The sequence below is a fragment of the Lissotriton vulgaris genome, chromosome 9 (assembly GCF_964263255.1).
Source record: "Lissotriton vulgaris chromosome 9, aLisVul1.2, whole genome shotgun sequence".
NCBI classification, from domain to species: Eukaryota; Metazoa; Chordata; class Amphibia; order Caudata; family Salamandridae; genus Lissotriton; species Lissotriton vulgaris.
In genome coordinates, this window is record NC_141697.1 from 940,569,036 (window position 1) to 941,021,737 (window position 452,702).

A 452,702-nucleotide genomic window follows, 5' to 3' on the forward strand; every position below is an offset into this window, starting at 1 on the left:
AACTTCCAATTGTAGGGCTGAGGTATTAGTGATGAACTCGGACTGTAATTTTCTTCTTGAAAACTTGAAAATCCAAGCTCTTAAGAAAGAGCCAATTAGATACCTGGGGATCTATGTCTCCAACCAGTTCGGTCAACTATTTAGTCTGAATTATGAAACAATGCTAAATAAAATTAAACATGTGTTGGATAGATGGACACTATTGCCATTGACTTTAATTGGCCGGGTCGCCTTAGTAAAAATGTTGATCCTTCCGTTAATGATCTTTCTTTTTTCTAATGTACCGCTAAGAATGAATTCCCAGTATTTTAGAGAGGTTGATTCTTTGATCAGGGGATTTGTCTGGAATAAAAAATGCTTGAGGGTAAACTTGAGTATACTCCAGTTGGAAACTAGGCAAGGGGGCTTAGCTCTACCAAATATGCGTATGTACTATATGGCAGCAATAATGGACCTCACAGCACGTCTTCTGAGGTCCAATGGTTTATTTGACATATTTTTCTATGAAAAGATGATTCGGGAGGTCGGATCTCAAGTTCTGATCTTTTTAAAAACAGCAAAACTACCAAAAAAAACAGGTAGAAGACTATTCGGGACTTTTAGACTGAAATCTTTATTTAAGCAGGGAGGGGGCGGTGGGTTTCAATACTTGAAATTGGAGGAGTGTAAGAGTTTGGGGCTTCAGATTCAGTTAAACAAACTTCAAAAGTGGAAAGATCTAGGCTTTGGTAACCTGGCTTCATTCTTTGTTGTACAGAGACCTATTACCTGGCAGGAAATTGTGGCCAGAACTGATAATAAGTTAAAATCTGGATTTCTGGAATTTCTGCAGATAATGAATTTTATAAATAAATAAAATGTATCATTAAGCATAACACTGCTGGCCACTGTTCTATATTAAATAGGATTAACAGGGATAGGTAACTGTTACAAGTTTCTGAGAAAGGGTGTAGAATCTCCCTTAGTTGATGAAATTTTAGTTAAAATATCTCAGGAAACCAACTCCTCCTTCTCAAAACAGGAATGGGAACGGATTGCCGAGTTAGGGGGCAAGACTCTTCGTGCTGCCAATTTCAAGAGAATGTCTTTTATATCACGCTGGCTGGCTTATCTAACCCCCAAAGCGTTAAATAAGCGTTTTTCGAGTGTAGAAAATAGATGTTTTAGATGCCAACACCTGGAGGGGGGAGATTGGCTTCATACATTTTATACATGTCCCAAACTGGGCAATTATTGGAGTGAGATTTTCTCTGCAATCAGTCGGGATATTAACAAGGTAATTGAACCCAAAGCTGAGATTGTGCTCTTTGGCATTTCAAAGAAGAGAAGCGATTTGTCTAGGTCAGAAGAATCCTATATGGAAATCTGTATGTTGGTGGCCCGCAACCTAATATTACAAAACTGGAGGTCAACGGAGATACCATCTTATTCTAAATGGGGGAATAAGATGAGTCGGACTAAAACTTTTGAAGAGGCTTATGCCAAAAGAATAGGATCCAAGAGAAAGTTTATTAAAAATTGGAAGTATCATAAAAACAGGGAACTTTTAGCCTCCACATAATATTTCTATAGTAATAATATGTTAATTTGAAGATGTGTCTGTAAATTTGCACTGTATGCCTTCTATTTCCTTATAGCAATGGGGCTTATTTTGTATCCAAGCACTTTAGCACAAGACACTTTAGGTATATTGATAGTAGAGGCCAGTTAAGTTGGTCTTGGGGAATAGTGTGTTGGTATAATATGGTAGTATTTTGCACTTAGCACTTTTTGCACAAGGCACTTTATGAATAACGACAATTTTGACCGGATATGTAGAATTAGGGTAATCTATTATCATATTGTGATATTGTGATAGCAAATTGGTATTAGGGAATAGGATTTTTTTTAGGCAATTTTTAAGTGATGGGTAAGTTGCTAAGTGCAGAATAATTATTGTCATATATATGATGATTTTATGCCTTCTACTTCCTTATAGCAATGGGGCTTATTTTGTATCCAAGCACTTTAGCACAAGACACTTTATGTAGATTGAGGTTTGGCCGGATATGTAGAATTAGGGCCATTTATTATCATATTGTGATAGCAAAATGGTATTAGGGAATAGAATTTTTTAGGCATTTCAGAATAATTATGGTCAAATATATGATGATTTTACTCAGCTGCTAAAAACCCTTGTAAAGGATATATGTTTTTTTCTTCTATTGTTTATCCTCTGCTTTGCTCAATAAAATTTTTTTTTAAAAATCATTGGTGTCCCCTAGACCTCTTTTTCTCTCTTGGAGGAACCAGCTTAGTTCCAGAAGGGATACCCAATTGTCTGTATGTAGATACATTTAATAGGGAGGACATATCCCCTCCAACCTCCTTTGTGGGGACCTCGCTACCCTTCAAGGGCCCCCGTCCGGGTCCCTTACCTTGCGAACGAGTTCTTTTTTTTGTGGATCTGGTCTCACCTTGCGCTGAGCAGTGGATCTGACATGGGTTCTGCCTTCACAAAGGTAAGCATCCTAAATCTGGAAAAGATAAACAAAGCGTTAAGCAAAGTTGTATTGGTGTACCTGATAGTAATTGGAAAATACAGATAAATTGATAACTTTTTTACACATTATATTCTTCAGGAACAGATTATTACATGGATTCACGACTTTGCATACTTTTGATTTTAACAATTAGTTCTAGCAGCTCCAGAGGAAGGATTATCAGAGCCCCGGGCAAAATATTGTTTTGCGTTGGGACGCTCTCATTCTAGTCGCAGCAAGATCTGGTTTTAGGCCATTTTTATACTCCAGCACCCTCTTGTGGCCATTTACATTGGTGCTATAAAGCAGCAACAAGCAATGGCCTTAACATAGCACTGCCCTGCTTTTTAACATAAGTACATGATTCTTGGCCACTGAAACATAATATTTCTTGAACTAATAAATGTACTGAAAGGTTGTTCTTTTTGTAAGTGGGATGCATGGTAAGACTTATTGAGTTTGTTAAACAGTTTAGTTTTAGGAGGTGCTATGTCTACTCTGTATGTCTGATTAACACCATCGGTGCGGCGCATTTTCCCGCTGTGCGCTGAAGATTCGAAAATCCCGCGGTTCATGACGAGCTCAGCTCGTCATGAGCGTACGAGAGGTGTACTTCATGACGAGCTGAGCTCGTCATCAGTGTCTAAGGGGTTAAAGCCTCTGATCAGGTAAATTCTGATCTCGTTGAGAACATTAATTTTGGGCATGGATCGGAATACCATGTCACGGAGTAATACCACACCTCTGACACTTTTGCTTTGGCAAATTTTAGTAGATCCAACCTGGTGAAATTTATTGGGGAAAAATGTGCTGTAGATTTTGATACACATAGTATTCTTTTCAGATTTCTCTGATTTTGCATGTAACTCCTAATTTTTCAGAGAAAAATTGGAATACAAGGTATTTAGAGCTCACAGTAAATACATCTGTATTTACCAGGTGTGGTAAATACCTCATCCTGTGCCCTCTTCCACCGCTTGTAATCAGGACCATTGACTCTAAAACATAGACTGATAAAATACATACCTTACATAAACATTTCTCTAAAAAAATGTAAACTTGCTTTACATTCCTAAATCCTCTCACCTATTGAAGGACTGGACTAACTCCCTATTATAACTCCAGTACTAGCATATTTGGCACAAGTGTTTATAATGGGTAAATTGTAATTTGAAAAGTTTCTTGGGGAGATATTTTGGCAGTCAATGTTTGGTTCTTTGATTTTGCAGTGTTTTTTATCTGTTTTCAAGTGTTACCGCATCCTCGAGACAGGATCACACAAAGAGCAATCAAGTGTGTACACATTTTAAGTTGAAATCTGTTCCAGAAAGATGAAGAGCAAAAAAAACTTTGCATGGTGTCAAAAGGAAATTACCTCCCTCTTTAATCCATGTGGAGCAAGACAAACTGAGGATAATGTACCAAATAATGAATGAGCTGTCACTCTCATTAATTAAAATAAATATATACAACATGTATATTGCTGTTGTTAACCTCAAGGATCTGGATACACTTTAAGAAGCTGATTCTAAGTTGTAAATCCCGAATTTACCATGTGGTAAAACCGCATGAGGAAAGGGCTGCAGTATAGTTAGGATCCATTTTCCTAGTTCCTGCCAAACATGGGGTCACATTGGGCTCGCTCCCACCGACTGCATTTTTCCATTCCCTTACACACATGACACCTGCAGACATTTAACACCTGCTCAGATGGAACAAGGAATACCTTACGGAAATCCACACAGTAATGGTGAGTCCACACAGTTATTTCCCATGGGGCTGAATTTATAATTTCAGGAATTCTAATCTGAGATTTTGGTAATTCAGTAATACATCTACTACACAATGATGTAGTTATTACATTGAATTAGAACTGATATAGGCAAGAGTTACTTTGTGGATGCATGGAAAACCGTAATCCTTTGATCTAAGATCAAATTTATATTTAATTTCAGTTTCATTTGACTGTTGGTTAACTTTTTCTTCAGAATTAAGGGGCTGATTATGATGATGGTCTGACCGCATTCCGATGTTCTGTCGGAGGTGGTCTGACCTCTGCGGTCTTGTTGGAATCGGCCAGTCCAACTGCCGGATTACGATGCATACCATATGTATTCTGACCGATCGCTCTTAGACCGCCGACTCCGACAGCAGCCATAGGGCAGTACAGGGATCCCCGACCGCTGTCCTGATTATGAAGTCTGTTTCCGACGACCCAACTGTGGCGGTCCAACCACATGCCTTAAGTTGTGGGAAACAAAGGTTGTGGGGTGCATATTCACCCAAAACCGCTTCTCCCTAGCAGTCTCTGCCGTGGAAGCCTTTCTCCAGGTCCCCCTACACTTGAGCAGCAGAACCCCGATGACGACTCCCCTATAGGAGTCAGAATCCAGGAAATTATTTCTGCTGTATGTATCCCTATTTACTGGACTGTGCACATTCCGCTACACTCCAGCAATGGGGTACATAGAGCACAAGGCATATCCCCACAAAAGTCATGCATGTGTGTACAACTGCACGTTTTCTGTGCATTTGTGCCCACTTGCAGTGACATATTCACCGCCGTAGATGTAGTTGCATCATAATACTGCTGGCTGTACCTTCCAGGCCTCAGCGGTTGGAATTCGGCCACGGCTGTCAGACCAGCATCGTAATCAGGCCCTAAATGTTTTTGGCACTTGCGCGAGCTGCATGAGCACTGTCTACATTTTAATCAAATGTGATGAATTGTCTTTTTTACTTTGTAGAGAGTATTTGTACTTTTTCCTCCTTTAAACCTAACAAAAATAAATTGCATTCAATTGGACTGGACTGGAATTGAAACTACCTTTATTTAACGTGTCTAAAAGCAGTATCGAAATCATGTATTTTTTTGTTGTATTTCTTTGGAGGTTATTTTGGGCCCTATTTATGACTGTGGTGTTGGACTGCATGGACGGAATTCCGGCCGATATTTTTTTATCTGACCGGAAGTCCTGGTGCACCTACTTTACAATGTTGGCCAATGCAGTGGCCATGGGAGGGAAAGTGCCTGCCTCTTGGAAGGGAGTCGAAATAATTCCCATATATAAAAAAGGCGACAGATCCCTGGCTAAAAACTACAGACCCATTAGTTTGATCGACACAGCTCAAAAGCTAATGGGCCGACTAGTGCAAAATAAACTGCAGCAATGGATCGACGAAAATAACATCCTGTCATCTTATCAAGCTGGGTTCAGGCCCTTAACTAGCAGCGTCGACCAAGTCCTCCATTTTTTAACAATTTATTGGAGAAATGTCACCTTGAAAAAGGGGACATTGTATGCAGTTTTTGTAGATTTAAAAGCCGCTTTTGACCTGGTCCCCAGGGAAAAACTTTGGCAGACCTTGATGGATGCAGGCATAAAACAGGAATTGCTCACACTCCTTGTTCGCCTACACGAAAACAATTTCGCTAGGATACGATGGGGCAATCAAGGAGATGTAACTGATTCCTTCCCGGTAGAACGTGGGGTGAGGCAAGGGTGTGTCCTAGCGCCAACTCTCTTCTCTATCTATATAAATGGTATCGTTAAACATTTAGAGAAGATTGCTAGTGACGCCCCTGTAATAGCCGGCTCTCGTGTACCAGTTCTCATGTTTGCGGACGATACATTATTACTTTCCCGCACCCCTAGTGGGTTACAAAAAGTAGTTGATGCCTTTGGTGTTTATTGTGATGAAAGGGGCCTAGAATTAAACACCACCAAAACGAAATTTATGTGCCTCAATCAGCAGTCCTCTTTCAAGGGTGTAATAAAATACAAAGGAACAACCTTAGAAAGAGTGGACTCTTTTACATATCTAGGTATCACTCTGCAAGAAAACATGAGCTGGAAGCATCACATAACCACAACCCTACTAAAATTTAGACAGCTAGCAGGTGCCATCTCGCTAAAACACCGAACCTCACTGACTAAGCCTGTGAATTGTGTTATGGAAATCTATTCTATGAAAGTACTGGGGGCTTGTTTATATGGTTCTGAATTATGGGGTTTCTCAAACTTGAGCGAACTGGGCCGAGCTGAAAATAGGTTCCTAAGAGGGGTCGTAATGGTCCCCCAAAGCACACCAACAATTCCGTTAAAACTAGACCTGGGTAGAAAATCGGTTGTGGATATAGCGAGGCTTCGGCCCCTCCTATATTGGAGGCGAATTATGGTGACCCCAGAACTAGGCCACTATGCAGCAGCATTGATGGATGTCATCAAATTCGATCGTTTCCATACCATCCCATGGTTAAGGGAGTTGCGGGGACTACTTACAAAATTGAAATTGGACCATTTATGGGACAACAAAGACCCAACTTGCGTCCCTTCTAAGGAAAAACTAAAAGATTTATATTGGGAAATGATATATTTTGCAATGTTTAGGGACAGTATAAGCGCAAATCTAACATCTCGCTTTTTAAATTTAAAAATGTACCCCTCATATGAACCTTTTTGGGACCTAATTGAAAAACCTTATGATAGAAAACTCTATTTTCAATTCCGCATTGGTACATTACCTTTAAATGCGTTTAAGAAGCATTGGTCCCAGACATGGGATGAACATTGTCACCATTGTAATGAGGAAATTGAACACATCTCCCATTTCTTGTTTTGTTGTCCATTGTATCTGACCCCCAGACGTAAGTGGTTAAAACCGGTGTGCTTAAAGTTAGGAACCCGAAGCCAATCTGAAGCCCTTAGGATACTTGCATCAGACTGTACAACATTATATGTGGTTGGTGTAGCAAAATATTTGGCGTGGTCGTGGCTAATTCGTACCCGATCACTAATGGCTACTGTATTATAATGAAATTATGTATATCCTTAAATTGTATTTTTGCGACATAGATCATGTTCTTTACTTTTTTAACCTATGGAATGTGTCTTTTTAAATTGTAATAATGTGTTGTAATTTTACGAACTTTTATCATGTATTGTTCGGCATTTAATGTTTAATATGTATTTTTAGAAGTATTTTTATAAGTAGTATTTATTGTATAGGGTTAGGTGAATGCTTTTATGACAAAATGTCGAATAAAGCTTATAAATTGAAAAAAAAAAAAATTGACTGTGGTGTTTTCCGTTGACTGGCTCTCTGGTCACTCAGCGCATTATTATCAGTGTTGACATGCAGTAGCAGCTCCAACCTCCTCGTGCCTGGGGAGTCGCAATGCATTTTTCAGGTACCAAGAGGAGGCTCTTTTATGTAAAAAAGACCAATAGCAAGCTTCTAGTTTAATCAAACATAATCTAGGTGCAGATGAGAAGTAACCACATTATATAATATTCATAAAAATATGGAGGCCAACATTACTATAGAAAAATATATTTCTAATTTATTTTTTAGTTTTTGTCTATGTAAACCTTTGTTTGTTCATTCATTTAAGTTATATTTGTTCAACATACTCACAATTTTTTTATATAATATATTACCATTTAAGTGACAACAACAGTGCAAAAAAGGAAAATCATTTTGATACTATCAAATTGATCTTTTCATTGATCACTGACACACATTGAGTTCATTGCGGGGAATGAAATGTTGGTAGTGGTCCAAGAGTTCAGCACCACTTAGTAAAAGGTTTGGTGTCTCTAAAAGACATACTATGGATGGGTGCCTGAATGCAAACTACATGTCCCATGAGTTACTGAATTCTCACATTGTTTCGGAGTGATGGCAGAGATTTTGACATTGCCAGTATAGTTTTCCATGTGATTCACAGCCTCAGTTCAAGGAAATCAAGACACTGTGTTGCTGCAGCCAGTACCTTGAGTGTGTGGAAAAGGACACTGAACTCACATAAGTATCATAAGGATTTAAGTCATGTTTGGAATCAACTTTGAAAGTTTAACAGTACAAATTACCTTGAAGTAACGGAGCTATATTTTCGTTGAAAATTATCACATCCTATTTATTTGAGGGAACAAAAGGATTATTTTGCTTTAAAAGAGGGTTGTTAAATTCACAATGCATATATTGTATTTAAAGAAATGGTGGTTGTTAAGGTAAGCGGCTAATTGGTGTTAGCGTGAGCTAGAGAATGCCGATGAATGATTGTTGTATTACAGTTTTACGAACAGATTACCTTTAATGCATGTCAGCACTCGAAAACATGTATTCACAAATTAGAAGGGAATGACCTTGCCTGAGAACGCTTGGTGTTTATGTCAAAGGTTGAGTAACATTATTTATATAGATATTATTTATGCTCCAGTTTTCCATAATACCAGTGTTCCACTTCAACATAGAGAGTCCAAAACAAGGATACATTTTGAAGCTATGTAATTTTATTAGAAAGTCCTAGATGACTCAATTTAGTAGTCACATAACAAAAAATTCTCATTTTTTCTTTAGATAGACACTATGACCAGTTGACGTCAGTACCCAGCAGAGTGACAAGTCACAGAGCCGACAGCCAACATTTCAGTTTTCTCTTTTATGCCATTCCCTTTTCCCCGGGTCTGTAGTTATCCGTCAATAAGGGGACATATAGAAACATTAATTGCTGCCAATGAATCCAGAAGTAAGGGTTAGTGTTTTCTGACAAATTGCCTAAGCCACCTTATCTTTTAACCTGAGCGATGGATTCTTAAACTACTGTGTATTAAATATTAGACATAGTAACTAACTTATAATTGAAGGCCGGTTCATGAGGTCTGAGAACAAAGCCTTGCACCCACAACGAATTCAGATCAAACAAGAACTATGTATTATTGACAAGACTGAACAGAAAAAAGCTAGCCAAGTCCCAGACCGGGCACTTGCTATCTCTTGTACGAGATTCCAAGTTCTATTCATACGGCTATCCACTAGTATTTCTCAATGTATCTTTCACACTACTCGAAAGATTTACAGGGGATCCTAAGAAGTGCACATTAGTCGTTATTCAGTGTCACTTGCCTTTTTATAAAAGCCCACAATACTTCCTGATAACCAATCTAAACTAGCTTTTATATTGTCATATATAAGTGGAAATGCTGATAATTGAAGTGCCCAGTAGTTGTGAGTAAGAACCCACTGTTGAATAACTTCTCTGCCATCTGAGAGCAAATGCAGAAGTTGTTTGACAGAAGGTCACTTGGGGACTTATTTAGATTTCGGTGGGTGGGTTACTCCGTCACAACGGTGAAGGATATCCTGTCTGCCAAAATGCAAATCAGGACCATAGTCCTTTTCTCTGTATAATGAAGTAGTGCATTTAAAATAGGGTCATCAAGATTAATTGTGGTATATTACTAAATATAATCTTTTAATAGTTGCAAATAGTTATCCCGAAGAGAAAAAGGACTCATTATTTTATCAATAGCTACAAAGCGAGCTAAAGGATGTATAAGCCCACCCTAATTACTCTTTACCTCTTTTTTTTCACTAATCTATTGGGGGGTTTAAACCTGTTTTCAGCTGTTATGACCTAAGCTAGCTATAAATTCATAGAAGAGAGAAAGGACAAGGGACAAGGGAATACAAAATATAATAAAGGAGGAAGGGATTTAAAATAATATAAACTCAGGTGAAATGCAAGTACTAATCTATAGATGAGGCACCACTGCTATAAACTGGAAAAGACCAAAATTAGTATTGATGACACAGAAATTGTTCATGTAATATTTATGTAAATCAAACTTTAAAAATGTAAATGCTAAATTATTCTAGGGATGCGTGAAATTTGCATACACTATTTTTGTGTGAATATGCAAAAATTCAGAAAAGTGCCACAAAATTACACAAAATGAAAATCCTCTATTTAGAGCTATATTTTAATGAAAAATTTGATTAGTGTGTGATGCGTACATTTTGGAAGCAAGGATGCATTTAGTGTTAAAAAAAATATTGACAAGAGCATAAGTGCTGTGACAACATCTGCTTACATTTTGGTCAATCACAATTTACCTAGGCCTCTGCAATAGGATTTTTGCCTGATCGTTGTTTAATCATACAACCTGGTGTAATGGCATCAATTTGGTAATTTTGCTTAACAAGCATAACTCGAAATAACACAAATGACATGAGATTACACTGGAAGACAAAAATTTCACCTGGGCCTATTATTTAATAAATGTAGTTCTCTGATAATAATGTCAGAGTAGTTAATAGCCCGTATTAATCACATTGAACCAATCTAATAATTATTTTGGAGCGTTTAGGTGCGAATATTTTGCGACTGCTTAACATTACCTAATAGTGATTCGTAAAATAGCAAATCGCTATTAGGTAATATGACTCCTTTGATTGGTTTTGCATTTGCTAATTTGCGATGACCAAATTGGTAATCACAATTAGCAAATGGAAAATCAATGTAGCCTGGGGGCCTAAGGCTTCCACTGAATCACCACCCAAAAAAGAAATTGTGCACATGTAAAGCACACACATGCCTTAGGGGAATGTGTGAGCTACATAGCACTTTGAAAAATGCATTTTTAAAAGTTTGCACAAAGGTTACTATCAGCTTGAGGTTGATGGTAATTAGCATTTCCTAAATGCACAGTTCACACTTAGGAAAGGCTAATTGCATGTGTAATAGGGATTTGCAAAAGTGCCAATCCCGATTTGCATTCGCAATTTAGGTAATCTCTCAAAATTGTGATGACCTAAATTGCAGATGCCAAAGCCTTCCATACATTAGAAAAGGCCTTTTTCTGTTCGCAAATGGGCCAATTTGCAGAATCGGCCTGTTTGCGAACTCAAAAAGGCTTGATACATCTGGCCCCATATATTCTAACATTTTATTTGTTGGAAAGATGAGAATTTTAGATAGGGGATAAATACAGAAACATGTATACAATCTATTTGCACATTGAATATGCTCCAATATATGCTTCAAAATTTGATGTTATGTTGCTGCACTAGTCAGTGAGAAAGAAATCTATTTATTTCTTTGTTTAAGATTACGTGTAAAGTATTTTAGCTGTGTTTTATATATGTAATGAAACAAAATATACTGCTTTCATGATGATATTTTGATAACTATGTTTCTGTATAACAATGTATTTTTATTTTTCCAATGTTTGCCTTGCCTATATTGGCATATTATCAAACATAAATAAACTTGAAACTTACTTCTAGGGGATGTGGAGAAGTGTGGCTCAAGTGGTTGGAGCGGCAGACCCTGATGCGGAGGTCTGGCCCGGACTTAGGTTCAATTCCCTGCCTTGGCAGGTCTTGGGCTCAAATTTCACCGGACCTGACAATTCTCGCCTCAGTGCCTATTCCAATCATGGAGTCCCACTCTGTAACTCAGGGCAATAGCTTGCTTAATCTCCACAACGGCCCCTCGCAGCGGGATGCCTGGCTTTCACCTTGGGGATGCCCAGTAATGGGTTATCTCGCAGGGGAATACCAGGACGGGTTCCCTAAGCAAGCGCTGGGACGCTTTCGGGCAGCCATGCGCTCTACAAATCAAATTTCATTTCATTTCATTTCATGCTCCTTTGCCACACACTGGCGTTGTTAGACAAGAATACGTTTTTCCGAGACATTCTTCACAGAATACGTTCTCCCTGTGAGAAGTCTCTTCCATGGCATTTCTGGAAGGAGGCACGGCCGCTTATCATGGTGGCTAAATCTCACCATTTGGAGTACATCTTCTCCACAAGGACTACTGTTGTATATTACTTGAAAGCTTATTTGCATCCTGATATAAAAGGTAGCTAAATCTTACCATTTGGAGTACTTGGTCTCCACAAAGACTACTATTTGTTATTTCATAACTTGAAGGTTTGAATGCATCTCGATATAAAAGTTGTCAACTACTGACAATTTTTGGAGCATCTCCCTATTGCAAGAAATACCATACTCTATCACTCTATCGTGAATTTGCAATATGCCACATAAGCCCTGATGAAGTTCCAAAAAGTTCTGTCTTTGGGGTATGAAACGTGTTGGCTGTTTTTATTAACTATTATTGATTTTGAAATAAAAGAAGAGATTAATGCAATAACAATGGACTACATGTGTAGAGTTCGGTGCACCTCATTTTGCTTAATGTACTGTGGGAATCTGTAACCAGTGGCACCAAAAGATGGCAGGTGCCGGAGTACTGTGCACGACCACCCTTATACGGCTGCAGAGATACAGTGAAAGTAATACCCAATAAGTCTGTCACCTTGCATTGTTTTGGTTCATGAGAAGTCTCTTCAGTGAAGAATTTATTATGAGTTGATTTGCCAGATAATTGTAAATAGTTCTACAGATATGGTTCGATGTGCCCACTGTGTATTGTATTTGTGAATTAGATGCATATAGGTCTTACTTGGATAGGATCTTCCACACCATGATTCCAGCAACAGTGGTGAGCAAGACAGCAGTCACGGTTATTGCAGCTATAAACCAGGGTTCTGGATCCCAGGATCGCTCTACGGCAGTGACCACAACTGGTGGATGTGACTAGAGGAGAAAAACCCAAGTAAAAATGTGTCAAGGTCTGAGAATCCTGGGGGAGAATTACAGAGAATACCAAAAGTCTAGAGAGATAGACAACACTAACATCATTTCCTTCACACTGTCATACAGATCAAAACTGAAAAACAGGATGAGGAGGTTCCTCGGGCTGCTACTACTGGTTTGTCGACAGTACCATCACTAGCATTATGCTTGGAAATTACGGGGCGGTCAAACTTCTTTAAGTAAACCTACCACTGTGACTAACTCCACTTGCAACAGGTATTGAAAATGAACACTGTCACATTAAACTTGTGCACTTCACGGTGCCCAACAATTGCGTGATAGCTTGAAGGGACCCTAAGACCGTCCCTGCCTAGCAGTCTGACAGTGGTCTCCACCACATTGTCTCCATTGACACATTTGACACTTGCCTGGGACTTCTGCTTCAAGTCTGTTGGTTGGCGTCTGACACTGGGACCCTCCATGCCATGCCCATTCCACTGAGCTGCAAATAACACCACCTATATGTTGACAGCTTGCCTAGCATTATAAAGGCAAGCCAACGTATGGATGAGTGCCACACTCAGGTACAAGCAGTGGCGGCTGAGACCTGGCCAAGGCTCTGGGTCCAGAGGCTGTCCACCTCCCAGTTAATGTTGCTTGTTTCTAGGGGCTCCTGCTTTACGTCACCCATCCAAATGGAGCCAGAGTCATCTCAAAGGAAAGGTTTGAGCAAGAGTGCACCCTGGTGTGTTGTAATGATATATGTAGATGGAGTACTGTGTGAAGCAGCTCTCCCTGGGGCTAACAACTGGGCTGCTAACAAAAACACCAGATAAATAACTGGTTGCTGCATGGACGAAGAGAGTGACTGCTGCACTGGAGGGGACCGCTCACTGCAGGGAAAGTGTGGAAGGGAACCACAGGGTTGACTTCTTGCCCATCCATTATCCCACTGGTTGGGGTAAAGACAATGAGTTGAAAGTACAGAAGGTACACGCGCTTTTCAGTACAGCAGACTATATCACCCATGAACTCAACGTTATCAAACCTCTGCTGAAAACGGCCACGTGGCCTCAGAATTCTTTTTGTTGTTGTTGTTTTTACCAAAATTGCAGTTTACATAGAATGCAGGTAACCATTTTAGACGAGGAAGAAAAGGCAATTGAAGGTCTCCCAAGATAGTAACTTGGTGGTGTGGGGAGGGGGTCAAAAATCGAGAGAAGATTATGACCAAACCCTGAAGCATGAAGGTAAAAATGAATACATATGGAACTGTATTTGGTTAGAAATGTTTTTTGTTTCCTTTCATTTATTTGTCATTTTGTGTCTGATAATCACACATCTACGTGGCTAATGGTTATAATAGTTGGTTCATTTTTGTGACCACTTTTTAAAATGACCTTGTTATATAGTGAAACATATGTAACTGTTCTTTTGTAAAATTATTGTATGTAGTAATAACTGTGCTTATGGAAAGCACCCAGATAACCTTGTGGGTTGGTTTTGTTGACGCAAAATATAATCCCAAGAATACATGAATAAACAAATAGAAACGGTGGAGGCAGACGAGCTACTAATCAAGAGGTTGTGACCGCTGCTGATGAAATGTATATCTGGCGATCTCAAAGGGAGCTGGTTATGTGGTTAATAGTTCAGATCACTTTGTTGATTGAGTTTCAGGCTGTGGGAAAGCTGAGAACTTCCTATCAGGGAGATCGGAAATGTATTGTTTAAATGTGAATCAGGCACTCAGTGGCACAAAATGTATAAATTCCCTGATTGAATCAGAGTCGATGGGTTACCGGTGGACTGTCAACACTGGAACCTATTTAGGGGGTACAGGATACTACATTATATATTCGCCCCTTCAGTCCCAGTTGTCAAAGATCAAAAGTAGGCGGTTCTGCTAAATATAGTTATATGATTGCACTGGCTGCATTCAGTCTTAACACGAGAGCCGTGCACCACCTGGTGGCAGAATTGCGAAAAGCACCCAACTAATTACAAAATGTAATAGCAATCAAGAAGCATAGCAACTTGCCATGTGGTAAGGGAAACCGTACTTAAAAGGTGTGGCTGATTGTACTAAGTGCTCTGAAGTCATCCACAACCAGAGTATCTCTCAGGTCATAAAATATGGAGCCCCCCACACGAGTGGTGGAAGTAGGTCACTCCACATGTGGTATGTTATGTTATGTTACTTTAGTTTGTATAGCGCCAACTCACCTACAGGTCTCAAGACGCTTTAGACCAAGGAAAACACAACAATTCTACCAACCAGAAGGGGAATAAAATAACATGTAATTAAATGGGGCCATGGGCTTCCCTAAACAAAAATGTTTTCAGCTGCTTTCTGAAGCGTAGAAGATTGGCCTCTTTACGGAGAAGGTCTGGCAACTTGTTCCACAGCTGTGGAATCTGTATGGAATAGGATCTTCCGCCCTTTGTTGTCATTTTAAAACGAGGGCAGGCCAGCAACTGAGCATCAGAAGATCTGAGCGATCGTTTAGGGTTATAGGGCATCAAACGATCCTTTATATAGACAGGTGCATGTCCATATATTGCTTTATGTGCTACACACAAGCTCTTAAACTCCACCCTCTGCTTCACGGGGAGCCAGTGAAGCCTAAGCAACAGGGGGGAGGAATGAGCTCTTCTGGGAAACTTTGAAAATTAAACGCGCCGCGTCGTTCAGGACAACCTGCAATCTATTGATCAGATTATTTGGCAGGCCTAAGTAAAGGACGTTACCATAATCCAGTCGTGATATAATTGTGGCTGAAACCACCGTGCGAAGCATAGACTGGGAGAGAAGAGGAACTAACCTACACAGCTGCCTGATTAGGCCGATGCAGGTTCCAACTACCGTTGAAATCTGGGCAGACATTGACAGTTCACGGTCAATTTTTATGCCAAGACTTTTAACATTTGCTGCTGGTGTTGGAGTAGGACCAAGTTCTTGAGGCCAATACAGGTCACCCCAAGGCGATGTACCAGTAGACACCACCAAAACGTCCGTCTTTTCGGGGTTAATTTTCAGTAGGTTGGCAGTCATCCAGCTGACTTTGTACCTAAGGACCTCTTGCACATGGGCCTGAGCCACAGTTGAGTTCTCAATACTAAATAACAACTGGGTGTCGTCTGCGTAGTTAAACACTCGACAACCCATGTGCACTAAGGACTCAATCAAAGGTTGTAGGTAAAGATTAAAAAGTAGTGGGGATAGTGCTGAGCCCTGCGGAACTCCGCACTCCACCCTACCTACATCGGAGATACCATCTCCCTGCTGAATCCTCTGTCGCCTCCCTGTCAGAAAAGATTCTAGCCATTTATATGCCGCGCCCTTTATTCCAAATCTGGCCAATCTGTCCAAGAGCAGGTCATGGCTGACAGTATCAAATGCCGCTGATAGGTCTAAAAGTATCAGGGCACTTGGTTTCCTACTGTCAGCCATGCCTCTAAGCTCATCTAGCACCGAGAGCATCACTAACTCGGTGCTGTGATGTGCCCGAAAACCTGCCTGACGCCCATGGAGAAGGTTGTGAGACTTCAAAAAAGAAGGAAGATCCTGCAGCACATGTTGTTCCAAGATTTTGGATACAAATGGTAATTGGGAGATCGGTCAGAAGTTTTTTAGATTTGCTGACTCCGCTCCCGTTTTTTTTATCAGAGGTCTGACCCGAGCCTCCTTAAGACTAGATGGAAGATAGCCCTTCGACAATGACATATTGAGAAAGGAGACAATGTGATTTTCCAGGATGGGACGCGCCACCCGGAAGATCCTGGGGGGACAGGGGTCAGCCGGTGACCCTGATTTGATGCTATTCATTAGTTGCTCAAGCTTTGTGGAATCGATCTCGGGAAAGCTTGAGATGATACAGTCCTGAGGAATTTCAACATTCTGCGACTGGATAAACCCATTTACTGTGTTGTTTTTGATCTCAGAAAGAATAATTTCCACCTTCTCTAAGAAGTACTGTTGGAAAGTGTTACAATCCATCTTTGTATCAGTGTTGACCGTTTTTTTTGTCAATTCTGTCAAGATGTTAAAAGTTTCTTTCTGAACATTGTGCGCCAGCTTTATGCGGGTGTCAAAGTATTCTGCTTCTGCTGCCAGAATAAGTTTCTTATAAGCGTTTAATGTAGTTTTGTACTGTTCACAATCAATTTCCTCCTTTGTCTTCCTCCAACTCCTTTCCACACGACAAAGCTCTTTTTTATGTTCTCTCAAAGGAGGGGTAAACCACGGCGCACCTTTCCCCAGCCCTTTTACTTTTTGTAGCCTCTCCGGGGATATCTGATCGATCGCCTGAGTTAGATTCTGAGTTAAATTAATATAATCCTGATCTAGATTGCCGCTGAGAGGGTTAATGCAATGTGGAAGAGTGCCTGTCAAGGTTTGTAGATCAACCTTCTTCCATTGGCGAACTTTCTTCATTTTCGGGGCTTGGGTTAGAGGTTTCCCATTGATAGGGATAATATAATTGATCAGATAATGGTCCGACCAAACACAGGGTAGGATATCTTGAATGATCACCTCAGGGTCCGAGGTCCAAACGAGGTCAAGCGTGTGTCCCCTGTTATGCGTGGGACCTTCTACCAGCTGCTTCAAGCCAATTGAGGACATAAAGAACTCCAATTGTCGAGATACCGAGTCTTTAAGAATTTTCTCCCAGTGTAGATTAAAGTCACCGGTTACCACCACCTTTTGGTATCTGGTACAGATATCTGATATAATGGGGGCGAAAAGATCGTTAAATGCTAGCGTAGAGTTAGGGGGCCGATAGATTGTAAGAATCACAAAACATGAGTTATTAAAAACAACCTTTACTCCAAGTAGATCTGCCAGATCCACCGATTCCGCTATTAAATTTTCAACTCTCAAGTGCTTCTTAAATAGAATTGCGACTCCTCCACCTCGAGAGATGTTAGCACGATTTTGCCAGACTGCGTCATATTCTTTAGGGAGAGCTGCTATGATGTCCGGTACTGAATTTCCATCTAGCCATGTTTCAGTACAAGTTAAAATATCTATATCTCCCTCTTGAAGAAGAGTAAAAATTTCAAGATGATGCTTGTGGAGAGATCGTGTGTTCAAGCTCACAACCTTCAACGAAGGTTGACTAAAATTGGACCTCGCCTTAGGGAGTTTTAGAATATGTATATCTTTTAACTTGCCGATAGTACTCGGACTTAACCTCACCTCATTAGAGTGTAACCGATGCAGGGTATCCGAAGAGTATGTGATACTCCGACCATGAGTCCTGGCCCCTGGGCCCGTCCGTGCACGGACGGCACAGACGGGCTGAACTCTGGCGTGACTCCGGCGTGCTCACGCTGCGCGTAGGCATGGCCGCTTTAAGTAGCTTTCTGGGTTCTCGCCGCCTAGCACGCTGCCCTGAATGGCGCCGCCGTGCAAAATTACCCCCAATATGGCGCTGCCTAATTAGAACCGAGGGAAGAAGGACCCGCGAAATGCGGTGATCAAACTATTATGGAGCAAGTGAGGGGCGCTAAAAACAAGGTAAATGTAAAGCAACCATTAAATTAAATACAAAACAGGTATTTTAAAATTATACACGAGTTCGAAGCTATTAGCCTGAAATGCGCGACTAATCTGAGCGCTATGAAAGATTTATGCGTCTTGCCTGGTCAAAGGTTCTGCTCCCAAAAACAGCCCGCTTTAAGTAGCTTTCTGGGTTCTCGCCGCCTAGCACGCTGCCCTGAATGGCGCCGCCGTGCAAAATTACCCCCAATATGGCGCTGCCTAATTAGAACCGAGGGAAGAAGGACCCGCGAAATGCGGTGATCAAACTATTATGGAGCAAGCGAGGGGCGCTAAAAACAAGGTAAATGTAAAGCAACCATTAAATTAAATACAAAACAGGTATTTTAAAATTATACACGAGTTTGAAGCTATTAGCCTGAAATGCGCGACTAATCTGAGCGCTAAGAAAAATTTATGCGTCTTGCCTGGTCAAAGGTTCTGCTCCCAAAATCAGCCCGCTTTAAGTAGCTTTCTGGGTTCTCGCCGCCTAGCACGCTGCCCTGAATGGCGCCGCTGTGCAAAATTACCCCCAATATGGCGCTGCCTAATTAGAACCGAGGGAAGAAGGACCCGCAAAATGCGGTGATCAAACTATTATGGAGCAAGTGAGGGGCGCTAAAAACAAGGTAAATGTAAAGCAACCATTAAATTAAATACAAAACAAGTATTTTAAAATTATACACAAGTTCGAAGCTATTAGCCTGAAATGCGCGACTAATCTGAGCGCTATGAAAGATTTATGCGTCTTGCCTGGTCAAAGGAGGTAATGGGAGGCAGCATCCAAAGAAACATTTTGTGCAAATAAACATATAATATTTATTTACAAATTAAGCACTGGGACTCAGGAAGAACTTTTAACCTTGTTTCCACTGGCAGCTCCTCTGCACTGCTAAGGCGGCGTAGCCTCGACCCACTGCTTCGCAGCAGTGAAGTAAAGGAAACATAAAATGATAATAACTTGCGTTATTATAATTGTTTGTTTTCTTCTGCTGCAGCTTTGCGTTTGGGGTGGGGCTGCTCCAACGAGAGAGGAGCAGGGGAGGAGTGGTTTGCCCGCTCCTAAGAGTACATGACTGTTTGGCCCGGCCAATTATTCATGCGCACTTCGCATCTTCTCGATGCAAGCTGCATTTTAGCATGTGTGGAGAACTTGCCCAGGCCCCCGTTCCCTGTGTGTGGAACCATCGCCCCTGGTTTGCTGTCACTCATTGTCACAGGCGGTCAAAGGGGGCAGGAAAACTAAGCTGTAAAAACCTGGACGGGATAAGCTGAGCAGAGATGGAGGGGACCGTCATCATTTTTTAATTTTTCTGTCTCCGTTGCAGTTTAAATGACAGATCTTTGTGTTTGGAGCTGAAAATGTTAACTGAGATTTGCATTTGGGAGAGCGAGCATATGGATCCACCCCTAGGGGTACCACTACCACCTTTTTGCACCTTCGCTTGGGGTTGGCACTGTATGTATATGCATGTTTACAGGTGACATTTCAATGTGTTTTTTAATTGCATTCTGTATTTTAAAGTATACTTAAGCATTGATGGCTTTTGAACATCTTGGTTTTGAGGATATCTGAGGGCAGAAGAAAATCACCATACCTGATTCAAGACTGTCTTTATCTGGGAGAATCACCGGTAGAGGCGAGATGCAAGGTCAGCCATTATTCTTGTAAGACATCATTGTGGTGCTAGGACGCAGACAGGTCTGCTTTTGGAAGGTGCCCTGCCACAAGGTTTCTTCCTAGCAGTGTAATAGGACCCAGCCTAGAGGAGGATTGGACGCCTAAGTTCTGTGTAGGAGCAACAGGAGACTGTGAAGATAAGTTTGAGATGGCCTCGTGGGACTGCTTGACAAGGTGCTTGACAAGTGATGGTATTGGGTAAGTGGACAAAGCAGTGTGGAGGCATGTTAACATTTCTGGGAGGAGAATCATAGAAGGCCAACCAGGAGCAGGGTTAGCTCCAGGGTTGTTGGAGATTAGGAAATGTTCCAATGCCAACATTACATATCAGACCCACTGTCCTTGTTTGCACTGCAGCACACCATGAGTTAGGTGTGCCCAGTGCAGACTGAGACAGCACACCCGATTACAAAACAATGTGTAGATCTCAGACTAGACTCGATCTTTGACAGTGCATGTCTGCCCTGAGAAGGCAGCGATAATGAAGGAAAGTCCACAGTTTGAAACCACAACTCTGTCTTTCACTAGAGGTTGACATGCTTCTCACTGAAGAGAGGAAAAGGCATCCCCTTGCAGGCGGGTGCAGTACATTATTACATCAGCCTGCAGGAGAGTTCCCGGGGGTCCCGTTTGCCATCGTGCCTCCCTCCCTGAGGGTGCCCATTGGGGATTCACTGATTATGCACCACCACTATGTGGCACACAGGCAGTGTACAACCTGCCAGATTTTTTGCCTCTGTTCCCACATCTGTAATATGAAATGAGTACAAAGGCAAGGTGTTCCCTCATCTGCAAAGGCAAATGAGGAACACCCTCCATGATTAGTCAATGCAAGATGTGCGCAGGTGCGATCCACATTTAAGAAGGCGCCACACAAGAATCTGAAGCCCCTTCTATATATTCAAGGTGCTCCAGCGGTGCAAGAAGCGGGCGCAAATGCCAGCTCTGACCTGAAACACTTTCTGTAATTCTGCCCCAGGAATGCCCAATACAGCAGACCACTAAATTTCAGGAGGCTTTGGCAGATGGTCGCTTGGGGGCGCTTGCTTCATATCACCAAGTCAGAAGTCTTGCGGTTGGATTAGATTCTGATGGTTAAATGGAAGAGATGGGCCGTCTTTAGCGCTGGTGGTGCCCAGTGCAACAATAATGTTTGGTGCCCCCACACTCCATGACCGCCTCCTCAGATACTCTCACTACCACTGGGCACAAAATGCCTCTCATCTCTCCAGTCATAAATTACTGTAAAAACAGCGCCTCCCCCCCCCCCCCTGGGGTTAGCATCCCCCTCCACATGGCAGAGCCCGGGGCAGCCGCACTAGCCTCACTGCCCTAAAGCCAGCCCCAAATCTGAAGGATTAAGAAGGAGTAAAGGAAGTTACAGGCATGTCTGAGCAATCACAATAAAGCTGTCCAGTCACACGGTGAGTTAAGATACTAGAAGAGGCCTCCTGCCTTTGTCCAAGGTCAATACTGGCCCATGGACATTAGTGAAACACAGGTCTTCAAGCCTTGATGCCTTTGTTTAAGAAACTTGGCAACCCAATCTGTAATTTACCCCTGGAACTTTATCCACAGGCAGAGGTGTGCACAAACTAGCTCCTACAAATGGCATTCCAAGTGGCCCAAGTCTCATCTTCCCCAGCGAGAGACAAAAAGGCCTGTATATAAGTTGTATCTAGAAGTCATGGGTCGCACTCCAACTCCACCCACCAGCGGGTGAACCCCAGGAGCATCACGGTAGATGCAGTTTTATAGCGAGTGCGCTATTTCGAAAGTTCGTGTTTTCAAGCAAGTTTGCAGCACCAACTCTGGACACCGGTGTTTCGGAATTGTTGTTCCTCGTCAGCAGAGTGTAGGTCGGTTAGGGGTTTGCTGTGCAGGCTGCCAAGTGTTCTCAGGTTGATACCTCTCAAGGCGCGTGGGTGCGGGATCCGAGCTCGTCAGCTCTTAGCTCGAGGGAGCCATTTAACTGGAAGTCATGGGTCGCACTCCAACTCCACCCACCAGCGGGTGAACCCCAGGAGCATCACGGTAGATGCAGTTTTATAGCGAGTGCGTTATTTCGAAAGTTCGTGTTTTCAAGCAAGTTTGCAGCACCAACTCTGGACACCGGTGTTTCGGAATTGTTGTTCCTCGTCAGCAGAGTGTAGGTCGGTTAGGGGTTTGCTGTGCAGGCTGCCAAGTGTTCTCAGGTTGATACCTCTCAAGGCGCGTGGGTGCGGGATCCGAGCTCGTCAGCTCTTAGCTCGAGGGAGCCATTTAACTGGAAGTCATGGGTCGCACTACAACTACACCCACCAGCGGGTGAACCCCAGGAGCATCACGGTAGATGCAGTTTTATAGCGAGTGCGCTATTTCGAAAGTTCGTGTTTTCAAGCAAGTTTGCAGCACCAACTCTGGACACCGGTGTTTCGGAATTGTTGTTCCTCGTCAGCAGAGTGTAGGTCGGTTAGGGGTTTGCTGTGCAGGCTGCCAAGTGTTCTCAGGTTAATACCTTTCAAGGCGCGTGGGTGCGGGATCCGAGCTCGTCAGCTCTTACCTCGAGGGAGCCATTTAACTGGAAGTCATGGGTCGCACTCCAACTCCAACTCCACCCACCAGCGGGTGAACCCCAGGAGCATCACGGTAGATGCAGTTTTATAGCGAGTGCGCTATTTCGAAAGTTCGTGTTTTCAAGCAAGTTTGCAGCACCAACTCTGGACACCGGTGTTTCGGAATTGTTGTTCCTCGTCAGCAGAGTGTAGGTCGGTTAGGGGTTTGCTGTGCAGGCTGCCAAGTGTTCTCAGGTTGATACCTCTCAAGGCGCGTGGGTGCGGGATCCGAGCTCGTCAGCTCTTAGCTCGAGGGAGCCATTTAACTGGAAGTCATGGGTCGCACTCCAACTCCACCCACCAGCGGGTGAACACCAGGAGCATCACGGTAGATGCAGTTTTATAGCGAGTGCGCTATTTCGAAAGTTCGTGTTTTCAAGCAAGTTTGCAGCACCAACTCTGGACACCGGTGTTTCGGAATTGTTGTTCCTCGTCAGCAGAGTGTAGGTCGGTTAGGGGTTTGCTGTGCAGGCTGCCAAGTGTTCTCAGGTTGATACCTCTCAAGGCGCGTGGGTTCGGGATCCGAGCTCGTCAGCTCTTAGCTCGAGGGAGCCATTTAACTGGAAGTCATGGGTCGCACTCCAACTCCACCCACCAGCGGGTGAACCCCAGGAGCATCACGGTAGATGCAGTTTTATAGCGAGTGCGCTATTTCGAAAGTTCGTGTTTTCAAGCAAGTTTGCAGCACCAACTCTGGACACCGGTGTTTCGGAATTGTTGTTCCTCGTCAGCAGAGTGTAGGTCGGTTAGGGGTTTGCTGTGCAGGCTGCCAAGTGTTCTCAGGTTGATACCTCTCAAGGCGCGTGGGTGCGGGATCCGAGCTCGTCAGCTCTTAGCTCGAGGGAGCCATTTAACTGGAAGTCATGGGTCGCACTACAGCTACACCCACCAGCGGGTGAACCCCAGGAGCATCACGGTAGATGCAGTTTTATAGCGAGTGCGCTATTTCGAAAGTTCGTGTTTTCAAGCAAGTTTGCAGCACCAACTCTGGACACCGGTGTTTCGGAATTGTTGTTCCTCGTCAGCAGAGTGTAGGTCGGTTAGGGGTTTGCTGTGCAGGCTGCCAAGTGTTCTCAGGTTGATACCTCTCAAGGCGCGTGGGTGCGGGAACCGAGCTCGTCAGCTCTTAGCTCGAGGGAGCCATTTAACTGGAAGTCATGGGTCGCACTCCAACTCCACCCACCAGCGGGTGAACCCCAGGAGCATCACGGTAGATGCAGTTTTATAGCGAGTGCGCTATTTCGAAAGTTTGTGTTTTCAAGCAAGTTTGCAGCACCAACTCTGGACACCGGTGTTTCGGAATTGTTGTTCCTCGTCAGCAGAGTGTAGGTCGGTTAGGGGTTTGCTGTGCAGGCTGCCAAGTGTTCTCAGGTTGATACCTCTCAAGGCGCGTGGGTGCGGGATCCGAGCTCGTCAGCTCTTAGCTCGAGGGAGCCATTTAACTGGAAGTCATGGGTCGCACTCCAACTCCACCCACCAGCGGGTGAACCCCAGGAGCATCACGGTAGATGCAGTTTTATAGCGAGTGCGCTATTTCGAAAGTTCGTGTTTTCAAGCAAGTTTGCAGCACCAACTCTGGACACCGGTGTTTCGGAATTGTTGTTCCTCGTCAGCAGAGTGTAGGTCGGTTAGGGGTTTGCTGTGCAGGCTGCCAAGTGTTCTCAGGTTGATACCTCTCAAGGCGCGTGGGTGCGGGATCCGAGCTCGTCAGCTCTTAGCTCGAGGGAGCCATTTAACTGGAAGTCATGGGTCGCACTCCAACTCCACCCACCAGCGGGTGAACCCCAGGAGCATCACGGTAGATGCAGTTTTATAGCGAGTGCGCTATTTCGAAAGTTCGTGTTTTCAAGCAAGTTTGCAGCACCAACTCTGGACACCGGTGTTTCGGAATTGTTGTTCCTCGTCAGCAGAGTGTAGGTCGGTTAGGGGTTTGCTGTGCAGGCTGCCAAGTGTTCTCAGGTTGATACCTCTCAAGGCGCGTGGGTGCGGGATCCGAGCTCGTCAGCTCTTAGCTCGAGGGAGCCATTTAACTGGAAGTCATGGGTCGCACTCCAACTCCACCCACCAGCGGGTGAACACCAGGAGCATCACGGTAGATGCAGTTTTATAGCGAGTGCGCTATTTCGAAAGTTCGTGTTTTCAAGCAAGTTTGCAGCACCAACTCTGGACACCGGTGTTTCGGAATTGTTGTTCCTCGTCAGCAGAGTGTAGGTCGGTTAGGGGTTTGCTGTGCAGGCTGCCAAGTGTTCTCAGGTTGATACCTCTCAAGGCGCGTGGGTGCGGGATCCGAGCTCGTCAGCTCTTAGCTCGAGGGAGCCATTTAACTGGAAGTCATGGGTCGCACTCCAACTCCACCCACCAGCGGGTGAACCCCAGGAGCATCACGGTAGATGCAGTTTTATAGCGAGTGCGCTATTTCGAAAGTTCGTGTTTTCAAGCAAGTTTGCAGCACCAACTCTGGACACCGGTGTTTCGGAATTGTTGTTCCTCGTCAGCAGAGTGTAGGTCGGTTAGGGGTTTGCTGTGCAGGCTGCCAAGTGTTCTCAGGTTGATACCTCTCATGGCGCGTGGGTGCGGGATCCGAGCTCGTCAGCTCTTAGCTCGAGGGAGCCATTTAACTGGAAGTCATGGGTCGCACTACAGCTACACCCACCAGCGGGTGAACCCCAGGAGCATCACGGTAGATGCAGTTTTATAGCGAGTGCGCTATTTCGAAAGTTCGTGTTTTCAAGCAAGTTTGCAGCACCAACTCTGGACACCGGTGTTTCGGAATTGTTGTTCCTCGTCAGCAGAGTGTAGGTCGGTTAGGGGTTTGCTGTGCAGGCTGCCAAGTGTTCTCAGGTTGATACCTCTCAAGGCGCGTGGGTGCGGGAACCGAGCTCGTCAGCTCTTAGCTCGAGGGAGCCATTTAACTGGAAGTCATGGGTCGCACTCCAACTCCACCCACCAGCGGGTGAACCCCAGGAGCATCACGGTAGATGCAGTTTTATAGCGAGTGCGCTATTTCGAAAGTTTGTGTTTTCAAGCAAGTTTGCAGCACCAACTCTGGACACCGGTGTTTCGGAATTGTTGTTCCTCGTCAGCAGAGTGTAGGTCGGTTAGGGGTTTGCTGTGCAGGCTGCCAAGTGTTCTCAGGTTGATACCTCTCAAGGCGCGTGGGTGCGGGATCCGAGCTCGTCAGCTCTTAGCTCGAGGGAGCCATTTAACTGGAAGTCATGGGTCGCACTCCAACTCCACCCACCAGCGGGTGAACCCCAGGAGCATCACGGTAGATGCAGTTTTATAGCGAGTGCGCTATTTCGAAAGTTCGTGTTTTCAAGCAAGTTTGCAGCACCAACTCTGGACACCGGTGTTTCGGAATTGTTGTTCCTCGTCAGCAGAGTGTAGGTCGGTTAGGGGTTTGCTGTGCAGGCTGCCAAGTGTTCTCAGGTTGATACCTCTCAAGGCGCGTGGGTGCGGGATCCGAGCTCGTCAGCTCTTAGCTCGAGGGAGCCATTTAACTGGAAGTCATGGGTCGCACTCCAACTCCACCCACCAGCGGGTGTTCCCCAGGAGCATCACTGTAGATGCAGTTTTATAGCGAGTGCGCTATTTTGAAAGTTCGTGTTTTCAAGCAAGTTTGCAGCACCAACTCTGGACACCGGTGTTTCGGAATTGTTGTTCCTCGTCAGCAGAGTGTAGGTCAGTTAGGGGTTTGCTGTGCAGGCTGCCAAGTGTTCTCAGGTGAGAGGTATCAACCTGAGAACATTTGGCAGCCTGCACAGCAAACCCCTGACCGACCTACACTCTGCTGATGAGGAACAACAATTCCGAAACACCGGTGTCCAGAGTTGGTGCTGCAAACTTGCTTTAACACATGAACTTTCGAAATAGCGCACTCACTATAAACTGCATCTACCATGATGCTCCTGGGGTTCACCCGCTGGTGGGTGGAGTTGGAGTGCGACCCATGATCTTCAGTAATATGGCTCCCTCGAGCTAAGAGCTGACGAGCTCGGATCCCGCACCCGCGCGCCTTGAGAGGTATCAACCTGAGAACATTTGGCAGCCTGCACAGCAAACCCCTGACCGACCTACACTCTGCTGATGAGGAACAACAATTCCGAAACACCGGTGTCCAGAGTTGGTGCTGCAAACTTGCTTTAACACATGAACTTTCGAAATAGCGCACTCGCTATAAACTGCATCTACCATGATGCTCCTGGGGTTCACCCGCTGGTGGGTGGAGTTGGAGTGCGACCCATGATCTTCAGTAATATGGCTCCCTCGAGCTAAGAGCTGACGAGCTCGGATCCCGCACCCGCGCGCCTTGAGAGGTATCAACCTGAGAACATTTGGCAGCCTGCACAGCAAACCCCTGACCGACCTACACTCTGCTGATGAGGAACAACAATTCTGAAACACCGGTGTTCAGAGTTGGTGCTGCAAACTTGCTTTAACACATGAACTTTCGAAATAGCGCACTCGCTATAAACTGCATCTACCATGATGCTCCTGGGGTTCACCCGCTGGTGGGTGGAGTTGGAGTGCGACCCATGATCTTCAGTAATATGGCTCCCTCGAGCTAAGAGCTGACGAGCTCGGATCCCGCACCCGCGCGCCTTGAGAGGTATCAACCTGAGAACATTTGGTAGCCTGCACAGCAAACCCCTGACCGACCTACACTCTGCTGATGAGGAACAACAATTCCGAAACACCGGTGTCCAGAGTTGGTGCTGCAAACTTGCTTTAACACATGAACTTTCGAAATAGCGCACTCGCTATAAACTGCATCTACCATGATGCTCCTGGGGTTCACCCGCTGGTGGGTGGAGTTGGAGTGCGACCCATGATCTTCAGTAATATGGCTCCCTCGAGCTAAGAGCTGACGAGCTCGGATCCCGCACCCGCGCGCCTTGAGAGGTATCAACCTGAGAACATTTGGCAGCCTGCACAGCAAACCCCTGACCGACCTACACTCTGCTGATGAGGAACAACAATTCTGAAACACCGGTGTCCAGAGTTGGTGCTGCAAACTTGCTTTAACACATGAACTTTCGAAATAGCGCACTCGCTATAAACTGCATCTACCATGATGCTCCTAGGGTTCACCCGCTGGTGGGTGGAGTTGGAGTGCGACCCATGATCTTCAGTAATATGGCTCCCTCGAGCTAAGAGCTGACGAGCTCGGATCCCGCACCCGCGCGCCTTGAGAGGTATCAACCTGAGAACATTTGGCAGCCTGCACAGCAAACCCCTGACCGACCTACACTCTGCTGATGAGGAACAACAATTCCGAAACACCGGTGTCCAGAGTTGGTGCTGCAAACTTGCTTTAACACATGAACTTTCGAAATAGCGCACTCGCTATAAACTGCATCTACCATGATACTCCTGGGGTTCACCCGCTGGTGGGTGGAGTTGGAGTGCGACCCATGATCTTCAGTAATATGGCTCCCTCGAGCTAAGAGCTGACGAGCTCGGATCCCGCACCCGCGCGCCTTGAGAGGTATCAACCTGAGAACATTTGGCAGCCTGCACAGCAAACCCCTGACCGACCTACACTCTGCTGATGAGGAACAACAATTCCGAAACACCGGTGTCCAGAGTTGGTGCTGCAAACTTGCTTTCACACATGAACTTTCGAAATAGCGCACTCGCTATAAACTGCATCTACCATGATGCTCCTGGGGTTCACCCGCTGGTGGGTGGAGTTGGAGTGCGACCCATGATCTTCTATAAGTTGTATCTATACAGTATCAAGCCAGGGGCTCAGTAACAGGCTGGGCACCACAATACTGCAATTCCACTCGAATATGTAGACTTGAATCCTGTTCTTTTAAAGTCGCTAATAAAGGAAATCTTTGCGTTCCTTGCGTCCCTTGCTTAATATCAACCATTCGTTATGGTCCTTCGTTTGACCAGCCGCGGCCCGTGCAGGTAAGAGCGGACCAGCCGCGGCCCGTGCAGGTAAGAGCGGTGGGGCTGGGTTGGGGGGATTCAACAGATGACCACGAGGGGAAATTAAATAAATAATACATTTTCCCACGTCGTCATCGTCGTCTGTCGAAATCCCCCTACACCCGTCCCGACCGCTCTTACCTGCACGGGACGCGGCTGCGTTTGACTCATATTTATTTTTTAAGTTCAATAAAGTTTATTGAATATAATATAGAAGGTATCAGTATATAATGTAACAAAAGAGTCGAACAAGAATGGGTAAGGGAAGGGAAAACAAGGGAGAGGGAACAGAATAAATTTCATAATTACTATAACAGCAATAAATTGATCATGAGCAACAATAATGAAAAGAAAATAGCAAAGTGATCAAACAAAAAAGCAGATGTAAATAGGGATATGCAAGAGAAAATGATATTAAAATAGAAAGGAAATGACAGGGGGAATCAAGGGGGTTTGGATACTTCTTGCTGAACAGGTTGTGGGCAGAAAGAACGAATAGTACAATTATCTAGATACATTGTAATAGGAAGCGAAAGATCTGCACGTTTGGCTGCCATTTGAGCATGGAAAACAAATGCATTATCAAGCCTGTGATTATGACAAACATTATACCACCATGCTTTGAAGGAAATGGCAGAAGAGGTCTTCCAGTTAACAGTAATCTGTTGAAATGCAATAGCCAATAGCAGATCGACAATACGGATATAGAGATCAGTCCCCTCCCAACAAGGGGAAAGACTACCCAAGAAGAGATGAGAGGGAGACAAGGGAATACAAGTATGAAAAATTACATTAATTTGAGCCCAAACCTGTAACCAAAAATCATGTACATGCTTGCAGAGAAATAACATATGAAACAGGGTAGCATCAGGCGAGGAGCAGGACCAGCAAACATTTGGGGTGGTGGGAAATCGCTTGTTAAGGACATAGGGAGTTTGGAGCAGCCTGTTATAAATGAAAAACAAGGACTGCGTCAAGGACGCCGCTCTGGAAGTTTTACGGACCTTTATCCAAATCTTGTTCCAAAAAGAAACTGGCTAAGATGTGGAGAGATCATGTTCCCACTGCTCCTCCACCTTGGACTTAGGTCTGGTGTGTTAGTGCATGAAGATGCTTGTAAAGAGTAGAGGCATTAGGGGCAGATCGTAAAACAGAGTGAAGTTGGAAAGTGAGGTCAGGGGGAATGTTGGAGGAAGATGCCTGTGCAAGTCTTGTGTAGACCTCCATAACCGCAGCTTTGAGTATGTGGTATTTAGGAACAAAAGAGAAGGGCAAATCAAAGGTGGAGCGTAAGGTTTGGAAAGGCAGGAATGGGAAAAGAGTTGTGAAATCCAGATCAGTCCTTTGGATTTCCAAGATTTCCAATAAAAGGGCTTACAACGAATTAAAAGATATTTGTTATGCCAAATAGTGGACGAGAGAAAGTCAGCAACACTAGTGGGAGGGGGAGGATTAGAGGATAAGAGGAGTTTAACAGTAAATCTGTGAATGGGAGAGGGAATCAAGGAGGGTTTGCGGGAAAATGAGATGTATTCAGCGAAGGAGAACGGAAAAAGAAAAAGGCGCTCAACCTTAGTCCATAGAGGACACGGGGAATCAGGGTCTTGTAACCATAAGGAGGCTTGACGTAACAAAAAGGCCTTCTGGTAGGCTGGGAAGTCTGGAAAGTTAACTCCACCTTCAGACACGGGGCGAGTAAGCCTGGCAAGGGACATTCTGGGTTTTTTGTTATGCCAAAGGAAGGAAGATAAGATAGATTTGATTTTTTTAAAGAATTTAACTGGGATAGGAACAGGGATGTTAGAGATTGTATATAAAATAATGGGGGATAACATCATCTTAATGGTGTCTAAACGACCCCACCAAGACAAATAGAGAGGATGCCATCTGGATGTGAGATCGGATATTTACTGAGTACATTTAGTCATGCAGAGTGAAACAGTGTCAGAAATGGAAGGGGTGATGTGTAATCCTAAATATTTAATGTGTGAGGGACTCCATGCAAAATTAGAAGCACTAAAATCAGGTTTAAATGTGAATTTAGTTAAGGGCAAGATCTCACACTAATCATTGTTGAGCTTATAACCTGAAATTGATGAATAGGTCTGTACTTCTTCTAAGAAAGCAGGAATGGAGGTAGTGGGATTCGAGATGAAAAGTAAAATGTCATCGGCGTAGGCAGCAAGTTTAATAGAAGATTCCGTGGTCTGAAAGCCATGAATGTTGGGGTTTTGGCGGAGCCTGGACAGGAAAGGTTCTAAAGCAAGATTAAAAAGGAAAGGTGAAAGGGGGCAACCTTGGCGAACTCCTCTGCCAAGGTCGAAGTAAGGGGAGATTTGGCCGTTAGCATAAACTGCAGCTCGAGGATGGGAATATAACAATGAGACTAGGGAAAGAAATTTAGGGCCAAAGCCAAACCAACCGAGAGTGTGGAATAGATAAGGCCATTCGACCCTATCAAACACCTTCTCGGCATCTAGGGCAATCGCCGCAAGGGAATGTTGTAGGCGAGATGTTTGCTATAGGATATTGAATAAAAGTCTGGTATTATCAGTAATATGACGAACCTTAACAAAACCAGATTGTTCTTCGCCTAAGAGATCAGGGAGTAGGTGATCCAACCTAATCGCCATTGCCTTAGCGAAGATTTTATAGTCAATATTGACAAGGGAGATAGGCCTGTAATTCTTGCAGTATTGCACATCTTTTCCAGGCTTGGGTATTAGACAAATATGTGCGTCCGAAAAGGTTCCTGAAGAGGCACCTAATTCGACAAAAGTATTAAGAAGGGAGTGCAATTTAGGGATTAACAACTTGGAGAAATGAAGAAAAAACTCAACAGTGAAACCATCTGGACCTGGGGCTTTACTGAGTTTAAGACGTTGAAGCGCCATAAGCAATTCTTTTTGTGAGATATCAACCTCCAAAGAGGAGAGATCCAGAGGAAAATGTTCGGGTTTTTGAATGGTGGAGAAGAATTGTGTGAGGGAGGGTAGAGAAGGGTGAGTGTCGGAGGTATATAGGGTCTCATAGAAGCGGGAAAATGTAGCAAGGATATCAGGATCTTTGTGTTGTAAGTGATCATTGGTGTCAAAAACAGATTCAATATTCATTTTGTTGTGCTTGACTTTCAAATAATTAGCAAGGATTTTCCCGGCTTTATTCTTATCACCATAGAATTTAGCGCTGGATTTAAGCAAGTATAATGAGGCATCCTCAGTCGATTTCTCATTGAATTTAATCTTAGCAGCAACCAGGGCTGTCAGACTATCTTGGGAATGGGAGGAAAAATAGGCGTGTTCCAATCGCTTAATGTCTTGAAGGAGACGTTTAGTGAAATGACGGGCAGCCCTGCGTTTTTTTTGCGACATATCCTATAATAAAATTGCGTGCAGCAGCTTTAAAAGCGTCCCAGACTGTTTGTTTTGAAATGGGCGGAATATCGTTAAGCAGGAAAAATTCATCAAAAAAGGCAATAAATGAAGTGGAGAATTTGGGATCTAAAAGGAGGGTATTGTTGAAACGCCATCTCCTGGGCCCATCAATCTTAGGGATGACATCAAGGCTTACCATAACCGGGGCATGGTCCGAGAGTAAAATTGGACCAATCTCAGCTGAAGTAAATGTTTGAGTAAGATTATGGGAGACAAAAGTATAATCAATCCGTGATTGAGAACGATGGGACGGAGAGTAAAAGGTAAACTCCCGTAAAGTCGGGTTGCAAAGTCGCCAAGAGTCGACAAGCTTATGTTGGGATATAGCTTGTGAGAAAAGTTTGTGTGGCTTGGTGGGGACATAGGTGACAACTGACTTTCTGTCTATAAATGGATCTAGGGGTTTGGGTACAGTCTCCAGCTAGGATAAAATTGTCATCCATGAATCGGGTAATGCATGAAGAAAATTCAGCCCAAAAAAGGGGTTCACCGTTGGTGGGACCATAGACATTAAGAAGAGAGATTGGAACACCTTTAAGTGATAGTCTGACATGTGTCCATCTACCATTAGTATCGGACTCTTGGGAAATGACCGTGAAAGGGAGAGATCTACGGCATAAAATTGCAACCCCATTTCGTTTACCATCACCTTGTGAATAAAAGACCTTGCCCACCCAACCTCTAAGGAGTTTAGCAGACTCTAAATCAGAAAGATGGGTTTCCTGGAGAAAAGCAATGTCAACATCCAATTTAGCAAGGTGCGATAAAATACGTTGACGCTTAATTGGGGAATTAATACCCTTGACATTCCATGAAATTACATTCAGAGACATAGCATATATAACAATTCAATGATCACAGGATAAATAGAGCAAAAGTAGTAACTCATGACAAGAACAGATAAAGAGAAGGAGAATATGCGATGAAAAAGAAGAGTTTAGAAAGAAAGAAAATAGAAACCAGAGTGGAATATTGTGCAGGAGTAAAGAAGAAGGGAGAGAGTAGAGCAAAATTCAGGATAGTCAAAATGAGAAGGGAGAGAAGGTAGAGAGAAGTGCAGCCTGAAAACAAAATGCTGAAAATACTGCACAACCAGGGAAGTTGGACCATAAGAGGAGGGAGGAGAAACAGAAGAAAACAAAACAGGAGGAAGAAACAAGGGAAGGACATACCTAAAGTTGACTCATATGTATGATGTTAATTTCTTTAATTCTCCATGGATCTTAAACTCTTTTCCCTTCACAGCCCCTGTGCGTTTCACGTCTCAGCTCATCGTCAGGGAAGCTGCCCTGAGTATTGCTGAGCCTCCTGCTCTACATTGTTTAGACACAATTGTGAGGTTTCACCTATCAGTGAAACATGCCTACCTGCACACTACAAATTGTTCTAATATTTTGTAACAAAATGTTATATTTGCAGCAACTAAAAAGCAACAGCAAGTGCGCAGTTACTGGGAGTATCTACATTATCCTATAGGAAGTTTGCCTGATCCCTGTACATGAGGGGGCAGAGATGAGCAGATGAACCTCAAGGTATGATTTAGGCCAGCGATTCTTAACCTGGGGTCCGCAACACCTACTAAGGGTGCCCACAACTGTTTTGAAAATTAAATCTTATTACCAGATTATTAAAGTATAAAACCATAATAAGACAAATTTGAAATCTGATTTTTTTTTTAAAAAGCCCTGTAATAATAATAATAATAATACTGGATTTTATACAGCGCGAACAGCTACCTCTCGAGGAGGTGTCCCGGCGCTAGGAGGTGTCCCGGCGCTGTAAATGTGAAGTAATATAAATTTGGGACCTAAAGATTAAGTTAGTGTCCTGATCTTGATTCGTGGGAGCAGAGCAAACATACCAAACAGAATCCAGTATGGACAGTTGGTGGCCCCAATTCAAGCACTGGTCTGCGCTGACAGAGAGAGCATGCACTAGAAGCCAAAAAAGGTAAAGTGATAAGCTAGGGTCAAGCATATCGCTTTTTCTATTTTGAAAAGCTCCAACCCTTCCATTAAAATTAAAATTTAGATGAGTGCTTTTTTTATATAATATATTTCATAATTTGTTTATTGTTTGATCTATACTTGTTTCTGCATTTTGTTTATAACTTGTTTATAACTTTGTGGTCAAAATAAGCATTGGGTTGGCATTTTTAGGCATTCTGGTGATGCCTGATATGTTCTCTTCTTTAGGCCCAATCACAAAAGGCCAGTCCAGCTCTGGTTCAAATTGTAGAAATTGCTTATGCGTGGGTCCCCGGTTTCCAGTAGTGATTCAGAGAGGTTCTGCTGAAGTCGAAAGGTTAAGAACTTCTGATGCAGGCCCTCTCTAAGGCAAATGAATGAGACGAATCCACCTGGGGCTGTATTATAGAAAGGGCGCGCTGCTCCGGACAGCTCCACGGTGCACTTTTACCAAGTTGCACTGTGTGTAGGCCGCGGTAGTGCACACTTTTACACACACTGTGTTGCCTCCAGGCCAGCCACAAACTTGCAGCTGCCCTGGGGGCAGTGGATTAGTGAAAGGCAGAGCAGCTGTTTAAAGCAGTTATCCTGTCTTTCAGATAGCAGACGACAACCAGGCTTGAACTTCAAAGGGAAAGAGAGATCCACCTAGGTAGGTGCAATGAGTGACTGCACCCGCCTGCAGATGGGTTTCTGAGGGATGCTGGGACCCCCTCTGCCACCTCTAGGGATAGCACCCTCAGACAGCACACAGACTGTCTACCACCTCTTTGTGGCAGCCTCTTTGCCTCTGCATCCACTAACATAACACAGCGCAGGATCAGAGCTAATGGGGTCACACCCCCATGCAAATAATAGAACACCACCTTAACATAGCATTGGCGCAATACGTGCACCAGCGATATCTGTATTAGAGAAGGAGCTGCACAAGTGTCTTCAGTTACTTTTGTAATACCAATGTGCCCCAGGGATGCAGAAGTTGGGCACACACACCCTCGTTGTGTCCACAGGACCCTTAATCTAATATGGTCCCATATACAGATATTTCAATGCAAAGTGGATTTTGCGCATATCTCCTGTAACCCTAATTCATTAAGTTATCCTGGTAGCTTGAAAGCACATCTGGTGGTATTCTTAAAGTTTCTTGGATTTCTATTCAAATTTTCACATAGGAAGAAAGAGGGCCCTTTTATGCATTACAACCCTACAGCTCTCTAACATTTCAGAACTTAGGCCCTTAGCTGGGGCGACTCCCTCTTTTCACATTATAGATTATGCCATGTGCATGTTCTGACTTCTTGGGAGAAAAAATAGGCCCTGCCACTGTGAGTAAGTTACAGAAACCAGGGCCCCATTCTTAAAAATTGGGATTTTTTTTATCAATTCAATTTTTGACAGCGATGTTTATTTGTCTCTTTCTGTTAATTTTGCATTCACTTGCTTACACATTGATAACATGCTTCTATAGTATGACACTGCTTTATATTTTAAAGTATGGTTCATGAACCTAAAATTAATTTCCAAAAATTTCTAAAAGATACCAGAGTACAAGAAAAACAGACAAGATGAACTGTCCAGGAATATATTCACATTATATAAATTAACAGTATGTGTTTCGGGACATCAGAGACTGTATTCCACCATTTAAAATGGAGGTTTCTGCTTTTCCTGGTACTTGTGGGACAGCTAAGGTGGCAGCCATCCACTGAAGTGTAGCTGCACTTTTCTACTTTAATCAATCAATCAATCAATAAAGGAACTTGTAAAGCGCGCTACTTACCCGCGAGGGTCTCAAGGCGCTGGGAGGAGGGAGGGGGGAGGGTACTGCTACTGCTCGAAGAGCCAGGTTTTGATGCTCATGCTTGGCACATGTATCTTTCATTAACAAAAATGTAATGAAAACACGTGCAGCACAATTCTCTGTTCATATAACAGAGCACAACACAGCATGTGTTTTCAAGCAGGTGCTGTTCCAAGGCTGCATATGAACCAATGACTGACTCCGCTCCTAGGAGATAGCTGCACACAGAGGGGGCTCTTCGCATATGCACATCAGTCTTATGCTCCAGCCTAGAGTGATAGGATAGCATCCTTAGAAATCGAGCCCAGGGCAAGATGTAGAGCTTAGGGACACACCTGCCCATGGACATTCTTCAGATAATTCCTCACAGCCAAATGTGTTACTCTGTTAGCATGCTCCATGTGTTCACAGCCGTGGCTACTAGTGATCCCAATTACACAAGTGTACAGCTCTTGATGCTCCCTGAGCATGGGAGGACCATGCAGCACATGCGTGACCCAAGCTGTGGGTGTGCCATCTATGGTATTCAGCATCCCATTTATCACTGTAAATTGCTCATGAGCACTTTTTAATCTGCAGCGAGATCTCTGTTCTAATGTTGGAGGCAGCTACTGAATTGTGATGGTTAGCAGAGCTAAATTCAACCATGACTTCATAAATGTGGGGATTAGATTGAATGCATCAGCTGCATAAACAAAATGAGAGGAGCAACAACACCATCACTTGTAAAAGCAGCAGCAAAGCCAGCAACAGAATCAACAGCCAACATTATAGCAGCAGAAACAGCAGGTAAACAGCAGTCTCACAAGAACTGAAAACAGCAGAAGGGAAAACAACAGCAGAGACAGTAGTAACAAACAAAATCAGCAGTCTAAGCAGCAAGAAAAGCAACCACAGTAACAGCAACTTCTGCAGAAGCAGAGAGAAACGGAGCAACAGCACCAACCGGTATAAAACCAGCAGCACAATCAACAGAAAAAATATTAGCAGCAGCAACAACAAGGAAAACAACAGCGGCATGGGAAGAAGTTGTGAAGACAGCCGCAACAGCAAAAACAGTATCCACAGCTGCAAAATTGGTAATACAAACAAGAACAACAGCAAATCTAGCCATAAAAACAGCAACAGTAACTTCAACAGAAGCAGAAATGGCCTAAGTACCACTAACACCGGAAACAGCAAAAACAACAGCTAAAATGATAACAACAACTGTACAAAAGTAGCAGCTGCAAAAGCAGCAAAAACAACACCATAAGCAAATAATAATTGGAGCCCAAGTAACTTACCTGGCTCACACTTTTTGTTGTGGGGACTGTGGTGGTCCAGGGCACCACGTGGACCCGGACAAGCACCATCCTTGTAAATCTGAAATCTGTAACTTCAATCTGGAGGTCGAAGCTTGTGGGATCCAGGAGAGCGAAAGGATCAAATGAGAATAGGTTCCTCGACCTCACTTGGTTCCCATTCATGAAGAATCGGTTATTCATGTTTCCTGTTTTTACACAAAGCAGGATAAATGAATGATGATTTACTGTTTGTGAACATCTCTAGGATCAACTGTTATTGTTGTAGGCCAATCTCCACACATGGTCTTCTGCAGACTTTCCACTTTCTGCCCCCACACATCAGTTTACCTTCTAAGGATTTTTTTTAACATCTAAACTCTCCTCATCAGAGATGCCTCAATCAATCCCAATTAAATAATCAAGTTGGTGAGGCAGCGAGATTACCGTTCGTTATCGAGTACTGGAGGTTAGCAGTAGCATCCACATCTGTGCACATGACTGTGGTAACAGGAACATTGTTGCCCAGAGTGGAATAAATGGTTTGCTTATAGTACGCAGGGTTACAGACAGGGGGGTTGTCGTTCACATCCTGCAGAGATGGGGAGAGATAGAAGAACTCTTAAGCACTTGGATCCCTCTTTGGAAGGAAAGATAGGGAATTTATTACTCATATATTCACTTTTGCAACACTTGATATTTTCTGGGGCAGCTTGTATGGATCTTTGGGTGTCATCCATTTAAACTGGTGAAAGCATGGATCGAGAAGTCGGCTAGGGTGAGCATGTAAGAGTATAGCTTCATGACTGGTGCTGGAATAGGAGAAGATGAACAGAGGTCTGTGGGGAAAATAAGTTAATAATATTGAAGTTTAATGTGTGTAAATGTAAAACAGAAAGTACTAATCACCACACCAGGTACCCCTATTTTTACAAGCACTTGACCTGAAGTAGGGATCTTTGAAAATATGAAATATTTAAATTATTTATATATATTTTTTTTAAATTAGGCAACTTTAAGCCGCTCCCAGTAACAACACCCTTATCAGCCAGAAGATGACTCCAAAACTTAATGGAAAGGTTTTGAGAGGACTGGTAACCAGAGTAAGGATCAACATTAGGAAAAGTGCAGAAATAAGGATTGTTTGTTTACATTCTATTTGGACATATTTACATTACATTGAGTATTTGAAAGCAAAGTCAATACAAATCGACTGGATGAGGAAAAGGGCTACCAAACTAAAGAAATGTAGGTGATCTGTTCGGCAAAACCTAGTTTTAGCTCAAGTCGCAAACATTCCTGTTAGTTAAGGAGGTTTAGACCACTGCTTAATTATGTCTGAACTTGGTGAATTTATCTGTGGCATATTTTAAAGCTTCTTGTTGTCGCCATAGTTTTTTGTACGATGCGATCACAGAGTTAGTGTTATCAGCAGTACCCACGAACTCCAGGCAGTACTATGATATGAAACTTTTAATTCCCTTTCTGAGCTCTAATGCCCTGGAAGGGACTGCATACCATCACACACTGCAACTCAAGCTCAAATCCACGTCAAATTGTCAGTGCAGAAGCTGATGGCGACCTTTAAAGTTTGGATCAGATATCAGCACTTTTTTTTTTTTTTTTTTTTTGGTAATCCTCATATATCATAGATGGAACTCTTGATGGGACACTGGCTCCTCCATGCACTGCTGGCCGTTCTATCCTGACCCTCGTTGGTTTGGCCTGATGCAAGTTGGTTTGCCCGCACCCTCAAGTAGCCACTCCCTTCCCCTCCAAACTCCTTTTCTTTCGCCGATCCGTGTGCGCCCTTTGCTACTTAGGAGTACGGGGAACCAGCAGGGCTCTAGACAAATCATTGGAAAACCAATCATCGTTCTTGCCATGCCACCAAGGCTGCCCACACATTCGTCAAGCTTCTGGGATCGCATGCCACATCTGATTTACAAGTCAACATAATCTGCTTCAGGCAATTAGCAAAGGTTGGGGGAATTGGATCTTTCCAAGCCCTGCAGATCTCGCGCCTTGCTAAAAGGATGATGAAAAATACAAATTTGGTGGAAAGATCATTAACTTGATAGTTCATCACTAGCCCAAACATGACTGTGAACCTTGGGAGTGCTATAGGCATTAAGAGGACTTCTTCCAGAAATTCCTTTATCTTCCCCCAATATTCCGTTAAATCAGGACAATCCATAAACATATGAACATCGTCGGCTTTCAAGAGGCCACACCTTGGGCAGTTGTAGTTCATATTTGAAAATTTTGCCAATTTCTTCGGAGTTATATAGACCCTGTGCATTGTGAATAGATGATTCCTTTTCAACGCAGCCGGCTTAATTATGGCATTCAACACCCTGAAGGAATCGCGCCAAGAATCCAAAAGAGGCCCGTTAGTCGGGGTGAGCGTGTTACACCATAATTTACTGATTTCAATCTCCGTCACATCATCCCCTTCTAACATTGCCGAATACCAAAAAGATATTTGGCTTTTCCACTTACCCCTTCTAGCTACCGCATCAAATTTAGGGTTAGGGGGGTTATTATCATTAGGTGACCAAGATCTCGTTGTCCACCAGCCTGACAATTGATAGTATTTAAACCGCGTCAGGGCCCCCCTAGTTAGATTGTACAATGCGTCCCAGCTTAAAAGTTGGCCATCTCCCTGCAGATCTCCCCACCTCTGCAGCCCTGCCTGTTTCAAAGGTAGTGACAGTTGATCATTAAGGCAAGCTGGGAGGCCTGGTGAGTCCCATATGGGTGCCTGTGGTGCGTAATAGGTGATATTTAATTTAGTCCTTACGAATACCCAGTTTTTCAAGGCTGACCTTAAGATCTTCAACCTCACTTTTTTAAAAAATTTTGGGTCTCCAAACTTATAAAGAAAAAAACTGGAGCCCTGAGGAACCTCCTTTAACAGTACAGAAAATAGCAGCCCCATTGATGATTGGTCCAAATGACCCGCCATAATTCTAAAATGCTTAAAATGAAAAGCGTGGCAATACAGCATTAAATCTGGAAAGGCGAGTCCTCCCGTCTTGAGACCCCTTCTTAATTTCTTCCACGCTATGCGAGGGCCTTTGGCATTCCAAATGAATGAGCCCAGTTTTCCCTGTAGTTTTTTAATTAAGGGTGCTGGAAAGGATAATGGGATGGCATTAAATAGAAGAGTGACCTTAGGGAGCACTATCATTTTCAGGAGATTCACTCTCCCGTATATGTTTAAAGGCAGAGATGACCAGCGTTGCAATAAAGCAATTGTATCCTTGATGACCCTTTCTAGATTAGTTCTGGGGATTTCATCTATCTCATTAACCAAGTGGATTCCCAGGTACCTCATTTTATTCTTCTTCCCTAACGAGCTAGACTGCTGGTTCCATTCCATTATTTCCGTCTTTTCAGCATTGATAGCATACCCCGAAATGTCACCAAACCCCATTGCAAGATCTAATAGTCTAGGGATTGCCTCATCCGGATTTACAGTATACATTAACAGGTCATCTGCGTACAAAGCAAACTTAAACTCCACTTCCGCAATCTTAAAAGGTTTAATTATAGGATCGGCTCTTAATAAACACACGAAAGGCTCTATATACAAGTCAAACAAAAGGGGGGATAAGGGACATCCCTGACGAGTGCCTCGGGAAATATGAAACTGCTCTGTCAAAGAACCATTTACTAGGACCTTTGCTGTTGGGTCTGAGTATAAAAGCTTAATTGCTGTTATATAGTTCGTCGGAAAGCCGAATTTTTCCATCGCCAGCCACAAATAGTTCCAGTCAACTTGGTCGAATGCCTTCGCCGCGTCTACAGCTACTATGGTCAAAGGCAGTTTCTTTTCTTGAGCTACATCGATTGCAGCCACCACTTGAAAGGTCAGTTCATTGAGCTGCCTATCTGGGATGAAGCCCCTTTGGTCGCAATGTACTACAGTTTTTACTACCTTTGCTAATCTCGTAGCCAATACCCCCGCGAATATCTTATAATCAACATTAAGAAGTGAAATGGACCTGTATGACTCAATCCTGCTCGGATCCTTATTCGGCTTCAACAATAATGTAACCGTTGCCTCCGCCCATGACCTGGGGACCTGTCCACCCCTGAGTAGGACTTCGTTAAATAATAAGGTCAGAATCCCTATGATCTGCTCTAAAACGGTCTTAAACAGCTCCACTGGGAGCCCGTCTGGGCCTGCGGCTTTGCCCTTATCCATTTTTGACATCTGAGCCCTGACTTCCCCTTCTTTGATTTCTGAGCCAAGATAAGAACAGTCAGTTTCAGATAACTTAGGGAGCTGGACATTTGCAAACCAGGATTCTGCTTGTTGCTTATCCCCAGAGGAGTTAGATCCATAAAGAGACTGCATATATCTCTTTGCTTCTTCTCTGATACAGTCATCCTTGTTAGTTTTTTCCCCTGTACCCGATAAAACCAAGCTTTCTATCTGGTTTCTTGTTCTGTCGGCTCGGGCCTTCCATGCCAAGAGGCGTCCACACTTCTCGCCATAAGCAAACTGTTGTAATTTACTAGTGTCCCACTTTTCCTTTAGATCTTTGTCCAACTCTGCTTGAAATTCTGCTCGGAGACGATCGAGCTCTCTCTGAAGTATTTGCCTATTGTCCGACTCCTCTGCCGATGCCCTCTGTAACTCCAGTTCCTTAAGCTTGATTCTTGAGATCCTTGCTTCCCTTCTTTCTTTCCTCAGTCTATTCCTCCTGATCATCCAAGTTGTTAATAAGCCTCGGGAGAAAGCTTTATAGGATTCCCAAACAATTTGATTATTTGCAGACCCTAAATTGACCCTGAAAAATTCTTCAGACTGGGTAACTAAATCCTGTTGCACTCCTTCATCCAGCAGCAATGTCCGATCCAGTGTCCATCTCCTATGAAGTTTTTTCTGTGTGATGTTGACTACCATTTCCACCATTGAGTGGTCTGACAGAATTGCAGGGACATAGGATACAGAGTCGACTGCCGATGAGAGGTTCTTATCTACCAGGAAAAAGTCTATCCTCGAATGGTGCCCATATCTTCTACTATAGAAAGAGTAATCTCTTCCCCCTGGGTTTTTAAATCTCCAAATGTCCATCAAATTAAAATCCCTCATGATGTTCTTAAGTTCTGAGCTATTTTTTTTGGGGGGGGAAAACTTCACCCTCGATGTTCTATCCAGATCTCTATCAAAAATAAGATTAAAATCTCCCCCTACAATTATAGGGCCAGTTGTCTCTATTAAGTTGGTTTTGAGTTTTATCAAAGCCCCCGGGGCATCTAGATTCGGGCCATAGTATACTGCGCAGACCAAAGGGGAACCTCCCACCATCAGAGAGGCTATCAACCATCTGCCTGAAATGTCCGTGTCGTGTTTTATCAGCCTGATCCCTGAGCCTGCTCTAATAATCACGGCCACCCCCCGCGTACTGCCGCTCTGTCCCGAGGAAATAATATCCTGGACCCATCCACATCTCCCGAATATTTGACTGCATTCTTCCCTCTCTACATGCGTCTCTTCTAATAAACAAATCTGTGCCCCTGATCTGAACAAAAAATCTATAACCCTTCTTGCTTTGGACCTGTCCCTTAACCCGTTGACATTCCAGCTTATAAGTTTTATGCTATTTATGGTGTCGGCCATAATTCTCTATGATTCTTTTAAGCGTTTGAGCCGGGTCCCTCCCTGAACATGTATTGATTTCAAACCAATATGAGGATTAATTTTACTTTTTTCCCCTGCTCCCCTCCCTCTCCCCCCCCTCCCCTGAGGAACCCCCCCCTTTACTCCTATGGCGATCTTGTCGCCAGTCGGGAGCTCACCTGACTTCCGGGTGGAATCCCATATACACATATTTTTCTATATATATGCGACAACGGCTAGATAGTTTAATCAAATCATCCCCTCTTGCCCTCTATTCCCCACTATTTCCAATTTGAACAAATAAAACACCCCTTATCTTGACAGAGAAAATTTTTTTTTTTTTTTTTTTTTTTTATTTATTTATTTATTTATTTATATATATATATATGTATATATATATATATATATTTATTTATTTATTTTTTTTATTATTATTTTTTCTCTTTTACATTATTACCCTCTTTTAATTTTACCTTCTTTACCAACTTCCTGATTTACTTGACCTTTTTATTTCCTTATTTTGGAATCTGCTCGCACCCTGAGACCCAGTGACTCTACACACACCATTTATCACCTTACAACACGTGTTGCTTAGATTCTAAGCTAATGGTCTAACTAGATTTACTCTACACCCCAGGGGTTTTTCCAGAAGCTTAAATACCTTCCTCAAATGTATTTTCGCGCATCAAGATGAGGAAGGAGTCGACCTCTTGCACTGAATTAAAGTTATGGGTTTTGTTTCTCCAAACCACTCTCAAAAAGGCAGGAAACTTCATCTGTACCTGAGCCCCTAAACTCCTCAGATCGGGCATTCGACTCCCCAACTCCCACTGCCTTTGTGCTGTTATCTTCCCCACATCAGAACGTATCAGGTAGTTAGTTGAACCTAATTGTAAAGATTTTTCCTTCAGGGCCTTACTCAAAATCAACTCTTTAACCGAAAAAGATAAAAAATTCACCAAAATTTTTCGGGGCTCTGACCTCCCTGTGCGCTGCCTAAAAGGATCTCTATGGGCTCTTTGTATCTCTCTTTCAAGATCTATTTCTGGACTGTCTTTTAGGACGCCCTCTCTAAGGATTTTACATATAAAGGCTTTGACATCCCCATTTTCCATCCCTTCCGGAATTTTTAAAAATTTCAGATTGTTCCTTCTTGAGTGAATTTCTAGTCTTTCTACATCCATCTGAAGGTCTCTATTTCGCGCTCTTAGTGTCTCAATGTCTCTTTGGTGTCTTTGTGAGGCTCCTTTTAAGAAACTGACGTCTTCCTCCAACACCTCAGTGCGTTTACTGATATCCAACAATTTTTGCTCCAGACTGGCGCACTGATCATGAATGATTTTTTGGTTAGCCTCGGAAGTGTCAAATTTCTGATCCAGCTTTGTCAACAAATCCTCTCTAATACTTAAAAGAAGGGCCCCCACCTGTGACAAACCTGCGTCCGGGGGTTCCTCTAACGAACTTGCCTGCGCTGACGTCCGACCAGAAGATCCTCCCTCTATTCTGATTTCATCTTCTTGCACTAGCCCTTCCTCGGACCTCTCCTGACTCTCTTGATTAGTCTCTTGATTTGTCGCATCCTCTAACTCTCCCAGTACCGTGTAGCTGTTTTTTAGAGTCACTGCGAAAGAAACACCTGGTATATCAGGAGAAGTATGATCCGATTCATCTTGGACACTTTGAGGGTCTATGGCTTTTGGGCCCTTTGATGTAGAGTGACTAGAAAGCCCCGCTGATCCGGATGAGCCGGGGCAGGGGGCGCTCCCTCCCCCTGATGGGATGTCGACCACCTTCTCCATTATTTTAAAGTAGGCCTTTAAAGAGGGGGCAGGCTTAGGGACGGTCCCGCAGGTCTTTAATGACTTTAATGACTTCGACTTCTGCTTCTGCCTTTGTTTTTGCCTAGTCACTTCCCCCACGCTATTACTCCTACTACCCCTCTTTCTTCTTCCTATCGGGGAGATTGGGATGACACCTGCGGAGACAGCGACGGGTAGCTCAGCTCCCAACTTCTGTATTGTGGACCTTAACTGATACCTGTTCCGTACTGGAGGTTTGGAAGGGGGAAGCAGTGGTTGGGGAGGGGGTGGAGAGGAAAGAACTTTGAGGGATACGTTTGAGGGTATGTTTAAAGGCACCTTACTCTTTCCCTTATTATCTATGATGGCAGTCTTGTGAGAGAGAGTGGGCTGATTCACAGATATTGTGCTGACTTCAGTCTTGTTCTTCTTAACAGCCTCCCCCACCAAATTCTCTGGAAATGTAACTTCCTCCTCGTCTTGCCTGAGGAGAGAGAGCTGATTCACAGGTATTGTGCTGACTTCAGAGTCCATGCCCTTATCCTGTAGCAGCCGCCGGGACTTACATACTGTCCCTCCACTGCTAAGTTTCAACACCACAATGCTCCTCTGGTGCCTCAGTATCTGTCCTCCCCTCTCTTCACTCCCCTCCTCCTCACCCTCCTCCTTTATAGAGGCGCTATACACAAAGTTATTAGTTAATGGCGAGCCGAGGCTTACTCTTGCCAGCAGCTGCCTTGCTTGCCTCCAAGCGTGAGCCCAATCCCTTGAACCCTGCGCTGCCCCGCCGAAATACCTCCTCTCCTTTCGCGCTGAAAAGTGAATGATATCAGCACTTTTTCTTAGAATTTGCTGTAACATTTGTTCCAGGAAAGGGAGATTCTAGGGTTGTTAGATATTTCAAATTTAAGGCATCGCCTATCTATATCTTATTTAACATTCAACCATTTTAGCATTTCTTCTTCTTTGGGAAAATAGAGAGGCAGACGTGCTCTTTGATTCCAAATGAGTTGACGCCATTTAGGACGAGATCTCTGTTCTAGGGTGAATGTATGACATTGTTCTGCATTCTGTCCATCAATTGTTCTTTTGGTATTTGTCACCCCGAGTGGAACGGGTATGCCCAGACGTGGGTCCCGTGCTCTCCATGCCACTGGAGTCAAGCTATTCTGGCTGATTAGGGCTGTAAGCCCCAAACCGGTCCTAGGATGCTTTTTCCATTCCATGGAGGACCTGCCTGGCAGTTCGGGCTGGACTGTTTCCATTGGGCGCACAGTCAAGACTGATTTGCATATGGCTGGGTCAAAACTGAAATGGCATGGTGAGCAAAAAAACGATGGATTTAGGCCCAGATCTCTGTACTGGGGTGAATGTATAACATTGTTCTGCATTCTGTCCATCAATTGTTCTCTTTAGTTTTATAAGGTTGGCATTTGTCTGCCCTTGGCCCCTTTGTGCCTGTGGCCTGTCTTGGGTCACATGACTGGGTGTAAGTGATAGTTAAACTTGTGAATTCCTCCCAGTCAGTCACACATTAGAGGGATTAAATGTGCCTTAATCGGCTATCTGCTGACAGGATGAGGGCTAGATGCTGAGCACAGCCCAACTGCTACTTAATAGGGAGTGATCTGCCCTCGCACAAAGGATATATCAACTCCAGCCAGCTTGGAGCCAGGGAAGGGGAGTCAGGGAATTCTATTCACTTTAAACCACTGTCTAGAAGCTTCTCCCTTCTTCCAGAAGGAGGGTACCAGGGTATAAAAAGGGGCCTCAGACACCAACTCTTCAGTACACTTCTGGACCTGAGGATACTCTGCCAGGAGAGACTGTGGTGCTGCTGAACGGACTGTAATCTGCTGGCCTGTGGCCTGCTGCTGCCTTGGTGAATTGATGCCCTCTTGCCTGGGGAAGAAGGACTGGACCTGCAACTTGTACCCAGGACCACCAGAGTGACTCCAAAGGGACAGTTTCCTGGCTCCTGATCTGGGTCTCAGGGAGCAGAAGGCACCCTTCACCTTGGACCCAGACCTGAAACTAACCTGAGTGAGTCCTGACCCTCCAAGTGGTGTCCCACCAGTGCTGGGCCCTTGGAAGTGGTGTTGAAGGTGACCAGATTGCCAAAACTCAAAAGTGAGGACTTAGAACATTATTGGCTAAAATCTGCTCTGAGAACCAGGAGGAGACCAGGACCAACCTGCTCGCCGGTCGGAGTGAGTTCCCGGCTTCTCCCACTTTACTCTCCTCCATAGCACCAAATCAGTTTCTGTAGTCCTTCGCCAAAGTGGTATCCACCTTTGTGGAACTGTCTTCAGTTACAGCCCTCTGCCTTGTCCCATTGGAGATATTTCACTTCCATTACAGAGACTAAAGGCGTGATTTAATTCCTGGTGGATGGCCCATGGGTCTGCCAGGGCAACGGAGTAAATTACTCCATTTCCCTGGTGTAAGCACCGCATGCCAGATATTTAAAGACCACCAATATAATGCTCTCCTCACCATGGAAGTCTTTTCCCATGGTGGAGGTAGCATTATACTGATTTAACCTGGCAGTAAGAAACAGTATAAAATGACTACATGTCCGCCCATCTGAATTGGGCAGGCAGACGTGTAGCCATGCAGAGAGTAGTCTGCGCTGTGGCTAAACTGAAGGTCCAAAATCAGACAGGTGGACCTTCATATTGGTAGTATGTATACTCTGTCACCGTTGTGACAGAGTATAATACCCCCAATAGATAAAATATAAGTCAGATTGTAGAAATCTCCACCACAGTTTCAACCCAATGGCTATCTGATGACGATGCTCCCTCCACAGAAACCTCCTGCAGCCTTGCCCCACTTATAGCTCAGCAGAACAATGTTTCTCAAAATTCTTCTATGTCCGAAGATAAGCGCTGGCCAGGCTCAATCCACTTTGCATATCCGAACGGCTATATTTTTTGACCCGGTCACGTGCAACTAGATGTCTGCGGTTGTTGCTTTGACTTTTTAGGTGCTAGTTTTTACTAACAACTATACAAATTCATAACTCTGGTTCTACTTGTTGGATTTTTGTCGTATTGGTCTTCAATAAATTATTACAATGTACACTATTGTTTAAATTGGTATGGGTTTTATTGTGGGGTTTGTTTTTTTCACCTTATTACTGTTTGTGTACTAAATAACTACTTTACACATTGCCTCAAGGTTAAGCCTGACTCCTTTTTGTGCCATGCTACCAAGGGTTAAGCGCAGGTAAATTTAGTCCATCTTTCTGGTTCACTATGCAAGGATTGTGGCTGTTGTTTGACTAGGGTTCACACCCCAGTCAACTGTTCGTCAATGATAAAATTCAGCTTAATTTGGTCTGTTGTCCATAATACCAACACTGACTATACATGTGGTTAAAACGGCATGCCCTATTGTCTTTTAAATGTAGGATTCTTGTAATGAAATAAAGAATCTAATGTGTGCTGGTTCTGCGTCCTTTTGAGATGTAAAATACTCCTTAATGCACTGCAATGCAGGCACTCGATAAAAGGCAAAATGGTATGTTAAGCAGCCAATGGTATGTGGTGAGAGGGTAAAACTCCTATGGGTGGTGCCAAAGCAAGCGCTATGTGAGACCACTGGACCGTCAAGCCAGAACTAATAATCTGCTAAATAAATTATACATATACCCAAATGCCCTCCCATGACATTTTTTGGTAAATGCAGAAAGCAGGCCATGTCAACTTTACCATGATGTAATATTCAACCGGTGAGTCCTATAGCAACTGCAAAATTGCCAGAATGAGTCAATCGCTGATTAATTTCTTTGGCATGCCACATTCCATTGTTATTTTTTTGTGGGTTATAAGTCATCAAAAGTCACTTTTTCTCTTACCTCTACATTGACAGTAAACATCTTTGTAGACGTCTTGCTATTGGCAGGATTTACGTCTTGGTTCTGATCCACTGCCTGAATTTGGAGTGAATAGCTGCTTGATATCTCCCGGTCAAGTGGTGTCCTTCCATATAGATTCCCTGCAATCAATCATTAGCAAAATCCTTAATTTTGATCATGGAACTTAGCCCAAGCATAAGTAAACTCCATCTTCAAATAGTATATGTTCCCATGCATGGTCTCATGAAATATGTTATGTTAATATACACTTATAGAGCGCATTATCACCCAGGGGTATCTAACCGCTATCAACGGACATACACCACCAACGAGAGACGCAGAGCCACCAGTTCAGAGGGGCCCCAAGGCCTCCAGGAAAAGCACAGTCTTCAGATTCTTCCTAAAAGGGAGTCAATTAGTTTCCTTACGAAGTTTAACTGGAATGCGGTTCCAAGCCTGAGGGATTGTACTAGAAAAAGATCTACCGCCCATGGACACAAGGTTAAACCGGGGAGAGACCAAATTACATGCATCAGTTGACCGAAGGGCCCTACTCGGCATATAGTTGATCAATCGGTCCTTAATATAGCTAGGGGCTGACTCTGTAATGATAGTCCTCTTCAGTGTTTGCAGGGCTTGACGAGATAGTGCTCTTAAAATTTCTATATTTCATGAATTGTGCTGGACAGTGAAGAGCAGAATTGTGGGAATGGGTGGAGCCCTCTAGTGTCTTCTCAAGTAATTATTTTCATGTCACATAAGAAACACTTATGCCTAACTTTTAGGGACAACTCGGTTCACTGATTATGATTCCAGCTCAAAACTTTAATTTCAGACTCAGTCAAGAGTTTCTCGACTAGTCACATGTGCAAGACTCCTGTACAAGTTACTTTGTTCAATAGCACCTCCTCACTTGCGCATGCCCTTGGACGTCAGTTTACCACAGTGCAAGCACAAGTGACATCACGTGTCATTGACATTACGTGCCAATGTTATCACAGGCTGACCCCTTCTCCAAATCCAAGCACCTCTACAGCTTCCAGCTGTCAGATTATGGGTTTGAGTAAGAGCAAGGAATGGAAACTACTGCCAGTAAAAAAAACAAGCACTGACATATCCAATAGGTGTTGCCACTGGGACCTTATAAGTGTTTAGCCGTACAGAACATTATCCTGGGTGCTGTGCCACCAGGTGCCACCAGGTAGGTAGAAGAGAAATAACACACCACTGAACAGTGGTGCATACATTTCATCTTTATATGCCTCCTGCTATCAGTAGGTAGAATAGAAATAACACACCACTGAACAGCGGTGCGTACATTTCATTTGTAGATGCCATTACTTAGGCAACACTCCCTTCCAGCAAAGACAACAGACCTGGGAGTACGCTTCTATATGTTGTGATGTCCGCACAAGCTGCAGGACCAGAGCACAACAGACTGTCACTAAAGGAAAAGCAAACAAATCCAAAAGAAGGTTGACTGGGGAGCACAAGGCACCAATCGAGTGGATGAACTAGCAACAAACATCATCCTGGGTAATGCCTCAAATAGGAGGTTTAAACAATGGCTTTTCACATAAAAGAAATCACTAGGAAAGGAGGGAGAAAGCAGGGGAGGATGTTTATCAGATACAACACACGTATATGAATCCTTAAGTGTTAACGCTTCAACAAGCACGTGCAAGGTGAACAAAAACTATAATTATTTTGAGATTTACCATATGTTCAAATAAGACTAAATACTCTGTATACAAGCAGAGCACAGGTGGTAACAACATGGGAGACGTGAGTGAGGGAACGCAGTCCAAGTTTAGCTTTTACAACACAGCAAATATGAATTTATGCAGATGCATGTCTTGAAGACAGTGCATGAGCGCTGCCTAGGCTTGACCTCAAAATGCAGTTTCCTGTTTGCATTTCTGATTTAATGTCAGCCTTTCACTTTCCTCTGAACGAACAGTAACCGACCGTGTAAATTTCAGCTCATTAAGGTCCACTATCTAATGTCGTAATCTCCCCTCGCCAATCACCACAGCCCTGCTGTGCCCTGCCGTGCTGAATTTATCGGAAGGCAAATGAGGCAATATAAAAGTGTAAACAGCACCAGCAGCCATAATGGGTTGGGAAAGCAACAGCCCATTGTTACGACAGTCCTGAAGCAATCCGTCTTCCAAGTTTGAGGTCTTGAAGCTGGAGTCCCTCTTCCATGTCAGTGACCTAATAACAGTTATTTCTGTTTTGAAAGGTCCCAGTTTCACCGGTATACGGAGCTCTTCCTCCTAGTTTGAAATATGTAATTGTTCACTTTCAAACATTAGTGAACTTCATGTGCGACAAATGATGACAATTAGCAATCCATGTTGCCATTTTCAGCTTCTGTAGTAGGCTGCAGCAGGCAATCTAAAAAGGTGAGATCACAAACACAAGAGACTGTTATCTTTTTAAAATCATATTAGGTGTGCACACGTTAGGCGCCCGGGAGTTGTCACTACATAACCAGAAGTACTCTATAAAGCACTTCTCACACCGCCGCCTACAGTTCTAGGAAAAAGACAGTACGCTGTGTGCTTTTTAAGCCTCAATTGTAAATGCAAGATTCCTTCCTTGTACTATTGAGGTGCCCGCAGTCAGAGATTTATGTGTATAGCACTAACAGATATGTGAGATTGAAAAGCAAACCATTTGTGTCTGGAAGAAGGGATGTGGCTCAAACATAAGCAACTGTAACTTTTGATAACCTGAAAACCCCCATGGGTAAGTCTGTCAGCATTTGTGTGCAGCCTCCAGTGCAGGAGCGCAAAGAAGTTGCGGATGCTGAGATTAACGCCTGTCCTCCCTCAAAGGGGACCCAACCTGCTCCCGCGCAACGTTGGGCACTAGTGTAATGTTGATAATCACTCAAAAATAGTGGTTTCCCTCCCGCATATTTATGTTACAGGCAGCGCTAAGAAAATCGCTAAATCATAGCTAACAGATGACAAAATAAAAGGCATGCGGCCCCCGAACTTAAACATAAAGCGCCATGGGAGTCGGCTGAATATAATAATAAAGAGTGGCAGCAGTCACCCTGATTATAATAAAAAATGTAACATGCGGGTGCGTGTAGTAAAAAAGAAATGCGTGAAGCCTCCCGAAGCGCCTGCCATGGTTAAAGATGAAGTGGGGCTGCCGTGAAGGGACACTGTGCTAATGAAAGGAAGTGCATGAACATGCATGAAGACAAAACAAAAAAAAGGTTGTTTACACATGCTACTGGTTGGTAAATGCAAGGGTGGCATCTGTGAAGCGGGTGCTGTGCTGATACATAAGCCCCAGGCAGACCCCAACAAACAAAAATTGTGCGCACGAAGGAACGTATAATAAAAGAAGAGTAAGATCACATGTAACAGGGCAGTCTCCTGGGAGGGTCCGGAACACCAAAAGGCAGGTCTAATTAAGCATATTCACCAAACAAAGCAGGCATTTATGAATGCCAGTAACAGGAACAAATGGAAAGTATGGGAGGTGCTTCAAGCCCACATTCTAGATACAGCATGTCTCGAAAGAGAAAATGCATGCGCTGCCTAGGCAAGACTTAAAAAGCTTCAATAGCTCTTGGAGACATGTTTACTTTCTCCTCTGGCCGTTCCCTTTATGAGCCTTGAAGCCAGTCTTCGGAAGTCCTAGGCATTACTAAGTTGGTCTACCTTTTGCTTATTTTATCCAACAATGTCTGTTTTTTTAGGTCTCGCCTGTCGATGCGCATGCGCATCGAGCAAGGCGAGAGTATTGGCACTTATCCGCTCTTTATCCACACTGCAAGGAATCGTGGCGATTCCTTGCAGTGCACGAGAAATTTAAGCTCAATGCGCATGCGCATTGAGCTTAAATGCGCGTGCACATGCCCCCAGCCGCCTGCCTTGCCTACTCTCTTCCACAGCCTCCCCCAGCTCCGCCCCCTCACTACTTGATTGCACGGCCGCTAGGCCGTGCCTCCCCTACTCTCCTCCCCCCTCCTCCTCTCCTCCCCTGCCTGCCTGCCGCTAGCCTTGCCTACTCTCTCTCACAGCCTCCCCCAGCTCCGCCCCCTCACTACTTGATTGCACGGCCGCTAGGCCGTGCCTCCCCTACTCTCCTCCCCCCTCCTCCTCTCCTCCCCTGCCTGCCTGCCGCTAGGCCGTGCCTCCCCTACTCTCCTCCCCCTCCTCCTCCTACTCTCCTCCCCTGCCTGCCTGCCGTGTCGCACCTCTCCCCTCTCCGCCCCCTCCCCTGCCCGCCGTGTTACGGTGAAAGGCTTGTTTTTTAAAGTGTTGTGTATACTAACTCTCAGCCATGTCATTCCCCAGCCCTGCTATTCAGCACTTTTTCTCTCAGCTGTGTTCTGGTAAACACATTATGGTTTTAACTACTTTTTTTGGGGAGGAGCCTGCCTGCAAGACAAGCTCACCGATGTAAGAAAAGCTGATCCGGAGGTTGCAAAACACGCTGTTTGCTCGACATTTGTGGTGTCTGTTAACGAGGAGTTTTAACATGCAGGCTCAAAGCGCACAACTGCTCCTCATTACAGCTGGCCGCGTGCCAGAAGATTTTTGGACGCAGGAGCTGAAATATAGCTCCACAACATCAGTTTAAATAAAAAAAATAAACCTGCAGGGTTATGTTTTTTTCTGCACTCTCCCTGCGCAGCTCCAGCCCGCCCTTTGCTTGACACCATGTCCGGCCGCGCGCCAAGCACTGCAAGCCCTGTGTTCGGATGTCGCGGTGGCACGTGATGGGCGGAAACCTCCGCCCAATCAGCGCGGACATGTGCCTCTCGTTATGTGTCGCCCTTCTCATATCGCCTGAAAAACACACTGTTTTGTTCTGGTTGCCTGGACTGCTCTAGTGAGCTTAAGGAAGTGACGTCATAACCCTGCCAAACAGTTGTCTTTTTGTTATGCTCATTTCTTAACAACCAAAAAAGTATATTTAAAAAAAAAAACGGGTTCAAGTCTCAAAATCACAGATACATTCTTGCAACACTGTTTCTCATTTTACATATGCAGGGTTGCAATACTGTGTGTTATTTTCATAAGCTACATCAGTTCTATTCAGTGATGAAAAATTATCATTCTCAGTATTCATCTGGACATGAAATGCAGCTGTGCAAACTTAAAATAACTCTGTGGGGGTGTGTTCTTGGAGGGGAAGGGGCTCATGCTAAGTATTGCCTGAGAGGCACTTATGCACACATCAAGCCTCTTTACATTCACCCCCAAAATCTTGCTAAACCCTACGATCGTCAGGTTTTTAGGTCTCGCCTCAACCCCTCACCCTCAACCCCTCACTCACCCTCACTCTCACCTCATCCTCACTCACCCTCAACCCCTCAACCCTCACTCACCCTCACTCTCACACTCACCCTCACCACCCCCCACCACCTCACACCTCACCACCCTCACTCCACCAACCACACTCCTCACCACAACCCTCACACACCCTCACACACCACTCACATCAGCCACAACACACCCCCACACCCACACCACCCCACCCCTCACCCACACACCCACCCCACTCACCCACACCCCCACCCACCACCACCCACTCACACCACCCACCCTCACCCTCACACACCTCAACACCCACACCACCCCCACCCCCCACCCCACCACCCCACCACCACCCACCCCCACCCACCACCACCCCACCACCCCACCCCCACACACACCCTCACCCACCCACCCTCACCACACCACCCTCACTCACCCCACACCCCACCCACCCACACCACACCCCACCCACACCCACACCTCACCCACCCTCACCCCACACACCTCACACCCACACCCCTCAACCCCTCACCCCACCACCACACACACCCACACACCCACCCTCACCCACCCCCACACACCCACTCACACCCACCCCACCCACACCCCACCAACCACAACCCACACTCACCCTCACCACACCCACCTACACCCCACACACCCTCACTCACCCACCACACACACACCCTCACCCTCACACACCCTCACCCTCACACACCCCTCACACACCACCCTCACTCACCCTCACCCTCACTCACCCTCACCCTCACTCACCCTCACTCTCACTCATCCTCACTCACCCTCACCCACCCTCAACCCCTCACCCTAACTCACCCTCACTCACCCTCAACCCCTCACCCTCACTCACCCTCACTCTCACTCATCCTCACTCACCCTCACCCACCCTCAACCCCTCACCCACCCACCCTCAACCCCTCACCCTAACTCACCCTCACTCACCCTCAACCCCTCACCCTCACTCACCCTCACTCACCCTCAACCCCTCACCCTCACTCACCCTCAACCCCTCACCCTCACCCACACTCACCCACACTCACCCCCACTCACCCTCACTCACACTCACTCACCCACCCTCACTCACCCTCACCCTCACTCACCCTCACTCACCCTCACTCACCCTCACTCACCCTCACTCACCCTCACCCTCACTCACCCTCAACCCCTCACCCTCACTCACCCGCACTCACCCTCACCCTCACTCACCCTCACCCTCACTCACCCTCACTCACCCTCACTCACCCTCAACCACTCACCCTCACTCACCCTCACCCTCACTCACCCTCACCCTCACTCACCCTCACCCTCACTCACCCTCACTCACCCTCACCCTCACCCTCACTCACCCTCACCATCACTCACCCTCACCCACCCTCACTCTCACTCATCCTCACTCACCCTCACCCACCCTCAACCCCTCACCCTAACTCACCCTCACTCACCCTCAACCCCTCACCCTCACTCACCCTCACTCTCACTCATCCTCACTCACCCTCACCCACCCTCAACCCCTCACCCTCACTCACCCTCACCCACCCTCAACCCCTCACCCTAACTCACCCTCACTCACCCTCAACCCCTCACCCTCACTCACCCTCACTCACCCTCAACCCCTCACCCTCACTCACCCTCAACCCCTCACCCTCACCCACACTCACCCACACTCACCCTCACTCACCCTCACCCTCAACACCTCAGCCTCACCCTCACTCACCCTCAACCCCTCACCCACCCTCACTCACCCTCAACCTCATGCTAAAGATTTACAAAAAAACCCATAAACAATTCTAAAAGCACTAACTCTAATGCTGCGAGACCTATTGCATTTCTAATGCTTGTTAATCTATTTCTTTATCCAAAGATTCACTGTGAAAATTGTACCCGTATCTTTAATTATATGTCTCATCGCTGGAAATGCCCTTCAATTCATGGGCTATGAAATAATATAAGGAATGAGAAGTGTCCAAACAGTTTTTGCACCTTCTGCTGCAGTACAGCTTTGCATTTTTGTAATCAATCCAAATACATAGTATTAGAATCCCTTTTAAAACAGTGCAAATATACAGCTCTTTCTCCCTCTTTTCACAATTGTGATAGTAACTCTCACAAACATACAAATGGTATCACCACCTATGGAGTTTGAGCAATTAAAGTTTCTCCTCATTAATATCTGATGCTACAAATTTTACTAATAGTAGATTAAAACAATTTGAAATTGAGACACCCTAGGGCCAATACTCTTTCCATGCCTTGAGCAACTGCTTACAACTAGGACGCTGCCTGCTGAACTTGCTTTAATTTTATACTATGATATTACACTCAGAACTTGTATTTTCCTGATAGCATCTCAGCTTTGATTCATTTTATAGTGTACACATAGGTCTGAATCAAACCTCTATAGTTCTAACATGGCTGGCTACCTTCAATGGGATCATGGTCACACCCCTGACATCTTTGCAACAGAAAGACTTACCACTGCTGGAGTCAATGTAGAATAACTTCTGGTTGTTCCCACCCACAATGCTGTACTGGATGCTGTTCAGTGGCCAGTCCTGATCAGTGGCTACGACTGTTCCTACCAGAACACCAGAAGCACTGTTTTCTAAAACAAAGAATGAGAATGGCTTCTGGAACTCAGGGGAGAATTCATTCACTGGGGAGACAGTGATCCTCACAGGCACAGCCACTGGGAAAAGAAATGCATACAGTATTTATGTCATAAACTAAGCACCTTTTGTATAATATAGCAGGTCATCACAAACATGGCGGGTGTCCATCCACCCTATTATCAGTGCATTGCTAACTGTGGCACTTATAGTACAGCAGACCAAATATCTGCCATATTTTCAGAGCATCCAGTCTGCCAAACTCTAAATAAGGCCCTAGGATATTACTAAACCAGACAGACAGCAATCAATGCAATTACATGTTTTCATTTCTTAAACGTGTATAGGAACCTGAAGAGGAGAAGTGTGTTCATGAAAATAAATGCTTTCTTGCAAGTATGTGACATTGCGTTGTATAACTTGTTAGCAGAGTGGCAGACATGTGTGCAGCCTAGGGTTCACAGTATGTACATGGAGAGACCAAGGACACTCAAGAGCAGGGTAACACTTACCTACTCAAAACTGAAAGCAAAAAAAATGAGGTTGACCTGAGAAGGAAATATACAATTCCACTCTGTTTTCAGGTCTGCATTCAAATGGTTTTCACAACAGACAGATTACTATTGTCTTTGTTTCAATGTAGGGCATCCATCTGGTGGCAAGGCAATCTTTTATTTTTGTAAAAAATGTTTGCCAGCTTATATGATCTTTCATGGGAGTTTGTAAAATAGTTGTATTGATTTTATAAATATAGGCATCTCCTCTGTGTAGCATGAGTGAAAGCATGTATGGATTATGGATTATGCCTCCATTCTAGGGGCAGTTAACTATGAGCTTGGTTTATGCGGGGTCCCTGTCCTCTGTGTATTACATAGAATAGCATGTAGAGAATGAATGAACAGGGAGAGAAAATGCAGTGTCCAGACCGAATTAACACATGGTCCAGAACCAAACCCTAGATCAGAGATCTTCAAACTTTTTGATGCTGAGACACCCTTGTAAAACCTTTTTAGCAAGTGTTTTAACCAGAGTTTAAGCCATTAGACCACAACACTTCCTGAGTCAATGGGAGTGGATGGTGAGCCTTCCAGGATCTGACCAACTTTGAAAAGTGGAGGCAACACAGGAATGGCTGGGGTGCAGGATGCAGCTGGAGTTGGCACAGTTGAAGAATACTTACCAAGTAGCGTCTCCTAGTTAGGTGACGTCTCCCTGAGCACAGCTTAGAGCCCGCAATGGGTTTACGTTTAAAGGATCAGTACACAGTCCTATGATGAAAAGTAACACACATATACTGTATTTATTCTTATATATGATATTGTTTATTCATATCACAAGAATATTCCAATGGATATTCGTAGCATTAATCGAATATTTTGGTAAACTTTGCCCAATGCATTTCGGTCTATATCAGATCTTCGTCAGGGGAAACGCCCAACGTTCCGAAGTTCACCGAAGCTCGCTGAACTTGTGATATGAATAAACAGGATCACTGAAATAATATCGAGGGACAAAATATCGACTTGCAAAAATATCGTGGACAAAATATTGACAGTCAAAATATCGAGTTTGTATCTACAAACAGGTAAGTACAAAAATATCGAGTACAAAATATCGTTTACAATAATATAGTTGTAAAAAATATCGACTTTATTAAAAACAGTGTTAAATTAAATTAATATTCAAATTTAATTACTAAAATATACTTAAAAATACTTAAATTAACTTATAATAATTAAATAATAAATGAAAATAATAAAAATAATTTTTTACAATCTTATTTGTTAAAACATATATATATAGTAACATACTATAATTAAATAAGATACTATTATATTACCGTACGATACCAGAAGTGTAAAAAATACTATTCCCACTCCAAAGAGTGCAAGCGTAGGGAAAGCGTTGGATAGCGTAGGGGTTAAAATTACTATTCCCACTCCAGTGGGTGCAACAGTAGGGAAAACTGACCCTGAACCCAAAAAATACCCCTTTACCCAAGAACTGAAAACTGACCCTGAACCCTAAAAATACCCCTTTACCCATAAACCCAAAACTGACCCTGAACCCTAAAAATACCCCTTTACCCAAAAACTGAAAACTGACCCTGAACCCTAAAAATACCCCTTTGGTAAATAAAGTATTACCCTGTCATAATTTCTATACTTAAACAAAAGGTCATTAAATGAGAGGCAGAGTCCGTGGGGTCCGATTCAAAAGGGCTTTATTTCAATAACTCGAGTTAAGGGAGAATCGTTCCCATCACCACTAAGGTTTAGGAAGGGTCTTCTGAACTTTATTCACAGAGTACAATATTTATACATTTAATCTTGTACATAGGGAGGAGCGCTCCAGGCAGAGCAAGAGAAAGAAAGAGATAAGAGCATGTGGGCGTGTATGAGGGCGTACATGTGGGCGTTCACTTGAGGAGTCATAGGTGAGTCATAGGTGGGTGGATACATGGAGGGGGTCTGCATGGCAAGCTGGAACCTTTGCCCTACTTGTGTGCGCATCTTGGTCATGACGTGCAACTAACGTGTAACTGGGGGAAGCTGGGGGGAGCTGACTTTCGATCTAGTAGAGAGGCCTTCAGTGTCAGGACGACCTGTACGTCTGGTATTATCTGATATCTTAGGTCCGGGGATGTATTATCTGAAGTAAAGGTCACTCAAGCAAAGGTTGCTCATTACCCTGAGCCGGTGTGGCATATATTTCATATATTTCTTCGTTCATTTGCGTGGGGGCTTTGAGTTTTCTATGGACGTGAGCTCTGTAAATCACTTAAACGGAGACAGAAAGGCTAGGCCCTATCTCTGCAGACGGGTTCTGTTTACCTTCTTCACTAGGCAAGAATGTGATTCTGTTAGAGCAAGCAGATAACTGTGTGCAAAATACTGTCTTGGCACCCAGGGCTGGGCCCCTCTCGGCTGAGCCAAAAGTATGCGAAAGGTCAGGGATACGTAGCTGAGCTGCAGCTTCCAGAGTGTCTGGAGGCATGAAAAACCTTAATTCGGGTCCTGGCTCAGGCTGAGCCACAAAATGGGTTCATCTCGCTTTTAAACGTGCACAATGCAAATACATGGCAACATGGGCCTCAGTGCAGAATTAACTTTTCTTTCATGGGAGACTTGGTAACTGACATTAACTGACATCCTAAATGTGGGACGTAAATGCAGAGGCATCATTATTGCAGACATGGGAGGGAAAGTGCATGGATGACATGCAAGTACACTAAACGTGGGGTACACGCAGGGGACACATTGACCATGTAAAATTTCATTTTCCTCATTCCCTCCTTGTCCCCTACTGTACCCTTCAGGACATATCTATATTCATGAGACCGTATATCTGATCATACAGCATCATCTGTTCATCTTTTATCTTTTGTATACGTGGATGGGGAATACAGGCAGTGGCACACAGGCCGCAAATCGCCGGGCCACACTGCAGACAGAGACAGCAGCCGAATATCATAAGCAGTATCATTCCTAGGAGCGACAACACTTTCCATCCCCATGCCGATATTACACTCCAGAGCCAACCGGACCAAGTCCATGTGCCTGGGTCTTGATGTATATCATGAGCAATTTTGTGGAGCCTTGTTATTGCTGCATACACAGATGGCGCGTTATTCGGAATGAAAACGCAACAACTGGAGCCAATCACTCTACAAGCCCCGCCCCTATCTGCCAGGATGACGTCAAGAACAAGGCGGTTCTGAAGAACAACAAGTCTCATGGCAGACTGCTCCTGGGTCAAGTTAGCCAGAGCGGATGCAGTCTCATTCACTACTGCTTCTAGAGTTCCTGTTAACCTGCGTATGAGTTTACTGTTCTGGACGGGACCTATGAAGAAAAAGAATCCTCTATTAAAATCTGTATATTGCTCCCAAGCTGTCTCAGTCTGATCAATCACGGAGGAATCGGTCTCTCTCCGGTGTCTAACATACTCTAGTCGTGAATCTAGATGATAATGGGATGGGGCTAGAAAAACAGGTGGCAGTAGGAACGCTATATAACACGTCCCACTCCAGTCTAAGGGCAGATGTACATATGCTGTCTGACCGCAAATGAAATAGGTATGGCGAGATGCTTTGAAAGAAGACTTTCCTTTATCATTAAACCCGACTACAGCATTACACTCGCTGTGTCCCATATGTACTGATCCTTTCTTGCTAACACACAGATCACCTTTAACTGGTAGGACTGTAATAGTCGGTGGACCTGTATTTTGCTTGGGCTGAACATTCAGAATCATAAAGCTGAGGGAAGCATTTCCTTGCTTGTACTCTTCATTTTCTAGATCGGTCCCCTTCCTTTGGGGAAGACCGTCATCGTCTGGAAAACATGCCTCATTCATTACTTTATTCAAATTTCCCCATATCCAGTCGCCCTCGTAAACTGTGGACTTTCTGTCTAGAGATGACATTAAAGCAAACCATGCTCCGCACGAACCATTGTGCGAGAACGGAAAAGGGAAGAAGGGCAGAACTCCCTTTGTCTTTTGATAAGGTGGAAGTTGGCCACATACCCAGCAATCTGTTGCATTGCTGGTCTGATGAGAACGGTGCAACATTCGAATAAAAGTATTGTTGCGCAGTGCTAGTCGATATGACAGTTCATGGGGAGGCAGATCACTGAATGTATGCTCTACAGGGTCATTAAAGGAGAAATGTATATGTGAGGCAATAGGAGGAAAGAAAACATGTAGCGTCAAGCTGATACATATTATAGTGATGCACAGAAGAGACAGAAAAATCAGAGTTACTATACATCTACTGCGTAATATCTTGCAGTATTTTTCTTTCATTTTGCCTTTTTACTATTCTGGTCTACGATCTTATACATGTCAGGAACCTGTCTAACCGATTCACCACCTAGTGGACTTAAACAATTAAACGCTGTCTGACTTTCTAGATCGTAACTTGGACCTATACTCTTGCTGCAGAGTCTTTTCTAGCAAAGGGGGCTTAAAGTCTGTAGTGTCATTAGTCTTTATCAAAGTTCCAGAGTTTCCAAAGTATTTTTTACAATGATGGGCATGAAGCCATCCTTTTCTTCCTTCGACCTTGATGGCTGTCCTCGTGGTCAGTAGCACTAATTTCGGCGTCTTCCAACGTGGTTCAAGGGGGCTTGATCGATCAAAGTTCCTCACGAAAACAAAATCTCCAGGGACTATGGCATGCTCCTTAACCTGGGTGTTGTCAGGGAAGGCGGCGGCAACCTGTGAACGACAAGAGAGTAGTGCAGACATCAAGGAAGCCAGGTAATCTGTCAGCATGTTACTGTCAACATCAGTTATTTTCTTAGGTATAGGCGTACCCCACATATTCGGTGGTCTACCGAAAACCACTTCATACGGAGATAGGCCTGTTCTGGAATGGGCTACCATACGCATGTAAAAGAGGGCAACCGGCAAGGCTACCATCCAATCCACGCCTTTTTCTGCACAGATCTTTGCAAGTGTCGTCTTTATTGTCTGATTATGGCGCTCGACAAGTCCTGCTGCTTCAGGGTGTCGTACACAATGAAACTTCCAATTATATCCTAACAAAAGGGACACTTGTTTCATTAATTCAGAAGAAAAAGGCTGACCATTGTCTGAGTACACGACACGGGGCAATCCGTATCTGGGGAAAAACTCTCGTACCAATTGCCTGGCTGTTGTCACCTCCCCAAACAGCCCAGAAGGCTGCCAGGAGTACCGACGGAGAGAGCGGTGCTCCATTGTCCTGAGCTGCTTGCCAGGTGAGGCAGAAGCACTTCCCCCTTGAATCAAAGGTGTGCCCCTACCCCTGTCCTGATGAAGACCCCACCGCAAGGATAGCAATTCTACCTGCATATTAGTGGGTCGAAACGTCGACAACTACCCGTAGAACTCAACTCCACGCCCTAAACGCCTTCATTATTTGAACTCTGTGGAGTATGCTGTTATGTGTGAATAATACATTGAACCTTGTGGTCTAACATTCCTACACACACTGTGTAGCATGTACAAATGCTGTATATTTACTGATTTAATTGTCACTACAAAACTTCCTTCTTTCCTCCACCACTTCCTCACAGGATCACTCCCCTCCTTCTTCCACTATATCTGGGGTACTACGCAAACTGTGTTTACGTGTTGAGATAATTCATATATTTATTATAAACATTCACATTGTGGTTAAAACAATGTGGACAGATTTGTTTCTTGATTGATTTATTTTTATTGTATGTCTTGTAAATTTGATCCTTGAGTACTGGGACCCCTTCTTTTCATTACATTGATCACCCAGGTCCCAGGGACACTATTTGGGTACAACCCCTTATCAATACCCTGGCTGTTGTCACAGCAGTATAATCTGGGACTGGATACGCTTCTGTCCATCTAGATAGTGCACACACAACTACCAGGACATACTTGTAACCTCTACATCTGTCCATTTGGATATAATCCATCTGGAGGACCTCAAAAGGATGGTCAGGAGGATGAAATCCGCCTTGTTCCACCGGAATGCCTTTACCTGGATTGAACTAGCAACAGATCATACAAGTTCGCACTTTTTGTTTCGCTGCTGCACGCAGGTGCTTGTTAAACCAGATATTCTGTAAGCTGTCTAGCATTGCCTTCTCTCCCAAGTGTGCTGGACTATGTGCTGTGTTTATGATTACTTGTACCATAGAGTCTGGAAGGAACCATGTAGCTTTGCCTTTAGTCATCCAACCTTGGTCAGTCTGGACCCCTCCTAGTTCAGTCCATTTCTTTATTTCATCTGAAGTGGCATGTGTCTGTATGTCGAGTACATCTTGAGAAGGATCCCTGACTGTCATATTTCTTGTCAGTAATGATACCTCTGTCTTTGTCGTGTCTGTTGGTGTCTGGGCTGTAAGTTTAGCAGTTCGGTCTGCCAGGTCATTACCCTGGGAAATGGTGTCAGTAACTTTGGTGTGTGCTTTGCATTTTATGATAGCTATGGCTGTAGGTAAATGTATTGCTTCTAACAGAGCCTGAATAAGCGGGCCATGCTGAATTTTAGTCCCATGAGAGGTCAAGAAACCTCTCTCCCTCCATAATACTCCGAAGTCATGAACTACGCCAAAAGCATATTGTGAATCTGTATAAATGTTCACTTTCAAGTGTTTAGCTCTTATGCAGGCTTGTGTCAGAGCGATGAGCTCTGCTGCTTGTGCTGACAGTATGTCTATTTTTTGTGTCTCTATGACTTCAGTATCAGTGGTCACGGCATATGCTGCCACTAACTCTCCCGTACTTGTTCTCATGCATGATCCGTCTACATAAAGTGTCAGGTCAGGGTCTGTTAGTGCAATATCTGTCAGGTCTTGTCTTGGTTTCGTCACTGTATTCATTACTTCCACACAGTCATGTGGTGCGGTGTCTACTGTACTTGAGGGTAAAAGTGTAGCAGGGTTAAGAATGTTACATCGTCTGATTTCTATGTGTGGCTGAAATAACGTCAGTTCATATCCTGTCAGTCTCGCTACAGTCAAGTGTTGTGTCTGTGTCCTGTTCAAGAGAACTTCCACTGCATGCGGTACCTGTACTGTCAGGGGGTGTCCCAGCACTATGGAGTCACTTTGTCTTATGGCTAGGGCTGTTGCTGCAACTGATTTCAGGCACGCAGGCAGAGCCTGGGCCACTGGGTCGAGTGTACTAGAGTAATAAGCACAAGGCTTGTGCTTTCCTGCTTGATCTTGTGTGAGGACAGATAGTGCTGTTCCATTTCGTTCAGTCACGAAAAGCATAAAGGGTTTGCTGTAACTAGGAGTCGCTAAAACTGGTGCTTGACATAAGGCTCTTTTTAATTCTTCAAATGCTAAGGTATGTTCTTGTGTCCAAGGGAGGACAGTCGAAGACGCTGCCTCCTGTGTTGTCAACTGTATGAGTGGTTTGGCTAGATAAGCATACTGGGGAATCCATTGTCTGCAGTATGAAGTGAGGCCAATGAAGGCCCGCACTTCCTTTTGTGTCTTGGGCTGTGAAAGGTTAGCAATTAACTGAATACGTTCTTGTGTCAGCTGTCTACCCCTCTTGGACAGCAAGTGTCCAAGGTACACCACTTGCTGTGCACAGAATTGTAACTTTGAAGGGGACACTTTGTGCCCCTTGTCTGCCAGAAAGTGTAAAACTGTCAGTGATGCATTTTCGCAGTCTGGTTCTGATCGTGCTGTAATTAGGATGTCGTCTACGTACTGGAGCAGTGCAGTGTTGGTAGGCATGTTAATACTGTTAAGCTGTCTCTTTAATGCTTGGCTGTAAATGCTAGGACTCTCTGTAAAACCTTGGGGAGCTCTCGTAAATTTAAAGCTGCGTCCATTTAAACTGAACCCGAAGAGATACTGGCTATCTGGATGAATGGGAACACTAAAGAAAGCATTCTTCAAGGCAATGACTGTAAAGAACGTTGCCTCAGAATCAATAGCAGTCAGTAATGAGGAAATGTCTGGGACCACTGGGTATTGAGGGACTACACATTTGTTCAATTCTCGAAGGTCAACAACTAGTCTGTAAACTGGTGGTGCATTAGGGTCTGTTCGTTTAAGGATAGGAATGACTGGCGAGTTACATACATTCGAGTCAGTCTCCACTACCACCCCTTGTGCAATGAGCTCGTCAATAATTTTCAATAAGGCCACTACGGCATCAGGTGGTAACTTATATTGTCGTATACGTGGTAACACTACTTCTGCTTTGAGTGTGACACGGTGTGGTGTTATGTTCATGTAACTTACATCAGTCGGACCTTGTGCCCATAGGTGCTGTGGCACATTCTGGAGTCTGTGGTCAAAATCTTTCAACACATAATGTCCCTTAAAATCACGTAAAAACAATCGCACTCCTTCCGGAGAACAACATATAACTGCTCCTAGTTCTTTTAATGTCTTTATACCAAGTAAGTTTTCTGGACATGATTTATTAAGTAGCAAGTCTGTGGTACGTGACAATGGACCAAGCCCTAGGGAGACTGGTTTCGATACTTCATTAACAATAGGCTTTCCTGAAAATCCCAGGGAAACATTCTGTGAGCCCGAGAGGGGTGCCCCTGGAACCTCGTCATGGCTGATGGTAGTTCTGCTCGCCCCTGTGTCAATCAGGAACTTTTTGTCTTGTCCCAATACCCGACTATGTACATAAGGACCCTCTTGATCTACAGGAACCTCAATAAGGGGCAAGCCAACTTCCCTCTCAAGGCTGTTTCATGAGTACGATTGCTATTCTGGATAGTCTGACTGTGTGTATTGATACATTTGTGTCGGGGCATTAACAGGCGGTGGTGGGGGTGGAAAATTCGCTACTGTCTGCTGTGTGTTCTGTGGGGTGCTATTTTGCCTAGGAACGTTTGGTCGTTCTTTGGTTCTGCCTGTAGCTATATTGTGTTTCAGGACAGCACATTCATTTACATAGTGACCTGGTTGCTTGCAATAATTACAGTTCCCTTTGACAGGTGTCGTGCTATTTTTGCCATTTTTGTTCGTGTTTGCTGGTACTGTTTGGGCAACCAGCACTTTCATTTTTGTCTCTTTCATGCGTCTCTTTTCCTGATCCTGCTCTTCTCTAATCCTGTTCTGGTGGTATTGTAACATTTGCAACATTTGGGAAGGGCTGTTTGCTTGCCAAGTACTCTCAACCTTCAGTACTCTATTCTTGATCTGGGGTAAGGAATTCTCTACTAATTTGCTCACGAAAAGATGTGGATACGATTCACTACCGGGCTTAAGGCCACTATTAATAGTAAAGCATTTCTTGAATCTAGAATAGAAATCACTTGTGTCTTCGTCTTGTTTCTGTTTACAGGCTGAAATAGCATCCCAGTCTTCCTTTTTAGTAATCAATAATCTCGGCAAAACCTGTATTAGGAGTTCAGGTAGTTCTCTAGCTTTGTCCCCAAGACCCACACCCGGGGCTCTGTCTTTATCCTCTGTTTCCAATTCTGCCCAACTTAACTTTTTCTCTCCCACCTCCCAGTCTTTTTCCTTAAGCTTTTCATAAATACCAGCAGGCAACAGTACTTTCAATAATTTCAGAATGTCAGCGTATGTATAATCTCCGATGCGGAGAATGTCTTTTAATTCTTGGTGAAACCCACCCGGGTCTTTATCATGGCATGGCAGCATCTTTTTCATTTCCAGTATTTCTAATTTCGTCAAGGGGGTGTAAACATACACTCGTTGAAGCTCACCGGATGTAGTTTTGACTGGATGTACCTCTCGTAGGGGGTTCTGTCTGTCTATGTATAGGTGCTTTCTGTCGTGGTGTGGGGTGGGAAGCATGCATGTAGTCAGAGAATTTAAGTACTTATGTCGTTGATCCAGGATCACATTAATTAAGTCAGTACCCAGACCTGTCCATCTTTCTAGAAGTATGTCGTCCAGTAATTTATACAATGGACCGGATCAGAATATTGACTTTCATACAACGTTATTAAATGTTGGACCATGTAAATACCGGCCAAACGCTGTTCGTTCGGCGGAAGGCTCAAGAAAGTCTGAGCCACTATATCATTGCTATATATATTAGAATTGGACACCCGCTGGGTGGCTGACCGGGCCAATTCCTTTTCGTGTGGGGTGTGAGATCGTTCGCTCTCTATCTGTCTTTTCAGTGCTTTTTCAGTAGCTTGGAATAGATTTTCAAGGGAATATCTTTCTTTTATAGCCGGTCCCTGTTTACGGTAGTCGAGGCATTTGGGCCTGTCAAACTGTCGTGCCTTACCTACATAATTTATCTTGTCCTTCGCTTCGTTTTCTAACTCTTCCGATGATGACTCACCCTTCTCGTCAGACTCTACTCTGTGTATCGCTACTATTTCCTTTCGTATTTTCTTCGTCATGCTATCAGTCTGTCCCTGTTTATCATGCCGACCGGCATCTATGTTATCACTCCATTCTATCAAACCATGTTTTACATCTCCGTCTCCCTCGTCTTGTTCCCTGATCAGACAGTTAATCATAAAACGTAGGATGTAGTTCTTGACCCCCACCTTTCTGTGTTCCATAGCCTCTTCTATACTCTCGGGTCCCTCCCCCGTTCTAATGAAACGGTATATTTTATCTAGGTGTTCTTTCATGTCTGGTAGTGTGACCAAATAGTCGACGGCTTTTCTTAGTCTTAGTGAAAACACGAGCATTGAACCCTTTCCTGGTACTGGATCGTAAATACAGCGGGCGATTGCTACATCTACAGTAAACTTATATGGCGTTGACGTTGGCGTTAGCATTGGCGTTGGCATTGGCCCCCCTCCCCCTACTGCCCCTGGCCCTACGTCGTCTTTCACGACCTGCTGGAGCTGTTGGAGCTGATCTGCTGATGGGGGCGGAGGGAAATCTGCGTTTACATAGTCCGGTGCGGGCTCCTCTAGATAGGAGGAAATAAAAGCTTCAGAGGCTGTCGGCTTTTTCCTACGTACCCTAAAGGGTACAGGTGGTGGCGTTCGCGACCTACGGGGTGTTTCTGAAGAAGTCACTTTAGCTAGTTCTTCTGAGAGGACAGGATAAATACCAGTAACTACGGCATTTCTTTCTCTATCAGCCTGTTCTGCCTTGACCCGTTCCCCCTCTTCCCGCAATTCTTTTTCTTTGGCTTTTTCCGCTGCTTGTTTACTTCTCTCTGCTTGGTGGAATTCTTTCTCTGTTCTCCTATGTGACTCTTTGCGCCATAATTCAATGGCATCTTTCTGAGAGGGTCTTACTTTCCTTTTCCATAGCGCTTCCTCTACTTTCATAATGCATTCAGAATCCCATGTTCCTGAGATAGGCCATCTGTACTTCTCCTCTAAATCCTTCGTGTAATCTACCCATAAGTCTAAAAACAATACAGCATCTAGCCCGTGCTTATTGTACATGTAATGACCAGGTGTGTCTCTAGGCGGGATGTTAACTGACTCTTCGAGTATGCCTTTCCTAGTCCCTATCTGACGTAATTTCGAAAACAGTGGCATGTTGAAACCAACTCAGGTTACAGATTCAATGAAAACACAATACACACAAAAATACTCTGACTGAAACAATCATTCACACTACAACACTAAAACATTAAAACAGATACAGTTTGACTAGATACATGTACTTGAAAACAGTTAACTTTATGCACTGGAATACAGTACAACCATACCGGTCTCGTAAAGAGACACGTCTTTACCGTGCCCACGTTTACCGTGGACCCGTCTTTACCGTGCCCACCAAAATGGACCCGTCTTTACCGGTCTCGTAAAGAGACACGTCTTTACCGAGTTCATATAAATGAACCCGTCTTGAACTTTATGCGTTCCCCATAGTGGTACTCACCGGGAAGCAGAACTTGAAGGCCTCGGATACTTGATACTGCCTGCGCATGCGCCACGGAAACAGGTGGACCTTCGGAAACCTCGGACCTTGCTCTCTCACGGGTTGGGCTCTGGTCGGGATGATCCGCGATCCTCACCGCCTCGTGTGGATGCCTGGTCGCAGTCCGTTTCCTCCGTGGGCCTGAGGGAGTAAGCAGGAAATCCCGCTGACGTGTACACTTTGAAGTCCGTCACGGCTGTAGGAGGGGGCAAGGGCTGGACCTACATCTCCGGCGCGTGGGGAAGGGGATTTGTCCCTATTCGGGCGCCAGATTTATGTGGTAAATAAAGTATTACCCTGTCATAATTTCTATACTTAAACAAAATGTCATTAAATGAGAGGCAGAGTCCGTGGGGTCCGATTCAAAAGGGCTTTATTTCAATAACTCGAGTTAAGGGAGAATCGTTCCCATCACCACTAAGGTTTAGGAAGGGTCTTCTGAACTTTATTCACAGAGTACAATATTTATACATTTATTCTTGTACATAGGGAGGAGCGCTCCAGGCAGAGCAAGAGAAAGAAAGAGATAAGAGCATGTGGGCGTGTATGAGGGCGTACATGTGGGCGTTCACTTGAGGAGTCATAGGTGAGTCATAGGTGGGTGGATACATGGAGGGGGTCTGCATGGCCAGCTGGAACCTTTGCCCTACTTGTGTGCGCATCTTGGTCATGACGTGCAACTAACGTGTAACTGGGGGAAGCTGGGGGGAGCTGACTTTCGATCTAGTAGAGAGGCCTTCAGTGTCAGGACGACCTGTACGTCTGGTATTATCTGATATCTTAGGTCCGGGGATGTATTATCTGAAGTAAAGGTCGCTCAAGCAAAGGTTGCTCATTACCCTGAGCCGGTGTGGCATATATTTCATATATTTCTTCGTTCATTTGCGTGGGGGCTTTGAGTTTTCTATGGACGTGAGCTCTGTAAATCACTTAAACGGAGACAGAAAGGCTAGGCCCTATCTCTGCAGACGGGTTCTGTTTACCTTCTTCACTAGGCAAGAATGTGATTCTGTTAGAGCAAGCAGATAACTGTGTGCAAAATACTGTCTTGGCACCCCGGGCTGGGCCCCTCTCGGCTGAGCCAAAAGTATGCGAAAGGTCAGGGATACGTAGCTGAGCTGCAGCTTCCAGAGTGTCTGGAGGCATGAAAAACCTTAATTTGGGTCCTGGCTCAGGCTGAGCCACAAAATGGGTTCATCTCGCTTTTAAACGTGCACAATGCAAATACATGGCAACATGGGCCTCAGTGCAGAATTAACTTTTCTTTCATGGGAGACTTGGTAACTGACATTAACTGACATCCTAAATGTGGGACGTAAATGCAGAGGCATCATTATTGCAGACATGGGAGGGAAAGTGCATGGATGACATGCAAGTACACTAAACGTGGGGTACACGCAGGGGACACATTGGCCATGTAAAATTTCATTTTCCTCACCAAGAACTGAAAACTGACCCTGAACCCTAAAAATACCCCTTTACCCAAAAACCCAAAACTGACCCTGAACCCTAAAAATACCCCTTTACCCAAAAACTGAAAACTGACCCTGAACCCTAAAAATACCCCTTTACCCAAAAACTGAAAACTGACCCTGAACCCTAAAAATACCTCTTTACCCAAAAACCCAAAACTGACCCTGAACCCTAAAAATACTCCTTTACCCAAAATAATTAATATTATTTAATTACCAAATAATTATTAATTAACAATAACAATAAAGTAAATATATTAGCACATTAGCTGTAATTAATTAAATTTAATAATTAATATTATTTTTTCCCAATTAATTAATTAACAATAACTAAAAATTATATATAAATAAATTACTCTAATTAATGTAATTAACTAATTAATATTATTTAATTACCAATTAATTACTAATTAAAAATATGAACAAAATTATATTCATTAATTAACTAATTAATATGAATTAATTACCAATTAATTATTAAATTAAAAATATTTACAAACATATATTAATTAATTAATTATTATTAAATTACTCCCCACCCTTTTCCCCTATTAACCCAACATCCCGCTCCTAAACATTAACTACAATTTATATTACTGTTAATAAATTTATTTATTTTTTAACCGTTTTCTACATATTATTGATTTTTTTGAGTCGATATTTTTGTACTCGATATTTTTTTATCATTATTTTATACGATATTTTGACCAACGATATTTTTGTAATCGATATTTTATTGTTGTCGATATTTTTAACTCGATATTTTGTCCATTCGATATTTTGTAGTCGATATTTTGTCTGTGCACCGAATAAACAATATCATAGAAAAGAATGAATACAGTATAAGTGTGTCACTTTTCATCAAAGGACTGCATACTGGTCCCTCAAACTTAAACCCAATGTGGGCTCTAAGCTGTGCTCAGGGGGACGTCACCTAACTAGGACACGCTACTTGGTAATTATTCCTCTCACACTACGGACCAGAGAGTGAAACCCCGGAGGCACGCAAAAAAAACCGAAAAACTTAAAACATACAAAGTGATAGTGCGCGTTCGACCTTTTCTCACAGTTAAAGAATACATCAAATGAGGAGTTGGTCAGGAAATTGTGAGAATACATAATAGGGGTCTTCAGGAGCTCAAAGCCAATGTGGGCCCCTCAATATACCAGCGCCCAAAGAGACAGTGAGGAGAGAAGAAAAGAGGATAACAAGGTGGCAAAGGCGTAGGCTACGTATACAAACTGAAACCTCATCCACCTTGCAAGTCAGACAAACACGGTGCAACCTGTGAGATGCACTTTTCCAGCACCACACCGATTGACAGCAGTTGTATAGTGTATGAGGACAGGCATTCCTCTCACGTGAGGGACTGGTTGGCGTTATGCACCATCTGCCCTGACCTTGAGGGGAGAAAGAATCTCTGAACCACCACATCTCCTGACCAGTCCACAATCCTGAGTAAGAGGGTGCAAAAGGAAAACAGTGTATTTTCCAGATTGCAACCTCACAAATCCCAACATGGTGATTAGTGGTGTAATAGCACAGAATGGAACAACACAGCAGACAAAGCGCCATCTGCCTGGACTGGCCAGGAGGGCTCTGGAATAAACGACTCCTCTCTACCCCATCCTAGCCTGTTCTTGTGATGACTAGATAAGGAGGCTGGAGATAGATAGATGCTCAATCCTGATGGATGGGAGATTATGCAGCCCAATGGTAGCAAGGAGGGACAGTGCATCAGGACTATACTGCTGAGGACTCCATGGCCACTTGTCTACCATACTATTCTTGCAGCTCCCAGGTGGGAGCACCCAATGTTAGACTGCTAGCACATGTCACTGGGCCTCACTAAGGTGGTATGTGTCAGAGACCCAGGACATCAGGTGAGACACTTTGATGAGCGTGGGGAGGGAGGAGTGGAGAGGATCTTTTTGGGGATGTGGGTTCCAGGGACAAGTAGTGTACACTCAATTAGGCATTGGAGCCGAGAGGTGGTCCAGTGGCATTGAGATGGATCATCTGGAAGCTCAGAAGAATGTATTGATAAAATATCATAGGCAAGGGGCAAGGCAATTTTGGTCTGCTTATGTTGCATCATTGACCAGCTGCAGACAGAGGATCAGTAGGAGGTCTCAGGATGGCATTTGGAAGGAAAGGTCTAACATCCAAAGAAGTGTATAATGGAGAATGGGAGTGAAACGTGGTGGGTCACACTAAGAGTGTTGGCACCAGTTCGGCACCCCGTCTCTGCAGCAACTCCATGGGCCATCAACTTGCAGCAGGTGAGTGAGGCTCAATGGCGGTTGCATCAACACATGACATGACTCTCCTGGCAATGTAATGGAGTATCAGGAAGTAAAAGGGCTAGAGAGAAGAGTGAAGAGGTAACAGATAGCCCTTGAAATCACAGAGTATGGGGTGATGCTGCATGGTTTTTCCAGAGGATAGTAGCAGGCGGAGACTTACCTGGGGTAGTGGGAATGATTGTCTGGAAGTACATACAGCTACAAGTGGCGATGAGGGAGAAAATGAGGGCTCACAATAGCAACAAGCATTGCTATCAGTGACAGAGTCGACCAAAACTGTGAGACACAGCTGGTGGGTTAAAGTACTACTTAAAGGATTGAATAAACAGCAAATCTATGTAACAGGCAATTTATTGTTTACACTATTGACCTTTTGTGTTGTGTAGGTATTCATGAGTACACTTACCACTCCTTGGTGGGATCCCACCGTCTTTAACCACAATGTCAACTGAATATTGAAAGTTCATCAATGACATAGTTATAGAATCATAGTTGAGTGAGTCATTAACCTGTGAAAGAGGAAGCCAATCATCAATAGGTTTACAGACATAGGAGGAACATGTCTTAAAGGGGTAACATCACTAGGCTAGTACATAAAACTGTCATTATTTGCTACTACCCCACCATTTAAGATACTGGCAATGATTACAAGAATTGCAGTAGGACTGCTAAGGCTATTGGAAAAAATCCTATGATGGGTATCATCCAAGAGGTTAAAGCTAGGTTTACTGTATGAGGTCTCATACCACAATATTGAATGAAATATATTGACTGTGCCTGCTGTCTCTAACCCGGCAACGCAGCTCAGGTTGGAGACTGCTCAGTGTGCATGTCGGTTTACCCCTCCTAAGATGGTCATCCAAACCGACATGCGCACTGATAGCAGTGCCCACCACTCCCCATCCGTGACTGTCCCCTAGATGACCCTGTCCCCAAGACTTCGGCACTTTGAAGTTGAAAAATAAAACAATAATAAACCTGTTTTATTATTGTTGAATTTTTCGACTTTGAGGCTGCTTGCGGGGGTGATGCTCCTCCGCCGATTAGTTTCTGACAACCGCATAAACATGACAACTTTGTTTCCTATTATTAAGAAAGCAATCTCTAGAGTCGCGGAAACAATAGATAGCTAATTCACTCAGTCAATCGTGCATGCTTCGTTTCACCAGAACGGCTGAGAAATTAGAGAGACAGGCGTTTTCAATAAAAGAGGTTATTTATTGAACAGTCTTCTTTCTCAAGCATTGAAAATGAACTGCTACAATAGTAAAGCTTACTATGAAGTACAATGCATATAATACGAACAGTATTATAAAATAGTACTGTAAAAGCATGATATGGGTGTTAAGCCATAAAGTGCATAAAAGGTATAAATGTATAAAATACATACAGTAATAAAGGATGACTAAAAGTACTCAACTGGTGCTTCTGAAATACGCCTACCCCGGTGTACCTAACCTAAGTCTAGTACGAGGGAGGGAGTATAAGTGGAGGAGTTTAAGTCTAGGGTTTCTTCTGCCAGGAATCTAATTCCGAGAATTCTCTAAGAGGGCTAATCAGCTCCGTACCTTTGGTTTCAGAATGAAGGAGGTCTTGTATCTCGTTCTCGGGACTCGATTTCCCAGATACCCCCAAGGGTAAACTGGAAACACTGGAACTGGATTTCTCGGCAAGGAGAAATGGCAGAGTCTTGCAGTGTGTCTGCTGGAGGGTCGGCTTTCCTCGGCACGTGCTGCTGCAGGACGTCGGTCAAGTAGATAGTCAATCTGCTCCAAACCACTGTGTGTTTGATTGGGCAAATCAAGGCATATTTATACTTTGAAGGTGCCGAGTTTGACGCATGTTTGGACTTAATACCTTCACTCAAAGGCTCAATTCTTGGAAAATGCTGACAGTTCTAGGAGAACTTAATATTCAAGCAGGGGGAAGTCCCGGGCTGCTGAAGGTGGGTTTTTCCAAGAAAACTTTGTTAATTCTTGGAGCTTAGTGAAAGTATCCCTGCCGTATTTGGGCTGTATGGTTTGGGCCAAATATGGTAATGATTTGTATGCCTTTATAAGGATATGATAAAATAGACCTATGTAAGGGCATGAATCGGGATTTTTATATTAGGGTCCTAGATTCGTTTACAACAGTCTCACACATGACGCCCTGTTTTTTGCTATTAGACATGCTGGGGGGAGGGGTATGTTGAGCTAAATGGGAATGACATCGTATTTATTCTGCTGACAGATGAGGCTGGGATAAGGGCTGTATATTTGCTTTATCTCTTAAGCTAACAGAGAAACACTTAGAACCCAATGGGAGGAGATACCTATAAAACAATTCATGAGTAAGCAGTGGGAGACAATGCTGCGATAATCAAGATAGTTAAGAAAAAACACTGTTTAAATTTCTGTTTTTCAATTACTCACATTTAGCTTATCTCATGCCTAAAAATATAGCACATATGTACCCAGGTTCTATAGATCACTGCCTTTGATGTCAGACACGGCTAGCAGATTTTAAACACATGGTATGGAGCTGTGCAGTAATCACATAATTTTTAACCCTGGGCGAAGGACTTCGCTACGCCCACGAAGTGGACGTAGTGTTGCCTACTTCGCCCTTTGCAAAGTAGGCGAAGCAGGCAACACTAAGCCCACTCCTTGGGCGTAGCGAAGTTGCCCGCCACCCGTCTCCCTCCCGAACATACCTAAATTTACTAAATGGGCAAATAAAATAAAAGGAAAGGCACTTACCTTGTCCGCGGCGTCCCGGGGCTCCCTCTGCTCGTTCACGGCGCTGTCTTGATAACCAATGCACATGCGCGGCCGCCGCGCATTTCTCACGAGCCCCGGGACGCCGCGGACAAGGTAAGTGCCTTTTCTTTTATTTTATTTGCTCATTTAGTAAATTTAGGTATGTGCGGGAGGGGGCATGCTGGGCGTAGTGTGGCTACGCGAAGTACGTAGGTGGGCGTAGTTTCTCGCCAACTTTGCGTAGCTTCGCGTAGCCCCACTACGCACACTACGCCCAGGGTTAATAATTTTGGACTGAGGTAGTGATGTTCCTGACTGCTTTATCAGGAAGAAGAGTGCCCCGGGACTTTTTATCTGGCATACTGGGCCTGATGCGCAGGCTGAAAATAACCAAGCACAAATGTAGATTTAAGGGCCTAGGGGTGTACTCACCACGTATAATATTACAATGGCGGGGAAAGCCAGACAGGCACCACACATACAGGTATGGTTAGCTGAACAGAGGTGGACCAGGGCTCCAGCTCCTCTGACACGGCAGTGGCCTGGCCAAGGCCAGGCCAGTTGATTGGGGGCCTTAACTGACCACCAGCAGTGCAGACCAATGGTGTCACCCCCCTCATTGGCGGGAGGACCTTCGGGTGGAGGCTTGCAGGGACTATGCCCTTGGTGGGAATGTTGTTGCACTATTCTTCCCAATGTCTTGGAGGTTGACGACTGATGCTGGGATTGGAAGGAAGGCCTCCTTGAGGGGCAGAGTTCTGGAGACATGGATTTTGGCAACTCGTGACTCCCTGGAGCCGCTGGGCCTGGAGTGAGGCACCGGAGGAAGGTGGGCATGTAATGTGTTCCACCTCCCACTGGCTAACAGATGTCATCACCTTCTGAGGACTGATCAAAAAGTGGCTGCCATAAGCAGGTGACAATGGGTATGGGCCCTATGGCCCGGAGTTAGATACTATTGTTAATGCCATGACAGCAATGCCACTGGACCTTGGGGGTAGGGTCCGCGCAGTAGCACTGGAGTTGGGACTTCTGAGAGAGGACCAGAGGAAGCTATCGGACAGGGTGAAAGGTACAGGATCCGTCATCTATGGGATACAACTGCAGACTCAATCACTCACCAAACAAGTCAGTGACCTTACTAGCAGGGTCAAACAGTTGGAAGGGAATTTGGATGACCTGGAAAGCTATTCTAGGTGCAACAATGTCAGTATCATTGGCCTTCCGGAGGAATGAGAATAGGGTGGTGACCCCACTGCCTTCTTTGACAATTGATTGCTCACTGCCAAGGCTGGATACAGCAGCGAGACATGCCTTTTCTGACATTAGTGATGCAGTGCTGCAGAGTGCCCTGTCGAAGATGCTCCAGCCGAGGCAGAGACACTGCAGGGGTAGGCCACGTGAACCTGTTGCTGGTACCTCTGGGGCTCCCAAGCTGCCACAAGCATGCTGCAAAAGGAATTTGTCCCTTGTGATGGAGGCTCATCTCAGGGATCCTGGCACAGCCAGAACCAAAGAAGACTTGGAGGATACCTCCTCTGATGGAAACTCCTGGCAGATTGCATAGTAAACCCTTCTTCCCCTTGTAACCCCACAGATGGCTGAAAACGTTCTTAAAGTGTGGGTCACTTTGGTACTTGCTTGCTGGCAGCTGCCAAGGTGAGTGCGCCTGGCCACCTGTCTTCTGGAACGTGGGGGCCCTGGACCATTGCAGCTAATACTGGAACTCTCTGTCACAATCTGGATCGTACACTGTGAATACTACCCAATGCTTACGCCTTCCTCCTTTGGGTATCCTGCGACGATTGTGTGATAGTGCTGTAGCGCCCACGAACTTGCAGCATTAGGGAAACTGTTTGGGCATTCAGGTGATGCTCTGCCATCCTGGGACTAGGAGTTGGGGATTCCATTTTGTTGTTTAATTGAGCCTCTTATCATACTGTCATTGCAGCACACCTGGGGGATCCCTGTCAGGGAGGGGCAGTTCCCTTCTCCGCTCCATTTGTTTGCTGCATGGATAAATTACCACTTCTTACCTGGAAGGTTCGGGGACTGGGAACAGTGGCCAGGTGCCACTCGGTCCATCAATACCTCAAAAGGCATAGGACACATGTGGCCTTCTTAGAGGAAACTCACCTGGTTAGTAGAGAAGACCTTCAACTTCAAAAATGATGGAGTGGGAAATGCTTCTGCATGGCCTATTTGGACTATGCTATGGGAGCGTTCTTATGGATACGACTGGGGGTTCACTTTCAAGACACAGTGGTGGAAATGGACCCAGAGGGGCGCTAAGTATTTATGGTGGGGAGATTGGAAGGGGTGGGGGTTTTGTTTGGGTGTTTGTATTTACCGAATGTTACACAGGCACATTTTCTGGCGTGCTTATCCTTACTGCTAACCCGCTAGATCCATTTGCCTTGGATGTTTAGGGCGATTTTAATTGTGTTCTGGATCCTGCACTGGATAGGTCCTATCCTCTTCTTCCCCAGTCCTCTACTACACATACTGCAGCATACCTGTCGCAGTGCTTTGTACACTGGCCCATAGTAGATGGCTGGCAAGCCATGAATCCAGCTGTTAGGGAATATTCCTTTTTCTATTCACTGAATGATCTCCAGGTCCGCTTGATGGCATTAAGAATGGTGTCCGAATTCAGGGCCATAGGTTACCACTGCTGCCCTGCCACACAGCTCAAGGTCACATCAGCGAAATACTTGGGGAGCCCATTTTAGATTACAAGCCGCTGCTATGGCAGATTGTGTGGGGGGCTCCAATTCTACAGGTGCCCACATGGCGCTTGCAGCCCACTGCGCTAGAAAAAGCTGTATTCTGTGACTTGGTCTGCAACATACTAGCTAACTATATAACAGAGAACAGTGACATGGCTTCCACACGGTTGGTAGTATGAGACACGTTAAAAACTGTGGTTCGAGGGCATTGCATATACGCAGTTATAGGAGTGCGGGACTAGCTCAGCCGGGGCGTCAGAAAGGTGGAAAGCTCCTTGCGGGGTCTTGAGCAGGACGCAAATGAGGATGAGATGGCTAGCGTTGCACTAACTGACGCTAAGAACTGCCATGCCCAACTACTAGAGTTGTTGAGATGCCTGGATTACAAGGCGTATCAGGCCAGGGTCCATCTGGAAGGGGTTACGCCGGGACGCTTGCTGTCATGGTTGCTATGGAGTGCATTGGACACCATATTGGTGCCTGCCATCCTTATTTCCCTAGATACAATCACACCACCCAGGAAGCGATACATAATGCATTCATCCCAGGCAGACCCACGACCCTCAATCTCTGTCGAATTCATCGAATTTTGGAGGGAACTCTGACACACTTGCCCTACTCGGCTTGCCTGGTGCTAGACCACGAGGAAACTTTTGACACGTTTGATTGGGGCTACCTGTTCAAGGTCTTACAAAAATGGGCATATGGGATACACTTTTAGGATTGATCAAGCTTCTTTCCGCTGAGCCATCAGGAGGGTGAGGATATGAGGTAGGATATCTCGCCCGTTTCCCATTGCTAGGGGTTGGCGTCAGGGTTGCCCCCTCTTCCCTTGACTTTTTGTCCTGACCATTGAGCCCTTGGCACAGTGTCTTGAGCAATCTGCTGCTGACTGGGGTATTCGTGTGGGCGGTGAAGTCCACATCGTCTCCCTATATGATATGTTGATGATGTCCTAGTGTACATGAAATAAATTCAGGACAGTGTAGAATATTTCACACGAATGTTGGATGATTTTAGAGCCTCTTCGAGCTTGGAAGTCAACTTAGTTAAGTCATGTCTGTTCCTGATTTCCCCGAATTGCCCTCCGTGTTTCATTGTGGTTGGTATGCATGTAGTCAGGTGGCTACTTGGGCATTTATATTTATCACAAGCCTCACGATTTTACGAGGGTGATATCTTCCATGCGGCCTCAGATTGCCCTTTGGTGTTTTCTCCCACTCACGGTGCATGGCCAGGTTGCTCTCTCGAAAACAGTCATGTTGCTGCGCCACCTTTAATTCTTTATAAGGCTACCACTCCTCATCCCCCAGAGTACGTTTTGGACATTAAATGCAATGCTAGGAGGTCCCATTTAGAATAAAGGGAGGCCGAGGGAGGCTTTGTGTAAATTGCAGCTCACAACAGAGAGTGTGGACTGGGTGTGTCAGTGTTCGAGCACTATTATCTGGCTGCCCAGTTCCAGTGGTCCACCTGTTGGTTGGCTGGGCACAACTTGGAGGAAGTAGGCTCGTACTCACAGCCTAGAGTGCTTAGTTTACTGCAAATTGCTTCATCCTGGCTTAGAGTTACCAGTGTACCCTAATAGCCTCCTGCGAGCGGCGTATGTATGCCTTTGCTTGGCACTGCAGATTACGCTGAGTGCTTCATTGTATGCCCTGAGATTCCCTTATGCTTCATCTGAGCTTTTTGGGATACGACTGGTCGGTGAGGGGACGGCTGTGGGACTCCGCAGGCATGACCACTCTAGGGGACATATTTCAGGAGCGGGCGCTCATCCTGTTTAACTTGCTGGCGGAGCAGATGGGTTTTCCTGCAGGCTAGGTCTCACCTCGCTGCTGCACTCAAGCACATGTGGGGCATTACCGATACTCAGCCCGCTCCTCATCCTCTGACACTTCACAAAATGGATGAGGGTAGACGCTTGGTTTCTTGGATTTTGAAAGCACTCTCACACATGACTCAAGACCCGTTGGCTCTACTCAGGCACATCTGAGAGCGTGATATAGGACGAGGACTGTCCAGGAAGGAGCGGGATAGAGTATTGGCATACTGGTGCAAGGTTTCACACAATGCCAGCTTTCAACTCACCCAAAAGAACATCTTACATAGAGCTTACCACGGCCGAATTATATAAAATATACTCTGCTGCATCTCCTGATTGCCCTCACTGCTGCGCTCCATGGCGGACATGCTGCACAAGTTCTGGGCATGCGCATGCCCGAGCATTAGCACGCAACGGGCAGAGGTCTGCGTGGTCGCAACTCGTATTACTGGCTGGTCAGATCTATATAAGGTGGCTAATTGTTTAATCGGCCTTTATAGGATATTAAAGGCAGGTAGTGCTGTAAATCGATCCATTGAGCTGGAGCTGCTGATGGCTCATCGTAAGATAGCAATGCACTGGAAGGCCTTGATGCTTTTGAGTATGGTGCATTTGCAGGCTACTACCATTAAATGGGGGAGGCAGAGGGTACTTCGCTGTGACAAGAGGAAGTGTGAGGGTAAGGAGGAGACCCATTGTGGCTTTATGGAATGAACTACTCTCCACTTTTAAGGGTACCCCTGAATGGGTTGATAGCTCCACTTGACATGCCACAGCATGCTTTGCAAGGGTACTGCTTTTTCTGAGTATGCTTGACCTGTTCCCCTCACTTCTTTTGCCTCTCCCCGGCCCCCTTGCATCCCTCCACAGGGAAAGAAGGCTAAAACATGTGCACAGCTTCATAGGGTTACTTGACCCACAGCTTTTTTCCCAGTTCTGAGGACGTTCACCCTCTCTCGCCTCGCCCCTAACCTTGGGTGTGCTGCCAATATTTCTATACCCCGCTTGTGTCCACCTTTACAGAGATAGGATGGTAGGCTCATGGTTTACATTCTGTTGACTTTGTTTTTTATTTTTTTATTTTTGAAAACCTTTATTTGTGTAGATGGTTGCATACAAATACGGGCCTACAACCCAGGGGCCGGCCACAGAACAAACTGGAAAGCACCAATATCAATAAAAAGTACGGAGTGGTTACGCAATACTACACAATGCTGCGAGTCCATAATGCTAACTGAGGGTAACCCCCCGATGCAGGATCACAGAAGGTTAATTTTATGTTAAAAGAATAAAGGATCGGTTGTATAATAAGCGTCCTGGTGCACATGGCGGGGAACAGAACCAACAGCATTATAATAGGGAATCCATAGATCTGTCATCAGAATAGTCCAAAGCGTTCAAGCCATAGATGCCCTTGCAATTCTTCTTCGGTCAGTGTCCACCCGCAACCTCATGTGCCCAAAGACAAGCAGAACATCACTCTCATAATAGTCAAATTATCAGTGAGACGGATAAAGTTGCAATCATTATACAGCCCAACCCGGAGAGTAAAAGAAAACGAAAATACTAGAAAAAAAAAGGAAAAGGGGACTCCACGTTACTGTACCCGCCCCACGGCGATAATGGCGATCAACAATCCAGACAGCAAACATTCTTAGGGGCGGGGCGGCTAAGTCAGGATAAGCAGAACCTGAAAGTACTATATTATATAGGAATACCCAGTCCTCCCCCCCAGGCACTCACCCCGCGGGAATCACGCACAGTCATGGAGACCCAAGAAAAGGACACAAAAGAGCCATAGAAACAAGTAACTATCTAATAGGCCCCAATCCACCCGCCCCACCCTGCACCCCTGCAGAAGGCTATGGCCTACCCCTCCCAGCAGCGTGCCTGTCGCCCTAAACATGAACCCGAAATATAGAATGAGATAATATAGGGAAAGGGAAAGAAAACAGATAAAAAGGGAAAAGGAAAACCAGGGGAGAGGATACCATGTAACAAAGCGCACGGCCCCCACCCCCCGCCCATACAAACAATTAGTGCAACCCAAAACGAAACTGGCATGTTTTCAGGTAGCCATACATATTAAGGATTCGACAAATTATCTCAATTTGGGGCAGTCCATAACTCCGTGCACCAAACAGCAGTCCTCCGGATTAAGAACCGGGCTCACCCCAGTCCTTTCTTAGCTATCGCCACGATGTATGTCGAAGTAGCGGGCATAAAGCAAAGCGGAGAGAAAAGGCCGTGGAGCAGCCGCTGAACGGCCAATGGAAGCAACCCATGGGATCTCCTCCGCCGACGGTAATGCAAAAGCTGTTTACGGCAGTCATGTACACCAGTGTCAATGATCACCAGCAAATCTTCCCGCATGCGAACCAAGACATCGCTACCCCCACCAAAATGCGGGAAACAAGCAGCAACCACCTCGGGCCCATCCGCATCTCTGAGGGACGGCCCGGGAGCAATGGCGGTCGCCACATTGTCTTGCACACAAGAATCTCGGGCCAAGGTCACTTGCCAAATCTTCAGCGCTCGTAGGACGTCGCCAATCGTGGGTTCACGCTCCCCAGTGCAGGCCCCAGCACAGTACAGAGGCACAGCATCGACATCCCTGGGCGTTTCACAGCATACGGCATCAGCCGCCATTTTGCGATTATAGCGCCGTCTTTTCGGAACCAACTCCTGGGGCGGGCTCACAAGCAGGGCCCCCGCGGGATCCCCCTCAAGCATCCAAACAGCAACCTCGATGCAGAAATGAGGGCCACCAGAAGAAGGGGACCCGCCGGCACCACCGCTCCGCTGGAGCCACTCTCCGCCACCGAGCGATGAAGTTCGGAATGGCCGGGCAAGACAACAAGGGGGGGAGCCACCAACACGGTGTCTCCCACACACAACTTGCCGCACCTCACCTCTGGATCACCGGACGGTAGTCCCAGACGCGTTCAGTTGCCTCCGGCCTTTTCGCACAACGGCCTCCTCCGACCAGCCTCCATCCTCCACCCGAGGCCGCCACCGACACCGTCTCGCCGGCTACTCCCTGAAGGCAAGGCCCCGGTCTCCACCCCGCGGAGGCCGCACTTCCTGGGAGGACGCCGCTGCGGACCCACTGAACGCCGGAGCCACCAGGACGGGTGGTAAGTATCAGCAGACCTTCATCTATAAAATGTTATCGTTTTTGGGCAGGATGGGCGGCAGGATAGATGAGTTTGGGCAGGGAGGCCGGCGGAGCCGAGCTACCGTGCGGCCATCACGATGTCGAGCTTGGCTCCTCCTCCCTCTGTTGACTTTGTTTGGAATTATCACACCATCAAAATTCTTCACTGTGTCATGTACAAGGAATTGCTTAACTGCAATGTCCTGCATGCATTTATGATTGTTGATATGGCTGCTCTTTATCTGCAAGAATGAATATCAAACTTTAATGAAGATGGTTTAAAAGAAAAATCAATACATCTACTAATTCCACCCTTGGAAATAGGGTGACCTTTAAGAGGTTTCGCAAAAGTAACATAGAGTTGCTTTATCTTACAGAGGGAGCATGTTCTATCAATATAGTACCTCAGTGCTCCCTTGACATCAAGTGTATGTGAAGCCCTTTCTGCCAGACTCAGGGAGTGGAAAAAAGGGGCGACACAATTGTCTAGTTTACATGAAATGAGGAAGCACTTTTAGAAGAAATTGTGGGTTTGTTCTCAAAACCATTCGATCTCTATGTACCCGAATAAAAGGTTTCCCCACAGTTAGTGCTTGCATCTCACTGATTCTCCTGGGAGTAGTGATAGCAGCCAGAAAGGCTACATTCCAAGGCAAGAATTGCTTGCCACAAGAATACAGTGGCTCAAAAGGAGGGCCCATCAGTCTTGTTAGAGCTCAAATTCAAGGCTAGAGATGGAGGAATACTTGGAGGAATTACTCTTTTAAAGCTCTCCATGAAGGCCTTGACCACCTCTGGTCTTAAAGACACAAATGTTCTCTATTCTCCATGCAGGCCGCTACTGCAGTTAAATGTGATCAAATGGAGTCGTATGCTAATACCGCTTCCTGCAGATGTGAAAGATATAGTATGAAGTCTTATATAGATGCTTTGCAGGAGTTTTCTCAAATAGTGATGGACAAATCTTTTCCGCCTTGTTGCGTATAAGACACGTGTGGTAGGTTTATGTACCTCACAAAGGATTTGGAGACGCTTCTCTCTAACCAACCTCCAAGATCTCAGGTGCCAGACTGATAGATTCAACTGCCTGAGGTCCAGAGTACAGATACCTTGGAATTGTTCAGAGTACAAATACCTTGGAATATTGCTTGTTCAGAGTACAAATACCTTGGAATATTGTTCGATAAAGGAGGTCGCTTCTCGAACCAACTAGAGGCAATCAAGAGGAAAGGGATGCTGATAGCTACTATGCTTAAACAACTAAAGTCCAATCTGAATGGTCCCACTCTTCTCCCACTGCTTCGTGTGGCACAAGTTAAGCTAGAGTTATCAATTACATACGGCAGTGAGGCTCTAAAAGGCATAGATGAGAAACTGCTGGACACAACCATTGCAAAGGCCTACCGACTTCTCTTTAATCTGCCAACCTACACCTCACAAGCCCAGATCCGGTTAGAGTTTGAACTGACCTCCCAAAAGCTTGCAAGAAGAGGTTCAAACATAAAGTGCTGGCAGAAAATAAAGAACTCGCCAGAAAATTCACTGAACCATCTGCTATGGCTAGACCTAAGCAGCTCTCTTTAACTGCCAGCGAAAACTTTTCTAGAGGAATCCCTGACTGTCACAGGTCTAAAAGAACTATGGGAAACTCCGCTACCGCATGTGCAATTCAAGCGTGTCGTAAACATGAGCATAAAAAGTCAATTGCACTTGGAAGATAAAGCGACCTTTTCACAAAGGCATGGATGACTTTGTCCACATACAAATCGCCTGGGTTACAAGCATACTTTGGACTGGGGTACGGCAGGAAATCAAAAGAAGCCTTCTTAAAACATAGGCTAGGAATTCTACCCTGTATTCCGCATCTGCAACCATGGCTGAGAAGGGACTGGGGGACAAAATGCAGGCTGTGCGGGGCAGAGTGTGAAGCCTTCGAACATCTACTATGCCCCTGCCCAAGGCTGAAAGAGGAAAGAGTAGCCCTGTTAAAAACTGCCTTCAATGAACTAAAAATCCGCACACGCAGACAAGCGGTTCTTGCTTGTTTCGACCCAGGCCTTCCCCCATTAAATGGGAAGTTGGTCAAATTCCTGAAATGTCTGGAACTGAAACTAAAAAACCTGGAAGATGGCACCAGACCGGATTAGTTGAATATTGGCCAAGACACCACACTTGGACCTCACACCTGCACCAAACTGTTTTTATCAAAGTTCTCTTGTTTTAAAAATAATATATTTTTCTTACAATCTTTTATCCGAAGGTATGAGCTATCAATGTATTTTTGTAATGGTTTTAATTAACTGAAAACAATAAAAATTACTTACTTACTTACTAACTGCCTGAGGTCCGTGTGTCTGAGCTGATCCTGATGCTGAGTCCGTAAATGCACTGGGTACCTGGAGGCAAAGCTTTGGCACTTTGCGTTTTGCGTGGTTATGAACAGATACATTGTGGGAGTTCTCCATCTCTGAAAGTTTCCATGCAATATTTGGATACTCGTCTCCCAATCATGGACTAGTTTATGTGCTGTTCAATTTTCACAATTCATTTTATTTACAAATGAATCAGAACAGATAAAGGGCCATCATTTCAAAGAAATGAATTTTCCTCATACCCCGATCACTGCACATTGTACAGCACACCAGCCTCTGGTCTAGAGGTTCATAAAGTGCTATGGATTTCTTGACTACACCCTTCCCAAAGCAATACATTTGGGTCACTGTATGAACAGGGACCATGGATGTACAGCCAAAAAGGGAACCAGTGTGTCAGTGGAACATGATAAAGACATCAGCACAAGAAATGGGTCTTACCTCCCAAACTTTACAAGGCAAAGGTCATGAGTTCTGGATTTCAGATAGAAATTACATATACAAATCTGCCTACTCCGAGTGTATCTCCTAGAGACAAGTCCTATACGCCCCTTCGTCTTACAGGAACTTCAGCTATTTCTAAATCTAAGAGAACAGTCAGAGAATGTGACTAGAGACTCCAAATCTAAAAGTTGATGGGGGCAGGGTGGGGGAGTCGAAAGGAGCTCTCACAAGAGTTATTTTTCTTTTAACCTACAAGATGTCTATATACCATGTGCAGTGCTTTTCAGGGATGTCAGATAGGTATCTGAGATGCTAGCTAGTAGGGATTCCACCATGAAGGTGAGAAGGCACCACACCTGTTGGTGATTTAAAAATCTACCTCTGCGAGGAGCAGCTTAACTTTGACGAGTAAAGAGAGATAGTTGATGACAAGTTCGGTATTCTGCATGACAATGCCTCCTAAACCTGAGGCAGGGATTCATCTAGGGTGGGTGTGCCATTGACGAACTGTCAGAGTCTGTAATGTCCTTTAAATATTCATTTTGTGTGTGTATTTTTCGTTTGTACTGTATGCTTTATTTGGAAAATCAATACAATGGGTATAAAAAATATATTTTTTTTGATGGCCGAACATTTGAACATTTTCTTTGGAGTAGGCAGGTATCAGACCTGAGGTAGATTTGACACAGTATTTCATGGACCTGAAAAGTGATGTACTTCTTTTTGCTTCTATTTGCAGTTATGTTGTAGCATTATACCTGTGCCCAGGCCATTAGTCTTACAAGGTCCGACTTATGGGCACACGAGATACGTATCATGGCATCATATACAATGCTCTGTGAACATCTTCGGTACTAACTGAAAGCTACCAATTTGACTGAGGTCTCAATCCAGAGGACTTTCATTTTATACTGTGTGGATGGAAGGTCATATTACATGATTTAAGAAAATACTCTGCAGATATCATTTTGAGCCCTGATGAAGTTCCAGGAGTAATTGGAACAAAACGCGTTGGCTGGATTTGAACTTTTTTGCATTGAAGAATTACAATAAAGGATATATTTTGAAGACATATTGGAGCTTGACTTTCTTCTGGTGCACCTTTCTATTTTTTATCATTTTTTATCTGCTGGACAGTGGCACTAAACAGCGGCAGGGGCGGGAAGAATTGTGCACAGGACAATATATATTATATAAATTGTGATAGAGGTGCCACATTTCCAGTCCGCCGCAGTTTCTATTTTTTCTAGGACTTCGAAGTAGCTGCATCACTCTGTGACGATGACACAAAAACAACAAATAAAAGACATTTATAATAAATAAAAATATGTAAAGAACATGTAAAAGCAATATTTATTTATTGCAAATCACATATATTCATTACATGCATGAAGGATCCTAGAAGTCACTCATGTAGCAACACTTTAAAACAATTGTAATGGAAGCTCGGTTGGTTCATATATAAAGCAACTTTTTACTGAGTCAACAAAATGTTCTAAGTTTCTTTCAGCAGATAATGCTTTGGTGTTAATATTCCAATAACAATGAGAGATACCTGTTATTTTGAGCTATATATGTGGCTTCTGGGCAGCTGTTCGTATGAATCACCATATTTGACAAATTTACAAGAATTCTTACGAACCAGGCACCAACACAATAATTCATCCGCCCCCAGATTAAATGGTTATGTTGCCTATTTAATTTGCCCTCACTGCTTTCTGTGCTTCATTGCTCTAAAAGCAGACTCTTAGCATGCTTCCTCCATGGCCTAACCCAGTGCCAAAATGGCCAGTCAGCCCCAATGCACAAATTGTCAGTCTGGTTTGGGTACAGAACCATGAAACCCCAAACTCATCTTTGAGACAGTAGATCCGATCCCAAGAGAACTGAGATGTCAACCTCAAGAGAACCATTTTCAGATCTCATAGTTACAATATGTCACTACACTGAGATCTCCACATCTCTACACACAGAATTTAGAAGAAGGGCCATGTTTCATGTTTCACAAGAACCTTCAGGCTGTCTGTAATGTTTTCACAATGTACAAAACTACATGCAGCATCAACACTGGAATCTTACCTGAAAGTTGCTGCCTATCATCTCAAAAATTAGAGGCGTGTTGGGGCCAAAAACCATTTTGTAGCTGATATTGTTGCTACTAACATCACGGTCTATGCAGCTGAGAGTGAAGAAGACGGTGCCAACAGGAACGGTCTCTGGCACTGTAGTACTAGGAAAAGCAAAGGACACTGAACAAGAGTATACAGATTTGACAGATAGGCTTCCTACCACATACACAGAAAACGTCGAGAAGTTGTTGGCTTGCAATCCTAGTTCTCCAACTCAGGAATCTTCAATGAAGTCACAAAAAGTGACTGGTCCCTCCCAAGTCACACCATACATGTGTGGGAGTTCATAGCACGTTTTCAAAAGTCAATACCCATTCAAAAATATTTATTTGCATTTCTGCAATTAAGGTTGACATTTCATTCCAAAGAAAAGAAAAGGCATTTATGCACGATCCATAAATGTACCTCTCCCCTTTATTCAATGTGCACCATAAGGTTTCCAAACTGTGGTATCTAGACCCCCCAGGGGTCAGTGACACATTCACAAGGGGTCCGCAGGCAACAGTTTTAAAAGCACTGCAAAGTTCCTTGTATAACCAGCAGTTCTCAAGCAACAATAAAGTGTCAAGATAACTCTGGTGATTATGTACCTGCTTGAGAGAGATGGGAGTTTTGTCCTGTGCCAGCTTTGACTCCTCTTTGGTAGCGCAGCTGGTTAATATGCCTGCTGCAAAGATTGTGTAACATGCTTATTAAAGAACCGTAATTTATGTGCCTAGCTCAGTGCGTTACTTCTTTTGATACAGAGATTCTTTTGTTATTGTTTAGTTCATAGGTTACAATTCTAATCTAGCGCAATGACCTTTGAACCGCCATCAAAGAACTGTTTGCAAACTGCATGGCCCAAGTTAGTAAGTTATGTTTTTTACTCAGTCTTTCAATATCCTCATGCTGCTAAAAAAAGCTTTGTTTGGGTAGAAATAAATTCTTATTATTAAAGTCAACGCTGCCACTGTGGTATGTTCCTAATCATGAGATTGTGGTTCTCCAGGCCAAGCACTATTAAAAAATGCCTGCCAGTATGGATGACATGTGAATCTTACAACTTGTAGTCCCCTTTGCTTAATGTAACATTTTGTACACACTGATTAACACGTGTATGAGTCATTGTCTTTGAATGTGTGTGATCATGCTCCGACACTCTACACTGGTATAAGAGGTGCTATAAAACAAATTAAATACATGTGACAGAGTGGCTATGGAGAGATGAGAGGCACTGTTGGAGAGTGATAGCGAGGGAATTATTGAAGAACCCCAACAAAGATTGTCTTATCCTGGAGCACAGTAAGGTCATAATTTTCTAGACTTTAAAGCTAATACAATTAAATATATAATGACAAATGTATTGTAGAATGCACCATTCTTTCCCAAATGTCTGTGGGGGGGGGGTACGCTCCCAAATCCCCCTTTACATTTTTTTCAATAGAAAATAACATCTTTAGTAATTTGAATATGTGTTTGGTGAGTACTTGTTTGTGTATTTTTTGCAAATTACAGTTTTAAGCTTTAAAATTGGAATTGTACAAATTGCTTGAGGTTTCCCAGCGTTCAGTGGTGACTCAGTGGGGGTCCTCAGGAGTCAAAAAGTTGTGAACAATTAGTAAAAAAGCTTACAATTTCAACCTTACAACATGGAACAAATTGGCGAAAGATTAAAAAAGTTATAATAGGGGATTCAAATCGAGTGGCTTTTACAGATAACATAAATACATATTTAAACCACTGAATGTGACCACATTTCATTTGTGTGGCTCCATGTGATATATTTTCTAGGTTGACTAACTTTAATAGGTATTTTGAGTTATTAAGCAAACATCATGTGCCTATTGTACATTTACCTATACAGTATGTATCTGTAGATGTTTGAGAACTGTAGATAAATCGTAACCACAATGAACACCATGTCATTGGTGTATGTGCATAAATGTTGAGGCATACTAAATGCTGTATACACCAATGGTGAGAACATCACAGTAAACAGTATATCATAAATTTGTGTGGGCTTATCCCAAGCCCTGAGAAACAAACAGCCAACACCCTGGAGGACTCACATGTACTATTTACCACACACATACATACAGGGCAGATTTTATGTTTGGTCACAATAAGAGACATAGACCATTGTCCATGAACATATAACAAAAAAACACACAAACGTGATGGGAGTCGTGCTTGCAAAAAGTCTAACTGCTGGCAATCGCTCAGGGTACCATTCAAACCCATCGTTCTTTTGCCACCTCAGTTTGGACCGAGCCATACACAAATCAGTCTTGGGAACAGTCCAGGCCAAACTGCCAGGTCAGGTCCTCACTGAACCAGAACATAAACAACCCAGGATCTGTTTTGCCCTGATTGGGGCTCTTCAGTCGGGTGCAGCTTGGTTCCAGCGGTACAGTGAGCAAGGGACCTACACCTGGACATAGCCATAGCCACTTAGGATGGTACTTAAAGCACACGAAAGGTGAGAGGTGAGAGGTGGAATGCTTGCAATAAGTCCAACAACTGGAAGGTTCAAGTAGAAGATATATACTAGCAAAATGAAAGCCCTGAGGCACCTCATTGTCTTAAATGTTCTACTTAGCTTAAATCTCCCCTCCAATAAGAAATATCAAAATTGGTTTATTCTCATCTTGTCCTAAACTCATTCCAAGTCTGGTACTCTATCATAAATTCCAAAAATACATAGCAGCTATATCAACTGAAGTGCTTAAATATGCTTTTAGATGTTAATTACCAAACTCAAAGTCTTTCCTTTTAGTGACCTCAAAAGGATTAGATGTTAAATAGAGCCACTTGGATACAAACGTGGATTACTCACAGATCTCTGCTAAGCATGCAATAGGCAAGTGAAATATATTATAAGGTACCTTTTGTTATTATCATTCATCAGAGCCTTACTTGCATGTTTCAGACATTAGCCAGTCCTGTTAATTCCAGACACTTTCCACAAACAAACCCATAAGATTATGTACAAAATCAGCTGCTGGTGATAAATGTACAGGTCTCTGCAGATTATCAGGGATGAATAGAGAAACATATGCAGGTGAAGATTGGATGAACAGGTATAACTTAAAATACTTACATAAAGTCGGCTGGAATGCACACAGGATCATTGTCATTCACGTCACTGACAATGATGTTAACGGTGGCTGTTGCGCTGAGATGATTGGTCAAGTCAAAGGCAAGTATCAGTAGGTATGTGGACTTAATTAAGGGATCGGCTTCCAAATCCAGATTTATTTTGGTCACAATTATCCCTGTCACTAAAGAAGATTGAAAAATAAAGGGTTCAGGGCAAAGTTATAAACAAGAGCGATGTCATGAGAAATTGAAGATAAATTCTTAAGCAATCTAGATTCATGCTTGTCACAGACCTCTGTCTGTTGACAACGTCAAAGTCCATTATTTCTAAAACTGATTATATACACAAACCTTTATGGTCCAGGGAGGTTCTTTTCCTTTTATGTTTTTTACTGCCCAGATAGATAAATTATTATTTCTTTTGCGTACATCTTCTCCAGAATCTCGATTTAATACACTTAGAAATCAACTAGAAATTGATTTGGGAATGGTTATCAGGGCCCTTCTGCCTGAATGCTTCATGAAGAGCCCAGGTTTAATTTCAGATTCTGCAGTGGTTTCCAATGGAGATAAAGAAGAAGAAGCCAAGCAAGAGGACTATATTTCCCACCACACATAAGCACAGGAAATTACATCACTGGATTTCCCATCATCCACCTGCACTCAAAGTGACATCCCTGAGTTTCCCATCAGCCATCTGCACAGGAAGTGCAATTACAGGTTTTCTCACCAAAACCATCTTTAAGAGAAGAAGCCAAGCCAGAGTAGTTCATTTTCCACCACCCATCAGCACAGGAAGTGACAGCACTGGGTCTCCCATCACCCACCTGCTCAGGAAGTGACATCACTGAATTCCCCATCATCCTTCTGGACGGGAAGTCACATTACTGGTTTTCCCACCAAAACCGTCTTTAAAAGAAGAAGCCAAGCAAAAGGTCTTCATTTCCCATCACCCATCAGCACATGAAATGACATCATGGCACCCTGGACTCCTACCCCTCCCAGGACCTAGTTAATGACAGCTGCAACTAACACATGCAGCGGACGGGCGGCTGGCATGCTGAAGGTGCACCAAAGGCAAGCCTGTCTGCACCCATCTGTGCCTGGACTGAGCCAAGCGTCAGGAACCCTGGTCCCATCAGTGTCCAGCGATACTCTGCAGCACTCCTTAGGTCACTAGACCCCAGACACTGTTGCCTAGGTTGTTACTTCTCAAATATGTTTTTTCCCTGACCTAGGAATTACGAAATTCGTCTATTCAGGGGGTCCTTGTTACATACACAAATCCCAGACACTGTTACCCCAACTGCTGCCATGCTGCACCTCCCTCCATGATAAGAGCTTTCACCTGCACCCACTGCCAGTTCTGCAGCAGCCACCCACCCACACCTCCCATGTAACTACTATCCATATCCTCAACACACCCTCCTAACACACACTCACACACCACACAAGCACCAACAATGCCTACACTCCCACCCTAGACCACACGCCACAGCAAACCTGCACGTCAGCACCCACTCTCATGCATGGTTCTCAACACACAATGACTCGGCAAACACACAACTGAAATATGGGCCCTTCTGAGCAGTGACGCACCTGACATTGTATTCACCACAAAGACCCTTATCAGCTCCCGGCATCACTACGGCATTCCCAGCAGGCTACAAGTCGATCAACAGGACTGCCTTCACAAGCCAGGGAGAGGACTCACCATCATTTACAAGGAATCCATCAAATGCACAACATCCACAGAGAACACCCTTCCATTCATGGAACACCTGCACTTCAAACTGCAAATCTCTGAAAACTTCACCCTGACAGGAACCCTCGCCTACTATAACCTGGGCCATGAGCCACCTTTACCGACCTCATCACCGACTTTGTCGCTCCACTCACCATCAACCAGAGTCTATATTCTCCTGGGTGACCTCAACTTTCACCTGAAAGACCACAACAACCCCTGTTTCACAGCACCCTTCAAAAGCTTGAGCAACATTGGACTTACCCAATTCGTCACAGAAGCAACACACACTGCAGGACACACACTGGACCCCATCTTCACCTCAAGCGACAGCATTATAATACAACTCCACCACCCAGCTCACATAAACTACCACTCCATCATCCGCTTTCAAATCAACACACCTCAAGTCAACACTACTACCACGTTCAGCACTCCAGGACTCAGCTGGGGCAAACTCACAGAAGCGGACTGGCTCAGCGCCCTAAGCACTGATCAACCTAGCCCCACAGACAACATTGACAAGGACATCAACATCTTCAACTGGATCAAGAACTGTGCGGACTCCCTCACACCCATCAAACCCAGCAGGCATAGTAGATCAAACAGGCAGGCCAGCTGGTACACAGAAGACCTCTGAGACATCAAACAACACTGTAAATAGCTAGAAAGGAAGTGGAGAGTCAGCCACAACACCACCAACCAAACTACCTACACAGCTGCACTCAGATGCTACCACCGGCAAATTAGAGACACCAAGAAACTAGTAGACCAAATCGAAGGAAGTTCCAATAGCTGCAAGGAGATCTTCTTGATCGCCAAGGATTTCACTCCACCCTCAGCACTGTCAACAACATTTCTGCCGCCCAACAAAACTGAGACAACCTATCCAACTTCCACAGAACAACTGCAAACATCTGCAGCAACTTTGCATACCAAACCAACCTCAGAGAACTCATTGCTAACCTATCCACCACCAAACAAGACTGCCACCTGACCAAATTGACAACCCTCACCAGGAACGACACATCAGCAATCATGCTGACCATCCACTCAGGGGCCCCAGTGGACCCATGCACCCACCACATCTACAACCTGTGAACATCACCAATAAGCACCACCCTGACCCACATTATCACCACCTCCATCACATCCGCCACTTTCCCTGATGAATGGAAACTTGCAGAACTCAACGCTCTCCTGAGGAAGCCCACAGCTGACCCGAATCAATTGAGCAACTTCCGACCCATCTCTCTCTGCTCCCTTATCCATCCAAAGTAATTGAGAAGGCCATCAACAAGCAACTCACAACCCACCTCGAACTTCACCATCTTGTAGGCAACACACAATCAGGATTCAGATAAAAACAGAGCACCGAAACAGCATTCATCGTGGCCAATGACGCCATCTAAAACATCCTGGAGCAAGGAGAAACAGTGGCCTGCAACATCTCCAAATTCTGCCCGGCCTTCTACACTGTCTTCCACAACATCCTCACGAGAAGACTCCACGAGATTGGCATACACAGTTCTATTCTCAAGTGTAACTGTTCCTTCCTCACAGGAAGAATCCAAAGGTCAGGCTGTCACCTTTCACATCAAGACCAAGAAACTGATATGCAGTCACTACTCAGCCCAACCCTTTTCAACATATACATGACACTGCTCGCCAACATCATCTGATCGCAAGACATCACTGTCATCTCCTATGCTGATGACACCCAACTTATCCTCCCCCTGACAGACAAAACAATCACCACCAGAACCAACTTCAACAACTGCATGACCTTAGTAGCAGACTGGATGTTAACCAACTCCTTGAAGCTCAACCCGACAAGACGGAAGTACTAGCCTTCGGCAACAAGACCACCCCAAGGGATTCCACCTGGTGGCCATCAGAACTAGGACCAACACCCACAGGTCACACAAGAAATCTAGAAATCATCCTAGAGGACAAATCTAACATGATGGCTCAGGTCAACACAGTGTTGTACCTCCTGCTTCCACATCCTATGCATGCTGCAAAAGAGCTTCAAATGGTTGCCTCAGAACACCAGATGGACCATTAAGCAATCACTTATTACCAGCAGGCTGGACCATGGCATCCCTCTCTATGTCAGAATCTCCAAACAACTTCTACACAGACTTTACATGGACTATGATTGTAGATATAGATAATAGAGGAAGGGTGGGAAAAGAGGTCCACACATTATGAATCCTAATTGTGTAACTTGCTTTTATAAATACTAAATGCCAATGAAGTTGCTTAAAAAAAAGAAATTCTACGCAGAATCTAGACCATCTGCAATGCAGCCACAAGACTCATTCTCAACCTCCCATTCTGCACCCACATCACACCGCACCTCAGGAATCTTCACTGGCTCCCAATTCACAAGCGCAGCCAATTCAACCTACTCACGCACATACACAAACCCCTGCACAACACAGCACCAGAATACCTGAACAGCCACATACACTTTCACCAACCCACCAGATCCTATGCCCTAACTCACTCGCACACACCACCCGCATAACCTCCCTCAACGCATCAGAGCCTTTTCCTCACTTCTTGAGATCCGCAACAACTTGCCTCTTCGTATAAGCACCTTGGGAACACACACCTACACACCTTGGATACCCTCTTGGGTGATTAGTGCCCTATAAAAATCAAGATAACATATATAACAAAGAAATTGCCTATATGTCAAATCCCACCATGCCTTTAGTTACCTATTGTGGATAAGACAGGACGCTTTGCTGGATAATTGTTTTGTTGAAATTTACTTTTGGCATGCATTCGAGCTGCATTGGATCAGGGCAAGAAGGCAGTCCTGATCCTATTAGACCTCTCTGCAGCATTTGATACGGTGTCCCATGCTATCCTTTTACATCGCCTAGCTAATGGGAACCGTTCTTGAATGGTTCAGAAGTTTTCTGGCACATAGGCGTCAGGTCACTATGCTGGGCCAATTTAGCTCAGAGGAGAAAATGTACAAAATAGGGGTTCCGCAGGGTTCAAGTTTGAGTCCCACATTGTTCAATCTTTATATGGTTCCCCTGATCAAACTGATCTCTTCCTTCGGTATTAGTACGATCGCATATGCCGACGATACCCAGTTGGTATTAATCCTCGACAAAAACCTAACCAATGCTGAATTGACCCTGAAAGAATGTCTTTCAGCAACATTTTCATGGATGACTGACAACCATCTAAAATGTAATTCTGCAAAAACAGAAATTGTGCCGTTTGGACCCAATAACTGCTTCTCTCCTCAGTCTTGGTGGCCGAGGGAGACAGAGGCCCCACCGAATACCATCAATGCAGTAAGAAATTTGGGGATTAAATTTGATAACACTCTGTCCTTTAAACAGCAAACTAGGGAAGTGGCCGGAAACTGCTTTAACATCATTAGAGGTCTCAGAAAATTCTTTGACCTGCTTCCCCTGAGCGCCAGACGGACGGTTGCAGTAGCACTGATAACATCAAGATTAGACTACTGCAATAGCCTGTATGCAGGGCTGAATAAATCTGCCCTTCATAGACCCCAGATGGTCCAGCATGCAGTGGCCAGACTAGTCCTAGGATGGTCAAGAGCATCCTCGGCCTCTGCTGCTCTGGACGCCCTGCATTGGCTTCCGGTCCAAAAACGCATTCTGTTTAACATCCTGACAATTTTCTACAAGGCCTTTCATCACCAAGGCCCAGTGTACTTACGGAAATATTTCATGCAATACCATCCGACATGCGAACTCAGATCATCCAAAGCAAATTTGCTTATCGTCCCCAACTTTAGGCTGGCGACGAAGGGAGGCAAATCATTATCTGCTATCGGCGCAAAAGCATGGAACAATTAACCCCAACATCTCCGTGAAGCCAATACGGAACAAAGTTTCAGAAAAATGCTGAAAACATGGATCTACTCACTGCCAGACACAGTATGTAAAACCCTAATCTGACCCCCCTTCCACCTTTCAGGACAGTCCTGCTATGGTCATCTGCTTGACATAGGGAGTTTCAGCACCAAGATGCTCCTTGGAGTGGTAGCGCGCTATATAAGTATCCAATCACATCACATCACATTTTAAGGATATCTTCACAAATATCACTCTATTTTCTCATAAACTTTTTATTTACAAATGTAATCCTTTGTACAAAAAATAAAAAATAAAAATCCTCTTCATAATAAAAGGAGACAGCAGGTTTCACCTCTGCCAATTAAATCAAAAGTGGTAGAGTCAACTGAACCTTCCTTATCTTTAATTCTGGAAAAAATTCAGGCACTTCGTGCTAAAACAGATACAATTGTGTCAGAGATTAAAAACATGTGCAACAAAATGGCTAGTTTATCAATGAAAATCTCTGATAATTCAATTAAAATATAAGATAATAAGGTTAAAATAGACGCTTTTACCCCACTTGTGGCGAAAATATCACCTATGTCGACATTACTTTTAGATGTGGAAAATCGCAACAGACAATATAACGTACGCATTTTCAATTTACCAGAAGATGTTGAGGGTGCCAACTGCAGATTATATTTGGAAAATCTGATTCCTGGCCTCTTAAAAATCTAATTTTCAGAAAAATTTGGAATTGATGAGGCGCACAGGATTCCTTCCCATTGCAACCCTCAACACACAAAACCTCGACAAATGATCTTTAAAGTTCTCCGTCACCACCATTCGGTTTTGATCAGAAAAGCAGCACGAGAAATCCCTTCATTGATGGTCAATGGGAATAAAATATTTATTCATCAAGATTTTGCCAAGGAGACACTTTCAATGTGCAAGGAATTCACTGCTCTTTGTCCTCAACTAAGAAGTCTTGTTTTCAAATATGGTCTTTTTGACCCTTCAACAATGCACATTTGGAAAGATAATTTCTTGAAATCCTTTCATCGTCCTGAAGAATTAAGACAGTTTTTGGATCAACAGTCACAGCACTCAATGAATACTCATGACTCTGCTACTTGATTATTGACAGTTACGTATTTTCTGACAAACTGATGATTTATTCTTGCATTGGGCTCCAACGGTTCCGGTCATGCTTGTAGAGCGTGTGTGCGTTTCATTCTTGCTATTAATGTACTCTGTTTGTTGTTGTTTCCATGTTTTATTTCCTCCTTCCTTGTTGCTTGTTCTGGAGCTACTATTTTCTCATACTCTTTCCTTATTTCTTGCTTTCCTCCTCTTGACATGTTTTCTCTTTCTCTTCCATTATGGCTAATGTTCATAATATTAAAGTAGTCTCATTAAATGTTAAAGGTTTACGTCATCCAGTTAAGCGTACAAAAATGTTAGATTATTTAGGTAGTTGCAAGGCAGATATTTGTTTTACACAGGAGACTCATGTAGATGACAAAATCTTAGATTATATGAAGAAAAAGTGGGTTGATACTATTGTCTCCTCTCCTGCTAATGGCAAAAAAAATGGTGTGGCTGTTCTTTTTGCAAAAAAATTACATTGCCAAATTTTGAGTAAAACTTCAGATGCTGGCGGGAGATATATAATAGTTAAAATTAAAGTTCAGAATTCAGTCATATTTTTCCAAAATGTTTATGGTCTTACAGTGCAAGATCCTGTTTTTTGGTCTAATCTTACAACTGAGGTTCTAAAGTTGGGTGAAGTTCCTTTAATTGTTGGAGGGGATTTTAATGTTGTATCTGACCCCTTACTAGATAGATTATCTCTTAATAAATGTCACCCTCCTAAGGCTTTTTATGCTTTTAAATCATTTATTCAAACCACTAAGTTAGTTGATATTTGGTGACTACACTTTTCTACAGAAAACATTTTTACATTTTTTTCAAACCCACATAATTCTCATTCCAGGATTGATTTTTTATTAGTCTCCAAGCAATTAATCAACTCAGTGATTACTCCTAAAATTAGTAACATTGATATTTCAGATCATGCTTTGATTTCTTTTGTTTTAAATTTAAATTCAACTTTTGCAAAGCAATCCAGATGGTGAATGAATACTTGCATCGTTCTTAATGAACACAATAAACTAAAGCTCTTAACTGCCATTCAAGATTATTTCCTACTCAACCCTGAAGATTCTACTTCTATGGTTAATAGATGGGATGCTTTTAAAGCTTATATTAGAGGTGTAACTATTTCTATTATGGCTCACGAAAATAAAACCTTTAATTCAAAAATTAAAAATTCTGAAAAACATATTGCAAAATTTGAGAGGCTTTTTATAACGTCTCATGATCCTCAATATAGAGTTAAACTACAATAGCTTCGATATGAGTTTAACTCAATCCTTAGCAAAAGAGCTGGCATTCAGATTTCTAATCCTAAAGCCAAATTCTGTTTTAATGCCAATAGACCTGGAAGACTTTTAGCTAATTATTTACGTATAAAAAGAGATAAAACTTAAATAAATTCAATTCATGGCCCTAACGGTAAAATTGCTTTATCTCACATTGATATTGTTAATGAATTTTTGGATTTTTACTTTAATCTGTATACAAGCCTGATTTTCATGATGTCTCCTTACTTGATTATTTTTTAACTACATGTGGATTACCCAAGATTTCACAATCAGATAAAACTGGGCTTAACTCACCCATTACTACAGATGAAATTTTATTAGCCATAAAATCTCTTAAAAAAATAAGTCTCCTGGTCCCGATGGTATTCCGGCTGAGTTTTACAAAGAATTTCAGTTACAACTTTTGCCTTTTTTATTTAAACTTTTTGCCTTTTTTGGCTCTTCAGGAATTACCTCAGGTTCTTTTACTGAGGCTTTAATTATTGTACTTCCCAAACCGGATAAGGACCCCACTCTTGTGTCAAATTATCGTCCTATATCTTTACTTAATCACGATTGTAAATTATATGCTAAAATACTTGCTTCTAGATTAGCCCCTTTAGTTTTATGAAGAATAGATATTCTGCAAACAATACAAGAACTTTGCTACATGTTATTGAACAAGGTTCGTCTTTAACTTTACCTTCAGGAATTCTAGCTTTAGATGCTGAGAAAGCTTTCGATAAAATTCATTGGCAATTCTTATTTCAATCCTTATTATCATTTAATTTTGGTGACACATGTATCCGCATGATTTCTGCACTATATTTTGCTCCTACTGCTCGTTTATTGATCAATGGCCAAGTTTCAAATCAATTTTTCCTTTTTAGAGGTGCAAGACAAGGTTGCCCCCTTTCCCCGCTCTTGTTTCTTATTGGTATTGAACCTTTCCTTACTTCTAGAAAATGTGATATTAAAGGAATCAATATTAAGGATGTTATTATTAAAGCCTTAGCTTACGCTGGTGATGTGCTTTTATTTATTAGTGATCCTATATCCTCATTCCCTTCCTTATTAGAGAGTATTTCAAAGTATTCCACAGTTTCTGGATATAAATTAAATACTAACAAAACTGAATTTTTTCCCTTAAACATTTATTGTACTCCTGATATGATACCTATGAATGAAATTATTTGGCAAAGGGATACATTGAAATATCTTGGTATTCTTTTCTCTTCATCCATAAAATCAACAATAACATTGAACTGTAACTTTATCTTAAATTATATTAAAGATAAAACGTCCAAATGGTCTTCACCACATCTTTCATGGTGGGGTAGGATGGATTCTATTAAAATGACTATTGCTCCTAAAATCTTCTACACCCATGCCATGATTCCTGCTCAATTTTCATTAAAGTTTTACAAAGATGTTGATAAACATCTCTCCAAATTTCTTTGGAATAACAAGTCACCTCGTATTAGTTATAAAAAATTAAAAATGCCCAAATATAATGCTGGGTTTGGGTTACCGGACTTTTTTCTTTATCATAAAGCCTTTATTTTAAAACAAAGTTTCATTTGGTTTAATCATTCCCTTTTAGATAATCATCCTATATGGCTTCATATTGAGAAAATCAACAGTAAATCCATTTCCACTACCCGCTTTGTTAACCATGTCTAAGAAATCATAATTCTTTCCACAAATCTGGTATCTTTAAATCCACTAAAATGATTTTTAATGATTTAGATTACATTTTTCTATCTCCCATGTTTATTACAGAAGACTTGTCATTATGGCATAGCAATGTCTTTAAATTGAATAGAAATATCAGTTTCTGGTATTCATGGATTAATGCTGGTATTTTTTATCTTAAAGATATCTATTCCAACAATGCTTTCTTATCACTTGAGGCTTTGCAAACAAGATTTAGTTTACCTCAGTTTGACCTTACCAAATATGAATATTTGTGCAATTCGATTTTAGATTCCTTTCCTCATGTTATTTATTCTCATGTTAAAACTGATTTATCAATTTATATTCAAACTGTCTCCACATCACCTCATGGTGTTTCTTTTTTATATAAAAAAGTATCCAATTCTTTAGGAAACAACATAAATATGATTTCAGTATTTTGGAATAATGAACTTTCACTTTCCCTGTCTATTGATACGTGGAAAGATATTTGGCTTAGTAGCATTTCTGGTTGGTTACCTGTTTCGCTTTACCAAACTAAGGGCTAGATGTAGGTAATTGAAATTTACCGATTCGAAAATACCGAATTTTACCGATTCGGTATTTTTGAATCGGTAAATGCTATGTAGTTAAAAATTCGGTAAAACATACCGAATCATTAAGATTCGGTATTTACAGAATCGGTATTTACCGATTCGGTAATTGCCATTTATTCCTATGGGCCTGGAGGCCCATAGGAATGAATGTCAATTACCGAATCGGTAAATACCGATTCGGTAAAATAGGGAAAGAGTCAAGGGTGGCAGGGTGGCCCTTTGACACCCTGTTGCACCCCTGAATAGTGCTTGTGTGCACATGTGGCACACATACATGCCCTAAGGGCATGTATATGTGGCACACATACATGTTTATGTGGCACACATACATGCCCTAAGGGCATGTATATGTGGCAGACATACATGCCCTAAGGGCATGTATGTCTGCCACATGGCACTGGTGTAAATGCACAGATTTGCATTTATGGAGGTATTCCTTATTTACCACCAACTAATAGTTGGTGGTAAATAACGAATCCTTAAGGCACAGAAGCACTCTTCAAAGTGCTTCCTACATGTCATTTACAGATTCGGTAAATACCGAATCGATAAATGATGATTCGGTAAATACCGAATCGGTAAATACCGATTCGGTGTTTACCGAATCTGTAAATTGGCCACCTACATCAGAAAAGCTGATTTCGTCCGTTACCGACCGGTAATAGCCTTCCTACATCTGGCCCGTACTCTTAAATTTTATTCAATTGTTTATGGACTCCGTTACAATTGTTTCAAGCTAAACCTCTTCAATCTGCAACTTGTTGGCATTGTAAATTACATCCTGGTACTTTACAACATACTCTTTTTGACAGTCCTTTAGTTTTTACATTTTGGACTGAAGTTTGGATTATTATAAAGAAGATACTAAATATCCATGATAATGTCTCATACTAAATGGTAATATGGAAATCTGCTGTTCTTTCGCAAAATGTAAATGACTTAGAAGGTAAACTTTTTAATTTCCTAATTTCAGCTGCTTTAAAATCCATTACATTCTGTTGGAAAGATGTTTCGCTATTATCAGTTCTTGCTTTGGTGGTCATGGGTTATTTTTACAAGAAGAGGAGCTCAGTTGTCCTTGACTGGGATTAATCATAACCCTAACTTTTATCACTCTTTTTGGATACCTGTTGATGTATATTTATCTTCTTAATTTTATATTTATAGCTAGTTTTTCTTTTTATTGATACTATATCAGGGCCGGACTGAGATCAGCAACCAGCCCTGGCAGGTTGCTTCTCCACCGGCCCTGGTAACGGGAGGGGAGGGGGTTGTTACCTGCTAGGCACTGCTCCCGCTTTTCTTACAGAGGGCCGATTTTGCAGCGCTGCTACAAAACCGGCACCTTGTAAGAAAAGCGGCCCCCTGGGGCCACAAAACCGGCCCCCACCCCTCCAGCCCACCGGGGAAATGCCCGGTGCCCGCAACGGCCAGTCCGGCCCTGTACTATATTACATTAATTTGTTTGCTATAGTAGCTCTATTTATAATTAATGCAATAGTTTTTATGGATGGTTCCTTCCCCTCCTCTCCTTTTTATTTTTTTAATGAATATTTACAATTTCTTACCTACTGTAATTCATTTGATGTTCTTGTAATTTTATATTGTGATTAGGTATTTTCGCTTAATACTATTTTTTCTGTATTGTCTGTGTTTATTGTTAAAATGAAAATTCAATAAAATATTTTGAACTCAAAAATAATGACAGGTACTTATCATATCTGATAACAGTTATAATGCAAGTCAATCAAAGCCTCTAAAAGGTATTACATTTATAATCACATGATTATGTAATTACAACCAGGCACCCTGGCAGGAATGCCTAGCAACATATTTCCAATTTACTTATCATTTCACATATTAAATGTAACTTCCAGTCCCCATTAGAAACCTTATGTAAATGCACCACTTAAGCAATTGCACCTCTTCACCTCTAGGTGATGTCTCTCCAGAGACATCCCAAGTTCAGCCTCTCACACCTCAGTGCAGTCCTACACATCAGCACCCAGCTGCAGAACAAAAGTTCCAGCAATATGTTGGCTTTGAAACAAGGCTGAACCCTTGAGGGGTTGTTTCTTGTTAAGTCCCCAGAAACTATGTGGGGGACTTTCCTCTCTTGTGCTGGGGAAGTCTGCGTTGCTCTTGCAGCTCACCATGAACCTTTTGCCACCAAATGTTGATGACCCCGTTCTCCTGGGGCCACCACACACAAAAACAAGCAGGATTCACCATGCCCTGCAAGACATTATGTTGCGCTTCGCGCTCAACGTGTGAATATCTGAGCAGCGGCTTCTCTGCTGCTCTGGGGAGTGCCTCTCTGCCTGCAGTGGTGGCCTCTCACCACTTTTGCCCTTCTTCTGAGTGCCCGGTCCCACCCAGGACCCCGCATGTAAGTAAGTTGGAGAGCAGCTCAGGGATCCCTTGCGTGCTGCCGCAGTAGCCCGCCTTCCATTCTGGTCTGACTCGGAGGCTGCAGCCGATCGTGCGGGGCCCCGGGGAGTGCAACAGCACTCCTTGCTCCTGCTGTGGTGGAGTGCAGCAGCACCCCCCCTCTTCTCTCCGGCACCGGGGCCCAGGAAAGGGTCCTGGGCCCCACCTCACCTGACCGGGACATGGAGTTGGGCGTCTTAGGCTCTTTTCCTCACTTCACGGGGGCGCAACGGCGCTCCCCGACTTCCGCTTCAATGGGGCCCAGAGTTGGGGGTCCCGGGCCCCTTTCATCACTTCACAGGGGCACGACAGCACTCCCCGACTTTACTTCAAGGGGGGCCCAGGTTGGAGAGCCTGGGCCCCATAGGCACCTTCCCGGGGGGCAGCCCTGGAACCTGACCCACCCCTGGGGCACATCGAAGACCAGCGGCGGAGCCCCATGTGATTCGTTGTCGGTCTGAACAGTCGCCTACCTTCTGGGGGGTTTATATCTCGGCCCCCGTGCGGCTGAGTTTGACAAGCTTGGCCTCTTCTCTCCCCTGGGGTGCATCCCTAGCCATCTGGAGCACTTTTCTCCACCCTCCTGACCTCCAAGAGAGTGACTCGGCAAGGAGCTGTCTACACTGGCCCCCTGCGCCATCCTTTCACCTGGCTCGCCTTCTATGCCTCTCTGCTCCTTGCGCAGAGGCCCAGACTTCTTCTCACTGGCCCTGGACTCCCGACAAGGCGCAGTACAGAGTCCTGGGACAGTCAGGGGGTTCCTCCTTCCAACTGCCCATAGTGCTAGGTTCCAGCACCACTTTTCCCCAGCCAGACCAAACCCTCTTCCTGTGCAGGACCTACTAGGAGAACTTGGAGGGGGGTGGCCTATGGGATAGTTCAAGATGGCATAGTCTCAGGGTCTCATGCCACATGGTCTGTGAAAATCCCCCTTCCCCCCTTGCTGACTTCAAGGCTCAGGCCCGGAGAAGGCCTGGTGCCTAGCAACGGGTGCCAGCTGCTGATGGATAACCTGCAGCTTCACCCCCATCTCTTCCTCCTGGAGAGAAGACCTTCACCCTTGGGAATGCTAGCAGTGAAGGGCTAGGCCTCTGAAGCTACAGCTTGGAGAGGAAGGTAATAATCCAGCCTGGCAGGGTCACACCCGGCTGGGCTCTGGTTATGAGCTGAGTTAGAGGAATATGACATTTCTGGATGACACATAAACAGTACAGATATGGCTTTGGACTCAGTAGAATATTTATTTTTACCCAACTTACAGTGTACTTTGGTGCGTGTCTAGAAATTGTAGGCCCTAGGGAACTGAAACTACCCCATGCGATCTCTGTCTCCATAGTAGAGTAATGGAGTGTTCCTACGGTGAAACAGTAAAGCACACTGACTTTCCCTTACAGTTGTCTCCCCACATTATAAAGCCTATTCCATGTCACCACCCAACTCTGTGTAATTCCTGCCACACCATTCTATCTGTACCTGATTCGGGGCTGCGCATGACAGGAATATGCCCTGTGCAGCCCTTATAAGGGTACACATGCGTCTGCAAACGTGTCCACATGTAAATTGTCCGGTGCCGCTTAACATGGGTGCAGCGCAGCAGCCTTACCTCACAAGGTGGACACCGGTGAAATCCACATGCAGTCTATTTCATCATGAGTTCACTGTGGGCGAGTCCCAGCTTATGAGGCTCTCCCACAGTAAAAGCTCAAAAATCAGGTGTTCAAAAAGCAACATCACTGCCATTTTTTATTATATGCACTTGTCACACAATGGCCTGTATCCTGCACACCCTGTGAGTACATCACAACTAAATATTTTCCAGTTCACTGCGACTGATCGCAAACTGGGGTACAATTTCCTCAACACAACTCATCATAACAACCTCTGCTCTATCCTAATCTCTTCTGTCTTTCAGCTGCATTCAGCAAGGTTTATGATTTTACCACTATAGCTACACTTGCCTCACTAATAACAACCACAAGGACCTACCCACACACCCAGACCAAAACCTGGATCAACTTATAAGGTAAATACACAATGGTCCAGTGGGTCAAACTTATGGCAAAGATCTACCCCCACTGGTACCTGATCCACATTATTGTACCACGAAGAGCCCTATTATGATGTGTAGGTTATCAGTCAGTCTGCGCTGTCCTGAAGAGACTCGTGAATTAGTTCCCTCTTGGGTTGAAATGTCAACAAACCTATGGGGCTATCCTATCTACAGTACTGAGAATATGGGGTCAAAACGTGAATATACCCACAGGGCTATCCTATCTGCAGTACTGAGAATATTGGGTCGAAATGTCAACATACCCATGGTGATATCCTATCTACAGTCCTGAGAATATTGGGTCGATGTCAAAATACCAAAGGGGCTATCCTAGCTACAGTACTGAGAATATTTATATGTTCAAGTTAAAGTTGGAACTTACTGTGGATAACTCATATTATATATATCTATATATATCTGCTTCCTGGCTCTAGCTGGCAATGTCGTCTCTTCCACCTAATGTGGGCGGTGCTCCATAACAGGTGTGAGTCCCCAATACATATGGAAAAACGCAGGACTTTAGAATCCCAAAGAAAAACGGGCCCTCCAGGGTGTATTTCGAGCCAATTTCTTTATCCACCTGCAACAACTCTGACGCGTTTCGGCTCCCATGAGCCTTTTTCCAGGTGACAACCTCACACCCCTTTAGATGGCAGATATCTTTCAAAAGTAAACATATATATATATGTTGTCTTAATGAATTTTATAACTTATGAGCTTTTTAGGGGGGGGGTGGTTTTAGATTTCCAGGCTTGGATTTTTAATGCCATGTAACCCAATTTTTAGCCCATATGGAATTAAGTAAGACAGTTTACATTGTGTATATAGGCTCTGTTAAAATTGGTTGGTTGTGTATTAATCAAGATAACGAACTTATTTAGTCGCAGCATTTGCACAAATATACAATTTGCACTAAAAAGCGTAATTTTGCACACATTGGTTTTAGGCATTTATGCCGATATGTTTTAGCTCCATATTTTTAATTCTATATTTAATATTATATAGAATCTTGATTATGAGATGTTTACATAACCTTTGCGTCATATTGCACAAAATATTCCCAGGCATTTATGCTGGCAATTCCATTATAGTTAAAAACTTTGCGCTTTATCTATAATGCTGCAAATAATATAAGGAAAATGAGAATTAAATCTACAAACATATAGTTTTTAGTTATTTATTGCAAAATGTTGCACATTGTTATATAATGCATTTATGCAGCAAAAAATATACATATACAACATCAACGGTCAGAACCTATTTTAATGTATAAGCTGGTCACTACTGATGTGTAAGGACATAATGTCAACAAAAGTATCTTTTCACTGTTTATTGTCACATGACCACAATGCTTGAAAAAAAATGTGTATTTAAAGATGTAACTAACTGCAGTGTCGCTATGTGATCAAGGTTACCAGTTAACCGAAACATGTCATGCCTGAAATACCATTTCGTGAGAGCAAATAAATCTTCCCACTTGAAATTCATCTGCTGCTTTGGGGTCCTCCTTTCTGTTTGGTGTGAATCGCCGTGGTGAACAGAAGTTGCAACGAGATATATATATATATATATATATATATATATATATATATATATGACACAAAGTACCCTCTGCATTGAGAAGGCACACATCAATGCTCGGCCCTCCAGCCTTCATGTGCTTCCTGCTTTCCCTCTCTGGCATACAATCAATTTTGCCGACGCGTTTCTGGGCACAAGGCCCCTTCTTCCTGGGCACGGAAAAACACACAAGATGCCTGCATTGGTTGTTTCTAGCTTTATTTAGCAGCATCCCCGCTTCCCGTGGCCATGTGATTCGTTGGTTAAACCCCGGGGCATTATGGGGCATGAAGTTCTGCATACAGGTGATAATTTCCTTGCAGTCAGTTCGAGTGTGCTTTTGAATTAAAGTTCAATTTTCTCCTCTTAGTGAGTTCCAGAGATGGATATGCAGGAAAATGTGCAATTATAAAGCTAGAAACAACCAATGCAGGCATCTTGTGTGTTTTTCCGTGCCCAGGAAGAAGGGGCCCTGTGCCCAGAAACGCGTCGGCAAAATTGATTGTATGCCAGAGAGGGAAAGCAGGAAGCACATGAAGGCTGGAGGGCCGAGCATTGATGTGTGCCTTCTCAATGCAGAGGGTACTTTGTGTCATACATTTCGCACGGCGGCCCGGCCGTGGAGAAGAGCACCATCGACAGTCGGAGGAAACCTCACTTACCGGCTGCACGAGGCTGAAGTTCAGAACCTTTCCGAACTTTAAACAGCGCAATGCTCATAATTGCACATTTTCCTGCATATCCATCTCTGGAACTCACTAAGAGGAGAAAATGGAACTTTAATTCAAAAGTACACTCGAACTGACTGCAAGGAAATTATCACCTGTATGCAGAACTTCATGCCCCATAATGCCCCGGGGTTCAACCAACGAATCACATGGCCACGGGAAGCGGGGATGCTGCTAAATAAAGCTAGAAACAACCAATGCAGGCATCTTGTGTGTTTTTCCGTGCCCAGGAACAAGGGGCCCTGTGCCCAGAAACGCATCGGCAAAATTGATTGTATGCCAGAGAGGGAAAGCAGGAAGCACATGAAGGCTGGAGGGCCGAGCATTGATGTGTGCCTTCTCAATGCAGAGGGTACTTTGTGTCCTATATATATATATATATATATATATATATATATATATATATATATATATATATATATATATATATATACACACACACCATGGTCTATCACAAATTATATTTAAATCCAATAAATGACAAAAAATAAAAAATATCTATTTTATATCATTCAACCTAGCAAAGTTTTATATAATTATGTGTGCATAACTATATATATATATATATATATATATATATATATATATATATATATATATATATATATATATATATATATATGTGTGTGTATATGTAAAAAAAAATTTGCACTGAGCAGTGTCTAACCTTGCCCCGCCTAAACTGATTGTTCAACTTTGATGACATTGTGAAATAATATATCACGGGGCATATTGTTGCATTTATTGACATACTACCACACCCACACTGGAACAGGTAACAGTGCGGTTGTAGATCTTTGGCATAAGTTTCAACTACGAGGCCAGTCTATATTTGCTTACAATTAATCACCAGCACAAAGCTAGACTTGTTCTACTCTTTCTACCCACTCATTGTCTTCTTGTACTCCGTTTAGCCTCTACCAGCATGCCTATCAGCAGGGGCTCCTAAGTCTGACAACCTCTCAGTTTCGCCTTTTACACTGGTTCCTTCTGTGAATTTTTCTCCTCCCCTGGCATATTTTTGTTAATGGCACACAAATGTCCCTCCCATTTAAAATATTCACCTCTCACATCAAATCTAGAAACATTTACTCTATTATCCAGACATTGGCTGGATGGTCCAGGATTCCCTCATGCTTTACACTTCAAACAAATAATCTCATTACCAGCATCCTCTGTCCCCAATATTCTGTCTACTCGACTCCCTTACACCCTCTCCCTCCCTTACACCCTCTCCCTCTGCTAGGGATCTTGTCTGGACTTTAGCACAAGAATGAGTCTAGTATCTCACATCACTGGAACCGTCGCTGTTTCCAAGTACCAACTACTTGCAAATTACTCCAAATAATTCCCTCAAATCTTCTCTTCCACAAGGCTAAACCTGTTAGCAACCTAATAGTCAATAGTAAACTCAATTGTAACGACATCCTTACAATACCGACTTCATGACTCCTTCTAACTAGACAAATGACCAACTTTGGTATACAAAAACTGCACCCTGTTTAGACATACACCCATATCTCAATACTGCCACTGCTCAGCTAAAAACATGGCACTGCTCAACCACCTCGACTCTGAATTTAAGGCAATACATGTATTTATTTATTTTATTTAAGAAGTTTTCTATAGCGCTGTCCAGACCCAAGGGTATCGGAGCGCTTTACAGTAGGAGCATAGCAAATAATCATCAGCTACATGACATAGGAGCGATGTGACAACCAACGAGTGGTTGGCACCTTCCACCCCTCCCCCGCCCCTCCCTAAAAAGCCACTCCAAGCCCCACTTCAGTTTCGGTGCTTTGAACTATTTGCACCTCTACAGTGAATCCACCTCCCCAGCCACCTTCAAAGCTCACCTCTTCACTTACAGGAAGCTGTGTGAATAACCAATATGAGTGAAGAGCCCAATGCCACATCCACCCTTGGCATATTGTATTACAGTATGCAAGTTCTTGTAATACAGCATTTTTGTGTACAACATACTGTCATCGTATTGTATTCATAAATAAACATCCCAACATATCTGTATAACCATTCTGCCATATACCCTGATACTGTTTTTAGCCAAAAAGTTCATATTATAAATGCACATTTCACTTTGCCCCATTAGCATATTATGTGCAGTAGCATTCCACCGAGACGGCACTGCTCTATGCCGTCGAAGCTATCAGGCAGAGGCTGGATGCTGGGCAGACAGTGGCCCTGATCCTGTTAGACCTTAGCGCCGCCTTTGACCCTGTGGCACACCACACCTTGCTACAGTGTCTAGAGGCGGGTGGTGTCTCTGGTCTTGCCTTGAAGTGGTTGGGTTCTTTCCTGGCAGAGCGTAGCTTCCAGGTGAGACAGGGCTCCCACTACTCTAAGAGCATTAAGCTACTTCAAGGGGTACCGCAAGGTTCGGCCTTGAGTCCCACCCTTTTCAATCTCTATGTGGCCCCCTTGCCAACATCGCCGAGCTGTTCGGGATCAGGGTTGTGTCATACGCCGATGACACACATCATCCCTCACGCAGGATCTGGACTCGGCGGCCCTCAATTTCACGGCATGTCTACAGGAATTGGCTTCTTGGATGTCTGATAATTGCTTGAAGCTGAACGGCAACAAGACCGAGGTGCTGATTGTTGGCCGCACCCCATCAGTTTGGTCATTGGCGTGGTGGCCTCAGACCTTGGGTCCCACCCCCATACCGAGTAATCAGGTGAAGAACCTGGGCATGTGGCTGGATCCTAAGCTCTCTTTCGAGTATCAGTCCAGACGGGTGGTAGGTACCTGTTTTGGGGTCTTAAAAGGCCTCCGTAAGACCCTTGACCTGCTGCTGGTGCCTGCCAGGAAGACTATGGTGCACGCACTGGTAACTTCCCACCTGGACTACGGCAATTTACTGTATCTGGGTGCTACGGGGACGTGTTTAAATAGGCTCCAATGTGTGCAGAATGCCGCGGCTAGGATGGTTCTCATGCTACCTAGAAGGGCGTCTTCGAAGAAGGCTCTGGTGTCCCTCCACTGGCTCCCTATCAGAGAGAGGGTGATGTTTAAGGCACTCTGTGTGTGCCATTGCATCTCCCAAGGTAAGGGCCCTGCATATTTGGCGGACTTGGTCACTCACTATGTGCCCACTAAGTAGCTGAGGTCCTGTGGATCGGGTCTGATGATTGTCCCTAAGATTTCAAATTCCAGGATGGGTGGCAAATCTTTTCGTCGCCTGGCCCCCCAAAACTGGAATAAACTGCCATTGAGTCTTAGACTGGAGGCAGGGGAAACCAAGTTCAGGAAGGACTTGAAAACTCACCTTTTTCGTGTGGATTTAGGGCATTCGTAATCTCTGCTTCTGCTCTCTAGCTCTGTGTGGTCGCCTCTCACCATAGCGCGGGGACACACCAGTGGGTGTAACCAGGCGCTCTATAAATCTCTTTTATTATTATTATTATTATTAAGACCTGGTAGCACGTCACAATTCCCATCATGCCCAATTATAGCACGGCTGCCACTTTATTTTATGCAGTTTAATACCTTATGATATTTTAGCTACTTTGCAGGAACTTCATTTGCTATTATGCCCAGATTGCAAAGTATGACCAGTTGCCATTATGCTTCGTTTGTGCACCATCACCAGTTTCCATGATGCCCAGTAAGCATAGTACATCATAACCAGTTGTCATTATGACAGGTTAGCACATTATTGCAACCACCATTATGCCCACATATGTAATCATTAACCATTCCCAAGACGTACAGACACAAATTAGACCTATTAACCATATTTGCAGTAGACATACAGTTGTCACTATACATTATGCCCAGTTAGAAAATAACGAGTTTGCATCATGCCCATTCATTTGGCACACCATAAACAGTTTCCTTTATGTTCAAGTAGCAATTCAGTACCATTTGTATTGTTTAGAAATTTCACTTAAGGCCAGTTTTCATTATGTCCTGATAGTATATTGCCTAGTAGTATCACACTGCCAATTTCTAATTCTAATGCACTCAGTTGGAACCTTATTGTAAGTTTTATTAGATTCAATTACACATCACACTCGACTCTAATTATGCCATTCAGCCTATTACAACCAATTTCCATTATCCAACGTTAACATAAGAATTACTGTGCAACAAGCCTAGTTCACACATAACAGCCAATTTGGATTTTGTCAAGCTAATGTACCAGGGCCAATTTCTGCCTGCCTCATTGTTAGCTTCTATTATGCCTAGTAAGTTCATCATGGTCTTTGTTCATAATGCTCAATTAATACATAGTGTTTCTATTAAGTCTATGTTTCACTTTACCAAAATTCCCATTATTTCTACTGCAACATCAATGAGTGACGCCCTTGTTTTAGGTTATTTTAAACCACAAATGTGCAATTCATTTTCAGCACATCAGATTCTTGGACCATGAAAAGGTCCCCTTTTTTCTCCTAATTGGAGCCATCAGCCCAATTTAATTCCTCCCCACGCGTTAAGCAACGGGCGGATGAAGGTGAGCTAGGGCACCACTGTGTTCTGTACCCCTTATCACTTATTCTGTAGAAAGGCCTTTGGAGTTATTGATTGGTTTCCTTCAATCCTTGTTTTAGGTTGCTGCCTTCTTGTTCTGATAAAGATCCCGCCGCAAGGTTTACCTCTCCGCCTTTTAGGGGTCGAAACGTCAACATTTCCCACTTCAATTTCCTGGACTGAGATTTGTTTCCCCGCGTCCAGATCACACAGAAACTACATGCTGTATCTAATAACCCATGGAAAATCAAATCATAATAAGCATTTCCAGCCAGGCTAAGTTTGAATTGTTTGTTTACACTGTATATATAAATTCCCTTGTAATTCTCACCCAGGTCCTACGGCCTACTGGGTTTCCCCATTGTTTTTTTGTTTTTTGTTTTTAAATGTTTTTATTTCAGGATTCAAACAAGCACATATTCAAATATGGCCAGTATACAAATCTTATACTAGGAGCATGCTGCCTGCATGTACACAAAATATTGCACATATAAACCATTTTTCATTTTGTATCAGTTTCCATTTAACTGTAATCCCCCCTCCCACCAACGTTTCGGCACTTTAATCTTTCAGTTAAGCACTGTACATGCTACACGTGTTTCCGTTTACATACAGCAACTAGGTCCTATAATACTCAGTTTCGGCATTACATTCCCATTCATCGTATCACAGTATCGTATATCATTAATACTTGACAGTCCGTCTGCACCTTTCCGTGCGAACATCTCCTTACAGCCTCCAGGGTTAGTACCGTGGGATAGGCAGGGGGGGAGAGGGGGATCGACAGAAGGGGAGAGGGGGGAAGGCATGGCAAGTAGGTAAGGAAGGCGGGGGGCAAGAAGGGGAGGGAAAAAATGTGTGGGGGGGAGGGGGGAAGGAGGATGGGGGGGGGGGGGAACACAGCTATGTACAAGAGTAGTCACATATATTGTTAGATCCCCAGTTTGTGCATATATAACGCGCAGTAACCTGGAACGTCATATACATGAACCAACTTGCTTCCGATCACGATGCCTCCCCATCGCTCCCTGCATCAGTAGGAGTCATTCCAACATCATTGCCTGTTTCAAAATCCAACAATATTGCATGCCAGTCCATAGAAATGGGGGGTTTTCGCAGTCCCCTACGCTCCTCACGTTGTAATTCCATGCCCTCAGCTCGTCCCCATCTTAGTACCTCGCCCCGCCAAAGGTCGGGGTCCGGTGGCCTGGCTGATTTCCATCGCATCGTTATTGTTCTCTTAGCTAGCAGTAAGGCCAGGTCAACAAATCGGGACTCTACGCTCCTCTTCCTCTCAGTTGACCCCAATCCCAATAGGCAGTACTCCATATTGGCATAAGGCTTCGTTGGCGCCACCCTGGCTAGGTCATCATGAATTGTGGTACAGTAGTACACCATCTTTGGGCAGCTCCACAACATGTGTATTAGCCCTGTATCATCAGCCCCACATCTGGGGCATGTGTCCATCACTTCAGGGAACATGGTGTGAAGCCGGCGTGGTGTGAGGTATGCCCTATGAATGGTCATGAGTTGTATACATTTAAATTTGGGGTTCCTCTAAACTTTTTTAGGAAATTCCAATATCTTGTCCCATTCCTTATCTCTAAACTCTCTACCCACAGCTCCCTCCCATTTGGTCCTGAGGGGTAAAAGCGTGATGGCCTTGCCCATTCTAATACCATGTGTTATCCATTTTGTTAAATGGCCGCCATCTCCCATCAAATACTGCATAGGTATGAGTGAGTTCACAGAAGGTTCTACTCCTAGTGGCGCCCACGTCGAGGAGACATAATGTTTGACCTTAGCATATAGGAGAAACAACCTCTCAGGGGTTCCATGCAATCTATGAAAGTCATCATGTGTCATCATAGCGCCGTCGTGAAATAGATCACCCACCTGCCTGAAGCCTGCGTCAAGCCATCCTTTTAGTGCACGCTCCGTTATTGTACCCGTCGTAAGAGGAAGCCCTAATAACGGTATCGTAGGGGCATAGGAGGTCATCGCACTCGTGTATCGCACCGCCTTCTTCCAGCAGCCAGTCTAAGCAGGAGCGGTGCCTCACTCGATATTTTAGTTTGCGGTAGCAATAACCTGTGGATGGCGCCATTTGTCCTGTCCTCATCGGTCATATCGATCTCATGGAGATTGCGACCTGCCAGCCAGTAGGCCAGCCATTGCAGTTGACAGGCGTATCCATACGCCCTCAGGTCCGGAACGCCCATTCCCCCCCTGTTGGTCGGCAGTTGCATCTTAGCTAGGCTTATCCGTCTCCTGCCCGTGCCCTATACCAGTTCAGTCAGTATCGTGTTTAGCGCCGCGAACATAGATGCGGGGATCATGAGCTGCAAGTTCGTAAAGAAATAAAGAAGGCGGGGCAAGACCACCATTTTAGTAATTGCCACCCTTCCGGCTACCGATAGCGGCAGAGTATTCCAGAACTGCACTTGTTTCTTCAGGCCGGCGATCGTTTTCCCCAAATTCCCATCTAGCATGTCCCCTGTCTCTCTATATATCTGTATTCCAAGGTATTTAAAGGTCGTATCTGTAATTTGTAGTGCGTACGGTGGGAACCGCACCAGGTCAACCCCATTGGCGTCGCTGAAACAGAACCCATAGGACTTAGCGTCATTAATCGTAAGGCCCGATAAGGCCCGGAAGTCTTCGAAGATCCCCGGAATCGGATCCAGGCTGTTTTGCATATTTCCTACACATAATATTATGTCATTGGCGTACGCCGAGACAACATGTATCGAAGTATCCCTCCGCACTCCCTTGTGGTGGGCAACCGTCCGCAGTTTATGCAGTAGTGGTTCCAATGCCAATATGTACAGCAGGGGAGACAGCGGGCAGCCCTGCCTTGTGCCTTTCTCTATATTTAAGGGGTCAGATACACATTTATTAGTATGTACTCGGGCGGTCGGCCAAGTATAAAGTAGTCTTACCCATGCCAGAAACTCTGGCGGAATGCCGAATCCACTAAGTGCAGAAAACATGTAGTCCCATCTGAGGGAGTCAAAAGCCTGTTTCAGGTCCAAAGAGATGCAGCCCTCTACGCCAGTATTTGCAGTCTCGTGGAGCATGACCTGGCTGAGTCTCCTCAGGTTCATGGCTGTGCTATGACCTGGCACAAAACCACATTGATCCGAGTGGATCAATCGTGGAATAAAAGAGGCCAACCTTGCCGCCAAGATCTTACTGAGGATCTTATAGTCTGTGTTTAACAGTGATAGAGGTCTATAATTAGCTAGGTGTAGCCCGTCCCTGCCCGGTTTCAAAAGAGAAACTATTGTCGCCTGTAACGACGTAGCCGGGAGCCCATGTGTGGCCAGCGATTCTACATAGAGTGTGTGCAAGTGAGGTGCTAGGATATCCACGAACGTCCCGTAGAACTCGACTGGTAGGCCGTCAGACCCAGGTGTTTTCCCCTTAGGCAGTGTCCGTATTGCCTGTCTGACTTCCACCACCATATTGGGGCGGGCTAACTCCAGGCTCTGTTCCTCTGTAAGTTTTGGCATATCAAGACCTGACATAAATGTCTCATAACTCTCTGTGGACATTGGTGGGTGCCGTCCGTACAGTGTCTCATAATAACGCTGGAATGTAGTATTTATCTCCAGTTGTGACTGGACTGGTGTACCCTGTTGATTATGTACCTCCAAAATGGGGGTATGTATAGGTGCGTTACGTACCAGTTTCGCTAGCAAGGGGCCTGACCTATCGGCATGTGCATGTTGTCTGCATGTATATTCCCTAAAGTCCAGTACTCTCAACTCCTCCAGTAGTTCAGCATGTCGTATGTGCGCCTCCTGTAGTTGTGTGGATTTAACATTCGCACCCGCCTCTTCACACTCAAGCATCGCTAGCCTCCCCTCCACTTCTCTCAGTCGCTCCATAACCATGTGTCTCATGCCTACCTTCGTACCCATTGCAACTCCCCGTATGGACACCTTAAATGCATCCCATTCAATCTGCCGAGAGCTAGCCGTGCCTGTATTAAAGGTGAAGTATTGGATAATAGCCTCAGAAAGTGCAGACTTAAAGACTGGGTCTTCCAACAGATCCGGTGACAGGCGCCATGTCGGTATGGGAGTTGGGATCCTGCCCCATTGCATGGTAATTTCAACCGGGTTGTGATCTGAGAGCGTTTTACCCATATGTTCCGCAGCTACCATATCTCCCAGTAAGCGCCTGGAGCAGAATATCCTATCTATTCTGGTGTGTAGTTTATGAGGCGGAGAATAGTACGTGTACTCTCTGCAATAAGTGTTTATACCTCTATACATCAGTCAGGTCCCAACCAGTGGCCCACTGATCCAGTGCCTCTGCCTGTTTCCTACTGTCCACCATATATAGGGGGGGGGGGTGTGACCGGTCAAGGGAGATGTCTAGCACTGCATTACAATCACCTCCTATCACCCAAGCATATTCCGACCAGTCAGTCAGCACTCTACCAATCAATGCCATGAAAGCCGATTGGTTTGTATTAGGGGCATATATACAGCCAAAAACGACGGGCAGTCCGTCTAACTCCCCCTTCACAAACACGTACCTACCCTCCGCATCTATTCGCTGTTCTACAACTTTAAATGGAACATTGTTCCTGAGCCACACCGCAGCCCCCCTCGAGAACGCGGAATAGGTAGTGGCAAACAGTTGTCCCCTCCATTTCCTATGCAGCTTCACAATTTCGGCCCTATTAAGGTGCGTCTCCTGTAGGTATGCTATGTGTATCTGCCTCCTGTGTAACTGCGCCAGTATTCTATGTCTTTTATGAATGGAGCCCATACCTCGCACATTCCAGGTGCAGACTTTATACATGTTAGGAATCGCCATAAGAGTGTTCGTCTAATGCATGTATGAGACCCAGTGTAAGTGCCATGTAGTGTGGTTCAAAAGAACTCAAAAGTGCCCCTACACGAGTAATCCCTGAACTTTAAGGTCCTCAATGAAACGAAACTGGGGACCAAACATCTCCCCCCTACGTGGGCAACAATAAATAAGGTCTTGCGTGCGCATTGGGGGGTGCGAACGAGCACTCGCACACACCAACAGCTGTGCACAGTCACATTAGTGCGCCCTGTGCCCATGAAGCACCCTGCCTCGACATATCCACCTCCACCATTATACATCATATGCATACATTACCATCAGTTGCTTTCATCAAATACATTCAAAGATCGTTCGCCTCCTGCGCAGTAATTTTAGGAAACAACTGCGCGCTGGAGATGGAACTTGACCGTTCTGTGCGGGAGTCCGATTCGCCCCCCCTGTCCATTTCGCCACTTGCGTTGTGTTTCGCCAGAGCGTCCACTGTAAGCAGCGACACCATCTTGCTGGAGCGTAGGCGGCCCGGTGTTCTCTGTCCCTTCGCAACTGTTGTCTCCAGAGCGTCGTCTCGTGTGGGGGGGGAGTCTTCGTCTATTCTAGATGCCCCCTCTTCCGGATCCTCCGCCAGCGGGTCCTGCGTGTTCAGTGGCGAGAGCGTCACCTCCATCCATTCCAGCGCCTCTTCTGGAGAGTCGAAAAAATACGGCTTGGGTCCGTGCATGATTTTTAGGCTGGCCGGGAAGAGCAGTGCATATCTCACATTGTGTTATCTGAGCTTACGTTTCACTCCCAGGAACGATGACCTGCTCTTCTGCACTGCCTGGGTAAAGTCCGGGTAGACAGATATCTGTGTATTCTCGAATTTCAGGGGAGCTTTCTCCCTGGCTGCCCGTAGTACCGAATCCCTGTCCTTATAATGTAGCAATCTCGCAATCAGAGGTCGTGGAGGGGCTCCCGATCGCGGTGGTCTCGCTGTGCGCCCACCAACTTCCGTATCCAGTCTTCCACAAATTGCGTGGGATTTCTCCCCTCGCTGTGCTCCGGCACACCCAAAATGCGGACATTGTTTCTTCGGGAGCGTCCTTCTGCCTCATTCACTTTATCTTGTAGTTACTTTAGTTGGTGTCCCAAGGTCTCTAGTTTCGTAGAGTGCTCAGTGGATTGTGGGATTAGGTCATTTAACGCCAGTTTCTGCTCCTTCACCTTTCCGCCAGGTTGTTGTGGTCCGCCCTCAGGAGTGACATGCCCGTCGCCATGGCGTCCATTCTGGATTCCAATGCTTCTCTTGAAGCTCGTATTTCCATCAAAATCAAGTCCAGTTTGGCTTTCTGCGTGTCTTTGCCCGTTGGCGGGACAAGTTCCACATTGGACGAGGCCAGGGGGTCATCTGAGCCAGTGGAGTGGTGGTCTGCGTCCGTCGCATGTTCCTGGGGTTTGGGCCTAGTCCTACCCATGTTCACGTGTGTGGAGCGCCCCTGACTCCTCCAACCAGACCGGTGTCGCAATTTCCAATAGGACTGCGTCAGTGCCTCACCACGGCAACCTCAGTATGCACAGGAGGGCCAATGTCTCAGGTACCAGCGCTACACAACCCAAGTGTATGTGACCCACAGCTATATAGCCCGTAGGGGGTCCCAAAGAGTGGCCCCGGCCCCACAGCAGTGCGTATTCCCTCACACAGGTGTCCCACAACGTGGTCCGGTTATATTGCGTAGCAGTTCAGCATTGCGTGCTCCCTACGCGGGTATAAGAAGCAAGTCCCGCTTTCTTGCGGGTGTACCGTGTCTCCTTCCAGTCCCTGCCAGACTGCTCCGGAGGGCTTGCTTGGCGGTATTTTCAGGTAGGATGGCGGCTATGGGCGGACAATGATTTCCATGTAGGCCGTCATCCAGGCTCCAGCAACACAAAATGGCGCTCACACTCGGTATCTTCAATCCCCCGGGCCGGACCCCACAGCCTCGACCACTCTGGCCCTCACAGGGTAGCAGGGGCCCGTAGCACCTCTCCACACTCCCTTCACAGACTCACGTCTCCGCTCCCGGTCTGCTCCTCGATCCTTGCAGGCCTCCGCCCACTGGCAGTGATCCACTTTTCCAGCGGTGTGCTCCTCGCAGGGGCCCCCCTCAGCGTCGGCGCCGTCGGTCACCACACCTCTTGCTTTCCCCAGGATCTCGGGGGGTGTCAGCGTCTCGCGGCAGGCGGGTTACGGTTCTCGCGGACCCCCACTCCCTGTCGTGAGCCTGACCGCGCGTCCTATGCAGTCGACTCTCCGTCACCACAGGCCGCGGCTTCAGGATTCCTCCAGGCCGTACAGGCTCCGGTGTTCTTCGTCCCGTTTCCGGGCGCAGAGTGTCGTCACAGACGTAGTCGCCGACACCCGGTGAGGACCGGAGGCAATCAGGCGAGAGCTGGCGTCCGCTCGAGGCAGGGCTCCCAGGATAATCAGCTTGTTTTTAAGGCATGGGACGGAGCAAGCTCAAATCGTGTCCGCCATGCTCGGCTCGTAGCCACGCCCCCTGGGTTTCACCATTGTTTTGTAATGATTCTGTACCTACATTTTGCCCCGTTGGCACATCACTGCAGTCCCCTGTCTCTCTGACCGCATGTGTGTCTCTGTGTAAGTCCGCTGTCCCTTTGCATGCAGGGTATGATTGGTGCTACCTTAAACAGATCATATCATGCACATGATACATGTCTGAAGGAAAAAATGTCTGTTACCCCTTTAAACAGGAGTTGCATTCATTTATTTATTTAAAACATTTATTAAGCGCACTGTCACCTTGCAGGCATCCTGGCGTGACTAGTTCAAAAAGAAGCGGACAGTGACCGAGGGGGGCGTGAACTTTCAGGCGGTTACCCTGGGAAATAACCAAGTTTTAATCATTCTCCTGAACGGAAAAAGTTCCTTAATTTGCCTAATCTCCAACGGGAGCGTATTCCAGAGTTTGGCAACTGCCACCTCGAAGGATCTGCCTCTGGCTCTGACTTTCCTGAATCTGGGTACCATTACCAGCTTGGCCGCAGAGGATCGAAGCTGCCTAGTTGGAATACATCAGGCAAATTTCGATTGTAAGGAGGCCGGGCCAATTCCATGGAGAGCCCTAAAAACTATGCAGAGGGCCTTAAATTGTATCCTCTGTCTCACCGGCAGCCAATGCAGTTTGCCAAGAGAGGACAGCCCATGTGCTCTTCTCGGAAGCCCCAAAGCCAACCTAGCAGCCGCTGATTGGACCCTTTGGAGCCTATCCAGCAAGAACCCAGGGGACCCTAGCAAAAGGGCATTGCAATAGTCCAGCCTGCTGAGGATAGTACACCTTACCACTTGAGCACGAGCTTGGGATGGTAAAAGAGGCAAGACTTTCCTCAGGGAGCGTAAGATGGCAAAGCAGCAGGCGGTCGTCTTTTTTACATGCGTCTCCATACTAAGCCTTTGGTCTAACATGACCCCTAGATTATGGACTGTTTCAGGGGGCCAAAAGTTGTCTGGAAACGGCCGGGAGATCTTAGTCCCGGCGCTAAAGAGCACCTCCGTCTTCCCCGCATTAAACTGGAGGGAGTTATCCTTTAGCCATCGTGACGTATCACGCAGACAGTTGTGGAGAGCCTCCACAGATGTTGAATCCTCTCCCTCCAAGGAGAGATTCATCAGCTTTTTAAATAACGGTGGACCTGAAGGACCGTGTTTTATTCTTAAAACTTGGAACGGAGAGATTAAAGTCTACTCGATACACGACCAGTGGTATGTAGTCTGATGAGATGGAGTAATAAAAAAACTATTTGACACCTAGTATCACCTAGGGGTTTGTATGTTGCGATGTGGAAAGAATGACACAGTATGAACTGAAGATGTTTGTGCCAATACAGCCCGTTTACTGGTCTGTATAAATTGAAAAATCTATGGAGTGATGTATGGGATGTTATATAATCTTGCCCCTGCCCCCCCACCTCTTTTCCTCATTCAACTCTCCTTTATATATTCTGTAAACAGTTGTGTATACATTTTGACAACGGACCATGACACTGTGCATATGAGGGGTGGTATATTGTTGACCAAATGTTTTGTGATGTATTAGAACTGTTATGTTTGGATTCCTTAAGGGCTAGGGATCAAGGGAGGCCTGACTAGCATAATGATCTGTGTATGTTTTTTATTAATAAGATAATAAATATATTGGAGAATATGATGTTTATAGTTATCCTTCTATTTTATTAGGTTGATTATATTTTAATCGATTTGGATAGAGACAAATATATGTCCTGAAGAAGGTGGCACTTTAATCATTGGTCACCACCGAAACGCGTCAACGCCAATTCTCTTTGTGGTTACTTCCAGGAACTACCTCATGTCTATCAAAGACTCAGTTTTAAAAGACTGATGGTGTTTATGATTTGATTCCTGTGCGAAAGAACCAATTTGATGCATCTGTTAGCGCTGGGACGCTCACGAGCAGCCATGCGCTCTAGAAATTTCATTACAATTACAATTACAATTACAATTTTGATGTTTTATTTTTCCACATTTGTCTTGTCTCTCTGGGTAGTTTTTATTTGTAATATATGTATTGGACTGTTTTTATTACTTGTATGTTTTCTTGGTACACTATGTAATAAATTACATCTGTGTTTTTTAAATTTATATATTTGGGTTACTTATCCTTCTGTTATACACAGCTGTTTTCTTGCCTCAATACTTTTAAATTTTCCCTTAATTCTGGCTATGTATGCATAGGTCAGACGCTCCAGGATTCCGCGGTTTGCCGCAAAATCGTCACTTTAGTAAAAGTGCTGCGATTTTTTACAAAAGTGCTCGTGAAATCAGCACTTTTGTAAAAATGCTGCAATTTTTACTTAAGTGCCCGCAAAAATGAAGGAGGTGGGGAGTGATGTGGGTCAGCTCTTTCTCAATTTCTCAGGGTCTCAGTTACTCTTCACTGTCCTATCTGCATTGGCTGATACATTATAATGAAGAAGAGCAAGGCAGTGTTTTCAATATACATACCAGCATGGGCTAAGGTCCCATTTAACGCATTAATATCGCCTTTGCTACAAATGAGGACAGTAACTCCACGCTGAATGCTTAGATTTTATAGATTTCATCACTTAAGTGTACACCACTTTATGCTTTACCTGTTTACCTAATGTCAAAATATAGTTCTGTACAAGGTCACTCTGATAGAAAGGGTAAAAAAGCAAACAGAGCAGCAGACTTTTCATATTAATGTATCTTTTCTACCTCCAAAAGCAAGTATGCATTTGCCAAATGTCCCCGTATTTGTGTGTGCATGATTTAATTCACCGTATGTCATTTATGGATTTTATGCTTATAATCCTCGCTAGGAGATATCTATGTCATGTCTCTTTGATAGTCAATACAGGGGAATTGAAGTGAAGTTGTTTTTTGAGCTAGGAGGCAGATCACTTACTTGGCAAATGTGGTCAGTCATTCCCAGTAGCAAGGTTGTGCATCCAAAACATTAGCAGGTAGATTGGTGCCAACTAGAGCATGGGCGTTAATTCACTAAAATGCTAGGAGTAGTGGAAGGGACATCACAGGAAATGACATCATATCAGGGCCTATTTCAAAGCAGAATACTCTGCTAAAACAATTTCCATTTATTTAAAGCTGAAAATGAATGATTATGAGTAAAATATAGTGCCGCAAAAATGCAGCTAAATTTCCATATTTGCGCGTCTAAATGTCCATATTTGTGCTGCTAAATTTGCTAATCCATGCCACTATACCCTGGGGGTCTGATAGGTGTGTCTGAACTGCATGGTGTTGGTTGGATTTGTGATTGAAGATTAGTGCTTGTCCAAGAAAATTTCCTTTTACGCCTTGTTGTGGAATCCTGTCTCTTGGTCAGTGGGGATGGATTTTTGATTGAAGATTTGTGCTTGTACAAGATAATTTCCTTTTACACTTCCTTTTCATGCCCCTACAGAGCAACCCTCCCTGCACAAGCCACAAGAGCTAAGCTTGTTGTGATCAATTGCTTCATCCATGAAGGAAAGAGGAATCCTTTTCTTTCACCTCACTGGTTTCCGTAAGTTGAAACAGGTCAGAGTGTGACGGGAAAGAAACATAGCTTAACAAGAGGCCAATGGCATAACATTGCTCACCAGTGGCAAAAGGATGTGTTCTGTGCCCATCTCCATACCCTGTGTTCAGCTCCAGCAAGAGACCGAAAATCCCAAAGAAGAGTTATTTGGCAATTCACGAAGTTCACACTAGTACATTGCCTTGGGTATGGTGAACAAAGCTTTCTTTCTCCTTAGTTTAAAGATCAGAAACTAACAACTTCAGGAAATTAAAACCATTGGTTGAAAAATAAGATATTTTTCATACCACTAGAGATGAATCATGTTTTAGGTCAAAACCACCTAAAATGTTATCAGAAAAGACGACAATAGCAAATGTCTTCCCTTAATAGTGAAAGAATTAGAACTAAGAGGGATCTTGATCCTTTGTACATTAGAAGCCAGTCTGTGGCTATGTATGTAATTGACCAAATCCTTGAAAAGTTAAAGAAATCCGCCACTTGTTTCTATCTCAGATAAACTACAATAAAAAAAATCTAATGCTCTTCATTGCAATTGCTAGTACTGAGGAGGCTATAGAGGATTGAAACGCACTCAGCACTTAGGTATACACTAGCTCTAAAAAACATAAGGTCTTATTTCGTGGATGGGGTAGTACATCAAAATGTGACGGATAACCCATCCGCCTTATTATAGGGCAAGCCTAACTAACGCAGGTGCAATACGGAGTACCAACCATATTTTTGAAGAGTATTCTTGCTGCCAAAATCTAAATAATGTATTGTAATTGTATAGCGCTTAGTACCCCTGATGAGTCATCAAAGCACTTTTTTAGCAACCTACACCGGAACCCATTAAGGATTAGTGGTGAATTAGTATAGTGAAATATGAAAGTAATTTGAGTGGTGGACATGTTAGTCAGTTATTTGGATTCAGAAGGATAGTGGAGGGATAGAAGAGGGAAAAAGGTTTGCAGTTATATAGCGCTTGCTACCCCTGATGGGAAGTTGAAACGCTTTTTCTGTGAGTAGCACGCTACTCCAAAACCCATAAAGGATTAGTGGTGAATTAGTATAGTGAAATATGATGCTAATTTCAGTGGTGGGTTTGTTAGTTAGTTATTTGGATGGAGAAGGATAGCGGAGGGATAGAAGAGGGAAAAAGGTTTGCATTTATATAACGCTTGGTACCCCTGATGGGTGTTGAAGCATTTCTTTCAACAGTAGTACGCTACTCTGGATCCCATTAAGGACTAGTGGTGAATTAGTATAGTGAAATATGAAGGTTATTTGAGTGGTGGATATGTTAGTCAGTTATTTGGGTTGAGAAGGATAGCGGAGGGATAGAAGAGAGAAAAAGGTTTGCATTTATATAGCGCTTGCTACCCCTGATGAGGTGTTGAAGCGCTTTTTCAGCAAGTAGCACGCTACTCCAGAACCCATAAAGAATTAGTGATGAACTAAAATATTGAAATATGAAATTAATTTGAGAGGTGGACCTGTTAGTCTGTATTTTAGATTAAAAAATATAGTGGGGGGATAGAAAAGGAAAGTATTTAGGCTTTTTTTTCTTCATAGGTATGGAAGTTCACCCCATGAAGTACTTAGACAACAGCGCATGCACAGAAAGCAATTGGACAATAGTTTATAAAGATCATCTGGAAACGTACCACTATGCTGTCCATTATGATAAAACAGGTTCAATTGAATAATAAGATAAATATTGTGGCTAATAAAGGCCCTCCTAAAAAGTAAGTTTTTTCTGTTTACTGAGGCTTGTGACTGGATTTTTTGATGAAGATTCTAATAACTGAGGTCCAGCCCAGCCGGTTGTGGACTAAGATGTTGGTGGATCCCTTGGGAGCTTATCCACAATATACTCTGCTTTAACACAATCACTTCTTATCATTGAGCTGGCAGCTAAACCAGATGCTTCCCCAAATATGATGCTTACAGATTAATACTTAACTAACATTACTATTGCTTCTTTGGGCCCAGGACCACCAAAGTTTAAATTTAAATCTGGACCCTTAGAAGAAACCATACCAATACAAAGAAAATTAAGCCAAATTACTACATTTATGACTCTGGACCATCATGACTATTCAAAGATTTCACTATATTGTTTGGCCCCTGTGTCCAATCTACAATCAATTCCTGTCTGGAGAAGTAAACGATCTATCCCTCATCCCGCGATTAAGGCAGTCATTATTCCACTGTAAAAAAAAGACACACCGGAACCCAGCAATTATTGTTCTTTTCAGGGTTTCCCTTAATTAGTTATATCCTAGGGAGGGGAACAACCAAACAATTTCAGAGCCCTCTGATCAATAACAACCGGCTGGAAGTTGCTCAATCAGGTTTTCAGCTTTTGTTTGGGACATGCATCACTCTCTTGAACACTATGGAATCCATTCGGTTTATTGCCAACCATACACATTTGGTACAATTACTGCTTGTGAATCTCTCAGCAGCATTTAGCTTGGTGGGTCTATTATGTCCTCTGCAACAGATCCACTAGCTTATTAGAAATAGTTGGCTTCAATTTGGATTGGTTTATGTCATTTTATAACCAGCAGTTTACCACAGTGCAACCGAAGAGGAATCCTCTGCCTCACCAGGGATGGACAGTGGGATCTCTGAAGGTTCTCCTTTGTCTACTTGTATTTTCGATATATTTAGGTAAAGCCTCTGTTGACACTAATTAGGCAATGGGACCTATATTCACAATCGAGTGCACATGATACACATATCCCCATAGTGATCAATGGGGACAGTCCTCAATATGACAACTAATGCGCCTCGTTTCAAGCATTTGGTGAATTGATGTAAGTCATTTGCGACTTTATGGATCGAAGCCAGATATCTTAATCCCTGAATCTGAAATGCTGCTAACAAACCCCTGGTGGGGGGAAACATGTCAGCATCTTTTTAAGTAAATGATCTAACTCACTTCATAGGTACAGATGTGAGTTTTCTATGATCGCACAGGTCGATAAAGTAACTAAAACATCTAGTATTGTCGGTTAGTAGTGAGTAACGTCATGTATGTTAGTCTCTTCCTCTGCAACATATTGTTGTTTGTTCCATTGTCAACTCACAGTTAGAGTATACTAATAACCTATATTTGGAGATCTCCAAAATTTGTGTGTGAAAGTTACAGGTGGCACTGAATGTTGGTGTCAAACTCATAACTGGGTCTCTGAGGGGGGATAATGTTTCTGATGCCCAGCATGATCTCCACCAGCTTAAGGTGGAGAATCAAGTCTGTTCAAAATCATCGCCTGTTGCATCAACCTTAGTATAATCAGAGCCCACTCTACTTACTAGATGAACAACATTGTGTTTGCCATCACAGAACCCTATGATCTTGACATATCTTGTTACAATCATGTGCCACTGCAGGAGATTTGGGGTAGATGATGTTTCGCTTACTTGGCCGAAAAGAACAGACGTTCATGAGTTGTAGGTCACTTCTTAAGACATATCTGTTTCTTTAGGACATTGTTTATTTCTACCCCAACCAAGCAACTGCCATCTGAGTAACATGAGACATAACAGTTGTATAAGCCAAGGATAGACAATCAATCAATAATATTAAACTTGAATGTGAATGAATGAATGAATTGTGTCTTATACCGCGCTAACTTACCCCAATGGGTGTTTGCTAAATATTAGTACTCCTTTGACTTGAGACATAAAGAGCAACAAAATGTGAACTATACAACAGAGCTTTACATGCTATAGCTGTACTTTTTACTCATATGATTATTATAATGAATAGATGAGAGGATCAGAAAAAACAGGATCCTCATGTGTGACACACCCAAGTACTTTCATGATTTTTACCCTCATTGATGGAAAAATATGGAGATGGAAAGATGAATTGGTAGCGGACCTTGGCACCCGCTGCTGAAACATTGGCCACATAGACGCTGTCACCCAAATTCTCCATGGTTGTGACTGTCTGAGACTGGATCCTGGTTGGAATTAAAATGAAGGGACATTATAATCCTTCTAGAAACGTGAGTAATGTGTTCTAATGCATAAGGAATTCACTCGTTAAAACAGTTCAACCCAAATGATAGTGCAAGGAAAACACACACATAACAGCAGCTCTATCTTTGGGTGCTTTTCTGCTGTGTGATAACAAAATCTGCAAGTTATTTGCTGCTACAGGGGGTGTACTGCTTAGAAAAGAATAGGCACATAATATTGTGCGACTTGTAGGAACGCTTTAGTTTCTAATATGCGAGCCTATAACCAGCTATCTCATAAATGGCTCTTTAAGAACTTTTACTCAACTCTGTTTATTAAATTTTCTAAGGGGTACAAGAATGACACAAGCAGTAACCTGTGATAGTCTAGATGTACATAGGAATGCACAGTGGATCTAAGACCTTTTTAACCTAACAGGTCATCTGCTATGCATAAGTGAAAGGGTATATACAATACATGGAGGGAGCAGATTTACAAAGTCTAGCGCATCTCTGCAAATCAGCAGGGATGCGCCCGATCACTTGCGAAACACAAAACCACCCGTGCGCCACCACTCATGCGCTGCATTTACAATGTTTCAGAAAAGGGGGGTGGTGATGGACAGAGTATCTGAATTAAGCAGAACACTCGTACCCAGTCAACAGATCAGGGCTTGATCCATCACCGTTTTTGAGCTCACTGCACCATCCCAGCTCAGAACCTGGCTACATGCAAATTAGCCTGTCCCTGGCCCAGTGCATCATGGGAACAGGGCAGACCAAACTACCAAGCCAATTCTTTTACTGGGAAGGAAACAAGCTTCCGGGGAACGGTTTCTGGCATTACAGCCGTCTTCGGCCTGGCTTGCTTGAATCCTGATGGTGCAATGAGCAAGGGACTCATGTCTGAGCATACCCTTCCACGCTTATGGTCGACAAAACGATTCAGAAAAGGGGGGTGGTGATGGACAGAGTATCTGAATTAAGCAAAACACTCGTACCCAGTCAACAGATCAGGGCTTGATCCATCACCGTTTTTTAGCTCACTGCACCATCCCAGCTCAGAACATGGCTACATGCAAATTAGTCTGTCCCTGGCCCAGTGTATCATGGGAACAGGGCAGACCAAACTACCAAGCCAATTCTTTTACTGGGAAGGAAACAAGCTTCCGGGGACCGGTTTCTGGCATTACAGCCGTCTTCGGCCCGGCTTGCTTGAATCCTGATGGTGCAATGAGCAAGGGACTCATGTCTGAGCATACCCTTCCACGCTTATGTGGCCCGCTGTGGAGCACGGATGGGCAGATGCGTGCCGCATCCCAAGGCGTAAGGGCGGCGCATTGCTGGAGTCGTGTCGCAAGCGCAACTCAGCTTCAGCAATGCTCAGGGGCGCCCTATGCCTAACATGCTACGTTACTTCTTACGCCTTCTTCAAGCAGGCACAGGGTTTTGACGTAGCATGGACATAAAAGTAACTCAGTGAAATCTTGTAGATTTCACTGCGTCACTTTTACGAAGCGTTCCTCGACGGAACCCCCACCCTGTGCCGGATCTGCCTAGATGCGTCACGTTGTAAATAAGCGCAACGTGGCGCATGGTTTATGCCGCCGCTGCGTCACAGAAGTGGCGCAACGGCGGCGTAAATGTGTTGCATGGGGCTTGTAAATCTGTCCCGGAATTGCAACAGCAGTGCTTCCTTGAGCTTGTCTAAAGAAGCAAGTTAGAAGATTCAGGGCCTCATTCACAAAGGGCCTCCACAGTCATGGGGGAATCTCCTCACTTGGGGCGGAATCTCTCCAGGAGAATTCTCATTGCGGAGACTTCCCCATGACAGCGGAGCATCCTCCACGAGTGCAGAATGTAGTAAATGTCCTCTCCACTGTTCTTCTCTGGATAGACTGTACTATGATTTCTGTGACATCATAGAATGCCTGGGTGTCCCTCTGGCTCACAGTGCCTCTCTCTAACTTACTGTGGCAGTTGGTCATCTCAGGCTGAGCTGCTAACAGCTGGCTCCTGGTGGGGTTTTACTTATGATCTTAACCTGTCTTGAATACTTGGAAGGAACTTGCAATAAAGGATCTTAACTTACACAGTGGACTGTGCATCATTCATTTAGCACAACTTGGCGACGTTTTGAAGAGGATGAACCTACTTGTGCACTAAGGAAGCTACTTCAAGAAAAGGAACTAAAGAAAGGAACTAAAGACATTGTGAAAATTATACATAAGACAAAAGGTAACGCCCAGCTGACCCCACCAGTGTCCTATCACACCTGGACAGCCTGCACCCTGGGCGGGTGTCTTTATTTTTATGTCTGCGTGTGTCTGAACAGCCTGCAACCTGGGCGATTTATGCTATAAGTGACTTCTCAACGGTCTCTGCCTACTCTGCCTGTGTCTTTCCAGCGTTTTGAAACGGGCGTTTACTGGAGAGTCTTTTTGTCAAAAATCGACATTTTCCCTGCACCTTGGACGAAGGCACCAGGTCTAGTGAGAGGTGTGTTCAAGTTGTGGGAGGCAGAAACAAGCGTGTTTGTTTTTTCCCGTCACTTTTGCATTCCTACGGCGACTTTGTAAACTACTTTCCTGGTGATTGCAGCGCCAGCGCTTTCAGGCATCGGATCGCATTCAAGTCAGCGATTTGTGTTCGACTGTTGGGCAACAAGTGGGACGAACGGAACATTTATTTTCGAGCAATAGTCTCGCTTGTGAGTATTTTTGAACAGTGACTGTGACTGTGGCCGCGTCTTTCTGGGTGAGTCAAGACATTTTAATGGAGATTTCTTGATGTTTTTGCACTTACTGTGGCAGGGCAGTTTAACCGCTGCAGTTCAAACTTTTCACGCATTACGTACAATTTAGTGTTATCTTTTTCGAGAAAGTGCGGAGCAACAGAGTTGAAGGGACTTTCCTCATAGATTGGATCACTTCCTATTTTTATGACGAAATTCAACGGCGACTGCGGGGACCTCAGAGGCGTCTGCAGGGAGCGGAGTACAAAGACCCCGGGTGAGAGGTCGCTCACCGGAGCTCATGTCATTTAATAATTTTTTGTAATCTTAACATGTCTCTGCAGGAGTGTGTTTAGTGTTTAACAGGTTTACCCTATCTAAGGGAGGTTGTGTGCTGGGTGCATAGTCTGTGCCCATTTCTGTTTTCTAGGGCGTTCTAGGACCTTATTGTGTACCCTATGTAGGGCATATTGGGTATATGTATGTCTGTTGTCGTTCCTACATTTTGCTTCTAGGGGGATGTTATGTCTGTACCCTACTTAGAGGAGGTTGTGTGTCTGTTTGTGGGTAGTCCATGCCCCTTGTTTTTTTCCCAGGATTACTACCCTGCTGTGTACCCTTTGAGGTTGAGTGCTTATGGGTAGTCCTTGCCCCATCGTTTGTCCCAGGGTTATTGTCTTTATTCTGCGGTGTACCCTTTTCTGTGGAAGTGGGTGTTGGTGGGTAGTCCTTGCCCCATCGTTTGTCCCAGGGTTTTTGTCTTTATCCTGCGGTGTACGCTTTTCAGGGGAAGTTGGGTGTTTGTGGGTAGTCCATGCCCCATCTTTGTCCCAGGGTTATTGTCCTCACCCTGCGGTGTACCCTTTTCAGGGGAGGTTGGGTATCTGCAGGTAGTCCATGCCCACAGGGGAGGTTGGTTTTTTTTGCGGGTAGTCCATGCCCCACTTTTGTTCCCAGGATTACTGTCCTGCGGTGTACCCTTTTCAGGGAAGGTTGATTGTTTGCGGGTAGTCCGTGCCCATCTTGCGTTCCAGGGTTATTTTCCTTACCCTGCGGTGTACCCTTTTCAGGGGAGGTTGAGTCTTTCCGGGTAGTCAATGCCCATTTTTATTCCCAGGATTAATGTCCTGCGGTGTTCCCTTAACTGGGGAGGTTGAGTGTTTGCGAGTAGTTCATTCTCCACACTCTGCACTGTCCCCTGCTTTTGGTGGAGATTGTTTGTGCAATATGTTCTTGTCGGAGTCTACCTTCTTGCAGCTACTGGTCAGGGCTTCATTTTGGTAAGATTTTGAGCTGTGAATTTATCATACGTTTAGTGTCAGCATATCTTTATCAGGGGTAGTTTTTTTTTCTTTTTCTTTGGTGAATTCTTGTTAAAGGGGTTTGGTCTCTTGGTTTATCTTAAGTTATCTTACCCCTATTGTGTCTCTCCCAGTCTACACTCATTTTTATTTCTAGGGTGTTTACCCTGTGGTGTGCCCATCTGTGGTGAGGTTATGAGTGTCACCAGCTAACTTAGCTGTTCGTCTTGTTTTTTCGAAACCATGCTGTTTCGTTAAGGGAGGGGGATGAGGCATATTGTGACATAATGTTGTTTCTTTATTCTGTTCTTACTCCATAAGGGAAGAGGATGTGTAGTAAATGTCCTCTCCACTGTTCTTCTCTGGATAGACTGTACTATGATTTCTGTGACATCATAGAATGCCTGGGTGTCCCTCTGGCTCACAGTGCCTCTCGCTAACTTACTGTGGCAGTTGGTCATCTCAGGCTGAGCTGCTAACAGCTGGCTCCTGGTGGGGTTTTACTTATGATCTTAACCTGTCTTGAATACATGGAAGGAACTTGCAATAAAGGATATTAACTTACACAGTGGACTGTGCATCATTCATTTACCACACAGAAGCCCTTTGTGAATCAGGGCCCCAGTATCTTAACATTATGTGGAGTATCGTAGTTGTCTACAATACAACCCGTAAATAAGATGTAACCTGGTGGTTATAGCTGTGCTCCTTTGATGTCATAACATAAAAGGTGTTACTTTAAGGAGAGCGTGTGTGATTACATTTGTATTCTGTTGACAAAATGTTCCTTTGCATTTTAAAACTTTTAACAGGATCCAGGATATAAGAAAATATTAGCAAATTTTCTCTTTTGATTATCTCTGAACGTTATTAACGAAGACACTATCTCTGACACTGTGTCTGACATATTACTGGACCATCACACACTTCAAAAACATAAACATACTATTTTCACTTACGTGAAATTCAGTTGGTGCTTTTGCGAAGGTAAAACTGAGACTGTGAGGGATCCAGTACAATTTTCTCCAAACTGGTCTGACACGACAATAGTGAGGATAAAATTCTGAAAGTTTAAAAAAGAAGAATGTAAACCTAATGTATTATAGACTACGTAAGGTAAACAGCATCAAAATTAATCAACATTGTGGATACATTTTATTTTTAACATTGCACAAACCAGACCCAGAAGGGTAGCAGGGTGCTTTATTTATTTATTTATTTATTTTATTTTTTAGAGTTTTCTATAGCGCGAACTTGAACCGATTAGGTTATCAAGTACAAAGTAAAGTACAAAGTAAAGTAGTGTAGTGTCTTATGTGGTACAGGAAGAAGCAGTGAGAGTAAGACATAGAGTTTCACACCAACAGTGTAACCATAAGATAACAATATTGGCTTCAATTAAGAATTTCATCAGGAACATTGCTTTCATCAGAGGAGAGACTAGAAGGAACTCGGCTTTCTGGGGGCTCAATTTTAGATGATGGAAAGACATCTATGACTGATGATTGCCAATGGTCTTTGCAAGATTGGCCTTGCCCTTCAGCACAAAGACCTTAAAATGTAGCAGTGTGTCATCTGCATGCAGCTGAAAGGAGATATTCAATTTTCTCAGGAAAGAGACAAGTCATTCCAGTGGCAGATTAAAACCACCTGGGAGATGATCGTACTTTGTTGTACTCCTTGATAAAGAGGCAAGAGCTCAGGAGAGAGGTTGACAAATTACTTTCTGTGAGCAGTTAATGAGATATGATTCAAACTATCACAGAACTGTGCCACTCATACCATCTGTTTTCTAGGATTTTTAGGAGAGTTTAGAATTATGGCTATGCCAAATGCTGTGGATGGGGCAGGAAGTATGAGGGTGCAGGATTCCCGATTGTCCAAGATGTGTAGAGTGTTACTACTACTTGCAACATTGCAGTCTCTGTTCCACATCCAGCTCTAAAGCCCACTGGAGGCCTTCTAGGACATCATTTTCTTCAGTGTGCTTTTTAGCTCCTTTTCTTCACAACACTTTTTTTTAAAAATTGTATTTATTAGAAATTGCATAGTAAAATCGCAGCATTTACATATGGTAATAACTTGTTTACATCAGATGAGACAAGCGGTATGACAATGCTGCTGCATATTACCAAAGGATATCAATTTTTGTTATTCCATAACTAACCAGAAAAAACAGGTATACGTCAGTGTAATTATATATCAAATCTGACATCACAGCATTTAAGTAGCAAAAGTATGATGAGTAAACATGCTCAATGGGGTCAATAAGCGGCAACCGGACAAACATATATCACCACATACAAAGGCAAGTGGGCGACCATACCTTCCTCAATTTGTTACTTGCCGGGGCAGGAATTAAAGCTCCCCTGGGCTCTCCACGTCCTGACATCTACCCAGTTCGCACTGTGACATATACATGCAAGCAAAGTATTAGCTGACTCACAACATCAGTTCGGGATCACGCAGTCGGGTCCACAGGTGTAGCCATGGGGGAGACCGATCTGTCGCGCGACCACTGCAAGAATGGCTCCCAAATATCTCTAGGACGTGAATTGATTGGCATTAGGTCCCAATAGGTTCCGAGTTGCGTGTGACCATATGTAACATCTGCCAGCCAGTCATTAAATTTGGGCTTGGTTTTACGCCCCCAGTTCATGGCCACACGCCTCTTGGCATACAGCAGCAACAATGCATGTAGCTTCCGTCTCTTGGGCTCAGTGTTTTCGACCCAACCCAAAATGCCTAGGAGTGGTGATGGGGCATCCACTCTGTTCAGGATATGATTCATAGCAACAAAAATTTCAGACCAGTAATCAAATAGAGCCGGGCAGTGCCACGCCATGTGAAAAAAGGAAGCACCCTCCTCACCACATTCCAACATCTGTCATCGTCCCTGATGCCCATGCGATGGAGAGTTAGCGGGGTACGATAGAATCTATGGAGGAACTTGAAGTGTATAAGTCGGAGTTTGTAATTTGGGGAGAGTTCCAAGAGCTGCCTGCAGCAGAACGACCACTGTTCATCAGTTAGGGGCGTCTCCAGCTCACTGCTCCATAGTTGCTGTGACTTGGGCACCACAACGGGGGATTGTTCTTGCATGGAGTTGTATAGCCGCGACACAAGTTTCTTTCGGGAAGCTCTAGCTAATATGTTTTGTAGCGCCTGCAGGTGTGGTGGCTCCTCAGGGAACCGGTCCCACATTGCCTTACATGCAGATTTGAGCTTGTGGTGTGTGAATTTATCTCTAAATGACAGTGGGTTGTCTTCATCCGCATCTGGCAGACCCAGATGTGTGCCTTCAGGGTATATGTCAGCAAAAGTGCGCAAAGTGGACCCAGCAATGGTTACCTCGCCTCCGCCGTCTTCTAGGCAGGGGAGCATAGGATTGTGTTTAAGGGGTATAGCAGGCGCATATAACAGAGGTATGGCAGCACGTTTTAGCATTTCGGGCCAAGTCCAGCGGAGCATATTGGCTGAGTCTATGTCTTGCGATGGCCTGGGAGTTTTGCGGTAGAGGGCCACACTCAGGGTGAGCGGAGCAACCATGTCAATCTCCACTGCCACATGGTGTTGGTAAGGCGTCGGGTAAGCCCAAAAGTGTAGGTATTGGGCCTGTGCGCAGAGGGCATACAAGTGCATGTCTGGAGCTCCCAGGCCGCCCTGCCTAAGTGGCAGTGTTAGCAATGCCCATGACAGTCTAGCCTGACTTCCAGCCCAAACCAATGTCAACAAGTGAGAGCGCAACCATGTGAAAAAGTGTTGAGTCAGTGGAATCGGTATGTTTGTGAATAGATAGAGGAACTTTGGCAGCACGATCATTTTTATTAGTGCAATTCTGCCTGCTAAGGAGAGGGGGAGTTTTGACCAAATCGTCACACTGCCCTCACGCCAGGACACCGCTCTGCCAAAGTTCAGATTCCAGATCTCTTGGATGTTACGGCTAATCCAAATACCCAAATATTTTACCTCGTCTGCTTCCCACCTGAGAAGGTAGTCAGACTGAACCTCGGAGGTGCTGTCGGTTAGAGGGAATATAACTGATTTGGACCAAATTATGGATACGCCAGACAGACCTCCAAATCTAACAAATTCTCGCAACAATGGGTTCAGATTCTCATTTGGGTTGTTAACATACAGAGTGACATCATCAGCATATAAGGAGATAAGTAAACTCTGAGTGCTGAATACTATACCTCTAGCAGTATGATGTTGCCGAATTCTGGCAGCTAGTGGTTCCATCGCAATGGCGAATAACAGCGGGGACAGTGGACAAACCTGTCTGGTGCCTCAAAAGATTGGAAATGAGTCAGATACCATGCCGTTAATTCCAATCCTGGCTCTAGGGGCAGTGTAAAGTAAGCGGATCAGATTTACAAATAACGGGCTAAACCCCATACGCTCTAGGATAGTGAATAGATACGACCACTCAAGTGAATCGAATGCTTTCGTGGCGTCGAGAAACACCGCTGCCGCTTGCGTATCAGAGTGTAAGTAATGCAGTGCTGAGAAAACCGTTCTTAGGTTGTGAGTGGTAGCACGGCCTGGTATGAACCCCGATTGGTCCGGGAGGGCCACGATCGGGAGCAAGGGCTGGAGGCGGTCGCTATTATCTTCGCGTATATTTTAACGTCAACATTAATTAACGAGAGGGGCCTGTAAGAGTCCATACTCTGGTCATCTTTGCCAGGTTTCAGCAATGTAATAATGAGGGCCTCTCTCATCGAATCTGGCAAAACTCCCACCTCTTGTGCCTCCGCGAAAACAGCATGTAAGCGCGAAGCAAGCTCCTCTACATACGTCTTATAGAAGGCTGCTGTGAGTCCATCAGGACCTGGCGCTTTATTGAGCGGCAGAGCCTTTATGGTAGTGGCGATTTCCTGTTCTGTCACGGGACGGTCCATATATTGCCTGTGTGTATTGTTAAACCATACAAGTGCTATGGATTCCAGAAAGGACTCAAGGGCATCTGTTGATACCGCATGTGTGGACTTAGAATAGTAAGTGGTGAAGGATTGCAATATTTCTTGCTGGCCTGTTGTCATTTCTCCTGCATTGTTTATTATCGTGTGTACATGTGTGGGTGGAGGGGTGGTGTTGATCATCCTGGCCAATGTGCGACTGGGTCTGTCTCCCTCCCCGTATCTGCGAGCTTCAGCTTGTTTACCGAGGAATTTCAGCTCACGTTGTGCTTCCTCGGCAAAGTCTAGTAGTTTAGTTTTGATCTGGGATGCCAATTCAGGCGTTGGGTCTACACAGAACGCTTGTTCAAGAGCCTTGAGTTCCCTGTCAGCCACCGCCAAGGAATTTCTTATAGCTTTTAAAACCCCTGCCTTGCGTGCTATGCATTGCCCACTTATAACAACCTTAAAGGCGTCCCAGAGAACTGCCTCAGTTGTAACTGAGCGTGTGTTGGTGGCAAAGTAATCGACAATATCTCGCCTAATTTCCTCCGTAATGGCAGCATCCTGGAGTGCATCCAGCGGTAGCTGCCAGGTGAAGGCTCTGCTTGGGACTCCCAGAATGTCCAGCTCCAAGAGACAGGGAGCGTGATCGGACAAGGAACGGGCCAAAATGTCAAATTTAACAGTCCAGGTGGCCACATCTTGAGATACCTCTAGTAATCCAGTCTGAACCAGGCCGCATGGTGTGCAGATATGCATGTGCCCACCCTGACACCCGCATTACGGGACCTCCATATATCTATAAGTGAGCCCTCGTTTATTATGTCTTTCAGAGCCTGGCTGACATGAGGATGTAATTGCCTGGACGTGCCCTTCCTATCTAAGGAGTCTTCCATAACCACGTTGAAGTCTCCGCCCCATATCACTGTATAGCAGTTCAGAACATTGACCTGCGCCCATATCTCCCTGAAAAATTCCGGATCGTCAGTGTTTGGACCATACACAGCCACCATTATCACGTATTTGCCGAGCAGGGCTCCATGCAATACAACATATCTGCCTTCAGCATCACCATATACAGAGTCTTCCCTCCAGTCCATACCCCAGCGCAAAAGGATAGTTACACCTCTTGCGTAGTTTGAATATATAGCCGAGTATACGGAACCCCACCTTGAGTGTTTACGTTTGGGCGAGCACGTGGAGTTAATGTGTGTTTCTTGCAAGAAGCAAATGTCTATATCATGTCTAAGCAAGTAGCTGTGCATAAGTCTTGACTTCCTGACGTCGTTTAGGCCCCTTACATTCCATGTTAAGACTTTGGTCACACCCATTGTCCGTGCTGGTCTCCAGTGTGTCCATCCTCCGCCCAACCCCCACCGAGCATACGTAAGTCACAAAGAATATGCAGATACACACGTACTTGACTATATACCAAACATCCCATTACCCAAAGCCACCCCCCACCCACACCAACCCCCCAATCAAGTTGTGTCAGTAACCCCCCTACTACGCCAAGGGGCACAAACAATAGAACAGTGTAATCGTGGGAGACACCCCTTGGAGGCGTGGCATCTCAAGCGTACACCCCTGCTCACACAGGGTGGCTGCATTAGTTAGTCTATTTCAATAATGGGCAGAGTATGATAAAAGCATAGCACAACCTTACAACCAGACATCCTTGGCATCTTATAATACAAACAGAGGAGCATGGTGGCACCCGCAGAATTCCAAGGACAAACACCTCCGAAATCATACCATGCAAGCCCTACTCTCTAGTAGCAATTTGGGCCCTGGGGTTCAATCATTGGCGCTCATTTGGCTTTCAGCTTTGGTCCCAGCCTGAGTCTTCCTCCTGGATCTGGGATTGCATATGTGCTTCGAAAATTTTAAGGCTGATCCTGCATCCAGAAAATGGTGCGTTGTGCCATCATGCACAACCCTTAGTTTGGCAGGGTACATGAGAGAGTATGGGACCTGTGCCTGGAGCAGCAGTTTCTTGGCAGGTAAGAATTCCTTACGCGCCGCCTGCACCAGCGGCGTGAAGTCTGGAAAGAAGGATATGTTGTTCCCTTTGTGTGTTATCCTCCCTTTCTCACTTGCCAAGCGCAGTATGAGATACCTGTCTTGGTAATTGAGCAGTTTGGCTAGGATCGGTCTCGGCGGGGTACCCAAGGGCTTTTTTTTCCCCAGTGATCTGTGTGCCTGCTCCACAGTAAAGACCGAGGAGAGGTTGGGGTCAAATAATTTGTGCAGCAGATCGGTCACAAAAACCTCCATTTTCCCCATCGCCGTGGTCTCCGGAATGCCTGTGATACGAACGTTGCATCTTCGAGAGCGCGCTTCCAGGTCATCAGCCTTGGCGCAGATCGCCTCGATTTTCTTTTCCAAGTTGGTGATGTGAGCCTTTGTGCTTTGCTGAAACTCACAGCATTCCGGTGTCTGTTCTCCAGGCTATCTAGGCGCGTTTCGTGTGTGGCCACTTGGGATCTCACATTGTCTAGCTGGGCCGTCATGTTATCCAGCTTGGCATCTATGCTTTTCAGGCTGGAGCGCACCTCCAGCATTAGTGCAGTCACATCAATGTCCTGAGGGACCTCCAGTGGTGACCCCCCCGTAGCTCCGGAGTCCTGCTCAGCTTGCTTGGACAGTTTCTTCTGCTCAAACGTGAGCCTCGGTTGGCGAGGGTCACCCCTCCCCATGGCCAAGAGTCTGGTGTCCGCTTCACCACGGCACAGAGCATGTCAGATTACCCTATCTGAATTGAGCTGATTTCTCAGGTGGTGCCGATTAGGGGAATGTAGAGCGGGAGAGCAAACTCGACAAGTAATGCCTTTACAGTCCTGCCAGCAGACACCAAAGCCTTAAGGATAGTCAGGCAAGGGGACCCGCCCGCACAGCCCATGCAGCGGTAGGATGGGAAATGCGCCACCGGGGCTCCAGAGCACAAAAATCAGCATCCAACAACTAGGCCTCATAGGGATTTGGGTGTAGCAGGCCTAGCGAGCATAGCCGGCTTCAGCAGCAGGCAGACAACATCGATCACGGAGCAGTGTGTCCTCGCAGCAATCCCGCAGGCCTCTGTCTTCAGGCCCGCATTCCCCACAGACAGTCGCCACTTCTGCAGCACGCGCTGCAACGCAAACGAGGATCATCAAAAGCATGCGGCCAGTGCATCAGATCAGCGTTGTCCCAGTTTGGCAGCAGTGGGCGGGAGTACCAATGCCACCGCTTAGGGCTAGATACCAGTAGAATCAGTCCCGCACATACAGCCCAACTCGATGACCAAGCCCGATCCAAGATGGCGGCCGATTTTTAAGAACGAGATTCCGCGGCCGCCCGGGGGTTCAGCGGGCTCATATAAATGTTTATTTTGTGTTAGACAACCTCCGCTGCTCCGGAGTCTTACCCCACCTCAGGCGTGTGAGTCCAGGTTCGCCTCTCAATGCGGCGCCTCGCGCCTGCTCGGGCCTACGGGGCCGCGACCTCAGGTAGCGCACTGTGCCCAATCAGGTCTCCAGCGCCACCGGGTCCCGCAGCGAGTCACAGTCGGCCAAAATCACGGGGTCCGTCTCAGGGTGTTACAGATGTCCCAGCGTGCCGGTGTCATGGTCGATTGTGCCTTAGGTCTTCTACCACCGTTGCGCACTGGTTTGGCGTGCGTGTGACTGGAAATAGCCAGGATTAATGCAGGATTATAATTACAGCCGGCGGAGCTCGCTGGTTAGGCGGCCATCTCGCTGCTCGACTGGCCACGCCCCCCTTTTCTTCACAACACTTAAGCACTTTTGCTAGAATTTAGATTTTGAATTTAGATACAGGGTGGAAGTTTTTAGGTCAGCGGATTCCATAACTTTCTTTCTCAAATGAGGAGTTACCTGTCCAGTTTTGAGGCAGTTAGCAACTATGCCTTGACTCAAAAAGTGATTGATCACATAAGTGAAGTACCGGGTGAGGGATGCACTTAGGTTTTTCACAATCTTTGTCAGGGTAGGGTCAGTGAAGTGAGAGGATTGCCTTAGAGCTCAGAAAGTGCTTCTCAGATAAGCTTGCATTACCACATCAAAAGAGGTCAATTTAGCTGTGGATTTTTCTGCATAAGGCCCACCTGATGTAGGATGGATTTTTTTTGCGGAAGAGCGAGAATGCTCACATTTATTTTTTCCATCAAAGAAGTAGGAGAACCGTTTGAGATATCAAGAGAGGCCATGAGGTTAGTGGACTTGTTGACAATGTCAAAAAGCTTCCTAGACTGACTTTTAGCAATGATTTCCATTCTGAAGACAACTGATTTGGCCTTAGAGATATGATGTTTGTATTCTTGCCACTGATTTCCATACTATTCTAGAGTACGCTTTGTTCCCTTTTGGCCCCATGTGCAATTCTATCACTATATGAGCTTTTCATTTTTCCACACGTTTCTTTTTAAACCATTTTATGGAATTGTGTTTTACAGTTTTAGTTTTAACGGGGCAAGTGCAGTGGGAACCTCTGTCATGAATATGTTGTATTTTTGCTTCAGATTCATCTGGGGAGTCCATTAGTTTTAAAGCAATCTTGATTTGTAGGAGAAAATCTCTTTGCAATCCCTGACTCAAAACTTCTTTTGTTTTGTTTGTCCATAGATGAACGTTTTTCAGCATAGCAGAAAAAAATGTGCAAGAAGTAGTCAGACAAATCCACAGGCATAGCGGTTAGACTCTGGGTGAGGTTTTTTTTGCAGATTAGGTCAGATGTGGCTGTAAAAGAGTTGGTTGAGGTCATTGTTGAGCAGAAGAAGGGGCATTTTTGACACAGCAGTTGCAATCATATCCCCTCAATAAATTGAAGTTCCCAAGAATATGTTATCTGTGCTAGAACTGGATCTTTCTGCTATGAATTTCATTTGTTGTTGGAGGAAGAAAAGGTTTTCACCAGGTGGATGGTAAATTATGTGTTTCGATTCTGATGCATTTATTTCAAGGGAAACCCATTCAAAAGAGGATAGTTTACCTATTTTAAGCTTATGTATTGTATTGAAGATCTATGGATAACTACAACCCCTCTTCAAAGTTCTACCTCCTTATATAGATGAATGATTGTACTTCAAAGGTTATTAGGAGGTCAAGTACTGGCTGCACGGAGTTAGCCAAGTTTCTTTCAGGCATACTAACAGCCCGATTCATCAAGCGAAATTGCGCTCGCAAAGGGCCAGATTCTGAGAATCTGGCCATTTGCGAGTGCAATTTTTGCATTTGGGATTCATCATCCCAAATGCAAAAATCGCTATTAGCGAAATCGCATATTTGCGAGGAATTGGATTTAAGGAATCTCTAATAGAGATTCCTTAAATGCAATTCATCAACCAATTTGAAATTGCGAATTCGCAATATTTGGTCGCAATTTACCACAAAGTCTGACTTTGTGGTAAATTGAGAAAAAAGCACTTTAGTGCATTTTTTTCTTTTGCATGTTGCACACACACACGTCCTTTGGACATGTGTGTGCGCAACACCTGTTTAAATTTGCATTTAAGGGGTGCCACAGGGTGTCCTTTGGACACCCCTGGCACCCTTCAAATCGCTATCTTATTTGCGATTAGCAAATTGCTAATCGCAAATAAGGAATACTCCCCATTCATTCCTATGGGCCTTTTGGCCCATAGGAATTAATGGGGAGTTATTCCTTATTTGCGATTAGCAATTTGCTAATCGCAAATAAGGAACGTGTAGGAATCGCATCTTATTTTGCGATTCCTACATGAATCCCGTTTTGCGAGTCTGTAATAGCGATTCCTTATGAATCGCTATTACAGACTCGCAAAACGGGTCTTTGATGAATCTGGCTGTAAGTCTACGTTATATGACTGGATCACTTCTATTATTACAGGTCAATGTTTGTAGGTGTGCAGCAATCATTTGAAAGAATAATTATCGATTCTAGTAATAGGGGGTAAAGGAAATCGCAACCTGAATGAGGCTGCAGGTGTTAACATTGTTTCTGTTAGGTCATAAAATATGGCATCTGTCATTTTTGAATCCATTGATTGAGAGGAACATATAAGACTAATGTGATGTTAAGATGCGACATGCTAGTGTCGGGTAGTCATGGGAAAAGGATATTTGCTAAAAACGGGCCACTAGATGAGATAGAAGCTGCTTTGAGGTGTATGTAACTCATCTCATGGCTATATCTGCACACTTCAAGACTGAAGAGTAAGGAAGAGGGTAGGTATGAGCTCTCTCTCTGTAGTGAGAAAGAAGTGTTAAAAACAGAGATTGTGTAAGGGCAAGAATAGACAGAGAATGTGGAGGGATGATAAGAAAGAGACAAGAGCAAAGAAGGCAATGGGCAAATCAGGAGATGTCAGCAAAAATTGGTGGTGGCAGTCATTTGTGAAGGACTAGGTCTGTTGAGTCCTCTTCTTGGTTGCCCTTAATAACGCCTCCTCCTCCCAATAGCCATGGTGCCACTTTACATAGAATCGTATACAAGAAAGGTGTCAAATGTGTCCTTAAAAAACACAAAGAGTAAAAGCATCACTGGCAATATTGTAGCTCCTGATAGGATATGAAGATAAACACAGAGTGATCATCAAAGCACAAAACTGCATGTGACATCAAGGAGAAAAGAGCCACGCATAGTATTCAGAAGCAGAATCCAGTAGAAGTTCAAACTGATAAAAGAAAATATCCTGAATAAAAATAGTTTCAAAGGGGCAAAGGAAATTATTTTGTAGCTGTTTGGACCTGATTTGGTCAATCTTTCGAAAAGAGAGGGGTATCATGCAATATCAGAGAGAAAGAAGATTGTATGCTCTTTGGGTGTTGGTCTCAAGTAGGAGAGGATACAGTGGAGATTATAACCATGATTCTTACAATCTTCCTCAACTTCAACATGGGTAGCGATAGTATTACAGTTACATAGTCCAAGTGCAGTTGCCTTCCTACATTGATGGGCCATAAAAAGTAAGCTATGGCTTTCTTTTTTCTAGTTGTAAATGATGATTTGTGTTTGAGGACTTTTTTGTCAGGATTGCAAGTGAATTCAGACTTTGATGCTATCCCCACTCCTTTGTCTTTCTGTCACATTAAGTTCTGTAATGAACTCGGGATTCCTAAGTGACTGAACAGGGGGAAAAAGGGGAAAAGAAATGAAACACTCCATAAACATCTTAGCCTTCTAATGTAAGGGGAATAGGCTGATGGATGGCGTGCCGCACGGACTCTCGATCTGCAATAGACTGACTGTCGACACTCATAATTCTATAAGACAAGTCAACTTAAATTTAAGTATACTTGTGAACAACAAGATAGAATGGCTTGTGGGCACCAGTAGAATGGCTTCCCAGAGGATGTAAGCGGAGAGGCCGTGACCAGCCTCCACGACTAGCATTTAGTCAGGGAACCAAATACATATGTCCACCTCCAATAATAGAAACTGCATGAGCCAGGATGATTTGGAGTGTTCGAAGTTGGAGCAGGAATTCTGGAATAGCATCAAGCGTAGCTTACTATCTGTAGAAAGAATGGTTAACCTGAGCTGCCCTAACCACTCTAGGGATCTGAAAGATAGCATAAACATTCCAAACTATGCGACAGGAAGAGAAAGCCCATCTCTCTCCTGCCAGGCAAAGTTAATGATGTGACTGGTGCATAAATATTCACAGCTATTACTGACCTGGAAGTGTACAGAACATTCTGGTATGTTCCAGGAAGTTCCAGCTTTTCCAAAATTGCTCGGCTCTTTGGAATGTTCTTTCTCTTTCTACCTTGTCCTGGAGTGCTGATCTGTGTGACTTTGTGACTCCACACTTCTTCACTTCCCCAGCTGCCACGGGGCTGTCTGCAGCAATCTCCAAGGCCAACCCATAGCAAGTTTGTATCATTGAGTCTAAGAAATATGACCACGTCCCTGCACACTGGACGTGATGCCCATCAAGCACAAAATGCAAGATTCCTGACATTGTTTTCCTTTATTGTGTTAAATTGAGTAGCACTTACTCTTACTCTTAGTCTTTCTTCCATTACTGTGCTTTTGTTGAACTGTACATATGTGGGCTAGTGTTTATATTGTCAACATTTTGTTACAGAATTTGGTTTAGATGGATACATTCTTCATGGACATCTTCATTCTGTTTCTACAACAGCCAAGAGGCATCGGATCTAATGATTACTGCTTCCAGGAGATTATTTACGGCCTGCTACCAATTGTTACTTGGTGTCTTGTCTGGCCTGTAGAGCTGTGGAGGTAGATGAAACCAAGGATTTGCAATCAATGGAGTTGCAGCGGAATGAAGAGGCAAGGCTGTTTAGGACCTCATAGAGACTGTGCAAGTGTGCAATCATGTAAAGCCTCTCCTAATTTAACAAGGGCTTCTTGACCTGATTGCTCATCTGTGGAGTGCTACATTTAGGGAAAGGAAACAATGGCCTCAATTTTGATAGACATCTTTTGTGAAGCCACATTTATTGTATCAGCCACCCTCCCTCCAGCAAATGAATAAACTACTGTATTGATCCTGCCAAAAAACGAAAAATGGGACACAATGTGAATTCTTAAGATCAATTAGACCGATGAAATATAAAAAACAACAATTTATGTTTGAAAATACTGGTAAAAAGCCTATATAGGCTTATTGAGCAGTTTGCTGATTGTGACCAAAATGGTTCTGTTAGGAGTAGATTCACCAATAGTGACATCAGATGAATAGTTAATGGTTTATCGATCATTGCCATGTGGTGTATTGATTACCATGGACATTGTGAAGGCTTGAGATACCCATGGGTTTCCTGTGAGTGACATTTGCACTTTTGGGATTGTCTCCTGCAACAAACAAGAAGGTAATTAAAGCTTGTATTAATCTCAGCCATTGACAATCATTTGAGCCCCATGTCAGTCCAGTGATTTTTTAATTTTGAAGTTGCAACTTATTTATTGGGTGCTTAAAGTGACATGATTATGTGTATTCCTAAAGTGTCATATAATAGCCCTAACCCCATCATCTGGGCAAGTAAAGAAAATCCACATTTATTGCTTTCAAGGCTGTATTCTAGCAGCATTCTTTTTTTTGCTCTAGCAAATCAAACATTTGGAGCACCAACTGAGATAAATACGCTTATTAAAAGATTAGGTTAAGAAGGAGAATTCTAAAAATATTCACATCATGATGACTATTAATGTTACTTGAAAGATATACCATAGGGTCTGGCAACCTAAATTCTACGATCCCAATAATAATTGCGATGTCATAACGCACAGAGAACAAATCAAAAATCCAGATTCTATAATTTTCACTTTATTATCTTAGATGAACTATAGTACGCAGGTTTTCTGGGACATCTGGGACTTTGTGAAGTTATTAGCCCATATTAAACAATTTAGTCAAAATATGATAGTAACAAAATGCAAAGTAATCCTTTTTCCTAAACCTATTGGGCTTTTTTGAAGTTGCCAGGGCAAGTAATGAAGCTGGACTAAGTCATACAGGCTTGGGCTACCTTTATTTGTGTGGAAATGCAGGAAGATTCAGTCATGGACATTTAGCAAAGTCTGATCCAGCTCATGCCATCAACTAGCATGGGGCTGATGTTTTGAGAAAGAATGTGCTATAGTTGTTTTCTCTCTGAAACAACTACACATGGTTTTGAATGACAAGGTCAGTAATATTTACAAAAATCATTTTAAAAATCTAGATTCTCTCTGCATGACATATCAAGAATCACCATATCATTACCAGACCACAGGTTAGCATAGCATTATGCACGTACAAAGTTTCTAGAGAGATGCTATAGGGGGGCCCTAATTTCAGAAACACACTCACATATGACCCGCCAGCAACCTTCAAAATCTCTTCCAACTAAAGACCACACTTACCATTGCACTTCTTCAAATGAGTCCCAAATCTCCTCATATTCACAAAAAGCTTCAATCATTACAGCTCTCACTCTTCTTGTAACTAAGCAGAAAAAATAACAAAAAGCTTCACTCATTACAGCTCTCACAGAAAAAAACAACCTTAAAGGGCCACACATTAGAAATCAACAATTCATCCACACTGCTAGCTCTGTGATCTAGCATCCTACTCTCATACTCTTGCACAGACTTGCATAAAATCCACCACACACATTTTGACACAACAACTAAAGGTAGGATAAACATTGATTTAGACATAGTCTTAGTTCTTCTCCAAATCCCAAAAAACACATTATGGACCAAATAATCTATTACACACCTCCAAAGTTCTTACAGCAAACACTCTTCTGAAATAAATTAAACAGTAAAGTAGCAGAAACCACTCTTCTGAAAGAAATCAAACAGTAGCCAGCTTCTGACTCAGCTCTCAAGCAATCTGCACATTAAATAATCATCCAAAGTGAACTATATCACACTCTAGGAGGCCTTCTAAGGCAAATACCTTTCAACACCCTACATACTAACATATCTTTCCCTGCTGCCTCACCAAAGGCTAGTGGAAATGATTGACCTGTTTAAATAGCAGATTTATATCAGTTGATGGTTTTCCAACTCAATCATTTCTCGCAATGCTCTCCAAAAAATGTGATACCTGATCTCCAGAGCCACTTAGGGACCCAAGCCCATCTCCCCACACTATTCAGATTCCTACCTTCTCCTGGTCTTTGAGTCCAAGGTTATTTATGGAGCTCCTGAGTCTCTCTTAAAAAAAGCCCTTGCAACTTCCAGATCTAAGGAAACTTTCAAGATTAGAAGGCTCAACACCAAATAATGGTCCTCTCCGTCCGAACCTTTAACTATCATACCGGAATCAAAAAGGGTTCTTCGAATTGCTAACTCTATAACACCAAGAAACCACAATTGAGAAGCCCAAAAAGGAGTAGCCAGAATAATCTGACACTTATCTCATCTTCAACCACAGTCTCTATATCTTTGCAAAAGGAGGAAACGTATAACCTGCCATGCTTAACTAAGTATGTTGAAGAGCGTTCACTGCCCACACCCTGGGATCTGGTACCAAACTGAAATACCTCTCCATGTGAAAACTGCATCTGCTAATAAATAAGTCCACATCCCGTGCCCTCCTCCCCATGTCCATACATTTACTAATCCAGTTTCCAATCACTGAATTTCCTGAGGAAACTTGTGAACCAAATTCTCTTGACTTGGTAAATACTCTGTCTTCCACAATATCCTATGTTCCATAAATAAATACTTCATATCCTTTGGCAAGGCTGTGTCAATCTGATTCCACCCAAGCGATTTATATAATTAATGTCCGATACATTGTTCATGCAAATCAAAAAAATATTTCTCTCCAAAGTATTCTTGAAAAATTCCTCAAGCATGAAAACCTGCCTTCAGCTCAAAGACAATTTATATGAAGATCTTTTTTCCTACCTGATCATCTTCCATCTGCCTCCTAGAATTCCTAAGCTAGCACCCCAATCGAAGTTGCTCACATCGCTCTCCAAAGCTACTTCATGGGTTGGTTCAAAAACGGCCCATCCATTCCATGCCTCCAAATTGTCTAGTCACTGTATCAACTCTTCTCACCCTTCCCATGACAACATAACCGTATCTGCATACCACAGAGCGTTCGTTGGACCAAAGGTCTTAAGCCTCTAAAGGGCCCTGTAATGTAACAGACCCTAAAATGGCCTGTTTCGAAGAAGATAACACACCAATCACACAAGTCAAATCTCTCAGGCACATTTCTCCCCTTGATTTATCTCCCTCTCTGGTAACAAACATCTTGCCTGAATCATGTTCTATTGAAACCCAAAAAGTTTAGAAACCTGCCTGGAATCAATACATATTTCTCTACATTGATCATAAATAGGGCTCCCGGTTTTATGGTATTTATTATTTTGCCATTTCCGTCTGTATTTATCCATATTTATTTTTGGGGCATTTTTCTGTATTTATCCACATTTATTGTTCCCCCAAGCAAAAGACGACGCTGCAGCTAATATTTTTCCACATTTATTTATATTGACAATGCACACATCCGCTCACTTAAACTAACGATTTGTTGTGGCTTTAGCAGTGCTTTAAATGGTCCGGTACTGAGTAATTTGAAAAGGAGAGTACCTGTGTTTCTCAGTTCTGTTATAGGACAAATTAGGATAAAGTACAAGCACTTATCAGGAGGAAACATGTGCCAACACTTCTGTATTTCCATCTAAAGCCCTTGGGTGGAGGTTGGTTGAGAATAGTAAAATAAATGAATGAATGTATAAAGTATAACCTAACTTTGCAAACTGCATCACCCCCAGAGGTATACATTCTTTAAAAATGAGAAATGAATGAATTATGTATTGTGTAACTCTGCAAACCGACTCACCTACATGCATGCGCTCTAATAAAGAGTGAAATAATGAGTTAATGGATGAATAAACTTGTATCGTGGAAGTACAGTCTGAATTGCGTGGAGGTGTACATTCTTTAAAAAGAGTAATACGAATGAATACATCTGTATCATGTAATTTTGCCCACTGAATTAATCGCGTAGAGGCATGCCTTTTTCTTAAAGAATTGGTGCACAGACTGATCTAAAAAGATACGTATTGAGTGTTCTCTCCAGAGAAGAATCTTTGGTAGATGTTGTGCATGTTTTTAACGTGCCTGGAGAACACATTTTGAACAGCCTGGCACACAAAGGTGTATTTGGGTAGTGAATGACCTAAATAGGCCAAAAGGCTTGTTTACCAAAAAGCAAGACTGCTTGGTAACGTGTTTGATTTGTAGGCCACCCTTCTCTTTTGTTTTAAAACACTATGAAAGGCTCCGTGATCTAAGCTGCAATGCCCACATTTACAGAGCCAAGGCGAGCTTGCAGGTATCTTTGTAAAATGGTTTTATTTGTCTGCGTCCTCTTGTGCGGGGCATCCAGGCCCTTCCGTGGAGTGGTGGGGGCTGACGCAGATGGATTTCAAAGTACACTGCATCAGTGCAGCCCTAGGCAGTCCGAGCTGGGCAGTTTCAGGCTACTCTGTTGCGCTGCAGCAGTAGGCAGTTTGAGTGCGTCATGGTGCATGCAGCCCTATCACCCTTGGAGGTCCAGGTAATCACCCTACTGTGCCAAGTGCTTCCGTGCTCCGGGCAATGATTAACCCCAAAGCACACGCTTTTAACGCTCACATTGATGGAATCGGCAAGAATGGAGATTCCAGCTCATGAATGCCTGCCCTGAAGGAGCTTGTAAATATAGGGCAAAGGCAGCACATCACTGCCGGTGCCTGAGTGTCACTGCGTGTCTGTTTTAGGTGAAACAGCAACAAAGCCTCATTAGCATACAAATGGTCTTTTAAAGACCTGTGAAGTGCTCAAGTGCGGCTGTGGGTGTGCCCGAGAAGCTGTCTCATCCTGGGCTGCCACATACGAGTAGGAGGAGGGGGCGGGCGCCCCTCCTCCTCTTACTCCTGTGTGGCTGCCCAGTATGAGATAGGTTCCGGGGCACACACACAGCCGCAACATACCTCTCTCGCAACACAATTGTTTTGGTTTTTTTGGGCAGCAAAAGCTTGCCTTTGTCAACATTTCCCCAGACCAAGAAAAAAGGCGCTGTCTAAGCAGCACGGCACAGGCAGCAAGCTGCGCTGCTTAACAAAAAGCATAAAATATTGGACAAAAGTTTGGCGCGCCCATTCTTATTTAATACTCTGTAGATTAACTGGCTTCCTCTTTTCTAGTGACAACACCATTGTAGAACCTCATACCGAGTGATAGCCTCTAGGCGGTTTACTGTCAGCTGCTCGTGGTCTCTGTTGTACTTTAAGGAATTTGGATGCTCTTTAGGAGGGGTTCTGGATTTGAGCACGGCAGCAATTTTCTAGTATTTTCCCGTTTTTACATATAAATACAGACAAAGGAAAAATTGTTTTCCGTCTGTATTTATATGTAAAAATCAGTTTAAACGGAAAACCGGGAGCCCTAATCATAAAACCTATACTTTCCAACAACTCTTTAATCCCTTCGCTGCGGCGGCAATTCCGCCGCAGCGCTAGGGGGGAGGGTGGGCCGAGCGGCGCTTGCATGCTCGTGACGGAGCCGCTCCGTCACGAGCCGCGGTTGAGCTATGATCATGACGGAGCGGTTCCGTCATGGCCCCGCCCGCTCAATGGAACGTCCAGCGTAGGCGCGGAATTCGCGCCGCGCAGGTACGCCGAGCGGGCCATGACGGAACCGCTCCGTCATGAGCACAGCTCAACCGAGGCTCATGACGGAGCGGCTCCGTCATGAGCATGGAAGGTGTTAACCACCTTTTAATAATCCAGGTCCTCTGACCAATCTAGAGACATCAACAAAATGTCTTTCAGATATATAATCAACCGAACTACTCTTGCTCACTACCATTGGCCAAAACACCTTTGTGATACACCACTAAAGGTCCACTCAGACAAGACCGAAGTACTGGTCTTTGGCAACAAGACCTCTCAAAGCGACCCCACATGGTGCCCATCGGAGCTAGGACCAACACCCACACCCTAGGACCACAAAGAAATCTAGATATTATCCTAAATGACAAGCTAAATATGATGGCTCAATTCAACACAATATGCACCTCCTGCTTTCACATCCCAAAAAGTATGGGAAAGAGCTACAGATGGTTACCTCAGAACACCAGATGGACTATCATGCAAGCACTCCTCACCAGCAGGCTAGACTGCAGCAAAACACCTCTATATGCTGGAATCACTAAACAACTCCTACTCAGACTTCACACCATACAGAACAAGACTAGCACTCGACCTCCCATGCTGCACCCACATCCCACTGCACCTCAGAATGCTTCACTGAGTCCCCATTCACAAGTGCAGCCAATTCAAACTTCTCACACACACACATACAAAGCCCTACACAACACAGGGCCAGAATACCTGTACAGCTGCATACACTTTCACCAACCCACCAGACATGCCTCTGCCTCGCTATCACTCGCACACACTCCATGCATCAGCAAATGCAAAAAAGGGGGTTTCTCATTCTCCTACACTGCACGCAAAACATGGACTCAGAGCCTCCTTCTCACTTCTGGGACCCCACACTTAGATACCTGCCCAAGTGCCTGGATACCCACTTGGGTGATTAGTGAGTCATACAAATTGACATAACATACCACGGAGCTTATGGAAGGCCGAATAAGGAAACTGGAACAACTGAGCTCTCCACATGAACTGCATAAATATCTAACTCTCCTTGTCTGATGGCAGTGAAAAATTAGCATCCTTCAGATCAAGCTTCACCAACCAATTGCCTTTCTCCTGAAACTAAGGTGTGAGCTGGCACCACACCCAAATAGAAAGACAATAAATCATATTTACACTGTAACTTCATTGGTACACCTCATGTGGGTGTCATTCAAAAGCCAAGAATCATGATTTGCTTTCGATAGTTTCCCTAAGTAACGCAAAGTGTAGCTGCTTTGTGCTAGTTTGTGTCAAAGGGGTGTTCCATGGGTAGTACATGGGCATTCCCACGCAAACCCCGTGGGTTTTGATGCAACTATCTACAAACATTCACAGACAGGGATTTGCACCAAGTTCTTACCTCTCTTCGAGGCAGGTATAACAGGGAGAAATGTTTTAATTTCACATCATTTTCCTACTAGTATGCATGCCGCTTTGTACAGCACACATACATAAAAGGAGAAATGTTAAAGGGGGTTTTGTACTGGAAGAGCGTTCTTCCAGAACAAAAACGATTCCTTACAGAATGAACAGACCATTGCACTATCCCGCAAGAGTGTGTGCGTTGGCGCATGGCAGTCTGAAGTGCTCCAACGCAGGAAGATAAGAAAACAGCGCCATAAATTAGTAGGTATGGAACTGTTATGCTCTTTCCCTTTCACACAAGTGAATTATTCTTAAATCTGGGCCCTAGTATGTTTTTTACATCGAATTTACATACTCACGTATAAAGTGAGAATAGCGGGCACAAATGGTATTTTAACTTTTTTTGCATGTTCTCTTCACATTTTTGTGGTCATGCATACCCCTAGCAAGCTAGAGGCAAGACCTTGTGAAAAATATAAGCATACAAATTGCGGTCAGCTGGTAATCGTCGACAATAATGCAAAAATGGCCACTTACAAAAGAGGGGAGTGATCTTGGCAGCTGCGTGTTTGCCTCAAGTTGGAAGTCTTGAGGGACTGGGTTAAGATAATCATAAGTGATGAGAGAGCGCAAAACTGAGAAAAATGTATAAGTGCACCATATTTACTAGTAGATGCATGGAATAGTTAAAAGTACGTAGAAGTGTTGAAATTATATAAATGCATATACTCATGAACGTTTAATCAAAGTAGAGTGCATAATATAGAGAGTGAAGCTAATGTAGTAATGTTTAGACAATGTTAGAGTGCTGTTAAGACTCCATGTTATGTGACTGTTGCAGAAGAAAATGTAATGCTGCTAAACGTAGAAATGCAGGCCTCATGGGAATATATGAAGAACGAAAACATGCTTTTGCAGTTCACATTCAACGGATTATTACTTTTATTGCTATTTTAGAATATTATTGATCATGCGTTAGAAATCATGTTTGTAGAAGTGTTTCATATAATCAGAGTGTATTAAATAGAATTGTTTTAGTTTAAGAAATAAAGGTTCACCGAGTTCAGGCCTCTTGCAAAGTAATTTAGTAGGCCTGGAAAGATAAAGTTGCTTCTTTGATCTGCACGTGTTAGTTAGAATCGAGTCTCGTTAAAGCATAAATTGTCATTCTTGTTCAAAGTTTATGGCCTAACCTAGATAACTGGAGGGTGGAATTTGGGGCCCTATTCATGGGTATCTGTTTGCAGGTGTGAGGGGGTTCCAATCAAGAGAGTGATGAATAGAGCTCTGTCCGGGGAGATAGGCACAGGCCTGGAGGAGGTTCCAAGAATGTAATGGGGGGTACCGGCGAGCGGAGAAGAAGCCTGGGAAGCAAGGTCAACGCTAACAAGAGGCCCAGAGGAGTATCAGTATGGAAGAAACCAGAATCGAAACCACGTGAAATGTGTACGTGAGGGGCGTCTCTGAGGGGAGTTTCGACAATGCTTGTGATTTTGTATTAGGGACAGCACCCTGGGGTGGAGTTAGAGCAGATGGCCTGAGGTCGCTTAGAGAGTGGATGGGTAGGCAGAGAGGGCACGACTTCAATGCACAGAATTACATCAGAGACTAAGGGAAAGTGAGTGAACTTCTTTGGAAGTCACCACTGCGGACACCTTTTTAGCTAAAGGGTTTGTTAAGTAGGGATGTCACTTAGTCTAGTGTAGGGACAGTCTAACCTGAATTTTCTTTTGCTGTAAATGACACTTAAATTACAACTTGTGTCTATTCTTGTGAACTTGCTGATCTTTGAGCTGGTCCTAGTAATATTCTTCTGTCGCTTAAGATCATTTAGAGAATTTATGTTTGTTTTAGTGCCAGTATACCTGATGAACCTTTTATTGAGATGTTTGTATATCCAGTTAACTTTGGCTTTATAATAAATCTTTAAAACTGATTCGTGGTAAGTGGTTCTTCAGAGTCGTGCTAAATTATTGGTTTGATTAACCTGGTAGTAGATTGATTTTTACTCTATGACAGGCAACAAAGATTCAGTCGACCTGATTGGGGATTTAGATCTAGAGTGATCAGATAGGAGATCAAAAATCCCGCCTTTCCAGTTGGTAGCAATATAGGATGGTTGCCTTCTTGAGGAAGGTGATCTAGACTAGGTTAAGATTACCCCGAGGCCCCTAGAGATCGAGAGATGACCAGAGGAAAAATCGCCTGCCGAAGAAGGTGCTGACGGTGCGAGAGAGAAAAAGCAGCAGAGACGGTCGAGAGTGGGTATAAAGGGTCATGCGTTGTTAGATTGCGGTGCTTTGTGTTGTATTTGTGTTGTAATGTCATGCGGAGTTGAATGCCTGTAGTGTGATTGAGGCAGGGTTGTGAGCGCGCGCAACCTGGTGAAAATCTTAAGTTCAGAGAAGAGCTTAAGTGGTTCGGGTGTATCGGACATCCAGAGTAATTGTCAACCGTTGTGAAGGGGGTCATGAGGTACCATTGATCGCCCGCAGGACCGTGATAGGGGGAATGCAAGAGTGAGTGTATGAGTAACGGACGCTGGTCGGAAGTTACTGTGTGTAAGTAACCTATCAGTTAAGGCGATTGTCTGGACGTTTACGGAAAGACATTTTGTCAGTGGAGGTGACAATTACAGTTAGACTGTGGGCGTACAGTCAAGAAAAGTGATCGCTTGGTCGGAAGTAATCATTTTTCAGAGTATGAGTGGGACGCATGCATGACCGGGATACGAGCTGAGAAAGGAGGGGAACTGCTGCGAAGGGGAGACGAGTGACGTCAGAGAGAGCCGCGCTGTGATAGGCCGGTTGGTGTAAGACCGCGCTGGGATAGGCCGGTCGCCAAGAGCCGCGCTGTGATAGGCCAGTTAGCAAAAACCGCGCTAGAATTGGTGGATTGTCATCAGGAAGTAAACAAACGCAGCAAAGTAGAAAATTGTAGATTTGATTATGAAGTGTTTTAGGCGCTTGAGAGCGATCTTTAAGAGAGAAAATAGAGAATCGGTGGACGGGGAAGAGGCCCCGCCGGAGGGTACACCAGCTCATTACATGGCTACGAATGTTGGGCTGCATACTATACTGTGGATTTCTGAGTGGAGTAAGATGACAGAGGGGAATGAGGAATTGACGTTCCCGAAATACGGAACGTTTAGATTAGAAGCATTACACCAGTTAAAAGCAGTTATGACCGCAACAAGACCTCTGCCCAGACCAACACAGTTTGAAGCCCTTAATGCGTGGTTCAGGGCGGCGTACGACCGGAGCCTGAACAGGCGTCAAGAAAGAGTGAGATGATCGGTAAGAGCAGTGCAGGATGCCAAATGGGATGAGGAAGCTAAAAAGTGGAGAGTGCAGAGAATCGAAGTAGATAAACTGTACCCAGTGATAGAAGTCACAGGAGAAAAGAAACCACCAGAGGAAGATGATGAGAGCGAGACAGAAGACAGTCTGATAAATAGGTTATTGATGGACAGACCACCTCCGTACAATAGAGAGATGGAAGGTCCCGAGCTCCAAAAGGGGGACGGGGCTGGTACAGGGGAAAATAGACCACCTCCTATAGCAGATAGAGAATACGCCAAAGGTGAGGAGATATCTCAGCCTAGTCCAGTACAGAGGGTAGTTGGAAGGTTCGTGGTACAAAAGGTGCCAGAAATGGAGCATGCTAAGTCCTACCAATTGCCAGACGCTCTCCAAGTACCTGTTACTATAGGTCCTATAGTGTCGATTTATGACCCAGAGAAAGCACGGGAAGAGGAACAGGCACGGTTGGACAGGGAGAGAGCAGAAATGGAGAATAGGAACAACATGATTAATTTTCGAAGGCAGTTGCCAAGTCCAAGAGATTGGAGCACTCCATTAAATCAAACGGGGGATCCCATAATAGATCAGGGGGGTCAGAGAGGACCAATGGATCTGAGGGGACCACTGCCGAAGTCCTTTAAGGAATTGAGGGCTGACCTGAGAAAGTGGGATGCCAGCACGGGAACCCAGAGTAATAGGTCAGGAGCGGAAGCTGAATGGGGAAGTCGAGGTGACGGAACATTGTCTCACTGTGGGGCTAGCGAAAGCAGCCAGGAGTGCAACGGCAAAAGTCAAGAGAATAGAGGGGCTACGTATCATTCCCTTAATGGAGATGGACAGGTCCAAGAGCATAGAAGTGCAGAATGTGGAAGGGTGTCTCGTCTCGTTCACAGCGAGGGAGACCGAAGGACACAAGAGTATCGTGATAGTTTTAAATGCACTCACCATGCACCTGGCGATAATAGACCACACTGGGATCGCGGGAACATGGGGAGTTGTGAAAGGTCTTACCATGTGTTGAGCGATACTAGGCAGCAAGGAAATTGTGAAAGCAGGGAGGACGATGGTAGGTCCTATCATGCATTCAGGGAAAATGAGCAGAACAGACAAAGTGGGACTGTGGGAAATAGAGTATCATTTCATCACATGCCAAGAGGGGATGGAACTGCATAGGACCTCGAAAGATGGGAACATGGGAGGACTCCCCATAACTCGCCTGAGCCCAGGCGAAGGGCTCGGAGCTGGGATGGGAGAGAGGTGAATGGACCCTCTAAGAATGACACACTAAGGGCTGAGATAAAGGCAAAAAGGTTAGACGTAACCAGTTTAAAATAAGATCTAGATGACATAATAGATGGTACGTTACCTTTAGAGAGGATTGAGATGTACGAGCAAGATGAGGTACTGTTCATAGCAAAGGATATCACTCGGAAAGCGAGAGCAGTACATGAGAAACTATCTGAATTAGCAGACAAATACAAGGTAGACTTGTCGAGAACAAAGGCATTACAGGGTAACCATAGGTTGCATTATTCAGATCAGGACCTCGAAGAGAGGAGAACAATCGGATTAAAAACACACATCAGAGAACTGATTACAGGGATAAGGACATGGAGGGATCTGGATAAGTGGGAAGAAAGGTGGTCCAAGAAAGGAACCGTTAGACGGAGCACAATTGGGATGTCCCCAGAGGGAGGGCTACAGAGAATGGAAGCTTTCCCTTTGCGAGAAATAGCGAATGGGAGCTATGTGCATGTGCCATGGAGTAGGGGAGATTTAGCTGCATTTACCAATTCCTTTCCTAAATTGAGAGAGAACCCCGTGGAGTGGTATAAGCAGGTAGAGAGGTTTGTAAAAATCTCTAAAGTACTGTGGATTGATTTGAACACCCTATTTGACATCGTAGTCCCAGGGGACTTATGGACTGCATGTAAGGTTAGTGTAGAATGGCCCACATCTGAGCCAGAGAGGGATGCTCAGACCAATGGACCGTCTGAAAAAGTCATGGAGTAGTACGAAAGGGTAATGACATGGCTGAAAGATAAGGTGCCACCGCAGGACATAGATTGGGTGAAGATAGACCGAACTAGACAGGAACCCAAGGAGACAGTCCATGAATATTATGAGAGATTGCTGAAAACATTCAAACAATACAGTGGACGTGATGTAATGGATCCCAAGGATATAGGACAATTCGTGTCAAAGTTTGTGTTGGGATTGAGACCTGATATTTGCTTGATGATACAGCAACATTTAATTTGTTGGCAAAATAAACCATTAGATGAAATTTTGAGATATGCAAGATACTGTAGTGATGAAATTGATTCCAAAGCAAAAAAGCTTAAGGAGAAGTTGATGTTGGTTCAGATGCAGTCAGCTGGAAAGGGTGGACAACAACAACAGGGAACAGGGACCTTGGGAAGGAGGTCGAATAATCAGAATAGGGACAATGAGGAAAATCCTAGACCTAGAGTAGGCCTGGCTACCTTGAAAAAGGCGACAAACTGTCACAAGTGTCACCAGGTGGGACATTGGAAACGCGAGTGTCCCTATAACCCTGAAAATGGAGAACTAGAAATAGAGGACGAGGAAACTCAGAGTAGCATAGTGAAAGGGACAATAATACCCAAGGGAAAGGTGGTCAAAGGGGGGACCTCAGCTCCTCGAGCCCAGTACTCTCAACCACCCAGAATAGCGACAGGGGGAAAGACCTATAGACAGATGCCACTTTTCGTAGGAGGAGAGGAGTGCTATTACGTTGATCCGTTGACTGGACAGCGTGTGCGTAACATAGAGGACTGTACCCTCGGGGCAGTTCTAGAGGTGGACCAAAGGGGACCATATGTAGAGGCTGAAGTAGCAGGGTGTCCTACAACCTTCTTGGTGGACACGGGAGCCACTCGATCCACTTTGAGATCAGTAGTGGTTCCGGCGCTACCAATGTCAGGGGAAACCATTCAAGTGGTAGGAGTCGCAAATAGAAGAATAACTAGTCCTTTGACGGAGCCAGTATTAGTGAAAATAGGGAAATACAGTGATGAGCACCAGTTTGTGGTCTGTGACTCCAGCCCTGTGTGTCTGTTGGGAAGAGACTTATTGTGCAAACTAAATTGTACGATATATTGCACACCTCAGGGAGTGGAAGTACAGACTAACGATGATGATGCCGATTTTAAGGTTGCGAATTCAAGGGTGTGTGTGGAGTTGTATCTTACCTTGACAGTGGAAGAGCTTCCATGGGACCTAAGAGATACGGTGTCATCTGAAGTGTGGGATTTCACTGGGGAAGAGATAGGACTGATCAAAGGAGTGGAGCCAGTGAAAATCATGGTAAAACCAAATGTCGAATATCCAAGAACGCCACAATACAAATTGACCCCGGAGACGATTGCAGGGATAAAGCCTGTGATTGACTCCATGATTAAGCAGGGAATACTGAAAGAAATTGTGGGTAGTCCATGTAACTCCCCGATTATGGGTTTACAGAAACCTAGTGGGAAATTTTAGAATAGTGCAGGACCTCCGAAAGATTAATAACATAGTTGTTTCATGTTGTCCAGTGGTACCGAATCCATCAGTGATATTGTTTCAGATACCATTCCAAGCTGAGTGGTTCACAGTGATAGACCTTTGCCAGGCTTTCTTTTCAATCCCATTAGATGAGGAGAGCCAATTTCTTTTCGCTTTTAAGCTGGAAAATCGTGTATTATCATGATGTCGTATCCCACAGGGGTATACAGAAAGCCCATCGATTTTCAACCAGCTGCTGAAGAAGAATCTTGAAAGTCTAGTACTGCCACAGAACTCGGTTCTAGTCCAGTACATAGACGACCTACTTGTAGCGTCAGAAACAGAGGAAGCTTGTAAAATAGACACCATCACCTTGCTGAACCATCTAGCTGAGAACGGACACAAGGTGTCACCGAGCAAGTTACAGTACTGCCTGACGGAAGTACAGTACTTGGGTCACAGGATTGAAAAAGGGAAACGGGAGGTGTCACCAGACAGGATAGAGGCGATCATGAAAATGAATTCGCCCACGACACAGAGAGAGGTCAGGATGTTCCTAGGAATGGTTGGTTATTGCCGACAGTGGATAGCTAACATTTCACTGAAGGCAAAGCTTTTACAGAAATTGACGCACAAGGAGGTGAGTGATCCGGTACCATGGGACAAGGACTGTTTGATGGCATTCTTGCAGCTGAGAGAGGACTTGTGTTGTGCTCCTGCTCTGGGCATGCCGGATTACGAAAACCCATTCTTACTTTACTGCTGTGAAAGAGAATGTTGTCGGTTTTAGCCCAAATCCATGGAAATGCCCATAGACCAGTTGCATATTTCTCGGCTACTTTAGATCGAGTAGCCGCAGCGTTGCCCGGATGTCTCAAATCCGTTGCTGCAACGGGTGTCAGCATTGAAAGGTGTGAAAGTATAGTCATGGGACACCAGTTAGTGGTGTATGTACCTCATTCTGTGGAACTGTTAATGACCAGGAACAAGACACAGCATCTGACAAATAACAGGCTCACGCGCTACGAGCAAGTTATTCTTGCTGCGGAGAACGTGACCCTTAAGAGATGCTCTGTTTTGAATCCTGCCACTTTGATGCCACTTCCAAATGATATAGAAGATGAAGAATGTGAAGATCACGATTGCCTTGATGTGACTGAACTATGCACCAAACCGAGACCAGATATTGTAGATGAGCCATTGACTGACCCTGATGAAATTTTCTTTGTTGACGGCTCATGTGTAAGAGATAATATCGGTCAGTTGAGAGCAGCTTATGCTGTTTGTACCATCACTGGAGTTGTGGAAGCCGCTTGCCTGGAAGGAGTACACTCCGCTCAGGTAGCTGAAATCATTGCATTGACCCGTGCCTGTATAGCAGGCAGCAAAATTCGAGTCACCATTTACACCGATAGCCAATACGGTTTCGGGGTAGTTCATGACTATGGGCAATTGTGGTCTCAAAGAGGTTACATGACTTCTTCAGGATCACCTATTTGAAATGGGGAATTTGTACGATTGTTGTTAGAAGCATTACAAGGTCCGGCAGCCATTGCTGTTGTTAAATGTTCAGCCCATACCAAAGGAACTGATTTCGTGTCCCAGGGAAACAGGTGCGCAGACGAAGTTGCACGCTATTGCGCAGAGCAAGGATACTCTTTTACAGAGGTAGAAGTAGGAGGGACACAGCAAAGGACAGAGTTAGCAATGATGTTGGAAACTGTAGATACCTGGGACAACTTAAAAGGCATACAAGAGAATGCAACCGATTTTGAGAAAAAGACATGGGAAACCGCAGGTTGTGTAAAAAGTGAAATGGACTTTTGGGTTTCAGCAGATGGAAGGGCAGTGTTGCCAAATGAGTTAGTGAGTCCAATGGCGAGGCAGATTCATGGCCCGGTACATCTAGGCAGAGATGCTATGCTTCGGGTATTTAGACAGACATGGTATAACCCCAAGTTTAGGGTAGCCGCAGAAGCAGTGTGTCAGCGATGTGTGACCTGCCAACAGCTGAACGTAGGAAAAAGAACACCAGTCACGTTGAGTCACATAGGGAGGTCTGGGGGTCCGTTCAATCAGATGCAACTAGACTTCATTGAAATGCCAAGATGCAACCGCCTCCGATATGTTCTGGTGGTTGTCTGCATATTTTCCAGATGGGTCGAGGCTTACCCTACACGCAGGTGTGACACACTCACAGTAGCAAAGCTATTGCTTAGGGAGTTAATACCGCGCTTCGGGGTGCCGGCCTCTTTGGAATCAGATAGGGGAACACATTTCAACAGCGAAATTGTGAAGATGCTTTGCTCAGCATTGTATATCGATCAGAAACTGCACTGTAGCTACCGACCAGAAGCTTCAGGAATTGTGGAGCAGATCAATGGGACGATAAAGTCCCGAATTGCTAAAGTGTGCTCATCGACATCCCTGAGTTGGCCCGATGCACTGCCACTAGTACTTATGAGCATACGTAGCACACCAGACAGGAGGACCGGTCTCTCTCCTCATGAAGTGTTAATGGGGAGGGCTATGAGACTGCCATCAGTTCCAACAGCAGCTTTGTTGAATATCACAGATGATCTGATCCTGGATTATTGCAAGGGACTTTCTGACGCCATTCATTCTGTGTCTCTTCAGGTGCAGGCTGCTGAAATCCCATCGTCTCAAGACCTGTGCCACGACCTGTGCCCTGGGGATTGGGTCGTGGTGAAGAAACACGTCAGAAAGAATTGCTTAGACGTACGCTGGCGAGGACCCTACCAAATCATCTTAACATCGAATACTGCTGTTAAGGTCGGAGGGCTGCCCAATTGGATACACGCCTCCCATACGCGGAGAGTTCCAGCACCCCTGGAAGAAACAGCTCCTCTCTCGGATGAAAATCCAGCTGTGAACGAAGAACCGATAGAGGGGACCAGTCAAGCTGTGGGGGTGTCGGAGGAAGCTGGGAGCGCGTCGGACCAAGTGGAAGAAGGGCAAGACGACAGTGAAACTGACGTTGCCACGGAAGGAGAAAGCAGCTGTGAATACGAAACAGATCTTGATCAAGCTACAAGTGATCTAGAGTCAGGTGTGAGCACAAGAGGAAGGAGAGCAATACGAGGAGAGACCAGGTGGCCTGAAAGAAGAAGGAGGCCGAGTCTAAAGTCAACTCCAGAGAGAACCCTAGTTCCCATATCCGAAGACTCAGACCTGGACGAAGGTGCACAGAGCTCAGAAGCAGAAGGTCCAAGGAGATCAAGGAGAGTGCGTGTACCCTGCAGAAGATACGCCACTCCTGAGTGGACCTATCTAGCAGCAGATGTCGTGTGCACAGAAATCCGGGAGGGTGAGGGAGGTGACAGTGATCAGCACTGACCCCATCATCAAGGTGGAAGTAGCGTTGTTGGTGCCTGGAGTTGAAGCAGAAGGGCTACTAACATTCACTATTCCCAATCCTCCTTACCTGAGCCGAATAAGAGAATTAGTTTTAAACAGAGTAGAATTTCCAACCTTTGGTACATCAGTATCAGCACTCGAGGAGACCATTCTTCGCCTAGAAATACTGGAATACGTTATTAGAGCCGCTGGAACCCGCACCATTGTAGACACTTAAAGACTTTGTAAATAAACAAGATTGAGAAGATAACCTAGCGCCAAGTGGAAGAAGAGAAAATTTAGGGACCGTTCCATTTAGTTGACAGAGAAGGGCTAGGGTTGTCTGTTGTTACGGTTCAAAAGACTGATTTCAAAAAGAGATTGCTAGCCTCCCGAGGTGTAGTTCAAGAAGACTGAATGAACTAAAAGAGACTGTTGAAGAGATAAAAAGAAAGAACTTTGTTTTGAAAAAGAGACTAAAAGCTACACTGTCTGAGGAACATGGAGGCCGGTAACTCGAACCGCAAAGCAAAATGTATAATAGGTACACTTTTAGCAGGAGTTATTTTTCTTATAGTTTTAGTAGTCACTGTATCATACATAGTGGGACATGAGAACGAGGCGAAAGCTACAGAAGCAAAGGTTGTGGTAACATCAAAACCTACTACTGCTAGTAAAAAGGAGGACAATGCAATACAGGAGAAGGCTTTACTAGCAGCAGAAGCTCGTAGGTTGCATGTGGACGAGTCACAAGGCAACTTCAAATCAAACGCTTATGCCAAGTTATTATATGAGTACATTGATGTCATGGAGGCTAAGGATTGCTATGTTTGTATGCAATTACCAGCCTCTGTGGACGAAGGTATTAGATATCATCATCTTCCATTGACATATGGGATTACATGTAGTTTGTTGCTTAGTGTGTTTTATGGGCGAGATAGCTTTGAATACTATTTTTCAAATTTTGATGCAGTATTACCAGAAGTCCCGAATTATAAGCACCTAAATAAGTGGGACTACTATAAGAGTGAGGATCGATTAGGGAAGTTTTTCATTCCTTGGAGAACTTTAGATACTTCACATGCCAGAAGAAATAATTTGACCTGCAAAGTATCAGAAATTGAGAAAAAGTTTATAGGACAGGTGGATGATCGATACAGGAGGCAGAAGATTCTAAAGGCTTCTGGCCAATGGAAAACCGATTGGACTGAGGAGGAAAAGTCACACAAGAGAAAGGGTAGTAACGGTCCAATAGCTTTAGATCGAACACAAAAAGGGAAACTATGTATACATAGAGGCAAGACCTACTATGAAAATGTATTTGTGGGAGAAGTAAGTTGTGAACATGCCTTCCAATTAGAGTACTACTCGAAGGATTTCTTAAAGGGGATGCAAGTGATTCCAAATGTGTATTTTGTTTGTGGAAGAAATGCCTACGTGAAACTACCAGACAATTGGTACGGTTCATGCTATTTGGCAATTGTCTTCCCCAAAATTTACCATGCCAAGGATTTAGAGATCATTGAGGGAAAAACTCAAGCCAGAGGGAAAAGGGATGTAGGCGATGCCGAGGTAGTTGGAGATGTATTCGGCGCTATGTTCCCTCTTCTAGGATTGATACTAAATGATGTCAAGATTAGGAGATTAGCAACAGTTGTAGATAGATTATCTGCCAGTACTGCTAGATCATTGATGCTGGTGGAGGGAGAGATGCAATCGATAAGGGCAATGGTTCTTCAAAACCGACTTGCTCTAGATGTTCTGTTAGCCAAAGAGGGCGGAGTCTGTAAGGCTTTGAAGGTCCAGGAATGCTGCACTTACATTCCAGACAATTCAAAACCTCTTGAGAAGTACATACGAAATATAACTGAGATACACCAAGAAATTGAAGATCTGACAAGAGTAAATGTGTGGGAAAAAGTGGGTCACGGAATGGGTAAAGTTGGAGGTTGGTTTGCCAACCTAGGGAAGAGCTTTGTATGGTACATTCTAAAACCTATCATCATAATAGTGATCTGTGTGATCATATTGTGGGGACTAGTGAGGTTGTACAAATGGTGCAGAGCAAATAGATTGCAAAGATCCATGAGAGAACAGGAGCAGAGACTAGCTGCGATGCAGGACAACCAGTACAGGAGTCTGAGGGGTCTAGAAATGATAGAGCGAGGGAGCCTTGCAACGATCTCTGTCTGACACGATTCACTGATGGTGTTGTAATAGTGAGGACCCCTGAAGGTCATCAAAGGGGGGAACTGAGATAGCGCAAAACTGAGAAAAATGTATAAGTGCACCATATTTACTAGTAGATGCATGGAATAGTTAAAAGTACGTAGAAGTGTTGAAATTATATAAATGCATATACTCATGAACGTTTAATCAAAGTAGAGTGCATAATATAGAAAGTGAAGCTAATGTAGTAATGTTTAGACAATGTTAGAGTGCTGTTAAGACTCCATGTTATGTGACTGTTGCAGAAGAAAATGTAATGCTGCTAAACGTAGAAATGCAGGCCTCATGGGAATATATGAAGAACGAAAACATGCTTTTGCAGTTCACATTCAACGGATTATTACTTTTATTGCTATTTTAGAATATTATTGATCATGCGTTAGAAATCATGTTGGTAGAAGTGTTTCATATAATCAGAGTGTATTAAATAGAATTGTTTTAGTTTAAGAAATAAAGGTTCACCGAGTGCAGGCCTCTTGCAAAGTAATTTAGTAGGCCTGGAAAGATAAAGTTGCTTCTTTGATCTGCACGTGTTAGTTAGAATCGAGTCTCGTTAAAGCATAAATTGTCATTCTTGTTCAAAGTTTATGGCCTAACCTAGATAACTGGAGGGTGGAATTTGGGGCCCTATTCATTGGTATCTGTTTGCAGGTGTGAGGGGGTTCCAATCAAGAGAGTGATGAATAGAGCTCTGTCCGGGGAGACAGGCACAGGCCTGGAGGAGGTTCCAAGAATGTAATGGGTGGTACCGGCGAGCGGAGAAGAAGCCTGGGAAGCAAGGTCAACACTAACAAGAGGCCCAGAAGAGTATCAGTATGGGAGAAACCAGAATCGAAACCACGTGAAATGTGTACGTGAGGGGCGTCTCTGAGGGGCGTTTCGACAATGCTTGTGATTTTGTATTAGGGACAGCACCCTGGGGTGGAGTTAGAGCAGATGGCCTGAGGACCCTTAGAGAGCGGATGGGTAGACAGAGAGGGCACGACTTCAATGCACAGAATTACATCAGAGACTAAGGGAAAGTGAGTGAACTTCTTTGGAAGTCACCACTGCTGACACCTTTTTAGCTAAAGGGTTTGTTAAGTAGGGATGTCACTTAGTCTAGTGTAGGGACAGTCTAACCTGAATTTTCTTTTGCTGTAAATGACACTTAAATTACAACTTGTGTCTATTCTTGTGAACTTGCTGATCTTTGAGCTGGTCCTAGTAATATTCTTCTGTCGCTTAAGATCATTTAGAGAATGTATGTTTGTTTTATTGCCAGTATACCTGATGAACCTTTTATTGAGATGTTTGTATATCCAGTTAACTTTGGCCTTATAACAAATCTTTAAAACTGATTCGTGGTAAGTGGTTCTTCAGAGTCGTGCTAAATTATTGGTTTGATTAACCTGGTAGTAGATTGCTTTTTACTCTATGACAGGCAACAAAGATTCAGTCGACCTGATTGGGGATTTAGATCTAGAGTGATCAGATAGGAGATCAAAAATCCCACCTTTCCAGTGATATTAGTTGCCCTAGAAGAATCGAAACAAGATTAGCGGAGCAAGAGATAGAATTATTTGCAAGTCTGAAGATACAATTTGAGGTTGAGAATAGTAAAGTCAGGATCTCAGAAGTGTGGAGCTGGTACATGAAATTAGTGAAAGAAATAACAAACTGTATAACAGTAGAGTGAAGTAAGATCCATAGGGGCCAGCCAGAGAGTAAAGAATCAATCTTGCAAAAAAAGCATTGTTTGATGGAGAATGACAAAGAGAAAAAATTAAGCTAAGGGCCCTTAGTAGTCTAGAGAGAAGGGGCTAGATAAACCTGACTAGGTGGGAGATATGTAGGATTCAGCAGACGTATAGAAACACACTACAGGAAAAGAAAGATAAATAATATAATATATATATAATGTGAATTAGGAAGTAATGCAACAGGTAACAGTAATTAAAGATATAAAAAGATTTTGACACCGGTGTATTGGGGGATGGGAAACAACCCCTATAAAGTAGGGTGCTTGGTAGCAGAACAAACATTGAATGAATACCTTAGAACCATATATGCAACTGGGAAGGTTAGGGTAGTACAGGATGTTTTTAACATGGACAGGGAGCACAAAATCTATAAAGGGAATAATAAATAGTCTTCCCTTGGCTAGAGCAGACAGGCCAGATACTGCCCTAGTCATCGTGATAATGATTAACACTGATTATTGGAGTAAGGCATTGTGTAGGTTGTTTAAAGCAATAACATTAACTGGAGTAATGCCTGAAATTTGGATAGGTGCCATAATCAAACCCATCCATAAGAAAGAGTCATTCTCAGATCTGAAGAATTATATGCTAATCAGTCTGACAGATGTTGGGGCAAAAGAATATGGAAAATTAGTTTTGAGGAAAGATAAGGACTGGGTCAATGAGAATGCATTAATCCCATTACAGAAGGAAAAGTTTAAGGAACGTCATTCCACAATGGAATATTGCTTTAGTCTGAGGTCGATTGCAAAGAAGGCAATCAATACCAAAGAGAATTTGTATTGGTGCTATGTTGATTTTAGGGCAGCTTTTGACATGGTAAATCGGGAGATCCTATGGAATAATCTAGAAAGGTTAGTAGTCCCAAAAGTGTTATTGTGGTTCTTGTGAAAACTCCATACAGAGAATTGGGCAAGAGTAGATTTGAAAAAAGATGGTAGACTGTCAGAGAAAATTGAAATAAGAAACTGACTGCAGCATGGTTGTGCGCTGGCCCCAACTTGCACTTTACTTATGAGATCTACCGGAGGTTAAATCAGGTGCAAGGTCCTTTTGCCCAAAGATGGGGGTAAGACATGCTACCCGTCTACTCTATGCTGACGACCTAGTAATCATAGACAGGACCCAGGTGGGCCTTCAGAGAAAATTAAAGGTATTTGGCCAATACTATAAAGAAAAATATTTGGTGATTGATATGGAGAAAAACAAAATAATGTTTTTGGGACACCAAAAAAATAGCTATAAGTGATACATGCATAAGGGATAGAGGAAGTAAGTACATACAGATACCTTGGTATGCTCTTTTCATCAAATTTAGGTTGGAAAACCACAGTGAAATGATGAAAGCAAGCACCATCCCTATACTTAGAGGATTATGTATGTTTAGAAGTTAATATGGGACTGGGGAAAGGCCCCCTATAATTACAGCTTTTAAAGCATTGGTCCAGACCAGGTTTTATATGAACAGCAAAACACACAAGATGATGGGCGGAATATTGCACAATGGCAAAACATTCACCCCCAGTCACAAATCTGGGTTTAATCCATCATTATTTTGCTCACCAAGCCACCCAAGTTCAGACATGGCCATATGCAAATCAGTCTTGACCCTGTGCCTCATGGGAACAGTCCAGCCCGAACTGCCAAGCCATGTCTTCCCTGGACCGGAATCAAGCATCCTAGGACCAGTTTCTGGTTATCAGCCATCTTCAACCAGGATAGCTTGACTCCAGTGGCTTAGTGAGCACGGGACCCAAGTCTGGGCATACCCTTCCCACAAAGGGTGAACAACAAAACACACAAGACGATGGACGGAATGTTGAACAATGGCAAAACATTTACCCCAGTCACAGATCTGGATTTAATACATCGTTATTTTGCTAGGATTGGTTTGTATTCTCATTAACTCCACCCCCCTCATTTACCACGCCTCCACACGTTATCTTAGCGTTCGCCGCAACATTCCCACTCGTTGGGATTAGAAGTGAATTAAAAGGTGGATTAGGAGGGGGTGGGTAAGGTAAATTACTGGGAACCTAGATATTACATGCTACATTTGTTGCCTTAACTGGATTCCCAGTATCCCCTTTTACCCGCATAGTGTCCTTAGCATAATTGGATGCAAAAAGGGATTCAAGATGCGAAAGTTTTTCCTCTATGAAATTAAGTCTATCGTAGATGGGAAGGCATGAATTGGTAAATAGAGTTTCCAGTTTAGACCAAAAGTCTGTTCCCATCTGAATTGAATTAGCATCACCACAGTTTTTGCCCGTAGAGTAAATTGGGTGGGGCAACAAAAGAAACATATTGAGGGTAACTGCATTTTGATCAATTTCAGAAACAGGTGGGTGGTTGAATACATATGTAATTGGTATCCAGTACAGTCAACATCACATATACAGTCCCTTCCCCTAACCTATTTTTACCCTGCCACTTCCAATAATCCCATTCCCATTCCAAAGAGAGGGGGCCAGCCCTGGGGAAATTGGGATAGTTGGGGTTCAAGAGCCCAGGCAGGCCATAAATACTTTGGTGAAGATATCAATGATATCCCCCTATCAACCGCATTTCCTGTAAGCAACAGATTTAGTGCTCTGGACCAGGTAGATTGACAGTCAAGGAGTAGTCACCATCCAGACCCTCTTGACAACAAGCCGGGACTGCTAGAAACTGGTGAGGGTATTGTGGCCCATGATCAGATATTTCCCCCAAATAGTGCCCAGGGGTGTGAGAGATCCCCGAAGGGAGCTATTGATGATAGCAGGGAGGCTTCGGGGGGGTATCGTGGACGAAGGTGTGCCGTCTGGCACTCTATCATTGATAACACAGAATGGTGTAGCCATAGTTGTACCACCGCTAGCAGTTAGAGGGGGCACTGATATAGAATTGGAGGTGGTAGAGTACAATCAGGCCGGACTGTATTCTGATGGCCTACCAGCCAAGGATGATAGATGCACTGAGGTACACCAGAATACTCGATTGCTGGAGGCTAATGCTAATAATAGAATGTTGTCCTAGCAATTGGCTGGGATTAGGAATAAACTATCTTGTCCAGACTGGGGTTCCTTTGTAAGCAATTGCCTGTTAGGCATGAGAACATAATGTGCTGGAATAATCTATCACAAAGTTCCAGACTCCTGAACCCTGATGAATCTGCCATAAAATGTAGTGGGCAGTGAAACATGTTGGTTACAGGTAGTGGTATGCGACAGTTAGCTACCAGCCTTTTTAACTCATCAGTACACACCTTAGTCAGTAATAAAGTGGTACAGTTGGTGTGACTGTTGATTTTACTTTCACTCTGTATTGTTTGTCACGTCCGGCAGCTATCATTTGAGCTCCTTGTCTAGCACTTTCTTGTTTTACACTTCTTGTTTTACACTTTTTGTGTTGTGACACCATTTTCTCCTGGAAAAGGAATGGCAACCAATGATGAGAAAGGGGCATAGTATTGGTAACATCTGCCAAATTCCTCGAGGGTGTTCGCCCGTGAGGTGCCTTCCTCTCCGCTTCACATTTTTTGTTCTGACTGTTTAAGTGCGGGTGGATGGATTGTCTTAGTAGGACAGACATCATAGGATATGTCGAGTTGAAAACACACTGGAATTTCCTATTAGTAGTTACAAACAGTGGTTTGATATGGACAGTAGGGCATTAGAGAATACACACCCAACCATAGAATTGAGAGGGGATGAGTCTGGAACTTTATGATAGATTATTCCAGCACATTATGTTCTCATGCCTAGCAGACGATTGCTAACTAAGGTCCAGGGTACAGGGATTTTTTGTTATTGAATTGCATTGAGTGGAGGGCTATCCCTTAGGTACCGTTTTTTTCCTCTTAGCTCCCTTTGTTATTGTATGTGGTTCCTTTATAGACAACTGTGATGTTTACCTGTTTCAGGAGACGTGATCCCAGGAGGAATACCAGAGAACAGGCTTTGCTCCTTTCAATATTCTAGCCACCATGAAGGGTAGGGGAGACCCTCTGGTGGCCTGAGTATTTGGGTGGGCACCCACCTTGGTGTTAAAGCCAAGCAGATTACAGCCAAATCTGATGAAGTACAATGTGTTCTCTTAACACTGCCCTAAAAAATACAAAGAGCCCTACTTAATGTTTATTCAAGACCTGTACAAAATGGGCATGACTCCGGAGCCATTGAAGATCTGAGACAGTTTATACCAACTCTTGGCCCGGCAGTAGTCCTGATAGTAGGGGGCGATTTTAATTGCCAGTTTGATCCCCTAAACACTCCAATCTTAGATGGCTCTGCTGATGAGGATCAATACTGGCATATACCTGATCCGCAGATCCCTCCTGTTAAAGCTTGTACACTGTTGGTCTTACAACTAAATTCCCTTACCCTGGCATCATCACTGAGGGCATGTAATGGGCGGACTAAATCTGACAGATCAGGCCAGCCCACTTTTAATAGAGTAGGGCAGAATTTGTTGCTGGATTACAATTTGGTCAAAAACAGAGCCTGGGACAGGGTTCTTGACTTTCAGATCCATCAGAGACAAGACAGCGACCACAATGTCCTAGTAATGACGCTCAAACCAGGGAGTTTGGGTCTGTCTAACCCTCTACCAGCCCTTAATCCAGCACAAAATGTATTGTCTTTAGCAAATAACAGGTGGAGAGTGAGGTGGTGCCATATCCAGAAATCCCCAATTAAACTGGCAAATATATATACAACAGGTCCTACCACATTTAATAGAAATGGGTGAGGTAGGTTGAATGGATATACAAATAGGGGTTGTGGATAGGCCCCTAGAAATCCACAAACAGTTGATGTCTAAATTGTTTGATGTGTTTTATCTAGTAGGAAAGCAAAGGGCAAAAAGTGATTCTCCCCACCCTTGGTATAATGTTAATTGTCGTGAGGCTAAACTAGAACTGCTAACTGCAGTGAAGGCAAAGGATAGATTAGCAAGTAAGCAGTGTAGGACTAGGTAAAAGCGGATTATTAATTTAGAAAAGAAAAATTGGGAAGCTGAGAAGTGGGATGATCTTAGGAATGCCCTGTATGAAAAAGACCTGAAAACATTCTGGGCAAGAGTCAGCTCTCAGGGCAGGCAGGTCGACTCGCCCTAGAACCCAACATAGCCCCAGCAGTTTGGAAAGCAACACTTTGGGGCATTGTATGCTGATCAGGGCAAAGGGTACCTTCTCTCCTCCTCCGAACCCCTTCCATGAGTATCGATTGGAAGGGGTTTGGGAGATCACCTTACACGAAGTAGAATCCGCCATTGACAAATTACAACCTAATAAAGCGCCAGGTTTAGATAAGCTACCCGGGGATCTTTTTCGGATGGAACCGAAAATCAGGGGTCCATATCTGTGTGCCCTGTTTAATGCTATCCTACAGGGTATGGATCCGACGGATACTTGGCGTGGGGCCGAGATAGTCCCCATTCACAAAAAGGTTGCCCTCTCCTACTATTCAATTATAGGCCTATTAGCCTAATAGATATCACTCAAAAACCTATGGGACGGGTCATTCTAGATAGAATTCAGGGCTGGATAGAGGAGATGGAGATCCTGAGTCCCTTTCAGGCAGGCTTCAGGTCGAGTATATCAACTATCGATCAGATATTTAGACTTCAGGTCTTATATTGGAAGACGGTGAGTGTAGAGGGTGGCAGCCTCTACCTCATCTTCGTCGACCTGAAGTCTGCCTTTGACCTAGTTCCTAGAGAAAAACTGTGGAAGGTACTGTGTGACCTTGGGATCCCGCCGTACCTTTTGGATGTGTTAGTGAAGTTGCACAGGGAGACTTGCGCCCAAGTTAGGTGCGGGAAATATGGAGAACTGTCAGCACGTTTTCCGGTGAAGCAGGGGCTTCGCCAGGGGTGTGTCCTGGACCCCACTCTATTCTGCCTTTACATCAATGGGCTTATTGACCATCTACTTGGTGTTAAAGACAGTGATGCTCCAAGGTTAGTCTCGGGAAGTGTGCCTGTGTTGATGTTCGCGGACGACACCCTGTTGTTGTCCATAACGTCAACGGGCATCCAATGCATTCTGGATGGCTTCGCCGACTTTTGTATCTTGAGAGACTTGGAGATCAACCTATCTAAAACCAAATTTATGATCTTCAACCCCCCAGGACTACTCGTCTGTACCCATCGTTAGATGGCACTCCCCTGGAGAGAGTGATGACTTTCAAGTATTTGGGTATCACTTTATCGGAACAGCTGGAGTGGGATACCCAATTGGCCAGGGCAAGCCTAAAGTTAACCCAAACAGCGGGGGATAATGAAAATGTACAGACTGGCCACGTTTAAGCTAGCTGCCCCTATCATTGAAATCTATAAAGTACAGGCTGGTGGGGCTACCCTCTACGGGGCTGAATTGTGAGGGTATTGTAGCCCCTCCAACCTTATGAAGGTAGAGCATTCTTTCATGAGGAATTTGGTGGGTCTTCCGCCTAGCACATCTTTAGTTCCCCTCCGTATGGATTTAGGGCTATTACCTATTGATGAAGAGACTGCTCTAAGGCCCCTCATGTATTGGCGAAGGTTATGGGTAACGCCAGAGCTGTCTCCTTATAGAGACAAATTCAGGGAGGTTTTGCCAATCCTGATTAGTAAGAAAATTCCTTGGCTTAGCCATATAAGGGCTCTTACAACCAGAATAGGAAGGCAGGATCTTTGGGAAGCACCGGATATAGCGTGCCCATTAGCAACTAGGGTAGATCTGGCGCGACACTATAGGCACCATAACTTGTCAATCCTTCAAGTAAGTTCAACTACTGGTCGCCTGACAACAGAGTTTCTTCAAGTGAAAGCGGAATACAAAAATGAAGAGTTTTTAGATTTGATTTATCCCCCCCTGGCTAGGAAATTGTACATGCATTTTATATTGGGGACTCTTCCTCTTATGTCATTTACCAGTAAATGGTACAGTGAAAAGAATTATGAATTCCCAGCGTGTAAACATAAGATAGAGTCCGAAATTCATGTGTTCTTCTTTTGCCCTGCTTACCATGTATCCGGCAAACGATGGGTAATCCCAATTTGTAGATACCTAGGACTTAGACACTGTTTTCAAGCTTTCAGGATCTTAAAGTACGACACCCATGCCCCTATTGTTTTTGATGTCTCGCGCTTTTTGGACGGGATGTGGCATAAGCGTAGGAGTTTTTAAAAAAAATTATCTGTGGAGTTGTACATTTGCTTGTCTGTTAAAAGAAATCCATGAAGGCATTTAAAATGTGGTTATTCGTATAATGTATTAACTCAGTTCTTAATATTGATAACTTAAGGGATTTTGAAGCTGTTCTTATTCAGGGATGGTTGAATAACAGTTTTAAATTGGAAAAATGTAGAATATGTGATTGTACTGTATTATTTTATGCTATTTATTAACTTGTTTGTATAAATGTATTAATGTACTTTTATGTACTGAGGTGGCCAAAATAAAGTTTTCAAAGAAGAAGAATTGTTAACTCCCCCAAAAAGTGATCTGCATTCAATAATCGACAAAATCTCAGGAGAGAGAGAGATCTTAAAGGTATACTGACTAAGAAATCCAGAATACATATGTGTGCGGGGCAAAATCCATTCTCTTTCCCATCTGTGGCTTCCCTGGGCAACAGAAATGAGAAGCACATTTTTTTAAAATATAGGCTTGGTGCCAACCTATTTTATATTAATTTAGAGAAGGCTGTGTTTTTAAGGGAGAGACTTTGTAATTGTGGGTTGCAAGTGAAATATCCAAACTGCCATATTTTATTGACTTGAAAGATAAAAAAGTGTAAAGACAATTTTAAGACAATAAAAGGTGTTAAGGCGCAAGGAAGCTGCTAAATTAGTTTTGAACATGACTTGTTTTGACATAATTGGGTGTTTTTATTGACAGTGAAATGTAGAATTTTAGATCAACATGGTGAAATAAGTTTAAATGCCCAATTTGGAGGTTACTGGAGGTAAACGATAGTAATTCTGAGTTTTCTATTTTTTATTAAAGTAATTGTATTGCATGGTATTAGTTAATGTATTTATGTTTATTGGACAATGTTCTAAATAAACTTGTTATTGAATCGAAAATTGAAAATAAATGGCTGTCAACATCAATTAATACACTAACTTCATGTCTCTCTTAAGGCAGCAATGTGAACCTGCATTCTGCTAAGTTTTTCACATCCAGGGCCAGAACAACTGTGCTCAGTGACAGGTTCCTTCCATGCTAGTGACAAGGTCAACTCGTCATGGGCTTTACCTGCCCTGTGCTTATGACGAGTTGACCTTGTCACAAACAATGGTAAATGTGGGAATCCAGCACCGGGGGGGAAAACCCTTAGCAGCCAAGGTGTTAAAAAAGGTATAGATTTCAAAGGGCTGGATGGCCTGATAATTCAGCTCTGAAATCAGGCATAGTGTGTCCAGCTGGCAAGTTTGGCCCAGGCCTTTCTCCTCTGTGACCCGAGAGTAGGACAGTTCAACAGAATATCATTACAGAACAGAAGTGGTACAGTCCAAATGCTTACCCTGTCTCCAGCATCATAGTTAAATCCGTTCTCCGGGACAAGTATAGCTCCACCACTGGAGATGGAGAAGCGCCCTGAAGCTGCTGAGGGCACCACCCATGCGATATTGAACTAGTAAAAAAGAGAAACAAACATGTGTCTCATTAGTGACAGGAGAAAGACAGGGATTTTTGGAGGTCGGGAGTTTTTGTCATCCGACTTTAACCCAGAGTAAGAGACAGAAAGGCACAAAAAGCAGTGACGTCACTAGGGGGGTGCGGGGGTGCGGACCGCACCGGGTGACACCCTGACATGGGGTGACACCATCAATCAATCAGTTACGCTGTGTATGTAACACAGCTCAGTCTGCGGCCGGCAGGAGCTTAATGATGTAAATGAAAGCAATTCACTTTCCAACCATCACGTGAAAAACACCACAAGCAAGCACAAAAAAAAATCATCGCAGTGCAGAGATCGAAGTGCTAAACTGATTGGGCATATATAAGTCAAAGGGAAACACTTCTCGGGTATAAAAACAGTTTTCTGGGAAGGGAAGAGGTTACTTGAAATGAGAGGGTTCGGTATTGCTAGTCACTGAATTCAGGCAGGCAATGGACTGAAATTGCCCAGAAAGCTCTCAAGATTGAAATTCCCACAGACAAAAACAGATGACAAATTCCAAGTAATACCGTAGTTAAAAGAAATCGCTTTCTGTAATATCGGCTGTGTTTCGCAGTGCCCCGGGGTGCAGGCGGAGGGGGAGGGATGGTGCAGGCATAGAGGGAGATGGTGCAGGCGGAGGGGGAGGGATGGTGCAGGCAGAGAGGGAGATGGTGCAGGCAGAGGGTGAGATGTTGCAGGCGGAGGGGAGATGGTGCAGGCAGAGGGAGAGATGGTGCAGGCAGAGGGAGAGACGGTGCAGGCGGAGGGGAGATGGTGCTGGCGGAGGGGAGATGGTGCAGGCAGAGGGAGAGATGGTGCAGGCGGAGGGGGAGTGATGGTGCAGGCAGAGAGGGAGATGGTGCAGGCAGAGGGTGACATGGTGCAGGCGGAGGGGAGATGGTGCAGGCGGAGGGGAGATGGTGCAGGCAGAGGGAGAGATGGTGCAGGCAGAGGGGAGATGGTGCAGGCAGAGGCGAGATGGTGCAGGTGGAGGCGAGATTGTGCAGGCAGAGGGGGAGATGTTACAGGCAGAGGGTGAGATGGTGCAGGCAGAGGGAGAGATAGTGCAGGCAGAGGGAGAGATGGTGCAGGCAGAGGGTGAGATGGTGCAGGCAGAGGGAGAGATGGTGCAGGCGGAGGGGAGATGGTGCAGGCGGAGGGGAGATGGTGCAGGCAGAGGGAGAGATGGTGCAGGCGGAGGGGGAGGAATGGTGCAGGCAGAGGGTGAGATGGTGCAGGCAGAGGGTGAGATGGTGCAGGCAGAGGGTGAGATGGTGCAGGCGGAGGGGAGATGGTGCAGGCAGAGGGAGAGATGGTGCAGGCAGAGGGGAGATGGTGCAGGCAGAGGGTGAGATGTTGCAGGCGGAGGGAGAGATGTTGCAGGCGGAGGGGAGATGGTGCAGGCAGAGGGAGAGATGGTGCAGGCGGAGGGAGAGATGGTGCAGGCGCTGGGGAGATGGTGCTGGCGGAGGGGAGATGGTGCAGGCAGAGGGAGAGATGGTGCAGGCGGAGGGGGAGGGATGGTGCAGGCAGAGAGGGGGATGGTGCAGGCAGAGGGTGAGATGGTGCAGGCAGAGGGGAGATGGTGCAGGCAGGGGGAGAGATGGTGCAGGCAGAGGGGAGATGGTGCAGGCAGAGGGTGAGATGTTGCAGGCGGAGGGAGAGATGGTGCAGGCAGAGGGAGAGATGGTGCAGGCAGAGGGAGAGATGTGCAGGCAGAGGGAGAGATGGTGCAGGCAGAGGGAGAGATGGTGCAGACAGAGGGGACATGGTGCAGGCGCAGGGTGAGTTGGTCCATCCGGTAAGTTATGAGGGGGTGACACCATGAGTTACCCGCACCGGGTGACACCACCCCTAGTGACGCCACTGAAAAAGCAGAAAGAGAAGGAAGGGAAATACAGCAAAACAGTGACAAAGGGAGAAAGCAGGTATGGAAAGACCCTGCAAGTGCGAGATGTAGAGATATAAAATATAGGATCATTGGAGAAAGAAGCTTGAGGTGAAATCAGGACCAGGCAGCCTAGGTATTCAGCAAACCCAGCATTCGGCAGCTCTGGCAACTATAACTGGTGCCCTAAGTAACTATAACTCATGCTCTCGCCATGCACAGTTTTCTTATCAATAATCTAATTGAAAATGCTGAGTGATATTGTTAGTGATGTCATAGAAGATGCCCTGATTGATGTGATACGTGGGGTAATTTGCAGTGCATGGCAAGGGGGGCATTATTGTTACTTTAGGGCGTGAATTATAGTTACCAGAGTTTACTACAACTGATACATTTCAGTGGTTTTGTACATTTGAACCATTATGTTGGCCCTGAAAGTCTCACTTAAATATAACGTTATTTAACCTTTGTATTTTAGTGAATTTCTAAGGTTTTTTTTTAATGCAAAGTAAGGTATTATTATTATCATACCTAACTATAACATCACTTGAACTTAGTTTTTCAGCAAATTTAATTTTTTTTTAAAGTAAAGTAATATTGTATTACCATACGTAAAATTCACTCACCGGCCGTGCATTAATTTTAATCAAACGTATATTTCAATAACACACAATGCAATGTTTATATTAATTACTTAAAAATGTAATAGAATTTAATTAAACTACCATGTATATGACTCTTTTTTTAACTTAGTTTTTATTATTACATTTTGGGGTAAGAAATGTAAAAATATGTAGCCAGAGACATATTATTTTTACTTTAAGAAAAATAAATTAAACAAACCAGCAACCAGCCCTTAGACAGCACTGCATTCCTAGCTCTAGAACAAAACCTCCAGCATGGGAAAGGGCTTTAAAAATACAATAAGTTCTCCTGGAGTTATGATTTCAATGACACAGGAGCCTTAGAGCCCGATTGCGAGTCTGTTGGTCTGAGGACCACCAGACTCGCGTGGGTGTGGGTGAAGCGGTGGCAGTCTAGCCACCGCGCCCTGGTGGTCCGACTGCCCCATTATGAGTTGGGCGGTCTGACCGCCCTGGGACCGATGCCAGGAAACCACTGAACCCTGGAGGTGGTGCGTGGGTCTTGAGGCCATAATATGCTTGGCGGGATCGCCGCAGTCCCACCAAGCATATTACGAGTTTCCTTTCCGCCGGCGGTGACATGGAGGTTTCTCCTCCATGTCAACCCTGGTGGAGAGGAAACAAAGGGGGCCCTAATGGGCCCACACCAGGGGGTATTTTATGGAAACTATCAGGAGCCCATTTTTTTTAATTTTACCACAGATCCTCTGTAAATTTGTGGCAATTTAAAAGCATTACATTTGTAAGCGTTTTTGGCCCCAGGAAGGGAAAAATGAATGGGTAAAATGTGTTTTTGGAGCCCTGTTTTCTCAGCCCCCTTTTCACAGATCCCCCCAAAACTTTCCAGCTAGAAGATGAGGTGGAAAACCACTTTTTGTGGACAAGTTCCATGAATGTTCATCAAACTGTACCAAAGTTATTAGGAAAATGTTGTACTTTGTATAAGAAGACACTTGTAGTTAGGTTGTTTCTTGAAGTCTTCTTTATCAATCCATGTCTAGCAACATCAAACAGGGATCATCCTGGTACAACTCTAATCCAGCTCTAGTGACTCCTATGCCAGCCCCTGCCAGCCCCACCAGGAGCAGCCTGCCTAGCTGCTCAGCCCATCTCCAACTGTCACACACTCATACACACAGGCACCCAGGCATTCCATTCATCACAGGCACACCAACATTCCCTCACCATCTCTTGCTCTGGCTGAGCAGCTACCAAGACCTAGGCTGATTCACATAGTAATGTAAATCTTAGGATACAACATTATCCCTTTTCTTTAAAAATGAAAAGGAAGACCTAGGCTGATTCACATAGTAATGTAAATCTTAGGATACAACAGAAAACAAAAAATACTTTTCCTATGGAAACGTGGTTCTAACTGTAATTACTCAGAGGTGACCACCACTAGGCAATATAGCAATATATATACTGGGAAAAACAGAGGTTTAAGTGACATTATAGTTAGGTGAATATGTCATTTTAAAATACACCATTTTAAACTAAAAAAAACACTGAAATTCACAAGTCATAGTAACTGGAGTAACTATAACTTGTGGGCTTACCATGCACATTGATGTCTTTAATAGTGTCACTTCAGACATCATCAGTGACGTTATAATTATATCATTAAACATGTCATGAGTGATGTAATATGTGAGGCCGTAAGCAGTGCATGGGAAGTGCGCCAGCTATTGTTCCTTTAGTTAACTATATCTAGTGAATTTCAGTGTGTTGCTGAGTTTAAAATGGTATTTTTTAACTGACATTTTCAACTAACGATAACAACATTTTAACCTTTGTTTTTTCAGCGAATTTCTAAGATTGTTATACCTACTATCCCAAATCCCCACCACAGCTTGTGGCTATGCGTGGCAGTGGGTCGGTGCATGGCCTGGCCTACTGCCAGACCCTGCACCCAACCCCACAAGGGTGCCACTGAGCACCACATTCAGGCTTCAGCCGGGCACAGCAAGGGTTGGGCGAACAGCCTGTCCTGTAGTAAGGCCCGGCACACAACACCCCGCAGGCGACCAACCCCCTCATTGCTGACCAAAAGCCACGATCGCCAATGGTCACCCACCTAACTTTAAGGGCCTGCAAAAAAATGTGTTTTTTTGCACTTTGACGCTGGCGGTGGGGGGATCTCTAGGACAAGGGCCATGGGCAGGGTACCCCTGCCCTGACCCTCTATATGTTGTTTTATTTTAATATGCAGGACATATGGAGAGAGCCCACAACATTTTCCATCATATTGAGGACAGCCAATCACAGTGCTAGGTATTGTGGGAATGATCCAAGTCCCATGGTACCAGCCAATCAGAATACTTTATTTGTCATTTTTCCCCTTGGTACTCTTTCAGTAGTACCATGTCGCTAAATATCTATACATTTTGAAGCTTAATTTCTGTCACTGTGCTGTACAAATTTTCTCCAAATCATAAAAAGCACGCATTCTGGGTACAGATCGAAATTTCTGCTTAATGTGTTGTAATTTCGTTCAGTCATTTTGGATGTAGCGTTTTCTAAAACTGTCTATGGGAATCTGCATGTGGAAAACACATTTTGGGACCACATCTTTTACTCAGTTCCCGCTCGATGGATCACCCAGAAACTTTCCAGGAAGGCACTGAAAGTTTTGTGAAGATTCATCAAACAGCACCACAATTATTAGTAAAACAAAAAATTAATTTTTGGTGGAAACACAGTCTTAATTATATGTTAAATATTTAATTTTGCTTCTCTCAGCAAAGCATAGGCCAGTTGTCATTAGTATAAGCAACTGCATTTTTACTAGCACGCATATGTAGTGCCACTTAAAAACCAGTTTGCTAAGAATGATATTCAAGGAACTTGAATTTACTAGTAACTACTAGTATTTATGTATACTAGGCAGCCATCACAAGTGTTCCATAGCACTAATGACATACACTGAACGTTGCAATACTGACTCAACTTTATAAACCACCCTTGGAATAGTTATTTATCATATAGATAATAAGCACAACTCATTAGAGTTGCAAATGTGTTCATGTACTTTTTTATGTGTAAGCCACCCCACTTCAGCACTGTGAAGAACATGCAGCCTTGTGCAAGACTTATCATGCAGTTCATTTTGACTCAAGAGCGCCATCTAGTAGTAGCTTGAGGATACAGCAAGTTTGTGAAGGGCTAAGCTGCTGCTTCTCACTTAGGGGAGACATTAGGGGCCCGATGTAGGTAAATCCCATTTACCGATTTTGAAATACCGAATTTTACCGATTCGGTATTTCAAAATCGGTAAATGGGATGTAGGTCCCAACATCTGGAATCGTTACCGATTCCTTACAAATTCGGTATTTACCGATTCGGTAAATACCGAATCGGTATTTGCTATTGAATCCTATGGGCCTTTGAAGCCCATAGGATTAAAGTCAAATACCGAATCGGTATTTACCGAATCAGTAAATACCGAATTTGGCAAGGGTGCAGGGGGTGTCACTTTGACACCCTCTAGCACCCCCAAAACGGGCATGTGTGCAATGTGGCACACAGACATGGGCGCCAAGGGCACGTCTGTCTGTCACATGGCACATGTGTACATGCACAGATGTGCATGTACACAGGAATCGGGGCCCGATGTAGGTAGCCCTTTACCGATCGGAATCGCCCGAAAATACCGATTTTCGGCCGTTTCCGATCGGTAAAGGGCTATCGAGATGTATGGGCACATTTTCGGTAATTTTACCGAATCGTTATCATTACCGAATCGGTAATATTTACCGATTCGGTAATGATAACGAATCGGTAAAATTACCGAAAATGCAATGTAGGTAGCCAATGTTCCATCAGCACATGGCTTACAGAATCGGTATTTTACCATGGAATACAAATCCATGGTAAAATACCGATTCCTGTGTACATGCACATCTGTGCATGTACACATGTGCCATGTGACAGACAGACGTGCCCTTAGGGCATGTCTGTGTGCCACATTGCACACATGCCCGTTTTGGGGGTGCTAGAGGGTGTCAAAGTGACACCCCCTGCACCCTTGCCAAATTTGGTATTTACCGATTCGGTAAATACCGATTCGGTATTTGACTTTAATCCTATGGGCTTCAAAGGCCCATAGGATTCAATAGCAAATACCGATTCGGTATTTACCGAATCGGTAAATACCAAATTGGTAAGGAATCGGTAACGATTCCAGATGTTGGGACCTACATCTCATTTACCGATTTTGAAATACCGAATCTGTAAAATTCGGTATTTCAAAATCGGTAAATGGGATTTACCTACATCGGGCCCTCTGTATTTTACCATGGATTTGTATTCCATGGTAAAATACCGATTCTGTAAGCCATGTGCTAATGGAACATTGGCTACCTACATTGCATTTTCGGTAATTTTACTGATTCGTTATCATTACCGAATCGGTAAATATTACCGATTCGGTAATGATAACGATTCGGTAAAATTACTGAAAATGTGCCCCTACATCTCGATAGCCCTTTACCGATCGGAAACGGCCAAAAATCGGTATTTTCGGCCGATTCCGATCGGTAAAGGGCTACCTACATCGGGCCCCTAGTATGTTCTTGAAGGACTACAGTCTGGTTAGGTATGGCTGTTATAGAGAGCCTCTACTGTTTATTTCAGTTTCTGAAAGTCCTTGCTATGACATCACAACAGTTGGTAATAAAACTGGTTATCAACTGTTGTGATTTCATAATGGTCTTCCAAGCCAGGTGACAGGGCTCTTCGAGAGCTGGTCAGTGCAGCTCTGATTGGCCGCTTTGACAGAAAGCAGATAGGACAGCAGCAGGAGGGGTAAGAAAGGAACAGAAGGTAGTATGTTTTGGTTAAGGACAGCAGGTACGATATTTATGTTTCACATTTGGATCAGGGAGGAGAGGGCATACTATGCATAGCTCTCCCATCACCATCTGCCCCTGCTCAATAGTTGAAGGCAGTGGCAGATGATTTTGGGGACCCCTTATAACATAAAATTATAGATGGGTAAAAAATGAATTATGGGGATGTTTTTCTCCTCGAGGCTCCGAGTGACATCATAGACAACTCAAGTTTCGTTTTCGTTGCCTATTTCAAGTCACTCAGACCCCCTCGGCGAAAAACATCCCCATAATTCACTATTAACCATTTATTATTCTATATGTTAAAGAATTCAAGCTGTAGCTTCTGCCTCAAGAGGGACATCTAGTAATGACTTGAGTCACTGCAGCTACGCATAAGGCCAGACAAATTAGATCTGTCAAAGCTTGTTTTCTCTGTGTGAGCACATTGTTCCAAATGGACAAACCCAATCGCCTGCACCCCTGTGATATAAGACGGATTTCGTTTTTCCCAACATGGAAAAGGCACACAGGCATGCCTGTTACATTAGTTTTAGAGTTGTCTTCAGAGTGGGAAACGAGCTATGAAATGTCTTTGCTTAACCTCTGATTCATTAGTCCATGCTGGTGTATTTTCTACTTAGGCCAGTATACTCAGTGCTTCCAAAATTCCAGTAATCGTGAATTTGTGAATCAGGATGTGGAAATGTAATTTGGAAATGGCTGTTTCTGAGCATTTAATGTCAACTAAAATATTCTAAAACCTTTTCTAAACTACCAAACGTGGTTAAGCACCTGGAAACTTACATTTAGGAGACTGCCACTATCTTGATCTGCAGCAATGACGTAAAACATAGCAGTCAGGGGTGTGATGTCCTCAGTCACCTGTACAGTTTCACCTGGAGAACCAATAAGTGACAAAGTTAAAACTCAATTTTCTTCCTGCCATGTTCACCATTCTTGCTCTATGGACATGCTTGGCTTTTTTATTCTTCAAATGGAACACAACTTTACAGTTTGCGTTATTAAATTAAATATTTTCAGTGGACTCACTTAAAAGAAAAAGAGCCTATCCTTTGAAACCGACCCAGTATACACAATAGTATTCTATAGGCACATGCATCAATATTGCATTTTGCGATTCCTTAATTGAGAAAAATAAGGAATCGCAATTAAGGAATTGCAAACTGCAATGCATCAAGAAATCGCTATAAAAATAGCAATTTCTTAAAATTCCTTAATTGCGATTCTCTAATTGAGAATCGCAATTAAGGAATACTTCCCCATCCATTCTTATGGGCCTTGAGGCCCATAGGAATGAATGGAAAGACATTCTTAATTTGCAATTCACCATTAAAAATTCGCAAATTGAGATTGCAATTTCAAGGGTGCAGGGGTGTCCAAAGGACACCCTGTTGCACCCCTGAAATCTGCTTAGGAGTACATTTTGCACACTCACATGCCCCAAGGCATGTGTGTGTGTAAAATGGAACTTTGAAAAATGCACTTTAGTGCATTTTTCAAAGTTTTCGCAAATTACCATGAAGGTCAACTTCATGGTAATTTGCTCCCCTTATTTGCGAATTCACAAATGTTTAAAGTTTGATGCATTGCATTTAAGGAATCTCAATTTGAGATTCCTTATATGCCATCGCAATTTAAGAAATCACAATTTTGCGATTTCTTAAATTGCGAAAATAACAAAAATGTTAATGCATCCCAAAAATAGGAATTGCATTCGCAAACGGCCGAATTTTGCGAGTCGCACCGTTTGCAAATGCAATTTCCTTTGATGCATGTGGCTGCTTGTTTTTTAGTTGTTTTTACGTGTATTTTCTACAGTAACGTTGATGAAGTTTGCATTATAAAAAAATGATTTCTGACCTACGTTACAGATTTTTCTGGCGTTTTACCTTGTTTTGGGAAGGTCTCTAGGTTACCGGGTGGTAGAGTGGGTATTGTGTACAAACAGACTCTAAATTACTGGTATTTTGGCAGTACATGTTGTAAGTAGGGCATTTAATGGAGTAAACTAAGACTGTAAAACTTGCCTTGTCTTCTTCAGTAGTGTGGCACCAGATGGGCCATGCTGTTAGGCCATATCATCAGCTTGGAGAAAATGAGGCATAGTGGTCCTGCCTACAACAGGCAATTTCTCACAGCCTTATTTAGTGATTGAGAGGTCTGCTGTTCTGCCTAGATGGCAGAGGAGATGCCCTTCGCCACTCTGGCGGATGACTGCCCACCCTATTTAGAGACCTCTGCCTACCTGGCTGAAATCTCTGTACCTTCAGAGAAACCACCACCACTGCAGCTTCTTTGAAGGCAATGTAGTTTTGATGATCGTACACCATGTCTCATGCAGCCGCTCAGCAAAGTGAGTATGCATGAGAATTACCAGGAAAGTGACCGAAATACCAGGAAAGTGACCATAGATTCCTTTCCTAGTCGGTCACAAGATGAAGAACTAGGGCTCTACATAATATGGTTTGGCTTCATTCAATTTCTCTAAGTGCCCTATGCATATGTAGTGTTCAGTTAGGAGGGTGTACTCCAGGGTTCCATTTGTTCTTCCTTTACACCTTCAGGGGCATTCAAAGACAGTTACTACTATGCAGTCTGGTAATCAGCCATCTCCATGTAGGAATAAACCCGGATAACATTGATTGCGGAGGGAGAAATGGCTTAGGCTTTTAAAATAATATCTGTGAGCCATCAATGATAGATCACTTGATTCAAACTGAAAAACCTCTGAGGGTCAAGACGTTTTCAAAAAATTTCCAATACTATCACTTCTGTCTGGAGTGAATGACAGGGATTATGACACATTTATTGACGCTGAAGATAGGCTGAAACTTTGTTGTATAGGGGAACCACGTAGTATAATTTTTATACTCAACACCGTATGGTTTATGAACCTGTTGACTCTCATGTAGTTGCGATGAGGGGTTTGGCTGCAATTTGTATATTGTGAAACATTGTGCATTTATATATACATGATTAACCCATTTTATGTTGTTCAAACAAAACATACACAGGCATCGCAATCCCACTTTAGAGGAAATAGCTGGTATTGCAAAAAGAGTTGAAAGTCATTTTTCTTCTTTCAAAACTCTAATAGTGGAGCAAAGGTGGAGGTAGCAGCAGTTTCTAGAAAATGTTATTTTTATAAATACAAGAGTGAAAGCTTTTATGGAAAACATTTTGGGCCAGATGTAGGTAAATACCATTTACCAATTCTAAAATACTGATTTTTACCGAATCGGTATTTAAGAATTTGGTAATTTACCGATTCCTTAAATTACTGATTTGGTAAATTACAGAATCCTTAAATTAGGCCCCTACATCTCAAATGCCTAATACCGGTCAGTAACGGCCAAAATTCGGTAATTTCGGCCGTTACCAACCGGTATTAGGCTTCCTACATCTGGCCCTTTATCATTTGCAACAGAGGGGTTACAGAATATGTGTTGCTGATGTGGTTTAACAAATCCTTTGGCTTATAGAGCTGCTTTAGACAAAGAGTATTTAAAATGTGGAAAGATTGGGCATTTTCCAAGTATGTTTCTTCGAAACAGAAGTAGTAAAGTTTCTATGATTCAAGAGAAATGAGTTTCTTTTGATGATTATAAAGACAATGTAATATTGGCTGTTGTCCAGGACGCCCCTAGTAGTTCTAAGGACTCTGGAGAGAAGCCTCTGATGGTGATTGGTAACAGTGAGTCCATCAAAGTTTCTCTGGGATTTGATTTTTCATCAGGCAAGAGAAGAACATTAGTTAATATTATGATGCATGATTGTAAGTGTGTAAGTGAGTTTAAATACACTGTTTTGGGATGGATGAAGAGCAAAACTAACTATCCAACAGTGTCAAAAAATATGGGTTAAGGTAGAAGTTAACGCAGACTCTAGCTCTCCATTCACCATTATATCTGATTAATATTTCCTTAAATATTGAAAGAATATGAAATGAGAACTCAATGACAACAGCCTTTGGGTATGCTAGAAATAATTCGGATGGATGAATATTTTGTATACTTTACGCCACTTGGTGCACCTCTAGGGCAAATTGTGCCTCTGGGGTTCCCTCATGGTTGAGGCCGAGAAGGGGCTGCTGTTCAACCTATGTACCACCACTGTGGCAGTCTAGACAGATCTGTGGCGGGCTTTAGCACCTCTCACAACAACAATAAAGACCATTGGGACGGCAACTCCCAGTGTTCCTTGCGTGACAGCCATCTTTCGCAGTTCCTGATAAGTGGCCCAGCCCAGTACACCGCGCTCACTATTTTATGGAACCCAGGATGAGTGGTTTGGTGTGGGAGAGCTCCTTACCTGGAACATCGCTTTCAGGGTTTGCAGTTAGGTGGGCCTCTTAAGGTAAGGGTGCTTATGCCAGAGAGTTTTGTAGACATTTCGAGAATCTCGCTTAACTTGCACAGGAGACTTTGAGAATGGAGTCTCCCATTCAAGGTTGTGCATCTGATAGGAGACCTTTTTTTGACTTGACCCACTCATAGTAAGGATACCGGGGATCCTCACTAAAAGGAGAGAGGGGCTCAGTAAATTATTGGAGATTTTACTAGGTAAAAGGTGGTCAGGTAAAAAAACACTTGATGAAAAGGAGTTATATTGTAAGGGCTAAAGGAAGAAACACTGCATGCCTAACATCCTCATAGAAAACAATTGTTTGTTTGTTGGAAGTCCTTTGTTAACCACCTCTTCCAAGCAGGGTGCTGCTAACCACTGCTGATTCGAAGAAGGTGGAGCACTTCGACTGCCTGCATTTGCGGTATGTCTTTGTTGCAAAGGTTTCATGACAGGCTGTGTGTTAAATGAGCAGATCAAATATAACTAAGTGATGCCAATTTGATTCATGATTATAATTACAGGCTAAGCTAATGCGCAGAAGAGAATATCTAATTGCTGTTCATGTACAAGGATACCTCAATTTGTATTTAGGTCACTATATCCATGTATTAATGCAATTAAAGAGTGGCCCAAATAAAGTTAGGGCAATTAAAGGTTGTCTATTTATAATTACAGATCTCTTTCCCCTTAGTTCCCTTTCCAAAAACCCTTTCCCTCGCCAGGCCACACAAATACTCTGTGCCGAAGAGGTATGCAGAATTGGTGGTGAGGGGAGACGGACCTCTGTAAGCATCATGCTCAACCTGAGGACCATAGGTGGTGACAACTTTATTATCTATGAAAGAAGGAGAATTGAAGGTAACATGTATGTTTTCGTCAAAAGTAAACATGTGTTGGGTTGGCATCACCAAGCCAATGAGGATATAACTTGCAGTCTCAATGACTAAAATCCTGTCTATTGTGTGTATGATTTAGACTCTACTGTGTGTTGTATGACTGTTGTTGATGGTGTTTAGTAAATATTTTTAATTAAAAATTCCAAATATGTCAAATATAAATTGAGGAATGTTCTCATTAATGTGAGGAAGGATCTTTCTAGCATGACTAATGATCTATGTGGTGAGGGAAGCATTAAGCCTGCTGATGTTGCTTAGTTGGTTTCCCCTATAATTCTGGCTGGGAAACAAATAGGGAAGGTTGTTCCATCAGAAAACAGATGGTTCAAACCGATGGTTGTGTACTATCATCCTTTACACCACATCCAACAGATATTGGCAATGTTGGAAGGAGATTTAAGACATATTACCAATTTTATGACATCTTATTGTGCATAGATATATCAAAATGCCCTATGGATTGGCTGCCAGTGCCTCAGAAACCGATGCATGTTTTATTTGGACTATGTCGGGAGAGATGGCTTTTCAGGATGACATTTTGATCTTTAAAGAATCAGTTGAGTCTAATAATGATAGATTTGGAAGAGTGGTGTCAATTCTACAAAAGAGCTATATGGCAACAACACTTAGATAAATGTAAATTTCTTTCTCATGAGGTAGAATATCTATCACATACATTTGCTAGAAGGGGGGTGTTTCAGAAAGATACTTTGTTGCAAGCAATTGATTAGAGGGACGTCCCCCCCAAAAATATAGAGTATGGTCATTTACGGTCTATGTGAATTCTACTCCAGATATTTTAACAATTACACCACCATTCATTTTGAAGGTATGGACATGCTCTTGGAGTGTTGAACGTTTTCAGAGATATATATATTTATATATATATATATATATATATATATATATATATATATATATATATATATATATATATATATATATATATTCAATGAAAAAACCATAGGTTATAGTCCATATATAGTTAGGAATTAGCATTTACAAAACCTTATTTTACTCGCATAAAACCATTGAAATTCCATATATAGTTAGATGCGCTAACTATATATCGCGCACCCGCAATCCACTGCTGATGATGTCACATATTACATCATTCATGACATGGTCAGTGACATCACTGATGACATCACTGATGACATCACTGATGACATCTCAAATGACATCACTGAAAACATCACTGATGACATCTCATTTGACATTAGTGATGACATCACTGATGACATCTCAAATGACATCACTGATGACATCACTGATGACATCTCATTTGACATTACTGATTACATCACTGATGATATCATTTATGTGATAATACATCTTCAGACTCTAATATAACCTTAGATACACTCAGTGTAAACAGGCACTCACAGACTGTCACACATCCATAGAGTTACCCACACACCTAGTCAGTCATGCAAATGATCAATCACACCTCCATTTCCTCAACTATACAGTTATACACACCTTACTTATTCAAACATATACTAACACACATGTACTCTCTTATACAATCCCTGATACAAGTTCACAATGATCCATACAGCCACTCACACATTCACTGGCTCTCATGCACAGATTTTTATATATGTCAACTCTCACATGTACTGTGTTTTACATATGTACTTACTTTGACATGTAGCACTGAGATATCCATTCACTCACCAAAAGACCCATGCACACAGTCAACCGCCCATACAGCTGTTTCCACATGCACTTTTGAACCCATACATCTAGTGAATCCACTGCTCACACATCTATGCACAGAGTCATACACCTCCCAGCCACCCACACACACACTCAGTGTCCCATACAAATACTTGGGCAACCAATGAATAACCCATATAGTTACTCATATAGCTACTCATCAACACATGCAGCAGTTTACAGAACAACAGACATAATGATGCACAAATTAAGACAGTTTAGTCACTAACCCATGCACTCAGTGAGACACATTTAATCACTCACTCATACAGTCAGTCATGCACCTACTAAATCCTTCATCCAGACACTTACACATCCACTCATTCTTCAATATGTAAGACATATTTTAACTTTACAGAAACATACAGTCACTGGATGTTGTGATCAGTGATGTCATCAGTGATGTCACTGACCATGTCATGAATGATGTAATATGTGACATCATCAGCAGTGGATTGCGGGTGCGCGATATATAGTTAGCGCATCTAACTATATATGGAATTTCAATGGTTTTATGCGAGTAAAATAAGGTTTTGTAAATGCTAATTCCTAACTATATATGGACTATAACCTATGGTTTTTTCATTGAATTTCAATGGTTTTTTGAAAGCTAATATTTGTATCTGTAAAATGTATTCTTCTTTAAATCATAAAATATATTGTACATGTTTTTTATACATTTTAAAAAAAAAAAAAAATTGTTCCGCTCCTAGTCCGCGAACTGGTCAGCTTCCCGTTAGCTGAATTCAAAGCCGCGACTTTGTGCGCGAGCCGGTAATCGTTCCTTAAGCGTAACTGTTACGTTATCATGACGTTTTGCGTTGTCGCGTAATACGTTATCCGACGCGCCAAGTTAGCGGACCCGGAAGCGGATTGGATAGTGGCGCAAAGCGCGAAACGTAAAGACAGCAGGTCATGTGACTCGATAATAACACTTTTCATTAGTTCATTTCACTTTTGGTTTCCTAATGATGTAATACTAGGTCATGTGACCTAAAAATAACACTTTTCATTGGTTCAGAACTTTTGCTTTTCCCAAATCATGTAAACCCCTCCTTCTTTCCTCACTCTGACTTTCATCTTGGTGAGAGAAAGACCATTTACCTGAAGTTCAACAATGGCTTCCATTCTTGCTGCAGCTGGTACACCCCCACCACCACCTCCACCTCCTCATAAGAAGAGAGGACCACCAAGTCAATTTACCTCCAACAGAGAGCAGGAAGAGGAGGAAGAAGAAGAAGAGGATCCAGATCAACAACAATTTATCCCAGAGTTGCCCCGTGTTTCAAAGAGAAAAACTAGTTTCATCTGGCAGTTTTTTTCCATCCCTCCAGGGGAGAAGAAGGTGAATGCGAAATATGCCACCTGCCTCATCTGTGATTACAGATTGTCAAGAGGCACAGAGAAGAAATATAGTATGGGCAACTATACTATGCATCGACATATGACCAGGTGGCATCCCTTGAACTACAGCCGGGCTGAGTTAAGGGACCTACAAGACAATCCCCCGACAACTCCTGTGGCCAGATCTACCTCATCAATGTCTTTGTCAGGAAGAGAGGCACAGGAAACTGTGCCAAATATTCAACCAAATTTCCAACATATGAGGTTTACTTGTATATATTGCGGAGCAATGTTGTCGTATGGGAACATGAGCATCAATTTGATTAATATGGTGTTCGAAAACCATAAGTGCCCTAATGCACCCAAGAAGTAATTTTTTTTTTGCTCCTGTTGAGCCGTTTTCAATGCCTGTTTTTTTGTTGTTTCCCCTCCATAAAAAACACAAAAAAACATAAAACTGTTCTAAAAATACAAAAAAATCAAAAAATGTTCAGAAAAAAAAAAATATATATAAAACAACAAAAACAAAAAAAAAAGTTCTTTTCAGAACTACCTCCCCTTTCAAATAAAATTGCTAGAATGTTTATCACTCTGGCAAGCTCTATTTCTTTTGGTTCGCTTCAAGTTCGCTGACCGGTTCGCGAACTTTAAGCGAACTAAAAAAATATTTTTTTAAAAAAAAGAAGAGTTAGTATAAGGGAAGTAAACAGAGAATAATGTAAAAAGAAAGACAGCTATAGAGAGTAAATGAGAGATAGTGTCAGTGACATCATCAGCAGTGCATTGCGGGTAAAAAGAGTAGAAAACATTTACCTTATAATTCTTGTTACCTTTTTAAAATATTTTTTCATACTTTCAATCTGTAAAACAGAGAACAAACATTTCCAAAAATATTAAAACATGTACTTAAAAATTAGAAAAGACAAGGGAAAAGGTTCAAGAACAAACAGTTTTTCAACAACTTTGACATTTACAGAAGTCTCTGCTTCTCTACGTCCCCTACACAATCCTAAATATATATATTTTACAAAAAACTGTATCTTGATGTTGAAGATGTAAAGCCATCATAAAATTGTCTCTAATATTTTAAATGATAGTTTCAGGATGCAAATAAGATGTCTGCTTTGAAGAGCTTTCTTTGAGGTGAGGCCTATTCCTTTTAAAAAAAACAGTACCCGGAAATACAGCACTATAAGCATTAAAATTGACACTTACAAAAGACTCAGTTTTTCCATATCTACCTCACATTTCTAAATGTATATCATAAGTACAAACAGAAGAACATTAATTATACATGTTAAATGGTTTATTTTTGCTGTTCTCAGAATGTATCAAATTTCACTTAAATCAGTGACTTGAAGATATTCATCATGTAACAGCGGGGAAAAAAAAACACAATCAAAATGACTGTGTTTAAAAAACCCATACAACCTAAGAAATCTGATTTCAAAACTCCTTAAAATTAACTTACTTTCAATGACGTCGAAGGATCTCCTATGAACAGCATCCACTCTGTTGTGCTATAAATATTTTCAGCCCGCCACTTTCTGAAAGAAAACCTCCATCAATACGAAAAATATGTTACATAGAAAAAAAGACTTCTCTCATTCTATCACATGTTTCCACTAGGCCAAATCATGTTGCCGCGATTCGCAAGTCTTGTAATTCTTCCAATCAAATCCCGACATTTTCTATTTTCGCAACTTGCAAAAAGAAAACATTTGAGATTATTTTCACAATCCTGGACTACTAATATCTTACTCTTCTTTGTCACTCATGTTCTCCTTTTCCTATGACACTGATACTGCTTACTATGAAGCAGACTTACTTGCATCAGGTTTATATAGTCGGATTTTACAAAATAACATTATAATGAAAAGTTTTGGACCAATAATCTAGACAGCATTGCAGACTTACATTCCCTCAACTTGATGAACCTTTTCCAATTCTTCACAGGAAATCTCGAGATTCTTTCTTTAAAATTTTGGTTTTAAAAACACCAGGTAAGAATTTTTAAGGTCAAACGGCAATTTTTTTTTGAAACTTACAACGGAATCATTGCAGAATGACCAGCCGTTTCGAGACTTTAAATAAGCTGTATAATGTCCTGAAGTTGTTGAAGGACCATCGTGATAGATAATTGCTACAGTTACAAAAGTCCTTCCTGATATTGAAAGCTGAGAAGCCACAACATTTTTTATTAAAGTTGACAATTTTGATCCATCAGGCCTACATCGTTGCATCATTAAAATGACATACTGTCCATATCTACGTATAAGTAATGTTGACATCATTTCAGATTTACATTGGCTACACTCCATGTTATGATCCGCTGCATTTACTAGCTTATTAAAGGAGACTGATTTACTGTCTGGCAAAGTTAAATATATAAATCTTTCTGAGTCTACACTAGTAGTACTTGATACCCTACAATTCTCGCAGTCATGCTGCCATTGATAAGAAAGCCCAAACAGGTGATCTACATCTACACCCTCAACTTGCAATATATCAAGCATATACATTAAAAACTCCTGACAATCTTGCTGATTATTTTCAGAGAAGTCTGTTTGACCTGAACATTCATCTAACAGATAACGAACTTCAGACACACTTTCTACTTTTGTTCGATCAGTGCTACATTTCTCGAAAACAGAATTCAACAAACAGCATAAAATTTGTTCAGAATTCAACAGAATCTGTTCTTTTAAACTCTCTAGTGAAAAGAGAACATTAACCACTACATTTGCATAGCAGTTGACACCAGAACTGTTTTCAAATTGAAAACCGACAACATCTTCAACAGAATCCACTTTCTTTCTGCTAACAATTTTCGGTTCATTGACTTTTAGTCTTTTTGCAACAACCTCCCTACTATTACTGCTATTTCTACGTTTGCGGCCTACCACACGTTTCTCAAACAAAGGATATTGAGGCAAATGTGGCGCATACTCTCTTCTTAACCTATTGTATTCCTTAACACAATCTAGATCCGCACAAATGTTTGTGACATCACAGTCAATCAAGTACAATCCCGATAAAGTTCTAACTCGTGACAATGCCACATATGCCATACCCTCCTTGAACACAGAACTGCCAATATTCACCAATGCACAGTCTACACTTAAACCTTGCGATTTATGGATTGTCACCGCATATGCCAAGCAAACAGGAAACTGTTTACGGCGAACATATAAATCTTTAACAAGCAAAAACCTAGCAGAACAACGACCAATTTGCTGTACTTCCTCAATGCCATCAAATTTAATTCTTAAAAATTCTATTCCATCTCTATTTCTGTATTTCTCAAAATCAACAACATTACCCATTGATCCATTTACCAGACCTCTTTCTACATGTAAATTCCTTCTCAAAATAATTCGGCAATTTAAACACACATTCAAAGTCTTTTCAAAACCCGCTGTTTTAGATATAGTCTTCTCTAATGAATCCAATTTTGATTTCAAATTGTCTGACAAAATAATTGTTGATCCCATATGCTCTAATTTGTCGATAGCTTCAAGTTTCACAATCTCTTGCTTTTCTAAATTCAACATTTTGTTGTTGAAGATGGCACATTCTGCAAGAGTTGGCATGAGACATATCCCGGATTTCTTCTCAGTAATTTTCTGAAAAATATTCTCAGGCACAATCTCTTGTTTGGGATATAAATTTGACAGTAATCGTGCATTTAAAGCTTCTTTCCCATGCTCAGTCACTTTTCCAATTCTAATATCTTGTAGAATATTCTTGTAATCTTCATCCTTTGCCTGACGCATATTTTGATGCAGTTCTGCATAATTGAAGTTTAACCATATATTGACGTTGCCAATGCTCCCTAGGCACTTCCTGGTATCTTCATGCGTGAGTATTTTGAACACAGGTTGACCTTTTACTGGTGTCAGCTGCAGAAGATCTCCGAAAACAATGATGTGTTTCCCACCAAATAACACATCATATTCAGTTTTAAGTACTTCTTGCATTCTCAAATGCACAAAGGCAAGCATGACATTGGAAACCATGCTTACTTCGTCAATGATAAGTAGTTTCATTTTCCTCAAGACTCTTGAAACAGCAAGCATCTCCAGATAACTTGTTGTATTGTAATTTGTTGTCATGCTCCACCGGCAGCATCAGTAGACGATGCAAAGTAATACCTTTAATGTTATGTGCTGCCAGTCCAGTAGGAGCGGTGACAACACAAGACAGCGATGACTCAGTCCTTTCCTGCAAATAACAAGAGATTGCTTTAATGAGGAAACTTTTTCCAGTTCCCGCTTCTCCACTCACGTACAGTCGGACAGGCTTCAACGATGTACATGAGCACTTGTTCTTCTCATGACTTAATCCGTGCTCAATTTCCGTGGTAACTTCATCATATATTTTCCTCTGCTCAACGTTGAGTTGTTTTTCCAAGTCTTCTAAGTTAACTGAATCCTCCTGAGCATGTGCCATGGCTCTTTCCACTTCATTCATAGCAGTGGCAGCTTCATTTTCGATAATAGGTCCTCCAAGTGGATCTTGACTCAATGAAACAGAACTCTGACTGTCCTGAGAACTGTCTCTGGCAATCTCGGCTGCAATCGTTGCTTCCTGCTCAATTTCCAAAGTTAGCATTTCTTCATATTTAGAAAAAGCAGGACATTCTATGGACTCCTTGGCTGCATTGAAAGAGTCTTCGTAACAGAGGAAATCTCCAAGCAGTTCCTCTTCTGCACGCCAAGGCTTGAAAAGTTGCAAAAGTGCTAAATAAAAAAACTCCTTTTTTTCTGGAGATTCACCACTCAATTTTCGATGGTTTACTAATTGGCATTTTCTTTGCTTGACCAGGCATCCCTCACTTCCAATTACAGCATACACTCCTTTCTCAATATCTTCTTTGATGTTCCTCTTGAATATATAATTTTGGAGAACCTCATATAGACAAACATTCTCAAGGTGACTGCTTCGATTTGGATAATATGTATCCAACATGTTGGTCTTCAAAATGTCAGTACTGTTTGGTTCCTTTTCTGCCAAATACTCAATTTCCCGGACAGGTTTTAGAACTCGATTTCGCGTTGCAGCAAGACCAAGACTCGCCCAAACGAGACTCCTGGATTTGGCATAGAGACTTGCTGAAGACAACCGGTCAGAACATTCGTAAGCTCCGATTTCTCGATGCGACAACATCTTCAGACTGAAACTGTACAACTTCTTGCTGAGGCTCTTTTCATGAGAAATATCCTCCCACATATCCTTCAGTTCGGTCTTTTCTTTTTTGGTGATGTAAGATGTCACATACCGAGCCACAGCCATACAGTTGTCAGCCACAAACTGTATATCCATGTTAGCATTCCACATGGACAAAATCACTGGGTTGTAGTCATTGATGTACTTGGACTCTTCGTTCCTTTTCAAATTGTATGTATTCTTGGGTGATTTCCTCGTCACATTATGTCGCAGCGAAGACATCAAACTGTTCACTCTTCCTTTAGAAATCACCGGTCGTGGAAAGTTGAAACGACATTTGGTGTAGAACTTGTCCTTGTTTCTGAATTTACGACGACAGTACTTTCCACAACGATGGCTTTGGAAACGTAGAACTTGTTCTCTTAGACTTTTCTTCTCCGTTGCGTTTGGAACAGCACACGTAGAATACTATTCGATGAAATTCATCACTAAGTCATCCGGATCTGTTCCAAATTTAGGTGAATCCTTGATCCACAACAACATATGTATATGAGGGGCACCTCTTGCTTGGTACTCCTTTCTCCAGAAGAAATCCAACACCTCTCCAAGAGGTGGATTCTTTTTATTTGTGATGAAAGACATCATAGCTTCAAATCTATGATTGAAGTACCTGCATACATTCACTGGATCCAAAGAACACAGTTCTCCAGGTGTCTTGAATTCAATGTTTTCAATATTTCCATTTGCCTCTCGTAGAATTTCAAGTAAGTCTTCCCAGCCATACTCGGCACAGCTCAGAGTGAGGAACCATGTTGGAGTTCCTAAGTTCCTCAGCATACATTTTAAATCACCATGACGACGGTACCAGTACTCATTAGTACCACGCTGACACGCCATGAGATTAATTAAGTGAGAATCCAAAATACTGTCTTGGACATTGACTTTATGCATAAAGTCACTTGCCGAGATGTTTCGCATCTGTATACCACTTTTTAAGATGTGGTTCACTGCATATGACAGTCCAGACAGATCGCTTTCAAACAGGAGATGAAACAAATAGGGAATGCATTGCCGAAACCTAGGATCTGCTGCATACAATCGTAAAGTCCGGTATTCAGACGCAGGAATTTGATGAGGTCGCTCATCATATCTTCCTCCTTGACCTGTGGGAAATAGCTGTGGGAAACACCGAGCTTCCAAACTTTCCTCCCAAACACTAATGGGACTCCCTTTGGCTTGTTTCATTTGAAACAACTCAATAGCATTCCCCATGACTTCCTTGGAATGCAAAGGATGAACACTATAATGTTCATATATTTCTTCACTTTTAGAGGCCTCTACTTTCTCAATTTGGCCAGCACACAAATCGCTATCCTCTTCATCACTTACTTCCTCTTCTGCAACATATACATTCTTATAGTACTTATTATTTTTCTTCAAATACACTGTTGCCTTTTTGACTTTCCTAACATCCACTAAATCTTGCCATGTTTTCTTATTCTTTGTCGGAACCCCATTAACCAAGATAACCAGAGGTTCCTCTTCCACTTCTTCTATTCCAAATGTGTTAATGTTTTTGTTCAAATCTAGAGGCAAATAAACAACTCTTCCCTTTAATCCTCTCTGTAAATCTGCTGGAGGCAACTTCCCTGTCTTTGGCTCCATTCTTACAATAGCCTGAAAGGGATGGATACTTTGAATCAAAATAGATTCATAAGTATTTAAATCCTTCAATTCAGAAGGAATCTCAACCAATTCCAGATTATTATGAACTGCCCTAGCAGGCATCTGGTTTTGGTTTAATTTATTACAACAATAAGTACACACACGTTGATCCGATCCCAAATCAAAATAATTTTCTACCATCAAGTATGTGGCAAAATCCTTCCATTCACTATTATTTTCCCTTTCACTTTTTGCATATAAATCCACTACCTTAGTCTGATTCTTATAATAAGTGCGTCGACAACATACACAAGTGAAATTAGGCCTCTCACTTGATTTCATCTGAAACGTGGCAATTTCCTTCTGAAAATTATCTGTACTGGAAACCTGTACATTATCTTCCACATTACCCTCTACTTCTGGGTCAATTTGAACATTCTCATCTTTACTACCAAAGTAACAAAACTCAATTTCTTCACAAATATTCTTCACATCTATTTCAGAACCATGCAAAAGAGCAGCACATAATTGTTTAAGCATAATTGCTGGACTCTTAGCATAATACAACATTCTCACTAATTTTCTCACTTTATTATGATGCACTGCTAGCATCCTGAAATGATGAAAAACACTCTGGCATACTCTCCTGGAAAGACAAGCCAGTGAATGACCACGCAAACCTGTCATTTGTCTCACTCTGCAAGGATCTAAATCTTGCAACAACTTCATTTTCTGCTTCAAACTTTTCTTATTAAATGTCCGTATAAAATCACAAAGCAAATTGATGGAAACCTGTCGCACACTGCAAATAGAACTACACTTCCAAATGTACACAGGACCCTTAGGACGTCTTCCTAAAACCTCATCACTTAGCGCCTCTTCTGTCTCTGTTGTCACAAGTTGTTCTTTTTCAACTGGACAACCATCCTTCACTTCATAAGCTCGACCACTGATGTCAACTGCATGCACCAAATCATTATCCTGAAAATAAGTCTCCTCATTAAAAAATGCCTCAGAACTTGAACTATGCATCCATTCTCCGGAAAAAACTTCACAAAAGTTAGTACGATTTACTACTCTCTTCCCTCTACTTTTTGTTTTGAAATCAGAAATTACCTTGCTTAGTTTCCTAATTCTATTGATTACCAAAATAAACAACTTTCGCTTAATTTCAAAAGCATGATCAATAATTTTCTCTACATTTTTCTTCTTCTTATAAAATGCCGCTTTCTGTTGGCCTTTCTTTTTAATATTTTTCAATAAATTAACTAATATCCTATTACGGAACATTCGATTTCGAATGTCCCTAAACTGTTGTTTCCTTCTACTATCATGCACAGAGTTATCTCTTCCTCTACCAGTAACATTTGTGATGGGTCTCTCCTTTCCATTTAAATTACTTTTCTTTTTGTGAACTGAAACATTTTTTTGAGCAAAACTTTTTTTACTACAAATATTTCTTAAGAATGATTTCGTGCTCTTACCCGGACCTTTCTTGGTGTTTTGACAAGTATTTGGGGAAGAGGACTGCTGCAATAAAACATCATCCTGCTGTCTTTGACGTTTTCTAGCCTTTCTTATCCTACTTTTGGAAGGCATTTTACAAACTATGAAAGAATCTGCAGTTGAATCTGTGGAAAAATATAATATAAAATGTTATTAACCACTATTACCAAACAGTAAATAAATAACAGTCATCTAAAACTTAATGCCGTACTAATTATTTAACATAGCAAATATTTTCCACCAGCACTGCATCACAAAAATGACACTCAATGGTACAAAACAGGCATACAACACTCATAAATCACTCCCTAATATTTTAAATCATTAATTCAGGATGACGATAAGATGTAGCCTATCTAAAGATTTGTTTAGGCCCAGATCTTTAGACTGGGGTGAATGTGTGTCATTGATCCACATTCAGTCCATCACCTGTTTTGTTTATTTGAGGTGAGGCCAACACATGGTTGCAGATAAGATTATCACTGAAAAAAAACAAGGTAAAAAAACATGTGAAGGCCTACCAATGAAGTAAATCATTAAATGAAAACCAATACATTTCTGGAAATATGCACTACTAGTGCTTCATAAGATGTTTTGGGTCATATTTATAAGGCATTTGAGTGTCTAGTATGCTATTTTACGTTGTTCATGGTGCAAATTTATTGTAAATACGCTCCCACCTGCGGTTGGCAAATTTAGATTTTGATTATGGGAGTTAGATAGGCATGTTAATAATTTCCCAAAAATGGTGTATAACCCCAAACAACCTTTGAAGCAAATGCTCTTAGCCATGTTATCCACCTCCCATTGGATAACATGGCTAAGAAGTGCTTGCAAATGTGAAAAAAAACGGCCGCAATGCATGAATATCGCAGAAAAATCAGCGATATTCATACATTTTCCAGCAAATGCTCTTAGCCATGTTATCCACTTCCTATTAAATAACATGGCTAAGAACTGCTCAGGGCCCCATGAGGAACGCTTTCCATTTAAAAAGGGAAAAATAACATCAAAGACACTAAAATGCCTTCTAAATATGACCCCAAACAACCTATGAAGCTCTAACAGTACATATCCTGAAATTTAATTGATTTCAAAATTCGTTTTTAAACACAGCATATAAATCAATTGTATACCTGCATTCATGAAGAAATGACTAAAAATGTCCTTGAGACACATGAAAGTGTTTTCTGGAATGCCCTAGCACCATTTTTGGGACACTATTAACATGGCTAGGTAACTCCCATAATCAAAATCTAAATTTGCCAAGCGCAAGTGGGAGCGTATTTACAAGACACTTGCCCCATGAGGAACGCTTTCCATTTAAAAAGGTAAACATAACATCGCAGAAAAGTCAGCAATATTCATGCATTATCCAGCAAATGCTCTTAGCCATGTTATCCACCTTCCATTGGATAACAGAAAGCTGATTGGCTCTCCGGTGTCTGTCAACATTCTAAATAGTCCGGAGCGGCCGCCATCTTATCTCTCGGTAGGATCGAGAGAGAAGAAGAGGTGAAAAACGAAGGGGGAATTTATTGAAAGGGGGCAAGGTATACCCCTCTTGACCCCCTAGGAATGTTGTTGGGGTTATTAAAGGGTCCCGTGGGGAAAATAAAAAAAAAATGATTTTTCACGGTAGAAGCGCTTCACGGGCCGCGAACTGGGCCGCAAACTGGTAGCGAAACGGGAATTCGCCATTTTGTGCTTCGTTTTAATTGTTTAGAGACAAAAATTATCGCCGCACATCGGCCACAATGCATGAATATCGCTGAAAAGTCAGCGACATTCATGCATTATCCAGCAAATGCTCTTAGCCATGTTATCCACCTTCCATTGGATAACATGGCTAAAAACCGCTCCGTGCGTGAGCTTTTTTTTTTTTTTTTTTTTGCTGCGTGACGTTTGTTAACGTTCGATTCGATGGAAATCAGGAAGTGTTGAACACCATTTTGTCACTGCGAGTAAATATTTTATTATAAATGAATCCTTATTGATAAACATTGTCTGCGCCATCTTGCGTTTTTGTCCAATGCCACAATTTTGTCGTGCACGGCAGCCATTTTAGATGCCTTGACCAGGGCCACTCTCTGCACGCCGCCGATTCTCAGCATGGCTCCCCACCCTCGCACGCATCTCCCCCACGCAATGGTCACCCCCGCTCTCTCTCTCATGCATGGGCCATATACTTCCCCCATCTGCGCTGCTCTTCTCTGAGAATCACACCCTGTGCCCGCTCGACACCTCCCTTTCACCCTATTCACTACCGCACCCTCTGACACTTCTCTTCCTCTGTGTCCGATTGTCCAGGCCGGACCTAGGCTATCACCTAGCCCTGCGGATGTAGTTTATGGCTCCAGCTGTAGAGTATCCAGACATGCCAACCCTCCCGATTCAGGTGTGAGACTACTGATTTCAGTGCTAGTCTTTCGCTTCCCGATTCCTGCAAGGAAAAACCCGGGGGCATATTTCCAACAACTAGCGGTAATTTTTGTCTCTAACTTGTTTAGAGACAATAATTATCGCCGCACTTCGGCGAATTTTATCGCACATAAATTGATTTCTTAAATCGTTTTTAAAAACAACATATCTGTTTCAGCTTACATAACAAACCATGGAATGGGCTCCATGTACCACAATAACTTGTGTTACTGCATGCCAGAATGTTACACCAAATATGCAATTACAATTTCTCTATAAAACTAATTCTATTACTATATCACTAGAGACAAAACCACATTTTAAAAACACAGCTTTCTTCATCATTTTCTCCTTAAATCATACTATTCTCTATCTAAATTAAATAAATCTTTTCTCACCTCAGCAAATATTGTTTGAGTTTTGAAAACAGTCTCAGAAATACACCAAATTGTCTTCAGCAGAAGAAAAAGGATGCACTCCAAAGGCTGCAGCTATTGAAAGCACAGAAATACAGATATTCATTTCACATATCTCTCATATTAGCCAATCATACCTCTTCCCTCACTTTTTTCAAATCAAAACCCTTCCCCCCTCTGCCCTCTCTCCCTTGTTTCCATAGCAACCACCTCCTGGAAGACCTCTCATGTTTGCAAATTCACACAACAATGTTTCAATTGAACTCTGAACTCTCAGTGCACCTGCGTATCCAGAGCAATCTTTCAATAAATGTTTCTTCCTTGACCATTCAAATTACATCTTTCAAAGAACACATCCATGCACCCTAACTTTCTGTTTTCAGAAATGGAAATGCACCAATCACTGCTAATGAATCATTAGCATTGTAAATCCACAGTTTTTTAGGTCGAGCAGACCTACCCTCAATGCGTGAGCATTGAAGGTGTCTGCTTCAGACCTATTGTGGCCCGTATGGGCCTGTACCTAGGAATGTGGACAGTTACCAGACACGCGCTTTGAGGCTGTCAGATTTCACCTCGGGAGCGCGCTGCTTGCCGTGTGTGGAGTCTTCGTGTCAGTTTCACTTTTCATTACTTTCGTTTTTGCCTAGCCTGGCTCTCAATGAAGAACGCTTGCTGCAAATAAATGTTGTTTTATTTTATTTAATAACATGCTTGTGTTTAGCTTTATTTTTAATGCGCAATATTAATGCCGGCAATGTGATAACAGTTCAGCATGTGACTATTTAATATGCTATCTTTAACTGGTAATAAAATGCATAAGTTTTTAAAGTCGGCGTGTTGTTTTTGTCTAGGCTGGCTTTTAATGAAGAATGCTTGCTGTTAATAAATGTGGCTTCTTTTATTTAACGACATGCTTCAAATGGTAAAATTTGCATGTTAAACAGTAAATTAACTTGCAATACTTTTGGTCTAGGCTGGCTTTCAATGAAGAACGCTTGCTGGGAATAAATGTGGCTTCTTTTATTTAATGACATGCTTGAAATGGTAAAGTTTGCATGTTAAACAGTAAATTAACTTGCTGCGTGTTGTCTGTGTTTGTAAAGTAGGCGCCATGCAAATGTGGAGATCTTGCCATGCCGAGTGCATATTTTCATATTATCACTAATAAAAGTTTAGACGTCGTGTTGTTTTTGTCTAGGCTGGCTATCAATGAAAAACGCTTGCTGGGAATAAATGTGGCTTCTTTTATTTAACAACATGCTTGAAATGGTAAAGTTTGCATGTTAAACAGTAAATTACCTTGCCGTCGTTTTGTCTGCGTTTGTAAAGTAGGCCCCATGCAAATGTGGAGATTTTGCCAAGCAAATGTGGAGATCTTTTTCGAGTAATACTGGTGCTGTGTTACAAGGTGTGCTTTTGAATCACTGTCCTCGCCGCCGTGTTGTCTGCAATACATTTCCCAGTAACTGGGTAGATTTTGAAGAAACGAAACTCCTATTTTAAAGCTTCCCCTTAACTTTTTTTTGTATTAACGTTTAACCTAGACGTCGTGTTGTTTTTGTCAAGGCTGGCTTTCAATGAAGAACGCTTGCTGGGAATAAATGTGGCTTCTTTTATTTAATGACATGCTTGAAATGGTAAAGTTTGCATGTTAAACAGTAAATTAACTTGCTGCGTGTTGTCTGTCAATGAAAAACGCTTGCTGGGAATAAATGTGGCTTCTTTTATTTGACGACATGCTTGAAATGGTAAAGTTTGCATGTTAAACAGTAAATTACCTTGCCGGCGTGTTGTCTGCGTTTGTAAAGTAGGCCCCATGCAAATGGGGAGATTTTGCCATGCAAATGTGGAGATCTATTGTATAGCTAACCTTTAACCTTTGCTTTCCATTGACGTTTAGCAGACAAGTCCTTTTCACACTTGTAGCTATTTTCACACTAACCCTATGTGTTTCTTCTCTCTGCGCATCTTGCATTTTATTGCCCTAAACGTTCCTATCTGATGGTAAACAAAAGGTACTTAAACATCAAGCTTGTCTCCATGTTAAACACATGCTACTTGCCGTCTTCCAGAACAAGCTTTTGCCTCGTACTTTACAGTTCTTAGGGATTTTTCAGCTGCATTTGGACGTTCGCGTTTTGGGATTTTTCAATTGCAATAGGTAAGCTTATTTATATATTTTTACATTAACTTCTTCCCGCTCCGCCTTTCCCCTTCCCCCTCCCCCCTTCCCCACCGGCCCCTCTCCGCTTCAAAATAACGCATTATATAGCTCTTTTTTCCTCTCGCACCGTGCTCCAGCTAACCTTGCACTTCTCCCCTTCTTTTCTTCCCTGTTGCTACCCTATTTCGTATACATCCATTACGAAACTATTACATACTATTATTTACGCCTTCTCTTTACTTCCAGCTGCCACTACTTATAAACACTGTCATTTTACTACTTCTTCTTTATCACAGTTGCCACCCCCTGTGCACTACATATACATTTGCTAAATATTAACATTCTTTTATTTGCGCCTATCTCTTTATCTCTAGCTACCAGTACATAGCCTTCAATCTCTGTTATTCACTGCCATTTTACTACTCATATCTTCATAGTGTATGTGCAAAGCATTATGTAAAATAAATACTACAAAATAACATACACATTATTTTTTAATATGTTAATGTATTGCTATGTAACGTAATGCAAATTTACAAGTGTATGCATTTTAAATAATATACATGACAATGTTTACTTTTAAAACTATATAGCGCTTTTGCCCAAACATCTCTGCTGTACCTAACGTCTCCTGCTCCCTCCCCCACCCCCCCCTCCCTTTTCTTCACAGTTCGCATCACCGGTCCGTTACATGTACATTTACAAAGCATTAAATACTATTTTCGTTGAGCTGCTTTCCACTCCTAATTTCCACTACGGACTTATTCTATATAATACACCAACACTTTACATACAACTTTATTACTTTTGCACACAGCCTCGCATTTGGTAAAATATATGATAACTCTACAGTAGTAAACATATAACACCTTACTAGTCTATATATACTTGCAAATAATTATATCCCTTTTTTTGCACACCGCTCTTCTCCTCAAGCTACTATTCCTACCCTCCCCCCTTTCCAACACCCCTTTCGCTGCGAACTCTGTTCACTCTAAATTCCCACTTAATACTGCGCTTTTTTTACTCGCTCTCCGCTACAGCTAATCATTCCTATCCTCCCCACCCTCTCCTCATTCTTGTCGCCATGGCCTGTACACTCTATATTCATTTGCAAATATTTAAATATTATTTTTGTTGCGCCCGCTATTTACTCTCAAGTCCAATTACATGCTTTCTTCCCTGTCACGCTCTGCTGTTTTACAAATCGCTTTGCGGTGTATGTGCATTGCATTATGCAAATAAAAATACTGGAAATAACATTTAAGTATTGTTAGGTGATATAATGTATTTGTAATGCAAATATAAATACAAATGCGTTTTAAATAATATCCATGTATGTCTCCGCTTTTAACATTATTTTGCATCGTATTACTACACGCTTTTTGGCGCTTCGCTTTTGCTCTCCAGTTATTATATAAAACACCAAACTCCTCACATAGCATTAACTTACTGCTACAAAAAGCCTCACATATGCTCAAATAACATAAATCTGCAATAGTAAAAGCTCTTCTTTACTAACTGCTGTCACGCAACATTCTCTCTCTCCTACGATTCCGCTGCTAACACAATACGCTTTAGATTTGCACAAACTCACCAATTTTTCCCGAATATCTCTTTGCTTTAGCTAATCGTCCTTATTGTACTTCCATTTTCTGCCTTAAACATTTTATTGCATAGAATTAGTCCCTGCTTTTTTAACTATTCACTGTCATCCTCCAGTAATTAATAACACACCGGCTCCAAATACCACACTTATTTACTCCTACAAAAAGCCTCACATTTGCTCAAAATAATATAAGTTTGCAATAGTGAAGGCTGTTTTCTTTTACCAACTGTTACACAACACTGCCCCCTCCCCCTATCCTTATCCGCTGCCAACCCAGTTCGCTTTAAATGTACAAAACGTATCAATTCTTTCAAATTGCGCGACTTTCTGCAAAGCTCTGCGCTGCTATCTAATATTACTCGGCATACTCTCCCATTTGCTGTTAAATATTGTTTTCTAATTATGATATTTGACACACTTAATGCTACCACACTAAAAAACAGCCTCTCTCTTCACTTCACCCCGCACTTTGTTAAAGCCGTACTTCAATAAAACACCAGTTAAAGTCAAATGCGGCATAGTTACAATACAAAAAAATGCAATATTTGCCTTAAAACACAATCCCTTACAGGCAAATAGGCTGTGTTGCCTCATGCGTTACAATCAGTTTAGTAAAATAGGCCCGTATTTAATAATAAAAGTAAAGCGCCATATTAAGTCTACGTGCAATAACTTTCATATAGTAACACCTAAGTTACGCTGCTGGCAATTTGTCTTTTTTCACTCACCCTGACTTAGCTGCATTATGCACATTATGCGGCCAAACAATTGTGATATCTCCCTGCTGCCAGTCCGACCGTCTGGTGCCATTATATCAGGAATAGTGAGCACTAATTAAAGCAGCCTGCAGCTCACTCACGTAACACGGCTTGCTAACTTCCTGTCAGTTGCTGGCGGCCGGATATCATGTGACGCGGCATGCCACACATCCGGATGTTCATATATTCGATATATTGTAGCTTTGTGTAGCCTCCCAAAAAGCTGAACACGGGTGTTAACTGTTTGCTGCTGGGATTCAGGCGGTCAGCACCCACAGCAGTAAGAAAGCCACACCATAACGGCACAATGACAGGCTTCGTTATAAAATTGCATAACGTTACATTTCAATGCGATAATAAACATTATCTCACTAAAATGTGTAGGCGTCGCACGTGTTACAAAACGCTTTGCAAAACTATATGTGATGCAATATATTATGTATGTATATATAATGCAGCACAATATATATGTTAAACATCACAACTAATATTTAAAGTAATGCAATGTATATATAGAAAGCAGCTCAATATGTGTGTATACATGTGTAAAGCAAAGTTTCATCTTACCTCAGTTGATAAAATAAGCACTACTGCGTTGATTGGTAAAACCGGTGGCTATACACTATTTACGAAGGTTAGGTAGGAAACTGCAAAATCGGCGGCAGTGGCTCGCGCAGAATCAGTTTTTTAGGTGTATCTATATTACTTTGATATATTATGTTGTCAAAAAATCGAAAATAAACACGTTTTCCTATAAATGCATTTCTCTACCTACCAGCAATCAAGCAGTTGTTTTCCAGTCTCTGTCACCGTGTTCATATAGGGCAGTCGTAACTTATGTAAACTCATTAATTTTATTTTTGTTTAAATGTAAATCATTCCATGTCAAGCCGTGTGCTTCCAGCCTGCAGGCGGCTGCACCGCTCTGCGACCAGACGTTTGAAGCCCATGTTTTGGGCCAAGCAGAACACCATCACATTTAAAAACAGCCACGTGCATTGGAAATAAATAAAACAACAGAATGAGTCTTGTAACCCTAGAACTGGATGTACAGACGATTCAAGGGCTTCCAAGGGGTTTATAATCCTGCAGTGCCAGTCTAAATCTAGCTGTTATGAAGTGCAAATGCGTCATTCATGCTGAAGTAACCAGGGCCTTCCACACATTGGACACTACGCTGCCTCACACAAACTGCGCTGCCTCACACACACACACACTACGCTGCCTCACACACACACTGCCCTGCCTCACACACACTGCGCTGCCTCACACACACTGCGCTGCCTCACACACACTGCGCTGCCTCACACACACTGCGCTGCCTCAGACACACTGCGCTGCCTCACACACACACACACTGCGCTGCCTCACACACACACACACACTGCGCTGCCTCACACACACACACTGCGCTGCCTCACACACACACACACACTGCACTGCCTCACACACACACACACTGCGCTGCCTCACACACACACACACTGCGCTGCCTCACACACACACACACTGCGCTGCCTCACACACACACACACTGCGCTGCCTCACACACACACTGCGCTGCCTCACACACACACTGCGCTGCCTCACACACACACTGCGCTGCCTCACACACACACTGCGCTGCCTCACACACACACTGCGCTGCCTCACACACACTGCGCTGCCTCACACACACTGCGCTGCCTCACACACACTGCGCTGCCTCACACACACTGCGCTGCCTCACACACACACTGCGCTGCCTTACACACACACTGCGCTGCCTCACACACACTGTGCTGCCTCACACACACTGCACTGCCTCACACACATACTGCGCTGCCCTCCCTCACACACACTGCGCTGCCCTCCCTCACACACACTGCGCTGCCCTCCCTCACACACACTGCGCTGCCCTCCCTCACACACACTGCTCTGCCTCACACACACACACTGCACTGCCTCACACAGACACACTGCGCTGCCTCACACACACACACACACACACACACTGCGTTGCCTCACACACTGCGCTGTCACATAATTACCCAGCTCTCAATGCAACATACACTCCAAATACCACTCAGTGCCACATAATTATATGCTACATAGTTACACTGCACTCAATGCCATATACACTCCAAACAATACGACTCAGTGCCACAAAATTACATATTACATATTTACACTGCACTCCATGCAACATACACTCCAAATACTACTGAGTGCCACATAATTACACACCACATAATTACACTGCACTCAATGCAACATTCACTCCAAATCCCACTCAGTGCCACATAAGTACACTCTACTGAATGCAACATACACTCCCCATATTACCACTCACTGCCACGTAATTACACCCCATATAATTACTCTTCTCAATGCAACGTAAATACACTTCACATAATACCACTCAGTGCCGTATAATATGCTACATAATTACACTGCACTCAATGCAACATACACTCCAAATACCACTCAGTGCCACATAATTACTCTACTGAATACAACATACACTCCCCATATTACCACTCAGTGCCACGAATAACACCCCATATAATTACTCTTCTCAATGCAACGTAAATACACTTCACATAATACCACTCAGTGCCGTATAATTACACACCTCATACTTACACTACTCAATGCAACATAAATACACTCTATCTATCTAGCGCACTTACTCTATCTATCGCCATCACTCTATCTATCTATCGCCATCACTCTATATATCTATCGCCTTCACTCTATCTATCACTTCGCCACAGTATCACTCAGCACCACCACAGCATCACTCATGGGAAATACAACATCACTAGGCGCTACCACAGCATCAATGAACACCACAGCATCACTCATTGCCACCACAATATCACTCAGCGCCACCACCGCATCAATCTGTGCAACCATTCAATAACTGGTTCAAATATGTTCTCTCAATGTTTCAAGCTTTATTACAAATGTCATAAAAAGATGTTAATATTTCACATCTGTTCTTGGATTTTCGTCAAAATAAAATACAATTAACATAATCTTCACAATTTTTTTTACAAAAGTTTAAGCTATTGCTATTATAAATTACAATAACTTTTATTTAAGTATTAATTATTAAAAAATGTAAAAGCCATTGTTATTTAAAATATCAATACATCTAAGTCACATAAATACAACACATATTGCATTACAAATGCTGTAGGTGTCACATTTGCAAACGTTAGAACTATTGGCATTGTAAATGACAAAGCTATTAAATTTGCTATTTTCAAAACCAACACAAAAATAAAAAATGTGTCATTTACAATACCAATAGCTCAAACTTGCCTAATGCGAGACCTATTGCATTGCAAATGCTTGTTTTCTTTAGAAACTCCTACTGTTTCAACTGCCCTTTCATTACCACACTTCATCTGACTGCAGAACAACCTTCTCCCACCATGTTTAAGGTCTGGATTGTTGGACATAGTTACATCCACTGGGCTCAAAGGTATGCTGAGAGCAGAAATTTACCTAACCTCAATTTACAAGATGTGGAAATTAAGTGGTTGGGCCAAAGAGGATTAAAATGTCACCAATTGATACCATTGGTGAAAACCTTTATGCATTTGCCAAAACCTGACCTGTTAATAGTGCACTGTGGAGGTAATGATTTGGGCACTTTGACAGGGGTAGGTCTGGAAATGCTTTTAAAGGACACCTTTGAGCAATTAATGGCACTTTTTCCTCAAACTGCCTTGGTATATTCCAATATATGCCAAAGACAGAAATGGAGGTGGTCCAACCAATTTTGTCCACAAATTGAGAAAGCGAGGAAGCATGTAAACAAATCTGTTTCAGCTTACATGAGAGACCATGGAATGGGCTCTCTGTACAACAATAACTTGCGTTACTACATGCAAGATATCTACAGAGGAGATGGAGTTCACTTCTCAGATGAGGGCAACAGAATTTTCATTCTGAATTTAAGACTGTGCATTGGTACCTACTTATAAGTACCTAAATGTACCATAAACCCAAAAGCTCTTCTCAGAGCTACCCTACATCTGATCACTCACAATTATTATTTTTCTCTAACTTTTTTCACTAATTTTCCACAAAATTCGCTCCCCGGAGCGCTACCCGGTTCGCTAACCGAAAGCTGACCTCGCGGATTTTTTTAAAAAAAGTTTTTTTTCCGCACATATAAGCCTCCTCAGCCACGCTCAGAAAACCTAGGGGGTCAAGATAAGTCTACCATGACCCCTTCTACCCATTCTAAACATTATTTGCCCTCCATCTTGTATCTTAATGCGACCGAAACACAAAATGGTGGACTCCCGTGACGCTTAAGGTTCGCTAACCGGGCCGCTTTCTGGAAAGCGGTCCTAAAAAAAGGCGGGAAAGTAATTTACAGAAAAACGACTAGAGACACTCTCACCAAATATAGATTAGCTCATACTACATAACAATCCCTTCCATTCTCACAAATTTCATTGAAATTCCATTTAGCCATTTAGCCTGTAGACCTCTCCAAGTACCGTGAGGTAAATTACTTCACAAAACACATCTGAATTGTTGGAATTGACAACCAATGAAAATGTTACTTTCATTTTCTACTTTTATTACCTGACATTTGATTGGTTATATACCTGTATATATATAAAGGGAGAGAAGGAAACACAGCCATTTTGACTACTACTTCTTGTTGTACCTCCTATTTCAATAGCTTCAAAAAACTTCAACTTCTTTGTGAAGGTAAGTTATAATTTAATATATTGTGCACTATGACTTAATATAGTAGACTTTTTTTGCTAGATATACACTATCCCTCTGTAGTAGTAATGTATTTAGATAGACTTCTCTGTTATAGTTATCAATGGAGTAAGGCTTGTCTTGGTTAAATCACATACACTTTTTTATAGTCCTATTTCCACTCTCATACTATACACTGCCAAAAGATAAATTCACTGATAAAAACTGCCTATCTAAAATTAATCCCAACAGTGCCCTATCTCTACTAATATATATTTTTTTAATCCAAATTTCAGGCAAAATTATAGTCCTATTTCCACTCTCATACTATACACTGCCAAAAGATAAATTCACTGATAAAAACTGCCTATCTAAAATTAATCCCAACAGTGCCCTATCTCTACTAATATATATTTTTTTAATCCAAATTTCAGGCAAAATGGAAGGCGAGCAGCAAGTTTCTTTTGAGATGGACCTGCAAGAGAGCAGCCAGGAATTAATTGAACAAATTGACATGGAATTTATGGATGAAAGCTTGGATAATGAACTGCTGCAATGTGTCCAAGCAGTAGATGTCCTCCTTGCAAATGAGGACATTTTGCAACCTCACAGATTGCAAACAATATTTCAAGAAAATAATGACATTTCAGACACTGAAATGTTAGAAAGTTTAATAAATTATGAAAAAGAATCAAAATAAAAAAAACACTTTAAAAAAAAGAAAACAAAAAAAAACAAGAAAAACAACAAACAATTAACATACAGCATTAGAAAAGTCTTTCATTCTTTTATCCATAAAGTTCGCTGCCCAGAACGCTTTCCGGTTCGCGAACTTGGCGCTTATCACGCAAAAAAAAATTTTTTTTTTTTTTTTTGGACCCTCCTAGGCCCTTTTAAAACCTCCACATAAAACCTAGGGGGTTAACGAGGATCTACTATGCCCCCTTATGGTAATTTCCCCCTTTGTTTTGCCCTCCTCTTGTCTCTCGATCCTACCGAGAGACAAGATGGCGGCCGCTCCGGACTGTTTAGAATGTTGACAGACACCGGAGGGCCAATCAGCTTCTCATCGCAAAGTTCCGTTACGCGAAAGGTTCGCTAACCGGATAGCTGCCCGGAGCGCTGTTACAGATATATATCTTGATTTAAACGTTAATTTCTCAAAATCCACTGAAGCACATATATTGAGACCTAGCAAAGGCACATCGGGCTAACAGTCCCTACAATTTTGCCAAGTTTCGTGAAAATCCATTCAGCCGTTCGGGCTAAAAGTGAGTCCAACCGCCCTATGGAAATTAACATGGGAAAAACGTGTTTTGGGACCCCCCTTTTTTCTCGGCCCCCCCTCCACAAAACCCCCCCAAATTTTCAAGGGCTGCTCAGAAACAAAATGTGCCATTTCCCTGAAAATTTCAGCCAATTCCGTCCACAAACGCCAAAGTTATTAGGCATAGAATTTTCAGAAATCCCATAGGGAAAAAATCCTAACTATATATACCTACTGGCGACCGCCAGTAGGTAATATATATATATATATATATATATAGGAAGCTTTTATATATATATATAGGGAAAATGTTCTGCATAAGGACTGATAGTGATAGTGATGTTATTCTGAAATCATATTGTTGTGTTGTTGTGTCAAGGTTTTCAGGGATTACTAGAAAGGAGGTTAAAACCCAGTCTGTGGCGAAATATGATTCCTACTATTAAAGTAGCTATTTGGTGTCAGGCTAACATTTTACAGAAATGAAAGGAGTTTGTTTTATGTGGATGGCCAAGGGAGAAATTCTTGGTAACAGAGTTGCAAGTATGTTGGAGAGTCAGGACGGTGATTTGTGTGGAAGAACAAGTTGTTATGAAAGAAGATTGTTTATACCTCCGAACTCAAATTATAACCAATTATTAAAGTAACTCATAATGTTCACCTGGGCGAAACAAGCACTAAGAGAAAGGTTAGCAAAGTTTATTGGTGATCCTATATTTAAGAACAAATTTCAAGTAATTTATAACGGTCTCAAGTCAGATTAATTATTGAAAATTTATAAAAACTTATTTAAATCAGCATGAATTTCCTCATGCACTATGGAAGTAAATCGCTATGAATATGTTAGGTTCTTTGGGAAGTTAGACCCTGATTTAGATATTGGTGGGCGGGTTACTCGGTCACAGCGGTGACGGATATCCCCTCTGCCAAAATATAATTCCCATTATATACTATAGGATTTATATTTTGGCGGACGGGATATCGTCACCATAGTGGTAGGGTAACCCATCCACCAAGATCGAAATCAGGCCCTTAATGTCAGGCACGTTTTCTGCCATTGTTCTAAGTGAATATTGCTCCAACACTGATGCTGTTTTGAAATGCTGGTAATAGTGTTTTCACAGAGAGAGTGTTTCATAAGATTGGACAAGGCTGTCCTTTTCAATTCTCAGGAACTCTGTAATTGGTTTTATAATCAGCCAGGCATTAAGCACAATCGTACACCATTATGTACGCTAAACATCAACGGTTTGGTTGGAAAATACAGCTGCTTAGTAGTTAAAGGTGTGCAATTGGCTTTGAAAGATGTAATGAAAGTCTAATAAAATATAAATTAATAATTATGGTCATAATACAATGCCCCATACACCATCACAGGATGTTCACACTTTGAATTACTCAAAGCAAGGAAGTCGAGAATGTACTTATAAGTTGAGTGGCTGACAGGATCTAAGGATCCGGTTTCTCTCAGAGACATGTATTCTCAAGTAAAATATAATGGATTTCACAAACAGCACAAAGTCAAAGTAGAGATAGACTCAAAGAATAAAAGTCAGTTCCAGCAGAATCTAGTTGGTGGTTTAGTAAAGGTTGAAAAACAGCCTGTGAGGAATAGGGAATGTACGTTTTCCAGGTATTCAAGGTTGTTCGTATTGTTAAGTCATTGGTCCAGCTTAGAAATAGCCCCTAGTGAAGTCTACACAGGATTATGAAATACACAGGAAAATCAGAGGATGAACAAATTCCACAAAAAAATACAGATTTTACTGTACTTTATTCCTCCAATGTATCTAGCATGTCGAAACAGATGGAGAAACCAAAAATGAAACTGAAGTTGTGTGCTAGGCGCTTGTCCCAGAAAGCCCCTCCTTTTCAAGAGTTATTTCATGTTTTTATCACATAAAAAAGTGAGATGTCCTTCTGACACCCAAGTATAGTAATGTATCAAGTTTTAAGAACAGTAAAGTTTCAAGTAACATTTATTTTGTACACTTATGTTTTTTTAGAAAAATCAATTCGCCCATGTTCTCCTTAGAAGAGGAGAAGTGTGGCTCAATGGTTAGAGTGGCAGACCCTGATGCAGAGGTCTAGCCCGGGACCAGGGTTCAATTCCCCGCCTCGGCGGGTCTTGGGCTAAAAATTCCACGGACCCGATAATTCTCGCCTCGGTGCCTATTCCTATCATGGAGTCCCACTCTGCAACTCTGGGCAATAGCTTGCTTAATCTCCACAACGGCCCCCACAACGCGAAGGATGCCTGGCCTCCACCTTGGGGGTGCCCAGGAGTGGACGCCTCACAGGGAAAGCCAGGATGGGTTCCACAGCGGTATTCGTACAAGCGCCTTGAGACCCTTGCGGGTGAGTAGTGCGCTATACAAGTATCAATTTACATTTTTTTTTTACATTTTACCTGCCTTGTATGTTTTAGCTGACTTCCATATTCTCAAATCCGGTATTGCCAGTTGATCTCACAATCGACTGGCTAGCAGACCATGGAACAAAGGCTCACTCCAATAATGCTTTTATCCATGCTCCTCCTCTGCCTAATTGATTACTTTAGATTTTAAGTCAATACATCTGAACATTATAGAGGTAAAAGTCAGTGAAACATGTAAGCTACTTGTGCAGCCTAAAATAATTTTTTTGAAGTGAATACAAGAAAAGTGACTGGTTGTTGGATAATAAATTCTTCCTTACATGCTTTGTTAACAAGGGTATCCTGTAACCATTTCTTGGTTGAGATGTATTCTACGATCCACATCGGTTAAGGAGCAAAGGCCAAGATGTACGTCGCCAAATACCGGTCGGCAACGGCCGATTTCGGCCGTTACCGACCGGTATTTGGGATTTGACATGTAGGTGGCCTTATATTTACAGAATCAGTTTATTTACCGATTCGGTAAATTTACCGATTCTGTAAAATACTGAATCGGTAAATTTACCGAATCGGTAAATCCTGATGTAGGTGGTACTTCAAACAGTGCCACAGGCCATTACTGATTCGTTATTCACCATGTAATACTATTGCATGGTAAATAACGAATTCCTGTGTACATGCACATCTGTGCATGTACACCTGTGCCATGTGACACACATACATGCCCTAAGGGCATGTATGTGTGTCACATGGCACACAAGGCAAAATCAGGGGTGCAACAGGGTGTCAAAGTGACCCATAGGAATCAATGGCAATTACTGAATCGGTAAATACCGATTCGGTAATTACCGAATCCTACAGAATCTGTAAAAAATACCGAATTTTTAACTACATCTCATTTACCGAATCTAGAATACCGAATCGGTAAAATTCGGTATTCCAGAGTCGGTAAATGAGAATTACCTACATCTAGGCCTAAATTAGCATGTCAACTGACCAATGCATTTGTTGCCTTCTATCAGGAAGCCTGAGTGGCAGTGGGATGTTATCCTGATTTTAGGAATGCTAATAAAGAAAGGCCCATTACCACTTGTAAAGTTATTTTCTGGAAAATGTCCTTCTTGGAATGGGTTGCATTGGTTAAAAACGTTGGTGTGCTCTAAAGTATTTTACTTCCAGCTACTTGACACACTGCCTTTTGTAAGCAAATGCAGAATCTGGACCATCCAACATCAGCATTGAATATTTTGTTTGTAAACCTGTGCTGCCTTCACCCCAATAGGAATCTATTTACATTAACTGGGAAAATTAGAGGATAACACATAAAGGATACATTTGTATTGACACCAGTACTATTAGTCCATAAACCATCACCTGCATCACTCTGACCTTAGCATCCACTGACACTCTTTTTTTGTCAGCTGATGTCAACATAGAAAAACTTATATGTATAAGGTCACAGAGCAGATGCACAGAGGGCTCGTATGGTCAGTACCAGCGCTTTACCATTTTTAATTTCTCCACATTGAGAAACATTGTCAAGTCGAGCTACAATGTAGTTGTGTTTCCACAAATTGTTACTAGAAGAAAACGTATAGTTGAAGAAAAATAACAAAATCAAAAATGTAAACGCCTCCTCCTTTTGAAAATGTATGTAGTCCGGTAGAGACTTCATACTGGGCCTAGAGTTTTTTAGAACAATTAACATAAGGAGAGCTCACTCAACAATGATCTATTGGCACCAGAAAGTTTTGCAAGAACAAATAGGAAACTTGAACATTAAGACATGATGAGGAACCCATACATGTAAACTCCCCATGGCTCTGTAACTGAAGTGCCTGCCATCAGATACGTTCTTCAGTACCTGAGGTAGTCAAGTGGTTACCTGGCTGGGCAGAATCTTTGGTGTGTAACCTTGTTTGCCACTGAGGCTACCAGAGCTTCAGATACTACTTTGCTGCCATTGGATAAGCAAGTTACTCCCTTTGCAATTTGCTTGGAAAGTGTCAGAGTACTTTATATGAATGGAACAAGTATCTAATTTGTGTTTGATTATTGTGAAGATCCATGTTATAATGCTTTCTGGGGTTGGTGACGCCTGTCAATTCCTAGTGGAGCTGGCATTAATTTCCAAAGTTTGGCACTAAGGGCAGAGAATGACTGTCCACCTGTTTGCAACTTCTTGAAGGGAAGTACTGCTACTAATGGGGTAATGGGATACGTTTTGAGCGCACAAGTCTAGTTTGAGGGTTGGCAATGAGTTTATGTTGGAAGAAGAGTGGTCCAATCCAAAGTTAGGAGAACTGCTTTAAATTTTATTTGTCATGCCAGAGGTATAAAGTTCATGGAGATTCCAGCAGGTGTAATAAGGCTACATGAAGGCTATGCAGTTGCCTCTCAGATGCATTTTGAAATATTTGTCACTTTAAAAGTATTATCAGGGGGGGGCGTGGCTTGGCCGCCGGCAGAGATGGCGGCGTGAACCGGGAGCTCCGGCATCGACCCACATCATTCCCTTCATTTGGGTTGCTGCGCCGTGACTTTCGCCGCAATGAAAGCGGACCCGCGAACCGGAGTTTGAGGAGCGCCGAGCGCCTCCTTTGTTATCCGGTTTTGCGGGCTTCCTTGCAAGCTGCGTGTGGTCTCGCACTCGCGGCTGTTGCCGCCATTTTGCACGCCGGCCGCGGATTTCAGCGGCGGCCGGCTCCTTACCTCACACACGCTTCAAATATTTCCAGCTTTCCTCAGAATGAAGTTTTCTGCAGTGCTGCACTCCTCTGGTGAGCTGTTTACCACGTTTCATTGACTTTTAAAGTGCCCTCTACCTCTCACCTCATTTACCATGTTTTGGGAACCACTTTGAGGAAACCTGTTTCTGCCATCAACCTCATTCCTCTGAATACTCTGATTAGCACCTTCTTAGCGCTTGCATGCTTCTAACTCTACATACCTGTATCATTGCGCTCTGAGGTGTCACGGCAAGAGGCTTTTCTTCAGTGACTGTTTCCAGAGGTTTCATTCCGCTTATTACGCATTTCCTCATAGCTCCCTTCACCTCTACCTCTGCTTGGTGGCTAACAAATGTTTCTGCGCATCCTTGGAGTGCTCTTTCTTCTGATGCTCCATTTCTCCTACCCAGTGTATATCTATTTGGAGGACTGTTAATTCTCTGCTTGAAGAAATTTTGCAATGCTGAGTGTGACTTTACTTCCCGCAATGGTTTTCTCCTGGTCGTGACAACTCCTTGGCGGTTTCCCGTACTTTACCTTATGGTTTGCTTGGGTGGCTCTATCATCCTTGAGGTACTCTCCTACCTATCAATGTGTCTGATACCGAACTATAGTGTCCTCTAGTCATCACCTGGAGCTGATCTTTCTCATCATTACCCCTTTACCTCCACTTTCAATATTGACCGCCCTATATGGGGAAGCTTCGCACCCTCAAACTCACCAATTTTCCGAAGCCACCTATTAGTTCTGACTCTGACTCACCTAACCAAGATATGGAGGAGGGCAAATCTTCAAAGTCGGACTCCATACATGGGGCCATACCCAAGACTCAAAATGGAGGAAAGGTTCAGTCTTCCCTAACGTCTTCCAAGCGTCTGAAGAAGGATCCACCATCTCCTGGGAATACCGCTTCCTCCTCTGTGGACCTCATCTTGGAGGAACTGCGAGCCTTCAAACCGTTTATGGAGGCAACCACACAAAACAAGCAGGCCATGCAGGAGAAATGGTCATCATTGGACTCCCGTGTTACGATTTTGGAGCAATCTTCGGACTCTCTTCATTCTGTTTCCTCTCGCATACCTGCAATAGAAGCTGAAATTCTTCTCCTACGGCGTCAAACAGGGGATTTGGAAAATAGAAATCGAAGAAATAACCTTCGCTTGTATGGCCTTCCGGAACTTTCAGAAGGGTCCAATCCTACCGCCTTCTTCCAATCGTTTCTTGCAAAAATTCTTGACAACCCGGCCTTATCTTCCATCAACATCCAGCGAGCTCATCGCCTTGGTCCTAGGGTTGCCTCCAGACCTAGAGGCGTGATTATGCTATTTCTGCAGTATACTGACCTACTTCAGGTCCTTTCAGCCGCCAAGCTCAAAAAACAAATTATCTGGGAAGGTCATCGTCTTTACCTCTCCCAGGATGTCGCCAAGGTTACTGCAGATCGGAGGAAATAAATTTTGGACTTAAGGTCGCAGTTAAGAACTCTTGGTGCCAGGTATGGCCTCTTACATCCATGTCTTTTCAAGGTCACCTATAAGGACAAAACAATCACCTATGAGGATCCTGAGGCCTTGCAAGCTTTCCGACGTCAACAGAGTTCTGATGGCATGGATACCTCCAGGCCTGGATGAGTGACTTTGTTCTTCATTGCCTTACTGTTCCTGTTGCATTGCATCTCTGTTATCTTGATTGTCGTTGCTTGGCTGTTTTCCCTGCTGTTTCTGTTGCACTGACTGTCTTACGTTATCAACCCTTGTATTTTCCCTAATGTTATTTCTCCTTTCCTCAGACATGTTCCCTCGCATCTTTATCCTGATCTCTCCTATTGTCTCCGTACCTTACCCATTGGATTTATGGTATTAGAGGTCTGATGCCGGTTCTGGTTTGTCGTCGTCGTCTCCCGCCACCACCATCCCCATCCCCGTTCAGGACTTTTCGTTTCGTAAGTATGTTTTTCAGTCGTCTGTTTTGGACTTGTACTGTCTTTTTGTGTATTTTTGTATCTGTTCTTTTTCTCTCTTCCTCACTCTTACACTCTCTCTTGCACTTCTCATGGTTTTTCCCTTCTTCTTTTTTATCCTTGACTCCTTTTCTCTTCTCACTTTTCTTTTCTACTTTTCTCATTTCTTCTCAATTGTATTTTTATGCATTATTAAGCATGTTGTTTATAGCTGTTTTCTAAATTGCTTCATTCCGTGTAACACATGGAACGTTAAGGGTTTAAATAATCCCATTAAAAGGCAGAGGGTTCTCTCGCATTTAGCAAGACTTAAAACTGATGTTGCCCTCCTTCAAGAAACTCATCTTTCTGAACCGGAGGCTTTGAAACTTAAACGTTGCTGGGTGGGTAATGTTCTTTGTTCACCTACTACTTCTAGAAAGAATGGAGTTGTACTCTTGTTACATAAAAAGTTAAATGTTTCTTCGATTACTCATGAATGTGATGTTGATGGCCGTTGGCTTATTGTTAACTTACTCATTGATAACATCCCGCTCACCCTTTTTAATGTGTACGCTCCTACTGCAATTGATAAATCTTTCTGGCCTGCTATTTCTACCAAACTGTCTTCCCTTACTGGAGAGTATATACTCCTCGCTGGCGACTGAAATCAGATTGTGGATCCTTTCCTTGATAGACTCTCAAAAGTTAAATTTACCCCCTCTAGAATGCACACGCAATTTCTCAACTCATTTAACAATAATGCCCTTGTGGATATTTGGAGACTTTGTAACCCCGACCTTCGTGAATATAGTTTATTTTCCCCTCCTCACCAATCCCAATCTCGTATTGATCATATATTTCTCAGTAAATCCTTATCCCAACACGCTATCCGCTCAGAGATTGGCTCCATTCTACTCCCCGACCATGCCCCTGTTTTTGTAGACCTGGACTTACTCCCATTCTCCCCTCACTCTGGCAGATGGCGTTTTAACAATGCTTTACTTACAGACCCCACTTTTAATGCTGAATTTACTGCTTTTGCCAAGGAATTTTTTCTTTTAAATCAAACCCCTGATTCTCCCTTTGTTATGGTTTGGGACTCATTTAAAGCAGCCTCTAGGGGTTTTATTATTAATTTTGTGTCACGACAGAAAAAACTACACGCGGCTAAATCTGAGAAAATTTTAGCTGACATTAAGACTTTAGAACAAGCCTATTTCACCTCTAAATCTGACTCTTCCCTTAGAGCTCTTATTGATGCAAAAATCTCTTTTAACAAATTTACAACAGAAGCCGCTTCTAATATCCTCCTCAAATGTAACTCTAGGTATTACGGTGGTAAAAATAAAATGGAGAAACTTCTGGCCAACTATCTGAAGATTCGTAAGGAACGCCCAAAAATTCAGTCTATTAAAACCTCTTCTGGTGAATCCACATTTAAGGATAAAGAAATTCTTGCAGAATTTGCTAAATTCTATGATACGCTTTATACTCCTGAGCAAACTCCTACTCCTGATGATCTTCTTGCTTATTTTCAATCCCTACCTTCTCCCTCAACCTCACATGTTGATTTTCACACTTTAGAACGCGATATTTCTCTTTCTGAAATTTCCCATGCTGTTTCTAAACTTCATCATGGTAAATCTCCGGGCCCTGATGGCTTTACAATTGAGTTTTACAGTCACTTCGCTTCTCTTCTCCTTCCCAAACTCCTACTTTTATTTCAATCCTTTTCAGACTCCGGCTCTTCTAGCGGTTCCTTCCAACAAGCCTTAATTTGCTTAATTTCAAAAGATGATAAAGACCATTCCCTATGCAAAAATTATAGGCCAATATCTTTGGTCAATACTGATTATAAAATTCTAGCAAAAATATTAGCCCTACGTATGGATTCTCTTTTACCAGACATCATCGGACCAGAACAATCTGGTTTTGTCAAAGGACGCCTCTCCTCAGATAATTCCCGAGTTTTTCTTAACATACTTGGTAAATCTTCTTCACTCACTCTTCCTTTTGCAGCTATCTCCCTTGATGCGGAGAAGGCTTTCGATCGCATTGGTTGGGATTTCATGTTTCAGGCTTTACGTTGGATTGGTATTCCTCCTAAATTCATTTCTGTTATCTCCTTGCTTTATTCCAATCCTCAAGCTTCTATTTTTGTTAATGGCATGTCTTCGGATTATTTCTCTCTCCACAGAGGAGTGTATGTATAGGCATTTATATAGCGCACTACTTACCCGTAGGGTCCCAAGGCGCTTCGACCGCTGCGAAACCCTTCCTGGCTTCCCTGAGAGATGGTCCCTTAATGGGTATCTCCAGGGTGAGACCAGGCATCCCCGGCGGTCTGGTGGGGCCGTTAGTGAAGATGAGGCAAGCTAATGCCCAGAGTTGCCGAGTGTGATCGCTGATCAGAGTGGGCACCGAGGCGAGAGAATTATCGAGTCCGCTGACCCTGGTCCAGAAACCTGCCGCGCCGGGAATCAAACCCTGGTCCTGGGCCGTCCTCAGCTCTTGGGTCTGCCGCCTCTAACCAGTGAGCCACACTACTTCACTACCAGTGAGCCACACTACTTCACTGGAGTTAGACAAGGCTGCCCACTATCTCCCTTACTTTTTATTTTGGCTTTAGAACCCTTCCTTACAAAAATTAGTTTAGATGACACTATTTCTGGTTTTCCTTTTGGTTCCCAACAAGTCAAACTCTTGGTTTATGCTGATGATATTCTTTTCTACTGCTATGACCCTGCTACTTCCATTCCCTCTTTTCTTCAACAAGTCTCTTCATTCTCTGCGGTCTCCGGATATCGTTTGAATGCTGATAAATGTGAGATTCTACCTTTGAATCCTCTTTGTCAGAAGCACTTTTTCTCTTCTACAGGTTTCTCATGGCAACCTTCCAAAAGGAGTTTGGTTTGCCCCTTTGTTGTCTGATACTCTCAAGCTAAACTTTGACTATGTATATAAGAAAATGGATGCAGCTATCACTCGTTGGCATCCGCTCTTTTTGTCCTGGTGGGGTCGCCTCAATTCTATAAAAATGATGCTATCTCCCCTACTTCTTTATACTATTTCCATGCTCCCTTTACACATCCCTCTCTCTTTCTTTAAGAAAACTGATTCTCTACTACTGAAATTTCTTTGGAACGGTAAAAGATCCAGAATAGCCCTTGCTTCATTACGTAAAGACAAAGCTAACTCTGGAGTCCGCTTTCCTAATTTCAAACTTTATCATTGTGCTTTTTCCCTGAAGCAAACGACTCGCTGGTTATCATCTGATTTACCACATCATCCCCCTGTCTGGTTAAGCATGGAATCTTCTTTCATCTCCCCTTTCACCTTTCAAGAATTCTTATCTTTTACATCCTCCTTAACTCGTCTTCGCTCGCCTATTCTTTCACATTCTCGTAATCTCCTTTCCCCTTACGTCTCGTCCTCTTATTCATCTCTTCTCTCCCTTCATGTACAACCAATTTGGAATAATGCTCTTCTTAAAATAAAAAATCGTACCATATATTGGAAAACTTGGCATTCTCGAGGTCTTTCCTGGATATCTCAATTAGTGTCTCAAGGTAAACCTCTTTCATTTCAACACCTTCAATCTCTTTTCTCTTTACCCGTTTCTGCCCGAACTCAATACGATGCCCTTTATCCAGCCTTACTTTCATATCTTCAAGCTCTCCCTTCCTCTAACGAAATTCCGGCAGCTTGCAGACCCACTTCCCTTTTATTGGACGCAGCTCCTTCTGCTTCCGCCTTATATAATTCTTTTCGCCTTACCAATGATAGATTAAAATCTCATACTGAACTCGCTTGGGAGATGGACTTTTCTCAGACATGGCCGGTTCCTCTTTGGGACAAAATCTGGACTAAACTCCATAAGACCTCCAGAGCTGCTAACACTACCCAGACTTTATTTTTTATTTATTATAGAATTTTATTTACCCCACTCGCCCTATTCCGTTTTGCAACAAACACTCCCTCCTCCTGTTGGTCCTGTTCATTCCCCTCTGCTGACCTTAAGCATATGTTGTTCGACTGCCCTCCTATTTCCCAGTTCTGGCAGTTGGTCTGATAGCAAATTCAAAAGATTTTTCAATTCCAGATCTCCTTTTCGCCTCCACTAGTTTTTCTTGGTTCCCTCTCATCAGAACTTCCCCGTCCCTCCAACCATTACCCTTTACTTGACCTCTTCCTTGCTGTAGCTTTTCATACCATTACTTCTAATTGGAAACAAGCTGCGAATGTTACCTATCAATCCTGGTGGAATGCAATTTATTTTAATCATCGTTTAGACACTAATTATGTTTCTCCCATCTCCTTAGCTATTAAACGTGACCTACTTTGGCTCCCTTTGGTAACATATCTCTCTCCTTCTGCTTCGGTTCCTCCCTCTCCTGCTCCGGACACAGTTGAAGTCCGCAAACCCCCATGACTTCCTCATTACTTGTTTATTCATACTTGTATTTGATTATTATTATTATTATATTCATATATATTGTATTTTTGCTTAATGTATTCCTATCTATATGATATGTTCATGCTTTCTCATGCTTGTAATGCTTATTTTTATGATGTTTTTACTTTAATGTTTATTTCTGCCATTTGCTTATTGTAACTCTTCTGTTTCCTTCCCTTTCCCTTCCTTTCCCCTTTTATTCCTCAATAAATCAAACTTTAAAAAAAAAAGTATTATCAGGGGAGCTGGCAGATAGATTGCATTGCCATGTGTGTATTAAAGTAACAGTGGAATGGTCTTTCTGTGGAAGTCCAAGATATGGAAACATCTGAGTTAGCATCTCACCGTGTTGAAGCATCATTTGACTACCTGATTTGCTTGTGGTATAAGAGATGGGCTAAAGTGCATGATTACCCCAAGTTTCTAGAATTGAGCGGAGTAAGATTGTGAGGGTCCAAATGTCTTGAGCCAAATGGTTATTCGGTGATGATTCATCCAACTACCACATGCAAGAAACTTGCAACAGCTCTACTGCAGCAAGCATTTTCCTAACTTACAGCAGTAAATGTGAGATGGATTTACAAGCCGCAGTATGATTTGACTGTTGTGAGAATAAGTATAGCTGCTGAGGTGAAAGGATGAGATGATATTGGACATAGACTCAGTTAAACGTTAAATAGCAGGGGGCAATGATTGAGCACTGAGTAACACCAGCTGTGTGCTCGAATGGTTCAGAGGAGAATTGATAGAGTAATCACTTAAGGCCAGATGTACGAAATGAAATTGCATCTCTCAACGGGCAGAATCACAATACATGTCTGTTAATACTGCCTTTCAATATGCACAAAGACCCAGTAGAAATCGCATTTTGCGATTTCCTAAACAGGAAATCGCAAATAGGGATTTCCTATTTGCAATTTACTAAGCACATGTACAAAGCATTTTCTAAATGCATAATGGGCATGTAGAAAATGCTAATACCATTGGATCCAAGTTGATGGTAACCATGAACAATAAATAAAATGCACCTAAAATGCATTTTTTCAAAGTACTGTGCAGCGCGCACATGCCCCTATGGCATTTGTGCACCACTATCTTTTTGGGGGTGCATCAAGCGGGAGGGGCTTAGGGCTTTCATCAGAACCAAGGTAATCCCTCTTTAGTCTACCTATTAGGACTATTAAAGACGTCCATATGGATGGTCAGTGAAAAAAGGAACTTACACGAAACCATATCATCTATTGGTAAGTTGGAGGTCAGGTCAATTGACCTACATGCCGATGAAAAGTCATGTAGGCACCCTTGGTTTTGCATTTCCTAATTTGCGATTTCCGTTTAGGAAATCACAAATTTGGAACTGCAAAACCATTGGTACCTGTAGGAACAAATAGTTTAGCATGTCCAAAATAGTGATTTTCTAATAGCAATTCCTACACTATAGGAATTGCTATTAGGAAATATGTGTTTTTTTAACATTCCATTTTGCATTTCCTAAATATCAATTTCTTAGGATTCGCTATTTAGGAAACACAAACTGGACGTTTCATACATCTGATTTAGGAAACACAAACTGGACGTTTCGTACATCTGGCCCTCAGACCTCAAAGTAGACAATTTAATGTGAAGTGTGCTTTTGGGAGAAGCTAATATTTTTTCAGGGCTAAGATGATCAGAGGCCGTTTTATAGATGGGGTTCCGTGGGCGCAAAGGGTGTTTGCACGCCCCCTGGGGCACTTTGATATTACAGAAGGGGATGCGGACGCTTATGTGGCCCCTTCTGTAATACCGATAGCGCTGGCGCATTTAAAGCACTAGGGCTATAAACAGAGGGTGTTCCCTCATTTGCATAGGGCGTCCCTATGGAAATGACAGAATTCCTTTGACTCTGCGCCTGCGCCATATTACAGACGCGGGCGCAGAGTCAAAGAAGACTTCAGGAGGCGCACTGACATGCGCCCATTACAAGGTGGCGCACTGTCAGTGCGCCTCCTGACAGCAGCCCTCTGCAGGGGGTAAACGGGGTCCCATGGGTCCCCCCAGAAATCCCCTTGCAGACGGGTGCAGCCACTGACTGCACCCGCCTGCAATGGAATCTCTAAACCCCTTTGAAAGTGCAAGCGGATGCCGCCTGCATTGTGAAAACACGGAGCGGCTGCTCCGTGTTTTCACATGAATGCGAGTTCGCAGCTGCCCTGAGGGCAGCGCATACACCATAATGGGGCGCATTATCATTGTTTGCGTCCCGCGCACCTTGTGAAACAGTGATAATGTGTTATACGGCCCATGATGGCTCTGGTTTGCAGAGATTGTAGCTGCTGGTGTGCACTGAGGTAAACTGTGGAGAAGCATTTGAGTCTGGAGACTACAATAACTTGAGTGAGCATAATGCAATAGAAGATGACCAACAAAGGGCAAAGATAACTTCAAAATTGCTCACAGTTTTAAAGGGAAGTGGAATGGGCTCCAATTCAGATGACCAGGTAAATGGGATCTCGGGTGAAGTTTCTGAACCTAATGTCTAAATCTCAGTTTTTCAGTGATACGACAGAGTTATTTTCTATCACTTCAAGCTAATATTACCGGTAAGTTTGGAGAAATGGATTTGACACCACAGCAGTTTTAATGTACGTTCAGGACAATGTGGGTGCCATTCACATACATTTGAAGGCTGAATTTTTATTTATTTATTTATTTATGGATTTGTAGAGGGCCTGAATCACCCCCTAAGGGGTTTCTCTGCGCTTAGGACAAGGCTGCTGGCTTGCTGATAAAGGAGTTAAAACAAAGTGGACTTAAGAAGTTTCCTAAAGCGAAGGTAATCAGGGCTGAGCCTCAAATGAATGGGCAGCTGGTTCCAGTAGAGGGGGGCGAGGTATGAAAAGGATTTACCACCTAATCTTGCTTTAATAATCCTGGGGATATGTAGAAGCGATTTTCTTCCTGACCTAAGAGTTCTTGAGGGAGCGCAAGGCTTAATCTTCCTAGAAATGTAGGATGGGCCTTTGTAATGTAAGGCTTTGTAGACTGTGAAGCAGACCTTAAACTTGAATGGAGCTATTATACTTTCCTGGGCGCATAGAGATGATGGAGAGGAAAGATGAAAGGGCGGAATATGAGCTTCTCCCTGAATAAGAAATGACCAAGCCTCACACATTGTCTCTGGTCGGTGAGAGAGAAGCATATCTAGTTGAGAGCCTTACAACTACTTACCAGAGCCTTTTCTTGGCAGGTGGCTGGCAAGTGTGTTTGGTGGCTGTTGATAATTTAGCAGGATTGGTACAGTATTTTATTATTTGACTCAGATATCCATTAGTTGTCTGATATTGAGAACTGCTATTTCAGTGCAGTGATTAAGTCTAAAATCTGTCCGAGTCTGAGAAAATGAAATGTTCAAGGTATAACTGCGGTTGCATGGTGACTATGGATTCAGTTATGAGCAGGGTCTGGGGGCTCAGTGACTATTGCATCCACTGCAGGAATCTGTGTTTGATCTCATGGTCACAGGTTAGAATCCTGGTGGCTCCATTCAGCCTTTCATCCTTCCAATGTTGGTAAAAAGTATGCCATTGAGTTTGGTAACTATAAAAATATGTTGTTTCAGGTTGAACATGCTTCACAGATCACCACTTATGTTACGTTATGTAACCTTATGTTAAGTTTTCAAGAAAAGATACAATAGGACTGGGTCTATATATACTAATGAACTTGCATATGTTACTGAACAATGTGTATCACAGCCCTCATCCAGCACACAGTCTTTCATCTGTACACATTTAATATGCCTACACGAGGATCACATCAGAAAATGTACTCCAAAAACACAATCTGATTCTGTAAAGTAAGTATTTCAAAATTACCAATACATCAAACTGCAAAACTGCTATAATGCTCCCCACGAATACCATTTTCAATGTTTTTCCCCTTTTATATATGAGTTTGGTGTTGCAACGCAACTTTTACAACGGACTTCTATTACAACGCAACTTTTACAACGCAGGATCCATTACAATGCATGCCTTTACAACGCATGTCATTACATAGCAGATGCTATTACAACGCATGCCATTACAACGTAAGTATAGGTAAGTATATAATTTTTTTAAAATTTTATTTAATATTATTTATTTAATTTGATTAATATTAAATGTACATAAATATATTTACTTTTAGGTTTTAGGGCAAGGTTTGGTTTTTGGGGTACAGGGGTATTTTTAGGTTTTAGGGCTGGGTTTGGTTTTTGGGGTACAGGGGTATTTTTAGGTTTTAGGGCTGGCTTTGGGGTACAGGGGTATTTTTAGGTTTTAGGGCTGGGTTTGGTTTTTGGGGTACAGGGGTATTTTTAGGTTTTAGGGCTGGGTTTGGTTTTTGGGGTACAGGGGTATTTTTAGGCTTAAGGGCTGGGTTTGGGTTTTGGGGTACAGGGGTATTTTTAGGTTTTAGGGCTGGGTTTGTGTTTTGGGGTACAGGGGTATTTTAGGGTTCACTTTTTTTAAAATCACGACTTTTAATAAATTAAATAAATTAAATTAATTAAATTAAATTAATTATATTATTTACAATTAATAAATTATTTAAATAAAAATTAAATAAATTAAATTAAATTAATTACTTTTTTAAATTAATTAAATTAATTAAATTATATTATTTACAATTTATAAATTAATTAAATTAAATTAAATTAATTATTATTTTAAAATTATTAAAATTAAATTAATTATATTAAATTAAATTATATTATTTACAATTTATAAATTAATTAAATTACATTAATTAAATTAAATTAAATACATTAAATTAATTAAAATTTTAATATTAATTAAATTACAATAATTAAATTAAATTAAATTAATTACTTTTTTAAATTAATAAAATAAAATTAATTAAATTACATTAATTAAATTAACTTAATTACATTTTTTTAAAAAGATATACTTACCTATACTTACGTTGTAATGGCATGCGTTGTAATAGTATCTGCTATGTAATGACATGCGTTGTAAAGGCATGCATTGTAATGGATCCTGCGTTGTAAAAATTGCGATGTAACGGTCTGCGTTGTAAAATAACGCGTTGTAACGTCATACATCCATGAGTTTCAGTGGTCGTCAGTAAAATGTCCTTGATGGAACCAACCTATCGATGTAAACCTTTCACCGCATCGGGGAGCTTCATTGACATCCAGCACTTGCACTGTGAGAAGAGATGAAGTATACTGCAGCTCAGATCCATTGTAGGTGCTCACTGTGATGTTGAGAACATACAGGTTTTGTGTCTCAAAATCCAGCAAACCTTCCAAAAATATCTAGGAAGGAAAGAAAAATCAGTAAATACACTACTAACCACAATTTTTGACTAATAAAAACCAGCACTCAGAAGGGCTACCCAACAGAACAACTGAGAGTCAAAAAGCAGACCTTGCAACACAATCAAAATCAAACATTTTAAGTAATCTCCTTCAAAGAATGAACTGAGAAACAACAGACATAAAAAACAACAGAGAAGGTTATTTTCCTTTAATTTTCCGACTGTTTGAAAGCACTTGGCCTCAGCATAATTCAGAGAACAGGGGCTAGATGTAGGTAAATTAGATTTACCTATTCTTAAATACCGAATTTTACCGATTCGGTATTCATGAATCAGTAAATCTAATGTAGGTAATCATTCAGTATCAAATACCGAATCCGTAGGAATCGGTATTTACCGATTCGGTAATTACCGAATTGGTATTTGCCATTGATTCCTATGGGCCTTAAAGCCCATAGGAATCAATGGCAAATACCGATTCGGTAATTACCGAATCGGTAAAAATATCAAATTGCCAAGGGGGACAGGGTTTTACTTTGACACCCTGTAGCACCCCTGTTTCTGGCTTGTGTGCCATGTGACACACATACATGCCCTTAGGGCATGTATGTGTGCCACATGGCACAGATGTGCATGTACACAGGAATTCGTTATTTACCACCCAATAGTATTGGGTGGTAAATAACGAATTCTTAAGGGCTTGTGGCACTGTTTACTGTGCCACCTACATCTGGATTTACAGAATCTGTACATTTACCGATTCGGTATTTTACCGATTCGGTAAATCTACCGAATCGGTAGAATTCACCAATTTTGTAAATATCAAGCCTCCTACATGTCAAACACCAAATACCGGTCGGTAACGACCGAAATCGGCCGTTACCGACCCGTATTTTGTCTCCTACATCTGGCACCAGGTATTGTTTGGTTGATCTGTGCCTCCTGAATCATAAACTGAGGGAGCCTTTTTGACCGTGGAGGAAGGTTGATGATCTTCCAGGAGGGTGCAGGACTGTCTGCTCAATTTGGAAATCCTCGGCTGCTTGTTGGGGACCTCCGTGTTGTGAAGAGAGCCCTCATTGCCAGGGCTTCTTTTGCAGCACTAAGTTTTGCTGGGTGTTTAGAGCACCCGCACAGCAAATGTTTTGAGCTGAGAACATAAAGGAGTTGAATCTCTTAATACAAAATAAAAAGTGTTGTCATTGTACATGGAGTTGTGCACTGCCTGTATTCGCCATATATCATATTGAAGACACACATAAACTCAGGCTGGAGATTTTATTAAGGCCTCCTCCTGGTGATATTAAAAAGTGGGAAATGTTTGCGCTCTCCTGCAGAACCCACACTCACCGATGTCATGGCAGCCATAAATGGTGTCCAAACATCTTTGGGTCAAAAAATTGAAGCTTTGGACAATAAACTGAACACTGTCACGATCAAGGTCAACCTGATACGAGCAGATCTTACAAAAGCGAGTGAAAAAGTTAAATCGTTCGATATTAAGACTGCTAGCTTAATCGACGATATGGCATTGTTGCAGCAGGAAGTGTGTGATCTAAGGCTTGTCTGGACCTGACAGACCGGAAGCTCGACGAATATGAGGGAAGAGAAAGGCGCAACAACATACGCATCCTTGGGGTGCCCGAGAGGTCAGAGGTCCCGGCGCCAGACCTATTAGTGGAAGATTTTATCTTCAATTATCTCAAGCCTAAGGGACTGAGCAACATTGTCACAATTGTGCAGGCTCATAGGGTGCCGGGGGGGAGGCCCAGACCTGGGGCACCCCCTCGCCCGATGACTGCGAGAGTACTGAATTTTCGCGATAGAGATGCGATCCTACAGGCAGTTCGTGGGGGGGGGGCCCCAGCGATACGAGAATACCACGCTTTCCTTTTTCCCAGACTTCACCCAGATGGTGCAGAAACAACGGCAACGTTTTCTTCAGGTGAAGAAGAAACTTAGAGACAAGGGACTAAAGTACGCCATGATGTACCCGGCTCGGCTCCGTGTGGAAATCGAAGGGAAGGCCTGTTTTTTCGATAACCCTGAAGTGGCATCGGACTGGGTTGACAGCAGACACTCGAATGGGCAGGAGGGGCGAGACCGAGGTGGAGGAGAGGAGCAGCGGGAGTGATGGAGGCCGTTCGAAGATTTAAGCTGTTTTGGATTGTCAGGTAGTGGGGCGGATCCGCAGCCAGTTCTTTAGCTGGACTCTGTTGACTGTAAGATAGCTGTGGATTGCCCCAGATTTGGAGATTGTGGTTTGGGGGGCTGGAGGGGGGGGTCGGGACATTGTCTCTCCTCCCCATTACTACCTTTAGCTAGTTTGTGGGTTAGGTATTGGGCGACAGGCACACTGCTGGTTGGGGATGGGCTTCAGCCATATGCAGGGGTGCATGGAGGGGGGCTGGGAGTTGGAGTCGACAGGGTTTTTTGGTCTTGGGGTTTTATTGTGTGCAGAATTGTTTGCAAAATCTTTCTTCTCTTTCATTTCCTTTTTCGCATCAGGAGACAATGTTATGACAGTATTGATTCCATAGCAGTATAATATCAAATGTTAGAGGCGGATCGGGGATAAATGTGCTTAGCTGGAATGTGAACGGCCTCAGTGATAAAATTAAGAGGGGAATGGTTAGCCAGTTGATTAGACGTAATTCCCCGGATGTAGTGCTACTACAGGAGACTCATCTTATCGGCAATCGTTGCATGGCCCTACACAAAGGGGGTTATAAATTGGCTGCACACGCTGGTTTTACTACGGGGTCTGGGGGGTTGGTGTATTGGTGAAAAATTATTTTCCCCTGCATATTCAAGCTACTTGGTCTGACCAGCTAGGTCGGTATATTGGTGTGTCGGGGCAGTGGGAAGGGAGAACGGTTACCTTCATCTCTGTATATGTCCCGCCTGGCCTTCAATCCGACACTTTCAGAGACCTGGGTGCAATCTTCCTGACTTTGCCGTTGGGCCTCCTTGTAATAGGGGAGGACTTTAATTCAGCGGTGGACGGGGAGGTGGACAGATACCCGGCCCGAGCCCTGAGGCCCGAATTTTTAGAAACAACGGGGTTGATGGATGGATGGAGGGTACGTAATCCATATGGGGTACACTACACACACGTATCTGCAGCGCACCACAGCCTGTCTAGAATAGACTATGTACTGGTACCAGCGGCACAGGCCGCTACTGTTTGGGAGGTGCGACACCTGGGAAGGGGAATCTCTGATCACTCTCCAATTTGGCTTCAGTTGGAAATCGGACAGTTGGATGTAGGCAGAGTAACCCCTATCAGCGCATGGCACTTGAAAGACCCCGCCACCAAGAAAGAGATTGTCAAAATCACAGAGAGATACTTCCAAGAAAATAGAGCTACGGTGGACTCGCTGCAGATTCTGTGTGAGGCATATAAAACCGTTATTCGGGGGGAGGTTTTATCTCTGGTTGCAGGGGAAAAAAGGCAACAACAGGCAGACATAGAAAGGGCAGAGGCTGAAGTGACGAGGTTGGAGGGGGAGGTGTCCAGGGCAACAACCCCGGAAGGTGTACATCAGTTAAAACTGAGACAGGATGTATATAGAGGCCTAGCTAGGGACAAGGCTAGGGCACAGAGCGAGGAGACTGAAAGCAAGATGTACGAGCATGGCTATAAAGAGGTAAACTGATAGCGTGGCTTGAAAAGGGAGAATGGTCCTCGAGGCTGGTGCCAGAATTGCAGGGAGAAAACTCCAGTACCGTCATAGACCCACAAACTGTAGTGGACAAATTCTCAAAATATTATGGTGGGGTGTATGCCTCGGCTGGGGTATACACTGAGGCAGATAAAAGTGCAATGATTAAAGCCATCCAGATGCCCACGCTGTCGGATGACAACCAGGAGTATTTAGACTCTCCGTTTACAAATGATGAGGTGGCGCTGGCTATTAGAGGTGTACATTCCGGGAAGGCCACGGGCCCGAACGGAATTCCCATCGAGCTATACAAACTGAGTGCCACTAAACTAGCTCCATTTGTTCGATCCATGTTTGAAGAGAGTAGGGAGAAGGGTCAGCTCCCATACGACCAGAGCGTGGCCAACATAATGGTCATCCACAAAGCGGCAAAGACCAAGATTCTCTGCTCATCGTACAGACCTATCTCGTTGCTGAATGCCAAGCCTAAAGTCTTGGCGAAGCTGCTAGTGACGAGGTTAGTCAAAGTCATCACCACTTTGATACACCCGGATCAGTCCGGCTTCATGCCGCGTCGGAATACGGCCCTTAATTTGCACAGGTTGCACTGGATATTGGGTAAGACCCCGACGATACAGGAGCCGGCGGTACTGGTGTCACTGGATGCCACCATGGCTTTTGATAGGGTCGTATGGCCCTACCTGTTCGCAGTATTGGGGAAGATGGGTTTTGGACCAGAGTTTATCAATTGGGTGCGCCTTCTATACGAAAATCCCCTGGCTAGAGTGGTGGTAAATAATCGAAAGTCTGCCAATTTTCTCCTTGGGAGGGGCACGAGACAGGGATGTCCCTTGTCCCCACTCCTATTTGCCCTGGCCCTGGAGCCACTGGCAGCGTGGTTTAGGTGGGATAGATCAATCCGAGGCTTTCGATGGATGTTGGAATGGGAGGACAAAATTTCACTGTATGCTGATGATATCCTGCTTTACCTCACCAGCCCAAGGGAATCCCTGATGTGTTTTCTATATGTGCATAAGGGTTATTAAGGGGTTCGCGGGGAGCACTCCTGGTATCCTTATTTTTATCCTGCTATTCTATTGGTGCTGTGACTGATAAGGGACGTCAATCCTTTGGATCATATGAGTTTAGGCCAACAAAGGTGTCAGTCCAGTCACGCACTGTTCATTTAGTGATATTCCACACCTTATTCTTTTTTGCAACGTAATCAGTAATTAATCAAATTTGATTAATTACTGATTACGTTGCAAAAAAGCATAAGGTGTGGAATATCACTAAATGAACAGTGCTTGACTTGACTGACACTTTTGTTGGCCTAAACTTCTATATGTGCATACCATATTTGGGAGGCACTCCGGTTTTGCTATAAACTGGTCAAAATCAGTGCTCTTCGTTCTCAGAGGTGGCCCGCCAGCCATCCCAGAGACTTGCCCAATACAAATCGAGCCGACAGGGTTTAGGTACCTCGGTGTTTATATAACGCTTGACCCGAAGTTAAGATATGCTAACAATCTGGCCCTCCTCTGACTCGATTTAAAGGGGATGTGACGCGTTGGAAGGCGCTTCCTCTCTCGCTCCTGGGAAGAGCGGTACTGTTTAAGATGATGGCCCTTCCCCGATTTCTCTATGCACTCCAGAACACAATGGGCCCAGTGCCGGCATCCTATTTGAGGGAAATAGAGGCCCTCCAGAGACAGCTTCCCTGGGATGGTGCTCCCCGTATAGCATTTTCTAAACTCACTTTCCCCTGGTATGATGGGGGATAGGATTGCCGGATCTGCGGAAATACGATTGGGCCTCCCAATTGGGGGCGGTGAATCATGCTATATACGGGCCCCCTGGGGATCCCGGATATGCCATGGACCATTGACAGGTGCCGGGGGGTGACTTCACCAGGGCACTCTATGCCAGACCCCGCCGGTTCCCCCTTGCGGGACCAACAGCGCACGCTGTGCAGGTGTGGCATGCGGCCAATAGACATCTCAAGTGGGAGGGGAAGCTTACCCTAGCCACCCCATTGTGGAACTCTGAGAAGCTGGGGAGTTTATGGAAGTCCAAGGGATTTGACAAATGGGACTGTGACAGGGGGGAGCAGGACGGAACCAAGACTTACCAATATATGACACCAAGACGTATGAGAAGTACCCTTTCCCCTCTTTCCACACAGCAGTCCGAGAACTGGAGACATTTCGACCCACAGTGTTTTTGCCCGACCAGGAAGGAGTAGGGGAACACTGTTTCTTTAATTGGGCCGAGCTCGAACAAGGCCCTGCCCCCAGGTATGACGCGGATGACGGGGTAAATACCGGAAGAGACGATACACCTCTGTGTTTTTCACCCAGAGGAAGCGAAGGCGTGGGAGGAGGCGAAGGAGCGGAAGACAGCGTGGAGGAGAGGAAGAGTGGAGAAGTGTCGACAGCAGAGGCGACCCGCCGAGCAGAGAAGCCAGGAGGCCAACGTCAAGGCGCTTCGCCCAGCCACGCTTCAGGGGAAGCGTGGTTTTCCCAGGTACGTTCTCGTATCGTAGACTGGGTGGGTAGAAAGGGTTTTAAACCACCCTGAGACCACACTCGATCGACCTTGACACTCCCTTTTCCCTCGCACATTCGGCACCAGGTTAAAGCATTTGTTTGGCTTAATGTGTGACTCCTCACTCCCTTTTCCCTGACACTGTGAGATACATAGCACCAGACTGAAGCAAGTCTATTTTTCTTTTTTATGATGGCAACAACGTCAGGTCCGGCGCCTACATCCCCCAGAAGCACCCTGGAGAGGAGAAGTGGGCTGGTACTCTGGAAGGAGTGTCTTTCCCCAACAAAGAAAGACATTGATACCCCTCACCCTTATTACAGAAGCGTGGTACGCCGAAGGCATTTACTAAAACCAATAAAGCCTTCTTTACCTTCCCTTCCTGTCCCCGCGAGTCATTATAGCCCGCAACAGGGACCTTATTGGGATCACGCAGATCAAAGATATTTGGGGGTAGGGCACAGTACACGCTTTTAGTTCTCTTAAGGAACAGTATCGCCTTCTTGACAATGAGCAATATCGCTACCTTCAGGTTAGGCATGCACTACTCACGCATATCCCCAGAGACAGGACGCTTCCTGAGGCTTCCCCTCTTGAAGACTGAGTGCTGGACGGCCACCTCCCAGAGAAGCCAATCTCGTTAATATCTAAAAAGCTTATAAATTGCATGGAAGACCCACTAGTACTTGTCAGGACTCAATGGAATGCAGATGGGGTGGAGATGGATGATGAAGATTGGCGAGAGGCAGCTACCTCTCCACGGGTGGTGGCGATCCAGATGAGGCTCAGATTAAAGATTCTTCACAGGACATATGTCACCGGGCCTCGCCTGGTTCATATGGGTCGAGCGGAGAGTGTCGGAGGGGGTTCGGGGAGCTTGGAACTTTCATGCATATACTGTGACATTGCACGGTGGTGCAGGAGTACTGGGTGAAAGTCCATGACACGCTTCGAGAAGTCCTGGGGGTGGAGATACAGCCGGAAGCCCCCAGATGTCTTTTAAACATTTGGGAACCCACGAATTTGAACACGTATAGGAGACAATGGGTAACGTTGGCATGTATGTTATCTAAGCGTAATATTGCTCAACTGTGGGGAGCCAGCCAGCCGCCCCGGGTCACGAAATGGGTGGAATTCCTCGCTACAAGCCTCATAAGGGTATTTACATCACTGATTCAGGACGATCAATACGGCTTTATGCCGCAGCGTGCCACTCGATATAATCTCCGCAGGGTGGCCAATTGGATGGACGCAGTTCGAGATCGGGACACTGCACATTTACTGCTATCCCTAGACGCTGAAAAAGCATTCAATACCATTCATTGTCCCTTAATGAGGTATGCTCTGGAGAAATTTGGATTCGGACCAAGTTTCCGAGATTGGATAGCGCTACTTTATACGGAACCTATGGCTAGGGCCCGGGTCAACTGGGCTCTATCTGAACCTTGGCCAAGACAACAGGGAACTAGACAGGGATGTCCCCTTTCCCCATTACTTTTTGCTCTTATTTTGGAAACCCTTGCCTGTGTTATCAGAACTGCACCTGGATTAGGTGGATTCATAGACAATGCCAGAACACTTAAAGAGGAACGCATATCTTTAAATGCAGATGATATCTTATTATATGTGACCAACCCCAGTGTGACCCTCCCCTGAATTTTGAAGATTTTTAAGGTACACAGGAAGCATGCGGGATACAAAATCAATTGGAGTAAATCCACACTGTACCCAATTGGGGGGTGGGGGGGGGGGGGGGGGGGGTGGGGCGGTGGAACCACACAGGCTCCCTGATTGTTTACGTTGATCAACGGCAGGCTTCACATATCTTGGCCTTTACATTACCACTGATGTTGCGGAAAGCCTGGCACTTAATGTTAAGAGAGTTATCCACACTTTTCAAGAGTATGTCAAGAGGTGGCGCAAACTCCCCCTAACTATTATGGGAAGGTCCGCCATGTATAAAATGATAACGCTTTCACAGCTGCTCTATGTGCTGCAAAATATTCATCATAAAATTCCAGACACATTGTTCAATCAAATAGATAGTGAGATACACTTGCTTCTATGGGATGGGGCCTACCCACGAGTGGCGCTCCAAACCTTACAAAGAAGTGTCTATAATGGTGGTCTGGCCTCTCCAAACATCAGGGCATATTATAGGGCATCCCACCTTATTGTTATTAACGAGTGGATCCATATACAAGGAGACTATTCGACATATAGGCTGGAACGATCACAATTCAGAAATCGTACATATCTTCACTATATATATGGTGGGAAGGGCAGCAGCCAACTACTTCAGGCAACCCAGAGGACACTGGAGGCTTGGAAACAAGCAGAGAGGCAAATGCAATGGGACAAGAAGTTTACCAGGGAGACCCGCTATGGGAAGGGAATAGACTGTCTGAAACAGGGAAGCTTAGAGGTTTTGAAAAGTGGGACCTAATTGGCATTTCCAAGATAGGTGACCTTCTAAAGAGGGAGGTGTTGGCCCCGTTTGAGATACTAAAAGACAGATATCAACTCCACGCTACACAAATGTATGCATATCTTTGTTTAAAACATGCACGGATGGCGGAGGGGTTAGATGGGGAGGCAAAACCAGGGTATGCCCCACTGGAGGGTCGCCTGCTACAAGAGGAGATCCCGGCTAAAGCTGTTTCCTATACATATAAAACCTTACTCAATAATATGCCGGATAAGCTTGGTCCACTTCAAACCAAGTGGGAGGAGACATTGGAAGAGATAGATTGGGAGGCTGCTCTCATGCACCATTGAGAGGTAGCAATCAAGCTTCGATTACGCCTCTTTCAATATAAAATTTTACATAGAACGTATTTTGACAGAGCCCAACTTCACAAAATGGGGAAAGCGGATAGTCCGAAATGCCATTGATATCATGGGATGGATGGGACCTTCATACATACCATATGGGAGTGTAGGGGAATCCAGAACTATTGGGGGAAGATCGTGAATGAACTTAATAGTATACTTGAGGTCCAGATAGAAATGGAGCCGAAGTTCCTTCTTTTGGGTATTTCCACAGAGGTAGATATCCCACAACGGAAATTACTACTGGCTAACTTGGGACTAGTAGTGGCCAAGTGTGACATAGCAAGGTATTGAGGTGTGCAACAAACGCCCACACTAAAGGAATGGAGGACGTGTTTAGACCTATACATGGTTGCAGAACCGGTGACATACAAAGCTAGGGGCTGCCCACAGACATTTAAGAAAATATGGACACCATGGATGAAATATTATGGCTTAGAGTTGGAGGGTGAGGCAGATAATGAGGGTTTATTGTCTGGGAGGCGGAGGGAAGAACCCTGAATTAGGTAACCTATGACCCATTTGGCGTTGTACAGGAAATGTGTGCGTTTGATGTCATGATCTATCTTCAACTGAATCTGTCGTGTCCCTCATTGTATAGCCCTGTAGTGGATATGTTTTATAAGTACTGGCCGACTGAAATTGCTCTACAGCTGATCATGTCAAGTAATCATATTATGTTCTATGTGTTATTTTATTGTCAAAACAAAAAAAAAGAAATGGGTAGAAGATTTGGACTGGTGCATGTTTAGGGAGAGGTCGGTTTATGTGGCAAGGGGTTGTCCCGAGAAGTGGGGAAAGGTTTGGGGGGATTGGAATCAGTACCGTGGAGATATTTCTACGCCCCCGATACGTTTGGAAGAAGTGAAGGCGCATGAGTCCCCTTGATCCATTATCTATATGTTGTATTTACTATATTGAATAATAGGGAATTGTAACTATGGCAATTATGAAAGCGTCTAATGTCACCTAATGTTTTTCTTTCTTGGTTGTTAATAAAAAGATTATTTTTTTTTAAGTGGGAAATGTTATTTATCCCTTTGTAGTAGGCCAACATGTTTTAGCCCACTTTGAAATTACCTAAAAAGTGGCAGGGGCTCTCATCAGAACCAATGCAATCCCTCTTTACCTTACCAATTGGGACTATTAATGATGTCCATTTGGATGGTCAGTGAAAAAGGGAACTTACACAAAACCATATAATCAGAATTGGTTGGTGGGAGGTCAGGTCACTTGACCTACATGCAGAGAAAGAGCTATGTAGATAAATGCTGCCTCAGTATATACCAAGCCAGCAAGTGCCAACGATGAGATTGACCACTGGATAAGGTTTTATCGTGGGGTAACAGTAAAAAAAAGAAATAGGATCAGATAATTATGGTCTAAATAGTTGGGAGTAAAATGATAATGAAAATAGTTGTGAATTAAGCCCTTTAGGAAACAGTAGTGTATTCCTGCTGTGACAACTGTGTGAAACTGTTATATGTCCACAAACTGTTATTCACACTCCTTATATAGAGTCATTATTGTTTAGTTTAACGTTTTGTTAAAGATGTTAAGTGTAAATAATCTATCAACATGCCATACACACAAAAGCAAAGCTTGGTTCCCTGGATCAAACATTTTGCATCATGACCCATTAAGGTAATGTCAAATACACTTTAGAGATAACCACTCTACACCATCATCGAGGACCTGCAAGTTTGTACATAATCTATAGGTCCAGCATTGTTCTATAATGAATAGTGTTTGTGTACAAATATAATATGATTGATGTGGGTGTATACATTTAAGTAAAGTCACTTTGATGCCATCCTCATTGAACTGGTTCTCTGTAAATTGGAAGCTAACTTTTTAAGTCAATCATTTCCATCTGCTATTAGTATGGTGGTCATTGATTTGTACCCTGGTTTCCTGGTAGCCATGTCAATGTACTCTAGATTGTTGCTGGGCCGGTAAACATGTAGACCACATGATCACTGTTGCCATTAGTGTGGGCTCAGAGTTACCAAGGTGTTGGTCAATCCAAATCTAAGCTGGTCCTACATTTAGTAAGGCCCATATTTGACTATTGTAATGCACATCAGTTCTTTTTTTTATTTATTTCTTTTTATTGTTTTTTAAACCACCATACATTGGAGTCATTTAAGCATACCAGGTGTTACACGCAGCAGTACAGTAAGTGCATAGTTTCCTACAATTCCATTGTTACATTATAGGGCATAAGATATTGTTTACATACGTAGCAATGAACAATTGACAGAACAGTAGAACATCATACAGTCCCCCATACAGTGAAGTATTACTAGTTGTGTGCAACAGTTTTGTCCGGTATAAACCATGTGTCTATTATCACAATAGAGTCCAGCTCTCGATATGTATGATCAAGATTATCACATCAGGGCATAACATAAGCATAGCAGAGGTAGCAGTTGCACAACGTTTAAGGAGACACATACCCGCTAGTTATGCTCTAACTCGCGACCGCTCAGGGTACAGGCGCCATACTCTCCAGTGTGGGAGTGACACGTGGATGTGCCAGAAGATAACATGGTAGGGGGGGGCCCAAATGTTCCTAGGCCTGGAGGTTCTAGGTAACAATTCTGCATATGTAGTAAGTTGTTCCTGACAAAAAACTAAATTCCCTAGCCAGTCCTTGAACTTGGGCGCTCTTCCCCTTCCCCACCGACATGCCACCCGTCTTTTGGCCATGAGCAGCGCGAGAGCCACATATTTCCGATGCGCAGCCTGCAGTGGTTTTACATAACTCAACAGGGCCAGCAGTGGTGTGGGTTCAATATGAGAGTTTGTCATTAAGTTCAGCACTTCAAAAACATGTCTCCAGTAGCCATGTATCCTCGGGCACTCCCAGGCCAAGTGTAGGAAATCCGCTCCTGGGGCCCGACACCTGTTGCACTGATCTGTAGTGCGCAAATCATGTCTGTGCATTCTGGCCGGGGTATGATACAGCGGATGCAGAAATTTGAAGTGTATTATACACAGTCTGCTGCTGGCCGAGACCTGCTCAGTTTACGAGCAGCAGTATTCCCATTGTTCAGTCAAATCAAGGCCCAGCTCTGCACTCCAACTCGTGCGGGCCAATGCAGCCGGCTCCTCTTTGTGTGTGTCCACTGTGCGGTATATTAGGGAAACAAGGCGCTTGGGTGTCGTGCTCCTAAGCATAAGCTGTAGTGGAGCAAGTGTTGGGGGCTCTGCCCGAAACTCCGGCGTTAGAGAGCGGATGCCCTGTCTAAGACAAACATATAAGAAAACATCCAGTGTTGTGTGCAGTATGCCCTGAAAGATATGTTCGGCTGTGCGAAAGTGGTCCTCATGATACAGGTGCCCCCAAGTTTTAATGTGCATTTTTTCCGCAAAATTATTAAATATCGTCTCTTGGAGAAGAGGCATGGTCGGATGGTATGTGAGAGGCAATAGCAGGGAGTAAAGCAGCAGGGTGTCCAATATACAACAATGCCACGCTGTGACTGTACAAGTAAAAGTAGTAGGCGCCTTTTCTCTAATAGGTGGTGTGTCATGCAACGCACCTACGATTGGTATGGGGTGTGCAAGACAGTGCTCCGCCGCCACTTGAGGCATATATCGTGGCTGATTCACCCAGTAATATGCATAATGGGTTTGTGCACTGAGATAATATAATTCAAAATTGGGTACGCCAAATCCCCCCTGCGAATATGGCCTAGTAAGAACATTCCACTGCAGTCTCTGGTGTTTACCCCCCCACACCAGCCGCGTCAATTCTGACCGGAGTGTTTTAAAAAAATAGCCCCCTGGATGGAATGGAATATTTAACAAGCATTGGTAATGCATCGGTTTCGCCTATGTAATAAACAAACAGTTTTCATCAATCATCGTCTGGCAGAATGAAAGCATGGATGAAGGGTGCATGAATAACATGGGAGTGGACAGGATGTGGCACAGCGGCCAGAGCTGCTGACTCTAACGCCGAGGATCCCAGTTCGAGTCTAGGCGGTACATCGCAACATGGTGTGATTCTATGCAAATCATGTAATCTCTTTGGGTGATAAATTGTTGTACAAATATGCTGCAATAGTAAAAGGCAAAACTTTATGAAAATATAGTTCGACCAAAGCGGATGTTATGAGTTTCCCGCCGTCGAAAGACTGTTAAGAGAAGTAAAGTAGATACAAGCATTGGTAAATGCAGGAAAATATGCTACAGCCAATAGAAATGGCGGAAGAGGCACGCACAGGAACCAATAAGAAATCAGGAAAGATGTGGTATGCAAGTCCCTTTCAAGTTTAGGCGAAACCTAAAAAAGGGCAGTGAACAACATAAAAGTCTAACTTTGAACTACAGCTGAAACACCACAACATGCTCAAGTCGTAAAGGAAACTACTGCCAGTGCCCATATGATCTTGTGATGGTTCTCAAAAGCTTTAGGTGAAGACTGCACAATCTTCATTTGAGGTGTTCTGTCCAATACGATAAAGGAGGTTAATATCACCCTTAATTCGTAACTGTCCAAGCTGGTAACTTGAGTTACCACACAACTCTTCCTTAACCCACATCCTTTTTAGCAACCTAACCGGGTAATTTTTGTTTCATCCTTGCTCATAAATATTCAAATTTTCCAGGTACACTTCAGTGAAAGAATTTTCCAGGTACACTTCAGTGAAAGAATAAACGCATGCTCCAAGCTTAGTACAAGGGTCATACATAAAGACTCATCTCTGAAGCAGTTTTGCATGTACCAACAGTGACATTCCTTTATACTCTATACAATTAGGTCGAAATTGAACACCATCCTTGCATCCACCATCCTTGCATCCACCCACACCTTTTGAATAAAAATAAAAAAAGTACTGCTTCATCAAATGCCATCCTCAACCTTTGGCACCTAAGCACTCTGCTTGGAATCCTCCCTTGGGTGCTTAGCCCCTGGGTAAATTTGATTTTTTTGTTGTTAATGCAGGCCTGAAAGTATTGTTTTGAAGTAAGGCAGAAAGTGGATGCTTTTCACCATGTTTAACTTAGTCCATCAGTTTGTATTCTCAAAATTACCAAGATGTTATTAGCCGTAATCTCTGAATCACAGCTGTCAACGAAAAGCTAAAGCAGTAATAGCTTGAATGCCCATTCTTAGTTTGCATTCAAATCCCAGTGCCACAGAAAAAGCTACTGTGAAAAAAAGTATTATAATGCACCAACTAAGAAACAGCAACATAGATGAACGTCTGTAAAGAGTATTCTATGTCAGGTTCATTAATTACATATAAAAAAGGTGTGGGTAAGTTCCAGTAGAAAAGTAAAAAAAAACATTGCCCACAATTTTTGGAACCAAGTCCATCAAAGAACAGCGGGTGGGAGGGGGAGGCTTTGGCCAGAAGAAGTTTGTAGAGCCTGTGCTGTCATGGCCAAGATTAATAGGAGTTACTAACGCACAGCTAATCCATGTTAATAACCGACTGACCTCTATGGAAACTAACATACTGGAATGCATTAAAAGAAAGTAAAGGAGACAAAGAATGCAGCCTTTCACGCGTCACTAACACCTGACATCCTGCCAGTTGTTAGCACCTTGAAGTTCACAGTTGGGCGCCCGCCCGGCAGCGAGGCATACCTTCGCTTTTACACACCTTGGGCGTCACGCGCGCCCCCGCCAGTCAGCTGCGCTGCCTACTCAGCCGTCACAAGCAGCGCCATGTGCTCCGCCCAGGCCCTCCCTCCCCTGCTACTGTTCCATGACTGGGCGGGGGGGATTTCTAGCCTCAGCCCGGCTCGGTTTGCTGCTCGTGCTGTCAGGCTCAGCTGCCACATCACTTCACGAGGTGTGGGAGAGGAACGGGCCATGTCCCGCCACGCAGCATTCTGGCTGGAGCCCTGCTGGCCCCCATGATCATGAAGATTGTCTTTAAAGGTGCAGGCCCCCTAACGCGAAGTTTTCGCAGTGGTCTTGCAGGAGGAAGGGGGGCTGCGAGGATAGGACACCTGTCACTCTTGACGTCACATAACACTACCTCAGAAAGAACAAGTCTGGAACAGAGCAACAGGTCGTTTCGGGATTCGGGGGCGTGTTTGCGTGCTCTCCCCTTCCCATTGGCTGGAAGGTAAAATTCCAGCCAATGGGAAGAGGAGAGGGCGGGACTTAAAAAAAGACCCAGAAACGCCCCCGAATCGCGTTCTGACTGGGAAAGACTGATTGACAACGATGTCTTCCAATGGCTAGCCTCCATTTATGGAGCTAGCCAATGGAAGAAGGGGCGGATTCAAGTCCCCCATACTGTAAACAAAATTTGTCGCCTGGGCGGAGCACTGCTTCGCAGTGCTACAGCCAGGTCGAAACCTAAAAACAGATAGAGCAACTGAGGCAGTAACACCATTTCTATTAGGGACCCCTGTCCCACCATTGAAAGAGGAAGTGTAATCCAACGGGTAACATAATCCGTTATGCGGATGCCAATGGAAGAAGGGGCGGATTCAAGTCCCCCATACTGTAAACAAAAGTTTTCGCCTGGGCGGAGCACTGCTTCGCAGTGCTACGGCCAGGTCGAAACCTAAAAACAGATAGAGCAACTGAGGCAGTATCACCATTTCTAGTAGGGACCCCTGTCCCACCATTGAAAGAGGAAGTGTAATCCAACGGGTAACATAATCCGTTATGCGAGACGGTGCTGTGCCATAATTGAGTCGCATCAGTTCATCTCTATCCCTAGTGACACGAATGCCCAAATACCGCAAATCCTCATAACACCACTCTAAGGGATAGTCCAGTGGAAAGTGAGTTGTTGCGGCCGTTAAGGGGAAAATACAGGACTTACTCCAATTTATTTTGGTCCCTGATAGCTCCCCAAAAACAATAAACTCCCTGGGGACTGGGTTTAGGTTCTGCTGCGGGTCCCGAATATACAGAGTAATATCATCCGCATATAGGGAAAAGAGTATCTGCCTCATATTGCAACGTAGGGCTTTATCATTGTGGTGCTGCCGCAGTTTTGCAGCCAATGGCTCAACCGTGAGCACAAATAGTAAGGGGGACAAGGGGCATCCCTGCCTTGTTCCACTAGTGATCGGGAACGCCTGGGACACACGCCCATTTATGAGCACCTTAGCAGCTGGTAAATGATATAATAACTGAATCCAGGAGAGGAAGAGGGGCGGAAACCCCGTGCGCAACATTACCCGGAGATATAGTCCCACTCAATTGAATCAAAAGCCTTTGTGGCATCTAAAAAGCCTTTGTGGCATCTAAAAATACAGCTGTGTAAGGCAATACAGGGGAGACATTATTTAAAATGGTGAAAAGGAATCTCAAGTTATGAGAGGTAGGCCTTCTGGCAGTGGCGGTGCGTCCATTAAGGGCGCTGGGGCGTTGCCCCCCTACCAGCCGTCCGGACCGCAGCTCCCTCGGCTTTTGTGAACTTAAGTAAACTGAACTCTTAGTCAGTTTACTTAAGTTCAGTCCGAGATCGATGCATCATGACAATGCCTGTGAGATAGCATGACGTCGGACCGCCCACCTGGGCGGCCCGACCCCGACGTCATGCTAACTGACAGGCATTTACTTTGTCACACCAGGGGCAGCAGCACAAGTGCGCGTGAGTGGGGACGGAGGGCCAATTTGTCTCCGTGCCCACGCATGCGCACTAGTGCCTGCTGTGGCTGTCACAAGGCTCAAGCCTCCGTCTTTTAATGGGCTGGGCGGGCAGAGAGTAACTGTGCCCTAAGGCGCCAGGATTGGCTGTGGAGGATCGGCGGATGTTCCTGTAGGCGGCTAGGCGCCAACAGCAATGGGACCGGGACCCCGGAGCACAGACGGCGCGGACCTGGTAAGTTTTGAAAAGTTTCATTTTAACCCCCGGCCCTGCGCGACATGACCCAGGCTAATGTAAGCATACGTTGCTTTAAGACTAGTGTTCTCCTGGTGGTGGGTGGGTGATTAATGTTAAGACTAGAAACGGAGTTTTGAGTGATTCGGGAATCGGCCGCATTTTCTTTTCAATCCTGCATGCTCGCAGCAGTATATTTATAGATAGATTTCTGGCACGAAACCGCTTTTCTCCCTCATCTGATGGCAATATCCGAGGCCCTGGTGCCTCGGGCTCTGTAGTGTGGCCGGCAGGTTGGAGCAGCCAAGTGGAAGCATCGTCTGCAGAGTTGCAGATGGTAAAAGATTTTATGACAGGCCCAAGCATGAGGTCAAGCCAGCTTCCTTTCCAGCTAGAGAAATTCTTCATAAAACAGAATGTTGCCAGGGTGACGGAGCGACGTGCCATGCTGGGACATGAACATAAAGGACTGCAGGTGTTGGTAGTTCAGCGGGATAACACACCCGCTGCAGAGAGATCTGCGTGTTACTAAAAATCACTAGTAGGAAAGAGGTTCACTCGGATTGTCATCGTCTGAGGTTAGTTAAACGTTTATAGCTGCAATCGGCACGTTATTTATATTAAGCTACAGGTCCGAGTAACACATACATCCTGTGCTTGAAATGGAAAAATAGAAGTGCAGGTACTCTGTACCAGAGTACCTGCTAGTTTTTGAATAGTGCCAGCACTCTTCAATTAAAAGCATTACGTGTCTCTGGGGATTGCCTGTACTCTCCCATTGAAAGTATTACACACGTATTAACCTCTTTTTACACATCTGCAAAGGGCTTCTAGTAACACAGCACACCCAGAGAGGAGAGAGAAAGTTGGAGGGGGGAGAGGGCGAGTCAGGGGAACAGGTTCTTCTTTGATGGAATACCAGATGAAAATAAAGCGCATTTAGATTTTAGCCCATTACTACCTTTTGGAGACAAGTTCATGGGGAGCCAGGAAACTTATTTGTCGATGTTTGTTTTGGTTTACCTGGCTCTAACAGATCGTGGTTGAATGATGTCAGTCTTCGGGGCGCAAACACGGCTGGGGGCAATTGCTGAACGTCTTCGCATGCAGTGACTAACAGCCTACAACTACAATAACGCCAGTGTCTGTGGGGAGGTTGCTTGCATTCTCGGGTCTGTGCTAAGCACCCCCCACCTGCTCAGAGGCCCCAGCAGACGTGGTGTTATCTACTGTAGTCTGTCACCAGGCAATGCCAGGCCTAGACAGGCTGTAATAAAGGAAACCTATTGAGTGCAGTGCAGTGAAGGGTGAGTGATGTCTGTGTGAGTGCAGGGTGAGTGATGTGTGTGTGAGTGCTGGGTGAGCAGTGTGCCTGTGTGAGTCCAGGGTGAGTGATGCCTGTGTGAGTGCAGGGTGAGTGATGTCTGTGTGAGTGCAGGGTGAGCAGTGTGCCTGTGTGAGTCCAGGGTGAGTGATGCCTGTGTGAGTCCAGGGTGAGTGATGCCTGTGTGAGTCCAGGGTGAGTGATGTCTTTGTGAGTGCAGGGTGAGTGATGTCTGTGTGAGTGCAGGGTGAGCAGTGTGCCTGTGTGAGTGCAAGGTGAGTGATGTCTGTGTGAGTGCAGGGTGAGCAGTGTGCCTGTGTGAATCCAGGGTGAGTGATGTCTGTGTGAGTCCAGGGTGAGTGATGCCTGTGTGAGTCCAGGGTGAGTGATGTCTTTGTGAGTGCAGGGTGAGTGATGTCTGTGTGAGTGCAGGGTGAGCAGTGTGCCTGTGTGAGTGCAAGGTGAGTGATGTCTGTGTGAGTGCAGGGTGAGCAGTGTACCTGTGTGAGCCCAGAGTGAGTGATGTGGATGGGTGATTGCTGGCTTAGTAATGTGTCAGGGAAGGGTGAGTAATGGGTCTATGAGTGCAGGGTGACTGTGCCTATGTGAATGCAGGGCGAGAGATGTATCTGTGCAAAGAGACTTGTCTGGCTACTCCCAGAGATGTATTCGCCAAGCCACCTCTTTCTCAAATGTGCTTGAGAATACACCATTTGCCCACCCTTTTTTCAAAATGTTCTCGTGGGAGAACCCCCGAACCCCCCCATAGGTGGTTCGGCCTTGCTTGCTGCACTCGCTCGCCACAGTGCAGTATTTACGCCACACCACTTTCAAATGTCACCAGCCGCCACTGCCTTCTGGGTACAAAGCCAGATTGGTTCGGGAAGAATCAGATTTTCCCTCAATAAGCTGAGGTAGGTGGCAACGAGCTTGGCCAATATTTTTGCATCGCAAATAAGGAGGGACAGTGGCCTATAGGAGTCGCTTTGAAGGGGTGATTTTCCAGGTTTCCACAGCGAAATGATGAGAGCCTCTCTCATGGATGGTGGGAGGCATCCAGTGTCTAAGGAGTCCTCATACACCTCACGCAGTATGGGGGCCATCTGATTTATATAGGTTTTATAAACCTCTATTGGAATGCCATCGTACCGGTTGCCTTCCCAGATTGCATGTGCATGATGGCTTCCCTGACCTCATCCAACTCGAACGGGGGCAAAAAAACTTCCGTTGCACATCGCTCAACCATCCCAGTGTCACATCTTCCAGATAATTCTCCAAGTTCAAACTACCTGTTCTGTTGGTGGTATAGAGTTGAGCATAATGCGAGGTAAAAGCATTCAGTATGTTTGCGGTATCCCTGTAGACCACCTCGCCCGGGCCTTTAAGCTCTAACACATAATGGGAATAGCGTGGTTTCCTAATCGTGTCTGCTAGTGCCTTGCCCGGCCTCTCCCCTTTCCCATAGCAACGAGCCATCCAGTATCTACCCCTGAATTGTGTTTCTCTCTGCGCCAACTCCATATACTCAGTGAGCGTCTCTCTAAATTTAAATTGGGTGGAACTATCCAGATTTGAGGCCAATGTAGCCTCCAGCACTTTAAACTCTGTTTCAAATTTGTGCAGTGTGTTAGTGATGTATTTGAGTACTCCAGAACCCTTTGATATGCAGTACCCCTGAAGTGTAACCTTGAATGCCTCCCATACGGGCTCCACACTCTCTACAGAGTCCGTATTCCTTATAAAAAAATCCCACACCTCTTCCCGCAATTCCTCCTGGAAAACAGTATCTAAAAGAATAAGGGCGTGTAACCTCCAACTATAGCACGAGGGCCATAATCTGACGAGGACAGTGTGAGCTTGACAGGAGCGTGATCCGAGTAAGTGCGAGCCAAATGCTGCACCTGAAATACGGCTGGGCCTAGCCCCCTGGACAAAAACGAATAGTCCAGCCGCGCCCACGATGCTACTTGCGCAGTGTAGTGTGTTTCCTCCAACCCTTGGGGATGGGTGTGCCTCCAGGCATCAATCAACTGATAAGAAGCTCTCCCTTCCTAAGGTCCCTCTACGAAAACTACAGGTTATTCAGTATTGGGCAGCCACACTCTTACTCTTACTCCCTGAAAGGGCTCCTATATCACTTTATCATAAGCTCTGTCACTGGCTGCCAATCATTAAGTATATAACATTTAAATCTCTTTGCATCTGCCACAAAGTCTACTATGGCCACAGTCCTAAATTTAGTCACAATTTAATTATAATATATCATTCAGTCCGTTCTCTTTATTCAGCTGCTGTATGTATACTTGTTCCCTCCAGAGTTCAGTTATGCGGAATAGGTGGACGGTTCTTTGCCTCTGTAGATGCCAATTCAGGGAATGTTCTGCCCTTGTTCCTATGCTTATTCTTGACCACTTGACCTTTAGAAAATTCCTAAAGACCTTTAGTTTTTCAGACTAATATTTTTAGCAGCCTGGACTGTTTTTGTTCTCCAGGACCAGGATGTCCATTAGGGTAGTCATGCGCTCTAAAAACTAATAATAATATGATGATAGTGAAGTCTTGGTAATCAAAGCTAAAGGTTTCTTGCTTCACTGTGTTTTTAAGAATTCCTTTGTAGGCATCAACAGCATCCTCATACCTGTCAACCTCTTGACTCAAATAAGCGGGTGAAGTCATATGTTGTATACTGCCTGAGCCACTACGTAAGGAAGGAAACCTCCTACGTTTCAGAAAGGGGTTGAAACCGCTGCTATTTAGGAGAGCCCTTTGAGCCACCTAGGCTAGTGGATGCCTTCTGTACTGTCAAAGTTGTTGTTTACCATCGATTCCCGAGCGCTTAGAGGCCTGTAGGTGATTGAGCGCGCTACAAATCAATAATAACAATAACAATAACAATGTTCAAGAGAGTGATCCAATTAAGGTGAATGGAGACTTTTTTGTAGGGTGGTAAAGGTTTGAAAAGGGATTGACCCAATTAAAGTTTATGGAGGCATTTTGATTTATCAGATAGTGAATACAATTCAAAAGAGGGTGAGACATGCCTAATTTTAGGGAATTGAGGGGTATGGGTCCTAACATCCAGAGCTGCGTAACCCTGAAACATTCAAGAGGGCTAAGAAGTATTTGGTCAAAGGGAAGGCTTTATCCAGTCAGGTGGCCCCAGTCTCCTTGCAGAATAGATTTTGTGTCAGCTTCACAGGCCTGATAACAGAACCTCAACAATTGGGCTAATGTGAGTAAAGACTAACTAAAATGAATTTAGTGAAAACTAAATTTATTTTAAGTGTGCACAAATTAAAACGTTGGATGCTGTGGAATTGGCATTATCCAGAAGCCTTTCAGAATGCATGATGCTGGGAGCCCAACCTTTCACAAAGCCAGCATTTCTAATTCTCCTATCACTGCTTGTATAACCTCAAATAGGCTTTATCTCTAGCCAAACCTAAAAAAGGGATTGCCTCTCTAACACAGAGGACCAGCAGGTCACATAAGTTAAGATATAGTTCACAGACCAGAAAGCGGGTGGTGGAAACAATCCTAGAAGTTGACGAAGAGTAGATGGCGCTTTGAGCTCAAAGTGACACTACCACTAAATGCTTGCATTTTGCTTTTGATTATAAGATGTATTGAAGATTAACCACTTTTACAATAAGATTTGAGAAATCTAGGGGTCTAAAAAGGGAAATCTGTACATTACAGTATTTGGAACAATCTAGACATTTAATAAATCAGAACACAGAGTAAATGTAATATTATAGCAGGTAAGCTAAAAAGCAGCTGCTGACTAACCTCAAACACAGATTGGTCCTGCTGAGTGTTATGTTAGGTGAACATGTTTAAGGTTAGTTGATAATTGTCTGAATGAAGCCTTATTATATATTCTAATCAATGATAATCAAGCTTAATCTGACTCCTATTCCTATGCTCATCCACAATTCTGACCATTTACAAATTATAATAGGTGAAACATAAAGAAGACAAAAGTAGTAATTATAAAGGATAATTTGTCCCGCTATTAAAAACAATCTAGCGTGATCTTAAAAGAATGGACACTCTGCATTTGTCACTAATAGGCAGATCCAGCGTCCTGAAAATGACTATGCTACCCAAAGTCCTTACTGGTTTTGTTCCATTCCCTTTTTAATAGATGAAGTGATGATAAAATCAATGGAAGACACTTTTATGAGTTTTTTATGGCAATATGGGAAGATTAGGCGCTCATTAAAATTCATGTCTCTCTCACAGGAACAGGGTTTAGGAATCCCGAATGTAAGGTATTATCATTGGGCATTTCTGTTAACCCAAATGGCAATTTTATTTGACCCATCTACAAGTGAATCACATACCCAAGACATGACACATAGTAATCAAAATATCCCTTCTATATATGAGCTATTAATGGGGAGGGTGGGCGATGGGGGTGCTATTAACCCCTTCCATGCTCATGACGAACTCAGCTCGTCATGCAGTACACTGCCCGTGTGCTCATGACGAGCTGAGCTCGTCATGAACAATGGGAGTCAAGGGAGGTCAGCATCCGGGAGGATTTGCTGTAGCATTCAAGGTGTTGAGGAAAACGGATTGTAGGTATTTCAAGAAAATGTGTTATAAAATACTGGACAGCGCTTGGGAGATGTGGAAAAAACTACAGAAGATATTATTAATCCCAAAGATTAACCTTCACACGCCACTCTGGAAGTCAGGGCTCTTCCTAAACTTAAGTATGGATGGTGCATGGAAATATTGGGATCAGCAGGGTATTCGGACAGTACGGGATATAATGGAGGGAGATGGTGTGATGAGTTTTTGTGCGATGCAGCAGAAATATGGTATATCTAGTAGTTAAGGCTTTAAATATGTCCAGGTCTCACAAACACTCAAAACTAAAAGACCCCGCATTACCCCTGGTAATCGTTGTAGTGTTTTGGAGTATTTGTTAAAAGGGGGACGTAGGATCAAAATTATCTATCATGTCTTAATATTGGGGATCCAAGATGATATGGAAAAAAATGAAGCCTCATGGGCCATAAAATTGGATGATCCAGACGTGGATCTGGAAAAAGCGCTGCAATTAGATAAGGAGATTTTACGTTCTTCTAATTAAAAGCACAACATTTTAAAACATTATTTAATCTCTATTTTACACCCTCTAAATTATTTGACTGGGGCAAAAGGGAAGATAATAGATGCCCCAAATGCTCGAAAGGGCCAGCAGATCTGTTGCACATGTTCCATCATTGTGAGAAATTAAGTATTATAAAAGGGGAGATCGATACATTCTGGGAGGGGCTGCTAGACATTAAGATCAGCCTATCCCCGACCTTAATGATCTTGGGAAGTGAAAGTAAGCTGGGTGTAAATAAAGAGACTGAAGCGTTTGTTTTTATATCGGTGGCAGTGCTGCGGATTCTTATATCAGCAGCATGGAAGGATGTTACTACTCCATCATTTCAGATGTGGCTGACCAGGCTCTTGGGTATTCATAACATCGAGTCTACACTTTATGCACTTAAGGGCAGGAAAACATTGCAGTTTGGGCTAAAAATCTGGGTGCCCTTGAAAACCTGGAGAGATTCATGATTGCAAATATAGGCTAGTATATATTTACTTGTATAACGTATTTTTCATATATAGTGGTTTTATCACTTTTTTTTTCTTTTTTTTGTGAATGTAAAGTATATGTAAATATATAGGCCCCCATTAGGATGACGGGCGGACTTTGTGCGCCCGCCATCCCATCGGAAAAAGGGACAGCCCGCCATAAGGGCGAGGGTCCCGTGGGGGGTATTAGAACGTGCTCGCCACAGTGGTGGGCACATCCTGCATTTTTAGCATTGTGGCGGGCGGTGCTCTCTGCACCGCCCGCCACAATGCTAAAAATGCATTAATGCATTTGCATAGACAAAGCGGCAGGCACCGCGCGGTGCCTGCCGCTTTGTTTATGCAAATGCAGGGGGGTACCACAGGTACGCCCTGTGTGCACCCCCAGCTCTCCTTCACTCTGGGGGCTTGCAGGGGCCCCAAAGAGTGAATACCGCATGCCTTTCCGTGGCGGCAACGCCGCCGCGGTACAGCATCTCACCAGGCCCATCATAATGTGGCTGGCGGTGTCTGACATCGCCACTATATTAAACCTTTTCTGCCCGGACGCAAGGCGACCTTTGGCGGAAAAGCGGCGGCGGTCTTTCCGTCCACCGTGGTCCCCACCGCCATCCTAATATGGCGGGTGAATTTAGGTGCGGATGGCGGGCGGATTGCCCCCTCAAGGCTGGCGGTGGCAACCGCCAGCCTGGCAGGCGCAATCCGCCTGCCATCCTAATGGGCCCCATAGTGTCTATTTATCATATTTATTCTATTTCCTTTTATTCCTGACAGATGGAATAATGTATGAAATCATGTTTATTGTTATTTTGTACCAGAAGTAAATTCTCAATTAAAAAAAGGAAGACAAAAGTAGACGTTGCTGTGTAAAAACATTACTTAACTATAAATAATCTCTGATTTAGAAGTGTTTTAATAGGCGTATAATCAAATACATTATAGATTGTGGTGACAGAGAAAAGTTAGTTCAATTTTAATGCTGAGGAAGTTTTTCCTTATTTGTTAGAAAATATTTATTTTTGAATTTGAATTTTTTTCACAATCTATGAAAGATTCAGCATTTTTATAAAATAGGTGTCAATTAATGGAGAAAGTCCAGATTTACATTTCCTGAATAACATTTATTTTTGAAGTCATTAGCTTGTGTTGCATCTACAACATTTTTGGTGGGTCTAAAATTAACCAGTCTGCTTTGTCATTGAAGATAATACCCAATGGCGGATGCTGTATATTAAGACTTTTCCTCATATACGCCAAGAATGGGTCTACAACTCATGCGCTCTGACCCATAATACATCCGTACCTTCGTGGTCATTTACTCATACATGATCTCTCGACACTGTACCGAGAAATGCTCCAAGGTGTAATCATCGGACCAGCTCACTTTGCCCTTTTCTCCAGTGCTCAACTGGTGACCATTACTTAATTCTACTCAGTTTACAACTTGCCACATCTAGTAGGTACATCCATCTTACAGAAGCTGTCCAATCAGCAATTGTTGGGAAATCAACTCTTGACCACTTTTTGCATATATCTCTTCTTGCTAAGAGTACTAAATATAAGATCAATTTTTCCCCTTCCTGCTTAGTCAGTCTTCCGCCTGACTTCTCATCCATCATACCAAAGAAAATTAAGGTAGATCTTAACTTAATCTCATGTTTCTAGATTACACTCAATGCCTTACCCATGTCACCACAGTAAGCTGCCAGCTCTGGGAAGTTGGGTGACTTGTTACTAAGTATATTCTTAAGAATATTTCAAGCCACCAATTTTTTACTTTGTCACAATCTACAAACATGTGTCTTAAATTAGTTGGAGGGGGAGTTTAAAATTAGCTGGAGGGGGAGTTTAAAATCACCAGTATTTCTCATATCTCCTAGACATAGTTTGTTCTCTTCTGAAGATCCATATTATTGAAAGTTTAGCCATAGTAGATTTGGTATGACTTTTAAAGCATTCGAAGGACATTTTTACCAGTTTTGTTTTGTTATTGTTGTCCCTACATCCAAATCCCAATGTGTTCGCCATTCCTTCGCTCTTAGTTGGCTATCTGAAATAATAGGTTTGTAAAAAAGATAAGCTGTAGTGTTTTTTTAGAGTCCTTGAGTCCTTTTCTGAGCCCATCCCTACAGTAGTGAGTAGTGACCAAATAGTCTATTGCTTGTTCTTTATAATAGGAATTAAGTATGAAATTCAACCCTGTGAGAAAAGAGAACTCAAAAGTTTTGTTTTGGCTAACTGTGATCTGTTTGTAGATTAGTGTCACTAACAATTCTTCACTACAATATGAAACACATCATTTTATATAATTTTCCAAAGAAAAGGTTTGCCTCAGAATTTTCCCAAAGGATTTCCCACATTAGAGCTTAAAGAACAATGACTATTTTAGACAGCACTGCTCAAACGTGTAGATGAGAACCTAATGGGATGGGAAAACAGAACAAATGTCAGGGGCCTGCCTTGTAGAATATACTTGTTGATTTCCTATTTATGAGTTTTATTGTGTGAGGGGTGATACAGAGCCATATTTCTAACAGGTCAAAATAATAATTATAACCCTTTATATTTGGAATGTGAAAAAGTTCTATTTAAGTTTAATAGTAATAAATGTTGCATTCTACAAAGTGTAGCATATAAAAGAAGTGATTTAATTTTCAAGACTTTCTGAAGTGTTTAGAGTATATTTGTTAATAAGACTGCTGAATAAGAAAAATATTAGGAACAATCATTGTTAATTCTTCATTTTCACCCGTATTATCAGACTTAGGGCCTGATTTAGAGTATGGCGGTTTTTTCCTGAAGGACAGAGGAGTGCTTTATATAGAGATTTATGTTGGCCGAGTGGTGATCTCTTTGTATTCACAGGAGCTGCAGCCACGTTGGCTCCTGTTGAAGCCACTTAGACTTCGATGAGCCATCACCATCTTTTAGGCAGCGTTGCAACAAGCATTTTTGTTTTTCAAAAACAAACTCACAAAGCGGGAATTGTTTTTCAAAAATAAATAATTAATGACCCTGACACCCTGGGAGTTTTCTGCCAGGGCGTGGGGGTTATTTTTCTGTTCATGACCATCTGCTTTTACCTCATGGTAACGAACAGAAAAGAAAGGGCATCACACACAATCCTCTGGAAATACAGTGTGTGGTGTGATGTACTTACTTCAATAGCTCCTAAATGTTAAGCCATCAGATAAAGTTTTCAGATGTCTGAGCCAGCTGAGGCATTGCTGTGGAACATTGATGGTCCTCCTGACTCAGAAGAGAGGGGGTGGATTGAGGGTTTGGCGGGAGGGTAGTCCGTGATGTTTGTAATTGAGTACCCTGTCCGGCAAACTGTAAATCAAGCCCTACATTTTTTCCTTCCTGGCACATATATTAATGTTAGGTTTGACATTTACAAAGTTTTTAATCAGAGAATGGTTTGGGCTCCTGCTAAATATAATATCTGAATACTTCACATCCTTAGATTCCCAGCTGACAAATCACGTTTCATTATCACCTTTTTTACCAACACGATATATAGGCATCATTGATGATTATTCCCAGCTTATGTAGTAACCAGAAAATCCACAAAACTTTGCTGTCAGATCTTGGAGTGTCAGGATATATGTTTTGGTAGAAGGTATTAGAAACATTGGGTCATCTGCAAAAAACGGACCTATATTCTTGATTTCCTACTTTGATACCTGGAATCCTGGAGTATTGCCTTTTTGTTAGGCTTCAGAGTGATAGTGTTAGAGGAAAGGAAAATCCATCTTTAGTAGCTTGGCAGATGTCTAAATAATTTGACAAGTGTCCTTTGGTCTTTACTTTGATCTGAAAACCTTTATTAATAGCTTCTATACTTAGAGTCTCGTGAAAAACCATACATTTTAGAACCTCCATGAAGCAGATTGAGTTAACATTATCAATGGCTTTCTCTTTGTTAGGCTATAGTACAAAGTGTGGATTTAAAAATGATTTATTACATTGCATAATATTTTATATTTTATAATATTGTTTGAGTTGTTTCAATCTTGTATGAAACTGGTTTGATCTCAGTCAATGGAGTGAGTGAAGACTGTAAGTGGATCAGGCTTTGGGTATGATGCTTCATTTTTTACTGGAATCTCATCCGAATGGTGCATAATACGCCTATACTGCAAAAGGGCTTAATAACAAGAGTTTGCATAATTGATTGATTAACAGCCAGTGCACCACTTAGTTTTTTTTAAACTGACCCAACTTTCTTTTGTCCCGGACTCTAACTTAGTTACACCCTTTAAAACGATAACTTCGGCATGCTGGGCTTCGTAGGATGCAGTGGTATCACGTGTGGTTGGACTTAAAAGCACAGGATCACTGTACACTTTATCTGCTCACCTGTGATCAAGGCTTAATGAACAAGCCGAAACGCTTTAGGAGGGAGAGAGTGTGCCTTCTTAAGAATTAAACGCACTTTTTGTTTTCAGAATCAGGGCTTCAGCGCTTCTCTTTTTGTGCATATAAAAAATGTGTAGCTTTGAAATGTGACAAAATATTTATTATATTAATTCAGGATTAGGTTCTGCTCTGTGTGGAGCTGATGAAGGGAAATTAATAGAAGGTCTCATATAAATGTGAGATGTGCTAGTGAGTAAAGTAACCACTGCCAGCCTTACTGGGGATTAAGCCTGTGTCCTGCTTGAATCCCTGTAAAAAAAAAATGCTTTGAGGCTGCAATTCATAATGGAAACTTAGGGAGCAGTAGCACATGTAACAGGGGGTGTTCTCATGGGATGTTACGAGAAGTGACAAGGCAATACTAAGGTTGAACTTCTAAGCCTATTGACCAATGAAAAGCCACCATTTTGCAAGGGACAGGGACAGGAGTCAAATAAAAAGATGGGCAGAAAGTTTACTTTTTTTATTTGCAGTGGATATAATATATTTGCATAGCACTCTTGCCAATGGTATAAAAAAGTAAAAAACATTGTCATTTTCAACACCAACAGGTCTAACTTTAACAAATGCGAGACCTGTTGCATTGCTAATGTAACCTGTCTTGCATTTGTTGGAGTTTGAGTTATTGGCATTATGTCAATGCTTTTTTTTACCTGGACATGTTGCAGGGCTCTGAAATGAAATCACCAAGTTACTCTGTGTCTTTTTAGGGGGGTTGTGCCCTAAATAAATTACTGAAGAAGTGTGTACGTGGGAGTAAACTTGTCAAAACTTTAAAAATCCTCAGATCGTGAGAGCTTAGGTGTTGTCCCCTACAATGAAAATAAGAAATAAATGTACAGTAGACTGATATCGATAGTGACTGACTTGACATTGATTTGCATTTCATAAATGCAACTGTGGTACATAAAGCCAAAATGTATGCATAATAGCAGCACAGAAACTTATCGACAATGTCTGTTTTTTCTTTACTCAGGAATAAAGGCTATTAGGTCCTCACATATATTCTACCTGATGTTAGAGTTTACTAATATATATTCCAGTATAGATATTTTAGTTAGAAGAATTTGTATCCACTTCTAGCAGCTGAGTGCAATCTCTAATGTTTCATTCTGTCAGTGTTACAATATTGGTTTGCTTAACTCTTTTTACTAATAAAGAATGGTTTTCCCAAACTCTTTTGTTGTTTTTACTTGTAATAGAGCTCATGAGTGTATCAATGTTTCCCTCTCCTTTACAGAAAAAGACACAATGGTTTCAGACTACAAGTGTCCCTTAATGAGATATCACATAAATACAAGTATTAGCGAAAGCAATAGGTCTGGCATTTGCAGGCTTTGAGATTTGTCAGCGCTTGTTTTATCATTTTTGTCTTTTGTAAAACTTTTTTGCTGGGGGAGTTGCTGGTCTCCCACCAATATTTTCAAAAAACTGGCTAAAAGAAAATATGTTTGTCTCAGAAAAAAAGCAGCATTGGCATAGGAATCCCTAGTAACGAAGGCAAATACTTTGCGTGTGGATAGGCTCCTGGTAATAGAGTAGAATGATGTCACTCACATTGACGTCAGCTAATGGCTGAAGTGGGCTGACCCTTTAATCCATACCGTTTGCTGTAGTGGGCGTGGCGGAAGAAAATTTTGAATGACACAACAACAAACCAATAAAGAGTGCTGGTTAGAGGCCCCTATAAGTAAGTATACTATACAACAATTTTAGTAAAATCAAAAGGTCTTGGCTAACAGCAGTCCTAAAATAAATTCTGGTATACATTATTGTTATAAGTCAACTTGGTTTACCCTGATATTAGAGATGTTTGGGGGTGACCGAGCCTCAATCACCGGTTGAAATAAGGATCCTGACGGAGAGTTGATGGGTGTAACTGAAATGCTCGGAGCCAGGTCATCACTGCAGACTTGGAAAGTAGTCACTGTCGACCCAAGTGGGCTGTTTTCCTTTATTGTAGTCATGGCCAACAAGTTGAGTACTTCTGAAAGGAGGAAACATAATAGTAAATACCTCTAAAAAGATGCCATAAACATCATGAATGTATCACTGTATTCTTAAATATCCAGCCATCTGTTAGTATATTTATTTTTTATTTGTTTAATGCTACCATTTTTAATATTGGTAAGAACATTTTTAATTGTTTTGTTTAACACTAAATATTTTTCCTTTATACTATCTGATCAAGTGACATAACATCTTTGTATGAGATAAACAAGAAATTATGAACCGTCGGTTTGGGTAAACTGGGCATAATGAATTGTTCTTTATGACCATTCTCTACTTTGATCTGTGACTTGCTGCCTGCTAATAACATCTCTGCCCCCTTTCAAAAGCAGGCTGGGTGCCACTTGTGATGTGGAAGATCAATCCACTACTTCAAACTGCCAGCACCTCTTTCTCTAAAATGCTACTGTTGGCGGATGTCCTGGGGACACCTCATTAACTGTGATATGGGTCGAACTGACACATTCTGCCCTTGGTGCCCCCTGTAGAAGGTGCGCACGGAGCTGAACACAGTAGTGTGACGCATAGGATGCATAGCGCACACTTCCGTGGTCTGCGCCAGGTGCACCCGCATCTACAGTATGGCGCGAGCACAGATGCAAAGTGATTCCCTCATTTGAATTGGGCCACACCTCCAAGCTAATGAGGAAACACCCTCTTTTAATCATGTCACACTATATGTGCGCCGAAGTGATCTGTATTACGGTGGTTGTGGTGCAAGCATCTGCAACCGCCTCTGTAATACCAAAGTGTCCCAGGGGTGCAGAAAGTGAGTGCACAACACGTGGCTACCCCAGGTCAATCCATGTAATACTGCCCCAGACTTTTAACAACTTTTGGCAAGACTGCTAGGAAGTTTGTCTAAGATACAGTAACATTTGCTTGACCTTCTTACTGCCTAAAATGGGCCCACCCCCAGATTTCCTTGTTTGGGTTTGAGTGATTTATGCATTGCTCTAACCATCCTAGCATTTTAGCACCAGATCTAATTGTATTTATTACCCCTACCACGTGTTATGTTAATGCTTCTTTAAATAGGTGCAATATTTCTAAGATCAACCCAATATTCCCTCAAAGATAGAAATTCTGATAATTTTATTCTGCAACTGACGGAGGTCCGAAATATTTTCCTGATATCCTGCTCGTGAATCTACAGCAAATTCAAAAATTGATGAGTTGTTCGACGGTAGGTGTTTCTTTCATTTTCGTAAGCCGAGTCATCAAAACCAAGTCAGTGCCTGAGGAAAGTCTTAGCTAGGCATGATGTAAAGCTTGGGATGGGTAGCATACTATAAATGGTGCACCTTTAGGCCTCGGGTTGTGTATTTTGTCTGCTTCACACTAACAACGGCTGCCAATCAAACTCTCCTAATACCCTGGATGTATATATCACCCCATCATACTCCTCTTCCCAGCCACCTAAAGCATATTTTGCCTTCTCCTCATTTTAAGAATTCAGTAACAAAGGAGGAATCTCTCACCTGCATCCGTGGCATGGACGACTTGAACTGCAAAACAAAAGGGATTATTAACATAAAATGTAATGAGACACGTTTCAAACAGAGCAGACATTAAGGGTGCCCCAACTTTTGAGGAGTAAGTTGATGTGGTCATTATGCAACATGCCAACCAGAGTGGGTGCTCTGATTCAAAAGTATTTTAGTTGTTCAAAATGTACTGTTTTTCACCATTATTAGTAGGCCGGTCCAATGGCAGTATATGACTTTGTTGTCGCAATATTTCCTGCATGGTTTGGATTTACTGAATTTGCTACATAATCCACCCATAATTTGCAGATTTCAACAAACTAAAATCTGATTCTAGTACAAACGTATCAAAGGTTACTAAAACAAAGTGCAAAATCTGTACAGCGCGCCAGACCCTTCGCAAAGTTTAGTTGGCAATCTTATCTTTCAGTTGCTGATTGTTGTGTTCAGGATGTTAAACTTGTACTTATGGTGTGAAATTTTGCTAGATATTACTGTGTGTTAAAATGACGAACTGGAGATATAATAGTTCCAGTGCATGTGCAGCATAATTTCACTTTCTTGCCACATAATTTAGTCACCGAGGCCACATAATTTGATCCTCCATTGTCAAATAATTCCAGTGGCCCCATTTTAAAGGACAAAAGTAGGCAAAAGCTGGTATTCAGTGATTTACTGGACACTAAAACATTTTTGAGAATATTTGTGCTTACTAAACTTGTGAAAGCAATCATACCTGCTATGAATATTTTTCAATATTAGCATTATTATCCAAACACTGCCAAAGTCAAAGTAACAAGGGGCTGCACATGCACAGGAGCATTACCATATGTTTTGTGGAGCGTGATTCCAGAGGCAGATAGTGGAAAGGTGAATAGACCATATGGGATAATCCAGGAAGAAGTCAGCGAGAAGGTGAGTGAGAGAGACAGAAGTAGAAAAGGATCTTAGGGTGTCTATGTCCTTTAAGCAAAATAAGAAAGGATGCTCAGGGGCTAAGCGCCGTCTTACTGGGGCTAGTACTACCTTTAAGTAAAGCGAGAGATAAGAGCGGTGGGCAACACTAACCTGCCCTACAGACGAGGTGAAGAGGGTAGAAACCTTTTTATAACAAGACCAAAAAATGGAAGGAAACCCAAATTGGTACCAGTGGCTAAACCTCTGGATTGTATAGCCCCTTGCTTGCTATGCCCAATTTAAATAAAGAAGACAGATTCTTGGGATATAATTTGTAAAGAACTTCATAGAAAGAGTTTCATCAGTAAAGTTGTATAGTATTTTTTTATGGTTATTCTCTTGTACATCTGAAGATAACATGTTTCATGACTGTTTGGTTTCAATGTCGCTTCATCAGGGCAAAAATGACATGGTTAGGTAGAAACATGGTAATGCAGGGAAAATAAACAGTGGTGCTTTAATAGAGGCGGGAGATGGTAGGCCGATCACTCCCACTCATCAGAAAAGTGTAAGCAAGTAGTAACGCAAACATAAATGTCTCTCCCAGAGCCTCCTTTTACATAAGACAGGGACACCAGACAACCTGGAGAGAGAAACGAGAAAAGGAACCTGTCTGGCATGTTCTTCGAGTAAGTTGCAGCAGCAGACTTCTGCTGAGATGGTGCACGGCCAGTGGGTCAGGATGGCAAACAATGCATTAGAGGGTTCATGGAATATTTTATCACCTTGAAAGATGTATCATTCCTGAGGCATCCCTCAGGCAATCTTGGCCAAAGCACATAATGGGGACTGCCCGGGCTTGCAGACGGAGCCGCGACTGCTCTCCCCTGGTCCTCACTCAGGCTCCATCAGCAAAGCAGACAAAACTCTGGTCAGCAGGATCATCATATATTTTCCTCTCGCCAAGAATGATTCCTGAAGGAAGAATCACTCCAAGAGAAAAGGAGGCTTTTCGATCCCTTGGCATTGGATGTTTGGGCACCACGTGTGAGACTGCTTCTTTCTAGAAGTTTAGAGTGAGGCCTGCAGACCACCTGTTTCGAAGGTCGGTGTGGTGATGTACCTTTAATGTACACTAAACGTGGTTATCATTCTACATTTTGTGTTCGTGGATTGTTGGTTTTCAAATGTTGGGCAGTTGGTTCCTGCTGATGTGGCGGGCTTGATGTGAATTAAAGAGCTACACAACTACAGATGATTTTCTGAAGTTATTTGTGGGGAAGTGCTTCCACAGTCGGATGATGCTCCCCTATTTTGGAAGGATTCCTTGAGTTCACAAGTACACCTGACTCCAGAGTCCAACACAGAGGAAATATTCCATCCTCCTTCTATGTCCATGCAGAGCTCTAAGAAGGGTCTGCGAATTCTTGCGTCCTTGATGAAACCAGAAACTTACCTACAGCTGTAGGGCATCAAGTGAGCTCTCCTGTATCTTGGTGGGCTTTGGTGTCTGTGGATCGGTACCTGAGCAGCACAAGACCCTTACCAAGTAGAGCGGCAGACTCCTCAACGTGTCTGAGCTCTACCTAGCTGGGAGGGACATAAATGTAGATTCTACGGTAGAGGCAGCATTTCAAGCCATCTTGAAACCCAAAATCAGAGGTATTATTAGTCTGGGCCTCAAGGAAAATGCAGTCTTTAGAGTGAGCCCCCTTGTGAGAATCTAAGGTCCTATTTTAAAGAGGCATCCTTACATGTCTAAAAAAGTGCCCCTTTAAGATTTCAGATTTCATGCAATTTATCTACACCAGCCATTTTAGGTCCAGATTCTACACTAGGGGAAGGCGAGCTAAGTAAGCCTAAGCCTGGCTCAAGCAAAATGTCTGGCTGCGGCTCGGCTCTTGTCCCAGGGTACTAGAAACCCAATAGGAGCCAAGCCCAGCATCCCATGCAAGACCCCTCTGGCGAATGCAATTTGTGTAAGACAAAAACTGCTAAAATGTAGGGGACCGGAGCAATGTCTAAAGAGCGCTTTTCTATTTGGAATGTTTCTAAAGAAATTGAAGATCATATTAAATGACTGAACATGTCTGTCTGAAACCCTGAAGAACTTCAAGTGTCTCATTGAAGAGCTGCTACCCGATGGGCACTCTGTGTGGAATCTCAATGACCTCTTTATTGTCCAAAACTTTAAATTGCTGTAATTGAGATCTTGAGCCTCTCCTGAAATAGTCCTGTGATACAAGTCATCTAGCCAAAAGGATTGTACAGAAGCTATGCTCCAGTACAGGAACAAAGACAAAATGAGGAAGGAAACCATTGAATAAGATGCAAGCAAATGACATTGATAAGAAGGTCATTCAATGGTAAGAAATGAGCTGACCTAAAGCCCACTGAAGGAATTTTATTAAATATATTAGGTGTTTGAAAGTGGACCATTCTGCATGAGAATGGGATTGGTTTCAAATGGTAAGTAATGGAGAGGCTCAAACCCTCAATGGCTGCAATTAACTAATTAGTAAAAGGAAGAAATCTTTGAACCTCCTCCGAGTTTGCTCCTTGTGTTATGGTGCTTAAAGAAGAGGCCTGGGACATGTGCTGTATGGCTTCAAAAAGACATGTTCTCCCATTATTTTTGATCTTCAAGTGTATTGAATTCTGGGTAATAATACTAATTCAATAAACAACTAAAGTCAAAGCATTGGCCTTTTCAGCTAAACAAAAGAGAGAATGATATAACCTTAGAGTGGCTGAATTGCACAACGTGTTATCAAGAAAACTGGACTCAAATCCCAGCTTCTTTAATTTACCAGTGTGTGATCCATCAATTTACTTAACTATGTATCATTTTCATTCGCCAACCAAGTTAAGCGCCCACTGAAGTAATTAAGTTCAAGATCTGTAGTACACAGCGAGCATTGGCAAACCCAATCAGTCTCGCCTTTTGGGGCCTATTGGCTTTGACAATTATTTAAGTCAAGCTGCCAGTCCTGTGCAGCATGGCTAAAGAATTAAAAAAAAAGCCTTTGATGCATTTTGTTGGCATGTGAGCAGCACGCAGGCACATGCCTACAAATTGATGCATGCTTTCTTTCTGTGGATATAGAAGCAACACAGAGTTCCGGGGGGGGGGGAAGCAACATGGGATGCTGAAGGGAGGGGCAAAGAAACATGGAGGATGGAAGTGGGTGGAGGAGAAGCAACCGGCGGAAGAGAAATGTAGATCAGGTGGCAGAGAAGAACATGGGTGAGCAGACAATGAGATTAGCACAGGGATGGAGAGGAGAAGCAATGGGCGAGAGGGAAGGTCACGAAGGGAAGCAATTGAGAGGGAAGGGGTGAGGATGAAAATCAACAAGTGAGAGAACAATGTGGAGTGGGCAGGGAGAAGCACACATGCGAGAAAGTAATGGGGTGAAGTACACAAGGGCAACATGGAGGAGCTGGGGTGATGCACACGGATGATAGACAGCAACACAGGGTGCACGGTGCAGGGTGAAGAAAAAACATGCACCCTCATTGAGTGCTCAATCGAAAAGAAAAAGGTAGTGCATGAAGTACTGAAGCCAGCTATTGTAATGGTAAAGAGAAAATGCTCCATGGGATGGACATACACAAAATTGACAAGCTGGGACACAAGTAAGAAACAGCCACTGAGAGTGACCAGAAAGCCAACCAATGGTAAGAAGTGGTTCCCTTTAGGTTTTTGGTAAGCCCATAATATGTCTTGCAACATACAGTGCATGTGTTTTCTAGTAGGTGAGACATAAAAACCTCACTTCTATATGGGTAACATAAAATGATCTTGCGTCATATACAGTAACAACATAAACCATGTATACAATGAACATTTCAAACTGATACATCTTCAGGCAATAGGGACATTCTTGAATGTTTGACGTAAAAAAAAAATACTTTTATAAATGTCTCAATGCAGTGATATAAGAGTATTTACTTAATGAGAACATTCAGAAATTTGTATTTTGTATTTGTATTTGTAGGGGTATTTGTAAAGCGCAGCGTTCGCTCCGGAAGGAGCATCTTGGCGCTGAGAATCCTTGATGACCGGTCTGGGAACAGAGAGGGATTAGATGGCTGCTTTAGTGAGATCATCGGGGAGGCTGAAGATCCAAGTCTTCAGAACCTTTCTGAATGGTTTTTCTTGCGTTAGTTGCCTGAGGTGTTTGGGCAGATTGTTCCATGCTTTGGTGGCCAGGTAGCTTAAGGTTTTACCTCCCTTCGTCTTCAGATTATACTTTGCAGGCAGGATGAGGTTGTCCTGGGACGAGCGGAGAGATCGCCTGGGGGTGTAGTGGGGAAAACGTCTGTTGAGGTATTTTGGACCGGATTTATTGAAAGCTCTGAAGGCGACGATTAGAATCTTGAATAAAATTCTCTTGTGGAGAGGTAGCCAGTGTAAGGATCGAAGGGCTGCGGAGATGGAAGCTCTACGGGGCAGTTTGAGTACAAGTCGAGCAGCTGTATTGAGCACGCTCTGGAGTTTCGCGAGAGTGCTCTTTTTTGCCCCTGCCAGTAAGCCGTTGCAGTAGTCTAATCGTGAAATTATAAGGGCTACTGTTACACTCTTTCTGGCGTCGAGAGGGAGGAAGTTGAAGAACTTTCTTAAGGATCTTATTGTCCCGAAGCATTTGCCGGCTACAGTCTTAGCATGTTGATCAAAGGAGAGATCTGAGTCGAAAATGACGCCTAAATTCCTGGCCGCAGTTACAGTTTGGGGGGGGGGGGCGATTGAGTCGTCTGGCCACCAGAGGGCTGGGCAGAAGGAGGTGTTCTTACCAATTGGGAGAATCTCCGTTTTATTTGAATTACACTTCAAATGATTTGCGTTCATCCAATGGAAGACCTCCGTTAGGCAGTTCTTGAGGTTGAGTTCGGCGCTGGTGGAGCTACCATCCAAGGGCACGATGAGCTGGGTGTCATCGGCGTAGGAGGTTACAGGTATTCCAAAGGATTCAATCAAGGACAGGAGAGGAATGAGATAGATGTTGAAAAGGAGGGGACTTAGGATAGAACCCTGCGGGACGCCTGAGGAAATCGTTTTCTCTTTTGAATGGAAAGGGCCCAGAGCGACAGTCTGTGATCGGTCAGCAAGGAATGATTTTAACCAGGATAGAGCGTAGTCTGAAATCCCTATGTTCATCAGTCTACTGATGAGGATGGAATGGGATATGGTGTCGAACGCCGCGGTCAGGTCAAGAAGAATGAGGATTGAATTCTTTCGCTGATCTTGTAGCAGTTTGATCGTGTCTGATAGTTCTATCAGCGCTGTTTCCGTCGATTGTTTGGGACGGAAACCCGACTGCTGCGGATGGAGTATGTTATTTGCTTCCAGGTATTGTCTAAGTTCTCTATAGACCAGTTGTTCGGTTATTTTTCCTAAGGCTGGGAGTAGTGAGATCGGGCGAAGATTGGTCAAGTCAGACGGTGGTTTATTGGCCTTTTTCATAAGAGGCTTGACAATTCCTTTCTTCCACCGGGGGGGGACAGTTCCTGTGCTAAGCGACGAATTGACTATGTCGTTAATTGCTGGGTTGATCACGTCGATAATTTGGTGAAGAATTTTGGGGGGACAGGGGTCGGAAGGGGAGCCTGATTTGCAGGCCAGGATGACTTCTCTAGTTTGCGCCAGAGTTACAGGGGAGAAACTGCTCAAATTTCCGGGAAAGGAGTCAGAGGGAGGGGGGAATGAGGAGGTACAGAAAGGAGGGAAATTGCTTTGAATGGAAACAATTTTCTCTTCAAAATAGTCGGAGATTTTGTCGCATAAGTCCTGTGATGGAGGTATTTCAGGTTGCAGTGCTTTGGGCTGGGTGAATGACTTTACTATAGAAAACAGGGTATTTTGTTTTTGATGGGATTCTTTGATGGCGTTCACATAGTAGGACTTCTTGGCTGATTTGATACTCGAAAGATAGGCTTTTCTTGTTTGAGTATATAAGAGACGATCGTCAATGTCATAGGACTTACGCCATTTTCGCTCTGCTTTCCTACAAAGTAGGTGAGAGGTGGCAAGTTCGGGGGTAAACCAGGGGGCATTGATTTTGGATTTTTTATGAGAGATGCCTTGACGTTTGGGGGGGTTTCTGGTTTTCATTTCCTGTGTGAGCCAATTGTAAAAGAGGTCGGCGTCGACTTCTACATTTCCGGACAGGGTAGGGGTATGGGATTGATCCATAGGTTTAAGAGTCAAGCTTTCTTGGACTTTTTTCCAATTGATAGGGTTGGAGGGGCGAGAGTTAGTGTTATTGCGAGAGGGGGAACGTACGCTATGGATGTGGAACAAGATCAAGCTGTGGTCAGTCCAGATTTGAGGGAGCGGGGGTAGGGTGATGAGGGAAGAGAGATTGGTACATACAGCATCAAGGGTGTGACCAAGCAGGTGGGTAGGCTGGGAGACTAGTTGTTGGAGATTAAACATTTCTAGTGTTTGGAGGAAATTGATGGCTTGGGTATCAGATTTGGAGTCGAGATGTAGATTGAAATCCCCGAGTAAGGTGAAGTGGGGGTATCGGAGAAGAAAGTGGCCCAGGGAGTCGCACAATGAATCAAGAAATTCAGTGGCATTACCGGGCGGGCGGTAAATGAGGCCACCAGAGAAGGAGGTTTGCTCGTTCAATTTGATTGAGAAACCTAGACCTTCCGTGTTGAAAATATGTTTTTATTTTCATTTTAAAGATTCTTCACATTATTATTTTTTCTTTACATATGTTGCCTGCTTTACTCTAAGAATCTTTTGATGTGGAGGGGCTGATGTCTTGAACTGTAACCTTTGTGATCTATAAATATTCAATTCTTATGGTGGCTTCTAAATGCACACCTATGTTATGTTCTCATGTAAAACTTTAAATAAAGTTTATATTTAAAAAAATGCTTAAAGAAGATTCTTTTGATAGTTCAGTTCATGCTTTGGCTCCTTGAGCCAAGCCGAACCGGCTCGTGTTTCTTTGAATTTGCTGGCTTGTCCAGCTCTATTCTACACTGTAGTATTACGTTATTTGGAACAGAAACAACGTTCAAAGGATATTATGTGCCTATAAGGTAGTCATTCTGAAAGAAAATGATGGCTTTTACTATTGGATGGTTCAACAAACCCCGCTGTAGTCGTTGACTTGCTACCACTGTGTATGGTACTTTTCCTTACGCACCATTAAAATCCAAATCATGTCAACCTTTTACTCTAGTATACAAAATAACTTGATTTATTTAGCTTCTCTGATTTATTTAAACTACGGTAACACCCAAAAACAGTTATTACTAATATTAACCAACTCCACAGCACTTCTTTTATTTACCTCAGAAGGATGAATGGCTGATGTATCAGTTTGACACTTGTTAGAAATGGGATTTCTGGTTGGCTGAGGCTTGCGCCAAAGTCAGGCAGAAACCACCACTCTAGTTAAGCAAGGAAATTACACTCCAAAGATAACCCCTGCTCACCCCCTTAGCAACATGACACGAGCAGCAAGGCTGATCCCGGAGGCAATGTAAGTTAAGTATTTGCGCACGCACCCACCAACAACAACATCCCAGGCCCCCAACAAAAGGAACTCCACACAAGGTTATATATCAAAATAGCCTTTGTATTACCATAAATACATTACATAGTAATCAACAGGTACACTGTGCCAACTGGCACTGGGCAGTATTTACAGGGGATTATATACACGGGACAGGGCCACGTGGACCACTGTCAGGAATAGCACTTGGTAGAAATTAGCACTTCGAACATAGAATAATTGTAGCATCAAATAACACTTGTAGAACACAAACAGTAACTACTGGTAAAAAGTAAGTACACCCTATGCAATCCTAACCACCTTAGGCATATATCACGCAGGAAAACCATGAACTCACTAGCATAACTATACTAGGAAACACAACCTCCTAAGCATAAAAATACATTCGGAGGTATAGGCATAAAGGCATTACACATGATGCAGAAATCACAGTAGGCAAGTAACCACACATTTGTGCAAAAGATCACAGAACTGACCCCAGGCCAACTTGGCCTCTCAGGGGCTCTCAGGCCCAATGTCCAGAATGTCTGGGCTGGCTGCGCAGGCACCAAAGAAGAATGCGCAACAGTTCTCTGGGCCTAAACGTAGCAGCTGCCCACTAAGTGCTGGGCAGCTGGGGAACTGAGCCTGGCACCAGCGTGCCTCCAGGCTCTCCTCTGGGCTTTTAAATACACAATAGGGCCCAAAACAACGTGGGAGTCTCGTGGGCTCAAAAACAAAGAGTGTGCCCAAGCAACGTTGGAGCCTCTCGGGCTCAAATTAACCCAATGCTGCCACAACTGTTAGAGCGGCCCGCTGCCAGCGGGGGTCGCTCTACCACCAACAATGCCCGGAATCGTTGGAGCCTCGTGGGCTCGAGAAACAAAATTTCCCCTGGCATCGGAGCCCCGCTCTGGGACTCCTACGATGCCAATGTGGCCCAACTCTGAAGGCAGCACCGGTAGGAAGGGTTGGCACAGGCAATGTGCCCCGATGCCCCCTCCACAACACGGAACCCCGGGGACCCACTCACAGGCATTGGAGGACTTCTCCGGACTCAGTCTCCTTCTGCTGGCGGCCGGTGGCGACGGAGGCTGCTATGCTCTGACTGCTCAGGGGCTGCGGCTTCCTCCCTGAACGGACACTGGTAGCTGCGGGACTCTCCTCACCTCCCCAGCTGCACTCCGGGGCTCTCCCTCGCTACCGGGAGCCCCGGGGGGGAAAAACTCGCTGCTTCTTTCCGGTGCAGGAGCACGGGGTAGGCTCCCGTCTGCTTCCTGCTTGGGGCAGCAAATGGCAGCGTGGGTCGCCCGTCGAGCCTCCCGCAGTTTAGCCAATGACGGCAGCGGCCTCCCTGATGCAGGTAGCAGGCCTGGGTGCCGATGGCGGTGATTTCCTTAGCAAAATACGGGGTAGGCTCCCGTTTAAATGCGCAAGTCCCTGGCGGGGTGGGCACTGCTAGGGATTAAAGACTAGCAGCACGTCCCTGGCGGGGTGGGCACCCGTCAGGGGTTAAGAGAGTATAAATACGTGGGGTAGGCTCCCGCTATCTAAATAAAAAGAAACACGGCAATGAGCAGGGTGGGCACGCGTGCCGATAATCGAAGGGGGATCCCCACGGCGGGGAATCCCTCGGAAAGGCGATCACTGCTCCGGGCTGCAGTTAAAAGTAGGAGTGCTCCCAGCACTCCGTACATAGTGCTCCCCTGGCGCTTTTAGAGGCAGAGTCCAGGAAAAGTCCAGCAAAAGTCCTTTAGGAAGGCTGGGGAACAAGGCTCGGCCCAGGTGCCAGCTCACAGGGCCCTCCAGGCAGGGAGGCAGTCCCCAGTGGCGGTTCCTCCTGGTGCCCAGCAGCAGCAGGCCCCTCTCAAGGTAGGATCAGGAAAGAGAACCTTTTACATGGGGTCACAGCCCCTTTTTATACACATAAATCCTTTGTCTGAGGCTGCAGGGTTAAGGGAAAACCAGACGCAGCTGGTTTTGGAGCACTCTGTTGTGCTCAGTCCCTCTCCCCATTCAGAGGACAGGCTAGGGTCATCAGTCGCACCACAGGGGGCGGAGCCAGCATTGTGTAGGGAAAGCCCAGCCCTATTCAGATCCCAGGTGCACTCCTCCCTCCCATCAGTATGCATATCTCTCCACTCACCACTGGGACAGACCCATCCTGACTCCTGGAGCCAGGCACATCAGCCAGCTCCAGCCAATCACAAGCCAGACCCTCATTTCACCTTTATTACACAGACATGCCAACTTCTAGAAGTGGTACTTCCATACCAGACACATTAACGCCACATACACATTATCGCACAACATTTAATCACACAAGTCCGCACATACCAAACTCAACCCTGCACACCCCACACATCAGGAACTAACATGGACACATCCATTCCCCATGCAGTCCTATGGGAGGGCAGGCCAATCTCACCACATGCACTCAGAGTGCGCACGCACTTTACACTGGAACACAGTGAAAGTGCGCAGAAGCAAAAAACAACCAACACCAAGTCACATATCAAAGCAAAAAGTTTAGGGGTGAACCTGCCAGAAGGGCCAAGTCCAACAACACTAAAACGTGTCACTCCATAAGAATCTTTGCAATAATCACTTCAACCGACAAACTGACTGAGAGCTTTAAGGGAGCTTGTAGTTTACTTTTCAGTCTGCAATGAGCAACCAGCAAGGCAATCTTTTCTCTTTACATCTGCAATTCTAGGCGTGATAGCAGAATGCAGAGCCTTTTTACGTATGGAACTTTGAAACAGCTTTAGCTGTATCTCAAGATCTTTGTCCCCCCCCCCCCCCCCCCCCCGAAAAGCATTCATAACATACACACAGAAGTGCTTTTGGTCAGTAACCTTCATCCATTGGTCCGTTAAATTGTCATTCACATTTTGCTTCCGCCTACCACAACAAACAGCATTGGACCGTGGATCAGCCCTCTTCTCCCACTGCCTGACTTCACTGTGAGTGGCTGCACAAAGTGTGTGCACTTTGATCAAGAGTGCCTAAAAATAGCTCTTTTCTCTTCAGTTGATAAGCTTATTCAAGGCATGCTTTTGTTATTTTATTTATTTGTATATTAACTTTGAATAATTCTATTTAATATGTCTGCTCTCCTTTTAAAAGTTTATGTTATAAAGTATTTAAGTGTCATTGTAACATTATAGCTGCACGTAATTCAATGTGCTTAGTTAGGTGGTGATTTATTCTTATTTCCTTCACAAACGATGGTAATTAAATGCACAGCATAATCAACAGGCTTGTTGATCAAATAACATCACTGGTAAAACATTCCATTTGTGAAAAAAAATTATTTATAATTGTTATTGCAAGTACAAGGCGGACATGTTTAGGTGAGCGCATATTTTCATTGTTATTTTTGGGGCATATGCTTTAAAAAGAAAAACGTATATATATATATATATATATATATATATATATATATATATATATATATATATATATATATATATATAATATCCATTGCACAAGCGTGAAAGGCGAAACCTACGTTCTTTTCCAATGCTTGTTTTAGGTCTGGCATTAGCCAAGACCTTTTAAATGTACTAAATCATTACAAATATATAATATACTTCCTTGTAGATGTTTTCGGAAAGCCTTCTTTAACCATTGGTCTGTTAATTGTGTCATACACTTTTTTCTTCTGCACACTACAGCATGAGGTAACGGCTCAGCCCCTTTCAGCCATTGTCTAACTTCATGGTGACTGATGGAATTCTACTCATTCACAAGGAACATATCCTCTTACAAAGTAGTTTCCTTCAGTGTAAGGAACTACTTTGGCAATGCGTGCTTTCTGAGATGAGAAAAATATTTTTGCTTTTAGCCAACATTTATATTCGTGACGACCCAGTAGCTCTCCTAGCAATAAAATGTTATGACAAAGCAAAACAAGAATTCACAAAGTCAAAAGTCTGGCAGTCAACACCAGAACTATTGGCTTTGTCAATGCTTGTTCACCGTTTGACCCTAGTTAAATGTTTGGACTTGCTTATTATTAGAGTTAGCCTCAGATTGTTTATGTTTTCTTAACCTGGTTTCGATGCTTAAAACTAGAGTCTCACCGATAACGAATTGGCCTCTTTATCTTAGCCAAAGGAGCCCATTTATCAATGGTGCAGCTGGCTCCGGCAGACTAACGTGGGCTAGCTGGACAACACTGACTGGCAGGAGGCACTAGAGCCCCTGAGGGTGGTGACGGTGTCCTCTAAGATGCCTCTAATACAACTCAAAGTGCTCCACAGAACATATTTTACCAGGGTGACGTTATGCAAGACAGGGAAGACCAATGACCAATTCTGCCTGCGACACTGGAGTGACATAGGCACCTTTTACCACACACTTTGGGAATTCCCTGCAATTAAGCCATACTGGACGACAGTAATGAGCACTATCACACAAGGTAGTCCCTGTCCTGTACTTCCTGAGCCTGTACGATGCCTCCTAAATGTCTGGAAACCAACAGACACGAATCACACAGCCCAAGCTTGGGCAACCCTTGGTATGACTGTAGCCAAACTGAATATTGCCAGACATTGAGGGGCGAGTAATGCTCCAATCCTTGGAGACTGGTGTAAAGACATGGCCATGGCCATGGCAGCGGAAAAAGCAATGTATGTCCACAGACAATGCCACAAAAAATGGGAAAGAATGTGGGGTAAATGGAATACATTTAGGGGAGGCATTTGTACACCACTGACTGTAAATCCAGTTTCGGAAGATGGTGATCAATAATGAAACCTGTTTGTTCACCGATAAACCTTATACTGTATTTCAGATGTGCTATATACACATATTTCAATGTAATATGATGGAAACTACTATCTTACGGATGTGTCATGCTATAAATGGCACAATTGCAAGTCCTAGCTTTACGTAAAAAAAAAAAAATGGCGCAGCTGGCTCAGTGGCACCGTGACTCAAGGGTGTAGGAAGCCTACTCCATCACCATTATGGCAGTACCTAATTTAATTAAACAGGAAAAAGAGTAGGCATTACATTTGCTTGCATGAGGGTCCAATGCATCCTTGCTATTTCACTACTTATACCCCCAGCCTAACAAGCGGGAGTGACACAAAATGATGATACCCTGACAAAAATGTGATGACGGGCCCCTAAAATACACTCTAGGGCAGTGCCATCTTCCTAGAGGGGGGCGGGAGGTGCTGTGTCGTCAAATATATTGTGGATTTAAAAGCACCTGCTGCACCATTCCTGGCCTCCAGCAGTTTTCAGGCAACAATAAAAATGTCAAGACAACAATGGTGATTAATGGACCTGCTGGAGAGAGATCGAGTTTTGCCTAATGGGAGTTTTGACTCATCAAAAAGTAGCGCAGAAGGTTAATATGCCTGCTGCAAAGGAAGTGTACTATGCGGATCACAAAGTGCATATAATGTAAATAGTTCAGTGGGTTACTGATTTTGTCAGGTAGATCTTTTCTCGTGTGCAATATATTAAATTAAATCCTAATAAAGAACAGTGCGCTAATAACTGTCATTAAAGAGCTGCATGGAAACGTCAAAGAAAAGTTAGAGCGTTATGATTTTTCCCCCGTCTTTCATTATCCTAATGTTGCAAAAAGGGTTAATTTGGGTAGAAATCAATTCTTATTAGTAAAGATAACCCCCAGCCATAGTGGTACATTATAAATTCTGAGTTTGTGCTTCTCCAGATCAAGCAGTCAAAGTATACTGCCTACCAGTATGGATGACGTGTGTGACTCCTATACCTTTCAGTCCTCTTTCTGATGTAACATTTCCTATACACTGATTTACACACGTATGATTCATTGTCTCTGTGTAACTTGTGTGTGATGTTAACTGCTCTGACACCCTAAATTGTTATGAGTAGCGCTATAAACTAAATGAAAAGCATGCAAGAGAGAGTGAGTGGTTTGGAGATGTGAGGGTCACTGTTAAAGGGTGGTAGTGAGGGAATCTATAGCAAGGAGGTCATTGGGGGCGCCAACTGAAAAAAGTCCCACCGGCCGCCACCAACGCTAAAGCCGGCTCCCAGCCAGTCCTGGGGTGAATGGGTTTTCCTAACCCATTCATCCCAGGCGCTGCAGAACTGTGGCACGTGCCAGCAGTATGCAGCGGTCGCAGTGGCATCTCTGAGCCCAGCTTGAACATAAGGTGTGTGGTAATATGGCCCGGAAGGCCGTCACCATTGCGTCATCATAAGACCTGGGGAAAAAACGCAAACCGAACAACAGCCAGTATACAGGGGTGGAAGAACCGTTAAAATGACTCCCACCTTACCTTTGAGAATGAGGCAGAAATGAACCAGGAGAAGGGGCGCTCTCGGCTGCCAGGCGGAGGGACCCATCTGTGAGGACACGCGGATAGCACGCTGGGGCCCCGGCTGGGTTTGTTCCCTTCTTACTGCAGCCACACGCCCCTCACGCCACCTGTCTGCCCCTTCACCACCGACAGAACCAGTTTCCTGCTCAAAGGGCTGGCGGTGGGTTGCTAAGGAAGTTCTGAAGTGCGGCCTACTCGTGCTAAACAGATTAACAGACACCAGAGCCCTGGCCTGTCAACCCTCTCAATGTGGGCGTGTTTATCTGATGTTATCTGACGGACAGGTGCGTGCCCCTCTTATCTGCTTCTGTTTCACTATGGAGTTTGACGCAAACATAAGTTATTCACAGCATTGCAACACTCCAGAGAAACTTGTATTTCAGATAATGACGGGTAATGGGAACCAATCACGTGTCGACTGAACAGCTCGAGTTTACAAGCTATGGGATGTTGCGCAGGGGATCTGATTGTTAATGCTTCCCTGTCCAAAATGTTGGCCGTGTGGTGGCGCTATGGAGACCACAAACTGGCATCAGTGCCTCACTCACCTTGTAACCAGCAGGCCCATCTCAAGCAGTTTCTGTAAACGTGAGCCAGAACCAAACATAGATGGGCCATGAAGATGCATTGGAACAACATAGTGTTTTTGAAAATCGAGGTCACAGTGCCTTTTACAGGAAACTAGTGAAGAAATTTCGCGCCTGGTGATGCCTGCCGAACACATACATTGAGGCATTCGTTTGGGGGAGCCCATGTGCATGGGATACACCACACTGGCGCCCATGAAAGCACCACAGCCTCTATTGGGCCAGGTTACCCCAGCACAGAGGCAGCCATTTTGAGGTTTCTGTATAGGAGACCTAAGGCACCATCTCCTCTCATAGGGTGACCAACTGGCATAGGTGCAAATTCAGGACGGTGAGTGTAAAAATTCAGGACAAAGGGACAAAATTCAGGACAAAAGGTCAAAATTCAGGGCAAAACTTCGGGACAAAAGTTACGTTTTACAGACACGTCAGAGTTGGTCCCGCAATAGTATATAAGTAAATAGACAACCACCTAAGTACAAGTCAAAATAAGTTTATATTAGGTTGAGACAACCGTGCACGTCATTCAGTATGGCCGCAGCTTGCTACCTTAGACGATTCAAACTTTGCATCTCGCTCCAGCAGGTACATTAGTCACCAGACAATGGTGAACCACACCTGAATATAAGTGAGGCTGCTTTTATTGTTGATTGAAAACTACTGGATATTCAAGGAGGTTTGCAGTGCCAGCCCCCAGTAACAAAACCGCTCTCCCCCCCTTTCCGCCTCCCAGTGAAACACCCGATGCCCGGTCCGGCCAGTCCTGCCTTGCTACCACCCCCATTGGTGCCCCTCATCTTCACTTAGACCGTCTCTCATGTGTATTTAATTTCTTTTATAGTGTTACTCATCCTAAATATGTAGGGCAGGGTGTCGGAGTACGTTACAGCACACACACATTATATAGAGACAATGACTCATGTGAAAGTCATTGTATAGGAAATGTTACTTAAGATAATGGGTGCTACAAGGTGTAATCACTCTTTCATCCATCATTCAGTCTTTCACCATTCATTCTGTCCTTCCATCTGTGTGCCCATCTATATCCAAACATATTCAACCATTTGCAAACCTATCCACCATATATCCTTCCATCCATCCATCATTTTACTCATCCATCCCTTCATCCACCCTTTCACTCATCCATCATTCATCTACCCACCCTTTCACCCCATCCATCCACTCTTCCACCCATCCATCTATTCACTCACCCATCCAGCCATTTACCCTTTCACCCATCCAGCTATCCATTCACTTACTCATCCATACACCCATTCACTTGCCCATCATCTACCCTTCCACCCATACATCCATCTATTTACCTTTTCTCTCATCCATACTTCCACTCATTCACTCATCCATCCATCTTTTCTTTCATTATGTATCCATTCATCCTTTCAGTAATCCATCCTGCCATTCACACATTCCTTTACTTTTTTACTTTCCCACCTTTTCACATTATGAGCTGAGCCTTTGTCTGCAGAGTCGCAGACAGAAGAGGCCCATCAAGAACTTCACCTTGTTGTAGTTCCTAAAGTGTGTGGTGAGGGAGGGTTCACTGTGCCCCTGCACATAGGCAATAGTAAAACGTAGAAATCATGAGTCATGCATGATGCACAGTGCCAGGATGTGAGGTGACTGTGACAGTGGAGAAGTGTGGCTCACTGGTTAGAGGAGGCAGACCTGGAAGCAGAGGTCAGCCCGGGACCAGGGTTCAATTCCCGGCTCTGCGGGGTCTTGAGTCCTAAAATGTCCATGGACTCGACAATTCTCGCTCCGGTGCCTACTCGATTCACGGGTTCACACTCTGCGACTCTGGGCAATAGCTTGCTTAATCTCCACAACGGCCCCTCGCGGCGGGATGCCTGGCTTTCACCTTGCGGATACCCTGCCGGGGTTATCTCACAGGGGAATACCAGGACGGGTTCCCTAAGCAAGCGCTTAGAAACCGCTCGGTGATTTGCGCTATATAAATTCCTGTACATTTACATTTACATGGTGTTGTTTCCACGCCTTTAAGTGGTGTAAAAAAACTTGGGGGTCTCTTCAAAGTGTGTGTTCCTAATTAAGGGCGTGGCACAAAATCTGCGCTTAGCATAGTGTTTAGCGCGACTAGTATTATGTTGTTTCTGTCAATGCATCCAGATGTATAATACAGCAAGTATCATTACACCAACAAGAAGCCAGGGCTATTGGCTTTGTCAATGGGAGCTAGTTGCTTAAAATAAACAAGCATTTGCAATGCAATAGGTCTCGCATTAGGAAAGTTTGAGCTATTGGTATTGTAAATGACAAATATTTTATGTATGTGTTGGTTTTGAAAATAGCAAAATTAATAGTTTTGTCATTTACAATGCCAATAGTTTTAACTTTCGCAAACGTGACACCTATAGCAGTTGTAATGCAATATGTGTTGTATTTACATGACTTAGATGTATTAATATTACAAATAACAATGGCTTTGATTTTTTTAAAATAATTAATACTTAAATAAAAGTTATTGTAATTTATAATGGCAATAGCTTAAACTTTTGTAAATAACTTTTGGGAAGATTATGTTCAGTGTATTTTATTGTGATGAAAATCCAAGAACAGCAGTGAAATATTAACATCTTTTTGTGACATTTGTAATAAAGCTTGAAACATTGAGAGAACATATTAGAACCAGTTGTTGAATGGTTGCACAGAGTGATGCTGTGGCGTTCAGTGGTGCTGAGTGATGCTGTGGCCTTCAGTGGTGCTGAGTGATGCTGTGGCCTTCATTGGTGCTGAGTGATGCTGTGGCCTTCAGTGGTGCTGAGTGATGCTGTGGCATTCAGTGGTGCTGAGTGATGCTGTGGCATTCAGTGGTGCTGTGGCATTCAGTGGTGCTGAGTGATGCTGTGGCGTTGAGTGATGCTGTGGCGTTGAGTGATGCTGTGGCGTTGAGTGATGCTGTGGCGTTGAGTAATGCTGTGACGTTGAGTGATGGTGTGACGTTGAGTGATGCTGTGACGTTGAGGGATGCTGTGCGTTGAGTGGTGCTGTGGCGTTGAGTGGTGCTGTGTCATTGAGTGGTGGTGTGGCGTTGAGTGGTGCTGTGGCGTTGAGGGGTGCTGTGGCATTCAGTGGTGTTGAGTGATTCTGTGGCACTGAGTGATGCTGTGGTGCTGAGTGGTGCTGTGGCATTGAGTGGTGCTGTGGCGTTCGGGGTGCTGTGGCATTCAGTGGTGTTGAGTGATTCTTTTGCGCTGAGTGATGCTGTGGCACTAAGTGATGCTGTGGCATTGAGTGGTGCTGTGGTGTTGAGTGGTGCTGTGGTGTTGAGTGGTGCTGTGGTATTGAGTGGTGCTGTGGTGTTCAGTGGTGCTGTGGCGTTGAGTGGTGCTGAGTGATGTTGTGGCGTTGAGTGATGCTGTGGCATTGAGTGATGCTGTGGCATTGAGTAATGTTGTGGCGTTGAGGGATGCTGTGGCGTTGAGGGATGCTGTGGGGTTGAGTGGTGCTGTGGTGTTGAGTGGTGCTGTGGGGTTGAGTGGTGCTGTGGGGTTGAGTGGTGCTGTGGGGTTGAGTGGTGCTGTGCCATTGAGTGGTGCTGTGCCGTTGAGTGGTGCTGAGTGATTCTGTGGCGTTGAGTAATGCTGTGGCGTTGAGTGATGCTGTGGCGTTGAGTGATGCTGTGGCGTTGAGTGGTGCTGTGGAATTGAGTGGTGCTGTGGCGTTGAGGGGTGCTGTGGCATGTTGAGGGGTGCTGTGGCGTGTTGAGGGGTGCTGTTGCATTCAGAGGTACTGAGTAATGCGTGCAGCAGTGTAAGTCGTGCGGCAACATAAAAATGCTTCAGGGCATACCTAGGGTATAAACAAACTCTCGGTTTCAATACTAATCTTGTTCTTGAAAAAAGGAATGTTTAAAGGGCACCGAAGACAATGTGCGGCGGAGGCAATACTCTGCCTTGTTTTAGATACGAACGGCTGTGCATTCCAAGCGCCCAGGGAGGCCATGAAAGGAATGCACCAACTCACGCGTTCCTGTGGTTTGGTAATAATAAAAAGGCATGCGTGTACTTGGCTTTTTCCCTGCAAACCTGCGCCTTAGTAGGAGAAATCACTGAGAAGTGGTTCAGTATTTTATAGGAATTTTGAACATTTTGGCTTTTGGAAAACCAATCTGGGCATTAACCAGTTTCCCATTTGGGGACAATCATGACTTTTAAAAAAAAGTGGGTTGCTCAGAGGTTTGGTGGGCATGTACAGGCAGCCACTGTAATTCCAGGCCGGGGTGGGGCAGAAGTCAAGGCGGGTGTAGGAGGGGTTACGGGGGGGGGGGTAGGGGGGAGAGAGATTTCACGTGAAGTCTAATTTTTGGATTTCACAATGAAAAGAAAACATTTAACCTTGGCAGGCAGTTGTTGCCAAGGAGCTATCATGTAACTTGCTACGAATTGCACAGTGTATAATCAACTCGAGGAACTGTCCCCTGGCATGCTCCCACTGATTTAGAACACGCATGTATGTTGCCTTCAGTAGATGAAAGCAAGTTCGTGTTAACAGGAGCTTGTAGTCAATCATAGTATGTGTAGCCCATACCGCCTTCTCAGTGTTCTGTGATCTCAGTGGAACACTTCCGGGGAAGGTGAGAGGTACAGGGGAGCAGAGAAGATGATCAACTACAACTTGTTTTATATCAATGTAATGTTAATAATTAAAATTACCTGGTGAACACCACAACACAGTAAATTATATTTTACTGTCTCAATTTACGCAACTAAAAAAATAATTTGCTTCATATTTAAGATGTGAATGTTTTTTTTTAATTGAATGAAGATTCTTTAACACAAGAGTAAAGCCTTATTTTCTGAACAAAATACAAATGTATAAATGTATGAACCATGTTATTATATACAATAGTTATAAATGTACAGGACACAAGAAGTTAACAAGCAGCAGCTGCCAGAGGATGTTACCTAAGCATTGGAAATACACGCACGGTCTGAGGCTGGAGTGGCGGCTGAAGCGAAGAGATGCACCCAGAGGTGCCATTAGGAATGTGTAAGCACTAAAAAAACGCAGTGGCATAAAGCGGAGTAGGAAGTGGGAGGCGCCGCAGCTAACCCAGATAGACGGGACACCTGGGTGATGTGTGGGTCAGACAGTCAAGTCAGCCCCAGTGCGTTGGTAGTAGATCACAGGGTTCCTCGCCGATTAGGATAAGGGAGGGAGATAACTGGCATTGCGCAGAGGGGGGCAGGGGAGAGCATTCCTTTTAAGTCTGAAGCTCTCGCTGTGGCGGGTCTGATGCGTGCGACAAACGGTGGTTTGTGAGGTTTGGGGGGAGCGTAAGGGATTCCTTGGGAGCAAATGGGTGCGAGGCTACGTGCGTCTCACACGAATGGATAACATGAACTGCACGTGAAGTCTGGTGCTGCGAGGCTGATGGGTTTGACGAATGGGAGCGAGGCTGATGGGTTTTGTGTAAACACCACACACACAGGAATGTATATAACTGGAGTCTGGCAGAGGCTTGCGTCTAAGTCGATATCACCCCATGCGCCTCTCCTCCTGTCTGTTTCTTGTCTTTGTCTGTTACAATATCTTCAATAGTATTGGTGGCTATACAAAAGGAAGTGACCTTAAACCCTACCAAAGCCTTCTTCAGTGTGTTCGAGATAGCGCAGAAGGTTAACAAGCCAAATGCAGAGTTAAGTGTGAAATATGAGGTCCCTGTTAGAAATAGGTAGTGGGCGGCGCTGACTCAGACTCTACCTAAAGAAAATAACAGCACGTGTTATCATGTAGGCACGTGTGTGGTGATGACATCACAGCCCCTACGTTCTTCTCTTTAGCCATGCTCCTCTGCATTGGGGATACTCTGCAGCATCCCTAACAACCCGTGGCGAAGCCAATAGACCCCAGAGGCGAGACCTATTGGTTTTGGCAAAGCTTGTTTACGGTGGAGTTAAAGTGCACTTCAAATAAGGACAGCACCAGACTTTCTGTCCAAGATGGAACTACGGCACAAAACATATTTTTGTTGTTAAATATGAAAAAAATGGATATATCATGAACGATTAAATAAATATTTATTCATTTATATAGCAGAGGAACGATTTAATTTTGAGCCTAAACATTGTCTAAAGGCAGTAGTAATGGCGAGGATGGACTCTACTGGTATAGCGATGACTGGAGAGAATCGCAAACACTTCCATCTCATCGGCACGCCTGATTTGCGCAGCCCCACAATGCCCCAATAATTCACATGCCTGAATTAATCTGAGCCTGCATTACCCGAGAGGAAAACCTGCTCCTAGGAGCTAAATTCACGTCGCCATAGGTGCACCTATACTCGGGGCATCTTACCAGTGTAAATTAAAGTCAGACGTTCATAAAATGGGCTTTTGCACTCCCACATCAATGTATCCGAACACTGCATTACACCATACACTGTAATTTTATGGGTGAGTAAATGTGCATCCAGGGGCGAAGAGTGAGCATTTTAGAGCAGGAATACATGAAGACAGTCAACAGAGGAGAGGATGTGTCTTAACAGCCAGAGCGACCGACTTGGAAGCTGAGGAACCAGGTTCACAGGTCCAGTTTCTGGTCTTGAAGTGAAAGTTGTGTCCTAGGAGCAGCACATTGCCTAGTTACACTGTGATGTAGGTGCCTGGGACCTCGGTGGGCTGGAGAGCAGAGGGCAGGCTGACCTGAAGAGTTGTGTGCTGTGAGCAGAGAAAGCGGCTGTGTTGATAACCGTGACTATTCATAATTATTTCGAATTCTCAGTTAAATATGTGAAACTGCCCGATTAATGACTTTGCACGCATCGCCAACTATTACCACATGTATACAGCAGGGAAAAGTAATTCCCTTTTGACAACCCAAAGTAGAGACCGAATTTAGTCACTTCTTACACCAGGTACTAATTGAATTACAGTATGTAAAGAAACACACCCTGTGAACTGATCAATAGCGCTGCTGGTTTCACTCAAGACTATAGACTTTGCCAGAGCCGACTCTATTGTCGGAGCTCAAGTGTGGTGCTAAGGAGAGCAGTGAGTATAAAACACTCGGCTCAGTGCTTCAGTTGTATGATTCACAGTTTCACACACAATTCATGTTTTCTAAAAATGCTAAAGAGGGACTAGAAATAAAATTTAAGAGGTCAACTGGGCAGGTTTGCACACCGGGCTTGGATCGTATTGCAAATGCGTGTTTGTTTTGTCATGCTGCATGTCAGGATTAGTTGCGTGTTATGCTCAACAGAGTCAGCTCGCAACTAATCCTTACAAGCAGCATAACAAAATAAACACGAACTTGCAATACAATCTCGGCACTCGTGCTTTAGCTGTAACATCTTAAGTTAAAGCGCGGGTGCCTGTGATGTAGGTGCCTGGGACCTCGGTGGGCTGGAGAGCAGAGGGCAGGCTGACCTGAAGAGTCGTGTGCTGTGAGCAGAGAAAGCGGCTGTGTTGATAACCGTGACTATTCATAATTATTTCGAATTCTCAGTTAAATATGTGAAACTCCCCGATTAATGACTTTGCACGCATCGGCAACTATTACCACATGTATACAGCAGGGAAAAGTAATTCCCTTTTGACAACCCAAAGTAGAGACCGAATTTAGTCACTTCTTACACCAGGTACTAATTTAATTACAGTATGTAAACAAACACACCCTGTGAACTGATCAATAGCGCTGCTGGTTTCACTCAAGACTATAGACTTTGCCAGAGCCGACTCTATTGTCGGAGCTCAAGTGTGGTGCTAAGGAGAGCAGTGAGTATAAAACACTCGGCTCAGTGCTTCAGTTGTGTGATTCACAGTTTCACACACAATTCATGTTTTCTAAAAACGCTAAAGAGAAACTAGAAATAAAATGTAAGAGGTCAACTGGGCAGGTTTGCGCACCGGGCTTGGATCGTATTGCAAATGCATGTTGTTTTGTCATGCTGCATGTCAGGATTAGTTGTGTGTTATGCTCAACAGAGTCAGCGCGCAACTAATCCTTACATGCAGCACAACAAAATAAACACGCATTTGCAATACAATCTCGGCACTCTTGCTTTAGCTGTAACTTCTTAAGTTAAAGCGCGGGTGCCTCTGCGCTGGATATACGGAGAGAGAGGGACAGAGAGGAGGAAAGGTGGGAGGGAACACGGCCTGGGGGAAGCTGGCTGGGGAGGGGGGGAGAAATCCTGGGGAACAGATGCCTGGGCAGAAATGCGAGTCACGGTCTGGCGACCGTGAAGTGTGAAGCAGTGGGCGGGGAGGCAGGAGCAAGCAAATGGTAAGGGGAGCCTTTGAAGAGCAAGGTAGGGGGATAGAAGCGCGTTCACGAGGATGTGCACTTCTACAAATCTGCATCATGAACTCAGCTTTGTGGTTTGACGGCAATAGGTCTCTCTACGAGACCTAAAAAAGCAGTAACCAGGGCTTTGTTGAATATAATATTGAAAATATCTCACTCTAAAATGATGGGACAGTAAAAGAACAACAACCCCTTCTTTTTAATTTGTTTTTCAGGCTTCTTTAAATAAACAGTTTTTTCACTTTGCAGCATCTGCGTTTTACCTTATTTCTAACAGATTGCCCTGCTTACACTAAGGTAGGAGGAGGCCGCCACATGCTTTAACACCTCCAGACTGCCCCATCGTCATTCTGTATGTGGCAATCAGCGGCATACTGAATGACAATGGGCGGGAGGGGCTAGTCTTGTGCTCCAGAAGGAGTGTGAGGTGGCTCCATCAGCGGGTGAGGCCTCTGGCAGGGGAGCAGTGCTGCTCCCTGTAAAGGCCAAAATTACGGACAAAATGCGTCCGTAAAGGGGATCCTCACGGACAACGGACGTGAGGTCCCAATTACGGACTCTCATCTTCCTCCAGTGCTTGACCTGAGTGCCATTGTTAATTAACCCTTTGGTCTCAGACAAACTGGAAAATACAATTTTCTGAGACAGAGCTGGAAGTGTGGAAAGAGACAGGAGAGGAGGAGCTCTGACCCCCCAGGCCACCTCGTTCTCAAATCTGTCCAACTCAATGTGATGTGTGCCAATGCCAAGGTGAACACAGTGGCAGCGTCGAGGACATGATGGATCGCTTTAATGACCTTAGGGGGGCATTGGGCCCGGGCGTAGCCTCAATTTGTAAAGCATAGGCACAGGGCCCACCGAACCCTGATTACTGATGTATTTTGCAGTTGAAAGAGCAGCCAGGGGCACACATCCTTGCTGGGGCCCATGACACACTGGCTACGCCACTGCCTAATAAGCTAATGCCAGTTTCTCTGCTTGGGTTAGGGCAGCTTCACTGCATGTGAGCACATTCCTTTATTTGAGCATCACTAAACCTGTTTCTAAAGTTAAATACACTTATGCATACAAGGGTTGAGGCAATAGACCTGCACCTGTTACAGTCTGTGACTTTGAAGTATTGTGATGGTGCTCAAGAAACCAAGGAACACAACCCTGTCTGTTCCTTTCAGGGCAAAGCCCAAAATACAAAGAAATAATGTGGAATCAGCACCCATCAAAAAGTATCTTTCATAATGTCTGTTGTTCCTCAATCAAGAATAAAGTTGTCTCCAAATGAACAGGTCCGTACTTGAGTGTGGTTTATTTTCAGTTCTTTATTTTAATGTTCAACAATAGATAAAAACGTTCCAATGTTACAGCCAGTTTGCCTCTTTTTTTAGCCAACGCGTTTCGTCTCATGAAAGAGACTTCTTCAGGTCTAAAAATGAAAATGCATAAAGATATTTACAAATTCATATATACAAACAAACATATATTAAATACAATGAAAAATTCCTAATTTTATATATACAAGTCAAAAGAAAAGAGAATATGAACAGTCCGAGTTCTTCCAAAATTAGCAAATAATTACATAGTCTCATGCTAAAAACAGACCCAAAATTCATATGTTGGTGTTCCATCATTCCAAGTCTAGAAAGTTCCTACACTAAACTTCATCAACACGGTGCTGATGGGCATCAGAGAAGAAGATTTCATACAAAATAATGAAAAAACGTATTTAGATCAAAAACAGACAAATAGAGATAATACTGAACGAAAACATACATATCACCATACCTCATAGAAGTGTTTTAAAGAAATGTGGTATAAATGGAAGATCCCTCAGTTCAGATACAATTTTAGAGAATCTGAAATTATACATTAATCTTGTTAGACAAATGATACTGTCACACATGAATTTTGCAAAGTTTATGTTATATTAAAGTGCAAAGTCAAAAAATAGAAATATTGTACAAAAGTTTAATTATGAGAAAAGAAAATTTTCATCAGTGCATATTAAGAACTTCAAAAATGATTATATACAACCATTCTTACATAAAACTTATTTATATTCAGTTTCCTGATAACTAGATGTCATAACCCAAAAACTCTTGTTTGAGAAAGCAATTCTGAGCCAAGGAGGAGAACAGTTTCTGGCAAGAAACAATATGAAATGTCAAAAAACTGAACAGACAAGAATTTAAGAAACGTATGTCACAGTCATAGCCTGTTGAATTTGCTTAATGTTTTCAGAGAATTCTCGAATCAATAAAGAATTGAAGATGTCATTATATTGAGAAAAGATAAAATTAAGACTGTTAGAAAGTCGCATGACACTAAAAATCACAAAACTAATTATTGAAAATAAAATACATATTCAATAACCAGCTTTGTAAGTGAGATATCCCAATTAATGACTTATTGTACAGTTATAAACAAACCCACATTTTATCAACAGAATGTATTTGAGAGAAAAAAATACCTGTCAATTCAGATTTTTCTCCTGAAGAGACTAATAGAAAGAAAAAAGAAAAATAATATAAAATGTATAATGTATACCTGATAAATTATGACTATTAATGAATGTCATTAATTGCTATTTCGAAAATATCCTGAGAGCACCAAATAATATTATAAGCCAAACTATCAGTTAAAAAACCACGATCGTATATGACTGGCTAAGAAGTTTCACCAAACTGTCAGACATTTTGTACTGTCTTAAAAAATAGCCCTACAGAGAAGGTCACCACTGTCTCGTAGATAGGATGGAAGATTTTGTACAAAAGATTTGATGAATGTATCAACGAATTCTGAAAGGCATGAATCCTGTTTACTATCAGATCATGAATACCGATACTTACAAGCACATCAATCTAGATTCCCATGTCTGTACATCTTGCCCAAAATTCATAAAGGGGGAACTTTTCCCCCCGGAAGACCTATTATTTCAGGCAATTGTGGACCCACGGAATTCCTTTCAGAATTCATTGATACATTCATCAAACCCTTTGTACAAAATCTTCCATCCTTTCTACGAGACAGTGGTGACCTTCTCTGTAGGGCTATTTTTTAAGCCAGTACAAAATGTCTGACAGTTTGGTGAGGCTTCTTAGCCAGTCATATACGATCGTGGTTTTTTAACTGATAGTTTGGCTTATAATATTATTTGGTGCTCTCGGGATATTTTCGAAATAGCAATTAATGACATTCATTAATAGTCATAATTTATCAGGTATACATTATAAATGTTATATTATTTTTCTTTTTTCTTTCTATTAGTCTCTTCAGGAGAAAAATATGAATTGACAGGTATTATTTTCTCTCAAATACATTCTGTTGATAAAATTTGGGTTTGTTTGTAACTGTACAATAAGTCATTAATTGGGATATCTCACTTACCAAGCTGGTTATTGAATATGTATTTTATTTTCAATAATTAGTTTTGTGATTTTTAGTGTCATGCGACTTTCTAACAGTCTTAATTTTATCTTTTTTCAATATAATGACATCTTCAATTCTTTATTGATTCGAGAATTCTCTGAAAACATTAAGCAAATTCAACAGGCTATGACTGTGACATACGTTTCTTAAATTCTTGTCTGTTCAGTTTTTTGACATTTCATATTGTTTCTTGCCAGAAACTGATCTCCTCATTGGCTCAGAATTGCTTTAACAAACAAGAGTTTTTGGGTTATGACATCTAGTTATCAGGAAACTGAATATAAATAAGTTTTATGTAAGAATGGTTGTATATAATCATTTTTGAAGTTCTTAATATGCACTGATGAAAACTTTCTTTTCTCATAATTGAACTTTTCTACAATATTTCTATTTTTTGACTTTGAACTTTATTATAACATTAACTTTGCAAAATTCATGTGTGACAGTATCATTTGTCTAACAAGATTAATGTATAATTTCAGATTCTCTAAAATTGTATCTGAACTGAGGGATCTTCCATTTATACCACATTTCTTTAAAACACTTCTATGAGGTATGGTGATATGTATGTTTTTGTTCAGTATTATCTCTATTTGTCTGTTTTTGATCTAAATACGTTTTTCATTATTTTGTATGAAATCTTCTTCTCTGATGCCCATCATCACCGTGTTGATGAAGTTTAGTGTAGGAACTTTCTAGACTTGGAATGATGGAACACCAACATATGAATTTTGGGTCTGTTTTTAGCATAAGACTGTAATTATTTGCTAATTTTGGAAGAACTCGGACTGTTCATATTCTCTTTTCTTTTGACTTGTATATATAAAATTAGGAATTTTTCATTGTATTTAATATATGTTTGTTTGCATATATGAATTTGTAAATATCTTTATGCATATTCATTTTTAGACCTGAAGAAGTCTCTTTCATGAGACGAAACGCGTTGGCTAAAAAAAGAGGCAAACTGGCTGTAACATTGGAACGTTTTTATCTATTGTTGAACATTAAAATAAAGAACTGAAAATAAACCACACTCAAGTACGGACCTGTTCATTTGGAGACAACTTTATTCTTGATTGAGGAACAACAGACATTATGAAAGATACTTTTTGATGGATGCTGATTCCACATTATTTCTCTGTTTCTAAAGTTCTGTTGTGCATTACTTTAGTTTACTTCCTGTGGAGAAAATCTTCCCTCTTAGTTTCCCATGTAAATACATACTGACCCCTCACAAACACCTTTAGACACCTTGAGTTGAGGACTATTTGAAGTCTGTCTTTTACCATTATACAATAAATAATGAGAATGTACCTAAAAAATACCAGAAGACAATTCTAAAAAGGCATATAGTTGTCGAGTCACACAAAATGGGTCCATTTGGCATCTATGAAGCGGGCATCATATGTTCAAAGCAGGGGTAGGAGTGCATTAAAAATAGTATAGGAACTGCAACACTTCACGCAATGGGTTGGGGGTCAGAGGAGTGGCTAAAAAAACGAAATATTCTGTTACTTTTTTCACTCTTTCACCTTCAAGTAACTACATAGAAAGTAATGAACTATCGTACATTATGAAGCCTCTATATTAGTGAAAGCATTACAGAAGTCTGTGTGTGTAACTAGAGAGCCACAGAATTTAAACCTGGTTGGAGAATAGTGACTTGTGTATGTTTAGTGCTACGAGGTCCCAGTCTGCGATAGAATGCACTGTGAATACTTAAGTTATTATTTTAATAATTTGCATTACACACAGCATAAGATAAGCTTCTATATAATGTGCAAAAAGGTTTAAGATAAAGTGCTTCCAAAATATATATTTTAAAAATACTCAGACTGTATGTAGTGCAAGTTTTTTGTAACTGTCTTTTAACAGAACACACTTCACAGCTTAGATGGTAACTCCCTTTCAATACCACAAAAAAATAATTGATATGTGTCATCGGGAAGCTTCAAGTGCTTCTGTCAATTAAAGCCAATACCAACTTCCAAGCACCTTTTATATTTGCATATTGACCAGTTGCACACATTTCCATTTCTTTCAGGCAAGCAAGCACCCTGGCAAGATGGCTTGTTTAGCTGTCTGCCCCTCCCTCAGATTCATAACACAGTAGAAGACTCCCTGCCTTACACTTCAGCTGAAGCATTTCAACTGTCAGAATTAACTTTCCTGTGACATTTGTCTTTCCACAATAAGTAGTGGTACTGTTTTTCTTAAAATAAAAAAGTATGGGCATGTCATGCCTGTCAGATCCTGCCGACTTCGACCACTGATTCAAAGGGATGAAAGTGCACTTTGATTGGATGCTGGAGGAGCCATTTTATAGTGTAAGACATGGCTTCCCGGTAATGTGATTCTCTGCAGACTGAGGTGTTGTTTTGACATATATAGCTTACCGTCTGCTATTAAAATGGCATCACAGCACATTTGGATAACTAAGGCATTCCCGCTTGTCTTTAAAGTTGGATGTCAGTTATTTCCTGTGCTTTTTTTATAGGATGCCTGTATTATGGCTTAATATGTGGTTTTATTTAAAGTACTGCTTCTGAAAGACTTGTAGCCTAAAGGCAATCTAGCAGTGCTTCACTGGCTCGCCTGTCAGGCCATTGTGTGAGCTGTTTTTTTGACAGTTTTGTAGGCTTGGCTCATGGTCTGCTGGGTTGCTTTTACTCTTGGTTTTCCTGATATTAAAACAACCATTGGCTGCAGGAAGCCCAAATGGATGCAGTCTTCCATACCTTGCAAAACCATATACAGGGTGTCTTTACAAGTACAACCCCCCCCTCTAACTTGCAAACATGAACCACTTTTTTTTTGCTTCCTACTTAACTAATGGTGACTACTTTTATTTTGGTGCCCAGGACTATTTTCTGTTCCAGTTCAACCCTGCTGGTAGTTTAATATGACACAACAAATCCTGTTTGAAAAGGGAAGTACGTTGGTGAACCTGCATGATCACTTCAAGAGCACTGCATCTGTTTTAATGACCTTCTTAGACTATTACATCCAACAAAAGGGGCTATTTTCTGAAATGTATCTCACAATGTGGAGACAATTGCTTTACTCTACTCGCAGTGAAGTTTCATTCGCAGTGTCGTACATAAAGAATTGAGATGTCGCACAATTGCACACTAAAAGATGGACATGTTACACAAAAGCAGTCAGAAAATGTGGCACCTATGAAGTTTCCCCTTTATGTATGAAATTCAGAGGGTTACTGGGCGCCCTCTGGGTTTAGTGGGACCTGCATGCCTCCCCACACTGCTCCTCTCAGTTCCCCAACCCTCCCTCTAGAATGTTTTGTAAAGCCTGCAGGTTTCTAATATTCATCATGAAGGAGACTTGGTTAATCTAGTTCCAGGAGGCCAGCATGTGGCCTGGCTTCAGCAATTCCTACAAAAAGCAATGACCACAAGACAGAACCAGCGTACACACCTTTTGCGCTAAAGAGGGGACACTTGTCCTTCAACTTTATTCTGTGCTTTCGGCTGAGAGTCAAGGAGAGATCAATGCAAGAAAAAATGCATGAGGGTTTCACCTGAGTGTCAAGATGATGTAGCACCTTGAACACAAAATGTATTTTAAGTTATTTAGGTGCCCTCAACACTTTGGGGTAACTTTTGGATTTGGCTGGCCATTTGAGTAAATCTCTTTCTAATTGGCAATAAGGTGCTCAAATAATTTTCAGAGTGGGGGTGCTGGCATCAATGTTACATCACTGAAGTCAGAAGGACTGTGAAGATTTCAGTTGTCATACAAAGAACATGTGGGCAAATGTAGGCAGTACGAAACTGGAAAGTGCATGGTATGTAACTGGCGAGGAGTTTTGGAGCACGTTTTAGTAGATATATTATTATTAATGCATGGTGTGATAGTGCACTGTCATTTACACACAGACATTTTCCAATGAAATGGCCATCAAATTTTAACAGACAGACTGGTAAAACTATATAGCTCACAAACATAATGTGTGGAAATAAACTGAATATTTAATTTGTGCATCATCATGTGTATTTATTTGTTTTGATCCAATAAAAATATTTGCTTCTATCACTTTTCAGAACTATAAAAAGTATGTACTTCGTTGTGGTTTGCTGTTTATACGTTCTGAAATATTTGTGCAGTTAAATGACAGGTTTTTACATTTTGTTGTGTTAGAAAAAAAATACATCCGGCAGTCTTTCCTTTCACACTCCCTGTATGCCAGCAATATTGTCACATCATTAATTCAGCAAAATCTCAATTCAATTCAATTTAATTCAATTCAAAGAGGTCTTTCTTTCGATATACATATCATAAAAGACTATACATGTTAAAAAAGACATAAACAATCCATTCACATAAGAGTGGCAGAACAACACTACAGAAGATTAGGTCGTCAAGTTAATCCATACAATATACAATAAATTATCTAAAACAAGATAGAATAGACTATAAAAATGGTGGAGTCGTAGTGCGCAGCCGCACAGAGGAGACACTCGAGGAGACACTCGATCCCGCGATTGAAGCCGGGGCCGCTGAAGCTGAAACTGCCGCCAGCAACTTCTCTCAGAACTGGGCATTTTCTCCGTGGCCGGAGCTACCAGGAGCTGCCAGGCAGGTAGGCAGTTGCTGTTGGCGCGGTCGGAGCCGCCGGCTGTCCTTTCGGCTGTCCTTTCGGTGCAGAGCGGCCGGAGTCTGTCCCGCTGGCTGTCCCTTTGGCGGCCGGAGACGCTGGGCATTTTCTCTTGCGGTCAGACGGCCTCTGGTGCAGCTGAAGCCGCTGAGACTGCTGATTCTTTCTCCAACGCAGCCGGAGCTGCCAAAACATTTCTCTTGGGGCCGGAGCCACCAAAAAAAAAAAAAACGCCAAAAAGGCATTAAAAAGTCAGTGCTCAAAATTTGCTCAAAACTTGCTCAAAAGCTAAAAATCCCCCTCGAGCAAGAACTATAACTAGAGACAGCTGCGTAATCTTTTGTGGCCACTGACCTCTGGGATCACTTTCCTCACGGACCTTCTCCTGGGCAAAACTTCGCTGGAACCACTCTCCCTGCACTGCCTGAGTCCTCCCGCTGCCGCGCTCTACATCATAGGTGGCCGCCGAGTGGAGGACTCGGCTTCCCAGGATACCCTGTGGCGGCGCTTGCCTTGGTCGTCTCCTTCGGCGCCTGGAGGCGCGATAAAGGTGGGCGTCCCCCGCATCGCGGGACGTCGGGCGAAGCCCGGGCAAAGGGCGGGCCATCCACGGCCGTCAGAGGCCAGAAGAGGTTGGGTTGGGACCCCCCTCTGTCATCCATGCAGCGCCCGTTTCAAGTAAGACATCTTGTTACAACTACCGCCTATCCCATTTGCTTCTGTGTCGTACCTGTTATTGACTAACTGAACAATATAACAACCCATAGGGGGTTATAGCCTATATTTGATTCTCCAGTCTGTCAGTTATTCCTTTTCCAAAAACTCGTGAGCCATGAACAATATGGGACCATCCCCGATAGTGAAAACAAAAGGAACACTGGATTACTTTTTTAGGGCGCTTCCAGGTGCTGATAGGGATGACTCTCTTGCCGAGCGAAGGGCAAACAGACGCCGCTCCATTGAGCATATAAAGAACATGCATACATCTTTGCCATCTACTCTTCTCGATACGCCGGCCCAGGATGGGATCACCACATCTCCTGTAGCCTGCGATTCTTCTAGAGATGACAGTATTCCACTGCTTCTTCAAGATAGACCTATCCCACTTGACTCTATTAGTGACTCTATTAGTGATACAATCAGTCAACTAAGTGTAATTATTGCTACGTCACAATGTAACGTGTCCCCTCTCCCTCAGTCTCAGCTGACCTCATCAACTTCTGTGGCGGAGATTTTTCATGCAGAAACCAACCCTATTAAGATCAACTCCGCCCCTGGTAAAGGCCCCCCCCCATCAAAAAGAAGGAGAAAGTGTGGTAGTACTATTCGGGGTAAAGTGAGCAGGAATAGGAATATACAAACGCCTAACCACTACCCCAAAAATTGCCCTGCCTTACCACCCTTACAGAACCACAAGGCACCGGACCCGCATGTTCTAGAACTTCTTCCCTCTAAGCCTACTCCTAATTCTGACATTGTGGGGTCCATTGAGCACATAGTAAGATCTCTCATTCTCCCAGTAATAGAGAGACTGAAACAAATGACTGCCCAGCTAGGTTCTTTAGAACAAGTGGTCAGGGAGAACATAATAGCAAATAAGGTCCAAACAGACCCCGCTCTACCAATATTACCTTCGGTAACGATAGTTCAAACTTCAGCAACAACTGTTATTAGTAAAAACAGGGCACCCCCATCTTCGTCATCTGCTCCTTTAAAACCTGTAACTGTGGTAAAAATGGGTGCCAAAAATAATAATCTCACCCACCCCCCTACAAAGACTGGGGCAAAGACCACTAATCCTCCCAATTCAAATTCTGCACAAACAAGAGCGCCACAAGTATTACAGGCAACATCCGCTCTTAGAGCTAATAACCTACAGAGGGGCGGGAATGCTTTAAAGCTTCAATCCATGCCTGCTCAAGGTGCACGGCCAAGTCATGCCGAATCAAGCAAGCCTAGGATTAGGCCTGTAGATCTCCCTCCGGAAGCGGTTCCCTATGTGGTCGTCTTAACAGGCGTCCCACCTCTAGAGGAAGGCAAGACGGAAAAGTTTTTCCAATTGAAAAACAAAGTCCTGTATTGGCTCCGTCAGAACCGTCCACTCCCTCCGCACTTGAATGGTGAAATCATCCATGTTAGACGCCTCCCCTGGCTGGGCTGTCGTAGAAAAGATCTACCGGGCGATATTATCATTGTTAATTTTTCAGATAGTAGAGCCGCAAACTATATTTTAACTGATTTTCAGGACAGAGGACTAGGGGGCATCACAACACGTGAATTGACTTTCTTCTACCCAAGATCAGTAGTAGAATTCATTCCAAACCGGGGACTACAAATTAGCTACTCTAATAATCGTCCTAGGCCTACCCAGAATCTCTGCCTTTTTAGCAGAAATGGCTACAATGACTATAATCCATTCCACTGGTCTGAACCCTTTCAAATGTTTAACAGATTTAACCTTCTATCAGGCCTGGACGCAAACGACTGACTGGCTCACTCATCAAAGCTACCAGTTCTCCTGTCCTCCACGCCCCCGAAATGCAGTTATGTAGCAATTCAAGAACCCTTATCCCTTTCCCCTACCAGGGCTGTGGAGCTGACCCACCTGAGTGTGCTGGAGACTTCCAACTCTCTTCCCACTGTAGCAACCCCAGGCAAGGGCTTACATAGGACCCTGACTAAACCTCCAGCTGTAGACTCTGTAACTGAGGGGGGCTCGGCTAGACCTGACCTATCCCTCAACCTGATTTTCTGGAACATAAACGGTTTGCGTACTAAGGTAGACCTCCCCGCTTGGCTCCCTAGTATTAAGGCTTATAATATCTTATGCCTGCAAGAAACTTGGATAACTCTTCCCATTCATCTGCAAGGCTATAAAACCTTTAATTCCCCTGCCCAACCTTCCCAACATGGTAGAGCGAAAGGTGGTTTGGTGATCTACGTTTCAAACAATCTGCAACTCACCAATATTAAACTAATAAACAGTAATCCCCACTTTCAGATCTTTAACATAACTCCAAATAAAACACATGTGTTTTACATAGTGAATTTCTATAACAATCTTGCTCCAAAGGATGTACTACCAGTATTGGAAAATATTTCCCTGTTTTTAATGGAGGAGAGGCTGAAAAATCCTACCTCTACTATAGGCATTGTCTGGGGAGGGGACTTTAACATAAATCATTGTAACGATGGGGTGGCAACCAATTGTGGTATTGTTGATGAGTCGGGCCTTAGTTTAACACATTTTCCTCACACGAAATTAGGGAACTTCCTTACTGAAACAATGTTTAATTTAGACATGGGTTTTGCAAATGAGCTAGTATCCCCACCTGTGTCCTTTATCCCGACTTTCAATGGCAGGGGTCTATCTACTTTGATTGACTACATCTTGGTGTCCCAAGCCATCAAAGAGCAATTATGTAGCTTTCGAACAGGTACCAACGCTAGTAGTGATCATTTTCCCAATACTCTTATTATCACTATTCCAAATAACCCTGTATTATGTAGGAAGCAAACACTCTTACCACAGGAGTCACTAAGAGTAAACAAACTGAATGGGTACGCAATAAAATGGGATAAAGTGGATCCCGAAAAGGTCACTTCTGCAGTACTGAAAGGTGCTCTTCCATCTGTTGAAATGTACCTAAATCCACAGTCGGACCCTGCCCAGGTATTGCCAGGTTTTTTTGCCATCACCACCGAAATTAAAAAAGAATTGTTTCGCAAAATTAAGAGCCCCAACCAAATAAAAAAGGGATGGTTCAACCCCGCTACAAGGAAAGCTTACCTTCTATTAAAGAAAGCCCTGACTAGCACCGATAGGGATAAGGGGGAAGTAGTTGCTAGGTTAAGAAAGCTATATAAGCAAGAACTTAAATCCTGTAAAGTGGACATTAAGAAAGATCTATGGGGCAAACTCCACCGTAGTTGTTCCCTTAACCCCTTCCAGGCTCATGACGAGCTGGGCTCGTCATGGTGTAGCCTCCTCGCACGCTGATGACGAGCCCAGCTCGTCATGTAACATGGGTTTTTTTAAATCTCAGCATAGGTGCAGAATTCCACTAGCGCGCATGTGGTTAAGGATTCAGCCACCTTTTGGCAAATAGTAAGAACACCTTTTTTAACTAATCAACAAACAATCCCCCGGATAGAGGTAGCAGTGGGTGAAGCTGCTTGGGTTGCCCATTTCTCAAAGATCTTTGGCACCCCGGAGGATCCCCCAACACAGTTCTCCACAGCTATTCAGGAGCTACTGGTTCCCCAAAATTATCAAAGCAGAACTACTTCTTCTAAGCTTAATTTTGATCTTGAAGAGGTACTTAACACTTTACAAGCCTCCAAGTGGGGCAAAGCTCCAGGTCCCGACGGTGTTCCCGTCGACATATTTAAAAACAATCTAGAATTATGGTCTCCCATCCTTACAAAGGTCTTCAAAGCAGCCACTAAAATCGGCCCCCCGAGTCTTGGACAAAATCCATTCTGTTTCCAATTTTTTAAAAAGGCGACCGCAATAACCCTGCCTGTTATCGCCCTATTTCCCTCCTGGACTCTACAGGCAAGGTTATGGGTCGGCTTCTTCTTAAAAGACTCCAAGACTGGGCCAAATGTAACCAAGTGATCTCTGACCTGCAATTCGGCTTCCGATAGGGCCTGTGGACAGTGGAGCAGGCTCTAAACCCATCTCTGTTGATAGGTAAATATGTTGGGGCAAAAAAGGGGAGGCTGTATCTAGCTTACGTCGATCTCTCGGCGGCTTTTGATTGCGTCTCCCACAGCAAACTCTGGAGACTCCTCTTGTCCATGGGGCTAGATCCTCCCCTGGTATACTTTATTCAAGAGCTTTATACGGAAGCCACAGCCAAAGTACGGTACGGTACGGGAGGAGAACTTACAACTTCCTTCCCAATAGCTAAGGGTGTCAGAAAGGGTGCGTTCTGGCACCCTTCCTTTTTAATCTTTACACAAATGGATTGGAGGTTGCGATGCTTGAAGGTAGCAAGGACCTTCCCATGATAGCCGCCGTCCAATACCCGCATTGCTCTATGCGGATGACGCGGTCATCATGGCCAGAACCCCTCGCCAACTCCAACTCCTTCTTGACAGATACAGCATTTTCATGGCAAGTTTAGATTTAAATGTAAACACGAAGAAAACATTTGTCATGCATTTGGGGAAACGTATTAAACATCCTGGTGGTGCTCAGATCAATAATACCATCCTGGAAAGCGTTAACTCATACCCCTACTTAGGTATCCAGATAGATAACACCTCTACCTGGCGCCCAGCACTTTTGGCCAGAAAGATGGGGTTCCCATGGGGGCCAGAAAGATGGGGTTAGAGCTACAACAGCCTTGGTCACATTTGCCCAAAAACTGGGTCAGCGCCCCTCGCGGGAACTTATCCAGATTTACAGGGCTAAGTGCTGCCCAGTGGCAATGTACGGGGCAGGGGTATGGGGGCATGTAAACTCGGATTGTATCCAAAAAGTAGAAAATGGTTTTCTGCGGTATCTCCTGGCAGCCCCAAAAAGCTCCCCAACTTTCAGTTGTCATATGGAGTTGGGTCAGGATTATATTATCGATCTTATTGCTGTCGAACCAATTCTTTTATTGCACCGTCTTTGGGAAACTTTAGAATGCAAATTGACACACTTACTTATCTCTGACTGCCTCACACTGGAAAGGTGGAGAAATATCCCATGGTTACTATATGTTTATAATTTTCTCAGAGATATAAACATGGAAACAGCCTTTCTAAACCCCGAGACCATAACTGAAGTTTCACGTAAAAAACGGAAAAATGCGTGTTTATTTCATCTTCGTGAGCTTCGTTCTGCAACTGAGATCTTAAAACCTACAAATCTCCATCTAGTCTCTGTGCAAGTCTCACATGGGATTCAGCCTTATCTACTAACCAGCGTCAATGCTTATGACAAATATCTTTTGACGCGATTCCGGTTTAATACCTTCCACCGGCTGTTAACTTTTCCTAAGATAAAAGACTGGTCTAGTACCTTGTCTTGTTGCCCATGTGATGGGCAATCAGTGCAATCGTTACTGCACATACTCTTTTTCTGTAGCTACTATGAATTTCCACGTAAGCGGTGGATTACCCCTTTGGTGAAATTCATGGGCTTACGACATTGCCGTCCGGCCCTTCTTGCCCTACAATGTTTGGACAATGAGCATAACATAGTCCCAATAGCCCGTTTTTTAAAAGTGTGTGTCAGATATCGCGCAAACTATGACCCTGTGTAAAATGTAAAATGACAGACCGTGTTCCGGGGTCGTAACAGAAACTAATGGTGTTATAAGTGTGCTGCTGTCCCTGTTTATGTGTTTTTATTCTTAAAATGAACTCTTGCTGCTAATGATTGATTGGTTATGGTTCTTTCTATTACAAATGTATTTTACATGTATTATATTTTGTACCGTATATTATAACGATTTTAAACAATGTTTTTAATCATCTGTATACGTTTATGGACACAAAATTGTATCCGAATAAAGTTTTACTTGACTTGACTATAAAAATGTAATAAAAAGTCCAGGGCCAAAATACAATAGGCACTGCGGAATTGATTGAACGCAGAATGTATATAAGGGTATTAATACAGTTTTAGATCTGGCATAACTTTCGCGCTCGTATTACCCACATCCAATGTAAAAATTTAGCGACAGCAATTACAGTAGGTTCTGAACAGTCTGTTTGGAGAATCCTTAGTGCCTCTGCACCAGAAGTAATGCCCTTCAGCAGACAAATAGGCTTCAGCCACTTACGTCTAGGATGCTTATACTCTGGGCAGATGAACAAGATGTGTGCTATGCTTTCCGACTGAGATGGACAAAATGGACAACTTGTATTGGTTTTGGCATGCCATTTACCGGTGAAAGAGTTGACAGAAAGCGTTCCTACCCTATATTGGTGGTACCGTTTCCTGTCTCCGGGAAGTGTGAAAAAATCCCAGTACCCTTCATAAGCAGTTTCTTGTTTTAGCTCCAGGAAGTTTCTTGTGAGCGATGGACTGGTACAAGTTCTAAAACTTAGCATGGAGACCATCGACCAATATAACTCCCTGAAAGCCTTTCTAGGCGGAAAAGGATTAACAATAGGATTCTCCCACAATGAACTCAGGCCCATGGCAGTGTAAACTGCCCTAACCTTGACTTGACTATAAAAATGTAATAAAAAGTCCAGGGCCAAAATACAATAGGCACTGCGGAATTGATTGAACACAGAATGTATATAAGGGTATTAATACAGTTTTAGATCTGGCATAACTTTCGCGCCCGTATTACCCACATCCAATGTAAAAATTTAGCGACAGCAATTACAGTAGGTTCTGAACAGTCTGTTTGGAGAATCCTTAGTGCCTCTGCACCAGAAGTAATGCCCTTCAGCAGACAAATAGGCTTCAGCCACTTATGTCTAGGATGCTTATACTCTGGGCAGATGAACAAGATGTGTGCTATGCTTTCCGACTGAGATGGACAAAATGGACAACTTGTATTGGTTTTGGCATGCCATTTACCGGTGAAAGAGTTGACAGAAAGCGTTCCTACCCTATATTGGTGGTACCGTTTCCTGTCTCCGGGAAGTGTGATAAAATCCCAGTACCCTTCATAAGCAGTTTCTTGTTTTAGCTCCAGGAAGTTTCTTGTGAGCGATGGACTGGTACAAGTTCTAAAACTTAGCATGGAGACCATCGACCAATATAACTCCCTGAAAGCCTTTCTAGGCGGAAAAGGATTAACAATAGGATTCTCCCACAATGAACTCAGGCCCATGGCAGTGTAAACTGCCCTAACCTCTCTTAACCATGGAATTCTGTGGGCGGTATCAGCATCTCGGACTTCGAGGAAAGCCTGAGCTACTGGGAGAGCTCGGGTGTAACCCACAGTCTCCTCCAGTAGGCCACAGGTATAAAACGTGCCACGTCCTCTAGTCGCTGGCATCCCAGATCGTAAAAAAAGGGCAATAGTGGCGTGGATGGTGGAAGGCCAACTAGTCCCCTCACAAACTTGTTTTCGGAGCTCGTAAATGGTGCTAAATTGCTAAACCTCCATAATTCTGCCCCATAAAGGACTGACGTGCTGATTTTGGTACTATGGGCTAGATGTAGGTAATTTCCATTTACCGATTCATAAATACCGACTCATACCGAATCGGTATTCCTGAATCGGTAAATGGTATGTAGGTAAAAAATCGGTAAAAGATACCGAATCGGTATGACTCGGTAACCCAAATCGGTAATTACCGAATCGGAAAAATCCGAGTCGGTAAATACCAAGTCGGTGATACCCAAGCATCCCTATGGGCCTCATGACCCATAGGAATTAATGGGATTCACTGAATTGGAAAAATCCGAATCGGATTTTACCGAATCGGAATTTACTGAATCGGTAATTACCGAATCGGGAGTTTGAAACACGCCATGTGAGCCTGCCAACCAATCAGGGACAGACTACACACCCCACAACCAGGGCCCTGTGAATCCAACCAATCAGATTGAAGCACCCCACCCCACTACCTGGGAGTGGCCACACCCATGCAGGTGCAAACCAACAGAACAAACAAATCTGCAGAGGTGAGAGGAGCAGAGCAACCACAGGCAAGCAGTGTGACAGAATGGAGACACATGAAGGCCAAAAGGATGGTGGGGAGAGAAAAAGGAAGATCAAGTTTAGCCCAGAGGAACTACAGGTGGCTGTAGAAGAAATAGTAAGCCACTACAGCCACATTTTTGGGAGACAGTCTCTGCATGTTGCAGAGACTGTGAAGAGGAACATTTGGATTGCAATACAGGCCAAAGTCAATGCCATTGGTGTGACCCACCGGGAGATTGAGGACATAAAAAAGAGGTGGTATGACCTGCGCATCGTGACAAAAAAAAAGATTACTGCCCAGAAAAAGGATGCTGATGTGACTGGAGGTGGCAGGAGCAAAGCACCAAAGCTGACACCGATTGAGGAGCTAGTGGAAACCACCATGGAGCCAGAATGCATCCATGGGATAGGAGACCTGGATAGCACAGCAAAAGCTACCAAGAAACAAGGTAAGAGGCATGTACCCTTATCCACCCCCATCAACCTGATCCCGTACCCCACTGTGTTCAAACATCACACTGCATAACAGCTCAGACTTGCTGGCAGCAATGCATCATGGTAGACGTAGTCATGCATACATAGATGCAAAGTACACAACACATGACTCAGCAAGGCATGACACACACATCACTAAACAAGCAATGTGCACTGTGCAAAGGTGTGCAGACTATTTAATTAGGAACTACACACAGATGAACAACAACATTGACCCTATGTCAATTTCATTCCACAGGAGAGTCGTCACGCAGTTCAGCATCACCAAGGGAGGAGAGGACACCAGCAACTAAGAGAGGGGAGAAAGAGAAGAGAAAAACTTGTCACAGCGCTATAAAAGGAGGCAACAACACCACCCAGGAGGCCTCATCTCCAGACCGACCCACAACGCCTGTCCCACTTTCACCTCTGTTGTTTGGATCTCCTGACCTGTCAAACACACCCATTGCAATGTCCAGGCTGTCCATGCCAGGAGGGGCAAGTAGGCATGCGGAGCCCCCGCAGAGGATCCTGCAGACCTCTGAATCTGAGGATGATGTCCCTCAAAAGAGTGCACCAGTGGCTGACAGGCCAAGACCACCGATTGCAGCAGGCGCTGCGCGCACCAGTGTCCTTGGCAGGAGGGCACGTGAGGGTGGGGAGGGGCAGGAAGGGGAGAGCGCCTTCTGTGGCCTGGAGGGCACAATGGTGAAAGTACAGCGCAAGCAGGCCAAAGCACTGTTAGCCATGCATAGGCAGGTTTGATGCATGAATATCAAAATGTCCAACATGGACAAGGGCATAGGCCACATTGCATCGAGTCTGGAGCAAATTTCAAAGGGGATCACAGACATCTCCACATACATGGGAGTACTGTCGGATAAGTTGGACAGGGATCATCTACAGCGTGGCAGGAAACGACAGTATATGCGCCAACAAACAAAGGCCATGAACAGGTTTGCAACTAATACAGTACTACTGTGCAGACGTTCTATTTCCATGCAGGATGCAATACTGCACTGCTGCACAGACTTGACAGAGGGCATGGGAAGAGTGACCTCTGCGTTGGAGCAGATGCTCAACACCAACACAGGCAATGCTGGTGACACTGGTGTGGAGGAGACAGAGGGGTAAACCAGCAGGAGTGGCTCCAGCACACCTGTACCGGAGGTGCGCAGGAGCGGCAGGCGCAGCCATGCTGAGTCAGGCACCAGCAGGGAATCTGAAGGGCAGGCACAAAAATACCGCAATGTAGTGCGTGGACGCAAGCACTGACCTATGCGGCAGATTGACTCAACTGCACACAGTGACGGCAACTGAGTAGGAGCAGCCAGAGACATTGACTTAGAATCATGGATCCTCTTGAGATGTGACAATGATGATGTAGTGCTGATTAAACTACACTTGTCATAAAATACACCTGTGTATGTGTCATACATTACCTAGAAATATCGTCGTGTTATTTCTGTCCGTCTCAATCTACCATCTAGTGCTGCTGGTCCTGTTGCCTGGGGCTCTGCATGTTCTTGGTCGTCATCTATGTTCTCGTGATGTGTCAACTCCACCTCTGTGCCTTCCTTGGTATCAAGATTGTGCAAAACGGCACAGGTCACTATTATCTTGCAACACAGGATGGGGGTGTACTGTCGTGCACCTCCACTTTTGTGGAGGCAGCGGAACCTGCTCTTGAGGAGTCCAAATGTTCGCTCCACTACGTTGCGAGTGGACCTGTGTGGCACATTGTATCGCCTTTCTGCTCTGTTGGTTGGGTTGAGGTACGGTGTGAGCACAAAGGAACGCAGGGCATATGCACTATCACCTGGGAGAGAATGAGAGGTACATGAGTTACATTCACATTGCACATTCAGCTGACATCCATTTCAGGGTGTGTAACACTTTTTTACCTAGCAGATATCCATCTCCATTAAGTAGCCGTGTGTATATTCCGCTGTTCTGGAATATGTAGGAGTCGTGCGTGCTCCCTGGGAATTTGGCAACTATGTTGGTGATGATGTTCCCTGCATTGCATATCACCTGCACATTGATGGAGTGCGTAGACTTACGGTTTCTGTATATGTGTTCGGTGGCTGCAGGTGGGCATAGGGGAATGTGGGTGCCATCAATGCAGCCTATCACATGCGGGAAGTGTGCCAGTCCAAAGAAGTCGGTTTTAGTTTTAGCAAGTTCCACAGGTGTGTCAGGGAACTGCATGTAATGTCCCATTCTCTGCGTCATGACATCCAGGAACTTCCTGAAAAAACGGGACAGACAGCTCTGGGATGCACCTCCTACTGCAGCTATCACACTCTGGTAGCTCCCAGAGGCCAGCTGGTGTATGCTACACAGCACCTGGACATGGGGTGGGATGGCGTGGGCCCTGGGTTTTGGGTGATCCAGGTATGGGTGGAGGTCCCTTATTAGGTCCATGATGGTTGTGGGGTGCAGCCTGTACCTCTGGAGTATCTCAGGCTCAGTCAATTGGAACAGAGTGATCCTCTGCCTGTACACCTGCTCCTCCCTTTGCCATACCCTCAGACCTGCAGCCTGTAGCCTTCGCCTCCTCGCAATCACATAGAGAGCCGCCATTTTTGCAACACTGTTGCATTTTGGGCCCTTTTTTATAGCATGCACATGGTTACCACCTGCTTTCAGTCCATGGTAAATACCGACTCTTAAATACCGAATTTCATTGAATTCGGTATTTTTGGGCTTTCCTACATCTCGATGGGCATTTTTTCCGATTTCTTATTTACCGATTCGGTGAATAAGGACTCGGTAAATAAGATATTGGTAAATAACGATTCGGTAAATATGTATTCGGAAAATACAGATTCGGTATTTTACCGATTCATATTTACCGATTCGGTATATTTTTGACGCCTACATCTCTTTTTCTCAATACCGGTCGGTAACGGCCGATTTTACCGATTTTGGGCCGTTACCGACCGGTATTTGGCTACCTACATCTGGCCCTATATGTTTTAAGCGCTGGGGCAATTGGTTTTGTGGCTGATAGGTGAATTTCCTTTGTTAGGGCACCAGCTAGTTGTGCATGTTTGATAACTAGCTGGGTAATGTGAGGTTTCCAATCTAATTTGGAACCCAAGGTTATGCCAAGATAGGAAAAGATTTGGGTCTGTTATAGCATTACACCATTCATAGCCACCCTCCCTTTTACGAGCTTTTGCTTGTGCATGACCTTAAACTTAGTCTTACTCACATTTATGGTAAGACCAAAGTCCTTGCAGAACACTTCAAAACGCACAATAGCCTTCTGGAGGCCTTGCTGCATTTTAGAAATTAACATAGTGTAATCTGCAAACATTAGCAGAGGGATCAGTTTGCCATCCAGTTTGGGAGCGTCAGTAGGGTGGTTCTTAAAATACTGAATCACCCTATTAATATACAGCAAGAAGAGTGTTGGTGCTAGTACACACCCATGTCGTACCCCTATGGAAATAGGAAACCTATCCGTAACTTTCCCTTGCTGTCCCCAGCGGACTTGGGCAAAATTTGCGTTGTGGAGTTTAATTAAAAAAGCCAGTACATCCAGTGGCATGCCTTGTTCAGCAAAGACACTCCACATCTTGGCACGTGGCACTAAATCAAACCGACTTAAGGTCGACAAATGCCGCGAAAAGAGAGCCTCCTCTAAGGATTACCACCCGCCAATATATTAAAACAAATCTAAAAACCTGATCTATGGTGCTCGTGTGTGTGCGGAACCCAGCCTGAATGGGAGACAGAATGCCCTCCTCCTCAATCCAGCCTTTGATCCTAGTCAATACGAGCCTAGCTATCACCTTCTGGATGCAATCAATCAAGCTTATAGGCCTATAATTGGCTGGGTCCGAGCGAGCCCCTTTCATATAAATCGGGATGATCTTGGCACCCTTCCATGTGTTTGGTATGGGGAGCCTTTTGCGTTGGCAAGGGACTGACTATAAGGCGCCCACACTCCCCTATTGTGTATGAACAAGTCAGCAGGTACACAGTCCAACTCAGGCGCTCTACCCTTCGGGACAGAATTAAGTGTACTTTCTACCTCCATTTTGCTGAAATGTAAGGGTGTAATGTCTTGGGGGATATTCGGGATGTCAGGGCACAGCTCAATATCAAAATCCGGACAGGCAAACTGAGTCGAAAAGTGCGAAACCCACAATTCTGGGGACACGTAATTAGGGGGTTGGTCCCTGGGATGCCCCTTCCCCCATTTTACCAAATCCCAGAATGCACCCATGTTCCTGTCTCTACTGGCATGATACAACTCTGACCAGTACTGTTCGTCCCAAGCCCGTTTTGCATTGCGTTGCGCTTTCTTATACGCCACCCTGGCATTTTTAATCTTGTCCCTATCTTTAGTTCTTATAGCCATAGCCAGGGTTTTGTAAGCATCCCTACATGATTTGCCATACCATGTTTCCATCCTAGTTTTAGGCCTATTTTTCAGTTTTTGTACCTTTGTTATAAAAAAAGCCCTGAGCTTATTAAAAAAGTTAATATGAATGGGAATACCTTTAGACACCATGTCCTGCTGAGTGACAAAATTCTGAAGATCTGCTGTGGCCTCTACGGCCAACCCACTCATTGCCACTAGGTGATCCTCTTTAAGAAGGCAGTTCGACCATTTTACGCTCCTAGTATCGTTAGTAGGGAAAATGTCAATTGCCTCTGTGCAGACTTCTGAGGAGTGACTTCCTAACAACTCGGAGGACAATACAAGTGGGTTATGGTCGCTTTCCACTCTTTCCAGAACAACCATATCCTTAATTGAGAACCAATTTTCTTTGTTAAAAAGGATGTAGTTTATGCGACTACTACGTAATCCATTATTAAAAGTAGGAGCTCCCTGCTTATCTGATTCCGTTCTTCCGTTCGAAGCCCTTAACCCTGTTCCAGGCATAATACTTTAAGCTGTAATGCAGCCTCTGACCAGGTCTTAATTGGAGGTATGGACAGTTGCAGAATGTCCCAGGAGAGGTCTTCCTCCAAAGTAAGATCCATATCATTGCTATCTAGCGGCTCAAAGCAGCAATTAAAATCTCCTGCTACTATAATGTTCCCCTTTCCATTATAAAGGTCAAGATACAAGTCTAGCAAGGCAATGGTATCAGAGGCTTTACCCTCAGGCTTACCCCATTGCATAGATATTGAAGATGAAAAGATCCTTAGACTTTGGACTTTGAATTTTAATTATTAAAATATCACTGTTCTCGGAGACCAGCTGTTTCACTTGATAACTGTCTCCCTGTCTCACCCAGCTGGTCAAACCCCCCATCAGTCTTCCCCTGGAGCTTGGAGTAGCTGGTTTAAAAAAAGTTAGATAACCTTGTCTATACTCCGGTTCAACTAGCCATGTTTCCTGGAGTAGTATAATATTATTTGTATCTATAAATGTTAACCAGTCGTGGGATATTAGTTTACTTTTTAGCCCTGCGATATTCCATGAAACCAAGGATGATTCTATACATCCAATACTGGGATTACTATATTGCTGATGCCCACTTACACCAGGGGTTGCATTTATGACCATTAAACTAGATGCTGGGCAAACAGCAGACCTTAGAGAGGAATTAGGGCTATTCGACCCTGTGTAATCTACCCAGTTATTATTATTACTCTTGGGTGAGCCAATTGACGGTAACCTAGTGGCTTCATGACTCTGGTTGGTCCTAATAATGTTGTCCTCACTACGGCCTTGGGGTGAACTCACCCCAGATGTTTTGTGGTCTGTTTGTGGGGACAGTAAATGGTTTGCATCCAATGTGCTAAGCATCTCAAATCTATTAACCACCGAGATAGCACTGTTAGTAACTCTTGGCCAGTTCCATATTGGCCTGTCTATTGTTGGCCTGTGTTGTACGTCAGATCGATAGAAAAATCCCAACGGGAGAACACTGATAACCTCACTACTAGGCCTAGAGTAGGTTGCCTGGTCCAAAATACACCGGACCATAATCGGGGACCTAAAACTTAACACGACACAATCTCCATCCAAGCCTTTTTGAGAATGACCAACCCAAGCAACCCTTCTCACCATCTTAAATTCCCTGAAAAGATGGTTCCCAAGCCCTGTTTTAGTATTCAAGAAGTGGAGTGCCTTGTTCTTAAGTGAGGACCAATGCTCGTCTTCTTGATGTTGGAGTTTCGGGACATTTGCTAAAATAATGGTGTACGGGGTCGTCTCGGGTGGAAGATGTAGAAATGCTCCTGCAAGCAAAGCATTTCCTAGACCCTGTAATCTTCCTACAGTGCCCTGTGGCCCATCTCTACCTTTAGGTTCGGACGGTATTAGAGGGTTCAGAGGGTTTACCATTAGGATTGGTAAGGGACATGCCGTCCCGCTACGTGGTGACCTAGATGGAATTCTTATCTCTCTAACGACTGGTTCTAAGACATGTCTATTCCCCGAGTTTATAGGTTGGTCTTTAGGTATATACTGTTCTAATTTACATAGTCTTGATCAATTACTTCTAGTTTCGCCAGAACAGGATTAATCAAAACTAATAATGTTTCTTCCAGCTGTTTTAAAAAGTCAGGTTGAGCCCGGAAATAGTTATGGCCAAGTGCTGCTGCAGATTGGTTAGTACTATTCTCAAGCCCCGTAGTCCGCTCAAAGTCAATCGGTATATCCGTGGGCCCTCCCAGCTCATGTACAACATTCCTGTTCTCTGCCTGCTTTGAGATCTGATGACTGGTTTTAGGGGCACTACGTGCTTTCCTTTTCTTGGACTGTTCTTTGACTTTAGGGGCTTGTGAGGACCTTAGGTGCCTGATACGAGTGGCTGGCGGAGAGGAAAGCGGAGTTGGGCAAGACGAATTAACCATTTGTAGAAATTGGGGGAGCCCTAATTTGGATTAGATGCAATCCTTTGTAAGGTTTGAGGGCTCGTAGTTACAATAGCATTAGACTCTGGCATAGGAGCTTGCTTAGTAGGTGGGTTTAATGGTTCTAAAGAGGGCCTCTGCTCTGTGAGCTGAATCTCGTGTATTAACACGGATTCAGCCCGTGAGAGGAAAGTGTCTAGGGTACCCACTACTCCTGCCCCACTCCCCCCTTATGTGAGTTTTTACTCATAACGTTAGACTTAAAACTTGTCAAAAGTGTACTATAATAATTTGGCAAAAATAGGCCACTAAACAGCACAGCTTTGTCTTTCAACAATTACTCTCCCACCAGCACAATAAAACACTAACAATGTCCCCTTAAGTCCAAAGTCAAAATTGAAAGCTCTGCTTACTCAGCTTACTTCGAGTCCGGAAAGAAAATGTTGGAGGGGTGGCCCAGCCCAGCCTCTTCCTGCAGCTGACGGGCGGGGATGGGCCCGCTGCTGCGTGGGGCCTCCTTTGCTTTTAAGCGCGTCCAGGCGCTGAACAGTGACGCGCTGGAACAGCGCCACTGAGGGCTTATGGGCTATGTGATCCCCCTCTGGGCGCGATGATGGCGGTCAAAGCGGCAACGGCCGCAAGGGCTGCTAGAGTCCCCCACAGGTGGCAGCCTAAGCCAGCAGGGCCAACAGGACAGCAGAAAAAATGGTAAGCAAGAGAATTCAGCGTTCGCAGCTTCCCGCGCTGTGTGGGGCCTCCTTCACTTTTAAGCGCGTCCTGGCACTGAACAGTGAGGCGCTGGAACAGCGCCACTGAGGGCTTCTGGGCTATGTGGTCCCCCTCTGGGCGCGATGATGGCGGTACTGGCGGTGAAAGCGGCAACGGCAGCAAGAGCTGCTAGAGTCCCCCACAGGTGGCAGCCTAAACCAGCAGGGCCAACAGGACAGCAGAAAAACCGGTAAGCAGGAGAATTCAGCGTTCGCAGCAGTCAATCAATCAAAGACCACAAAGACCACAATTTCTGCTCCCATGCACCTGTCCATTGCTCTCTTCCAGCCCCCCTACACTAGGTGTAGAAGACGCCTTCCAGTTCTGTGCTATATCTCTCTTGGCAAGGGTTAGACCTAACAATAGGAGGTGCTGCTTGTAATGGTTCCCCCCTATCTCATCTGTGCTATGAAGAAGGAGCAGACGAGGATTAAGTGGAATGGTCGAAGCCTGTCCTAGGCATGGCGCAACTTTCTCCCAGAATGGTTGTATCCCAGTACAGCTCCAGACGGTGTGCGGGAAGGAGCCCTCCTCCGAAGCACAGCAAAGACACTAGGGGTATTGGATGGCACCCATCTTCCACAACCGGTATAGTATGTAATATACCCTGTGCAGGTACTTAAACTGAATGTGGCGCTAGAGCAAGGACACCGCCGCATGTCGGGGACTAGCCAGAGCCTCAGTCCAATTGTCATCCGTCAGCGTTGGCAGGTTCGCTTCCCACGCTGCTCTCGTCTTGTGTAACGTGTTAGGCATGTGAGTAGTTAATGTTTGATAAAGTGTTTAATCTTATGTGGCCCAATATCGCCCATTATTAGCCGACCTTCCAGAGGGTGAAATTCTGGAAGTGTCTCTATGTTACGCATGTAAGGATCTATGGCATTGCGCAATTGTAAGTAGCGGTGAAACTGGGATTTGTGTAATTGAAATTCAGTCTTTACCTGCAGAAACAACTTAAGTGTGGTGCCCCGCATGATGTCTCCCAGTGTGGAATTTCCGATGAGGTCCCACCAGCACCGATATAGGGTGCAAATACGTGCCTTGCCAGAGGGGGGTAGTTTGTGTCAACTTCTCCCACCAGCCCATGGATTTCACTGTGCGTCTCCATATTTGCACACCCGTTCTGCAAGCCGGGGGAAGGGTGGCAAGACTGGTATGGCTGTAGAGTAGGTTCTGTAGAGAGCTGCCTGACATAGCTAGCCGCTCCACTGTGTATGCTGGATCTGACTAAGGACTATACCACCACTTGTTAATGACAAGAAGATGGGAGGCGGCGTAATATGCAAACAAGCCTGCTGCTGCGATACCGCCGCAGTAGGTAGACTGAGTACATGTGTGGAGTGCAACTCGAATCGCCCCACCTTGCCACAAAAACCCATTCAGGATTTAACTGTGTAAACCAAGAAGGAGGGATATCATATGGAAAGTTTGAATCAGTTCCATTTTTATAATAGCTACAATATATGGCACACCCAATTCAGAATGACAAACTTATGATGAGGTGCTGTTTAGGACTGCCAATATATATCTTAAAATCACATATTCCACTACTTGCAATGAATGTAAATCGACATGGCTCCAAACCCCAGCACCAAACATCGCTGTGAAAGCACACTTGGCCTTATAGATCTATAAAAGCTCAGTCGGCGGCCTCCTACCCAATTTTCTCGCAAAGATAGCAAGGGCAGATGAGGCTTTCATACATATCAATTTTCTCGCTTGCAACTCGCGGGTCGAGGAGCCGTTTTGGTCAAAGAGAATGCCCAGATATGAAAATATTTTTGTGAACTCAACCTTCTGCTTATCAATATACATATCTCTGCATTTTTGACTGCCAGTAGTTATGGGCCGTCCACCAATTTGTGGGAGATCCCTGCAATCATTCACCAGTTATTGGCCTAATCCGTTTATATAAAGATTAAATAAAAAGGGGACCAGCATGCAGCCTTGCCTTACCCCTCTCTTTATTGAGAACAGATTTTTGCATTCTCCACTGGCACCATACCGCACCCTTGCCTTTATGTCGCTATATAATCGTCTTAAAAAAATGAATAATTGTGGGTTCCACTCCTAGGTCCTCGAGAATCCTCCAGAGCTTGTCATGACTAACACAGTCAAAGGCTGCTGTGAGGTCTACAAATGCTAAGAACATTCCAATCTTTTCATGGAACCACTCACCGAACTTCTCAGCTCCTCGAAGGTCCATTATCACATGTATGCGGACGATACGCAACTCTACATAAAGATCCACTCTATTGAGGACATCAAATCTCTCAATGCACCGCTCCAAAAAATGCAGTTGGTTGGCCAAAAAACATTTGAAACTAAACACCTTCCAAACCGAATTCCTCTTAATCGCTCCGCCCCAGCCAATCGACCATCCTCCTCTAGTGGGTGAACCATCTAACAGTACTCAACGATCAACAAAATATTATTGATTCAGCAACATCACTGGGAGTAACCCTGGACAGTAAGCTAAATATGCAGAAACACATCAGTGCTTCTACAAAAGGGGCACATTTTCAGATGAACACCTTGAGAAATCTGAAACCCTTCCTGCCTGCTAATGATCTCAAACATGCAGATCGACGACAGCCCCTCTAAGAGCCTCAATCAACGCAGTGGTTATACTCATCACAGGCTCCAAAAGAAATTGTCACATCTCCCCTGACCTTCGACTGGCTACCCTTTGAGGCTAGAATTCAAGGAAACTTGCTTGTATGACGCAGAAGGTATTACATCACAAAACCCTGAGTTACCTAGCGGAGAAATTGGTGCTCTCCTGTGGTAACAGAGCCACCAGGAACTCCAATAACCTTCTACTGAAACCACAACAATAAAAATAAATATAATTCTTTTCAGGGGTATACTTCCCAATAATGTTGTTCAAATTTAGGCTTTCTTCAACTGTTCCTAGGCCCTCACGGAAGCTAAACTGTAAATCGGAGATAACCTTATTGCCATCGGCCCAGTCCTTTAACCATTACAGGATAATTCAACAGTCAAATAAAAGGAAACACCAATCACAGTGTCAAAAGAATAAGCAGCAATATTGTCAGGAGAAAATAGCCTGACATTTGACCTCGTATGTGAAGCAAAGCAAATGTGATAGATAAAACAATTAAATGCATGTTTATTGTTCATTCACCTTCTGAACTCCAGCATGGTTATTCTGGGGGTGCTACAGCACCCTGCCGCCCTGCTGCTTGTGCCAATGCACTATTAAATATCTACACATTTGGCAGAGAACGGCATAAAACAAGCAGAATCATGACTGTCTCCCTTTCAGGAAAATGGCAATACCCTAGGGACAGATGCAGTGCTTAATTTGTAATAGAATGAGAACTGGTTACGCTCTGAAATCAGCAGCTGATGCTTTGAAATTTTAATTTTCCAACTACCTAGGCTGTGTAGTCTTGAATCCACCTCAGGCCTCTTTGATCCACTACCAGACACTCCCTGCTCCTTTATCTCACTCTTGCCAGTCACGGCTGTCTCCCTTTGTAGTGTTTCTTTAACCTTTCTTTTCTTCCTCCTTTCCCATTTGTGCATTTTCCCTTTCTTACCCTCGATTAATATCTGATGAGGAAAAATAAGTGCTGGTCATCCAAAATGAGTGCCGGTGGACCCCACCTGCAAGTACAGGCCCAAATTCAGCACTGGACTGATGAAGGAAAACTACACTGCTGCTTCTGAAGGAATCAGGAGATGCAGTGAGGAGAAGCCTACCCTGTTCACAGAGAGGTCAAGATCAGCTTTCAGTATCTTGCTGTGAAGAAGGGGAAACACTGCCTAGACCAATAGCCTGCAACTGCTGCCTACTACAACCAGCATATTTCTTGTGAGCAGCACTCCCAAAGCCAGTGGGCTTCCCCACTCCTGAAGCTGTAAGAAACCTGCGAGGTCTAGGCTAGCTTAGACCTGTGACCCTGCATCCTTTGTTGTGCAAACAACTGCTTCTTCATGTAGTGCTGATGTTTATGTAAAGCATGCATACCCGCACTCTGTATTTGCCACACTACTGCATCTCTGTTTGGCTACAATTACTATGTGTGACCCATATTCCTATAATACAGCGTGGTATGTCACAGCCCACGATTTTGAAAGATCCTGAGTTAGGCTATGAATAGCCTACTGAATGAACTAAATGAAACGACAATTTGTAGAGCGCAGTGGCTACCCTAAGGCGTCCCAGCGCTGCAAGAGGTCATGCTTGAGACAGAGCTGATGAAAGCTACTCTGGTTTGTTAAAGAGCAGGGTTTTTAGGAGTTTTCGTAAGGCGAGTAGTTTGGGCTCTGATCTGAGTGTGAGAGGAAGGGCATTGCAGAGCCTAGCAAGATTGTGAGAGAATGAGCGGCCTCCGCATCTGGTTCTCTTGAATCTGGGTACTACGGCGAGGAAAGAGAATCCTGATCTGAGTTGTCTGTTGGGATGGTAGGCGGTTATCAGGGGGCGATTGATGATGGGTCCTGTTCCCCAGTAGGACCGATCTGCAATGCACATAGCCTTGAATTCTATCCTTGCCCTTATTGGGAGCCAGTGAAGATCTTTTAGTCTGGATTTTACCGAGACTCGCCGAGGGATTTGCAGAAGGGTTCTGGCGGCACATTTCTGGATTATCTGTAGCTTGTTTAGGGTGAACTGGGGGGCCCCGAGGTATAGGGCATTTCCACAGTCCAAACGGGACAGAATTGGGCCTTGGACCATAATTCGTCTGGCGTGAATGGGTAGGAGTGGGAGGATTTTGCGCAGGAGACTTAGAAGGCCAAAGCAGGTGGCAGATAGTTTGGTCGCCTGGCGGTTAAAGTCGAGTGACTTGTCTAGCCATATACCAAGGCTTTTGATCGAATCTTTGGGTGGAGGGGGAGGACCCAGACAGGGGGGCCAGAGTAAATCTATGGTCTTATCAATGGTGTTCCCAAGGAGCATAAGCTCCGTTTTGTCGCCATTTAATTTGAGACAGGAGGATGTCATCCATTCGGTGACTGCTTCCAGACATTTTTTGAGGCCATGGTGTGAGTTGAGGTGGGATCTAGAGCCACCACTAGCTGGGTATCGTCCGCATAAGTGACGATTTTTACTCCGAAGGGGCGGACGATCTCAGCCAGTAGGCTCATGTAAACATTAAAAAGGGTGGGGCTTAGAGAGGAGCCCTGTGGTACCCCACAGTTCAAAGGTTTGCTGGGGGAGGTGCATTCCCTCTCAAATACCTGGAAGGAACGGTCAGAGAGAAAGGACCTGAGCCAGGTAATTGCCATTCCTGAGATTCCTATCCCGCTTAGTCGGTGCAGTAAGATGTTATGGTTTACAGTGTCGAAGGCGGCACTTAGGTCAAGGAGAATGATGGCTGTCGAGCCTCCAATGTCCAGGATCCTTCTGGCCTCCTCCGTCACTGCAACCAGAGCTGTTTCAGTCCTATGGAGGGGGCGGAATCCCGTTTGCGAGTGGTCCAGACTTGTGTTTGACTCCAGAAAGTTTGTTAGTACGGGGTTGACATGTTTTCTAGGAGTTTGCTAAGCCAGGGCAGTAGGGAGATGGGTCGGTAGTTAGAGGGGTTATTCTGATCTAAGCTTGATTTTTTTAAAAGGGCTTTGACCATGGCTTGCTTCCAGGGGGGTGGGACAGTACCAGTGGAGAGGGAGGTGTTGAGTAGATCCAGAATGGTGGGTGAGATGTGATGGATGACTGGGAGAAGGATGCGCGCGGGCGCGGGGTCTTTTTGTGAGCCAGACTTAACCTGATGCATGATTCACTTTAGTCCCTCAATACATTGTCTTTCAGCACATTCACCCAACAAGTTAAAGCTGTAAAGGTCACATCTTATGCAACTGATATTTCCCAGTGCCAGGAGAGAAAGATATCACAAACACCCTATGTCATTAGGCACTATGTAAAGTGAGCAGAAGAAACAGAAATGGAAAAAAGTAGACCAGGAAATCTGTTTCATTAGGCATTAGTGCCTAATGAAAGAGCCAAATCTTAAAGAAGGAGAGAGGTTGTGGCTTAGCAGCTAGGGTGGCCGACCTTGAAGCTGGGGAACCAGGTTCTAGTCTGGCGGGAGGCTCAAGCATCCTGTGATTCTGGGCAAATCAATTAATCTTCCCGTGCCCAAAAATTAACGTGTCCCCATCTGTAATTAAACTGGTGCTCATGTAAGCGCTCTGATACCTTTCGTTCAAGTTTGCACTATATAAAACTACAAAATAAAAGCATTAAAAAAAAGATAAAAATATTCATGTCAAGGAATTGTTAGGTCAAGAAATCCAGGGCTCTTCTCAGTCCCCATCCACAATTCTCTTTTTATTTAACTTAGGAATTACAAGTAGATTGGCAGAGGCAGAATGGAGGGTACTATAGGGTCAGCACATCCTAATAAAGGTGGGATAGTTTTAAGAGTGCCCAATGCAGAGAGATGCAAATTGGAACTACTTAAGATGAAACAGTAAGAGGTGGCAAGAGAACAGAGAGGAGCCACAAGAAGTTATCGCATCACAGTATTTTGAAAAAATTGGAATTTCTGAAGCGACTATTGTGGGGAGCCTAGATCGAGAGAGTTAGCGTCGTCTAGGCATAATGATGAGAGCAGCTACTGACGAGTTTACCATCCGAGAACGCCTGGCCTGCTAGGGAAAGCCCATTATCAATTTTCATTCCCGAACGTTTGATAGAGTCAGAGGAATAAGGCAGCAGGCCCATCTCATCCAGTCAGTAAGCATCAAGCCATAAATAACTTCTATCAAAAGCGATCAAAATTCTTTTTTTTTTCTGAATTTAGCTTAAACTTATTGCTACCAGTCCATTTCCAGATAAATCTCATTAACTAATGTAAAGCTTGCAGAGAAGAAGGATTGCCACCAAGGCTTATCAGAACCTGTGTGTCAACTGTTGTGTTGGTGCTCGAGCATGTGCTCGAGCCACCCTGGGGTTGTATAATTCTACAGTCTGAGCTGCGCTCGGTGTAAAGAATGCTAGGAGCAGATCGAGGAGCGGAGCTGCCAGCTGGCAGTTGTGTGTGCTCTTCTATGGAATAAATCCTACAACTAATCTATCGTGTGTACGATTATTCTTTCCAACAATGGCGACGAGAGACGGCTTAAACCCACGTCTTTAAATGTTTTCGGCTGCCGTTTACTTCGGACGAAACTATGGCCGCAAAGGACGAAAGCTTGTGAAAGTCTACAATTCTGCGGATGTGCCTGCGACTGTGACCTATACTTGAAGTAACCTATGCATTCCAAATGGTATCTGTTTATGGACTTGTACCTGGGCCAGACATCGTAAGAACCATTGCCGTTGGTAGAACTGCCACCAGGCTGCATTTTTTGAGCGGCGGCAGTATTCTACACTCGTGCTGATTTCCAGTCGCATGAGGCTCGCCGTTCTGCATTCTCTCTCTCTCTCTCTCTCTCCAAGCAACAAGGCCGTGAGGAGAACGCGCGGCAACCTAGCAACACTTCTTAATGCAACTGATCACTCCAAAGAAGCAAGGCGTAAACACGCAAGGTCATGCAGGGTGACATTATGGGCAGATATTTTGGACGTGATTGCTGTAGGAGAGTATGATCTGCTTACTATGGTTACACCCATTTTTTGCTGGCATTTCACTGTTTTTCGACTTTAGTCTGGCTGGGGCACTGCTAACCAGGACCCCAGCCTAGCTGCTTCCTCTCTAAATTGATTGCATGTACATTAGGTACACTCCAGACTGGTTACTGGGTTACCCTTGTGAGTCACTAGTATATGGTACCTTAGGTCCTAAGGGCATAGGTACCCCAGAGGCCTACCAGGGGCGGAAGCATGTATTATGCTACCCCTGGGAAGCCTTCCAAAATGGTACCATAGGTCTGCTACTGCAGCCTAGGTAAGGTGGTGCATACACCCCTTCCTGAGATATAGGTTACCTATATCCACCTTATATCACTGACACCTATGAACATAAAAGCCACCTCTCTGGCAAGCCTTAACAATCCTGATGCCTGAGTCCTTGGTTTTGTGTAAGAGGGTGCCCATGCATGAGCAGGACCCCGCTGCAGCTTTTGGAATCACTTCTCTGTAGCTGCTCTGTGATGCAGCCAGACCATATACTCTTAAGTGCATTATAACCCAGCGGTTAATGCTAACTTTGAAATGGCTGCATGGAAATATGTTGTGTTTGGTGTCAAACACTTTGGAATCTATCCCCCCGCCAGTTCTGGCGGCCGGGGTAGAAATCCACCCTTCTGGAGGGAGAAGACATGCACACAGTTACCTGACCGGTAATAGGTTAAAAGAGCCACAGCATCACAAAATGGATGCTGTAGCCACAGACACAAGTCTGACCTCCTACTGCTGGACGAAACTCCGGCAGGGGAGGCCTGGACAATAGGTTTCCTGTCACAGGGAGGTGTAACCACCTCCCAGACAGGCTTTAGTGTATTGGGCTGGGTCTGGTGGGTCAGTGGGCTAATGTGTCCATTGCAGGGGTCTGTGTTCAACCTCCTCATGGTCACAGGTTCAAATCCCAGCAGGTCCACTCAGCCTTTCATCCATCTGAGGTCGATAAAATGAGCACCATTGAGTCAGGTAACAATGACCATCTGTTATTTAGCGGCAAGAGACCTCCGGGTGAACGTGCGCTTTACAAATACACATATTATGTTATGTTATGGGTGCATTCATAGAAGGCTTTTCAGATAGTGCTGGGGGCACACTTGGTGTCCCTGTGCATACCCCAGTTCAAACCGGTTGCAGGGGCACTCACCTGCTCTGGCGGGAAACTAGACAAAGGGAAAGGGGTTTAAGCACCCACACCCTGGGTCCTCCCATAGGTGGGACACTAGAGTAAGTCCAACCCCTAAACTTAGTATAAGTATAGGAACCCAGTCCTTAGGACTGCAGATTACCCTGGACGAAACTCTGCAACATATATCCTGGACCTTCGACATTCTATTTCGACTAGAAGGCGGAGGAATCTCCCTTGGGGTCAAGGAGTGACTCCCCTGTCAAACAGGCACCAAAGAAGCATCTTGCCGGCCTGCATTTCCAAGGCTCCCACCGGATCCTGATGGATTTGCGACTCAGGACATGGACTTCCAGACATCTCAGAGGCTGTAACGAGATCACAGCAAAGCTGAGACCTGCAGCCCTCACGAGAGACGTGGGACTGGAACTCCTGGGCACCGTGCACATTTGCTAGTGCATCAACTTCCCGAGCTTTCCCGAAGTTGTGCTTTGGGCTACTTGTAGTCCAAGCCCCATGCACCATTTGCACTGAAGATTGTAGGCCTACACTCCACGAGTGTTCCGTGGGCCCGCTTCTAACATTTCCGCTTGAGGCTCCTTTGCAATCCCTGGTCCATCGACTGGTGGGTCCCCAAGAAGATAACTCTTCTGTTTCTTGGGCTTTTCTGGTTGTTTCAGACGTGCCCTGACTCCCCTCCAAAGGGTGAGTCCCTCAGGCCTTGCCGGTCTGCACCAAAGCCAATCTTTGCATTCTGCATGGGTTGCTGTTGCCAAGGCTTGTTGGGTCCAATACAGAAACTGAACCCCACCGCACTCGACATCCTTTGAAGTACAGCTCAACTCCAGCTCTGGGTTGTCGTCGATGCCTGCTGGTCCTCGTGGCTGAGGAGTCAAGCTTCACCTTCTTCACCTGAAATCACCCGACATTGGTTGGCATCTTCTCATCGTCTTCCTGGTCACTGGCTAGTGACCCAGACTCTGTCCCCTCTGCTTTCAGGTTCTGCAGATCTTCGATCCACCCGGACACTTTCGACTTGGTCGCCAGCAACACTTTGCAGCAGATCGCCATTGAAAACGACGACGAAACCCGACACCAAAAGACACCTATGCACCCGGCTCCCCTGGGGGAGGTAACTCGAGTACTCCGGTGCTCCCGTGGGTATTGACTCTAGAACTGCCCAGTTCTAAAGGGGTTTTCTCCAAGTCCTCTTCTAAGTGTCCTTTATTTGTAATTTTCCAACCGCGACTTTCCCCATAGAAGTTAATGGTGATTCGAGAAAGTGTTTAGACACTGCACGCGTCCCCCGTGGGTCCCCTGTGTCACTACCTTGGGTAGTTCCTGGTGCCCCAGTGGTTCTGAAGGCTCAAGGCCTTGTATCTATGTCAGTCGTGGTTCTTATACCACTTTCTTAGTATATGGTTTGTGACGCCCCTGAGGCTAATCATATATTGTGCTAATTTACTGTGTGCTGAATAAGTTTACTTTATGTACTTTGCTTCTAGCCTCATAAAGAGACTAGAGGGATTTGTTTAGAATAAATACATATATTTTATATATATACCTGGTGTGGTTCTCCTTTCATTTGGTCATTAATGAGATTATAGACTGGTAAAACAAGCTGCTTTACATTCCTTCAAGAGTTTGCCTGAAGGCTGCTCTCCACAGCTACCACTAGGATAGCTTTCTACATAGGTTGTCTTTAAACCTTCCATCATCAAGGGTCGTTTGGACTGGAGCAAGGTGCCCACTAGAATAGTGGACAGCATATGCCAGGCCAACTTCTCACAATTGCTTCCGGAACGAATTTCACACCGGCAAGAGATTTCCTTGTGCAAATACAGTGCGCATTTCATCCGTTATTTAATCTGTACAACCAGCGTATTCCAATACTTCAACAGTGATATGCACACCGTGTGTCATTTAAGGTACATTTTATTTGAGTTTAGGAACTTAGGTTTATTTTATTTATGCTTCATATTTCATCTGCATCCATTTTATTTAAGCCTCATATTTCATTCAAATCCATAATATTTATTGAGGATACTATTTGTTCTATATTCTTTCATTTTCATTTCTCATTTTAACTATGGCTGTGGCAACTATGAATCTACATGCTCCACAACAATCCATGATTAAAGATTGTAAAGTATCAAGCCAAAGATGGGAGAAATGGAGAGATTACCTCATACATTATTTGGATACGTCTGAAAGTAAAGAATTACCTCCTGAAAGGAAAAAAAATCCTTTTACAATGTTTAGGTTCTGGAGGCTTAAGGGTTTATAATCGGATTGAAAAGAAACCTTTGTCTGGAAGCGTAGTGAATGTGTTCACTCAAGCCATTGCTGATTTATACTCGTACTTTGCGCCTACTGTATGCAAAGCAGTGCATAGATTCAACCTTTATCACAGGAAACAGGAACCTTATGAAGAAGAGGAAGATTACATAGCATCTCTTAGAAGGCTGACCTTATCCTGCAAATTTGGTGTTATCGAAGAAGAATTAATCCGTGACCAATTAATAATGCATTGTAATAATCAAAATCTTCAGGATAAAGTTTGTTTAACGGAGATGCAAGCTTACGTGAAATTAGTGCCACCATCAGCAAAGCTGAACTAACCTCTAGATGTGCCAAGACTGTTGTTGCAAAGAGCAAACTTTATAACAGTGAGGATATGGTAAAATTGGTAAAAGCAAACTATTCCCGTCTGGGTGACCAGACTAAAAAGAAAAATGAGAAACAATCTGTTAAAGAGAAAGGCGGAAACAAAGATCGTGCAGAGAAATTCTCTGATATTAAAGGAAAGTGTTACCGTTGTGGTAGCTCTTCCAATTTAGCACATGACAAGAAGTGTTCAGCCTTAGGCCAGAGATGTGCTTATTTCAAAATGTCAGGTATTTTGCATGCGTGTGTGGCAAATCTAAGTCTGTAAAATGTGTTGTGGATGAGTACGATCATGAGGATGAGAGCGTTTACTCTGATTGTGAAGAGAACAAAGTCTGCTGTTTGCATGAAGATGGTTGTGAGCCATATGGTAAGCAAAGGAAAAGCCTGTTTGTGAAATTATTGCTGGTGGGGTACAAGTGACTTTAATGGCTGACTCTGGATCACCTTATTCCATTGTCAACAAAAACTAATGGGAAGAATTATTCAGTGTGGAAATCGGTCCTTAATTGGAAAATCCTGATGTGCATCCTGTAAGTTATACAGGAGAACCTATTGAGCTACTTGGTTTTCGTAAACTCACCTTTGAATTTAAAGGAAGACAAGCAGTTTGTAAACTGTATGTGTCTTTCTCTGATCCCTGTGTTTTAGGTTGGTGAGATCAAGGTGGGTTGGGCATACATTTGGATCCTAATAGTCCAGATCCTGTTTTGAGTGTGAAGGCCAAGTGTGAAAATCTGTGAGGAATTTGTAACAACGTTTCCCAGTGTTTTCTCTGGGAGCATTGGTGAGCTCAAGGGTTTTTCACAAAAAAATATTTCTGAAGGAAAATGTGTGTCCCTGCATCCACAAAGTTAGGAATATTCCTTTGGGTGTCAAGGATGAAGTGATAGGTGAGATCCAGAAACTGGATGACAATGGTATAATTGAATGTGTTGAGTCTTCAGACTGGGTCGCCCCCCTTGTCGATGCACACAAGGCCAACGGCCGGGTCTGTCTATGTATGGACTTGAGGGAACTCAAAAGAATATTTTTATAGATGTGTTTCCCCTCCCTAGAATATCGGAGATGCTTTCTGCTACCAAGAGCATAGAATGGTTTTCCACAATAGACCTAACTTCCGCGTACCATCAAGTGTCTCTCCATAAAGATAGTAAGCACCTGACCGCTTTTATCACTCGATAGGTACTTTCCAGTTTAGGCGAGTACCTTTCATGTTGGTGTCAGCAGTTGCTATGTTTCAGCGTATCAAGCACCTTATTTTTGTAGACATGAAGGACATTTCCAGGATGATACCTTATCATTGGGAAAGATAGAGAAGGACACAATAAGGCTTTGTTTAGAGTTTTGCACACTGTAGATAGAAAGGGTTTAACTGCAGAAAAGTCCAAATGCAAAATAGCAAGGAAAAGTGTAACATACCTTGGACATGAGATAAGCTTGTGTGGTACTCGCCCAAAGTCTGAACTAGTTGATGCCATCAAAGAAGCTCATACACCCTAAAACAAAGAGGAGGCCAAGTCCTTTTTAGGCCTGGAAGAATTTTATTCTAAATTAGTTTACAATTTTGCAGATAAAATGTTTTGCATCAGGCAGTTACTCAAAAAAGGGAGTGTCTAATGTTCCAAGGAGTGTCAGTCATGTATGAATGGCATCAACAAAGATATTGGTTCCGCTCCTAAACTCCAACGTTTTGACACAAAACTTAAAAGCTTTATCACAACTTATGCAATTGGAAGAGGTTTGGGTGCTGTATTGTCCCAATTGCAAGGTAATGGAACTGAGGGTGTGGTTGCATTCGCATCATGAGCACTTACACCCACTGAGGAAAAAAATCTGTTATCAAAAGGGAAGCTCTTGGTTGTGTTTGGGGACTTAAACACTTTAGGCAATTTGTGTGAGGAACATGTATCACTGTGAGAACTGACCACAAACCCCTCACCAAAGTACTAACATCTCATGGTTTAAATAATGTTTCTCCCAGGATTTCTTGATTCTCTGTACAATTGTTGGATTTTGATTATGATATCAAGTGTGTTCCTGGGATTTGCAATAGAATTGCAGATTTTCTGAGCAGGTGTCCCTTGCCTGTTTGTGAAGATACAAATAATGAATGGGGCGATTGGTTAGTGGCAAGTATTTTTGGCAATGAGCTAGTAGGCATACCTCCTGATGACTGGATTACCAACATTTCCTGTGATGAAGTTTTATGTGTGGTAAGTGAGTACATTCACAAGTGATGGCCCGAGAAGTCTAGTTTATTTAAGGAATTGATTCCATTTGGGGAAGTGAGGACTTAACTATTTTTTGAAGAGGAACTATTGCTCAGGGGTGGTAAATTAGTCCCACCTAAAATTTTCCGTGACAAGGTTATCAACCTTTGCCATGAAGGACACTTGGGGATTGTTAAAACCAAGTGTAGAATTAAACAATCATACTGGTGGCCTGGTGTTGACAGGGACTTCGAAAAGTTTGTCCGCGATTGTGTTGAGTGCACCAATTCTGACAAAGGCTTAATCGCTTTTAAGCCAGTCGTAATCCCATTGTAGTTCCCAGTATGCCATGGGAAAGAACTGGTGTGGACATCTGTGGTCCGCTTAAAACTGTGGACGGAATTCAAAAGTACATTTTTGTGATTATGGACCATTTCATCAAATGGCCAGAATACAAGATTGTTGAGAAGGCAGATTCAGAGAATTTGTTGTGTTTCTTAGGAGACGTTTTTGGAAGCGAAGGTCTTCCTAAGGATTTAGAATCTGACAATGGAGGACAGTTTGTTGGTGAGTATTTCAAGAAGTTTATTAGAGAAACTGGCATTGTACATAGGAAAACCTCTCTTTATCACCCAGAAGGCAACGAAAGCGCTGATTAAAGGTGATTAAAGGTATTATTGATTTATCGTACAGCCATGGTAAGGATTGGGAGGATGAATTGAGGAAAATGGTTTGCGCATACAGAGTTACCCAATGTCAATCCCTTTGAACCCATGAGGGGGAGATCTCCACGTACTAAAGATAACATGGGATGGTTGAAATGCACTAGGATTGTCTACTAGTCGGTGAAGGATGTTAAGTAATCTCTCTTAAGCAAAGTAACTTGGTGGGAAAGCATGCTGGAGTTTGTAAAGGGAGAAAAGTTAATTTGCAGGTAGCTGAGATTATTAAGGTAAAGAAGGGAAGATTAATATGCAAAGGAGAGAGCTGGTACTCTGCTCCCCTAAAAGTTGTTAAAATCCTTTGCAATTCTGTACTTTTAAGTGATGGAAAGGTGTGGAATGCCAACATAATTGCTTTATTCAAAGGACGTGTTGAAGATGAGTATGGCAAGGATAAACAAGCCCAGGTTTGTAGGTATGACTGGATTGATGAGGTAGAAGATACTAGGGTGGTGTGCTCACCTGATGATTCTATCAACATTCTTGTCTAATCTTCAGTTACTTCCAGAGGTGAAGTGAGTTCTGAATGTTTTACTCAGGGAGATCAAGGTACAGCATTGCACATCTCAACCCTAAAGGTGTTGAAGGGGGAGAGGTTTGTCAGGCAAAACGCTTATGTGTGAAACCAAAACAATTTGATAACTACATCACACACATCTACAATTAATTTGTTGTGTGTAACTTGTTCTTTGTTTAGTTGTTATCTTGACATTTATTATTACCTTATTAGGGTATGTATAATTTTAGGGTTAACTTAATATGTTTTTATTACTATCTTGTATTTTTTTATTCTTATTGGTTCTTGTGTTTTATCCTAATTGTTTGTTTTTGGGGAACGGGGGAAGTGTTGTGTTGGTGCTCGAGCATGTGCTCGAGCCACCCTTGGCTTGCATAATTCTAGAATCTGAGCAGTGCTCGGTGTAAAGAATGATTGAGGCAGATCGAGGACGGAGCTGCCAGCTGGCGGTTGTGTGCGCTCTTCTATGCTGTCAAGGGGTTTAAGTACTGGAATAAATCCTGCAACTAATCCATCGTGTGTACGATTATTCTTTCCAACATCATCAGCATAAATGTAGGTTTTTATAGGCAGTTTTGAAAGAACTCTCAAAAGTAGACTTACATAAATGTTAAACAGGCAAGGGAAAATAAGGAGTGCTAAGTGACTCTAAAGATAACTGGGAGCTCCTGGGCAATATAGGAAGCAAGCTTCACGGCTCAGACACAAATCTGGTCATTACAAAGTGCTGTGCCACATTCCCCAGATCCACCCTTGATGCCATGATCCTGAGAAACAGCGGCATCCCAAGCTTTATGGCAACAAACCACCTCCTGAGAAAATGGTCTCCAGGTTAGAACATCAGTAGCCTTTGTCCCCTATACAGGACTGGGAAAATGTGCAAATTCAGTAATGCTGTGTGAAATTACAATATATGGCAGCACTTTTCAAGACAGAGTGAGACCTTTCTTTCAGTTGATCCTATGATCCAGCTGCTACATTCATTGAGCATTCTGGTACTAGTCGTGTTTAATTCACACTTGCACAGATGTGTCACAAACACAGGGCCTTATTACAATGGCGGTTGGTCGGACCGCCACCTACTACTGCAGCGGTCAGGAGTCCGTTCGACAAGCAGGTTGCAGTCCGACTGACACATTACGATGTGACCGCCATGCTGGTAGTCGGGAAGTGCACCTTATCATGGCGGCTTGTGCTGTGGCGAAGGAAAATAGCTGCATTACAAGGCGTTGTGGTATGGAGCACCTCCGGCATGGCCATGGACCTTGTGCCATGCACTGTTGTGCATGGAGGTGAGTGTGGGCACTGAATGTGCCCCCACGGCTACTTAGTAGTGGGCCATAACGGACGGGCCCCCATGTTTCCGACAGCCTTTTCATGGCGGTCATTACACATATTGTAAGGATATATTCCATATTTTGGGGGATTCTGACTTGTATGTAACTAATTATATTGGGTTTGTTTGTTTAGTTAGTGGTTTGTTTGGTGTTTCCTGTTGCATGTGTTTTTATTAAGACTGAACTTCTATTTTTGGATGGTGGATGCATTTAATGTTTTGTACATAGAAACATAGTTGACATTTTTTTTAACAAGTATTTATTTTAGTTTACCCGTTTTTTTGCAGTTTTCTTGGCGCATTATTTGAATTTTTAATACTTTTTATTTTTTGGAGGCCTTTCCTGGATTTTTTTTATGGTCAAAATTGATTGATTTCATTTTGTATCTGTATTTGTGCATTTTTTGGACAATAGTATGAACATATTTTTGATGGATAATGTGTTTATATTGGATGTCATAATGGGTTCAGAGGACTTCAGCCACAAAGTTATGTGTAAGTGAAGTTTTCATTTTATTTATTTTTTTGGTAGCATTGATATATTTTATAGTGTCTGTTCGTATTTTGCCGTTCTGTAATTATGTGTCATTGTATTTTGTTACATTTTGTAGTGTTTTTATGCGTGTTTGCTGTTTAGTAATGTATGTTTATTGTGTTATTTTGAAAAATGATTTTTTCCAATTAATTATTGTTAACATTTATTTTTATAATTCAGAATTTAGTGTTTCTATTCTTTTATATATTTTATTCACAGTGATAAAAATGAATAATTTACTAGTTATATCATTGTTTAGGTTGTTATTTCGTTTTTTAGGGCTGTTCTTAGTTTGCTATTTTCTGGTGACATTTTTACAGTAATGTTCTGGCTATTGTTTCAAAGTGGGGTAGGCCAAGATTGCTTGCTAGTATTCTATATTAAGTGGTCAATTTTGCCGGTAACTCCATATACTCTGATTAAAATTGTATTTGAACCCTTACATTGCGGTGTGTGGGTACACTTTTACAATTGTCAACATCATAGTTTGATCCAAATCAATAAGGAGTTTTTTGGAATTGTAAGTATTTTTTATTTTTAAGTTGCACTTTGCTTATTTGGCATTAGTGCATATATTAAATGGGTGTTTGTGTTATAAGGCAATGTGCCTTACCATGACATCGTATGCCGACGACACGCAGCTGGCGGTGACACTCAGTGGGGACCCTGAGGTGACTGCGCCCAGATTCCGGGCAGGACTCATAGCTGTGGCTAGCTGGATGCGTAACAACTGCCTACAGCTTAATGCCAAGAAAACCGAGGTCCTGATCGTAGGGAAGCAGGCGGAACTCTGGGGAGATCAGTGGTGGCCTTCCGAACTGGGGGTGTCCCCCATCCCAGCGGCCGAAGTCAAAAATCTGGGGGTTTGGCTGGATTCCAACCTTTCTTTTACCAGCCATACAAAGAAGACAGCAGCTACCTGTTATGGTATTCTGCGAGGACTGAGACCAGTCCTCAAATTCTTCGACCCTCCCACTCGGCAACTGGTGGTTCAGGCCTCTATCCATTCCCGGATAGACTACGGGAGTGCCTTGTTGCTTGGAGTCAACCAGGCTGAGGCTACTAGGCTTCAGAGGGCGCAGAACGCTGCTGCACGGGCCATTGTTGGCCTTCCGAGACGATGTTCGGTCTCTACTGTTCTGACCTCTCTTCACTGGCTTCCGGTCAGACAGAGAATCAAATTTAAGGCTCTCTGTTTGACATTCAAGATTCTGAAGCTTTCCTCTCCCCCTGCCTTGGCGGGCCTCATTTCTTCGTACGTCCCCACGCGGTCCCTCAGATCTGAATCACTCCATCTGGCGATTAAGCCTAGGTTCAGGCTGAGTAGGATGGGTGGACGTTCCTTCCGTGTTCTGGCGGTTGATTTATGGAATACCCTTCCTGTACATATTCGCGCCCTTAATAGTCTGACTCTTTTTAGACGCGCCATCAAAACCCACTTGTTTTCCTCTGCTATCTGATTTCTCCTCTTTTTAGCTTTGATCTGTTGTGTTGTGTACATGATCTGGCGCCAGGACGCCCCTTCGCTGGGGCAGCTGTTGCGCCTAATAAAAGTTATTAACATAACATAACATAACATAACATGATATTGTCTATAAATATTGAACATTTGTGCATATTAGTGTATATTTGTGTAAATGGAGCTGGACACAAGTTACATTTAACCCCATCGCCGCAAGGCTAATTCCCCCGCGGCGTGGGGGGAAGGGGGGCCGCGCGCAGCGCCGCAGTGCTGCTGACGAGCTCGGCTCGTTATGCGGCACGGTGGTCGTGTGCTGGTGACGAGCCGAGCTCGTCACGGCCCGCCCGCTCAATGGAACGCCCATCACAGCGGGGTAATTATCCCCGTGTGGGCGTTACGCGGAGGCCATGGCGAGCTCAACTCGTCACCAGCACAGGGCCACCGTGCTGCATGACGAGCTGAGCTCGTCAGCAGCATGCAAGGGGTTAAACATTCTGTCCATCATCCACGTTGTGCATTGTGTTAGGAGTAGTACATTTTTAGTGGGTTGCTTAGATCCTTTTTTCATCATTTTCATTGTCATGAGTAAGAAATATTTGTTGTGCAATTGCTAAATTTGGGGAGATTTCTTTTTCTTTGTATGGTTTGGGTGCTCTTTGTGCTCCCTCACCTGCTTTCTTTCACCATAGATAGTAGTCTTTTAGACTTTTGATGGCAGGGAGTTGGCCTGTTGCTTCTTCGCGAACTCAGGGAATTATATTTTTGGTGTAGTTCCTGTACCCTCTTGTGAGCTTGTGCTACCTTCTCTTAAGGATTGTGTGATTCTACTAACTTAAACTTCACTCACATTTGAAGGATGATTGTGTTCCCCTACACTTTGAACAATATCTTATTTGGTCATGTCTCCACCACAGCAAGCATTGGAGTGATATATTTTGCATTTTGACTGCATTCTTTTAGTAGATGTGCTTTCTTTACTAAGTGTGTATTCTTTCCCCTTTGAGATGTATTATATGTTTCAATTTCCATCATTCTATAAGTGGATTACAGAATTGTTAAAAATATGTTATTTTATTTATAATACATTGTTAAATTATATCACATGCATATAACAAGTTTTACATTATTTACTTACTTATTTGACATTTCTTCTTTTTGGGTTGTTAGGTTTGTGATTTGTTTAAATTTTAGTGTTGAGAAAGAAGTGTGTTAGGTATTGAAGTTGATTTTTTTCTAAGTTTTTAATTAGCATTTTTAAATTTAAGAATGTGTTGTCATTAACTTATTTTAGTGGTTATTCTTTATTTTTGTTTTCTTTATTTTACTTACACTGCATTTTGCCTTTGTTGTAGGCTGATTTTTCTTTAATGTTGTGGCTAGCTCTTTCTTTTGTGTTGCTTGTTGTTTTTTTGCAGTCTTGGTACCCGTGTTTTGGAGATATACATTTTAAATAATTGTTAGTTTATTTTTTCTGTAATAAAATATTTATACTATATTTGTAGTTAACTTCGTTATGTTTTCCATTTAGACATATGTTTTATATAATCATCATCTAAAAGCAATCCCCTTTCAAATGTCCACTCCCTTCTTATTGTTGTTCCCCCACTCTGCTTTATCGTTAGGATTAGGGGATTGTGGTCACTAAGTATCCGAGGAAGTCTATCAATTTCCACTATACTAATTAAATCATTGGAAACCAGGAAGTAATCCAGCCTAACGCATATCTGATGTGGTGCTGAATAATATGTATAACCGAGTTGTTTCGATCTAATTGACCCCCAGACATCTCGCAGTGTATTATTTTCTAGAAGATCAGTAAGGGCCTTGTAAACCTTTTTTTTCCTACCCTTATACTGTCTTATTGAGCCTGATCCTAGACCCTCCGCTCCGTCAATATTTAAGTCTCCACCTATACTAACTCGAGGGGCCCAGTCTGCCAACTCAGAATCCAAAAATTGCAGAATTTCTGGATCGTCCTGTGTAGAACCATATGCTGCAACTAATGTTGTCCACACCCCCCCTAATAGTACCTCTACCATCGCCCATCTCCCCCAATTATCTCTTAACTTTCTCCTTGTTACTACATTTTTATCCCTCGATAGAATCGCTACCCCTCTCTGTTTTACTCCTTGTTTAGAAGCAACTATTAATTGAAACCCCAGCTGATTAAGATAGATCTCCTGGGTACTCTTACATGTGTCTCCTGAAGAAACACAAAATCTACATTCATTTGCCGTAGCCGTATTCCTATCTTCTGCCTTTTCGTTACATCATTTAGGCCGCATACATTCCATGTCACTAATCTAATAGACATTTTTCATTTTATTTTGTTTGTCTTCCACATCTTCAGTGTCACTACACATATCATACAGTTGATACAAATTACTTTTGTCAAATCCTCTTAAGTGTCTTGTACCTTTGTGCCCTGTCCATTTCCCTGGCCATCCACAACCCCACCCCAGACTGCCCACCCTCAGAGTCCCACCCCCCCCTACAGGCAAATAGGTCCAACGGACCTATGTCTGGCCGACTTTTGCCTCCTGGATGCCAAACCCGTCAACCCCCCTAACTTTCCCTTCAACTTACTGTGCTCAGTGTATGTCAACAAATACCACCCCTATTCGTGCTCAACCTCTACCCCAATCCTTCTTGTATTAATACCAATCTTTACTTATTGAAGCAGAAAAAGCTACAACTCAAGAAAACCATCCGATAAAGAGGAGTGAAAAAGAAATACATTTTTCATAGACCTTGAGCAAACAGTTTCCTCTATTGTTTTAAATAAGTCCTCATATGTAGCTTTTCGTCCCCAAAAATTACTTTACACGGTCTCTATTTTCCACATTATATTTATCTTCGTTTCTTTTGGGGAATATCCCTAAGAGCTACTGCATGATCGTTATTCTCAACATTCTCCTTGTGCCTTGTTTTCCGTTGGTCTTGCAAAAAGTTAAGATATTCTTGTGCAAGTATCTCAGAGTAGAAAATTTTAAAATTCCCATTTACTCCAATCTTCAAACGAGCGGGATACAGAAGGTAAGCCTCACAACCTATGTTTTGAAATGGGGTAATGAGCTGCCTCATCCTCCACCTTCTTTTCACAGTGGTGTGGCAAAAGTCAGGACGTGCAAAGAACTCTACGCCGTTGTATTTGCATTTAGCTTGGGGCTTTGCTTTGTTGATTATCTCTTCTCGCAGAAGAAAATTCCCCACGTATAGAAGTATTGCGCGAGGCTTACTCTGCGCTGCTTTCTGGATCAGAGGAAAACGGTGTGCCCTTTGTATTTCGTGGTCGAGATCCCATGTAGACAACTCTGGGAGGGCACCCTTTAATAAGTCAACAACATACCCCCGAACATCACTCCCTTCTTTCCCTTCCTGTATTCCAATCAGGCGTACATTGTTGCGTCTTTGTCTGTTCTCAAATTCCTCGAGTTTCCATAACATGTCAGCCGTAGTCTTATCTTGTTCTTTTCTGTCATCCTTCACTTTGAGCATATCATCTTCTAATTTCCCGGTTCTAGTCTCTACTTCAGAGACTCTCTCAGCCATCTCCTCATACAACCTGCTGACCTTACGCAAGGAGGGTTGTATTTTCCTATTCGCATGTTTAGCCCTGCGCTTTGCTTTTTGGCTCTCAATGCGAGCCTCACTCTGCATTTGTTTTAATGTTGTAAATAAAACTTCAAAATTAGATATACCACCATCCGCTCCACGGTCTGCAGAGTCCAGAGGACCTGTTTCACCATTTACAAACTCATCTGCCGGTATTACAGAGTTCTCTGCCATCTTATCCAAATTTAGTTTTTTTACCACTGTTTTCATATTGCCTCTGCGTTCCTTTGACAATCTCTGTTGTCTGGATTTCCCTTTTCGTTTGCTTGACTTCTTTTTTTTGCTCTTAGTTTTAATTTTTTCCACAGTTCTGATACTGCCCTCAGGATTTGTTTTTGATCTAGAAGAGGCGTCTTTTTGCACTGTTTTTTTAACTGAATCCTTATATTCTTTATCTATAGGTTCTGTCTCACTACTGATAGGAGTTGAGGAATTTTCAGAGTCAGTCCCTGATACAGTCTCATTACTTCCCGTGTCAGTATTCACTGTTTCATCATCTGAACTCTCCGTCTCTGACTCCGTGTCTGTCGTTGATCCCAGACTTCCATTCATACTTTCCTCATCATCCGCCTCGTCATTACCAGTGAAAAAGACCTCATCACTGGGAGAGGCAGGAAGTGCATCAGGTAATTTGCGTGTGCTTGCATCCCTCTTATTAATTAAATCCAAGTTAATATCTTTATCAACCCTTAGCTCTATTTCAATTAAGTTAGTTGCAGCCTCAGAATTACTTTTTTCTACAACAGGGTCCTCCACCAGGCTTTGGCCTGCGCCTGGCCCTTTAACTCCAGATACCACTGGTGCCAAATGAATTGTGACCTTCTCCTTTAAGAGCTTGGGTCCGCCCTCTTCCACAGCTGTAGAAAAGTCTCCGGCTTCTGCTGCCTCTGTAACTTCAGTTAGAGGCTGTGCCTCGAGCGCGCAGGTACCATCCCCGTCTGCTCCTGCCTGCTCAAACGGTTCCCTCTCCACAGCAGGCTGCAACATCCTGCACAGGCTCACCAACGTGGGGACTCTCACTCCATGTGGCAGATCCGACTGCAAAGTTGTTTGGACAGTCGTTACTGGTGTTGCTGCAGACAAAAACGTCTCAACTATGGTCATCTGGCGGAGTGCAGTTTCCTTTCCAGGTAACTCCCCAGCGGTGAGTTTTGCTTCCTCTCTTCTCCTTACAATAGCTGACGCTGGGACAGTCACATTCTTTTTTTTCCCTCCGTCCTCTTTTTCACGTATTTTCTTTAGTTTATTTTCCTTTGCCGCTTCTCGCCTTTGCTGCGCTTTAGATCGCGCTTTCCCTCTTAAATTAAGCGCTGGGGCCCCGAGGTTATCCATATCCTCCTCCACCTCGGAGTCACGGCTCCAATCGTCTCGGTCACGATTCTTCCTCGAGTAAAGTGCAGGTTTTGAAGCCATAGATTTTGAAGCAACTTTCCAATAGCGACTTCCAGGAAGGGGCGAACGGGAAATCAGAGCTGAACAGTGTTTGTGCAGATATTTCTGCAGAGCCCACTTTTTCTCTTGTGGAAAGTCACATATCAAAAAGAGCAAGCCAGTGAGTTCTCTCAGCATCGCTTTTTATCAGTATCGAGTGCACTTTTCTCCCAGTAAGAAGGGCAAATTTTCCGCAGCAGATTAGATTAAATCAACTTAGCTTGGTAGTAGATCGGTGAATCTGCAAATCTGTAAGTCTGCAATCTAAGCATATGAGCACGTAGTACACCTCATCTTTCCAGTCAGGAGGGTTACAGGGTGCGACCATCCACTGCGGCGTCTCAGCGGCCATCTTGCCTCCTTGTAGTGAAGACCTCACAGATGATGATTATATAAAACATATGTCTAAATGGATTACTGAATTCCTTGAATATAATAGAGGAACTGCTGCAGTTGGCATAGTATGGGATGCCTTTAAGGCAGGAGTACGCAGTGAAACGTGTAGTTATAGTGCCTTCAAGAGGAAAACAGAAAGACTGCGATATAAGGAGAGAGAGGGAAAAGTACTGGAGGCAGAAGAACAACTTAATAACTGTGTAATAAGGGGAGAGACGACTGAACAATTCGTAATAGAATTACTGAAGGTGAAAAGTGAAGCAGAGGAAGAACTTGCTAATAGAGCCGCAAAGCAATATACAATCAGAAGGGAGAGATGTTACGAGTTCAGTGAGAAAATAGGGCGAGTCCTTGCTATACGACCCAGACAGATAGCGGCGGCAGGGACGATTAAGGAAATAAAGGATGAAAAGGGACAACTACACTCAGATCCAGAAGAAATTCAGGAGGTTTTTAGGAAGTTTTACCAATCTTTATATGATGAGAAAGATCCCAGTAGTATCGATTGAATAAATGAATATCTCCAGAACATCGAGGTAAAAACTATATCCCCTGAAGATGCAGAGGAATTAGAGACCGTGCTGGACGAAACTGAGATTAAAGAAGCAATGACTGCTCTACCCTCGGGGAAGGCTGCTGGACCTGATCAGCTACCGATTGAGTTTTATAAAACTTTCTGGGGATGTTTAGGTAATAATTTAACTCAAATATTTCAAGCTGCACAAAGTGGGGTATCCATTCCCAAATCCTGGAGCGGGGCAGATATAGTATTAATTTTAAAAAAAGAAAAGCCTCCGAGTGAACCAGGTTCGTACCGCCCAATAACATTGATGAATAATGACACCAAAATTTATTCGAAGGCACTGGCTGCAAGATTTGCAAGAATTATAAGCAACCTGGTTAGTGATAACCAACATGGTTTTATTCCTGGTAGAGGGACAACTCACCATATCAGAAAAGTTATAACTTTATTTGATGTGGCGGAGGTAGCAGGAGACCCGATGGCAGTTATGCTTTTGGATGCGGAAAAAGCATTTGATCGGGTCTCCTGGCAGTATTTGTGGCAGACCCTAGTTAGAGTTGGGATTAGAGGAGGCTATTTGAAAGCAATTCAGACTCTATATATGGACCCAGGTGCAGCATTAAGGATAAACGGGGGTATAACTGGTCAATTTAAAATCAAGAGAGGAACTCGCCAGGGATGTCCTTTCTCTCCCCTGCTATTTGCCATCTATATGGATCCCTTAATACGGAAGATAGAATCAGCACCAGAGATCACCCCAGTCAGTACAGCTCTTGGGCCATGCAAGATATTAGCCTATGCTGACGACGTTGCGGTGATAACACCCTGCCCTACGGAAGCAACTATGTTTGTAGAGGCTGAGGCCTTAAGATTTGGACAAGTCTCAGGGTACTCATTGAACGCGTCTAAAACTCAGATTATCAAAAACTCTTTTACACCTTGTGAAGATAGAAGAGTAGTGCCGGCAGGGAAATACCTCAGAATTAATATTATGTCTAACTTAGATAGTTTGGTGGATAATAATATTGCCCCAGTAATCGAAAAGGCAAGAAAAGATCTGGATCGTTATGAGAACTTACATTTATCATTAGTTGGGCGAGTTAATAATATTAAAATGCTGATCTTACCCAAACTGCTGTATCTTTTTAGGGCAATCCCTTTTCTAATTGAAAATAAGTGGTTTAAAACTTGCGAAAGTATGGTAAATCGGTTTATTTGGGCTAGAGGTAAAACCCGGAGGGCATTGAGGTATATGTCCCTTCCCAGGGAGAGAAGGGGGTGGTCATTGCCGGATCTAAAGGTATATTATTGGGCTGCAGCAATACAAGGAATGGTTGGATTAATTGGGGGGCTGAGATGGATGGATGGGATAAGACAGGCTCGCTGGCTATATATGGTTTAGCTCTGGGTACAAATGCTGAAAATATTTTTTGAAGATTTACTGATGGAAGTTACTTTAAAAGAACACGTTTCAAGATAATTATGGCGGCCTACAACATATGGAAAGGATTTTCCAAAAAAGTTGGAATAGGGAAATATAGTGTATATACTAGATTCAAAAATAATCCCTCATTACCAAGGGCTGTGTTTTCAGGAATGGTATATGAAGAATGGGAGAGTCGAGGTATAAGAATGATTGGTGATATGTGGGATGATAATGGTATCTTACAATTTATAGATTTGAAAAATAAGTATATGTTAAACACAAATCATTTCTTTAAATACCTTCAAATAAGGAGTTGTATATTAAATAAAAAAGGGGGAGCACTAGGCTTTGGGAGGAGTATAATGATGGATCTCATACAAAAAGGTAATGACTGTACTATAAAAAGATTTTATTTAGAAATGACAAAGTTAAAAAAGGATGATCTTGACAAATGGATAATGAAATGGTCCTCAGATTTAGATATAGCTAGAGAAAGAGATATTTTCTCTGAATCACTTGAGATGGGATGTAAATTACTATGCTCAGCGTCTCTTCAGGCCCAGCACTACAAGAGTCTGTATCACCTGTATTATACGCCATGGAAAATTGCTCAATGGGGGGCTGTGTCGGGCATCTCGTGTTTTAGATGTGGCAGTATGGAGGCCAATTTGTTACATATTTTCTCTACTTGTCCACATTTAGATAAGATAAAACAAGATATCGGGATTTTTTTCCGGAATGCCTTAGACACAACAATAGAGTTGGACTCAGCAACTATTTTGTTGGGAATCTCCCCCAACGGACAAATTAATTGTAAATATTTTCTGTTTGTAGCAATGTCGATTTTTAGACTGCTTGTGGCCTCAACTTGGTTAGATCCAAATCCTCCCACGTATCATCAATGGCTTGGAAAAACTTTGTCAATACAAAAATTGGAAACAGCTATTTACTCTAGGAAAGGGAGAAAGGGTAAAAAGCTGGGTATACAAATCTGGGGTCCTTTGATTCAATGGAAGGCTGGAACTGAATAAGGTATTTTGAGGAATATATGTATTATGGAAAGTTAACATATATTATTTGTATCCGTATATATTATGATAGGATCTCTATGTAGTATGTATATTGTAATATTTCGCTTTCCCTTTTTCTTTTGAATATGTGGTTGAGTATGTGGCTGCCTTATGAAACTTATTGTGCCTTGTCCATGTAATGGGGGAGGGGGGGGGGGGAATAAAATGTGGGGAAAAAATTTATCAATAAAAATATTTTAAAAAAAAAAATCGTTATGTTTTAATTCATATAAAACATAAAAGGAAGCTGCTGGATCCAGGTTGTCTTAGGCACCTTGCCAATGATTACTTGATTTAAGACGTTTACTTTTAAACAAATGAATTATCTGGCTTTTATATTCAATTTTAAAAGATGAATTGGAATTTTATTGTGAAAATATGTGTATTGTTTTATCCTATTTTATTGTACTTTTAAGGCATTTTTTCTTGTCAAAAAGTTATTTAAAGTTAATTCAGTACTTAATTATGAGTGTGTTACAGCCTTTTTGTAGGTTGCTTCAGTCGGACAAAGTGATGCCTTCCAGCACTGGTGGCCTCTTCTGCAGAAGTTACTTGCATGTTTTTGTTACCTTTCAGCATTTTTTTTTTAAATATTAAAAGTTCTTAGGGGGTTCATAAATAATCAGTCTTTCATGTACTCAGTCACTGGACCCCATATTTCCATACCTAGTTTTCGTTTTCTCACACATTTAAGAGCATATAAACTATACTCTGGGTTAAAAATAGTAACAAATCTAGCTCTCCAAAACTCAAAGGTCGGAGCATCCTTCTGCAGCCACATAGAAGCAATCAGGGGCATAACAAACACCCCCGCAGCCCTCGCGGTGCAGTCGGTCCCCCAGTTTCTGGTAGGTGAAGGGGGCCCCCTCAGCTCTTCGGTAAAGAGCTGTGAGAGAGAGGATTGCTCTAGAAAACAGGTGCAGTCTGCAGCCTGCTCAGAGCTCCTTGCGCTGACCCAGGACTGAAGAGAAACAAAGTAACGAGTTACATTGTTTCTCTTCAGTCAGAGCCAGGCCTGGAAAAAAGATGGAGGTGGGTGGCCCCCAGAGAGAACATTCTGCAATGGGCACGAGAAGGGAGGAGGCAGCACAGAGCTGACAGGGGCAGGAGAAGGATTGCAGCTCCCTCCAGGAACAGGATCTGCTGGGACGCATTGGAAGGTAAACAAGCGTTTGCAATATATGGTTTTGCAATATATGCATTTGCATATATGAAAGTCATAAATGGTTTGGATTGGATTTGTTAGTTGTGGAATTGTGTTGTGTGGATTAGATCTGTGTAGTGAAATAATGCGGCATGGTGTGCAGTGTAATTATGTGGATATTAATTGTGTGGTATTGAGTGTACTGGAATTATGTGGCGTGGGATTTTGTCATGGAGTGGGATTGTGTGTCTTGGAGTGAGATTATCTGGAATGCTATTTTGTGTTGTGGAGTGGTATGTAGTGGAGTTTACGTATGTGGTGTGCTGTTAAATATTGTAGCATGATCTGGAATTTTGTGGTGTAAGTTGAATGTATGTTGTGCAATTGTGTTGTTGGTTTGAATTATGTAGTTTGTTGTTGAATTATGTGGTGTGGAATGGAAATGTGTAGAGTTGAATTTGTGTGACGTGGAAGTGTACGCTGTTGAGTGAAAATTGTGTTGAGTGGTATTAGGAGGCATGGTGTGAAGTGTAGTAATGTGGAATGTTGCTACGTGGCATAGACTGGATTTATGTGGAGTGCATTTATGCAATATGAAGTAGAAAATAATTATGTGGAGGTAAATTATGTGGTGCTGAGTGGTATTATGTGTGTAATTATGTTGTGTGATGAATTGTGTAGGGATGAATTTTGGAATTGTGTGACGTGTGGAATTATGTGGCGTGGTGTATAATTGTGCGAAGTGGAATTATACAGCATGTTACAGAGTTCTATTTTTGGGGAAATATGTCTTTTGCAGTTAATTGTAAATTTGTTGTGTGAACAATGGCGGCTGGTGAGTATTGAAAGTGGGAGGGCGTAAAAGTTAGGGGATGAGTGTTATATCGCGATTGAGCAAACAAACAAGCCCAACTGAGAACATTTGGGATGAGGTGGGGGTTCCACCCCAAGATTTCTTTGAGATAATGAGCGTTAATAGAGAAATGGGAGGAAAGGATAGTGTGTGAAGGGGGCATTCTGCCGAGAGATGGTGCGGGCACAGGGAGGAGGAGGTGTTAGAAGGAGGGTAATATAAAAGGGAGATGAAGATGGGAGAAAACACAAGTGTAATTAGAAGAGGGGTGAGCAAGAAGGAGGGAGTAGTGTAAAAAGGTTGAAGTATGTAATAGAAAGATCCCTGGGAGGGCCCGATTCACAGAACTAACTGAAGACAAAATCCTAAACTTACTACTTTTGGTATTCACAAAAGTTAGGATTTTGTATTAAGTGTGTCTTAAGACAAATTTAAGACAGACTTAAGTTTGTCTTATGTCTGTCTTAAGTCTGTCTTAGGTCTGTTTTAAGTTTGTCTTAAGTCTATCCTAAGCCTGTCTTTAGTCTGTCTTAGAGACGCTAGAGAAAATGGGATCATTGGCCCTAAAGAAGCAGAATTTCTCGTGAAGCGCTTTCCGCGCACCCCACATTTGTACTTTCTCCCAAAAGTACACAAAGATCCAAGTGTACCACCGGGTCGCCCGATAGTGTCGGGCTGTGACTCGGTGCTGGAGCCAATCTCGAAGTTTGTGGACGTCTTTTTGAAGGAATTTACCATCAAAGTCCCTTCATTCCTCCGGGACACCATGGATTTTTTAACCAAGGTTGAGGGAGTAGAATTTGATCCAAGTACCCAGCTCCTAGTGACAATGGACGTATCGTCCCTCTACACCCAAATTCCGCAGCAGGATGGAGTGGACGTCATTGAAATGTATCTCGACTCCAGACCTCGTCCCCCATAGAGTGCCGACTGAGTTGATTGTGAATCTGGCATCCCTCGCCCTCAAGAAGAACTTCTTTGTATTCGAGGATGAAATGTTTTTGCAGATAAAGGGGTCGGCGATGGGGTGTCCCTTCGCCCCGGAAATGGCTATACTCTACATGGCCCAATATGAAGAGAAATATGTTTATAATAACAACCCGTACAGAGCCCACATTGGGCAGTGGCTTAGGTACATAGATGATGTGTGGTGTATCTGGAATGGTACACCACAGTCTCTTGAAGATTTCCATGAATGGTTGAACAACCGCAGTCCAGATATAAAATTCAGTCTGGCATATGACTGCAGAACCATGCCATTCTTAGATGTGGAGATCAAATCGACACCAGAAGGCCTGAAGTCCACACTCTTCCAGAAAAAAACTGACAAGAACAATGCTCTACATTATGCAAGTTTCCACCCCAAAAGCCTAAAGAACAATCTCCCCTACGGTCAATACCTTAGGGTGAGACGGAACTGCTCGAGAACAGAAGATTTCATCACCCACGGAGAAGCACTGACCAACAAATTGAAGGCGCGAGGCTATCCAGCCAAACTCTTGAAACAATCCATGAAGAGGGCAAGATGGACACCTCGGGAACATCTATTGCAAAAGCGAGAAAAACCTAAGGTGGAACGGATGGTCTGTGTCTCTACCTTTGGACCTCACATCAACCCGGTACAGAAAATCATCCGGAGTAACTGGCATCTGGTGGAAGAAATCCTACCTGATATTGGTAAACCGCTGTTCGCACTAAAAAAAAACAGAAGTATTGGACAGCAGATCTCATCTACACGAGGTACCACCAAAAGAGAAACACAGGGAACCCTCTTCAACATGGGCCCGGTAAAGGGTCATCACAAGTGTGGGACATGTTCTGTGTGCAATTTGACAACAGAAGGAACTCTCTTTACGGATGGTCAAAAACATTGGCGACATGACAACTTCACAAATTGCAAGACCAAATACGCAGTTTATGCCATCACGTGCCCATGTGGAAAAGTCTACATAGGCAAAACAACTCAAGAAGTGCGCCAACGCATTATCCAGCACAGATCCCGGATTAACAACAAAGTCTTGACAGCACCCTTGGTATCCCATTTTTTGCAAAAGGCACACTCGCCCAATGATCTAAAATGGACAATCTTAGCAAACATTAAGAACACTCCAGGAGCGGGAGGGGACCCTGATGCACGCCTTGCCCAGAAAGAGGCATACCTCATTTTGAGATTTAATACTGCCATGTTTGGACTCAATGATCTTAACGAATTCAGTAACCTGTAGATATCTTGTCCGCGGCGATTGTCTGTCTTCGCTTGCTGCTGCTCATGTGTCCGCCAAACTTTCTACTGCCGATATATTTTTAAACGTACATGTGCCTTTGACATTCTAATGACAAAGGTCTCCAACTGTGAACCCCCTTCTTGAGCCCCTCTTCCAATCCAGCAATGGACATTGCGCTATGACGCAATTTAGAACTACATATCCCAATATGCACCGGGACTCCGTCCGTGTTAAATACAATTGGACACGCCCCCCCAAGCTTCGACTTGTCATTTCACTACCGCTTGGGTGCCTGTTGCAGAGCTTCAATCCATCGTCTCTGAAGTAAGTCCTGCAATACAAATATTAGTATTTTGCCGAGCGAGCGCTACACTAGATCCTTTCTAAAACGCCCATTCTCTGTCTCTGCAGTTGTCGAACTCCTGTGGCGGCTGCCGCCTGCGTTCGCGCACAAATAAATCTACACGCCTACACACGAAGGTAGGATTTTATATATATTTCTTTACATCTTTATATTGCGTTTCAATATTCAGGACTATACTAAGAAGTGCTTGTGCTTCTTGTAGGCGCTCCAAAATAAAAAAAACCATCTCAGGTGCACCGGCGCCTCAACCACTTCCTCAGTGTTTACCACCTCAAGGTATGTGCTAAAATTCACTAATCTAACACGGTGGCTCATAGGGATTTTTACAAAACCGATAATAACTGAGGTTTATACCATCTTATTCACAGGGAGTATCCTGACACTCCAAGTATAAGGTACTTACACGTTTTTCCACGATGTTTGAGTTTCAGTGAGTTGTTAGTTAGCTTGTCATTGATACCATTTTTTAACCTAATTCACAGTGACAACGACCCCTCCAATCCTTGTCCTGAGGAGAACCCGTAAATCGTTGATTGGGTTCGAAACGCGTCGGCGTCCAGCTCCACCAAGATACCAAATCACTAGGGCGTAATAGGAATAGAACTTACACATTTCTACACTGTTGTATAGTTTATCTGTCTTCCTATTTCTCGCACCATGTGACAAATTCACTGTGTATTTTGTGGTGGGTGAAACAAGTAGGCTAGTTCTTCATCTTGCCAGTCCACTTGTTCAATTTTTATTCAGGATTGGTGCCTCAATGACGTAATTTCTTGAGGCCTTGCACAGTTGTCTATATTTATTGTTATCACAATTGTCTATATGTGTATCATTTGATTGAATGTATTGTGTATGGTTTATTCAATGCATTTGTGAACCTCTGTAAATGTGGTGGTGTATCCTTTGATGCTAAAAAACTTGGTTTATAATCTTTCATAAAAAATAAGTGACTAAACACAAATGGTTTTTCAGCCTAGCAATTCATTATACTAGGTGTGCATTTGTTTCTAAAAAGTTACACTGTCCGGCTCCTTTGTTTGTTTATTCTATAAGAGTGGTCCAAGCGGCCAGGGACAGGACCCAAGCCTTTCCCCTTTTTCCTGCATTGTAGAACAGGTCTTTACCCGTAAGGCTAGAAGTCGACTTACATCATACGACATAATTACATTAAGTGTACCCAGGTCTCTGGAGAAAAGTAATGGCAGATAAGGACACACTTTCATTTAGTGAGGAACACATCGAGAAACTCCTTGCTGACTCAACACTCTTCACAACAGTCACATTGAGCGGCACAGCCAAGCAGCAAAATGTAGCGGACAAGCTTCTCAGGCTACAAAAAAAGCATATTTGAACAAAATTACATGGCCAGTTCTTACTTGCTAATTTAAGAGCTGGTACGATACCGTGGGGATTACAGATAAAGAAGGTACCAGTGATTTTTACGGACGACCCAGTGTACAAGAAAGGGTTCAGCTGTATCAGTACCAAGTGTAGTAGAGATCTCATGGTTCATACAGTCGAGACAGCCCATAGAATCTGCCAAAAAGAAATTGAGGAGATCGAGGAACAACTTCAAAACATCAAGGACAATCATACGGAGTCAGAGGCCAAATTACTTCTTGAAAAAATTGAGAAGGAGATCACAACATTCAAGGACAACACAATCAACTTCAAAACAACAAAATTTGAAAAGGACAAAAAATCGTTCAACTTGGAAGTTGTTTACCCATACTTGAAAGAAGACTTCTACACCCGTTCTGAGTCCACCAGATACCTCAATTCATATCAAGGGAGATCTAAAAAAAGATTTGTTACATTTTCCGAAACCTCGTCTTCTGAGTCATCTGCAGAATCTGATCCAGGGGAAGGATCATTAAATAGGAACCAACAGAAGAGGCCTTTTTTAGGGCAGGGCCAACAGCAACAGCTGAGCAAATTCAAACAGCCGCAATGGGAAATGCCAATGCGCAAGCGGAATTACAAGTCTTGAACGACTCCTCTATCATCAACATTTCTAACAAAATATTGACGAAAGCAGAAGAAGAACTGCTACAGTTGGGTCTTTCATTCGTACCGGATACACACATTGATTTCACCAAAGTGAAACTGGAGGTGATCGAATTCTTCCGAAAAATACGACTTAGATGGTTCTTCAAAGACTCTACCAATGAACCACAAATTGAGGTGTCTGGTCTCAGAAATAAATCCCCCTTCTGTCCACCGAGCAACAACATGGCGAGGAATATTATCACTTTTGAGCAAAAGGTGTTATCTTCACTCAATGGGTTGGAGAAGAAGAGAAGATTTATACCAACAAATCTCTCAAAAGATCAGAGACAAGCCATCGATTCCTTAAAGAACCAGCAAGAAGCTGTCATCAGACCGGCGGACAAAGGAGGGGCATTGGTCCTCTGGTCCAAAGATCTTTACAAAGCCGGAAGGAAACATGTGTATAATACCAACTGGTACCGTCCTATCACACAAGACCCTACAGCTGAGATCACCCATGAAATTTCACGGATGGTGAAAGACGCTAGAGAAAATGGGATCATTGGCCCTAAAGAAGCAGAATTTCTCGTGAAGCGCTTTCCGCGCACCCCACATTTGTACTTTCTCCCAAAAGTACACAAAGATCCAAGTGTACCACCGGGTCGCCTGATAGTGTCGGGCTGTGACTCGGTGCTGGAGCCAATCTCGAAGTTTGTGGACGTCTTTTTGAAGGAATTTACCATCAAAGTCCCTTCATTCCTCCGGGACACCATGGATTTTTTAACCAAGGTTGAGGGAGTAGAATTTGATCCAAGTACCCAGCTCCTAGTGACAATGGACGTATCGTCCCTCTACACCCAAATTCCGCAGCAGGATGGAGTGGACGTCATTGAAATGTATCTCGACTCCAGACCTCGTCCCCCATAGAGTGCCGACTGAGTTGATTGTGAATCTGGCATCCCTCGCCCTCAAGAAGAACTTCTTTGTATTCGAGGATGAAATGTTTTTGCAGATAAAGGGGTCGGCGATGGGGTGTCCCTTCGCCCCGGAAATGGATATACTCTACATGGCCCAATATGAAGAGAAATACGTTTATAATAACAACCCGTACAGAGCCCACATTGGGCAGTGGCTTAGGTACATAGATGATGTGTGGTGTATCTGGAATGGTACACCACAGTCTCTTGAAGATTTCCATGAATGGTTGAACAACCGCAGTCCAGATATAAAATTCAGTCTGGCATATGACTGCAGAACCATGCCATTCTTAGATGTGGAGATCAAATCGACACCAGAAGGCCTGAAGTCCACACTCTTCCAGAAAAAAACTGACAAGAACAATGCTCTACATTATGCAAGTTTCCACCCCAAAAGCCTAAAGAACAATCTCCCCTACGGTCAATACCTTAGGGTGAGACGGAACTGCTCGAGAACAGAAGATTTCATCACCCACGGAGAAGCACTGACCAACAAATTGAAGGCGCGAGGCTATCCAGCCAAACTCTTGAAACAATCCATGAAGAGGGCAAGATGGACACCTCGGGAACATCTATTGCAAAAGCGAGAAAAACCTAAGGTGGAACGGATGGTCTGTGTCTTTACCTTTGGACCTCACACCAACCCGGTACAGAAAATCATCCGGATTAACTGGCATCTGGTGGAAGAAATCCTACCTGATATTGGTAAACCGCTGTTCGCACTAAAAAAAAACAGAAGTATTGGACAGCAGATCTCATCTACACGAGGTACCACCAAAAGAGAAACACAGGGAACCCTCTTCAACATGGGCCCGGTAAAGGGTCATCACAAGTGTGGGACATGTTCTGTGTGCAATTTGACAACAGAAGGAACTCTCTTTACGGATGGTCAAAAACATTGGCGACATGACAACTTCACAAATTGCAAGACCAAATACGCAGTTTATGCCATCACGTGCCCATGTGGAAAAGTCTACATAGGCAAAACAACTCAAGAAGTGCGCCAACGCATTATCCAGCACAGATCCCGGATTAACAACAAAGTCTTGACAGCACCCTTGGTATCCCATTCTTTGCAAAAGGCACACTCGCCCAATGATCTAAAATGGACAATCTTAGCAAACATTAAGAACACTCCAGGAGCGGGAGGGGACCCTGATGCACGCCTTGCCCAGAAAAAGGCATACCTCATTTTGAGATTTAATACTGCCATGTTTGGACTCAATGATCTTAACGAATTCAGTAACCTGTAGATATCTTGTCCGAGGCGATTGTCTGTCTTCGCTTGCTGCTGCTCATGTGTCCGCCAAACTTTCTACTGCCGATATATTTTTAGGTTTAAAGCATTTTTATTAAGACAAAAGAAACATGGGGTAGGGGAATAGGAGGTTAAGGTTACATACAGCATAGTGAGAAAGAAGCGTATCTCAGGAGCGTTGGCCAAAAGTAGCTCGGTGGTCCAGAAGGAAAATACAACAAATGTAAGGCAATTAGGCAGTTTGTGTAACCCTCTCGTGCACCCCAACACCCCACCCAAAGCCGAGCGCGAATAGCCATCAGCGATCCATCAAGGCACAACCCAGTCCCTCCGAGCCCCCCACCCCCAATAAAGGAAAAAGAAAGGAAATAACACCCCAACTCCCCCGTCCAATGGCCCTGTATTAGGATAACCCGCCCCAAACAGCCCACACCCCATCCCCTAAGATCTTATCCTCTGTGCATTCTAATCCACCGGGGTCGTCGGTGGCGTCAGCCTAAGAAGTCGAAGGTACCTCGGGCAGGTGAGTTCCCGGAATTCCGTGGACAGTAGTGCTAGGAAGGGTTGCCATAGCTCCTCAAATTGATCTACATCCCCAGCCACTGTAAGCGACATCTTCTCCATACCCAACACCTGCCAGAGTCTATGCAACCAACCAGTAATGGAGGGGACAGTGGCGGTGCGCCAGTGGACAAGAATATTCTTGACCGCTGAGCCTAGCGCAATAGCAATCTGTCTACCCCTGCGGGACTTCAACGGGTACATTAGATCATTGGGAAGGCCTAACAAAACATACGTTGGGAAGCGCGGCAGCTCAATCTCAAAGCGTCTATCTACCTCATCCAAGACCTCCTTCCAGTAAGCAGTCAGCACCGGGCAAGCCCAAAGAATGTGTGAGAGGGTACCCTCTTGTCCGCAACCCCGCCAGCACCCCTTGTCAGTGTGTTTATGCATTTCATATAGCCTCTCCGGGGTGTAATACCAATAAGTAGACACCTTAGTGAAGGTCTCCGTAAGTCCAGTGTGGTATGCAGAGTGCCTCGCCTGATATGCAATTTTGTCCCACTCCTTATGGCTAAGTGTCCTACCCAATTCTCTGTGCCAGCGCTCCCTCCCCGGGTTATGATAGTGGAACGTCGGGAGTTGAAGAAATTTATACAAATCGGTAATTAGCTTGGCGTCCGAGGTCCGGGTCACCAACCACCGCTCATATGGTGTGATTTGGCGAGCTGCGGTGTCGCGCACCTGGGGTTGGAGAGCCCAGTGTCGGACCTGCATATAGCGCAGTCTGTCCATCTCCGTCAGGCCGAATTCCTGTCGAAGTTGTTGGAAAGTAATCACGCCCTCCGGCCCGTAGATCTGGAAAAGCGCCCTACAGCCTGCGCTCACCCAATGGGAAAAGGCTCCCGGCTCCAGGCCTGGGGCAAAGTCCGGGTTACCCACTATGGGCGTAAACGGCGAGGGGAAGGTGGTCAGTTCACGAGCCTCGCAAACCGCATCCCACACCCGCAGGGGGACCCGCGTAACAAAAGAGGCGTAGAGATTAGCAGGGCGATGCGCGCGGCGCAAGAACGGAACCTCCTGGAGGGTGCGGCCCGCCACCGCCTGGTCTTGAAAAAGCCAGTGTTTGTCGGATTCCCACCTGCTCCACTCCACCAAGTATCGCAGTTGCGCCGCCTGAAAGTATTTCCGGAGGTCCGGGATACCAAGACCCCCCGCCTCCGGAGCAAGCGTGGAGAGGACCCTCTTCATCCGCGGCTTGCGGCCTTGCCAAACGAAGCGGGAGATGTCAGCTTGCGTTTGCTGTATCCAACCCACAGGGGGTTGGAGAGGTAGAGCGCGAAAGAGGTACAGAATCTGGGGCAGCACCGTCATCTTAACCGCCGCGATACGACCCAGCCACGACAGCAGGCCCTTGCTCCATCGGCCAAGTTCCTCCTTGATCTTCCTGCTGAGGGAAGTGTAATTGGCTGTCACCATCTCAGGCAGTGTGGGCGCCAGCAGGATCCCCAGGTATGGCACCGCAGACGAGGACCACTGCATGGGAAAAAGACGCTGAAGGTCCCTCCTGGTGTCCGCGGCCAGTGACACATCCAACGCCACCGACTTGCTCATATTCATTTTAAAGCCGGCCACACGCGCAAAGGCGTCCAGTTCCTGGACGCAAGCAGGGAGTGACCTCTTGGGGTCGTCTAGGGTCAGCAGGACATCGTCCGCGTAAAGGCTGACTGTGTGGACATATTGGTCCATCTTAACCCCAATGGCGTCAGGGTTATTGCGAATCCTCTGAGCAAACGGCTCCATGTAGAGGGCGAACAAAAGCGGCGAGAGGGGACAACCTTGTCTCGTACCGCGTTCGATGGCAAAACTACCGGAGCTACACCCATTGACCCGCACCGACGCCGATGGACTTTTATAACAGTTGAAGACCATGGTGCGGAACTTCTCGCCGATACCCAGTTTCCCGAGAACCAGCTCAAGGTACGGCCAATGAACTCTGTCGAAGGCCTTCTCCGCATCAACTGATAGCAACATCCGCTCCCCCGGGATACGCGAGGCCTTTTCTAGTACATGTGTCACTCTCTTGGTGTTGTCTACCGTCTGTCTACCGGGTACAAAACCAGCCTGGTCCGCCTCCACCAGTCCCGGTAGGTGTAGACCAAGCCGGGATGCTAGAATCCCTGTATATAGCTTGAGGTCAACATTTAAGAGTGAGATGGGCCTGTACGAACCACACAAGGCCCGGTCCTTCCCGGGTTTCGGGATGACTGACACCGTAGCGTTAAGGAGGTCCGGTGGGATAGCGCCAGGCTCGGAGAAGGAGTTAAACAGTCGAGCCAGGATTGGGGCCACAGCGGTGCAGAAGGTCTTATAAAACAAAGCTGTGTAGCCATCCGGGCCCGGGGCCTTACCGTGCTTCAGTCGTGCTATAGCGGAGATGACTTCCTCAACATGGATGTCCCTCTCTAGATGGTCCGCCTGGGCGGAATCCAGCACCGGGAGGGCCACTGACTCCAAATAGTCCTCGGCGTCTCGCGGCGAGGAGGGCTCCCCAGCATACAGTGCTTCGTAGAAGCTGCGAAAGGATTCCGCCACCTCCGCGTCACCAGAAACAATAACCCCGTCCGTACCTACCAGTTCCTTCACGACATTACGCTGCTGTGCAACCCGGAGCCAATGGGCCAGGAGCTTACCACACTTGTCCCCCCCTGAGTAAAAGGCATGCTTCAGGCGCAAAGCGGCATACTCCGCCCTATCAAGATCCAGTGCTGATAGGAGCTTCCTCGCCGCTTTCAATTGCCTCCAAACTCTCGGAGCCCCTGTGCGGCGATGAACCTGCTCAAGCTCCCTGACCTGCGCAGTCAGTTCGTCCCTCTTACGCTGCCGTTCCTTATTTTCGGCTGAGGAGATGGAAATAAATTCCCCTCGGAGGACCGCTTTCAAAGCTGCCCACTGCGTTGCTTGAGACGTGTCGGAGTTGCCGTTGTGAATCAAATAATCCTGAATGACCTCCCCTATGCGTTTCACAACAGACTTCTTATGTAAAAGAGTATCGCGAAGACGCCACGTCCCTCGAGAGGGAGAGGCCCCTGGCCACTTGAAAACGCCGGAAACTGGCGCATGGTCGGACAGGGACAGGACCCCGATGTCCGCCGCCGTGGCGGCAGTGCGCAGCGGTCCACTCACCAGGAGGTAATCCAGCCGCGAGTAAGTGCGGTGCGCATGGGAGAAGTAGGAATAGTCCCTATCAGTGGGGTGCATAGAGCGCCAGAGGTCGTGCAAATCCATCTACACAATCCGATCCTTCACCGCGAGGGGAAGTTCCCCCGTCTGCGGGGAGCGTTGCGCTGACCTGTCCATAGCAGAGTCGAAAACGATGTTAAGGTCCCCCCCCAGGATAACATGGCGATCGGGCGAGGCAGTGACGTCCACCAACACTGAATCTAAGAAACGATCCTGGTGATCATTCGGGCTATAAACGGAGCCAACCATAAAAGCTATTCCCCCTAGTCGCATGCGATATGCAAGGAGCCTCCCCTTTTGTTCGGCATATTTATACAGAACCTCGCCTCTAAAGGAGCTAGCTAAAAGAATGGCCACACCCGCAGTCTTGGTCGCTGCTGAGGAGAAGAACTGAGTGGGGAACTTGGCAGAGCGCAGCCTGTGGCAATCCCTGGGCAGCAAATGGGTCTCCTGCAGGAGGCATATATCCGCCTGCGTCCCCTCCAGCAGTGATAGGATCGCCCTACGCTTCACAGGGTTATTCAGACCCTTAACATTAAGGGTCACTACCTTTAAGGACGGCATTCCTCCCGGGGAACAGAAGCGCTATGCAGCAGGCAAGGGATCAGCGGGCGGGGCGCATGGGGCAGGCGCGCGGGAAAGGCCAGGACAGGCCAAGCGTAGGCATGGACAACATCGGACGGGACCCCCCCAACAACAAAACAACCCTTACACCCTCCCAAAACACACTCATGGCAACTAGCCAAAAACAAAAACAATTGTAAACACCCCATTGTCTCAGTCAAGCCCAAAAACGGGCAAGTCCTTAGAAAACAGCAAAGTGGACGTTCAGCCACTCACCTCCAACCGCCCCTCCCCGACCCCCGGCCCCAAACCCAGCATCGTAGAGGCTAAGAATCTCTCCCCCCGGAGTGAATTTAGGCCGTCATGGCCACGCCATTGGAGTCGGCCAAGTCCCTGGCCGCCGCCCTCAAAGCATCTGCCATGTCCGCCCTGATAGTAGGGGAATCAGGGCGACTTGCACTCGCTGGCGACTGTCTCCTCGTCGACCTCCGTCGGCTCCGTCTCTCTGGGCGCCTCCACGACGGTGTAGCTCCGTCCTCCTCCGTGGCTGTGAGTCCCAGTACTCCGCAGATGTCTTGTAGGGAGCGCAGTTGGTGTAGCACCCCGTTCCACCTAAAGATCAGACGGAAAGGGTGTCCCCAGGAGTAGGGCGTCTCGTGTTCGCGCCGAAAGTCAGTGGCAATCCTGAAGGACCTGCGCTTCTGCAGCGTGATGGCGGACAGGTCTTGGTAGAGCGCTACAGGCCGCTCCCTGAAAGTTAAAGGCTGCTTCTTCCGGGCCTCCGCCATGATGCGTTCTTTCAGCGGAAAGTCGGGCAAGAATGCCAAAATGTCCGGAGGGGGCGCCGATGACTGGCGCTGTCGACCCACCCTATGCGCTCTGTCAATGCGGACAGGGAAGTCTGCATCTTCCCCCAAGATCTCACGGAACAGGTCCTGTAGATAGGCCACCAAATCGGCCCCCTCGTCCGCGGATGGGACACCCCGCACCCGGATGTTGTTCCGCCTGGACCTGTTCTCAAGGTCTTCAGAGTGGGCCTGGAGCTCGACACATTGCTCCCGGAGGCGGAGAACGTCCTGTTGAAGATGGACTATCTCTTCGTCTCGGCGCTGGCCCGCCGTCTCTACTGTTTCAACTCGCTCGCCAAGGCCCTCCACCTCCCTGCGTACTTCACGGACTTCACTGGCCACCTCTCTCTTCAACGTTTGAAAGTCTTCCTTGAGGGAACTAAATAATTCCTCCATAAAGGACCTCGTGACCGGTGGCTCGCCCCCAGCCGTATCCGCCGAGGCCCGGGAGGATCCCGGCGACGGCTGTGTTCTGTCCCGCAGCTGCTGGGCTCTGCCAAGCATATCCGGCAGGGTGCGGTCCCCCTTCCTCGAGCCGCCTCTTCCAGTCATCGTGGTCGCTGCAGTGGACGAGGCCCAAGTCCGCCTCTTCAGAGTTGCCCAGTCGCCCGCGGGCGCCAGATGTGGAGACCGCTCTGCAAGCAAGGGTGCTGCGTCACCAGCGACAAAATGGCGGTCCGGCCCGGGCACTACCAGTCGCGGCGCCCGGCCAGGGCGGCGACTGGGAGCCAAAGCAAGGGTCTCTCTTCAGCACGTCCCTCGGGAAGTTAGTCCAGTAGCGGAGGCGACAGCAAGCGCCCGCCAGCCAAAGGCACAGACGGAGGCCACCAACACCAGCTCTTCAGGGACAAGATGGCGGCAGGGCGGGGCCAGGTAGAGCGGCCTGGGCTGGCGACACCGCTGGCGACCCCCGGGATACAGCGATCAAAGAAAGTCCGCAGCCAATGTCACACAGTGTCACCGGAGGGCCCAGATGGGCCGATCCCAGTGTTGAGGCCTCCGGTCGTCGTTCATGGGGCCGGGACCCGCACAGCGCAGTGTGTCGCCGTCGCTAGTCGGAGGGCCAAGGCGCAAATTCAAATCCAAAGTCTTCCGTGTCACCAAGACACCGTCCGTAGGGCTCCGTTAACCTCCGGTGCGCGGCGGGTCCGATCCCCTCCGGATCATCAGCTTTCAGCACCAGGCCCAGGCGAGGTGCCTGGACAGCACTGCTGTTCGCTCTGCCTCCCAGGCTCTCCTCCGTACTTTGATCTTTGGCCAAACTTTCGAAGTGCTTCCTCCGAGGCGATGAGAGCCAAAGTGGTATCAATGTGCGCACCAGGCACTCCGGCACACTCCTCTCGCTCGCTGAGCAGCAGCGGGGGGAGAGAAGCGCAGAAAAAGGGGCTCGAGCTGAGCCGGGCCGGAGGAGCTACGGGAGGAAGCGTCCGCTCACCCCGCCATCTTGGCCACGCCCCTGCCGATATATTTTTAAACGTACATGTGCCTTTGACATTCTAATGACAAAGGTCTCCAACTGTGAACCCCCTTCTTGAGCCCCTCTTCCAATCCAGCAATGGACATTGCGCTATGACGCAATTTAGAACTACATATCCCAATATGCACCGGGACTCCGTCCGTGTTAAATACAATTGGACACGCCCCCCCAAGCTTCGACTTGTCATTTCACTACCGCTTGGGTGCCGGTTGCAGAGCTTCAATCCATCGTCTCTGAAGTAAGTCCTGCAATACAAATATTAGTATTTTGCCGAGTGAGCGCTACACTAGATCCTTTCTAAAACGCCCATTCTATGTCTCTGCAGTTGTCGAACTCCTGCGGCGGCTGCAGCCTGCGTTCGCGCACAAATAAATCTACACGCCTACACACGAAGGTAGGATTTTATATATATTTTTTTACATCTTTATATTGCGTTTCAATATTCAGGACTATACTAAGAAGTGCTTGTGCTACTTGTAGGCGCTCCAAAATAAAAAAAAACATCTCAGGTGCACCGGCGCCCCAACCACTTCCCAGTGTTTACCACCTCGAGGTATGTGCTAAAATTCACTAATCTAACACGGTGGCTCATAGGGATTTTTACAAAACCGATAATAACTGAGGTTTATACCATCTTATTCACAGGGAGTATCCTGACACTCCAAGTATAAGGTACTTACACGTTTTTCCACGATGTTTGAGTTTCAGTGAGTTGTTAGTTAGCTTGTCATTGATACCATTTTTTAACTTAATTCACAGTGACAACGACCCCTCCAATCCTTGTCCTGAGGAGAACCCGTAAATCGTTGATTGGGTTCGAAACGCGTCGGCGTCCAGCTCCACCAAGATACCAAATCACTAGGGCGTAATAGGAATAGAACTTACACATTTCTACACTGTTGTATAGTTTATGTGTCTTCCTATTTCTCGCACCATGTGACAAATTCACTGTGTATTTTGTGGTGGGTGAAACAAGTAGGCTAGTTCTTCATCTTGCCAGTCCACTTGTTCAATTTTTAGTCAGGATTGGTGCCTCAATGACGTAATTTGTTGAGGCCTTGCACAGTTGTCTATATTTATTGTTATCACAATTGTCTATATGTGTATCATTTGATTGAATGTATTGTGTATGGTTTATTCAATGCATTTGTGAACCTCTGTAAATGTGGTGGTGTATCCTTTGATGCTAGAAAACTTGGTTTATAATCTTTCATAAAAAATAAGTGACTAAACACAAATGTTTTTTCAGCCTAGCAATTCATTATACTAGGTGTGCATTTGTTTCTAAAAAGTTACACTGTCCGGCTCCTTTGTTTGTTTATTCTATAAGAGTGGTCCAGGCCGGCCAGGGACAGGACCCAAGCCTTTCCCCTTTTTCCTGCTCAGTGGACTAATGGCACCCACTGTAGAGATCTGTGTGAAAACTGAAGACTACAGCTTCACATCTTGCAGTCCCTACTAAATGTTGCATCCTTCCGAGGTCGATTCAGAGTTAGTTAACAATAATAATACTATTAGTGCCTAAAGATGGAACAAATCGTGAAGTGTGCCTTTGTGACCGTACTAATTATTCCGCACACTGGTGCCCTGGCATGTAGGTTTGAACTCTTTAAAAACCCCGACTAATGAAATAAATAACAGTGTGATGAATCTGCCAGACTAGTCACAGAATCACAGTTGGTACAGCAGGCCCTGAAATCATTCCAGTGGATTGGACATTATCTAAATAGTAGTCCAATCATTTATTTTGGCCTTTTACACATCAATACAAAAATATTTTACTGGAAAAAGAGCTGGTATGGACTGCGACCCTCTGAAATCTTTTAACTTTTAAAAATAATTAAACACAGTAGCTGTTCGCAATACTCGCAGGGGTCGCATGGGGTGGGGGCTGAGGGAGTTTAAAATAAAAATAAAAGCGAACCTGACCAGGTACGCACCGCCTCTGCTCCTGGGCCTGGGTCCAGCGTTGGCGCTCTTCAACAGGAACCTCTCAGCCAATACTGACGCTGCTCCACCAGTGCCAGGATTGGTTTAGCAGGGATACTCGCGCCCTGCCGCCCATTAGGAGACCAAGGGTTGCGACGTTGATCAACCTCGCTCTCCTAATGTGCAGCCGCCAGCCACAGCTAACACTAGTGCGCATGACTGGGATGGTAGGAAAAATTATCTGACCTAAACCCAACATTTAACCACTACCCCAGTTATTTCGGACAGAAATTTATCAAGATGCTCCAAAAAAATACTCAGTTGACCACATGCATAAAATATATGTACTATATCAGCATCGTCCCCACCACATCGAAAACATTTCCCATCATTTACCCCTCCCCATTTCAACATTTTGGCTGGGTAGTGATAAAGATTAAACACTGTCTTATAGTGCTGAGATAGTAAATTAGCAGACATACATAGTTTCCCAGCTAGATCGATAGAGGGTTCCACTTGAATGCTATGGCACCCTAATCTATTGTTCCACTTAATGCTGTGTGAGTTCAAATCATCCATCTGGGTATCTTACAGTATGTTATACAGCTTTCCTATACGGGCATTCTTCCTAATAGCTTCAACCAGGGGATTTGGCTCTATGCTTCTTCGAGTTTTACACAGAAAGTCACGAATTTACAAAAACATAAAAAAATTGGTTCTAGATAACTGATATTTATCCATGAGCATAGCGTAGGAGGCCATAATCCCATTATCATATAGATCTCCAATAAAAACCACACCTTTGCTCCTCCACCTATCTATTGTTCTATCCCAAAATATAGAGGGCAATAGCCCAGTTGCTGACATTGGAGTGTAAAAGGAGATTTTTTTTTTTAACTGATACTGTTTTCGAATGGCTTCCCAGACCTTATAAGCCGAACTTAACACCTTAACCCTAGTTTTTTTGTAATAACTGAACTCAAGCATCACTAATAAACGGCTTTTGGCATCGGTACCTAAAAGCATCTGATAGATAGATAGAGATCCTGCCGAAATTAACAGCTCTTCACCAGTTAATAAAACTAGCATATTTTGCAAAATACAGGTATAGTAATATAACGTAAAATCAGGGACTGCCCAGCCGCCCCTCTCATGAGGCAATGTCATAAAGCGCATTGCTCTACGAGATTTCCCTTGAGCCCACAAAAATTTTACAGAGGTTGATTGAAGTAATTGTAACTGAACACGAATAATTTCTAGCGGAACTGCTCTGTAAAAATATAAGACCCTAGGTAGAATCAACATTTTAAGCACATTACAGCGCCCCACCAATGAAAGATGTAGGCATTCACATCGATCTAATTGCTGCCTCATTGCCCATACAATACACCCCCAATTGACCTCCACTAACGTTTTAGAGATGTCCTCACCTTTACCCCTAAATATGTTACCTCCTTCATGATCCTTGAGTCGGTATTACAGTCCTGATTTAAACACAGAATTTGTGTTTTGGACCCGTTGAGTTTGTAACCGGAGACTTTTCCGAATTCAGATGCCAGATGTTCTATCTCAAGCATAGCGGTAAGAGGGTTTGGTGTCATCCTCGTATGCGAACACACGATATTGCTCTAGAATGCATATCACTGGTTCAATCCTGGGGCTCTGCTTTAGCACGTCCAAAAAGGGATTGATTAAAAGTGAAATCAATAGTGGGGAGCACGGGTATCCCTGTCGTGTACCTCTAGTTATAAATACAGGGTCTGATTCTAAGCCCATCATGCAGATTTTAGCCATCGGGTGAAGATATAGACCCTGAATAGCTTTAATAAAACCCTGTTGAAACCCCAGTCGTCGAAAAGTTGCCCATAAAAAATCCCATCAAATGCCTTTTCAGCATTTAATAAAATCAATCTGAATTTACTGCCCTTGGTGTTAGCTATATCTAAAAGTGTGTTTACCCTATTAATGTGGTTAACTGTACCCCGTCTGGGGATAAACCTGTGCTGCCGCTTTGATACTAGCGGGTAATCACTTCCGCCAATCGGGTTGCCAGGATTTTAGCATAGATTTTGCCATCACAATTTAATAGCGATATGGGTCGGTAAGAACCCGGCAAATTAGGTGGTTTATCTTTTTTTTTTCAAACAATTATATTTGCCTCCTTCCAAGATGTGGGAACAACACGTAACTGTGCTTGTTGAAAAGTGAACAACATATCAACTTTCAAAACTTCAAAAAAGGTTTTGTAAACTTCTAACGGTAATTTATCGGGCCCTGCCACTATGCCACTAGCTAAGCTTGCAATGGCTGCCTCCAGTTCTTCCATAGTTATGGGAGCCTCTAGATCATCAATATCTTGGGGGCTCAAGATTCCACTATTAATATTTTGTAAAAAGGGTTTCACCTAACATTGCGTCATAACTGTCTCCGGTATAAAGCTCTTTAAAAAAATCATGGAAAACATTAAGGATCCCGGTTGGTGTTTCCACCGAATTACCTTGGGAATCAGTCATGGCCTCAATTCTTTGTATTGCTTCTCTTGCCCGGAGCCTTTGCGCCAAGCAGTGCCATGCGGCTTCCCCATACTCATAGCTCTGTTCTTTATTCAGTGTATGCTTAATGGCTATTTCTTTTCTCCAGTGGAGATTGATTTGGGCTTTACACCGAGCACCTTCTGTTTGAAGTGGGGCAAGATCACCCTGTGTACGTATCCCCAACATGAGATTTTCATCAGCCATTACTAATTCCGCATATGGCTTTTGAGTTACCACCTTCAGCTGTTTCTGTTTGTGTAACCCGAAGCTCAGGGTTTCTCCCCTAAACCCTGCCTTTAGGGCATCCCAGACAAAGCCAGCTGCAGCAGAACTGCAATTAATGGATAGAAATAGCTTGATCCATTCTTTCAGGTGCACTACATATACTTCATCAAGCAAAAGCTTCCTGTCAAACAAGAATGATCTGGCCTTAAGACCTACACTCAGTGCACGAATATTCAGTACCACAGGTCCATGATCAGCCGTAACCTTGGGGGGATACAGATATATCTGCATCCGCGAGTGATGCTGTTGAGAAAAAAAAGTAATCTAATCTTACCAGTTTCTGTTGTGGGTGCGAATAAAATGTAAACCCTGGGTCTGAAGCCCGTAAGGTAGCCCAGGCATCGACCAACCCATGATCCAATATCAAATACTGAAGGGCCTTAAAAACTTTAGGTTTTCTACCTTTATAGTTTTTAATATCTATTAATATTCAGTGGGGTTCGGTATGGATATTAAAATCCCCACACAAAATCAGAGAGTTTGGCCACGTTGCCAATTGGATATTCAATTTGTCTAACACATCAGCCTCATCAAAGTTGGAACCATAGACTGAGCAAACCGTACATCTGATATTCCCTATATTACATTCAACTATAGCCCATCGCCCCTGTTTATCCCCCAGTGCTCTTCCTGTCCCTTGTATTGAGTTTTTTTGCCAATACCGCAACCCCCCGGGTTGTTGTGGACTGCTGTGTACAAATCAAGGTTGATAACCCCAATTCAGCCAATACCTTTCTGTTACCCCATGGTAAATGGGTTTCTTGTATTTTTTTTTTTTTAAAAATTTTTTTGGGTAATCCTCATATATCACAGATGGAACTCTTGATGGGACACTGGCTCCTCCATGCACTGCTGGCCGTTCTGCACTGACCCTCGTTGGTTTTGGCCTGATGCAAGTTGGTTTGCCCGCACCCTCAAGTAGCCACTACCTTCCCCTCCAAACTCCTTTTCTTTCACCGATCCGTGTGCGCCCTTTGCTACTTAGGAGTACGGGGAACCAGCAGGGCTCCAGACAAATCATTGGAAAACCAATCATCGAGCTTGCCATGCCGCCAAGGCTGCCCACACATTCGTCAAGCTTCTGGGATCGCATGCCACATCTGATTTACAAGTTAACATAATCTGCCTCAGGCAATTAGCAAAGGTTGGAGGAGTTGGATCTTTCCATGCCCTGCAAATCTCGCGCCTTGCTAAGAGGATGATAAAAAATACAAATTTGGTAGAAAAGTCATTAACTTGATAGTTCATCACAAGCCCAAACATGACTGTGAACCTTGGGAGTGCTATAGGCATTAAGAGGACTTCTTCCAGAAATTCCTTTATCTTCCCCCAATATTCCGCTAAATCAGGACAATCCATAAACATATGAACATCGTCAGCCTTCAAGAGGCCACACCTTGGGCAATTGTAGTCCATATTTGAGAATTTTGCCAATTTCTTCGGAGTTATATAGACCCTATACATAGTGTATAAGTGATTCCTTTTCAAGGCAGCCGGCTTAATTACGGCATTCAACACCCTGAAGGAGTCGCGCCAAGAATCCAAAAGAGGCCCATTAGTCGGGGTGAGGGCGTTACACCATAATTTACTGATTTCAACCTCCGTCACATCCTCCCCTTCTAACATTGCCGAGTACCAAAAAGATATTTGGCTTTTCCACTTACCCCTTCTAGCTACCGCATCAAATTTAGGGTTAGGGGGGTTATTATCATTAGGTGTCCCAGATCTCGTTGTCCACCAGCCTGACAATTGGTAGTATTTAAACCGCGTCAGGGCCCCCCTAGTTAGATTGGACAATGCGTCCCAGCTTAAGAGTTGGCCATCTCCCTGCAGATCTCCCCACCTCTGCAGCCCTGCCTGTTTCAAAGGTAGTGACAGTTGATCATTAAGGCAGGCTGGGAGGCCTGGTGAGTCCCATATGGGTGCCTGTGGTGCGTAATAGGTAATGTTTAGTTTAGTCCTTACAAATACCCAATTTTTCAAGGCTGACCTTAAGATCTTCAACCTTACTTTTTTAAAGAATTTTGGGTCCCCAAACTTATAAAGAAAAAAACTGGAACCCTGAGGAACCTCCTTTAATAGCACAGAGAATAGCAGCCCCATTGATGATTGGTCCATATGACCCGCCATAATTCTAAAATGCTTAAAATGAAAAGCGTGGCAATACAGCATTAAATCTGGAAAAGCGAGTCCTCCCGTCTTGAGACCCCTTCTTAATTTCTTCCACGCTATGCGAGGGCCTTTGGCATTCCAAATGAATGAGCCCAGTTTTCCTTGTAGTTTTTTAATTAAGGGTGCTGGAAAGGATAATGGGATGGCATTAAATAAAAAAGTGACCTTAGGGAGCACTATCATTTTCAGGAGATTCACTCTCCCGTATATGTTTAGAGGCAGAGAGGACCAACGTTGCAATAAAGCAATTGTGTCTTTAATGATCCTTTCTAGATTAGTTTTAGGGATTTCATCTATCTCATTAACCAAGTGAATTCCCAGGTACCTCATTTTGTTCTTCTTCCCTAACGAGCTAGACTGCTGGTTCCACTCCATTATTTCCGTCTTTTCAGCATTAATTGCGTACCCCGAAATGTTACCAAACCCCATTGCAAGATCTAATAGTCTAGGGATTGCCTCATCCGGATTTATAGTATACATTAACAGGTCATCTGCGTACAAAGCCAACTTAAACTCCACTTCCGCAATCTTAAAGGGTTTAATTATAGGATCGGCTCTTAATAAACAAACGAAGGGCTCTATATACAAGTCAAACAAAAGAGGGGATAGGGGACATCCCTGACGAGTGCCTCGGGCGATATGAAACTGCTCTGTCAAAGAACCATTTACTAGGACCTTTGCTGTTGGTTCTGAGTATAAAAGCTTAATGGCTGTTATATAGTTCGTCGGAAATCCAAATTTTTCCATCGCCAACCACAAATAGTTCCAGTCAACTTGGTCAAATGCCTTCGCAGCGTCTACTGCTACTATGGTCAGAGGCAGTTTCTTTTCTTGAGCTACATCAATTGCAGCCACCACTTGAAAGGTCAGCTCATTGAGCTGCCTGTCCGGGATGAAGCCCCTTTGGTCGCAATGTACTACAGATTTTACTACCTTTGCTAATCTCGTAGCCAATACCCCCGCGAATATTTTATAGTCAACATTTAGAAGTGAAATGGACCTGTAGGACTCAATCCTACTCGGATCTTTATTTGGCTTCAACAATAATGTGACCGTTGCCTCCGCCCATGACCTGGGAACCTGTCCTCCCCTGAGTAAGACTTCGTTAAATAATAGGGTCAGAACCCCTATGATCTGCTCTAAAACGGTCTTAAACAGCTCCACTGGGAGCCCGTCTGGGCCTGCGGCTTTACCCTTAGCCATTTTTGACACCTGAGCCCTGACTTCCCCTTCTTGGATTTCTGAACTAAGATAAGAACAATCAATCTCAGATAACTTAGGGAGCTGGACATTTGCAAACCAGGATTCTGCTTGTTGCTTATCCCCAGAGGAGTTAGGACCATAAAGAGACTGCATGTATCTCTTTGCTTCTTCTCTGATACAGTCATCCTTGTTAGTTTTTTCCCCTGTACCTGATAAAACCAAGCTGTCTATCTGGTTTCTTGTTCTGTCGGCTCGGGCCTTCCATGCCAAGAGACGTCCACACTTCTCACCGTAAGCAAACTGTTGTAAATTACTAATGTCCCACTTTTCCTTTAGGTCCTTGTCCAACCCTGCTTGAAATTCTGCTCGCAAACAATCGAGCTCTCTCTGAAGTATTTGCCTGTTATCCGACTCCTCTGCCGATGCCCTCTGTAACTCCAGTTCCTTAAGCTTGATTCTAGAAATCCTTACTTCCCTTCTCTCTTTCCTCAGTCTATTCCTCCTGATCATCAGAGTTGTTAATAAGCCTCGGGAGAAAGCTTTATACGATTCCCAGACAATTTGTTTATTTGCTGACCCTGTATTGACCCTGAAAAATTCTTCAGACTGGGTAACTAAATCCTGTCGCACTCCTTCTTCCAGCAGCAGCGTCCGATCCAGTGTCCATCTCCTATGATGTTTTTTCTGTATCATGTTGACTACCATTTCCACCATTGAGTGGTCTGACAGAATTGCAGGGACATAAGATACAGAGTCGACTGCCGATGAGAGGTTCTTGTCTACCAGGAAAAAATCTATCCTCGAATGGTGCCCATATCTTCTACTGTAGAAAGAGTAATCTCTTCCCCCTGGGTTTTTGAATCTCCAAATGTCCATTAAATTAAAATCCCTCATGATGTTCTTAAGTTCTAGACTATTTTTTTTGGGGGGGGGAAACTTCACTCTCGATGTTCTATCAAGATCTCTATCAAAAATAAGATTAAAATCTCCCCCTACAATTATCGGGCCTGTTGTCTCTATTAAGTTAGTTTTAAGTTTTATCAGAGCCCCCGGGGCATCTAGATTCGGGCCATAGTATACTGCGCAGACCAAAGGGGCACTTCCCACCATCAGAGGAGCTATCAACCATCTGCCTGAAATGTCCGTGTCGTGTTTTAACAACCTAATCCCTGAGCCTGCTCTAATAATCACAGCCACCCCCGTGTACTACCGCTCTGTCCCGAGGAGATAATATCCTGGACCCATCCACATCTCCCGAATATTTGACTACATTCTTCCCTCTCTACATGCGTCTCCTCTAATAAACAAATATGTGCCCCTGATCTGAACAAAAAATCTATAACCCTTCTTGCTTTAGACCTGTCCCTTAACCCATTAACATTCCAGCTTATAATTTTTATGCTATTTATGGTATCGGCCATAATTCTCTATGATCCTTTTAAGCATTTTGAGCCAAGTCCCTACCTGAACATGAACTATTTTCAAACCAATATGAGGATTTATTTTACTTTTTTCCCCTGCTCCACTCCCTCCTCCCCCCCTCCCCTGAGGAACCCCCCCCTTTACTCCTATGGCGATCTTGTCGCCAGTCGGGAGCTCACCAGACTTCCGGGTGGAAACCCTTATGCGATTATTTTTCTATATACATGCGACAAAGGCTAGATAGATTAATCAATTCATCCCCTCTTCCCCACTGTTCCCCACTATTTCCAAGTTGAACATATTCATTTATCTATATATTTTTTTTTTCCCTCTTTTACATTATAACCCTCTTTTTATTTTTCCTTCTTTTCTAACTTCCTAATTTACTTTGCCATTTATTTCCTTATTTTGGAATCTACTCGCACCCTGAGACCCAATGACCCTGCACACACCATTTATCATCTTGAAACACGTGTTGCTTAGATTCTAAGCTAATGATCTAACTAAATTTACTCTCCACACCCCAGGGGCTTTTCGGAGGCTTATATATCTTCCTCAAATGTACTTTCGCGCATCAAGATGAGGAAGGAGTCGACCTCTTGTACTGAATTAAAGTTATGCGTTTTGTTTTTCCAAACCACTCTCAAAAAGGCGGGGAACTTCATCTGCACCTGAGCCCCTAAACTCCTCAGATCAGGCATTCGACTCCCCAGCTCCCACTGCCTTTGTGCTGTTATCTTCCCCACATCAGAACGAATCAGGTAGTTAGCTGAACCTAATTGTAGAGATTTTTCCTTCAGAGCTTTACTCAAAATCAATTCTTTAACCGAAAAGGATAAAAAATTCACCAAAATCTTTCGAGGCTCTGACCTCCCTGAGCGCTGCCTAAAAGGATCTCTGTGGGCTCTTTGTATCTCTCTTTCAAGATCTATTTCTGGACTGTCTTTTAGGACGCCCTCTCTGAGGATTTTACATATAAAGGCTTTGACATCCCCATTTTCCAGCCCTTCCGGAATTTTTAAAAATTTCAGGTTGTTCCTTCTTGAGTGGATTTCTAATCTTTCCACATCCATCTGAAGGTCTCTATTTCGCGCTCTTAGTGTCTCAATGTCTCTTTGATGTCTCTGTGAGGCTCCTTTTAAGAAACTGACATCTTCCTCCAGCACCTCAGTGCGTTTGCTGACATCCACCAATTTTTGCTCCAGACTGGCGCACTGATCATGAATGATTTTTTGGTTGGCCTCGGATGTGTCAAATTTCTGATCAAGTTTTGTCAACAAATCCTCTCTAAGACTTAGAAGGAGAGCTCCCACCTGTGACAAGCCTGCGTCCGGGGTTGTCTCTAACGATCTTGCAGAAGATAGGGGGGTTGGCCTGGGTGGCCTGTGCCGACGTCTGACCAGAAGGTCCACCCTCTATTCTGATTTCATCCTCTTGCACTAGCCCTTCCTCTGACCTCTCCTGACTCTCTTGATTTGTCGCGTCCTCTAACTGTCCCAGAACCGTGTAGCTGTTTTTTAGAGTCACTGCGAAAGAAACACCTGGTATATCAGGAGAAGTATGATCCGATACATCTCTGACACTTTGAGGGTCTGTGGCTTTTAGGCCCTCTGATGTAGAGTGACTAGACGGACCCGATGATCCTGATGAGCTGGAGCAGGGGGCACTCCCTCCCCCTAATGGGGTGTCAACCACCTTCTCCATTATTTTAAAGTAAGCCTTTAAAGAGGGGGCGGGCTTGGGGACAGTCCCGCAGGTCTTTAGTGGCTTCAGCTTCTGCTTCTGCCTTTGCTTTTGCTTAGTCACTTCCCCCACGATATTACTCCTACTACTCCTCTTTCTTCTTCCTATCGGGGAGATTGGGACGACACCTGTAGAGACAGCGACGGGTACCTCAGCTCCTAACTTCTGTATCGTGGACCTTAACTGATACCTATTCCGAACTGGTGGTTTGGAAGGGGGAAGAGGTGGGGGGGAGGGGGGGAGAGGAAAGAACTTTGAAGGATACGTTTGAGGATATATTGGAGGGCACCTTACTCTTTCCCTTATCTTTGATGGCAGTCTTAGTCTTATTCTTGCAGTCCCTACTAAATGTTGCATCCTTCCGAGGTCGATTCAGAGTTAGTTAACAATAATAATACTATTAGTGCCTAAAGATGGAACAAATCGTGAAGTGTGCCTTTGTGACCGTACTAATTATTCCGCACACTGGTGCCCTAGCATGTAGGTTTGAACTCTTTAAAAACCCCGACTAATGAAATAAATAACAGTGTGATGAATCTGCCAGACTAGTCACAGAATCACAGTTGGTACAGCAGGCCCTGAAATCATTCCAGTGGATTGGACATTATCTAAATAGTAGTCCAATCATTTATTTTGGCCTTTTACACATCAATACAAAAATATTTTACTGGAAAAAGAGCTGATATGGACTGCGACCCTCTGAAATCTTTTAACTTTTAAAAATAATTAAACACAGTAGCTGTTCGCAATACTCGCAGGGGTCGCATGGGGTGGGGGCTGAGGGAGTTTAAAATAAAAATAAAAACGAACCTGACCAGGTACGCACCGCCTCTGCTCCTGGGCCTGGGTCCAGCGTTGGCGCTCTTCAACAGGAACCTCTCAGCCAATACTGACGCTGCTCCACCAGTGCCAGGATTGGTTTAGCAGGGATACTCGCGCCCTGCCGCCCATTAGGAGACCAAGGGTTGCGACGTTGATCAACCTCGCTCTCCTAATGTGCAGCCGCCAGCCACAGCTAACACTAGTGCGCATGACTGGGATGGTAGGAAAAATTATCTGACCTAAACCCAACATTTAACCACTACCCCAGTTATTTCGGACAGAAATTTATCAAGATGCTCCAAAAAAATACTCAGTTGACCACATGCATAAAATATATGTACTATATCAGCATCGTCCCCACCACATCGAAAACATTTCCCATCATTTACCCCTCCCCATTTCAACATTTTGGCTGGGTAGTGATAAAGATTAAACACTGTCTTATAGTGCTGAGATAGTAAATTAGCAGACATACATAGTTTCCCAGCTAGATCGATAGAGGGTTCCACTTGAATGCTATGGCACCCTAATCTATTGTTCCACTTAATGCTGTGTGAGTTCAAATCATCCATCTGGGTATCTTACAGTATGTTATACAGCTTTCCTATACGGGCATTCTTCCTAATAGCTTCAACCAGGGGATTTGGCTCTATGCTTCTTCGAGTTTTACACAGAAAGTCACGAATTTACAAAAACATAAAAAAATTGGTTCTAGATAACTGATATTTATCCATGAGCATAGCGTAGGAGGCCATAATCCCATTATCATATAGATCTCCAATAAAAACCACACCTTTGCTCCTCCACCTATCTATTGTTCTATCCCAAAATATAGAGGGCAATAGCCCAGTTGCTGACATTGGAGTGTAAAAGGAGATTATTTTTTTTTAACTGATACTGTTTTCGAATGGCTTCCCAGACCTTATAAGCCGAACTTAACACCTTAACCCTAGTTTTTTTGTAATAACTGAACTCAAGCATCACTAATAAACGGCTTTTGGCATCGGTACCTAAAAGCATCTGATAGATAGATAGAGATCCTGCCGAAATTAACAGCTCTTCACCAGTTAATAAAACTAGCATATTTTGCAAAATACAGGTATAGTAATATAACGTAAAATCAGGGACTGCCCAGCCGCCCCTCTCATGAGGCAATGTCATAAAGCGCATTGCTCTACGAGATTTCCCTTGAGCCCACAAAAATTTTACAGAGGTTGATTGAAGTAATTGTAACTGAACACGAATAATTTCTAGCGGAACTGCTCTGTAAAAATATAAGACCCTAGGTAGAATCAACATTTTAAGCACATTACAGCGCCCCACCAATGAAAGATGTAGGCATTCACATCGATCTAATTGCTGCCTCATTGCCCATACAATACACCCCCAATTGACCTCCACTAACGTTTTAGAGATGTCCTCACCTTTACCCCTAAATATGTTACCTCCTTCATGATCCTTGAGTCGGTATTACAGTCCTGATTTAAACACAGAATTTGTGTTTTGGACCCGTTGAGTTTGTAACCGGAGACTTTTCCGAATTCAGATGCCAGATGTTCTATCTCAAGCATAGCGGTAAGAGGGTTTGGTGTCATCCTCGTATGCGAACACACGATATTGCTCTAGAATGCATATCACTGGTTCAATCCTGGGGCTCTGCTTTAGCACGTCCAAAAAGGGATTGATTAAAAGTGAAATCAATAGTGGGGAGCACGGGTATCCCTGTCGTGTACCTCTAGTTATAAATACAGGGTCTGATTCTAAGCCCATCATGCAGATTTTAGCCATCGGGTGAAGATATAGACCCTGAATAGCTTTAATAAAACCCTGTTGAAACCCCAGTCGTCGAAAAGTTGCCCATAAAAAATCCCATCAAATGCCTTTTCAGCATTTAATAAAATCAATCTGAATTTACTGCCCTTGGTGTTAGCTATATCTAAAAGTGTGTTTACCCTATTAATGTGGTTAACTGTACCCCGTCTGGGGATAAACCTGTGCTGCCGCTTTGATACTAGCGGGGTAATCACTTCCGCCAATCGGGTTGCCAGGATTTTAGCATAGATTTTGCCATCACAATTTAATAGCGATATGGGTCGGTAAGAACCCGGCAAATTAGGTGGTTTATCTTTTTTTTTTCAAACAATTATATTTGCCTCCTTCCAAGATGTGGGAACAACACGTAACTGTGCTTGTTGAAAAGTGAACAACATATCAACTTTCAAAACTTCAAAAAAGGTTTTGTAAACTTCTAACGGTAATTTATCGGGCCCTGCCACTATGCCACTAGCTAAGCTTGCAATGGCTGCCTCCAGTTCTTCCATAGTTATGGGAGCCTCTAGATCATCAATATCTTGGGGGCTCAAGATTCCACTATTAATATTTTGTAAAAAGGGTTTCACCTAACATTGCGTCATAACTGTCTCCGGTATAAAGCTCTTTAAAAAAATCATGGAAAACATTAAGGATCCCGGTTGGTGTTTCCACCGAATTACCTTGGGAATCAGTCATGGCCTCAATTCTTTGTATTGCTTCTCTTGCCCGGAGCCTTTGCGCCAAGCAGCGCCATGCGGCTTCCCCATACTCATAGCTCTGTTCTTTATTCAGTGTATGCTTAATGGCTATTTCTTTTCTCCAGTGGAGATTGATTTGGGCTTTACACCGAGCACCTTCTGTTTGAAGTGGGGCAAGATCACCCTGTGTACGTATCCCCAACATGAGATTTTCATCAGCCATTACTAATTCCGCATATGGCTTTTGAGTTACCACCTTCAGCTGTTTCTGTTTGTGTAACCCGAAGCTCAGGGTTTCTCCCCTAAACCCTGCCTTTAGGGCATCCCAGACAAAGCCAGCTGCAGCAGAACTGCAATTAATGGATAGAAATAGCTTGATCCATTCTTTCAGGTGCACTACATATACTTCATCAAGCAAAAGCTTCCTGTCAAACAAGAATGATCTGGCCTTAAGACCTACACTCAGTGCACGAATATTCAGTACCACAGGTCCATGATCAGCCGTAACCTTGGGGGGATACAGATATATCTGCATCCGCGAGTGATGCTGTTGAGAAAAAAAAGTAATCTAATCTTACCAGTTTCTGTTGTGGGTGCGAATAAAATGTAAACCCTGGGTCTGAAGCCCGTAAGGTAGCCCAGGCATCGACCAACCCATGATCCAATATCAAATACTGAAGGGCCTTAAAAACTTTAGGTTTTCTACCTTTATAGTTTTTAATATCTATTAATATTCAGTGGGGTTCGGTATGGATATTAAAATCCCCACACAAAATCAGAGAGTTTAGCCACGTTGCCAATTGGATATTCAATTTGTCTAACACATCAGCCTCATCAAAGTTGGAACCATAGACTGAGCAAACCGTACATCTGATATTCCCTATATTACATTCAACTATAGCCCATCGCCCCTGTTTATCCCCCAGTGCTCTTCCTGTCCCTTGTATTGAGTTTTTTTGCCAATACCGCAACCCCCCGGGTTGTTGTGGACTGCTGTGTACAAATCAAGGTTGATAACCCCAATTCAGCCAATACCTTTCTGTTACCCCATGGTAAATGGGTTTCTTGTATACAAACTAGATCTGGTTGGAGCACCCGTAGTTCTGCAGCTACCCTTTGCCTCTTTCCATAGTTATTGAGTCCACATACATTGAAAGAGCAGATCCGCAATCCTAAAATCTTGTTCCTATCCCCCATCAACCGTTGGTGTTTCTAACCAATCTAAGACCCTATGGGTTGTTTGTCTATGCTTTCCACTTTTATTTTGTTCATACATTATCATGGATTGTTTTGTCTTTAACCCCCCTCCTCCCAGTGCCACCCTTTCTCCTAGACACCCCAACCCCCTAGTCCACCTTTCCACACAGGGTTTCGTCCGAAGACCTGCCCCACCCCCACCCCCACCCTGAAACGAGGCTTGGAGACCAATGGTCCCAGAGATGGATCAAGCTCCTGCCCCCCCCCCCCCCCCCCCGGTTACTACACCCCCCACCACTTCCGCGTTCAAAATGTTCTCTTTTTTTTTTTCCCCTTTTTCCAAAGAACCCTGGCCCACCCCATTCAACAAACTGAAATATACACCAAAGGCACACAAGTAAGATCTTAAGGTTTGTCCTTCTTATATTTCACCAAATCCTGCATGTCCAGATCTTTTCTCACAGGGACTGTAAATTCTCTTTGGAAGGTATTTCTGCAGTGAAGAATCGTGTTTGCTCCTTAAAGATGACTTTCAGCTTAGCTAGATTAAGTAGGTAGGCCTGCTCCCCTTTACTTTGAAACGGAGTAATAAGTTGCCGTAATTGCCATCTTTTCTTGACAGTTAGAGGGCAGTAATCTGGATGCACAAAAAATTCAACCCCCTTCCCCACTTTCTTCCGATCAGGGCGTGCTAATTCATACATCACCTCTCGTGCCAGGAAGTTGTTGAGTGATATTAGAATGGCCGTGGGTCTGGAGGTGCTTTGTCCGGGTCTCGCCCGCTTTGTGAAGGGGAATCTGTGTGCTATCTGGATCTCCCAGTTCCAATCCCATTGCAAAAGACATGGAAAGGCCTCGGTAAAGAGCTCAATAATACATTTTCTAGTATCTAGTCCCTCCGCACCCTCTGGAATATCCAGGACTCGCAGATTATCACGGCGTAGCCGGTTTTCAAGGTCTGTCAGTTTCCAGATAGTATCATCCATTGATGTGCGTATTGTCTGCGTGATTACTTTCTGTGCCGCTAGTTCGTCCTCCAAATTAGATATGCATGTTTCGGCCTCATTAAATCTTTCAGCGAACTCTGTGCAGGACTTGGCTATCCTGCACACCAAGTTCTGGAGTTTTTGACAGACCCCTTGAGTGCGTTGACTTTAAATGCGCGTCTCTTCTCTATGGGCCATTATACTCTGATATATGACCGCTAGTGATATATCTTCAGCCTTCTCCATTGCCTTTTCATTGCATTGCATTCCAGTGGTCACATCATTAACACCAGACTCGGCTAAAAAGGAATAACCAGTTTTCGAACCAGTTTTCCGAGACGACGCCCGAGGAGACCGCATGAAACTTAAATTCGGCGAAGGTGAATACTGACATCACCTTTTGTGGATGTGTATTTGACATCCTTCCCTTTTGCTTGAAAATATTCATCTCATAAAACCTGATCAATCTATTACATAACCTAAGGATATTTGCCATCCTAGTTCCTGGAGACTGGTGCCATCACAGTACCTGAAAAAATCTTTTTCGTACGGTTAAAGTCCAGAATACTAAACAGTATCCTAACATTTCGCCCTGAAGAAGTCCTTCGGACGAAACGCGTTGGCTACTTTGTCAAGTATTTTGCATGTGCCAGCATCTTATAGCATTTGCTAGGATGCCCAAACTTGGTCTTGCAAAGTTCCACTCCAGATCTCAGGAAAGGAATACTGGCTGTCCTCTTCTGTGCGATGTGAAAGATGCAGAATGAGAGCACTCTGTGGGGCATACCTGATTTCTTGCAATCACTAAGATATTCATATGCATGTGTGTCTCTCACTTTCAATGCCTTGGTTTAATAAGATTACTAAAACTTAACTAAAACAAAGTCTAGTTATATTAGGATTTTGGCCCTTATTTAAAATCATGCAGATGGGATACTCTGTCAAAATGTGACTGATATCTTGGGGCCATATTACAAGTGCCATAGGCTTTAAGGCACTTGTAATACTTCGGGCCAGATAGCTACCATGTTTGTGACAGAGTATTCTATCTTTCAAGCTCTAAACAAGGCGCTTTGTTTTTTCGAAGGAAACTAACCATTGAGGGTTTTGAATCAAATTGATGACAAACACCGCCGGTCCTTCCGGTCCTTAGGATAGTGGTGGGAATCCCAATGTGTCTGCAGCGGATGGAAAGTCTATCTGCCACGGTTCTGCAAGGTGGTCCTTTTTCGCCCGCCTTGCGGAACCAAATACACAGGCCAGCATTGGCACTGCCGTAGAGATTAGGAAATCCATGTCTTTTCGCGGCGGTCATCCCACTGCTAAAACACAGGCGGAGGCTGGAGTTGGGGGCCTGGTGCGGGCCCCCTCTGTGTTGGGGAGGGGAGTGCACTGGGGGGGTACCCATGGTATCCCCCTGCATTTCCGTGCACTGCATGGCAGGCACCACGTGGTGCCTTCCACGTAGTGCAGGGAAATGCTCAGCATGGCATTTTAGCATTGCGGACGGTGCTGCAGCCAGTATGGTGGGCACATCCTAATTACAGTGGAAGGACCACCGCACGTCTGGCGGGCGGTCTCAGCACCGCTACGATGGCGGGCGGACTGCTATCTGCCCGCCATCCTTATGAGCCCCACAATGTGTTCATTTCTGTTCTTCATTTAATTTTCTTGAATTTTGGCTAGTGTCTGTACAATATTTATTGTCATTTTGATTTATCAAAGAATGTTACAAATGCTGCTTACATTAAAATAAGAAACTGATAATAAACATTTACTATATCATTGTTGTTGTGTGCACCTAATTCCAGATGCACTGTGTTTGACTGATTCCCAACACATATTTACATGTGAGCCTCTGAGAAGCATAAAATGTATTGTTCATATGTATTCATTCAATCAATCAATCAGGGCTTGTGAAGCGCAACTACTAACTCATGGGGGTCTCAAGGCACTGGGGGGGGATTGGGAGGGGAGCGCGCGGCTCCAAGCTTCACGGTGCCGGATGCTCATGGTGATTCGTCAAAGAGCCAGATCTTGAGGTCCTTCAGGAACTTGGAGAGAGATGGAGTCTGGTGGAGGTAGAGAGGGAAAGTGTTTCATGCTTTGGCTGCTAGGAAGGAGAAGGAGCGACCTCCTGTTCTGGCCTTCTTGGTGTGTGGTATCGTGGCGAGGGAGAGCTGGGTTGAGGGGAGGGATCTTTGGGGTGCGTGGAAAGAGAGGCGTTGGTTCATGCAGGCGGGACCGGTGTTGTGGAGGGACTTGTGGGAGTGGGTGAGAAGCTTTAAGGTGATTCTCTTCTCGACGGGGAGCCAGCGTAGGTCCCGCAGGTGTTGGGTGATGTGGCAGTGATGCGGAAGGTTTAGGACTAGTCTGGCAGCAGTGTTTTGGATGTTCTGGAGTTTGCGGGTGAGGTTCTTGTTGATTCCCGCATAGAGTGTGTTGCCGTAGTCCAGTCTGTTGCTCATGAAGGTGTGGGTGGCGGTTTTCCTGTGTTCAAGGGGGATCCAGTTGAAGGTTTTGCATGGGAGACGGAGGGTGTGAAAGCAGGCAGAGGTGATAGAGTTGATCTGGCGGTTCATTTTGAGTTCAGAGTCCAGGATGATACCACGGTTGCGTGTGTGGAAGTGGGTTCCCGAGGGCGGGGGGCCACCAGGTGTCGTTCCAGGCATCGGGATGTGGGCCTATGATGAGTACGTCAGTTTTGTCTGTGTTCAGTTGTAGGCAGCTGTTCTTCATCAACCTGGAGACTGCTTCCATTCCTTCTTGAAAGTTGTGTTTCGCGATGTTGGGTTCATTGGATAGTGAGAGGATGAGTTGTGTATAATCTGCGTAGGATACGATGTTGAGTCTGTGTGATCTGAAGATGGAAGCGAAAGGGGCCATATCGATGTTGAACAGGGTGGGGCTGATGGAGAATCCTTGGGGGACTCCGCAGGTTGTTGGCATGGCCTCTAAGATGAAGGGAGGGAGTCTGACCCGCTGCGTTCTGCCGGAGAGGAATGAGAGGATCCAGTCGAGGACTTTGTTCTGGATTCCTGCGTTGTGGAGTCTGCTGGCTAGGGTGGGGTGTGAGACTGTGTCGAAGGCCGCGGAGAGGTCCAGAAGGATGAGGGCCACCGTCTCTCCTCTGTCGAGGAGAGAGCGGATGTTGTCTGTCGCGGCGATTAGGGCGGTCTCTGTGCAGTGGTTCTTCCTAAAGCCTGATTGGGAGGGGTCGAGGATGTTGTTTTCGCCGATCAAGGAGGTATGGTGGCTGTTGACAGCTTTTTCGATGACTTTCACTGGGTAGGGAAGTAGGGAGATTGATCTGAAGTTTTTGAGGTCGGTGGGGTCCGCCAAGGTTTTTTTAGGAGAGGGTTGACCTCCGCGTGTTTCCAGTCCTTGGGTGTATGAGGCGGCCTCGAAAGATCGGTTGCTGATTCTTTGTAGCTCGGGCGATGATGTCTGCAGCTCTGTGGTAGATGTGGTGGAGGCAGGGGTCCATGGTGGTCCCAGAGTGGATGGTCTTCATGGTCTTAAGGGTGTCTTTGATGCTGAGGGTGGTCCAGCTGTCCAGTGTCGGCTGTGTGGAGTAGGGAGCGGAGGATGTGCGTTCCTCCTGGAAGATATTGTTGTCAAAGTTTTCATAGATGGTCTTGATTTTGTGGTGAAAGAAGGTGCTGAGTTTGTCACAGAGGTCCTAGGAAGGTGGGATGTCGGTGGACTTGCTGTTGGGTTGAGCGAATTCTTTGATGATCCTGAATAGTTCCTTGCTGTTGTGTGCGTGGGCGGAGATTCTGTCCTGGAGTACTTTTTTCTTCGAGTGTGTGATGAGTTTGTGGTGGGCGGAGGTGGCTGTTTTGTAGTTGTTGAGGTTCGCTGGGGTTTTGAAGTTCCTCCATAGTTTTTGAGAAGTCTGCAGGTTCGGCTGGATTCCCGGAGTTCGGTGAAGAACCAGCTGGCCTTCTTGGCACGAAGGTTTGAGGATTTCTTGAGGAGGGCGACAGTGTTGGCGCAGTCGGTGATCCATTTGTGTAGGGCACAGGCGGCGGTGTCATTGTCTGAAGTGGTGGGAGCGGAGCCACTGAGGGTGGCGGTGAGCTGTTTGTCTGAGATCTTGTTCCAGTTTCTGCGTTGGAGCTGGGCTGGACGTCTGCAGGGGGAATTTGTGCTGGAGGTGAAGTGGACGCAGCGGTGGTCCGTCCATGAGAGTTCCGAGGTATGGCTGAAAGAGATGGAGTTTCCTGCTGTGAAGATAAGGTCGAGGGTGTGTCCTGCTAGTGAGTTTATCCTTGTATGATCTGATTGAGTCTGATGACGTGGAGGCTTTCCGGGAGGGAGTGGAGTTGGGGTCCTGTCAAGGTGGAAGTTGAGGTCACCCAGCAAAATGTAGGCGATGGAGGTGAAGGCATGCAAGGTGATTATGTCGTTGATGGAGTCGGAGAAAGGTGTGCGGGGTCCGGGAGGTTGGTAGATGAGGGAGCCACGAAGGGTGGTGGTCGGGTTGACCTGTATCTTGAAGTGGAGGTTTTCCATGAGGTCCGTAGGTCCATCGGTGTAGGTGCTCAAATGGAGGTTGGCCTTGTGGACGACGGTGAAGCCGCCTCCCGGGCAGTTTGGGGGGTCCTTCCGAGTGATTTTGTATCCTTCGGGATGGCGATCGCTATGTCACGTCCTGAGGTGGCGCTTGTCCAGGTTTCGGTGAGGAAGGCGACGTCAGGAGAGGTGCTGTCGAGGAGCTCCAAGATTTCCGTAGCATGCCTGTGGAGGGAGCGGACGTTGAGGAGAAGGCATTGCAGGGTTTGGGCTCCGGTAGGGGTGTTGGTGGTCAGTGGAGGTGGGTCCTGGGTTTTGGCAGTGTTGAAGGAGTGGCGGCAATTTCGGCAGGTGAAAGAACCGTGGGTGTAGAACGGTGAGGAGAGCTTTCAGTTGTTGTTCTTGCCCTCGTTGAGTGCGTGGAGAGCCGTTGAGCTGTAGCGTCGGTAGGTCGGAAGACCAGGGTTCCTGGCACTGATTGCGGTCAGGTCGCGGACGGGCGCAAACGGGCTTGCCTTTGGCGCACAGCGGCGTGGCCGCGCAGCGTGGCCGCACAGCGTCCTCCATTATGTAGAAGTCGGGGACAGCTGGGAGGCGGGAAGCGGGAACGGGGAAAACGGGGGAGTGGGAGGGCCCGCGGGAAGCAACAGATGGGGAGTAAGTCAGTGGAAGACTGACTAGAGCCTTAAGAGTGTCTGTAAACTAAAAAAATTCTGACAAATTCAGAGGGAAATAAAAATAAAATTAAAGAAGAAAAGGAAATAAAATTAAAGGAAAATAAGGCAGCTGGCAAGGACTGAGGCCAGGGCAGTCCAGTCCGGGAAGCGAACCGCGGTCTGTGTTGGGCAGAGGCACGGGCAGGGCACTGCCTGAGCTATGGAGCTGCACACTGGAAGAGCAGGCACGATTCAGCGCGCAGCGGCCTCCAATACATTACATTACATAATCATATAGGTGGAAGTATGAAAAACAACCCTGTTGTTTTTCTTTTCTAAATGCTAGAGTAGTTGCTATGTGCCATTAGGCATGGTTTCCAATCACAATTGCTAAGGAAACCAGCTGTGGCATGCTTCCCCTCTACTGAGCCATTAGGGTCAAAGGTCGTGACACTAACCTACACTCGGCCCAACAAACCTGTCCCCTGGCTGCTCCGGTTCCCTGCCTAATATAGAATAATCCATGTGCCGCAACAGATCTCTTCTACCACCACTTACCCTATCTCCGAGCAGCTCTGCTGTATCTAACATCAGCAACCCCAAACTCCATCTGCATTGTGACCCAATGGTAACTGCATTTGTGGGGGGGGTCTGCCCTGCCTATAACAATTGATCAAAAGAGTCAGGCCTAATCATCGCCTTAATGGAGAGTCTTTGGAGGAACAGCAAGAGTAGAGTAAGTAGATGGAAGAGGTGAGTGATTTGTAGCGCAGTCCTGAGCTGGCAAGTGGCTGATTGGTCTTTTCTGTATGTCCAGTTATTCCAGGATCCATAGTGTTCCTACAGAGTAGATACCTTGGCCATGTGTCTTCTATTCGATACCCTCCATGTGTGCAGTTCTACCTCCAAGGGCATCGCCTGGTAGTGCTGATCTGCTATGTTGTCAGTTCTCCCTCTATGCGCATCGCCTAGTAGCACTGATCTGCTGTATTGACTTGTCTCTGCTGGATGCATTGGTAACTGCAGACATTTTCTCCCGCAGCTGCACAGACACTAGCTCCCCTGACTGTGGCCAAGACCGTGGACAGTTTTGGCCTGGCAATTGCTGTTTGCCTGTAGGGGATCAGTATGGAATTATCTCCTGCCTCTGTGTCTGACAATGTCTGTCCCAGTTCCAGCAGTGCTGTGGCCACACTATCAGCAGGATGCCCAACTGCAGGAGCAAGTCCAAATGTTTCTTCCTGCTCATGCATTAAGGCAAGGAGTCAGACATGCGAGTCTTTTGAACCTTCCAAGAAATGCGAGAGCCCTGTCTGCATGCCCTTCACCATGGTGGGTGGTGTATGATAGTAAGATATGTAAGATATGTAAGGAGCAACTTGGGAAAAGTAGGTGACAGGTCGGAGGTGGCAACAAACCAGCTGGGGTGATAGCGATTGATGTACTATTAGGGGTCATTGTGGGGGTACATGGGACAAGTCAATAACTGGATTGGTGGCAGCAGGAAGGCCCAGAGCAGTGTTTCTATAGGCTTGCGTTGATGATTGATGAGATTCAGATGGGTATCTGTAATGGCTGGATTTTCTGTTTAGATGGGATCAGCCCCCAGGGGCCCCTGTGACCCAGCCAAAACGTACTCACCTTCCGTCCTCAGGACTCCTCTATATCCAGGCACCTGGTACCTACCTGAGGATAGGGAACTCGCAATATACAAGCTCATATTATTAAAAACACCACTAAATCTATAGGGATACTAAGAATACTCACTGATTACTAGGGATATCCATACCCTACACCACACTTATTCACATCAGTTGGTCTCGCGGCCACCCTGACCCAGACCGTTCTACCCTAGGGCAGATCTGACACACAATCTGGTGCGTCTACACACGGGCCTGCAGAGCCCAATGCTCCCTTTTCCAAACCGTTCGCGATCCTGCGAAACTTACACACTAGTTCCACTACCTAGTGCTCTCATTTATTTAAGCCACAATCTGGTGGATTTACACGACAGTATCCTTCCTGTCGCTCTCATTAACGCCGCATATCAACGACGACCACATTCCTATGAACACCTATACATATATATATATATATTGGGATATTATCTCAGCTGTCTACTCGGGATGAAACTACAATAATGACTTTGGATATGGTTTCAGATTATGATGTATTACCTGCTCTTGGCATCAAAGGTCCACTCACTCCCTATTTATGTGATCACCACTTACCTGATTGGGATTACTCATCCATTCACGTGCCTGGCAATTACCTAGAAGCGCCGTTTACCTTCAGTGAACAAGAATAGGGGCTACACACCAGTTTGTTATAAACTGGGGGTCTTTTATTACAGTAATATAAACATTAATACAAATCTAACAAAGGCTATAGGTAGAACACACCGCTTGAAAGAGAAAAGATTACACATAACAGGAACACTCCGCTGAAAGGGAAAAGATTAAGTGTAGCTAATGTGATGAAAACAATATCACCTGATTAGTGTGAAGTCTTGTTCTAGCTGTCATCTGGGTTCCTCTCTCGTCTGTGCCTTGGCTCATCTCATGCTCTCTCTCTCTCCTGCACTCTTGGGTACACCTCTGCGCTGATCGCTCTGTCTCTGGACTCCTCTCCCCCACACGAACTGTCTCTCCACCTTGCGTCTTCAATCTTTAATGGTTCCTGCCGCTCTGATCACCGTTCATTCTACTATCTTATTCGCTTTATCTCTGCGCCAATGTCCAATTCCATCTGCTCCCATAGGTTAATCCACGAGCTCTCCTCTATCTCTTCTAAAAGGCATTACTTCAGACTCCAGCTATTCACACTTCCTCCTGATAAACAACTGCTTCTGACTGCTTCCTTCAGTTCCAGCTCACTATTCAACTCAGCTCTTCTCCAGATTGAACCCTCTCTCTCTCTCTCTCTGCCAACTCCACTCCACTGCTCTCCTCTCTGCTGGACTCTCCTCCTCGACTCCCCTCTGCTTGACTGACTGACTCCGCCTCTGCACTTCACAAATATAGAATGCTGTTTCCTCATGGAAAGTTCCAGCCAGCAGCTTCTTCCCACCAATCCCATGCACCAGGCTCCTTGCGCTAGACGCTCCCACAGTGACCAGTCTGCTTGTTTCGTCTAGAGACCTGAGCCCGGGAACAATTCCTGATTAGATTCAGCTCTGGCCGGTTCTCTCCGGTCCGCTTAGGGCGAACAACAGTTATAACTATAAACATTGCTTTTGCCCTAAAAAGCCTCTCTGCTTCCATCAAGATGGAGTCTCTCTAGCTTTAGGCCTGAAAGGGGTGAAATGCTCCTTAGCTCTGTCAGAATACCTACATAAACCATACCAATATGTCTAATATGTCAAAGCCAATAGGCAATAGACAGGTTAAAGTCAAGAATAAAGGCATATTAAGCAGCTATCCTCTTCTAGGTCTGGAAAAAGGGCTTAAAAGGGCCAACACAGGCTAAGAATGCCTATACTAGATGCGAGCAAGAATAATGATCTATTATCACTGCTAAATAAAGCCAAAAACCCTGCCATTACAGTATCAGGACATAACTGGTGGTCGGTCCCTCCTCAGCATCAGCATCCTCCTACCCAGAGTCACCTGCAAGGAAGGGTGTTGATTATTCTTGATTACTCATATTCAATTGTACAGTCACAAAGAGTGAAATTTAATATTTTTGCTGTAATATGTACAGGCCCTACTGTGTTGACCAAGCATGATAGATTCTCCTTGAGTGTAATCACGTCCAACACAAAATGTCTCTCATCCCACAGTTCTTCCAAGGTGCAGTACCAATTACACTGCTATGCATCATATTTGCTCACTACAAGTGCCTGAATACGGACACCATCTTAGCTCAGACTGGGTAATGTAGGACTTCTGACATCCTTGCCTCTTCTGCCTACCCATGACATTCCACATGATCCCTCCTGGCCACAGCTGATCCCCAAACCACTGTTGTCCCTTCCTTGCTGTTCATTTTATATACACAGCCCCTGTAAGTAAATGTCTTATAGGTAGGCTGCTTTGATCATGCTATCTGACTGACATACCCATTTCATGTGGGGACTATGGCGTAACTAGTTCGTCATGGGCCCCAGTGCATTGAAGGAAATTGCCACCCTGGCTGCTGTTTGAACTGCAAAATATAGCAATAAGCAGGGTTCTGTGGAACCCTCAGGTCTCTGGGTCACCCTGCCATTGCACCTTGGACAGTTTGTACCCCTAGAAACTTTTAACTTTGGAGTTGCTGCCACCTGAAAATGGCGAATGAGCTCACTGCAGCTGGCCGGCCTGTGGCGCTCTCCTCTCCTATACTGGGCTGTGCTTCACTTCAGACCCTGGGTCCACCATCCGTGTACCACCTTGGTCCACCATACAGTGTGTCATGGGAGTCACTCTGAATAACTTGACACATTTCAGTGGAAAAACTGAGCTGCACAGGGTTCTAAAAATCCACTCACCCACTTGCAATGTTGAGCAAGATTTATTCAGTGTAAGCTATTTTTAGGTACTACTCGCCCATTCAATACAGCTGACAACAGGTGTTCTGCTTGTTAACAAAGTGAAAGAGCAAAAAGATGCCTTTAAATCTTGTTATTTTGTCACATTTGCTGACTTTCAGAGACAAAGGTCAAAAGTCAGTTTGTCTTCCTACATGAATTTTTCTTTCTGTGACTGAAGTTAGAGGATTTTGTAAAGTGAACTGTGAGACAATTTAACTGTGCAAAGCATGTGAAATGAAAGGCTTTAAAATGTCAGGCTTTTTTTCTAACAAAACTCTGAAATAGTTAATAAGTGAACTGTTCAAATGTTTCAAATATATTTCACTAGTTATGAAGACTCATTTTGGAAATTCTGTGGGAAAAAACATTTTTATAGGATGAAAACAAACTAGAACACTTTACTTGGTGGTGTGCATATTTTACATATTTTTGCTGAAACCCAATTTCCAAACATTGTTTATGCGCTATTATCAGTAAAACTACGTTAGTGAGAATGTTATGTGGCCATTTCAATGGAAAATATGGTATCTGTAAATGACAGTGCACTACCACATCATGCTTTATTAATATATTTATAAAAGGTGAGTCTTTAAACATCAACTGGGAATTATTACTGCTCCTACCCAGATGACAATGCTATTAATGAACTAAGAGGCAAGCCAGGGATCATGTGTACCAGGGCACAAGTCCTATAAAAAGAAGTGGGGGGACTGACCAAGTAAGACAATATGCAAATGACCTCATGACGTCACGGCGTAGCTCTATAAAAGAAATAAAATTGTGCTTTTTAAATTATTTGTGTAAATACTGGGACAGACTAACCCTTCTGACAGTCTTACAGTGTCCGCATTTATATACAGGGACAGAACGAAGACAAAAGCATGCCTCTCTTAAATACCTGTGAAGAGAAGGCAAGCTGTGTGCCTTTTTTTCCGTCTGTGGCATTTACATTTAAATGTAAGGTTCCAGAAGGCCCCAGTCAGCATATACAAACAAAAGGAGGCTGGATGGCCCCTTAACTTCGGCCCAGCTAGAGGTGAAAAAAGTCTCCCTTCAGGTCTGCATGTTACTGCTGGGAATGGAAAGCAGGCAACGTGCAGGTGCCATTGAACGTGTCCCGGTGTCTGAAAATCATATCGGGACAAGTTCTGCATATTTCTGTGGGCCCAACTTCTTGGCAGGGGGGACGACGTCCACCCTCTGAAAAGAGTGGAGGGATGCCTTGTACCTGCATGTACCCGACTCAAGCCCTGATGTGTACCCTATATAAGGATTTGGTTCTTGTTATACATGGAGCAAACATTTAGTCTAGTTAATAAAGAGTTTTTTGTGCACAGCAGAAATAGTGAACTTGCATATTTGAAGGTGCTCTCTTATGTGATAATAAAGAAAAAAGCCCCTCCGTTAAGACAAAATATTTGCCTAGGATCAGGAATTTGAGACCAGTTCATAGGTCAAGTACATTACAGTTAGGTTGAGTAGATTATTAAAGGGACGAGACCTGCAGGTCTAGTAACATTTTTATGGTTTTTCGAGCCCTGCTGCAGTTCTAGCACCACAGGTCAGAGAAAGTTTATTACCTCTGACTGCAGGGGAATAAAAGGGAGTTAATGTAAAAGAGAAGTTAGGTTTATCAAAGCAAGCCTAGCTACAGGGGTGGAGCAATCTTTCATCTGTTTATTTAGCTGTGTTAAATGATTACTCCTGAACCTGCAGGAGTAGCAGAAAGCAGACGAAGTCAATTGTGTCCCATTGTCAGTGACAATAACATTAGGAAAACCTTCTCCTTGAAAAAGAGATTTCAGAAATGTAATTGTGGTTTCAGTTGTAATATCCTTAACAAATTCTACAACAACCCATTTACTGTACACATCCACACAAACTATTGCAAAACGAAGATTTGTACTCAACTCAGACATGGGTCCTATGAAATCCAGACAAATAGTATTCCACGGTATATTGGACGAAGAAATCTTGCCCATGGCAGAACCTACAGCAACTTTTAAGCTCTTCTCGCCATCTTTGCAAATAGCACAGCGTTCAACCCACAATGACACCTGTGAATCCATGCCAGGCCACCAAAAATTGTTTTTCAGTCTTTGCTGAGTCAAAGTCTGACCAAGATTTCCCTCATGAGCAATAGAAATAAGCTTACTTCTAAGTTCGGATGGAGGAATAAATGTATCGTTTCGCATAAGAATCTCATCACCACACGTGGACAGTTCTTCTAAAATCTTAACAAATGGGCGAACAGAGACCTGCAAACAACTTTCTCACTAACACTTCTTTAACCAAGAAAGGTCCCTTAAACTTTGTCAAACCTTTCAAAACACCCCCTGGTCTGACTTTCACTAAGTCCCCCCTTGAAATGTGATTTCTCCCACACACCCCAATAGGATTTATTTTCTCAACGTGTGTCTTATCAGCATGTGTGGTCTCAAACAAATTTTTGATCCAAGATGGAACTAGATTAGTCCCAGGGACCCTTCCCCGCATAAACTCAAATGGAGACTTACTCATACCACCATGAACAGTAGTCCTGTAAGCACAGAGCATTTCTAGGACAAGCTCTAGAACATTGCCACTATGAGAAAGAGCAAGTTGAATGGTACCTTTAACCAATCTGTTAACCCTCTCGCAAAGACCATTGCCTTGAGGGTTATACAGAGAAGTTCTGTGGTGAGACACACCACAATGAGACAAAAATGCACGCATATCATGCGAAGTCAATTGTGTCCCATTGTCAGTGACAATAACATTAGGAAAACCTTCTCCTTGAAAAAGAGATTTCAGAAATGTAATTGTGGTTTCAGTTGTGATATCCTTAACAAATTCTACAACAACCCATTTACTGTACACATCCACACAAACTATTGCAAAATGAAGATTTGTACTCAACTCAGACATGGGTCTATGAAATCCAGACAAATAGTATACCACGGTATATTGGACGAAGAAATCTTACCCATGGCAAAACCTACAGCAACTTTTAACCTCTTCTCGCCATCTTTGCAAATAGCACAGCGTTCAACCCACGATGACACCTGTGAATCCATGCCAGGCCACCAAAAATTGTTTTTCAGTCTTTGCTGAGTCAAAGTCTGACCAAGATGTCCCTCATGAGCAATAGAAATAAGATTACTTCTAAGTTCGGATGGAGGAATAAATGTATCATTTTGCATAAGAATCTCATCACTACACGTGGACAGTTCTTCTGAAATCTTAACAAATGGGCGAACAGAGACCTGCAAACAACTTTCTCTCTTAAGCCATGTTTGACCATATGTATCACTTCCTTCAAGGCGACATCCTTTTGCATAGCATCGAGCCACTGCTCTTTTGAAAATGTTCCTTCCCCAATAGAGGCCACATCATGCACCCACGCAACACTCTCATCCAACAAATCCTCCTTCAAAACATCCTGATCATCAGTACATGGTAATCTTGAGAAACAATCAGCCTGAATATTCCTCCACCCTTGTACATGCTGAATTTCAAAGTTTATTTATTTATTTATTTTAAAGTTTTGTAGAGCGCGTAGTCACCACGAGGGCATCCCAGCGTGAAAATCCTGTAGTTTGGCCGCCAACCTTGCCAACCTAGGCGATCCTCTGACAGCACCACCAGGAGCTAAAATACGAATCAGGGGCTTATGATCCGTTTTCAGTACAAAATTGATTCCCCAGAGATAAGTGCGAAAATAGTGAGCACCCCACACAGCTGCCAGAGCCTCCTTTTCTATCACACTATAATTCACCTCTGAAGCAGACAGAGTCCTAGAAGCAAATGCTATGGGACGTTCCTTACCACTGTGTCTCTGAAGAAGAACAGCACCTAATCCAAATGCACTTGCATCAACCATTAATATGGGAACGTGCTTAGTGTCAAAAGACACTAAAATCCCCGCACTACAAATATCATTTTTGATATTGCAAAACGTTGCTTCTTGTTCAGAACCCCAAACAAAGTTACAGCCCTTTTTGAGGAGAGACCTCATAGGGATGGTCTTTTCTGAAAAGTTTTTAACAAATTTGGAATAGTACTCTATGAGTCCCATAAAAGACCTAAGCTGGTCTTTGTCAGTAGGATGGGGGCAGATTTTATAGCTAACAACAAGTCTTTCTTAGGTTGGATGCCAGAACCGGAAATTTCATGACCCAAATAATATATTTGTTCCACTAGAAAAACACACTTCTCCTTCCTTAAAGTAAGACCCGCATCATGAATCCTATGTAACACCTTTCTGAGGATCTGATTGTGCTCACAGACTGAACCTCCAAAGACCAAGATGTCATCTTGAAAGTAGACTACTTTCCCTATCCCCCTGAAAATGTCATCAACCATCCTTTGGAATACACTAGCTGCCGAAATGAGACCGAAAGGCAATCTAGTAAACTGAAAAATTCCCTCGGTGGTAATAAAAGCAGTGAGGTGTTTGCAAATGTCATCCAATTTGATCTGATGGTATGCACTCTTGAGGTCAAGTTGAGAAAAATACTTTGCACCATCAACAGTAGACACCAACTCACCAATGTCAGGGAGTGGAAAGGTGTCAGCAATAACACACTTGTTTAATGCCCTGAGGTCGACACAGAACCTCAATTTCCCATCCGATTTTTTAGAAATCACAACCGGAGAGACCCACTGGGAGTCCTCCACCGGTTCAATGACGCCATTTTGTAACATATCCTCCACCAAAACCTTTACCTCCCCCTGATAGCTAGAGGGATCCTCCTCAATTTATGTTGAATGGGAATGGATGCGTCTTTCAACCTTATAAGATGAGAATACCCCTTCAGTTCCCCTAATTCAATCTTAAATACATCACTGAAGTCTTTCAAGATTGAATCCACAGAATCATCCTCTAGGACCATGACTTGTTCCAGTGCCCTAGGATTAATGATGATTGACAAGTCAAATTGGTGTACCCAACCAAGGATCGGAGGACCATCGACAGACACATAGGCTTTGCCCATTGTAGACCTATTTTTAAACCAAATATTAGATTCAAAATATCCCACAATGTCAATAGGCTCTCCTTGGAAACCTTTAGGGGAAATGTCACTTTTTAGTAGGCATTTATCACTCCAAGACACCTTGAAAATTGAGTTGGGAATGATCGTGTAACGTTAACCAGTGTCCACCATGAGGGAAACATCACGACCATCTATTTTGAAATCAGCCTTTGGTCTGTTCTGTCTGCGGTCATCAATGCAAGTAACATCTGTATCATTGATGACTAACATTCTGTTTCTGAAGGAGCTATCGCCACTGTAGTCTTCTACAACAGCGACTTTCTGTTTCACTCTAGCTTTGCACATTTCGAGAAATGTCCAATGCGTCCGCATTTCAAACATTCTTCATTAGCTGCAAAACAAAACCTCGCCTCAGAGCTGTGAGAGTTACTCCCGCGCCTTGTGCAAAATTTATTGACGGATTGTGGCTTCTTCAAGTTTTGTTTAACTTTACTCTTCACAACTGCAATGGACTCCTCTATGGAATCTGAATCATGTTCATGTATTTTTTCTGAGACCTCTGAGACTTCACGTTCCACACCCAACTTCCTAGAACTCTCAATAACCTTTATGCATTTCTCAGACTCTTCAATGACCTGAGCAAGTTCTTTTTTTTTATATTAAAGAACTCTTTAATGAACAAATCAATTTACTCTGGCATTTTGGAAGCTTCCTTTTGGAGTTTCTTTACTTCAGCCTTGATGATTTTGTTCCTCATCCTCTTGGCCTTCATAACGCGATAGCGGTCAAAATCTGTCATCTTGGCTTTCTTAAGCTACTTTGAGTGTGGGATTCTTTGCAGCCCACAATCTTTCTTGGGTCTTTCGGTTGTGGCACTGCACGATTAACTGATCATGTATGAGTTCCTCACACATGACTCCAAACTTACATTTAATAGAAAGTTCTCTCAAACGTGTGACAAAATCATCGATGTGTTCATCCAACCTTTGTTTTTGGGTATAAAATTTGTAACGGTGCATCACAAGATTTTCCTCCTTTGTGAATTTTACTTCTAACCTTGAAATTGCCTCCTTGTACTAGTCAGGAATAGCCTGTCCATTTCCCTGTAAGGCAATAGGCAAAAATCTAAACACTCTTTGCCCTTCTTTACCCAGAGAGCTTAATAAGATTGCCTTTTTCCTTTTTGATGAAAACTCTTGGCCATCTAATGCTTCCAAATAATTGTCGAACATAATAAACCAATCCTCCCACTGAACAGCAGGATTACCAGGCTCATTTAGGAATGGAGGAGGGAAATTTAAAACAACTTGTTGAGACATGTTACAGTCGTATGGACGTGAGTGACGTAGGTGTCAAAGATAAAACCTTTCAATGCCACTTGCCAGCAAACAAGTATGTGTAGATTGTACAATGAAAGACAAAACAAAATTAGAAAAATATAACTGTTGAAAGAAAAACAAAACAACTTGACATAGGCAAGACTAGCTCCACGACTGAATGCCTTTAACTAAAGCTTGTACTTGATTGTGTTATGATAAAGTTATACAAGGCTTCCACACCGCTCAAAAATAGTCAATGAAAGAGAATGCGCAAAAATTAAATTAAGCGCAATACCTCTGAGTTCTTGATACGTTGTTCCGATAACCCAATACTGTCCTTTCAACCAAAACGAGAGTTGAACGTTGCTCCGATAGCTCAAAACTGTCTTTTATAACCAAAACGAGGCCTGGAGAGCGGACTTGTAATGCACTTCCTGACTTCTTGTCAGCTCAAAATGGCCGTCGCATCAGAAAGAGACTTGAAACGCACGCTACGTGCATGCGTGAAACGCCACTTCCAGTCGATCCGGTTGCCATGCAAACAGAGCAATGGAGATACAGAGATAGAACGTAGGAGAAAACGTTATACTCACTGATTAATCGTTGGCTGAACATGACAAAAGTAGTCCGATTTCGGTCCAAATTCTTCCGGAATCAAGGACTTGACGAAGACCCAAGGAGACAATGTCGGGTTCGTATATCTTGATCAAATCTTGTTTTGCTGCAACGTTTCTCTACTGCAGGAATGGCTTTCTTTCGAATCCAGAGCAGGAAAACACGAAGACTCACTGAGCAGCAGGCCATAAGTCGCCAAAATGTGGTAAGTAGAGTCTTCAGACCTTGTAGTTGAGCATTAACATCTTTAATGCAGAGTACAGCAAAACACAGACTCAACGCCTGCTGACCAGTTCTCCAACTGACACAAGAGAACCTCTGGATCAGCAAACAGGCATAACAGTTCTAGAACAATAGCAGACCATAGAGAGAGAACCGATATAGAGAAGACACAAAGCAGATACAAATAGATAACAATGATATAATAAGTTTACAACAGTCAAGTCTAGGGACGATTAGTAATCTACGTGCAGGAGCTACTGAGTCTTAACCTCTTAAGTGCTGCGTCGGGGCGTTGGCCGACGGCAGCACTACCTCCCCAGTGCTGCGCACGACCATTGGACGTCCATTCAGCACTAGTTCCAATGGACAGCGCAGCACTGGGGAGGGAACATCTAAGGTGTTAAACATTCAAAGAAGCCAAAGAAGCCAATGGGGCGGGTGTCCGATTTGAGCCCTACCCCGGGCTTCTCGGGTGGGCGTTGTGGTCCACTACTGGGAAAACCACTGGTGAGCAGTGCTTAATTTGAGCCTGTGGTTTCTGATGCTCAGCACCACTTAATTGCCAACACCTGTGCTTGTGACTGTCTGCCACAAGGTGGCGCTGTTTGAGATGACCACAACTGTCAATTATTAATTCAGTATAAATTAAAAATTACTATTACCTGCTGTCCAAGTCATTCTTATACCTTTGGGGTTCTTAACAGTCCAAATTGCCACACTTGTAGGAGTGGGCTGATTAGTAGTTGTCTTGTTACTAGGCAGTGTGGTAGGCGCTCTAGTCTATGAGCGTGTACGCGATGATGCGTCACGCCATAGACTGGAACGGTAGGCGCGCGCATGCGCAGAGACACGAGGAGAAAGGCGCGAACGAGGGAAAACGGCAGTTGGCGACCGGAGCTGGAGAGAGATAGACGCTCGGCGCCCTAAGCTCAGATTACTTTGTATTGTTGAATAAATACCTGTTCATCACCATCACAGGCCTCAGTGTATACTTGTGGGGAGAGTAAGGAACATTACAGTGGCGACGAGGCTGGCATCCGAACACCACCAGGCGCAGTGGACGAGAGCAAGCACCCCCCACAACCCACACACGAGCCAGCAAGGCAGGACATCTACAAGGAAGAGCAAAGGGCGTGGCAGCAGCACGGCACAAACCAAAAGACCAACCTTATAAGCCAGGTTAGTGCTGCCCAAGACACAAGGAGCCCTCAGCCAGCAACCTGGCAACCAAGGGCACCACCCCCAAGCTAGAGGACGGGGGGAAGACTGAGCAAACCGCGCAAGGTGCGAGGGACAATACCCCAGGTAGTCCCAGGGGCCACGGCGACACGGCAGAGAGCGCAGGAGCATCCGGTGAGCCTACCCAACGAAGGGCCCAGGAGGGAGACCCTAGAGGCGAGGTCAGAATGGCAAATCAAGCTTCAGCCCTGATGGCACCCGTCCCTTTCCTACCCAGACCGGGAGAACCGCAGTTAAAATGGGAGGACTGGAAAGAATATTTCCTGAATTACATTGAGGCTCTCGGAGATGAAAGTGAAGGGGAATACACGCCGGAAAGGAAAAAGAGACTGTTGCTCCACAACTTAGGCCCGGAAGGGGTGAGGGTGTTTAAGAACCTGGTACCCAAGGAGAGGGGTGCAACGGAGACAGATGTCTTCCAGAATGCACTGGACGACTTGGACAACCATTACCGCCCAGCAGTTTGTGTCTCTATAGACCGCTATAATTTCCAACAGAGGAAACAGGAGGTGGGAGAATCCATTGATGACTATGTGGCAGCGCTCCGACGCCTGGCTATCACGTGTCGGTATGGGGCGCTGCAGGATGAATACATAAAAGACCAAATTGTGATGCACACCACCAGCAGAGCGGTCCAGGACAAACTATGGGCGCTGAATGAGACATCCCTTAAAGAAGTGGTGGCGATGGTCAAGAAGGCAGAAATGTCTAAGCGAGGCGCAGACGCGGCAAAAAGGGAAAGTGGGCCGAGGCAGATGATTAACAAGATTGATGAGGCACCACAGTCCAGCAAGTCCAAAGGCACTTATGGAGACCAAAGGAAGGACACAAGAGGGACTGGAAAACAGACGGCCCGCTCCAGCCCTGGAAATAAATTTGCCTGTTACAGGTGTGGCAGTGCAGCGCACACGGCTCAGGACAGACGTTGTCCCGCGTTCCGCGCCAGGTGCTCGTTCTGTGGTTTGACTGGCCATTTTGAAAAGGTGTGTCGGAAGAAGGGGTCGAAGTCCACCGTCAAGTGTATCGACTCAGCCACAGCAAACGTGAGTGAGGAGGATGACCTGGAAGAGGATGATTTGGTTCTGTGCATAGAGGACCAAGTGCTGGAAGTGGCAGGGAAGCGAAGAGACAAGCCCCGCACGGACATGCTCATCGGGGGAGTGAAGGTACATGTGGCCGTCGATTTAGGGTCCCCCTGGACCATCGTGCAAAGATCGATATGGGAAGAGGACTTCGCACCGGTTGTGGGGCCAGACCTGAGGCCGCCGGAAATCAGACCCATCTCGTATACAGAGGATTCCATCCCCCTGGTGGGGTGCCGGGACTTCGTGTTCGAATTCAGAGGAAGGTCGGCCACGTGCACCCTATACGTGGCGGAGAAGGGCCCATCGGTGCTGGGATGGAGAGACGCTGGGGATCTCGGAATCATACTCAACCCAGGAGGGAAAGAGCAGATACTGTTAACGGATGAATGGCCCCTCACGAAAGATGAAGACTGGAAGGCGGCATACCCCAAGGTCTTTGAGGGCACGGTGGGCAAACTGGACAAATTCGTACATAAAATGGTCCTCAAGGAGGGGGCAGTACCAGTTGTACATAAGGTCCGGAACATACCCATATCTACGAGTGGAGCAGTGCAACAGGAACTGCTGAAGTTGGAAGAACAAGGCATCATAGAGCCAGTGGACAGTGCGGAATGGCTATCGCCCTTGGTGGTGGTCAAGAAACCTAATGGTAAGGTCCGGCTCTGTGTGGACCTCAGAGAGCTCAACAAAAACCTCATCGTGGAAAGATTTCCGCTCCCCAGGATTGAGGAGATGCTGGCGAGAACAAAAGGTATCACCCATTTTTCCACAATAGACCTCACGTCAGCATACTACCAAATAGAACTGCATCCGTCAAGTAGGAAGTACACATCCTTCATTACGCCCTTTGGATGCTACCAATTCCGGAGGATGCCCTTTGGTTTAGCATCCGCTGCGGCCGTCTTCCAGAAGCTGATGCATAGGCTGTTTAAGGACATCTCGGGGGTGCAGTATTTTCAAGATGACATCTTAGTGATGGGCTCCGATAAAGGAGAGCACGATAAGAAGCTGCATAGAGTTCTAGGAGTGTTGCAAGGAAAAGGCTTGACGGCGGAATGGAGCAAGTGTAGAATTGGGACTCACTCAGTGACCTACTTAGGACACGAAATAGGGACACATGGCATCTTGCCGAAGGAACAAAATGTGAAAGCAATAAGGAATGCCAAAGCCCCATCTACCAAGGAGGAAGTGCGGTCATTTCTCGGAATGGCCGAGTATTACAGCAAGTTTGTCAGACACTTTGCCACTAGAACATACAGGATGAGACAACTAATCAGAAACAATGCAAAATTCGAGTGGGACGCGGAAGCACAATCTGAATTTGAGACAATAAAGGACTGCATCAGCCAAGCTGTCCCACTGCAAGGGTACGTCCCCACCGGCAAGACCATAGTGACGACAGATGCAAGCGACAAGGGCTTGGGAGCGGTCCTGGCGCAGGAAAGGGAGGACGGATCCAAGGAAACGATCAGCTTTGCGTCTCGAGCGTTGTCCCCAACGGAGCAGAGGTACAGCGTCATTGAAAAGGAGATGCTGGCGGTCACGTGGGCCTTGAACAAGTTTCGGCAGTTCATCTGGGGCACGAGATTCAAGCTTCAAACTGACCACAAGCCACTCATCAAGGTTTTGACGTCCTCGGGCCATGACACCGCGACCCCAAGAATCGCAAAAATGACATTAAAACTGCTGGATTACACCTACGACGTGGAATATCTTCCAGGTACGCAAAACAAGGTAGCTGATTACCTCAGCCGGGCTGCAGCTATGGAGGAAGCGCCGGAGGAGGCCCCGGACAGGGAGGAGATGGTGGCCAGCATGGAGGATCACGAGATGTCGATTAGTGCTCAGGAATGGGAGGCCGCCTACGAGCTAGATGCGGAGAAGGTGGAAGTAAGGAGGCACCTCACGTCGGGGTGGCCGGACAAAAAGAAGCTCACAGAAGGAGTGCGAAGGTTCTATGAGATGAGAGAGGAACTGTCCCTGAGCGATTCGGGAATTTTCTTGTACAGAGGAGAAAGGGTTGTGCCCCCAGTGACACTGATACCACGGTTGTTGAAGCTACTGCATGAAGGACATTTGGGCATTGTGAAAACCAAGGCGCTGGTCAAGCAGATGTATTGGTGGCCAGGCATGGATGCCCACATAGAAAGACAAGTGCGGGAGTGCGGGCAGTGCCAAGGAGCGGACAAGGTGCTACGCCCACTCAGACCTGCATTGGGGAAGTTTGACACCCCGCAAAGCCCCTGGGAAAACGTGGCAATAGACATTCTGGGGCCCGTCCTGGACAGTAGAGGTGTGAACAAATATATATGTGTGATAATAGACAAGTATTCCAAATGGCCTGAAGTGGACATACAAGAGTCAATGGACACTGACACAATATTGAAATTCCTGACCTCGGTATTCCTACGAGAGGGTATACCCAAATCCATTCTCAGTGACAACGGACCGCAATTTGTATCGGACAAATGGGTTCGATTTATGAAGAGGAACGGGATCGAGGTGAAACACACAGCCGTCTATCATCCGGCATGCAACGGCCAGGTAGAAAGGTTCAACCGTGTGCTCATGGGCTCCATTCAGGCAGCCATATCACAAGGAAAGGACTGGGAAGCGGAAGTAATGAGCATGCTGTGGGCCTACCGGATCACTCCCTCAGTAGTGGGGTACAGTCCGTTCCAAGTGCTGAGAGGACGGCACCCCTTCACCCGGGACAACGTAGCATGGAGGGAGAAGACCATCACCAGCAAGTGGTCCCCAGCGGTGGTGCAGCACAATGTGGAGAAGGCTCAGAAGATCTACGCTGCACACTATGACAAGCGACGCAACACAAAGGAAACCGTGCTGGAAGAGGGAGAATGGGTCAGGGTCAAACTCCCTACCATACAAAAGAAAGGTGAAAGTAAGTTTAGCCGGCCCCTACAAGTTAAGGAAGTACGAGGAAGGGCGGCTCTTCTCAGCGACGGCAAGGTGTGGTCACAAGACCGCATGGCCAGAGTCAATAAAATAATAGTATGGCCCAAGTCTGAGGAGGATGAGAGACGAATGGACTTCCAGGAAGCAAGACCCCAATCGGGGCACAGCACAGAAGACCGGTGGGAAGGTGCAGGTGAGGACAATGAAGTGGATGTTCCTGATGCAGTGTCTACCGACAGAGATGGCACACCGGGGAACGCTGCGCAGAGAGAAGAGTCGAGAGAAGATGAGAGATCCCAAGGAGAGACAGAGGTGGAAGAGAACATGCCGGTAAGACACACCCGCAGTGGAAGGGCAGTTACTATGCCCTCTCGCTATAGAGACTTTGTAATGGATGGACACTAGACACAGGGTGCCACCCCCCGAGGTGCCCCACAGAGACAATAACTCACTGCCGGGGACACGCAACCTGTTGGGGGGGAATGTTATGTTGTTTATATTAAAGGGGGGAGATATGTGGTATGCGCTCTAGTCTATGAGCGTGTACGCGATGACGCGTCACGCCATAGACTGGAGCGGTAGGCGCGCGCATGCGCAGAGACACGAGGAGAAAGGCGCGAACGAGGGAAAACGGCAGTTGGCGACCGGAGCTGGAGAGAGATAGACGCTCGGTGCCCTAAGCTCAGATTACTTTGTATTGTTGAATAAATACCTGTTCATCACCATCACAGGCCTCAGTGTATACTTGTGGGGAGAGTAAGGAACATTACAGGCAGCATGGCAGGTGCAATGTGCGGTGCAAGATGGCAGTGGCCTCCTGACGAAAGCCCTGACAATTTTTTTTTTTTTTTTTTTTACAAATTAAGCCCTGCTGGTGGGTGGTCGAAAGGAGCAAGGTTAGGGACTTCGAAGGAAGGGTTGTAAGTACTGACCCTCTCCTTTATTCTTCTAACCGCAGACATGCCGGCAGCAGGGAAAGTGTGAGTTTTTAGTGAGTTTGAGAAAAAGGGTGGGTTTGGGTGAGTTTAGGGAAAGAGCGAGTTTAGTTGGATTTTAGGAGGTTATTTGGGTTTTTAGTTGAAGGCAGAAGGGCGAGCGTGCAAGATAAATTGCATTGGAAGATGCAGGAATGGCCGACCTGACTACGCCGGGTGCGTTAGATCAGACTTAGGTGCCAGCGTCCTCTGAGCAATGGCCGTTGTTTCGGTCTTATTTGCCCCAGCTTCACTCACAGCCCCGCCCCGCCCCCTGTAAACGTCATTATCACGATGCCGCCGTCGATTGGCTAGCGGGCTTTCTCTTTCCGGGTCCTTTCCCGCGAGCTTTGAAAGACCTTAGGAAACAGTGAAACTTGAGCTACGCGTGCGCGTTGACAGGACCCCGAAGAAATACAAACAGGGGATCCCAAAGCGGTGTGAAAGAGCGGCAGAGAAGTCAATAGAACCCCGTTTTGTGCGCTGACACTGCTAGTGTTGAAAATGCCGATCCGTGCCTTGTGCACCATCTGCTCGGACTACTTCGATAACGCGAAGGATGTGGCGGCGATTCACTGCGGGCACACCTTCCACCTTTGCTGGTAAGTGAGGGCGGGTATTTTCTAGCTTAAGAGGTGACTGAAACGGACATATTAATATGACCGGTGGTTACTTCCCTTTATTAAGGGTTACTTAGTAAAGGTGGGACCCTCACCCTTGATTACTGGCAACTGAGAGCACTTGGCAGGGCACCATTTTACCATTAGTGGTCAACATGTTTCTCGACATTGTTTTATAGTAGTGTCGTACCTTACGTCTGCAGTGGTAAATTTGCACCATTCACTAATCATGATTGTAAGGACTTTACTCGGATTGAGGAAACAATCAGTGATCACTGTGGTGGCGACTGTTGGTTACCACTGGCTTCGAAAGCTGTTAGCCTAAAAAGATAGGTGTTTTCGGGTTTCAGAATGAATAATTAGCATACAGATTATGCCACTGGAAACTACATCATGTAATCTATGTCTTTCTTATGTTATCAGCCACTGAGTAGGGATTCTCTGGTGAAGTTCTTGTATATTCTCTGGGCAGAAGTCTCTGATAGCATGCATTTTCTGATCCGTTGTTATGGTCTATTCCAGAGAAACTGTAAATTACCAGATGGGGAAATATGTGTGATTGAAATCTCTCTCAAATACCTCTAAAATCAAACCTCTCCTGGAAGAGTAGATCCATCAGCCCTTTGAGGTGAACCGCAAAATGAATTGTCTTCCAAATGCGTTGATGCCCCCCCCCCCCCCATGTTGTTGTCAATAATGTATGTATAAGCTATTTATAAAGTGCAAACCTAGCCAACAACCATCGGAGCATGTACAGGGCCAAAGACACATAAAGTCAATGAGTGATAGAAGAGGTACTTGGTTAGTGGACTATTATTTCATCATGATTTGGTTTTCTTTAAAGAGGTGTGTCTTTAAAGCTTTCCTAAATTGTAGCTGCGTTGTACATGTATTTTTGTTTCGGATCATGGGTGTATCGATGGAAAAGGCGTTTTCACTTGTATCTTTTTTAGGTCTCGGCTAGACAGCGCATTCGCTGTCTCAAAGAGATGTACTGTGTTTAATGTGTGGGCTTCAGTCCGCTCGTAGGCATACCATTTACTCGCCGCCATCGTTTGTCTCATAACTTTTGTACCCATTTGTCCATGGCATGCATGCGTCTTGCCTCTTCTTGTGTGTAGCCCTCCCCAGAGCATGGACCAAGTACTTGTGTCCATCCGCTGCTCCTTTTTAGGTTTCGCCTCGCCGTAAGCTGCGCAAGCAGACTTTCGCGCAAGGCGAAAACTTTTGTTTACTAGTATGGACAAAAGTCCCGTCTCTCTGTTCCATTGGCTAGCTCCATAAATGGAGGCTAGCCATTGGAAGAGAGAGGCGTCCGTCTTTCAGCGAGGCGATTGGTGGGCGTTCCCGGTGATTTTTCTCATCTTGCCCCTTTGACATCGCCATTGCGGCGGTGGGCGTTTTCGTTATTTTTTTTTGGCCGCCTTTTATTTTGTCATTTGCCCCGACCTCCGGTGAGTGCTTGCTGCTGTCCTGCCTTCCTCCGTCCCCCCTCCCGCTGTCCGTGAGCCCGTTAACCATCCCGCTGTCCGCCCCCCCTCCCGCTGTCCGTGAGCCCGTTCTTCCGCCCCCCCCCCCCCCTCCTCCCGCTGTCCGTGTAACAATTTTAACCCTGATTCGGCTCCGTGGACAGATGTTTTCTCAGTCTGATTTTCTTTTCCCATCTCTCTCTATATCCCCACGCCTCCTTTCTTCTGTGTTCCCATTCTACGGGTCACCCCCTTTCCCGTCCCCACTCCCGCTGTCCGTGCCTTTCCCGCCCCCTCCCGCTGTCCGTGCCTTTCCCGCCACCCTCCCGCTGTCCGTGCCTTTCCCGCCACCCTCCCGCTGTCCGTGCCTTTCCCGCCACCCTCCCGCTGTCCGTGCCTTTCCCGCCACCCTCCCGCTGTCCGTGCCTTTCCCGCCACCCTCCCGCTGTCCGTGCCTTTCCCGCCACCCTCCCGCTGTCCGTGCCTTTCCCGCCACCCTCCCGCTGTCCGTGCCTTTCCCGCCACCCTCCCGCTGTCCGTGCCTTTCCCGCCACCCTCCCGCTGTCCGTGCCTTTCCCGGCACCCTCCCGCTGTCCGTGCCTTTCCCGCCCCCCTCCCGCTGTCCGTGCCTTTCCCGCCCCCCTGCCGCTGTCCGTGCCTTTCCCGCCCCCCTGCCGCTGTCCGTGCCTTTCCTGCTGACTGCTAGGAGAGCCCTGCTGCTGCTGTGCCTGGCTTGTGCCGCCGCTCCGATTCGAGGTAAGAGCCAGCCTTTTGTTGTGGGCTAACATGTGGCCGGATCGCAGTACACCTGGGAGCCAGATGCGAGTGCCTGCTGGATTCTGTAAGACATAGAGAAAAACCGATATAGGGACACGGGCGCGGGCTATTACTGGGCGGAATCCTGGAGCTGATGCATATATATTATATATGGACCTCAACTCTACTAAACTGTTTCACGTCGCTTGAGGCACAGTGACACTCATGTTATCGACTTCAGGAAGATAAGAGGTCGAGTCAGTCTTGTCGGCGTTTGGAGATTTGATCATAAAAACAGATCCCTGACGAATCACACAACCCACCAGACTATCTTGCTGGCTTGAAAATGGACACAGGCTCTCTAGGCCACCCGTGGCGACACCTTGCGCAGACCCCACATTCTACACTTTGTGGCAAACATGACATTAAAGTCGTTGTCCGTCGCCTAAGGACTGGCAAAGAACTGCTGCCCGAGGAGGGATATACCGCTCATATGTACGAAACATACCTTTCCACGGCACCCCTACCTCCTTAACTGCATCACCCCTAAACTGCAGAGCAGAACCGTCCCAAACCGCTTACATCAAACGCCCCCCTCACATCACACGCCCCCCCATCACACGCCCCCCTCCCCTACGAGGCCACCGTACCTCACCCAGCCATGCGAGCGGACCAGCCTCTGGGCGAGGAGTGGTCATGAGGTGGCCAATTCTGAGGCCCTGACGGACGTGCCCCAGCTTACTACAGATATGATTTCTCATGCGATAAACACGTGACTGAAACTAATGTAGACTGCTTTGTTTTAACCTGGCCCTTATAGTAGAAAGTATTAGCTGCTAATTATGTAACAAATTTTAAAATGGTTTATACAATTATAAGATCACAATATATATATTTTTTTAATGGTTGTGTTTGGAACACCCTGTATAAAGCATTGATTGGATAGATTAATTAATGAACTTCCCCTTGCCATTATGAATATTAGGATGTAACAAGTATGAAATGTTTTTTTTTTATTGTTTTACTGTGTTGTCTTTTATGACTTGTGTCAAAATAAAGACTTATTGACTTGACTTGACTTGAACACGTGACTGGTGACTCTCTCCAGCGGTGTCCGTGTCATTACATATTTACTACTGTTATTCGGCTTCAAGTTTTGTTTTATGCTCTCCTTTCCCCAACTCCTCGTTTTTTCCTCCCTTATTTCCCAATGTAATATGTAACATTATAAACAGCTTTAGTTCTTTCGACATAGTTCAGTCGTCTTGTAGATTTCTTTATGCATCTGTTGTCTTTGTAACTCATTTTTACGAGACTGTATTCTTAATAAAGCTGCTTAGACCCTTCTTTTATGTCGAATGTATGTGAGTCGCTTCTCCAGCTTACGAATGTCATATCCATTCAACCCTCTGCATGTGTTCTCGTCAGTGCTTTACAATGTACAGGGTGGATTCTTCCGTATACATTTCCGTATTTTCCGCACAGAGGGCCTGAAAATCTATAGCATAAACAAACATTCATGGTGACGTATGGGCTGTCTACATGCACCCACAAGCTTTCTACAGAGTTGAACTTCACCAGTGAAGTCAAAAATCATTTTTTTCTGATTTACCTCAGAGCTTTATTCTTGTGGAAACGAGCCTTTCAGACCTGAACACATGAAAACATTCAACCCCCACCCCACCTTTTCACCCCACCCCACCTTCTCACCCCACACTCTGCCACCTCACCCCTACTCTGCCACCTCAGCCCCACTCTGCCACCTCACCCCACACAGTACAAAGTATAAGTAGAGGTATAATACTGCAATAAATGGAGGACACTCAAACACAAGAACACACTGGGAAGGCAGTGATAGCTCCCCCCCCAACATCGGTAAAACGGGCACTGTAGGGATGCAGACACCCTCACAGCTCTGGACCCTTTTATCAGGGCTGTCACCCACAGAATCAAGGTACCTGCAAGTACATACCCACTGCTGCTTCGGGGGTTGGAAAACACGGTTACTGCCTCGCCTCGATCAGATGTACCAACTACTTTACTAATGCAAAGAGCCAGCCTATAGGCAGTGTGAGTTCACCCTGCTACTGCACACGTTTAACCCCAGGAATCCTGGTGATGGGTAAAAACCAGTGTGTGAAGAAAAAAAAGAATAAACGCCGAGGCGTAATACATATCAGCAGCTGCACCTGAGTGTAATATAATGTTTATTTACATTGTTGGCGATCGAGGCGGAGCACCATGACCCACTTGTGGCTTCACATTCGCAAGATATGGCCTCTCCTCACACTCAACAATGATAATAGAGCATTACAATCTGCGGACAGTGTATGCATCTTGTCCCTTGTCATTGGGTGCAAAGTTAGAACTCCTTAGACTGACGTTGTTCTGTGAGACCTTTTCTCAGGCCCCAGAATCAGCCAGATGTTACTGCATCTGTTCTCACGTTGGTTTCTGCCCTTTACCAGCAAGCTGCTGTCTGAAGACATTATGTGGTTATCCCCAGGGCCACTGTGATGCTTGACTGCTACCTGGACGTTTTCTCATCAGTGCCGGGTAGAACGTTAGCCCCCCCCCCCCCCCCCCCCCCCCACCCGTTTTACATTATCCTAATGTTGATTAAAATGGTTAGTTTTGGTTATAATGTATTCTCATTAGCCAACCTCTGTGGTACGTTTTAAATCCTGAAATATACTGCCAATAAGCATGAATGACGTGATTACTACACCTTATAATCCCCATTGTGTTATGTAGCATTTCTATAGACTGATTTACACACTTTTGGTTCATTGTCTCTGTATAACATCTGATGTAAAGTGCTCCGACTCCCTGCACTGGTATGACTAGCGCTATAAAAAAATATATATATATATAAATATATGCTACTTACTTTTAGGCCAGGAGTTGGTAACTGCACTGTTGTCCTAGGTGTGCATAGCTTCATATTTTTCTCTGTCCCTGCTCAGTGTGCAGTGTGGCGCCAGGGGCGATTGGCTCTCCTTCCACACCCTACAGTGTTCCCCCTGGGCTGTGTATACGTATTTTGCTGTTTAGTGCATGTGTTGGGTGGTTGCACAATAGTGTAGAGATTAAATTATAGGCATTGTAAATGTTTGTAAAGCTTTTATTCGACAATTTGCCATAAAGCCAACACATATAAAATACATTTAGACATTCTTAAAAACAAAGTTACATCTTGTGGAAGAATACTGTGTAAACGAATATACAGTAAATGACAATGCCATTTATTTATCTGTTTTCAAAACCAACACATAAATACACATTTTGTCATTTACAATGCCAATAGCTCAAACTTTTCAAAAGGCGAAACCATTGCATTGTAAATGCTTGTTCTTTTTGTATTTTAAAACTCAACCCAAGCGGGGTTTCTAAAAGCTGTCTCCTCCCACCCAGCTTTAGTTCGTACTGCTCCTGTGTGTTTATTTTATTTTTTCTGTGTGTGTGTTCTTTCTTTAGCAATGGCGAGATTTCACTATACCCAACAAATGTAAAAGTATCAATGCTAATTTAACAATATCGGTCCTTCTGTTTGCAAAAAAAAATGCAATACGTGCATGGAGTTGCATAATGCATTTCAATTCAAACTTTTTTATAGTCTGGAGGGTTCCTCTAGTGTCTGAAAAAGGAATTTCCCACACAATATCCCATCAAATAAGTAACACCAGGCTCATTGTATTTATTAAGCAGGCGATAATACCATGGGCAAATCCTTCAGGTCAAACCTTGAGGCACTTATTCCAGCGAAACAGCTTTGAATTCTGGAATGGCTCAATCGTCATTGCAGTAACACTGAGTTCTGCCTGTTATGCCCCATTCCATACAGGCTGCTTGTAGTCTTGCAATAATGCTGGATCCTGGAATTGCATACAGCAAGATGTCAGTAAAATGTAGTTCTTTATTACCACACAATGATCACTGCTGAGTTCATTATAGTTGCGGAGTAGTGACGGTAAGGACCATCTGTGTTCTTGTGTACCATGAGTGTTTTGTTGCAGTAAGCATGCATGTGTTCATAGTCTGTTAAGTCATGGAATGTGCAGTCAGCGAGGGTAGGCACTGAGTGTCTAAGCAGCTTGCACGTGTGTGTGCGTGTGTTTGCGCCCACTTGAGTGTGTCAGTGCACGTTTGCTCAATACATTCATTGTGCAATGATTTTGTGTGCTCTGAGTGCGAGAGAGATGCCAGTGTATTGGAGCAGCGAATGTGGGCATGCAGTATCTGCAGTGAGTGAAAATACATTCAGCAAGTATACTTTCTGAGTGTTTGCGACATGCATGTTCTCTATCAATGAATGTCGTCTGTACAGTTATTGTGGCTTATTGTATGTATTTGTGTGTGTGTGTGCTAGAGAAAGAAAATGCCGCTAGTATATGCTTGCAGTGTGTGCGCCTGCAGTGCAATTTTGCGCAGTTATTATATGTGCTTTCACTGAAGGTGCAAACTGAGTACCTGTGAATTGTGCTTGTACCGGAGTACGGCAATACAGAAAGTGTCAGCGCAGTGATTGTGCCATGGCTTCCTGTGATGCGTGCGAGAGGTTATTGCAAGTTGTATTTGGGAATTGTGTGACTGCCTGTGCAGTGAGTGAATATGCAGTAACTGAGGATGTACAATAAGGACCAAAGTCTAAAAAAAGAAAGGCTGGCACTCACAAAAGTGTAGCTGAATTTCCCAATGTTGTAGATCCCTCCTCTCCAATCTGTAAAGGAGTGCCCGTTATGGGCTACCAGGTTAATCTGTTGCTTTTGTGTGCCTCCAACCACTCTCTAATAGTATTTTCTGGAGACGCCAGTGGTGGTGTCAACGCACCACCTGGAGTTAGCACTCTTGTGCGGGGCGGGTTCGGGAGTGAAGGGAGTACCTGAAGAGTTGGTGGCAAAAACACCATCACCACCAATGAAACTTCAGCAAAGCTTACACACAGGACCAAGGGGAGGAGATGGGCTATTTCAGATCGGAACATCACTTATCGAGGGGTGCAACATACACAGGATGGGGCATGATGTCACAGCACCCTGACCAATCCATCAGAAGTCTACTGACAAACAGCGTCATCAGAACTCCATAACACTGCCCAGGCTGTGACAGGCGCCTGGCTAGCATTAGTGCAGTTTATGCAGTGGCACAGAGGGCTTGCGGTGTGAGGTGCACTGGACTCCAGTTATGGCTTTCACTTAATACTCCGCTGAGGGGCATTTTCCATTAAGGTTTAAGGCATTCTGCAGCAGCCACCAAGGAACCTCGGTGGATTGAGGTTTAAGTTAATGGAATGTGCTCAAAGATTGCAGGATTGAAAATCAGCAAATCCACTCAACCTTTAATCTTTCCAGTGTTTTTCTTATGTCCCTCTGTACCAGGTGTCTCCAACATATTAAGTAATGAAAGCTACTTCTGATCAGTGAAAATCAATGTGAGCTATTGAAGGCTAAACAGCTTGTGCATTGTTACCAGACCCCCTGCCCAGCTTTACTGACTTAAAGCCTAATTTTTTTATTTTTATTTATTAATTGAATTTATTAAGCGCGACAGCTACCCATGAGGGTTTCCCGGCGCTAAGAGACAGATCGACCTCACTAGGCAGAAGATTTTAGAGATCGAAGAGCCAGGTCTCCACCGCTCTGCGAAATCGCATGTGACAGTTTTCCATCCGTAGGGCCAACGGAAGTGAATTCCAGTCTGGGTCCTAAGTTCGCAAAGGAGTTACCACCCATTCTGGTAAGTTTGAACTTAGGTACATTAAAGAGATGATGGGATGAGGAACGAAGAGAGCAAGCTGGAAGGTAGGGGCTGACAAGGGCCTGAAGGTAGAGGGGTGCTGATCCGATTTTGATCTTATGCATAAAGCTCAAAGCTTTAAACTTTATCCGGTTTTCAACACAAAGCCAATGCAGCTCTCTCAGGCGTTCTATAATGTGGTCACGTTTACGACAGCCACAGAGAAGCCGAGCTGCAGCATTTTGTACCAGCTGAAGGCGCCATGTGACGGCCTTTGAGGACCCCAGATAGAGCACGTTGCCGTAATCCAATCTGGAGGACACCAAGGCATTCACAACAGATCTCTGGGTGTTTTTGGGGAGCATCCAGAAGATTTTACGCAGCCATCGTAGAATGGTGAAACAGGTGGCTGTGACTCTGTTGACCTGATCTTTCATTGATAGTCCCCTATCAATAATTACTCCCAGGTTTCGCGCTTGTTCAGATGGAGTTGGAAGGGGACCCATGGTAGTGGGCCAGTGAGTCAGGTTCCAGAGATCAGGTTTGTTGCCAAGAATCAGGACCTCCGTCTTTCCGCCGTTTAACTTGAGTAAGTTGTTGTTCATCCATTCAGATATTTTGCTGAGTCCTGTTTGCAAAGGGGAAGGAGCCGTGGGATCAGTTTGAGAAAGTAAGAAAACAATTTGTGAATCGTCGGCATAAGAATAAAGGTTTAATCCAGAACATTGTGCAACATAAGCCAAAGGTGTGACATATAAATTAAAAAGAAGAGGGCTAAGAATAGACCCTTGGGGTACCCCATGGGGGGAGGGGTGGCTCTTAGAGGACGATGACTTAGAGAAAATTTGAAAAGTGCGGTCAGACAGGAAGGATGCGAGCCAGTCCAATGCTTTGTTGCCAATGCCAATGGCAGCGAGGGATTTGAGAAGGATACTGTGTAGCACAGTATCAAAAGCTGCGCTGAGATCGAGTAAGATCAGCGCAACTGTTTCTCCTCGATCCAAGAGCAGACGCAGATTGTCTGTAACGCCCAGCAGTGCCGTCTCCGTAGAGAAACCAGGGCGAAATCCCGATTGGGAAGGATGTAACAGGTTGTTGTCTGTTACAAATTTTGAAAGATGGGCATGAATGTGTCGTTCCAGGACTTTCGAGAATGCCGGTAGTAAGGAAATGGGACGATAATTGGCGGTAATTTTGGGATCCGCCAGTGGCTTCTTCAATAGCGGGGTGACCATGGCATGCTTCCAACAGCTAGGAACGGTAGCAGTTTCAAGTGAGTGGTTTAGCATCTTGCAGATGGTGGATAGATGCGAAGAGTTCAGAGATCGTAGAATCTGGGCGGGCAAAGGGTCCAGCGGGGATTCTGATTTGATTTTGCTCAATGTTTCTGAATGCCCATTGAACCGGTTAATATGGTTTGAACAAAATACTATGAGTAAGGACACTATGAAAGGGCTGCCATGTGTTTCAGTGAGAGGTCAGTCTTTGGGTATGTATGAACATGTTTGTGTATGAATAATAAGCACTAATAAGGGATTTTATAGAGCAGATTACGTGCAGTACTGGAGCGATAACCTGATTGGGTCTTATGCAAGAGATGAGTTGTAATTATGCAAATATATCTCATTATACAAGATCACATCAAGATCTTTAAGTCTTGATATACCTCATCAGGTAATAGTTTGTTTTTCAACCAGATTGGAGAACAAGCATTTGAAATGCAATAGGTCTCGGGATTATTTGAGTTAGAGCTAATGGCATTGTAAATGGCAATGTCTTTTAGCCATGTGTTATGGAGTGTATTCATGTAGTGTGTAGTGGAATTGTGTGGCGTGAAATTGTGTGGTGTGGAGTGTATTTGTGTAGTGAAATTATGTGGCATGGTAGAATGTTGTGGGTAGTAATTATATGGTATTGAGTTTACTGGAATTGTGTGGAGTGGGAGTGTGTTATTGAGTGTAATTATGTGTAATGGTATTTTGTGTTGTGGAATGGTATGTGGTGGAGTTTAATTATGTGGTGTGCTGTAGAATTTTGTGGCATGATGTGGAATTCTGTAGTGTGGATTAGATGTATGTATGTGGTGTGTTGTGTTATTGTGTTGTTAAGTTGAATTATGTAGATTGACGTCAAATTATGTGGAGTGGATTTGAAACAAGCCCTGTGGTGGTGCCTTAATCAGCTCTTCTTAAAGTGGATTCATTAATGAGCTGCAGTAGTGTGTCTCTGTCATCAAAGATTATACATGGCTCTTTGAAGATTCAGTGAGGCTGAACATAACCTGCAAATGAATGACCAATCATCACCGCGGTGGTATGTAGAGGCTCACACGGAGTGGGCACTGGGGAAGGCTACTGTAGGCATTGGCATTTGGCCACAAGGATCTCTTTACACTGTTCTACCTTCAGAGTGAACACTGCTCGGAGCCTCAATCTGCGAGGATTTCACACCGATTCCCCCATGTTAGACTTCAGAGCTGCGCCGTCAAAGCAAGAGTAGATGGTTGTGTACAAAGGGCATTTCTACTCTTATGAAAATGCTCTTCCTTTATTTTCAAGCTGAAACGTTTCATCTTTTCAGAAGAACGGCCTCTGATCACACTCCACCTTTCCACGTAGCCCCCACAACAACGTTCATAACGTGCTCGTAAACATTACAGAGACCAAGGCGTGTTTAACATTCAAACACCATATGTTTGTAAAACATAAACCTCTAATCGCAAATTGGAAATCATATTTGTAAAATGCTTGAAATTGGGAATGATAATATATGCATGGAGAAAGAAAACACCAGATTGCTCTCAACAGCACAATTCACATTAATGGTAAAATGTGAAGCATCCGTCGGCAGCGTTTGTTACGCATCTACCGAGTCCAGGCGGAAACCTGCGCGTCTCCTCTTCTCACAAAGGGCTCTGCAGCACAGTCCGTGACGGCTTCTTTGAAATGTGTCGCTGAAAGCGATCGCTATAGAAAAACAAGGCGGAGGATGGCAAATACCAAATTTATGTTGCATTGACTAGAGTACATAATACCACTCAGTACCACATAATTACACATCACATAATTACACTGTGTTCAATACAACATAAATACACTCCACATACCACTCAGCAGTACATAATTGCACTCCACATAATTACTCTCTAATTAATGCAACCTAAATACACTCCACCAAATACCAATCTGTGCCACATAAATACACAACACATAATTACACTGTACTCAATGCAACATAAATACACACCTTTCACTCCCTGTCACTTTCACAGGCTGTCAAGAACCAGCTTGCAAAATGCAATTATGAGGCCAGATCGAGCCGACAGGGTCCAAAAACATGGTGCTGCTTGGCTGCTTTAGACCTAAAGAAGATAAACATAAGTGATTCTCTTTAATAATAGCTTCAATCATCCATCACTCTCTGTGATATAACATGTACCAGGTTTTGAATTTGGCTTTCTGAAACCTGTAGTGAATATTTTTATATTTAATGTTCAATATTTTTTTTTTTTTTGAAAACACATTTTCATTGATAGATCCCATAGAAGAAAAAAGAAGTCGCAGACCCCTGTACCCCAGAGGTATCTGCAGGAAACCATAACGTAATCCATCATTTCGTTCATAATCAAGGCATCAGGATCAATGTACACAACTCAACTTTCCCCTTCCCAACTCCCATCCCCCCCACCATCCCAGACTTCAACTCACCCGGATCCCTCCCCCCCCCCCCTGCACGGTACTCAACCTGTCCTGTCCTATACACACACATAGTCCAGACCAAAGCGGACTCAAGCCTCAAGTTCAGGGTCTGGTTCCGCTGGTGGCTCCAACCAAATACCCCTATAGTCTTAATGTTCAATATTTGATAAATCACTAAACTGTCACCAAATAGGCACCATGCCTTTATTATTTTCCAACTGCCTAAAGAGCCCAGAAGAAACTATGCATTACTTCGTAAGTCCTATTTTATTATTGTGCCTTTTTTTTTTTTAACATATTAATACGTTTGAAAGCTGTGGAAATGTGCATGCATTAAGTTAAATGCTGCTTCCTGCCCCTTACTGAACAGCGTCGTATTCATTTTGCTGCCCAGTTGAAGATGGATAAGCCAAGTAAAGTGATTGAAGATGCATAACGGCTTAACGGGTCAATGGATATGATAGAGCGCGCAGGTCACCCGACTATAATTTTACCATACTCACCTGGGCCCATAAATCAATAACTTGATAACTTAACCAGGTAACCTTCGTTCTATTATCAGTCTATTTTATTTACTGAGTTTTTTACCATTGACTTACCAATCCTTGTCGCTGGTACCTGTAAACCTATTGGATCAGGGTGTTAGCATAATAGGAAAATAACATTTGCACTCCTATAATAACCACAGACTCGGGAAGTTTTACACTCTTTATCTAAATTTGTTAAAGGGTCATGATCCAAAGATTAAACGCCAAAAGACTCTCGATAATGAAAATCAGAACCAGAATATAACTATGCAAAAGATGTATTAAACTGATTTCGATCATTTTGTAATAAGGGAAGGTAAGAAAAAGGAACATGCTATATAATCAAATGATTTGAGCATTTATCGAAGGAAAGGGTAAGGAATAAAGGAACATGCTACATAAATCAAAACGATTTGAGCATTTATCGAAGGGAGGGTAAGAAAGGGAACACGTTAATCAAGATTTTCTAAAGATTTTAACCATAGGGCGGGTAAGAAAAGGGAACATATATATATAATCAAAGCTTCACGTTAGGGAGGGTAAGCGAAGGAATAAAATTATGATGGCAAACCTACACAGATTTATATTTACCTAAAATGGTGTGAAGACCAACCCTGGCCACGGGTCAGGTAAAGGACAGAAAACACCAAAAGTTGCAGTTGCCAGTAGACCAGCAGGTGCAGATCAGAATCAGGACAGGGAAAACCAGATTTGGATGAGGACAGGACCACCAAAGGTTAAGACCGGCACCCACAGTTCAGTTGCAACGCATTCGCTACTCCCTCTCTGCAGCTAACAGCCAGAACCCCGATTGGGTTATCGAATTCACTGACAAAGTGCTTCGCCAGCACCTCAGCTTCCCGGACCCCGATTGGGTCAGCGAATCTTCTGACGGAGTGCTTCGCAGCCCCTCTGCTCTCGATCACCTATTGAGTGCATTGGGTCAGTGACAGGTCAGCTATTTGGATAAGTCGGACAAATTAACTAACTAAACCTACCCTAGTTATACAGTTTTCCAGGTCAGTGTACCACCCCTCAATGTTGCATGTGTAAGAATCCCCAATTTTGATTGGACAAAAGAGGAGGAGAGGTCATCACACCATAGCAAAAGAAACTTTCTGCATCTCATATTCAAATTAATGTTCCTGCCCATCATTTTATTTTTCACATGACCTCTTTATTCCACCCGTCAATGAATGTTCTATTGGTAACTACATTGTAATAACTTTTGTACATTAGAGCTTTCTCCGACAGAGGTAAAGGGTCAGCTTCCCACGATTTTTGCAGTTCATTCTGATGTTGGCATGCCATAGCGTGTAGACTCGGGTGGATTTCAGAACTTGCGCAGTACAGTCTTCCAATATGGAGTTACATATCATCCCAGGCCCAAAGATTACGATACATGAAAGTAGAAAAGAAACAATTTTAGAACACAGAATGATTGTACTGTATACCACTTATTTCAACTCTATTACCATTACTTTATTTTTAACTATTGCGTTATGATTAAGCAATACGAACAGCTTAGCAAAAGAAGCAGTGCAAGCTTCATGCATGTGGTTACACAAAGAAGCCATTTTAATTCTAGTGCGCAGAAGAGAGAAATTCTATGTCAGGACCGGAGGCTTCAGATTATGCTATATCTTCCTTCGCTTTATTAACATAAAGACTCCACAGCAGCTTAGGAAAATATATAATAATAACAAAAAATGCTTTAAACATAAAGCATTGACGGAATGTTCAACAAATCAAACAACAACTCCCAAGAGTCTCTTTGTATAATGATAGTCCATAGTCCTTCCACTCTGTCCATCACCACTATAAAACCGGACTTCCCATCTTCTTCCTCCTCTTTCTTCGCTGCTCCCGCAGCCAGATAAGTGCTTTTCATGTTTTTTCCATTTTTCGATATTACTGATTGTATTGTGTACGATCGTTGGGGGACTCATTGCATGGTTTATTCCCTTACAGAGTCCCCGGTCGCGGGAACGTTCTTCGTTCCTACGCGATCTTTATTTCCCAATTGTGTGCGGTGCGTACGTAGACCGCCAGGGGGCGGCCTGTCGTCTCGCCGACCCTTTGGCGCGCCTCCGCAGTGCCAGGAGCCGTGCCGTGGAGTCTGCTTGCGCAGGAGCCAGCCCTCGCGTACCCCTCTGACACCTGGTGCCCCGGGTCTGTAATTCCTGCTATTGACGCCCCGTTGGGGTCTGTATTGCGGCTCTGACCGCGTGAACCACCTTCGGGTGTCCTTTGTGCACCTCTTATTCAAAGTGTGGCTTAGCGCGCTTGAGGGGTGCGAAGACCCGGTCCCGGCGAGGAGGGTCTGCGCGCTTGGGGGTTGGTGCAGCCCACCTGACACGTCAGTTGGCCAAAAACGTGATCGCAGCCGGTTGGCCTGCCCATATTCGAGTTCTATCTCGACTGCCGCCCTTCAGGGTGCCCCGAATTTGTCCTTGGTTCCAAGATGGAAGGGGAATACGAGGAAGAACCCTACCCCTATCTGCAGGACGACGAGTTCTACCAGGCAGTGGACAATTCCATCTACCGCTGCGTAACGGAGGTGGTAGGCCCCATGGAAGACCGCCTTTCCGCCCGCATCGTGGAAGAGTGCGCGAAGCTGGCATCGGCGCATGTGCCTCCGACCCCCGATCTCCCGGGGACGTCCGGCGGGTTGCCACCCGCCCCGAAGAGGCCTTGTAAGGAAGGGCCGTCATCGGAGGCCCAAGGTGTGGACAGGGGCGCGTTTGAGCGTCTTCGGGACGCCTTCCTGGCTAAGGCGACGGCGGTGCCCCCTGCGCCCTTGGTGGACCCTAGTGCTTCGGGGGACGTGTCTACGGCCCCCGCCTCTCCAGTGTACGACTCTCCGGACACGGATGACGACGGGGAGTCGACCCGATCTTGGCTTCCGGCGTCCTCTGCCAAGGAGATGCCCCGAGATGAGTCGGGCATGCTGGATCCGGCCGAGATCGTCCACCCCCGCTCCGCGGCCTGGACACCGGGGGAGACGGTGGCGAAATTTGTCGCGGGCAGGCTGCGCAAGCCCCTGGAAAAGGAAGCGAGGGGTTGCCTGCGTGGGGAGTGCCCTCGGCCAACTTTGGAGGGGAAGTGGCCATGACCCCGGAATTGGATCCCAAGATGGCCACCTTCCTGGCGAAATTTATGAAGGACCCCAGGAAAGGGATTGATCGGTCCTGGCGGGCCTGCCAGGACAAATTGTTAGATGCGGTTGGGCCCGCCACGAAGATCCTCGATATGGCGGAGGAGGCTAAGGCAAATGGCACCGCCATTTCCCCGGAGGTGCTCTCGAATTGGGCCCAGAGAGTGATTGTGTTCTTGGGCAACGCCAACTGTGCCCTGTCTACGGAGAGGCGGCGTTCGCTCCTAATCAAATTGGACCCAAAATTGGGGGACCTGGCCTCGTCGGAGGCGGGTGCTGTGGCCCAGGGAGGCCTCTTCGGCGAACCCTTCATCAGGGAACTGGGCAAGTTCGTAAACACGTTCACGTCGCTGGATAAGGCCCAGTCCAGCATTAAGAGGGTGTTTCACCAGCGTTTCTCCGGAGGGGCCGGTTGCGGTAGGGGCCGCGCGATCGGCCGTGGCCAGCAGACCAATAAAGGACAAGGCTCCGGAAGAGGTCAATACCAGACCTCTGCCAACTATACCAACTTCTACCCCACCAGAGGGCAGCGCTTCGGCGGCAGAGGGTTCAAGAAGAACTCCGGACAAGGAAATGCCCCCGGTAAGTGTACTTTGTTTGGATCAAGTTCCTATTGGGGGGCGGCTGGCAAGCTTTTACGAGGAGTGGGAATTGCTCACTGCCGACGCTTGGGTTTTACAAACTGTACGAGGGTTCCATATAGAATTTTACGACCAGCCCACGCAAGCGAGGCCCCCGCGCCCAATGGTCTTTTCGGAGTCCGACGTGCGGTTGATAGACGGGGAGATCTCGGACTTGCTGCGCAAGGGGACCATCCGTCTATCAATGCGCCACCCGTACGGGTTCCTCAGCAACGTCTTTTTAGTGGACAAGACGGATGGGGGCAAGAGACCTGTGATCAATCTCAAGGAATTCAATGGGTGGTTGGTCTATCGTCATTTCAAAATGGAGGGTATCCACCTCCTTCGAGACGTACTCCTCCCTCGGGATTGGATGGTGAGACTGGATCTCAAGGACGCCTACTTGGTCGTCCCCATCCACCCCCCTCATCGTCGTTTCCTACAGTTCCTGTGGGACGACAAGGTGTTCGAATTCACCGCTCTGCCGTTCGGTCTTTCTTCCGCCCGTGGTGCTTCACGAAGGTTCTCCACCCGGTAGTGGAGTTTCTCAGAAGTCAGGGGGTCCGTATGCTAGTATACTTGGACGACATCCTCCTCATGGGGCAGTGCCCGGAGGTGTTGGCGGGCCAGCTGCGACAAGCTGTCGGCCTGCTCCAGAGACTGGGGTTTGTGGTCAACGGCTCCAAGTCGGTTTTGGTTCCCACTCAGAAGATCACCTTTTTAGGTTTCGTGGTGGACTCGGTGCAGGCGGTCTTGAGCCTGCCGGGTCGGAAGGTCGCAAAAATACGACACCTGCTTCGGCAGACGATCGCGAGGGATCGTACGTCCCTGCGCCATATCGCCAAGGTGGTGGGTCTTCTCTCGTCCTCCATCCAGGCGATTTTCCCAAGCCCACTGCACTACAGGGCTCTCCAACGTCTGAAGGCGCAGCATCTGCGCCGTGGGATGAGTTACGATCAGTGGGTCCCCCTCACGGACGAAGTGAAGGAGGAAATGTCATGGTGGCTGTCTCACATGGAGGCATGGAATGGTCGGGCGATCTTCGGTTCGGCTCCGGACCTGATCATAGAGTCCGACGCCAGCAGGTCGGGCTGGGGCGCCCGGTGCGGGGATTTTTCCACCGGCGGCGCCTGGTCTTCAGAAGAACAACAATTGCATATCAATTGTTTGGAGCTCCTGGCGGGCTCCTTCGCAGTTCGTTGTTGGACCAAAGATTCGGTCAAGGCCTGTGTCCTGTTACGGATGGACAATATTTCGGCGGTTCGTTATGTGAACCATCTAGGGGGTCCTCGTTCCCGCGCCGTGGCGGACTTGGCGAAGGACTTCTGGGATTATTGCCTGTCTCGTCACATTGCGGTGACGGCGGAGTATCTGCCGGGTCAGTGCAACCAGGTGGCGGATTGGCACTCCAGACATCTCAGGGACGCCAGCCAGTGGAAATTGGATCCGGAGGTTTTCCGGTGGCTGCACACCCTCTGGGGTCCCTTCTCGGTGGATCTCTTTGCGTCCCGTCTCGACCACCAGCTGCCGCGTTTTTTCAGCTGGAGGCCGGACCCTCTAGCGGAGGCCACGGACGCTTTTCTGCAGGATTGGAGTCGGGAACAACCGTTTGCGTTTCCCCCGTTCTCCATGATAATGCGAGCGGCGGCCCAAATACGCCGCCAGGGATTGGAGCTGGTGTTGGTTACGCCACTCTGGAGGTCTCAAGTGTGGTTTCCAGTTCTTCTGGAACTTTCTTGGGATTTTCCAATCCTACTCCCCCTGTTTCCTCTGCTCCTGACAAATCCGGATCAGGAACCTCACCCCCTCGTCACGCAGAACTCTCTCCGCCTCGTGGCGTGGAGGCTCTCAGGAGACGCTGGTCGCTCCCAGGCCTTTCGGGGTCGGCTGAGCACTTGCTCTCCAAAGCATGGGCCGATAGTACGACGAAGCGTTACAGATCCGCTTGGCTTAAGTGGATGCGTTGGTGTTTACGAAGGGATTTGGATCCCTTGGTCGCAGGCCTCGTTCCCGTGCTGAATTTCCTGGCACATTTAGCCGACAAGGGCTTGGCATATCGAACGATCAATGCTATTCGATCGGCGATTTCGGCGGGCCACGACAACATCGATGGCCACCCAGTAGGGGAACATCCTTTTGTTTGCCGGCTTCTGCGGGCTATCCGCCTCGCGTTGCCTCCTGAACCCAGGTACTCCGTTCTTTGGGACGTCAATTTGGTTCTGAATTTGTTCTTGTCTTGGCCGGCCAATCCCTATCTGTCTCTTAAGGAGCTATCGGCGAAGTTAGCCATGTTGTTATGTTTGATTTCTTGTAGGCGCGTCTCTGATGTGCGCGCGCTGGATGTCTCTGCTCGCATTTTTTCCCCGGATGGGGTTACTTTTACCGTGGGCCGACGCACTAAAACGTCGTCGCGGTCCATTTCATATCCAGCTTTTCTTGACACTCCTAAGTTGTGTGTTGTGCAATGCCTCAAAGCATATGAGGACCTGACCTTGGAGTTACGCCCTCCGGGCGAACGTCAGTTGTTGATTGCCCTGCGGAAGCCACACAAAGCTGTCTCCTCGCCCACTATTGCTCGGTGGGTGCGGTGGGTCATGCAAGAAGCGGGCATCAATACTTCTCTCTTTGAAGCACACTCGGCCAGGGGGGCCATGGCCTCTAAGGCATTCTCGGTGGGCGCTCGTTTGGAGGACCTGATGCGAGCGGCAGATTGGTCCTCGGATTCCACCTTTAAGAGGTTTTATTTTAAGCCGGTGGTGGATTTGGCCCAGTTGGTGGTAAGTAAGCTTTGAACTAGCATAATCTGAAGCCTCCGGTCCTGACATAGAATCGAAATTTGCCTAGCTTACGTAACGGTAAGTTTCAATTCTATTAAGGACACGGAGGCGAGGATTATCCCACCCAGGCTACAGTGGTGTCTCTACCCACCCGTATGGCAGTAAGTAAAGCGTTTTCCTTTACATTGTCGGTACTGTATTAGTCACTGAATGCTCCTCGCCTTATTGTCGCATTCCTGGACCACCTCGCTGATGCTGTTTCTTTTTCGACAGGCAACGAAGGTGCTAAACAGGACCAATGAGGCTCAAGCGTGATCTGCACGAAGAAAGAGGAGGAAGAAGATGGGAAGTCCGGTTTTATAGTGGTGATGGACAGAGTGGAAGGACTATGGACTATCATTATACAAAGAGACTCTTGGGAGTTGTTGTTTGATTTGTTGAACATTCCGTCAATGCTTTATGTTTAAAGCATTTTTTGTTATTATTATATCTTTTCCTAAGCTGCTGTGGAGTCTTTATGTTAATAAAGCGAAGGAAGATATAGCATAATCCTCGCCTCCGTGTCCTTAATAGAATTGAAACTTACCGTTACGTAAGCTAGGCAAATTTCGATTCCCCCCAAGCGAAAGATATGTCATGTCACCTGATTATGACAGACACATGCGTAATAGAAATCCCACGTAGCAGCAGCCATTTTAATGGAAGCAAGTTATCGTTAGTAAAACACATATGCAAGCTTCATCTGGATACCCCGTGTTTATGTAAAATGCGAAATTAATAGAACAAACAGGTTGTAACAACAGGGCTGAATCCAAGCAAGTCGCGTTAAATGATATTTTATATCATCACTAATTAATGAAATGGATGCCAACTTTTCACAATTCATCCAACTCAATCTCTTAAAACTTTGTATTTTGTTTCTTTTCATTATTGTTGTGGACATTTTTCATTTTCTTGTATATTTTCCCATTCATCTCTTCTAATTCAAGCTCATCAATATTTCTTTTTACTCCTCGCCTATTTATGGAGTATGTCTTTTTATGCTTTCGACATTTGCAACAGATTAATATTCCTAAAACTAGTAAGCCTATTCCCACCATTGGGATCAGTATTCTACCTACAAAACGTTTTCCTACATTAGAAAGCCAACTACCTATAGAGGAGTGACCATCAGTAAGTCTCTTCCATGCACTATCAACCTCCAGTGGTTTAAGCTCTTTTTCCAAATTAGTAATATTTCTTACATACCTCTTAATTTGAACACTTGTCAGGTATGTAAGTGCAACAATGTTGCGCTTTCAACACTCTGCAGACTCCGCCCTCTTTTGCTAATAATGTATCAAGAGCAAGTCGATTTTGTAAAACCATTGATCTGATCGCAACCAATTCGGTATTGACCATCAAGAACCCTCCAGAAGTGTCAGTTGATAACCGATCCTCTACTGTTGACAATTTGCAGATTCTGTGTATATTCAGAGCCCCTCCCCCTGTAGGTATCAATGCACTAAATATATCACCTACTATTTCACCAAAACGAGCTCTTTTTACTACGTATTAATCCATTAGTTTCTTCATTGTTTCCAGTGATGTTGTCTACATGATATATTTTTGGGAAGACTATTCCAAAATAACAGCTCCCGTACCAATGGTCTGGCAATTTGTAATAAGCCTTGTTTCCGCATATAAAATAAATTCCAGGAAACACAGGTTCAGTTCCATCTTTGAAACCCAACCCCCAATTACCCTATAATTGTGTTCACATTCACTGGAATCAATGAATATATTGTTATAATAACTAGTTCTTTCCCTATGGAGGCAGAGTTTCCCTTTCTTTTCGAAATCCATCAACATAGCAGCATGGGTTTTGCCATTTGAGGTGTACCCTATATTTTCAGCCCAATTAGGAATTTTATGATTTTTAGGTCTCGCTATTCGATGCGCATGCGCATCGAGCTTGCGAGACTATAGGGCTTTAAACAAAGCTTACCTAACTGTGGCGATTTGGTGCTGTGCCCGTGGCTTTTAGGTCAATGCGCAAGCGCATTGACCTAAAATGCGCGTGCACAGCACCAAATCGCCAGCCATCTGTTCCCCAGCTTGGATCTCCTGGCTGCTCCTCCCCTAATTATCCGCACATCAAAGGCTGCTCCCGCCCCCTGCTTCACACTTCAAACGAATGCTACCGAGAACATTTCCCGCCCGGCCCCTTTTAATTTCATTTCGCAAGCAGTTCCCCCTCCTCCCTCTCCTCCCTCTCCTGACTTTCTCCTGCCTGCCACACCAATCCAAACTGAGGCGCTGCTGCTCCAGTCCCTGTATTACTCCCACTCATCTATGATTAGGAATAAAAGACTGTCGGTTAAAAACAGTTTCAAGATAAAAATGGTTTCCCATTACTTTTGCAGAATGTTCTGCATTTCCTTAACCGCCTCCAACTCTCCGACTTTCACATGCACATACCACTTTGCTGATACTGACCGAGACATGCGCTTTATAAGCAGGAAATAGAATTCTACAGGAAACAATACTACCGAAGACCATTCGAGGGTGTGAGCTCAATGCCACCGTCGAGTACGTACAATTATTATACTTAAAGTTCAGTCAACTACCCTTGATGCACGGACAACCTTTGAAGAAAGTGAAAAGCATGTACCCTCAACCCCTCACCCTCACTCACCCTCAACCCCTCACCCTCACCCTCACTCACCCTCACTCACCCTCAACCCCAACCCCTCACCCTCAACCCCTCACCCACCCTCACCCTCACTCACCCTCAACCCCTCACCCTCAACCCCTCACCCTCAACCCCTCACCCTCAACCCCTCACCCTCAACCCCTCACCCCCTCACCCTCACTCACCCTCAACCCCTCACCCTCACTCACCCTCAACCCCTCACCCTCACTCACCCTCAACCCCTCACCCTCACCCACTCACACTCACCCTCACTCACCCTCACTCACCCTCACTCACCCTCACTCACCCTCACTCACCCTCAACCCCTCATCCTCACTCACCCTCACCCTCACTCACCCTCACCCTCACTCACCCTCAACCCCTCACCCTCAACCCCTCACCCTCAACCCCTCACCCTCACTCACCCTCACTCACCCTCACTCACCCTCAACCCCTCACCCTCACTCACCCTCAACCCCTCACCCTCACCCACCCTCACCCTCACTCACCTTCACCCTCACCCTCAACCCCTCACCCTCAACCCCTCACCCTCAACCCCTCACCCACCCTCAACCCCTCACCCTCACTCACCCTCACCCACCCTCACTCACCCTCACTCACCCTCACTCACCCTCACTCACCCTCACCCACCCTCACCCACCCTCACTCACCCTCAACCCCTCACCCTCACTCACCCTCAACCCTCACCCTCACTCACCCTCAACCCCTCACCCTCAACCCCTCACTCACCCTCACTCTCACTCATCCTCACTCACCCTCAACCCCTCACCCTCACTCACCCTCAACCCCTCACCCTCACTCACCCTCAACCCCTCACCCTCAACCCCTCACTCACCCTCACTCTCACTCATCCTCACTCACCCTCAACCCCTCACCCTCACTCACCCTCAACCCCTCACCCTCACTCACCCTCAACCCCTCACCCTCAACCCCTCACCCTCACTCACCCTCAACCCCTAACCCTCACACACCCTCACCCTCACTCACCCTCACTCACTCACCCTCACTCACCCTCACTCACCCTCACTCACCCTCACTCACCCTCACTCACCCTCACTCACCCTCACTCACCCTCACCCTCACTCACCCTCAACCCCTCACCCTCAACCCCTCACCCTCACTCACCCTCACCCTCACCCTCACTCACCCTCACTCACCCTCACCCTCACCCTCACTCACCCTCACTCACCCTCAACCCCTCACCCTCACTCACCTTTCACTCACCCTCACCCTCACTCACCCTCACCCTCACACCCTCACTCACCCTCACCCTCACTCACCCTCACTCACCCTCACTCACCCTCACTCACCCTCACTCACCCTCACTCACCCTCACTCACCCTCACTCACCCTCACTCACCCTCACTCACCCTCACTCACCCTCACTCACCCTCACTCACTCACCCTCACTCACCCTCACTCACCCTCACTCACTCACCCTCACTCACCCTCACTCACCCTCACTCACCCTCACTCACCCTCACTCACCCTCACCCCCTCACCCTCACTCACCCTCACTCACCCTCACCCTCAACCCCTAACCCTCACTCACCCTCAACCCCTCACCCTCACTCACCCTCAACCCCTCACCCACCCTCACCCTCACTCACCCTCAACCCCTCACCCTCACTCACCCTCAACCCCTAACCCTCACTCACCCTCAACCCCTAACCCTCACTCAACCTCAACCCCTAACCCTCACTCAACCTCAACCCCTCACCCTCACTCACCCTCAACCCCTCACCCACCCTCACCCTCACTCACCCTCACTCCCTCACCCTCACCCTCACTCCCTCACCCTCACTCACCCTCACTCACCCTCACTCACCCTCACTCACCCTCACTCACCCTCACTCACCCTCACTCACCCTCACTCACCCTCACTCACCCTCACTCACCCTCACTCACCCTCACTCACCCTCACTCACCCTCACTCACCCTCACTCACCCTCAACCCCTCACCCTCACTCACCCTCACTCACCCTCAACCCCTCACCCTCACCCACCCTCACTCACCCTCACTCACCCACCCTCAACCCCTCACCCTCACCCACCCTCACTCACCCTCACTCACCCTCACTCACCCTCACTCACCCTCACTCACCCTCACTCACCCTCACCCACCCTCACCCACCCTCACCCACCCTCACCCACCCTCACTCACCCTCACCCACTCACCCTCACTCACCCTCAACCCCTCACCCTCACCCTCACTCACCCTCACCCTCACTCACCCTCACCCTCACTCACCCTCACTCACCCTCACCCTCACTCACCCTCAACCCCTCACCCACCCTCACCCTCACTCACCCTCAACCCCTCACCCTCACTCACCCTCAACCCCTAACCCTCACTCACCCTCAACCCCTAACCCTCACTCAACCTCAACCCCTAACCCTCACTCAACCTCAACCCCTCACCCTCACTCACCCTCAACCCCTCACCCACCCTCACCCTCACTCACCCTCACTCCCTCACCCTCACCCTCACTCCCTCACCCTCACTCACCCTCACTCACCCTCACTCACCCTCACTCACCCTCACTCACCCTCACTCACCCTCACTCACCCTCACTCACCCTCACTCACCCTCACTCACCCTCACTCACCCTCACTCACCCTCACTCACCCTCAACCCCTCACCCTCACTCACCCTCACTCACCCTCAACCCCTCACCCTCACTCACCCTCAACCCCTCACCCTCACCCACCCTCAACCCCTCACCCTCACCCACCCTCACTCACCCTCACTCACCCACCCTCAACCCCTCACCCTCACCCACCCTCACTCACCCTCACTCACCCTCACTCACCCTCACTCACCCTCACTCACCCTCACTCACCCTCACCCACCCTCACCCACCCTCACCCACCCTCACCCACCCTCACTCACCCTCACCCACTCACCCTCACTCACCCTCAACCCCTCACCCTCACCCTCACTCACCCTCACTCACCCTCACCCTCACTCACCCTCACTCACCCTCACCCTCACTCACCCTCACTCACCCTCACCCTCACTCACCCTCAACCCCTCACCCTCACTCACCCTCACTCACCCTCACCCTCACTCACCCTCACTCACCCTCACTCACCCTCAACCCCTCACCCTCACTCACCCTCACTCACCCTCAACCCCTCACCCTCACTCACCCTCACTCACCCTCACTCACCCTCACTCACCCTCACCCACCCTCACCCACCCTCACCCACCCTCACCCACCCTCACCCACCCTCACTCACCCTCACTCACCCTCACCCACTCACCCTCACTCACCCTCAACCCCTCACCCTCACCCTCACTCACCCTCACCCTCACTCACCCTCACTCACCCTCACCCTCACTCACCCTCACCCTCACTCACCCTCACTCACCCTCACCCTCACTCACCCTCACTCACCCTCACTCACCCTCACTCACCCTCACCCTCACTCACCCTCAACCCCTCACCCTCACTCACCCTCACTCACCCTCACTCACCCTCAACCCCTCACCCCCTCACCCTCACTCACCTTTCACTCACCCTCACCCTCACCCACCCTCACTCACCCTCAACCCTCACCCTCACTCACCCTCACTCACCCTCACTCACCCTCACTCACCCTCACTCACCCTCACTCACCCTCACTCACCCTCACTCACCCTCACTCACCCTCACTCACCCTCACTCACCCTCACTCACCCTCACCCTCACTCACCCTCAACCCCTAACCCTCACTCACCCTCAACCCCTCACCCACCCTCACCCTCAACCCCTCACCCACCCTCACCCTCAACCCCTCACCCTCACTCACCCTCAACCCCTCACCCACCCTCACCCTCAACCCCTCACCCTCACTCACCCTCACCCTCAACCCCTCACCCTCACTCACCCTCACTCACCCTCACTCACCCTCAACCCCTCACCCTCACTCACCCTCACTCACCCTCACTCACCCTCAACCCCTCACCCTCACTCACCCTCAACCCCTCACCCTCGACCCCTCCCCCTCACCCACCCTCACCCACCCTCACCCACCCTCACCCACCCTCACCCACCCTCACTCACCCTCACTCACCCTCACTCACCCTCACCCACCCTCACCCACCCTCACCCACCCTCACCCACCCTCACTCACCCTCACCCACTCACCCTCACTCACCCTCAACCCCTCACCCTCACTCACCCTCAACCCCTCACCCTCACTCACCCTCACTCACCCTCACTCACCCTCACTCACCCTCACTCACCCTCAACCCCTCACCCTCACCCTCACTCACCCTCACCCTCACTCACCCTCACCCTCACTCACCCTCACTCACCCTCAACCCCTCACCCTCACTCACCCTCACCCTCACTCACCCTCACTCACCCTCACTCACCCTCAACCCCTCACCCTCACTCACCCTCACTCACCCTCACTCACCCTCACTCACCCTCACTCACCCTCACTCACCCTCACTCACCCTCACTCACCCTCACTCACCCTCACTCACCCTCACCCTCAACCCCTCACCCTCACCCACCCTCACCCCCTCACCCTCACCCTCACCCCCTCACCCTCACTCACCCTCACCCCCTCACCCTCACTCACACTCACCCCCTCACCCTCACTCACACTCACCCTCACTCACCCTCAACCCCTCACCCTCACTCACCCTCACCCTCACTCACCCTCACCCTCACTCACCCTCAACCCCTAACCCTCACTCACCCTCACCCTCACTCACCCTCAACCCCTCACCCACACTCACCCTCAACCCCTCACCCACCCTCAACCCCTCACCCTCACTCACCCTCACTCACCCTCACTCACCCTCACTCACCCTCACTCACCCTCACTCACCCTCACTCACCCTCACTCACCCTCACTCACCCTCACTCACCCTCACTCACCCTCACTCACCCTCACTCACCCTCACTCACCCTCAACCTCACTCACCCTCAACCCCTCACCCTCACTCACCCTCAACCCCTCACCCTCAACCCCTCACCCTCACCCACCCTCACAACACATATTGTGTTACAATAGGTGTCACATTTGCGAAAGATAAAACTATTGGCATTGTAAATAACAAAGCTATTAATTCGCTATTTTCAAAACAAGCACATAAATAAAAAATGTGTCCTTTACAATACCAATAGCTCAAACTTTCCTAATGCGAGACCTATTGCATTGCTGTGCTTCTCTCCCCTGCTGCACTCTCCTGCTCTCTAGAGATGTGGCCTAACGACCAGAGCTGCCATCTAAGTCACGTAAATACAAAACATGTTGCATTCCAAATGCTATAGGTGTCACATTCGCGAAAGTTATAACTATTGGCATTGTAAATGACAAAGCCATCAATTTAGCAATTTTAAAAACCAACAAATAAATAAAATATGTCATTTACAAGACCAATAACTCCAACTTTTCTAATGCGAGACCTATTGCATTTCCAATGCTTATCATTTGCCTTTCTTTGGAAATTCTCTCTCCTTTTCTCAACCATATTCAAAAATATTTTCTCCTTTTCTTGTAATAAGCATGTTAAATTATTCTTGTGTGCTTCAGCTATATCTATGGTACCTATAGTTAGAAAATATTCACCCATATAACGTGTCATATCGCTAGTAGTATGTACAGGATTCATGTTACTACGTATAGGGATTTCTGAAAATATCACATCTGAATTAGAATAGTAATACTCTAAAGGTCCTTTCTTATAGAACAAGTTAGCTAATACACTACATGAAATACCATATGTTAGTGGTAAATGATGGTAGGTAACACCTTCAGCTACTGAAGTAGGTAACTTCATACAAACATAGCAATCTTCTATTTCCATAGCTTTTACATAATGTACTAATAGGTTTGCAAATACATTTAAGTGTGTTCTGTTTTTAATTCCAGTATAATGTATTCCTTCCTCACTTGATGCTTCTAAATCTACCTTCTGTTGTTTACCGCTAAGTGCTTTTTCTTGTGTATCTATTTTTCTAGGTGTATTCATTGTTTGCAGCTCATCTGTATCTGTTTGTTGCATATTAGTTTTATTCTTCATATCTCTACTCATTATGTAAGGAATAGCTATTGTCAGTCCTAACCATACTATGAGTATTATTGCTATACTACATGCGCACATTCTACAGCATGTTTTTAAACCATTTCTTTTCGGTCTTCCATTAACAGTAAGATCAGCCATTTCTGACCAAGGAGATTCAACCCCTCTTTGTAAATTTTACACAGCCTTTTACCCTGTGAAGGTTTTTCAAGTTGGTCTCACTTCTTCATCAGTCTGATCAGCAATCAATTTGTCATCACTTTCGTCACTTATCTCTAAGTTTTCTAAATCTTCAAGAACGATGTAAGTCCATTCAGGGCCTCTGAATTTATTATTTAGCCTTTTCAATCGTTGACTTCTCCTTCTTGGTTGTATTACAGGTGGATCAGTTTGACTTGTTATTTCATTCACTTGTTCAGACTCTTCGTCAATTTTCTTTAAACGTAATTTCAGTCTTTTAACGAACCTAGGCCACTTATCTCCTTTTCTGAGTCTGTTATCTGGCACTGTGCTTTGGCCCTCTTCCAGCGCTCTCTTATTTTCATTTAGTTGTGGCACATCTATTTCAATGCTGTCTTCTGTATCCGTCTCTATCTGACTAGGCCCAGGTCTTATTTCTGTTTCTTCTGCTTGGTTACTAATCTGGACTGGTTCAGGTATTGGCTGTAATTGACTTTGTTTTGATTCACTTTCTTCTTCCTGAACCCAATTTTCTACTCCTGTCTGGTCCTGCTCAAGCTCTTCGAACCCTTGATTTTCTTTCTATCCCTTTCCAGATTTTGGAGTTCTTGGTCGAGTATCGATTTCCTCATTTTTCCCTATCTGGTCCTCCTCAGAATCACTTTTGATTTGTATTTCTAAGATCTGAGTACCTTCTTCTAAACCTGTCTCATTCTCACTATCACTCTGTCTATCTAGATAAGTTTGACTTCTGGTTCTCACATATTCTGTATTCTGCAGGTATGTCGATTACTGGAATCCAATCATTTTGACTGGTGCTTGGTTGTTCCTCTTCAGCTACTTCAGGATCGATATTTTGAGACCCCTCCGCTGCACAACCTTCAGCTTCAGTTTCATCCGACTCAGTTAGTCTTTTTGTATGACTGGCGTGAATCCAGTGTGGAGCTCCTTCGCACTTTACAGCTGTGGTGGTAACTAAAATCACTTGTTGTGGTTTTCCCCACCTCTGTGCAAGGCAAGATTTTCGAGTATGTTTCTTTAACACTACCCAGTCACCTGGGTTCAGGTCCTGTGCTGGAGTGGCTTGTCTGGCGACAGCGTCTTCCCCAACCTTGTGAGAGATAGAACGCACTTGGTCAGCCAGTTCTTTGCAGTACTCCAGTACTAAATCATCAGATATATTTATCAGCTTGTGTCCTCGCACCCATGCTTGCCTCATTGCTCTTCTCATTAGTATTTCATGTGGACTCAAGCCTGTGTTCCGGTCTGGAATACTTCTAAGTCCCATCAGAACAAGTGGCAAAGCATCTGGCCACTCCAATCGAGTAGACTTGTACATCTTTCCAATCTTGACTTGATTGTGCCATTCAGTTGTTCTACCACTCCAGAAGCCTCTGGGCGGTATGCACAGTGTAGTTTTTGTTTTACATTGAATGCTTCACAGATTAGACTAATTAATTATTTCACTATTAAAATGTTTTCCTCGGTCTGATTCAATTGTTACTGGAAAACCGAACCTCGGAATAAGCTCCCTGAGCAAAAGTTTGGCTACAGTGAGGCTATTGTTCCTACGTGTGGGGGTAAGCTTCTACCCATTTTGAAAATAGGCAGACAATGACAAGAATGTATTTTAGTCCTCGACAAGGGGGTAACTGAATGAAATCAATCTGCAATCTTATAAAGGGACCCTCTGCCTTCCCAATCCTTCCTGGTAGTACTATTGTTTTCTTCCCTGGATTCATTTGTTGGCAAATCAGGCATCTCTGGCAAAGTGCCTCTGCTATGTTCCTGAATTTCGCATTAAACCATGATTGTCTGAACAGACTTATCATAGCATCTCTTCCCTAATGAGAATCTCCTTGAAACATCCTAGCCATAGGAGCAAGCATACAGTCTGGTAACATTGCCCCCCCCATCAAGATAAACAATGACCCCATCTTCCATCCTTCTCTGACAACCTATTTTCCTCCTCTCTTCCTTTTCTTTTGGTTCTGCTCCATTTTGCAAATCTCCCACTTCTTCCCACGTTCACACCTTCTAGCAACACAAGTTGGCAGCTGTTTCCGTCCACCTCAATTTTCTTAACAGCCATTTAAAATTTTGCAGTGTTGGGCTAACTGGTCAGCATATCGGTTACCGGCTGTCACTTTGTCATTTCCCGATTTGTGAGCAGCACACTTGACCACAGCCACTTCTTTTGGTAAATGGATCGCTTCAAGTAAATCTTTTACAAAATGACCATTTTTAACTGGAGTACCTGAAGAAGTCAAACTGCCTTTGCATCTATAGTTGGCCATAGTCATGCACAACCCCGTAACCATACTGGCTGTCAGTGTATATGGTTACTTTCCAATTCTTCACAAATTTGCAGCCTTTTGCTAATGCAATCAATTAGGCAATTTGTGCAGACTTGACTCCAGGGGGGGACTTACCAAGCCGTGAGGTGAACGGCCAGCGTGTCCAGTGTGTCGAGGCCCCAGCGCTCCTGCACCGCCGTGAGGGAAACGGCCAGCGCTACCGGGGGTCACAAAAACTACGTTACCCAGGTGCCCCGGCGGCGGGAGTGACGTTGCACGCGCGCCCGAAGGCGCCATAAAGAACGGAGCGGCCAGAGCTCCCTGGGGGGACTTACCAAGCCGTGAGGTGAACGGCCAGCGCGTCCAGTGTGTCGAGGCCCCAGCGCTCCTGCATCGCCATGAGGGAAACGGCCAGCGATACCGGGGGTCACAAAAACTATGTTACCCAGGTGCCCTGGCGGCGGGAGTGACGCTGCACGCGCGCCCGAAGGCGCCATAAAGAACGGAGCGGCCAGAGCTCCCTGGGGGGGACTTACCAAGCCGTGAGGTGAACGGCCAGCGCGTCGAGGTCCCAGCGCTCCTGCATCGCCGAGAGGGAAACTGCCAGCGCTACCGGGGGACACAAAAACTACGTTACCCAGGTGCCCCGGCGGCGGGAGTGACGCTGCACGAGCGCCCGAAGGCGCCATAAAGAACGGAACGCCCCTCGCATCCGCGAGTCGCGCGCGGGAGAAGCCCGGGACAAGGGCGGGACCGTCTGTGGCCGTCCAGGGTCGACCAGAGACGGGATGGGCCACCCCCCTTGGTTTTAATCGTGAGTACGAGTACGAGCACAATTTTGCCGGGATAGTGGCAATTTGTTGTTTATAAAACATTGATTGTGACCCCACTGCCTGCGACATTTGAAATACCCCCAACATGTCTATCCAATCTACTTTACCAGATAATTATCTATTGAAAGTAGTCACCAGAATTAACAGTGACAGAAGGAAATCGCTAGGTAAAGGTAACTTACCTGACCCCCCTTTCGTTTCATCTCTGGACCCTAATAATACGGATATCAATAACACCAACGATACTATTATAGCAGTTGAGACTGATAATTTCTGTATTAATGTTGAATCTACTGATGCTGAGGCCCCTGATTACCTTATTGCGGTGGAAGATATACCTAATCCATCTGAGACCCCTGAAGACACCCCTCAACAGTCCACCAGGGCCACAAAATTTATGAGAGCGTGTAGGAAACCGGCTCCTAAACGGGGAAGCCATTCGGCTAGGAAAAAAAAAAAGGACACCATATATAAAGAGAACATTGGTGAAATAGGGGCACCATCTAAAGTCAATTGTGTTTCCATCAATACTGACCAAATTGAACCAGCAACCATGATGGCCGCCTGATCTCTCGGCTCCGCCGACCCTCTTGCTTTTCTCCCGCTTTCCACCTCATCCTGGTATCTATCCTGCTATTACGTGGAATCGACGGAAACGGGAAGAGACCCCGGATTTATTGGTGTGCTTTCTTGCTGGGTCCCGGCGGTGCGCCTATCAAAACATCTTCACCCCCGCCTCGCGCTGCGCGGCTCCGGCCGGGTCTTTGTTCTCGGACTGGGGCCGGCCTCGCTCACTACAACAGCCGTCGTAGCCGGTGGACCACCCACGGCGGCTCAAGCCTTGTCCTGCTTCCTGTGGCGTGCTTTCTTGTTACAGGGTCTCGCACATCGCCGCTACGGGGAACACATTGTATCGTGTTTTTCACCCGGATACAATTTTACTGGATACTTTGTCTCCCTACGAGCCGGGCTGGGCGCCATCTTACAGGCTGGTCTCCCTTCCTGAAACTGCAGACCCTGGGCTGCTACCGAAGATACAGCTGTCCGCCCACGCCACGCTAATACTTTGCGCCCATGCAGTGTGCCTCCTCTATGCCTCGAGACTGGTTGTGCCATTACTCTGATTTACACGGTGCTTGGCTGGCCATGGATGGTAATGGTGGAGGGCTTGACGGGCAGTGCTGCCCTTGTTCGCCCTGTATGCGGAGGACTGCTGAATCCTCTCATCCCGGTGCACCAGTGTTGCTCAGTGATGTGATGTGCGCCCTGGCTGCTCTGCGAGCCGCTCTACATTCTGCTGTTCGTGTATTGGGGGACCAGCTGGCTCTGATTTCCCCTGTGGCACCATTGCTTGAACATGGACGCGCCCGGGAGCAGGGCACTGTGTCTCATTTTGATACTGCCCTCTGTTGTTCCGCCTCTCCGGCTATCGCTGACACACTGCAGGCGTGAGACCCAATTGCAGCCAAGATGCCGGCTGTGCTATCCTTGGGGCAGGCTACAGTTACGGGATGTGTGGTGTGGCTAGAGCAGCGTAGCTGGACGCCAAGTCTAGTTTCTCCTCCTGAGGTCCCTGGCGTATCTCGACTCCTTATCCTGATGCGACTCCTATTTACTGGGCTCGCCAATCCCGGAGGAACTCTACTGTGCATTATCCTTTATTATGCCACGGACTCCTGCATGGCTGTGTGTCGGATGGACCTTATGGATCGTCCCCCCGCTCGGATCTGGATATTTGGATTGCCTGCCTCCTTCAAGATGTCTACCGTGAGGCCGGACTCTGTCGCTGCCACATATCGCAGGGGGCAGGGTTGAGTGTGCCCCTCCATTATGTCGGGACTGCTTCACTTGTACTGCTGGGACACTGATTGACTGCCGGGGATACCGACTATGGGTATTGTATTGGTCGCGGGGTCTGGGTTCGGGCGGCGGGAATGAAACGTTATGGTGCTTTGGGTATATTTTCTGGCCCTCCTCCGATCTTCTGTGAATTACGTTTTTTCTTTCTCTTCTCTTTTTCTCTTTCTGTTCAAAATTTCGGGTTTGGTTCGTGGGCGACAGGCACGCAGCTTGGGGGGGGGGGGGGGTAGGCCGTAGCCTCCGCATACGTGCAGGGTGGGGGATGGGGGGTAGGGATTTTGTTTTAGTTTCAGTTTCTATGGGCCTTATTTCTCTTGTCCCTTTCCTTTCTCTTTTTCTTTCCTCTCTTTGGGTTGTCAGGTGCTTCGGGGTAGTATTACCTATTCTCTCCGCTGTCGATATTGTCATTTTTGTGGATTTGGGTGTTCTGAGTCCGTGGGACGGGCGATGGCCAGCGTGTACTGTTTTATTGTGCTATTATCATGATGGTCACTATCCTCTATTGCTTTTAATTTTATTTCTCGTTTTGCTCATGACTCGCTGATTCGTTGCCTGCCATCGCTTTCGGTGGATTGAATGCACCTGATCCTTCTTCTCTACAAAACTTTTAAAATTAACCTCATTCCTCCTGTGCCCGGTGGTCCCGATTTGATCTAGTCACGTCTTAGACAATTATCCTTTATACATTCCCTGGGACTGCTGAGTTGAACTATCCGTACTTTATGTGCAATTGATTGCTCTCGAGGCCGGCCTGTATGGTTGTAGGCCCGTATTTGTACGCTTGCTATGCACAATAAAGGTTTTCAAAAATTAAAAAAAAATACTGACCAAATTGATCTGCTAGTGAGTACTATTGATGATAAACTGAAGTTGGCTGTGGAGCCTCTATTAGCTAAAATCGATGAATTGGGGGCTGAAGTACTGAGACTGAGGGCTGTGGGCTGTGGTGGATCAGCATGTTGTTAATTTGGATAAATCCATATCAATTATAAAGGATACTACATGCACTCAATCTGCACCTAAACAAGATAAGGGAAGGCCTCGCCACGCTAATAGCGCCCCTCCTGCTACTAATGGAGCAAAACAAGCACCAAAGGTGACACCTGCATTGGCTCGTCCACTAGACCTCGACACGGGTCGACCTCAGCACGTACCGGCGGTTGCGTCAGCAGCCGTAGTGCCTGTAGGTTTAAACCCTGATGCAGGAACACTACCAGCAGCAAATAGAGACAAGAGCGTGCTGATGCCAGTTGTGTCAGCCACACCAGCCGCTTTAGGGGGCACTGATGGGGAACCTGTAAGAATATGTAGACGACCAGTAGACCTTCCCCCTGAATGTGCACCCTATGTTGTGGTCTTAACTAACGTCCCGGCTTTAACCCAGGCCCCAGATATTCAGGAGTCTGGGGATTCTTTAAAAAACAAAACGATTTCATGGTTGAATCGTCATTGCGGTTATCCAGTTGGCTACTCTGATCAAATTATATCTATTAGAAGGGTTAACTGGATTGGTAATACCCGGAAGATCGGTGGGGGTGATTGCGTGATCATTAATTTTAAACACCCGCAACATGTTGCGACGGTCCTGCTTAGAGCAGCTGCAATAACGCAGTTACAGATAGATGTCGTTGCAAGACCATTGGGCTATTTTTATAACCATCTTAATAGGTTAGCTTCTGCTAACCGTAGGGAGGGGGCTACTAACTCTAATTTTAACTTTTCATCTATTGGAAATAGACCTGTTTTGCCCACCTTTAGCCCTGGTTTTCTTGATGGCAGACATGTTCCGCCTATGCATATGTGGAACTCTGTCCCCGGAGGGAACAGATATGTAACACACACCACCAACTTTGTACCTACTTGTGATAGCATCTTTTCATCTGCTAATGGGATGGTCTACCAAGTCCCAATCCAGAATAGGTACCAGTCCTTGAGTTTCCTGGACCAAAACGATTGACATCAGATGGGACCTGGAATCGAGAGGGATGTTAACAAAAATTGTAGTAGAGAGTCAACTACGTTTGAAAATGAATTGGTTAGTAATGTACTTATAAATTGTATGTCTACTGAAGGAAATGATGAGAATTTTAGATATAACATTGAGCTTTCTAATTTAGATGAGAACCTGTCCATATTTAGTGATGGCCCGCCAAACGTTAGCCACTGTAGGAATAGTGAAATCTGCTATATCGCCAGCTGGAACATTGCAGGCTTGACGGCCAAGGAAGATATCTTAGGATGGAAAGAATTTATTGGTTTATTTGATATTATTTGCTTGCAGGAAACATGGTGCAAAAATTTCAAGGGTATTGATGGCTTTGTATCGTATGAACTTCCTGCCTTGGCATCACCCTCTGGCAGAGCAAAAGGGGGGTTATTGGTTTTGATTTCAGTCAAGTTACCAATTCTGGTGAAAAAGCATGTATTAGTGGGGGCTCATTCCAAAATTTTATGGCTAGCACAAGAAGCGGGTAGAAATATCCTTTTGATTAATTTTTATAATAATATATTTGATGGCACTAGGCACACAGTAATTAACGACTTAGAAAATGCGCTAAGTAGTATTATGAATAATTTTAACGGTGTTTATGAATTTATTTTTGTGGGGGATTTTAATATTTCAGTTTGTCCCTTATCATCTCAGAAGTTATGTGGCGTCTACGATCGTTTAGGGGATGCCGATGTTCATTTTCCCCATAATCTGTATGGAGAAACTCTGAATCGTTTTCTGATAGATTATGATATGGAAATTTTGGAAAATGGAAAGCATGACTTAGGAGAAAGTCTACCGACTTTCAAAGGGAGGGGGGCTAATACTGTCATTGATTTTATGTGCATGTCCTCTAACCTAACCCCCTTGTGCTCAGAACCAAAGGTGGTGGATGTTATGCTAAGTGACCATAACTATTGAAGCCATGATCTGGAAACCTGCCCCCGTTTCCGATTCGGGTACTGTTGTTAATATTGAACCCCACAGACCCAATGGTTTTAGGTTGAGGTGGAAAGGGGATAAAGCCGAAATAACATCTGACTCTATCATTAACAGCTGTATGATAGAAATCACGGCGATCCTCCAACAGGAAGAAAACATGGCTGATTGCATTAATTCTGCCAAAGTGATCAATACTATCATCAATAAGAAGTTCACTAGAATAGCTGGGCACAATAGTAGACAAAAAAGGGGGTGGTTTGACCATGCCTGTTCTACCGCCCGGAAAGACCTCAAAGAGGCCTTAGCAGTCAAACCTAGAGACAAGAGTCTGGTGACCCAACTTAGGCTGGATTACAACTTGACCCTTAAGCGCAGAAAGGCTGAACTCCAGCAGGAAGCGTGGGATAATCTTAGCCAAGCAGCAGAATTAAAGAATTGTACACTGTTCTGGGCCACTGTGAATTGTCCATTTCTTTTTTTTTTTTTTAAGTATAAAAGACCTTTATTAACAGCAAAGCCATTGTCGTCACTTAAGCACTTACAGACTCACATTGCATGGTAACCACATATCACAATAACCTTGTAGCCAAAAGATGTACACAGCCATGGTAGCCGGCATCCCGGGGGCCCGGCGGCGAGATGAAGTGGCACCAGCCCAGCATAACCGACAGTGATACCCCCCTGGAGGTAGCGTGAGGTGCAGTACGACAGCTGGCTATCCCCTGATAAAACCATGTTGGCAAGGTCTTAAGTTGAGGAAAAGGTCAAAGAAAACTACCCAAACTCCCATCCCAACTCCCCCCTCCCTCCCGTGAGTGTGCCTGTGGAATTTCTACATACTCCAAATCGTGGATAAAGCTTGGTGTGTCTGTTGTGTGCCCTATCCTATCCCCAACCCCCAGTGTGTCAGTCCCCTCCAATAGCCATCCCATCACGCCCCCCACGAGACCCCGAACTTCAAGTCAACCCCATCTCACCCCACCGCCCCCACCTCTCCTCACCCCGAGGGAAGAAACCCGTGGTTGCCCAACTCCCTACTCCGATACTTGGTCCTGAAGGTCCACCACCACTGAAGTTTCTGAACCGCCTTCCTCTCCCTTCTGTAAATATTCCTTGTAGAGGTCCCAAAAGTTTTTCGGTCTGCTCCTAGGTGGGAGCAATTCACTGTACAGCTCGGTTTGAGTACAGCAGTACTGTAAATCCCTCGCCCACCTTTTCTTGGTGGGGAGAGGCCCTCGCATCTAACAAGCCGCCACCACTCTCCTGGCTATCAGCAGCGCCATATCGGCCAGTCGACGTAAAGATGGGGGGAGTGGCTTAGAGTAACCTAGTAGTGCCAGTTCCGGAGCTCGGGGCAGTGTCTCCCCCAATATCTGATCAAGCTCAGTGAATAGTTCCCCCCCAAAAAGCTTGTACCCCAGGGCAGAGCCATGCCATGTGGAAAAAGTCGGCAACCGGCGTACGGCAACGCTCACACTCCGCCGAGGGCCGGAGGCCATATCGATGCAGCCGTTCGGGAGTGTAATACACCCGCTGAAGGAACTTGAAATGCACCAACCTGTGCCTGCCATTGAGGGAGATTTTACGCGTACTGGAACAGCAGTATCGCCACATGTTGTCGTCGACGGGCGACTGCAGATCTTCCTGCCATGCTGCTCTAGCTTTAGAGTGTAGCAGGCGCTGATGCGCCACTCCCAACCTGTTGACATGCGAGATTAATTTAGCAGGTGTTTTAGTTTTAATGATATAGGTCAGTTCAGGGACCTCCTCAGGCTCCTCCATAGCCGAGCCCAGTACCTCCCGGAACGCCGAGCGCAGCCTGTGAAACTGGAATTTCTGGAGTAATGAGGGGCCCGATGTCGTGGGGGTGAGCTGATCCCAAGTTTTCAATGTGCCCTCGGTAAACAGGTCCTCCATCTTCGCAATTCCGAGAGAGTGAAGGGCCTCAACGACGCCTTTCTCTCCCAAGGGGTCCAGCCAGAGCGCCCATTCTATCGGCATCAGTGGGGAATACAACATAGTACAGTCGCGGGCACGCGCCAGGGCATGCCATGCGTGGTTGGTCGCCTTAAGGGAGTCCATTCGTCCGACAGAGCGATCTACCGGGAGGCAGATCGTGGCAGGCAAGGGGAGCGGGTCTGCAAACAGTTTTTCTAGGATTAAATGCGGCGTGCGTGCGTCGCCGTGGACCCATGAGTGCAGATGAGCAGCTTGCGCTACTCGGTAGTAGCGTTCCAAGTCCGGGGCACCCAGACCCCCCATCTCGCAGGGGAGAATTAGTGTCGCCCACTGTATCCTGGGTTGCTTGCCGCCCCAGGCCAGTCGGATTAGGACTTGTGTGAGCTGTCTAAAAAAGGCCTTCAACAGCACCACATGAATATTTGTGAAAAGAAACAGAAACCGGGGCAGCACGATCATTTTCATGATGGCGATCCTGCCTAGGACAGATAGCGGGAGTTTACACCAAGTGTCTACATCATCGACTAATTTATTGAAGGCCACGCCGTAGTTATCCCGGACTAGGACCTCCGGGTCGGTGTGCAGTCGAATACCCAAGTACCTGACCGAGTCTGTGGACCACCTCAGGGGGTACTCCATGTCGAAGGGATGTGTCACTGGAGTGAGAGGGAAAGCGATAGATTTATCCCAATCCACCCGTAAACCTGAGAGTGAGCCGAAGCGGACCACCTCCCGGAGAACTGCGGACAAATTCGACTCCGGGTTTTGGACGTATAGCAAGGTGTCATCAGCGTACGTCGATATCCCTATTTTGTAGGTGGGAAAGCTTATCCCCTCCAGACTGTGGTACTACCTTATAGCGCAAGCCAGGGGTTCCGCCACCAGCGCATAAAGTAGAGGCGAGAGGGGGCAGCCCTGCCTAGTTCCCCTGCCAATATGGATCGGTTCCGACACCCTGTCTCCCGATTTTAGTCTGGCTGACGGACGGTGGTACAGTGCACCAATCCTCTGCAGAAACGGTTCGCCCAGGCCCAGCTTCCGAAGCACTCTAATCATAAATGGCCATTCGACAGAATCGAATGCCTTCTCCATGTCCAGGAAAATCGCTAGTGCCCTGTTCTCCTGTCGGACATGTTGCATCGTTCCCAGCACCGTGCGTATGTTGTATGTTAGATTTCTGCATGGAACGAATCCAGACTGTTCGGGCGCAACCAGCTCTGGGACCAAGAGAGCCAGCCGATTGGCCAGTACTTTGGCGTATATCTTGGCGTCCACGTTTAGCAGACTAAGAGGCCTATATGAACTGCAGAGGTCCGGAGGTTTCCCCGGCTTCGGAATGGTGACCAGCAACGCCTCGCGCATAGTGAGGGGCATCTCACCATCCTCACAGATCGCGTCGAAGAGGGTGATCAGGTGTGGGAGCAGGATGTCTTTGTAGGCTTTATAGAAGCCCACCGTGAGCCCGTCGGAACCCGGTGCACTACCCGCTCTCATGCCGGCGAGGGCCTCCAAAATTTCTTCTTCCTGAAAGGGGGCCATCAAAAATTCCCTGTCTGAATTCTGCAGGAAAGGCATGGCGTTATGGTCCAGATTTTCGTCCTCAACGCCCTGTGATTTGGACTGGTAAAGCTCGGCGTAATAACGTCTGAAAGTCACAAGAATTTGCTCCTCATCAGTGACCACGTCACCCTCTGGGGAGCTCAATTCGTCTATTACTAGAGGTCTCCGAGAGCCCCTAACCATACGAGCCAGAAGGGCGCCCGGCCTATCTCCCTCCCCGTAGACCCGGGCTGTAGCGTATTTTCCCATGTAGAGAATCTCCCTGTCCGCCAGAAACTGATACTCCGGCAGTAAAGGGGTGAGCACCAAGCTAATGTCAGGGCCAGGGTCCTGAAGTTGTCGGCTCTCCAGGCCTTCCACAAAGCTCGGGTCCTGCGATGAGACAACGCCGGACAGAGCGGGGCCTCCTTTTTCCTGAGCTGGATTCCAGGAAAGGTGAGGTACACTCCCTGTACTATTCAGATGTAAGAGACACCGTTTGGTACAGAGGAACACGATTTTGGACTAGTTACGTATATCCTTTACAGATTGTCGTTACGTTCACTTTATTTATGCAGTAGCTAATGCTTAGAACTCTGGCCCTGAAGAAAGCCATGGGATCTTGTCCCTACCGGCTGAAACATGTTGGCCTTGTAAATGCAGTTATATGTTTAGACTGCTTCCTCTGCATTGTTCTTGTTTGTTTGAGGGAAAGGACAAATTACATTAGAGTTCTTCGCCTATTGATCCTTTTACCCCTTGTTTTTAACTCACACATCTTTTGATTTTTGCACTGCACTCGATCCCATCTTTATCATTTGTTCATGGGTACCTTAGCGATTGATGGTGCGACCCAATTGAGTAAGGGCAATGGATGGGTCTCATTGATCAAGAGACATACCACCCCATTTTTGGATGACCAAATGAGAACACTTGATCTACATACCTATTTGATGGGAATCCAACACATCTCTGTACGGGTCTTACCAACAATCTCAGTAGGTCCTTCGACAGGTTTGTCCTGGCACACATTTTGATATAGAGACTTATGTAGCTCTATTAGCGCCTAAATCACTTATGTAGGAGTTTTGCAGCAGCTCGGAGTACTTGAAGCTCCGTTATAGACCCCGGTTCTTTTGTTGTTAGGCTCTCCAGGTCCGCCAGCTTAGCTTCTAACGCTGTTAACTCCCGTCTAATGGTGCGCAACATACTGGAGTGTTTTGACATAGCCATGCCTCTAATAAAAACCTTGAATGTCTCCCAGACCGTGAAAAAGTTATCAACAGAGCCCAAATTTGTAGCAAAAAACTTATCAATGTCTTCCGCCAGTTCGCTCCGAAAGACATCATCCAACAGGGCGAAGGGGGGGAACCTCCAGGTAAAGGCCGGAATACCCTTCCTAGCAGTGGAAAGATGCAGCAGAATGGGGGAGTGGTCCGAGAGGGTGCGCGGGAGAACCTCGCAGGCGCCAATACTGCTCAGGACAGGAGGAGTCGCCAACCAATAATCTATTCTGGTGTGGATGTTATGGTATGCCGAATAGTGTGTGAAGCCACCTTTCGAGGGGTGTTTATCCCTCCAGACATCAACCAGGTCAAGTTTGATCAGTTCGGCTTTCATGTAGGCGGCGGAGGCCACCGGCCGACGAGCAGGGCCAGAGGAGCGATCCCTCTCAGGGTCAAAGACAAAATTAAAATCACCTCCCCATAACATCCCAGGCTGTGCGTGAGACCTACAGTGTGTGGACAGGGCAGCATAGAAGTCAGGGTTATCATAATTGGGGCCGTAAACGTTAACGATCAGCAGGTCAAGTCCCTTACCCACACATCTAGCTAGGACATATCGACCCTCCGTATCTGCCACCACCGGGATCAATTTCAGTTGTGAGGAAGGGCTGACCCAGGTTAGTACCCCCCGGGAATGTCGTGAAGCCAGCCGCCACTGTATGTCCCGCCAACCCACGATACTGTAACATCCTACTGTTGATGGGCAAATGGGTTTCTTGCAGGAGGGCCAGATCAACATGATGTCGGTGTAGGTAACTACGGACATTCCTCAACTTACGGTAATCGTTCAGGCCCCGCACGTTCCAGGTCATCATTTTCAGAGTGTGTGGGGTATGTGTGGGATCATTCAGAGCGGCATTCGACATAGCAAGGACATTTGAACCATCGTATCACCAGGGTTGGCGATAGCGTCGCTCCCTAGGTCGAGAGCAACCACTAGCAGCACTGGATAATGAACAAAACGCAGCAGTACACATATCCCCGCTTTAGTCAGCTGGCACTTCAATTCGGGTACATTTCCACATAGCATTCCACTCAAAGCCATTTCGAACTCCCCAAAACCTTTGAAACAAGAACCCCCGTCAGTAGCCCCCCCCCCCCAACCCAACCACCCGCTCCCCCACCCACCCACAGCCGACCACCCCCAACCAGGTCAGACAGGCCCCAAAAACAACCCCCATCAACCCAAAAATAGCAAGGTTTAGTACGTTTTGAAAATCGAATCCCCAGGGAGTCACACAGCCAAAGGCACCGGGGCAGAGCACGCCTGTAAGGAACTGCACCACCTACTGTTCTACCGCATATGTCTAGTTCGACTCTCTGGCCTGCCTCCACTGTGTATTCAGTGTCCGTAGTAAATCACACCTATGTGCTCCCCAATCCCACCAACCTCCCAAGCGTTAAACGCTGGACTGGGCCTACCCCCACACAGCGATGTCCTCCCCATGCTTCAATAATCGCCATAGAATAAGTCCAGGCCAACTGTCTGCCCCAGGCAAGGGCCCACTCATTTCGTACGCTGCACCACCCAGCAGGACTGACAGTCATAGTTCAACCCAGACTTACGGCCCCCCAAGGGGGTGGTTCAGCTCCTCCATTTGCGGAATAGTGTCCTCTCCGCGTTGTGGAGAGTCACATGCTCCACTAGTACCCATCTAGTCCTGCTCATCCATGTGCGAGACTGAGCCAGTGTCGTCCTCATGGTTCTTCTGCGCCTCCTTGCGCTCCCGGGTCCATTCCTTCAGGGACTTCTGAAGGTCTCTAGGATCTGTGAAAAAGTGGGAATGCCCCCCTTTGTTGATGCGGAGTTTGGCGGGGTACAGCATCGCGTAGTCCAGGCCCAGCATACGCAGTTGTTTTTTATACGGCGCAAACTGTCCCCGTTCCTCCTGGACTTTAGCCGTGAAATCCGGGTAAAGGGAGATGTCCATGCCCTCATGTTGTAGCTTGCCGTTGTCTCTCGCCAGGCGCAATGCAGTGTCCCTATCACGGTAATTGAGAAGCTTCGCGATGATGGGGCGAGGGGGCGCGCCCGGCTGTGGCTGTGGGCCCAACGTGCGGTGCGCCCGTTCCACGATAAACATGGGAGAAAAGGCCTCCTCCCCAAGCAAAATTTTCAACAGTTTCTCTACATAGAGTTCCATTTTGCCAGTCTGGGTGGTTTCCGCCACTCCCGTGATGCGGATATTAGATCTGCGCGAACGCGCCTCCAAATCCCCTGTCTTATCTCTAATTACCTGGAGGAGTCTGCCGAATTGTTTCCTGTCCTTGTCCCATTCGGTTTGCGCCTCCTCCGCCTCCGTGAGATGCCGTTTCGCCATGTCCAGGCGCTCCGCGTGCTTGTCGACCCGTTCCGCCAAGCGGTCCATACGGTATGACAGCGCGTCTATTTTTGAGCCAACAGACGCGATACTGTCCTGTATGCCCTTTTCCATGGCAGCTAGCATGTCCCGCAGCTCAGTGGTCGCCGGGCCAGTCGCAGTGGCCCCCTTCGGGGATGCCTCCGTGGCCGGCGCATCCGATCCTTTCGGCCGACGCCGATCGAAGGAGAGTTTTGCCTGCGTGGCGTCGTTCTTTCCCATGGTCGCCTCAAGCACCTCACTCCCTCCAGACGGTTGGGATAGCGTTTGAGTCTCTCCTGGCGGCGATCCGATGCCACCGGTCGCCGAGGTCTCTAGGCCGGAGTAGGCAGCGCTGAGCACCCAAGATGGCGCCCGTGAGGAGGGACCAGCAGCCGCTAACCACTCTAGCAAAGTCTGCACGTGGTCCTGGACGATATCGGTACAAAAGTCTCAGCAGCAGACCCACAACTCAGGAGCGGGGAGGGCCGTCGGTACACCGGAGCACACCGGGTCTGGTGTGCGCCTGCAATCACTCCGTTGCCGCAGGGACACCACCACGTTGCTCAAAAACACAGCATCAGCGCCGCCAAAGACCCACTTTGTTTGAGGGCAAATGTTCAAGAAGGGGGGTGGCAGTCAGGGAGGGGAGGGCGCACCCGCGCCGGTCAAGAAAACGTCTGATCACCACTCCGTCTCTACCGGGCTCCGCGCCGCACGTCGGGTGACGTCGCTCGGCCAGCCCTCTAGGATAGTCGGCGGCGTCAGGCCCAGTCCGCCGCCGCCAGGCCGCCAAAGATCTTCGCTCCAATCCACTCAGAGGAACTCGCCCGCCAGGGTCAGGAAGCCTCTCACTGGTGCCTTGGGGTCTCAGTTGGTGTAGAAGAGCCAAATGTAGAAGGTTGGACACTTCGAAGGATAAGTTAAAAAGCTAAGCTCTCGCAACCACAAACAGAGTTCCACAAATCAGTATATCGATAAGTAACAAAAGACAAAATAACATAGAAGCAGATCCTTTGGTGTGTTTCTTGTCCCAGCAGGGTGGAGATTTATTGAATCCAGACTTGAGGAATAACAGTAAGCCGACACGTGTTTCGTCGTGTGCCGTTGAGTCAACACGACTCTTCAGGGCTGCTGGTATAAAGCACAAAGTATGTACATTTACTGGTACGTCAACTCACAGAGTTATACTGCATATGGTGACATAAAGTGCATCATACATGCAGTAGTGGTATGCGTGTCCACTCGCACAGAGAGTGGATGTGATTAGTGATGACGTTCAGAATACTATGAGTGTCACACTCTAAGGAAATGAGTGGGTTTCCAAGAGTGATGGTGCCTAAAGTGTGGGGTGGATGGTATTTCCGTGAGTAAATGTGGCAAGCGTTCTCGTGCACACGGTGATCCTGCCTTTCTAGGGTTATAGTGTGGTGAAAATAAGTTTGTGAGGGCAAGTCAAAGTGAAGTGAGCGTTCTGTCGGTGACAAGTTCTCACTGACAAGTGGGAAAATCATTTGTGATGAAACAAGACTGTGTGGTTTATGAGCCGATGTTTAAAGTGATAGTGAGAAGCATGCTCTCCCTCTTGGGTTTAGTCTATTACCTTAAACTCAACTCCTTGAGGTGGGTTGAGTGAGGTCTGGAAATTATAGCAGTGTTCCACGTTGGTGGACTAGAGAGACTACAAAACCGGAAGGAAAAGAGAAAAAGGGGGAGATAAATGGAGACAAAATCAGGAAGGCATAAAAACGAGGAGTGTGGTACAGTCAGTCACTAGAAGGTTAGATTGGAAGTAAACCAAAATAACCAGGACACTATAAAGGAAGTATCCTTACCACTGGGATTACTGAAATTCGAATGTCTTTGGTAGCAAAGTGGTGGAATATCCTGTAGTCCTAGACGTAAAGTTGCTTTCTGTTAGACTAGTACCGTCTAATCCTTAAATGCGTCAGAGACTATTTGGTAAAGAGTCTCTAACAAAGAGATAAAATAAAACAATCAAGTTAGTGGACCTGAGGTAACAAAAATTGTGTATCTCTCATTAAGTGCTACGAAGCCACTGTATGGGAAGGTTTAAAGAAGAATTTAGTACCTGGTTAAAAATGTGTAAAGGGTGTAAACCGGGAGGGGATCCATAAAGTTGAAAACCAAGGAAAACGGGTGTGTCTCCTGGTCGGCGGTAAGCTGAAACAAACGGAGGATAGCACTGATCAAGGAATGTATACCGCCGCCGTTGCGTAATTAATCTAGTACATAGGAAGGTTTGAGGTTTAGTCAACCTTAGTAACGCGGGCGGCGACTTACCTATCGATCGGTATCCCTCCTCCGTGATTTCCCGGTGGCCGTCTGTCATGAGCGTACCCCGGGCTAAGGCGAGGAGCCGAAGGCTCACGCGTCCGCCATCGACGCTGGCTAGCTCCGCCCCCCGTGAATTGTCCATTTCTTAAGGACGAGAAGGTACCGGAGCTAACTTCTAACGTGAGCAAGGAATCATGGATTCAACATTTTTCCATTATTTTTGACTCTGGTAATGGACCGATTTCCTTTGGAGATAGTTGGCCTATTGTTGCCTTAAATATCACGATATCAGAGGTCATGGATAGTATTAGAGCCAGTAAGGGAGGGAAGGCCCAGGGACCAGATGGGGTGCTTCTGGATGTGTACAAGACAGCCCCGGAGATATGGGGCCCACTGTTGGTAAAAAACTTTAATACAGCAGTTAGTTGTGAGATACCGTCAACATGGGCTGAATCAATTATTGTTCCCATTTTTAAAAAAGGTGATCGGAGTGATGCAAAAAATTACCGGCCGATATCCCTATTGGATTCATCGGTAAAAGTCATGAGCCGGGGCCTTTTAGTCAGATTAGAGGAATGGGCAGAGACCAACGGGATCTTAACCAATAGTCAGTTTGGGTTTAGGAAGGGTCGTGGCACCATCGAGCAATGCTTGAATTTAGAACTTTTGGTAGGGAAATATACCCAGGCCAAAAAAGGGTCTATTTATTTATGTTTCGCTGACCCTAGCAGCGCTTTCGATATGGTAGATCACGCTATACTCTGGGCCAAACTAATTGAAATGGGAGCCCCTGAAGGCATAGTTTACTTCTTGGCCCGCCTGTACGAAAAATTATGTACCAGTGTTCGGTATGGAACTAATGGGGAGTGTACGAGCAAGTTCAGGATCGGAAGGGGAATAAGGCAGGGGTGTGTTTTAGCACCCCTGCTCTTCACACTCTTTATTAATGAGGTGGATTCTGTTCTACAAACAGTTGCGGCGGACGTCCCGAGAGCTAACAATCTTAACATCCCTGTGTTACTCTATGCGGATGACGCCGTGCTGCTGTCCAGGACCCCGTTAGGTCTTCAACGTTTGATGGACAGGTTTGTACAGTTCATCAAAAGTAGGAAGCTGGTGATCAATAGGACAAAAACCTATGTTATGGAGTGTGGGTCAGGACGATCTAAAATGAAACTTAATTCCCATTATTCCATAGAAGGTGAACCGGTTCAAAAAGTTGATAACTTTTGCTATTTGGGGATTACATTCTCCAAAAACGGTAATTGGGATATAGAACATAAAGCTGTTAAATCAAAGATGACGAGGAGTGCCAATGGGGTATTTGTATTTGCCAAGAAGTTGGGGAATAAGCGTATTAAAGACATGTTAAATATTTTCCAATCTAGATGTCTTTCCGCGGCCCTCTATGGGGCCGGAGTATGGGGTGTGTCACCAGCCGGGAGTCTGCAGGTAGAGGAGAATAATTTTCTGAAAAGGCTCCTGTGCTTACCCAAATCTACCTCCAATAACTTGGTACATAAGGAAATGGGGATCCAATTTTTGAACGACATGATCATGTTAAGACCCCTATTATTATTGTGGCGCTCGGTATGGCTGAATGATGGCACCTCTCTGAATAGAGCCATCATCAATGATTGCCTTACTTTGGATCAGCATCTAAAGATCCCCTGGATCAAATATACGATTGATAGCTTCCAGAAGGTTTTTGGGTTTAATGTGTCCAATGATCGATACTGTGCCTCTGAAATTTCCAAGTCTAATTTGAAAGTCACCTTCTTGAATTATTGTGCAGAGAGGCGTGCTTTGGAGGAATCAAATCTCTCTACCTGTATGTTGTATAACAGTTTGAATGACTTTATTGGACTCCAACCGTACTTGACACAGGTGACAAGAGTTTCGCACCAGTTCGTGCTGACCAGGATGAGGATGAGAACAGTACATTATCTGGTAGCGTGTCCCAATGTACAAATGCGCCCATCCGGACCTTGTGCTTGTGATAATAATGCTGAGCAAAGCACTATGCACTTTCTCTTATCGTGTCAATTGTATGGTGAACTGCGGAAAATTTTCTTAAAGCCCATGTTGAAAAGATTTGGAGTAAGAACAATTAACGACTCTATGAAACTGCTTTTTAATTTGCACCACCCGGACATCTGCTTTTTTACGGCTACTTTCCTGCTTAAGGCAATTGGTGCTAGGAAAAGCATGTGTTTTTAATTATTTTAATTATTTATTCCATCCCCTTCTGGATTATTATGTATCATGTGTTTCTGTTTTTATAATGGATCAAATGTTCTGTGTTTATAACTGTGTGTGCTTTTATGGACATGTCTTCTATGTTCCGAATAAAGCTTTATGAAACTGAAACTGACTCCAGGCAAATAGGATGCTTCAATTGGACCTCCCAAAGTACACACCGCATAGGCAGCACTTAAACCTCCTTCCTCATGTCTCATACATGAACCATCTACAAACAGCTCATATTCAGAATCAATTAATTGGTCTTCTCTTATGTCTGGACGTGGTTTTGTACTATATTCAGTCAAATCAATACAGTCATGTTCAATTTCTCCCTTCCCTTCTGCAAAGTGTGAATTAGGTAACAAGGTTGCTGGGTTCAAAATATTACACCTGGCAATAGTTACATTTCCTGCACCTACAGGGATTCTCTCATACTTAGTCAGCCAACTAGGTGTGAGATACTGGGTCTTGGTCCTTGTTAGCAAAATTACAACTGCATGTGGAACATACACAGTCACAGGATGTCCCATAATAATGGGCTCACTCTGCTCAAGGCTCATGCAAGTTGCAGCCACTGCTTTCAGACATCCGGGCAATGCAGATGCCACTGGGTCTAATGTGGAAGAAAAATATGCCACAGGACGTCTCAGACCATGAATCTGAGTCAGAACTGAAAGTGCACAATTATCTCGTGTGGCACAAAAAAGTGAAAAATCTTTTGAATAGTCAGGCATCCCTAATGCTGGAGCTGTACACAGGCATTCTCGTAATTTTAAGAAAGCAGTCATGCTTTCATCATCCCATTCTACTGCGTCTTTTGCTTTCTTTGTCATTTGTATCAATGGTTTTTCTAGGACTGCAAATCCCACAATCCATTGCCTGCAGTACCCTACAACTCCAAGAAACATTCTAATTTCTTTCGGAGTTTGAGAAAAATTCATTTCTTTCTTAGGTAACCCTTCTGACACCTCTTTCACTGACGTGGTGCAAAATTGTAATTTCTCTGGAGACACTTTATGTCCTCTTTCACCTAAATGATTCAGTAAAGCAATGGTATCAACAACAGTCATTTTGTGTTTTAGACGCCACCAATAGGTCTTCTATATACTGGACCAGTACTGACTGTCTAGGCAGTACCAAAGATTCAAGGCACTTTTTCAGAATCTGATTAAAAATCGATGGACTCTCTGTAAACCCTTGAGGAACTTGCTTCCAGACGTACACATGACTGTCAAATTCAAATGAGAAAAGAAATTGGCTATCTGGATGCAGTGGAATCGAGAAAAATGTGTGACACAAGTCTATTACAGTAAACCATCCAGCCTCCCACAGTATCTGATACAGAATTACTGCAGGATTTGGCACAACTGGGCAGCATGGGACAACAATCTTATTAATCTTGCGAAGGTCTTGTACGACCCTGTACTTGCCACTCTGTTTCTCTATTTCAATTATGGGCGAATTAAATGGGCTACTCATTATTTCTTGTAAAATGCCTGCTTCAACCAGACGTTTTATTTCTGCTGCAACACCTGCCTTTATTTCTGGGCTCATTTTGTACTGTTGAGTATTTGTCTAAATTGCACCTTCCTTTACTGTCACTTTTATTGGATCGACATTTGCCATTAATCCTACATCTTTTCCGGTAAAATCCCATACATTATGCTTTACAATCTGTTGTAATTCTTCTGGTAAGTCTTCTATAGTTAACTTTTTAGTCTCTGTTTCTTGTTTTGCTAACATTAGTTTATATATTCCATCTTCATCTGGGGTTTGAATTTCAACACCACTTGGGGTACAGAAAATGGTGCAATTCATTTTACACAACAAGTCTCGACCTAATAGGTTTACTGGATTTGAATCACATACAACAAATCTATGCATTTCTTTAAAATTACCTATTCTAACTTCCATAGGTTCTGTAACTGGGGTACTAATTTGTTTATTAGAAACGCCCACTACTTGGATCGCTTCTCCCGAGAGGGGATGGTTTGGAACGCCTGCTGTTCTCACAGTAGAACGGGTAGCACCAGTATCCAATAGAAAGGTGACATCATTTTCCTCAACCTTTCCTTCAATGTATGGATCAGACTGATCTACCGGCAAGGAGGCACCAAGTATGCACTCCTCGTCCTCCCCTCTCAGGCACTGTCAGTAGGTGTCTTCACAGAAAAATGTATCACTCAAAAGAAATTGTGAGGTTGCTGTATCTCTTTTTTCACTTCCCTCCCAATTAGTGGTATCTACACTCTGTTGTGCTTTGCTCCTGTAATTTGGCATAGGTGCAAGGGGTAACTGGTTTTGTATTACCTGCTGCTGTGGCTTCCGTGGCACCTCATTCTGCGTCTGTGGATTCAAATCATTATTATGCACATTACCATTTTGCACAGCCTTTCACTCGTTCCTCCAGTGCCCCAACTTGCTACACCCATGACAAGGGAACACTTTCCCCTCGGCTTTCCTCCATTACCGTCACCCTGATTCTGGTTATTATTTAACCTCTTTGCTGCTCATGACGAGCTCAACTCGTCATGCAGTACACTGGTCGTGTGCTCATGACGAGCTGAGCTCGTCATGAACAATGGGATTTTAAAAAGTACAGCACCATGGACGAATTTCCTTAGCACTGATGTGGTTAATTGGCTTAACTGAAGCTCTTGTTGCTCTACTAATTTTACTTGGGCCCACATTACTTTTTCTTTTAACTCTTTTCGTTTTATTATCCAGCTCATCTTCACAATATTTAGCATATTTAAGGATTTCATGAATTGGTTTAGCCTGCCAACAAATGTTATGATCCTTAATCCATTGTGAAATTTCTGGCCTTAATCCTGATACAAATCGATAAATGAAATGCGTCCTGTCCTTCATATCAATGTTGTCCAGTCCACTATACTGTTTGAATTCTTAAATAAACGTTCATAATATGCATGCACATATTTGTCTTTATTCTGAGTGGTTCTATCTATTCTCGTCCAATCTGTCTCCTTTGCGGGCACCTTCCCCCTTGAGGTAGAGTATTACCTGGTTGTACTTCTTCATAACTTCTTCGGAAGGGGCCCCTGTCTTTGGGTCTCTAGGGTACTCGTCACTAGGCCAATCAACAGCAATGTTACATTATGTCCATAAATCTACAGGAACCACAATGTCAAATAGTCCATCTAAATCTATTAAAAGACATTTTGAAACTTTCACAAATCTCTCGACTTGTCTGTACCATTCTACAGGTTTCTCACAAAGTTTTGGGAAATCATTTGTAAAGGATAAAATATCCTGTCTGGACCATGGGACATGCACATAACCTCCACCTGGTAACTCTCTCATAGAACATAATTTCCCACCTTTTCTGTTTCTTTTAATACATATTCAGAAGCAATTTGTTTAGATCGAACCTTTTCTTTTTTCTTTGCCCATCTAGTTTTCCATTTTTCTAATTCACCCCATTTTTGCAATAAAATCATCAGCTCTTTGATTTGTACCTTTTTCCCTGACACATTCATGTTTTCAAGATCTTTGTCAGAAAATTCAACGTGATATGGTTTCTATAATACTTTAGATTTGCCAATGTCAATTCCCATACTAGCTGCTGTGTCCATTAATTTTTCACGAAACACCTTTGTATTTCTAGTAATACTTTTACATATAAATAACAATTTATCTTCACTAAATGTATTTCATCTGTCCAATCCCACATTTCCAGCCATCATTTCCTCCAATTCAACTATTAATTTATATATAAACAATGGCTTTTGCTGTGATTTTGGTTTCTCTATTTCTCATGCCCATCTCTCTATTCCTTCTGGGGTTACTTCTGTGGCACTTCTCATCCCTGAGGATATCTCCATTTGTACTTCTCTTGAATTTACAGGAGTGGTTTTCCTAATCGAACTACTTTCTGATTCTCTTATTGGTAAATCCATTAAGGAAATTACTGATTCACATTCACTTGCCTGATCGTCTATTATCAAAGGTTCTTTACTTGACTGTACTACCGATGTAGTAAAAACAGGAGTTTTAGGACTAGCTTGTTTGTCTCCGTACAAAGGAACAACTGGGCCAATAGTTACCGGTATTGTCAGGGTTTTGGGACTTGTATTTATTTGGGAAATCTTCTGAATTAATTCACTTCTCTGTTTATTTAATGCATCTCTATCTCTATCCTGTAATACCCTTTCTATTGAAGTCTCATGTACCACTTGTGAAATCAGAGGTGGTTTCAGAAACGGAGCATTTGGATTTACTGTGCTTGGTTCCTCTTTATAAGGTGGTGGATTTTTCATTAATAAATCCTCCAAATAATCCTCATCTGATTCACCACTAGTCTTTAAATGTTTTGTTTTCTCAGTCCTTTTACTTCCAGTAGGTTCTTCTAAATTTTATACGGGATATAGTCCTTCCACTATCATGTTCAGTCGCCATTGTTTAATTTGTTTGTCTCTAGTTTCTCGTGGAAACTTAGGGTAGAATTTACTTAACCCTTTGTCACTTCTGGGTCTGTCTTGCTCGAAAGCCTCAATCTCCCATTCTTCTAGTGCCTCATACTGCGTTAGTCTAGGTCTGAGATTTAAGTCATTCATACGCGTCTTTAAATTAAACAGAACTCTGCCATTAAAAGTACCGTATTGGGGAAATGCCAAAACTCCGTCATCTTTGGTGTAATCCACCCAATTTTCTAACCATACACAAGTGTGGTAGCCCCATCAAACATCCTGTATGATGCGGGCGTATTTGGTGGTGGAATAAGAATTCCTTCTCTAGTTTTAATAGGTTTATCTTTTTTAAAGAAATTCTTAATTCTTTTTACCAATGACATTTTTCTTTCACCTTCGTACATGATATAAGGTCTGCCTCTTATCATCTGTTCTTTAGCAAAACCTAAGTATTTCCTATCAGGTCTATTTCCGTCAAGTGGACCTATATGCCACATATATTCTACACCGGATTTCAAAATTTCAATTATACTTGGTTTGTTTACCTAAAGTACTTCCAATACCAGTGCGTTTCTTATTTCTTTCTCTTTAGCCAATCAACAATGTAGTTTCAAATAACAATAGCCAATGATTGCACGCCTTTTCTCGAGAGACGAGTTCCCACGCTCCTGGGCTCACCCCTCCTTTACAATTACTACCTCAGCTACACACCCGCTGTCTTAACCAATATCAGCGCGGCTTTGAGTGATGTCAGCGCAGCACCGCAAATGACTCCCTCCTTTGCAAGGTAATACGAAAACCTTTTTCTTTTCTCTTTAAAGTGCAGATTTTATTATTTAACAACGTAAAAACATTCGCCACTGTACCTGAGTGACTAATTCAAAGGAAAGTTACATTTCACTCACTACGAGTAAATCCTTTCCGCTTACTCTTCATTTATTTATTTATTTAGAGGTTTTATATAGCGCTGGCTGGACCCAGGGGTATCAGAGCGCTTTACATCTTTGAGACAAGAAGGTCAGTAAGACATGGGTCATACATAGCATAAATGAGTATAAACAACATATAAATCTCCGCCAGACATATTTCAAAATGATAAATATGGTAAATAAGAACACCGAAAAGTGGGAGATGTGATAATCAAAAGTAACCAGGCCTACATTGAAAAGAGAGCCGGAAAATTGCAGAGGAGGATAGGGAGGTTGGTGGTCAGATTGGGTTTGTAAGGACGAGAGGAGGAGGGGCAGAAATGAGGGCAGACGGAGGACATGGGAGGGGGGGTGCAGGGAGGAGTGAAGGTGGTAAACAGGGAGGTGGAAGTGACGAGGAGGAAGGGCAAAGTAAGGCTGAAAAGAAGGGAGGGCGGATGTATCTGAGGTCGGACAGATGTGGCCAGTGGAAGATAGCAGATATGGATTATGGTCCCCAATATTTATTGAGGAGATGTAGTTTGAGTTCTTTTTTGAAGCAAGGGTAGGAAGGGTTGCAACGAAGGTCAGTTGGAAGGGCATTCCAAATGCATGGAGCGTTGCCGGAAAAGGACCGAGACTGTGTGGTTTTATTTTTTTGAAGGGGGGGATAAGAAGGAAGGTGTTTGTGCTTCTCAAGGAACGGGAGCAACCAGCTTTTGTGAGTTTGTTAGCGAGGTAGGTCGGTGTATTCTGATGGAGAATTTTGTGTGTAATGCAGGCTGTTTTGTACGTGGATCTACCTTCAATGGGGAGCCATTTAAGGATTTTAAGGGTAGGGGAGATGTGGTCGAATCGCTTGCAGTCTGAGGTAAGCCTAGCTGCAAGGTACAGCACAGATTTAAGCGGTGCGAGGTGGATCTTGGGAATTCCGGTGAGAATGGCATTGCCATAGTCGATGCGAGAGAGAACAAGGGATTGGACTGCTAGTTTGAAATCATCGATCGGGATGAAGGGCTTGATTTTCTTAAGGTGGCGGAGAGTGAAGAGGGCTCCTTTGGCAGAATTATTGATGTGTGTCTTGAGGGTTAGGAAGTCGTCAAGTGAGATACCTAGTGATTTGACTGAGGAGGATAAAGATAAGGAGCAGTTGAGGGCATTAAGGTCAGAGATCCAATTCTGAATAGGGAGCTGGTTGTTTTTAGGGGAAAAAATAATTATTTCAGTTTTTTTAGGGTTGAGTTTGAGGTGGTTAGTGTGGAACCAGGCTTGAATCTTGATGAGGGTGTTGTTGAGGTGAAGGATGTCAGCATGGGTTTTAATCTTATAATAGAGTTGGGTGTCATCGGCATAGAGATGGTAGTTGATCCCGGCTTGTTTAAGAATGAGTGTGAGGGGTTCCATGAAAAGGTTAAAGAGAGCGGGAGAGAGGATGGATCCTTGCGGAACTCCTAAGGAGATGGAGGTAGGGTTGGATAGGCAATTTTGGATTTTGATTTGTTAAGAACTGTGTTGTAGGTATGAGACGAACCATTTGTGTGTCATACCATTTAGGCCGAATCGATCTCTAAGAACATTGAGTAGAGTGGTTAACAGTATCAAACGCTGCAGAGAGATCAAGGAGGATCACAAGGCTAGATTCACCATTGTCGAGTGATTGGTGGATGTCATCATCAATGTTTAGCATGGCTGTTTCAGTTCTGCATCCTTTCCTAAAGCCAGATTGGAAGGGGGTCTAGTAAGTTAAAGTGTTCAATGTGTCTCTCTAGTTGGAGAAGAACACATTTTTCCAGGGCTTTATAAAGAAGGGGAAGGTTGGAGATGGGACGAAGGTTATTGAGGTCGTTTGGGTCTGCCAAAGGATTTTTGATAATGGGGGTGATTTGGCCTAGTTGCAATGAGTTGGGGACACAACCGGTGGCAAGGGAGCTGTTGATAATAGAGGTCCAGGTAGGGGTGATGATATGTTTGAGGTTTTGGACAAGTTTGAAGGGAAGAGGGTCTTTGGTGTGGGAGGAAGGCTTGAGTTTGGAAATGATGTTAAAGACGTCTCTTTCCGTGACTGGCTGGAAGTTAAGCCAAGCGGCATTATTTTTAGTAAGAGTTAGGATGATTGGAGTCAAGGAAATTGGGGGGCAAGGATGGGTAAGGGAGATCAGAGTTATGATGGGCCGTAGAGGGAGTTCTGATGGAGGGTGGGATATTAAGAGAGGTGTTCGGATTGGTGGTAGGGATCGCAGTAGAGAGGAAGGATTGCTCAATTAGTTTTATTTCGTCTGAAAAAAAGAGAGCTATTTCTTCACTTCGAGGCCAGTGGGACAGGGGGAGCGGAAGCAGTTTGATTGCGCACAATGTTGAATAGTTCTCTTGGCCTATTCTGAGCTCGATCTAGTTGTGATCTGAGGAAGGAAGTTTTTTGTCTAAAGATGTGTTTTTTGTAGGACGATCTAGCAAGTCTGAGGCTGGCCAGGTTAGAAGGAGGGGTGCTGTCTCCATAATCTTTCAGTCAGTCTGAGTCTACGTCTTTCAATGTTTAGGTCTGTGTTAAACCATGATTTGGAGGGGATATTTCTTTGTTTTTTGAGTTTGAGTGGTGCTAGAAGGTCAAGAGTAGCAGTGACAGCTTTGTTATATTGTTCGGTTAGTTCATTCGTGTTGAGGGAAGGAGGGATAGCGAGAAGCTGGGCCTGAAGTTTGGATTCAAGTAAGTCAGAAGGGATATGACTAAGATTTCTGATCACTTTCATGGGTTTAATAGTTTTGGACGGAGGGGTGGAGGCAGAGTTGTTTATGGAGAACAGGATAAGGTGATGGTCGGACCAGTCAATGGGAATGATGTTAGATAGGAGGGCTAGATCTTTGCTGGTAATGATAGCGTAGAGGGTGGCTCCTTCGGAATGGGTTGGTGACTGACAGATTTGTTTGAGGTCATTAATTTCGAGAAGGTCATACAGGAGGGAGATTGAGGGATCTTTAGTATCATTCCAATGGAGGTTAAAGTCTCCCAGGAAGATGTTTTTAGATTTGGAAATTGAGGATTGCGTAAGAAGGTTAGATAGCTCTTCGATGAATGGGTAGTGATTTCCAGGTGGATTATATATATTGTGAAGGCGGATGGGGGGGGGGGAATCCTGTATTTTTAGTTCGGCTACAAGGTATTCAAAGGAGGTATATTTGGCGTTATTGATAAGGGAGAGCTGTAGTTCGTCTTTGAAGATGATAGACCCATCGGAAAAGGCGGTGGTGTAGCTATCTTTCCTAATGATGGAGTAGCCCGGGGGTGAGAGTAGGTCAAGAATGCTAGTAGAGTGTTCATTAAGCCAGGATTCTGTAAGGAACGCGATGTCGATGGATTCGCTAAGGATGGTTTCAGAGATTTCTATGGCATGTCGGGCAGCGGAGCGGCAGTTAACAAGCATGCAGGTGAGGGGTTTGGGTGATGGGAGGGTATGAATGGAGGTGAGATGAGGAGGGGGTCTAGGTGAGACAGGGGGAGTACGACTGGTTCCCAATATGACGGGGATGCTTGAGAAGGTGGGAGGCATGTACATGGTTGGTGAGTAAGGAGGGTAGGAATTTTGAAGGTCGGAAATCTCCTGGTGAGAGAGGGTGCAAGTGGTGCGGAGTGGTCTTTGAGCCCGGCAAAGCAAGGGATTTGTTTTCCACGTTTTAGATGCGGTGGGGTTTATTAGACTAGGGCTGGCGGTGTTTTTTCGGGGAGGGAGGTCGTTGGATTTGCGGATGAGGACATCGTTCCTGACACGAGAGCGATCTCTGGTAAGGGTGGTGAGGTTACGTTCGATGTTGCGAAGGGAGTTTGAAATAAGAGTGAGGGGGTAAATATGGTGTGGGGGGGAGGACAAATGGGGTTCAGAGTTAGCTGCGGAGGGGGGTCTGCTCTGAGGAGGCAATGAGCAAATGCAGGCAGGAGGCCGGATCTGGGGAGGAGAAGAGCCGAAGCAGGTAGGAGAGCAGGGAGGGCTGTAGTTGTATAGGAGAAGGAGTGGCATGTCGGGGTAGGGGGGAGAAGGGACATCTGTGGATGAGGAGTTTTGAGATAGCAAGGAGGTACAGTTATGGATTGGTGTGGGAGTGAGAGGGGGGATAATGGGAAGAATATCGTTCAGCGAGGGAGAGGATGAGTTGGGAGAAGAGGTGTGGGGGGAAGTGAGATTCAGAAGGTGTGAGGCTGAATTGGGAGGGGAGGAATGAGTGGGTGGAGGAGGAAGGGAAGGGGAATCTGTGGATGAGGAGTTTTGAGATAGCAAGGAGGTACAGTTATGGATTGTGTGGGAGTGAGAGGGGGGATAATGGGAAGAATATCGTTCAGCGAGGGAGAGGATGAGTTGGGAGAAGAGGTGTGGAGGGGAAGTAAGATTCAGAAGGTGTGAGGCTGAATTGGGAGGGGAGGAATGAGTGGGTGGAGGAGGAAGGGAAGGGGAATCTGTGGATGAGGAGTTTTGAGATAGCAAGGAGGTACAGTTATGGATTGTGTGGGAGTGAGAGGGGGGATAATGGGAAGTATATCGTTCAGCGAGGGAGAGGATGAGTTGGGAGAAGAGGTGTGGAGGGGAAGTGAGATTCAGAAGGTGTGAGTCTGAATTGGGAGGGGAGGAATGAGGGGGTGGAGGAGGAAGGGAAGGATAATCTGGGTGAGGAGTGTTGTGATTCGGTGGGTGTGAGGATGAGTTGGGATAGGAGTAGTGAGGGGGGGGTTGGAGGAGGAAAGGAAGGGGAATCTGGGTGGGGAGTATTGTGATACGGTGTGAGAGAGGATGAGTTGGGAGAGGAGGAGTGAGGGGGTGTTGGGGGAGGAATGGAAGGGGAGACAGTGAAAGAGGGCACTGAGGGAGGGGTCATAGGGAGGGGAATGGGTGGGCTGATTGGGTGCAAGGGGGATTGGGAGTGAGGGGGTGAGGAGAGGATCAATGGGAGAGGGGGGTTATAGTGAGAAAAGGGGGAATGGGGGTTGACGTTTGCATAGTATCATTAGATGTTGAAAGGTCAGGGGCGGGAGAAGTGGGCTGGTGGGGCGGGGTCGAAGGGGAGAGAGGAGGTGGGAGGCTGTTGGTGGAATTGGAAAGTTGGATGGTCAAGGATCTGAAATGGAGTTCGAAGATGTTAAGATGGGGTACGGCCGCTTGGATGAGGATGTTACCAGTTTTAAATATGGAGATGTTGATTTCCCCACGAAAGGTTGGAGAGGGAGTGGTGGAAAGTTTGTCGCCATGGGGTATTTTGGAGGTTTTAGTGACTGGGAGATGTGTGAAAATGCTTTTCCATTTAGAAGGGCGTTTGGAGTAGAAGTTGTAGTTCGTTTTAATGGGGGCGGTAGGGCTGTAGTAGTTGTCAACAATAAGTGTTTCAGGATTTCGAATGAGGAGGTTGTGTTTGAGTTTTTTTCTAGCGTTTTTAGAAAGATTGGGGGGGTACGGAATGGACCAGGAGTTGGGACCATGTTTAGATAAAGAAAAGTCCTGGTAGGGGGAGGGGATATTGAGAGGAGGCATATTGGGCAAAGGAAAGAAGTAGGGGAGAGGAGAATCAGATAATCACGTGAGCAGTGGGTTGAGGATGTGGAGGAAAAGAATTGGAAAGGGAGAAGCGGAAGGACGCGGTGTTGGGAAAGGGTAAGGGGAGGATTCGGAAAAGGAAGAGCACGGAAAGGGAATGAGAGAATAATATGAGAGAAAGGGGCCAGAGAATATGAGTTAAGTAGGATACGAAGGGAGTGAGCAGAACAAAGTCCAGCGAAACAAACAAATCACATCACCGTTGCATATGGTGGAAGCAATATTAAGGCAATGTTGAAATATCCCCAAAAATAGCAAACAATCAATCCCCGCAAAGCTATACAGGGTGAGGATCGCTGGGATTTAGGACCAAGAGTACTGGGTCATTAGATTGCACATATTCACAGGTTGGGTGCATTGTTAAAACAGTCCAGCGAATAAAAACAATCCTATCACAGATACATAAAAGGTTATGGGCCATAGAGCAGTGGAAGATAATTAAGACCTATAATAACTGGCGCTAGTTAGAAACATCAAATGTCAAAACCATAAAAAAAGAATATGAGGGGCAGATCGAAAAATTAACAGGACATGTAGGATGCATCAACATAGAGGAACGAAGTTCAGGATAAGGTCACAGGGTGGAACTCCAGGCTAAAGGAAGGGAGCAATTTAAAATTCCAAGGAAAAATAGCTCAGGAGTGTTTCAGTTGAAAAAGTGGCTCTTTTGTTCTAGTGGCAACGCGTCCATCTTGAGGGGCCTCGAAGTCGTCAGATCTTGGCTTGGCACCATTTTGTAAGGCTAGATTAGATCACGCAATATTGTTGCAGCTGTTATTACTCCATTGATGTCAGCGCTGCTTAGCTCTTGAATTTCACTCTGCCCTGCCCTAAATGTATATCGGCGCGCTCCCTGGAGGTGACTTTTCTCAGGTTAAGCAATTTATAATCAGCGTTCCCAGTAGGTGTCTTTTCTCAAGTTAAACCAGCAATTACCTAAAGAATTAGGGTATTTCAGGGCTTGGCGAGGAAGGCCTCACTTGGTGCCGATATTGAATTCCAAATTATCCTGCAATCTCTGTTCGGAATCCAATCAGCTGAACTTGCGAGTCCTATCTCACAAAGTTAGGTGAGATGAGGCGTGTTAGGGAGAAGCGTGAGCAATGTCGGATTCTGAAGTGCTGAGCAGGGATAATGCGGCGCAAGAGGCAGGTCTCACCTTGTGTTTGTGTGGGATCACCACACCAGCAGCAATTTTATCCGGTGGAGGGTAGACGCACAATCAGAAGTTGGTCGGGCAGTTGGGTCATCCAGCATCGAGGCCGTGAAATGGGCATGAAGAGCTGGGCGGCAGACTGTGCAAGCCACGGAAGGAGTGTGAGCGCTGGGACGTTCCAAGGCGCCTGGCAGATCACAGGCACTCTGAGGAAGCAGGGAATGAGCCGTGTACTCCTCTTCATATACTAAGAGTAGATCCCTTCCGTCTACCCTTCATGCAAGCATTAGAGAACCTGCTACTCCTTCAGACTTATCCACTCCGGGATATACTAAGGCCAAAGTTTCACCAGCGAACCCCTTTGCTCTCAATCAAGCGCAGATGAACCTGCTACTCCTTCCGTGTCACCCTTTCTAGGTGATATCACACAAAAATGTTTTGCTAGCGAACTCTTTGTTATCATTTATTCACACACTCATAATACAGAAAACCCTAAATAGTGCTTCCGGTTCTACATAACCATGCACTAATTTCCTCTAGGTAAGTGACCTCACTGCAGTGTGGCTTCCATTTACCACCCGCTATTCTGCCCCCGGGGATTCCAGACAAAACATATAACCGGTACAAACAATTTTGGTTAATACATAAATTCAATACAGCATCATTATAATCAATGTAAAATCAGATTTGATCGATCAATAATCAATACATAACTTATTACTACCTATCTTAACTAACCCCTAACTATCTTCTGCTACCAAAAGAATATACTGATGGAGCGTGCAGGTCACCGACTATAATTTTACCATACTCACCTGGGCCCATAAATCAATAACTCGATAACTTAACCAGGTAACCTTCGCTCTACTATCAGTTTATTTTATTTACTGAGTCCTATACCATTGATTTACCAATCCTTGTCGCTGGTACCTGTAAACCTATTGGATCAGGGTGTTAGCATAATAGGAAAATAACATTTGCACTCATATAATAACCACAGACTCGGGAAGTTTTAAACTCTTTATCTAAATTTGTTAAAGGGTCATGATCCAAAGGTTAAACACCAAAAGACTCTATAATGAAAATCAGAACCAGAATATAACTATGCAAAAGATGTATTAAACTGATTTCGATCATTTAGTAATAAGGGAAGGTAAGAAAAAGGAACATGCTATACAATCAAACGATTTGAGCATTTATCAAAGGAAAGGGTAAGAAATAAAGGAACATGCTACATCAAAACGATTTGAGCATTTATCGAAGGGAGGTTAAGAAAGGGAACACGATAATCACGATTTTCTAAAGATTTTAACCATAGGGCGGGTAAGAAAAGGAAACATATATATATCCCTCTCTGCAGCTAACAGCCAGAACCCCGATTGGGTAATCAAATTCACCGACCAAGTGCTTCGCCAGCACCTCAGCTTCCCGAACCCCGATTGGGTCAGCGAATCTTCTGAGAGAGTGCTTCGCAGCCCCTCTGCTCTCAATCACCTATTGAGTGCGTTGGGTCAGTGACAGGTCAGCTATTCGGACAAGTTGGACAAATTAACTAACTAAACCTACCCTAGTTATACCGTTATCCAGGTCAGTGTACCACTCCCCAATATTACAAGTGTAAGAATCCCCAATTTTGATTGGACAAAAGAGGAGGAGAGGTCATCACACCATAGAAGAAACTTTCTGCATCTCATATTTAAATTAATGTTCCCGCCCATAATTTTATTTTTCACATGACATCTTTATTCCACCCGACAATGAATGTTCTATTGGTAAATACATTGTAATAACTTTTGTACATTAGAGCTTCCTCTGACAGAGGTAAAGGGTCCGTTTCCCAAGATTTTCGCAGTTCATTCTGATGTTGGCAGAAGTTCAATGCCATAGCGTGTAGACTCTGGTGGATTTCAGCACTTGCGCAGTACAGTCTTTCAATATGGAGTCACATATCATCACAACACATACGGAGAGAGTAGGGTCCAAGGGAAATATTTAGAGACCCAATTACAGTTATAGCCCCTTAGCAAAACATTGTATACAAAAATAATAACTGTGGGTCGCATATCAT

At 44.4% G+C, this 452,702-nt stretch overlaps 2 protein-coding genes across 2 annotated transcripts in view; one reads left to right on the top strand and one right to left on the bottom strand.

Moving 5' to 3' along the window:
- Positions 1 to 2,452: 2,452 nt before the first annotated feature.
- On the bottom strand, positions 2,453 to 258,943 carry LOC147692578 (cadherin-related family member 4-like). Its single transcript, XM_086939538.1, has 15 exons — positions 258,773 to 258,943; positions 228,604 to 228,772; positions 182,747 to 182,838; positions 174,438 to 174,548; positions 132,349 to 132,452; positions 127,227 to 127,357; positions 90,952 to 91,132; positions 87,820 to 87,970; positions 72,879 to 72,981; positions 56,238 to 56,450; positions 48,456 to 48,595; positions 37,607 to 37,751; positions 37,163 to 37,368; positions 12,781 to 12,914; positions 2,453 to 2,516 (listed from the first exon to the last, which is right to left on the bottom strand). Exons 1-15 carry the CDS (start codon positions 258,941 to 258,943, stop codon positions 2,453 to 2,455), a joined length of 2,115 nt encoding a protein of 704 aa, XP_086795664.1.
- Positions 258,944 to 391,090: 132,147 nt separating this feature from the next.
- Positions 391,091 to 452,702, top strand: part of TRAIP (TRAF interacting protein) — a 241,531-nt gene continuing 179,919 nt past the window's right edge. Inside the window, exon 1 of the mRNA XM_086936803.1 lies at positions 391,091 to 391,323. Within this exon, the coding sequence (XP_086792929.1) occupies positions 391,226 to 391,323 (98 nt within the window). The 5' untranslated portion in view covers positions 391,091 to 391,225. The remainder of the gene's footprint in view (positions 391,324 to 452,702) is intronic.

Excerpts from the sequence above, each read along its gene's own strand:
- LOC147692578 (XM_086939538.1), bottom strand. The coding sequence starts at position 258,943 with ATGACTACAATAAAGGAAAACAGCCCACTTGGGTCGACAGTGACTACT. Across the intron at positions 228,773-258,772 it reads CAAACATCTCTAATATCAGG|ATATTTTTGGAAGGTTTGCT; the intron begins GTAAACCAAGTT and ends TTTCCTTCCTAG. Across the intron at positions 12,915-37,162 it reads CAACAAAAAGTGTGAGCCAG|TCACATCCACCAGTTGTGGT; the intron begins GTAAGTTACTTG and ends TTTCTCCTCTAG.